This window comes from Falco punctatus (genome assembly GCF_963210335.1).
Source record: "Falco punctatus genome assembly, chromosome: 14".
Taxonomy (NCBI): Eukaryota; Metazoa; Chordata; class Aves; order Falconiformes; family Falconidae; genus Falco; species Falco punctatus.
In genome coordinates, this window is record NC_137594.1 from 5,766,162 (window position 1) to 6,342,877 (window position 576,716).

Below are 576,716 nucleotides of genomic sequence, written 5' to 3' on the forward strand. Positions count from 1 at the left end.
TGAAAACAGGAAATCTGTGGCTTAAGGAGATACTTTAAAATTGCTTGAATTTTACATACGTATAAACCCAGCTACAGCTGCTCTATTTTAAGTATTTTACAGTGACAATTCTCTGTCCTTCCTGGGTTTTTGTTTGTTATTACTACTCTTGCATGAATAGCTGAGTAAATTAAAGGCAATTAATTCAAGTGTTGTGTCTGTTTCCAAATTTTAATCTACTGCCTGTTTTCCTGAAAGTGAATTACCAGAAATGCATCTAAAAACTGAAAAAGCAGAACTGAAAATATAGCACAGCTTCACTTTTTCTTAGTCCTCAAAATTATTTAACAACTGATAGGTGCCTCACTGTAAAGAATTATGCAGATGTTTTAAGTGGATAGTTTATGAATCTTTTGTCAGCTGCTTGATCTCACATACACAGCAGGCCAAGGTAAAAACTTTGCCAGACATAAATGGACCAACTTAACACTTCTAATGTCTATTTAAATATATTTATTTTAGAAGCGTAAAACATCCTTAAAGACATCCTTTTTAGTGCTTTCTTGTAATAGACCAAAACAAACTTTTCCTTAATTTCTATTTATTACTAATTTCCACATACATTCAACAATACACTAGCTAGTATATTTAATAATTTACGATGTGATCTTCACAGAAAAGTGTCCTGAACACTGATAATTTACACATCCTGTAAAAGATCTGGGGATTAAATTGCAATTCAGGAGCACACAAGTGTTAAGGGAACTACTTCTGCTTTATTTTATCCAAGTTTATGAGTCCCTGTTTTGCTGGGGTAACAGCTAAGAATGTAGACTAGCAATGAGTAAAACTGCACTTTAAATTCTTTTAAAACTAATAGCTGTACATGTTTATTAATACTGTTATGGATCAGACAAATTTGGCTCCAAATGAATTCTGAAGGTTAATTTTCATTATATTTAATTTCTGTTTCTAATGATATAAATGGAATTTCAGTCTGCAACAGTCAGCTAATTGGACTGCACTTAGAAATCCTGACACTACTACAGCAGAATTCAACAACTTGTACTTCAACTTCCATGCCTCATTCTGATTTTTACAGCTAGTTTGGAGAATTCAGAGATAATCACTGGTACACAGCGAACGCCATCTCACCATCTAGAAGGTTAGTTTGAGAACTGCAAAGCTAAAAAAATATTTGCAGCAGAGAAACTTATAGATGCATTGGGGTGGGGAAAAAAAGTGATAATATAGGCAACAAAACACCCCAATGAAACAATTTTTTTTTTTTTTTTACTTCAGACCTCATGCATGCCAACACCCACAAATTCAAAGGTGATAAAGACCCTTTGGCACATCTACTGGCCTCTGAGAAGACTTTGGCTTCAGGTACCTCATATTAATTCCTGTTCAATATGCATATAATTTTTATCAAAAGACTGAGAAAAATTTGTTTCCAAGACACCCAACAATGAAAAAAATTACAACATAAAGACAGCATGCATTCACTCAGCAGCACCTCTGCCCATGCAACCTTACAGAAAGTGTGCTGATACAGTTTTACAGTGAACATCAAGATTATTGTTCTTCCAAACTACTACAGACTTAAACTTTCCCTTAGGTCAGACTTTATTGTTTGAGTTGATACAAATCTGATGCTCAGTAGGGCTGAAGTTTGTATCTACCTATCACCGAAAAAGGTCGCTTAAGAGTTGCAAGTTAAACACCATCTTTGACCTTTCCCTTCCACCCTGCTTGTTTGCAGCCAGATGAAGCGCAACACTAACCATGCCTATGGAAATAATGTCAGTTCATCTTAAAAACACAGAAATGCCCTTCTCCAGCCTCTTGCAGAACACACCATAACACACCAGCAAACCACTTTTCAGTAAGAACTCACTCATACTGCCTCAAATGACTGGCAAAATTCATTACATTCAACAAGCAATGTTTAAACAAAGCATCTGGCATCATTCACATCACCACTGAGATATCAAAAATTATTTATTAAAATAAGTTATTTTAAGGATTTAAAACAGTTTATATAAGAACATAAAAATTTAACAGATAACTTCAAAAAAATTTATGTTTCCCCTCTAGATTATAAAATTCGCACACACATTCAAACCTACTTTCATATTAAAACAGCTGCAACTGTGAAAAAGTTGCTACAGTCTGCCCTGACAAAGAATTGAGAGATGAGACTTTGGAGTTAAAACACAGAATGCAAGAAACAAGTGAAAAGTTCATACATAGCCTTGCCCGTCACTTGCAAGTCAACAAAACAGTCAATGTGGTTATTTTCCTTCTGAATACAGAGTAACATTATACTCTGGGAAAAAGTCCTACTGTAAAATGAAATGCGTTTTCATAAATGCTGAGGGAGTACCTCTTATAACTTTTGACATCTCATATGTGTGGAGAATGTGCACAGGACTTTTCAAAGGACTATAAAATGTGCTAATTCTTAAATTTTTGCACAGCAGCAGCACAAGGAACCCCTGTGTTCATCACACAGTGGCTGTCCCACGTCAGGAATATACACACCAATGAAAGAAGCCAGGACAAATGGACAATTTGGTTATGTCTGCTCTGGAACTGAGCTCAAAGCAAACAAATAAAAAAAAAATTCCCCACAAAACAGAACAAAAAACCCACCACAGCAACAGCCTCAGGTTCTAGGGTTTGATCTCCCTAAACCCTAGCATCTTGTAGTCTCCTGGGGTTTTTGTGATCAGTCCACACCTAGCTGGTACTCAGCTGCCTGTAAATCCTGTCCCAACTGCAGCAACAATCTCAGGACCTTCCAGACAAGGCTCTGGGCCGCTTTCTCTGATCAATACTGACAACACAATGTTCTCATTAAATGGGAATCACGGAGGCTGTTGAATGAAATGTATAGCACAGGGACTGATCGTATGACAAACTACCTGCGTCCTGGAACATGCTATAAAATGCATGCATGCCAAAGGTCCCCCCTCAGGGAACAGCAACTGAATCATCCCAGACATCTGGACGCTGCAGATTAGCCCAGCTTTATGCAGCAGTCTATGTTACAGCTCCGCCTCTCAAATCCACAGTTGATGTGATTTTTTTGTTTGTTTGAGGGCAGTTTGCACCCATTTAATCCTCAAACAGGTCAATCACAACTAGGTACCGAAGAGATTTCAGGCAGGAGGAAGGAAAGCAGAGAACTGCCTTTAACTTTGCTCTCTTCTCTTTCTAAGTTGGGTGATTAGTAGTTAATTTCTTTATAATAAAACATTTACAGAAACCCCACCCCATTGTGGGACACACTATTATAGCACTTTCATCATTGAGAGGAGACTGTACTACAGAGCAACCAAAACCTCAAGGGGTTCCTCCAGCATCATCTTTGAACGCACAATGACATCAGTTAAGTGCCTCTTGAAACAACAGAAGTCATACAGCATGGGGAGCAAGAGAAAGTGAAAATTGCCGAGGCAGCTTCATCAGGCCATGGATCCCAAATCCATGCAAGTTTTCTGTGATCAGAAATACAGCACTATGCACGCAGCATTTTATGCCTCAGGCAGTCACTTAGACAGAAAAACTGAACTCCTCTGCACACATTTGAAAGTCAAACATATGTACAGCAAAACTCCGCTCATGTAGAAATAAAGCAACTAGGAACTTGATAGTAATACCATAGTGCTAGCACAAAGAACCAACACACAATGACAACTGGAGTTAAATATGCCATCGAAGGACTTGAGTTCTGCTCTGGCAGGAAAACACAGTTGCTAATCTAACAAGTTTTCTCATCTGTAGCTCCATGTTCTTCATTTGATTAAAGCCGTTAAGAATGATGTACCTCTATATTTGTGCATACTCTCATTCTTGGATTAGATACATTTTGGGAAAATGGTCTGCATTTACAGAACACTATAATTTGATGCTATTGTCTAAGTAGGACTGCAAGATTAAAAATTGACAGTTCATTAAAAAATTCATTTCTAAGCACATTAGCAGCTGAAAGGATTTGCAAAATGATACTATACCAAAGTAAATGCTTTGCAGAACTTGAAATACCTTTCCTTTCTGCAAACAAAAGGATATTTCCTACTGCATATCTAAAAACTTTTCTTTCCACTGCCTTGAGGTTGTAAACATAAGTTCGCAGGGGCTATGAACACAGGTTCACACATCATTCCTTTCTTAACCTTTACAGAGAGATCAACAGGAAAAACACAACTACAGTCACAGAGGATATTTGGTTTCAACAAAATTAACACATTTTCTAGTTCTCAAAAATGTAACAGAAAACTTTTAACAAGAAATAATACAGTATGAGCTATCAGCTGCCCAAAGTATTTCATACAGTATCAGAAGTACAATCTGCTGCTGCCTTGGGCACTGCAACATACATGACATAACAATGCTGGTGTAGAAGTGCTTTTACAGCATTTAATAAATTAAAAACTCACTACCAGTTAATCTTAAGGAGCCAGGTTGTTGAAGTGCTGTGATTCCATGCATGCAAATTGTTGTGAATGTCTTATCTATAGCTTGCATACACAAACATAGTAGATGATTTATACTTGTACTTCAGGTATTGATAATGAGAAGTGAGGTCTATCCAACTGCATGCCCTCAAATTTTAAAAATCTTGAATACACAGAAGGTATGCTTTGTACAGAATATAAATTATCAGGAATTTTAAAAAGTTTTTGTTATAACAAGAAATTATTAAGGAAACCCATCTTTCCTCCTCCTCCTCTTCTTCCAGTCATTCAGTCTGATGAGACCGTCATTGAGTAGGATGACCAGGATAAGTTAATTTTTCTTCCTGAATTGCACCATAAAGCACGCATCAAAGAACGATTGCTTTAAGAGTAGAATTTGCTGTTACTGACTTTCTTCTCCTTCAATCTTAAGGGGGGGGAAAAAAGGAAAAATCAAATCTACTAGGAATTTCTCAGAGGAAAACAGTCTACCAAGTTCAATTTACTTAGATATGCACGCGAATAACGTATCAGCAACAAGCATTGCAACTTTTTTCCTTAATAAATGGGAGTAAACCAGTGATTCATGCAGCTATTCAGCACACATATAAAAGGGTAAAAATATTTAAATAAAAAAAGTCTTCCTCCTGTCCCATCTTGAGATCTTCTCAAGACTTCCTCCTGGTACATGAAGCCTCTGCCTCCCTCACACCCAGCCCAAAGGTGGCAGCAAAGGAGAAAGATCCTTCCCCTGAGCTTTGGATAATGTACAGACACTTTAATGACAATTCTATGTTGTCACAACTCAATACTGTTTTTATCTTTTGTGACATGTGTATCTGGAAACATCTTCTGTTCCCACACATCTAATATGCTAATGACATCTCCAGAGGCATAACTTTGATGGTGTAGAAGAGAGGCGTTTATTTGGCTGTATATACTTCCAGGCTTTCCTCCTGGAAAGCAGGAGAAGAGAGGAATATCAGCTCACAGGACGGCGTGTTTCACTGTGAGCTCACTGAGCAGACATTTCACAGCGTCTGCTGGCCTCTAGCGGCTCACAGCCCAGCCTTGCTTCACCGCAGCCTTTCCTTGGTTCAGATGGACTCATTGTACTCTCACCACTCTTCAGATGCTCATTTTGATAAATCTGAGATTACTTTAGCATAAATCATGTCTAGATAGAGCTGCCTTAGAAAGGAGAATGATAATCAACCCACCTGCGGTTGCACGTCTCTTGGTATATCTGTAGTTTGTGTTCATTCACACTGAATTCTTTTAATATAGCATCTCTGTTAGGATTCCTTAAATTCATATGGGTGTCGTAGAGAAACAGCTGGTTATTAAGCTCCTCCTGGCGCTTCCGAAGTTGCCGACATGAGGAATAAAGTTCTTCTTCACTTTCCTTCAAAATAATATTGGGATTCAATGTAACTCGTAACACACATACCCAAAATGACACAGAATCAACAGTTAGGGGGATTCTTTTGTTTTCCTAAACACATTCCATTAGCTTTATAGAACATTTTATAAAATTAGTTTCATAAGATACTTCTGGAATGTTTACGGGAAAAAAAACCTAACTCAGAAAGCACGAAAAAAAAAGCCCTTCAGCTCAATAAAATGGCCAGCTATATCCCCTAACAGGGGCAGCAGGGATTATTCCAGCGCAAGTCGTGAAACGTGCACAACCTGAACACTTCCACTGGAATATTTTTCCCCACTAAAGCATGTCAGTCTGTTGAGGAAAGGACAGCAAATGGTGTATCATGATGGGTTATCACACTGTAAATTTTAAAAACACATTTTAAAAGGTTTAATTTTTTACTCTTCCATCATATTTGTGTACTGCATGACATACCACCAGTCCTGGTGCTTTCCTATTGAAATCTAGACTAAAGGTCAAAATACTGGCTCGTAAGTAGGACCCCTAATAGCAGCAAGTACTCAGATGACCAAGAAAGAGGGACAGAGCCTGTGTTTCTATGTAGCTATGGCAATTCAGTACTTGCAGAGGAACTAAGTGAAGAATAATCTGCAGTGTTTGAGTTTCTGTTATTGTAGGTGGTCTTAAAATATTCCAAAGCATAAAATAAAGATGATTCCTTTCACGACTTCAAAACTTTGGATGCAAAAGCTGTCTCCTTTATAGAGTTACTAGTGGGGAATAGTACTGGCAGGATTGAAGTCTTAATTTTCACGTCAGCAGCAAAACAAGATACTCATCCTACAAGAAATGACATGCAATCAATAAATGTAATAAATCCAAATATTTTCAGAGGTGGCATACAAATAAGACTGCCTCCTTCTGCACTCAGTCCAGATCTAGGAAAACGGATTGGTTAGCAGCGTACCCAAGAGGTTTCAGTTAGGGCAACAAGACCCTCTCCCAGACCTCATTTTTCCTCCTGAAATACATTCCTATCCAGGTATGGGTTGAAGCAACTGAAACAGCCTCAGTGCTATGCTGCTGATTAGGATTTTAAAAGTAACGTTTTTTAATTATTATTTTTTAAGGGAAGGAACTTTATATTCCCAAATCGCAAAGGGAAAAGCAGATTGCCAATTACCAAGTTGCAGGTGTAATCAAGATGCATATGTACTACTGTTTGTTCTTGTAAATAAATGTATCCACAAAGCTAGACTTTAAAACTCCATTTAAGAATGTCCACTTCAATCTTTATGTTAAAATATATACACCATCGAGGCTGACTGTAATCACAAAACGCTGAAAAGATACACACACTTTCTGAAGCAAGTAACTCAATTTTCAAGTAAATAAGACACATTCCTAAATCTAACAACCACCTCAGTGTAGTACAATTTCTGCAGTGTCAAGAAAACTATTTCACTTCAACAGAACCTGCATAAGGCCCCATTTAATTCACAAATGTGCATGCTTACATCTACAATATTCTTGCTTCTCTATTCCCAAGAAATTCCAAGGCCATCTGTAATTCCCCTTTTATAATTCTGTATTTCATCTCCAAGAGTATGCAGATGGACACTGTATATAAACAGGCCTGTTATTAAATTATATCATTTTATAGAGGGTCATCATTTAAAGCTACGGGCAGAAGAACAGATGGAGACAGCCTTGATCTTTTCAGATGCTTCTTGAATGATCTGGCAAAAGAAGTTAATCAGACTTCTAGAAGTTGATTAACTATGGCAAGTCTTGGTTTCTTGCAGACTGCCAAACACAAGGGAAAATTTTCAAAGTTCTCCTGCCACTGCGTTACCACCCAGAGACATCAGACAGTGTAAAAATACGGAGTTGTGCTGCATCTTCATTTGGCTTAACAAACAGAAGGGGCTTCAAGAGTGCGAAATGTGCTACTGTCAAAGGACTTGGTACTGACAGATGGGGAGGCATACTGCTGCTCTGAACCACAGTTTAAGAGCTACTCCTGCCCCAGGCAAATGATGATCTGAATTTCTGAAGAGAAACCACGGCAGGAGGAAATCACAATATATCTACAAGTGATGTCTATGCTCAACAGCAAGTTGTTTCTCAAAGGCAGCAAGCCAAAAAATAGCAGTTTATCTGGCCTCCTCTATCAGCCTCCTGTCCGTGAAATACGAGCCTTTTAAACATTATCTTCTCTCTTGTTTACACACACACACGCAGACACACACACGCTTGGTCTCAGCTTCTAGCTCTGTCCTGCTCTCACGACTCTTTGCTAGCCAACAGAAGGAACCGACCACGGCTGCCAAACACTGTCATTAAACACAGTTATTTTACATCATGTGTTATAAGGTGGCTTTGTAAAAACCTTGACAAAGGATGTTTGAAAAAGGCTGCCAGTCCTCTGTAAAGGAACATGTGACTGAATTCCATAATTTCAATTTCAGTGTATGCAACTGCAGGTGCAAATCCCACCAGAGACATAATGACTTACAGTTAGCTGAGGCTGGTGTTTTAATCAGGAAAAATCATGTACACTGGTGTGAACTGCAACGGAAGCCTGAATGGTTGTAAAAGACTACAAATAAAAGGTTGGACTACTTTTTTCTCTGAATCTGAAGGGTACAGGAAAGCACCCTGAAATACCCACTTCCCAGAAGAATCTTTAAAGTTTCATCACACGGCCTCTACACCAGTGTATTTAAATTACATAAAATCTTGTTGAGATAAGAGTCTGAGAATAATCCCGCTTAAATCAATATATACAGCAACATCTCTGGAACACCAACAAATGCTGTTCACAGATCAGCCACTTCAATGCCAGGCTTAATGAGCAAGAACGCATCATTATTTTTCCCCCCTGCATGTTTAAAAATACTCATTCTTCAATTAGGTGTTTGAGAGAGGCTGAGAAGAGCAGATTCACACTTCTGCAGGAACCAGAATGTCTTCTATCTGATGGGTTGCTTATTTTAATGAAATACTGGGAGAAATTACTGCCTTCTCTTCCTAAAGTTATTTCTTTTTATGTAGGAGCTTTAAAAAAAAATAAAATATTACTCTGTGAAGTCAAAGCTGAATTTAGCTAGCTTTGCATGGCATCAGTCAGTTAAAGGGGAAGACTATGACCATGCCATTACAGCAAAAACTAGTGGAGGTAACAAGGCTTTGTTAGTGTGTTATTTCTTTTAACAGCTACATAATCCGTCCTCCCAGAGGGAGAGTAACTCAACTGGCATTACTGGTCCTTCCCCAGTACCTGCAGAAATGCCTGACAAAAGCACATCGGACACAGAACAGGAAACTAAATCCTCATTTCCTGGTTTTCACAAAGAGCTGATAACATGCACAAAAAGGCCCAGTGGTACTCACCAGAACTTGTTGCATTTCACAGTGAACCAGAAGTGAGGCCAGCTCTATATCTTCACTGTAGCCATTCTTGAGAGGAACTGATCTAAAACCTGGCCAGGGGGAACATATAAAAAGGACAATTAAGAGTCAAGGCAAAGGGTCATCTGCAGTTACAACATGGTACATACAGTCCTGAGGGCTAACAGATTCTTCATCGCTCAAATGCTCCACTGTTGAGAGCAGGCTTTGCTATGACAATTACAGGGAAGCAAAAGGCAAGAATGGCAAGACTGAGAAGCGCAGATTTCACACGCTCCTGAAAACTAAAGCCAGAAGCAGAGGAAAGCAGAAAACTTACTCTACATAGGTCCACATCTAAAATAATTAACAAAACAAATACACTGACACCAAAACAGAAAAAGAATCTTCCCAGATTTCACTCAGAGCACATAACCCTGTTGCTGAAATGGAGTATGTAGTAAAGACAGTGCAAATTATTCTACATAATGCTTTCCTATCTCAATTTTTAAGAAGGAATTTCACGTGGGTGAAAGGATTGGTTTAAATACTTACACACTACATACCCAGTATCATAACAAACAATGCATTAAAAGAACTCACATCAAAAGAGCACTTGGCCTTTGGCGCATTGTAGCTTCTACTGAGAGCAGTCACAACGCAAAAATGCTGAACAGCATTTTTCTGACTTAGCCCCTTATTATACCCAGTGATCTCACCTGATTTTATTCCTTTTATTGGGAAAGTGGCATGTGCTAAGAAATTGGGATCACTGAACATATCTTCCTCATAAACAACAAAGCGCAGAAATGCTAGACTTGGATCATAAATTTCAAATTTCACTTGCTCTGGACAGGGTGCCCAAACTGGATTAAGGCCATTGTCATCTGTAATGAAAAGGAAACATTTGCAGTATGAAGCAATAACTTCCCTTCACTCGCATATGGGTATGTATCCCAGGACGTTTTCTAGGGATACAAAGGCCCAAAAATCCTATTTACCATCCGTCTCCTTTTGTAACCTTGCTTCAGAAGGTTGGTATTTGTTTATTTGGGAAGGGAGACAAGAGGAAACTTGGCAGGGATAGAAATCCATGAAGAAAAGTATTATTTGTATTTAAAAATATAAAACCTTCTTGCACATGTATTTGTAAAAGAAAAAAGCTATTTCATTGCTCATATTCATAAGCCTCATGCTCTGTGTCAGAGTAAAAGCATGAAAAGCACTGGGAACACTAAAGTATAATGGCCCAATTCTTAATATAACACCAAGTAATTTGGTACACGTGACACAGCCAGGAAGTTTGCTCTCTAAAATCTTGGTCACTTCCCACAAAAAGTTAAAATCAATCCTCCTCTCTGAAGTACTAATGAACCACAATGCACATTCTGCTCCTGATTCTGTCTTTATTTTCCACTGGTATCGATGGTTTGGATAATTAAAACCAAAGCCTCTTGTTTACTAGAGGAACACTGCTGCATCCAGAAATATTAAATGGTGAAATATCAAGGGGCTGAGATACTCCCCCACTTCAGTGCACTTAAATGAAGCTCACGTACACACGAACACACATCCTTCACCCAGAACTCACCAGGCGTGAGCTTTGATCAAACTTCTATTGCACTGCCAGTTATGCTACTTTACAGCCCTGTATACCCGAGCTGTCTCAGTCTTAGAAGCCAAGTTTAAATAAACATAGTCTAGATCTCACAGTAGGAACTCCCCCTTTGGGCCAGACTTTTGGGAACTGACTAGCACTGTTGGAGGCCCTTTCAGCACTTTTTTAAAATATGCAAATAGAGAAACATGCATAGGCAAAAACACAACGAATTTTCTTTACAAATTGCAACAGTATTTTTTTTTCTGAATTTGATATACAATAAAGTTTCCCAAAACTGGCCCTGAGGCAAGCAAAAGAATACTACTGTATGACTCACCAGTCCAGAGCAGTTAACTTATTCCTCCCTGTACATGTTGCTGGCCAGTTACAAACTCATGGTCACCCGCCACCCACTATATCTAAAGACACTGGAAATATAACCATATCCCTACAACACCGAAAACCGCAGATACTCACTCACAACTGTTGTCTTGAATTTGCTGTTATCGTATTCAGCCCCACAAATTTCTACTTCTACAAAGGGACAAGCAATGCTTCTACCGGGTTTAGGGAGATGACGAGCACCTAAAACCTGCAAAAGCAACTGTAAATTATAACCACCTCCAAAGGAAACTTAGCGCCGTTATTTCTGTATGGAGGACAGAACTAGAGGGGGTAGGGGTGAAGTCCAGAAGAATATGCATAAAATACACACTCCCTTCTCTTGAATATGTTTGCATGTATTAAACATACTATCGGTGACAGCAGTAATAATATCTCAACATTGTTTGGGTAACCCAATGATTTTCATTGTAAGATACTGTAGCTGACATTCATTATACACAGTATGGAGTTCCAGACCAGGCCTGTAATGTAAATTTTGTTACATTTCCTCAGTCTTTATTACATATCTACTTTATGACATTCCTTTATTCATTTATTACATATCTATTTATGACAGGCACATTCACAGCCCCTGTTGACCTCTTCCGTAAACTGTACTGAGAAGCAGTTCAAGTGTTTCTTCTTTCTCAGAAAATGTATTTTTAAAGGACATCTCTTAATGTATAGCAACTGAGAACAGAAACAAGTTCAATTCCTGTTTGGCACCAGATGACAACATGGCATAATTTTCAAATTATAAACCCATCTCCCCATGAAAAATGATAATGATATTCTGATTAAGTCACAGTGTACTAAATATGATGAAGGGAGGGATCAACTCATTATTTTTAATGCTTAGTTTCTGTTTTTCATTACAAATATCTTTCTCCCACACTGGAAATCTCTGAACTAGTTCATCTGCTGCTAACCAATCTTCAACAGGATCTTCCTATTGAGAAGTCAATAGATTGGAAATGCAAGTTAGTTAATTTGGAATTTTTATTAGCAATTATACAAAATCATCCCAGGATTGTGTTTTCAGTTCTATAGCATTTGTTTCATTAGCATGCTGAAGATACATATTTCTTTTCAGGAACCAGTGAAATTAGTTTTATTCTCAAACACACTGACATTTAGAAACAGTATTTTGACAATCTGTCAGATCTTGCTCTGAAACATAATAGCTTTATTTTTAGTTTTATAGATATTTATGACTTGTAAAAAACATAATTTACAAAAGAGATTTACCCTCACTGTCATAATCATCTGCAATTTCCTCTTCGAGTCATTTGGCATTGGGTCATATTCTTCATTTCGCATGCTCTCTGGCTGCAGAACATAGCCAGTGCGTCCATTAAGTGAAAACAAGGCATGGTTCAATTGCATGTATTTATCTAGGGAGAGAGTTAAAGAGTCACAACAGAAGATCCCCACTTGTATAACACTAAGGAAGTACCAGACTAATGGCTCCTCTCTAATTCTTTCTGGTGGCCACTTTATCAGAAAGAGCTGGGAAGAGAAGTTGGAAGACTGTTCCCTTCAGTAACTGAACCTGACAGGTCATTTCTCACCAATTTTAATCCGGATAAGCCCATCTCCATTCACAATTAGTTTGCTATCAGCGCGTCATAAACCAGCTGGCCCTTAGCATTAAAGTTAAGCACAGCCTTCCCTGGGGCTGAACAACTGTTCGTCCACTTGAAACTTACTGTAAATCTCTCTGCTTGCTTATCACAAAGAGATCAAGGTGAAATAAACTTTAGAGTCTGGGGGCTAGTTAGGCTCAGACAGGCCTTTTGGGGACTGACCTTTGGGAACAGGTGATCCACATGTTCAAAACCAAACTTTAGTTCTTGTACATCCCTTCTTCAGGGAGGTACAAATAACTAGGACAGCCACAGCAACTAGAATGGCAGAGAGGCCAGAAAGGGGTTTGTTTATGGTGAAATGGAAGATGGATTAGATCCTTTTTTAAAGGGAATATTACCTGGAGTTTGGAAGTTAAGGGCCACCATCTGGGAGCCACAGAGCCAGAGGCGAAATGGGTCATAGTTGGACGAGTCAACCCTCTGTCCTTTAGGATAGACACGTGTCAGTCCCTTCAGGTTGTATTTCAACAACTCAACTGGCTTTTGCTTAACAATGCTCTCTGCCTTAGTTTCCACAAAAGAACGGATTTCTTTGAAATCAGGATTTTCTGGACAAGGTAAGGAGGAAAAGCAATGGTTACTAAAGAAAGAAAGAACTCTACATTTATACTTCATTTCTACTAACACTTTGTTTTACTTTGTTTCACTTTGTCCTTTAATGCAATAATTGGCACAATTCTCATGCAGACATGGCAAATCGGTTGAGCATCAAGTCTGAAAGTTAAAAATGCCTGCTGCCACATGCTTTGCAACAGGGTAGAGAAGAGCCTATTGTCATAGTCTCATCTCATCATTGCTAACAATGTACTTCTGACCACTATAACATATTTAAATGAGACATCTTTTTCTGGGTTTAAATATGGAGAAGAAAGGATGAGCCAGGGTTACCCAATTCCTCAAACAATTACTATAATTATTATGATGTCTTAACCACACTGACAGCTTATTAAAAACATTTGCAAAGAACCTTAAAGAAAGAGGGCACATCTGCTGGCTTCTCCAGCAGCAATGACACACAAAAAAAAGGAGTAAGTAGTACATATTTCAGTGTCAGATTCCACACCCGCACTTACACAAACCCCAGGTCTCATTTATATTATGAAACCATGTACCATTCCAATAGCTTACATAAATGGCAAACAGGTTCTTACAGTAAAATTATATAATACACAGCAAATCCATTTTGAAGTTTTTTACAAACAAATTGCAAGTGTTCAGCCTAAGTTTTTCATCTCAAAAAATTCAATTGATACGTAACTAGTGAGCCTCCCCATGAAAGACACCTACGAGAGCATGCCTCTATTTAACTAGCTAGAAATTTGTGACAAGTTTTTTGTGACTGTTGTATAGCATCAAGTTCCCTAGTGCACAATTTCAAAGTGCCACTGAAAACTGCACAAGTGAGGCAGAATTTATTTTCCAGTAGAAAAAGGATAGATTTTATCTTCAGTTCTAGAATTTCAACTAACATCTGTAAAGATTCTAGAAAGGGTAAAATTCAGGTGTAATATTAAAGGAAATACCTAAATTGTCCTTGGTTTTGCTTGTTGGCTTGCAGTAGATTACCAGATCAGATAATTCAATAGCAATCAACTGATTCTTTTCCCAGTATTTCCTCCTGTTCTCCTGTAAAACATAACAAAGTTTTAGATTACAGGTACACTGAGTATTATGGTACCCTAACTCCAGGGTATACTCTAATGAAATGACAAAGCCGATGCATTCTTTGTTGCCCAGATTCCTATCTGATACTTTATAGCCACTTGCATAGTTAAAACGTACTTTTAAGATCCAATTCAGAGAACAGGCTAACCAAATGGGTTGGGGTTTTAGTTGTGTTGTGTTTTTTGGGGGGGTTGTTATGTTGGGTTTTGGGTTGGTTTGTTGGGGTTTTTTTTTAAGTAAGTGTTTCAGTGCTTCCCTAATCAGTCCTTCTCAGAATCCTGGCAAGATTTTATTTTTTCTTATTATTTTAATGTGGCTCTACTTGGTTTTAGTTACAACCTCATATAAATGCAAATGTATGCAGAAAAAATGAAAAGGGTACTGAAGTGTCTCTTTATTTACAATCCTGAGCAGGACTTAAGACTTGTTAGTAACTCCCAAACTGCTAAATTCAAACCCTATGAGCATCATTCCTGTACTTTTCTATTTGTGCACCAAACCAATAACGTTACGTATAGAAAATAATGTGTAATCTTGTTGTCATCACCAATAATAAACCCAGCATGTTTGCAAGCACCTGCTCTGTGAAAACTGAGCAACAGTCCCTGCAACCAGAGACTGGGAATTACTGAAATCAGCAAGACTCATCCTGAGTGGAGACATTTGTGCTGGAGGCTTTTCAGACATAAGAAGCAATTACAGGATAAAACACATTAAAGAGTCCTGTACTGAACAGCGATTAGCTTTGGCACAAGAGGTTATGAAGCAGCAGCAATTAGGAAGTCTTCCAAAAGAATTCCCTCAGAAGACTAACTGAAAAGGAATGAAAATCAGAGCTAGGGAGCCATGGGTTTCCAGAATTTTTTACTGAACCAGAGATCATACATTAAAGTCTAAGAAAAGTAAGGAGGAATACGATGTTTAGACTTGGAAATAACCTTGGGAGAGAGCCATACAAACCTCATTGTACTAAATGATCCACCATGGTTTCCCAGACACTGCCCAACAGAAATCAGAGCTCCAAATAGCAAAGGACCACTTCTGGATGCCATGAGCTCATCTTTAGACATAACCCTCTAGTGATACCAAGTAGGAGACCTAGCAATGAACAACCATCCCTAGGAGCAGGGCAAGTGTCAGTATTAAGCAGAGATGACAAGATACATGAAGCTTAGTTTTACTTTTTGTGTATACTGGACACAGCCCAAGAATAAAGTCATAAAAAACCTGTATCGTATTGTAGCATACTGTTGATTCGCTAATCTTTTTCCTTCCCCAAAATTCAGCCAGTTAACTGTACTGGCAAAAGGGCGTTTCCTCATCATTTTCCCCTCCTCATGCAGTAGTCTATCATGTGAACTTTCTAGAGGTTACACTGTGAGAAAAGCCTCCTGACTGATTCCTGATGAGTTTTAAAGCATCTTTGAACACAGAGTGTTTAATACTTCCCTAACCGTACAAGCTCCTGAAGAGCCATTGTTGTACCATAAAGAAACATTCCATTTAGAGACACTTCTTCTAGGTCATGTTTCTCTTTTTCTCGTTTTTACTTCTAAATGAAAGCCTGGCATAAGAACCATATCTCTCCTCCCCCAACAATAGGTCAACAGCTCCTGTTGGTTCTTCCCTTGCTGAATTTGTAGTCCTCTGCTTGAAATGCCAACTTGCCTGCTATAAATAGGATTATCGTGACCCTCCGAGCATTACCACTCCAGATGACAGATAAACAGCATGAGACAACATGATACTGAAACACATTTTCCATCACTCATATCACCCACTTAAAAATAAAAAGTCAATAAAAGCAACAAAGGAAAGAGTATACTTAAGCATAGTCATTGTAAGGGCTTTTTGGTCATGTCAAAGACTTCTAAAATACTAGAAAAGATGACTGGGAGGTAAATTAATACATCAAAACAGAAAAAGCAAGTCCTGAAGAATGTCTTTCAGTAGCAGTACTTATAGAGGGATGGGATGTAGAAGCTCAACTTAGGCAGAATCTTTTAATCTTTAGGCAAGAATTTGGAAATACTACTATTGAAGGTCTGGTAAATCTAGAATGTGCCTATTGGTTACAAATAGATAAAGTATTATATTAGCCAAACAATTCCCTACTAGTGCCACTGCATTCACTGGAAAATAGAGTTAGTACACAGGATTAAGAAGAGTTTAGGCAAAGGCAGCTCAGATTTCACATATACTCACTAGTGGATTCACAGCTCTGAACAGAACAGTCTGAGATCTGAGTTTCTTCTGCTTAATGCTAGGATTAAATCAGTGTAACTAGATGTAAAATTATAATGGTATCTACTTTGTACTACTAAGCACACTGAGGTGCTGGATGCAACACATGCAGTACTCTGCTGAAAAACTCTTGTTAACATAAATTTATATAAAACACTGGTACCATTCCCAAAAGATTTTAGGGAATAAGATTCACAGTATCAATAAAATGAACCAACAAACAGCAATATGCAAGAGAGTGAAGAACCATGTGTTGGAAACATTTAGCATTGGATGGCAGTTAAAGACAAATCCTATTGTAAATTCATAGCAGTCCACTATAAAAAATCAATAGGTAGATTTTTAACAATACCTCTTCTGTAGTTTTCCAAGTGATTTCACGGATACTTTGGTACCATTCAAAGAGTTCTTCTACTTTATCAGTTGCAAACTCAACACATGGATCTTCTAGATTCTTAGGTTCCAGAATGAAGACAAAAGGCTTTTTGTGTTTTCCTTGGGGCATTTTCACTGTTAGGCAACACAGTAGCAAGAAATTTATCCTAAAATCTAACAGTTCTTCTAAGCTGTCACTCTTGATTTATTGCAACAGTTAATACAGCTAATACAATTAATATGATGAAACTCCATGATACCAATACAAGTAGGTGTTTTGTTTAAAAAACAAACAACAATTTTTCCTGCTAAACATAGAAGAGTCTACTCAACCACAGAAAGCTTAAGAGTCTGTACATAAGCATCAGAAAATACCTACCAACGTTGTATGTATTGAGTACCAGTATGCCACGACACAGAGAGCCTAATGGATTGTCCTCAATAATCTGAAAAACATTAGTTAAATCCGACCCTAAATCTCACGTTGCATGAATATGCACAGGACATTAACAAATAATAAACATGTACCATTAAATCTAATTTCAGTTTCACTGAAAGCACGCCCACTATAAATTTTAAAAGCTTTTTTCCATATCAAGAATCTCTCATTTTGAGAAACACAGGAGAATCTCTGTAGTGAGAGTAGTCAAAATGAGGAGTGCAGCTTCTGTACTGACACAATTGCTCATTTTTCAAGCCTGTTTAAGGCTGCAATGACCGGGGGAGGAAATCCAATACATCTGTTTTCCTCCAAAGATGCCTGGAAAGTCATTGGAAGTGTTTCAGAACATCAAAAGAATTAAATGTTTTCTTTTTAAAACTCCAAAATGTTAAAACTGTTTATTATGGAGTTTTGTTTACTTTTGTTGAAGCGAACTTTGTCCAAGACTCTGGACTAGATTTTTAGATATTTTTGACAAACAACACTGGGTTAGTCATGCATAAAAACTTAATAATGGAGTCTGAAATGGCTAATAAGATTTGTTTGGCCACATAGTTTTCTTATTTGCAAATATTAAGGCAGTAATTATACAGGCAAACTAGTTAAAGGTAGTTAAAAGTTTAAGGCATGTTATAGTTTAGCCAAACTATCTGAAAAAATCTAAACTGGTATGATTTTCATTACCAGGAAACCATTAAAATCTCCTAAAACCCCACCAAATCAGCTGTCTCCTTAAGCAGTTTTCTCTGAGGAATGTCCTGACAAAAATATTCAGCAGCAGAGAACAGTGAAGAATGCATTCATTTCTCTATTCTGTGTTCTCTCAATCACAGCACAGAGTCATGGTTCTATAAACCAGACTTCCACTTCCAGGAGGTAGCATCTGCTAGGGAAACGTAGTGGACAAACCTTAACCCTCACCTGGCTTTCAAGTTCAGCAGAGTTATCAGATGACAGGTCTTCAACATAATTAGATGGAAAATAGTGTTGGACTTTTTCTCCATAATCCCCCTTCCACCTGAATTTAAAAAGAAAAGTGTGTGTGTATATATATATATATATAAAATAGTTAAAGAGCTTCTGTTAGCCATTAATGAAGCAATAATCCCCAAGAAATTAGTCATTAATACCCCTTACTAGCTTGTCTAGCTGGCTATCACCAAAATATAAGTGATGAAGCAGCTAAAAGCTCTAACAAAGCGATCATTAACTGTAGTAACAGATGATTTCAGAGGGATTACAGTTACTGTAAACTGCAATTAATGACTTAAGAGGCTTTTTCCCCTTCCAGTACTAAAAATACTATTATGTGGTTGATTACCCTGCAAAAACTACAGGGAAACATTGGATTCCCAAGCTTTCCAAGCAATTTACAAACCAGCTAAGAAAGAAAACCTCTTATGAAAGGCGACTGAACAGATAACTAAAAAAGGTGGGTTTGATTCCTGAGAAGTATTTAGCAGAGCCAGGAAAGAAACAGAGCAATGATAACAATGGTAATAGATGCGTGGCTTCCTAGAATACACAAGTGTTTGGGAAGGGTGAATGCAGTAAAGGAAAAATACTGGATACACTGGGCTGTAGAGGTTCTGTAGGCTGAGGTTATTGTTTTAGGACAGAAAAACGGAAAAGGCATGAAAGGACATTTGAGGATGAGGGTGGGTGGTTGTGTTTTTTAAAAATATCCTGGCATTAAGATTTATAGGGTCACAGTTAATAAGCAGCAATCAGACAAGCAAAGTTTTTAAAAACAACTACCCAAAGCTCAACTGTTCCCTTCATCTAGTAAGTCACCAGAAGTTCTCCTATGAGGAATCTTTGTCCTTACCAGCCTCCAGTTTCCTTCGTGACATTATGAATTAAAGCTCCTCGAGAGAAGCTCAATTCATCACTTCTTTTGGCTCTGTAGTCATATAAGGCTTTCACTGTTCTCTGAGGCTTGAAGAGAAACAGAGCAAGAGGGTCATTCTAGGGGGACAGGTCACAAAATAATCAATAATGCAATCTTAAAAAAAAAAAAATAAAAGAAGGGGGATTGGATCCCTTTTTTTGTTATGAAGCTTAGAAAACAATCCTAAAGTTCCAGAGTGACATCTATCGGTGGAAGCAAGTGATGCTACTTAACGGCTAGCCTTCAAGTATCAGCTTGAAAAAAAAGCAAAAGCAAAAAAACCGTATCTTTCTTTTTGTGGGTGCTGCAACATAATTACTGTCAGGTAAAAAAAAAAAAAAAAAGAAAACCACACTGAAATATCAATCCTCAATCTTCATAACATACATACATACACAGTTGGAGTTTGTAGGCTTAGATGCCTACAAACCTTCCACTTCAAAGCCACGTCAGCTAACCTGCTGGTCACATTTCCTTTAGAAAAACAAGCAGTTTTAGCAGGACAAGCAATTTTTTAATCTTGAATTTACTATACCCAAATGCTTCATCAGCAGTGCAAATTCATTGGCTCAAAAGACTAAAAAGAATTACAGCCACAAAATTTACAAGCAGGTGAACTTTTATGAGAAATTACAAGTAGGCAGGCCCTAACAAGAATTAGAGAGAAGCAGATGTTTGCTGTGCCTCTTGTTTTCAAAACATATATATTTTAAAAGACGACAAACTTTAATTACTCATTAATAAACCAAAGACACCATTTTTATACAGAAAGTACATAAATAATTACTGCACCTATTTGTGCATGCAAGCCATGTTTGCTGATAACGGAACTGCAATAATTTTGTGCACAAGTAACAGTGCTCATAAACACACAAACACACACACATACAGACATGAACACTTAGGATTTAAATGTACTTTCTTTCCGTGAAGATTTGGCCTTCTCAGATTGAATCTTCTCATAGGTTATTTAATTTGGGGGCATACCTGCATCAGCATGCATATCAAACCACCTCCGCAGACTCAATAGCAAAAAGTGCCCAGACTTCCAATATGGATGAATCAATACAGGATGTGCACACAAGAAAACATGGGGTACAAATTTTAAAGAGATGCTAGAAAAAAAGTCATGCCCTATAAATTTCTACTGTCCAGCCCCCCATAAGTCAGTCAGCCTAATGCTCTCAATTATCCTTTTCATTACTGCTAACGGGAAATCAAGTCTCATAATTTTCAGAAGTCTGTGGTAAGTGCAAGTATCTCTCTTTAAGCATACCACTGTAGGAGTGATTTCACTGGGTTCCACATACATCTTGACATCATAGAGGGAGTTAATATCTTTTTCCTAAAAACAGGAAGAAGGAAAAAAATTATGATGAAGCTATGGGAATCAAAAATTATGGAAGCACTTAATGTTAATAGAACATTCACTGCCAAAACCACCTTTCTGACAATACACAGGCAAACAGAAGAGTGAAGCCCAACACCTATGTTATGCTTATTTCTATAGCTGAACATGAGTTTGTTATTTAACCTATGCCAGTTTAATGAACAGTAAAACACAATGAAACAGCAATACCTCACAAAAGTATTTCAATCAGTCGAATAACTTTGAGATTGTGAGTACCCTTCTACGTGCAATCAGGGAGGACAATATCTATACTTAAGATTTCTGTGTTACAGTACTTTAGTTCCAGTATCGGTTTCACTATTAGATAAAAATTCTTAAACAATATACACAGTAATTTTTTTCATTTTATTCTTTCCTTGTGTTCCCATTCAGACCTGGTCCTAGGATACAGAACCTTAGCTATAGGCTACATTATAAAATACTCCTGAGGTCTACAATCTTTTCAGTCCCTTTTAATCTCCCCAGGAAGAAAAAAGAAAAAAAAAAACCAAAACCCAAAACAAAACAGAACACCAACAACACAAAAACAACCCAAAAAACAAATGCATCACATTTTCATTTCCTCAAACACGCCAGACAAGTTTTTCCTGCAGCTTCTAACAGACATATATTTGAAGACAGCATCTTAGGCTTTCCAAAAGCCAGTTGCCTCAGCAAAGCTCTCTCTTCATGAAACACATCCATCCAGAAAGTAGGCTTCTATCCTAAACTAATTATCCAGGCTCCTAGAGTAGTCAACAGGCAGAGACAAGTATCTCTTGGAAACATTTCCTCATGCTTATCTCAAAGAGTAAGCCTTCAGAGATACCTCTCACTTTTTACCACAAAAGGCAGTTGGACACCCTCCCTGAGATGACTCCAGTGTGGTCCGCAGTGAGAGGCACAGCAGAATATTTCCCTTTTTTCAGAAACACTTAGCAAATGGCAACTGCACAACCATTTTAAGATCTCTGTCCACTCCAGCAATGGAAGACAAGACCAACTTCAGGCAACGCTATTATCACAAACTCGTTTTCGCAGAGCAACAATCCCCCATTTCACATAGTAGCTTTCCTAATCAAATCATAAGGCAAGAGTTGACCACCTGTAATCAAAGATAAGATGAAGCTCTTCCCTTCACATATCTCAAAACCTTTGTAAGAGAAGTCAGTATAACCATCTCAGTTTCACAGATGAGAAAACTACCTGCTTAACCTCCCCCAAAGGTCTACCACAGCCAGAATGAAATGCAGCACCCCCAGGTCTAGATCTCCACCTGCTACAGCAACCAGCACTCGTACAAAGACCACCGCTTACCACGCTGTAGCGCTCCAGCAGCTCCTCAGTCACCGGGTAACGCAATTTCATTTTCCTGTACAGTGGATGCTTCTCATAGTACGTTACCAGTTCCACTAAACTCTCAAAATAGGCTGAAGTTCCAAGCACGAAATGGCGACCTTCCTGCTGAATTCGGAAGTGCTTCACCTTCCCCTCCGCTCTGTGAAACAAGCGCAGGTGCTGTAAAAGGGATTGGTACTTGCAGTGCTATAAACTAAACCAGAATTGCTTTGTGCAACTTAATCAGGTCAAATAATTTCTCCCTCTTCCAAAGCCTCGTTTATTCAAACTGAATTCTAGTTGCCTGATTAAATTCACAAAAAGACATTCTTGCTTTTCTACAATATACAGGGCCTTGGTATAAATCCATGCTTTGGCTTAGATTAAATTTCCTTATTTTTTCCCCCTACAGACAGGTATTCTGTCACCTTCATACTAACACAAATGTCTCTGATCAGACCGAGAGTCCCTCTGGAATTCATTGCTGATCTACCACTGTCCCTAAGTGACAGACACACTCTGCTCAAAACAAGTAGCTGCCTCTTCCCTACAATCATTTTGTTAACTACAGAAGCCAATTTTGAATAATAATAATAATAATCTCTTATGTTTAAACACAAGGCTTGTGCTTGCACTGATAAAAGTAAAGCCATCCACTGATAACTGTCCCACCCACAGAATACCCCTGCATCCTTTTCAAGCTGCTGAAGTTGTTTTCCTCACTGTTAAATGGTTTTATCAAGGTGCTGCAGCTCAAGTTGTTACAATATCCACCTCGGTAACAGCAGAAAGCTTCAAACCAAAGTACACAGGGGACTGGGGAAATCTGGACATCTTCAATACACAGTAAGGCATGTAAATAAAGAGGAAAACAAGTATTTGTTCTTCCAAAACAATTTTATATGTGGCAGAAATATGTATTTTCAGAAAAACGTCATTTGATTTGAAGGCACAACGGAGAATGCCACAATTCTATACATTTTATTAACGTTGTTGAAACAACCAGTTTCAAAAAATATCTTCCCTGGCAAGAAAAGTTGATAGTTTCATTCTGACATTTCATTTTGGTCAGTTATATGACAGGGCAGGATTTCCAAGGAATAAGGACCTAGAACTGGTGAACCAGCACCAAAGAAAACTTCAAAATAATACCCAGTAGTAATGAGTACCAAGGAAGTGAAGAAGGGCCATGCACAGTTCTTATAAAACATAAAGTTTTACTCCAGTCACAAATTAACTCTTGTACAAGTTCTCATACATGAACCTGCTGCACAAATCAACCATGCTAACTACTCAAAGAATGAAAGCAAGAATTTTACAACTCTGAAAAGACCGCAGTGTTTTTTTAAATAAGAAAAACTAGAATATTGTTGGGCCACTAGTCATATCTGTCTTTTCTTACCTGAAAGTCATGGCAAATGAATCAGGTTCATCTCTCTTTCTAATCAGAAAGGCTCCATCTCGAGGAATTCGCATCAGCATGTCTTCTGCCTCTCCCCGACTCAAGTTGCTATAGTACCAACTACAACAGTTAAAAATCAAAAGAGACAAAGGATTACAAAGCTTGTCAAATGTCATTCAGTAAGAATAACAGGCAGCGTTATTAACAACAGAGTCTGAAACATTACAAGAAAAATTATGCATTAGATTTTACCCATCTTGCCACCTATGACAGCAGCTTATTACAAAACATTGTAACACAGCAGTTTATTTTGGATGAAAGCATCAAGAATATATCAGAACACCCTGTCTGTCTGAAATCATGAAACACAAATCTGCGCTTCTTCCTGAAACAAAAGGCACTGGATCCTGCTTTTAGTCTGCCATTCAGTTTTCAGTAGTTTTATTCAGTTTTGACATAGTAGATTTAAGGAAAAGCCCAAATGCAGACAAAAGAAAAACACCAGGCATTTGAATCCTTTCATTCAGAGCCTGATTTTATTTTTCACTGTAGGGATGGACCTATCTTGGATCTAATTTGCCTTCAGTGAAGCTGTAGCCACTTACACTGGCAGTACATCTCCACCTTATAGAGAAAGGCAGGAAAGCTTAACCCTTAAAATCTACCCTCCCCTCTCACTGGTTTCCACAGTTATCTAGGGTCGTAGGTGACTCCCAGGGGAGCAAAAAAAGAAGCTCAAAGTCACAGATCAACATTTCACATGCAAAGGAGATTTACTTTTTCTCACTGCAAAGAGAACAGAACAAAGGACAGTGATTACAGTGTTCTGCCAGCAAACAAAAGCAAGATCTGCCTACAATCTACATCAGGCAAATAAATACCAGCTGGAAATAAACAGCAAGCTATACTGCTTCCTATCGGCATGGGGCAAAGTCAGCCTAACCAACTCTGACAGGGGTGAGATGGAAGGTGGGATTAGGAAAATATAACTGTTTGGGCTCACTGCCCCGGGAGTAGTTTCCAGATGGCACAGACCATGACCACTTAGTTGCCAGACCACAGCCAGCTACTAAATATCTGATCCAACCTACTGGATGTTGTAAAACACCGAGCAAACAGAGGAATTGGCATGTTTCCACAAGTATTACAGTTCTCACTGATTTTCCTGGTTGCTGCTATCCCCAGTGACAGCTCTACCAGGTGCTCATAAAGTCAGTGATCTTACTCAGTGTCTTTCAAGGAAGCCTATTCCTGTAACACCCACAGACAAGTAACACTCAGGTATGCTCCTGAATCCAGGGAATTTTCTATGCAAAAATCCAAGACTGATGGTCTGGAAAGCCTGCTGCTTGCCTTCTGCTGTACGTACTCTTTATTTTCATGAGGGCTAGGATTAGGCACAGCATCAGTCAGACGCAGCTCAAATTCAGCACATCGCAAGTGAGCCTCCTTGTAGTGTTGAATGAGATCATAGATGCTATCAAAAGTGAGGTGGTCCGTCAGGTAGTATTTCACAGTGTCCCCATCACTTGAAGAACGGATCCGGCAGTGCTGGACTCTACCTGACCTCCTGAAGAAATGAAGAGGGGCATAAGGAAAACAAAGGTTTTATAACAGTTTTCTTATTTTGAAGCATTTCCTCACCTGGTCCTGGTCAACTACTTGGTGAGCTTGTGACGAGGCAAGAAATGTCTATCATTTTGTAAAACAGCCAAGGTAAGAACAGTATACAAGAATCCTGACAAGTAAGATTACAGGACTGAAAATAATAATTTTCAACCCACAATGATTTAAAATCTGGCATATAGTTACTCCCTGCAAAATTTGCTGTGACAGCTCTCTGGATCAGAAATCCATCTGATACACTATTCCTCGTAATGTTCCAACCAGAAGGAAAAAAACCACCCAGACTACCAAAAAAGCAAACACACACACGCTCACAAAAAAAAAAAAAAAAACCAACAACCCTGAAAATTCTTTATTATTTTCTCTCTAGAGGATCCTTTCATTGAAAAGATTAATCTCTGCTAATAAAGGTACATTCATGAGACTGCCTTTTCAGTGTAGAAACCAGTAATTTATCCCCAAATTTAGAGATCGTTTTGGCCCACTCATTAAGGAAATCAGTCAGTCCTCTTCATACAAAGCCTCCTCTGCCAAAATGCACTATGTTACACTAAAGTTTAATTTAGAAAGTAGTCTTTCACGATCCCATCAATAACATTCTAGTAATTAAAGCCTTAATTCCTATTTCCACTCACCTATAAATGCATACTTGAAAAATACACACGTTTTTGTGCAATGCCATAAAACAAACAAAACCCAAAATTTTTTAATGACAATCACCATACCAGAATGACAAGGTGCAATCATTAGGGAAAGCCTCACTTTCCCTAACTAGGAATGTCCCATCCTTGCCACCCATTTCAGCACAATATTCCTGGAGCAGTTTCTCAGCAGTTGCTCTCCCCTCTTTCATTTTCCCATGGAACCATTTCTCTTTTAAGTGTAGTTCAGTACGTTTCACCTCCTAGATCAAAAAATAAGAATTTTTACAGTGCATTTCTAGTTTTATGATTTTGAAACAGAATACTTGTTATTGATATAACAATCTACTATTTCATGATTTCAGCTCTTCCTAGCCCTGAACTGTCCTTCCACAAACAAGCCAATCACCTTTATAGTAACCCTTGACTCTCCTCCCCAGTCAAGACATTTCTTTTGGAGCCATAATCAACTTCAGTTTTATTCAACTATGTAATCAACAGAAAGTGAAAGAATGCAGTAACACAAACACCAATTTATATTTTCAAGGTAAAACACCCTACTGCTAGGTTTCTAATTCAGAGTTTCTAATCAGCTTTTTCCAGGATTCATCTGTGTTCTTCCTTACACAATTATTTTACTGACATTAACATCTAGGTGAATGGGTAAAATGGTCTGCATATGCATGGAGATCTCTAAGCCATGCACCTACATGTTAACAATGAAAAAGCACGCATGGAAACCCCAAAGATCAGAAAAAGAAACCATGCTGAACATCACTGCTATTGCAACCCTTACTGAGCCTCATGTTTCTGCTAAACCACCATGTAACACATGTTCACCTGTGACAAACATTTTACAAATGTGAAATGAGTAACATGCACTGTGTAAGAGGTTTGCTGTATTACTAACACAACAAACCTTAGTTCATCCTACTGTCCAGTTTGAGAACAGCAATAATACTTAGCCACAGGCATATGAAGACTTTGTCAGTGCACACATCAGCATGAGCATTCAAGTACCAAAACTGTATTTCATTTTCTGTACTCCTCTTTGTAAGTTCTCAGTTAACCAGGGTTAACCAAAGTACCTTAGCAAAGACCCTTTTGAAAACTCTTTTATCTTCAAATACACTTGTTATCTGACACGGATCCTCTACGATTTCAACATTGGCATAACAAATACACATTGAAATAATCTGAGATCATAAAAAGAACATATTTAAACAAAAAAACACAGCCATCACCTTCGACGAATCTTCATCAGCATTCTGTTCTATATCATCGCTGAACGAAAGCTTTCCATCAGCAATAGCACAGTAGTGCCGAGTCCACTTCTAAAAGTTGAGAGACAGTAAAACCATAAAACAAGACAGAAGGAAACTCACTAACCACAATTTCAAAACAAGGTGTAACAACAAACAAAATACCTACTTCCCCTCATTGGCACCTGTTCAAATGACTGTGTTAACACAAATACTGGAGAAAATTCATGTAAATTTCTGGCATTACACAACCCAGTAACAAACTGCGGGAAACATCACATAAATAATACCTGTTCTATTGTGTCCCACATGTAAAGTTCTCCCTGCTGCTTTTTTTCTTCTTTCTTGTCTTCCAAATTCACATCAATGTCTCCCTTTGGGCCCAGTTTTTTGTGCTTAAAAACAAAAAACACCCACCACATTCATACACTCACATAGAATCACATATAAAATTAGTCATAATATTTCAGCATACTCAGTATTACTGGAAGTACTTCCCTCCATTGCACAGCCTTCTCTGTCATTACCAACACAACAGCTGTTCCACAAGGCTTTATGCAACAGGGCTGGAATTCCTTTCTTTAAAATTTAAATCTCATAATAAAGGTTAAAAAACGATTAGAGGTATCACTCAAGCAATGAAGAAACAACTAGTCTGGTAAGAGCTCACCATTCCTTAGAGGACACAAAACAAAGTGAAGTGACATATACCAAGAAACAAGCATAAAACAACAATCGCTCTGCAGAGAGCAGAATATAAGGAACAGAAAAACAAAACAAAACAATGAGGAATTAAAATGAACGGGGAACCTACTCTTCTACAAGAAAAATGAGCAAAAGGGAAATTTTTATGAAAAGAAGGGATAAATTATCTTGAGAGTGCTGAAAAAAACCAGTAGCTCAAGGGGCTAAGAGTAACATCAAATACTGAAGTGCAGTTCATGATGGGATTAATCACCTCGTATCTAGTAGTTCTCAACTCCATTCTGTTCTGCATACCCTGCTGCAGGTAGATTTTAATTTGACAGGCTTATCTGAAAAATCCCACAGGCCCCTGAAGTAGGAGTTGCCTTTGACTGTTTACTGACAACAATTTCCAAACAAAAGCCAAATAACACAACTAACTCACAGGCAGGTGCTGAGCTATTTAAGGACTCTTCAATGCTCTTTTAGACAGGACAAAGTGATATGGATGTTCTCTTGTGCAGACTCATAGTAGTTTGTAATTTCCTTTAAATCAGATCTGTCACGTTATTATTCACATGCCTGCGCAACTCCCCTCTATGCTCTAAGGTAACAACAGACAGTTTGGAGGGGAGAAAAATCCCAAAAACTTGAGCACAGAACTTTTGCACCTTATAGGGGGGTGCCATGATTTCCAGTCTTATTTCAAGAGCTGTATGATTCTATCTATCTGTCCTTACTTCTTCTGTTCAGAAGTTTAATACATAGGATATATAGTACTGTTACAAGAGCTGGAAGACTGAAGCATGGACAAAAGGAATTATTATTTTACTAAAGAGATCACGAGCAGGCCTCATTCTCCACTTAATTTTGCCTTTTGAAAAGTTCTACTGCAGTTTCAATCTGAGAAGTCTTCGTTTGGTTATGTTCCACATCAGTACTGAGTAAAGCATCTGTATTGCCCAGAAAGTAAGATACTCTAACAGTGACCGCCTTCTAATAGGAGCCTCCGTGTTTCACAAATGCCTTGCTAAATTACTAACTCAGTGTGATTTCAGTACGCAAACACCCATCAATTTTGGAACTTTGCAAGCAATCCTAACAACTTAAGTGTGCAGCCTGCAAGTACTTTGGGTTTCACTTGAATGAGAGGCATTCTTTGGAAAAAGTAACAGTAACTTTCTATTCAAGACCATACTTTTATCATTTTTAAACAGGCTACATTGTGTAACAACACTTACTGCAAGTAAAACTTTAAAGTGCAAGCACTTTAATACCTAGTTTTTACAGAACTCTGTACAATATTGCAAAATGTTCCTAGTACACGCTTGAAGCATGGGGCTTCTTGTCTCTCAACAGAAACTAACAGCTAAGCTGTGAAGCCAGAGTAGTATTTTTGGCTCCTGCTCTTGTTTTCCTATGTTACCCACCAGCACACAAAGCAAGCCTACCTTGATGATGATTTTTTCTTTCAGCTGGGTCGGTGATGGTAGCTGATCTGCACTGGCTTCAATAGGCTTCATTAAAAGCTGATCCCCAAACACCTCCTTGAATACTTTGGCCATGTGTCGCTGCTGTTCCACACTACAGTGCTCTTCAATTGACAGAATGACTGGGTACCTTTCACGGAGAAAACAAAATGTAAATGAAGACAACTCGCCTTTGCTACAACTGGCAAGGCAAGGAAAACAGCATCCTCCTCCACTCCACCCCAGATCAAAAGGTAGCTATGCTATGAATTCTGCACCTTCTCAGCTAAGACCTCCCCTACAACATGAACATTACCTGAGAGACATATTGGTTGTCACTTTCACTTGGTAGTATTTTATTATTTAAAAATAATAATAATAATAATAATTAAGACATACTATTCAGCATTTTAAGTTTCACACTTCAATTTAATAAAAGACAACCCAAGCAAGGAGATGGGAACGCCTTTAGGGTACTTACTGTCTTCCTTAGCAGTAAATCACTACGTAATCCTCAAAACCAAATCTATTAAAGACACACATTTGGCAATAACGAAGGCTACTGGAATGTCATTATTCTCCTAGTACTTCTTGCTCTAGGTTACAGAGAAAATAAGTTTAGGAATATCTAAGCATATGAAAACAGACTTAAGGAAAATAAATTAAAGCTTACTCAGATGCAACAAAGGCATGATCTTTGATTGCCTGCACTACATCATCAAATTTGATCTTTGTTGTCCGTGTCCATCCATGGTAAATGATGGGTTTTCCATCAGGACCATCCCAGCAATCCACTATGAATGACAAGCAGTGGAAAAAGGAAGAGACCGAGCAGTTATTTAAGTAACTCTAGGAGAAAGAATATATCCAAATCTTCAGCGATCCACATACTAAGTCATAGACTTTAATGTTCTAATAATATATTCTATTAGATGAGTTTATAGCTCTCCGAGAAGAAATTAAATCCACTTAAGTAAAAGCAATACAAATAAAATAAAATATAAAAAATTTCCAAAAGCTTTATCATGTGGAAATATGGGAATAAGGAATTTGGGCAGCTATATTGCCAGTCTACTAGCTTACAACAATTTTCCAGGGATAATTACACTCCAACAAGTGGCAAGTTGACAGCTTATCTCTTTGCTGATTTTAACCCTGAAACTCTTAATTTGAGATACATTTTGCATTAGCCAACTTGAACAGACAGTAGCAACTAGTTTTATGGAGGAACCAGTGAAGTAACATGAAATTAAAGTCAAACTTTTCAACAAGGTACACAAAGCACAGGGATGAAGACGCAGACACAGTCTGTGGAAAACAAACGCATAAACACATCAACTGATTTAAAAACAAGTTAAACAGGATGACAAATGGCACCAAATTACAAAAATCTCTGTGTCTTAGGCTTCTCTGTATTACAATGAAAGCAAATTATCTATCTATGCTATACAAGTAATTCCAGTTTAAGTCTTATACTTTCATATAGTTGAATTTTTGCTGTACAGTGCAATGAGATTTAGAAAGACCTTCTTAAAATTCCAAGGGAACAAGAATCAGAGCAAGCGAACAGGGCAATAGTGAGGCATAAGAAAAACAATTTAGGGAATAAGTGTTTTTATATGACTAACTTCAGAAAACAAACTAGTTCTTGATTTCGGTTCTTTTTTCTTTCTTAATAAAGAGGGGAAACTCCGCTTATATGAACAGCATGTTACAAACCACTCCACAGACTCTTTACTCACACTCAATACATCGACATCCCATTCTAAGGCACCTGATGTAAGCTTCTGTGGAAGATTCACTTCGAAGCTGGTCTCCTGTCAGATATCTAAGGAATAAAGCAAATCATAAAAGACAAGCAGCCCATTTCAACCATTTCCCACTCACTCATTGGGCGACATTTTTTCTCCTGTCATGGAAAATGGATGTTGATTCTTTTTTTATCACTTCTTTTTTTTTAACTTGCAATGGACGAACTGGACTTTGCTGAACCTGATGCAATCAGACTTTTGAATGAACCAAATTAGAGGAGGTTAAAGGCTCGATCTAAACATCAGCCAACTCTGACTGACATATTTCTGCAGAGACAATCATGAGCTTTGAAACATACCTAAACCGCGTCACACTGAGGCATAACCACGCTGGAGGGATGTGGAGGGTATTTAGAGTGGTAACACATCCTATACTTCAAAATAGACCTACAAACTATATCCATATCCACTTTCTTTCATTTCCTGCAATATTTTATTTCACAGAATCACAGAATGGTTGGGGTTGGAATGGACCTCTGGAGGCCAACTAGTACAACCCCCCCAACTAAAGCAGGTTCATCTAGAGCAAGTATTCCCAAAGCATTATTTGTTCACCACTCCTCCCTCTCTTCACACTTCCTTTTCATTACAATGCCAGATGAGCAAATCCTCTTCATTTGAAGATGGTTCAAACTCATCATCACATAGGCCTGTATTTGGGCTGAAAAGCATACCACAGATTGCCAAGGAAAAGGGCTAGATACCTTCAACACAAACTACAGAAGTCAGCTGCTACATTACTAAGCATAAAATTCTAAAACCAGTAACAACAAAAATAAAGTCCCCAGGCCTTCAAAGTTCTGGCTGTAAAATAAACTCAAAATAACAAAGTGCATGGATAGCAAATTGCACTCTTCCTCAGGCACCTCTGTCTGCTCTAATCCTCATCATCCCCTGGCAAAGTCCATGAACAGCCAAGTCCTGATCACTAGATGTGCTAATTTAAGGTCTCCATATCCCTTTCCTTTTCTGCTCAGGACCAAATCTTTCCCGCTTTGTGACACCATAAACTGTCAGAGTATCTATCAGTGGTGCACATCATTGCCTCCTTTCCCAAGAAAACAAATCCACTGCCCTTCAGATCACACTAACAGTATGGGACTTTGCCACAGGACAAGTGGGGTCCTCGCAGCATTCTTCTGTTCAGGTACAGTTAATGCTGACACTAGCTCAACAAGGCTGGTTTTGCTTAGAAAAAAAATGGAAGCTCCTTCAATAACTTTACTTTCTGAAAGCAGAGTCTGGAACTCTGCTCAACTCAAGACCTCTTTATTTTTATAACAGGATTCAGGGTTTGGGTTTTCTGTCAGCTGAGTTCAGTTTTATCTCAAAACCTCTAAGATCTTAAGAGAAATGGAAAAGACGTCCCACAAACTGTATTTGCCACATTTACATCATGCCTTAGGAAGGTTTCATACATCCACGCAGTATATTTCTGGCATAATTTACTTTCTCCTAACTTGGGCTAGGTCTGTGTGAACAGGGATAGACAATGGGACTTTTGGTAACTTACGTGTTATGAGAGGAAGAAATCCAGTAGTGGGACAAAGGATTATTCATGTCCTGTGCATCTATTGAATCATATTTCTCATCCCAAATACTGTTTTCTTTTGCAAAAAGGTAAGTGAGGAACTACAATACAAAGACAGAGACTGAATCTAAACATTTTTACAATACAAGCCTAAAAGAAACCCAGCAATGTAGCAAGAGAAGCCTAGAGGATCTGCCATCCAATTAACAAAGTAGGAACAAGCACTGAAAGAAGAAAGTCCACAAGGAACTACTAGAAAGTATCATTACCTTACCTCATCAACAAAGAGAAAGGGTTCAGCAGTTTCTCTCATAGTGTCATCAATAAATTTCGTCATTCGTTCTCGGACTTTACTGAGATCTTGTGCCCAAGATTCCTTCAGATAACAATAGAGTAGGAAAAAAAATGAGAAATAGTGTTAGTCTATATAAAATCAAATAAGGAACAGAGAGACCTACAGATGTGATTTACTTCTTCCTCATCTGTCTAGTTTACTGCCAATGTATTTTATTGTACCCACATATCTTACGTGTTTCCTCTGTGAAGTCTGAGGGGGAAAAAGAAGATCTCCATCTAAGTACCTTTACACAGTTTGGAGGCCCACAAGACACATACTACACATGTACACATACGCATGCACACACGGAGAAAAAAGCTGCCCTCCTTGAACAATATGCTTTAACTATAATTTGTCTTATTTCTAACTGCAATCTGAACACCCTTTTAACACAGTGAAATAGGGAGAAAAAAAAGAGTAGAAAGCTTATACAGGAAGTGTAGGTCTCACTTTTCAATCATATTTGCAAATCTGGAGCTTAGCAGCACCTAGCAAATATTGCACAATTTTTTCCCATTATGTCTGTGCTAAATGATATTACAGAAGACCATAAGGACATGGTTCCAGTTCCTGCCTCCATCCTTATCTGCTTGCTGGTGTAGGACATCAAACTGGCTCCATTCAATAGAAAATTACCTTTGACTCGAATGCATGCAGCTTTTTATGTAAGAGCTGCTAAATTGCAGCCACAACCAAGGCATTACCCCAGATGTACCTATGATGACACCTGTAACTAGGTCAGGCTATCAGGTTTGACATACATCCAGTGTTTATTTCTAACCTTGCCTGTTTATCTACATGACTAAATGGAGACCTATTAAAACCTTATTTACTTTGGCCTTCCTCTCATCCTCTGGTGCACCTTCAGAGCCTTTATACAGACGAAAAATAATAGTTCCTGTGAATTTCAATGGCAAAAAAGGAGAAGTCTTTCCAAGGCCTAGTATCCCAGCTGACATCAATCATATTCTATAACATGTCACATTCCTTTTTAATGATCATAGAATTCTCTGAAAGAACCTCAAGAAAAAACTCAGAATTTATGCAACCTTCTCACCTGCTGCTCATGTAGCAGGAATCTCTGAAAGTCATGGAGATGAACTGCTGAAGCATCTGGACGGTCAGTATTTCTAAAAAAAAAAAAAAATTATATATATAAAAGAAAGGGAAAGTGTGAAGCTAAAGAAATAAGACAGCAAGTATCATCAGATGTTACAGCAGAACATAACATGGTTTTGTATCTTGGATTTACAGTATAAACGTGCTGCCACCACCAAGAAACTTGTTATGACTCCAATGGAATTTAGATTAGTCTTGTAATACTGTATTATTTAATTACTGTATTTTGAGCCTTTAAAATAAAGCCTCCTGGATTCTTGATGTACTTTTGATAGTGATTCATTGGGAAAAGTACCAAATCTGTGCTCACTGCTTTGTAGCAAATGAGCAGCATTCACTTGGCAGGGGTGTTGTTAAGTTTAGTTGAGGCATATGGAGACACTGTTCTTTTAAATTATCATAGAGCTGCACTTCCACAAATAACTCCTTCCATGTATTATTCGGCTCATCTACTGTGGTAGATCAAAGCCTCCTGAAAAAGGAGGCAAGATGTAGCTGCACCAAGAAAAAGCGGCACGACTGCTTTCCCTTTTGTAGGACACAAAAGCCGCATCATCTGGTACCAATAAGCTATTTATAACCTACCCATCCTTCATAAATCTGTGCTTATAAGCAGTCTCACCAAGTTTAATTCATATGACACGACCAAGGACTAAAGAAATAAAAACTTTGCTCTGAGGGTACTGTGTAAGTAACTTCTGTAATCTGTTAGTGTAATATTCAAAACCAAGATAAACTGGTTTGATTCAGTCAAAATGTTAGCAATGCCTGTGACATCCTTTTTCACACTGTACACATCTTAAATTTTCAAGTTCACCAAGACAAAGATGCAGAAACTGTTACTATCAGCATTCTGCTCAAGTCCAGGCAAAGCCTGTGCACCACACCACCCTCCAGACTGAGGTTAAAATTTCTCCATCAAATTGTCCTTCCATAGTTCTGTTCAGCTCTTAGTGAAATCAGATAGGCAAATTCACTCATTCAAGTCCAAACCCCTTCTGTAGTCAGAAAGTAAAAACCATTTATCAAGTTATATTCAGGACTTATTTCCATGGTAAGTTCACCTTTCTGAATGCAAAAAGACATACAATTTCTTTTCACTTACAAAAGCATCAAAACAAATAAAGAGTGATGTAATTAAAAAGCAATGCTGCAGCACTACAACTATATGGAAATGTGGAAAAATAATACAAATGAAGAATCTCACCCAAGAATGAACACAGAGGAATCCTTTTTGAATTCATCAAGAATCTTAAACAAAACAAAAACAAACAAAAAACACAAAAAAGGGAGAAAAGATAAATAATAAAAGAATATGCAGTTTTCTAATTCCACCTAACAATGTCCATTGGTTTGGCAAGGGGAAATAGATAGGCCTGTCTGCTCTAGAGAACCTGCATACAAGTTGGCAAGACACATTTTTAATTAAAAGCCTAAGAAAAAAACCATACTGCCAAGGCTGGCAACTGCACTTCAGGCCTTTCAGTGTGAACACTCACAATTCTCAGGCAAAAACCTTGCTATTGATAATGTATATTATAAACACAACTAATCAAGTTTCTGGGGAGCTTTCATTGTTTGATAACGCAGAAAAACTGGAATTACATATCATCCATCATATTTATTCATTGAAATATAAAACCTAAATTGCTTTCAGCTTGGCACAGCATACTTACAGATCGCAGGAAACTTATCAACCACCCCATAGCAGTGTTTAGCAAACGAAGGAGTTTCTTTGAAATGATCCACAAGGGCCAGTAACAGAAGTTTAAGTCAGATAACCTCCTTATTCTGTGTTTTACTCTTGAACTTTCTGCTCAAGCTAATTAACTAGACCATCCCAGCCAAAAATAAAACCCTGTCAGTAAGCTGAGATTCTTCATTACTTCAATTTCAGCATCACTTAAACGGCACAAGAAAGCTCTATTGCAAAGCTCTATTGCCAAATGAAACAGCACTGACTTCGACTATTGAAGCTTCTATTTTAGCAACTGCAAGTTGAATCAACAATAAGCACATCATCAACAAAGACATTTACGCAGGTAATTTCAGATTACGTGTTTTCACACATGTTTAAAGGGTTCCTAACTTTCAGACTCACTAAAAGTATGTAGTTTCCACCAGGTTCATGAATCTGGACAGTGAATACGTGGAAACAGTAGTCAGGCAGTTTCCCATATATATTAGCCAAAATGTAACTCCACTGCATTCATGCCTCCCAAGGACTGCCTGATACATGCCTTGTAATGGACTCACCACCAGTAATCTCTCAGCATAAGAGATGATGAGAACAACAGCTATTATTTGATGGCCAGGATACAGGCCTGTGATTTACAGAATGTTCTTAGCGATAAAAAGATTAATACAAATATCAAAAAAACTTGGTCCTATCTGCAAAGAGATCAGGCAAGCCTAAAAGACATTCTACATCCTGAACAAACTCACAAGAAAAGTTCTTCCTAGAAACCCTGCTGTATCTGTGCATATCTCTACTACCAACACATAAGAAGCAACATGAATGACTTATTCATCTTCATCAACCAATTGCTGATGGTGACTGTTATCTTCACAAGTACAGTACTACACCCTTTTTCTGTTACAAGAATGAGGAAAAAAGAAAATTAGTAAAAAACAAAACCAAATTAGTAAAAAACAAAACCAACAAAAACATCAGCATTCACTCTTTATTCTGATCAAGCAGTTTAACAGTATGAAGACTACTTATGAAAAAGCTTACCGATTTCTGTTGTTCAAACATGATTTTCTTGTAGAACAAATGAAATTGTTCAAAACTAAGCTCTTCCTTGTGAGCACCTATCTCCTACAACAGAAAGTACCACACAGTGAATTTAGAATTCCCCAAACTGCATCTGCACAGCACACAAATCACTCTTACCCCAGCTGCCACCCTCTGACGCATTCTGTTCTACTCCAACTTCATTTGTTTTAACCACTTGGGATTTTTAAAGGTATTTATTTTTTAAACAATACAAACAACTAAACAGATTCTTGGCTTGTGACATAGTGCTCCTAGCCCACATCTTTGGCCTTGCATTTTGCACCCTGACTCCACTTCCACCATGTTACTGGGAGTGAAGTAGTGCCTCATTTAGTCATTGTTAGCTGGAGCAACAGAAGCAAGACTGTATGTTTTAAGGGTGGAGAGTTTGAAAGCAGGAAAAGGTGGGGATATTTAAAATTCCTGTAGTAATGGAAACAACCTTCAGAAGTTATTAATGTTAGCACAGGTTGGAGTGAAGAGGTTATTACTTGACCATATTGCCAAAAAATTTTTTTATTATATATGAATTTTATCTTAAACATAGTACAGCTTCCTATGCACCTGCACAGTATCAGCACTGGGGCTCAAAACCCAATGCTGGCTCTGGTCAACCATACAATGAAAAGGAACATTTACGTCTATGTTTTCTTATAGCCTTCAACATAGGCAAAGCCATGCTGAGAAATTAACTGACATAATTTATTTAACTGTACATGCTAAGAAGCAAAAATATAGGCAGTATCCTGAAAAGAAGTAACACATATCAGATAATACCAAACAGATAAAAGTTATCAGGTAATTACCGCAAATTTATCCTTCAAGAACTTCATGCTGCTCACTTTGAAGTTTACTTGGGGAAGTACAGTTTTCAGCTCTCTAAGACTGATACTGTGGAAGAAAAGAAGAAGAAGAAAAAAAAGATAGCAAAAATGCCACAGTTTGCTATCTCTAGTCAGCTACTAATATATTTTCCATTAACACAAAAATGTGACTATTGAAACATTTTGCGTAGGGCTCATCTCGCATAACATAATCCCTATAAACATCACACCTACATGTCAGCAAGCTAGACTTGTTTTCTAGTTGGTGGGGAGAAATAGGCACTTAATTAATTAATTTGGGCATCCATATTAGGATGAAGAGAGCCACGCTGCAAAGACACCCATTTCTCTCCATCAATAATTAATCAGATCTAGATGATCAGCTCAAATATAGGTGTTTACACATGGTCAGATGACTTGCAGCCTTTTTTCCATTGTTCCAGTCCCACTGGAATACAGACACAGAAAACATTATACAAAGGATATAACAAACTGATGAGCAGAAACAGAAAATGAAAAGCTCCAGTTTTCATTACCATTATAACCTTCTTCTCCAGCTGTTACTCACTTGGACAGTAAAACTGATTTACAGGAGCAAGACTCTCCCCTTCTGCAACATCTGAACATGACCCCATCCTCCTCTCACAACCAAGTTTTCCCCGAAAGGACTGCCTTCCAGGTCCATTTACACAGACCTGCTGATCCTTCAGAATGTCAAGTAATATACCAGTAACATTTCAAAAACCAAAGTTTTCTAGATAACAGCAAGACCTTTCAAATAAGACATACTTATTCCAAATTTTAAGCAACGCAGTGCTTACATACACCAAATACTCACAAAGATAAATTTATTAATCACTGCAACACCTTCTGGCCACAAAAACTTTCTGGCCATACATCAAATCACGTATGATGTATACATCAAACTTCTTCTGTTGAAGTAATACTGTGTATTACAAACAAGCCTGTGAATAGCTTATGTCAAAAACCTCAGTTTCCTTCATATCTTTCAGTTTTCTCATCAACCTCAGATTGTATTCCAGTGCCCTAGGTGTTGCTGCCATAGCATCCTTCACTGCAGATTCAGAGCAGCTGACAATATTTACTGTGCTTATGATCAACATGGAAATAGGAGGTTGGGGAATGCTGCTATAACTCCTTATGAACAGAAGGGTGATTTCTAAAGGAGCTGTGTGTCCAAATGCTTTAAATGCCCATAAGTACAGGTGAGCTGATCTAACAGCTCACTGCTGTTACAAGTAGCAACCCTAAACTCCCCTCCTTGTGCCCCACTCCGTTTTCCTGTTGCTATGGTCCCACTGCTTCCATAGGCCAGCTGTGATGCTCATTAAACCTTTTGATAACCTGTTTCAACTTGCTATGCAAGCAGAAAACTCTGTGGCTGACAGAGAGCTAGAACAAGTTTCCCACTGGCTTCACGAGGTCACCTCATGCCCATATCAGCATTATAGCCAGAATAGGAAAAGGGGCAGGAGTGCCTGACTAGCAGCATGTAGAGGTGGTAGAGGAAATCAGATTTCATCCATTGAGCAGCACCAAGCTGGTACACCAATTCAGCCATCTCCTGTAGCTCCATTTCAGTCACCTGCTATTCAGCTTGTCTTTGGATAGCAAAGAATGGAAATGAGGTTGCACGTTCCAGGACAGAGTCTCAAACTGGGTATTCTGGGTAGGCACAGATGTGAGGTCTCAATGAGAAAGGTGCAGCATTACAGTGGGACATGTGAAGGGTACAGGGACAAGTCAGAGTGGAAGATGAGAGGAATCCCTGGCAGCAAAAAAGGAAGTGGGGAAAAGTCAAGAGAATGCAGACACAAGATCCATGGGTCCTACTGCCAATGCCCACTAAACATTAATGCGATACCAACAGTAGCCAAGAAAACAAGGCTAGGGTACTTTGTCTTGTACCTAAAGTGCAATTCATAAGCCATTAACTCTCTGCAAACACAGGTTCAGAACAGAGCCACTTAAAAGCAACAAAAGCAATCAGCACCTAGACAAAAGTAACACTTCCATTCTACGGTGTCCATACAAGCAGTTAACCTGTGAGATATTCTCATCTCCATTGTGTAGAGAGGGAAAGAAGCAAAGCAAGAAGGAACTTAGCCAAAGTCCATGCCAAAGCCAGATTAGAACTCCGGAAATTCCTGGCCTTCCACCTTGTCGCCAGACCTCTGGAGAAAAAACACTACTTTTAGGAGCAAGAATAAGCATTCCATTTGTAGCCTAAACACCAAGCACAAGCAATTTCCTCTGGCCAGGCAAATGCAAGCCAAAACAAAGAGCTGGGACTTCATTACCACTGGGAAAAACTCAACCTGTGAAACATGACTTGCCTGGAAGCCTAACCTTTACAATTAACCTCCCTAGAAACTGCAACACTAAACACAATGAAACTCAGTCCAAACCCCTTTCCTGAATTTTTTTAAAAGCATGAATCATCTTTCAAGAAAACAAAAACCTGCTCTCTCCACAGTGCAAGTCCCCTTGATCTTAAGCAGCCTGCCTTGTAGTGATAGAACAACCCTAAAGCAAGAAAAGAAACCTCTTCAGCAGATATATACTGTCAAGCCACAGCTTCTCTATCCCAACATTTGCTTTTGCTTCGTGTTCCCCAACATATCCCCACTGCAGGGCTAGTTTTTCTAAATACATCAGGAGGTATAAGCCAACATCCACTAAAGGATGGTACTTTTCCCTTCACGACACTACCACGTTAGGAAACGCTGTTTTGAAATGGTGTCTGCCCACACTGAGGCCAGCTGCACAACGTCACAGGCTATCTATCTGCAGAACGGCACTATTTCCTGCAATAACACAGTCTCATTCACACAATAAGACACAATCTTTAGGGAAAGGCCTATATCAGAGGAAACGCATGTACTTTTCTACACTGAATTGCACCTTAGAATAAAACACAAGCCAGAGAAAGAGCAAAATCATGGTAAATAATAGACATGGGGAAGAGGTGTAACATTCTTCTCAGTGTCACATGACTTCTGGCAACTCTAAGGAGAGGTATGCAGCTGAAATCATTTAAAAAAAAAAAAAAGTCTGCTTTGCTGTACAAAAGCTACAAACCCACATCACACACAGACCTGAAATAAACTGCTAAAAACCATACAAAGCTACACAGCACACTGGGAGCTACAACCCTACAACTTCTTTCACGAAAAGTACCAGGTCAGAGATGATTCTTTGGCTTTGGTCTATTCGAATATGCACCAAAGAGACAAGCCCATGTAGCCAGGCCAATCACTCAAGAAAAAAAATGTTTGCCCTTACTCCAAACCATTAACTTTGCTTCTTTCTATATCTATCCTCAACATATCTTCCGTTTCCCACTGTGAAAGCAACTCTTTCATATGGTATTACCCTGTCATACCATTAGTCCTCCTCCTCCTTTCCTCTAATATCCTCAGGTATCTCCATTATCTCCTCTTCCTCTTAATATTCTGCTCTGTCCTCCTGACTGAATCAAGGGAGGGCTAATCATTTCTGCCCCAGATCTTTAGCAGCCCATGTTGAATCCTGCTTATGCAGCTTCATTGTTACAAATGCCCAAATAAGCTTTTAAAAGCTGATTCTGGTCTGTCTACATCAGAGTGTAGTCCAATGCAAACACGCTTCAGCCATGAAGGAAGAACTGGTGGCACAGCTGCACAAGAAAGCTCACAGCGGGTTACGCAGTCCAAGCTGCTGGGCTCGAGCTGGGCTATGAAAGGGCGAAGACCTCTATAAAGCAAACAACCCTGCACACAAACATAAGCATATACAAAGCAAACATACCTGCACAGCTGAGCTAAATCTCTACGCAAAGACTGGAAGAAGACAACTCCCTTTCTTCATTCTGGCAGGGTAATAGTAGGCTAAAAGCAAAACTACTTATTTGTCATCATTTGCTTCCTCATTATACCATGTACATGAACATAAGTGAGTGCCATGAACATGTTGTGTTTAGCAAAAGACAAGTTCTTAAAGCAAGAGCAAATGCCATTTTCAGAGTTCTCATATTTCACATCTTGGATGTATAATTATTTATTTATTTTCATTCCACATTAGAATCTGCAACAGAAGTTTGCTAAAACCAAACTGAACAAAGAGACAGCTTCTTACCTGTTTCTTCTAGTTTGATCAACAGAATAGATCTGCTTTCTCAGCCAGCTTGTGGAAAAGAGGGGGAAAAAAACCCAAAAAACGTTTAATCTAAGAATTATAAAGAAAACACAACCAATTAAATATCAAAATCCATAGATGAAATTCAACAGAAATATTTAAAAGATACATCTCTTAATAATGCAAAAACATTTCCAGTGCGGCACCTAAAGACTCAGCCAGTTTTATAATTGTATTTGTAAATACATACTTTTCTGCTGCTTAATACTGCATTTTAAAGCCACATAAACAACACAGGAAGGGGAAGGGTGGGCAGGACAGAAAAGAACAAGCAAACAGAAGCTGTAAAAATGTAAGTGGATAAGGCAAGCCAAAATTTCAGCTAAACTAGAGTAACTCCATCAAGTCAACAATTTATGCCAGCTGAGGCTGCTGGCTCAAATTTATTAGACGCATAAAAATTAAAAACTAGGGCAGAGAAAGAGAGGTTCAGAGAATTTTAAAGACATTCCTCATTAGAGTGTATGCCAGTTTTAGGTGCACAGCAAAATAGTATCAGCAGCATTAATAGTAAACGTGTACACACACACAACTTTGATCTAAAGGATGAGCACAGCAAGTCATTATTAAGTTTATTCTCAGTCTCTACAGGAATCACTCTGCTGCACAAACATAGCCTGGAATCCAGGAGCACTTTGTATAGGAGCTTGCTGCAATACCATACAATAGACAAGAATAATTTCTCCCCAAGTAGGTAAAGACAACATCCGTGTCAAAGCCACAGTTTTGTCAAGTAGCAAGCAATGACACAGTATGTCTTCACAGCAGGTAACAGCAGTGACCGCAAACAAAAATGTCAGCTATGATGAGAAGCAATCAGGTACAGAGGCAGCATCAAAAGCTAATCAACTAAACTGGCATTCTGAGTATCAGCAGGTTTGTGTGCAACATCCTCAGAAGCATTAAGCATGCAGTTGCACCATAATATGGCTGGCTGCTAAAAAGTAATCCTTAAAAATGTTTATTTTCAGCCTGGCTCTCTGAGTCAGTTGATCACATTGCCATACAATGCAATGGGTCCAATAAAAAGCAGAAACGACAAAAGCATGCATTGGGACACAGGACACATGGACACCTACTAGAGCCACCCTGCTGTAACTACATAAGGCATACAAATTTTCCAGGAAGTCAACACACACTTGCAACAGACATTCTTGTGATCACATTAAAAGAGTGTTGGTTTGTTTTGGTATACAGAACAGGGTAAATTGCAAGTCCGCATTAGTGGATGCAGCAGAGTACAATACCAGAACATGTATATAGCAAAACAGACATGGAGAATTTTCATATGAGCTTTCTGTATCACACACTAACTGCAGAGTAGTTGTTCATAAGGTAACTGGCAGGCACCACTTGTTGCACCTTCAAAAATTTCTTTCAGATTTTCCACTTTCAATTCAAAAACAAATGTTAAGTCTCACAAAGATAAAATATGTCTATATACCTCTCTGTGATTGCAGGTGTGGGAGCGCTCATGACCTCTTGATACAAGATATTCAAGCCACACAACCATTTATCGGCATCATCTTTAGAGTCAGCTGGAAAAAAAAATACTATGAGAAATATCAAAACAAAATCACCACAAAACCAAGACATAATTTGTGATGTTTAGATAAACCCTAGCATACAAAGCTGCCAATTAACCTTTCTCTTTGATAAATCTCATTGAATAGCTTCATGTTGCTAATAAGAAACCCCATGGATCTGGGGGTGGGAGGGTCAATTCTGAAAGTTCTGTGAAAAAATACCTCTTGTTCAAAGTCTGCTTATCAGGGCAGGCAAATTTCAACATCTCAGCAGAAAAAACATAGAACTACTGCTGACCTCCTGTAAGTAACACAATCAAATTCACTTTCTTATCTTCTATCTCCAAAGTGGCAAAAACCCAGGGACCTACATCTCAAGCAACTTGAAGCACATAAGCCAAGAACTCGTTATAGCATAAAACTAGCTCATTATATTCCAAGCAAGTACAAGAAAATTGTGAAGTACTGGCTTTTGATGGACATAAGCACCTCCTTTCTCTCCGGATTAGACTTACGCAAGAGGAACAGAAAGGGAGCAATGTACAAAATTGGTGTAGCTCATATAAAACACATTTCAATAGAAGTTAAAAAAAGGTCTAAAATTCCTTACACGGCTTACACTAGAAGCCAGGTACATCTTCCTCCCAACATTAAAAACTGGTTTATCATTGTCTTGGTTTGTTTTAATTGTAGTTTGCCTTTCCATTTCCCAGACCAGCAGAGTCCTTCACATTATTTAACATGATCACATTTGCTAATGCTTCGACCCAACAGAAGCAAGATGATGAACTGCGTGCTGGGATAGGCTTCCTTCCCTAGGGAATACAGTTAAGCTGAAACCAATTCTGTGGGCCTCAGATGAGATGCTATCATTACAGCCTTCAGTTGGGCAAAGTCCATTTGCTTTAGCATGCTGGTTCTGAAATTTCATGATGGCATTCTTCATTTAAACTAGTCTTGAAAAATTATTTTCACACAGGAGCTGTAATCTGTGCAAATTCTTTTAACTGCCTTCAAAGCAAAACAGTTTCTCAAAAGGTGAAGATTACATTTTATTTAAACACACTTTCAAACAATGCTTTATCCCCCAAGGATGGAGCTAAAACCCAGCCTCAGCTCCCTATGGAAATGTTTTTCAATTAGTTACAATTTCAGAAAGAACACCCACTACCACTGCCAACCAATTATTCTCCCAAGACAATTCTGCCCTTTATGACAGCTACCGTTCCCTTTAAGTAACAATTATTTTATATTGTTTTAAGAAACCACGACCAAGCACTTTAACAAGGAAAAGGATTTCCCCCTTAATTGAAAGTTGTATAATGTTTTTCTGCAGTTCGGCATTACAGCGATATCTCAACGTACTGAGTGTTTTCCAAGTATTGGCAGAACACTGGTTTTGAGAACTGCCATGGAGGAGGGATGGGGGGTGGTTAATGGAAATCAAACTGAAGTACCTGGCACAGCTGCATTTAAGCACAGCTCCTTACTCAAAGTTTTCACAGGCTTCAGCCAACAATGGTAAAACTTTAAATTTGAAGTTAAAAGCATATAATAATGGATTAGTCACAAGCAGTCTTTAATTTCCAGTGCATCAGACTGCAAAAAAACTTGTCTTCTAGTACTGCAATCTATTAGCAATTAATTCCATTTTTAAAAAAGGTACTGTTAGCACTAAAACAATTACAAACCGCTCCTTTTTTTCTCCCTTTAAGATTCTGCAATGAATTTAATGATTTGTTCCTGCACAGGACAGACAAAACTACCACTCCAAATAAGTCATCTGTATGACTCTGAACCAAGGATCCATCACAAACATTTTAGAAAAGAAATCTCTTTGTAAGCTCCACTACTTAGAAACTGTATTCGGACTGCACTGTAAGAATTTATATCCCTTTTCATTTCAAAGTCTTTGCGTTTGCTACCCTGGATAGCCTCACCTGAAATAAGTGCTGCAACCCTTTCAACAGATACAGGATACAACTTCCCTCTGTTTCACATGGATCTCTTAATTTTCAGTTATCATCTTCCAATACTATTTATGGTGCCCTAGTACTTCTTTAGAAGAGGTTTAGTATTATCAGGTGACATGCACACACATAACCTCAAACTAGAACTTCATTTTTCCAAATTGGCATTTTCCAGTTGCTAGCAGGTAATAGGAAAGTTTCTGTCATGTATCTGTAGTCTAACTCGTTATGGCTATCGGTTCCAAAACAATTTTGGCCAGACTAAAAATTCAAGGGCAATATTCTGGCCATACTGAAGACAACAGCCAATCCTTTACTGACTTTAAAGAGGACAATGTCACCTCTGCTCTTCAGCACCGAAGACCTTACTAGAGAGATTTAACCAGCAAAAGGCTACCTTACTAGAAATGATTGAGCAAATCAGAAACTACACTCAAAATGACATGCTATCTGAAGGCAAAACATTACAAATGCAGCAGCAGTTCACAGACATGAAGGGCCAAGTAAAAGGTCTATCTCCAGATTTTAAACAGCTGGTGCGCTTACTCTGAACTGCAGAAGTCAAAACCACAGTATTCTTTGCATTACTGTTCCATCAATGTATTTGATTTGTTCAATCAGTAGGTTTAAAAGAAGAAAAATGTACCTGCTAAGCTTAAGGTGTTGAGGACAAACTGGGTACCATAAAAAATAGTAAAGCAGTGTTCTTCTCTTTGCTTTGCTTTGCAACGCTCAAAGTCCTTCGAATTCTTTCCTGGGCGAATTTCTTTTATTTCCATCAGATCCACTGAAAGGAAACAACATTCAGTCAGTACAACTGCATTTACGTTCCAGCAGAGCCATAAACAATAAGATGAACAACTCAAAGCATGCATACATATATAAAATATAAATACACACACATATATAAAGATCTTTATTGGGCAAGAAAAACAAATTGCACCAGCTTGCAATCCACAACTAAATATATTACTAACAGACAACAGTAGAGAAAGACCAAAAGAAGAAAAATAACCTGTTGTGTTTTTATCATTTCACTATAATTGATTATCCATGAACAGAGTGTATACACATGGGCCTTTTGCGTTACAGAAGACGTAATTTCACAAATGGCATTTACTCTTAAACAAGAAATTTCCAATTGCCGTGGCAACTGTTCAGAGACAAAAAAGAAAAGATACAACTTTTAACTTACCCATCTAAAAATTACGCATCAAATCTTAGATAGTCAGCTAACCTTGTCAGCTACTATAGTCACTGGCACTTGTAAGAAAAATATTTAAAGTAGGAATATAAAGTGAAAAGCCAGCCTAATAATGAAAATGTTTGTGAGTTTTCTCCTGGTCAACTCCAAAGATATCTCTGACATTTAACATAACTTATTGTATCACTTTCATCTTCCTGCTTTCTACAGAACACAGGTACATACTAAAGCTCAGCAGAGTAGGAACACTGCAGAAGTACACATTTTCAAGTCAACTCCCTTTTTTTATCAAACCATTGCTACATGGCCTGCATAACAGTAGTGAGACAGCACTGAAATAGAAATATGTGCACTCTCAAGATAAGATACTTATTAGAAAACTGAGGAAGTGGTTTTGTTCTGCTTGTGGACCAGACAAATAAACAGTTCTTCCCACTTCTGGACAGTCTTGACTTACAAGCTACAGAATGAAGAGTGAAGAAAAACATTTCAAGGCTGTTCTTGAAATGTGTTTATCAGACTTAGCAAGATCCAAGGAAAAAGCTGAAGGTTTCTTTCCATACATTTAAGAACACTGCAATATAAAACCCCCATTTTAAATGAACACTTCATATGTAACAGAACACAGTAACATAATGAAAAAGCAATGCTGCTGCCAACAGACAGGGAGCTGAACACTGGTTAAACCTTCAGCCTGTGTAGAACTAGGTATCTATGATGCCAGCTCGGAAAGGAGGGAGAGGCAAACAAGGAAGTTCATCAATGAATTCCTGATAATGGAACACTAATTCATCTTGGAATTTCTTATTCTCTGCAAAGTATCCCAGGCCAAACTTACCAAGCAGACACTGCTTTGTCCCAGACATCAAACAACTTACCTTGGCAAAATAGGACCTTAAAAGTTAACTAGAACTAACTGTAGGACACAAGCAACTTAAAATATTTTTTCCAAGTGTAATTATATTCAAGACAGGGTTTTAATGTCTCAGCCTCCATGTCTCAGCCACCGTCTCAAACCATGAAAAAACCTCCTACAATCCATGTGTCTTATTGGCCAAGGCCCCTAAATTTAGATGCAAATTTCTAAAATAAATTAATGACACGACCATAAATGACCAGCAACCAAAAGCTCCCTACTGTTGACTCTGATCCCCTTTACCATCCAGAGTCTCACCTAGATCCCTAGCGGTGTAGCCAAATATCCATCCCAAAATGCCACCATCTGAAAAACACGATCCAACCCCACCAATTCACATTAATATCAGCAGAGAAGAATCAGGATGCAGAGATAGAAAGTACCCAAATAAAGTGGGAAGGAGGTTGCATGGCTGCAATAAACAGCATGGGACTGCACCATGCTGGCTCATTCTAACCATGGACAAGAGCAACCCCAGTAACCCCTTCTGTTTTCCCTTCACCCAACAAATCCCTGCTGAAAAACACAGTTATAACTTCAAAATGAAGCACACCTTTCATTTCAGACTCCTATAAGTCCACACATGTGAACACCGCACCACAAAGACCCATGCAAAATATAAGCTATAAGCAGCGATAAAACAGATTTCACAACCTGCACTGCTGTTATTTCAAGTGGCTCTTACCTCATACTGACCTCTGAAACAAAAACACAAACTTACTCAATGTCTCACTACAGTTCTTTTCCTTGCATTACAACTTTTCAACCCTACCATCCCATTCTACTGTATGAATGTATGAGCATATACATACAGCCACAAGGATTTTTGTATGCACAGGTTTCACACTGTTATAACCATATTATTGTTTCTCCAACTGGTCTTTGAAAAAGAGATTAGTATATCCTAGTTGCTAAAAATTCACTAAACAGAGGAACGATTCAGGAAGAGAACACATTTTGGAAAAAAATAAAAAAAGACAAAAAAAGAGAGAGAGAAAATATTTATATAAAACCCCTCAATTTCACAATTTACATTCCTATACTTCTGAGGCAACATATTATGTATCCTACAAAATTCTGGCAAGATATCATTACATTTACTTAAATAACATATGAAGCAGATGTACAAAACACAAGTTTTATTAAACATTCTTTAGACTTTTACAAAAAGATATAATACGTGTCATGGTTTCAGAAAATGAATAGAAATTACCTGCATATATTTTAATGACCATTATATACCGTAATTATGATGTATTACTCTGTATTATTGAAAGAAAAGCCAAGGCAGAAAATCAGAGGTTGGGAAAGAGAGATATGCACAGCAAGCATAAATTTTGGTCTTACACTAAGCTCTGCTACCTCCCCAGGCGGCCTGGAGTCACCTGGCACCCTCCACATAATGCCCCCTAAGTCCAGGATGGATGATCCCAACTGAACTGGGAAAGGAACAGGCCAGGAAAAACTGCAACATGTTTCAGACTCAAATCAGTAGATTAACCGTACCAATTTAGCTGTTACACAGTTAACTTTTTATAGCACAATCTGTCACTGAACAATTAAAATGTAACTTTATGCCTGTACCAGAACTACCTGCACAGCACCTAGGACACTCTTTTATCTTCCTAGTGCCTTTAAGTACTAGAGCCTTCCTTCTTCCTAATCCCATGTCCAAACTGCAGAGCTGTATCCTCACCTGGCTTCACATTCCTGGGACCTGATACACCTGAAAAAAGCACAGACCTGGACATATGCAGCTTGCAGGGTCAGATCAGGTCCAACATGCTTGCAGGTGTGATTCCCATAAAATAGTGCAAGATTCATTCATTTCCCAAGGAAATATAAATCAAAGTATGCCCTGTAGAGAAGTTGACTCACACCCAGCAAGACAATAAGGACATTCCCAATGTACTCGGTCCCCAGCCAAATAGTTTAGAAGTCTAGTGCCACTCTGAAACCCCTACAGTACTAGTTTACATTTCATTCATTCTCTTATGTGGTTATTTCTACAGGTTAAAAGGGGCTCCTTGGCAGCCTCATCAGTCAGCTATTGATTCTGACAACTCCCTCAAGCAGCTCTTTAACAAGACTGGACTCCAAGGCACGTTCAATTACCATCCTGTCTCAGGCTCTGATCTGGGCATGCAGTATTTGTGGCAGTTCAGAGCCTGAAGCTGCTCAACTTCAGCTCCTGCTGTTGTGTGTTGTTCAGCAAATCAGTTAATTCAATGGATCATTACACTACTACATAGCTACTTTCCAAAGACTGCACAGATTAATTGCTCAGTGCCTTCCTGAGCGTCTGCTAGAGCTCTTTACTGCCATAAACTTAACAATAAACTTTTGATCCTTGACACCTCCACTGATCTCCATTCAAATGACCTGGCAGTAGTGATCACATTTAGTCACACACTTATAAACTATGAATTGCTGTGACCTGTCCTTCAGTTACACTTAGAGGCAGACAGTAAAACAGAACTTGAATTCTACTACAGCAGGTGCCATGCAAGCTCAGCAGAAGACAAGACATAAGGTAAGCACAGGGAGAAAATGATGTGAACAGGAGAACTGGGGGGGGGGCACAAATGATAGTGGATGACTGTGATCAAAAAAAAAACCAAAAACCCACACAACACCACTGTGCTCCTCATTCCAGAAGTGAGCAAACCAGCACTGGTATTCAAAGGGGTAAGTTCTGTCTCCGTCCACCCCTGTGCTCAAGCAACACCCACCTGTGGTTGGCAGCACAACCACTCAACAACCAGACAGGCAGTTGGGTGACGGAATGGCCCCTGCTTAAAACCAGCCAACGCTAACAGCAGAACACCTTACGTTAGCTGGAGGCACTCAAGTTTACCATAGGAAGCCGTGTTTGCATAGAGCAGCTTTGGTCAAGTCACATAATTCTAGGCTGGAAAGTCAGGCAGATTGTATATACGTGGGGTAAGTCAAAAAATCTTAGAGGCTGTCAAACTAGCAAGGTATCCTTGACTTAATAAACAGTATAAGCTGAGTTCCACTGAGACTGGCATAATGGACTACAGGGTCTTGTGGGATCAGGCTCCTGATTCAAAGTCCAAAGTCCCCACGAGTCTTTCAGTGTCTGTGGCCACAAACAATGCTTGGATCAGACCTCAGAGTTATGTGCTTAATGAAGGACAAGAAAAAGCCTACAGAGAGATTCAAAGGAGGCTTACAGAGTCAGAAATCAGGCCATGAACATTACTTATTCAGCAGATAGTTTCAGTAATTTTCAAGAAGGCTAAAGGGAAACTATTGGCAATCTTTTGGAGAGGAAAATAAGAGACACTGATCACCTAAGTGCTGTGGACTGAGACACGGGGTGGGCATTCTCTAGATGAATATATTCACATTTTCATTTGTATGTACATATAGCAACATTCTGCACTTCAGAGTTTTCAGAATCCATAATTTTTTTGAGCAATTTGCATAACAAAATATTCCAAAGAGGGTTTCATCTCAGGAAGGCAGAAACTTCCCCCTGCAACATGAGCTATGTGCAAATGAGCACCCAGTGAGTAAAGAAAGCCTTTAGTATCTTTTTGCAAATGTACTCCAGGGTGGTTAGTGAGGACAATGGCTTTGTTCTCACTTCTGCAGAATTAAAAATTAACTACACAAGGTGTGTCTTAACAGCTTGTTTTATTCAGAGCAGCAATGAAACACAGTTCTCATGCAACTCTAAAGGGAACAAGGTGAGGCTTCTCTCAGAGGAGAAAGTCACATGAAAGCAAAAATCTCCTGCCGCGTGACAGTACAGATCGGGCACGGAAAGTAATTCAGCTCACAGAAACAGTGAAATTTAGCGAGACATTCAGTTGCCCCAGGAAGTCATCACAGGTAAGCCACAAAATTATCTGAAAACACGGTTACAAGGATGGAACATGAGAAATAGTGTGCTGCATCTTGAGAAAGCACACATGACTAGCTTTCCAAGGGGTCCTCTGGGGATTTAGCTGTGTGACTGACATAAGGCTTAGAGAAGCGCACCTTTTAAACCCACAGATTTTTAAGTAATCAGGTCACACAGAGCTGCCATGTACAGTAACAACAAAATACCATTAAATTAATAACTTCTCACTGGACTGCTCAGTAGAGTAACAACATATTACAGCCCTTCCCAGTTTGCACTCTGAATTCAAGGGGCCCATACATCTCAAATGGCTGTTGGCTTCATACTAAAAATTAAAAGGCACCTTCACGAAATAAGATGAGAATATCCTAACCTTTACATATGTGCCCATAAAAGTTTACATTCTACTCCATGCAACAAAACAAAACAGAAATGTTGCCATGTAAAACTTTGACTTTGAGGAAAGTGTACCATAGTACCTACATCTCGCTCTCACTTTGAACACAATCACATTGGGGTGCTCAGGTCTATGAAGTTAATTCCATCCCCATTTGCTGGCTGCCCACGACAGGAAGTCTGGTCATTGAAAGTTAGCATTAAGCATTGCTTAACTGAGCTGCTAAAGGGAAGAAATTATTTGAAAACAGCTAAAAGCTACACATGTTCATTTTTTCATTTGACCACAGAAACCAAGCTCTAAATACTCAGCTGAAGACGCACACAAAGATCGCCTGGGGGGATGGATTGCTGAAGCACAGCAACTTTGAAACAGAAAAAAGTTGAATTTTAATGCTCCTTTGAAAAGATACTCCATAAAGTGCAAGATGTAGATTCATTTTTGCAATGACATACAGCTTTTGAAAAGTATTCAGAATACAGAAAGAAAATTACAGAATATGAACTTGAGGTTTTCAATATAAGTTTATTAGTTTATTGCTTTATGTCTGAAACAGTAAGGAAATTCAGACAGAAGAAATTCTGTTAGCAAAAAAAAAACGACTCACTCCTACAAATTAGCAAGGTCAAGTCACAATGAAGCCAATGGAAGCCCTCATTTCACATTCCTCAGCAGAATATGTAGATACCATCACTTCTCCCAGAAAGGTACAGATGCTGTAAATGTTTACACCTTCTCCAAGGGGGGAAAAAAAAAAAAAAAAAAAAAAAAGGTTTCCACCAGACAGGAAGTTCATGTAAGCATTAACAATTCTACTGATTAAATTACTGAGCTATTTAACCTATGGGGAAAAAAACCCAACATCTATGTTTAAGAATATAAGCCACTTGCATATATACCCTCTTAGGTGTTAGCTTTTTTGTAAGTTTCTCCAATGTATCTGACAGCCAAAAGCATGCACAGAACTAAAAATTGCTCCCTTCGGCAGGTCATTTTAGCAAAGATTTTAAAAGCAAAATTCGCAAATTTTAATTCCAGGGAAAACACACTGCAGGATAAAATTAATAAAATACAACAATAAAGATTAAGAAAGCCACAGCCCTTGTTAGCTAGACTAGCCCCACCTGTACCTAAGTATGTATGTAAGATTGCCATTACATTAAAATATACATCCCTGCATTTCACCTCTCCCCGTAAATTGTATGTGGCCTGATCTGGTCCTGTTATCTACATGACTATATTACAGATGCACTGCTTCTCCAATGAGCTTTGATCATTAAATAGCCAGGTGCAACATTTTGCAGAAACTAGTGATTTCTGCTTGGCAACGTAACAATCTGAAAACACAAACACAGTGTAATCTTGCAGTTGAGAAAAAACACAGCAGCTCCCACAGGTTCTAGTTTTATATATAACGTAAATTTACCAATTTAGCTACTTGCTTCCATTCACTCCCTTTCTTAATATACATGTGAAAGATGAAAGTTCAATTTGGTTTTACGTTTTTTTAAAAAAAAAATCAGGGTTTTTTATTTGTCCAAAAGAGAAGAAATTCTGTAAAATCTCTTTTCAGCAGGAAGAAAATCTCAAGTAAACTTAATCTTTGATAATTCTTTTTTATACGTTAGACAAAAGATCAGTAACAATAAATGAATTTGATATGGCAAATGTATTTTAAAGGTGGGCTACGGTCATTTTGTTCTAAAAACTCTGGAAAATCATTACAGGAAAAAAAAAAACCACAGGAGAACAGAGAATGTGAATTTAGCAGTCCAACTTAATCCTAAGATAAAATGTTACACATTTCAATTAAAAATGCAAAAAGGTGTAAGATGGTTCTACTGCATTAATAAAGGTCTAACTGAAGACAAAAGAAATTGTCACTATGTGTTATACTGGGGCATATCATTAGCACCAGAAGTCTCAATTTAAGCCGTCTTTATTCCTCTGCTTCGTAATTTTGCAGTTAACTTCATTGACAAGAGGTTCCCAAACACAGGTATTTCTGAGAAACAGAAAGTTTTCAAAATAAATTAATATTAATACATTATACCGTTTTCTCTTTCAACCTTACCTATACTCTAACCTCTTGGTCTACATACAGAAAGAGTATTTTAACAGCTGATATATGACCTTTTTCTAAACATGGCCCTCCAGCGATTTAAACCTACTTCTTGTTATGTGCTTGCATAACTAAATGAGCGCTAGACATTTTTCTCTTCAGTATTTTGCAATAAATCCAAGAAGATCAAAAAAAGATAGGTGATCTTTCTTTTACAAGGATTAAGGGATTAACATATGGTTTATATCATTTTACCAAAGCAAGTCACCTCTTCACATTAAAAAAAAACACCCTAGGTAATCAAAAAAACAGAAACCGTCTTACATCCTCAACAGAATCTTCCTTGAAATGTGCAAACTTATGTTACAGAGAAACACATTCTTGTACATTCAAGGAAGGCACCACAGATTGCTTGGAGCATAAATTCTCTTAACTGTGATTTGTCACTTAACACAAGGATTCACGGAATAGTATGCAGAAACTCACATATTTTCCAGTGACTAATCGAACTCTAGTCGCCACAAACTTTCCCTTAATAATTGTCCTTAAAGCACTTCGCATCTGACAAAGAATGAAATATCCATTATGGATCAGCTTCCTGGACATTTACACCTTGCATATACTGGCTCTACAAACTTCAATACCATAATCTCTTTGGGCCCTGATTTATTCACATGCATATAAATGTGTATACCACAATATGAGGAAATTTGGGAGCCTTATTTGGTAGTACTGAAATGCACCCTCAGTCAGCAAACCCCAGGTGATGGGGGTACTGACAAGCACTTGTCAGTCTTCACTGCCCCTTCCTTACCCTCTGCCTTTCACTGCAGTACTCCAGTAGTTCCCTCCACCACTATCTCAGCTATGACAGTATACTTGTCTGTGGGCCACTTGGTATCCTAGTGAAGAAACAGCACGGCAGAGTAGCCGATGTGGAGGAAGGAGTGACCCCGGGATACAACACACACCCATAGTGGATCCAACCTGTGACAGTTTGGAGTGGGGAGAAACAGCACGGGGCGGGGGAGCGGGGCGGGGGGGTGACCCAAGGGCCAGCGTGCAGAGCCATGCACAGTTGTAAAGGGTAAACATACAGTAAATACACACAGCAGAACCATAAGGAAGTGACACGCTAAGCAACACACTGCGATAAATCATGCTGGTAAGTCACAGCTCCACAGTCATGTATCTAGTATGGATAAGTTAATTTCTACAAGAAAAGGGTCCATTAAGAATTAAACAAGCAATCAATCACCTCTGTACAAGGAGACTGGAGCTTCCTTCTCTCATGTGTTGGTAAAGCAAAAGTTACTTTAGCTCTACCATAGTTTCCAAGATCTGTAGTTCTTAAGTTGCAAACTCATGAACTTAAAATTGTCAATAAAACCTATAGGTAAATGATCCACAGTCAAGTCATACTGGGTCCTGCTTGCACTAGGGTATCACTCGAAGAAAATACACATTCCCCACACCACACACTGTCCCCTGCTACATAATCAAAGTTGCCAAATGCCTTCCCCAGCACCAGGCAGCTTCTAAGTCAGCTGTGCTACAGCAAGGAAAAGAGGGGGAAGACTGTGGTCCACCCTGAACTCCTAACAGATTTGTTTATTTTTCCTGGCAATGGTATCTGATACCAGATGCAGATCTAGTGCTGTGGGTTTTAGACTCATGGCCCTGCAAAAAATGGTCCTTTATTTCTGTGCTGTCTTTTACGCTCAAAATTCTTCTCAAAGTTCAAATTATATTTTTACATTTACAATGCTTTGCAACAGAACTCCTATACTTAAACCAACTGTATAGATGAAGTAACAAAAGTACAAAAAAAAAAAAAAAAATGCTGCCTCGGAGTTAGGAAGCTGGTGTTATTATGCTTTTTATATACACAATGGCCAGAGCAAGAGACTCCAGCAGATAGTAATTCAGAGCAGGAACTAAACTTTGCTCTGGAGGAGCCTTTCATTCTCTCAACTGACTATCTGGGCAAGACTAGCCTTTTAAGTTACCAGCTTAATACTAGGCTGTGAAAATATTCCCTCAAACTTATTTCACACACAGACAGAAGTACCATTCCTGTTCATAACCCTCAGCCCCCAAGACACTGGGTATGCTGCATCAGAGTCACTAACCTTTCAGTGGGGCAGTACTATTGCAACACTCACCAAAACTTACTCCTTATCCAAGAAACAGCAAATTTCTCCTATTGTAATCAGTGACACAGGGTCCGCTGAAACCAGAATTAGTGTGCACACCAAGAAATATAAGTAGAGGGGAAAAAAACCCAACCAACACAATGGCTTCAAAGCATGGGTGGTCTGATGAAGTATTAATATGCCACTGCAACATACAAAGCACAAGGGCAAGGGCAAAACAAACAAAACCCACACAACTCCTCAAGGGAAAAACATCTGTCATCAGAAGTTGAACCAATCTTTTGGCACTTATGACCTAGGTAACTTAGGATCAAAAGCATTGAGATTCCAAACCCCGCAAGCAGTCCTATAGCTCACCTAGCAAAATTTAACAGTTTAAAATTAGGACAATGCAGAATACAAAGAAATGCCATTAATAACTAAGAGGCAGAAGAAAAAGCTCCGACATTTTGTAGCCAGTGTCTAGAAGTATTTCCCTCAGATGATCTTAGAGCTATTAGGGCATCTAAAATGTCTCTGTATATAGAACAATAGCCAGATGACTAAAAGAAGTCCAAGCATGGGTGAACACAGTTACATCTAGCTGAGACCTGCTTCCTTTAGCTATTTGCATAGCTCTCTGCAGGCCCACATAAGGAAGCACATGTTGCTGGCATTCGTTTTAATATACTAATGAAACCCTGTATGCTAAACATCCACGATAAAAACATTTCTCAAAGGTTCATTGCTCCCTTTATCCATTTCAGTCTTGACAACAGGTTGTATTGGCCCCAGTTGATGCAGGAAAGGCATACATAAGGGACTCTAAAGTCTTAGCTGTTGACTAAAAGAGCAGCAGCACTAAAAACCTTCCTGGCTTCCACTAAATCTGAAAAACGCTCCAGGATGGGCAGGCCTCTTTCCACAGCTAATCTTTCCTCTTTCATCCAGAAGGAAACTTGAAGTTCCCACAAAATGGAAAATATGGTCAAATATTATTTAACGTTTCTTGAAATCTGCTCATTTACCAGTCTCTCCTAACTTTACAGGCTAAAATGAAAGGAAAGATACCCCACAGTCGCTTAACTTTATCTTTCTTTGGGCCTACAAAGTATTACATTTAAAAACAGAATCACAGTAAACCCAAGAACCACAGATTGTACAAAAGGATGACAGTTTCCTTACAAACAGCAAAATCTACTGTTTTCACCAAGTCTGATTTCTTTGGACGAACTCAACAGCTCACTTGACCTCATGAAAATTGAAATATCACCCAAGAACTAACTTGACTTGAACAACTCTTGACTGCACAGTTCTAAAAGAAAGGAAGTGTTCATGCACAGGTTACCAACACTGGTAAGACAACTCAGGAAGGGTGTGAGGAGACACTGATGTGTTGCTCCTTCCCCCTTCTTGCAGGTGGGCAGAGAGGACTAGCCTTTTTAGAAGAGCTGGTACGCAATGCTCCCTTCCTAATTTGTAAAGCTAGAACTTACCAGAAGCTAAAATAAAACGCTCTATCTGAAGAATTAAGAAATCATGTAGCACCGTTCTCAGCACTGCAATAACTCCCAAGGTAACAAAAAAGTGATCAAAAACCTCAGCTGCTCTATTAAAAGTGAGGGGACTTAATCAGCTTAACATTTGGCCTTTTGTTCTACTGTTCAAATAACCTATCGTTCCCATAAGGACACAAACAACCTATATTCTTTCATTTAGAGGAAAATACAGAGGTTTCTCCCCAGTCCATTTCTGCTAGAAAACTCCTTTTGTATACAGCGAGTCAAGTCCTTCAGAAGGTCAATAAAAAACCTCCAGTATTTAGACATTGTGTGGTCTGAGCTGCATAACTAAGACAGAGACTGTTTAAATCAGATTTTCTAGCCTTTGTATACCCTCACCTCTTACCACACCAAAGGCCTGGGTCTAGAAAGGGGTTTGTGAGGAGAGGTATCTCCATTTTACTTACTCATCCAGAGAAACACATCTGCACTGAGCAGGAAACAGCCATAATTTTAGCAGCTCTTTTTGCTCTGCTCTAAACAGAAATGCTGACTTTTATTTTACAAAAGGGATCTTTCCAGGAGTAATGCAATTTAAAATACACAGTACTGCCACATTCAGGGCCATGGGGTCGTCTAAACATCTATATCAGTATAGCTAATCCTACATCTCCCTTGCATGGGTCAGTTTATTCCAGAATAAGGGTAGCTGTCTTTTTGTTGTCATGAGATTTAATTTAAATCAATTCCAAAATACTAGTAACCAAACTTGAAAAAGGCCCTTGTAATAATTATAAACAACTCTGGCTTAGAAGAATTTGAACATCCTTCACACATTTACAGTTCACCTGCAAGAAAATCAGCACTATAGTTACCATCACCACAGAGGGCAGTTAGAGAAAAAGCTTTTTTTTTTTCTCTCTTCTTAATTTCCAACAGAAGAATATTAAAATAAAGTATAAAAGTTGACCTCCATTTTCTCTATCTATTAGCAGCCTATTTTTGTATCCCAACACTTAAGAACTCTCTTCACTATCTGATTTAGAAACACAAACGCCACAGCAGTTGCAAACATTCAGTTTTCTGCCTTCTGTTAAAGAGCAGTTGACAAACCTGAGTTAAAATTGTGCACACTCAACAGGAAGCCATTAACTTTTCTACTCGTACTGAATATTAATTCTTATTGGACTGTAGCACATGCAAATATCAATCATTAAGATCACATCATGAATATTATTTCTTGTACAGCACAAGCATATTAAACAATATAATACTTAAGATGACAGTTCTATGCCCTCAGCCAGTAAAAAAAAAAAAAAAAAAAAAGCTTTTTTTATTTTTCACGAAGTCAACACAATCCACCAGTGAATACTTGGGGTCATTCATATATACAAGTCATAACAACTTTTCTCCTACCACAAAGCTGGTACTATCTCCTCAGTATAGCTCCAGAGAGATAAAAGTTTTAATTCCCATTATCAGTATTCAAGAAGTCTATCCATTTAATTATCAAATATGAAAGCTACAAATCCATAAATTTTTCCACTTTCCAAGAAAAAAAGCAAGCCTGAGTCTCAGTCAAAAGAAGCAATAGCAACATTTAAATAACTAACTAAATAAATAAAGTATCTCCTTCCTCTTCAGCAAAAACACTGTCAGCAAGTTAGAGCTGCAGTGACTTTCATTTCAAGAAGATCAGATAGAGCTCACGGTAAATTGTAACAACTGTTTGTACCATATTCTGAAAAAATGCCTGCAAAGTAAGTCTTGTTTTGGGCAGATGTGCTGCTTTTTAAGACAACAAAACAGTATTTTGCATATATATGCTTTAGAGTATGACATATTCTCAGACCTAAAGTTTCCATCGTTATGAAGACCACTTAAATGTTGCTAATTTTTTTTAAAAAACTGCTACAGTACTATAGTTCTGGGGAAGAGAAACGGATGGTCTTTGTTTAAGTCACAGGTCTGTAGCTATATCCCCTGTTCCAGTCATGACTGCCTGTGTTAACTGCAAGCAAGTCATTACCCTGCTGGATTATCCAGGTGTAAAAGTCAAATTACAATATTTACCTTATTTTAAAAGAAGTGTTAAAATCTAGGCATAGAGCAAACAATTATCAGGACGTACTACCACAAACACACACCACCCCCAGGAAGCTTTGATAAAAGAAGATTACAGGTCAAGCACTGAAAAAGTTGACCCCAAAATCTAGAACACACAGATCGTACAGCTTTAAATTCAGCCCCTACGAGAAAGTCTTCAGCTACAAGACCACATATTGTTTTTGCCAGAGGACTCTTAATACCTCATTCACCCACTGAGTGATAATTTTCTGTTTTGTTTTAATCTTATTGCTCTGTGCATAACCCCAGGCTTTATTTGCTAAGCATACTCAAGCCATGCTGTCATAACTGAATTACTCATCTCATGACTTTATTTTTTTTTTTTTTTTGGCACACCTCACTTCGGGATCTAAGCATATTAGAACCAGTAATGTACTTGCATTCATGCATGTCATTATAGGAAGCAATAATTACCCTCATTTTCCACACGAGAAATTGGGGCACTGCAAGATTATGATCCAAGGTACCTGTTAATTAGGTTGTCCAGACCTGTCTGCTTTTACCCAGAACACTGCCTATGACCGTATTTTCACCACCAACGATAACAACATTCTCCAGACAACCAGTCTTTCATTCCATTACATTACATTTCCAGTTGCAGGTTCCTGTCTCATTCCTTGTGCAGACTGGATCAATGGAAACAGTAACAGAGGTAATACTTGTAAGTAAGGAGCATGAACAGAAGCTGCAGAGACAATCCAAAAATCATACTTCTCAGTGCTTGTCTCTGCAACCTTACAGATCAATGCATTTTTAACGTGCTGTGTATTTACCAAAAGAAAACCCAAACCCCAACACCCTTCTAAAAATCCACAATTCGAACAAACCCCATTCTTCTCCCTCCTGGTTTCTCTCACATTAGTGTGTACTCACATCCAGGGCAAACACCAGGAGCATGGCCCTGTCTGTTGCACTAGTAGAGTAAGTAACTGATGCCAGTCACAGTTGCTCTATGCATAGGGTAGCACTGAAACAGTACCAGGTAGGTTTTTCTTTACCACTGGACTTCACGTACGTGTAGTCAAGCTCACAAAACAGTAAGACGCTACAGGGAGAAACACCTGCTTTATTCTCCATATCTGTGTCTTCCCCCACCACTCCCTAATTATGCCTCAGTCTTTCTTCCATTCATAAACTCCTTTTCTTCTCTCAGGCCTTAATTAACTTGTTTCTCACTGAAATCCCTGCCTCTGCCCAGTAAGTTAGATTCTTGCCTCTGTAGCTTCTCCATTCTGTATTTATTCTCTCATGCCAACAAAGCTCAACCTTCCCAGCTCTCCAACTCCAAACTGCAATTTCTTACCACGATTTCTTTTCCCAAATAACCCCAGTTCCCCAACTACAAGCTTCTCTTGTTAGCCAAGGCTGACCAACAAATGATTCTGGCAATTCAGGCAAACAATTAAATTCCTATATTGTGGACCAACATCATTTAGCATTTACATAGTAAAATCTTGCCTGTAATAAATAAAAAGTAGTTACCACGTAGTCATATGCAAACACTGTAATGACATTATACTAATAGGAGCTGTAGAAATCCCAGAAAGCACAGGCTGAGCTTGCTTGACATCAGTTGTGTTCAGAAAGAACTGAAGATTAGCCTCACTTTATTCTTCTACCATATCTTTTGCAGCCCTGTGTGGCTTTACACTCCCCTTCTATTTCCTGACCTTGTTATAAATAGTGGGTTTAGTCAGTTCAGATACCAACTAAATAGACAGTATCGAGAGAGGACCTTGAAACAGTTTCTTATATCTCACTGCTTCATCCTCCTAAATCATTGGTACTTTGCAATAATGACCCTAAATAATTATTTCTGTCCTGAAACAGAAAATTCCCTGAAAACCAGAATTTTTAATTCAGTGTCCTTGTATTTGGAGGATTTTTCCTTTCTGAAGGGAGGAGGAGTAAAGTAACACTCTCCCGAATTTACAAGATATCTTGATGCTTAATGATGGAATATAGCAGTCACTCAGTAACTCAGTTCAGAGAACACAAGCACTATCATATTCAAAGATGAAAACTCTGAGAACAGGGCTTAGGGTCAAACACTATAATCCTATTTAGGTAGTGTTAGATACCTCAATAACAAGCTGCAGGAGATTCTTCACCTACATTGCAACAATTGAAAATATTCTCAGCAAATTACTGAACTTTTTTCAGCCAAAAACTTCATTATGTTAACAAAGTCTCATTAAAATCAATACTTGACAATTACATCAATCAATTAGGAACTCCAAGTTGAGGTGTACTTTGCAAATACTCACAGAAACCTTCAATCTTGTCAGCTGTCTTGCTCCATGCTACCTGCCTGGTTTCCATGATGACTTGAATAGTCCTCCTTTCTGGACTACTCTTCTTAAGACTGAATACTGTCATAACAGTTCCCAGCTCCAAGGTCCTTTTGATCTGGCTTTTCTCATACTCTGGTAGCGCTCCGTAGTCTATACTCTTTCTAGGCATTTTTTACTTTTTTCTTAATCAAACTCTTATGGTTTTCAGTGTCCTGGAAAAGAAAAAGAAAGAAAAGGGAGAAAATTCAGTATTTAAAACATCCTTTTTGTTTCTTTAAAAATCACATTTGTTTAAGTTAAAGCTACCTAATAGAGACTCCTACCCATTCAAATACAAGGCAGGTCCACAACTAACATTAACAGCATCCTTGCCGATTTATCCCAAAAGAAATTATGAAGAGTCTTCCCAGTGGGTGGTAGAAATGACACTTTGGTAGACACACTACTGCAAAATCTATTAAAAACAAAGAGCTGGGTGGAGCAGCTACTGCATGTGAAGAATTACAATCTAAATTTCTCAGCAAGACCAATGCACCGTACCCCCAACTGCTTCCTCAGTCTTCTAACACAGAAGTAACCAGTGTTGCAGACCAAAAGAAAGTAAGCCAAGGTCTGCCATTTAGGCCAAATACATTAAAATCACATTAAGAGACATAATTCCCTGTGGTTTTATTCCTGCACAACTTCAGCTGGATGTACACCCCCATCGCTACAAATACAGATTTACATCTCCGAAGTCTCAGTATTATGCCAGAAAAATAAGTAGAAAAAAACCCCAAGAAAATGACTGGAAGAAATACCAAATGTAAGTATACCTGAGTAATAAGGACAAGAGAGCAAAACACAAAGAATGCTAACCATTGAAATGTCAAAGAAAATAATATCTAGGTCATAACAAAGAAAGAATTTAAGCCTAAATAAAACTAAAGAACACAGCAGAAAGGGGGGGGGGGGGGGGGGGTGCAGAAACACATGTTCAAACTAAAGCAGAACTATGTTAAAAATCTCTTCTAAAGGAGCAATATTTGGTATCTCTGTAGCATTTTCTGCCACATTTTCTACATCCTCTCATAACCAAAAACTAGTGTATTGCACAAATTGCTTAGAACATGACAGTTTATTTACCAAGCCTCCAGTTCTTCTGCCAGTATAACCAGCAGCCAAGAAAGGATTACTTCCTGGGATGCTTACACAAGCAACTCTTGATTAGATAGCCAAAAATGATACCACATACAATTATGAATAGAATCCTATTCTGTAATATCTAGCAGGTTTTCTGCAGTATATCATTTACACATTATACATGCACATCAAATGTAAAATGTAAGCATAACACACCACATATTCTGTCCAAGTGCACTTTTACCAAAACAGCACATTGTAGCACTAGAGGTAAGGCTGCATCTCTGAAGCCTTCAAATAGCAATACTGCTTTTCCCCCAGAAAACAGCAACTGTTACCAGTAGGTCCAAAGTAAGACAGACTTCCTTGAACAAAGTTCCAGCCCTGACTGTATTTATGTTGATTTTGTGACTTCAAGAGTCTCCTAAGACACAAAAAATGTGCACTTCAACACTACCAAATTCCTTTCAAGCATCAGAACTGCTTTTAGTTAAGCTACATATAGAGAGATACCTTCGTTCACAGACATTTTGTCTAACTGATATAGAGACAAAAGCCGTCCTTATCAGAAATCACCATTCCTATAGCAATTATTTTTATTATTTTAGGGTATTTGTACAATTATGTTCCATAAAAACCTCATGAGATCCATGCAAGCTGGAAGTTAAGCTCTTCGTTCTTGAAACTGATAATTTAACTTCCACTACTGTAAGAAATATCTGGCACTCCATTTTGTCCTAAGTATTGACAATCTACATATCAATATGAGAAAAAGAGATATTTGCAACAGATTTGAATTGTACTCAAAAAATCTTTCTACTCTCTCAGGATTTTTTTATTTATTTTATTTCAATTGCTATTGTCAGATAACCAAAACGCTGTCCCCCATGGCGAACTGCAGCAGGTTTGTTCTTCGTCTTGCCCTGTATTACTAAAGAAGCATCAGTCTGCTGCCTGAAGAGACCTCTGAAATCTGTGAAGCCTCACAGGCTTTGCAGCAAGTGTTGCTATCTTCTTGATATTACATTAGGAGGAGCAAAGAAGTGCTGATGATTGAAACCTAGCAATCCAATGACAAGATAACACAAGAAATAATGACATCAGCTTGCGTTATATGAAAATTTAAACCTATATGAGACCTATATGAAAATTTAAACCAGCTGTCTTCCTGAGAGCTATAAAGAAAATGAAGGGAAAATGAGTGAATACAAATACTGAAACAAACGTTGGCTATGCCTAAAATGTCTCAGTATGTACTTTTAAAATGTCATGGCTGTGTTTCTCCTACACAGCCTACTTTTCCTTACTCACATGTCAGGTGGCAGGTATTTGTGTGCATGCACCTGGGACACATCTTGGCACAAAACAGTCAAGAGAGATGCATATGCAGCAGCTCTCATAAATATTAGCAAGTTTCTGTGCTTTGGTCTCCCACACATCATTGCATCGAACAGCTAATTACAAGCCTGATTACTTCTCAGTGAGATTATTTACAAACAGGATGCCCTGGAACCTGCTCTTTCATCTGTGCACAAAGGAGGAAATGTCTAAGTTTCACACAGGTAGCAGGAGCTGCTGCCGCACAGTTCCCAACCATCCCGCTTAACCACATCCCTGAGCAGGACAGGTTTAAAGAATCTCTGTGCACATGCAGCCACCATAGCATCTCCTCTGGTTCTCTTCCTCTCTCCTCAGTCCACTAGTCTCCATCATGAGCAGTTTCAGTTTCTGTGCTGATAGCTAATTCGACCATGCCAGTTCTCGCTTCCCCTTTGCAACTTCTTCCAACCCTCCTCCCCCTCACCCCATGTCACTATCTCCTGACCTGCTCTTCACTAAAGAGCCCTCATTTCTGCCGTCTCTCATTAATACCACAAAACTGTCTTCTAACAACGTGTCAGTAGCTGCTTTCGGTGCAATCTGTCTGTCTGTGAAGCTGTCCAGTGTAATCTTTACAAACCCTTTTCAAATCCTACCACTTCAATAAACTCACCTTTTTTTTTTTAATTTTTTTTTTTTTTTTGGGGGGGGGGGCGGGGGGAGGGGAGGGAAGCTAACATAGAAACAAACTGTCCCTTCTTACCTGCAGAGCAGCCTCTGCATTGCCCACAGCGAACCTGAAGCACTCTACAACAGGAACCATGTCTCACTCCATGCTTTGCAAAACATTATACAGGTTATTTGGTGTTTAGTATCTATAAAGTTGTTATTTTAATAAGAAAATGGAGTACCCTTTCCTTATAATACTGAAAGACAAATCTATACTGCAATCCTTCAACTGAGAGGGAGCAGACAACTTTTAAGGGTAGTAAGTAACAGCAGATTTCAGCCAGAATATAACCGATCCTTGTTGATTCCCTGAAACTAGTAAAATAATCATCTAAATTATCACAAGCTTGCATCTAACAAGACAGTCATAGTCACCTTGTCTTGCTACAATGACTTGTAATGCCACAAAATGAAAGGAGGAGAAAATAAATAATAAAATTAAATCTTTGTACAGCATCTGGTTTTCTAACAACAAAAAAACAAACAAACAAACAAACCACAGCTGTCTTCTGACTTGGCCCTTTTCATTAAAAATTATCATAAACCAAACATGATGTGATTTGCAACAAGGTTTAACCATTTTAGTAACACTTCATTGCAATAATAAAAACCTCAACTTTTAAATTAGTATAGTTTTTCAGGAGACTATAACAAAATATACACCTGCTCTGCCTTTTACCATACAATGTGTAGCTGTAAAATGAAACATGACTTAGAACAACAAGAAAAGGGGGTTCTAAATATAGCTATTTAATAAAAGGCAATGCGGCAGGGTTTTTTTGAGAGATTAATCCCTTAGTACAAAGGAACTGCCTCTCAGAGGTGGCTTCTCAAACAGTTTCCGCTGAATATAATATACTGGACTTCCCCTTTTAAAGTAGCTCTTTCTTCCAAAAACAGAGCGAACAGTGGTTTTAGTCCAACTTAAATCCTAAGTCTAAGTCAAGTTTTTAACTTATTATGAAACAATACTGTATCTGAGGATATATACTTCATCAGAAAAGGTGGAGAGAATATCATAATATTTGATCAATTTAACTGATCACTTCTATACTGTTTTGGCTACCTGCTCTAGTTTACCATCACAGAGAGCTTCCTAACAGTAAAACACGTTAGACCTCCGAAAAAACCTAATGGAAGCCCTTGATATTAGGCCTAACCTTTTAAACATTGAGTCTTCTTACACTCACCCACAGGTGCCCCTCGGCCTTCTTACACCCATCATTGCACAACTATTTGAATCAACAATATTTTTACCCATTCACACAGCAGAACTCTGTCATGACCCTCATCACCCCATTATCTGGATACCTCTAAACCAGCAGGGTATGAGCTACAAGACACCTTTATGTGCAACAGAGGCATTACTGCTCTTCTACTGAAGCCTTACTGACGCCTGAAGTAAAAAGATCCAGCATCCCTTACATGATTCAACAAGTGAGCTAATAGTCACAGAAACATATCATAAGCTCTAGATTAGACACAGACACCAATACATGGCTCTTTCCCTTTGACTGTAGGCACTATAGGAGCTAAACTTTGATGGTGTCCTGTACCACACACAGAATTGGGACCATTTGTTGCTCTCAGTATAAGAGTATTTTTGATACTGTTTTTTATTTAAAAGTCTGACTGATTTGGACTAAAAAGTCAGAAAGACTCACTGCAACTGACCAAGTGAACACAGACATGGAAAAAACCACCCACTCCATCTATCCCCAGACCCGTCTATTTAGTTTTCCTTCATTACGGTACTTCAGTTTCAGAAACAAACCCTTCTTATCTGAAGATCAGTCAACCACTCTTAACTCCCTTTGTGAGAACACAAAGAGAGGAAAAACTGTAATAGACAAACTATAATCGTACAGACTATCAAAGAACATCTCAGAGAAGCACTGATGAATCTATGCTCTGTTACAGCTTCACCCATATGACACTGCAGGTGCTTCCCAGGCACACAAGGTCAACTGAGAAGTGCAATCCAAATGTTGACTCTAGTCAACTCATAAGTTTCTCAGTGTGCTCTGGGCACTGCAAGAGGGTTGTTGAATCCACTGCCTCCAGCTCTGCCTCTGCGTGCACTTAGGACATCACCTCACCTGAGCAGGCACTTGCCTCAGCACAGCACCAGCAGGATGGATATCCACCAGCAACACCAGTTCAGTACCACAGTGCTAATAACTCATAGTAATGCACGGCTCTTTGCACAGAGCTTTGCGACACAGCTGCTGCGCTGGGAGCCCTGTGGCCTGGCAAAAAGGCGGGGGTGAAGGTGGCAGCAAGGCCGCTGCCCGGCAGGCACTGCAGCCCCAGCCCCAGGCAGGGGCCCTCAGCCCCCAGGGCCGTGCGGGGCTGCTGTCAGGCACAGGGCGACACGGCGAAGGTTTCCTTCCTTCTTCTTCGGCTGGGTGGCCCGTGGCAGAGAATGGCAAGCCACAAGGTGCGGGGTGGCAGGGTCTCCTCCGGGAGACCCCAGAGCCCCTCGCCCCCATCAGGACGGGCGCCCTCCCCCCGGGGCCCTCCCTCGCACCCCGCGGCCCCTGCCTGCCGCCCAGCCCGCTCACGACGACAGCCCCCGCCGCCCCTCACAAGACCCTCCCTCACGCCCGCTGCCTCCACCAGGTCAAACGGGCGCAGGACGCGGCCGCCCCGTCCCAGCCCTGCGGCACCTGCTGCCCACGGGGGCCGGAGCAGGGCGGCGGCGGCGGCCGCCCCTCAGCGCCGCGGGGAGCGCCCCGCTGCCGGGCCACCCCGGGGCCGCCCTCACCTGCGCAGCGGCGGGGAGCTGCCTCCCGCGGCGACGCCGTGCCGGCGGCTGCGAGTGCTGGTGCGGGCGCCTCAGCTCCCCGCGCCCCGCCGCGCCGCTCCGTGGCTCCCACTTCTGCTTCTGCCGCAACCGGGAAGGGGCGGGGTCACGTGACCCCCCGCGGCCACCTACCGCCGCGCGGGGCCGGACGGGCCGGGGCAGCGGGCGGTGGCGGGGCTGGGCGCCCCTCAGCCCGCCCGGCGCCACCTCAGCCCGCCCGGCGCCCCTCACTCACACCGCCCAGCAGCCGCCCCGGGGGCTCTGCCGTGCCGTGCCCTGCCTCCCTCCCTCACCGAGGGGGTTAGCCAGGCCAGGAATGCTCGCCCCGGTCCCCCTCGGTGTGGCGGCAAGCTCCCTACCGCCGCTGTCCGCCCAGGGCCGCGGGCACGGCCCGGTCCCCCGCAGGCACCCCGAGGCGGGAGGCAGAGCCGCCGTGGCCCCCCTTGCATGCAAAGCTCATCTGTGCTTCTGCTCGCCTGAAGAGGCAATTTCATGAGCTCAGAATCGCTAAATGATTGAATAGTACCTGGAGAGAGTGGGTTTAGGAAAAGGCTTTAAAACTTTACTGTCACCGGAGTCATGTTTCCAAATTAAAATCGACTCACTTTAAGTGATCCGCTACCAAGTGCATTATATCACAACCACCTCAGCTCATGATCGGCAATGCTAGAAATATCTCCCAGTCTGGGATTCAGAAGAGTAGCGATCAGACATGGCTTACTGTTTTCAGGTCAAGCCCTGATACTGCCCTGAGATCTGAGGTACAGGCCTTGTCCCAGCCCTATTCGATAAAGCTGGGGAAAATTCCTACATCCTACCTCGACTGGATAACAAAGTCAGCAGAGGGCACAAGTCACACCAGTTCACGGGACTATAAAGCCAATGCCTGGAAACCAAAGCTAGGGATGGTACAGTGTCTGCAAGGAGCAGATTGCCCCATGCAGGGGAAGCCTTTGGCTATTTTTGCAAGGGCTGCTCCACATCACAACAGCGCAACCCACGTTCCAAACACCAAAGTTAAGTCCGGTGGAGATGGCTCTGCCTCTCCCCTCCTTCCAACACTGGTAGCTGGCACAAAGGAGCGAAAGGGACGTGCCTTTTAGCAGACTAGAATCTAATCTACTCTACTATGAGGGGGAAAGTTTTCCGTAATTTCAGTGAGCTTTACAAATGGTTGAACAGTAGTCAAACATTTTTCATTAATACTTTCACCCCATACACACAGAAAACTACTGAAACAAAATGATACCTAGAGTGGGGGAGGGACAAGCTCTGCAGCAAATGCCAACAGCAATACTACCTAGCTGCCTAGAAAGAGAAGAAAATGTCAACTGTATCCAGCAAAAGCTGTAGGAGCAACTGGGGAGACTTCCCAAAAGCAAACTGACAAGCCTATATCATAGGTAAAAGCACCAAAGGGTTTCAAATGTGTATCACTTACCAGGAACAGAACTGAAGAGTGCCTTCAAAACACACCAACACAAAAAGAAAAAAAGCCTGAAACCCAATACCTGTGAAAGCTGTGGGTCATTTTAAATGCGAAATAAAAAGATGACCATTACAATCTTGTTACTGTTCACTATGTCATGAACCGTCTTGCTAAAGACTCTTCACATTTTTCCAGACGCCAAACCTGGGAAAAGTTTCCCTCTTCATAATACATGATGCAGTTACAAATTCACAGAACAACATCTTACAGGAGACATGACAGAAGAAGAATGAGAGTAGCAGAATACATATCAGGCACACCAAGGTGTCTCTCCCATACTTTATTTTTAGCTCTTCCTCTTTAAAGCCTACAATGTTTCACATTAAAGCTGCCTTTGAAATTATATGAACGGTGACAGAATGCTAGCGCCAAGTGGCCAGCTTCCTCAGCTGCAAAAGCTAATACTAAAACATTCATAGGGTCGAAGCCAAGAGGTACACGCCATGCACCACAGTGAGCTGAAAGGTGCAGGTGATCCCGGGCATTTTACAAGCAGGAGATAACAGTATTCTCAAAATCCCAGGTGTCAGATCCAGGATTCATCTGGGTGCATTGACAGTGAATCTAAGTTCCAGCTACTATCAGCCTCAGCAGCCCCTCCTGGTTCTGCTTCACTTGGCCAGGTACCAACAGTCTCCTCACCAGTCATGTGGCATATCTTCAGCACAGGAACCACCCTTGAACAACCCACAAGCCTCACAGGCACGGAGTTGCCCATCTTTGTGATACTCAGAGACATTGCTGCAGAAGTTAAGCACTGCTGCGAAGTATACCAGACTTTGGCCTAGGCATACTTCGGTGCAGTTGTGCCTCAGTGGTGTCCTGGAAGGAAGACTAAAGCCCACCAACTTACAACATTTCTTGCACAACCTTCGACTTACCTGATAAAGCTCTCTCTTAAAGCTGAAGAATCACTATCTAGTTAAAGAAAATATGTATGTGGAAGAAAATCATAGCTGCAGTGGGGATCATAACACTCCGTAAACTGCTCAATGTAACAAAATCCCAGCCATATAAATGGTGTAAGCAATCCTTAAAAAAAAAAACAACCGAATAAAACAGTAACTGTTAGAGACATCAGCACATCCACTGCACCAGAAGTAAGAGTACTCAGACACCCTCACAATCACAACAGAAGGTTCAAGTTATGGTCAGAATCAGCAACTCCACCATCCAAATTTTAACCCTCAAAAGCGTTCCAGGCAGACAAAATAATTTCCTGTAAAGAGTATGGATCTCACAGCTACAGAGAAGTATCAGGTGACATGTTTAGTCCTCCTTTTTTTGTAGCAAAAAAGCCCATATACCTGTGCTGAGGAGAGGAGTGGGAAAATTTGTTCTCTGAGCTGAAGAATCTGGCCCCAGCAAAGCCTATGTGTTTAAGAAGATGGTTAGCCACTAGAATAAAATCTTCCTTCCTTTTTTCTTTTCCCCCTTTTTTTTTTTTTCATTTTTCAGTTTAACAGTCTTATAATTTTAAAAGGCTCTTTTAATTGTTAAGAAGTATAATCACAATTCATTCTATGAGATCTGAAGAGTTTTTCAGCTGGGAGTACATTTTTACATCTCAGTCATAAATCCCTCAAAAAATGAATTTGTAGTGTTGACACTGACACTTTCTTAATTACAGCAGTGGAAACTTCAACCCTGCCTTACTGTCATATTTGGTAATGAAGTGTTGATTACTTCCCTGAAGAATAAAGCAAGGCATGAAAGAGAATCACGACTGGCTAGGCAGCCGGATGGATATCATAAATAATAGTCGCAAAACTGGTGCCACTTCCTCACAGGAGCTACAAAGACAATATAGCTTTTGTGTGGAGGTAGAAGTTGAATAGCTTTATCCCATCAGTTGTAAGAAACATTAAAGAGTCATTAGGCAGGAGGAACAATTATTTTAGACACTGTCACTGACAGATTATCTAGGCTAAGTATTTAAGCAGCATCATAGTATTTACACTCTTCAGCAGGATGTACATTAGCTCAGCTATATTTTCTGGTTCGAGCTGCAAAACCTATACACAGCAGTTTCATAGAGAAAACTTCATCTTCAGGCTTTTCTTTTATGCACTTTTCATCTGCAGGACTCTTAAGCAGATTTTACACTCGTCATCAAGAGAACTTATACACCACCATCTCAGGATTAGGTGATGATTCAGTTTCCTATCAGAAAGCAAGTGCCAGTTTGTGAGGGAGAAGTCTGATCAATCAGGACTAGCTGAAGACAGTTCCTGTAAGCAGGGTGGTATCAATACCGCAGAACTGTTTACTGCTGCTTGCATGGATTTACAAGCAGGCACTCGCATACACATCTACATCAACTGTTCCGATGCTGAGATCCTAGGGGCCAGTTGAATGCAAAGGACATGTTGCTTTTTTATAGCTTTTATTCAAAAATTCATTTGTTTTGTCAATTTTTTTCCCTTGCCAAAGAAAATGGAATTGCTTACGTACAGGACGTAGTAATCAAGGCTAGGCCTAGGCCTGAGGTTGCCCAGCAGCCATTGCCTAGCTGGCCTGCTCCTGAGGTAAGACGGCAGCAGCTGCTGCAGTCGGGAGGGAGGAAGGGAAGGACATCCCTTCCAGGGACTGTTGTCACTGGCAGAGCAGTCCTGTACCGTCCCAGCTCCTCCTGGTAATAGCTTCAGCTATGCTGGGAAGCCTTGTCAGTTTATGACCACTTTTAGTGTCCCAAAGGGCCTTTGTAGCATGAAGCTGACCCTTGAGAATATTGTCCAGCTGTAGCAGCACGACTCAAGCAACAAACTTTACAGGGGACCCACCTTCAAACACGATCATATTGTGTGACAGGTCCAACACCCTCAGCGTATCTTCTCAGCGTAACAGAGTTCAGGCTCCTTGCAAATCGTATTGTAAAAAGCATTCTAGTGGATACTTGGCTCCATTCTTATCTTGGTAGATTATTGTCACTTAATCATAATATTTAAAGTAAATACTGATTTAAAGTAAACTACTTAAGTCGCCAGCAGAAAAGCTGACATGAGGGAAAGGAGGCTGTACTTTCAAGTGGCTGGCCTGTTGCCTGCTGTGCTGTTTGACTGAGTCCTAAAACGTTGAGTGACTCCTCAGTTCAGTCACCCTGTCCCTTGTTACTTGTAAGCACTGTGTTTAAAAAAACTTCTGAGGAGTTACTGCCCTCTGGCCTCATACACAAAATACAGTACTATCCCTCACAATTTCTGTAGCAATTTTCATTTGTAGATGTCATAACAATTAAAAAGAGAATGGAAATCATTATTTCACGTTTTCAAAGGCATCGGACCCAGAGAGCAAGGAGGTTTGCCAGAGATCTCACAGCAGTAGCATGCCTTGAGCAGAACACAGCTTCCAGGTTTTATACTAGTGTCCTGACGTAGGGATGGTATTTCCTCATAGCAAAGCTAGCTGTGCCAGAAGAAAACTTTTCATCTGTCAGAATTATTTTTCTTAAAGTTTCAGCTGAGCAGCAACTCTGCTTCGTGAATTGGGATGATCAATAAAAATCCCAAAATACATGCGAGAGTAATTGAACTAAGTGTCAGAGCGTGTTCTTTTTATATGCATACTAACTAGCTATTTAACATACTAACAGTGCCTTAAGCCAGTTTTGCTGGTTGCACAAAACACCAGTATATTGAAAGGGCTTGCAATCACACCTTCAGATGAAATGTAATACTACAGCCGCTGCATCCACAGTGATAAAATGCCAGCAGCTCGTTACCAGTACTATCAACAGTGAGAAATTCAATGTTACCAAGGCCTCAGCAGAACAGGGAAACTGCAGGAGGCTCTGCAGGGAAGCAAGGAAACTTTTCTTCTGTGCTTTTTAAGCCAATAAAATGAAAATCTTTCATAAAAACAATGTGCTTGCAAGTGGGAAGTGCTGAAAAACCCCCAGCATTTGAAAATAGTTTTGAATGGAGTTGCAATTCAGCAAGCAAAAGTCCAGATCTTTCCCCTAGTTACCTTTCAGCCTTTCATTTCTTTCTCACTACAAAGCAGCACCACAGGTGAGTTTAGGAGAGAAAAGCATTCTGTTAGAGTCTGCTTGAGCCTCCCACTCTCACTCATTATCCCGGTAAGCTCTGAGAGGCATAAAAAAGGGTAACTTAGGGCACGGCAGGCAGGGCACAGTGATGAGCAAGGCTGAACTAGAGTGTTTAGCCACTGCTCTGAACTCATCACGGGGAGCCATGGCAGGCTCTCACGGTGTGCTGCACTGTCAGGAAGAACACACACCGAGCACTGCTGGCAATGTGCGCTCTCGTTGCTTATTTCCCATTTTCCTCCCCATCTGCTGAAGACTTCTTAACGTTGACTGTGCTACTGCTGGTAGAAGTGCTTCTGGGACCGTTAAACAGGCATAGCCCAGGTCTTTCTCTAATTTATATACGGCAGATTGCAGGGATTTATTATTGTCTAAGGCCTTCCCTCAGGGCACACAGGAAGGGAGGAGAAGTTCCTTGCATCTGTGCTCACTCATGCAAAGATCAGCTTTAATCTGGCACATGCTACATCAGAAAAAGTTTAGAAAAGCCCTCTAGCTAACCAAAGCACTAGAATTATCTGAGGATGGAGAGAGCACGCTGGTCCTAATACAGATAAGCATGTAATCATGTAAAAACACATGTCAAAATCTCACTAAAATCAAAATATGATTGAAAAATTGATGATGCACTTGAGTGATGGTTTCTGAATAGGGATAGAATGAGAGATACTCTTCTGGGATACACATTGCAGACGCCTGTGTCTTGGAAGAGCGTCCATCTGGTGTATCTTTAGGATCAGCATATTTGTATAGAATGCAAATTGTTAGTGCAACTGCTGTTATCTTTACACACTGTAGTCATAACTGAATGAGTCACATTAAAGGGTCAAAACCTTCTGTTCTACTTTTTACGATAAGCATCTTTTTAACATACAGTGTTAGGGATCTTGTGCGTCAACACATCAAGGTAGGAGTTGCTATTGGGTGAGGTTCAACAGACCCTGGCATAGGGACCCAATCTTTTTAACATATTTGTTAACAGTTTGAAAGAGGGAATAAATGAAGGGGGGGGGGTGTACAAATTAGATAATATATCTACTATTGACTACTATTCTGAATAAATTAGATATTCGGGATAGGCTGCTTAATTTTTCTAGTCTCTCAAACTGCCTTCTAGCTTGCAGAACAAATCAAAACAGCTGTGTTAGTCTGCTGGTTACTGTGGTCCGGGCTGGCAGCTGGAGAAGACATGATACTGCAACCTGTCTGTGCAAATTCGCTAGGGCCCACAGCCTGTGATAACGGTCTGCGCAGAGTACTGTGTGGGGCAAATTTAACTTTTTGTTAATTTTGTTAAAGCAGCTTCAGAAGAGCTTCTGTTGGCAAAGAACCATATTTCAGAAATTCAGACAGAGATCAGCCACCACATGACATGTTCTATTGCTCAAATACATGTGTTCAAATATAGTTAGATTCATATTATTTCACTTACCATATTAAAAACCATCTATAAGAAGCATTTTGCACCTCCCATTAGATTCTGTTTGTGCTACAAAATTCAGAAACTTTGCAATGTTTGCAAGTTCCAGCTACCAAGACCTTCTCAATCAGTAACATTTGACTGAAAATCTGAACTTCATACACTGTATGAGCTGTTTTAAAAACAAACACTAAATCTGAACTTTACCAACAGAGAGAAAATCATGAAAAAACAACCAAACTTCTTTTAATGGAAAATTTCTAATGTGTTTCTCATTGAACAGGACGCAATGTCTAGTATAAAAAACCTAGCAATGTGAATTCACAAATGCTTATTTAGCCTGATCTCCAAATTGGAATGAATTAAAGATAACTCAGTTGTCTTCAGCTGAGCATGCAGGACTTACTTGTGTGTGTCTGTAATGACAGTAAAAATTTCACACACACACAAATTGTTTCCTCTGCTTTTTCTTCTTAGACTGGACTAGTTATTTTAAGATATCATCCCCTTTTTCAAAGAAAATGCTTTTTAAGTTTCCTTTATGATTAAGAAAGTCCTTTTGTTCTGGAGTTAAGCTACAGAATATTTTACAGAAAAGAATACAAAAGCTAGAACACAGAAGGCTCTGCCAGGTAATTTAAACCCAACTGTCTTCTCTCCAGAACCTTTCTGCCACACATCAGGAGTTAAACCCCGTTTCTGCAAAGGATAGCTGCCCTGCTGAGTCTCAAAGGCAGCAATACAGAGTTTACCGTTAATCCTGTGCAGAATAATGAATGATATACTACTGAGATTAGCGAGGCAGTGTCAGACTGAGGTTTCTTCCTCTTTGTACTCTGATTCCACCTGGGTGAAAGCACACTGTTAAGACCCCTTAAGCATACAAAATCTCTAATCAAGTTTTCAGCAGTCTGGGCCTTTAGTTAATATACAATATTTAAAAAAAAAAAAAAAAAAAAAAAAGCTGTCACTTTTGATGGCACTTTCTTCTCCTTCACAAGGACACATTTTGTTATGGCTGTTGTTAACACGGGGGGCGAAAAAAAAGGAAGTCGTAAGAAAGAAACTGGAACACTAATTCTGAAATATGTCACTTCCAAACAGCAAGACTCTCTCCTACCATCTTCATGGGCTGAGCTCTTTTCATGCCATGTCACTTGCATCATGCATTAATAATGCAGTAATGCATAAATATGTCCCCACCTGAGATCAACACAAGCATTGTTGGTTTCTGGATTGTCTTGGGCAAATTTTGAATTCTAAACCTTTGGGATGCCCTCTCTTCCTGTTTTTAAGTTTTCTCTGTAACCAAGGATGTTCATAATTTACTTTTTTAACAGACACTAATGGTCTCATGAGCTCTGATGATTACAGCAGCTGAACTTTAAGGAAGACATCTAATATCTTTAATCCTTAGGGAAAAAAAAAAAAAAAAAAAAAAAAAAAACAAACCAAAACCAAAAACATGAGAACTGAAAGCACTCATTTCTGGTTTGAGATATGCATTTATAATATATATCTGTGCAGCCTGTGTTCAGCCACATGCTGTCAGGACAAAAACGGCTTACACGTGGAACTGAGGATTTAAAAGTTAAACCAGAAGACAGCGCCTGGTTTATTACCCCAGGGGGAAATAGATTAAAAGAAGGTTCCCTTTGTCAACAACTGATAATTTGCACCAATTTTATTTTTTATTTTAAAAATAATGAAAAAGTTGAAGCTGAATAATACCAGTTTTCTATTGAATCATACTAAAATAATAATTTATAAACAGATCTATAGATAAATCTGTTTATAAATAAATTTTAGCTGATTTAAACAAAATCCAAATATTGTATCAAAACAATGTTCAAATATGGCAAAACAGAGTTCATTTTTCAAAGTATTCCATGAAAACAAAACAAACTATGATACCGTTTGACCAAAAAAACTCCCCACGCAACTAAATAAAAATTCAAAAAAACAAGCAACAAACAATCAACTTGCAGAAATGCAACTGGAGAAGTGGTTCCTTATAGGACCTCTACAGGAAAGTAACAGGAACCTGCTCCCTGTACATGACCGGCACCAGCTTCCACTGGTCTGGCAGCACAGATGGAGCTAACACGCAGAGCTGCTGACTTGGCAGAAGTCTTCAGCAGCATGAGGGGACTTCAGCTACTCCTGGGGAAGAAAAGCCTCAGTCAAGACAAGAGCTCAAGTTGCTTTTTGATGGTGTGTGTAGTCTAACAATAGCCAGACTTTAGCATCTGGCATTGCAATAGCAGTGCTTTTGCAGAAATTACTCATTTTGCTAAGAAAATAGCTAAACTAAAAAAGCAACAAAAGAAAATCCTTCCCAATGCAGAAAGACAAAAGCAAAAGGTTTTCAGCCTCCTCCTGCAGTGGACATCAGTGAGGCACTTTGATGTCAGGGAGGGGACCAGTCAACAGAATCAGAAAAGACCAGGGCTGTAGAAGCAGATGTCTCAAACCCTTCTCATCATGCATTACATATATGCTCTGCTCTGTTTTGAGCTTACCTTCTCGTGAAGAGCAGCTTGCTACCCCCAGAATATGAGAGTTAAGGTCAATGCCAAGTAAGGTATTGCCAGACTGTGGCTAATGTAATTATTTTTTTTTTTCAAAGAGAGGAAATAATGTGTGCAGAGCAGCAATGGTTTATACTGGGTCAGTCAGGAAGTGTGGGGCTGGGTACTTAAAAGACAGATATTTTTGTTTTATGCTTCTCTCAGAAAACAAAAGCATACAAGAAAAAATTTCTTAGCTAAAAAATGCAGAGTTCAAGTTCATCTATAGCTAATTATCAATGGATATTGTGTTTCATACTGAAGAATGCCACTTTGCATCTGCATCTACAATTATTATAGAACTGCTAAATAGCTAAACCCAGCGCCCCTTTGGATTGTAGCACAGGTAATAGCAGAAGACAGGACAGGAAAACAATGAGAGGTTATTAACTCTATTCCCACAGGTGAAGAGCTGAGGCATGATTGGTTTAAGGCTGAAGTTTCACATACATCTTCATCCAGCGCTGACAATGAAAAAAGACAGTCCCTGCTTCTGCTGTCCTTGTCCGCCTCTTGCTGTCTCTGCCCTGACTTGGCCCCTGTGGATAAGAAAGAAGAGGGCTAAAGATCTGAAAACACAAAACACAAATCCAAAACTGACATTGTGAATATTGCAAGTAATGGAAAAGAGAGAATCAGCTGGAGGTTTGTCTCTTTAAATTACAAAACAGCTTTTAATTTGGCCTTTCATGATCATTACTTATTAGCAGTAAACCAGCTGGTAATCTTTACTGCTGTAAATGTTCATGAAAAATTAATGTAACAAACCCACTCAGAAGCTCAGAACAATAGTCCTTGAACAGCACAGTTAGCTGAAATACCTGGAATTTGATCTGCATGTTGCACAGTTACCTCTATCTTCTGATGAGGAAGCTGAAAAAAGTGACTCTATAATTAAGCAAAGCATTATGTTTTTTGAGATTTGTTAATGAAAAATCCACCCAGCCAGCAAACAACTGATTCTTGCGATGGCAAAGAGAAAAGGAAGTATCTATTGTGCCAAAACATCTGTGAATATCCGAATATACATTAAGACAGATCACAGTTGATTTGGGGAGGAAAAAAAAATAAAAAGACAGTAAGCAATTTGACAAAGATACGCTAAAAAGAAAAAGAGCATTTCACAGATGGAAGAAGGATCACCAAGTTTTTCAAAAACCTCCATGATGATTAAAAAAAAATCCGCACTAATAATTTCTGTTGAAATATTCAAGCAGAAAAGTTGACAGTGGAGTTGCCTTGGAAATGCTATTTCTTGCTGATAGACCTTTTACAAACTTTTTTAGACCTTCAGACGTCATGGCTTTATTTATGTGTGTGCTGAGAACAAATTTGCTGCCTTCCCAGGCCTGTTCAGAAATGGTGTTTAATCATTCTATCAAAAACCAGGCTCTGCAGAAAAAATTGGATCAGCTGAAGGTAAAACAAGATGCAGTTTCTCCTCGGTGTGTGTGGAGCTCCTGCATCACGCTGGTTTAACCCTACCTTCTTTTCCAGTTGTTACTGTGCAAAGGGAAGATAAATGTTTTGGGGATAGGCTGGTGCTACCAGCCTAATGACAATATCTTCTAATTAGTCTTCCCTTGAAGTGGAGAAGACCAGCAGTCTTTCTGAATACATTTTCGTTGAGAAAAGACAGGGAAAAAATGGCCATACATCTTCTACAGACGTGCTGGGTTACTGCAGAAGGACAAGAAAGCCCAGGCAGGGTGACAATCCTAGCTGATTTTACAGGAAATGTGGTTTTCTAAAGCCATTACAGACATATTTTTAGCAGCTGATTTGCAACAACTTGTTCAAAAAAATACCCTAAAATCCCAAACACTGGCACTGTATTTCTGTAGGGTTTGCTACAGACCTTGAGAACAAAGAGCATAATAATAAAACAAAGGACATAACTGAGGCTATACTGTGGTTTTGTAGCATCAGGTCACATTTCAAGCACCACTGTCTGATGTGCTGCCGTTGTGTGACCACTGTCGGGCCGTTTATATTCACATGAGGATGATGCTGGCTCATTTGCTTGTTCATACTGCTACAGACGGAAGTCAACGCAGGGCTAAACAAAACTCTTGCAAAACATTCAGGAGAAACCAGTGAACTCTATGGAAAGCAGCTGGCAGTTCATGCTCTTTCCTTATTTGTCCTCAAATTGTCTGGACAGCAAATACGATGGAGGTTGATATGGTTGATAAGGAGCGAAGATGATGGGGATGGCTTTCTACCGAAAGTGCTGCGTAGACATCCTGAGACAACAGCAGCACTCAGAAAGACTGTGGCCCTTTTTCACGGGACTCAAAACATTGCATTGCACTGCGGTCTTCCCAGTCCCCTCGCCAGAGCTCCTGCATGGGTGCAGGTGGTCTGCACAGCGCAGGTTTTGCATGTCAGGGCAGACCCCCCCGGGACTGCAGCCCCAGCTGCACTCTTCCAGCTCTACAGCTGCTCCTGGGTGACTTTGGGCAAGCTGCTGCCTCAGTTTCGCCAACTGTAAAATGGAGAAGAGGATACTTCTCTTTGCTAACATTTCGTTTCAGGTGTAAAGCAAGCAGTATTTGTGAATACAGTATTTATCAGCAAGACAACAATGCTAATGCTAGCATTATTATTACAATTGACATCACTATCATTTTACTGCTGGAATGGAATCTATGCTAACAAGTTATGTTGCTGTATTTGGAAACTAAGTCTCTATGAGTGTAGCACTGAAAAACAATTTGTAATTCTGAGGCCAATATACCAATTACACTTACCTATATTTCTGTTTTTTCAGCCACCACATGAGAGAATGATGTTGGCAAAGAAAAGAAATACATTTTAAATCAGTCATTTATGGCAACTTTAACATCTTCTATACCGGTTTCCTGAAGGCAAAGGATTATGTAATAAAAAGGAAGTCAATATTGCAGCACTGAGGTTTGAAATTAGTGTGATAAATTGAATTTTAAACCAATACTGGCCCTATCACATACTTACAGATAATAAAACATAACAGAGCAGATGATTTATAGGCGCTGCCACTGAGAATATAACACAGGAGGAGACTGCCAAAGTAATATTCATATTCATATATGTCATATTACGTTTATATGTCCCTTCTGTTGAGCTTCCTCAAGCTGGAAGGCTATGGTGTGTGGACTGTAAGCCTCAGTCAGCAAACTTGCTCCAGCTCCACTTCCACTCTTCCTGCCTTGAGCTCTCAGTTACGATAAATCAGCAAGCCTTCCGTGAGCTCCTGGCTGCTGTGGTTTCAAGCCAGTGACCCAGAAACACCAGTGAACATCTTTGTGTTATTCAGATCCCTAAAGTTCTTTCTCCTTCCTCAGGAGCTAAAAACATCATCTATGCTATCTGTGAGCACTCTGACACTCGTTTTGTTACACATACTAGGATTCATGCCCTTTCTTCCAGTACCATCTATGCCATCCTCCCTTTTAATGGTAAACTAGTAATGGCTCAATGAGTCCAAACATACCAGATATTTCCATCATCCAGATCTGTTACTTATGCTGTGTATTTCTGTGAGCCATGAAGAAGCCACATCAATTCACAGGAGGAGAGGAGAGACATGACTGCTTTTCCAAACACTGAGGGCTACAGGGCAGAGAGGAAGGAGCAACACAAGGCCTGATGGCAAATGCCTTTATTTCCATAAGCTGCAGTGTATACAGCTTGTAACGCTCGGGCATACAAACAGGACACTGGAATACAGGTAGAATGCCCATCCTGAGAATAACTCCTCAGCCTCTCGTCTGTCTCTCTGCTGTGTCTAATCATCTTCCTTTTTTTTTTTGCTCTGCTGCTCCTTCCGTGATACCACAATGCCACTCACTGCCGACATGCAGTATTAGCACTTTCTGCTTGGGATTCATTTAGTAGAAATGTTGCTGCCTCAGCAGAAGCATACAGGTTTCTGGCTTGGCTCCTAAGCACCTTTCTTGATGCTGTGCACCCACTGGATTCTTTTGACTGGTCTCTTTCAAAGGGGAAACATAACTGAGCAGCTAATTCTAACTGCATCGGCCAAGTCACCTCTAGACACTCCAACAGCCACCAGCACAAGGTATACTCCAGCTTTCTGGCAGTTGTAAAACCTTCTAACAACAGAAAAGACGCTCTCCTTCACCCAGCCACAGAAATGAAATTGCTTTCATGCCCTTCACCCATTACACCTGCTCTTCCCAAGGGTGCTGCATTTACACGGAGCATGGCAAACCAGATCAGGGAACCAACCCAGAGTAACACCAGCTGTGTTTTGGTTGCCTGGCACCAAGAAAAGAGGGCTGCCTTTCTTGTGCCTTGCACCTTATACAAGTGCGCCATTACAGTATTTTTTAGGCTCCCGCATCCTGACTTTCCCAGTTTCTCAGTGATTTTTCTCTGGTTTTATTGTTTAACTCATCCATGCAGGCTGCTTAGTGCCTGGTGATCTCTTTCTAGATAGTTTACAACAAAGATGGATTAAAGATCAACTTAGCTGTTAGCTCAGCTGTTTTAGACTGCCAGCTTGACTTTCTCCCAGAGATAGGCCAGTTTAGCAGCTTATCTTCTCAAATCTGCTCTTGCACGTGACCTATATTTGAATATGGCACATATCCCATGATACGGAGGTTTTAGTCCTTGGCATGCTGTACGTTACTAGCCACCGTACAATGAGCTCTCTTTGGTTTTCATAATTGCTACAACAGCAGCCACACAGTCGTGCATCATATTGCAAATATTATCTTGGGATTTAACAACAGGGAGGTGACCAGTAAGAACAACCTTGTGCTAAAATTAAGCTTAAATAAAATGAAAGCAAAGGTCTACTAAATTATAGCTAGAAATAGGTGCGGGATACTGTACTGGCCACATTCAGAGTACCAGAGTTTCTCCTAGCTGAGAAGCAGACTGAATTCAGACTTTCTTGATAGTTAGATCTGTAATTTGGTACTTTCATAAAATACAATGTTTACTAGTAGCAGCAGGAAGAAAACCCTAATGCAAACAAAGTTCTTATTATTACCATCAGTTTGGAACAACCTTCTTTTATATCTATTTAAAGCAGGACTCAAGGCTTTGTTTGGTCTTTAGGATGAGTAATATTTTCCTAGGTAATGATTTGCTCTTGGGCGATCTAGCTGATTAGCTTCCTGATAGCCTTGGATGGGGAGCACTAGTGAAGAGCAAAATGGCATTATAAAGAAAAAAAAAAAATGCTTACCAAAGAGGATAAGGACTTGTCCCTGCCTGGACAAGCACAGATGGATGAGTTGGTTTGTTAGGTATATATTTCAAGACCTTTCAGAAGCTCCAGTGTCTTGCTGAACACGGCTCTGAATGTGCTGAAGCCCAGTGACGGTCAGTTCTCAGCGTTGTCATTGCGGAAAGGCTTACAGCCGCACTTGCAAAACCGCCTGTATTAGCATTCCTAGATGAAAGATACCGTATTCAAACCATGCCTTTGAATTTGCCTGAAACAGGCTCATTTTCTTCCCCTAGATGTGCCATGGGAGGGCAGCAGAGATGGTGAAGTGCTGGTGGCAGGGGCTCCGCTGCTGGTCCGTGGCAGCTGCGGGGAGCCAGGGCTGGCACCGGCACTGGGCACAGGGCACTGGGCACTACAGGCGCCTCTGCTGAGGCCATCACATTGCACGTCTAATGGTTTTGATTTAGTGCGGACGGGAACAGCAAGAAGTACGCACAAAGCACGGCTCTGCCCCAAGCCCCCAAATGTCCCGTTGCCGAGCTGAGCCATTAGCACAGAGGGGGTTGAAAAGGACAATAACGAAGTGCGAGCACCTGTGTCAGAGCAGCCACGCGTCCCTCTCAGCCGGCATCCGCAAACTACTAGTTTACTTCAGCAACAACTTTCTCCAAAGCAGACACTGGGCCTGCAAATTTTCAGCCTCCCAAAAATTTATCAACTAATATTTGTAAATACATGAAAAAAAGAGTAGGACATTGGGAGTACTGGGTGGCCTTTCCAGCGGGCAGCACTACTCACCCCACCTGTAACGCAGAGGGGAAACGAGACCAAGCAGCCAAAGTCTGCGTGCGACTTTCACACCTTGAGCAGAAAAAGCTCAACACCGAGACTTCGCTGCACCTCACCCTGATTTCCAGAGCCTGTGAAAAGTCTGTTTGATTTGGTGACAAGCAGCGATCACTTTGCGAAGAAGTAAACGGTGTCACTCATCCCCCCGAAGAAGTAAACGGTGTCATTCATCCCCCTACAAAGCAGATCGCAGCTCAAACTCTTTCCTTGCGTACTTGTGCAGCTGCCGTGAGGTGGAGCCATGCACCAAATCCCAGCTGCAACCGAGCAGCAACCAGGAAAGAGCTTCTAGCTTTTTTGTTTTTTCTGCTTCAGCCAGGTTGATCCTAAGCCTCCATCCAAAGTCAGCTGATTGCTTACAAGCACCGATAAATCAAGCAAAAAGCGCTGATGGTAATGCTGCTTGTTACTGACCGGGTGCTGTAGGTGATGTCCCAGGGAGGGTTAGCTGTTTCGCTGGTCACCAGGTAACGGGGGTGCCTCGGGATGCAGTCAGCCACCAAGGACGAGAAGTGAGCTGGTGAGATATTGTTTTGGGCAGCTGTTTCAGTAGCTGTGTTGTGCTGTTCCAATTACCCTTGGAAAGGCCACTTTACTCTGAGGCTTAAGAAGGGCCGTACAAGTTTGAGGGGATAAACCCCAACGTGGAAAGGCAGCTACAGGTGCCCTTCATCTAAGCTGCCTCTCAACCTTGTACTCTTCCGCTATAAACTTAAATATTCAGCTTTTCCTACAAGACTACAGTGTGCTTCTTTTCACTTCTGTGCCCAAGGGACACTGTGTTTGCTGGCTGCCAGGGTGGATTGCGTTGCTCTACCCAGCTGATGACTGCAGGTGCCTTGGGAAGCCAAGCCGGTTCACAGAAACTGGTGGGACAAAGTGTCTGAACATAAATCCCATACATCTGACAGCTGCACAGGCAAGGATGGATGGATGTGTGAAACTGCTCCAAGCCAGGCACTGTGATTTGGTTTCATTTGGACCGCTCCACCTTGAAATATCTATTCTATTCCTAGTAAAATTTTCATGAAGGCAAACTGAAAACCTGCAAGATTTTAATTTTGCAAGAACACTATTTTCAACTTTAAAAAAAAGTCTTGGGAAAATTCCCAAGAAGGGCTGAATAATAAGGTTGTAATACTTACAGGCGTAAACCCTGTGACTGTACGTATTTCAATGCTTGGGGTCTATTTAAGCTATAAATCCCATATGTGATGCACAAGGATGGCTACTGATCATCCTGATAAGAGAGGTCCAATTTGTCTGGAAATATATCATACAATTATGTTCTCTAATATTTGGCGTAATAAAGGCAATGCTGTTGTCGGTTACCTCACTGATATGTAACTTTCTGTTGGCAAATCTTTCACAGTAAGGTTATAATAACATCACTCTTCGGCATCCCTGCCAGACACTCAACTCTTTATTTTCTGTTCTGTCATATAAGCTGAGTAATTTATACGCCTGTTCAATACAAAAGGTGGTTATTATATGTTTGAAGAAAGAGATTTGACAATACCTGCCTTGTAAGAAATACCGAGTCGCGGAGGAGATGAGAGGCAAAGGAGGTGACAAGGCAGTTTTCAGATGGAAGATTAGAACATTGTTCTGGGTTCCACAAACAAATATGTTGAATTATAGACAAAAAGCCACTTTCTAGCATTTGTCCCCTGTTGCTGCCGTCCTTTTAGGGACATAATCCCACTGAAGTCAAATCATGTCTATAAACTAAATTCCAAAATTAATCCATAAGTAGAGTATGTCATGGAAATGCTTATTATTAGTTTGATTTGTACAAGATGTATAGATATGATTTCAAATAAAAGCAGCATTATGGAAAAAATTACGTCAATTGCAGTTTTATCTGAATAAGGACTGCACAGCATGAATGCTCTCCCAAAATAACACATCTGCAGTGATCTAAGTGAAGCTTAGCTAACATTCCCTGCACTGTATTTTTACACAGGTAATTTTGTGTGACTGCTTAACCACAGCTCTAAAATGACATTGATCCCCAAGCTCTGACAAACGCATAGCGGGAGAGCCCCTTGCTCTACCCGGTGAGAAGGAGCAGTGATGGATGCTGGCCTGGTGCCAGCGCTGCTCTTCAATCCATATAAAGATGCGAGTAGATGTGTTTGAGCTGAGGGAGCGAAGCCCTTTGCCGTTTGCATTGCGCTGAAACGTGCCACCACAGGGCTGCCTCCTGCCACACCGGCCAGCAGCCGGGCACGCAGCTTGGGGAGCTTAAACAAGGCAAGAGCGGGAGGTGACAGAAAGCCCGCTTGGGGGTAGGGCTGTGTGGCAACATAGCTGCGAGGGAGCTGTGGAAAACTCCTGCCCGGGTCTGCTTTCCTGCAGATGACCAGGCTAATTAACCCCAGCCCAGCAGGCAGGATTCAGAGCACAAAATATTAGGTAGGTTGGGTGCCAAGAACTGATCACGCAAGCTGCCTTAATCCCCTGAGCAAGGCAAAGGAGAGTGCCTGAGCACCGTGGGAAAGAGCAGCTCGTGGTGGACAAACATCCAACACTGTCAATCTAACGCTGAACTCCTCTTAAGAGGCTCCCAGGAGAAGCCCACCCTGCTTGTGCTGGTCCGTACCATCCTGCTTTCCAGGGCAGTGCTGCTCTCCTCTACCAGCAGCCAGCTCCTGGGCCATCCTCATGGGGACTACCCTGTTGTCCCTGGGCCCTGGACACCACCGTGCAGCCCGGTGGCCCTTGGCAGCCGCAGGGAGCAGGGCTTATCCTGCTCTAGAGCAGCACCTGGTTTGCAGCATCGCAGAGTAACAGCAGACCAAGGCACAAGGGGAGAAATGCATCCTCTGTTCAGCTTCCTCTTGCAGCAGAGACATCGTTTCCCATGAGACCGAGGCGATTAGTTAGTTCCCAATTAAAACAGGAAGATCGTTGGAACTCAAGAGGGAAGGGGACATTCCCTGTCTTGGAGCAGTTCACTTGTCAAAGGAAAAGCACCCTCACGCTGCACTGGGGAGAAAGAGGAATGCAGGTCGCTGCTCTTCTGAAGAGGCAGCTGGGGTAGGAGCCTGGTAGCGATGGATGTAACCCTTCCTCCAGAGGAGCTGCTGAACTGTGAATGTGCCAAAGTGGATTTCCAAGCTGAGCAATACCTGCTGTCTTGAGTGACCTACTTTTTTTGCACGCTATGTGAATAGGGTTAGGCAACAGTTAATTCAGTGCTGAAAACTAAAACTGTTGGGCAGCAACAATTATCACATGCCTGGTGAACCCCATGGAAAGCCTTACTGCCCCGTGACAGCGGTTACAGGACAATACCTCATTTCAGACCTGTGTTTTGGGCACACATCTAGCAGGAACACAGCCATTTTCTAAACTGAGCATCATCGTTCAAATTCATTTATCGGGTCCAACAGGAGCTTTTCTTATTACTATGCACAGTAATTTACCAAACGCAGAGTTTTTAAGGTTATCTCATAAATCACATAAAAAATGAAAGGCACTTTCATGCTGAGCATCCAAGCAGTCCTGTGCCTCTGGATGAGCCATGCCGAGGGAGTAAGGCTGTCAGAAGGACGAGCACACTGGCAAATCCAGCTTTTCCAATGGCCTTGCCACATATCACATATCACACCAGCTATAAAATCCCACCCTATGGCACGTATCGCTCTCTGCCTGGCCCTGTGCTAGAAGGTCTCTCATGACTCTTGCCTGTCATTATTTTGTCTCACCTGGGCCAGCAAATGCTCAGCTAAATCTACACTGAACCATGGCTAGCTGAGTTTTCACTGAGATATGAAATGTTTGTCAATCATACAGGGAGGAGAAATACACTAACCAGTGAACCACTCTTTTGGACTTTGAATCCATTTCTGAAGTCTTTGCTAAATGATTAACAACTGTTTGGGAAGTTGGGATTTAGTACAGTATTTGCTGATGCTTTGACTCTATACAGATTTTTATTTTTATTTTTATTTTTATTTTTGAACAGAATCTGATTTCTTGATACCTTGGCCAATTAAATTAAACAGCTCTTCTCAAAACAATCCCCAGTTACCAGCAAGAAACCTAACCCTGACAGTTGCAGCACGAAAGCCTGGTATGTTTTATCTCCCTTTTTTTCCCAGAATGAGATCCTGGCACCCTAATTCACAGGCACCGGAGCTGATCTCCACAGAGAGTCGCAATCAAATCGACTCTTTCTTTGCAGCACAAAGGAAATCACATTTCTTTGAAACGCTGAGGAAATCTGAATGTGTGTTCCTGTTTAGCATGATTAAGGTGTCACATAGCACTCCCACGCACCCCGACACAGAGAACTTCTTGCCGGCTGCTGATGTCAAAGCAAATCAGCTGAAAACACGGAGGGGTTCTGAGAAACACAACTAGGACGTGCCAGGCGGGCTGCCAAGGAGCCACCCAGTGTCGTACAGACGGGGCAACCTCAAAGGCCACCTTCACACAGGGGATGGGGACAACACAGTGATGTCCCCTGCCCCCCTGGCCCCCCAGCAGGTTTTTAATACAGGCACGGGGCACACGTCTTTTGCCATGTAGGACTTTCTGCATGTGAACTGCTTGTTGCTGGTTATAAAGCCCTGACAGGACACAGCAAATGTACCCACAGCATTTAGGAACGTCACCAAGAGGTGCACTTCTGTGCTTTTGGATTAGCACAAAACCTTCTTTGCTTGTGCTCCGTCTTGGCCCCAGCCACCTGGGACATCTCTCTCTATCCCAGTTCTCTCTCATCACCCTGATGGTTCCAGCTGCCACCCTCTCACTTCTTCAGCTCTTTCATCTGTATATTTTTGCTTGTGTCCTGTGGTTTGTCCATTATCGACATTAATAATTTAGGGGATTGTCTGCTCCTGCTGAAATCAATTCCTGTGCTACTGCTGCTAAGTGCTGGGCTGGGCCCAAGAACCGCTGTGACGGGGCTGGAATGAAGCAAGTGAACTGAAATGAAAGCAGAAGAAAACAGGCACTGCGCCCTTCAGCAGCCGGTGAATTTAGGTGGGGATGTGCCTAAGAAACACAAGCACCAAACTCCAGTTGAAATCCTTCCTTTTTCAAATCTCTCCCACGTATGTGTTATGATCCCAGGGCTGGAAGCAGTCAGCCTCAGTGCAGGAGCCCCACAAGGTCCGTGTTACCTCCAAGGCAAAGCTGCTTAGATACAGGCAAACGGGAAGACACATCACCCTGGCCTCTGCAGATGTCCACCTAACGAAAACTGCAAAGGACTGAAGTGCTTGTGCAGAGCTCTTGATCCACACGTCTCTTTCTAAGCCCCCTGTCACACCTCCATCCCACTGCTAGGGACCATTCCAAGAGCATATACCAACAATATGCAGATCTTATTTTCAGCTGTTTGCCACCTTGGTGGCAAGCCATTTCCTTGCAAGTGGCTGAGGAAGAACAGTACCTTGTGTCTCAAGGCTTAAGCCAGTGGGGACCAAGTTTTCCTCCTTATTTCCTTCTCTGGCATACACAGCTATGCTGCTGAGGGATGCACGTGGGGAAACGGTCAACAGGAGAGGGCACTGACTCTGTCTTGGAGAGGCATTTTTTGTTCTTAAGCCCAGGACTTTAACAGCTCTGTGAGGCAGACAGAAAAAATAACAAGATAATGCAGACAATGATTTAGGGACCAGGTATGCAGTTTGACCAAGGCTGAGAGGATAAATTCATCTGATATAACATCACTGAAGCTCAACTCTCATCCCTCGTTGAGCCATACCGCTGGGCTTCTCTGTCCTTCCCTGAACAGCACTTCAGCAGGAGAAGGAATTTTTGGTTCTTTTTTTGAAGCAGTGGGATTAAGACGCTGTCCCCACCCCCAGGCAGGCTGCAGCTGTGCCTGACGGCAGCAGACAGCGGCTGGCCAGCGGAGCACTCCTGCAAGGTCTGGAGCTCGGCTCCCACCAGGAGCTGCCGGCATCCCACGGAGGGCCCCAGCGCCCGCGTAGCCTGGCTCATCCCGCAGCCCGGGGCTGGAGGGTTACTGGGAGCGCTGCGAGGGTGCCAGCACACAAATCCCAGCTTGCGCGGGGCAGCAGGCATGCCGAGGAGGGTGTGGGCACCCAACGCTTCCACCCGCCTCCGCCTCAGGGGCTTGGCTGAAGTCCCCCTGGGGCCACAGGCCTGGGTGCTGGGGACCCGGCACTTTGCTCGCCAGGCTCTCGGCTGGGTCCTGGACACGTCCTGGCTCCGGTGCTTGCTGGCCACTCATGGCACCCGGTAGGCACGGCGGGGAGGACACGCTTCCCTTACCCGCCCGTGTTTGAAGTGCTCGGAGGCTGGGCAGAAACACGGTGCCGGTTGTGACGGGTTATGGACAGAAGCCAGAGCCGCGTACCATAGTCACATAATCCAATAACAAGAACAGATTAGGCAATCTCTGTGCTTCATGTTGACAGGCCTGAAGGAAAGAACAGAACATGTAATCAAATGAGGGGGGGTGTCTTTCTTTATTTTGAAAGAAAGACAACATTACAGCAACAGAAGAGATGGCATAGCACGCGCTAACTACGCTGCCATGGATATTTCTCTTTTGCAGGTTTGAGGATAAGACTGAGATTTTTATCAAAGCCCAAGGGAGCAAAGAACCCGAGGAGCTGGTATTCACTGGGAATTAAGCACCCAATTCATTGAATGATTGTTCAATAGCTTTTGCCCCCCTGTTCAGCCAAATCGTGTAAGAGCACATTCAACTCTCTCATCAGCAACCCGCAATGAGAAAAATCACCCATAATCCAGCTTCCTCTGGGAACAGACCAATGCCTACACGGTCTTCTTAATGACAGATCAAGCTATAACAAGAAGCACAAATTCACAATCTGCTATCAGGAAATGTCTAAGGCTTCCTTCTTTTGATTTCTGCAGAGATATTCCTGCTGAGTCACTGGGGTTTTAGTGTCATGTGCTAACGGGAGCTGCGAGAGCGAACCGTGGGCAGGGCTGCCCACTGCTCCTGCCTGCAATCGGAGGTGGACACCAGCTGTAAGGAGCGCCTGGGTGCTTTCCTTGGGCTTTCTTGGCCAAGGCTGCAAGCCAGAATTGGAGTGAAATTGTATTGAAGAAATCATCTAACCCGTACACCAGGCTTTTTAGGTGAATTGTTTCACTGGCTTAACAGGCAACAAGACATCTAGTTATCCAGCCACTCTTTTCCCCGACCCAAGGATGTAATTTGATGACTCACCATCATTCAGGTGACAGCAATGACAGCTGGAGATTTTCCCCAAACAACTGATTTCTGATATGTAATTTGTTTAGATCCTGGTAAAAAAAAAAAAAAAAAAAAAAAACAAAAAAAAACAACAACAAACTGCTCCTGATTTTTGTCTCTGTGGTGCTAAACACATCAGTATCAAGTAACACCTTCTGTAGCAGTGACCTGGCTTACGCTGCTTTTGGGAATCATCCAGATTAATGAGGCTCTTTGCTTTTTTTGAATCACCCTTCTGAAGCAATCTGTGGAGGCATGGTCTGCCTGAAAAGTGACAACCCCAGATTGCTAATGAATGTCCCCAGGCTTCAGCAAACCTGCTACAAAGCTCACTGAAATTAGCCCAGTGCCTTCGGTTTAGTAAAGATGCCCTGCAACGTGCAGGACGGCAGGTACCCTGCGCTGCGACGAGACTCAGGGCGTACGTGCAAGGAGACATTTTGCCCTATTTAGGAAATTGCTGGCTAAGTTATAGGTGACACTATTCACCGGCAGTGTCACTTGCCCCGACACCTTTTCAGTGTGAAGGCAACTCGTCACAGCTGAGATGTGTGTGGAGTTGCCTTATTTACTCTCCTGGGGTGGCATGAATCAGAGTTGAAAAGTGCAGTATGTTGAAGCCAGCCCGTATTCCCATGATGTGCGAGCGTGAGTCACTCAGTGGGGAGATTCTGCCAGGGTCCCTCCTGGACAACCCAGCTCTGCTAAACACGCTGGAAAATCCACAGATAAAAACAGCCCCAGTGACGCACGGGAGCTGAGCAGGCTCCGTGCCTTTTTGGGGAAGCTTCTGAAATGCCGACGTTTCCCCTTGATCAATAATCTGGCTGGCAGGGAAGGGCTTTGAAGCGGTTCAGAAAACACAGCCTTCTGCTCACACAGTCGCTGCTGTTTCTCTCTGGGAAGGTGACAGGCTGGGTCACTCCAGGAGCAGGCAGCAGAAGGATTTCTCTTCCGTGTATATTTAAAGCCAGGCTCTCCCGTAAGAGCCCTTGCTCCCAGAAAAGATAATGCAGGATGTGAGAGGGCTTTCTGTGGCATGTGCAAACAAAAGAATTAAGTACAAAAAGTACGTCCCATCCCAAGGTGCCACAGCTGAATGCTGGTTTTCCTCATCACGTCCTTTCTCCCTCCTCTCGCCAGTGAATACTGCTTGTGGGGTTATCGTGGGAATTAGGGAGCAAACTGGGCTGTGTTCTGCAGCAAGTTGGCCTGAACATTCAGAATGGGCTTTTTTTGGCTTTAAAATCCATCCCTCACCTGATCCTACGATTAGCAGAGCTGATCCTTCAAGTCCCTGCAACCACCACAGCGAGGGCACCGCTGTCCTCAGCGATGGTTTCCATGCTATTGTCCCAACTCAGAGTACAAAGCAAAGCCGCTGACAGGAATGTTTCCAGATAAATATCTCATTAATTTCAACCACAGGCAGCCATGAGTCACTTCCCCTTGACTACACTCCTCTCTTGTCACCAGAAATCGGGTAGTGGAGATCTGGTACTGTGTAAAATTTGTAATTATTCTGAACGAATATAAATAATTTCGTGATGAGGCTCAAAAATTCAGGCCTAAAACATTCCTTTGTTTTCTCCAGAGATTTGCTATTAGTTAATCGCCTCTGCTCCTACCACAGCTGTATAATAAAATGGTAATTTTACGGCAAAACTGTTGGATTTTTATGTAAAGGTAGCAGGTTGGGCTTTCCTTGAACTGTGGTTCTGCCTCCTGGTAAATTGTGCCTTTCCCCCCCAAAAAAAATAAATAATACTGGCACGAGGCGATGCTCACCCTCAGGCACCGGCCCTGCAGCGTGCCCGGGGTGGGGGCTCCCCGCCGGTGGCAGGCTGGCTCCCACGTGCCACGCGGGTCTTGGCAGCTCTGCCGTGCCATGCTGCTGCTGAGATTCTCCTTCCCTTCCCTCTCCTTTCCAGCAACTGGATCAACTGGGCCATGCTCTCGGGCAGTGGCGCGACTCGGAGCCTGGTTAATCGCAGACCCTGAAGCCTGAAAGCCAGCAGTGTCTCACATGCCAGCAGCTGTTTCTCTTTTAGACAGATTGGGTTTTCTTTTCACATTTTTTTTTTTATTCTGGAACAACAACAGCTTGACCAAGATCCAAATCCTCAAGTTCTAAAATAAAAGCAAGAGCGGCACCTCAGCGCACACATGGGCAACCGGAGGGTCTGCTCTGGGGCCACACAGGGCTGGGGCTGCCGCATTTGAAGTGATGTGGTGGCATCATTTGCCACAATAAATCACCGGAGCCTTTAAGCCTGTATGCAATATCCAGTTAAAAAAACCAAAACCAAACAAAAATCCCCAGACCGCTCAATAACCACTCAGGCCTGACTTAAAATACGCTAAAAAAAGAACCTTTCCCATCAGCTATCGTGGGATTTGAATTATATTTTTGCACTGGAGGTGAATTCATGGCAGGACAGACCCCCCAGCCAGCAGCTACCAGATGACCTTCCGTGATGCTGGGGAGGCCTTTGGGATCCTTTTGGGCTGTCAAAGCTACTGCGGGAGCACCGGTCAGGACACTCACACTTGGCCAGGCTATGGCTTGGCTTCAGCTGAGCGTAGCACCGAAATCAGGGCTTTGTTCAGACCAAAACCTCTCACCAAGCATTCTTCCTTCACTTCAATTGCTGCTCGTTAGCCCGTGGATCCACTCTGGTGGCTAATGACTGCTCTTGTCTGAAATCGGTGGATTTCAAGGCAATAACCAAACTTTACGAGGAGTTTCTCATTGACACTGATGAAGACGGGAGAGGAAACATGGCAGGGGGGTGATAAACACTGTTGCTTTGTCTCATGAATTCCCCTAATGCTCCCTGGGGGGTGGTCCCTGGCGCCGAGGGCACTCACAGGCTTTTAACCTGAATCACAGGGAAAAAAATCCGCAGAAGCAGCCTGTGCTGCGGTGGCGCAGCCCCCCAGCTAGGAAATGGCTGCGGGCAGGTTGCTTTGTGCTCCATTTCAAGCCCTGGAGGGACCTGAATGTCCCACCTGTGTGCTCCTCCACGGGTCGCCCCCCCAGCCGCTCGCTGCCCCGGGGCCACTCCCGGCCAGGCTCCCCGCAGCCCATGAACCCCGTGCTGACCCACACCAGGCCCCCAAAACCACAGTAACTTTACTCATGAGCAGGTGGAGGCCAACAGCTTGGTTTGGGGCTCCATGAAGACACCGGAGTCCAGCAGTAGATGGGAGGTGACTCGTGGTGCCAGCAATGGCCGGTGGCAGAGCAGCCACGTCCCCACGTCCCTGCGGATGGCAGCTCGCCCTCGTCATCCCTGGGACACACTGGAGCTGCTGGGAATGCAGCGGGGACAAAAATTGGAAGAATTCACTAACTAACTTCCATAAGGGATGGGGAGCAGGGCGCAGCCCAGAGCCCCTGGGCAGGGGGACAGAGTGAGGAGGAAAAGAAGGAGGAGGAGGAGGAGGAGGAGGAAGGCCCCAGGGCTGCAGTGGTGGCTGTGTGCCGGAGCTCGGGCGGGTTTCCTTGGCAGCCGCAAGCTCAGGGCGCTCACCATACCTAAGTGAAGATTTTGTCGCCATGGCAACATTGATGTCATCAGCTCTGCAGCAGTGTTAACCTCAAGTGCAACTTTTTTTCTTTCTCTTTTTTTTTTTTTTTTTTTTCTTTCCTTTTTCCCCCTTGGTTTAGGAATTTTTAAATTTATTTCTTCATTTCTCTCAGGAGGTGACCCTGCCGCCAGGGCCTGCATCAGCACCCACGGATGTCCGCCAGCCCCAGCCCCCTCCCGGCATCATGTGGGGGTGGTGGGGAGCCCCACCACTGGCAGCAGTGGGATGGGGCTGTATTTCTGCTCTGTGCCCACTGACCTGTTTCCCCTGTCCTCGTAAACTGATGGTATTTCCAGGGAAGTTGGTGCGGAAGCTCCCGAAACATGAAGGAAGTGACCTGGGGAGAGGCTTCATACCCGAGGAGATGCCTCACGCTGGCAGACCTGCCTGGAGGGCATCTGGGGCTCTTGCCACGCAGGAGCACAACATGCTACAGCGGAGCTGCTGCCGCTCACTTCCCATCAGCAGGAGTCAGATGGATCCACCAAGGTGGGAATCCGATGTCTCCGCAAGGGATGCAATGCCTGGTGTGAGCATCTGATGGCTGCTCGCGGCTCCGGCTGGGCGGTGGAGGCTGAGCTCTGCCCTTGGCACTCGGGTGAGTTCCATGCCTGCACCAGCACAGTGTCCCCCCTGCACTAAACCAAAAATCCCGCTTCAAATGACAGCCAGCACGGGTTTTTTGAAGAAAAAATTCGCAAGGGAGTGGGACCTGGCTTCCTCACCAGACTCAAGCAAGAAGGCTCAGCCCTCTGCCAGCCCCAGTCCCAGGGATGGGTGCGATCCCGTCAGACAGATCCTCGGTTCGCCTGGAGCCTCCTTTAACTTCCACGTATCAGGACTACTGCTGTTAATCGCGGGCCATTGCAGAAGTCTGGGTCAGGCTGTTCCAGCCAAAAATATTCTACACGTTACCCAGTTCACTGCGATGTTAAAACAAGCATTTCACCTCATGGACAGGGCAGGAGTAAGGTTACAGCTGAGCCTGGCTTTTCCTCACACACAGCCCTTCTCCCTGAGTCATGGGGAACTGTTGTTTTAGCTGTAGCTGGGATTTTTATAAAGGTCTGGGGTTTTTTCTGCTTTTTTTTTTTTTTTGGTACACTGGACAAATCCTGCTCCCACACTAGCCCATCGTGCAGGGTGGGACCTGCTCTTTTCCTTACTGGGAAGGAGATCTACACGGGCCTCACCTGCCCAGCACCGGGCATGCAGGCGTGGGGATGCTCACCCAGCCCCGCCACTCCTCATCCCATCCGTCACGGCTGGAGAAAGCGCCACGTGGAAGGGAGATGGCTGGTAAAATAGGATCAGAGAACAGAAAATCCTAGTCGACGGTACTTTTTCTCCTTTATAAGCAACAATCAACGAAAACTTGCATCTTTTTAACGTCCTGATACTTAAAATGAAATTCAAAGCATTCCTGATAAATGTGTTTCTGGAGCCTTCAAGGTTCACAACCCTGCCTCTCAGCGCAGCAGTAAATTACGAAACCTAACTGCAAGATCTCAAAGCACCTGGCAAATGAGTCAGTAACATTAGTTATCCTTAATGTCATCATAATTGGTAAAATATGGAAAGAAAAGTATCCCTAAGCCAAGGTTTCTATATTTTAAATATAACTAGGTATACCGCATACCAAAGACACTAGCAACACTTTAATAAAAGTGAGACAGTCAGCAGGTCTCTGACCCCGTATTCAAAGCAAACGTTTCTTTTTAAAAGAACTGCATGTAGTTTAATACAAAGACACTGACTCTGTAGTAGAGGCACAGGCAAACCCAGGAGATTCTGGGTGGGAGAGACTGAGGTTTAACAGTATCTCTGTTACCTGCTGCAAACGATTCAACTTCAAATGTATGCTGCAGCAAAATTTAAGGATTAATGTTTGGTATTATATCCCAGCTGGAACAAACATTAACAAGAAACGGGTTACTATATCAACTGCCAGATCTGTGAAGCAAACTGGTTAATTTAGGTGTTGAGACCAATTCAATGCTAGTAATGAACCGAACACGAGCTGGGAGCTACGTTCTGATACGCAGGCCTTTGTAGAGATCGGCAGGAAAAGGACACGTATTGGCATCGGCAGGGCTGTGCCAACAAGGTTCATTCACGACCAGCGGACTTCTGCGAGGTTAGTGTATGCATATATTTAAAAGCTGATAGGGCCCAATTTAAAATTACAAATAAATTACAGTACTTGTTGAGCTGGTTGGTGAAAAACGTAAAAGTGAGATTGCCTAAAAAAAAAATAATAAAAAAAGCAGGTACCAGGCTAGCAGGACAAATACCTATGTGTTTAATATCACTGGCAAAAAGGATATTCCAAGTTCTGTTATTAATAAAAAATGGCTCAACTCAAATATTTACTTAAGATTTGCCCCAGTCAATAGAAAAGAGAATGGAAAAAACCCTGCATGGTAACATCTGCTTAAAACAAGCATTCTGAGATACGTGTACTCTATTTAGTTGGAAAATATAATTAAAAATTCAAAACACAGCAATATAGTTGACTGATGTGTTCTAATGGGTACAGCTGGTTGGCTTTACAGAGGCTGGGAGAGGTCAGCGTTGCCTTCAGCGTGGGAATGATGGTAGCACTGTGCTCCGATTGCTTATAGACACGTAGAAAGTCTCAAGGAGCTCTGTTCCAGATTAGAAATCCTCATACACATGAGACGGGAGGTTACTCCTGCTCCCAGACATCAGGGGAGTGGAAATCCTGAAGATGGAGAGAGCCCCAGCTCCTGCTGTTGTCCAGAGGACAGCAGTCTTGGGTGGCGCTGGCATCCACCCTTCGCTTTTGAGCCCATCCTCGCTTTTGCCTACCTCTACTGCATTTAGGGATGGCTACCCGGCGTCCAGGCCTTAAACCAATCTGCCAGCAAGGTCTTTGGACCTTCCCGCTGTATTTCCAAGAGGACTTTACCTGAATAGAGGCTTGATGCTCTCTGGGAAGCATAAGGAGTGAAGAATATCTTTTTGTTCTCAGCGCTGAGGCTCAGACATGGAGCCTCTCCCTGCTTGGCAGTGGTGGCCCTGACACAGGGACAAGGCCTGCTCAAAGCCCGTTGACAAGGCTTGCCCACGCTGGGGACACGCAGCCATCTCTCAGGTCATGATACCCACAGACCTCGAGAGGGCACTGAGCAACCTGCAGCCCTGTCCTGAGGGCAGCCCAGGTGCCCCACGCCCGCCCTGGTGCCACCACCCACCACACCTCCCCCGTGAGGTCCCAGGACCAGCGTTAGGCAAGGAGCCTCAGGTCCTCACGGAGCCTCAGGTCCTCACGGACGGGGCTTGCAGATAACCCGGGCTCCACCTGGTGTGAAAGGACCCCATGAAGATAACGTACCAAGCTCTTACCTGGTAAGAATACAACCAGACAACGCTTCAGGTCAGCAGCTGCTTCAGCACTCCCCTCCGAGAAAATCCACGCCTAATTGTCAGGATTTTAGGCACGTATTTTGCTCTCTGAGTAACATACAAGCTGCACCTACCCAGCCAGGAAAGCGGAGGCAACGGGCACTTTCTGAGATTCACTCTGCGTTTGGTCTTCTGAAACTCACAACGTAGCCGTGAGCAGTGGAGGCAGCGGTAGGAAGGCAGGACAACCGCAGGGTTTTAACAAGGACGTGAGAAAATCGCTCCTGAACCAAGGCACCGCTGTGGCTTTGTGCTCTTTGGGCTTGTACCAAAGCTCTGGCGCTGGTTTGGGTTGAAAGCCGAAAGCTGCAGGTTGGACAGCCCCGGTATTCACAGTCCCCGGGAAGACGGGGCTGCAGTCCGGCAGCTCCCGCACGGCTGGGATCGGGCAGGCAGCAGCTGAAAGGCAGGCAGAAGGCACCGTTACCCAGGTGAAACCACCACGGACCTCCACGAGCCCCAGCGCTGCAGTAGAAAAAGCCTCAGAGAACCCTTTCTGGGCACAAGCTCGGCAGCTCTTCCCACGCCCCGTCCAATCCTCCCCTCCTGCGACCCACGGGAGAGCCCCCGGTGCGACCCGAGCCCTGGGGACGCTAACCACGCCGGCTCGTAGCTGCCGCAGGCTGAAGGCCAAGGCCACCTGCCCTGGCACCGAGGTGGCCCCCGCGAGGTGACACAGCCCACAAGTCCCCGTTTATTTAACAGCACGGCCATCACCTTCGAGCTCGCTCCCGTTTTGTGGCTGCCACCACAGGGACGAGTGTTTGCTGGGCCAGGAGAGGGCACGAAGCCCAATGGGGCGATCCGCAGGCTGAAGGGGGGTGCCCCCACGCCCCTTCCCCGCTCGCTCCCCGCCACCCACGTGGCGTGAGGATGAGACCAACACGCTGTGGATGTCCGAGCTTCTTCCACCGCTGCCGAGCCCACCCGCCGCGGCAGGCTGCCGGGGGTCATCCCCCGCGGGAGGCAGAGATGTTCTACCTGATCCCAGCCAGGCCCAAAGCTCTCCTTCCCTGGGCAATTTCTCACCCCCTCATGCAGCATCACGGGAATATTTCTGGCTCTTCAGGGGCCAGAGAGGCTTTGTGAAGTCCCTGCCGCGGCCAGGGGAGGACAGCCCAAGCACAGCAGTAACTGCTCAAGGGGAAAAGACTTGAAAAGCCTGACAGCCGCAGCTACAGCTGCTGCGTTGCACTGGGGGGAAAAATAACGGCACGGTTTATTCTCGTTATCAAGGGCCGTCCTGTGAGCACGTCTTACCTCGGCTGGAAACACCGTACGAACACTTGTGTCTTCCCATCTCCTAAAGTCTCGTGGAATAGGACAGAAACACAGATAAAAATGAGAGCACAGGAGCCAGGTAATATACATGATGAAGGTGGCTCTCGGAACAGCTGCAGGAATTGGTTTCAAGCGGGGCCCATTTGTTTAAAAGCTCAAGAAGTTTAGCAATTGCCTAGACGATCGACGCAGAGTTGCGAAGTTCCAGCTGGATTTTATCCGCTGGCATGCAGCCCACCCAGCGGCAGGCTTCATCAAGGACAGCGAGCAGGACGCAAACGCAGCAGATCCTTCCCTTTGGACGCTGCCCTGAAACGCACCTGAAGATACAGGAGCCCCCCTCTCCAGTCTGGAAATGCCCCAGTGTTCCCAGCACTGCCTACTTCAGGCAACCAGCACAAAAAAAGACCCACCAATGCAACTCTTTTGATGGCCAGTGCAAAGAACTCCTTAAGCCCGTGCCAGATTAGGAACGGTGCAGAAAAATGGTCTCGGGGAGGGATGCAAGAACCAGACGCGCAGAGATGCAGCTGTCCTCCTCCTCCTCGTCCCCTTGAGGTGACGGTGCCTCAAAACCTGGTGACTGGTGGAAGGCACCCAGGCGGCTGCCTGCTGGTCCCCCCGGTTTGCAAACGGGGAACGGGGCGGCGCTGAGGCACGCGTGTAGGGAGCAGAGGAGCGGCACCGAGCGAGCGGCGAGAGGGCGGCTCTTGGGGACACTGTGGCTCTTGGGGACACCGTCCTCAGAAAGCCATTGTCCTCCAGCTCCGGCCTCTGCGCCTCCCACACCATCCTCACATCATCGGGCCAGCAAAAGCTTCCTTCAAAGGAAACACAAAGCACGCAGCTAAAAGATATTCACTTACAGTTTATTTTTGCCTGAAATTATTTCACATCTCTTTGTACACAGCTACAGAACAGTAGTAGTAAACCATTGGTAAAAGCAACAGTGCTAAGGAAAATGTTGGCATAATTTTTCTTCTTTTATTTTTTTTTTTTCTCATTTTCTTTCTTCCCATACTGCATCCTCATACAGTTTGGGATTTGAAGGGGGGGGGGGGGGGAAACCTGGCACACCATGTGAGTTAAGACTCAATTTCTGTTTCATTTATTTAAAAAAAAAAAAAAGAAAAAAAAAGAAAAAAAAAAAACCAGAAAAAAAACCACCCCATGATTTGGGTAGGGGTTGTCTACACAGCAACAAAGTTTAAAAAAAACAGAAACAAACAAACAAACAAAAAACACAACCAAAAGCTTGGCTTCCATTGAATAAGATTAAATATATATATTTATATATAAAAAATTACATTGGCTGTATGTGAAACCTTGAGGTGCTGAAGAATAAAATAAAGGTGTTAAACAGAAGAAAAACTTATTTTTGTTTTTTTTTGTTGTTTTTTTTTAAATAAGCAGCTCTGTACAATGAAGGCTCATTCTGAAAAAAAAAAAAAAGTAAAAGTCAACAGCGTAGTTATAAAAGAAACCACAATTTTTAAAAAATCATCTTCTAAGCAATTGTGGAATTTGAAAAATGTAGCAGTCACATTTACAGACAGGTCAGAGCTATCGGATCAGCAACACCGCGATTTTTTTCAGTCTCCCCAGAGGAACATGCAGAACAATGCGTGCACAGAACAGGTAGGGGGAGGGGGGGAGGGCGGGGGGGGGGCAATAGAAAAAGCTGATGCACAAAATGGAGGGAGAGCTTTTTTTTTTTTTTTTTTTCCTCTTTTTGAAATATCGGACGTAAACAGAAAACAACCGAGGCAACTTGTAAAATCTACAGTGTTTTGCGAATACCCCATTGCCAAAATAAAGGATGCCTTTCCCCCAGCTCCCGTGTTTAAACCTGACGTGGTTGAAAAGACTAAAGAAAGTTTTCAGACTTCGGAAGGAAATGTGACTTTTATTAAGCCCTGCACCCCCTCCCCCAACAACCATACCCCCCTTGATAGGTATTTTCCTTCCTATTTGATAACATCTGAGGCATTTTGAAATCAAAAAGACAACGCGATGAATGTTGTGACAGAGAGGGAGTATAATACAGTATGCATTACTAAAAGGCAATTCTTCAAAGAGGACAATTCCTTTAAAAAAAAAAAAATAATAACAACAAGACAGCAAACTAGTTTATACAGTACTATACGCAAAAAAAGGGTAAAAGAATTAACAATTCATAAATAAAACACAGGTCCCAGACCTGTTATTTGTGAACCATTTTCTTAAATAGGTGCATTATGTAAATCTTATGTACAACAAAATTACTTTGCATAACAACTGCAAGGACATGGAGGGAGGTGAAAATCATATTGGTTTTGGTTTTCTTCTCTTGAGATTTTCATAAGTTTGATTTTCTGAAGCAAAACTGGTGAAAGAGGAGTTCTGACTGGATGGGTGCCAGCCAAGAAAACCCAGGTAAATAATGACAAATGATTTTTTTTTTTTCCTCCACACGGCATAAAACACAAAGGCAAATAAAATCCACAAAGGTGTTTTTTTTCCTCTTTATAATCCTCTTGCTGCTACAAAGTCCTTTCTTTTTCTTTCTTTTTTTTTTTTTCTCCTCCTCCTTTTCGATTTAAATTATGTTGATTCCGAAATCACAAAGCTGAAAGAATCCAGCCGGGTCCAGGCTTGCCCCATCCCTCCCCCTTGATACACACAACGCCACTCCTCTACCCCACAACCGTGACTCCTGCCATCAAGTCTCAGGACTCGCTGCTCTACAGGTATTAGCCAAAAGTTATTTTCCGGTTTGTTTTTCTCTGTTTGCTTTAAAAATCTTTTCCTTCTCGTGAGAAGCAAAAGAGAAGCGTCGGAGGCAGTTCACCACGCTTCGGTGTAGCGGACATCCACTTCCTTCAGGTTGGGGAGTTTAGCCTGCGCGGGGAGGGTGAGAAAAGGTCAGAATTAGTGTCACGTGTTCAGGACTCGGGGAGAAAGTTCCCATCAGATCTGTACCGTCAGCAAACCGGGAAGATCGATCTAGCGGCCACAAACTGCAGCAAGATGCGCTACGACCTCAGCCCTGCGGAGGACCAGTGCCGGGTCCAGCAGCCAGCCGACGTGTTCACGTGGCAAGGAAGGAACAAGATGCTGAGCCTTTACCGACACACAAAACTACGTCACACCTGCAGCAAAAATTAGTGGCTCTAGTACAACCCATGCAGCAGGTTCAGGTCCAGATCGGACCCCAATCTTTATTTTTTTATACAAACGCTTAGCAAAATTTGTTTGTCAAGACTCCAGCAGTGAAGGCGGCGGATTCAAACCGCAGCAGCCAGCCATACGTTCCTTCCCCAGCCTGCGCGTGAAGCCATCGCTCGATTTTTCCCTCCATGCATCACAAAAATCCAGAGCGCCTCAGCGACTTTTGGTGTCTCTGCGGTCTCCTTTCCATAACTCCACCGCGGTTGGACATATTGTTCCTGAATTACCCTGCGCGAGGCAGATGGGAATCGGCTGTTTGCACTGTGCCTACTTGTTGGTCCCGTTTCCATGCTCTCTGACCATAATTGTACGGCTAATTCTCTCAAAACAAATAAACACCTTTAATTAGGCTAGGGCATAATTGAGGAGTTGGAAGTTTCTAAGAGTCATTATTACCTCACTGCTTGATTTATGTGCACACATATTTTGATAAGAGCTAGTCATAATCCTACAGACACTGCCAGCAAATAATTTTTCAGTTAGGCAATAATGACTTCAGTAGTGGGTGTTTATTTATTGTCTGGTTCAGCCTGCCTGGTACATATGTGGGTGTCTGTGTGTGCAAGCGTGTTTAGTGGGGTGGGGGATGGAGCAGAGAGGAAATGTCATCACTGGCTTGTGCCCCAAACACTCTCGCAGACCAAGGGGAGAAGAAGGAAAGATTTGTATCAAAAATACGTTCTTTGATGTCTGAGCTGTTCTCAACAGACCTACAACCATGCGCCCCAGGGAAAGAAACTATTACCCTCCCTTCGAACACACACAGAGCTCTCAAAAAATGGCCACTAAGATAAATTTCAATAAAAGAGGTGAGAGGGGAAAAAGTGACGCACGCCTGTTTTCTCAGCTTTTTTAATTTTCTGCAATCATCGGGACTTTGCTCACAGCCAGTTTTGCTGTTTGCCCTGGCAAGTCGCTTTCTGGCGTTGCTGGGAAGGACTGTTAACGCAATACCAGAGCACAGGGAACCGGTTAGGAAAATCCCAGTTTGGGTAGAGAGTTAGTGGCAAAGGGGCTCAGAAGCAGGGGTAGGACTGGGGGAGCCTTTCAATAGACTTGATTTCAGAGCCCTGGCCCAAATACAGCATTGAACTTGATTGCCTGTAAACGCTTGGGGCCTGATACAAGCTCCATTGTGTGAACCCATCTGCAAGCCAGCTGTTAATTCCAAGGACGACTTCTTTGCATATACAATTGTGACACAAGTTTTGAAATCTTGATCTTGAAAAATCCATGCTAGCAGCACTGCAACAGAGTCCCTGGGGGAGCCCTGGCTCCACAGCCAGAACCGAAGATCCACGTTCGCAGTGAATTTTGAAAGCAGAGCAGTTTCAGGACTTGCCTCAAGTTCGAAACTCAACCCGAGGTTGTGACCTTTTTGACTAAACCTGGCACAACCTCAGGCATCAGCACACAAGAGAACATGATGTTGAGTTTCATCTTGTTTCTGCGCCTGGGTTTAGAAGGTAAGGCTGTGGGACATGCGACTCATGCAACACCAGAGTGAAGACAAAAGGCCACACGAGGTCATGAAAGCCAACGCATCTCAGGCTGCCTTTGTCTGAAACCACCTGGGGCCGTTCCCCTCCCACAGTTACATTCTCCTTCTTTACACCGTTTTGCTGAAGTGGTTGTAAATTCACAGCACACATGGTAACCCCAGATGTCTTGAATGTCAAACTCAGGAACTGGGCATTTGTGCAGGTGCTTCTGTATCAAGCCCAGTTCCTGTCCCAGAGGTGTCAAGATAAACTTGCACTTCCCTCAACGCTTTTAATTCTCCCTGTGCCCTCTGAATCAAAGTTCCACAATGCTCTTCACCCACGTTACCTGCGGTCCTGGTAACAGCACAGGACGTGGCTTTGGAGGCGTGCACTCGATTTTGCCTGTCTGTCTATCCTCATTGGAAATGATCTGTTTATGAAACCTTGACTGTTAACAGCACTGGTGAAAAGAATCAGTTTCTGATTCCATCTCATACTTATCCACTCCACATAATAAATGTTTCCTGCGTCCATCAAAGCCAGCAACCTCAGAATGCTGTTTTCGGTCATTATCTCCCCAAAGTAACCCATTTCACCCTCTTAGATGACTTTCACGCTACACAGTCCATTCTCCCTGTACTAGGCACTAGCACCATGCGCTGGCTAAATCTGCAAGTCCTCCTCCGCCAGTTACTACTCATCTTTAGGGGATGCAATTCAGAAATACCTTGAGATCTTCGTAGGTATCTGCTGAAAGTTTGGTGCTGTTCATATTTAAACTACACAGGCTCTTCATGGCTAAAAGAGAAAACATACAGATTATTTATGATCGTGCTGCTTTTTCTTAAAATACCAGGCTTACAGTAGGCCAAAGCATAAACAAGACATGACTATGTGCAGCGCTCTCAGGAAAAAGCTGAATAGTGTAAAATATAGAAGTAGGAATGGATAAACAGCTGTTTGGGCCCTCATCCAGGAAAAAGTCCCTATTTAGGAAGGGCCATTAAGCGTATGCTTAAGTCCGCTGACTTCAAAGGAGTTCAGGCAACTTCTTATAATCAGTTTCCTGCACATTATTCTGAACAGTGCCCGGTCTCAGTGCTCTGCGTGGTGCACGCAGGGGCCACGCTGATCCAGCAGTGCTCCCTCTCCCCTCCCTGCCCCCACTTCCATTTTAGGCTCCAGTAGTTAGCAGAATAGTTTCCTAAGATGAGCCATAACTACTGGCCTGTCTGGCACGTCTGTGTAGGATCAAGCCTGTTAAAGGAGGCTCTTAAACCCAACAGGCGAGGTTTATAATACACTGTTGGACGTAGGAAAGGGTCTCGTTCTGGCATGTCAAGCAGCTCTCGGTGCACAGGGGAATCCTGAACGCTGCTCAGATGGCCCCGCTCTGCCTTGCCCTATTTAAATAAAGAATAGCGAGAGTTTCACCTCCCCAAAAAGAAGGAACAAAAGATGCCAGAGAGGGTATGAAACCTGCTGCGCACAGTTGCTCAACGCACTGGTAAGTTGCTACATGGCTTTGCAATCGTCCCCTCCTGCGCCAAAAGGTCAGACCCCCACCCAGAGAGGACACCCACAGGAGGGTGTGCGAAAAAAGCTGGGAAGTCCCAGGGCCACAGGACACCACGTGAGGAGGAGACAAGTGCCGTCAGTGAAGTCAGAGGCAAGAGCTAGAGCACAGGCTGGAACAACAAAGCCCACAGGAGGCGGCTCAGCACCGTCGGGCTCAGATCACCGTCCTGCTTCCCCTGCCTGCACCTGAGCGGGCGGGGAGGGGGGAAGGCTAAACCCACAGACAACCACGGCCCGTCCCGAATCCCTGCAGAAGCAGCGCTGTGGCAGCCAAGAAATCAATCTTCTGTCCGAGCCCACGTGAATTCCGCCGAACCCACAACAATTTTCCTCTGTAGCTTCTTTGGGACACTTACAGCTCAGTGCCAGCAGCCCAGCGTCCGTGACCGGAGTCTCGCACAGGTTGAGCACTTGCAGCATGGTGAGGTGTTCAGACAGAAGCCGCAACCCTGCGTCTCCGAACTGTGGGGCACAAGCAGAGTTGTTTGCAAACAAGGCACAAACATCGTGTGCAAGTACCTCAGGGCAAACGGGGCACATTACAATGAGGTTTGCCGACGAGCCCTCAAAGCCACACTCGGATTGTTTACCGCAATCTCAAATGACAGGAGAGAAAGCAAATAGTTTTATCCCCGTTTTGCAGACGGGGAACAGAAAAATTAAGTGACTTGTGCGCACTTAACCGCAGGCCATCATTTAATTAGAATGGTGCCTTTGAAGTCTGGACTTTGTATGAGAGAGCTCCCACCCAGGCTATACAAAATGGTTATGGCAGTCTCAGCCAGTTCCCAACCACATCACAAAATTAAAAAAAAGCATAATGCAAGTGGTATTAATTAGCTATTTTGGTCTCAAGAACAATGTACTATTGATTGGTAATTGTTCTATTGACCCACTTCATTTCTGCTGTTTCTAAACTCTAGATTAATGGAAACCAGGATATCACAAAATAAAATGGAATCTAAACCCTTTTTTTTAACTTACTAAAAAAAAAAAAAAAAAAAAAAATCAGACAAAAAGCAGGCTCTTTAGCCAATGAAATCAAACCCATTTTGAGCAAGAAGCATCCAAGTTTCCAAACCCAAGAGTTACATTGTTAGGACAAATCTGGAGGAGATACATGACAGTCTTAAAACAAGCAAGCAATCAGATTCTATTTCACATTCCCCACACAAAAAGAGGAAATTTCTGGGATACAAAAGCAGTTAGGAAAACAAAACAAGATATTTGCATGACATTTGAGTGGAAAAAAAATTACTGCTTTTTGTGGCTGCACTGAAGATAATCATATTTTCAGCGGGCACTGCAAATAGGTGCTAACAGAAAATGGGGAAAACCTATTCAGTGGAGAACCTCAGAGACCAAAACCAGCAGGGAAATGCAAAAGAAAAAATTAACTTTAAAAGCTCTTTCAATCAACAGCTGAGTAATTTGTCCAGTTAACTTTCTGCTTATAAAATAAACGTTCTCATTATAGTTTCCCCTCTATTCATTATTTGAGTTTATTTTTGTTGCTGTTGTTTTTAAAGAAATTCTAGTTGATCAGCATTCAGGGCAATTCACTGCCTACGCTGCACAGACTCTCTCTTTTGCTCGACCAGATGAGCTGCACAGCATCATTTTTTTCATCCTAGATGGGTGAAGTTGTAAGCGCTTCTCAGATGAAGAGCAGCACGTGTACTGCAAAATACACAGTATCAACAACACCTAACTGGAACATTCCACCCAAGGTAGCAGCAACCCTTTTATAATTAAAACAAAAACAAACAAAAAAAAAAAAAAGAAAAGAAAAACCAGCCTCCAAGATGAGCTATACCATAGAAAGGCCCTGTAAAACCAGCATGAGGGCAAACTTGCTCTAAGCCAGCCTCTTCACACACTCTTCTTGTGCTGATGTAATGTGAAATTTCAGAATTAGTCAGCACTGATTCGTGCTCTGAGTTTCAGTCTGCAAAGCCCTTACCTGAGTTGACCACAGGTTCAGCTGCTTGAGTGAAGGCAGTTTAATGAGGTGCTCAGCACAAGCACTTGTCACATTGGTAAAGGCCAGGCTGAGGTTTTCCAAATTTCCAAAGGATCCCGAGCTTAGCAAGCGGGCCAGGTCTGCATCCTGAAAGCAAACAACAGATGGATAAGCAAGATTATTGACGACTCAGCCTGCAATCCGCTGCAGTGGTGTCACCGATACTGTTAACCAGCAAGAGTTGCACAATGAAGCTGCTTGTTTACAGTAACAGAGAACCACACAGAGAAGTTTCTGTTTGTTTGGCAAGCTGCTGGGCTCTTGTGGCAGTGTTGCTTCACACACTCTGGGAAAAAATTTATCCAGACATTAGGACAGAAATTTTCTTTGCATGTGTATCCTTATGAGACACAAAGGCTTCAGTCAGAGCAAATGTTGAAGCTTGGTCTTTTAACTTAACAAAGATTTCACTGCAACTTCTAGATCCAAACTGCATCCAGGACTGTTACCTGGCCTCAGTGAAGTTAAGTCTGGGCTTACACCAGGCTGAACTGTAACGACGATGGGTCTCTTTCAGACTATCATGTCTAAGATCCAGGACCGGCCATTGTGAAGTCTGCTTTTTAATGCAGTACTCTGTCCCCAAATCCACCATTAGTTCCCATTGTAAATTCCAAATCCGCACACCAGTATAAATCTGACAGTCTGATGCTTGTACTGGTGTTGGAAACTGCTGCGCAAACGCAAGAGCAGAAATACGCCCTTGCTTGTGTAAACTCCGGTCGTGTTGACAGAGCAAGCGGAATGGCTCCCCTCTTGACTGACCAAAACCACTGTGCCACATGGCAAACATAAATCAAGTGTTTAAATATGGAAAGACCAAGCTTGTTTTTCTATCGACATGATTAACTTACTGTGGACTTGGATGGCAGTGTTAACCTTGTGGGACCACCTTTTCTTTGCTGCAAGAGAAAAGGTATTTTAGTCAAAGAAGCTGCCATTCTACATTTCAGACCAACCGAAGCATAGCAAGCTCTTTGCTAAAGCAAATCCCGCTCCGGTTACAAAGCTCCCTGCCAGCCCTTCCACCTCTTCTCTGTTTTTTTTTCTGCACGGACAGATTTTTTTCTGAGTGCCAGATGCAGGCCTGTTGCCACCCAGGGGACATCCACTAACCGCAGCTGGTGGTCTCTGTGCCACGGGGCAGCATCGTGTCTGATGCAGCCTGCCACTACTTGGTTACTTTCACTTTAAAAGGCAACAGGCTTAAAATGCTGGGCTAAGATAGCAAAGGGGTTGAGACTGCACCGCTGACAAAATAATTTGTCTTAAAAAAAAAAAAAAAGCATATACTTTTCAGGCTGGCAGCAGGGGTTAAAGAAGACAAACATAAATGTGAAAGAGGGAAGAGGAAGACTCTGGGTGTATTTGCATAGGTGAAAAAGTGCTAATGAGAGCAGATCTATCTTCAATCTGAAGATCCTGACTTTAAAATCAGGAAAAGATCTTTTTCTCATAGGCTCTAGCCTCCGAGAACTAGACCTAAAGACCATCTCAGTAAAATGCTGTGAATGTCAAAGCATTAAGAAATGCTGGCGAGCACTAAAACCATTTGCTACTCATATGTCAAAAGGTGGCAGAATTTGACAAGCTGACTTGTAAGATCTTAAGACAGCGGGATTTCACCTCTATTCTTTCACATAGATTCTAAGCAGGTTATTGAATATCATTCATAAACACAGTATGGGATAAGACACATCAGTAAACATCCCACAGTATATATATTCACAGTAAAATCTTCCAAATACTGCTCCCATCCTGTTGTTAACCAGGAATTTCACACCCTGCTTGTCTTTCTTTTGTACCTCCATTTCTGGAGAGTACAGACCACAATGTGCTATGGCAATACTGCATGCAGGGCGACATACCAGCTCTTTTAACTCCCTCTGCCTGTCACACAGCTGTTCATACATTCTCTTTCCCACGTCTGTGCTTTCCAGGGTAGAGATGATCTGGAGTTGTGTGTCATTATTATCGATGATGTTGTATTCCAGCATCAAACACAAAATCTAGCAGCAGAATGAAAGAAGAGCGGTCACTGCAGTGCTTACCTTCAGTTTCTTCCAAATATCCCAATTACAGTGGGCAGCACGGTAGTTTAAATTACGGGGTAAATTTTTAGAGCATGCATTATGCAGGCTAGATTAGAAGATCATAGCAATATCTACTGACCTTCCAACACAAGAAACCAATTTTTTATTTGTAAAGAACGAACTCTAGTATCTGAAAGTCAGACTATCTATCCTGTTTTCCATTAGTGCTCATTCCTTCTGACTGAGAAGTGCAGTTACTTTACATCAGACCTGGAAGATGGCTTCATGCCACAGCCCGCTTCAGAACAGGTACAATCGATCCAGTATTTCCCAGGTACACCGGCTAGACTGCAGATTGGCAGACTGGGAACATTACAGATGAGCAGTAGAGCCAAGCAGCTAAGTGCTGGATTTTCTGTCCCTAAGTACTGGGGTTTCTGTGCAAGCAGAATGCATGTGAAGTATACCCATTCTGTAAGGCAGGATGGGCAAAGGCCAGAGAAGCTCCAAGAGAAGAAGATCCAGGGAGCTTCCTGCTGTGCCCAGGACGCCTTCCATCTCAGTGGGAACACACCTGACTCACCCCTGGGCAAGGGGCTGCCAGGAGAAAGTCACGACACCAGGGGATGGTTCCATTGGGTCACATAGGCTTCGAACAAGCTGCCCCCTCCACACTGCCTTTCCTTTTCTGCTACAGGTCATGCCATTGCAATTAAAATGCAAAATTTTTATTCCTTCCATTATTTTTAATGAAAAAATCAAGCAACATTATATTCAAATTCATGCAGCACACTTATTTACTGGATGAAATTAGCATGCACAGATCTAAGTCAATGAAAACTGTAACTCCTTCCACCGATTTAACCACCCTCTAGTTCTGTTTAAAATATATGAAGACATTTATCACGAAACTTCTCTAAAGAAACCCAGAAAAATATTTATAAACTATTAGTGCAACAAAAATAACCAATCATAAGCACACAAAATGTGGAATAATGCAAGTAAATACGGATTTGTAAATGCATTTCCTGTGCACTACTCATTCTGCAGGTGGCAAGACAAGCATCAGGCATTTAGTCATGGAAAAGCCTTGGGGTTCTGAATTCTGACCTCTCGCCACAGCCTAAACCATCATGGCCATTTATTTTCCATCTTAGCTTCTCCAACTGAGTTATAGCAAACCATCTTTCTCTCCAAAAATTCTTGCACCCACCTTTCATCTAATTCACTCTCATATCTGCAGAACAATATTCCGTTCCACTTAATCCAGAAAAAACACAGCTGCCCACTGTTGGTGTTTGGTACGACACAAACCTGAACTTGGCTTCTCTGGTTCCACTAGATCTAATTCTAGGAAAGTCAATGTGAAACTGAATCTGAGTATTGCTCAGAAACCTATATGACTACGTATGTCTAGGGCTTACCTCTACCATCGTCTGGTTACCCCTCAAAGCCAGTAGCATGCAAGGTCCTAATTTATTTTCAGCCAGTGAAAGCAGGAACTTCTTTGTTTTATAGCAGGATCCCATTAAAATATGAACCTGTTCGAGAAACAGAGCTAAAATTAGAGCTGTAAGCCTAAGAAACACATCTACGTTGGGAAGGGACATTGTTACACAGTGAAAAAAATGTCAGTATTTGCAGCAAACCTAAAGAAAGTGCCCCCCTCATTGCAATTACGGTTGCAGTCTCTCAACAGCTTTACTGCTGATTGGAAGTGACTTTTTGAAAAAGGTGATGCCTAGTGAGATCTGAGGGAGCGGGTAGTTTTCCTCCATAAAGGAGCTCAGCTGACAGCCCAGAGGCCTGATACAGGCTCCCCAGGAAACGTCAGAGCAGCTGTGCAATTGCCCCTCTCCCTAGTAACATGATGAACCCAGCCCCAGGGGGACCACAGGGGATTTTGCTTTCGCATCTGTTTGCAGTTCAGTTTCTCTGGAAATGCCAGCTGGTGAGCAAGGGCTGCGTGGGCTGGATGTCTAGGTAAAAGGCAGTGGTGCTGGTGATCTCCTGACTGCACCAGCTGTGGTTAAGGGGTGGTGGTGGACAAAATCACCTGTTCAGAATGGATGGGAGCTGACTGGGAAAGGAAGGAGTGCCTTAAAAAAAAACAGTAGTCCTAAGCCCTAAGTCAGAGATGACTTCAGTGCTTTCATGCTCTTGGGTCATTATCTTGCTTTCCCTTTTGCTCCTTTTCTCCTGAAAGGAAGGAAGGGCTGAGAACGCGGACTAAGACTCCCTCGAGTCCCCCAGCTGACAAAGTGTCCTGCAGCCTCTCTTCCAGCTCCAGAAAGCATTGGATGATATCACATGGTAACACCTACAGCAGAAATGCAAAGCCACTTGCACAGATCAAAGAGCCTCTTCTCACAAAATAAGTTGGCAGTATTCTTCCCCATTTAAAACCCCTAGAGATCAGCTGCAAAGAATTTCAAGTTCCTAGCCAAAAGTCTTATTTTATGGCCCAGTGGCTGATTCACCAGCTTGCTGGCAGAGCACCGTGTGAGAATCTGTAATTTCCAATGACCTGGGCAGTAAGAGCTCCATTACGTAGACTCAACATCAGCACTACACCACAATAAGCTTGCAAATATGTCCCGTGGTCCCCCTGTTCACGGTATTGCCCGGGCTATGTTCAATACTGCTGAAAACATTGCAACCACACCATGATGGGGTCAGTTCTATGCGGATCAGTTGCTATCATGCAATTCTTCTTCCTCATGGCTCCATTACCAGCAAGGCCTTTCAAAAAACACAAAATCTTTTTTCTTAAGTATCCATCAGTTCAGGGGTGGCCCTTAGAAACAGTAAGCTTCAAGCAAAAAAGGATTTCATTTTATGCAGTTATCATTAAGCCTTCCTCGAGGTTTTCTTGAGTGACAGAAAATACTGATGCTAACACTAATGTAAGGTCCATCTCAGAACAGGATGTTTTTCGAACTTTATGGTTAGTCGTTAGCAGCTCTTTAAGTATTTATCAACATCCTTGCAAAGGGCACAGAGTACTGCATATTAATGTGTGTTAGCATTGTGCTTTCTCAGGCACACCCTCTCCTGATGCTCATAAATAACTTAGACCATAAAAGCCCTCAGGAGAATCGATACAGTTCTGAAGAAATTTTCGTTTCAAACATAAAAGACATAGAATCAATGAAGAGGGATGAAACCTTTTGTAAACAGTCTTTGCCCATTATCTGTTTCAAAGGTCCAGATCCATCTGAATTTGGAAGTATAGACAGATATGCATGTTCTTTATGTGCCAAAATGTTCAGCATGTGGGAGATGCACAAAGTGCGGATCCCCCTGAAAGTCACTTCACCGGATACCCAACAGCCAACGTCAACAAATGTTTTTTCCCTTACCAGGGAAAGGAAGCAGTATCATTTCCATCTCAATTGCTATATGGAGAATTAATACACAGCGAGACCTACGTGACTTGACCCCGGTTGCACAGGAAGACAGTGCCAGCATCAGTGATTAAAACCTGTTATTTCGTGCCTAGTCCTTCTAAGAGTTACAAAAGAAATAACTGCGGGAAATGGAATGCTGGTTTCTAATTATAACTCCCCATAACAATATAACTAGGCAGAGAAACTGCTAAAACATTTTTATTTCTACCAATATAATTGGGAAAAGAAACTGCTAGAACATTGTTTGTTCATTCTTTCTTTCGATCTATCTATCCATCCTTTGATTAATTCAATGTTACCGTTGCTTTTACATTCCAGGGTAGCCTGTAAATGAAAAGTATAGGTGAGGATGTACAGAACAGTCTGTCTCCCCTGTCTCCCAGTATTCCATATTCTCTGAGAGGTTTTTTTATACAGACACACATGCACGCTTATTTATAAGTACAAAAATACGTACATACATATGGACACGCATATATACATGCATTTTTTTTGTGCATACGCTACCAGTGAAAAAACACATCAGAGTTCAAAAAGAGAAAGCTAACATGTTAATTGCATTGTGACTGCAAGGACGTTCAATGGATTTGGTGGGATAAAGATATAGATTTCCTGCTGAACGCTTGTGGATTACAGAACCGTGATCTTGGTAATTTTTTGACAAAAGAAAGTGAAGCCTGTTACTGCCAACTATGCAGTAACTAAGTAGTTACTGCACAGTTACTAAACTCACATTATTGCGGACACGTACCATACTGGCAAACAGCTCTCCATCATCATCACATGCCACTCCTCCAGGGCTGTAGAGCTGGAACCAGCCGTCTTTGCCAGCCCGCACACTCAGCAAACATGAGTGGACCTGCCAAAATGTGAAGACATTGAGAAGGTTAAAGTTCCTGCCAGTAATCACCAGCATCTCCCACACTGGGCCAGAAAAAGTAACTGTAAAACCGGGGACTGCTGGGAATTTCACCGTTAATATAACAATCCACAGAGCTGCAGGCAAGTCTCCACTCCCAGAATCCATTTTTCTTCAGTATGAACAAGGAGGGAAGCTGTATCATCGCTAATTGCATGGCCTTTTTCGTTCCCTTTACACAAATCGCACACAAAATGGCTCTAATCTAGAACAGCTCCTTTCACTTGGAAAAAAACCAACCAAAAAACAAACAAACAAAAAAAGACTCAAATTTCTGAGCTTCTGTCATTTTCACCCCATCCTCCCAGCATGTGTCTCTACACTACTGGTGTGATCTGCATACCAAATGCAGTGGCTGATGGCTTGCTCATTCCAAATATTAAAAATTCTTATTACTCCTGTTATAATGAAATTTGACCAGAGTCAGGGTGAAGGAAATCCCCAAGGGAAGCTCAACAGGGATCCACAAGACAGAAGCTGCACATTAGAACTGGCACCAGTGAGCAACCATTAGTCTCAATTTGGCCCACTGCAGAGGTTACTACATCTAGTCCCAGTTTAACAAAGATGTCATAATTAAGCTTTTTGTTTTGTTTTTTCCCCCTTGAAGAGACAGATATTCTGTTTCAGTTTTTGAGGTGTGTGGGGGAGGAAGTCCATGCTCTTTCCTTCGGGCATGTCACAGTAGTGAACAGATGAAATCCTGGTGCTGTTCTAAGACAAGAAGGTTTCTCTTATCTGACAAGGATGACTACCGCTCACAAAGGCTAAACCCATGAAAATCAGGAGTTCTGGACAACGATGACGATGACACAGCCTCCTCACCCACAGTCTGGACGAGCTTTCTTCCCTTTATGCCAGCACCAAAAATGAATGTGGATGAGAGGCTTGCTCTGACTCAGCCAAAGCTGATGATGTTCAACAAGCTACACGTGCAGCTATGAAGCAGTCAGCCACCATGAGGCTATAGCTATGCACTCATTCCAGTAACACACCTCCCACCCCCTTTCTCCTTCTAATTCATGAGAATTACGGTCATTTGCACACAATGTAACTGAAATGCAGCTAAATAAAACCTGTTATTTTGTAAGCTGTATGGATCGCTGTATTTTGCTGCCCTTTTTTTTTGTACGGAAAAGCTCTGAGAGATTCAACAGAGTGGGAAAATCTTGCTGGTTGCAGTTTAATAAGGAGCAAGGACATCAACTGATGCCAGACGAGGAGGTCACAACACATGTTTATACATAAGGCAAGAAACCATTCATACTAAGACTGTGTGTGCTGAGTGGCGATTACTTCCTGAGAGACTTCAGCACAGCAAAATTACACCATGTTTTGAAACAAACTACTTAAGGAGAGATTTTCTGAACAAGTATACTTGCAATTCCTCCAATTAATACTCTGTGTAAACTGCCAATAAAACTCACTTCTTGCCTCGGGTCTTCTGCAAATCTCTGAATCACGTATTTCAGCTCCCTGGGAAAAAAAAAAAAAAAAGAAAAAAAAAAAGGTTAAAGGACAAGAATAAGCAGTTGCTGGTTGCAGCATTCACACAAGTGTCACATTTCTCTTGGATTACACTTTAAACAATATATATTAATGCACTTTAGAAAGAAACAAGTTGAACTGCTTCCACAGGAAGGAAACATGAAGTCTCAAAGTGATTACCAAGGACAGTGTCTATTCACAACAGCCTAGAAAAGCTTTCAGAGATGCGCAGTGACAAACTCGTTTGTAAATTCTATCACCATTCAGTGTCTCTAGTCCTTGGGCTTCTGCCGTCACAGTAAATTACAAAGAAAACTACATCTTTTTATTGCTAACAGAACACGCTTACAGCCCCTCACAGATAAAAAGCATTAGAGACACAATATTGAATAATGCATCATTGCTATTATTGACTAGTACAAGTATTTTCAGTAATTACCCCCTTCGATAAAACAAACAAGCCCCACAAACTTACTTTGTGAATTTCTCATGTGCAAGAGCCCTGAAATTGAAAACAGGAGAGTGTAAGGACTTGGGAGAAGGGGAGGGAGGGGGGGGAAAAAAAAACCAAACAAAAACCAAACAACCACTTTCCAGTTCTTTCCAGATAATAAAAGGATTTGCAAAACAACTGCAGCACACAAGACAAAAAGAATAATCTCTCCAAAAAAGATCAGGTAAAGTCTCCTTAACTAATCTAGGGGGGAAAAGTCAAGGGGTGTGGGAGGGAAATCACCTGGAACAAATCTTGTCGCTTTTCCTGAGCCCTGTCTTAGACAAGGCTCTGACTAATGTCACTGGGAGCTTTGGGTCAGAAGAAAGTAAGTAAAAGACTTACAGAACAGCTCTATAATTACACACAGAATTTTGGCTACCTCCAAGAGCCCGGTGAATTCTTTAATTGCAATGCAATTAAGGTATGGTCACAACCAATTAACATCATACATCAGTAAAGCGATTAGTGGTCATTCTGTGAAGTGCCTTCCATCATGGTATGGTTTACACCTCCCCCAGGATTCAGTTTGACTTAGGTGAATGATGTCTCTGTTGCCTATCTCCAAGCTCTCGCTGTAGCCCAGGTAACCTGGCACAGAGGATTAGACCTCTCCGATTCAAGACACCAGGTCATTAGGGGATGTGATAAACCAGCAAATTGTACAATTATAGGTTGTAATGTTTGTCTGTGGAGGTCTGCATTTTATAAACACTACTGTTCATTAATAGGTTTCCAAGGGAGATTGGCTGATCCATAGGGTAACCTTCTTCTTTTAATGTAAAATACAAATGAAACAAGTCTCTGTGACGCCAGTAAAGCATCCTCCTCCACTGAATCTCTCACTTTGCTCTCCTCCTCACCAGCTTGCCTTCCTTTCCTGTCTGCCTGTCTCTAGTTAACCATTTTCCTCTTCAGGATCATCTAAGAGAAATGGGGAAGGAGGACGAGCATGGGAAAGTCTTCATGTCTCTCTGCATCAGCCAAAACCAACTCTAGACTCTAAATCAATAGTAGAGGCACAATGCTCCTATTACTACCAGTTTTTACTTGACATTACATTTCACCATAAAGCAGCAGTTACAAGAATAACCTGGTAAACACTAAGACAGTGCAGACTTACTCCTTGGGAAACGGGATAGGTTGAAGCAAGCTGGCCAGGGCTGGTCTCCAGTCATCATAGTCTGACCTGAGAAACGAACGTTTTATTAATAAATTACCAAGTATTAAATATGGTTTGTCAACAGGTTCTTTCAAGGAGTTAAAAGCTTTTTACTGCAGGCAGCAACAACCCTTCTGTTTTACTGAGACACTCTAAAGATCTATGGCGACATTTCCCTTTCCATTTTCAGCACATTCTCCACTGAGGCACAATAAATCTGGTATTTACAATGACCTCCAGAGAGGCCTTCTTTATGTCAACTTAAAGACATTTGCTGTTTATGAAACCTGTTGACATTTAATCACTAACTAATACTTTCATCTAAGTTGGTACAGCAATTACCAGGACACTGCTATTTACAGCTCTGCTCTGCATTTACTCGGTTGGGGTTTTTTGGGTTTTTTTTTTTTTCTATAAGACATAAACCCATTTGCAAAAACAAAGACACCCCCCAATGAACTTTTGACCGTGGCACAAAGGAACAGGTCAATTTAAACAGTACAAAGTCTTCAGCTTAAGAGGGAAGAGACCAGAGAAGGAAGCACTGCCAAAATTATTAAGAGTGAAAGAGGACAAGTGAGGATAACCACAGCAGAGAGCTCAGGCCAGTGGACCCAGTAAGAAACGTCTCCTCTCTGTTGGGTTAGCACCGTGGCTCCCAGCTGATGCATTTCGTTTTCATCTCTGCTGTCAACATACAGAACTGTCCTTCCGCGAGGAGCCATCCATAAAGGGGGGTGCTCACAGGATGAAAGGATGAAGAGAACATTTTGCTTTACAGCATGCACTGGCCAGTGCAAACTGATCTGGCTGCATGTCGTCTCCGTCTACCTGCAGAACGGCAGCTGCCTGGGCACCCGCGGTGAAGCAGGTACGGCTTCTCACGCAGGGATGGCGTCGTGCACGCTGCCACCCCTCTCCTTCAAGTGATCTCAAAAACTTAGCGGTTAGTCAGTGCTCATTAACTGCCATACCGGTGAGCAGCACAAAGGGTACAATCATTGTAAGATGGGTGAAGCGAAAAACACAGAAGATAACAGAATTTGGCAACTCAGCACCAAAATGGGGCCCAGAACGCAGCAGCCGAAGCCCCAGGTCCCAGCACTGCCTGCCAGGCCACTCTCACTCCAATGAAACCAATGAGTACACACAGAAGTAAACGCAGTAAATCTCAAACGGGGCGAAACACCTTGGGATGTTTGTAGAAGACCATGCAGAAGAGCCTACCGTCTCCTCTCACTGCTGTTACCCTTTGGATTTCAGTTTTAAAAGCCAGACTATTGGCTGCAGCTTACTGCAAACTTGGCACAAAAGTATGGTGTTTCTTCAGGAAGGAACGAAGTGTAATGTTCTCAGATGGACAGTATCTACCGATGGCATTAGAAACAGGCAACATATGCGCAGGCAGCATTCCAAAGGAACGTATTTCTTACAAAGAGAAGGTTCTAGCCCAGAGAAATTGAAGATGGATGCATTTCCAAAAGTCTCATCCATTTTCTGAACCCCCAAAAAACAGAGGTTTCCAAAAACTAGTAATACACATGACGTGGGACAGTCCCCAAAGGCATGTCCATGGACACGAAGAAAACTCAGGTGCATAGGTAGAGTATTCTTAAGAAGCAACATGCAGAGAAATGCTAATTGAAGGGATAATCATGATGTGGAGATCAACCAAGAAGGCAGTTATCACCTGCCCAAGAGTAGTGTGAGTTCAGGTTACAAAAGTATATAGTATTTCATGCAAGTAACCAATCCACAAGAACAACTGTGATCTGATAGTAGCTTAACATATGAAAAACCAGATGAATGCCATGCAAAAGCACCGGAGGTGAGTTTGTAGCTCTTCTTCCACACCGCTGCGCAAAAGTCCCAAGTTCGTTACAGACACTTTTCCCTCCCACGCCAGGTGCAACCCAACACAAAAACAAAAGCCTATAATTTCAGTTGGCAACTTGAGCGAGTAGTCCTGCCCCTTCCATCGGTGCATTACCAGAGAACCCTAGCGTGGCTTTCCAGTAATTTCCTGAAATCCCCCTACCAAGAGGCCAGGACCCACCACGCTGTGTTGAGTTCAGGGAGGTGTCTCCTTCCCCGCCTGCAGTTGTCAAACAACATAAAAGCACTTAGAGACAAGGCTGGGGCTTAAAGGCAGGCAGGTCAGCAACCGAGGTGGCAAAAAACTCAGCGCTGGTTCTCTTCAAAGTACTGAACAAAACCCATTTGAGCGTCTTGGTGATGTCCCCTAATAAATACAACTTGATCATTTACCTCTTGTTATCTTTAGCACTTGAGGCACAAAGCATAGCACCCGTGAAGCTACACTAACCCAAAAAGAGCACCTCATGCCCATGCCAGTTGCACTAGAAGCCATTGAGCCTAATTTTCTCCTCCATTAGAAATCCTGTTCTCTGGTTGTAATTAGGAGCCACTCTGAGATAAGGGGTGTTACACTAACCTAAAGCGAGCACGAGTGCATCGCAGGTAGAGCACGTTGGGACCACGCATCCACAAGGTTCTTCCCAGAGACAAAATCCCCTTACCTGCTTAGCCACCAAACAAATACGTAAGATGACCGATTTTGTTTAGTGCCTCTGAACAGCAAGACATGAAGCAAGACTTCATTACAAAGGGCTGGTTTTCCACTTTGTCTGTATAAAGTGAGCATCATGAAACACCTGAGGATGGAGCTTGTCATGTAAACTGAAGTCAAGGAAACCTCTGACACAGCACCTCCAAGATGAGCTCTCTGGGTTCTTTTAAGAAAGCTTTGATTAATTAAGGTTCTCTACAAGACTAGTTGTTGGTTTTGACCTACAGACAAACTGAAGGGGTCAGTAACACAGAACGCTGCCCTGTGTTCAGATTCATCTGAAAGGTGCTTGTTTACCTACCAGGTCTCTGTAGGAGGCAAACAATGCAACGTATCTACAGCTGCAGCCATGAGAAGTGTCAGAGGTCTCTGATCCACACAGCCCGGGTTTCACTACGTTTGTGAGGTCTAAGAACATAGTCCGGCTTTGAGCTGGCATCACACTTCCACTAAGGCATCCACCTCTCTGCTCGAGATGTTGCGTGCTCCTCCTGCTAGCGTTTGCAGTCCTGCAGTGCCATCCTCTTGGGATCACTGCTGGGACCAAGCCTCTACACCACAGCCCCACTTCTCGCAAGCAGCCTCTGGGTGCAGCCTGAATGCTAAATTTTTCATGGCTGATCTTCAAAGGAAATTGCACGAGGAAGAAAAAAAACTAAGACCAAGTGAAACTGCAGACAGAATTGGACAGTATCACTCCCTGACTCTTCTTGAAGCCGGGAGTTACATACCGCATCCATTTGCAGAGCAGGTCTGTGAGAGGGCACCGAGAATAAACCATCGCCTGTTTCCTAAGAGGGTAAGAAAGAAAGAAAACTGTCTCCTATGAAGTATATAGAGTTTGGTCACATGAGTGGGACCTGAATATAAAATCTACCCAGCCTGTAATCCCTTCAATCTGAGCTAGGAAACATGAAACAAACACAGCACAAGAATAAAACTAAACTACTTATTAAAAGCCTACGGTGTTTCTCCTCCTCCCACCTATTCCCTTTTCAAAAACATTTTTCTTCTGTCTGTGCTCATCTCATCTGCACTCTCATTTCAGACAGTTGCTTTTTTCTTTTTTTTTCCGGTCCATTCAAAGCACTAACACAAGACAGAAGTGTCTGAAGCAGAGAAAGAAAGGGAGATAGATGAGTTCTGGCTGCAGTTAGCAGCCACCGCAGTGAGCCAGACAAAGAGGCCGTGCCAGGAGCAGGAGGGAGCACAGAGCTACAGGCAGAGCTCGGGAGAGCACCTGTGACAAAATCCCTTCCGAGCTCTTCAAAGGGTGCTGGGCTGATTTAAGCTTGCCACACTGCTTAAATCCCAGGGCTGGCCTTATAAAAGCAGAGGGGGAGAAAGTCTCCCCGACGTACTCACTGGCTCTGATTTTTGCAGGATTTGCAGCTTTAGGTGAGGAGCACGGCAGTCAACCTGCAGCCTGGTTTGTGGGTTGCTGGGATGGGTGCTTGGCTGGAGGTCGGGGTGCCGAGCAGGTGAAAACTGTCGGAGCAGTAACCTGCCACTGCACACAGCTTTCCTTACCCCGAAACCCTTCTAGGGGACGGGCCAGAACACTGACCAGCCATAATAATTAAATAATCCCTGGCTGCGGTGACTTTGCCGTTGGGCCATCATCGCTACTGGCCTGCCAACATAATACATTTTCCTTCCCCGGGATCACCTTTCACCAAAATGAAAACCTGCCCATATGTCATGTGCGGCACAAACAATCCAAAACACACTAGCAGCCCAGGGCAACCCTGATAAACATGACATAAGAGAATCCACTTGGGATATTCAGAGCATGCCACTGACCTATTGGGGAATGCAGAGAAGGCAGGGGAAGCTCCAGTGGGCGCTTGCATTTGGAAAGCTGTCGGTCTTATCACCGAGAGACTGCAAACACCGAGTCCTCTGGTTTTAGAGGATAGTAAGAAACAAGGAGCAACTACTTGGAAGCAGACTGAATCTCCGGATTGAGCAGCCAGACGGGATCAAAAAATGTTTCAGGTCACCCCTCTGTTATCAGAAAATACTAAGCTGAGCAAGCCCCCCAAAGGCGGACCTTACCCCTTCTCTCCCTGGCTCTGGGTCCAGCCCCACTCAACTGCACGACACGAGGTTTAGCTCAGGGCTCCAGGGCAGACTGAGAAAAGCCCCACCAGCCCCCCTGTCATACAAAGCACAAACCTGCTGTCTGCCATACCGTGAGGTGTCTGCTCACGTTCAGCCTTCTTCTGAGCTGGGCTTGTTTGTTTTTTTCAAAAGAAGAAAAATTAGCACCATTGAACGACCCTGGAAAGGTCCTGCCCTGGCTGCTCACCGCTGGCGTGGCAGCATCAGGAGACGGCGATGCCAGGTTGCCCGAAGGGGCTGAGTCCACCTGGCCACACAGGCCCAGAGGGGATACAAGTGTCTGGGCATCTGGAAGGACCCTCGCCACTACAGGCAGCCACAGAAACACAAAATAACACAGATGAAGGGTGACAGCTTATGACACATCATCATCACGGCCACAGCCTCCCCTAAGAGGTGTCCATTCTCGCAGCCAGTTTAGTTTACTATTTGTTGATCCAGATTTCACTAAAGGCGCAGTTAAGGTGTTCTCCCCATAGGCTGGGTGTTGCCAGGGGAATCAGCAGGGTCCTTCAGGTGACAGGCAGACTTTGAAGTGACCCAGTGCAAGGAAGAGGCCACGCAGCCCCTTTTACTGCAAACAAGCCCCTTTTACTACAAGTTTGGCTGTGCAAGAAATTCCCTAACGCCTGGAAACATTAACATGCAAGTAGGAGCTGGACAACGCTAAGCAGCTCTCAGAGGCGCTAATTTAATATGATGAACAGAGAGATTTCAATTAATTTAGTGCATTTTCCAGTTTAAGACTTGTAGCATTCAGGAAGCACTGACTGGCATCAATAACACGATCAGAGTCCAGAATGCATTAGAGAATATTGACACAGAAGTCTGATCCGCTTCTGAGTGCAAGACAAAAATACTATGTTCCACTAGAGACCGTGTCTCCTTTAAAACCCACCCAGACTTTGGGTCATCTGCCAACACCTTTGACACACGATTTTCTGTTTTCCTTTAGTACACAATAGTTGGGTTCTGTTACTCAACTACCTTAGAAAAAAGGGTTAAAGAGGTTCTTGGTGCTATGATAACAGCCACACAGATGAACCTTCAAATCTGCACATTTAGCCTTCTGTGCAAAAAGTGAGGTATTACTGTGATTATTCTGTAATTGTTGTTACATTTTTATCAATATTAGAAGGGCCCTTTTTCCCTAAAATGTAAGTATTGTGTAGGAGTTAAGCGAACAATAAAATGTCCTCTGCTGAAGATACTGTTGAGAATTCTTATTTGCCAGACTTTCAATAATTAAAATCTGCCTAAATAAATTACTCCCTGCTGCTCTAAATTAATCATGTAAAAAAGATATCATTGTTGGTGACTCTCTTGTCTTGATGATGATATTGAGTCAGACACCTAAAAGAACAACTAAATTCAATGCTAAGCAACTTGTTTATGTTTGGCTTACCACTCTTATTAATAAGAGCATTGTTTTAGTGACTGCCCGCTGAGATCTCAGCTCCTGGATAGCAGTTGTTTTATAATTATTATCTTCTTCCTACTGGCATGTTCTGTAACTCTCTTTCTTCATATTCTCCATTTTTCAAAGTACAGTATCAGTGTTCAGTGCATCAGAAACCCTCTGTTCAAGAACACTTAGAGGATGCAAGGAATCGGCATCACAAGAGCATTATTTTGCATTTTTGTTAATTACTAGCTCTTCTACAATGCTTTTCCATCACTGGTTTCAGAGTTTAAAAAACAACATTCAAAATCTTTACCTATATTTTATGGATCAGGAAACCGAGGCATAAAAAGAAGTGACTTAGCTAAAACCTCCTAGTAAGCCAGTGGCAGAATCAGAACTCATTTCTGCATTAATGCTTTCAGGTCCAAAAAAACCCCACAAGAGATGAATAGGAATGGAAGGGTTGCAGTGGAGCTACAATATATACCAGCCATGGCTCTGCCTTAGAAACTGTCCTATATTCTCACAGGTTGTGATTTCTCAAGCAGGGTGTGGACCCTGGCAAGGCAACCTGAGGAGAGCTGCACCAATTTTGTAGCATTCCTGGTCCTTCACAACACACACTCTGTGGGTTTCACCCTTCAGAATCACTTTGTACAAGCTGAAAAAGGGCACAAAGCTGCTCCACACATACAACCTGCACAATAACAACAGATTCCCATTTCCACTGTTGCTATTGAAGAGCTTGATTATTAAAAAGACAGCAAACACATCACAAAAATCTGTTATTTTAAGGTATGGAGGTCTTTGTGTAGGCACTTATACGGGAATTGAGACCTGGCACATCAAATGTTTAAAATGTAGAGAGACTGTGACGAAGAACATGCCCATTTGTGAATTTGTTTATAAAAGTGTGTGTCAACTGCATGATGAAACCAAAACCATCAATGCTTCGTGAGTCAGCATCCAAGCGAGCATCAGGACTGAGACAGTTCACAGTGCTTAGGGAAAACCTCTAGAGTCAAGGGGATGGGAATGAATACACAATATGTTCAACGTAGCACCTGGGTGCGTGAGGACTTAGAAGCCACCAGATGAAGCTAAAAGTCAGATGCTGTGCTTTTTTAATTGAAAACATTTTTGAAGGCAGAAGAGGCTAGGGTGGGACAGGGTGGGGGCAAAGAAAAAATAAGCTTTCAGCATTTCTGCTCAAGAATCTAATAGGACAAGTTTCTTTGAATCGCCTGTCCGATCCCCAGTTCTGAGTGTGTGCTTATGTATGTATCTGCAAGCCAGCTCTGCAGCAAATGAAGTAATTATGTTGAGAATTGGCACTATGTATTTTGAAAAAAAAAAAAAGAAAATGCGGGACAAAACTTTCACAAAATCCTCTATCACAGCAGTTGGACTTCATTTAATTCCTCGAGAGTGTACACCCAGGTTTGCATTTGACTTCAGTGTAGTCACATGCTCATGGTCTACAGCAGAGTCCAAATTTCACCCACTGTGTCTTATATTCTAAAAAACTCAACTATTACTTCATTAAGCCTTAATTTTTTTAACAATAATTAATGTAGAAATATAACAGTTTCCCCAAAGACATACTGCAACTCAGCAACTGTCAAGTCAACAAAGTTGTTTTGGGTTGTTCTACTACACTTCTATTACTAGCTTCCATTCTGCAATCCACCTTCTGTGTTACTCCTTTTCATGTATTTATCCAGGAGAAAACCAAGCTTTTCCTGGAGAACTTTTCATTTTACATTCCTCTTGAAGATATTCAGAGGATTCGCCTCCCAGGAAAGCACAGAGCCACTGTTGTGTAAAGGCTGCTTGAGCATTTGTTCACTAATACAGGTCCGCTGTACCAAAGCAACTGCTTGACAAATAGAGGCTCCACTCTAATACAAGTAAATCTGAACAAGCCATAAAACTTCTACAAACATGTGAAGGGAGAACCCTAAGTGAAAGACACGGACCTCATCCAACTCCTGCGGAAGCCAGGGGAGCAGCGCTGCCTATCACTGCACAGGCACTGAGCACAGTCTTTTCTAGCTCTGTCTGGGGCAATCCCGAGAGCCCTGGAGGGGGCAAATGGGATATTATTTATTTTTTTTTGGTGGGCAAGAACAAAACAGAAACCACTGGCAACAACATCCCATCTTCTGTAATACGCCTGAGGCTCACTGTTCAAATAAGCTTTCTGTTTTCATCTTCCTAATGCTATTTTTAGAACATATTGGCAGTGCCAGATGTCTCTTTCAAAGGCTGGACTCTCTAGAGCTGAAGTTAGATTTATAACCATGTGCTTGCTGGCCACAGATGTTGAAGATGACAGGCCTGTGGGAAGAGCCCCCCATTGTTAAGATTACATCGTTCAAAAAGCTGCTTAAAATAGTTACTCACAGCATTTTGAGTATTTCAACATAACAGCCAAGGATCCTGTCTGCCTGGGCACTCAGCTCAATGCTCATGGTGCTGCAGGTAGGACTGACCATCAAGCAGTCAATCAGGTTGGGCTCACTGTCATTGTCAACATTGGCTGTCATCTTCTGATTAGTGGTGTTGTTGCGCTCCACTTCCACATGGATCTCATTCGATGTGACAATAACCGGTTTGAGACGGGATTCAGTCAAGGTGGCCTCTTGAGAGACCAGGTCAGGACTTGTATGAAGGAGGCGGAGAGGGAGATTAGGCTTTCGGTCACACTGCTGCTGGCAGCCATTCCGAATTTCCTTCAGGCTTGGAGAATTATCTCGACTGAATTTTAAAAATAAACAAATAATTTCAATAGACAGACATAACAGCAGACAGCAGGAGAGAGAGTGCAACACTGAGAAGCCAAGATCTTTTGTAATTTCTCACTTCATTTCACCCCAGCCCACCGGATTGCTTTCTTTTGTGTAATTGGATTACTGAAATCAATTAAAAACATTAAAAGGCTCCAATAGGACTGTTCCGCAGCCTCTATTCTACAAATATTCAAGCTTTTCATTACTCTAATTGACATGCCAGTTTAGTATAAAGGTGAACTTTCCCATCCAAGTTGTGCAAAGCTGTAACAGAATCCATGCCCAAGTATGTATCTGGCTACAGTACATGCCCAGACATTTGTCTGCAGTCCTCGCGTCTGGAATTTTTGTTGGACACTAAACAGCCCCTGTCCGTGCTCTACCATGAGGAAAGTCAGATAGGCATAAACAAACAGGAAACACAGCCGAGGGGAACCCTCAGTGTCTACTGGAAACTGGCTCGTGTGTCAAGAACTGTGGCACCTATTTTGCGGAAAGTCAGGAATCAAATTTTCCACAATAACGGAGACAGCATTGTGAAACCAGCTCGGGTTCGAAGCTGGAGCTACATAGGGATTTACACACAACTTCTTCAAGATCTGACCCTTCCCTTTGCTTTAGGTCTAACACACACTTCATGGAGCAGAAAGGGAGCAAAATAGACACTGCCCTGGGCAGCGCTTAATTCCCGGAGACTCTTGTGGGGCACTCATCTTCTGCTGGCCTTAAAAGGCTGGTTACAGCTGCAGTCTGCCTTAGAGAATAGTTCAAGAGTGGCCAAGATCATTCTGGAAGTTACTGCAGCTTGCAGCACTTCTGTACCGGGAACTGGCACGCTCCTTGCATCACCAGCACCGCCCCCGTTTTCAAGCATGGGAGCCAAAGATGTGCAACGAGAGATCGCCATGCCCAGTGCCTGAAAACATGCTGCCGTGAGCACAAGTGAATGAAAGTTCAGCATCTTTCAGGTTTTCCAGCACACAGAGTGTAACAAATATAACCACATACCTACAAAAACACGTATGTAATTGACCAGAATTCCCATCACATAACGCTAACAACGAGCGGAGTGAGAACCAAGACACGCTCTCACATACCCACACCTATGCTCACACCAATCCCGTTTACAGATGCCATGGGTTTGGAAGTGAGTAACGCGGTCAGCTGGGAATTCATACTGACCTGTTGATAAATTCCTCGTAACACGAATAAATGGCTGCTAAGCAGACAGCTACAAGATTTGGCAGGACCCTGGGATGGGGGCATTGTCCAGTTGGACCATGCATGCTGAAAAACAAAAAACAAGATGGTATCATTGCGAGGAAGATTTCTGTGGGCTAAAACAATCAAGACAAAATGGGGTGACAGCCTTGGGCAATCTTCAGAAGGGCCATAACAGAGTTATTATGACCCTGTAAGTCCCTCCCCAATGACCCCATTTATGAACAAGGCTAAGCTGAATTTATTTATTTATTTTTATATGGTATATCTGCAGTCACCTCAAAATCTCACACATGACTGAGCATTATGTGGGCTAAAGTTAATGGGAATCTCTGTAGAGGCTCTAAGTCTAAAGGTATAAAAAGAATGTCCACACAGCGAAGTCCATTTGTTTCCCTCACATAACTAGGCAGAAAACCCAAGCCATATTTGAGAATTAATTTTTTTTAAAAAAAAAAAAAAAGATACTTCAGCAAGATTGCCTCATGGACTCTTCTAATTTATTAGCTGTTTGTCAGTACCAAAAAGCACCAGCTACTCATAACAGCCACTAAAGAGATGAGCAGGGCTGGGAGAAGTAACACAGCAAAGCATGTACACAGGACTGGAAATACACCACAAATTAAATATAACTAACCTATGAATAAACTTCTTCACCACCTCCATTCCAGCATTCAGCTCATTCAAAGCCAGAATATACTCCTGAGTAAACAGCCGCAACCGAGGGCACTTCCCAAAATCCTGTCGGAAAGGAAGAGACTCAGTGAGAATGGTGAAACATGCCTGCAACGTACGTTGGAACTTTGGGTTTTCAAAAGAAATCAACTCACACACAACTGAATTCACTTGGTTATTATGCTGACAGCATATCACTGTGTGCTGAAATAATGTTCTTCCCGCTAATGCTTTCCATTTCTCCCATCTCCCTCATACCCACCTTGAAACAAAAGATGTGTTTAATGAAACAAAAACATTCCTACCTACACTTACATTTCTTTTTTACACTTCACTTCGCACCTTTATTTTTAAATGCAATTCTTCTTGTTTTGCATTTTTGCTTCCACTCATGTGGAGGCTTTTTTACCACTTTTTGAGAAGTATTGGTAAAGAGTTTGCTTTTATGTATATATATATATATTTATATATATTTATATATATTTATATATATAAATATATAAAAATCCCCAGTTTTTTTAGAAATACAACTCAAATCTTTTTACTTCTGTGTTTGACATCATATCTATTCTGGTTTTAGAGATAATCTTTTTGACATGCGATCAATAAGTGGTCAAGTATAAAACTAGAGATCAGTTCTTTCTCCAGGGATTTTACTCCAGTAACAGGTGAGCTCAACAGTCACGCTTTTCAAATCCTGCAGTCAGAAAGGCATCTGCTAACTGAAATCCTGCATCTCATCACATCACCTGCTATTTTTAGATGTGAAAGGACTAAAATCTGCTGTCTGGTGAGTGTTGTTCCTCAGCACATTTCTTCACATTGACACAGGTGTAACCTTATTCTGCAGGTGTTACAGAACTACAGAGCTAAATTTCCAAGCAGCGACCATGGCCCACTGAGGACAAACAAGCCCTCCCAGTGGTCCCTCGAGCAGCCAGCGGTGAAAGAAGAGTCATCCTGAGAAAATATATGGCAGCTGAAATTTTTACAAAATGCCACATGTGGTAACAGAGTAGTGATCTGTAAAAGAGGAGATACACTCCCAAAGCATTGAAACCTTATCTTTCTTAATCTGGTTTCAGGCACTTGTATAGCACAACCTATATTAACATCTCATAGGTTTTACAGCTAAAGAAAATTACCAAAAATGTGAATACAAGCCTAAGCAGAACAACATCTTCAAGTCTAAGCATTACCCTTTGCTAGTACAGAATGGCTACCTGGTAACTTCACCCAGAAAAAGGACTGTGGGTGTCTCCACAGTTGGCATTGCAGTTAAAATCATTAAACTTCTAACAACTCCTCCTGGCAGGTGCAAATACACTTGGTTCAAGGCATAAAGACCGTGTGCGCTTCATATATCATTTGGTGCCATTTACTTTCACAAACACTCCTTGCAAAATAGCTTTTGCAGTTGCAATTTGTTTATGAAAGTTTTCAACCCCTGTAGATGCCCTAGCTGAAGTCAGAACAAAAGTCCAATAGATCATAAAGAGGATGTCAGTGCTGACCACTCTAAAATAAAGTCTCTCTAAATATAATATGATGCCTTGTCACCATACTAGCTACAGAACAATATATACTGCATTGTTTGCTCAAAAAAAAACCCAAACATATAACCCTAATAGTGCTTATATCCAAACATTTGGGCTGAGCCTACGAACAGCTGAAATCCAAAGGTACTGAGACGTGTCCAAGCACTCCCCAAACAACTCGGAATACAACAGCCTCCAGTCCTGCTCGTAACTGGTAAGTACCAGCAAGACAAAAAGCTATCCTTGTGCTTTTCAGATTTCAAAATGATACATAAATGAAGCACTCTTTCCCCATTTTATAGGTGGGAAACTGTGGAACAACATCCGTCATGAACTTAGGAAAGACCACAGAGCAAATTAGCAGCAAAGGTGGTAACAGAAAGCCAGGTCTCCCGCTCCAAGTACACGGAATTGCATAGGGCCTCCTGAGGTTATGGAATTTACTGCCAACAATACCGTTCCCCTAAAGGACAACTTTATTTACATGGGCACGCACACACACACACACACATATTCTCTAAAAAACTATTCAGTACGGAAGTCCCCGGAGAGCAGTAAAGTGCCCAAATCCACTCCAATTAATATATGACACCGTAAATTCTCTGACTACACACTGCGGTACAGACATGTTGATTTTCAACGTGCAAATGTTAAGTATGGTAAATATACCCAATTCTCTGAAGCTAACCAAATACAAGCATTACACTATGCATTTAGATTTTATTTGAGACCCCTCAAGAGCTCTGAATGCTTAAAAAAAAAATAAAAGAAAAATCAGTCCGGAATCCAAGAATAACATTTACAGAATATTTAATTGAACTCTACAGAATATTCAAAAATGTTTACATGTCTGTGGAGTGCAGGCACAGAGCCAGGAATATGACCTTTTTGCTATCTTGAGCTTTCTACCTAGTTCTGTAAACTCAAGGAGTTAAATCATAATACTGTTGTAAAAATAAGAAATATTAACTGTTTTCTGCTGGGTTCATGCTATACACAGCACGACACTGGATGGTCTCTAAAATTCTATCAGTTAGTGAAAAGAAGTTGACTGTGTATTTGCAGAGGTATGAGATTAATCCTTGAGATCACAGCTAAATCAACTGCCTTACAATATTTTATTTATTTGTTACTCCTTGCCACAGTATTGTGAAGTAAAATTTCTTCATGTAACTTTAAAACCATGGCAGGAAACTTTAATGCCACAAAGGGTGGGGGGCTGGTAAACACCCAGACCTCTCTTAGGAAAGGAATATGGATCATGTAGGAATATCTTCAGAATTAGGAGAGGAAAATCAGATATACAGGGTGGAGAGAGCAAAGCTAGCAGGGCAGTTACCTAGCATTTATTTCAAACACCAGCAAGGAATTTACTGGCAATGAGAAGAGAGAAAGCCTGGAAGAGAACAATCATAAAAATGACAGAGTACACAATTCTTGGAACAAGAAGGAAGAAGAACAGCAGAAAAGCATAAGGAAACTCAGGAAACCTAAGAACACATTGGACATAAGTCTAAAGAAAAATGAAAATCCAGAGAACTGGGGTGTGTTAAAAAGAAAAAATGTGGAGGGCCTTGGCTCAAAGTCAACAAAGTCCCTACGCTGATTTTGTTATTTAATTGATTTTAAACTACTATTACTACAAGGATGGCATGCAGGGAGTAAATAAAAAGCCAAGAGCCAGGTGGGAGAGAGCTGGAGCTGCGTATACTGTCAATGACACCAAAAGAAACACTCCTCAAATCATGGCTTTGCTTGGATGCTTTTGAAAGTCCCGCTGAATGCTTATTAGTTCTGCATTTATAAAGCAACACAAAATCACGTGCAGCATTCACAGTTTGGGGGGTTAGATTTAGATGTCACAGTGCTTTGTTCGTCACAGGCAATAGAGCAGCTGCTCATTACGAAAGGTATCACAGTAAAACTCCTCCGAACTGCCCAAGCTCCCGTAAACACGTGCACTCACCATGTTGTGTTTGAGAATCCTCTGTACCACCGGTGTGAACACTTCGATCACAACCATGGACCGCGGGCGCTCTCGGCAGTGCTGTAAGGAGCAACAAGTCATTTTGGGAGCTGCAGAAATTGTGAAGATGGGTCTCCTCTGGCTTCACATCCCATGCATGGATTACCCCAAGATTAACAAGATCCAAGGGCTACATTAATCTTTCCTGGGGTCAAGGTACTCATTAACACTGCTCTCTCTCCTATGGCATCTCTTAGAAGATGACCACGGGATCTCGTGAACTATAGGAGTTCCTTTCCCTACTGCCTTCTTCACAAAACTCATTGGAATGTACTGTCTTGGGGACTTCTACCCCTTTTGTCAAATTTGGTTGAAACTTGCCAACATTCTTAAACGTGAAGGGGTTGGGAACAAAAAGATGTGTAGACACAGGCAGCGTAATGGCACAAACCTTCTTTCCCTGGGATCCAGGCTAAAAACCTGTGGTGGATCTCAGAGGGTACCAACAAGACACTCTCCAATCACAGGCCAAAACATACAATCATAATGTATCAGTCAGGGTAATTTAGGTTGAGGAAGGACCTCTGGAAGTCACCTGGTCCAACCCTCCACTCAAGGCAGGGACAATTTTTAAGGTACGTCAGCCATTAGTCTTGTCCACTTCAGTTCTTAAGAGGAAAAGTCCATAACCTGCTTCCCTTCCTGCAACTACACACTTAAACATAATTGGGTGCCCACCTCTGATGCAGACCAAAGGCGAAAAAAACCAGGAATAAAAGTGCCTTGAGTCCAAGGCTGGATATGACCCTAAGCCTGGCTCATACAAATGCAACAGTCAAAGGAGTTTCTGAAACTGGAATTGTGTAGGAAGAAGCTGCGGATGAGTAACTCTGGATGGGAATTATAAGCTGCATCGAGAATGTTTGACAAACGTATACCCAGTCATCAATAAGCAAATTTAAGCAGACTTGAAACTGAAACACAAACAGGCCTAGAGGAAAAGTAGTATTTAGATATCCAGAAGCTCTGCAATCCGAAGTACTTAAGAAGTTTATGGAAAGGATGCAAAATGCAGCACAAGCATGTATTTACCAGAAAAGGGGATGGGTCCTCATGATCTTTCCACTGCCATTACCCAATGACACAATACCATCAGGGCTACGCTATGCATCACATTACCAATTCCCTGAATCAGTGATTTTTGTATTAGCTAAACAGAAAATGCAGTAGGACATCTCTTGCACTCAGGCTGAGGTGTGGGATTCTGAAGAATTTAATTGTCACAGAGTATCAAGACTATGCAGTCTGATGTACTAACAATATGGATCTATTTATCATAATGGTGTTGTTAACTAGTCGGGTTAAAGAAAAAACCAACAAGCCCCTCAAAGAACTAAGCTCATATACAACGATGAGATTTCAGAAAGCAAAGCTGTTGTGATACCTTGCAGAAGAATTCACAGAGGTCAGGAGGAGGATGGTTGTTTTCCAGCAAAGGTGCAATTGCCTTTAAAAAGAAAGAAAGAAAGAAAATTTAATTAGAGAACTGCAACTAAACTAAGCATTTTGCAGGGAAATATTTTTCTTGGGGAAAAAAGCCTACTTTTAAAAAGAAAGGGCGAAAGCATCAATAGAGATGGGCTGTGTGTTTTATTTTACACATAAGCTCAAGCATACCTCTCCTATGAATCCATTGGAAAATTCTGCTTTTAACTACATCAGTGTAAATACATAAAACACAGCAAAGGAGTACAATTTTTATAATGGTTTAAATGGAAACAGGAGCAGACCAATTGTTTTAGGATGTAATAAAGCAAGGATTAATCTGGCTCAATGTTAGAGTTATAACACCTCCCCTAAAAGAAAAAAAAATGAAAAACACCACACACACACACACACTCCACACCCACCTTTATAGAAGAGTTTGAGCTCTTTTTGTGAGAAATAACTTATTAAAATTAACATAGCATTGTTCTACCTTGGAGGTAGATAGGAGATCTGTATTCATCAAAATCCAGCATCTAACTTTGTGGACGCTGAGATCAACCATTCCTTCTTTGTTTCTGCACAAACTGATGTGTTTATGCTCAGTAAATACATTAGAGGTCACACCTGCCACCGAGGATGTAATGAATTTATGCTGTTGTTACTTCCTTTGTAAATTAGAAAAAGGTACTAGGATAATGTATTCTCTCCATGTGATGGTGCCTTTGGGCTTTTCCAGTCTTGAGCTAAAGGGATTCCCCGTGCCCATTTAAAAGTAAGACTCTAAACCCAGCAACTCAGACATTTTGTATTAAGCAACTGAACACCAGATATTTTATCTGAATGGCATCTGGAGCTTTACTAAGACACCCTGCTTTGTGGTTTGCTCTCCCTCTTGTCTCTTTAAAAGTTTTCAGCCCCAGCGAGTCTGCTTGCAATGCAAATGTGGGTTTTACAATAGCCACCTTTCCACACAAACAGGTCAAGATTAATATGAATTTTAACAACGAAACCCAAACACATCTGCAAAGATGTGGTTTTGTTACACACAACATTTGTCAAGTTTCTGTTCATTATCATGTGCCATCCTTCTGCAGCCATTCACTCTTCCTCTGGTGGTGGTCCAGCAACAGTGGACTGATGGAGAACGCAACGCTATGCAGTGAGACTGGAATATCCTTGCTCCCCATCCAACACCTGAGCTAAACATCTTCCCTGAATCCATCTTTTGGAGTGTTTGCTGTACGGGACCTGCCAAACCACAGGGGACACGTACTGCAAAATGACCAAGTGTTCATACCTGTCCCGTAACTGCTAGAGGATCGCTGCATCAGAGATGTGGTGTCAGCCTAACAAAAATCAGCTTTGTTGTTTCAGCCTAGCCCCCACTGAACGCAGGGAATAAGCACAGCAGACACTGCCAAGCGGGTCATGGCTCTACCTGCACAGTCAGTGTGAAGGAGTGACAGCATGACAGCACCCTGTATTTTCCTTACGTGTGCTGTGGTTGTACGCAGACACTTGCTGTCTCATGCTGCCCAGTGACAGCAACGTGTGCTTCCCCATCCTTACCAGGAAGGGACCGGTTGTATTATTGATCTGTTCCAGCACCATCTACAGAAGGAAAGCTGGTTCCATCTGCACGGCAAATCACTGGGTACTTTTAAGATACTACGTAAATACATAGTATTAGCAATGCTTCCTAAGAACAGCACAGGTCAGCTGTGTCATGGCAGTGAGCTCTGAATGCCCACAAACTGCCAGCTCCCGAACGGTTCAGGTACCACCTACAGAAGGGCAGGACCTGAATTGCAGAAGCTATCATGGAGAATTGATGAATAACGTAGGCTGAAAGGACCTTTAGAGGCCACCTGGTCCAACTTCCCTGCTCACAGCAGGGCCATCTTACATCTTAAATTAAAAAAAAAAAAAAAATCTTTCCCCCAAAACAATCAGTTTTAACTGGGGGCCTGAATTCCTCTTGGCACTAGAGTAAAATGAAAGCTACAGCAGATATCTAAGGAAAGTAAATGCCACTTCAGAAACTTATCTCAGTGGCTGATTCCAGCTAAAACAGTATCTTAAGCAGCAGTTAAATACAATTCACACCTACTGGCAGCTATGTGCCACATTGTCATTTTGCAGAAAGAGTCAAGGAGCTGACATCAGGTGGTGGTTAGGTTCTAGATTAGAGTACTGGGAAAGTCTCCTGGAGACTGCCAGTGACTGAAATTAAATTACAGTGATGGAGAACCAAGTTCCACCTCTCTGAGAAATTGTTGAGATTCCATATTTTGTTGCACAAGGAAGAGAGTTGTCATTTGATTCACTTATTTCTATGTTTAAATAAATGCAACCTACAGAAAAGAAAAAGTTGAAGAGGATATTTTTATAAATCAAGTAAACAGAGGGTTAAACTGCAGTGACACATAGACATATCCACACTTTCAAAAACTTGCTCACATACCATCAGCAATGGAGACATTCTGTATATGGTAGCATTAGCCCCTCAGGAAACTACTAAGCCCAAGGGTTTTACAGGGCACATCTGGAAATGATGTTTTTTTGACTATTTAAAGTGCACATACAGATATGAACATTGCACTGCGCAGCCTAGTAAGGAGGCCATTTTGGGAGATGATTAACCTTCAGCATGCTGTGCTGTTTCAAGTAAGCTGGCAAGGAAACTTTATTGTTACTTGTCTATGAAACAAGAATAGAGGAATGACAAAACCACACAAAAACCAGGAGAACAAAGGGGTTTGATTCTGCCTAAGTTCATTAGCTTGGTGGAAATGCTTTCACATTTGCCCTACTTACTGGGGCAGAGGCAAGCATTAGCAGAAGGTTACCAAACAATACAGATTTGTCCTCAGAATTTGACAGAAACATGCTCACCACAATAATGCTCTCGTGGTCTTGAGTGGTTAAATTGCTGTTCTGAAAGAGATGAAGAGAAGAAATGAGTGAGCAAAGAGTACTCCAAGTTGGCACATCAGCACACACAGCCCTCCTAGCTGCCACCAGACACAAGCAGAAAGGGTCAAGACTGCAATTGCTTATTTTCAGAACAAAATTCATCCAAGTCAAATCATTCTTTTAAAGAAGGTGGTATACTATCTGCTATGAGGGGTTGTACAAGCTTCTGTTTCTCCCTCAGCACATTCAGATTCAAGCCATGAATGCTCAGCCATGAAAGCTGAGCATACAAACACCAGGATGCCAAAAGTCTCAATCAGTTGGAAAATGTAAGTTAGCAATACATTTCTTAAAAATGTTTTCTTAAGACAGGCTGTATGCTTCTAAGAAAATTAATTAAAGGATTGTTGTGGTGCCGTATACCACTTATTGGTATTAAACTAACTGCTGCAGTTTTCCTGAGATTCCTTCTTACAGACACAGAACCAGTAAAAGCCAACAAATTTACTGGAAATCACCAATGCTACCACCCATGCAAAAGGGTTTGCTTTTGGCTTTGTCAGCAGCATGAGCCGTTCAGAGGTTACAAAGTTGAGCTGCTAAGATCTTTGCCTACTGTAATAAAAATAACTGGCAACTTTTTTTGCTTATCACAAATCTTTGCACATCGGTACTAAGACACGAAAAACCTGCTTGGCACTGTATTTCCTGGTGATGAAATATTAACTATTTGAAATAGATGCTATAAAAGGAGGATAGAAACCTCTGAAGAAGGAAAATATTTTTCTTTGACGGAACTGGTAAGAATAAAATAGCTGCACAATGAATTTATTGATATATCCATATGGCTACAAGAATTAGCAGTCACGGAAACAAAGCCAACAGAACAGAAGTCAAGGAGAGATTTACCACTGAATTGAAATACGACATGAATCTGACCCATAATTAATGTACCATAAACAATCCTCAACAACAAAAAAAGCCTCAAGAGAGATGTGTTTTGGTTTTGTTTCCAGAAACCTACCTAACATGGGTCAAACTGTCCTTCTCCTCAGCAAGTACAAATTCCACTCAAGTCAGCAGAAGCCATGAGCAGACTCAAAGGCAGAATTTTGACAGCCCAACTTGAAACAAAAGCCACCCACAAATTTTTAACTGTTTGTCTCTTGCCTCAACGTGACAGTGTCTTGGAGGAGCAGTGCTGAGGTCATACCTCTGAGAGCAGTTTTGAGACAATCTCCAGTGGTGCTTGGTGAATAGAATCATCCTGAAGTGGAGACGTCAGCGCCATGTCCACCAGCGTCCTGATCTCCTTCAGCACCACCTCCCAGCGGCTGGGGTTACTGAGCACCTTCTTGTACTTGTAAATCTTTTTCTGCAAGAAAAACGGAAGGGTCACAATGACACCCCCATAAACCCCTTGAAAAAACTGACAAGGTATGTATGCAACTGCCAGGTGGGCTGCTTTGTATTTTGAGTTTTGCCTTTTCTTTTTGCTAAAAAGCTGTACCTAAAGCATTTAAATGAAAAAAAAAAAAAAACAAAAACGCTCTATGTCTAAACCAATTTCTTCTGTGGAAGCAATGAAAGGCTGTGACTCCCTTTTTTAATTTTAAAATAAGTCTTTAAACTCCAGAGCATCTTTCTTTCCATCGCCTCCTCTTGTAAACATTGTATTCCTCAGGCTAATAACAGATACCTGTTATTGCATTGTTTCCAAAGCTGTAAGTCCTTTTAAAGGGAGTTAGTCATTAAGAAAGGGGGAAAGGGGGGGGAGAGGCCATCAAAACTTCGTTATACAGGTACTTTATTCTACATCGCTAATTGGTGAACTTACATTTGGAATGAATTAAAATAAATTTGAAAGTGAAAAAGTCCAGTAGACCCACGGGCTTTTTTTCCCTGTCTCAAAGGATCCTGAAGTCCTGCTGTCACCCTGCAGTTGTAACAGAAACTAACTGGCAAAGTCTCCAAGCCTTCCACGCAACAGCGTTTCCACTCTCAAGAAAAGCATCCCTGACTGTCTATTCCCATCTGCCGCAGTCCTCTGCACACCCCTGCTTTACTTCTGGCTCTACCCAACCTATTTCACCGATTGCTCCGTCCGCAGACCAGCTGGATAAGCAAAAGACAATTAATTCTTACCTCCTCAGCAGCCATGTTGCCACAAATGACTGGAACAGAGGCTGCTTTGTATTATAAATAGTACTCTTTAGAGTAAACCCACCCTCCCAAACTCCCAGAGGTGGTCTGATGAAACTCTAGGAAGTCCAAGGAAACGATGACGAGCGTTGGAACGCCACTCCCGAGAACAAGAAGAAGCGCACGCTAGAACCAGGAGAGGCTGGCCAAAGCAGGCAGCGCTGCAGGCAGCGCGCGGCCACGGAGCTGGCAGGGAAGGAGCTCTGCTGGCTGACGGACAGCAGCTGCCAGACTGCAGAGTTCTCCTCAGTTCACATGCCCTTCCACTCCTCGCGGAGTCAAAAGGGATGTCCAGAAGTCTGGATACATCCCCAGGTTTATTCACCAGCACAGGTGGGGTACGTCTCTGTTTACATGAGAACATCAGTGTTTTGCACCAAAAATGGACGCTGCATTCCTCAGCAGCATTTCCAGGGAAATGACAGAAACCGCCCGTGTCACGCAGCTTGCAGATTCAGCTGCTCATTTTGGGCTACACATCGTCAGTGTACTAAAGGGACAGGACTTTGCCAGAGAGTTGGTGTGCTTTGTTTTGTCCTGGAGCTTTGCCGGTACACGGCATTTCCCCCTCCACTCGCGCAGGGCAGAGACCCTGCAGGAACCGTCTGAACAGGCTGGCTCTCTGCTTATCAGCCGCTTCCTTCCCACCGTGGCAGCAAACCTAATGCTCAACAAAAATCACAGTCACCTCTGTACCTTATCTGAAACATGAGAGAAGAGAACAATATAGAAAAATACAGATTTCAGATGCCTTGGGTTTGTTAACATTGTTAGAGGAGGAAGAAGAGAGTGGCACTGGGCTGACATGTAAAGGCTGATAAAGCAATCCAATTATCTTTTTAATTAAATTCATGCAAGTACAAAAGCACGCTGGCAGTAGTTCACACTTTCAGTGCATTTTAAGCCATTGAAAAGCTAAAGGACATAAAAACACACACTGCAGACACTATCAAATGCGTCTGGGTTTCAGAACTGAGCAAAAATCTTTGTACTTCTGAGCTCCTTGAAGCAGAGAGGGTCCACCAGCGTTTTTAAGTTACCTGCACTACTTCTACCGACATCACAGGTTTCTTGGACTCTTCAGGAAACTTGAATCACAGAGTTTAATTTCTCTTATTTGTCCAGTGCCTTTTTTTTAGGGTCTCTTTGTTAGACCCACTCCAGCACTAAATAAAATTGAAACTTCAAAGCCAACCAGCCAGCTTTGTAACTTGAAGCAACTCCTTTCTGACTAATTGAGTACACTGAACAAAGCTAGCTCGGCAGATACATTTTCCACACTGGAACGTACTCCTTGGTCCTGTACTATGAAGAGATCAAACTCAAAGCAGAAATCAAGGTAGGGAAAAAGCAGGGGTAAGGGGGAGTGCAAGAGCTAGACCACTGGGTCATTGCAGCCCTGTCTGCTCTGGGCTGCCCCTTACTTGGGTGATTTAAAACGTGATGTCGGAGAGCAGCTCCTTCAGCCGCTGAAGGAAACCCTCTTGCTCAACAGGACGCTGCTCAGACAACCCTACCACAAATATCTTCCTTCCGCTGTCAAATCCACTCTTGCCTGGGGGGAGGGAGGAACGAGGGAGGTTTCCTTTCCCTTTTAGAGATGTCCATTAAAAATTAAAAATTCTGATGATGCTGACGTACATAAGAGCAAAGACAGCAGGAGCTGTACTCCCTGCCGTGCACGGGAGACCTACAAAGGCTGCTGCTCAGACCAGGCAGGCAGTGACTCAAAGGGAGCATCAGGGGACAGCTACCTTTGCAGGCATGCCGAGCCCGCCGCAAGCAGAAAAGCCAAACTTTATCAGTCACTGCTTCACGTTTCCAGCACAAAGAATTGAGACGCACTGATATACCGAGCTGTAATCTACAAGTGACATTACAGAAGTCTTGAATGTTGTTAGGAAAGCAGCAGAAAATAAATAAATAAATAGAGAAGCCATCCCCAAGAGGGTTGAACTCTGCTGTCCTGAACCTTTGCCCATGGTTACGCTGCTGTTTTTCTCAGCAGAATGCTTTTCACTGTTGAGCGCCTTGCTGAAAGCCTCAATTAAAGCTTGAAACCTATCAGTCAGTTACAGAAGCAATTTGCTGTGTATCAGCAAGCACTCAGCCAACACCGAGCCATCTGCTCTATTCTACCTGTGCTGACTCGGGAGCAAGGAGAAACAATCACTCACGAGCTTAGAGGCAAAGCTGCCTGGTAAAGACCCATATCAGAGAACAGGCATGTCAACACGTGCGAGGAGTTCGTTCCCCCTGGATGTAGGTGTGAAAGATGCCTTCAGTTGCTGAAAATACTCACATAGTATTCATTGTTAACAGCACGCACAAGAAAAATACTGGGGTGGGAATGCAGTTTCACTGGGATTTCACTAAAAGCAGCAGCTCCTGCGACAATTTATGTGAGTGGATATAACACATGCCAACTTGGAATTTGACCCTCCGAGTTACTGACCAGCCAGAATCGCACGGCTAGAGTCAGCGCAAAATCTTGCTACGCTGACTTTAAAAGCAAACCCACTGAACTTCATAAGTACCCAGAAGCAGCAGCATGGGAAATAAGTGTCACTGACAGGGCAACCTTCATTCCAAATCACTCAATTAAGTTTTGCAGAAACCCGAAGATTCAAGTCTCAACCCTCTTTTAGAGGAATTGAAGTCCACATATGAAAAATTACTTTTTCCAGTGTTATTAAGAAAATGTGACAAAAATCTGTAAGCAGTGGGTTTTGCCATCAGTGTTCAAAAACTCCTGAACACTGCCGTGAACAGAAAGTTCAGGAGACGCTACAAAACTTTCAGTTTTTTAAAGTAATGTCTTCATATGTTTTTCTGTCCCATGATGGCCTTATCCTGTAGCCCTTGCTCATATACCACTTCCTGGGATGAGAATGATAATACTGATGTAGCTGACATCTAAGAAAAATGGACTGTGATGCACAAAACTGAACAGCATGGAACAACTGCCCTTTTCAGCCCTAGGAAGACCTTTCGTGTTAGGAACACCTTAAAGCAGCTCGTGCACCTGATCCAAAAAAGGCAAGATGAAGTTAGCCTTCTTGATGAATGAATTTCATCTCTGCTTTGCTACTGGTGGCCAGGAAACATTCTGTACTCTTGGGAACCTTTCTTTCCATCAGCAAATACTATCTTCATTACAATAAAAACATTAATTGCCAACGCTAATTCAGCATAGCCTGTTAAAATTCTAGCACTCTGCTCTTCAGCCCTTTACCGTGCAACAGCATGCAACTAATCACTTCTTTAGTGGAGAAGCTAGAGCTACTGCAGGAACGTACACTGACTTGGAGGGTTGCATGTGCCAGCAATTGTTTATTTCTTGCTGAGCAACAAGGGCAGTTCCAGCAAAAGGGAAAAGGTCAACCTCCCGCACAGAGGTCCTCCCCAGCTCATTGCAGGGATGGCCGAGCCAAGCTAGTGTTATAGTTTAATGTTGACGGCACTAATGTGAAATGGAGGTGCCTCTTGCTAGATGCAAATGTACAGAGGAAAAAAACCCACAAAGAGCAGACAGTGGAACAGTTTTTCTCAGCTGCAACAGAACATTTTGTGAAAACGCTGCGTAACAAGAAGAGTTCAAGAATGTTCAACGCCTGGCTTGTCCTACAAAGCCCAGGAGCTGTACCAGGTATTCTTGAGCACCACCTGCTGGCATTTTGGCTGTTAACTTGTCACCTTCACGAAAACGAAGATGGCATGGCATTCCCAGAACTCGGCTAGATCCACATTCTGCTTTAAACACTAGCAGGCATCACTTACTTAACAGTATCCTGAAAAATAAGTAATAACTTGTTGCTGACAGAAGTTTCCCTGATAAGTCAGAGACGGGTTTAAATCACCAGCTGGACCAACTGAAAGCCTTCTGAACTACGTTCCTACCTGCAATGCTTACTGACACGAAGAAAAACCAGCAACTTACTTGAAAAGATGAAGTCTATAAAAAGTCCCATTCCAGACAAAGGGCTGGGGCCAGGAGGAGATTATAGAAACTTTTCAAAACCGGGGACTTCACACTGCTCATGCTGCAGTAACCAAACTCTTGAGGACCTTCTGAAGGTTTTGCACAGGAAGACTAATGTGTTGCTCTCTAAAACAGCTGCAAAACAGCAGCAGCAAACCTTTGTACTCTGAAAACACCATGTTTTCAGGTCAAGGCATTTTCTGCATTCCTCATTTTCCCCAGTGCTAAATACTGAAGCATCAACTTCTCTGCTTTGGTTGCTTCTCTGAATGCAATTGCCTCGCTCGAGGCTCACTTGCCCACGAGCTCCTTGCCACAGGCCAGCGAGCTGGAGAGAAACATTATAAGCTAGACATTTCCAGATTCTCGCTCAGTTACGGTCTAAATAACGCTTCATTTTTTTGCCAATTCTTATTTAAAAGATCCTGACAAAATCGCCATTATTTATTGCACTGAGATTGGCACCCATGAATCTATGCCTTGAGTAAATATATTTACTCAAGTGACAATCTCTGCCCTAGGCAGCTCAGTCTTGATGATTAAAGGCAAGAAGGACAAACAGTAAGAAAATCGAGGTGACTTCCTTGAAGTCAGAACCAGAGCAGAAGGGAGGTTCTCCTGGTTCACAGGCCTCCATGCTAACTGCTGTATCAAGGCACCCCTAAGCAGAAGCACTGCTGATGCGCCGGGGTCGTAGCAAGATGAATGCCGATACCCTGGTTGCTGTGCTTCCCCATCACAATACCTTCCCCCCCCTCTTTTGCAGTCTACTTTTGTTCACCTATTTTTTCCCCACCAGTGCCTAACCACCTTGCTCCAGACCTCAGCTAACCCAGGCAAGAACCCCGTAACGCTCAGATCGGTGCCGTTTCAAAGCCGAGAGAGTTCAATGAGTTCAGCAAGTGGTGACGTGGGTTCAGCTGTTACTAATGCACAAGCTGGAACAAGCGCACAGATACTTCCCACGGGCACAGAGTTTGTCCTTTGCTCAGATACCGCTGGGGCAGCACCACTGCAAAGTAAAAGAATGCTGAAATAAACACAATTTTAACAGGATGAAACATGGAGAAACGCATTTCTGCTTGGACCAAGAGAAGTGCAAAGTGGAAGTGGGACCAGGGGGCTCACAGAACAGCCTCTTCTGTCACCTCCCAGCACGACACTGGGCAGCTGTGACATTAATGTGCTGAAGAACTTCCTCCCGAAGCATATTATATATCTACAGATATATATATATATATCTATATATCTCCACCTCCTTTGCACACAGCTGTCACCTGACTGACCATCCTTCTTGGCTTCTACTTTCCCGATGTGCTCAAGACTACTGCAAAGAAATCTTTCAGCAACAAGGGGAGATGAAAGGATGGGAAGGGAAGGATATTCTATCCAGGGGAAAAAAGAAAACTAAAAACACTAGGCAAGCAGATCTTAAAACGTACGGGCCCCACTGAAGACAAACCTGCATGCAAATACAGTGTGTGTGCACCTGCAAAAACTGAAAGCAACTCAAAAATTGTGGCTTCCTTCTAGCCCCCTAGGTGGAGGGAAGAGGTCTTTGGTAGATCTTCCCACTACCAAGCAGAGAAACTGGGCTTTGTTTTCGCTGGTGTCTTGTCTTTCTCTCAAACCCCTGCATACAGCCCTGTGGTCACTACGATGCAGGAGCACAGCGGGCTGATCCAACCCCAGCTCCACCTTAGCTGTGCATTCGAGATGCCGTTTCCCCAGCTGGAAAACCCAAAAGACCAACTGTGGCTCCAGCTGCACTTTGCATGGGCTAATGCGGTTACTATCATAATCAGACCTGTCCACAGGGGAGACATTTTTTGGCATGGCTGACACTGATGCATTCCCCGAAACCCTCCATCCCTGCTTCCATTTCCTTTTGGCAAACACTCCCATTCTTCAGGCCCCAGTTCCAGCACCAGCTTTACACTTCAGGTTGGCAAAACGTCAGCTTTCATCCTGCACACAGCAACTGCTGTTCCGTATTTTTCGTACCGGAGCCAAGCTGGGGTTTGTTTTTAATGTTGCTTTGGCTATGCGGAATTTCACTATGACTGCTGATACGTTTCTAGCAGAAGCGCAAGCCACTCCCTATTAGCAAAAAGCACTGGTGGTTAAAATTACACTGTCCATGGGCATTTGGGTGTTTTGTTTTGGGTTTTGTTAAGCAAAAGCCACATAAAAACTTGTCCTCCTGATCTTAGGCAGACGGAAAAACTTCAACAACTTCAATACAGTTGGACGCCACAGTTGTCCCACATGCACCAGAAAGGTCTGCCCTGACTGCAGGCGGGGGGGTTTACAAACCCTCCTGAGCTGCCTCCAACTCTCATGCAGAAGGAGTGAGGTTGCTGGACACACACAATTAGGGCAGGAGCCGAACACGCTGCTTGATCTGCAGCACTGTAACAGCCTCTGGCTCATCATCAGAGGAAACGTTTCAAACATGTTTAGGCACAGCTACCTCCTCCTCTTGCAGGACTTCACCGCTGCCTGCTGCAGCATTTTTGGCCCTTTTCTCTAGAGCAGCAAATGCTCAACACTGGCACCGTCTGGACGTCAGGATCTCAGTGTTCTGGCACAACCCACGGTTTCCAGAGGGGTGCGAGTCTGACATGCTCCTGTATTTGAGATTATGCAGTATGAGCTGGAGTCAGCAAAATCATGTTCCCTTTAATAAAAAAAAAAAAAAGAGCAGACTACTAGATGAAAAACAGGAATATGTGTACCATATATACTCCACTTTCCAAAACACTCAGCGAACTAACTGCATTGCAGTGCCAGGGGGTGGGGTGGGGGGTGGGAGTATTAAATAAATAAACTATAGCAGGCACTATGACTGTGGATTTTAGCATGCATCAAACAGAAAGCAGAAGACACAAAGCACTGTGACATTAACTGCCACCTAGGTGCAGTCCTTGCTGTGTGCTCCTCTGTGCAGAGATCCACCATTACCGACTGCATTACAGAATGCCTCTGACACCAAGCTGAGCTGATCCAGGTTCCTAATACCTTTCCACTCACACTTCGTATTCCACACATGATGGCTGTGCCTGTGGAGCCCAGTCCTTGACATCCACCAGCTCTCAGCCTGCAGTGGGAATAAATGACTTTGCCACTGCAGAGAAGAGATAGTGCGTAGGAAAAAAAGAACACACACAATCTTATCGTCACTGCACTTTGACCAGGTCTGCCAACGAAAAAGCTGTGCACAAGGCCACCATGAAGAATAGCCAGGCAGCATACCTGCTGTGCAAACTGCCCCCCACTCTGGCCCTGCACCCTTCGGATCCCACTCAGGCACGAGACGGCTGGTCATCACCACAAAAACAGGACACTGCCTCAACTGCAAGGCTGCAAAACACAAGTCAGTAATTCCAGGCATGTAAGAACTCTGATCGGAAGAACTTGCCACCTGAGAAACCGCCTCAAATTGGGATTAAGCAGCTACTAACACTACACATTGCAGTTACTGCTAACAAAAAAATAATCTCTGAAAGATAATCCACCCCCCTTCTATTTTGCGGGAAATGCCAATAAGCTTAGGTAGCACCGAGTAGCACACAAAGCAATTATTTCTTCCCAGATATACAAACCGGATTAAAAGCCACGTCATCCCTTTTCCTTATTACTTTCCACTGCTAGCAGTGGGCACCCTCGGCTTTTCCTGCCCTCCTCCCCTCTCACTAGTCAGCAAAACCTTCCAAATGGACGTTTACCCACCTGTTTCACTTTCTCCTCCTTGGAAAATGTATTATTTTGCTGAGTTTCTAGCACTTCAATGCCATGAATAGCTTTGAAATTGGCTTCTCTCTCTTGTGCACCTGCATCATCAATGTCGTCAGCAAGAGAGATGTGCATGGCTCATGTTTGTGTCAGAAAGCTGCTGCAGAGCCTTAGGGAGAGCACAGATACTGATGTGATGCTTGCCAGCATCTTAACAGGGACTTCAGAAAAGCAGGGTGTTTCTGTCTTCAGATCACTGGGCTTTGGAGCTCTGAATTCTCCAGTGTCTCACTGGGAGATACCAGATCTCAGAGCAGCAATGTATCTGACACAGTCCCATCACTCTTCCATGTATCTCATTGCACCACATCAGCACAAAACCCCAAACCTCCTGCAACGCTTTAGCCTACCAAAATGTCACCGAATCTCCGCAATGTGCTTGTTTTCTTTGTACAAATGCTGCATGATGTGCAAGACAATCAAGTCTCGCAGCATTCACTTTTCTGATCCCAAGGCTAGCTTCCTCGCAGAGAGTCAGAGATCACTGCGGTGCTACCAAAATCACTGCCCGCCTCACCTTCAGAGAGGGGCCGATCAAAATAAGTCACTCGCAACAACCCTGTTGTCCATTGCCCTTGGTGGATCTTGCCTCTGGTCACACAGCCTAATCTTGTATTCCTATTTTAAATACTACAGTAAAGAATACCAGAGGCCAGGCTATGGTAAATAGCTGTGATGCGATGGCTTCTGAATGAAGACAGGGGAATCAAAGGGCATACTTTTACCAGCATTGCTTTCTGATACTTTTTTTCTGATTTTGAAACAATCACTATTGGGGGGGGGGGGGAAACCAACAAGGAGGTGTGTCAGACAAGATGAACATGTGACTTACAGCAAGAGCTAGGGCGATGATACAGGCTGCAATGCTTGCAAGAGACTGTTTCAGGTTTTTTCATGGATATTAGCAGCAGTTTTATAAACCTCTAATACATCATGTATACAATCATCCACTCCACATGCTAATTATACTGGAAGAAATAAATGTAAGGGCAAAACTATGCAAAAAAGGAAAGAGACATTTAAAACAACCCCTAGATCCCCTTTGCTGCTTTAGGCTCACGTAGGCCTTCCGACACCAAGAGTCCTCGTAACATTCGTAACGTAGAACTGGGCCCCACAACAGCAGCTTAACAAGGGACTTGGCATGTGTCAGTTCCCAGTTAGGTTTTCACACCCAATGCATCATGCAAGGAGGATAATTACACTCCTGGGAAAAATGACCAGTCTTGTCCTGTCTTCATAAAAGATCTCCTAAAAGCAGATTCTTCAGTAGCTAGGAACCTGAAGAAGAAACTAATTTTGGTGCAGCTCTATATTATGACAGCTATAGACAAGAAGTTGTAATTTGGTGAAACTAGTGGTCACCATGACCTGGAAGTTCTGAATTGCAAAGAATTAGTCATAAGATCAGCCCTGGAATAATGCAGAGGAGCAATTCACCAGTACGAAACCCAAGGATCCCTCTTGGCCAGCAGTTCAGCATTCCTGAGAGGCAATATACTCCAGCAATCATATTTACTCCTCTTCAGAGCCGAGACCTAAGTACACAATAACAAGCTGACCTGTTTATTCAGCTGTTTTTGACACCCCTCTATCTTCAGACCTAATATTAGTTTGAATAGGATAGCATCCAAGTCTAGAGGGGAACATTTAGAGCTGGTCTTGACTTAGCTAAAGCAAGACAGAAAATAACTATCTAGTTTCTACTCAAATTTCATCACTAGGCCATTAATTGGCTCAAGTTCTGTCTCCTTAAAAAAGCCTGTTTTGGCAATGCAGGAGGCATCTGTGGGTATATAAACCATGCGTGCATATGGCTGGATGAGGGCAAAGTAGCTCAGAGCAGCAGCTCGGATGCAGGCTGGCATCTCAGCATGTTGCCGAGAGCCTCTTTTGGTTGGACAAAGTGCTGTGCTGACACGGATATGCAGCTCCCAGATTTAAAGTGATTCATGTTAAGCCAACGCAGAGCACCGACGGTGATCAGCTGCTGCTGCAGACGTACCTTATGGGAGGAACCTGTTCCAATGTCCCCCAGGAGTGAGGTATTTTCCTAATGCAAAGGCAATGAATGCTTAAAAAAACCCCTAACCACTCTACCTCTTCCCATTCTTAAAATATCACCAGTGTTTCATAAAAAAAAAATAAAAGAAAAAACTTTCTGTCAACATCTTGTCTGCTTTTCATCTATCAATTTCCACTTCCCAAAGTGAGATTAATGCCCTTCTGCTGCAAGAGCACAGCTACCTAGCTACCACTAGCAAACTGAGATCCCAGGAACAGAAAACAAGCCCAAGATTTTTCAAGTGACTTCTGGTAACACATGGCCTAAGACTGTCAAACTCCCACAGGAAAATTAAGCAAGCCGGTGGGCTTCATGTATTCATGAAAATGTCTTAAGCCAAAGGAGGGAAAAAAAAAAAAAAAAAAAGACATCACTGCCCTGCCCTGCCCGCGCCCCCCCCCCCCCCAAAAAAAAATAGTAGTATGGGAGAATACTTAACTATAAATATAAACATTATGGAAATAAAAAGCTGTAAGTATGACAAGATTTCCATGACATTGCTCCTGAATTTGCAATGAGATTTTTTGACTATAGACCAGGCAGTATTACCAATCACTGCACGAAGAGCAAGGGGATGTCACTGGAGAGCCCCATGCAGGCAGACACAGCTGCGTTTCATGTTACATTTCAAATACAAAAGAACAAATCTTGGAAGTAAACATCAACCTAACCATAAGAGAGGGCATCAGGAACTGAAAAATGCCAAGACACTTTTTTAATCCCACTATATGCACCAGAAAGCTCCACCTGGTACCAGCAGCCTCTCTTCTTGGCAACACAGGTCCATCAACCACTTGGACCCTGCACCTGTCCCTTAAAAAGTGAGTATAAAGCCCTGTCTGAAACTCCATCAGGATGCTCAGAGTCCTGCAGGGGAAAGGCTCTGGCTGTCTTAAAAATCTGCTCACGGTCTCTCACAAATGGTACCTGGGTATTCCACAGGAAAACTACCATACAAAAACATGCAGGCTGCCTTTTGTCTGTCAAAGCAAAAAAACTTGCTCCTCCAAAACTCCTCTGTCCTCAAAGCCCACAATGATTTCAAAGCCCTGAGGCTTTGAAAGTCAAAACTTACTTCCACAGCTTAGGTTCCCATCAATATATTACTGACTCGTGTACAGACACAAAAGGAAAAAGAAAAAATACAAAGAAAAAAAGCCATCTTTGGGCTAATAATTGTATGATAACTACTTTTTGTTTCACCTCAAAATAACAGAAAATGCAATTTCTGTGTTCTGTGAAAATACCTCAGGTTTTCAGCTAAAGAAAGCAAAGAATCAGCCAAGACAATCACAGTTGTGCACGCTGTGTAACCACCAAAGAGAAGGTCTGAAGTCCAGAACTACCACTCTAAAGAACTGCTGAGCTCTTCAAATAATATTTTCACTATGCAGTACAGCACAGGGCTATTGAATTATCACATGGTATCAAAGCTTCCTCCCTCAGATCATAAATTAGATGATTAAACACAAATGACAGACATGGGCCCTTTTAACCATAACCAATGTGATTTTTTTCCTGATCTCATAGTTTTAAGGCATGATTTACTGAGATTTAAGGCTATAAATTCCTTTAATGTCATCATTTAAATTCTATATAAACCCCACTCCTGTATCAGCACTATTTTTAATCATTACCATGGTGACAAAACCGTAAAGGTGCTTTACACAAGGTAGGCTTTACCACACTTTCAAGAACAGTTTCCCTCAACTAAAAATTTTGCAGTTGTAGCAAAGCACAGAAAACTCCTTCTGAACTTTCACCATTAGATACAAAATCTGTTACTCGCCCACAGCTATTACAGTACTGAATACTTTTTGTAACGGACAAGGAATTCATAACCTGGACACAGTAAAGACCAGAGAGCGTATTTCAGGTTATTCAGGTCAAATATGACTTTATATGACGGTCAGTCCCTTTGCAATTAATAGGCCTGCTTGCACATCGAAGTATCTATTTCCTGAAGACAAAGATACGACGATCCCTATGAGAACCAGGGAATTATTAATGCAAAATTGAAGTTTTTGAATGAAGGCCAGCACTGCTTGTTTTAGCACTCAATGCAAAATGTTTGCAAATCCCAAATGACAGCATTGTTTCAGTTTCCCGATCCATGGGAATCAAAACATGGAGTCCATGTAGAAAATGAATTTTAAACCAAAGGTAACGTGATTGTTGACTGCAATCAGAGGTGTGTACGCGTGCCGGGCTGCACGAGCACAAGCGCAGGCAGCATCCTGAGGGAGCTGACTGCTCCCGCTGCTCAGCACTTGTGAGAGCACACCTGAATGCTGTGCCTGGCTCGGGGCTTCACAGCTTGGTCATACAGGCTCTCAGCAACCTCATACGACTTCAAAGTATACCCTGCACTGAGTCAGGCAAAGGGCAGCGTGGGTGGGGAGAGGACCAGGTGATGTTCAAAGGTCCCTTCCAACCTAAACAATTCTACAATTAACACATTTGCACTGTCCATGCTAACAGATGGGTAAAACTCCTAACCAAGCAGCACTACTCATTAAGGGAGAGTCGAGGACTCGTTAATAGCATCAGTAGAAAAGACAAGGTATAGGCAAGCTTTTCTAAAAGATCCAGGTCAGGGGCGCACAAAGCTCAGCTCTAGTCATGCTTCGTGCTGTACTGCAGACCTGGGTCTGTTCTTTCCATATTGTGTCAATTCAGGACATTCCCCCAAAGGCCATCAACTGACATGTTTCATTGCCGCATCATTCAGTTAACTAGAAAACACAAACAACCCACATATCCCACAATGAGGGCAGCGTTCAGAGTTTACTATCAAGCGTGCTAAAAAATTGCAACATGCCCTGTGTAACCTTTAGGTGCATTCCCCCCCAATACATGCAAATCCATACCTGTACTCTGTTATCACAAGACAAGACCTAAAGACCCCTGGAGAAGATCTCACTGACATGTTTTTCAATTCAAGTGCAACACGCTACTAAATTACTCAAGTGGGTCTTTTAATGACTAATACTTTAAGCACATGGTGTAGCAGGGCTCGACAATTTCTACAGAGGATGGCACCTCTATATGCTCGGCCCTACACAAATACACAGAAAGTCCTTAGCCCAAAGATGGCAAGATATCACCAAGCAACAAAGCAAATGGATGCTTTCTGGGAAAATGCCAAGGGTACACATTTGTTTATTTGTGTGTGCCCCCAAATTACTAGTCGTAGTACCCCTCAAAGCCAAGCTTAGCTGTACTCACCCCCTACAGAAGTGGCTGGTTACCACTGTATGTGGCCTAGACCCAGAAAGGGCAATGAACTGCATGTGTTGGTCTCTTTTGCGTATTCACAAAAAGTGTTGTTATCTTTATTGATACACTGTTATGACTTACCAGCTTCCAAACACCAAAGATTACATATCGTGGTTTCAATCCAACCTCCTTGGTTTTAAAGGAACATTCCTTACACAATGGATTAATGATTTGTTTATGTTTGAGGATCTGGACAGCTGTTAACATGTTCTGTTTATTCTCTGGACAAATATCATTTGGCTTGGCTATAACCTGAAGGAAATCAGGATTTCTAAAAATAGGCTGAGGTGGCCAATAATCCTTTAGGAGTTGTGATACACACTGATATCCAGATCAAATAAGGAATTATGAGTAACTCCTAGTGGGAGGGTTTGAAACTGAAAACCCAAAGAGAAAATGACTACATAAGGAACAGTCTGTCCCTACATCCATGCTCTCTTCAATGAGCACAGTATTCAAGGAGAAAGTCGCATCTAAAAAGCTGTGTAAGCATCTTGACAGCTAGCTAGTTGGATGACACATAAAACCTCTTGGAGCTGGATCTAAAACATGGATAATTATGTGTTTGCTTTTCTTTTATTTCTGTTTATCTGTAGCATCTCTTTTATTATTCTCTGGGCTGCAGAAAGAAATTATTCCTGATTTTTATTTCAGTGTTTGTCTCTAGAACAAAATTATTTCCAGGGTGCTGGCTGGCAAAATGAATTCCCACAGCGTGTTAATCCTTAAAACTGCACCACATAAAAGCTCTCCCACAGACCTTAGCACCTTCATACAAGACCAAAGGATAACCGGTATGTGCCTGAACCTAAAGAGCTTCCCCGGATATTTAACCACACAGGTATACCCTGGACCTAGCCATTCTCCAGGTAGCTCAGACAACGTGGTCAGCAGCATCTGACCGATCCTCAAGGCTGGAAGCACAGGGAAAGGAGCCAGAAGCACACTGACAGAATATGAACCTGCTCCCAACGACTGCAGTTTAAGTGGGGGGCAATTTCCACTGCTGGTAACTCCCAGGATATCTGTTTGCCATCTGTAAAATGGGTTCCTCCAGCCTTGTTTGGGCAGGACGGGGAAGCGACAGTCTCCTGCCCCACCTACATCTACTGCCTAGCACAGCGGAGCTCTGGGTTCAGCCAGGCCCCCTAAATGCTTCCACTGCACAACTACAAACAACAGTAAGCTCATCTCTGTTGAATGTTTTCCCCCAAATAACTGCTTCAGCTATCTGCACCGGTTTGCATCTGTGTTCTACATGCCCGCAGAAATGTTTTGACCTATTATTTGTAAGACCACTGGACAAATATATCATTCGTCAGCACAACCACCCAATTATAATACAGCTGCAGCGATCTCTCTGCCAGCTGGTGCTTTGTGTAAATGACCCATTCCAGAAGAACAGGCTTCCTGGTTTTTTGTGGGTTCCCTCACTACCTGCTTAATCATCAAACCATAACAATTATGGAGTGAGATGAACCTTGGCACCTGGCTCTTAAAGTCATAGGCTATGGTGCCAGTAAAGTGATAAACTTTGCTAAGGTAGACCACATAACTGCACACTTCCACTCTCCTCCTAGATACACCACTTGTCTTGCCTCTTAGTTCTGTTGTGATCTCATTTAAACCTGGTAAATATCAACCAAAGTACAGAGCAGAAACTTACCAGGTGCTCTTCTTCTGAACTATTAAGCAACAAACCCCATCAAAACTATATCCATTTTAGCAAAGAGGAATTTGTTGGTGTAAAGTACCTGGGCGGTGACTAAACGCTGTCGCTGTTCTTATGGGAAAAGGCTACTTGCTATTCTTGGTAAAGGGAAGGCCTTTCAAATCAAGATAAATGTTCCACTTGTTTTTCAGACATGAACTTAATGGGGGTGGGGAGGGAAGCAAAAATAAGTTCTACTTTGCAACAAGTTAAATTACTCAGTTTCCCAAAATGAGAGGCTTGGTCAGAGGCATAGGAAAGTTTAAGAAATACTCCTTTAAAAACAACTCCCACAGAGCAAAGCTCCCTCTCCATGACTGAAAGGCATGTGAGCAAGCCAGGTCATTCTGCCTCGGCTTCCCCTCGCCCCACCTCCATAATTTAATTGATGGGGTAGCCGGTGGTGGGGCCAGGCTGCATCTTTACCATTCCTTACTTTTTTTTTTTTTTTTTTTCCTCAGAGTTGCACCTCCAACCCTGATTTTCCCCTTACTACCGCAGTGAAGGAGGCACATGCCACCGGCACATCAATACCACAGCCATCCTGGTCGGGGGAGAGGGAGAAAAAGAAATTCCATCATCATTTCTGTCCACGCTTTCTCTCGTCTTCCCTGCCTGCCTAAGTAGGAGGAAAAATAACAGCCATATGGAGATACTGTCTCTGCATGCTTTAAGCTCTTTGTTATCCTCAGGAGCTGCAAAGAAAGCAAGACTGGCTAGGCATTCTGTTAATGATACTGTCAAGAGGCCAAAATGAAGTGCCACACCACAGCCTGGCCTTCTGCGATCAGTACCACTGTCCCACGCTCATTTGGGCAACCAGGGTAACAGGCTGGAGAATATGCCAGTGGTCTGGAAAAAGAGATCTCGACACTTGGCTCTTACTGATAAGAACCTGTATCCACTCAGAATAGGATTCTGCCAGACGCTGACGGCAATACAAAGCACACCGATACTGTAGTTTTGCCACACAACTATTTTGCAACTATCAAACACACCTACAACAAAACCAGTTTGGTGGGAGGGACTTTCTTATATTTTCACATGCGGTTGCTGTCAGCGGGCTGAAATCTTGATGAACTACACAGCCGATCTGGCTGGCTTCACTGAAACCCTGCCGAAGACAAGTCCGGAGCTGAAAAGCTACTGCTTGTCTTCCCCACCGGAAGACGAGAGAGGACAACCATATTCAGCATCTGGCCAAAACTTGTTTCCAGCTGCATCAAAGATCCATACAGTTTCCATCCAAAGGTCAGCAGCTACAGTTTTCGATGAGGAATGTGCTGCTTTTGAGAGACAGTGTTGTCACTGTGATCCACTTCCCCGAGTCAGGGCAATCAGCCCATTGTTCCCGCTGAAAATGGGACAGGGCTCGAGACCTCTGAAATAGAAACTGCCTTTAAAGCCAAATCATCCTAAAGCATAAACACAGACTGATGCATAACCAATTGATGCTATTTACAATAACCAACTCTAAAAGACACCCTTTCTCCCTAGTTTCTCAGGAAAAGGAAAAAACAAACAAAACCACCAAATATCCCAAGTGTCCAGAGCATATGATTAGGCTGTATTGATTCTGTAACGTATCACACTTCACTGTACAAAATCAAAACCATCCAATCTCTATACTGTTTAAATGTGAATTGACTGGCTATCTGCTTTCTAAAGCCAATCACATGATGATAAATCTGGGCTATGTAACAAGTTAATTTGTCCACTTCATTCACAGTAGGGACAAGTTGAAACCACATACTTCTGATTCAGGGCTCCTATAAGAAAAACTTTATCCATTCAGGACTCTTAGAATGAAGGGATAGGGAATGCTAAAAAGTATTCTTAGGGGCAGACAAGGAAGACAGTGAAGTGCAGAACTTACCTTCCACTGCAAAGAATGGAACCACTGATCCCTCAGGTAACTGTTTGCAGCCTGCAATAAACAAAAGTTATAAACAGAATCATTAGTTTCTAGCAGCGTTTCAGATCAGCCAGCCAAAACAAAGCAAATCACCCATGTGTGCCCTAAAACCAATAAGGCTGCACTCACCACATTCTTCTGAACTTTATGATCCTGGCTGACTTCACCCGCAGCCTCACCAGAGTGAAGGGGACTCTTTGCTCAAAGCTACCACTTTACATTATAACCTGTTTATTTTCACAGAAAGCAGTGACATGAAGACCTTGCTGCAAACGTAAAATACCAAACTAAAACCTTACAAAACATTAACCTCCTATGAAACGGAGTCCAACCCAAAGACTAAAAAATCCTCCCTGATTTCAATCAGGTTTTGGTCAGATCTTGTATGTCTGTAGGACATTTGCCTTTGCTATTAATCATCGGACGCAGAGCAGAGTAAGAAGATGGGTTGACATTTTACTAGAAGGGGTGGGTTTTTTCCATCCTCTAGTTTCCCTTCTTGTCCTGTTCCTCAGCTGGCCCCCAAACAATTCAAATTATGTCTTAGCTCTTTCAGCGATATTAAAACAGAGTGAAAAGCATAACACACACAGACGTGCAGACACATGCACAGACTGTTTGCAGCAACAGCATAAATGTTGTAATAATGACTCCCAGCGATCACCCGTTTTTGTCCGTATTGAGCACAGCTGCCAGAAATGCTCAGTGTGAAGCCAGGTTCTTAGCCAACGAAGGAATAGTTCAACACTCCCAAAGGTCAAAAGGCTCGGTATCAAAAAATATAAAAGCATCTACAGTGACGTAAATATGCATGCCTTAACAAGGTGACATAAGTTTGAAATATTTGAGTGGGTAGAGATGCCCTTTGGCTTTTTCAGCTCTAACTTATCGCCGCCAATCGCTAGGCAATTTTTACTTACGACTCAAAATGTTTTAAGCAATCAGTGAGAATTACAGGATAGCCTATAAAGCCATGTTAGAAGAAAAAAAACCAAACCGTGAGGTTCTTCACCACCTAAAAACCACTTACTTCTTGCACATTAAAGCATCATTCAACAAATTTCACTCCATAACACCTTTTCAGGTAAGTATTCAAAATCCACATCACAGAATTAATTTCATTGCCGGACAGTGGTTCAGTTGACTGATAAGGGCAAGAATACCAGAAGTAAAAATGTTTCATGTCAAGGTCATATACTGATGTCTCAGTGACATATATTTGGACTGATTTCTCTGAATTAAATGCAGTAATGCTCTTTTATATATATGTATTACATATTATTTTATACATTAACGACAATCAATTGCTCCTCCAGTAGATCTCTAGGCAATAAAGCCAAATAGATCTATCATAAATAACATTGGCTGACCACAGAGTTTATCAAAAACAAACTTTCCATTTCATGAAGAATGCTGGCCTATCAGAATATGAATTTGCTAGAAATGGAACCAAAAAGCATAACTTTTTTTTTACTTCTTTTTTAATTATTATTTGTATGCAATGAAAAATTCTAAAAATGTTTAGAGTGCAGATCTTCAGGGTATTTTGGTTTGCCAATATTTAATGATTTTCTTTCTGTTATTTACACAGTGGTTTATGCATATATGTGCATTCCAACATATGAAAAGATAGACCTTTTACCTATGTATGTTACAGAACTGAATTTCAATTCAATATACTTTATACTATATATAGTATATATAATAAAAAAGTCAAAAATAGTTTGCCACAAAAAGCCTGAAAAACATTTTGAACATAAATAAAAAGACATGAAGTAAGTATGTTTAGATATTTCTTATCTTTGTCCAGACAAAATGCTGCAAAAACCCACCAATTACTCTGAAAGATCCAGTTTCAAATGGAACCTTTTTTTTTAAGGAGAAAACTGTTTCATGGAGGGGAACAAAACCCCTTCATTTGAAATGCTAGCATCAAAGCCCCTTAAAGAATAAGCAAAACTGAAAGTTTTTGTAGGCTGGAGCACGTATACTAAGCAATACCACCATTCATATTGCAAGTTACACATCCATTACTTCTTAAAAAAAAAAAAAAAAAAAAAAAAAAAAGCAGACTGAGTATATAGGAGCTATGCTAACTAAGATACTGTTATTCAAATTGATAAAATCCAAAATATTCGAGGGAGATGAAGTACTTCTCTCATACAAGCAAAATGTCAACCTGATTTAGTGCCTGGTCTGACCGCTACGTGACTTGAACAAAAAATGCACTGAAGTCTAAGTAAGAGCAAACGCTAAAGCCCTAAATGGGAACTGCTGAGAATCGTTAATTATTCTCCTACTTTTGGATGTCAGGAGCTGCAGCCTGTAAGACCACCACAAATAATTAGAAAATACTATGTGTAGATAGATTGTGCAACCAACTGGAGCCTCACATAAACCGGATGACAGAAACTATTAATGAGGACAACAGCATCAGGCAGAGGTAGAGATACTGCAAATAGTGGAGAAGAAAAGGAACAAATAATGTTAATGCTATAAAAGGCAAAACCAAAACCAGAAGAGGAAAGACTTTTCAACTTGACAATAGCAATATACAAAAAGCATTTAAAGTAAAATTAGCAAAGTGACCAGGTTCCAAGTATGGGACCAAGACTGTCTAAACATAGCGTTAGCTACTGTAGAGGAGAAGTGGTAAGAAAACTTGCATCTGGGTCTAGGTTAGGTAGGAGTTTGAACCACTCAAAAACTACAAACACTCAGAGCTGGGGCTGTCATTCAAGACCGCTCCCAAGGAAAATGAAGACAAAGACCACAATGTGAACACAGAAGTGGAAAACCCAACCTTTAGGGAATCCTCACGCTTCTATTAATGATCAGGACTTGACGCTAAGAGGAACTTGGAAAGTCAATGGTCATTTCACCGGCGGTCTTTCCACAGTGTTCCACACAGTTAGTCTGAACGCATTTAACCCAACCACTGTTATCTGGATGGAGCTGTCTGACACCAGCGTTCCCCACTTCTCCCTGGCAGCAGAGACTAATCCTTCCAGTGCACTCTTCCTGCCTCGTTCCAGTAAGCTGCCCGCAGCGATGCGCAGGAAATGCTGGATCTTTTGCAGAGGACAACAAAGAGCTTGCGCTTGCACAGCATCCCTTGTTCCTCCCTTGTCTTCTTCAGGCTTACACTGAGAAAGGGACTACAGGGAATATTTCTTCCTTATCAAAAGAAATGTGAGCTTCACAGCACTCCAGGATGACAGAAGAGCCATCAGGCTCTTGTTGGTGCTCATCCAGACAGCTGTCCAACCGATGGCCACTTGTGCACACACTGACTTACTCAAGCATACAGATTAATGTGCATAAAATTTCTGAAGTTTGGAGCAACAAGCACCAAAGTGTAAGCAGTGGAGGAAACTACAATTGATTTACAGGGGCCGCACACACACATTTACAGTTTTATCTGGTGTGCATTCCTGGAGCCCAGCACTTCTGCACTGAAATCATCACTTCCCGGGAACTGACAGCTACAGTTTTTCACTCCAGCTGAGGGCATAACCTACTATATTTATTCAGCTCTAGGGTACAATAAAGAGGAGAAAATGAGACACAAAAGACTTCAAAAGCAGGTTTTCCTTAGGCATGCTGACCACACAGGGTAAGTTTTTCTTACACAGCCTTGCCCACACAGTGGGTCCAGTTTACACTGTTAAACTTACAGCTACCTTTCCAATTTTTTTAAAAAAGATCAAACCTGGAAACGTTTTGCCTGCTATTGTTACAAGTAGCCAATGAGACAGGAACGAAGTACAATGGAGATTTTATAACCTATCTATGTTAAACAACAGTTCGGGCCCCCTGCGTGGTTGGTGTGCTTAGAGGCTCCAATTCTGCTAAGAACTTTGTTCTCAAATGCAGCGGCTTTAGCAGGGCTGTGGGTGGCACACAGTCCGACCGACTGGAGCTTCTTGCACAATCAAGGTCTTCCCCTGTTTTTGCACAACCACAATGTAGTAGAAAAGTACTTTAGAAAACAGGACAATGTGGCAGTAAGACTCTTAGAAGGTGCAAGAAGACTGAAACTTCAAGCTTATTTATTATTATCCCAATGAGGAGGAAGAACATCTACTTTTAGAATGCCTGCTGTAGATAGGACTTTATTTTAAAGACAAGTTGATCCCGGAACTATGTTTTGAAGGATTTTATATGCTAATTTTGGGGGTGTAAATGTTCAGTCAGAGTGGAAAAGACACCTAGGATCAGCTGCAGTACCACCCTTACTCGTAGGATTAATTTCATCAGCTTCAAAAAGACTGCTCACAGGAGGAAATCTGCATGAGAGATTAAATGCCTGCTTATGCAGCACTTTGGTCAACATGAGTAAATTTACATCTCTGCTCAGAAAAACAAGTATTTTTCTTGCAACCAAACTACTTCATTTCTTAGTCAATGAGTAGAAATACACTTTTTCATTAAAAGGTAGTGAACTTTTTAAAAGCAGATTTTCCTTTTGCTCGCAAAAATAGGAAACTGAACACTTGTTTCATGCCAGCATTAACAGCCCCTACAGTAATTTCCACCCAGGTGAGGAGGAGACAAAATCAGAACCTTGGTGCTGCTGAGAAACAGAACACCTGAAACTGCAAGAAACCGACCACTCTAGAAATGATGGCAAGACCTTTACCTAACGTAAACATTCACAACACCACTGATACGGGCTACGTATGGCTACGGCAACAAGCATCAGCAGAAAATTTGTGATTTCCAGCACATCACACAGGCCAGGCTACTAAGTTCCTTTACGAGTAAGTTAAACCTTTTTACTGGCATGTGTGTTACTCGGAAGAATACAAGAACAGGCCTATCCACATAGCAAAAGCTCCCCAATTTTTCCTTACCACAGCATCCTTCACACATACTCTGCTAAGGGATTTTGCCAGCTGAAAAGACGTGGCAGTAAGTGGGAACTAACCACCCAGATTATGTTTTTAACTCTTCCTGGTTTCATTCAGTGTTTCTCTTTCTCTCCCTCGCTTGCTTTCTGGTCAGCAGGATGGGGATTTGTTACGCTTTCCTCCAGCTGAGGCACATTCATTACTGGGACTCACAACATATAGCAGGCTTTTCTGCACCAGTTCATTACCAGCCACAGAAGAGCAGAGCGGAGCGGCCGCGGGAAGGCGAACCCCCATGGCATGCACACTGCTGCCTCATGCAGACTGTACAAAACCTCTTCCTGATGCAAACCCCAGCATTAAGCCTCCAGGACACAGGCAGACCTGCAAGTGAAACCCGCCACTCTTTGGGTTTAACCCAAGGTACAGACGGAGTTACTGGTAATTGATAGAAATGCCATTTTCCTCCTGAAAATATTCTGCATCTCTGCTGGATTCTGGTCCTTGCATGACCTCTCCACAGTGGCAACATTAGCTGGACTTGCACCGAAAACAAAAGCCAGGTTCTCCAAGGAGACTAAAATAAAACGTTACTAAAAAATCCAGTGGAAACATATACCGTGGGGACTCCCTGGCAAAAACAGCGTGCTCAAGCACCGAGCTGAACGTGTGACTGTTGTGCTTGTCAAGGCTTCCTGTTCTGTTTGGTTTTCCTCCTGACTACACTCGATTGCCAAGAAATGAATAAAACAACACTAGCGATAGGGATGGGACTGGCAGCTTTAAGGCATTTAGGACCCATCTGAAAGAAAGAAAACCACGTGAAAGCAGGCAGTACTGTCACGACTGAAATACCAAAGCCTTTTCCCCCAGACAATTCCTACATTTGGTTTTAAGGAGCTTGTGAAATTACACTCTGCGTTTTTTCCGATCTCCTTCAAAAGGTTCTTCCAGTTATTTCACCATCAATAGCAGCATCCTCTTCATAATCATCCGCACAACGACATAATCACACATTGTGCTTTACAAACGGAAAGAGCAGAAGTTTAGCCCAGCTCAAGGAGGCCCAGCAATTACCCATACTAAACAGCTCACACTTCTTGAGAGGCTAAATTTAGCTCCCATTCCCCGGCCTGAAGAGCTGGTGGCCTACAAGGCAGCTACAGAAACACCTTCTTTCAACACCTGCTATCCCAATTGTAGGAAAGAAAAACAATCTGTGAGAGCTGATTGCTGCTCATCGGAAGGACCATGGACCACATCGTTTGGCAGGAGGAAAGAAAACACTTTGGCAGAAGGAGAGAAAACACAAGCGCCACACAAGTCTAGAAAACTATCTCCCAGAAACCCGACTGTCCCCAGCTCCCACAAGAGACGATGAGAATTCCCAAACACCGGGTGGTGAAACACGTTGGTGCTGAGACAGTTGTGCTTATACAACAAACACTGAGTGGGAAACACATGCACGAAGACGACTTTCCGATGCAATCCCAGGCCAGATTAAGCTGTTTGCTGCCTGAGAACCAAATCCTCCTCTGAAACCCAGGTAGACACGTCCTGTTAGGATGATCCAATTTCCTAAGGGGAGCTGCATCACCTCCGGCACACTTGTCAGATTTCATGTGTTAAAATAGGTTGGGATGGGTCAGTATTGCTATGGGAGGACATCAGGATGATGTAAGGAAAGGTAATGGCACTCTTCCTTCTCTGACTCATTCCTGTGCAGTAATAAGCCAGAAATAGACCTTGGTGACAGCAGACAGGGGGATGAGAACTTGAACATGGATTCGGACTCTCTCGTTCCATTTGTCACGCCTAGCACAGACAAATGCGCGAAGGACACCCTGACACCACATGCTGACATCCTCCCACAAGGATTGCTGGAAATGAATTTCCATCTGAGGTAATTGCCAGTTGTTTGGAATTTGCTTCTGCTTCAGTGAAGCAGAAGTTGGAATTTAAAAATTTTCTGCACAATGAAAAATCAGGAAAGCCTGTGATTCAGAACTACTAAAATGCTTCACTTCATGTCAAATCATGTCAGTAGTATCCCATAATATCAAAGAATTTACAACTCAGCATGTGCAAATTATATATCAAAATATAAAATTGAAATTAATGAGAAATATGAAATATATCGGGGGGCAGACAAAACTGTTAATGTAAACAATTTTATGTATACAAACCTCATTTAGATCAAGTCTTTGGAAAAAAGAAAAGCGTACTTCAGAAGAAACAGTACTGGGAATATGTTTTGGACTAGTTTGACTTGTTCCACTATCACACACTTCCTGATGCCAGAGCTGGACATTACATCAGAGCACGCTGCCGCTCAGGCTAGCAAGGCAGAATGATTCCATAGAAGATCGGAAGTCTCAATTTCCCACATATAATGGGAAATACATAAATGTATTGAAGTCTCTCAGAAATACAAAAATAACTGAAGTATGCAAGGGCTAATTTCCCAGCATCTCCATTTCCCGGCACCTCAGTGAACTTGTCTTTTAGATACTCAAACTCTTTTTCACATATACTAGAGAATTCCTGCTGAACTCCACTACTTGATAAACCCAGGTTTTGCATCTTGATTTCTTAAGTATACTTAACAGAACTTTTAGTACTGTTCTGGACTTGTGAATACACATTACAACTGTAAAAGGGAAATCTATTTTTATACTCCCTCCAATCTGACCACATCTGATGAATCGAGACACTACCAAAGACCAAGTCATACTAAAAACATTTTTAAAGTTTGTATTTTCAATTATGTTGAAATTCCCATAGAGTTATAATGTAATCTGATCCAGTCTGCCCAGTCAGTCAGCAGCAAACATAACAGAAGCTCAGCTCACTCCACTTTATCAGCTCCTATGAGGTCACATAAAAACACCAATCTTTTCAAAGAAAACACAGAAGCATCCATGCTAAGAAGTTATTTTCTCACAAATGTAATTATTTGTGTGTTTGCTTTATTGGTTCATTTTCTTTTAAGAAAAATTGGCAGGTTGCTCCAGATTAAAGTCTTCATGCCCTGCTAATTTCCTATAAATTCAGCAGGGACCTGTGGGTTCAAACTTCGTCTTGTTTCCTATTAAGCAGGCCTGTAAAGGCAGCTACCAGAAACTACAGAATAAAGACTTAGAAACGACATTTGGAAAGGCAGATGTAACTACTCTAGCTGTTGAAACTGACATAAATATAAATGCTAGTACCACTAAGGAAATACATGGAAAAAACAGAGGCAAAATTATAACCAGAAAAAAAAAATATCAAAATCATATAATTTGACAAATTTATTTCTAATTAATTCAATTAACACATTAGGCAAGGAAGATTTCCTCAATAATAAGGATCCTAATCTAGCTGTTGAGAAACCATGGCTCGTCTTCCTGCCTTCCCCGATGTCACGCACAGTAGAGGCTTTTCAAACCACAGAATCAGTACTTAGATGAACTCGCAGCAGCCTGTCTGAAATTCAGACTCTGCACACTCCCCAGTAATGCCTAAAACCAGTAAGCCACTTCGAGCCGCAGAAATTTGGTAGGCACCGAGCAGAGGCATGTACGTACGCTCCTGTGCTTCAAGGACGTGTGAAAGGACTCACAAATGCCACCTATGCACCAGCAGAGTCCACAAAGTTAGATGTTCTCAGGTCAGCCCAAACTTACTTAGCTACACCATTTTCAGATTAAAATGGGGCAATAGCTGCAGCCCTGCTTTACAGGGCTGCAAACCCTCAGGATCACACCAGTGCAGTAAGTGAAAGGGAGCTCCAGAAATACACTTCGCCAAGGACGTATCCATGGACACCTCTAACCATTTCAGACTAAAACTTTATTTGCTGTGTTGAAAATCATCAAAACCTCATGATATTTTTATATGACGTTCCAAAACCATCCCAAACCCCAAGCACAGGAACCATGTGACAGACCAAAGTCAATTACTGTGTCCTTGGCTGCCGCTAAGCCGCTCTGCCTATGGACAGACCCATCAGCCTGTCTGAAATTAAGGCAAAGGAGAGCTGGACCTAGCTGGACCTGGTATTAGTACGACCTGGTATCAGTCATACCGGCTTCCCAACTCACTCAGAGCCAACTTTGACGTTCCCCATCACTACAGAAGTCTGCAGTATGGAAAACACGGCCCAGCTTGGCACCCAGCCTCGGCTTACTGAATGATACCACTCGTGGTATTTTTCTCATGCTCTGCAGGCAGAGCCATTTCAACAGAGCTTGAACTAAACCCTCCCTGGACACAGATGGTACCCCGTACTTTGTGCCCCTACACGGCCTTCAGCAAACATTTCAACATTAAGAAATAATTAAATGCTGGACTGTGCACGATGGATCAGTGGAATGTGCACCACGATTCTCTTGGACAAATGATCCAGCAGACACGGTCATCACAGCCATTAGTGTGTCATTCAGTATGTTCCCATCTTCTCATCTGCTGGACTACATTTTGTGCTTAAGTGGTACAGTTAAAATAAGCGTGTGTGTGTACACACCCAGATACAGAAGCTCTGTTATGGTCAATCCTTTGAAGCTGCTCATACTTTTTCAAGAAAAAAAAATAACCTTTTTTAATTTTTCATGAGTTACCCACCATTTAAACTAAGCTTAAATTGCTCACCTGGTCTATTTACAGTCCTACCTGCATGAAATGCATATGCACAATAGTAATGGCTGTATATTCAACTGAAAAAGTAAATTGTCTTTGAAAAAATGTTGAGAACTACGGTAAGAGTCACCTGGAGTTCAAAACTCCTTGGGGACCAAGCAGCTGGGTTTTTGGTTACTTTTCTTTTCCTACTTCAAAGTAGCTCCAAAGCTCAGTGCTGTGCAGTGCTTTTCCATCACTAAAACTTGCAATGATCCAAGATGTCCTGCAAAGCCTCACAAGTGAATGAAGAAATCTGGAATAATGTAAATGCAGTGTCTTCTGTTTGAAAATAACACTTAAAAGAGAACTAGCATATGTAGATACCCATATAAATTATACTGAAATCTTCCAGTGGAGATCAAATATCTTTTTTTAAAAGATATCAGTTCCAGTGCAAGTTACGGGCTTCGTAGATGAATTGAAGGATGATATTTTTAACTGGTTTCATGCACAAATAGGACTATATGTAAAAATGCAATTGTTCCAGGGCCACATCAATGTGCCTTTCCACAGAGCACTATTTTGATACACAAAATCAGGAAGAAGATTTAATCACTGTGGCCCAAAATTTCCATGCTGATAGTTGAACAACATGAAGAGCTTCAGAGCTATCACCCTGAGAAAATTTTCTGGTGGTTAGATAATTTGACAGCATTGATTTCTCTGTCATTTCTGAGTTCATCTAACTAAGATTTCATGCACAGCAAACAGAAGTTAAAAGGAGATCCATAGTAAGACAGAAAGAAAAATTTATTTCTGTGTTTACTGTACCTGCAGTAAGACAGTACCCCCTGGGATTGTGAGCTGTAAACAGTACTTAGGGGCATTCTCCCAGGAGAGCAGTTGAACATCTTCAATAGCACTGTAGGAAATGGAGTTTTCCATGTACCCAGTTGGCTGCAAGAAAACAAAGGAGAGAGAAAAAAATGTTTACTTACTCACCAGAATTTTCACAATTTCAAAGTAAGAACAGCACTATCAAAATTACTCTTGGTGTTGAAAATATCTGCAAAATCTGACTGGAAAGCAAAATTCCTATACAGGCCATTCAACAGAAAGATGCAATCCGGTCACCTTCATCCAACTTGTCCAAGTGTTAAGATCATTCACATAAAAACAAAACCAGGACAGACCTAGGTGCCTGAAATACAAAAATATCAAACTGCATTTGTTCTGGACCCAAAATCAATGGAATCTAATTTCAAGTTGAACCGAGCTATGAAGGGGTCTGGCTGGGCACATGCTGTCTATGTGTGAAGTAGCATCTCAATCATACAGACAGAACAGCCATGTACTGTAATAAAGTAGTTTACTCCACATGTTCTTGTCCTTCTCCCAGGCTGCAAGGCTGATCAAGCACATCATCAAAATCTAGGCCGCTACATTTGACAATGGTTCTTGGGGCTCCAAAGATTCAGCCCTTAGTTTTTAGAGTCAAGCAGCAGCAGAGCAACTAACCTGCTCATCTCAGCCTATACATAAGAACTGGTTTCCTGCACAGACTGCTAATGCCCAGCTTAAAGTGAGAGTCACAATTAAGATATAAATAAGTAACTGTGTTTTGCAATTACATGTACAACATAACTTGATAGTAGCAAGGAAACAAACTTAAACATGAAACCCCTTATTAGCATCCCCACAATTCTTAGGCATTACAGAAGTAGAACTACCTCTAAGATCAGCTGAAATATAAATGTATATACACAAGCACATGTAAGATTATGTCCTAAACACAAGTAAATACACAGAGATATAGTTGTGTATCTATGTAGTATGCATACATATCCTGTACTTTATGCAAGTCTTCATGTTGTTTAAGTAATTTGAGTATTTAACAGAGGTCCTCAAAGATGTCATTTATTTCACTTTGCTATAGCATAAGCAAACTGAGCAGTATTGCTATGGCAGAGAAACTATTTTCATACAAAGATTATCAATCCCACCATATGGATAAACCCTTGGGTTGGCCATGTCTCGCAGGAGAATAGAGCTCGTTACGTTCATGAATTACTTTCTCACTATTACTGGTTTACACATAACTTAAACTTCTCAAACTTACTCCCACTGTGCCCAGTACATAAGTTATTTTTAACTGACAGTCTTGAAATGAAGAAGGCAAGGGAGAAACCACATCTATTTCAGGGTCAAACAGGGCCAGCTCTTAAAATCACAACACAGGATTCCTGGGGGCGAGTGTGAAATAAGCAAATTGCATTTGGAATGCCTCTACTTCTAATTGGTACAACTTTCTTCCATAAGTAGGTGGTGCATCTGGAAATCCTACTTTGAAGTCAGACACTTCGCATGCGTTCATAAGGCCATAAACGTCATCTCCCAAAATGCAACGACAGCCCTGCCATCCACCTTTTCTGCTACAGAATGTCAGTTCTTGCCAGCCAGAGAAGCCCAGCGAGCCAGGGAACTGAACTTCAGTAACGTTTGTTGTGGCAGCGTTCATTTTACACTAGCCCTCACCGCAAACAATTTTTGCTGTCTCTTTAATGAAAACCTTGTTATGCAGGAAGCACGATAAACTTCTGCTTATTCATTTACCCACAATATTGTTCTACACTAGTGACTGGAATCCCAGTGGCTTAATGCTGATACTGTACGTCACGCACTGCCTACTGGAGAGTAATTATCTCATTCTCACAGGAAGCCAAAGGCCCAAGATCCGTCGGTAATCAGCATTACAACACCCAGGGAAAAATAAGAAAACAGCCAGCATCAAATCTAGTATGCTCAGGAGTCAAAGTTATCAAACACATGCTCCGAAAGACTGGAGAAGGGAGAAATCCAGAACCAGCCAACACAAATATAAAATGAAATGAATCAAAGCAATTTAAATTTCTCTCTTAAGAAGGTGCTGACTACCCTTAATACCCTCCATTAACTTCAAAGAGGATTTGAAGAATTCTCACAGAATCTGTTCCCAAGAGAAACCTCTTCTATACCTTACACCATCCATTTAAACAGCATTAAAGACAACTGATCCAGTTCAACCACAGCTCCGTAGCCATCCACAAGTGATTTCATCCCAGGCATAAACCTCTTCTCACAGGACAGTCCTTTTCATTACGGACAATGGAGGAACACGGAGTTCTGCAGTTTGCAAAGCATGGGAAGACTACCTAAACCATAACATGGAATTACACAGATGGCTCATCCCTCCAAATGAAAGCATTATGCCAAGGAGGCAGTTTATATAGCACTCGTATGATCCCACTTCCATACACTGTACCTAGCTATCACACACAAAACTTTACTATAGCTGTTTGCTACCTTACTCAAAAACCGAAGAGCCCAAATCTACTTTAATCCCTATAAGCAATGCCATATGCATTGTTTCCATTTTCATTAAAAATACCACGTTCTAGGAAGCGAAATACCTTCAGTTCTCCAAAAGGCTAGCTAGAGGCAGCCTCATCTCTGCACTGCAATCAAGAGTCTAAATCAAAGTGATTTATCAGTGCATAGAGCTCCTTGAAATTGTGCTTCTAGATGCTGCCAAACACCGAAGACGACGCTCCCACATCAGGGCTGTACAGAAATGCCCTGAAGAAGCACGGAAACAGAGCTGTCCTTGGATTCCCAGAGCTCCCAGGGCCTCGGTGCTCCTCACAGGGAGACCATGGCACCAAGGAGGTGAAGGTCAGCCCCACACAAAGGTGTCTTTTCCCTAATCCCTGTGCACACACAGATGCAAGCCCAGAGCGGTGTTCCCCGCTTGTGTTTTCTCAAGACCAAGCACAGTTCAGCCGTTTATCAGGAAATGGCCTGAGGTAAAACCACAGCCTGAGTCACTGGTTCCTCTTAAAACATAGGCTGTTTTGACATTCAGGTATGCCAACGTCAATCACGGTGAATCACTGTGGTCAACAAATAAGCAGTGCAAGTGTTGCACGTTCTCATGTTCCAGCTGGTCTGGCTTGCACACACCCCCAGAAGCTGCATCCGCACCCCCAGGTCGCTCCATGGGAAATTCAAATTAGAACAGCACGCAAGACCAGAAATATGGATTGAGGGATTTGAAAATACCTAAACTGAGACAGATCTTCAGTGGGTCACCAGGAAGCATCTGGCACCAACACTAATCTTAAGCAGCATTCCCACCTCCATCCGCCCACTTGGCCTCTGCCCATACAAATATCTGTCTGGCTGTGGCGTCAGGCAGCTGAGGGAACCCACCCAGCTTTTGCCAGATTACTTTTTAGCTCCTTCAGTCCCGTTTCTAAGATGAAACAGAAGCTGGTATGTTAACAGAACTTAGGGGACACCGCATCATAGGGAAGGGAGCGAGCAGCAAGGATCCGAATATTCCAGTCTAATTACAGGTGGGAGACAATCTAAAGCCACAGCACCTCTGAGCAGGAATACATCAAGTTCAGTTGAAAATGCCTGTATTTAAGAAAACAATAATTCTTATTTTTATAGCTGTCATTTTTGAAAGGAGATTTGCATTTCTTGGCAAAGTCTGAAATCTATCAAATGAAGCAAGATAACACACTTTTCACATTCACTCTACAAAATTAATCCTGATTTAAGACACTCTGGCCAGATAATCTCCATATGTCAGCTTACAGATTTACAGTTACAGTTTTAACTTCTGGCTGTTTGCTGTTGAACATGCTCTGAAGAACCGTAAGAGACTCATAAATGAAACCGAAATTTATTACAACAAACAAAAATCTCAAGTTAAGGAAACATTTTTCTCTTCACATTAGCCTTTAGCCTCCCAATGAAACATGCAACTTCTCCATTGGGAAATCAGGTATGTTTTAACCCCAGTGAGAACTTCATCTTTTTTCAGTTCCATAAAGATTTATTAATCATACAGCTTTGAAACAACTTTGCACCAGAATAGCCACACACCAAAACCTACTATAAATCAAATCTCAGGGGAATCCAGTGCTCCCAAATCTGGAAGAACATGTAGGCTCACGCATAAGGGTAGTTTTCTCTTAGCATTTCTGGGAAAAGTTGGCAGCAGCAGACTACTCAATAATGCAAAAATCTGCCCACTTGTTTCCATGGGAAATCCTACAAGGCAAAGAATAAACATGACGTCCATTGTTAGCACGAAGCTTGTATGCACTTACTCATACAATAAAAGAACTAAATCTTCAGCTGCATATTTTCCAAAGAAAGCATCTAGAAAAGATGAATTCTACAAATAGAGATGGTTATTTGCATTAAAACATATTTAGACTGACAACTCCCACCAACACAACAACAATGAAATACTACAGATGGTAGGGGGACACAGGGCTGTTCCAGACCCTTGCTCTTCCACTGCCAGGTGCTTATTTCTCTCTTGGCTGCTGTTTAAGAGTGAGCCATGCTGCTATAGCCCAGAATGATGAGCATACTGTACTACATGTATGTTTTCCATACTCAAATAAGATTCAGTCCTCTGAAAAACATGTAGCAAGGGTTGATTGTTCTCAAAACTTTCATGGGCGTGGAGACTATTCAGTCAGCACACTGAAGGGTAATGGACTCTGAAACTGCTGAAAACAATGGATGGTTTGAAATAAATCTCTGTTAGGAGACATCCATGGCTCCAGAGAACGTCCCTGCAAAGTAGCTACTTCAGATAACAGCAATTAACATCTTTGTTCATTAACTGTATAACCTATCAGAAGACATTTATCAAGTTAAGCAATTAGTAGTACTACGCCATAATATGCAGCACAGTACAATTTGTCTCACTCTTGATACAGAAGAATTTACTGCCATGCTCACTTGTCATAATGACATGAAAGAGTTTAAAGTCAATGTTAATCTCACAGAGATTAACATGATAAGAAAACAGGCAGAAAGGCTAACAGTGGGGAGACACCCAGCTCTTTCCCAAAGCTGCACAAAGGAATTTGAGTTTCCTTGGAACAACATTCTCATCTAATCCATCACACTTCCCGGACTCCCAGCCTGCCCGTCATCACCATTCCCCTCCCACTCTTCCCAGTAAGTAGGGGGTTTCATGTGTTGGACTGTAAGAAAAGATCTCACTTGCTCTGTGCACTGGGAGTAGGACTACACTGGGCGAAGCGGGTGCTTAATCCAGGGAGCCGTGGGGAAGGGATCTCTCCATGGGGCCAATCTAAATCACTTCTGCTTGGAGCTGCTTTGTTTCCAAGTCTGGTAGTGATGCTTGGTGGGGTTTTGTCTGGTTTTGGTGTTTTTTGATACACGGAAACAAATTTGGACACCGTGGCCCAAATCTTCAGTGAGGCTCTACCCATGCAGGTCAGTTGAAGCCTAAGGTGTACTGGTGCGTAATTAATTACAGGAGAAAGGGGGAAGGGTTTTCCTACAGCATTTATTTGTGTGTGGCTGCGTGTAAAAGCATCCATGTGTGTATGTGGTGTGTGTGTACACACACCCCGTCTGTCTTTACACCTACACAGAGACAAAAGACAGCAGAAATAGATCCTGTATTTCTCTACACAAAAACACAGCAGAAAACCTCAGAAAACTGATAAAAATGTAAGAGCTGCCAGGAAGAAACAGATTACTCCAGACTGTGCAGAAAAAAAATAAGCCACCCAATCTGCAGTGGGGCTGAAGTATCAGTTCTGTTCAGCTACAGAAAATGGTCAGGGCAAAACTGTTCATCAAAGTGCTGACAAGGAAAAAACTGGTCTCAACATGAAGACAGACGAGCTACAAAACCTGCAAAATAGGTGCAGACACCAGCAGAGGGAAGAACTTCTAATTAAGTCAGACCTGAAATAAGTTTAAAGCACAGAACAGAAGTTCATCATTAAGAAGAAGGGAAAGTAAGGTCCTATTATGGGATGTGTGCCATGACAGGAGAGTCAAATAAGCAGGAAAAAATCATGTTAGCTAAAACGCATATACTTTTTTTTTTTTTAAATAGGAGATCCTTTTATTGTCAAACCCAGCTGAAGGAGGGCTTCTGAGTGTTCCGTTTATTCTACTAACAGAACTATCTCAATTTGTGTGAGTAAAATAAGACACAGATCTTGAAGACTTTCTAAAGATGCCCACCATCAAGATGACCCTGTGTAAGCAGCCCAGAAGAAATCAACTGGCTAGCTTAGCGTGACAAAGGGAATTCCACTGGGACTACCAGTAGCATTGGATGCTTAATCGGCCGAAGGCTGACCACAGCTTGCCACTGAGATGGTGGCCAAATCCGCCATCAGCTCATTGCCCACAGGCAGAAAGGCTGCTCCCAGGCCAGTGATGGGGAGCAGGAAGGGGGGGGAGCTGTGTTTGACACCACCAACCAGACACAGCCAGACTTTCACAGGCACCAGCCCGACTTCCCTGCCAGGTGGAGTGGTGGAGTGCCCCTGCTCGGAGCAGCAATTCTCCAGGTGTGTGCTGCAACCTGCAACCCCTCCCGATGAATGCAGGGAACCTGAAGAATTACTATCCCTCACTTACCAACCTAGAAGATAAAAAATCTCAGTTAGGGTTGTAGCTGCATCACGCTCTTGATCATGCCGTAGGTGTCATAAGAAGCCTGACAGATGTGGGAAGAGAACTCAGACTTCCTGACTCCAACCATGTGAATAAGCTCCAAATGCATCCTCCTCCTCCTCCAAAACTGTACAACCAATTCATGAGAAGGACCATTCCTCAGCAGGGTTCATGTTCGCTATCCCTTTGCGTTTATCACTGCACTCCACGACATCTCTCCTGGGGAGGAAATACTCGATAACCCTGATGAGTAGGTTATTTATCCACCTTCCTTGAAATTACTTCAGGAAGGAAGGAACACCACCAGCCAAAAATACAGCAGGTACACACCTTCTCACAGATGCAGCAGTAAGTAAAAAAAAAAAAAGAGCAGCAGAGACTTATTGCAGAAGACTATACACACGTGTACTTCTGTAAAACAACTGTTAGAGGAACACTGGAAAATCCCTAACTCTTGCCCAGAACATGAAACATCTAGTGACTGCTAAACAGATCTTTACTAAATCACTATAGCAACAATGATGTGACCAAAACGGCATCCACAAACCGTTCTTGAATCAAGGCTGCTCTCTATTTTCAATTCTCGTTTAATAAATCAGCCATGTCTCATGCCATGAAATGTATCAAATGCTGATAAACCAGAGGGAAGAGAAAGGGTCGCATGTAAGGATTTCAGACCAAGCCAGACACAACGTATGCCATGCTAAAATGCCACCTTTTAATGACTGCTTTAAGCAGGGGTAGCCCTGAGAGTTGGAAATGAAAGATCATCAGCTGATGTAAAGTACAAAGTTGGCACCTGGAAAATAATCAGTCTGTTAACTGGGAATGTGGCCAAATTGACATGTACTACAAACAGGGGATCTCTGTTAAGTTGTGTTTTTCAGAACTTATTAGGTAATTGCAATAGCATGTTTCTATTGCATATTGTCCTTGCACTTACAGTGGTTTTTACTTCTGGTTTACAGATCCCCAAAGGCCTGCTGTTCATTATCTCTAGCAGGTCAACAAAAAGCGAAGGAGGAAACCACATTTGTTATCAGTAGGGTCACAGCCACTGTGCAAGGATCTGCACCTCCCATGGACAATTCTAGGGTTTTACAAACCAAAAAGGCTGAAGACAGCTGCAAGGGAAGCGATACATTCACCTCTGCCACCTGTGCGTATGAAGTCTAACCTGAAAACCTATCCAAGAATGAAATACCGAATTGGTAAGAAGCTGAGCTATCCAGGATCCCATGTCCCACTAGAAATACAGAATTTGACTCACAGACTCCACAATCCTGACAGTTCTTAATGCACATCCCAGTTCATTTCTTACAATTTATTTACAAGATCTAGACATTAAATTGTTGCAAAACTAAACATAGCATAAATATGCTATATATTAAATTCTTGTTCTTTGTTTAAAAAAGCATTCTCCAACACTACTTATCACATCCATGCCTTTTATCTGTAGAGCCATGAAACCCAAAGACACTGTAATCGTCAAATGGTTTCCGTTAACAATTTTTTTTCCTTTTCTTTTGAATGCTCTTTTAACCCTGCAATCCCCAGGATGCCCCATCCAACCTGACGGATGATGTTCATCAGATGTTCATCCATCTGATGAACAACTACAGGACAGGGAGTGCAGTAGCCCAACTGCACTCCCGAATTCCCAATAGGGAATGCTCTGTTCTGATCTATTTTGGAGAAAAGATGAGCATGTCTTGAGCTCTCAGCAAAATATGAATACAGCTCTCTGCTGTACATTAGATAAAGAAAGGGCATATAGCAATGCCTTCAAAAACAGCTACAGATACTTCATTAATGACGGATCTCCCTAGACTCTTACTGTTATGGGGGTGGGGGAGGGACAACACGGACCAAAACAAAACAGGGACCCCCTGAGGATGAGTCACAGCCACTTGAAATCACCTTCTGCTACAGGAAGAGGTAGGAAAACATGTTTAAAGTGCCAGTGTTCTGTTTCACACATCTTACCTTCCACAACAATTTGGACGGTCCTACCTACTTTCAAGTGAGATCCCACTGTCACGTCTGCAGCAGTGATTTCACCTGGATTTTGTGTTTCTCTCAGCGTTACAGAATGACACCCTGACACTAACAGAAAGTGTCCTTTTCTTCTCTTCAGCAGGAAGTCTTCTGCGAAATTGTGTTTGCACACTCCTGGCCCCACCCATAACCTTCTCCACTGTTGGTCTTCCTCATTGTTTAATGACTGACTGACTGTTTGCACTGGAAGGGAGTGTTGCTGTTTAAATAGAGGGTAACTGAAATATGTGCGATACCTCCATGGCAGGGAGATGGTGAGGGAATGGAGAAGGAGAGGGCAACTGCAGTGAAATATCGGAGTAAATATTTGAGAAAAGTGTCAGTTGACTGGTAAATGCATAATGGAGAGGAGACAGAGCACCAGTAAAGAACCTAAATTATACCTCTGTAAGCTCCCTTACTATGAAAAAGGGCACAACAAAGTATTTAAAGTAACACTTTTGTTTTGGTTTAAAATAAATAAATTAGTTAAATATTTAGCTAAAATCATAACAGCATTGTGGCTCATGGAGAATGAAGTGGCACGAAACCGGCATACCCAACTAGCAAACCTTTCATTTCCATATTGTTTCAATACATTTATTAGTGTAGCAAGTTACTTCTCAAGATAGCTAACTAAATAAGAATGCCTCAAGTGAAGCATGAGCACTTGCTTATGAAAGGTGTTGTTATCATCATCTCAACAGACACACTTTGAAAAGCAGAATAAAGAGTAAACCTACAATCACGCTCTGTGAAACTGGCACACACTTTTATCTGGGTGGCTCCTGAAAGGATGGAGAAGAATTCCAAGGAATTGCAATAGTCCCCCCAGGGATCCCATTGCATGCAGCTCCAAATACATGTGTTTCCAGAAAAGTCTTGTTTATCAGACACTAATGCATCACGCACTGCTCTTCTCTCTCACACTGTTCTTTGGAAAACTAAACTGCCTTAGTCCTCCAATAGTATTTTATGTTCCAGCTGGATGATTCAGCCCTCAACAAGGCACACTCATTTCCTCTGCATCCTCCGATACAGGGCTCACACACGGGCAGACAAACAGAGGTACACGTTTCAGGAGTCCAGGCAGGGGCTCATGAAACACAACACACCAGACTATGCAGATGTGTCTCTAGGTGATACAATTTTGGAAAAAACCCTACTACTCACTCAGCCAGCAGCTAGTGATACACATCTGAAGGTGAGAAACAACGCAAGTGCTTTCTAGGCTGTGGGAAATAGCACACGGTTTTCTGAATTTCCTCTGCCTATTTACGTGGCCTTAGTTATATTTGCAGACCATGAAGATGGCCACAATGCTACTGCTTAAAGCAAAAAATTAGGTAGTACACCACCTATCAACACAGAGATGGTTTATACAATGTTGCTTGAGAGTTCTGCTTTCAGTGGAAAAACATCCTCCCAACAAAGCGGCTTTGCCTACTAGACTAGGTTGAATCCCCTCCTCCTTTGCAGCTTCATAACAAAATTTGCTTTAAAATAATTCCAGCCTTTTAGACAAGCTACACCTTCAGGCTGTGTCAGCACAATGGCTGCAGGTTTCACTCCCACCCTTGGCAATTATGTTTTGGCTTTCATTGTAAATCATTCATTTACATTGTAGTCAAGTCAGCTTTCCTGTGCATAATTCTGCAGCAACATCCTTGCTCGCTGTCAACATTATTTTATTTATTTATTTACTATCTCTAAAGGAAATAGTTCATATCTATAAAACCTTAAATACTGCAAACACAACTTTGTAAACTGAGTTTTCCACTCAGGGAGGAAAGGGCGAGGAAGCGTACCATTTCAGAGCTTTGACGTCAACAAGCAAACAGTTATTACTATTAGTCCAAGAAAGTTCTACCAAAGAGATCTGAATGGTCTTCAGTGAGCTGTTCACCCAAAGTTAAGCTAGCCGCAGATCTTCCAGCACAAAGCCATCAGAAAGCCAGTAATACCAAAGCACATTAACATTTAATGGTAAATCCGAACGCAAACCACCATGGACCTACAAGTACCACTGAATGTTACGACATGGACTCCAGACACTGATGAAAACACGAGTTGCTTCCCATCTATGGCACTGTGGTTTTAGCAGAATACAAAAGCTTCCAAATTAGATGTATGTTTGAACTCTGTACCTGAATACACATCATCAGTTTTGCCCACTTCTGCTTGCATCAGCTTTACCCGAGGCAGGATAGGAAAAAAGGATAAGGAGGGTTCCTGTCCCCCTCTATGTAATTAAAATCCACAAATACCACCATGTCACTGTATGACACCACTGCTGCCCAGCACACAATCGTAACGGTGACTGAGGAGAAGTCCTGCTCCCTCTAATCCGTAAGCCAGGCTCCCTCCAGCTAAGGGACTGTAACACAGCTCCCGCCGCATCACACACCTATCCCGCTTCCCTAACGGCACAGCATCAGTGACACAACAAGCCAGCCAGTGACACTGATCATGGATCTTTTCTCGTATTTCAGTTCCATAACGTTTTATTTGATAAACTCAACTCTCACTAAACATGGCTGAGCAAAAGATACAAACTTACTGTTCACATCTGCTTTCTTCCTTCTAATTGCTTTGATAACATGTTACTACACCATTAACAGAATCTCATGGCGCTACTATGCCTGGAACAACAGAGAAAAATCTGTCTTATCCAAAAAAAAAAAAAAACAGCCGGAGCAGAATTAGTAGGAAGGGCTGCGCATCAAGAATATAACAGACTTTATTTTCCTCTTACATATTCCTAGACAAGATTTAAAGAAGAATGCTTAATATAGAGATTGTTTATCAATCATTTCCCCAGAGACAAAGAAACAAGTTAAATATAAAGCACCTTAAAATAAGGCACAGCAGCATCCATGTTAACCTCTGAAAAAGGCCCATGTGATCAGCCAGCTTCAACTAGATGTTATCAAGGCATTTTAGGGAAGTATTATTATTGGAAAGGAAATATAAAGCTTGCATAATAAAGTAACCTCTGCCGCCTTCTCTAGCCTGCATCCTGCTGAGAAAGATCTTTTTGCTTTGTTTCTGAAAAATATACATATTTAAATATATATATCTTTGAATTCTGATCAGATTCTATTCTTGTTTCCTTACAACGTAACTTACCAGCTCTTACTGGAAATGAGTAAAACAGAAACCAAAAGCAAAATCAATCCTGTAAACACTGTAGCAGATTATTTCCAAGTACTCCAACATTTTGCAAGATTTTGGATCACTAAACCCAAATCAAAAGTTCAGAGAACAACTCAGAAATATGCTTCTCTGCTTCAGATTTAAGTTCAGAACCTTAGCTTTGAATCTTGTTCTTCACAAAACAAACAAAAAAAAATCAGATTCAGATCCAAAGTACTGATATAAAATTTCAGTTTGACCCACAACCTAACACCTCCGCAGCCAATCTTAATAATTTTCTGCCAATAGCTCTCACAAAGTATAGATCAAAGGCTTTACTGTACATTCAGAGCCATTCCTGTGATGCAAGGATGAGACATGAAGAAGGAGCGTCATATTTTCAAAGGTGCAATTGCCTATAGAGTATCTCGTGCATATCAGCATTACAAGCTCAGCCACAGATGCCAGTGCCAGACAAACCACACCTCTGAAATTCTTGTCTTGTCTCCCGTTTTCTTTTTATCTCATCTAAGCACACTGTCTCTACACGCCCAGTTACAAGGAAGATATACCTAGTCCTCAGCCCCTCTATTATTCTATTTTTATTAATATTTTATCAATATTTTCAGTTACTTTCCAGTATATCATTCATTCGTGAGGTTATTTACACAGAGCTGGAAACACAATGTTCCAGCCTGCTGCTGTGACCCCTGCAAGAGGCAGCAATGCAGCAGTAATGCCTCAATGGCAGCAGATGTACTGTAGATGTCACTGAATTCTAACAGCACCTCTTAAAACACGGCCCACACGTGTAACCCTGGCAGTAATCTAGCGTTAAGACTAAATACACTGTTGTCAGTCTAGAAGTATTATATCCAAGTAGATATACAGCAGCAGATGCACGCAAGATTCGACAACCTTGCATAGAGTGTACCGTCTTCGGGATGGATACAATCATGATACTTTCAGGAACAAAGGCTGCATCATGAAGTACCAAATTGGTTATTTCAGTGGCCCCACTAGGCTTTACTCATACAAAGAATGTGAGACACAACTCCGTCCTTCAGTAACTAAGAGCAGCTTGAACAAGTCATTAGGAAAACTGTTTGTGCACTTCATTAGAAACCCAAATCCTGCAGACTCATTTTGAGACAAGCAACCAGTGATTGTAACAACCTCCATCACATGAGTAAAGAACTGAGACTCAACCTCTGAAGTTGTCATCTGTTCCCTCACACTTTCATGAACAGAATGAAAAGCTAGCAAACTGCAAATTGCAAGTCAATGCAAAACTCACTGGATGAGGTTTTGAAGACGTCAGACTAGACAATCACAATGTTTCTTCTCAGGCGTTAAAAACTACGGTCCTTGACTAATGCTGCACCCATTCTGTTTTCCTAGCAGGAAAAAAATAATCATACTAGGACAAAGAAGAATGGCAACTGTATTGTCCTTCCTGGGAACTAAGTACCACAGGCTCTCAACACTGCCATGACAAATACACAGAGCTATTGACAAGGCATGTTAGGAGAACTGTCCATCAGCCTTACCAAACACAAAAGCATAAATAGCCATGTCAGACCATTAAAATGTTGGATGAGAAGAGCTGAAGATGACACTTTTAGTACCAAAACAGCAGTGTTTAAGGCATACACACACAAAATAAATCATACATTTCACTAGTAGCTGCAGGATGAATGCCACCCTTGACTTTTTTGGTCCTCTTAACATCAAGTCAAACCTGTTCTGAGTATCCTGATGCAGTTCACAGGTGCTGAAAGTCCAGGGAGAAAAAGAAAACCCACAGTGACTGAAGCTTCATGGAATTTATTTTTTCCCTAATAACCTACATCACACAATTGCTCTCCACAATACCTAATTAAAATGCCTTTGAAATGACAATTTTACAGGAATCTTGGATGCAAGTTATCAGACCATTCCCAGAGATGACACCAGCCGCTACCCATGTCAGACACAGATGATCAGCAGTTTCTACAGCATTATACTTGAGATTCGAACTCCCCGAGATCTTAGTCATCTCATGAACCATTTTAACCAGTGACATTCATTAATATACACTGACATTATTTGAAGACAGAAAGCTCAACCATCAGCACAGCTTTAAGAAGACTGAGACTGAACCAGGCTGAGGATGGAGATGACTCAGGTGATGCTCTATGTGACTAATCAGAGGCTGACACTTTTGTCTTGAGATGTAACCAAATGTAACGCTCTACACAAAGGCAAGCATCAAAGGTGTGAACTCAGACTACAGACAGAATTCAACAGGCTAGAAGACATCCCTCTGAGTTATGTAAATACAAAAACAGAGTAAATCCAGTAGAGTCACATGCAAATGCATTATGAAAAATATGAAGTGCACACCCCTGTGTCTTCTTTTTTCTCCTGAATGGCCCCAAAATGCTCTAGGGATATCGTTTAAACCATACATGAAACCTGAGAATTTAATTAGATGATGTGAGCCTTCGTTTCCCCGATTCCCATGAGCAATCAAATCAAGCACAGGAAAATCCAGCCCCCAGTGAATCAGATGCCAAGACCCAAATTCAGGTGCCCTGGTTTCTGTACTGTGTTCCAGTCCTGGCATTTCACCGTGTCGCCAGAACCAAGCCTAGCCAAATCACTGCCCAGGAAACAAGACATTCATGTGGCAAAAGCTACACTTTTGATCCAGGCAGGCTCACGCACATCTGGCTATCATCCAGTGCCACCCAGGTACAGACTCCTCTGTGCTCAAGTTTTGATCCTAACAGAAAAATCTGATAGTGAGATCAAGTGGGTTTTAGTAAAATTTAAACTGGCGTTTACAGAACTGGCAAAAAGCAGCAATAGTAGAAGTCACCACTCCCAACAGTAACAGGAGTCCTGCCCTCTTCCCAGAACCCAGATTCACCGGAGTGCCTGAGACAAAACTAACTCCACGCTAAAGAAAATTCTTAGAAATACCCCATGAAATATTAGAGGTGTTTCTTATAAGTTTTATGGTGGTGTTTTGGTTTGGTTTTTAATGTTAACTAGTGCTGTATAATGCACCGGAGACCCAAAGCTAATGGCAGTCCCAGCTGAGGAGACACACTCACTCTGCTGCTCTCACCAAGATTCTGCAGTTCACAAAATACAAAACCTTACCAAGCGAACCCATCAGTTTTTACAAGTCTCTTCTTTCACTACATTTACCTCCAACAACATTTAGAGATTAGTTTAGCACCACCCATCAGAAATGGTAAATGCAGAGACTGAAAAAAATGCAAAAACTCCACTCAAATAAATAATTTGTCATTATATTCTTTTTTCTAGCAACAAACACCTCCAGCAAACAGAAGAGTAAATTTGCATACCCAGTGGGACTGATCAGAAATTATATCTTCTCAGATACGGGCAAGAATTCATCAAAAACATGCAATAATATCTCTTCTATCAGAAGAAGGTAATCTAGGACAACTTTCTATGGCCACTGTTCAAACAGAAGCCTTAAATTCCTGCACAGGGCAAGAACACAAAAACTGAAACCGCTGATCTGGCAAACCTAATGGCAGGTCTTTTGTGCTCTCATTCTACCACGCTGCACTTCATAACTCGTGCATAACTCGTACTCACAGAAAAACGAAGAGTAAAACCACCATATGGTGACAAGGAGCGCAATTGAAAGTAGTGCCTTGCTAGATGTTTTAATCCTCTTCAGTTAAAACAGTGTGTTTGTATTATGCTAAATAACAAATCATGTGTCTGCAGAATCAGGCTCCCTTTTCAATTACAAGTTAATTATTTCAATACTGCAAAACAGAAAACCCAAGTCATCTTTCCTGCTCCACTCAACTTCTTTATAAATTATTCGCAAAAAGCAAATGAGATTTCTCATTCCAGTTGTATTCCAACATGATCAAGACTTACTCCTTACAGCTCAGAACCTGTAGCACTCTTTCATTTTAGGGACTATTAGAAATAAAAGGATGCCAATATTCTACCTGGCAGTGAAGCAAGCCTTTGAAGTTTGATGTCTACAATGTCAAAAGACAAGTAACTACAGAACTTAATTTGTGCAGATGAACAACTGTTTAAAAATCAGCAAAGAAAATTTCAGAAACACCCAGTCAGGATCTGGGCTCTCTGAATGTATTCCAGTAAACGCTTCCACTTCTACCCAGAACGTGCCTGTACACAAGGGTGTGAGTGTGAGATACTGACCTTAAACACACATGAGGGGAGTTTAACATCCACTCTCTACATGCTTAAAAAGAACAGGGGGAAAAAGCATAGCATACTTTTCAGATCTCACTGTACGTTTTTGGACAGTCTTTCTGAACGCTCGCTTCTTAAGCACGGGTTTGCTGTGCTTGGCAGTCACTTTTGTGTCTTTTGCAACACTGCGCACACACAAATGGCCTGTGGTTTCACGCTTTGCTTCCCATTTAAAACTAACACTTAAACAGTAGCTTTATTTTTGTTAAATAAAAGCTTTTTTTCTGATTTCTGAGATCTATTTCTCTTTTTCAACTTGAAGGGAAAATAATTTTATTACAGTTGACACCGATCATTCTTAGCAGTATTTTGTCTTTACCACTTTGATTTCCTAACTCTCATTCGTGTTATTCCTCAACTTTTTGTGCTGTGTTCCACAAAAGCGATGACAGCAGGTAGCATAATGTTGACTTTTGGACAGTAAGCTCCGATGAAACATACATTTAGTTTTTAAGACTCTGAACTGCAGAGAAAATTAGGTAAAGAATAGGTAACACAAAAAAGAACCACTTTTTTCACAAATGCTTATGTTCAGAGGGAAAAAAAAGAAGCCAGGTAATTTCTATACATGGCTGCAATCCATCACCTCCTGAAGGCAAGGTGGATTTTTTTCATTATTTAACTTAATATCAGACGAAGCCTGTATGGTTGACAACCTGGGTCCGGACAAGAGACCCCTCGTGTTTCCTCTGGGTTGTTAACAGCAGCTCTCTGTGCATTCAGCTTCTGCCCTCCTCAGCAAGCCCAGGTGCTGGCGAGCCCCCCAGCCCCAGGTACCACCGCACAGCACCGCAGAAACAGCCTCAGCCACACACCGCCGACTCGGTCCAGCGCTCAGCCCCAAAGGCAAGCCCCCCAACATTTCGCACATCCACCAAGCCTCCCCACACCAGCACTATCAGCTCCTCGCAGCAACAGAACAGCCAACAAGGGTGGAGGGGGGACTTTGTATTTACTATTCCGTATCAGTGTTGCGATGCGCAACTTTTGAAGCCGTTTCTTTGCCGTGACGTGCTCTGCCTTCCCACCGCAGATTATGAAACCGCTTCCAACCAAAGCGCTTCCTCCCTCACACGGCCTTCCAGGACCAGCGAGGGGAGAGCGGAACCCTGCAGCTATCACTCCCTAATTGCTTCAGCAGAAGCTGAAAGACGTCAGTGGCTGGACTTTCTGCTCCTTATTCCCTGAGAAAGCACAGAAAAATCTGCAGAGAGCGAGCCTCTGATTTCAGGTTTGGTGTTAACAGCAGCCTGGTCTTTGGCCAGCCATGCAAATAAGATAAAGACTGGCCTTGCATGCAGCAAGCGGTGCTGCCTGCGCGGGGCTCACCAAGGGTTACTCCAGCAAGCGTGGTGTCAGCGAAGGTACCCAGAGTGCTACTGTCATCTCACAAACATCTGCAGCTAAACACATCCCAGAGGGAGAGGCAGATCTTTCAAACAAGCAAACCTGAAAAAACAGAAGCGTTTTAATTGCATGACAACGGAGAGGAGCCTATCAGCTGCTAAGTCTGAGCAGCATGTTACTACATTTCGGGCAGCTTTGCCCCAGCTTCCAGCAATCTGTCCTGCTGATTTTAACAGGTTGCTTTTAAGGCTCCTGCGGGTCTCTAGGTTTCATACACCTTCCTTTAGGCTGTGCCTTAGACTGTATCACCAGCTACCTGCAGGCTTTCTTGCTTAGCTCATTTTGAAACATCTCAGACTCGGCATCTGCCTTCTCTCTTCAGAGAGTTACTTTTATTCTCAGCCAAAGGAAACAGAGTATGTCCAATACAAAAAATAAATGACCCAAACCCATTTGCTGTCGCAGAGAGATAGCTGCTTTGTCTTTATTTTGTATAAAACACTGAAAAGGGCGTAGCCCCAAACTGTAAGAATCTGTCAAAATAAAGTAATTTCACACATAAGGTACCATATCACAGAGTAGCATGCAACAACTGAGCTTAAGTTTGTTTTCTTAAACTGCCTAAATTAATTTGGCAAAAGTAAGGACAGCACCACTCATAACATGGTATCACACAGCTGACACTATGTGCCATTTTTACAAAGCAACCGTTCAGCCTGCAAGTTCCACATCCTTACAGGAACAGCTAACCTTAAGCTTCTCAACGAACCTTGTCAACTTACCAGCAAAGAGAACGTTTCCTTAAAAAAATTACAAGGACTGCAGGGATCGGCTCTCCGAAGAGTGCGCCACGGTGTCAGAGCACAGTTTGGGCATTAAAGCACAGATACCAGCAATGTACTGAACATGGGGCACCAGCTCCTCCGCACCACCCACTCACCCACCCACACCCCCCACATGCCACTACTGCCAATATTCCCGTAGACCACTTACTATCTTATGCCAGGAAACAGAATGTCTTATTTTGACCAAGTAGTCAACCGACTTAAGTGCAAATTAGTTCAAACAATGTCAATAGTTCATTTAATTCAATGGCAATCAGTCCATAAATTGTACTGGTGTCAGCTTTTGCTGAAGCACAGGCTACTACATCCTTGGACCGTAGAAGATACACATCCCAGCTACCAACATGTGCAGCAGCACTGACCGTGGGTGCTTCACGCAGCAACAGCACAAGGGATATTTCACTGTGAATTACATAAATTGGTGGAGAAACAAGGGAGAAACATACCCCCTAGGACAGGGGACAGCATTCAGATCCCTGCTCTTGATCTGAAAGCTCTTGTTATGAATGCAACACTGAGGCTTTGCAAAGTGACAGCTGGCTATCAACGAACAGAAGGAAAGCAACGTCATTCAGCCTCGAAATCTCTTTGTCTATCCCACTTAATTTCTTTGTGCTAAAATCTTGGAACATAGCAAATACAAAGCCACCACATGTTTGCCTCTGTAGGAAAGAGACTGGTAATAACAACAATCTAGCACAACTGCGCTTGGTGGACTGTCAGTGACAAGCGAAGTCAGAACAAAAGCCAAAGGAAAAATTGGGTCAGAAGTGTTAAAGCACCTCTGACCTTGCATGCTGTCCCCAGTGAGCAAGGGATAGGATGTGTAGTAGCAGGAGACTGTATTGTTGATACTCCGGCTCTGTAGATGAACAGAAATATTTGATTCTGGAAACAGATAAACAAACATCTTTCATCAGGACTAAAACAGATACATTTCAGAGCAATGTGCAACTGCCGCTGATCCCTAACAAAGTCCCCTTTTGATTTCAATTTCAGAAAAAGATCAGCTTACACACTGCAAAACAGCGATGCAGCTAAAAACCACTCTCTACTTAGACAAGCAAAGCCTTGGCTAACCATGTGTGGGATTATTTACCTACGTCATGTATCTGTATGTCAGTAGAACCACTATTTCACCAGCCACCTTCTGGAAAAAGGTGTCAGAAAATTAAACGCAATGTGACTCTCTTTGCTCCCCTACTATCCCACTGCCAACTCTAAGAAAAATGGGAGGTGTCGCAGGCATCAAAGGAAATACAAAACCCAACAGAAAATACACACCTAACTCACATGCAACAGCAATCTTCAGAACCACAAACTAACAAAATCTGAGAGACTCAGAAGGAAATTACATGCAACATTCATTCAGTTTGGAGAAGAAATGCAAGACGTATCTTCCAGAAAAAGATGGGCATGCAGTTACACGGCATGTAGCGCACGAGTATGTAAGTAGTCAGCAACAGTGGGCACTTGTAGAAAGATTAAGTGCCACTTAGTCCAGTGGGACTCACAAGACCTTGCTTCCCCTTGGGTTTAGTCACTGTCACTCTGGATATTTACTTTGCTTCTCTGCGCTCCAGGTTCCCCGTCTTCTACTATGAAGGAATCTTCTTTGTAAAGCACTTGGAGATCCACAGATGAAAGGCATGGCAGCAGAACTAGGTCAGACAATACTGATGTATACAATTATCTCTGCAATTTATGTGGCTGGAAAGTGTAATTAAAACTCTAGATCACTTTTCACAAAGGTTCAAAATAAGACAAGGTGGTTTTGATTCCAAAATGTAAGATACGCATTTGGACTTTGGTTTGTACAGTTGCATACTTTCTAAAGTAAACGCTGCAGTTCAGAAGAAAGCAGAGGACAAATCTAGGGATTAGCTAGCAGCTGCGTCATTTCCTATGACCTATCTATTACTTTACCAAAACCTTTAAAAAAAAAAAAAACACCCACCACACAGACACCAACACAAACTTCCTGTACTCTAACCACTGAATGAGCAAGCAGCTACACTTCAAGAGATCCTCTGAGTAGCTGTACTATTGCACAAGCCGCTGCATACAACACCCAAAACCCAAATCCAAAGTTGTTGGTTTCTTCCAGTGCTACATTCCCATAAATCTAAAAATACGGTTGCACGTACCAGTTAGACTGGAACAAACGGTTTCTCATGAAAGATGTACACAAGCTATTGGCTTTACAGTGGCATGCAGTGATAATGCAACATACACATTTCTTCCTTTCTCTTCTTATAGAACCAAATCCCACAGGTTTCCCTGATTGCAATTATTAGTAGACACAGCACAAAAACCACCATTACAGTTGGCAGAAGCTGGCACCTTTTCAAAGAGCATCTGTGGAGAAGCCCAGAAATTACTGGCACGGGATCTCTTAGAGCTGGTCTTGCCACAAGGGCAGAGCACCGCAAGGAAATTTTTTCCCAGCCCTCTGCCCTCACTACACGCAGATGACATCACTCAGCAAGGCTGCCTGTGAAGTGCCTCCACCAGCAGTAATTCCAGCCGTAGGAACATACCAGCCACTCATAACCAAAATTATCAGGCTCCATCTCCAACGCAGCAGCCAACACTGCCTTTGAAGTGGAAACTGAAGCCCAGGGCTTTTTTACTGTGTGAGGATGGTGCAGATACACAGAGGCAGCCTTGGCTTCCTGGGAGAGGGGACAAGCATGAGGAAAGCAATGCATGGCTTGGGGGGGGGGGGGGGAGGGGTGGGGTGTGTGTCTGACATTTGATTCAGCTCAGCACTTGGTCTCCCCTACTTGCATACCTTTGCATACTTGCATAGAAGGAGCTGGTATGTTTACAAAGGGCTCTGGCTGCTCACTGGTGGTATGGCAGGGACCAGCACCTTCTGCTCAGGAAGTGACCGAGAAACGTAGTTGCTCACAGAGGCAACTGTTGCTTCACCCACGCTCCTGTAGAAGAGATGGTCCTCCCATCTGTTCCTCCCCCTGGCTCCCCAGGTGTCAGGACAAGGCACAACAAATGGAGCAGAGACTGATGCAACTATCTCTCTTTTTTTAAAGCTGGTCTTAGCATTGGTGGCATGGTATAAAGTATGTTTTTAGACAACAATTTAAGACACAAAGAAAGTAAGTAAATCTCAGTGAATCCTCCCAGAAGTTACTCATTTCAGTGGGCTGAATTTACTCGGGGGGACGGGAAACAAACTGTGATGCAACACTCACCCAGACCTCTTTTTCTTGCCTGTTACACAAACAAAACCATACGTAAGGACATTTTAAAGGCTAGCGATATGGTGAAAATGTAGGGAAATGGACACAGGTAATTCATAATCTTTCCTACTACCCAAAGGGTTAATGCTAGTCTGGATGATCCCCAATTGCATCAAGGTGCTATACTCAAAATGAAAAGGCTATGTATAAGTCTCTGTCGGAGCCCTAAATGTTACGAGTTGTTTTTTTCCTCATGCATCTCAAGTATGTCAGCTGTTACTGGAATGTATTGGTTAAATGGCAGCAGAAAACCATTCAAGTAAAAAGAAGCAACACAACCACAAGGGAATTTATGTTATGATTTGCAATGAGGTGCAAATCCTGCCAAACACTTTAAACAATCAGAGAAAACCTAAGTTCCCCTCACTGGCAGGACAGAGAGTACAACAAACCCAGAAGAAACAGAAAAGGTCTGTCTCACTTCTGATCCACACGAACTTTCCTGGTAGCATAACTGGTGAGTTATGGTATCACCCCCACTTCTTCACCAGGAAAACTGAGCCACGACAGTCATCTCTTCTTAGACAGCAGATCAATAAGAAGACTAAAAGAATGCTTTGTCCACAAGTGCCCAAGACGCCACAAGAACTTTTCCCAAAACTTTTTTCACCAACAGCCCAGATGTCTAGTGCCATTTGGGACACAGCAGGATCCATCTGGCCTCTGCAGAAGGGCTCAGGTCTACTGCAAGTTGTCACATCTGTGAGCCTGTATATGTCCTAGATATCCTAAAGTATACAAACTTGCTCTTATGTACAGGTAACTGAATTACATCCTTTGTAACTACTGTTCCACAAAAAGTCATAACTGTGCAAGACTGCACTCCCCTTTTTCTCCTCCCTGTTTCAACACCGTTATACTCTAAAGAACATTAAACTAAAACAAAGTTGACAGAACAAGGCTTTCCTTAAAGGGCTGGCACTGGGGAAATGAAAAATAACCTGTTAGAGATGCAGTCATATACACCAGCTGCACAAACCACCATTGAAATCCTCCTTTTGTACATTTGGCATCTGTCAGAGAACAAAATAGGGAAAATAAAAAAGCAGAGTCTTGAAAAGACAGAGCACTCTCCCAATGCTGGTTATGGCCTGCCTCTTGTTAAAATGTTTATTTGTATTGATATATTTAGATGGGGTTTAAATGCAAACGCTCCCTTCCTCATGCTGATCTTTCATGGAATCCACTGGTTACATCTGTTAGTATTTATATGAGAAACAACAATAAAAATTTTGCAGCTCTTGCAAACATGGGTAACCGACACATTATCGTATGTGTGACTGTGGTGCACTTACGCATTCCTTGTAGAGATGAAAAGGCACCAGGCTGTAATCTGAAAGCACCACGTAAGACCAGCTACTCCAGAGAACTCAAACACGAAGAAGTCTCTGCTGTCCCATGGAAGCTCAGCAGCTTCCCGCTGTGTGCTGGAGCCTGCGGTGCAGCCCTCTGTGGCTTGGTCCCAGGAGTCAGCAGGCAATAAAGGTAGTAGTACTCTGCTTCGTACGCAGCCAAACGAATGCTCTCTCTTAAATGTCTCCTTCTGACTCAGAGCAGGACAAAGCGAGGGACACATCGATCTGCTGCCATTTACACCAGTGACTGGCTGACCCAGACTGAGGCACAGCATCAGTACACTAACAGGGAAGTTTGCTGGAACGGTAACGGTGTGGTCACAGCCCAATTAATTACTTAAGAAAGATACCTGATGTTATGAACACTGATTTTAATTCAAGGAAAAGGAGACATCAAAAAGCACTTCTTGCATTCATGCAAATCTTCACACCACAGCCTATACCCCGGACTCCTCTCTGCTACACCTGTACTTCTGTACCAAAAAGACAAGTCTGAAAAGCAAAACTACAAAATCGGGAAGGACCAGCACCTGAGCCTACAGCTATGGTGAGGAACCAACCCCGAGCATCCCCACGCATGCCTGAACTAGCAGATTCAATGGAGCACACCACAAGGATGGGGCACTTCCCCACTAATTCTGATCTAGACAGATCAGCCACCAATAGGCTATTCCAGAGAAAATTTTTTATCTGAGAGAGAGGAGTAAAAAAAACAGAGTGCAGAGACCTCTCCTCCTCTACCCATGACCAGAAAGCCTCAGCCAGAAAGGCAGAGGTGGGCCCGCCGGCAGAACCGACAGGCGGACCTCCCACACCAGGGATGGTTGCTGAGGAACACTGGAATCATTCATAAACACGGCTGTTCCAACAAAGGGCCTCAAAAGTGTGGTCACTGTATATTTACACAGTTACTCTATCTACTGTAGTTAACACAGTATGTTTGCTTCGGTTTTTAAAAGTACAAAGTACCCACAGGCAGGAACACCACCGCAAAGATAAATTAAATAAATAAATAAATAAATAGATAGATAAATAGAAGCCTAAAGACTGACTCACCAAGGAGGAGTCATCACCACCTCACCTGTGAACACAGGCACTGCAGCGTGCACGGAGCAGAGGTCTGCAGGTGAACGGTCAAACCCCACCGATCACCTGAAGAAATTACTCCTTCCCCCAGGAAAAAAACCTCAGGCCTGTAACACGGGTGATACAGTTTTACATCTAGCTCTACATTTTTGGGATGCTTGTATTATGAATTGCTGTCACCCTGAGAGGTCAGCACCAAGAGCAGAGAAATTATCTTAAGGTCAACACTGCCTGTAAGTAAACAAAAGAAGAGACCCACGCCAGGAGGCAGAGTCGAGTATTAGGGTTCCCACTTGCACACAGCTGCTGCCTCTAACAAAAATCGATCCCTGTGTGATTGGAAATGGCTGTGTGCCTGGTCTGAGGGCTACTCGGTAAATGCACAGCATGGGTGTTGCTTCCTGTCCAACTTGTTGTAAAAGTTGTTGATTGGAGATTATTTGCGGTGGTGTCCTTGCTGTCAGCCTCTAGCAAAATGTTAACCAAGTTTTCTGCACAGAAGATAAACGAGTTCAAATTCCATGTGTCAGAAGCCCCAGTAGGAACTGCAAGGTGTTGAGGAAGAACAATCAAACCAGCAATGAGTGTGACAGACAGATTAGACATCTCAAAACATCAGATGTCCAGGCCTGCAATTAACCAAAATCTCACCACAATGCCTAAATTAACTTTGGTCAGAAAAACTACCGTTAGCCCAGAAAAGCAGCAAAGGGGAAAAGAAGGAAAATAGAGTGTGTATGCATATCAAGAATGAAGAAAATACCTCAGGGTAAACAGCAGTTAAATTGATTGCTTTATTCATTCAATCTTCTAAAAACTCAAACAGAAAGCAAAAAGAGTCATTTGTATTCAATGCACAGAGCCATGTTCCACTCTCTGATCTATCAAATAGTTGTGATATGACCAAGTTTCTTGCAACCAAACATTTTTGGAATTCCCCATTAATTCTTGGTGACTAGACATTGGAGCTCATTTCAGTCAACAGGACCTAGCCATCTAGCATATAGACTCCTGAAATCCCCACCACAATCAGGCTTAGAAGATGATACGCAGCTCCTCTGAAAATGGCTCAAGTATCAACCCAGTCACCCAAAACTGGAGCCACCCAACCAGACAGTTACTTTCAGACCTTATCTTCCAGCCTATCAGTTTCCCCTCAATTAAACCAGGCTATTAAAATAACTGTAAAAGGAACTATTCATTAAAGTTTTGTCACATCCTTGGATGAAAATGCCCCAAACAGATGTGAAGAGTTGCAAGTTGCACTCACAACCGAACCAAAAATGAACGTAAAGAATTACGGAACGTTTGCACACAGCATGGGAGATTCCCCCTCTCCCATCTCCCTTCATGCTCCAGTGCTCCCTTTTCAGAGGATGGCAGCTGTTAGCAAAACAATGAGGAAGCATATTTACACCAAGAATATAAGATTAGATCTCAGAAAGTAATTCTCTCTCCTACTTACACAGGCCAAGTACTCACGCATATATAAAAATATATGTAAAAATACACGCATTTGCGCGCACAAAGAATACTGGAATAAGAGGATCTTCAGCACAATTTGCCTCCTTGCAATCGTAACAGCACAGATCACTCAGTCAAATATTCTTAGAAATTACTAGATGTTCAAGTTCTATTTGTAATTACTAGTTATACACTAAACAGTAAAACGATGATAGTCTCCACCAACTCCTGTATTGGCAACACATGTCATAATAAAGGTCACACACCCCAGGTGCGTGTGAAACAGTGGATATTCTTCGCCAAATTTATTTTTAATGTACTTTGACCAGAACAAATGTTTGGAACTGGATATAAGTTAGTGGAAATGGTATAAATATGGACATTCTTTTGAATCAGAAGTGTCCTTTACAAAGTATAATTTACAAAAATCACCACTGGACAGTTAGATGAAAATAATACATAGATCTAATTCTGTAAAAAACACCTCATGACAATTTGTTGTACTTCGAAGGACTGAATTCAGCATGTTCACCACTATCATGAAAGTTTTCTCCCACAGCAAATGTACTTTACCATCATTCTTGCTGGAAAACATGCCTACTTTCAAAACGCTAACACTTTCTTTTAATGACCAACAAAAATTACAGTCACAAAATTTCCTGACAAACTCGAGCAAATGATGTCTTCCACAACCACAGAGAACACCATGCATTTCTTTTCATGCCCTTCAATCTTCTCTACTCTTTGCTTGGTACTTTGCAGATAATTCACATTAGTACCAGCTGGAGCCAAGCATAATCCATACGCTAAACCAGAAGTACCATTCCTGAAAAACGTGTAACTTGCTGTTGAAGTGTAATCTTTGTGCAAATCCAAGAACCTTCCCCAAACACGGGCAGACCCACAGTACAACGGCTGAATTCATCTCTGCCCACCCTGAACTGGGTAATGGCGTGTGACATGAAGAAAGCAGAGCAGGAGGAAGGGACCGGATTGAAAGCAATGCAGAGTGGTATTTTGAATGTAGCCGATGGAGGAGTTTAATAGTCCTGGTACATGAGTTTGCTGGGAGATCTATTACACAGGTTGTGACCTCCATCAGCCCAGACTTTTATCAAAAGCCATTTTATGAGAATGTCAGAATGCCACACCACATTGCAGCATTCACATCAAGTCTGTTCTCTTTGCCTCTCTCATTCTCTCAAAAACTGGGAACTTCACATAGCACTGAAAAGATTTTGAATACATCTATAATCCAGCAGAGACTGGAATACAGAAAACAAATTTTCTACTCAAGGTTCCCCAGATTTCCCAGGAGACAGAATCATAGAATTGTTCAGATGGGAAAAGATCTTTGAGATCATGAAGTCAAACTGTCAACCTAGCACCACCAAGTCCACCACTAAACCATGTCCCTAAGTACTGCATCTACACCTCTTTTAAATACCTCCAGGGATGGCAGCTCAGCCACGTCCCTGGGCAACCTGTTCCAACACTGGACAACCCCTTCCGTGAAGAGATTTTTTGTAACATCCAATTTAAACCTCTCCTGGAGCAACTTCAGGCTGTTTCCTCTTGTCCTATTGCTTGTTACTTGGGAGAAGAGACTGAACCCACCTCGCTACAACGTCCTGTCAGGCAGCTGTAGGGAGCAATAATGTCCCCCCTGAGCCTCCTTTTCTCCAGGCCAAACACCCCCAGTTCCCCCAGCTGCTCCCCACAGGATTTGTGCTCCAGCCCCTTCCCCAGCCCCGCTGCCCATCTCTGAACACCCTCCAGCCCCTCTACGTCCCTCCTGCAGTGAGGGGCCCAAACCTGAACCCAGCGTTCGAGGTGCGGCCTCACCAGTGCCGAGTACAGAGAGGGACAACCACTGCCCTAGTCCTGCTAGTCACACTGTTTCAGATACAAACCAGGATGCTTCTGGTCTTCTTGGCCACCTGGGCATACGGCTGGCTTATATTTACCCAGCCAACACCCCCAGGTCCCTTTCTGCTGAGCACCTTCCCAGCCCCTGCCCCAGCCTGTCGCGCTGCGGGGGCTGGTGCGCCCCAGGTGCGGGGCCCGGCACCGAGCCGGGTTGAACCTCACACCACCGGCCTCGACGGGCCCAGCCTGCCCAGGCCCCTCCGCAGAGCCCCCCGCCCTCGGGGACACCGGCGCTCCCCCCAGCTTTGGGTCATCTGCAGACTGACCGGGGGGCACTCGATCCCCTCGCCCAGATCATTGACAAGGATGTTAAGAGAACTGGCCCCAATACAGCCCTGGGGAGCACCACGTGTGCCCGGCCACCAGCAAGATGTAACTCCACTCTTCTGGCCTCGGCTGTTCAGCCAGCTTTTAACCCAGCACAGAGGGCACCCGTCCCAGCCATGCAGTTTCCCAGATTCTCCTTCCTGCCCTTCTTGTAGATGGGCATCAAAATCACATGTATGTGTTAGTGTGTCAAAAAAGCCTGAAAAGTTTGTTCATGTACCTAGACACAGTCAAAAACACACTAAAATAGTCCCTGCCCAAGCGTATCTTTAGTGTGTTTAGGCCATGGGTGGTCCTTCAGAAGCTGATTTGTCTATCTGCAGTAATTAACTCTTCTGTGCTGCTCTGGTTTTCCACTCATCAGAGAGCCCTACCCAGCAAGGCAGCAGTTCCTGGCAGACGATGCTGGCACTGAAAGCAAAAAATACAGATGCCAATTTCTCAGCTCAGTGAAAGCTGGTGAGAGCAAAGCCAGATAAATTGAGCTGTCTTTCTCTGAATGTTTCTGTGTGAGGTCCCTTCCCACCAACAGGTCTACCACCACCAGGCACACCATTTCACCTTTGCAGAGCTCTTTTAAAAAAATAAGTAAAATCACTTCTCTGTGAACTAAACTTTACAATGTTGCCTCCTCAGACACTGGACTAGGGAGAGATCCACCACACGTTCTCTGTCCACACATCTGCAGGTATTTACACTGGCTGATGAGAAACATGGGTCGGCTTGGGGTTCAATCTCCGTAAATACCTGCAGGTCCTTCCCAACTGGCTCAGAACAGCCATGTGGAGAACCAGCAACAAGAAAAATCCCCCTTCTCAACACGCTTTTACTGGCCAACCATTTACAGTAAAAACTTCCAAACCCTTGTGCGGTACATGGCACCAGGCTTGGAAAGGCAATATAGCATCCATGTTAGAGCAAGTCAGTGAGCTGAAATGTGGTATTATTTGTGTCAGAATTGCACATTAATGAAACTTTCTTGGTCTCAGTGTAGGTAATCTCTGGAGTTTGCAACAATGAGCAATTAGTTTCCAAACAATGAATGGCAGAAAGCAGCTCCTCCTGAAGAAGTCAGCTCTGTAACAGTTAGCACCACTCCAGAAACTGGAAACACATCACTCTTCTGAAAAATAGAGCTAGTTAGCAGTGTCTGGCAATTGTTAAGAAACTCTGAGATTTTAAAAACAAAATTTTAGCTTTTTAGCTAAAAGGCTAGTACAACTTGCCAGCTACCCTTGGGCATTGTACAGGGCATTTTAAGATGAACCTACAACTGGCACTATGATTTGAAGCTACAGAGGTTGGTGTAATCTGCTCTTCTCCTCTGCAGTCCAGAGGAATCCTTAGCCCAACATGAGCTCAGGGAGATGTTCCCTGGGATACAAGGTCATCGACCCACATTTGCATTTCACTTTCATAACTCAAGGCTTGACAAAACAGCAACGCTGAAAGCCGATCTGACATCAACAAGTTAATCCTCTCTAATTGCCGTGTGCCTCCAAAATTTAATATATTATACCTGATGAAGAAAAAAAAAAACAAACAAAAAACAACACCTTCTCACACGCACAGCGATTGCACCACACCTTTCCCAACAGTATGGTGCTCGGAGGAGATGTGCATTTTAACGTACCTGGCTTTTCAGCATGCAACTGAAGTCATGCCTTTCTGGAGCAGACTGGGAGGTAGCCTGCCAGTTTCACATCTTTCATTGCTATTTGGGTCACAATGGCAAATGAAGAAGTGACAGAGCAAGGAGCAGAAACCCCCTGTTTCAGTTTTCAGTCATCCTAGGTTAGACTTGGTTTTCTTTTCTTTTTTTTTTTTATTAAGGGAGAATTCAAGCAAAGCTTTCATTCTAAAAATTCCCAATAATAAAACCATAGTTATCACAGACCTCTAGTTAATCTATAATCTTTACAGGAACAGCGTGGCAAGAATATATACCTACACTGAAGTTCATAAGGCTGAATTTGTCTTAATGCAGCCAGAACTGGATGAATGCTAGGTAACCAAAGCCTTATCCCTGCCAAAAAGCTTAGCACTAAAATTCACTGCACTAATCAAATTGGTTTTATTTTTAAAAACAATTTGGTGCTTGGAAAATGAATGTGATAGAGCCGCCTCTAGAGTTACGTGAGCCAGCACAACATAAAATAAACCTCTGGCTAGGAAGTCAACCTTGAAGTTCTTTATTTAACCTACAGTCAGTGAAAATGGGACTATTTCTCTTGGGCAGTCATGATCTAACCCTTTCCCTCCTCCTGCATCCAATTCCTGCTTTACCATTGCCCCCTCAACTGGGCTAGTTCAACCATTTGCAGGCCTGGAAGGTAAATGGGATCAGGGAACTGATCCAGGACAAAAATAATCCCCCCTCCTTTTTTTCCAGCACTGATGAATTTCTTGACCTCATTCACCAGGCTGCCTGTAAACAGCTGGACCACCCAAGCAAAGGATGGCGTGGGGGTGGGAATGACTGGACAGGAGGCCTGAGGAGCTTCAGCCAGCACTTACCCAGAAACAACTTTGCAGCTGACAGCTTTTGTCAGTGCAGCGATGGCCTTTTCCACCAGCTCAGAAACACCTCGTTCCTACCCCAAGACCTTCCTCTAGAGATGAGGAGACGGCCTAGATTGACACATTTCCTTTTCTAAAACTTGATTCTGCTTTACTTTTAAACTCAATCTCATTTCTTTGCACAGATTTATACTATGGAGGATTTGTTTCTATTTATAGTCTAGTGGTTTTTTATAAAGCACTTGATTTTCAAGCATTTGATTTGAGCCAAGAAAGAGTTGAAGGGCTGTGACCTGCAGCATCCATCCTTGCACTGTGTTAACAATGTCCAGGGTATTTTCCCCGGAACACAGATTTAGAGAAGGATGAACAGCCAAATACATACACACTGGATTTCTACATGTGTAGGACCAGATATTCAAAACTGTTGAGTAGCTACCAACTCCCAATGGCAACAACGCTAGTGGCAGCATTGCAGCATTACCTACTGAAAAGGCAGCCACCCAGCTCAGACAGATGCATGCACTGGTTCCCACTAACTGCTCGGCAACTCTGACAAGACACAAACTAGAACAAGTACTTTGGGCAACATCTATTACAACTAACTTCACATTTTACAGCTTCCGTTGAAAGCTGGTTGAAAGTTAAGTAAATTTTTTCACCACTTACCCAAACTGAACAATCTGACGCAGTGAGGTCAATGAGTAATTCCACTTCACATTCACACTACTCAAAATACTGAGTAACTCCCCAATTCTACAGTATTTTGTCTTTTTTAAAGAATCCCAGTTCAAAGACTGGGAAGAATTACAAACACACCAAGCTCAGCTACATGCAGAAGCACAGACAGGAATTAGCATCAGGGTATCCCACGCCATCCAGCACTGGCAGCCTGCTACTTCTCACAGCTGTGAAGAGCTCTGCCTAGGTAAATGATAAAAAAACAAACCAAAGCCAAAACCAGAGCACAGAGTCCATGCAAAATGTGGAAAAGCAGTTATCTTCCTCTACGGTCAGGCCTGGCTGTGAAAGAATGTCGAGCAGCAGTGACCTATTTCAGCGTTTTACCCTTTCCAAATCCAACAACAGCTGAGAACACAGGATCTGTGTGCTACTCAAGCGATAAAGATAAGTAAACTCTCTATCCAAGTATCGCTGGGTTAGTCAACACAGTTCAAACCTGGAGCAGTATGGCGAGATGTAAGAGGCCACTTTAAACTGCTGTTGGAGCAGGTTATTGCAAACGTAAAAAAATTCTGAGGAATCTAAGCCCCTACCTGCCCACTTTTTAGAGACAGCACTGCTCTGGCTCCCACCAGCCAGGTACCTATGTACAAAAAAGACACGCTATCTGGTATTTCATAAAGACCATTTAGATACTGTTTCAAGTGTAGCAAAGGAAACGGCTTGCTCTCCTTGCGCTGCCGATGCTTATCTCTGTCCAAACCAAAAACACAGTGTTAAATTTAACTGTTGCTCACAAACACATTTTAGCATCCAAACAGGAAACTGGAATGCTTGGAACACTTGTCTTACTTCCAACTATTTTAACAGAGAGCAGTTCTCAACCTCTAGTAGCACAAGTAACATTTTCATAAAAAGTTGCCTATTCTCACAGGTACGTATACATGCTACTTTACTCACAACTAGAGAGCCAACTTTAAAGACTGCAAAAGCAAAGCACATCCAGTAATTGTTCCCATTCCAAATGCCCTTTGTAACCCAAACTTGGAGGGCGGTGCACATGCAGGAGATGGGGTTCCCGAATAGGATGTTGAACTAGAGGCTAAATTTGAGAAACACTGAGCATTCTGTAGCATTCTTCGTCAGCGTCTCCAAAGGGCTCCACTCTACTGGAAAACCAGGCATTTGTATATGACACTAACTTCAGATTTTGGCCAAGGAGATCACCAGCTTTAGGTACACTCAAACCATGCGCTAGGACATTTTATCTGCCGTTCTGTATTAGCACATCGAGGCACATTCAGTTTCAAGTCTCGGCACTTGTATATTTGTATAAAAGTCTTTGCATTATTTAATAGAGAACCCTGAATGCACATACGCAACTGCTGCCTGCCGACCTACAATGAACTTGTAGACATGTTGATTTTATCTGTTTAACAGATTAGGTTTGCACTGACAGATGGACAATGCTACTGTTAAATTAATTAAAAATGAATACCATTAATGTTGGATGAGCATGAAACAAATTACCTTTGAGGTAGGACACTTCTAAATAGGGGGGAAAGGAAAGCAATTAATGAGGTTTGAAGATAATAGCTCCTGGTACCTTTAAAGATACCTACTTCCAGGTTTTCCTTTCTCTTCTGTCTTTCTTTTGGCAATGCTTTTACTAGCCTATACTCTTGTATTATCTATTTTATTTGTGTTAGCTAACTGCTAGTGTACTTAACTCAAATTTATAGGAGATAATGGCAAGCCAAACGTCCCTTTCATAGAATATAATGTTCTGGTCAAGATTTAGAGAACTATTAAAAATACATCCAATCACACCATTTTCTACCATTAGCCTTCTGTTAGAAAAAAATCAAATTAGTATCTCCTTCAGTTTCTCCTAAATGGCATTCTTATAAAGCCCACAGATCAGATCAGTTCTCATTCCCATTCTCCTTACATTTCTGAGGCAGAAGATTTAGGCTTCTGGGTAACATGCAGCTGGTAAATTTTTCTGACATCACTACCCACACAATTTTGTGAGTTCACTCATTGAACCACTGTTTGCAAGCAAGTCTTCAAAATTACTAACCAGGGTAAAAATTCTGCAGTGCCAAGAAGTCAAGCTGAGTTACTCATTTCTTAGCATCCACAATTCAGTTAGCTGCAAATACCACACCAGCAGCAAACCAGCGTTTCAATTTCTGCTGGCACATAACTCTGTAAATTAGTTTTAGTGTTTGGATTTAAAACAAGTCACCTCTCCGCTGCATAAATCAGATACCAATATTTAGAATTATCTTTCCAAAAGAAAGATAAACAGGGGCCAGGGGGAGATGAGTATCTTTAAGAACTATTATTTCAAATCTGAACTATAAGATCAATTGCCACTGCAATTACCAGTTTTGCATTTCTATACCCAACAATGAAAGATTAAATACATGGTAACAAAAAACCCCTGTATCTCTACAATGATACCCAAATATTATAAACCTGATATACACTGCAAGGCTTCAAAGAAAGAATAAAACTTTCCAGTGGTCATGCTGGGCAAATCAACCCAAAGAAATGAGGATCGAAATTAATAGAAAGGATGTCCCTCTCTACTTCAGTGGCAGCACTTACATGCATAAACTTTAGTCATATTTATAAAAGGCTGTCAGAGGGCACAATTCACACGCATTTTCCTGTTTACAATGATCAAGACAAACTGGCAGTGGATGCAGAGTTCTGTTTATTTCAGCCCCAGCGGTAAAATTAGTTAAAATAGAATGTTTTCAGTTCAAGGTGGTAAAAGACCGTGTAGCCCACAAGCTGCAAGAGTAGGTTACTGGAATGCAGAAAATAGCAAGCAAAATACAGGGAACAGCATGGAGTGCAACAGTTTTGATAGCTCAGTCCTTATAAAACTTTGTCTCAGGACGTTCAATGAGATCTAAAGGAACTTTTGCAATCAATTTCAATGGCAGGCACAAGTGACAAACTGTCATGTTTTGGCATCACCCGAATATCTACAACACAACCAGCTTTTTATAGGTCCACATATGACTGGTATTCTGTGCTTCTGCTCAAAATGGCTCAATTTCAGCGCATTACTCAGTACAGCATTTAATTAAGTACATTTATAACTAGTGACAGGGGGGTTTTAACTGTCTTTTCATGCAACTATTTTGCCCTAAGGTTGTATAAAACCCTTCTTTTAGGTTCCTTCTGTTAGGGCAGGGAAGAAGGAGGAAAGAAGAGAGCTTTCACCTCAGCTTCAGTTTCTGGAATATTTATTTTCCAAACTACTGCTTTTCATTGACTTTCTTTGGCTGACACTGCTACATGCCCACCTTTTAGACACAGTCCTAGGGCATTAGCAGCTCTTGGCCCAACTGTTCACCCATGAAGTCCAAGGCAAAATGTTGGTACTCTCTCCATGGGACAAGCTCCCCCGGCAATGCTGGACAGGGAGGGCATCTAAAACCCTTGTCACGTAGGCTCTTCCTCTGGCCTCTTCAGCTGCTGAACTACTTAGTAACCTTGCTGCATTTGACTTGTGCCACACTTTGAAAAAAGTAAAAGAGGAGCTGTTAAACAATTACTTTTGACATCAAAAAACCCCTCTGGCATCCCTATTGAACACAGATTAACGAAGCCTGTTTGCACTCCAGTTGTCACAACAGAATTTAGACTAGTGACTTGGGTTCAAAGGTGAACTTGAACAACAGATACGAGCAGGTGAAAGGCGTCACGATGAGGTCATCACCCTATTTCACCACAGACAGCCCCTACATGCAGGGCAATACAGCTCACATCCCTCAGTCACACCTGGACTAAGTCTTGTTTCCAAGAAGAAGTGATATTTGAACCTGCCATCACCCATTTGTTCTTTGGCCTCTGATTAAGCCCTCCAACAAGAATATTGATAGTTGCTGTGGAACCACAGTTACCTGACATTTTGTTTGTGTTTTTAATGGTGCACATACTTGGGGACAGATGCACAAAGGTATATAGGTGATACAGCTCTGCAGCACCCAACTTCCAGGCACACGGCCTCCCCACGTAACGCACACAGCATCAGTCCAGGACTTTGTCACTCTGTCATAGCACAGTCACCTCCCACCGAAAGGTGCCTGTGTGCAGAAGAGTCATTCCCAGAGAGAACAAAGCCTGCATCAGATGTGACCCAAGGTGCACACATGCAAGAACACGCAGTTTATGTGACATTTCCCTGTGAAATCAGGTAACTCACACCCTTGATGCTTTAACATCTTCTGGGTAGTTACAGGAGGAAAGCATAAATAAAAAGGAAAAAAATCCAAAAGATGTAACCAAGTTGTCAAAAATATCAATCAGCTTTGCTGGATCTTGAGATGCACTGGAAGCCAGACAGGCAGCATCAATGCCAGTAGAGATCAATACTCCCACAAAATAGTGTTATGCTGTGCCTAGAAAGCAGAGGGAGCAGTAATAGATATGTCACACAAAAACACCCAACTCTCTTCAAGAATAGCTGTGAGAGTAGTAGCAATGGTTGTACCGTAAGTACAAGTAATTACTGTCAGGACTACATCTGGATCAAAAGTTTGGCGACTGTTTTACTAGCAGAAGAATCTCCAAGTTAAAACTGAATTTTGAGTTATGAGCCAGTACCTCCCTGTAATTTTCCCTTCTTCTTTATGAGCCAGTATCTCTCTGTAATTGTCCTTTCTCTTTCTTGTACAACCACAGCACTTATCTAAAGATTTGTTTGTTTGTTTCTTGTTCTTATCCTGCAAGAATTTTGATTTACTCAAGAAATTTTAACTCAGAAGTACAAGCACTATTATTATTTTCACCACAAACAATCTCACTTTTCTTTTTCAAACTATGTAGCAACCTTTTTGTGTCCCAATAAAGATAAATAAAATAAGATTAAAAGAAAAGCAAACAAGCATGCAATCTAGGTTTCTCTCCCTCAGACTCTGATGAAAAGAACAGAAGCAAGCCTTGCACAGCTGTAAAGTCTGGGTTTTCAGGCGAAAACACAGAGATTCAGGTTCAAGCTTTGTTCTGTCCAATCTTTTGTCTTTATTATAAAGTTCTTATTAGTGCACAAGTGAGATCATGCAGGAGGAGCTAATTAACTGTGCTTTCTCACTGCTGCTTACCTTGCAATAAGGTATCTACATAGAAATGTCCTCAGAGCAAAGACTCTAAATCCACACTACCTCAGTCCACAAGAATACCCCGAACAACTACACTCTTTTTAGATGACATCTTTCCCAGCATCCACTGCTAGAACTGCCTCACATTACTCCTTGGCAAAGAGGGAACATAAGAAAGCCCTACTGATGAGCTCAAACATCCATCTCACCTCCTTACTCCAGCACTGTCCCCCAATGTGCCTCTCATGAAGAATATAAGAAGAGGGAAACACAGTAATTTCCCCTGTAATACTCTTCCAGCCTCCAGCAATTCATGGCTCCTCTGGAGAGAAAGAACTACCACATAGATCAGTTCCACTACAAAATCCCTTAAACTACATTAAAATAAAATTTGAGGGAAAAAGAAGAAGAGTAGGCAATAAAAATCAAAGTTGAAAAAGTAAGTTTTCAGGTTTGAACAGACATTTATCACACTCCATTTGTAAGGTCCTTATTCCTCCTTCTGCAGTAAAATCATCTTCAAGGCCAGAACTACAATAACCCTGGCACAACCTGGAGTTGGGGACGACACAGTCAAAGTAACAGGCTGCAGCTACTGAAAGAGTTCGGACAGCACATGGAAAGTGACCATTTTGCTTTTGTATTTCCACTCCCATCGTGGGGCTTTTCATTTGGAGTGGCAGGTTTCAAATGTATATGTCAACATTGACCAAGAGAAGCTGATTTTATTGTTATTTGTTGTTGTTATTGTAAAAATTATTGTTAATTGCTAATTCTTTTTTTTTTTCTTTTTTTTTTTCTTTTCAATTGCCTTTTTCTCCTTGATATTAACTTAGGAACAACTGAGTTATCACATTGCAGGTTAGGACTCTGTTTTTGAACACAAATCTGTGGAGTAGAAATAAATAATGCTGCAGTTCCACCTGTATAGACTGTTCTTCATCACAATCACAAGCTCAAACTGTAACTCAGGTTTCATCTTCACCCCATAATGTGAGTAACTCATCAAGCACTTCCTGCTGAGCCAGCCCCTCCGCTGGGCGAGCTCCCTCGCAGGGCTCCTGATGGCTCATGCTGCAGTCACTCCTTTCTCCATCCCAGTACTATGACACCAGTCTACTCATTTAGGTGACTATTGCACTGAAGACAAGCCCGCTGCAAGAACATTTGATGATTAATACTTTTATAATCTGTTGTCCAAAGAGTTAAATTAATTCTGTCTTACAGGGAAAGAAACTAAGGTGGGAAGAAAATAAATACCATTCTGAAGACTACACACAGGGTCAGCTGCAAATAAAAAATTCCTAGTGTATCACTCAGCTAAACACACAAAGTTATCACCGTAAGACATGCAAACATTACTTATGTCCTAAGAGACCAACTGCAAGTGACCAGAAATGAAACACCCACTCAGTTTCATCTCCAAGCAGAATTAATAACTAATTAACCCAAAATCAATTACTTAAAAAGGCAGCGAATCACTGCCTATTTCTGAGGAACCATGACTAATTCTTCTTATGTACTGGGGACTTGATACAACACTGGTTTTTTTCTCACACATCTCAACAGCTCTTTCTCCGCCCCCTCTGGCATTGTTTTTCACTGAAATCATACCCCATTGCTGGTTCATCTAAAATTAAAACAAAGAGGAAATAGTTAACATGTGTGTCTGTTATAGACCCTCCAATGCCTGAGGAGTACAAGCAGGAGTTAAAAAAAAAAATCACCAAGGTTGTTTTTTGGAGCTTTTGGGACCAAATTCCACTCTGTGTGAGCATCACTTGTACAAAAGGCTAATTTAAGAGGAAACCACGCTGCTTGATGAGTGCCAGCCCCAAGAAGAAGTCAAGATTTGGATGGTAGAGGGCCAGATCTGAGATGGTAGGGGTAGGGGCCCAGATGATGTGGTTCATTTGTTTTTCAGCCACCTGCCAAGTTCCCATGCAGGTCAGTATCTATGAAACACACACTGAGATGTCAGGAAAAACCTGGTCAGTAATCAATACAGGAATAGAGTGTACCTGAAAAGGATTTAGTAGTCGTGTGTTTACTCCTCATAAAAAAAAAAAAAAATTACTGTTTTCATTTCACAGGCTTGTTTACTAACTATAACTGTATTCTAGAGTGATGTAAGTTGGTGTGGTTTTTCCCGTAATATAGGAATAATCTGGACTATCTTCTGTCCTGATCAGAGAATTACCCAAAAGGTTGAAACACTCAGTTATTTATGTGGCACAAACAACCTTATCCAAGGACACGTATTATTCTAGAAGGAAACAAGCAACCTCAAAACACAAGTGGAAAAAATGCAATGTCAGCATCATACTGTTTCCTGAACTGTTCTATATTAAGTAATACATTATTTTCATGTAGGATACACCTGAATTGTGTAATTACCACACCACCTCACCTAAAAATGGGAAGACACCCACCCAAGGTCTATTGCTGTTCCAAGATGAAGAGAAGAAAAGGGCAAGCACATTCTTCCAACAGCACTACGAGTTTTTTTCATGTATTTAGGGTAAGACAACACCTGAAATAAATGATGAGCATTCAGAACAGACCCTGCCAGTAAGTGTGAGCAGCTGAAGAAAAGCTGTATTCAGCGGTGTCAAAAAAGCACAGTGGGTAAAAGCAAGATTAAATAATATTATTTAAATTAATTATTTACAAAAATTAAAACAATAGTGCAAATAGTACAAGGCCATTGTATCAGACTGATCTGTTACAAAGGATTATGGAAAAAAACTCCCTGTGACCCCCGGCCTGAAGTGACCAAGGTATCGCTTACCCAAGTGACTGCAAAGCTCCCGACAGAGGCTGGCTTTGTGCTCTGCACCTGTACAGCCACCAGCCCCAAGACCGGGGCTCAGAGACACACCATGATATAGGGAATACAGATAGAAAGCCATGAAACATGCTCGTTTGCAGTACTGCACTGAAGACAAGTGAAGTCTATGAAAATCTCAGCTCCAGAAACAAGTAAATTAGTTAATTTCTAGCACGCAGGTCTGCCTCACATTAATCTACTGTTGCATGAGTTGAATAACAAAAGCACTACTGGGCTGCCAAACCCAAAATCCATACATTAGAGAAAGCCAAAGTTTTAGCAGAGTAATTTTGTGGGAGGCTGAGGGATTATGAAACAACTCCAGTTTTGCGATGTTCCAAACAGTCCAGAAACACCATCTAACGAATGTTAGATTTTTAACTGACTGTAAAATAGATTGCTCAATGTACAGAACATACACAAATGGATTATGTATGTAGATCATTTATGTAAACAAAACCACGTGACATTTACAAATAAGGAAGAGCAGCTAAAGAGAAGGGTTTATTTTAAAAAGTTCTGTCTCCCTGTCATTGCAACTTGTGCTCCAGAAATCCCATTTGCACGGCTTCCATGGTAACTCTGCAGTACTGCTTATTTTTATAAATAATGATCCAGTCACAAAAAGAGCAGCCACTTGAGGCTTATTCTAAGGCCAGTCTCAAAAGCCATGAAGGAAAAGCAAGCATAAAAAGAAAAAAGAGGAAAGCAACAGAGTCCAGAACCGGACAACTTCATATTGTTCAGCATCATTAGTGAAAACTGTAAGGCTCCTTCAAAACAGAGCAACAAACAAGCTTATAAAGTTAATAACCTCTTCCCAGAGTCAAGACACACAAAGACAGTCTCCTGCTAAGGTCTTTGGTCATCTGCCACACATCCGAGAACAGCAGCAGTGTCATATCACAGAACAGCAGGACCTCACACTTCTGCTGGTCAGATTCAAAGCCCACCGTAACAAGGGCTGCAAACTGGCTCATGGAAGTCTGGGGGGTTGGAATGGGCTTTTGAAGATTGGTAGCAAGTGGGAGAGCCCCGTGCAACTTCCACGATACCTCAGTTATGGCGTGCAAAAAGGTGAAAGGCTTTGGCCACAGGTAAACTGCATGGAAAGTGAAGCTTCTGCTGCCTTTTATGTCTCCCCATTTAAAAGACGTAATTGATTTAAATGGCCTCTTGGTTGCATGTTGGGTTCAAACTTTGGTCATTATGCTCACGGTAATGAATCAAATTCCTCAAGCATGTTGTTCTTAGCATTTGGTTTTGCATAATTATTTCTTTTGTAAAGACTACACTACCACAGAGAGCCCTTCTGGCTGTAACACAAACACTGCTTGCCTCTTTTTTCCAAAGAGGTGTTTCCTCTTTGCCAGTTTTCGATGCGGCATCACCTCAATTAAGAAGCAAACTTTAAAAGCAAGGTTGCTTGAATTTACTGAAAGCACCCCGTTGTTTAATGACCCTAAGTTAAGGGAGCAGTACTATTCACTACACTAAACCACTTCCCAGCGTTTTGACTAAGTTTAGCATAGAACTGGATTTATAATTCTCCTGTTAACAAAAACATAGCCAAGACTCCCAAGACACTTCTCCAAAACAGCAACATGCAATAATTTATGCTCCCCCAACAGTCATCCTTCAAGTGTTTGCTTAAGAGAAATTCTATAGGATGTTTTAGGTATTACTAACTTGAACTCAGAAAAACAACACTCAAAAAGGAGTCCAACCACCAGCTATGGGAAGAAACACCTGCCAAAGGACTGTCATCATCTCACAGTGGCCCTGTTAACATTTCTCAGATCTGCCCAGAAGAAAATTCATCAGGCAAGTTACCAGTCTGCTGAGGAGCTCAGTCAAAGGCAATACTTTTGGGGCATCTCTATAATCAAAGTATCAAAACTGGAAAAACACCCCCAAACAATAGTGTTGGTAACAGCCGAAACGTCTTTTCATACTGAAAGCTTCTGGTCACTATCAAAGTAGGCCAGACTCAAAGTGGGATACGGTTTAAAAACTTAGTTAATTACTAATTTCCTCGTCTCTGGAGGTTTTCATACAGTTTCAAACTGCCTCTTTAAATAATTTTAAAGTATACTTGCCTTACTAAGACTGGTTCTGTGTATGTTAGAAACCTTAGTTCTCTCAGTTGGTCTCCCTAAGATGCTCGGAGTTCAGTGCTGCACGCAAGCAACTACTGAGCACACCAGCTGCAGGTGCTGCCTGCTACCCCCAAGCACGTATAGACAGTGAGTGATTTCACACCTGTAACCACACGTGTGACATTCATGCACTGGGGACAAAGAGAATTCAACATACAGGTGCAAATAAAAAAGCCCTGTAGTATCTAAATCTATAGGTTACATACAATCGGGACTATCACCAAGACCCTACAAAACAGCTAGAGAAAGGCAGCCCCCCTGTAACCTGCACTGCCCAAGAGCATCCATGATCCATAAACACCCGATTTGAGACCCGACTACACAACTGCCCTTCGGACACCAAACAACGACACTTGCACAGTATGAATGACTCTCGGCAGCCACTGAATTCAGCAGGATTTTAACAGAGTGGTTTAACTAGACACCTTTACAACAAGCTTTGTACTGTTGAAGTCAAGTAAGATTAATTCCATCCCAACTTTCATCTTGGCTCAGCAATCCAGCTAAAGTAAACCTGTCCACAGCCCAAAGAAAGAGTGAAGGGAAGGAGAAGAGACCAAATAGTCTTCTACTGGAGCTATTAAAAAAAACCACAGAGGTTTTTATTTTTAAAATTAAATTTACATTTACATTGTAAGCTACTTCCTTCATTTCTCTACATATCCACTAACAAGGCACTGAAGGCAGTAAATCTTGATTCCCATAGACCTTCCTTTCCTTCTTTTTTTAATATTGGCAATCTGCACTTGAAAAAACAAAACAAAAACAAACCAAACACAAAAAGAAAAACAAACAATAAAACCAACAAAACCAACAAACAAACATGTAGAAGAGTTGCTATCAGGGAAGATAAAGAGAAGTGATTAACGACTCAAAAAGCATTGTCCTTGATGAGAAGCTTCCTTGGGGCAAAATAAGCAACCCTTCAAAGGCTAGTTGGGCAGTGGGTGGAAGTTTCCAAAGCCTGAATCAAGGGGGCTGCAAGGCTGTAAATAAGTTTGATTTCTAGGGTGGCAGTGCTAGAAAACATTGGGTAGTGCAGAAGAGCAGCCGATTCTGCTGCAAGTATCTGAGCTCATGATTAGCAGAGCTAGTGCTGAACATAAAAAGAAGCCACATGAGCAGGACCTACAGGTCTGTACAACAGCCAGAAAGGGGAGAAGGGAAGGAGGGAAGCAGCAGGGATCACATTTCAGTCCTTAAGCATCTCATCTCTTTGACCCTGTGTGTCTGATTCCAAGCTCAAATACAGTTCTGACGTCCAAGGTGTCACCCTATCTCCAATTAATCAAAGGAGAGTCCTGTGTAAGTAGCCCCTTCTCAGGAATCCCATGGCCTGGCTTGGAATTTGATCTCTGTCATAGCTGTCAACAGATCCACTTCTTGCGTCTCCCTTGCTTTTGTTTTTATCTAAGGCAGCTCAGTAAGCCTGGAACGAAACACGCACAGACAAAGCAGAGGGATACTGGGGCTTTTTAGCAGGAATGAAGCATCGGGTTTTTGCTACACTGAGTAGTGACTAGCTCACGCAGGTGCTGTGGACAGAACTGCTAAAGGTATGTTAAATGCTCTCAAGTTACCACTTATGACCATGCATTATTCTTAAAAATTAAGGTAACATGAAGCTTAATTAAACCTGACAGTCAAAATAAATACCTACCAGGCTCTACTTCATGAAGCCTACTAGTGTTTTCTGATTTTGGAACTTTTAATTGTTTACCAATCTGTCAACAAACCTTTCCGCAGTGACCCCATGAGTGTAAAGGATCTGATCTTTAAACAAACTGCCTGGAGAGACCAGTTTGATAAGCAGTGAAGAAATAATTATGCCATTCAGAAATCAATGTATTCTCAGGCAGAAACGTATTGCAGCAATTACCTTAATATGGGGTGAAGTCCATGCAAAATCACTGAGCCTGACTTTAACATCACGCTTTATTTCAGTAAAGTATGAGAAAGCTGACAGTATTATCAACTCTGCGTAAGAGATTAAGAGTCTGACATACCTTTTCCAGTGACTTTTGATCAAAACATGCCTAATTGTAGAGGGAGGTCTCCCCTCCCTGATAGCTATAGCTTGCAAAAAACATCTTTAGAAAATCAATGCGCAGCTTTTTCAACATGCACCTAACCTTTGTCCTGTCATTCATTGTCATGCATCTTAGATAAACACCATTGCTTTCCTCACAGGATACACCCATCGCATGCAAACTCCTAAAACAAAACCTTCACAGCCTGAAGTTATGAGAAATTGTCTGAATTTTTTCTGCACCAGAAAAGCAGGAACTCCCCCACTTTTCCCCAAATAATCATCCACCCAAAATATCTCAGGCTGATCTAAATATGTACACTGTGCAAATCACAACAGCACTTTGTGGCCTAATCCTGCAAAACACCGAGGGCTTCCAGTAAGGGCTGAGTACCCTCAGCTCCTACCCACTCACAAGGGAGTTTGAGAGGCAAATTTTGCAGCTTATAGTGAGAACCTAGGGCTAAAAATTAACCATACAATAAACAAAACAATACAAAAATCTGCAGGTTGATCACATCCTTAATCCAACTATGCAGCTGCACAAGTCAAGCGGGTGTACAAGAGGGATGGGACTGGATGGCAATTTTGGGAGATAACCCTGTTGTTTCCAGCACAGATTAAATCAGGCTTAAACCAAAGCATGAAATAGCACGCTCAGGGACTTTTGCAGTTCTTGGGCCCAGATAATGCATGAAAGAAACCCAGCACTGACGGGAGCCTTAGCTGTAACTGTTCAGCTCAGTAGCAGCAACTCTCCTTTTGGTATTTTTGGTTATTTTTATTTGTCTATTGAATCAGAATCATCACAACAGGGCAAAATGCAATAGAAAAGGATAAAAAAAGAAGGCAGCACTGATCCTAGAAACATGGGCCCAGTTACGATCAACTACTGACATGAGTAAATGAGATAGAGGGGTGAATTTTATCTCTAAGCTCATCATCATTCTCTGGAGAGGAGTCCTCCTAATTAAAGGCCTGAGCAACATCAGAGCTGAAAAAGCAAAACAAAACAGAGCTGCCTACTGCAGTCCATTCTAGCTAAGACTAAGGAGGGGTTTTAGTTGGTGGCATTTTTCTCCTTTTTTCTTTTTTTCTTTAAGTCAGTTAAAAAAAAAAAAAAAAGATGGCTGTGAATAAGGTTAGTCTTTCAATTTGAATCTACTTCCTGAATCTTTTTGACTAATAAACCTTTCACCTTGCATATCTCTCACAACAGTTCACAAAGCAGAAAGCTGAGACCTACAATACAAGAATTATATGAAAGGGTTAACCCACTTCCTCTCTCCTGACATCTCTCACTCGCAAGCATACGCTCATCCAAACACACACTCAACCAGCAACCAGCCTTGTTGTCTTAGCTGTCCAAAGAGGAGAACATAATCCTACACTTTTTGATTTTAACTAAATTGGAATATTTCAGTTCTTTCTTCTAGTGCTGTATTTTTATTTGCAATATTTTCATTCATTTTCCCTATAGAAGCACTTTCTGTTTTGTAAAAAAAACAAAGGAAAGGACTGACTGACTGATTTCCAACCAGTTCATACCTGAGAAAAAGCTTAATAGCTTCTCCAACCTCATTTTACTCTACTATTTCTTTTGGGGGCTGGTTTTGCTTTTGTTTTTCCATTATTCGATCACTTTAGTTAGGTGATCAAGCATGGAGAAACTGCCTCCATTTTACAGATGACAAACCTAAGATATTAAAAGTTTGTGTTAGGTAATTTTTATACCCAAGAACTCAGTTCTTGTGGCTGCCCCCTCTCCCATTTTTCCCATTCAACTTGCAGAAAGTTAATGCACGTGTAGCCTCACTCTTCACATCTCAGAGGTACAACGCATATCACACACAAGCCAAAAATACCTCTTCTACAGTATCCGTCATGGTGAAACTGTAAGGCCCTAGCACAGCTGTCTGCAAGCACCCCACCAGACATCAGTCTCTCCCTGTTCCTGATCTCTCAAAGGATACCTGGTACAGTAGCATCAACCCACCAGGAAACAAAGAGTTAAATTTTGTTGAAACGGGGCATTCCCCTCCATAAAGCTGATTAATGTGCTGAAAACCCAAAGCCAGGACACTGGGAATGGGAAGTAGAATTACTAAACGTGCGTCACTGATTCTAGATTCCTCTTTTCTCCTGTTGCTGAATTACTGTAGCTTGTACGTTCTCAGGGCACAAACTAGAGCAACAGCAAGAAAACCATTCTCCAAATCCACTGAGCTGAAGAACCACCATAGTTTTTGGTGCAAATTCATTAATCGATTGGTTCAATGGAAAGAAAAAAAGCTACTGTGGCCAGTGAGGAACAACATACTCCGAAGCATTTTAATAAGTTAAGCCATTATAACTTGCTCAGCAGAAATGTCAAGAGGTTTTGTTTGCCTAAAAGGAAACAAAGTAGCTGTTACAGTATTTGCAGTGACTCTTTCCCCAGACTCGGAGCTATTAATGACTGTAATTCTGACTAGAGTGTGATTTAGCAATAGTCACGTTGACCCCGCACAGCACATCATGGGACCATAGAGCTTCAAAGCACTCAGCAAATACTCAGCAAATATTAACCTGGTTATTCCTGAGGACACAGAATTTTTTATTTCTATTTTTCAGGAAAAGAAACCAAGGCTGAAAAGAGAAACGGGACCACACCAAAGCATCGAAAGGTAGAAAGAGAGAACTAGTTCTGGGAAATAGTGCTGCTCTCGCTGATGAAGCATCCGTTCAGTAATAGAAATGTCATATTTTGATTGCAGCACTGCAACTTGCTTAAATCAGCCATGGTATTTCAGTGGTGCTCATATTGTGCACGGCTTGTGCAAACTGATACTAAAGGTCAGCGTATTTAACAGCTACATAAAGTTAACATTGTTTATTGAATGCTACTGGCCTAATGCAGTAAAAAACACACAAATAAAGACACAAGGATTTGCTCAGGATGACCACAAGTACAGCAAAACCCTGTTTAGGGTGAAAGAGAATGAATGCCCGCAACTCTTTAAATAATACAGTGCCACTGAATGTTTGCAATGCTGCTCACAGTATGTTTCCCACGTGCAGTAAAACTTTCCCTGAGGGAAAAATGGCTTCATTTTTGGAAGGTCCCAGTCTCAGTGTTTATCATTCCTTTGCTGCTGTCTGAAAGACCCGAACAGAACAAAAATCTGACTCACTGAAATGGAGAAAACATCACACCTGACATCACATTCATCCCGTGAGTTAAAGCAACTTCTCCAACCAGAATTACTCTCTTCGTTTGCATTCCTTGCAGCAGTCCCTCCTAAGTAAGTAATTTCAGGAATATCTGCAACACTCACCTTCTTACTCTCCCTTCAACATTGGGAAGGTACTCTATTAGCTGTTACCAGGGGGGTTCCAATTTGTTTCCCGCAGGACAGAAATGCAGAATTACCAGTTTGACTCTTTAGGAAACAGCCAACAACAATACTAGTGAAATGGAAGAAACGCTTGTTTGGTACCATAAGGAAATTAATAGCAACACGTTCAACAGGCAAGCTGAAAACCTGCTTTCTAAAATCCACCTCTGACCTCCAGAGATAAAGAAACAACGTACAAGCAGCAACAAGAAAGTTATGAAATGTAGGAACTGACAAGTGAAGTGTTTTAGCAGTATTGGCAATAGACATACTGACTGATGCTGGCCTGTTTTCCTGGCCTTTATTATATATTCATACATATGACTGGGAAAGCAGATTAATAATGCCACATAAGACACAGACAAAGGATCAGAAAACACCTGCACCACCGCAGAACAAGTCACCCATGACTAAGAAATAGCCTTCTATTAGAAATTCTTTGGTGAATGAAACTGGAAAAAGAAAAGGCTGAATGAGGCACTGCAGTTGAGCATTGAACCTTATTTTCCAGTAGCACATAGTTAAATGCTTTATTTCATGTTTCTACAAGTATTTGAAGATACAAACCTGTCACTAAGTATTAGAAACATAATTTTTCAAAAAAACCTTCATGATTGGAGCGGGAGGGGGGAGAGCGGATATATGTTAGAACAATTCTGTAAAATTTCTTGAGTGTTTCCAGAAGGGAATATTTTTATTTTTTTTTTAAATCTTTGTACAACTCGAGCACAATTTGACTTGAAAGACCTTAATCACCAAAGGTGCCTGTAGTAACACCAACTGGCTTGCCACGTCAAGAGAAGGCTGTATTGAGGTTCAAAATGCCTGTATACAACACAATCTTTTTTTTCATTATTCATTTAATTCTGATATTTAACTTGGACTTCTGACGTTGTTCTTCCACTTCTTGCTCTGACACAGACTTTGGATTTGGTTTTGGATAAGAGTATATAGCTCTACTTCCCCACCAAAGATACACAGGTAATACTGCCCAATTATAAAGCGTATTACGAGAAACCACGTCGTGATTTATCAGCTTCACTGGGGTAACAGTCCACGACGGGTATCTTAAGTTGCAGAACTACACCAGACAATCTTAATGAGCACTAATGAACAACCCTTTGTACGACACCACACCAATAAGCAGTTTGCCACTAGACATGTGTTATATACAAAACTTCTAAAACATTTCAGAAATATTCTTCCTTGTAAATTACACTCCCCAGCAGAAAAACAAAGCACTCTCCAATAATAACAACTGTTAGAATTCATGCTCTTTGTTGTATATGTTACTTATACACTAAGTAAATGTCTTCTGCAAAACTAAAGTCTCAAGATTTAATCCAAAGGACAGTGTAGCCAATTCAAAAATCCCCCAATTTAATTAGGCTTTGCATTCCAGCTCCTACACTGCAATCGTGCGTGGCTGTAGCTCAGGACCAAGGCATAAGGATCCTGTAAGTACTTACCATCACAAATAGCTCTGTCATGATGAAATGAGTATTTGCCAAATCACTTCCTAGTGCACATCTACCTGGCTTGATACCTTCTTGGCTCCAACTCTGCACATTGCAGAGCACTCAATTTCCAACAGGACTTCAGATTATGCAGTATTTTGCAGTATCAAGAACTACGAGTCCTAGCTGTTGATTCCTCAGGATCTTAAATTCATCTTTAGCATGCTTGACACCTACAACCTCATTTCCACTTGGGACTGCCAGAAAGCAAAGTCCCAAATAAGCACACATCTCCAGCAAGCTGATTTCCTAAACACACATCCCAAATAAAAACAAACACTAAAATTCAAATAAAATAAAACCATTTTTTCATCATTTCAGAAGTCTTTTGTCTCCAGTAAAAATTCATTGCCTTAATATTTTCAGTTTACATTTCTGTAATTCAAAACATTTTGCTTTTGTTTGGCAGGCTTTACAAATTCCATCCAGTAAGCCATCAGTCACACATACAGACTAGGGCTTCCTAGTGGGTTGCTGTTCTTACTTGCATTATTTAAATTCCCTTCCATTGACCTGAACATAATGTAAAATGATACTAAAGCAATTTTTTTTAATGTAAAATTGTGATGGGAACCCTCCAAAAATTCATGGGGGTTTTTCATACACGTCCTACTGCAAGTCATTCAAATGGCTGTAGCACAGCTTTTTGAACACCCAAGAACATTCTCTTTATATTTGGCAGGCAAACTGGCCACATTAAGTACAGTTAAAATGGACTAACTTGTGAAAACTGCTGCTAGCATATATTGGAGGATTTCTGCTTGCATGTTAACAGTCACTGCAAAAGTCTCAACGGAGTAAAGTAGATTAATGTGCATTAGATTGACAGTTTAGAACAAACATAGACAGTTTCTCAAAAAAAAAAAAAATCAGACCAAAAAAACCCCTAATTTCACTTCTAGTTTTTCTTTTGCATTCAAAACCTAAAGCAGACTTCTTGTCATCCTGTCAGTGACCCCGCCACGTACTGTGGCAGCAGCTCTGCAGGCAGAGGTAAGCCAAACAGGGTATCAATGTCACAGTTTACTATCACCAAGATGACTACGTGTGTAAGAAGGGCATTCTTCCCATCACTGCACTTACTCCATAAGGAAACCAGAAAGGGCATCAGGCCAAAGTCTGGCAGTTAAGCAGACACACTATCAGGTTTCCCACATTCAAAAATCTTGCTGCCAGGGAAGCATGAAAACTGCTTCCTACAGGCTGGGTGGCAGAAGGAAAATTAAGCGAGACCTAGGCAAGACCATTATTCTGCTGATCTGCACAGAGCTTTTAAGATTTTTATCTAGCTGAAGTCCAGTTCTCAAAACACAGGAGCTTCCTCTTATCACCCAGCAGCTCTTTCATTTTCAGCCTCAGTTCTTTTATCATTGTCCTGACAGAGCTTTATCTCCAACCATCCCTTTTGCAAAGGCCATAAGATCTCCTGAGCTGTTTTTATCTATCTGCAAACACAAATGGGAAGGTTGGGCCCACTGCAGCCCATCTCCCAGCATCTCTGCTAAGCTGTTTCCAGCAAGAAGCTCTCAGCAGCACTGAAGGAAAAAAAAAAAAAAAACGTCCTGCGACTAAGACATACACCCTGCTCTGGCAAGCTGATTCCCAGATCCTCCAAAGCAGAGCACAAAAGCTACCTTTACCATTACGTCCTTTCAGATGCAACAAAGGGAACCTATTTTCACATATGCAGGTGATTTCTGATGTGATTTCTGATCACTGATGCGATCACATTGTTTAGGCTGAGGGTGCTACAACAATTTACCAGCAGCAGAAGACGAGACTGAGTCAGGAGCCTGTTTCCTGATCCCATGCCAGCAAGCTCAGCGGGTCAGCCCTGATGGAAAGGTCACGCTTCAAAACAACCAGGTCCAGCTCTGTGCAAGGAGCCAACAGGCAGAGCAGAGAGGTTCTGACACGGAATTCAGAAGAGGTCCACACTCAGGGGGGAAAGTCCCTGCGCAGCGCACAAGCGAGGGAAGCTTGGGTTGACTGTCCATGCCTGGTGTTCCACATAGAAAGCAAAACAGTCCTGAACATCCGAGAGACGAGCACCAAACATGGCATCTCACAGGAAACATAGTCATGTGTATACAAAAGCTCTTCTAAGTGATGAAAGAATTAAAAGACACGCCAGGGCTGAAGTCTTTTTTTTTTTTTTTTTTTTTTTATGGCATTTCTCTGTAAAAGAACTCATTTACTGCTGTCCCTGGTATTCATCATTGCATAACAACTTTGTAGTTGCATGTTCAACTGCTACCACGTAGCATGTGAACGTGCTGGTGAACATTTAGCTCAAGTTAGAGACTTCATCATGAAAATCATTAATTATTTTTATGCACATGGCTGTTCTGGCTACTTCTGAAAGGTAATTTTTGTGTTCCCTGGCCCCAAGGCAGGATCTGTTAGTTAGCCATTTCATGTTTATACAGAATCCAGCCAGAAAGACTCACACTGGCTTGAAGACCAGAAGAACAAAGCTGATTAATAAAAATAAAGTAATCCTACTGGCCCAGATAACATGCGATACAGTCAGGCAAGTAAACCTTTCTAGCTGGGTTTCTATCAAATAGGGTCATTGCTACTCCCTCATTAAAAAAGCTTTCTTTTACTCTACAGAAAAGCTTTGTATTAATATTCCCTGAGCAGCCAAATATGCATATACAATTGCAGTGGGAATCCCAAAAACCTGAACTGAGGCCAACACAGAGCATGCTGGAAACTCGCATTCTCCAATGCAAGACAATAATGTCTGAAATTCCTCCAGACTCCTGCATCCTACCTGTTTTGACCACTGTCTGTACCAAGGATCATCAGCTACACCAAAACACCAGGTAGATCACACGTTTGAGGACCCAGTGCAAAGTCTGCTAAGCCAAAGGAAAGCTTCACACCAATTTTGGTGGCAGCTGGGTCTAACAAAAGATCAGACAACAGATAAGGTTTAATTAAACTTATCTGAACCGGGTCAATCAGAAGATAACTGGGGTTGTTTAGTCTGGAGAAGAGAAGACTCGGGGAGGATGTTATTGCTCTCTACCACTACCTGAAAGGAGGTTGTAGATACACGGGGGTCGGTCTCTTCTCCCAGGCAACTAGCATCAGGACAAGAGGAAACAGCCTCACGTTATACCAGGGGAGGTTTACGTTGGACATTAGCAAAAACATCTTCAATGAAATGGTGGTCAAGCATTGGAACAGGCTGCCCAGGGGGGTGATGGAATTACCATCCCCGGAGGTACTTAAAAAATGCATAGATGCGGTGCTTAGAGACATGGTTTAATGATGTGCTTGGCAGTCCTGGTTTAACAGTCAGACTTGATAATCTCAAGGTCTTTTCCAACCTAAATGATTCTTTGATTCTATAAAAGCTACAAATTAAACCAGATCTCAAAGCTGCCAATGTTATGCAAAGAATTTGCATCACATACTGTTAAGTCTCTTCCAGTCCAGCGACTAAACTGTTGTTAAAAATAACACTACCTTCCCAATACTTTTTCCGCACATAAGATGCTGTCTTCTCACTAGAATGTTCAACAACAATAGGTGGCCCCTTCATTCACAGTTTATTTGCATGCTAGGCCAGCTTCAATGGAGTGCTTAAATACAATGGGGACAAGAGCTTGCACAAGGAAAGATAAACAACAGTTGCTTTATCCTACAACTTGTTTCTGACATTTTAGGCATTACTGGTTTTTTCCTATGGACAATTTCTAAGACATCTAGGCAGAAACATTTGCAAAAGAGCACTAGAGAGTATTTCCTCCAGTTGCTATCTAATTGTTGACAAGGCACATGCCTCCAAATAAAACCCCTTCTAGTGTCGTCTTAACGTGCATCCTAACCCAACAATAGGAATTGGGATGAAGAATCACAACACTGGCAAACATCATTGGTGTTTTAACAGGCACTGGGTCCCAAGTAACGCAGTTGCTTCAGCTGCACAGATGTCGCACAAGCCGCTGTTTAAATACTGCAAAGTGGTAATCTCCTGCTTTTGCTACTTTGAAACTGAGGAGGCAAGGGAAAATATTTGAATGTGCAGTCCTGAGGTCAGAGCTAAAGTTTGATTTGGGTTGGTTTGGATTAAGGAGAAACGTCCAAGAACAACTCGCTGATTTACTTTATTTCAGGACTTGGCACACAGCTTGGACCAAGTTCAAAATCCAACAACACTGCGCCAGAAAATGCTACAGAAAGAGCAGAGATAGGAGACATCTGGACTGTGTTAGGAACTTAGAGCCATAAAGTCCTTTAAAAATACTCTCTGCTCATGTTGGGACTTCTCTTGTTTTCGTTTCAAACAATCCAAATGTTAAAACTGTGTTTCAAATTAAAAGTAAAAAAAAAAAAAAAAAAAGACCAAGAAAAACCCAAGGCTCCCCTCCCCCAAGAAGGGCAACCCAAGCCAATTACAAAAGTAAAAACAAGATGATTTTAATGACCTCAGATGAAGAGCTCCTACAGTGAAAGTGGTAATTTCCAATAGCACTGCATCAATGCTCCTAGAGTGAAAGTGATAATTTTCAGTATTATTGCATCACTGCAAGCTTCTCACACAAGTAGAAGAGCAAACGTGTCCTATAAAACCACGGCCTCTCTGATCACTTAGTATTCCTGCTCTGACACACTGTTTTAACCTATGCAGGACATACTGAAAACGGGCATTACAGAAAACTTCGTTCTGTCTAAAATACTGTGGTCTGGGTTCTAGGATATAAATGAAACAAAATATTTAAAAACGGTCATTTAATTGTTTCCATCTTAATTCCTTGCATTTGGCAGCAGTCATGATCACTTCACAACTGATTACATTGTATTTAAGGAACTATGCACTCCCTTTCTGGAAAGACCCGTATGAAAATGAATGAAGGAGATGGATCTGGGAAAAGAAAAAGCTATTGTCAATTTTTGGTATTTATTGCAAAACTAGAAGAAATACAGGATGATTTATGCAGAGAGCTCTATCAGAAACCCAAGCAGTTTTATAAATGAATTTGACTTAAAAACTCCAGTTGATGATGCCTAACTGATTAACCCTTAAAATAAATACATACAGTAAGAAAGCCTCTTAATGCCATCTCTTGAATGGAGAAGCACACTGGGCTCCCAAGCACTTTGCCCGGTGGACTATGAGCCAGTGGCAGAGCTGGAGGAGCACAGGAGCTCCTACCTGCATGAGACTGCACCTCCACTAGCTGCAATGAATGAATCTCTCTTTCCCCCTTTGAGGACGAGATCAACTGACAGAGCAAGTAACAGAGTGCTGGAAGCTTTTAAGATCCCACAAAACACGGCTAGCAGAAGAGGAATTTCTCTGCATAGAAACTGTGCTTCCTGAAGCTTGTTGCATGTGAAGAATTCTTATTATTTTAGAATAAATATTTTTTAATTAAAATACCAGGCAATTCTAGCCCAAACTGTCTTCCAATACAAGTTCAAGCAGGACACTTAAAAGCCAGTTATTATCAAGAGAAGAGACTGCACAGCTGAATTCAACACTACGACCAAAATCAAGGCTCAAATATACTTGCAACAGGTTTCAGTGGAAAGTCCTTAAAGTAGTCTCCAACAGTGAAAACTTCTGGTAAGGGTGAATTTAATTTTAAAAAATGCTACCTTCCACCCATCCACTTGTTGGGAATACTTAAAACAAACAAACAAACAAACAAACAAACAAACAAAAAAGAGCGAGTATTTCATTTATTCCATAATTTTGATTATTTGTATCAATTAATAGGACATAGTATCCCATTCTTCCAAGTACATGTCTTGGCAAGCAAGGGCTATTCTGCATTCAGCAACATGCATGATTTCCGGCAATCCAGATCCAAGAATAGAAAAACAAGGCAAGCAAGACAGCCAGATAAACAAATCATTGGGATACCTGAAAACCCTGGAGATACTGTAGCCATTGTCATTTTACACCTAAGCTCCTTTGAGCCATTCTGACAGTACCAAATGCAGATGAAAACAAAAAATTAATGGGCTTCTTGGAAATAAAAAGAATACACAGAATTAAGCTCGTAAGCAAACAATCCAGAGACTAATTCCTGCAAAGGACATTTTTACCTGCACTGAACACCATGCCGTTCAACACAGTACACTGTGTGTTGACTGCACTACATTTGTTCAGTGCCCAATGACCCACCTCATTGAAGATTATTAGTTTTGTCATCTGCAAATTCTTCGGTATTTCGTAGGTCTGATGCTGCTTCTGCCATTTGCCATCATTTGCATCAGCAAAATTTAAGTGTAAACTTCTGCCAAACCTACATCACAGCATTTCACATGCAGCACAGGAGAGATTGTCAGCTCTCGTTGCAAATATTTTATTTCAAATGACATACAGGAACAGAAGTACAGAAATGACAGAAAAATCACCCACTAAAGACTGCACATTAGAGTAACATCTCTGCAGCCGATTAATCTCAACCGTGACGGTCCTGCAAAGCCATCTAGGCAGGAAAGCTCTTCCAACCCAATGGAGTTGGGCAAAATACAAAATCACCCTCCCCCACAAAATCCAACAACAACCAAACCCTCTTTACTGCAGACAATATTCCTCTTCTACTTTCCCATAGTAACTCAGAAAGCCAAGTCAAGGAGGACAGATGCAGGCCTGAGCTATAAAATCCAGACTTCATTTCCTATCGCTCCCCTCCCCCAGGAGCTCAGGGGTGTTTAGATTCTGGGCTGTGGTTTAAGTCCATCTGCGTTCTTCAAGTATAAACATCTTCATTGAAACCAGACTCATTCTGCAAAGCCATTCATTTAGTGAGCTCATCTGTGAGAGACACGGACTGGCACATTTCTATGACAACGAAAAGAAAAAAAAAAAAAAAAAAAAGTAGCAGCTTGGCACAAATTAAACAGCTTTTTAAAGCCTCCCTATTGTTCCTGAGGCTGCTTTCTCTTTCCTCTAGCATCTATAGTTATCTCAGATATACTGACCAGAACATCATCTCCCCCTAAAATGGTCCTTTTTCCATAGGGCATTTTGTAAGATGTTGATGTGGGGAGGAATGCTCAAAAACCAAAACAATCAAAGCAAAGGGAGTACTGTCCTCTCTAGTTCTCAACTGAATTAGAAATACATATACATCCTCAAGAGACAGTCCAAAGAGGGACCATAAAAGTCTGAACCAATAAAGCCATCCCAAAAAAATCCTCTCTTTAAAAATGAGTCCAAGTAGCTTGTTTTGTTTTGTTTAAATATCTTGCGGAAGATTAACTCTTGATAAAAAAAAGTAAAAGTAACTTTTTCTCTCCATCAAGAACAACAAAACTCATAAAAAACTGTCACCATTTGAAAACCATCATTCTTTCAATTGCTTGATCTCAATCTGGCTGGGGAAAAAGAAAAAAAAAAAAAAAAGGACAACAGGGCAAGGCAGGTTATTTCAGTATAACCACTTCAGGTCAATGGTTTATTTTCCCACCTTGTAAAAGCAGATACAACAGGGAAAACATGACAACATCTTTTCTTCACAAGGATTTCACATCATGATACACATGATGATACAAAATTATGTCATTTTTTTCAGCCAAGATACAAACTTTTGATTCAGCTCAAGCAACTGATACAGTTTCTTAAAGCACTGCTTATCTAGAAGTCCACACACTAAAACAATTCAGTATCAGATAAATAAAGCAGTTTTCTCTGACATACGTTGCCAGTCAATGCAGAAATTCACATTGTACTGATGTTATTCCATCCTTTCAAATCAATGACTGCCAGTTTACACGATTCATTAATTACAAGTAGTTAAGATTGTTTTTACTAATATGGTACAGATGCCAAATCACTCTTGGTGATTTCCAACAAGAGCAAAAGATGCTATGAGTAAAAACAATGGAATGGACTCCCAGAATCTTGACATATGCCAAGCCACAAATATAATGCCAGAATAATAATTTTATTTTTTTCACTCCCATTCTCTCCACCTTAGTTTTTTGAGATCTAGTCTCAAGACAGACTTCGCTGAAACAGGCAATCTGTTGTGTCTTCCGCTAAGATCTCTTGAGTTCACAACAGCTCATGTCACGTGACCACAGAAATAATACATCACAGGAATAAAGAGATTCTGGTTTTTTAAGTCACAGAAACCTCAAGCGCAACTTCGTCTACTATGGTCAATTTTTTCTCCTGGCATCATTAAAGGCTTCCCAGTCACACAGAGACTGCACCCATCCACTCAATGATCTTCATCTTGACAATGCTTTGACTTGATCTTTTACTCACAAGTCATTTTGTTTAATTTGCTTCAGACGTTTTTCCACACACGATTCACAGTACTGATACACTGGCAGGCAAAGTACTGAAATGTTCCCAAAGGCATAGATGAAGGAAAACTCAGTTATTAGTGGATCTAGAAGGTACTACTTACTGCTTAGCCAGCTTGCCACAGACAGAAAGTTTATCTAGTACGTTATGGCTGTACATGGTAGATGCAAGCTTGAGTTATGCAACTGAAACCAGTGACCTACTGGTGGAATTAGATGCTAGGAAGACAAAAGGTGTCCAAGTCCAGCCCTAAGGACTCACTGATTCCTCCCAGAAGTCAAGATAGCAGTGAGACATAAAGCCCAGGAAAGGGCACCTCCTCTTGCTCACCAGCTCTCTTTAGTCAAGGACCAGAGCAAAAGCTGTAACATGCGATCACTTTCAGAAATGTTTTAAACTTAGAAATTAAATCAAGATGCAGGAAACTTTATTTTTATTAATTTCTAGTCAAAAAAGTATGAAAAGTGCATCCTGATTTTTTTGTTTTAACAAGTAGCTATTAAAGTGTTAAACCGCATTTTTCTGTGTGAAGTTCCCCGTGTTACAGAATTAATACAGGAATAACAACTCAGGCTGAAGCAGTATCTTAGGAGGCCATGTGATAAAGTATGGCAAATGCCACAGGACTCATTCTGTGCTAGCTCTCACATGGATCTGCAATGGGCAAGACAATGGGAAATACAGGCAACTTGGGGGAAACCAGAATTAAAGTACATCTCAATCTGAGAACAGAGATATCACACGTGGCAAGACTGAGTTCTCCAAGTGCAGCACATTCCCTTCCCCAGTTTATAGCTGCAAATGGTGGGCTGCACTGTTTATTTTCTGCTGCCTACACAATGCATCAGATCTGCCTAGCAGGAACACGTTACTATCTGCAGGACTGTTCCCCTGAGACACGTATACTCCCGTGCACTCCAGAACCGGCAAAGACCACACAGTATCACGTTGTATTCCAGCTCTCTGCAGGGGTATCCTATGCCACGTCTCTCTTGCATATAAAGATACGCCACTTCTGAGACCAATGCAATCGTCACAGATGGTGATCAGTTACAAACAGGATGCATCCATCCTGCTGCACTTCACTGAAGAAACCAGCAGCAAACAGTTCCTTCCTCATCTCCACTGCTCACTTCTGTGCACTCAGAAATGCAGATCTTTACACTGCTGTCTCTGTCCCCACAGCTGACAGGATGGCAAGAAAAAAATTGAAGCTACAGGGCAACAGGTTCAATACAGGGCAATATGCTGGGCAGCGTATACAATCTCTTTTTACAAAGGTTAAGATTCACTTACAACCAGAGAGGTCCTGTTTTTTCCTATACAGATGAGACTTCCAGTTCCCTGATGAGGAAATGAAGTGATGTGACATTAAGCAGCTCATGAATTTCTTCAATTAATGCATTCTGCACAACGGAGACTTCCAGGGAATTATCTGCAACCACAGCAGTGCCTCATTCTCACTGCCATGTCCCTGAGAATGAGTCACTTCAATTCCCATATTCTTGCTGCAGGCAGAGAGCTAAGGACTATTCCCTGTCTTCATTAGTCAGGCAAATGGTTGGAATCAAATGCTGAAACTACTTGCACGAAACTTTAATTAGGGTTACCTTATTTTCTGCATGTATTTGAGCATAGTTACCGTCAGCTCTTCACTCTTCATGTTGATTAGGGCTTATGCTACAGGAGGTAACACTGGCATCCCACCACCTTCAGGGAACAACTGAAGAGTGTGCCATACAACCACGTAGAGGATGGCAAAGAGAATAAAAAACAGTACCAAGGCAGTCTGAACCGCAGGAGGCTTGCAAGCAGCACATCTCCAACGCTGAGCTACATTACAAATCAACTGCAAAACTATCCTGGCACAGGACACTATGTCGTGGGAGGAAAGGGGACAGCAAAGGCTGAAGAAGCCAACATTGGTAGATGACTCTGGGACCCTGATGTACAACGAAGCTCAGCACCATTCCACAGTGAGATCCAACACTCTCATTTCTGAACGTGTCAGCCCTTTCCAGCAAGTCATGGGGAAGCAGAAGGTGGAAGAAGACAAGTTTCGAGATAGGCAGTATGCCTTACCACCCTATGAAGTGCCTTGAAGGTCAGCTACACCTGCAACAGGGCTCTCCTCAGCCACCAAACTCTTTATTGCAATATTACGCCAATTTAAAAGACAGTTTATCATTATTAAACTGGTGTGGGGGACATAGCGGTGTGACTGTGGCTGGTTTTACACATTTAAGGATACTGTAATTTTCATTTAGAAAAAAATTGGCAGAAGAGACACAAAATCTGTGTTACAAGCGCTTTCAAATTTGAGAAAGCCTATGCTGAATACAGCTAGTATTCTGTATGTGCTTCATGTTATCTGCAAACTAGAGACACAGGAATTTTAGGCCAGGAGGGTGTCATTGACTAATGGGGATTCTCCCTTCCCTCTGGAGTATACGTTTATGGAGGAATAAGATCATGTTCTCCAGGCAAGTTTATATGAAATGATTCATCTCCAGCCAGCTGCAGTCAAGACATCTGCTTGTTTTCATTTCACTACAGGGAGATTTGCGCGCCGCCCCCCCCCCCCCCCCCCCTTACCTCCAAAGGCAGCCAAGATTATATTCGATTGTAAAAAGAAAACTTCAACAATTTCAAAACTAAAACTTCAGAAGTCGGGCAAATTACACAGAGGCCACAGATATACCTCTCCCCCACCTAAAGCACCCCTAAGGAACATGAAGTGAACACTAGGCTGAGGAAATCCTACTTAATCAACAGTCTATTGACTTTAACGCCAAAACATCTCCTCTGTACCCTGTGGTTTACATGCAGATCTGCCCAAATACATGAAAGTATTTTTTTGTTGTTTTGAGAATCCCTCACACATTCCACATGGGATCATGCAGACGGTCCTCGTGTGGTCAAATAAAGTTTGTGAACCCATGCCTTTATAGCCTTTCCATATTAATCTGCACTCTGGGCATATATCCAATTAAAGCCTCATGTATAGATCACTAGGTTACTAACTGGCCTGCATACTTGGGGGAAGGGGAAATAACAAGCTCATGACTGCATAATTTAACACTGCCTGTGCTTTCACTTTTGCATGCACAATTTTTTTTAATCTAGTCTTACCATAAATAAAGAGTAATCAAGTTTTCTGAAGAGAAGCTCTGGTCCCTACGTGCTGGTACACACAGTAGCTAATGCTGAATGCACTTACATTAACACTAACTCCCGTGCAAAGACGACAAGGTCTTTTCACAAACATGTTACAAAAACAGGAAGCAAAGGGGAAAACTTCAGTGTTTGGAAACAGCAGAGCATTGTTTGTACAGGCTTTTCTTACAAATGCAAGAGGGAAAAAAATATGGGTAACATGAAATCCAAGCACAGCAAGAGTCTTAGATCAGACCTAAGGGTCTCAAGACAGCAGCTCTCAAAAGATCTCCAGGTACAGACTGTACAGGCAAGAAGATGCACAGGGTACAGGGGTTGTTTTTTTCCCCTCTTAGTTCTCCTAAGAAAATCTGACAAGTAAACATACAACCTCCCAAACCCTTGACATTAAAGGTAGATAACATAAAACAGTGCTGCATCTTTATCTCAATTAAAACAGGTATGATAAACGAAGAGGCATTGGGAAACACATAAACGACCAAATTTAAACATTTCCATTATTTTTAAACTGCATTTGAAAAGTAAGATACAATGGCATATGCCTTGCAGACTGTGGGCCACCCCAGAAGGCCATCTTCACCTCACATTGAGAAGCTGCACTATGGACTACATCCCTTCAAGATGAGTCAAAAACCCCCAGTCGCAATCATACAGCAGTCACTAACTCAGAGACTTCCCTTTTCGGCTGCAGCACACATATCCAATCTCTAACTTGAAGCTGCTTTGTTTATATTTTTTGTATCCTTACCTCCTTTCTTTCCCCTCCCCCTTCAAGTCCACTCGCGCCATGCTGTACTATCATAAATGCATACAGCCTACACCGTATATAGATAATGCGTGTAGTTAGTGCTGCCTTAATCCTGACTCACTCCAGGTTTAAAGCCATCCAACCTACACCAGTCCACAGGTTTAAACAATAAAGGATTAGCCCTGTATTTGGGCAGGCCCCAAGGAGGGCTCAGCGCTTTCCCATGTCGTCTGTCTCCACGAGGGAGCAGCTTTATACACGGTCAACTCCCACGACAGATTTGATTTCAACAGATTTAAAGTACATTAGTCAACCCAAGTCACTGGGGACATTTGAAATAACTTACAATAAATCAGAGAACATTAATTTCAAGGGAGGCAGTGACATAGCACCAAAAGAGGCATTAAGTTAGTGTTAGGAGAGAAGCCGTTAGCAATATTTCTCAATGCCAGTAATTTTTTCACCATAAAGACGAGAGCAAGAAGACGTTACAGTCTTCAGGCAAATGCTGGGCTCCTTAAGCAAAGTGGTTACCTAGAAGGGGTATTTCAGTGTTTAATACCAAAGCGCATGTCTGGTCCTGTGCATTTAATTTAATTTCAAGCTCTCCCAGCTTTACTTCCTGTTTCATTCACAGCAATCACAAAAGATGAATTATCTAACCTTAGAAAACGTGTTTTCAGTCAGACGAGACATGTTGACTGTGTCCGTACTTTCACCTTCAGTTCCGTGCCAGCACAAGTTTTATGTTTTCTTCAATGTTCACATTATTTGGTTGCAAAGTAGATGGGATTTTCAGTGCCAGGAGTCCACTCATGACGTTTGCTCCTCTGGGAGAGGAGGAAGAGCCTGTTCTGTGCCTCTGGATGTCAGGCTATTTTTTAGTTAAAAATCTAAAAACATTCCTCAAAAGTCACTGCAATAGTAGTGACCAAAAAAAAAAAAAAAAAAACACCAAACTACACCACAAAAAAACAAACCTGAATGATCTGAAAGAACCATGAACAGCTGAAAGAATAACTAAATAAAGTAATGACTAATAATTTGCACTTGCATAATATCATTCATCAATGTTCCTCACTTCCATATAGCAGGAAAGAAAACTGGCTGCATTTCGTAACAAAAACAATCAGGAATAATACTTTGAGCCCGTACCACACAGTTGAAAATGCTTTTGCTTTGTAAGGAATATGTGAAAAAGTATCAGTATTCCCACACTGAAATAAGTTGGAGCTCATTTTCCTTCCGTGATCATGCTACCATAACCTATTTACTAAAGGTAGAAGTTTACAGCAATTATTTTGTAGATTTTCTTCCCATTTAAACAATGACTGAACAACATCTGTAACATGACATTGTTTTCCCTTTCTCCAGACATCCAAATAAAACTCGCTGTTCTACACTATCATTGGATAAGGAACATGATTGCTTCCTTGAACATGAATCATCTTCCACAAGGAATCGACAGGTACTCAGAACTATGGGCATTTCACTACCGAGCAGTAAGGATACATCTCATTCAACACAGTCCAGCAGAGTAGACAGAAATCTCCTCTGCTGCAAACGTAAATGCTGTTCTTCAAAGCATCACTGGGCCTTTCACAGTTTTGGTCCCTTCCTTCCTTTCTCAGAGCCAAGATACTCGCTGAGTATCAGACAGCAGAACACCACAGCTACAGTCAGAGCACCCAAGGAAAGCACACACCCAGAGCTCTTCACCACTGACACCCAGTGCCCTGCCTGGCACTGTAACAGCCAGGGCAAAGAAATCTCTCATTGTGCAACTTTTCAAACTGCCAGGAATAACTCCACACTCAGATCTCCCCAACTAGAATAACTGCAGAGATGGTAAAAAAAAAAAACCAAAAAACTGCAGAATTGCATTAGCTTACACCAATAGCTAACAGATCCACTATTTAAAAGTCCACATAAATTTCTACCTTCTTACAGCTTACATTGCAGTAGAGAGAAACGTAGTGCTTTGAGATGCCACCGCAATCATCTTCTTCTCAAGCGATTCCTAAATTTAAGAACTCAACATCAGAAAGTTTGTATAGGAAATCCAAGGTATGAGAAGGGAGAGAGAACTGCTGATCTTTTTTCAAAAACGGATCACAACACCATGCTTCTATAGTAACTTTGCAAACGCACTCACATCCTGAAAATTCCAGTGCAGTCAAGGTTTCCCTGACTTTCTACTTCTAAATTCAATCTTAACAGCCTCTAAAGCAAAAGTAAAGTGGTAGGTTGTCGGAAGTGACTATTAGGAGAATACACAAAGCATGCACGCTGCAGAAAGCGAGAGGCTTGAACTGATTGGCACCTGGTTCCCTGACAGAAATTTTCTTTGCAGGAAGATTGAAGGGTAGTAAGAAGAGCATGACACCCTGGGCCACATTCTGCTGTCAGTCACTCTCCCACACTTCCACTGATTTTTCGTGAGATTTACAACCATTAAGAAAATGAATAGCCATCAAAATCAGGAGGGAAGATGCCACCTGGCAGCCAAAGCAAAGAAACTTCATTCCCACTCCAACTCCTACCAGTCATCTATCATGAACATTAGGGCAAGGCACAACATGCTACTGATTCTTGGTGTTCAACCTAAGACACTCCAGAGTGAACCACAGATGTATACACCAACTGAGTAACTGACACGTCCAAAAATCTGATCTGTACTTATTTGTTTCTTTGTTTTCCCCATGTATAAAACACTAACCATAAAGCACTTCAAGAAGCTGAAGCACAGTGAAGTTGAAACCCAAGGAGTTTTGTAGAATGGAGTCATTATACTATCATCCAAAAATGATTTTTTCTGATCATTTTAAAAGCCAAAAATACCACCTCTTTTTTTTTGTTCACAGAAGGTCAAAAAGACATTCATATTTATGGAAAAAAACATACACATCCTTAGTATGTTGATTAAAAAGTTGAATTCCACTTGGCAAGTTTCAGACACCTTTTTTTAAATGCAGTTTCTGCTTTACTATTAATAATGCCTATCCTTGAAAACGGTTAACAAAGTCATTCAGACTTCTTTTAGGTGCTTGCACAAACAAAGCAAAAACACAGCCGGCTCGCAATATGCACTACTTGTTTTACAGTAGCAAACAAAACACTTCATGGTACGATGGAAGCCCATTACAACAGGAACCAAACATGGTACGAGACACCCGTCGATCCCAAAAGCTTAGGTTCCAATAGCCAAAACAGACAAAGACTCAGAGGAAAGGGCCACTGTCACATAAAAAACAGCACAATCGCAGCTTTACCATTGAGAAATCCCTGCTCTGTACCGTTGGGAAGACACACCATGGGTATCTTCAGGAGGTCTAAGAAAACAAAGGTTTTCTTTTCAAAATTATCCAAACTGTCTACCTGCACATGCAATTACTTAATTTTGCTGTTAGATGTTTGCTGTCTAGACATAAATAAAGAATGAGGCAACTTTTTTGTTTACAGAATTCTTGCCTTACCTTTGGGTTAACACGATCACAAACCTCATCCATAAAATATGCATAGACATCTATATACTTCAGAAATACATACAACGTATTTCTAAGAGAAAAAAAATATTATTTCTTATTTCACTTGCAAACACAGTTTCTTTAGGCCTAGGAAAAATACTAGATAAAATAGAAATATAAAATAATGACATTTGGGAATGCATTTATGTATTCTCAAAAAAAGCCCTCTGATTTAGCTTAATCTCAGCTTTCATCAGGCAACATTTATTGTACCACATGTGGCATCTTTGTAAACAAAACCTTACAAAACCTAAATCCATTTCTGTACTTTAAGATTTGAATTTAAAATTTTTAAGAAGGAGAAAAAGATTTTATTTTATTCAGCATTTCTTTAAGCATTGGAAATCCAAGAAGCAAAAGCCCTTTAGTGACAGAGTTGCATGCATTCAACATCCTCATTCTTAGTATCACGAAGTTAGAAATCTGGAGTTTGAGAAGCATTGGATATTCATTTTTTATTCATCTTTTTTGAAGCCCTAGTTATTACTCTTCTCCTCAATGACAGTGACAGCCATTTTTCCTTTTAAATATTTCATCCAATGAGAAAATCATGCAACCTCTTGGTCACAGGAACAAGAACTTTAGGGAAACTGCAAGATACTTTGAAAAGCGCAAGAGCTCTTACCCCTGAAACAAGCGGTAATCCTGAGCAGAAAGGGAGAGCAACACTTCAAGGGCCCAGCACATGAAAGGCTTATCCCATTTTAAACCTCACACGTTGCCACTGCCTCCAAAGTGAAAATGGCTATGGATGTGTTTATCAAGCAAGACAACAGCAGAAGCAGCAGCACCATCTTCCTACGCTTCCAAGAAACTGGGGGCAGCTACCCCTGTAGAGGATTCACCCTCACGCAAGCTTCAGCCAGGACCACACACCACAGCAGTATTCCAGCAAATTTCAAGACCAAATGGGGGAAAAGCGATCAATTTGCAGTGAGCAGCAGATTTTTTTAATAAAGCTCTACTGTCTGGGGAAGAGAGGCAGGAGGGAGCTGGCGCATGCCGCACAGAGCAGCAGCAGCGGGAGCTAGAAGGACCTTTCCAGGAATTCTGAATGAGAACGGCATGCACGCTGGTGCAGCCTGAATCAGGGGTGCTCAGCAAGCCAGACTGCACCTCCCAGCATCACGGACATCGGCTCACACTCCTCCCACAGCACCCTGACATTTCAGCTATGGGGATGCAAATTAAAAAAAAAAAAAAAAAAAAAAAAAAACCCCAAAAAAAAAAAAAAAACAACAAAGACAAATGAACAAAATTGTCCTGTCAGTAATTACCTTTGCTGGTCCACCATGACTCTACCGAATAATGAAACATTACTACACCGTAGCAAATCGCATGTGTTTTCCCCAGGCTTGCCAGATATGAAGGTGCAGAGGAAGCACTTGGTCCCATGGTCTGTCACATCTTGAAGGTGCTCGCTGCTGTCCTTGCCAGGGCTTTCAGCCCGCAGTGAGCAGTCCTCCCAAGTTTCTCTGTCCCTAGCCCAGAGTTTCCCCACAGACGAAAATAATGGCACAAACTCACTTTCCACCGGGACAGTGCTGCCTAAATGGTGGCGTAAAATGGGTGAAGCAGCGACAGCTTCTACACTGTTTGTGTCTAACAGGGAAATTTCCAGCAAGCCTCTCACTCATACAAGAGCCACTCCTAGCGCAGGCTGCCCAACGCCTCGAGATCTGCCGACCCAAGGAAAAAAAAGCAGGGCTCTGTTTTGAGGAGAGCTGTACAAACCTAAGAGTAGAGTCGGCCATCTCCCCCAACAAGCAGGCAACCTGAAAGCTGCACGGTGATCTTTCGCTGAACCTTTCTGGCTTTCTGAACAGCACATCCTGCCATTCACATTACAGGCAATGAATGGTAATCCCTCTCCTCAAATTACCCTACTGATTTCAACAGAGCGAGACCAAGAATGTACGTGACCAAGTGTACTTCCAGTTCAGATTTTAGTCATTGCAACTTGACGAGTTTCTTGGGCTCAATTAGTATCAGCACACATTTAGCAGATGTGCTCAAATCCAGAAAAAAACAGATGCCTTTTTTCCTAAATTTCTAAAAAAAAAAAAAAAAAGGCTTAAAAATATTTCAAAACATCCTGAAAACTCAGATTAAAGTAAAAGGAAATAGCCTTCACCATGAACTCATGCCCTGGACACCACAGTCTGTGACCTGGCATGTCACCTGCTTTTGTCTTTTTGCACTCCGTTGGCCCTGTCCCATCAGTCATGGGGCAGCCCAAGAGGCAAAGACAAGAAATTAAGTACTGGAAATGCCAGTACTGGTAACATCAAATGTCCACAAAACCTGCAACAAGACCCCCTCCTCCAAAACCAGAGAGTATTGTTAAATTCCCCTAATTTTTAAGCCTATGAAGTGAAGGCCTTTTAATTTAGCATCTGGTTCTGACTCCTTCATGTTTTCCTCCATGACCACAAGAGCTAAAACTTCACCCTCCACTGACGTGATCGGTTATAATGTATGCTTTTCAATTGTCTTTTCCTTTTCCTGGTGTTGCCCCTGCATTCTTAAATATTGTGCAAAACAGGAAAATTTTATGCAACGATTTAATAATACATTGTTTTTGGCAGCAATTCCAGCCTACCACGTTTCCCCCTCTCTTCTTCCTCAACAGCCTGGTGGACTATATGCTGAAACAGATCAGTTTGCTGAAACAGATCAGCTCCCTGATCCGGTTAAAAGACAATAGATCTGCAAAAGGTTAAAACAGAGAAATCATTCCCCAGCCAGTTCACACAGATTTTCTCAACCTGACCCTGAAGACTGTTAAGCGTGTACAAAAGACATATTGACGTGGTATGGCACAGATGCAGAAAAGAACGGCAGAGGCCAGCATTACTAAGCCAGCATTACTGCCAATGGCACTGCATCATCAGATGGTGTGAAAAAGTTATTTATTCAGTGCACACACATGCACAAGAGCTCTACATATATTGCACATGTTAGAGTATTAATCACCTTCAAACGCACGATTGTTTATGGAGTTAAGCACTACATATCTATAAACACATGCCGAGACAGAACAAACCTGATGCACCTAGCACTGCTCAAAACACTAACAAGCACGCCACAATCTACCCATGCAACCCACAACCTAATTAATTCTAAAGACTCCAAAAGGCTTGAATTATTTGAGGTAGCTCTTTTCATTCACAAATGCTATGTGGGGAGATGAGTAAAACCCCATTAGCCCAGTCATGCTTACTAACATAGAAGGAAATGAGAGAAGCCTTTTTGTTGTACCACGTTAAAACCCACCTGTTATTTAGGAACTTCAGAAGTACGAACAAATTCTATGCAATAAATGAAACAGCTGCAAAAAATCACTCCTCTCGCTGTACTAAACCTACCACATTTTTCCTTCAAAAGCATCCCTCAGCATACACGGTTCCATCAATGATTTTGGTGGGACCGAGGCTTGAGCCCCTGTCCTCCCACTCTTGCTAACAGTGCAAACTTAAGCTTGCAAACTGGAACGTCGCTGCAGATGGGACTCTCAGCCTAGCCCTTCACCTCTGAAAAACTAAATGTCCTTTTGGTGTTTCACAGAATCATAGGATCATAAAATGGTTTGGGTCGGAAGGGAGCTTTCAGGATTATCTAGTCCAACCCACCTGCCATGGGGTTCACTAGACCAGGTTGCACAAAGTCCCATCCAACTTGACCTTGAACACTTCCAACGATGGGGCATCCACAGCTTCTCCAGGCAGCACATCCTTTCCTAAGGAGAACCACATCCCAACTTCGATCTTCTAGCAGACTCTTCCCATCACTAGTTAAAATGTTCCACTACAAAACAGAAATGATCTCACAGCTCCACAGAGGCCCAGCCCCATGAGGGACGGCTGAGCTCCTCCAGTCCCAGTTCTGTTGCAGGATCAGGTCCCCACTGAGGACCACAGGCAATTTACAAGTTTCCTCAGGGGGACTATTACCACCACGTAGTGGCTAGCACCATATCTTTACTCCCCAGCCAAAACGAAAAATGAGGCAGAAGTATTTCTGAGTATCCTTTTTATTTATGCTCCTAAACATGTAAAATTTACTGGCTGGGTGTTAACACTCATAGCCTTGAGAGCTCTCACTCTATCAATGAATATAGCTTCTGTTTTCATATTTTATATAAGCTCTATACCATATAAACACATACCTTAACACTACTGACTTATAAATACACTTTTTAACCACTGTAGGAACTATATATTCAAAGGTATGTTTGATAGGTACTAAACAGCTTTAAAGAAGTATCACTTTGGGTTTTCTTACACCGAGCTACTAGCTAATACAGCAATAAAATAGGTTTGTCACTACATAGTAATATACCATTAAATCACCAAGTCTTCAGAAAAATTTGGGTTTCATTAATGCAGGCGCATGCCTGCCTTCAGTTCTGAAAGAGAATCTCAATTTCACCAGCACAGATGACATGGAGCAATTTGCTGTGAATTTGCAGAGTTCTGAATTATCAATGGGTTGTATGTAAATTATGAGATTCAACGCTCTTTCTGATGTGCCTGAAGAAAACACCTGCTGGATGGAACAGGGTAAACCAGAATACACAAAAACATGTACACTCAAAACCCGTACAGGTACCACTTCTTGTCAAATGAAAACAATCATTTGCAACAGTAAACAACAAGAAATATTAAACAGTAACTGAACATTCCATTGTTATAATGGATCCAAAAAAATGATCTTAAATTGCTTTGTTATTTATGTGTTTATGCTTATTTATACACATAAAGATGGCAGGCCCACCGCACTAGTTTTAAGTCACATTCGCAGAGCTCCATCAATAGCACGGGCCTTGACGACAGCACTTGGTTTACTGAACAGACTGTTTATTTTACTTTTTTATTATTATTATAGCTAATTCATAATCATTCTATTTGGAATTTGGATAATGCTACAATATTCCTTTTCCAGGAAAGCTTTAAGAAAATTCTTCTTATAAGACTGTTTTGAAATTTCTGAGCTCTGCATAATATTTCCCACTTGAGCTAATTGTTTTTCAAAGGAAATTTAATTTTTAAAAGTGTGTTTTTCTAACTAATGGGAACCTGTGCTAAAGTAAACAATGAGTCTGGCTTGATAGGAATTTTTGCTCTATCTTTACCAAAAGAAGGAAGGAAAGACATGTAATAGCATGCTGAAACACATGCAGTAGGTTAATTGTTGAATTTTCAAAAACAATCAGAAGACAATTTTCTACTCCGCTTCGCCTGCTTGAAATAGACCATCCTGCCCCTGCATCATTTCATATTAATTCAGTATATTCTTCTCTCTAGAAGAAAATATAAGTGCAGTTCCCTAATCCACTTATATTCTTGTTTCAAGTATTTTTCTGACTAGCTAGCTTTAAAAGTTTGAAAGACACTCAAACCTTACCAAGATTGTCACCAGCTCTGAACAGAACATCACATTACATTCAACTTACCTGCCAAGGCAAAACCAAGAAACGGGCATGAAAAGCTAAAGTTTCCACCTCCTTGAAGGATATTAATGAGTAACTTCACCGTTTCAGTTATATCTTCCCAGATGGGAATTAGAGGTCATCCCTAGCCAGCAAAAATGAATCACTTATTCTTTCCTTTTCTGCTGTGCATACGTGTGTATCACAAGTCTTTCTTGCAACTCAGTACTCTAAAACTCATTGTCCTAAACATCTACTCCCAACTGGTGCAAGTAAAAGAATTAAAGAGAAAAGCAGGGCAGAGACATGAAAGGGACAAGGCAGAACAAGTTCAGTTATGACAGCTGCCTTTCAACCACTGAAAACTAAATTTTAACATTTCTGCTGAAGAGAGTCATAGGGTTATTCTTCACACACAACTAAGAAAAAAAAAATCACACAAGGAATATCAAATTGGATTTTATTTCTGTCTTTGTTTTTACTATCACTGCCCTTCAAGCTGTGCAAGGACAGATCTCACTGGAAAAAAAAAATCACTAAAGGCGCTACATTTGAGTTTGGTAGGTGTTTATAAAATAAACACTATTCCTGCCACAGGGGAGAAAGTCAGATTCATCCCCAGGCAAGCTGTTGTCCGGCAAATCACGTTTCTAAGTATCAAAATTTGCTACTGGGACTTTAGCGTTTACATTTTAAAAAAAAAAAAGTTATAGATCTGCATTTACTTTCACCAAAAAAACCTTAGCTAGAATGAAAGCCTGGGAAAGATGCAAGTGAAACTGTAATGGTGAAACTGTACTATATTTAACCCATTCTTCGAGAAATGAGAAAGACGAAGCAAACAATGGAAACAACATCAGTCAGATAAAAGTCCCAACACACCTACAGTTATGGGACTCTCCACACCACAAGCTACTATCTTTCCATTTGTTAACTGAGCGTATATACCAATTCAGAACACAATTGTTACTCATTTTCAATTAATGTAGACTTATTTTAATTGAAACAGTCACTTGCAACAATGTCAGAAAAAGCGCTTTGTAGAGAACATTATTTTTTTCCACCCTAAATTCTGCTAAAATAAGATGGCCAAACACTTTTTCCATTGCGTACTTGCATGGTGCTTCTGCTACAGGAAGCTATCTTGTCAGCACAGAACATGTAACTGCCTAATTAAACAACGGAAGTAGTTACCTCTCACAGAAAAAAATCTGTAGATAGGGTCTCATTGGCCAGAGTTATATGTGGGCACATACAGTGTCTACTTGTGAAAAAAAATGCAGATGGAATAATCCATACACAAACTAATGCTAACTCCTATACTGCAGGCCAGGCACTGACAAGTAAGAGCTTGTGGGGAGAAGACTTTAATTCAAATATATGTCTCAGGTGACAACAAAAAGGATAGAAAGTGCCTAGAATCAACAAATAACTTATCCACTGTACTTGAGGATATAATGTGCCAGATCTGGATTTAGCTGTCATTACAACTTTTGCTTTCAAATGCAAAACAATGTGATGTTGTTTTCCTGTTCAATTTTATTCATGTTATATAGAATGCAGTAAAACTCGTCATGCCAGAGGATTTGCAAAGGGATGATGTGAAGATTAATTACTGGCTGCTCATAAAGGATCCTGCCTGTGGAAAGTTCTATGTGTAAAAATGACCTTGTTATCAGAGTTGTTGAGTGCTTCCAATGCTCACTTTCAATGGACAGTATGGATATTTTTCTACAGTTTTGGAAAACCAAATTAGTTCCATCTAAATATCCACCTACAGTTTCAGGAGGTTTTGGCATTGTGCCTGTACCCCATTTCCATAGGCAGTGGGGGTTAAACTACCGCGGATCTTGCTTAAATCACACCTCTTCAGCTGGGGGGAAAAAAAAAAAAGAAAAAATGAAAAAAAAAAAAAGTAAAATCTAGATATTGTAAAGCCAATGTCTGGAAGACACCTGCTAATTGTACCCATACATTCAGGCAACAAGTGAATACGGATCTTATCCTTGTGCCCTAATTACTCCCTGGAAACCAAAGACACTACTTGAAATAATAAAGCACAGATATTTCTGTGAACTTGGTATTTACTTGGTGAGTTAGCACTGGAAAAAAATGATAAGGCGGAAGACCAACCACGAAGAGCACTGCTTAACAAAATGGAGCCTGCAATGGTACGTACAATGTTTTAGTATCTTCTTGCTATTTATATACATGAAGTAATTAGGAATGAGAACACCTCAACGTTAATTAAAGCACGACCCCATAGGACTTCAGAAATTTTTTCAGAGATGGTTTCTTTGGCGACAGCTTTGCCAGCGAGCGGAGTTTGACGTCTCCTGTATAAATACAAGTTCATGCCTAGTATTGCCACATTGCAGTGATTAACATCTGAAGCATGATCATGCCTCTGTCTACCGGTATCCCTCTCGTCTGCTCAGAAATAATCAGCTACGGATACTGCCAGGAAAATGCCTCATCTCCACTGATACTCAACTTCCCCTCTACGCTGATGGTATCTTAATAAAATGAAGAACTGCAAAAGCTCCTTGTGGTCATGTCTTTCAGGGGTTTCCTCCAGCAATGCTCGACTGAGTCTTCCTTCTCCCTTTACACAGTAGTTCTATCAAAGAAAGAAAAATATTCCCTTGGAAACATCCTCGGCAGCTCGGTGGAAAATGGTAAGCAGAGATGTCATTGTGGCACAAAAAAGAGCTCCGTGAGAATAGGCAGCTGGCCTACCTGAAGGTTAAAGTAGGTCCCACTGAAAACCTGCTTTGAATACTCCACAGCAGAGCGTGATGCAGGAGACGCATTTACACACACTAGGTCTCTGCGTACCAAAGTGTGAAAAAATCCAACCTCTGAGCACAGCACAGACTGGATGAAACCCATTGAAATGCACCATTAACAGAAATTCACACAAAAGCCAATCCACTCTCTCATATCACGAGTGTCCTATAGGAAGGCCAGAACGAAGCCATTGAGAAAAATGAGACACTTGCATATAAATCAAAAAACCAACAGGATCGAAGTACTGAATGATTAAAAATCAGTGTAAAGCATGTTTTGCAAGCTGTGTTAATTGCTATTTCACAAAATTTGGATGTAGCCCCGTCACATATTATATGAATGTCGAAGTAATACCGGCCATGAAATTTTAAGCCGTACATGTAAGCATAAATCATATTTTTAAAGGCTGTAGCCGTCTATTGTACATCTTTTGTACTGTTGATAGCACCACCTTGCCTTTTTCTCTTGCATCATTTTCCATCAGGAAGAAAACCCTGAAGGAATCTCCGTATTTTACGATCCCATTTGCCTGTGCCTGGGCAGGGAATGTGACCTGATCAGAGCCCCAAAAACAGGCCCAGACCAAAGCAGAGCAAAGACGGTGCAAAGCCCCAGCCTTCGCCCTCGGATTAAAAGCATCCTCCGCCTCCCTCACCTCCAACTTGGGCGGCCAGAGCTCTGCTGACTCTGGGTTCGGAGAGAAATGGCTCAGTGTGGCGATTCCACGTCAGTGTCATGATGAGGAGGGAGGAATGAGAAAATAAAATAATCATAGTAAAAAAAAAAACATTTAAAAAAGGCACAAATGGCCAGCAAGAGGCAAAAGGCAGTAACAGTAACAGCAATAATAATGAAGACTAGACTCGCTCGGAAAAAAACCCTCACCGAAACTGCAGTACGGAACACCGCCGGATTACAAAGGACACAGGGACCCCCGCAGGCACTCCGAACCCCTCCGGCCAGCCCCCGGCACACGGCGCCCCCGGGGGGCACGGCGCAGGGCCGGCCGCCGCACAAAGGCGCGGGCACCCCCCGCCGCCCCCCGATGCCCCGCGGGGCGGGGAAGCCCCCCGGGGCCGCGCCGTGGCTGCCCCCCGCGGCGGTGGCGGTGGGCCCGGCCGGGCTCTTACCGTGGCCGAGGCGACGCTGTTGTCCGCCAGGGTCAAGTGGTGCGGCTCCCACCGCCGCAGGAACTTGGAGGTGAGGATCTTGCTGAGAAACGTCCGGGGGTGCCGGATGACACACACCTGGATGTCCCCCTCCTGCAGCAGCTTGTACCTCATGCCGTTGCAGTGGAGCAGGGCTCTCCGGCACGGCGCGGCACCCATTTTATTCCCCTCGGGAGCGGACATCTCGCCCAGCAGCGGCTTGCTCTCCTCGGTCTGCCTGCGGTCGCTGCCCCCGCCGGAGCCGCCGGTGCGATCCATGGCAGCCCCGCGGGTCGGGGGTGGCGCTCGGCGGCGGCCGCCCGGGGGGACCGGTCTCTACGGGCGGTAGAGACGGGTAGAACCAATAAAATAAAAAATAATAATAAAAAATCCAACCCCACGCGGCGGATTAAAAAGAAAACGCTGGGGGGGGGAGAGGGGGGTCGACAAAAAATCTGTCAGCGAAGATGGGGGAAGGGGCCGGAGCGCACCGGCGGGGAGCGGGGGGAAGGGGGAACGGGAAGCGATAAAAATCCTTATTCAAACTTCAGAATCCGCCCCCGGCGGGTCCCCCTCGCGGCTCTCAGAGCGCCGCGTCCATGCTCCCGGGCGGGCGCCGGCCGAGCGGAGGGTCGGCTCCCGGCGGGGGCGGCAGACAAAAGCCGGCGGCGGGGGCTCCTGGCGGCGGCGGGGGCTGCGGGGCGTCCGGCCGCGGCTCCTTCCTTCCCCCCGGGGCGTGTGCGCGACAGCCTGCGGCGGCGGGCGCGCGTGTGCATGTATGTGGGTGCGTGTGTGCGGCCGTGGGTGCGGGTGTGTGTGCGCGGCGGGGGCGGGGGGCGGGGGTGTGTGCGGGTGTGTGTGTGTGTCTGCGTGTGCGTGTGTGTCCACGCGCGCCGCCGCCGCCGCGGGAGGAGGCGGCGAGAGGAGCGAGCGCTGCCGACTGCCTCTCGCCGGAGCGGCCCCGGGCGCCGCCGATTGGCTCCGAGGGGGTCATGTGCCGCCCTCCCTGACGTCAATGGCCGCGGAGCCGCTGAGGGCAGCGGCGGCGGCGGCCGCGCGAGGTGCGCGGGAAGCGCTGCGCGCGCGGCCGCGGCGCCCCTCCCCTCCCCTTCTCCCCCTCCCCGCCTTCCCCCGCCGTCTCCGGCCGTGCCCCACCGCGCGGCCCCGCTGCCCCCGTTCCCCAGTTCCGCCGCCTTCAAGGGACGAGCGCCGGGGCTGGCGGGGGCCGGGGGCGGTGCCGCCGCCCGGGAAGGGCGGGAGGTGTGCAGGCACACCTGCGCACCCGGCCGCCGTCAGGGCCCTGCGCGCCGCGTACCCTCCGCCATGAGGGGAACCCCCGGCGCCGCGGGGCAAAACGTGAGGAGAAGTGGGGGGTTAGCGCGGTAAATCCCCCTTTCTTTCGTCCCCCGCGCTGACAGGAGCTCGGGGCAGTGCGGGGGCTGTGTGGCAGTCCCTCCCACGGAGAGGAGGCAGTGGAAGCCGTGAGGTGACGGCGCGTTACAGGTTGCGTTCTGAGCATCTTCACCGGCGGCGTTAAGCTCTTGTGCAAGCGCTGCAGAAAACGGCGAGGGAAGCCCCCTGCCCGGTCGCTGTCGCTTCACCAGTGGCTCCCGCTGGTGTTCCTGCTCCCCTGGCTTCGTGGGGACACCGGAGCTGCCGCGCTGCCCTGAAGCACCAGCCCGGGAACGGCGGGGTCGGTGTGCAAGCCCAGCAAGAGCGCAGGGTGCCGAGTATCCTCTCGAAGCAGAAGAATTGTTTACCGGGGGAAAAAAAAACAAAACAAAAACCCTAATGAAAAAATGAACTCTCTTTTAAGACCTCTAAACCGCTTAACAGCTCAGTAATGCTGTGTGCAATATGGATGCCGTGTCAAGAGAAATGGTACCATTCGTTTATACTCGCTTTTTTCTCAGCGATTTAAAAGGTAGTGGTAAAACTCAGACCTCATTTCCAATTTCCTCATTTGAACAACCAGGTTAGGACCAACAAAATAAAACATATTTTATATAATACACGCACATGCCATCAACCCGTAGAACTCATCGTAGCAGGTATTGCCGATGTCCAGAATTCAGAAGGAGTTTACAGGGCTGTTTTACTTGATGCTACCAAAATACCCAGAGAAAGTATAAACCTTCATGCTTAAAAGTTTAAGCTCATCTCTACTCAAGGGAGGTTGGGAAAGGGACGATCTGCTCTGTGGCAAGCCGACCATTTCACAGCGCACACCTGCGGCCTGGTTTCTGGCAGCATCTCCTAGTGCAATAGCTCTCAAATGAGAGGTCACCATGCCAAGTGAGGTGCCAGCAGTTAAGAGCAGAGTCCTGAGCCTGCCCAAGAGAAAGCTCTTTCATCTGGTATGTTCGCATCACGAGTCACACAGATTATCTGTTGGAGAGGCGAGCTGCAACTGGAAGGCTTTGGGAGCCTTTGCCATAATGCCTTTTGTAGCGGCTGTTGTCAAAGACAATGCATGACTGGCTGGACCACAATTGCTGTGAGCATGTCCATTACGTGTGTTCTAGAGCTGTTGTGTTGAAATAAGCTTGCATTTGACAGGAGAACTGCTGTTTAAACGCTTTCAGGAGGGAAGGTTTTTGTAATCTATCAATTACTAGCCAATTTGAGGGATACTTTTGTTGCATGTTATCATCAAAATTATTTATGAAAAGCTAGGAAGTCTCAAGAGTACTCCTAAGAATCAGTTGATAGAGCAATGCAGAACTATGCAATTTGGTGAAGGTTAGAAGAAAGACACTCGATTAATGACATGAATAAAGAAAAAAATCTCTTTGACAGAGGTTCAACTTGTCAGTATCTCATGGCCCTGGTAATTACTTACCTCCTGAACTTAAACAAACTGACTGGTCATTATGCACTAAACATTACAGGCGGTTCCCACTGAGCTTTATATACCATATACTGCTAGGGGTGACTGACGCACACATTTACACTGAAATAAAACCAGGTATACTCATACCTGTAAATATGTGTGGATCTGCAATAAAAAAAATATTAAAAAAAAAGACTTGCAAAAAACATTTTAATAGGACAGCTTTGTTTAGCTGTAAGCTTTTTACTGCAGGAACCACCTGTTTCTAGGAGTTCCTAGGGTGCCTGGCACAAGTGAGACCTCTTCTCATCTGACCCAAGGCACTGTTCTTGTACAATGACTGTGTCAATAGTAGGACTATTTGCATATGCTCACCTGCACCGACACTCCACTCAGTGAAAACTGCAACCAATGTGACTATTTTGGTGAAAGTTCGTGCAAACGATCCACCTGCTCAAACCACTGCTTTAAATCTACCATAATTGTCATCCCTGAGAGCTGCTTGCCAGTGCGAGGATCGTATGTAAAGAGTCGGATGTTCTTAGCTGAATTTCCTTGGCAAATTAAAGCAGATATTTTCCACTTGTGTTCCACAGAAGGTAGCAAAAAAAGCAAGGCTGGTCTAGAGCTATCAACCCACGAGGTACCTGAAAGGATCTAAGCCTCCACTGGAAATCCACCATTCCAAAGTGTTGAAATCCACTGAGATATTGCAAAAGCACAGTGATCAGGCAGCGCCGCTCCTAGCAGCCTGTGTCAAGGACAGAGGTCCAAACCCTCAGAGGTGCTCTGCATTTGCAGCTCCCGCTGAATCCACGCTCTCAGGCTGCAGGTGTTCTCACTGAAGTAAACTCAGCACCACACGATAAGATCAAGGTAAGAAATCTCACATTGCCTGCCAGAACGGGGCAACCAAAAACCCTGTCTAGACAAGTGAAATTGAAACATGCTGCTTGCTGCACAGCTTGCTGAAACGCGTATTAGCCATCCAGCCTGCAGTAAATGACTGGTATGTGACTCAAGGCTGAACACATTAGAACTAACACCCCTTCTCATATCTCTTCTAAACTATACCAAGCAGAAGTTCGATGAACTGCATTCCCGGCTTCGTGTTTTTCCAGATTTCCTCTTCTGGCTCCATGCAGCCAATAGACATCTCAGGTATACGTGCTTGGCAGTATTTCAAGGTGGCGTTTGGGGAATTGCTGTATGTTTTGTTTTCCTCCCCAGAATCTAATTTTTATGAGCAAATCCAACCAGAAGTTTATCATGAAAGTGGGACATAATAATTCATTCATATAATAAACACTGAGCACATAATTCATAATAAATAGCACATCATTGAAAATGTACCTCTAGCTACTCAGAAGGTGCCTATGGGCATGCTGTCAGTTCTGAGTAATTCAAGAATTTGTGAGGTGTTCTATGAAATACCTCATTTCTGTGCTAGAAGAGAAACACAGGCTTTGGAAATGAAAATTGAGTCGTTTATTTATTATCATTGATATTACTACCAAGTAGAAGCTCTTTTAAGTCAGGGCCTCTAGGTACACATCAAATTTGACAAGGGGAAGAGATAGTCAGAGAGAGACTTGTTCTACTTAGCAGAAGTATCAGTGCAATTGGATCAAAATGAGAGTGGAGTGGATAGGGAAGCAGGCAGAGGTAAAGATGTTTCTTCCAGAAGAGAGATCGATGGCAGAAGGATAATTCAGATCCACTTACCAGTCCTGTGCACTGCTCCCAAGTTCTGCCCTTTCATTTGCACTTCTTTGTATCTTGCTCTTTTTTAATGATTCACAGGCATTTCATAATAGGCTTTGTAAACAGAAGCATTACCTCCTGAAAGATACCATAGCTTGGAAAACAGGGATATACCCACCATGCAGTTTAAGCAGATGACTTCTGGGTCACTGACAGAGGAACAGATTTACACATATTATTTTTTTTCCTTTCCCTTCCTCAAAAACTAATTCAGTTGTGATCTGTATTATTCAGAATATTCACCTGCTCAGTTATATGCCCATAAAACCAGGAAGGGCCATAAACACCATCATTTGCAAATACCAGCTCGGACTCCAGTCTTAAAAAAACTTTTAATGCATTTCCAGCATGTGGTCTCTTGCCTGTCTATGCTCAAGTCCATCGGGTATTCTGCAGAGGTCATTCGTGGGTGCCAAAACAGAAGCACTGTCCTGACATACCTTCTTAAGCTTGGTAACACCCACTTATAACCATGTGTTAAAACAAAAACAGTGTGATGTTCTAAAGAAAAAGAAGACAGCAATTTGTGAGTAGCGCTCAGTGCCAATAACACAGGTTGCATAACAGTGGGGGGCTTGGAAAACCCATGAGAAAACACTTGAGATGCCAAAACCTGCACAGGAAAAAATATTGCCTAAAGGCACCTTGCTTGAGAGTAAATCCATGCAGTGGTATTATCTGACAAGCCGGAGCAGCTGTGTCAAGGGCCAGATAGAAACAATGAGATGCCTCAACAGGGGATGCGCTTACCAGGGGAGAGCGAGCACTGTGCCCAAAGGGACTTTGCTGGATTTGTAGTGTACTTTGAAGGAGAAAACAAATGATAAAATAAGTGCTTACTACACCTTTTAATTATTCCTGATTTATTTTACAGAATGTTATGGTATTAACATATTTTGGAAAAATTTCCCCAGTCAGTCAAAGAGGGAAGAAAAAAACAAACACCCAACCAACCTACTTTTATTGTCTCTCACTGAAATGTTCTGTCAAGCCCATAAGGGCCTACCACATTCATGCTTTCTGTAAAAAAAACACTCCATTGCTCTTGTTTGCCTAACATGTCCCAGAGAGTCGTCTGTATAGAGACGTGAGGTACAGTTTTTCCAAGCAGAGAAGCAAACACCAGGAATTCCCAACTTGTATTCAATATCCATTTAGACTCTTACACAGCAGCTGTCCCTCTCACGTTTGAATCTTCGATGCATATTAGAGATAATGGAGCTTTCTTCCCTTATTCACAGAGGTGCTGTGTGGATTATGGAATTCATTAGTCAATGCTTGCAAATTGCCACTGTTGACTCAGAGCAAATTCCTGCTATTAGACTCACTAGTCAGCTCATTTTCATAACAATGCTGTATTGTTAAAAAATACTTTTAAACCATTCTTTAGTGAAACTGGGGAATACAACACATTCAAGCGAACATAAAACATAAAAGAGATGCTGTATCAGTAATGCATTTGAAGTTTGAATTAATCAGCATGGTGGCATTAAGAGGATTCAGCAAGTCATAAAACTTCGGGAAACAGAATTGTTTCCCAAAAGGGATGATGGACATTTAAAACCTGACTAGATAAAGATTAAAGAAACTCAAGCTGCAAGAAGCAATTCTGTAGTTGCCCTTAAGGGAAGCAAGAGCTTGATTAGGGCACCATTGATCACAGACACATAAAATAAAGACTGCATTTGCAAGCATCTCTTTCTTTTCCCCAAATTTCTCATCACCTGCTTCATCTGAGCCTAATGGTAATTTTGGAGGACACCTCACAGGTGGAGTAATAAGTGGGAAATCAGACTCTGATATGAACTTGTAATTCTCTGACATCTCTGACATTCAGATTTCTACTGTTCTCTGGTTTACTCAGTCTCCGTGTTCTTGCTTTCCCAGCTAACGCACATTACACTACAGAGCAAACTGTGTGCCACCCAGTCTCTGGTGACAAATATATCTTTGATTCCTCACTGACATAATGCACACTTTTGAGTACATGATGCAGAAATCATACTTATTTCTGCCTATCATTATCAGATGTTCTGATATAGGGAGATGTAGGATGAAGCTGGTGGTATCAATTGCTAGAAGGAGCCTGCCATCTGCTGATCTGAACAGCACTCCAGTCTGACTTACACCTGATCTGATATTAGCAGGATGGAGCACTATACTAAGTAGGTAAAATATATCTGGGCAGAAGCAGCATGAACAGACTTGCTGTGGAGAAGGAATTAATTTTAAGTGGAAAGAGGAAGTCTCAAGTCTATAATCTCAGGTCTACATCTGAACTGGAGAAACAGAAGCAAAGAGGCAACAAAAATAAACGAGTAGACAGGAAGGAAATAAGAAGATACAAAGCCTGAAATCTCTTTTCTGCTTTGCTGCACCCAATCAGATAGTGCAGCTAACATACCAGCTGTCCTTCCCCTGCATTCACCCTTCTAAGTGACAGCAGCCCTTAAGTGGTAAACTACGTCCCTGTGAGCATCTATCTTCTTCTAGGGCCACCCACATGCCCAGGTATGGAAAAAACCCTGGAAAAAGAAAAGCTCCCAAGAAAATTCATTAGGCTGCCGTCTCTTTTTCCTTTAGTGCTAACAGCCATCAAAGCGTATGTAAAAAAAAATGTCATTTGGCAGGACACAGTGAAAAGTCACCATTTCCTTTAGACTGTCTGCATTACTGTTCCCACCCCCAGCTAATATTTCCTATTTCATCAATAAGTCACATCCTACCAGTCATTCCAAGTTGTGAGTGCTCATCAGTCTGAAAAGCTCTATTAGGTCTTTAACATGTATAAAACATCACCGTAACACAAATAAGCATTAAAATTCAAAGGGAAACGGGCCATGATGCAGAGCTATGAGCTTCACACAGAGGAAGAACAACTAAGAAAGAAAAAGGTAGTCCACAGATTAGGGAAGTGTATCTTCACTCACTGAACCAACACACTGGGGAAGTGAAATAAGAAGTGGACAAAATGCTGAAAGGCTTGGATTGTTTTTTGAAAGACCAGGGGCAGGAAAAAAAAAGCAGAATGGGAAAGAGTGTGAAGTATTAGCAAGATTAGCATCCACAGATCCTCTGGTGAAGAGGTGTCATAAAGGAAGAAAGAGAAGATAAGCATGTCCAGAGAAGGGCAAAGGGGTTGGGGAAGGGGCTGGAGCACAAGTCCTGTGAGGAGCAGCTGGGGGAACTGGGGGTGTTTGGCCTGGAGAAAAGGAGGCTCAGGGGGGACATTATTGCTCTCTATAACTGCTTGCAAGGAGGCTGTAGTGAGGAGGGTTCGGTCTCTTCTCCCAAGTAACAAGCAATAGGACAAGAGGAAACAGCCTGAAGTTGCTCCAGGAGAGGTTTAAATTGGATGTTACAAAAAATCTCTTCACGGAAGGGGTTGTCCAGTGTTGGAACAGGTTGCCCAGGGACGTGGCTGAGCTGCCATCCCTGGGAGGTATTTAAAAGAGGTGTAGATGCAGTACTTAGGGACATGGTTTAGTGGTGGATTTGGTGGTGCTAGGTTGACGGTTTGACTTCATGATCTCAAAGGTCTTTTCCCATCTGAACAATTCCATTATTCTATTCAATAACATCCTTAATTATTGTTTTTATTGTTAAATTCCTCTGTTATCGTAATTTCAAAACAACATTACACAAAAGGCAACTGAAATTCTCCCATTTGCCTCAGTCTTTTCCTTACCTTAATACAAGTAGGGCTGTAAAGCGAAGTATAAACTCCCAACTGACGATAGTGCACATCACCCGGTGCTTGTGGCTTTGTTGTACTAAGCACTTTGTAAATATATCTAATGCCATTCTTGCCCTTAGACATCTAAGAAAACAAACACAAAGGGCAGAGAGAAGCATCAATTTAACACAGTTATCTTTCATGATCTATAAATTCCCAGATACAACTAAAGGAATTGGCTGTTTGGGCATGCTTGGGTAATTATACACCTTGTAATTTTTACCTGTCCATCAGTTGAGTATAGCCGATTTCTTGAAGTATAGTATCCTTGGAGGATTTACAATCCAAGGGGAAATGGATAACAAGAGAATGGAGTGATTTGCTAAGGATGGTCCCTGGCTGACATGCAACAGAGGAAGAAGATGACAAATCCAGAGAATTCTCTGAAAAAACAGATGGTAAATAATGGACAGACTGTACCATAAACCTAGAAGAAATCCATCACACATCATAACCAGGAAAAAAGAAAAACATAAAAAAGAAAAAAATTATACAAGTAACTTTGATAGTGCCCAAGGCTGCAGCTCACCATAGAAATTGGGAGTTTCCGAGTTACTACGATATTGCAAAATGGAAGCATCTTCTAGGATATATAAATTTGGTTTCCAGTATTAAAGGCTATTTTTTCCAAATATGAAAAAGATAGGCTAAAAAGAGTACATTTTGACTGAGCTTTTCATGAATGCTATGGAAAGCTTTAAGATACAAATGCAGAACAAGACACTGTAGGAAAACACGACCTATCTAGCACCAGCTCTTGAAACCTTTAGTAAGACCATGAGAGTATGAGGGATTGCAGCTGTTACTGCAAAACAACTTGTGAATTGGTTAACTCCATCAGCAAATTGCACCAATGTAGATATCAATTTACATTTGTTTACTGCATCCACACAGGTGATGGGAGGAAAGGAAGGAGCTATGCCAGGCAGTAGATGTAACATGGGCAGTGTGGAGTTGGGCTGGGTTATCATTATCAACAGTAGCAGAATAAAGGCATTCAGTGTGTACCAGGTCTTGTTTGTGAGTACAGACAGCTGGGGTTTGTTCTTATTTGTCCTGCAGTCAAGAGCAAAGATTGTTACTGTCCTCAACACCACCTAAATGTTAACAGGTTGCTTTAACAGGGGCACTGGGTAGAAAGGTGCAAGCAGTGGTCATGGTGATGGTTTAACAAGTTTAGAGGCCTTATACTATATAACTTACAGCTTAGTATAAGCATATTGAAGGTACAGGTGAATCCCATGGTTTCATCTAATGAATCATCTAATGAAATTACAGTTAGCTTAGCAGTAGTTTTTAATGAGAAAACCTGAGTGTGGGCCAGAAAAGAAAGACTTTCAGCCAGTTTACTTCATGCAGCAGCTTCAGTTAACTTCTATCTGTGGCTGAAGTGCCTCCTTAAATGGGTGTGAGGGTAACCCAGTACCAGGCATTAAAGAACTACAGTATTTCCTAATGCCCCATATTCTGAGGACAATGGGCATTCAAGAAAAAAATCTGCTTAATACATTAGGAGTTGTGTAGCTGGGTTCTGGGAATAGTTCTTGCTGTGGCTGTACACAGGGAATTCAGTATGCTTTCATACCTTTTAGAAAGAAAAAAGGAAGACAGGGCTGCCCAGAGCAATCAAAAGAGGATGTTCAGGGCCGCAAGTTCCAGGAATCATTCCTTGCCTGGGAACGGGATGATTTCAGGAAAGACTGCTATGCTGTTTTCGCACTTATTTTGATTATGAAAGTGCATGGGTTTGCGCTTGCTATGCAGCAGTAGTTGCCATTTCCTAGGATAAGCCAATTAGTCTGCAAGAGTGAATAAAGACATATTATCACCTTTAATATCTGGTGCTGCTACTGCCACCGCTTTTCCAAAATACTCTCCTGTGGGCTTTAAAGTGATGTTTTCATTTATCCACCACTAAAAATGCAGCCTTAACCCATCTGCCTGTCCCTCTGTGTATATATCTGGGTAATTTAATAAATGCTTCTGGGTGTTGATTTACGTCATTGTATCTCTATATAAGCATGCCTCTGTGAGCATGCTGTTGGTTGTCTGTGAGCGTTCATTGTTCGTGTTTTGTGTGTGTATGTCTGTGTGTCTGAATGTGGTTTTGTTTAGAATTTTTCCCTAGCAAAAACAAGGAGTCAGACGTTTCATGAGGTTGCTAGTTAAAACCAAGGAAAGGAAGGAGGAGACAGTAAGGGATAATTTAGAGAGAAGAAAGGTTAGATTTGGCTACAGTTAAATCATCTGCCTCAGTGTTCACTGGAGAAGATGGGGGATTTCATTCCAGACATTAAAATGTCTCAGGGGAGGATCATATAGATCATGCTGGAAGAGAAATGGAAACAGTAAATTATCTAAAGGCTCACAAAGCTATGGGGCCAGATATCATCTGATCCCAAAACAAAGATAAAAACAGGGAGAGAGAACCTTCCCAAGGTATGCCCAGGATTCCCTAAGGAACGATAGGTAGAGATAGGGAAAATTATTTCTACCGGCTATCAGTAAGGTAGATCTCTGGGATACCAGATTAATTTTGAACCCATAACCTGGTTCCAGCTGTAATATCAACTGACAGGGAAAGGTATTATTCTGAGTCAGAATGCAGAACAAAAGAACATTAAAACTGAAGTAAATGCAAAGTTTCCCAACATGCCAGCATCCCTTGAAAAATAAGCCTTAATAATGGCCCAGGAACACTTTCATAACACGAGTCTCCTCAAACCAACAGCAAAAGGGTTTGGACGGATTTTCCAGCTCCAGTGCCCAGATCACTGTGCACACACAGCTTGTTTTCCTGCACTTAAACAATCGGGGGCCTGACTCACCACCCCTTCGCTGCACTATTCGGCCAGTCCAGCAGAAGCATAAACAACTGAACCCAGTGGCACCTCTACCAGGGTAAACACGGGGAAGCAGTAGTGTATACAAGACAGTGACATTCTCCATTTCAAACAAGAGAAAGGTAACTCCTATTTCGGAAGCCAGTATACATCCTAAGACCATGGACACGGTCACTGGACATGTCTTGATATACCGGAATCAGAATTTTTTTGGCATCAGTGGCCAGGTATTCAGAGGACAGCAAATCTGCTCACACCAGCTTGTATTGGCCTTTGTCAGCCAGACGCTGTGAACACAAAAATGCTTGTACGTAGAAGTGCTGGGTACATTACCTGGGTCCTCCATGACATTTTGGCTGTGATCCAGTATAGTTCCTGAGAAATATCTGGGACGTTTTCTATATAACCTCTGTTTACAGAGGGACTCCTACACAGCACAACTCTTTCCAATAGTGCTTTTAGACATGAATAACATCAGCTCTGATTGTTGCATGCATTTCCTAGAAAAAATAAAACAAACTGAGGTGATTAGGACTTGTATCCCCACATACGATCCTTCAAATGAAAACTACCTAATGAAAATATTTTCTGGAACAAAATAATATCCTCTTTCTTACAGAGAAAAGCATGACTCAGATTTTGAGACAGTTGGACACTTACAAACTAGCTTCACTATAGTAATTCCCACTAAATTCATAAGCCTTTGATGATCCTGTTCACGCTTGTTCTTTTCAGGAAGTTTTCCCCATGTTCCCATGTTTCCCTTAATTAACATCATCCATATAGTCATTTCTTTACACAGCACACCATCAGCAGCCTGTGGTTTTCTCCAGCCCCCTACACTTTTCTGTGCTCGCTGCCGGTCTGGGGTGCAGGTGGTTACCCCTCTGCAGGGACCACCAGTGCCAGCCATGGGTCCTGTATGCCTGTAAAACACTTTGCTTCACGCATTACGAGACGATGTGTCAGCCAGGGCTATTGTTTTTAACAGGAAGAGAGTTTGGCCGCCTCTGTAATTTAGATTGTGGGCAATAAGCAGGGGTGTGGTGTGCAAAGCAAACAAGGCAGGATTAACAGCTCTTTTCACTTCTGGACAACGAATCCCTATGGCGGTGGCCCACAGGATCCTGTCCCATATTGGCTACAGCTTCTCCTCGTGACCACAGCCCAGAGTGAAAAACCAGAGTGTCCTCCAGGTTTTCAACTGGAGAGCGAAGATAAAAGTCCAGGCCCCATGTTCTGACAGACCTTTATGAGCTAAACATCTTGAAATGAAATTACAAGAGAAAATTAAGAACAGTCTTCTCCTTTCAATAGGTCTTTAAAAACAATAACCAGGTTTTACTGTAAATTCATTTATTTAGCCTCAGCATACCAATTCCCAAGCTGATATCTCCTCTGTATAGCAGGGATATATATAGATCTAAATGTGGCAAGAAGACAGAAAGATTTTATTTATTTTGCGTAAGGAGAGCAATGTGGGGAATTCTTTTCTCCAGGAAGAACTCACATCAGAGAGGTTGTTAAAGAAATACTATGAGGTAAATAAAATCCCAATTATATTTAGTTCATAGGTGACAAATACTAGTCAGGCTGACTATTGCCTTGCTGGAAGTCAGTCAGAAACCACTGTCAAATACAGCAGAAAACCAGAGAAAATAGAAGAACATGTATTCAAGATGGGTCTTAGATTTGCTAATGTGAGCAACGTTTTGCTGTTTATTGCCAGCATTTTTTAAAACTAGTTGTGAATGCAAGGAAAGGTACCTAAAGTCAAATACTGGCCTGCATTCTGCTGAAATCACCTAAACTGCCTGGTTTGGATCTCCAGAACAGTCCAAAACCCCCTCATACTACCCACAGAATTGTTAGCCGCAAACACAAAACCCGTGTCCCTTGTCCTGCCGGATCACCACCTCACAAGCCCTTCTGTACATTGCCACAACCAAATGTGGACATTGTTCCCCACCACAGTAGCTATGGATGGGGCAGGCTGGATGGAGCATGGGCAAACAGAGGAAACCTGGAGGCAAGTTTACTTGCGAAAACCCAAGTCTGTGACAAAATTGGCCTAGACATCAGTGTGGCAGTGTGTATTAGCTCAGAAGTAAACTCAAAGCAAGGATGAGGCAGCCATAAGCATTCAGATCCCTGGATCCAGACATTCGTTTCATCCACAAGACTTCACACGCAGGGCTGAGCTTTGTGGGGATGCCCTAGATTCATCCAGTGATCAAACATGCTTTAAGGCAGAAGTGCCTCCTCTCACCAAGCACTCCCTTGCCTCTTCACAGCTCCGTTCTGGGTCATCCCTCCCCACAGGGCGAGTGGGTGCTGCAGGGGGATCATCATTCTTTCCTGGCACAGCAGCTAATCCACCCAGCTTGACTGCAGAGATAGCTGGCTGGTTGGGAAGGAGCAACCAAGTGTGTGGGGAGATTTTTTAACCCATTCTTGCCTTGTTCTGCATGAGGAAGCCACAAAAACTCTATCACCGAGGCAGCTGATAGAATTGCCTCCTTTGTTCAGCAGGAAAGCAGAAAGGACAGCTAACCAGAGCAACTGGAATTATCTTCAAGAGTTATAGAATTTGCAAGCACTTGCAGTCATTTATGTACACTCTAACAAATGAACATGTAATTATCAAATGATTCCCCCACCTCTTCTTGGCTGTTGGAGTTATTAAGTGAAAGCAAAAGATTATGCTGCTCACCTGAGATAAAAGAGCCTGCAAAAGGCAGCCTGCGTTACATTGGACTTTGCTATGCTAACAGTTGCTGTCTGCAGTTATAGTTCCTTCTCTACGCATTTGGGCACTGTAAAGCACTTGAGGGACACCGCCTTTGCCTAGAGATAGATTTTGAGTGAGATTTTGGAAGAAAGGTTTGCATACAAGTAGTGTGTGATCATTTCTGGAATGTTGGCTTCCTGCTAGAGACACACACAGGTTTCATGACCCTGCTGTTCTTTCACAAAAGAAAAGTAACCTGCAAAACCCCAGCGTTCCATATCTCAAAGTGTGGGGCAATACAACCTACATAACAATAATGAGTCACTGGGAAACAGAAGGATCAGGAAGATCTGGGGATCTCCTCAGCACAGACCTGCAAATAAACTGGAATAATTTGCATTCCACAGCTTGCCTTGCAGAATCCACAGATGAAAATCAGGCTTGGCATGGCTAGGATAACTGAGCAATATTTAGCAACTGAACAATGAACCAGCTGCGATAGCACTTATTTATCCAAATTCAAGTGGGCAAGTCAGTTTGGGCAACGTTTAGGGATGGCCTGCGTAGGGAGGTTGTTACAAAGTAATCTAAGGTATGTAAACCCACCCCAGACAAAGGTGGTGTAAACAGTCCAGTTGTTCTCAGAGTAGTGGATGAGAATTGCCTGTGGTTTTTCTGGCTGTATGAGAGCCGAGGTCCCCAGCAGCTGGAGAGCTGGCACAGCCACTTCCTACTTCTGCCCATGGCCTGACACCTTGGCTTGAGCAGCAACTGTAAACATTGCCTGTTCCCACACTCCTTGCAGAAGTTACAGCCTTGGTAACGGGAACTGGACAAGCAGACCTTCCTCAGCTCTTCAAGCCCTCCAGCCTGTCTTTGCTGGCATGATTACATGAAGCAACTTAAAGCCACACCAAATTTAGGATGAAAAAGCAAGGCAAAAGTAGCCTGCACAGAACTCACAGTGTAGGCCACCAGGCTGTGAACTGGCACGTGGAGCATGGATTCAGGTCCTATTATTTAGGGTTTGGGCTACAAATCACAACCAACCACTCTTTATTCCCAGAAGTCCTGGGTCTGGGTGATACTGCAGTCTCCTTCTCCAGCATGGCAGCCCAAACAGCAATGATCTTTGGGGAAGCAGAGAGAGTGTGGTAGTCCCAGGGCATGCTTACTGATGGTGATTTGTAGGTACAGTTTTGCTGAGCCCTTTTAAGTTTTCAAAAAAAAAGCAAGGAAGAAAAGACTAGAATAGGGCCCAGGAGCAGTAAATGAAAAGGAGCAGACCCCAGCCAGATGCACACAAAGCTAAAGGCTCTGATCAGACCTTCCTGTCCCTGCACCCATCAGACATATGACTTGGCATGCTAATACTGAAAGAGCATCAGAGGAAGTGGGATTTGGCACTGTGTGCAAGCGGCGGGGAGCCAGATGCACTCGGTCCATAGTACATGACCAAGGCCATGTGTGTTTGCAACACCATGGTGTCCCTGGGAACCTCTAGCCCTGGCTGTGTTAGCTCTGGTGTGCAGGTTGGGGCTTGGCCAGCACCACCTGCCAGTGCCAGAAAGAAAGGATATGTGGGGCTATCCTGCACTGCCCACCCAGGCAGCTCTCCATCCCCTGTTTTGGGAGCAAGGCCATCTCTCTCTGTGACAGCGGCCACATACGGAGTTTTTCACATATAGTGGCTGAGGTGGGTTTTCCTGTGGCCTGGGTGAGAGCAGCTCATTTCTGGACAGAGCCATGATGAAGCTGATGTGGCAGAACAACGCCGCTCCCATATGGAAGGGAGGAGGAGCAGCAGGAGGGCTTTCAGAGTGTAAGCTTGAGCCTGCAAAGTTTTGTGAGCCACCAGCACTCCTAAATTCTCTACCCCTTGGGGATGCTCCAGGTTTGCTGCATGCCTCAGGATGCCTGGCAGGACATGGCACTTTGAGGCCCAGGACATCTGTCAACAAAAATGGCAATCAGGCATGACTTACCTTGCATGGTGAGAGTAAGTTTACATACAGTTTGCATAATCCTTTGGGTGAGAAACCTCAGAGGAGGTTATGGTGTTGCTTGTCACCAGCTAGCCAAGGCTAGCTGAGCAAATTGAAACTTGAATTTACTGAAGAGGCTTGTTTAAATTTCTAAGAGAAGGGACTCAGCCTTCCTCTAGCCATCAGAACTGCAGGGGCATTCCCATTACATTCATGTCCCTGGAGAGCATCGTACAATGTTTTTGCTGAGCAGTAGAAGAGGATTAAAATGACCAAAAAGGCGAGGAGAGTGAGCAGGGTGCTGGAGCTAAAGGTGCTGGAGCAGTTTCACCTTATTCATTACTTCCTCCTTCCAGCAGCATTGCTGTGCACTGAAGCATTAAAGGCGAGATCTCTTTGCATCTTGCTGGGCCCTATGGCAAAAGGAGGTATCTGTCTGCCCTTATAGCTAAAGGAGAGTTTCAGAGCAGGAGTGGTGCAAAAAATTACACTTATCTCAAAGAAGCAGTCAGCTGACAGCAGGCTTTTCTGTGTGCCAGAAACTCCAAGCAAAGTCCTTCCAATTGTGATGGTATCAGTCACCTGTCTGAACAGCCTTTCCTCCCTTCCCCTAGTCTACACCCTGTTGTGGTGGCTCTGCTCCCCAGATAACATCTGGAGCTACCAGAGGTGCTTGAACAACCCCTGTTAAGAAGGGGTGAGAGCCTCTTGGTCATCACAGATTAGTGCTGCAGACCAGTCCGTTCTGTTCTCTCCTGTCTAAAACCAGGGAACAAGACAGAAGCATCTCCTCCAAGGTAGGAGCTGACTTTGAAGTCAAGAGATCAGAGGATGATCTTGAACAACTTTCTGGCATGTTCAAAGATATGCCTCTCTCTAGCCTGCCAGTCACACAGATGGTACCAAGAAGGGCAAAGACCAGAACTGAGGCCACCAGGAAACAATTCTCTGTCCTCGTTGCTGGACCATTTGTCTTCATCTCTGCCAAGTTTCTCGTAATAGTTCACCGGTATTATCACTCCTAACTGCTACCTGCAGTTCGCTCACTGATAACCAGCAGGTAGGTTACTTGCAGTTGGCCAAAGCAAGAACAACAATTAACTGAGGGAAGCAGATGCTTTTCTGGCTCCAAACAATGTATTGTCCAAACAGAACTACTCGCTTTGTGACATTTTTTTGGCATGGAGAAAATTTAAGCGTCCATAATTTCAAGTTTCTAGGAGCTTTTTGCTTATCGGAAAAAATAAGTGATTAAGGTTTGAGGCCTCCAGTATAAATAGAAGCAGATCATATTTATGAGATTAGGATATAATATTTTTAGGTAATATTTGTGAATTTAGTGACATTCATGATTTAGTAGCACTGCAGTGCAGAAACACTAAATCTACTTTTTGCTTTGGACAAATCACTTAATCACTCTGATTCATGGCATCCAGCGCTAATGAGAAGAGTCTCTTACGCTAAACTTATCACACATGCAAGCTTTGTTTTGCCAATCAGGACGGTGCCAGGGAAGTGCAAATGCCCAAAGATTATAGGCAATGGTAACGGGTGTAGCAATAAGGATGATCTTGATAATTATGTACCTTCAAGAGAGAGGAGAAACTTGTTTTGACTTGCAAATGGAATAAACCTGTCATAGCTGTGATAGGAGTCACCCAGGCTGGCAAGAACTAGGGTTTAATTTCAGGTCTCTAATAAACTGGTACAGTGGGGGAGTGGTGGAAGAATTTGTGAGAAGCTCTGTCGAGAATGCACTCCCTTGGTCCTCCAAATTTTCAGACTTCCTCATCTGTTCTGCTTTTGACCATGTGTCAGTTCTAGGTCCAAGCAACACTCCCCTGTCCTGCAGTCTGCTACGTTCACAGGGGCCTCACAACATCAGATCAAAGATTTTGTAAATACAAAACCCAAGCATAGCTCTAAATATTTGTTGGATTGGGGCCTTACTTTGCAATCCTAATGCTGCTTATAACTCAGGGTCATCCCCAAGAACAACACAGACATTGCATGTCGGAAACAGGGTGTTGGCTTAGCCCAAGAAATTTTATGGAAAATTCCTTCCTTCCAGATTTCTCTAAAAACAGCACAAGGCTATAGATGCCCATGGCTGTGATGATGGCTATTTCCTCTGTTAAACTATGTTATTCTAGTTTCTCTGATTCAGACAACTGCCTTTTCTGAATGGTTAAATGGAATCATGAAGACAGACAGGACATTTCTCTATTTCTTTAACCACAAATTCGAAGTACATCCACAGAACTGAACGTCCCAGAGAAATCCTGTAGGAAGACGTTCTCTCACCACAATGACAGTGAAAGAGTAGGAACAGAGAAGACATCTAGTTTAAATTATTTTCTACAGATGTTACAAATAATATCACATCTTCCTTTTCAAATTCAAGGATAAAGTAGGTAGCAGCTATGCTACCCCTAAATTATTCTCAGCATCTACTTTGGCAAGAAAAAGTTCATCTTTAGAACTTCTATAAGTTCTAAATGTACAATGAAGATCAAATCCAAGGAGCATCTGTCATCTCAGAGCAGGGTCCGAAGGTGGTGCCACTTTTAATTACATCAGTTCCAAGGAACAGATTAGGTTAAGGTCAAAAACGAGTCCAGAAAGCTGAAGTGGGCAGTTAATAGCAGGTAGCAGGAAATTATTAGATTTTGCTTTATGTCAGTCACCAGATTAATAACTGGAGGATATAAAATGCCATCTAGCATGGAGAAAAAAGTTGGGAAACGCTGTAAACATTGAACTGAGTAGCAGTGCCCTTGGTTCTACCACTGACACTGCATCTCTGCATAGAGACAAAGAGAATGTCCCTGCATTTAAAGCCACTTTTCGAACTAGGGAAAATATTATGATGGCATAATGTTATTCCCATACCATGCAGTAAGTCCAGCGGGGACTGTTTAACCTTAGCCACTTCCCCACACCTGAGGGGTCTGTTTCAGAATGTTCTTCCTTAGCCCTTTCCTCGTCTCATTTCTTAACAGGTGGGTTACACAATCATTCAGCTGCAAACCACTTTTGTTTCCATTTTAGCTTGCATAACCTTCCTGTTCTCTTTAAACAAGTACAAGGTTGGGGGGGTGGGGGTTCTTTTCCAACTTCCATTGAAATATTCATAGTGAGATGGAAAATTCCAGGGAGCAGTTACAAAACAAGAAGGCTAGATTACCGTACATCAAAGGGAAGCAGCATTTGCTAACGGCTTCGTTTTACATGTGTGTGATTCACAAACTGCTTTATGAAAATGGAAAAATGATTGAGGAATCGCTCAGGTCCTGTCAAAAAATAAACTAATAGCAACAATCTAATTTCCATGAACATGGGCTGGTCTCCAAAGCATCTGCCAAGACCAGACAACGTGGTGCTTGCAGCTTTTCTTTGCTCTTCAAAGTAGGTAAAGCCAGGATCATTCGCATGCCTCATAGCAAGCTCTAAGATGTGGTACACGACTTTCAGATGAGGGAATTTCACATTTCTCCCTGAATATTTCACACCACGAGAGCAAGGAGAACAGCACAGACGTGGCTGAAATGAGGAGGAGAGGCATTAAAAGGCTGAAAATGGATTCTTCAGTACTACTCTGTAGTATGGGGAACTGAGAGGGCAATTAGAACCAACATGAAAGAAGATCTAATTGCAAATCAGCGAAACTTGCTGAAGCACAGACAGCAAGAAGCAAAGAACCACTCCACCTGATGTCCAAGCCCTTCACAGTAGAGAGCACTGCCTTCAGCTCCACAGGCAGCTGATGGGAACAGATAGGCCCTTCCCAAGGAGACATTCAGATCTCAGACCAAGCAGTCCCTGGGGGAGTGTCTCCCTCTCCTCAGCGCCAGGGGTGACTCACCCTCAGACACCAGCATATCAAGAAGAAATCTAGGACAAAGCCACTCCGGCTGTCAGGAGGAGCAGCACAGCACAGCCCTCCCCATCCCTGCAAGGTCACCGCATCCAGCAATGAAAGAAAAACCGAGGTGAACCGTAGGCGGGCATCGATGGCAGGCCACGGGGTCATGCCTAAGCCTGTGCCCAGCCATCTCATGGCACGGAGACTGCAGTCAGTACCATGCCATTATTTCACTGTATGGGCTACAGGTTTTAAACCTGCGACTGCAAAAAAGCGCATGAGCAGGAAGCATTAAGGACTGAACCATCCTTAGAGAAGGGGGCACTGGGGAAGGGCAGGAGGGAGCCTGGAGATGGGGCCAAGAGCTCCAGAGCTCTTGCAGCTGATGAGGACACCTGTGGGAGGACAGGTGAGACTGGTTTTGAGGAGGTGGGCAGCAGCACTGCTTGCATGCAGGAATGGTATGAGGCACCTCCAGAACACCCTCAGCCTGTCTCTTTGGTCAGGCAGCTTTTAGCATTTCAAAGCATTTCTTTTCTTTGTGACTCCTACCACTGACTAAAACAGGCAAGCGGGTATTTACAGGATCAGCAAAACCCCTCCTGCCTAGGTGCCCTGAAAGGCACAGTTACTGTCTGTCCTGCAAGCAAATTGCCATCTGCCTCATTTAAAGGCTTTTCTAGTCCTGGGGCAGGATTAAGGAACTGGAGAGTATGGCACAGGCTGTGGCAAATGTCAGGGCCCCGCTGCTGCCAGTAAGGTGAACCCTGCGCTCGCCTTGGGAGTTGAGGACGGGCGTCCCTGGGCTCTCTCCTGGGGTGGCAGAGTTCAAATGGACACTGCGGCAAGCGAGGGGACGTCTCCAGCCCCTTTCTGAGCAAAGCACCCAAGCCAAAAAGCAGCCAATGATCGCAGGCACCTGATGTGCTGCTTGTCCCAGAGGCAGCGGGGTGGGGTATTGTGAGGGGAATCTGCTTTCCTCTTCAAGACAGAAAACATCAAAGTTGCCCTGAAAAATTAAAAGCTTCTGGACAGGCTCTTAGTATATTTAAGAAAACAAAACAGACTCGTTTCAAAGCACTTTTTCCAAAGGTCTTTCCTGAACGTACATCACATGCAATGGAAAAACACTGCATGCCTGGCTTTTAATATTTTTCACCTGTGACCCAGGATTGATGTCTATTTAACTCCCTGCTTTAATCCAATGACATGTCTCAGCAAGAAAACCTTTCAGACTTTGAAAAGCAGTTGGAAAAAACCGAAGTCACGCTCGACACTTCCCCTTCCCTGGAGAGATAGGAGTGCTGCTTGCCCTTTCCTGACGATAAGCATATCCTGGTGGATAAAAATACATTTTACTCTTACCGTAAATTCTCCATTAGCCAACTCCTTCAGCCCAGCCTACAGTGTTGGGGTTCATGATTCCTTAGAGGCCACACGTGACAGAGCTTGGCCTGCGTGCATCCCAAGTACACTGGAGAAAAAGCAAAAAGACTTCTGATCCTGGTGCCGTTGGCTTCACCTGGAGCAGCAAAATCTGTTGAGTGGCAACAACATTCATCTCAAATGACTTCCACCTTTCGCAGGACCTGGTGGACCCTGCGTTCATTTTTGACTCTGACTTTACAGCAGCTCCCAGACAAAAAGCAAAGTGTTGTATTGAACTCTTGAACAGAAATTCCAGGTAATTTTACTATTTCCAGTGACCATTGCGCCAAAGGGCTGACTTAATGACACAGAGCTTAGCAAAAAGCGGGGCTCAACACTTTGAGATTCTGGAGGCCAGGAGGCTCTGCTCATCCTTCCCACGTTGCCTCCTTTCTCTCCTTCACCTGGAAAACTCAGCCTGGTGAAAGCCTGCTCTGAGACCTGGGTGCTGCAAAGGACACAGATGCCACCTCTTACCAAGGAGGCCCTGGAGGAGCCCGGCTCAGCAAAGTTGGGGCTGCTCCCCCACCCAGACATCTCCACAGCAGCTCCCACCTGCGGGGAGCCTTGGCCAACTGCCTCTCCTGGCACATTCTTGCCAGGAAAAGCTGGTGGGACGCTCTTCTCTCAGGCTGGGGTGGAAGCTCATAATCAGCTGTGACTCCCCATGGCACAGTTCTAAGTCCTGTTGTGTAAACCCAGTACGTACACAGCCCTCTTGGCAAGTACCCTGCAATTTAGGGAGGCACCGAGAGGCCTTGCTCCCAGGCACCGAGCGCCTCAGCTGAAAATCCTGTTTAAGGAACCTTTTCTGGGTTTTCTCTGTGGTATTTTAGAAAAACATCGAAGGGTAAAAAGGAGAAGAAATGGAAAGTTGAAGTTATATTTCCTCTGTGCATAAAAGGTAAAGGAAACCCGGCAGCAGCCCGCTTCCCTTTCTGACAGGATTCCAGGTTGTGGAATAAAGACAAATCCAACTTCACCCTCCTGTCTTTGTTCCCAAGACTCACTAAGACAGGGGAGATATGGCAGAGCCCATCTACCCAGCCATAGCCATGGGAACAGCAGCAACAGGAGTAAATCAACAGGAGATTCCTGACACTCAGCCCCTGCTTACGCTGCAAGGCCTCAGGCGCTCCGCACCCAACTGCCCGACAGCTCACGACCTCTGCTGTGCTCCACTTGCTATGGCTGTTGAAATGCGGAGGAAAAGGTTTTTATGGAGCAAATATCCACCTTTCTGTCCTAATACCCACTGTCTCTTTTAGAAGGCGTGTTTACAGCACCCCGCTTTGCACTCTGCTGTGAGGCTGTGGCTCTGCCTCCTCCCTTGACTCCCCTTGCCTGAGCTACCCCAAAACCTCAGCTTGTCCTCGACTCCTACCTCACGCTTGGCCTTGCCTTGGTGTCCTTTGATTTCAGAAAAGGTAGACAGAGCTCTGGGTGAAATCATGGATTTGCCTGAAGATCAAAAGGTACAGGACCCCTGCAGTGGCAGAGTGAATTGCTGTCATTGCACTCCCTCCCACAACCCCAGCCAAGGGTACCCATCCTTCCTGCTAATGGCCAGAAGCCCTTGCTCTGGCTCTTCTGCCTTGGCGGAAGCAGCGCTCGCGGAAGCGATGGCTGGTACATCAGCAAAGGGAGAAGCGCAGCACAAAGGAAGCATATTGCTTAATTTGAGTTGCAGCTGCTTGGCGTCTTCAAAAAGTCCCAATCTCTGAACTTGAAGAGGTTACACATGCACGCTGTGGCGCAACTGAGGGTCACCAAGTATCTGGCAGCCCTGGAATGAGCTGTTTGTACCCGCCCTTGGGAGCAGTTATGCTTCACATCTTTTTCTCCTCTGCTTTTAAAGGTCACATGAAAGCAGCAGTACTTGTGAAGGTGACCGCAGGGGAGAACGGAGACCTTTGAACAACTGTCAGAGCTTTGACAGGTGAGCAGCAGCTCCTTCCCACTCCCATTCCTCCCAGAGCGGCCACCACCAACACCCACGGCCCCTAGGCCGTAAGCACTTACTGACCAGACAGAGCCGGAGGGGGACTGCTCCGCCTCCCCTTGCTTCCTTAGCCTTTCCTCCATTTATTTCCTTTGGGGTTTCCCCTTTGATTAAACTTCTGGCATGTAGGAATGTTTAATAATAAAACAGATAACTCATGGGAGATGATATTTATAAAATCTACTCTATTTTTTTTTTTTTCATTTTTCCTAAGACCTTGAGAGAAAATCCTGAATTACGTTCTTCCTTTCCTTTAAAAATAGAAAGAAAAAGCATAAGGAGCAGTTAACAAGTTTTCAAACCATCAATGTTTTATTTGGTTAGTTTATTAAACACCTTTAAGACAATTAATTTTGGTCTGTACCCTTCTATAAAATAATTCAAGTTCTGAACAAACCTCCAATACATAAAGCAAAGTTACTTTTACCATACGCAAATTTCAGATCAAAATACAACACTCTGTTTTCTTACATTTATAAAACCCGGTCAAATACAAACAACATTAAAAAAGATAAAACACTTTCACTGATCCTTGGTACAATATTACAGCACAATTTGCACAGTGGCAACTAAGTCCCCAAAGCACAAGTCAAATACTTTAAAAAGGGAACCTCCCTTTAGTCACCCAACATTATACTGAACACGTAAACGAAGCCAGTGCTACTTAATCCAGGAAAATTCTCGTGTCCCTTTTTGTACTGTGTGTGAGCCACAAATCAATTCTGCAAGGGAGGTTACTGGTAGCAACCAACCAGCTTTCCTGCTTTGCTGTTAGAATTTTATGTGCAACTACTCCATGAAAACAAATGGATGGAGGTGGACCAGACTCTGCACTGGGCAATTTATGGCAACTAAAGTAAACCAAGAGATGTGTATTTTTCTAGTAACAGATCATAAACCTTTTTTTTTTTTTTTCCCCTCAAAAAAAAAAAAAAATCAATACCAAATTATCTGTGGGTACAATTGGAGTAACTGCCTTTTTTTTCACTTTGAAGACATCTAACGTAGACGCAGAGTGTTTTCATTTGTTGAGAGTTTGTTCCATTGCAAAACCCAGTGTTTCAGCAATAGGTCAAAGTGCCATTAAAATTGCACATTTTTCTTCAATTAGGAGAGAATACATGGTAGCATGCAATGTTCGTTTGTTACTACGCCTAAAAGCTTGCACTTATACTAACTTATGAACAACGTGGGATCTCTTATGAAACAGAACCAAGAACAAAAATTTAAAATACAACCATACAATGGTAAAACTGAAGCGTCAGTTGACAAACATTCCCAGGAAGGTTCTACTTAGCAAGCTTACAGTAACACCTCAAGAACAGAAAGTAAAATCCGAGCAATAACAGAAGGGTCTGATGGATCACACTCGGGTTATACTTTGCATAGGCAGTCAAGGCAATCGCACTGCAGCGCAACTAACGGGTATTTTCGCCTGCAGTTCTGCAAACCCCTCCTTTGTTTCCTCCCACCCCCAAACCAGTAGTTTTACTTACAATTCAAATGTAAGTTCAGTTCCTTTAGCCTCAGCTAATGCGAAAATGCGTGCATAATTAAATGGAAAAATACACTAATGGATCTAAGTTTCCTCTCCTCCCTCCCCCAAACTCATGTCATATCCATTAGGATACCACACACTTTCCAAAACTTTCCGTATCTGTTAACATTAGCATTATCCCAACAGAATGAAGGAGAATTGCATGTTGCACAAGTAGTACGTATTTAAACGATGCTCGAGTGTAAACAATATAGGATGGAAACAGTTAAAAAAAATCCCAGCGAGGTACAGCAAAAACTTAATTTGCTAATTTAGTCTTTTAAGTGCAATCGAAACACTGCATACTGCCCTTCTCCAAAAAGATCTCTCTATAATTAAGCTAAACTATTAGGCTTATTCCCTTAAAGCTACATACCCATGCTATAACTCATTACATTGACTTAATGCAAATATTTGTGGGGGAAAATTAATTTACAGGGTTAATTAAAATCTTTGCAGTATTCAAAAGGAACGATAGTAAAGGGATCAACCATGGAAAATGTGGTAATACACGTTTTTAAAAATATTTCCGATAATTCTAACACAAAACAGCAAGTATATTTTGAAAAATGCATAGAAACCCTGTCAATACAAAAATCCCCACTAAAATTACACAACTAAGCAATTTTAATCTAAATATTTTATGTGCTTTTCCTATAAAGGCCACTTTGACATACAAATACAAAAAAATTTACATTTTTTCCCCAAAATAAATTATTTGTTCCTCAATTAAAAATACTGAATATGGAAGCATAACAACCCTCTCTCATGCCAGCTGCTCATCTGCAGTGGCTACTTCTGAAGAAGAAAATCTCCAAATATTTTCAATTACCAAAAGAAATAAGGAAAGCCTTCAGACTTTGTTCTGCCTAGCACTAGGGAAAGAAAACCCGGGGTTAGGAACGGACCAGGCTGAACAAGGCCCTTACACTGTATGTGCTGGGGAGGGAATGAACATACACAGACACCCGCAGAGAGATTTTCTGTTTGTCTCCCATGCTATGTACTGAAATCCCTTTTTGAAATCAGGGAAATAAATCAAGGTTAACGTGACTTAAAGAAAGACAGAATAGCAAATGGAGTTTGGAGGGAGAAGCGGTACGAGGTACAAGGTGGGTTAAGTAAATGAGAAATATAGGCCCTATGCAGAAGAACGCACGTAAAGGTGAGAAGACATCATCAGCTGGTAGATACGAGCTACTCATAGGACGCAGAACCAGGGGAAAACAGTGGACCAGTTTTCTTAGCATTTAGTAGCGGGAAGAAGAGGAACACAAGGAACAAACTTCACTGGAAAAATGAAGCAACGGGAGAACAAAGAACCTTTACCAGCAGCCCCAACCACATGGGCATTTATCCCTGAATTGCCATGGAAGCAGCAAAACCAAACTCACATAGCAGTGGAAATGAAAACTTACTTGGACTGGATTTGAGACATCAAAGGTATTCTTTACCGTAAGCACCAGATCCACAATTGAACAACACAGGAACATAAAAAGCAAGACCTACATCTCTCTGGAGGGGCATGGCAAACCCAAAATGCCTGACACGCTCTAGAGCAAAGAGATGCAAGTGTCATAAAGTGGCCCCTATACTCCAGCAGGTAAGCCACACCGGTGGGTTTACAAGACAAGCTACAACTGACAACAACACGAGACGGACAGGAGGGATACACTTTGATAGCACATCATTCAGCATCAGAACACCTAATAAACTGACAGGGGGGAAGGAGGAAAACCAGTGAACAGCAGTTGATGTGGACGCAGGATTCTTGGGCAGCCACTGAGTACAAGTCCTCCTAACCTTGGACCAAGGACTACATTTGGAAGGACACAAGAGCTGTGTGTCTTCTGTGTCACAAGGAATTCAGCTCTCTGGTGCGCTATATTGCATAGTTTGATTGAGGCCAAAGAGCACTCATGTCTTATTTTTCCCTGTTTTTAACAGAAGTAACTCAACAAGCCCAAGTCAGAGCATTCCAAAGCCTGGCCCCAAGCAATTCACGGACTCATTTCTAAAGCAACACAGGAAGCTGGGGTGGGCACATAAACAAATAAAAGCAAAAACCCCATTCCCACACAAAGCACAAAAGATCCACAGAAAACATACACACAGAAAAAGCCTGTAAACACATCTGTAATACAGAAGTCAAAGCATGACAGCTGGATGATGAGAATAAACCTTGCTGTCAAGCTGCATGCCAGCAATGGTAAACAAGACCAGGTGAGTGTTTCTACCATACCACACTGACCTATTTTTTGTGGAAAAAGCAGCAATGTATTCTAACAATATCCTGGTAATTATCAAGATCTTGGATTTGACAGAATGCTGAGCCTTTACGAGAGCAGCAGCATTACATTCCAACACCCTCCTATTACTTGGTTCGTAGAATACACACATCATAATTGGATTAATCAATGTATTTGTTATCTCATTCTCTTATGCTAAAATAGAGTATGTGTACAGTACAAAGGCTAGGTATATTAGTCATCATTCATATACTATATTCAATTCTTCAGCACAATCCTACAAAATTCATAGTACTCAATAAACATGGTTTACAGAGGGAAAACTCTGAAGGAAGAGCATCTAACATGAAGAAATTTTGCTTTTTCCTTAAAACAATCTCAGCTTGTCAGGCTCCCACTTCAGACTATTAAACAGTAAGCATACAAACCGGGAAGCACTTACACATTTCTGTTTTCTCAAAGAAAGAAAGAAAAAAAAAGAAAACACAAAAACCCCAACCATACTAAAAACTGGAGGGGAAAAACAGATGGCCAGGAACTCCCTGGTTCCTTAGGCCAACACTCACTGTTCCACCCTGCAGAAATATTTCCAGAGCCTCCAATATTTTCAGATTTAAATACAACAAACGTAATGTATGAGATCTCCTGTAACACTCTACCATAAACCTTTATACCTTACCCTTACGTGAGAGTCAGGGTGGACTCATCCCTACCCACGCTGCCAGGGCGCAGCTGCAAGGCCTGGCAATGAACAGTGCCACTCCTCAGCCGTCCCTAAAATAAGAGCATCAAGGATTTGCAAGCTCAGTATGGTTCTCCGTGGTCCCTCATTTACTGGCTGTTTTTCAGCCAGTGCTGCAGGTAACACAGGTACTCCTTGTGAAGGCCACCAGCCTGTGGTTCCTGGGCAACAAGTCTGGAGAAGTTCGGATGGTCCAGAGGGCAGCACCCGAGATGTGAGGTAGGAGAAGGACAAGGCAGTCTCTAGACTCTTTTCAAAAGGCTAAAGGGCTCTCAGATTAACAAGACTGGGAAATGCTACACCACCGGGACCGTGAAGCCTACGAAAAGGCTGCAGCCTGATGTCTGGAGAGGGGACAAGTTCAAATATCACCCCCCAATCCTCCCTGCGGCTTCAGACGGGGCAGGAGTAAGAGTTTTTACGTCCTCCACAAAATGAAAAACTTCTAGCAATCTGAAGTTACCAAAACCCTACACCGAACTGATGATCCAAATTAACGGGCACAATAAGGACAAGGAAGTATCCCAGACACAACTAAAATTCAGCTCCTCTGCTCCACGGCTTGCATCTGCAAGAATCTTCTCCTCAGATCTGCCAAGCTGGTGTCAGTCTAGCGATGGCAGCAGTCCTTCTACCTTCCCTCCTTCCACCCCTCCATCCAGGGTGCACGGACCTGCCAGCCACGCGCCGTGCCTCAAACACGGGCTGAACAGACGAGCTCCGAGGCAAAACCCACACCTGGCCCAGCATCCCCATGCTCTGACAGTCATACAGGTCAGCACGTCCCAGACACACCGCCAGCTCCGGGGACTCAGCCCAAGAAGATTAATATTTATGGAATAGCCACCACGATGCCAATAGAAGGCTCTGGAATTAGCAGCTAATTGGTACAGTCTGCAGAGACATGAATAGCTCCTTGTTTTATCCCTCCTATTTGTGCATGGCCAGTAAAATGTTTGCTACATTTAATTCAACCTTAATATGAGCCGCTACTTAAAATTTTAAAGGAAAATGTTCCCCATGAAGCATTTCTTGGTTTTTCCTTTACAAAGAAAGAAAAAAGGCAGCGTTCTCCCTTTCCCATTACATTTTGTATTGTTAAGGCCTTTGACAGTTCAGAATCTGTCTTTATGAAAAGGGATATTTTTTTTTAAAAAAAAAAGAATACTCAAAAAAACCCCAACAAAACCCAGAGAACAAACACGAGCTGATTATCAGCTTACATAAATACTTTAAGAAGTCAAGCACAGTGTAAGGAATTCAAAAATATGTCAAAATAGCACCTTTAGAAGCAGAAGAAAACTTTTTTTTAAAAAAAATTCTTCAAGGTAAGCAAAACTCTGCATACTTGAAGATCCCAAAGAAATGGGCAAATACATCATTTCAGGTACAGAAGGTGGGTATTTATTTGGACAGTTTTTCCTCTGTAGGTGAATAAATGAGGAACTCCATGAAAAAAAAAATAATCCAGATGAGACATTACAGAAAAAGCAGTGAATCTCTCTATTGAGATAATGGATCAAGTCCGCAGGCAAAACAGTGCAGCGCAGAGACAGATAAAAAACTATCTGATCTGTCCTTAAAAAGAGCAGAGTCTTCTGTGGTTTTAAACATATTTTTTCCTATTTAAAAATTCTCAGGACAGTCTTTCAATCGCTTCTCACATTTACAAGTATAATAGTGACTTTCAAGTAATATAAATTCTTATTTACTTTTTACAGCAGCTGCAGGTCAACCTTGGTCTTTTTGTACAGAAATACGCATTTAAAATGAAATTAAACTGTCCTTGGACAATGGCATCATTCTGCCCTGATTCTTGTCTGCTTTTCGTTTTTCATAGAAGGACAAAATGCAATTTAAAAGAAAACAACAAAAAGATTTGACAAAGTGCAAAGAAAAAAAATAATGAGGTAGCTGGGAACAGGGGCTTTTCCCCACGGACAAGGGGGCAGACTTCCAGCCACTAGTAATGCTCACACGTGGGAGTGGGCTACCCATGCTCTACCTACAGGGCTGCTGACAGATCTTCAGGTGATCTCTAACCTGCCGATACTAGTTTTACAAGCTTGATGAAAAGTCATTTCAGTGGGTGTTAGGCGCTGTCCCCACATACACCAAGGGGAGTTTAAAGGATGCAGAGATGTGCAGAAAGCCAGCGCACAGAGCCCTTTGTGTGGACGTCCTCCAGCCCGCAGCAGCTCTCCCTAGCGACTGTCGGCAAAAGCAACGCATTCAGGAGTAAATTTGGGGCAAGAGTAAAAGCAAAATCCTGTTAGTAAGAGCGAAAGACAAAACGGCTAGGACTAGAAAGCAGCACTATGCATGGGGTACGCCCAGGAATCTGCATCTGTTGGTTTGACAGGGCTTTGGGGTCAATTCGTAGCCAGCCAGTCACAGCCTCGAGTCCTCTCTGGCACCCGATGTCTGCAGCTGGGCAACGTCCCAGCCACGTTCCCAAACACAGAGGGCAGCAAGGGGTGGCAATTACACCAGCTCTGTGCCAACACCAGCCTCTTGCCCCATCAGATCCACAGGGCAAGGCCATGTGCAGCGTAAGGGAGTCTTCTTGTTTTACTGGTACTTTCCCTCCCCCATCAACACTGTAATGCTGCCGCCTTCTAGGAGCCCACCAGAACACAGCTTGCTGGTTGCATCGACTACGCTAGGGTACGACAGAATACTCAGCACACATTGCAAGACTCAGACCCTTCAATACAAAAATGTTTTGACTACAAGAAGCAAATAATTAGGTTTTGGAAGTCAGGGAGAAAAAAAAAACCCAACAGTGCTTAGAATTGACTTCGCAGCTGTTTCCCCAAGCAAACAAAAGCTAGAACAGATCCCGGTTTCTCTAAGCAAATCAGAAGAGTCCTTTGGACTGGTTTAAGACTAGTTCTGGAAGAGTTTGAAAGTATTTCTGAAGAGGGTGCTCCTTGGCTTCCCCTCAGAAAGAAACTTTAATAAGAGCTTTAAAGAATGTCAGCTCTGTTCAATCTGACCACGTGGCCAGACACCCCAGTGTACCGGCTACTCTAATAATTAAGCAGACTTTGCTTTTTAAAACCCCAAAACAAGCGACAAAGACAACAATGCTTTCCTGCTATCACGTGTGAATGAGTAACACAGATGCTGCCTTGCTGAAGCGTTAGCATGTGACAGCATTAAGGTGAGAATCTCAAGAACAGCCAGGGATAAGGTTTTTGTAGCACGCTGCCTATCGCATACTGAAATTTAGACTTTACAAATTGGCTCTTGCTTTCATCAGGTGCAATATTGTTCCACGGGTGTTTTGGTTGTTTTTTTTCCCCTCTTCTGAAATAGGTAGAGGTGGCAGCATGCTAACAGAATGCACAGAAATTACACTTGTAAAAGCAGCCCACTGCACAGCCTGCTTCAGTGGCACCTTCCAGGCTCCCACTGGGTTTAAAACTACAGATAAAATAAACTTGCCCTTGACAAAACCAGAGGATGTCTTATCAAGGGCATCAGGTGGCGATTCAAAGCCACCTAGGTATTTAAAAAAAACCCTGCATGTTCACATTTTATCAATAATGTTACTTACACTGGAGATGCTTTTTTCTATCCTATTATTGTAATCAGATCCACCAGCTTTTTACAAGGGCTCAGCATAGTCTCGTTTCATTAGGAAAAGTCAAGGGCATAGGTAGGCAACGGCATTGAGCGTGTTCATTTATTGATGTGCTCTGGCAGGTGTTCATTATTCACATGAAACCCTGCAAAGGTTCAGCCTTTTACAATGAAAAGTTCCAATCTTCCAGCTCACTTTTCAAGACATTTCAATAATTACTTCAAATAACCTTCAAATATTTTTCTAGATAAAATACTCTACGTATTTTAATTATTTCTATAACTCCTAAGCAGCTACCTAGAATAAGGCATTTTAAAAAATATCTTTAAGATTTTGTATCACCAATAGATCTACAACAATCACCTGTTGGTAGCTTTTTATAGTTTAATTGTCCTATTATCCTTAACCCTTTTTAGCAGGTGCTTATCTAGTCAGGCATTTGGCATGGGTTTAGTCTATTCTTTTAGCTTACCTGTTAATCAAAAATCTGACAGAATTCATTAGTGGAGTATAACAGCAGTTAGGATTACAGAACCACGCAGGGCACGGCTGATCAGAGCTGTCACCTTAAAGCCTGGCTGTAATCCTTCCTACAGCAAGGAACTGCCCAGAAAAAAAGACCAAACAAAAACCACAGGGATGCTGGAGCTGGAGAGTAGGTGCCCAACCTACCAATAAACTTCAGAGCACGCAGATGTGACCTCTCCAGAAAACGAGCCATGCTTCACCCAAATCTTACTGGCTTTACAGCAATAGCTCCGAATCAGCTTTGACTGGCTCACCTTCCCACTCTGAAGGGACCAGGCAGATCTCCTTACTTTGCTTTCACAAGTAGCGTGCCAAGGAAACACGGACCCTACTGACGCAGCAATCAACTCCAACAGCAAACAAGGAAAAGCAACAGAAAACAGCAAATGTCAAAAGGCTACGCGACTGACGACTGCAATGCAGGCCTGTACTCGTTCCTTAACGGTTAAAGGAAATACTCAAAGATGGAAATAGCTTCTAACTGCAAAATAAACATGTATATAATGTATGTAACTCCCCTCCCACCCACCTGAAGAAGCTGTTTAAGTACTCCAAAGAGTTAAGAGAACACAAACCCCAAAACCTTGATACTAACATTAGAGGCAGAAAGAATCTGCACCCCAAATTAATTATAACTCTTTGCAAAGCATCGCTGTGAGTGGCACCAAAACATACCTTAGTTACACTCTTCAGTATGCCCGTGTCCCGGGGTAGAGTCACACTTCCTGAGACACAGCCTTCCTTCTGCAGATACGATTAATGCAAATGAGTTGCACTTTATCTAAATATTTACACTTTTTAAATACTAAAACCTGTTGTCAGCTGCCATTTGTTATGTACTTGCATGGCACTACTGCTCTAATAACAAGCAAAGTGTCCATACGCATCACATGGGGTGATGTCTCAAGGCAGCTGTGAAGAGGAACACAAACCTGCAGAACAGTATTAAAAAAACAAAGATTTACAGTGTTTTAAATAGCATTCATTAAAAAAAAAAACAACAAAAAACACTGCTCTTTTTTGGAACACAGTGAATTTTAAGCATCTCTGTATTTTAACAGAACAACTGAATTATTGTTATATACAGAGGAAACCAAAAGTTTGGCACTTGTAGCATCTTGTGTTTGTTATTGCATCCTGCGCTCTGCATGGCACGTTACCAAAACTCATGCAGGCTGTACGGGCACAGTATTTATGGAACCAGCCAAAGAAACTGCAGTTAAAACAGGGAAAACCCTCCATAAAGCCCTCATGTTTGTACTTGTGCATTACCAAGCGATGCAGGCGTAAGAAGTACTGCAAAAAAGAAGTGAAGCTGCCTGGTGTTTTCTGGAAGGGGAGTTTGTAAAGCAAGCCAGGCACTTCAGTAGCTTTGAAGAAAAAGCTCGTATTTTCAGCAAGAACTCTGCTTCAGAGGGCAGGCTGTGTGACATGCAAGCTTTGTGCAGTCCAAAGCCGACACAGATACAGCCTGCCCACAGCTAACGGTGAGCTGATCTCGTACATGCGCCTTTCTTTTCAGATTCACCACTATCCTTTTGTGTAATCTGGTATTAATTTGCCTTCAAGTTAAAGATGAGGTACCCTCAAAGCTACGGCAAGTCACTTGACCAGGAACAGCTGGTTGATACAGCACTTCCACAATAACTAAAACTTCAGGAAGAGCTGATACACTGTTTGAGGACAGGCAGCCCTTGCCACGGTGTAACAAACCAGAAGACTCTTCGGGATGCCTCTTTTTCAGGTTATAAAAACAGAAATGATAAGCCTTTGAAGTCCAACGCTGACTCTTTAGGAATACAAAGATCTCACCAGGCCGGGTGTGTGCCTCCTTAAGAAACCCAAGAGATTTATTTTGCGAGAGCAACAGCACTTTATACCTTTGCTCCTGAAATCACCCTTTCTGCTGTGCAGGGCAGCCACTAGACTACACGTGTAAAACAAGCACTGAGGACAGTTGTGTGCTTATAGTATTATCTCTTTTTCCCTCCCCCCCCCAAACTTCCCTACCTTGTATGCGGTGATTTTCTGATTACAATGGCTGGGGTTTGTCTGGCTCTACAGCAGGGGGGAGGAAAGGACGCAGAGCCCCAACCCAAGTCACTCGCCTGCAGCATGACCCAGCCGGTCCTCGAGCTGAGCTTGGCTCAAGATGCAACCGCTCGAGACCTGCGCCCCAGGACCCAGCCCCGACCCCAGGTGTGGTGGGCACCAACCCAGCAGCGCTCTTCAGCAACACAGACACTGGGCTCAAAACATCGGCATTTCAACACCGCGATGAACTCACGGCCCCAGCGAGGCACCCGGTTTGGTAAAGCAGTAAGGAAGGTGCCTCGAATCCTGACGCTTGGAAGCCAGCAGAGTGCACACCAGCTGGCTAAGCAAATCATTCAAGAAGTCACCTCGGGGGGAACTGGCTGAATTTGAGCACCGATTGACAAGCTGGAAGGAATTAAGGCCGCTGTGCCAAGCAAGGACAACTTCACTTTCTGAACTGCCAAACCACCTAAAACCCCTGGATTGCAAACTCTAAAAATTCTCGAGTCGCTTCCCATGTGGTCCAGCCGCCACATGCAGGGGTGCACAGCTGCCGGGAAGGCAGGGACAGCTGGGGTGGTGGCAGGGACCAGCAAGCCCAGTTCAGTCTCCAGCTGTTCACACGCTCAACACACCCAGGCAGCTGGTGACCTCCCTCCACTCAGCACCTCTGGTGTCCAAGCCTTCCTCCGCTGCTGAAGCTGACCATCCCTTTCCCAAGGAAAGCCAGAGGTCTGCTTCCCCCGCTCACACCCCACCACCTGCACCACCAGGCTCTCCCTGGAGAAAGGAGAGCCTTGGCTTCAAAGCCTTGCTCCAAACCGGGAGGCAATCGAACCTGGTTACTGCACATCCCAAGAGATGCACTAGCCACCGGGCGTGCAGATCAGAACCGACAGACAGACACGAGTCAGACCCCAGGAGATGAACCCCTTCCCTCCTACCCTACACACCACAGGCCAAAGCTGTCCCCAACCGGCCCCACAGACAACGCAGCTGGGGAATGATCCCCACCCCCATGAAGCAAGGCCAAGGAAGCCAGTTTTGAGATCTCAGCAGGGCTTACACCGTCAGCTCAAGCATGCACCCAGAACTCCAGGACACAGCATCTCCAGGGACTTGGTCCCCGGCCACCAACCTACAGTAAGTGATAGTACACACGTGCTACGAAATTAACTTTGTAACTGTTTCAGGTGAAGAGGCTTAAAACTCCTTGGTCACATCTCACCAAGTGCATTCACAACACACTCCAATTACCAGCAGATTTGTTCGGTTTACTTATGTTAAAAAAAAAAAAAAACAGTAAGAATACCTATTGTTAATCCTACTTTAAGTGTAAACATTTGGTTCAATAACTTTAACTGCAAAACACTGCTAGAGTATACAGGACTTGGATCTATTATGTGCATTTATTACTTAGGTTTTCTGGATGCTGAATGCCCTCAAGTGTACTGGGAAGCTACAGGGACTCAAGAGATAGCAGCCTGCAATATTCTGAATAACATTTTTCAAAGTTTCCTAAGCCACTTAGAAAACTGAGCTCAAAAGTGAAATAGATACTTAGAAACATTCATCACTTTTGAACGTGGGATCTTGGCACTTTGTCTAAGAAAAAGATTGAACAATCTAAGATTTTCAAAAAAGGGAAGTTTTACAGATAAACTAACAGCACTTGATTTATTTCACAAGACAGCCAAGGATGGAAATAGTGGTTCACATTTCTGTAGTAAAGCATTATATATAAATTTAAAATCTAAAGACTATATATATACACACACCAAGTTTACTGCAATGCATAAATATATAAACTTTTCAATATGCCAACTAATATAGGTCAGAAAATTGATGTATATAGTTCAAGTTTTGCAGCACTTCAGCATTGTAAAAAATAAAAAAAATAAATAATGGTCAATGGATTGGCTGCTGCCCTCTTCCCTCCCTTTGCTCAGAATCAGAGTAATTCCAACCATACACCAGTGCTATGGAAGGACTGAGCTGAAGTTTCAGAACGCCTCTTCAAGGAATATTTAGTGAAATATTACTATTTTGTACTGGTCTGGGATTGTATTTCAGCATACCTACGATGATTCAGTGAAGACGACAAATGTTTACACGAACACAACTGAGGGCAGAGATTGGCTTGTCTGAGGTCCACAGAGTTGCAGAGTGGAAAGTATTGTATGCAGTTCTAATACTGGTTATACAAAGTCTCCTTTTCTGAAGGGCAGGAGGTCTTATTTCTATTTCCGTCTCTCATTATTCCTTTTAAATAAATACAGGTTACATCCCACCCATCACAACAATAATGAAATTAAAAATTGAGGTAAAAGTGTTCTACCAGCTGATCTTGACTACAAACAGAAGTCAATTAAATATCGCTACTGATGTGAACAAGACTTAGTAAGAAATAAAATGCAAGATACTTAATTCTTCACTATAACCACACAATAAACCCCAGCTTTCAGTCAGACAGCAGTAAACAAGACTGTACCTTAGCACGGAAATCATTAGTAAACCAACTTTTGATCCCAATTTAAAGTCGCTGTACAAATTTTCCTTAACTCACAATCCGAAAATCATGTTTTCTGCAAAACAAATATATCCTTGTCATATTTCACCTTTGTTCTAGTAGAGATAAGATGCAACTTTATAATCCTCAGTCTTAAAAACCGTTCTTAGTTTGCAAGCGATCTGAAGTAAAAAGGAACACAACCCATTTTCTTCCATTTGTCAAGTTTTGTTGTCTTTTACCAAAAGCAGCAATCATCATTAACTGTTCCAAACACTGTTTCCCTTTTTACTTCAAGGAAACAGCCGCCAAAGCCCACACAGAAACGCATGCCACCCGCCTGTACACCAGTTCATCAGGCTATTCAAATGACAGCATAGAAAAAACAGTTTACTTCTCTAGTATACTGTATTCATTTCGGATTAGTCCATTTTAAATATATTAAAAATATTTGTAGGAATGAAAACATTGCAAATAAATGAAAAACCGTATGTACACACCTCCACCATTTTTTAGGCACAGACCTTAACTTTTGAGGAAGGACTAGAAATAAAAGGTGCACCAACCAACATCTCCTATGGCATTACGGGCAAACAGTCTTTGCGGTGTACCAGGGAGGTTGGTTATCGTATAGCTTCTGTGTATTATAGCTATCCAGTCCAAGATAGCACGTTTATTCTTATCAGTTCCCCTCAGGGGAAACGCATCTTAAATCTTTTTTTGCTTTTCAATAAACTTCGCCAAAGTAATATCAATTCCCATCAGTTTCAGACACAAAAAACCTCCTTCAATAACACGGCTTAAACTCCAAATGGTTACGAATGAAGGTGTTTCCTCGATCCCCCCTTTTATTTTCCCCCCTCTCTTCTTTTTAATGTATACTTAAGTTATTTGTTCCCAAAACAAGAACTGAGACTCAAGCTTTTTAAGCATTTAAAACAAAAACAGTTACCATACCAAAGCACAGCATACAGTGTAAGTTTCAGCTGTAATTTCTCAGCTTTTCCTTTATATAGAGCTATATTATGGTGGACTGCGCAGAATTCTTCCAGTCTCCTCCACTGTCAGCATATGGATCACGGAGAAGGTACGCGGATGCGGAATAATCCTTGTTGAAGCTGCAGTCGGAAGAGCTTGCAGTTTGCGATCCGCAAAGCTGCGCAGCCAGTACGGCGGAGGTCCGATGGAAACAGTGGTTTAGTGCGCTGCCAGGTTCCCGTGCTCCTTTTAAATTCTCTAACATAGTCATAATTTGTACCTACAGTCACACACGCACAAAAAAAAAAAAAAAAAAAGAAGATAAAATGTTTAAAACATACTGTAGCTACCACCACATTTAACCCCTAAAACAAAAATACGTGGACAGGAACACACACAGAATCAGTTCCTGGATGTATGGTTGAAATTATTGTTAAAAGGAAAACTACTATGACATCTCTTATCTACTTAAACCCACCACACTAAGAGTTTTGCTCTTTTCCATTTTGCAGAGAGCCCCGTTACACACAGACACATACAGATGGCCATGGAAGCATGTAGTCTTCCAAATGTCTCTTAGAGTATGTGGCCAGATGCTGAAAGCTGAGGACTGAATGTGTGTGTTGGTACACATTTATTCGGTTTGGATTTAGAACCAGGACTCCTTATCGCATCCATATGAACCACTGGGTGATGTCCCCAGAATGCAGAACCACCTGCTCACCGCTGCAAAGGTGGGAGAAACAACCTCAGCCGCCAACATTTTTTCTTGTATTTAGACAAATACAGTGACATACTCTTAAGCCTTGACCTCTTCTGATCTTCAAACTGCTCATCAACCAAATGCTCCTAGGGCTGAATTTGTTTCTGATTGAGCTCCAATGTACAGAAATGTACAGGTTGGTTTTGTATGTCCAACATAAATCCTCTGAAGATCACAGTAACTTAATACAATAATAGGCCCAGAATTCATTTTAAAAAAAATTCAGTCTCATTAGTGCCAAGTATTTAGAAGACTGGAAGAAGACAAGCAACAGGAGATTATTAGTTCTAATTCTGACCTGTATCGAGATCTCCAATCACATATATGCTGGCTCCAATGGGCACAGCTCCATACACGAAAGAAGAACTAGTTGGGATACACAGGTTCTGGTCATTTAGATAAATCCACCTGTAAAAATAAGAATTTAAAGAATGGTATGTGATTACTATTTGACAGAAAAAAAAAAATACAGATTTGTTTTGCAAACATCATCTTTGACTCAGAACAAAGTATACAAGTTGATTTGCTATGTAATAACTGTTGAGAACATTGTCCAGTTTGGGACAGTCCCTGGCTTTTCCTAGCCAGGAAAAGCAGTTGGAACCACTGTTTGGAAAGTTTGGAATACTTTATCCTGAAGTTGCTTTACTTCAGAATTGCTCCACTTGTCTACCTGTAACACATTCTCGTAGCCACCCAGCGTGACATTCTGGAAGACAGCAGGTATATGACAGTGCCTTTTTTACAACAGTTATGCCCGTCAATTTTCCCTACAGAGAAAATTTTAGGCAGCTTTGTCTTAAAATTAGTAGAGTCATAAATATAAGTCTTAATAGTCCATACTAGGGGAAATAACAAATTGCTAAAGCAGGGCCTTGTTATTACAGAGTGCCTTCCCCCATATAATTCCTTAACGACTTTAACTGTACTTGATCAGTGAAAAGAGATCCCCTGCCCAGTAAGAAGAATGCAGCACTCCACAATGCTTAACTTTAAACAAGGGATAGAAGACTGGAAATCAAATTGGTAAGGGATTTTGGGCAAGAAATGTCCGCTACCTGGAACTGAAACAGACCTGCCTGATCACATACTGGGCTCTCCTCAATCAATTTCTAGCTCCTTCTATAAACTTACAAAGCTCCTGTGTTCAGATCAAACACACTCTCATTTCAACACTACATCAGCCTGATCTTTCTACCAAGTGAAAAGCAGTTTTCCATGTTGAAGCCTTTGGAAACCAGATAATTATCTACTCATCACCCACACGGGACACTGGCAAATCAAGGTGTCCCATATATCTAAAGCTGTCAGCGTCCTCGCCGGTTCTGAAACAAATTGCCACAAAATACTGCTGCACTTTTGCAGATGCTGTCACAGTTACTATTTATAGACCCTGAAGACATACAAACCAATGCTATTTTAGATCTTTTATTAAATAATTTAATATTAAATGATTTACAGAGAACAGGAAAGTCTGAAAAACCTTTGAAAAGCACCCCATATGTTTTCATGGCCATACCTGTTTCACTTGGGTGTAAACGTTAAGAAATATCCTCATGGACACCGCCGACCTTTGAAAATTCTGCATCATCTTAACTCATGATTCAGAAGTAAGCCTCTCTCCTGGCACTGAAGGAGATGCTGCTACATATCAATTATCTTGGAGAAAGAGATCAATTTTTACAGGCCAAATGAACGCATCAGCTGTCCATTATTTTGTCTGTGCTATACCTTGAAGGATTAAGGTTCAGCAGAAAGCAAAGGAACGGTTTGTAGCTGTCACAGACGATGACAGATGAACTAAGACCAGAGAAGTCCTCGAGTATACTGATCCAGAAACTGTTACAGAGCAAACCACCTTGCACTATATTTCATTAGCTTCCTCTCCTTACTGTGGCAAGGGGGACAGTCAGTATTTTCATCGCTTTTTAGCACCAAGTTACCTACAATTATGAAAACTGACTGCATGGCAGAGAAATGTGGGAAGACTGCATTTTTTTTTTCTTTTTCTTTAGTAGTAAATACAGGCCCATGTTAAGGGAGAAGAAAACCAAAGAAGTTAGATGGGTTTAGCCTAGCTACTGATCAAGTTCAAGCCTGGAAAATACAGGAACTTCAGGGGTTTATCTCCGCTCGATACTCAGGGTTTTGGAGTTTAAATAACACCCAACAACGGCGTGAGGCACAAGCATTCTCCTACTCCACATCACAGAAGGCTAATATTAAAGTATCTGTACTGTACTTTGTGAAAATTCATTCTCAATCTTTCTCAACAGTTACACTTTAAAAATCAGGCACAACTTTTCAGGAACGCTTACAGCAGCTTTAGCAGTTAAAACTAGGAAGGAACAAAGACAGGAAGGGCAAGGGGTCACGTTTCATCAGAATTTGACCAAGTTCCAGCTTAATGCGGGCTGTGCCTGCTGCTTGAGCTGTATGGAAAAAACACCATGGCAAAAAATTCAGTCTTCAGGAATTTGAAAACACTCCTTAGAACATTACTCTTGCGTACTTCCCTGGGATGGCTCTACTCAAACCAAATCTGAGAGTAGCAGGGGGGAAGGCATGCACCTCTGTAACCACGGACAGAAATGATTGCTCTGAAACTGAAATATGCTTCCACTCAACAAAAGGGGAAGGAATCCCGATTCTTTTTCGGTCTTAAAGTGATACAAACAAAATAATCCATCCACACGGCTGTAATTAACCAGCAGGATGGTAACTGTTTTATTTCCAAGTGGGAAATAAGTAAGTGATACAGAACCAAACATATTTCAGACACATCACCTCAAGCTCACACCAGCTGTGAAAGGAAATTTTCTGTGTTCCCCTCATCTGACAGGGCTCTCAGTCAGCCAGTTAGCTTTCTCATTACATTTGCATAAGCATTTTCTTTTAATAGAATTCCTGTACACTGAATGGGAGAATCTTCCTAATTACACATACTATATTACAAGATTATTTAGTTTACTACTTACTGCTGAAAGCACTTCCTTATTTTTACGATGTTCCAGTAGCAAAAAATATTTTTAAGGAGTTTTTACCAAGTACTGCTTCTAAACAAGTATCTCTCACATTTATCCCTCTCAATACCTGCAAATTTTTGTAATTTTGAACCAGGGGCTCATGAAGAGAAGGAACAAAGCCTCCGCCACTTGCAGACCACCAGTGAAAGGCAGCAGTGGCTGTACTCAAGGACAGGGCTCCACCAGCAGTTCTCGCAAAGAATCCTAAAATCAATGTGTGCTCTATTAAGTATTTCCATATATCCACAGTGAAAAGAAAAAAACCAAACCAGTGTGTACGGACATCACCCAATTCTCCATGCACCTGTGTGTGATGCAAAAAGGCGTGTCATAAATTATGAACTCTGGTAGAAGGAAAGACTGACCCATCAGGGTCTCTAATGTGTAGTTAAGATTTCCTGCTTTTTATGGAGTGGACCAACACTGGATCATTGAGTGAAAGATACCCTTACATCTCCCACTTTCACACTTTTTTCAATCTATTTTTAGCTTGATCGATACTTTAAAAAAAAAACCAGGATACAATGTACACAAAGCTTAATCTACAGTCTAAAAAATCTACATCCTGAAAAAACCTGCAGGCTGACGTATGACACTTTCTATCCTCAGTTCACTTAAATCCACTCATGCACATGACTCTAAAGTCAGGCTGACAAAACATTTATAAATTAAAAAAAATTCTCAGTTACAGAAGTACTTCAAACATGAGAATTGTTTTCTACGTTAACCTGACCACATTGCATGTGTATGCTACTATTCTGTCTCACTTCATTTGTTTTATTACTTGTTTATACAGTATAGCTGAACAGGAGCCTCAATGTTTATTTTTTTGCTAGTGTGAAGATCTCAGCACATCCTTAGTCTTTAGAAAAGTCTGTGTCATCATTAAGAATAACAATTTGAAAGACTGTGCGCACTGTGAGTTATTATGAAGTTACTGTCAAAGTAAGCAATATTAAACAAGTTCTGTCTTTTAATTCAATTCAAGCCAGAATTATGGGGGTTTATATGAATTAATATATTATTTATATACCAATGTAAGTACATAGTTAGACATACACACTAAGCAAAACCCGTAATTCAGATCCTCATGGACTCTGGGTGCCCAGGATGACGCTAGACCCAATACTGTATTCTCAGGTAATAAGAGCTGAGGCACATACGAAAAATTATGCAGATCACACACGTGTGCACTGCTGCCACATACCTGTAGACCAATAACATGCAACAGCTGAACTCACAGTACGTAAAATTCTTTCAATTCAGAAAGAAAGTGATCATGATGGAGTTGTGCACTTACTTAAAACAGCTGGAAAAGTCTGCAGCTCATTATGAAGTATGCGATATTGATATGTAACTTAAAAAAAAAAAACACACTGAGTTTTTGTTTGAGGCTGCTAGAATTTATATGCTGTGCTTTTGAACCACTGCTGCTAAGCGATCTTGCAAACATATTCCTCATTTCCACGACTCTTTCAACCCAACCCTTTTAGAGTTCTGTCAATAATAGACACATACACTGTCAACGTGATATTTCAGCTTTTGACATATCCAGTATTATCCCTTCACTGTAAATACAAAAGAATATGCGCTGTGGAGTCTCAAGGTACTTACATCCCTCCCAAAGCCTTTTTGAAGCTGCTGGTTTGAAGGGGACTAATCACCTTTATTTGTTTCAGAAACCATTGCTGAGGAAATAAATGCACTTTTCAATTATAAATTAACCTCCTTGCAGCAACTGCACAACGTTTAAGATGAAGAATCAGTCTCTGCATATGTCATATTAATGATGCACTAAAGAACTCTGAGAGAAACACTGTCAGCCTGTGGTAAAAATCTACAGCATTACTTACGCTTTACTCTTGAGCAACAGTGCAGAGCGTATGACACCCAGTGCAAGTGGAAGTCCTTAGCTAATCAAACATACACATAGGTATTTAGCACAAGGTTTTCACAGACTTAAGAGAAGCATATTATTTAAGCTTTCAACCTTTGCTCCAAATAAAGCGATTCAGGTTTGGTTTCTGCTATTTCTGAATCAGCCCAGAAAACAACGACTCTTTGGAAAATATGAAGGTAACTTGCCTTCATCTGGTATTCATTTGATATTTGTGAAACACTATTATAATGAAATTATGAGAATATTCCAGATTCAACGAAGAGTACCAGACAACAAAAGTGTTTTGTCTCAGTATCTGGCAGGCGGAAATGTTTGCTAACTGCATTTCGAAGGCAAGTCCCTTTGTGGTGATTTACTCCCTTTTCCACACAGGGACAACTGCTCAGGTCTCACAGTCACCGCCAGAGCCACCCTGAAAGGCACCCATCCCGCACAGCGCTCGGGGGCAGCCGTCAGACCCCAGGAGCTGGAGCGCTAGAACATAGCACAGTAACACTGCACCCTCTTCTGGCCAGTAACACCCCTTCTGCCTCCCAGGCTGGAACTGGGGACCTTCCACAGCGCCGGAGCCCAAACCCCAGCCAGCACCAGCTGCAGAAGCAGCAGTGGCCGTCATCCTGCTCTTCGCTGGCCCTCCATTTCCCAAGGAAAACATGGAACCTGTGAGCCACCTGCAGTGCAAGCACAAGTTTATGCCAAGTTAATTTCCAAGCTCAAACCCTGTGCACTGGCAAGAGCAGAAAGGCAAAGCCTGAATATCTGAGCAGCCCTCAACGCACGCCTCCTCGAGACTCTGGTTACTTGCTCCTGCCTCACCTTCCTCGGAGCCAGCGCAGCCCTCGAGCCACACACACAAACGTGCGGTGCTCGAAGACGACTTGGAGCGACCGCATTTTTATTATAAGTTTCCTAGAATCCTGTAACACGTCTGGGATGGCACCAAGCAGAGACACAAATACACACACTGGAAATACTGCCGGGCAGGCGCCTGTGCCGCAGTCAGCAGGTGGCACCCAGGGCTGCCCTGCAGCACCCCGGCTGGCACCACCGAGCTTTTCCAAACTCCACTTCAGGAAAGCTCCGTCTGTATCAACCACTGCAACAGGTTTACAGTTGCAGGTGAGGAATCCTGAGCCATTACATACCACCCTTTGAAGAACAGAATCAGCCTGGAAATATTTCAGGCAAACCAACTAAAATTAGCAAGTAGGAGACAAGGGAGCATCTCTTTCCCGAATTCTTTCCCTTTCAAGGGCCTCTTGCCAAAAAGTTTACCAGCTTTTCGCATTTCCCTACACCCATTCCCATAGGGCTAGAAAACACTAGAGAGCAGCAGTAGCAGTAACTTTACTTATCCACCTACTTCCTATAACCACTTTAAAGAATGTTTTTTCTCCAGCTTCATTTGATTATAGCTAGTTTAGACATCACTTTGAACAACACAGAAGACCTCTTCATACAGAAATTAAAGTGTCTTTACATCCACATCTTGCAAGAAAATTATATAAAGAACTTACATCTACTATTCTATTTTTGTGTGCTTTTATATAGATCACAGTCATAAATCAGTCTTGATCTTGTAATACAGACATGCTTATCTCCTCCACTATCAACAAGCCTTGAAACATCTGACCACAAAGTCTTTTTTCAATTTAGTTTATAAAAAAAGAGAATCATGCAATTTACGGTTATACACAAGAAAAAAGGCACTGGAGGAACCAAAGGTTGTCAGCTATGACTGGAGAATAAGGTGACTACACACAAAATTCTGTATAACCTAACATTTGACTAGTTACCACACGTAGTAAGGTGGATTCCAATACCAGAGGCCAGAGGTAACAAATGAAGTCACCAGAAGCAGATACAAAACAAACAAAAGGAGATTAGCCATGCACAGTGTCAAGGTGGCAGTGGAATGTATAGCATCTGTAGCGTCTTTCCTATGGCAAAAGCCTACGTGGGTTCAAAAAGCAACCAGCTATAAATGCATGGAAAAAAAATGCATGAATCTTATTTCTAGTTTAGGAATTCCCTAAACTGCAAATCCCTGGAGACAGGACTAGACCACGGAGAAGTATCCCTGTATGTACACACACCCCTCCAGGAGCACTCGCAAGGGCATGAGCACACGTCGGGGGCAGCTGCGCCCTGCACCTGAGGGAACTGCAGGGTGCAGGGGAAGAACCAGGCAAACCACCTGTACGGCCAAGGTGTCCCTCCGGCTCAGGGCCACCCGAGACTGACGGGGCAGTCCCGGGCTTTAGGTCTGGTGTCCGAGAGGGACAAACCACTGAAGCAGATGGACCTTGGGCAACAGCTATGCTGGATCATAAAAGGTAAAACGAGCAAGAGATGTGTGGCACAGATCTAATAGGCTCTGAAGTGCTGGAGCAAGGTGGGGGAACAGCCAGGTAAGTGTGTAAGGCATGTATTTTTATGTTTATAACTGCAGCTAGTTACCTTTTAAACTCGTCATGATAAAATTCAGATTTGCACGTCACCATCTCACTGGCCTGACTGTCATCGCGACTCCTGACCCCGCCAAATACATAAAGCTCAGAGGCAACTCCACAGGCCACTGCCCCAAACCTGGGAATCCAAACGAGGAAAAAAAAAAGGTAAATGCAATTTATCAAAACCATTTCACATATCCTCCTGAACTTTCTCAATTTTTTACATTTTTGTTATTTATACACACACAAGCACACCCCCTTACATGTTCAATGAGATGAGATGAGTAGTGAATATGAATCGTAAGCAGCTAATTCAGACCATGTAAAAGAAGAAAACAGCAAAGTATTTATCTCTGGAAAAAAATTCCAAAGTTCCAATTGAACTACACTTTCTAGTTTTCAATTTGAATCAGGGAAGTATTGCTTTTAACACCAGGAGTGTATTTCTACAAAATTCATGTTTATTGCTGGGATGCTTATCTTTATTCAGCCACACGTTAACTCCAGGCCACCACAATTCAGAAAGACACGGTGAAATTCTTAGGCCATCTTCAGGGATTCACCAGAAAAAGGAAAACTTACTCTCATCAGTGTGTTAAAAAATGTCGTAGGCAACAACCTAGTTCCTCCCCTTCCATTTTCACTCACCTTCTCTCTTTCAGAGGGCAGATTGCTGTCCATTGCTGAGTCCTAGGGTCGTAACACTCAACAGATTCAAAGAGCTTTCCATAGGAGCCTCCACCCATTGCATAGATTTTCTTCTTCATAGCTGCATAGCAGCCAATCTTGTGGAAAAAGAAATAGTACAGCTAAAATTAGGCACAGTGTTGAGAGCTCAAAACTAACGATATACACACATACACACGCGTATGTACTCGGGTTGCCTGTACAGCATACGTCAAACAATGCCATGCATGAAACTTCTCAGCCACAGTTTTGTTTTGGTACGTAACTGAAGGAGCTGCTTTCTCTCATTTCAAGACTATTTGCTACAGCTTCTACTTGAAGAAAAAGGTTGGGAAAAAAATAGTATATATATAGGCATTAACTATTTAACAATAAGTAACGTGATAACATCCGATGTAGTTCTTACCTTTCTAACCATGGTCAAGTCTGGCTGCTTAGTCCAGGTCCGGCTATAAATGTCGTAGCTCTCCATAGAGATTAGCTCCCTGTCACCATCCTCGCCTCCCAGAATATACAGAATTCCATCAATCTCTACCACACCAAAATTATGCCGTGCCTAAGGAACATCAATACAGTCAACGTTGTAAAACATAACTGCCATTGTGAATAAATCTATACAACCTTTTTTTTCAGCACACCTGTCTGGAAAGCGATACTGGTATTATGCCTGGGTTTTGTTTGTGGTTTTTTTTAAATGATGAAGTCCTAAACTCCAGAGTAAGATTATTAATTCATTCAACTAAATAAAAGGAGGAATATTCAAAAAAGATAGAGCAGCAAAAGCCAAAGAGACTGCACAGAAACATAAGAACAGCTTGGCCATATTTCAGTTTGCGTAGTAGTGGTCTCCACGACGAAGCTGTTGCTTTCAGAAGCAAAACTCGAACCCATCACCTGCGAAAAGGCAGCTCTTCTATTTTGTGTGTAGAAGCACAGCTACCCTCAATCTCACAGCAAACAGGAAACATCATGTATCGTCAAGTCTTATTCACAGTAAGCAGAAAACTCAAATGCATCATAACTACAAACGTGGCCAAAACTACAGGCCTTTGCCAGCCAGAGACGGTAATGAGGAAAATCCTGTGGCAAAGCAACAATTTCTTAATAAACACCCTATGCTGATTTAAGAAGATAAAAACCCAGGTGTATTAAGGATAAATGTTTACAAATAATAGACTGTTAGTTTTTGATGGAATGCAAATATGAAGGAAGCATTAACTCAAATCAAACCTAAATATGTCTGTGCAAGCCAAGTTCTGTATGTTAGCCAGTCCTCTGTCTGTCTGTTCTGTACATTCTGATCCCTTTGTCCACTTAAGGACTCTCTTGTTTTAGAAGGCCAGTACATGCAGAACATTAAGCATACTATATGACTGATGCATTATGAAATTCCTGAAATTTTGCTGTTCATCTTTACAGCTAACTCTTCACTAACTGTTTAGTTTTTCCAGATCTGGCGGAAAGTATCGAACCAGAAGTGTAACAATGGGATATAAACAGCAGTCAGTCTGTAGCATGATTCTGAATATGCAAGGTGCAAGTGATTGGAGATTCAGAATAAAATTTTGCAGAAGAAAAGGAACATTTTGCCAAAGTAAAAACTTAAATCCCAACAGTTAGATAGAGATCTTGCCTCATTCATTGGTGGTAAGGAACTCCATGAATTGGTATCTGGATCATATTTCTCTCCAGAGCTTAGCGTTCCCTTGTTTTCATCCTGACCACCAAGCACAAATAAAAATCCTTCTGTAAAACAAATTGTAACATGATCTTAAAAACAGGACTCACACCTGTACACTGTGTAAGATAACGTGACTGATGAGCTGTATCCTGGAATTTGCTAAGAGATTCAGACCAGTCACAGGTCAAACTCTGGACTGGAGAAGGTAAAGCCCATACATAAATCTGGACTCAAGTCTACCCCTGCAGATACTCTTCAACATATTCAGTGATGCAGCAACTAGAGTTTACTTAAAACATGAAATACTCCTGGAGAGACAGACGTAGCAGATTCCCACAAGATATTGCGGGAATAGTGATTTAAGACACTCAGATGACAGGGATTTTCACAGAATCAAGTAAAGTTTTGGGCAGACAAAGGGGAAGCATGAAATAACCCCAGTGCAGTCAATCTTAGCTGTATCTCAGATTTCGAGGCACTGGTAAGTTTTCGTAATATTGAATTTACAAATACAAAGTTCCCCTTTACCTGCTGACAATACTCCATGATTGATCCTTGGAATACTCATAGGAGCAAGTTCAATCCAGAGCTGTCTATTGGGATCATAAAGAGGACACATACACCGCATCACTGAGGTTGGTTTCCGTGATCTGAACGCAGGGTGGGAAGGGAACAAACAAAAACAGAAAGACAAGACAGAGTTTTACAAGTTCACTGTAAACAACTTGTGTCCGAAGCTTGCTTGTTCATGTTTTAACATCTATTCATAATGCGTGGCACTTCCCTGGTAAGGTGAAGACCCCCAAACCAAACGTGTGTAAACTGAGTTTTGTACAGACTGGAGACATAAAAAGCAGATGCGCTTCATTCGTGCTGGATCTGCCTACAACGTTTTTTTTTTATGAAGGAACTTTGAACAAACTAAAAAGAACTGATAGACAGTAACGTTCAAGTAAAGCGATTCAAACACTGATGTGCAAAATGTTATTTGAGTATTTTATTACTCTTCTATAAAGAGCAAATATCTAAGTGCTAATTTTATTTGAACAGGAAAAAACCCTCTAGCCCAAGGTGTACTCAAGACAGAAAGGGAGAATTGTGTGGAACAAGAATTTTCACCTGGCATCTCAGATGCATCAGTAATGAAATTTTTTTTGGAACCACAGCTATTAAAAACAAAACAGTTAAAGCAGATGTTTGTTATTTTTAACACTTAATAGAGATGCTTTTCAGAGCATTAGAAAAGTGTTTCTCCAACATTCTGGGCTTATTTTGAGTGACGTCTATAAGACAGTCAACACAATGAAGAAACATGTCCTACTCCGAGTCTAGTAGACGTTGAATGTCAGAAACTCACCACAAAAATAACTATTGCTGAATCATTCACAAAGTTATTTTAGTTGCCTGAACAACTTAAAAACAAACTCAAATGATAGAGTAATAAGCCCATTAGGCACACATACTCTCCCCGCGCTGTGTTTTGCAGACGTGCCGTGAATGCCAGCCACTTGTATTTTTACCAGCTGTGACAACCTGCAATGCCACTTCATACTCACACTCGTTCTTCTCCACCAACAGTCACTATACACTCTGAGTAGCCCCGGGGCTTGAAGGAGGCCAGCATCGCCTCTCCCTGCTGGGGCGCCGTGAGGGGAATATTGTTGCATTCTTTGACGATCTCCCGTACCAGTGGTTCGCTCATCATCTGCTCACGTAAATACGCCGCATCTAAGCCGGAAACCCACACTGCTGACATGACATCCTTCATGTGAACCTACAGAAAGAGATAAATTGTAGAAAATCCCCCAAACTTTACAGAACAGTGCTAAGCCACTTGTTACATACAGATGCGTCTATCATTACCAATAACTTTAAAGAGTTTTTGATACTCAGAAGTAATACCAAAATCTACCACACAGTGTTATTAAGAAAATGCATCAAGTCTTCAAAGTTTCACTACAAACATGATACTTGCTTTCTCTCCAAAACAACAAGATTATATCATCAAATGCCAAAAAAGTATTTTCTTAATGCTTATTAAATAATAAAGGCAGAAGATGATACATCATCAACACAGCTGTCACCCTTTCACTGCAATCCCACTGGCTGCACTTCAGCTAAAATTCAACTAACTCTGTAAGTGCAAGATTAGCCCTGAAAGAAACGTTATCTACTTCCCACCAATTAGAACAAATACTGATTTGGGCCACGTTCAAAATACAAACATTTAGATGTCCTGACCTTTCTCGAGTCTGAATCATGAGAAATCCATCTAATCACCGCTTCAAAGACATATCTTTCGTTTCCAACATTGAGCTTTTCCATCGACAGCACTTCTTTCAGTTTTTGAGGAGTCAGTTCCAAGAATTCCTCTGTGCTGCTGACATCTCGAAAGTGAGTTTCCAGATACTCTGAGGCAAGGTAGTGAACATGATGCAAACAATAGTGCAGTGCAAAGTCCCGAATACCAATACAGTTCTCAGCAGCTATGCAACCTTCTAAAAACTCACAGCAGAGAGTTTTTAAGTCTGTAAGCAGCAGGAGATCAGCTGCCTGTACCACATCTTGGATAGTTTCTTCATTTAGCCTGATCTGCAAGAATTAATTTAGAAGTTATAGCTACTATCACTCATTTGCTTCATGACATGTCCGCATTCATTACACTCATTCCCAGTGGCTGAAAAATGGAGTATTAATGTCAGTGTAAAAATTACAAGAAACTGATGCAACTACTACACATTTATGAATTAACACAGGGCTGGAAAGGTATTTGACAGAAGGTGTATAAGCAGAGTTTTGCGTCCAAAGTAACCATGAAATTGCTCATCTAACCTTGGAACTTAAAATGAATTTTGCTGCAATAAATAAATTTTTAAAATGCATGTCCAGAAGAGAATTTCAAGCCACATCTGCTTTTTCTTTTTCCGCTGAAAGTTAAACCCATTCAGCAATCTCACCGTGGCTCCAAATAAAACCACAACAACTTTAATTCCTGCTAAAGCTACTGGCAGGCAGAGAGATCTGAAGGGCATGCTGTCAGCAACAAGAGGCGGAGAGGTGGGCACAAGAGCCAGGAAGGGAGGATGCCTGGTGGACTGTAATGTTCAGCGACAGGGTCTCAATCTCTACTGCTATCAGACCAGCTCTCTTTTACAGCTGTCAAAGGCCGCATGTTTTAAAGTAGGTTACTGAAGGTAGCCACAAATTTTAATCCAAGTGTTTGACTCTTTTTAGAGTCCTCCCTCACTGCATGAGAAGAGCAGAGCCAACCCCTGCAGCATCTATTGCCTCTACTTCACATGCACAGCCCCACTGCGATATACTGCTTTGTGGAAGTTTTATCGAACGCTCTAAACCTCAACAGGCTTATCTTTCAAGACAGCAGTGTTAAAACCCAAGTTATTTTGCCAAATAGTTCAATTTCCTTCTAGTTTGTTTTTTTTTTTAATACCGTACCTGCCCACTGAAGATGTAATCTAGTATCTCTTTCATGATATCAACAGATATCCCTTCAAGTTCAATCTTGTATGTTGAGCCATCATCCTTTGGAGGATTATAATTCAATTTTGTTCTAAGAAGAAAAGAAAAGAAAAAAAAAAGCTCACAATCCGGGCACTGCATGCTCTCAGTTTTCTGAGGAAACAAATGCTAGCTATGGATCACTTGAGCTCTAACAGAGATATTAAAACCTTATAATATGATGTGAAAATTGTCTCTCAAATTAGCATGAAAGGGATGCGTGTATGGTCTCTAATATTGCTTGTCACATTTCCAAACTGCACATGTTAGCCTTGCAAACTACCCACAGCATCAAAGTGCTAAAGTAATTTTTTCACAGCTCGTTCATCACAAACATTCAAAAACTTCACACAGAACTTCAAACAGAACAGCAGCTCTGCTGACAGATGAAACACAAGACCCTGCTTTGAAAAAGGTGGGGAAAAAAAAAACCTCCAAACAAAGAATACTTTACCAAGAAAAAAATAATTACAGGGAGCAGATGTGATCGGAATATATACTGGCAGCACAAATATTTGGATTGCGTTACCATTTTGTGCAGTTTATGATGTTATCGGCCCAATGCTATTCCTGGCTGGAACCAAACTGTGTACTCACAGTTGTAGGAAACAGCCCATGTGCTGCTCAGCTGAGCTTTAAATATTCATCTACATCAGCAGACACTTTGCTTATGAGCAACTTCTTTAAATATACCAGGAACAGTTTGATGTGCCTTTCAACAGAGTGGAGGGGGGCTGGGGGAAAAGATGAGGAAACAATAATAACAACAACAATACAGCAGGCAGCTTTGCTTTCCGTCATCTGTTACTGCAAACCCTTTTTCCAGGAAAGACAACTTCAAGTGTCCAAAAGGGAGCAGGTTTGTTTTTCCCCATGCTTCAGGCAACGAAGAATACCTTATATAAAGACCAGAAAACTTGTTTCGCTACCTCTATGTATATATAGGTATCTACTACATCTGTATCACAGCACATTCAAATAAAAGCCTTAAAACTCTTTTAATTTTCATTTGAATATATTCTTAGATAGAATTAGTTTCTTCATGTGAAAAGCTGCGGCTTTGCTAAGCTGAGTGTCCAGTTTGTCGCAGTCTTCCACTATCCACACTCGTACCAAGGAAACACATCAACAGGGCTCAGCTGAGGGCAGCTTCTGCTTCACTTACTCATATCAGAATAATTTAGTTTCTCACAAAATAAGATATAACTCACATCAAATAAAAATAGCCCTTTACAGGCTATGATTTTAACTGTGAGTGAGGACGGCGATTTTAGCCCCGAAGTTAACCATATTGGTGGTCCTGTTTTGACATCACTTTCCTGCACTGCAAGAGACCCGCCGCCTGCGAGCGGAATACCCTGGGAGGGGATGCTGCCCTGATGCACACACACGACTGCACGAGGGCTGAAGCTAAGCTGGTTCACTCTGTTTGTACAGCACCTGGCACAAGGGACGATGCAAATAACGACGACGATATAATACAGATTAGGAAATTGTTTATTTCCCAACACTTGGAAGATTAGAAAAATTAAGCCTGTTCTATAAACAGCCTCAGTGAGTTCCGATCAAGAGCATGCTGCAAGAGCCGACACTGATGTGCAATGCGTCAGCTGAAAACTTCTAAACCGAATATACATCTCTGGCAGCACCGTACAGTGTGTATCTCGGCTCAGGCCATCCCTGCCCGTGTGGAATGTGCACTCTTCACGCCTTCAAGCTCCGAATGAAAGAGCGTACAGATCCAGAGTAACACACATTTTCAACTAAACAGTGCCAAGGCTTCTTTACACACATTTTCACATCTATCCAAACTACCTCAACTTTCACGATGCCAACCATGCTCAAGTTTTGGGTTTCTTGGTTTGTAATGGAAGCTTCATCTTGTTCCCTGGGATGAAACTGTTTGCTTTTAATTTAACATAAAATGTATCAAGGTTTACAGTGTCTGGCTTTCTTCACCACAAAAGAGAGACAGTCAGATGGTATCTCGATCTCACACGTATCGGGTACCTATGAGTAGCTGGTATGGTCAAATACCTCGTAGTATCTACACCGAACCTGGGTAGTCCAACACGTTGTGGGGATTAAAACAGATGCAAGGCATACAATAAACACTACATGCCAGCACTCATGGGGAAATTAGGAAAAGAACTAGTGCTATTTATCACTCACTTTCATCTTAGCATCACCTGTACACACCCAAGCTAAATCACCTCATTGCGTGGACTTTACACTGACGCCTCCTGGTAACAAGAAAGTGTTGTTCAGAGTTTTGGGGTCTTATCAGGCTAGATCCTCTAATTACTGTGTACTTTTCCAGGTATCAACAGCTGTTAACCTGAAAAGAAACAAGCCAGCCACTGATGCAAGGCAAAACCACAAACTGCAAGTAGAAAAATAACCCTGAGAACAAATTGATTGATTTCAAAGTTATAGATACTCACATGTAGGTCAACATTCACCTTAGGCAAATGCATCCCTGTTCAGACTAAGCTCTGTTCCCATCATCTGTCCTGAGAAGCAATAGTTATCCATCTGTCACACCAATTTGTTAGTTAATAGGCTACTAGGGTTTTTATTTTGGTATGAAGATTTATGAGCTGCAACACAAGAACCATTCCTAAACAGCAGCTAGAGGCACTCCTTGGCACTCGAGCCAGGTTCTGCAGGACAGCTACTGGCTGTTGGGAAGAAGGGAGGAAAGAAAATGATGCAAGGTCATAACCAGGTATGGGGCTCAAAAAGTTTAAGATAGAAAATTGTAAGTCTAATGTGGAAAGAAAGCTGAAGGAGGAGAAAAAAGTAGGAGGTATGTCAGCAGAGCACAAAGAGCCATGCCTCCTCTTGCATCACCCAGCATCAGCTGTTACCTGCACCCACACCTCACGAGGAAACCGAGGTCTGGGCATCCTTGTCATAACACATGCAATAGACAGAACAAGAAAGTTTCAAAACACATTTATTCCCAATTTAGAAAGACAGAGCCGAGAGCATGTAGTGAAACATTTAACCCTGGGCCTCCACCAAATTTCACTTTACAAAAACAGTTTCTAGCTACGCTTCAGCAGAGATTTTCCAATCTGTCAGTACCCCAGGACGGAGGATGGCTTCTTTCCACCATGCTCTTCCCCATGGTGATTTACTCAGCCCATGATTTGTGCATCCGAAAGCTGGGAATGGCCATCAGCAATCCAAGGTGCCGAGATGTGCCCAGCTGCAGGTCGGCTGCTTCTAACACATGCATCTCGGAGCTTCCTACACTGGACAACATTTCTAATTACTTTAAAAGCACTCTAAGCTGCCAAACCACAGCAGAAAAGGCTGCCTCAGTCTTCCTTAATTCAGATGAAAGACCACAACATCAAGAGTTAGAAGGAAATAAAGCCCTCGGTGCCAACCAGAAAACCCATTAGCTGGGAGCAGAGCACAGCTGAGATGCATACAGAGCTGGGGGAAACAAAACAAGGCAACTTCTTCATCTTGTTTTCTTAAGTAATTTAATTTTGAGCAGCTTGACTCCACATATGTTTTAAAGCAATGTCTTCCATTTTTTAATTAAGCAGATCATCACTGTAAGTTGAAGATACTTCCAGTAACATAAACCATGTTCTATAAATGCCTAACATCTACCCCAACCTCTCGTCCCTGGTCAGGTAAACTGCTTGGCACACACTACACCTTGAGCAAGTGGCCTAAGAACAACTGGGTTTACCTAGTGTTTTGATGTTGTGTGTCTGCGTGACAAATTTGGAATCTGCTCTTCCACATCACTTAAGGAATACAATCCTAGTGAGTCATCTCAAATGACACTACATAAGGCAGAATGAGGAAAAAAATTCCAGTACCTCTTCTGTATATGTAAGCAACAATATAGGCAACATAAATCACTGAAATGAAAACAAAGGCTTCAGAAGAAATGTTGGTATTGCTAGGGTCACAATTCACATCTAAAGGCATAATCCAGATTAATTAAAAAAAAAAACAAACAAAGCCAAGAAAAACAACAACAACAACAAACACTCAACAGCTAAATTTAGGACTGTCCATGGCTCTTGTTAAATTAAGATGGATCTTGGAAGTTACACCTCATGTTAAAAGAGCAAAACAAAGAAAAACACAGTCATACTTCCAACCTTACAGCCAGGTCCACGTGGGAGCAGTTGTGGACAGTTTAGATGCAGGAGAAGCACACTGAGAAAGGGTCTATGTGTCTGAAAACTTGTTTTTCCTATCTTTTACAGTTGACAGTTTACAGGAAGGGTAATAATAATTTTAAAACACCCAGCCAAACAGAAAAAACAAAACGAAAATCAAAACAAAGAATTCAGCCACCACGGATAACACTCCTTTCCCTGAGTCAGACATAATTCTATGGGAATGTTTTTATCTTTAAAACGTCTGCCTTGATTGTAAACTGTTATGAAAAGATAACTGATGTGTTTCTACAGTACTGACACTAGTTATAAAGGGAACAACAGTATAAACTCTTGGAATGCTTTAATCCTTAGGGCACTGGTATACTGGTACCTGAACAGGTAAAGAGAACATCTGCCTGCAAAGCCTGTGCCTTTGTAAAGGGGAATGCTCTGGACCACATCTACCTCGAGCAGGTTTATGATATTTACAGTGAACAACAATCAAAAACTCTGGGAAACAAAAGACAGACGCTTTGGTTTTGATGCTTTGCAACACTAAACTTACCTGCTCTCACGTCACCACACTGCAAACAACACAGCTTGCTGACCTACTTACACAGCTGTAGCAGGGTGTCGGGAGCCAAACTGTAGGAGGCAGAGGGAAACAGCTGCCTTTTTGAAAGGACCCATCTTTCCAAATTACTGACTTTGCTCCAGATTAACCATAAGGGCTAGTCTACACAAGCTCTGCCAATATTGCCACACTAGCAAACCTTAGTATTTAGAGAGCAAAGCCATCCTTCCAAACCAAAGAGTAATAAAATGGGGTTTTGACAATGTATCTTTTACCTAAGCTAGTGCTTTAAAATGAAGTTCTACCTCCAACAACTGTTTCCAGCAAAGACATGCACCAAACCAAAAACAGGGTCACAAGGATGACTCAGTCCCAAAAATGACAAGTGAGTGCTTTGAGATTTTGCATCAGTAAGGAGAAAACTTTAAAACTCTGCTTTTGATGCACAGATCAGGTCAATTTAGTCTCCTCCTGACCTGGCCTTCCTTATGTAGGTTTGAGTCTTTCAAGTACAAACTTTCCATGTAAAATCTATTTGAAGTCCTACTCAGAGCTGACCATTTGAATGGTGAAGTTTTTTCATTTGTCTGCCTTTGCCCCTGCAACATTTTCTCCCATGAATACTGGTCTTCCTGCGTGCAAAAAACCCTTAATAATCACATTATTAAACAGGTCAGACACAAAAACATGATGCAGCAGTTCACTCCACCCACTACCATCCTCCAAAAAGATATTTTACAACCAAATCAGAAGGCTTTCTTTGAGGTCGCACCCTGGCCCTTAGCACCACACATAAAAGACAGTCTTCACCACACCCTGCAAAGGGTGCCAGCTCTCAGAGGATTTTGGCTTTGCCTCTCGTTTGTCTCTCTTCTTAAGATGATCTGTAACTGCAACTTCAGGTCCCAAGGCAAAGTAGTCCACCTAAACAGCTCAGCACAAAAACCTGCAAAAGTTGCTTTGCTCGGTTGAAGAGTAACAACAATTAGGAATAAACTGTCCAACTGTTTAAGCTGAAAAAATTAAGTCAGGCAAAAACACAGCGCTTTCCCCCTCCCCTCGCCCCCCCCCCCCCCCCCGCCAAGAAAGAGAACAACGCAATTCCTTCCGAGCAGCACAGGGGACACGTACAGGGCTCACGGGCTTCCCTCAATGAACAGCTTGTTTACCCTGAAAATCTGAAGTTACTCCGACTACACTGAGCTCATCCAGAGCTAGACTGTAATCTAAATTGGAAATCTACCCTCAACCAGAACATCTTGCCTAAACACGAGCGCTAGCCCCAAGCAGACAGAACGCGCACTTGACACAGTCCCCAGGAACGGACCCGCAGCGCTCCTCAGCAGCAGTAAGTACTGGCCATTTCATTTGACTTTGGGGTTTTTTTAGCCAGCTCGGAAAACAACAAAGCAATTGTACCAGCTGAGCTTACCAACAAGTCAAACACGAGCAATGCAGATGAGCTGGCTGCTGGGCACGGACAGCTCGTGCCATGCACCTCGTACGCGGCGTAAAGCGCAGCTTGGCCCCACCAGTGCGTGTAGCTGAGCAGACCTGGCCCAGCCGCCACACACATTCAGCTCCTTTCACATGAGGCGCAGACCTATTATGTACCTTCCTGCATCAGAAATACCTGCCACTGCGTTTAGAAAGGTGGTTTGGGGCTTTTTTCTTCTTCTTTCTTTGTTTTTAAAAGCTGGGGAAAAAACATATCTAATCTCCGATCCTCTGCGGGCTGCAGGCTAACTCAGATGGAACACTTATCAAAGCATCTCATTAAGTAACTAAATCTGTATCATATTTACACCATTTGTGTGCTACACGACATTCAAGTTCACTTACTACATAGATGATTCATGAGATTTCCAGTCCACATCAGCTGAAAACTTAGCCTTCTCCTAAACAGCAGCGTTAGACCTATTAGGTAGCAGTTTGGAACTAGGACTTCCTCAGAAATGCAAAGGATGACATTTGTGGAATACAGTCTTAAACTAAAAAATGAATTGTATTTTACTCAAAAATACATCTTCTTTCAAAGTAACTCTGCTTTTAAATTTGTTAAAAATGCTTTTTTAGAAGGAACAAGTACAGTACCATACCCATGCTGTTTACCTTACCATTAAACATATTTAAGAAATGCAATGCTCTGTAGCTTGTCTCTAATGATCCAAACATTCCTGTGATTTACTAAAATCATTATTTGGAAACACCAACGAACATGCTAAGAAAACTTTGTTTAATCAGGTTTTTATACCTCACCTATCATTATAGCACATGGAAGAAATAAGCTGAGTCAGGGAAAGATTTTCATAACCACTGATCAGTATGAAGTCAAATGGACAAAATTATGAGTGTATGAGTAGTGTCATGGGACAGCTGGAAGATGGGACAAGTGTTGTGTTTCTTTGGGAATCCAACCAAGAGAGGCACCAGAACTCTAGACACACTGGGAGCTGGAAATTGGAGATCTGCAAGACAACGACACTGCCAAGAGGAAAAAGAAACCAGGAGCGTGGATTTCACCAGCACAAGAAGGAAGAGCCAAGAGCGTGCAGCTCAGAGCACTAACCACGTCCATAAACAATAACAAGAGCTGTACTAGGCAGCTTAAAGTCATTCAGGAGATGTAAACCAACGTGCCTGAAGACATAAGCCAGCTGCTTAACTATGTGGTATTAAGAATGTATTTCCTTGATAGGCAACAAGTGATTTCAGACCTGTCCACAAACAGTGATTTTGTTCTTGTTGTCGTTTTCTTGGAAATAATTAAGCAGTGGCATAGATACAATACAGCCGACAAACGAGAGGCTGAAGGCTCCCCTATGTATAGGTAACACTGCACTGATACTCAGTACCAGGACACAGCGAAAGCTTTGTACAATATAAGAAAGAAGAAGAGGTCTGGACAGAGAGTGAAGGAACAAATTCTTCAAATCTTTTCATGTTTGTCAGTCTACAGGAGGAGGAAGCTACTTTTGTAACAGCAGTTGAGACCAATGGAAACAAAACAGGTTCAAAGAAAAAAAAAAACAACCAACAAACCACCAGAAACCAAAACACCAATCAAGAAGTCCAGACTCATCAACTCAGATCTTTCTCCAGACACATGAGCATCTTCACACCTTCAGAGCAGCCCTGCTCCTGCCACAAAATACATTTTAAAGAGTGCACAAAAAATTATTAAAAAGTTCTTTTAATAATACATGTTTTGCCAAACAAGGCAATTAACGCAGGTGTAAAGGCAACCTACAGAGTATAAATTACCCAGACATCCCAAGCAGCTCCATCCTGCCACACCTCCTCCCACCCCGACTTGCCCCTTACATCAGGCATGCAGACAAACTGCACGTCCTCAGATACAAAGAAAGGACAAGAAATTTCATCTCAAGCTCTCCTGCATAAACAAGATGCCCTGATTTCCAGTTCTCCCCTTGCCTGACATGTAGGAGCAGCCCAACTGTATTTTCTCACTATTTTGAGCTGGGTAAGAGCCTTATTGCTTCCTCCCTTCAGGCCATCTTTAGGGGCTTGTTGGAGCAGGAATACAATTAACAACTCCCCATTCAAGCCTGCTATAGTGATTTTTAAATCCCTTTCTAAACCATAAGCTTTCCACCTACCTTTATCACTGTTGCCCCCCAACTATTTATCCAAATATAACACGCATTTAGGCACTTGTCCTGAGTTATGCCAGGTAGAGAGTTTCTGGGCAAGGTAACTATCTTGATTTATTCCGTCTCAAAGTTACAGAGAGTTTACAACTCAGTCATCACTAAACATCACAGGTGACAATCTTGGTTTTTAAAAAATGAAACTAAACCAAAACAAAACTATGTCTACTTTAAAAAAACCCTTTAACTGGAAAAGCTTCAACAGTCTGGAAGAGAGTTCTGGCCTGATTTGTTCCTGACTTCCTACTGCCAGGGCAGCCTGCAAAGTTCCCAGGAGACTGCCAGCAACAAACTTCTCATAAGAAACCTCGAAGACAATACGACTTTAGAGCCCTCCTGGATACAGCAGTTACCACAACAGTGCCCTGCACGCCCAGCGGAGAGGGAACAAGCCCTGGCACAAACACAGCGCTATTTGGCTAAACCAGAACTTGAGAGCACAGGATCCTGACAAGCAAATACCTCCCAGCTTCAGCAGTGGTTTCTATTCGTGACTTCAGTACTAGTCCCAAACAGCAAAAAAAGTTTTAAAAGACTATAGGCTCTCTATAAATGCCAATAAAACCCAAACAGGTATCAGGAAATAAACTGCACAAGCTGCTGGCACGCCTCGGCTTCCACCTTGCCTCGCTCTACATTACTTATTGTCTATCAAGTGTTACAACCACCGCCAAGCCGCACCTTTTCAGCGCGCTGCAGAACGGGTGCCCCGTCCCGCTTTTCACACCAGCGGTCGGGGATGCTCACCGACAGACGAAGACCATGCCTCAGCAGACTGCCTTCTCACAGGTTCAAGACAACTCAAAACACTTCCAAGTGCCAGGACGCAGAGGAAAGGACAGGAGTTCGGCGATGGGGGACACGTCCCACCACACCACGGAAGCCTATTTCAGCACTGAGCGTTTTGTGGCTGTGTAAGAGTCTTACAAGACCTGCAATGTTTTAGGGGTATTGGCAGGTTGAACAGCACAAGTGAGAAGATGCAAAGGCTGTCAAGGTTATTTCTCACCAAAATCCATTTACAAGAAGTACAGCTACTTACAAGTAAATTGAAAATAATGTGAACTTAATTTTACATTTTATTTTTGTTTAGCTTTATTATGCTCACCTGGAAAAAGATGAAAATATGGTTACTAGTTCGTTACCAAGTTAGAAAAGCGTTGGGGAAGGGTATAGAATACATACACCCATCTGTAATCTGTTCACGCAGATGCACGCAGAAAACCAAAGGTAAAACTTGCTGAGGTAACAAAAAAGTCTAAATTTAATTTCTAATACAGCAGTACAATTCCGGCATAACAACATTAAGTTAATCTAAGAATCTGAGCTTAAATTAAATATCCTCTTCGTTAAGGTAGTTCCCGCGTGCTCCCTACGATACAGGCAGGCAGACTGTTAAGTTAGCAAAATATTAAGAGTTGCAAGTTTCAGCTGGCCAGGAACAAATCATGCCAGATAGTGACAGATCCATTCAGATGAGAACATCCGCTGCTGCTGCTGAGGATACCAGGACCAAATCTATCCCATAGAAGTTTTCCAGATACATGCTACAGCTTACACCAAACTTACTAGTGGTTTATTCTGGTAAAAGCACTCTTATGCCACTGTAATTTAGGCTAAGCTCACAAATGAAATAAATTACACCAGGGCAAGAGTACTGTATCTACATCAGGGCAACCACCAGGCAAAAAAGTGCTGAAAAACAGTGCAGGCTTCTGGCCAATTTGTTAAAGAAGAGAAAAATCAAGAGCTAACCTGGCTTGAATTTAACTTTTCTGGGATGCACAGCAGCTTCGCTTTGAGCCAAACCACACTCTGTCCTATGGCAGTTTCTTCCTGAGGAATTCTCCTTTTCTCAGGCTCAGAAACATACCACAAGATGTTAGAGAGAGACAGAAAGACTTCTGTTTTGTAAAGGACAGGATTTGCTCCAGGGGCACACAGAGGGATTAGATAAGCCTGGACATATACGGCAATTCTGTAGCAATTCACACAACCCCCCCCAGACCTCGCTGCCCTCAGACTGCTACAAGCAACCTGGCATTAAGCAGCTGAGGCATGACCTCAAGAAGCAAACTACCACAAAAATTAAGTCTTACTCGTCCCACAGACTGAAAATTTATTCATAAAAGAGGCTCTTTTTTTTTCTTCCCCCCCTTTTTTTTCTCCTGTACTTGCAGAAGCTAGCCTATGGACAAGAAAGACAGATGGGACCCATGGCACCAGTAACATCTCCACTTGCTCCTGTGTCCCTTTCATGTCTTCTGTCCTCTCCCCACTGAAGCTGCCTTTTTTGAGCTGCATGGATAATTCAGTTGCCAAATAACCAGAGGGAAGCCACATCACTATAATTTACAAGTGTCCTACTCATAACCAGTCAGCCAAACAGCTTCCATGCAAAACTAAAAAACAGGTAACGCTCCTCTCTCTGTGGCTGCACAAATCCTTCAGCGCACACAGACTCTGTTCACACCCAACCACCCCCTCAGAAAGTCCGTGCCTACTTATTTTCCTACTCACACCCTAAACTCAGCATTCATGCAAACCCTACACAGCTTCTGAACTCGCCCACCAACTTGCCCACAGCCACAATACATACTGACATTGCCAGATACACCATGCCAACCCATACTTCCACTGCTTCGCTGCTAAGTTTCACATACCCACTCATTTTTCTTCCAAGTTTTACTTCTGAAATTAGTTAATGGATTTTTCTGAGCTTCGTATTGGAATTTTTCACATGAGAGCAACCCAAATCAATTGGCATTTGGAGACTTTAACAGCCTCTGGTACCAGAGCATGGTTTGGAATCATCTACCCTTAAAATACAAGGACATAAAATTCGTTAATTTCCAACAGTAACGTTTTACATAGAAACCTAAACCAATCGTTTATTTGAAAAACCAACGCTCAAAATACATCGGACTTGTATAGACTAGATACAGGCTGGAGATCAATTTTCTCTCCAAAAAGCGCCACTGAAACATAACTTTTGGCTGGAAATGTAATGCTCTGACAATGGCAACCTACCTGACCAATTCCACCCAACGTGAAGACCAGATGGACTAAGAGAGAGATCCTGGAGTGATAAAAAGGAGACAGGCAGCAGGTAAAAATTAGGCTCTGCAAAGGTAGGCAAGAAAAATGTGTTTCTTAATGTGCCGTACAAGAACTAGGTACATGTATTTTTGGTTCTTTAAAAGAACCTTTGCAAGCCCAAGGAGAAAAGATGAGTAAGCTTTCAAAAAGAAAAAAGTTAATCATATTTATTTATTAATGCATGTAACCTACTTTCACACATAGATAATGAGTTCCTTCATGGGATCTGAACCTGAACAATTTTGAATTTAAAAAAACCACAACTCTAATGACTACAAGTTTTGTTGCTAACGTAGTTATGTCTGGCACTTTTACTCCTCACACATGCTTAACTCATGTTTCCCCAGTATGTTTTTCCAGAGACGAACAAAATGCAATGCTCTAAAGATGAAATTCTATGAAAAGGCACTTCTTCACAGGATAATTTACAAAAATATTTTGATTAAGTAGTCTTTTTCACAGTAAGATACTGCACGTTTCCTGTAAACTCATCTTGCTGTTACAGCAGAACAGCAGTTTTTCCAAGAATATGACCTCTTTCCACCTAGAGCAACCCTTCTGAACCTTATTTCAGATATGGCATACTGTCATATAAAATATGATGACAAGCAACCTAAAAAGCATTCAGGCATTTTGAAGAGTATTGGATCAATGGCTCATTTCAATTTCACGTCTTTGTCTTTCACCACAGTCTTCCAAAACTGCTTCTCCAGGCAAGCAGTGAAAAAGATTTATTATTAGCATGTGGACTCCATGGTATCTTTTTTTGCAAATTCTTGCTGATCTTCCTTCTCTGTGAATTTTATTTCATCTCGTATCTCAGCTCTGCTAGCAAAACCGGTGCCGATGCCTGTTTCTTTAAGTCTGTCCACGATCAACACCCATTGAAAGGTTAATCACCAATTTAATATTCTATTTATTTTTAGTTTATGTTTATACTTGAGCATGATGAAGTTGTATTCAAATGGTCACCTAAAACACCATATTAAGTAAAAGCAGATGATAATACGAGACTTAAGTGAGATGCATTTTTCTGGAGAGCAGCGTACAGCCTCCCCATCCCCAGCCAGCACAAATACGCAGGTTTTACGACAACTTCACAGAAGCTACAACTGGAAGGAATGCCCAACCATCACAAACAGCCCGCTACAGACTTACGATAATCCTGCATTTAGGTGATACTGAAAGGTCTGCTCCCACTTTACAGACTATGATAAAATTAATGTCTTTATTACCTGCAAACGGTAGGACTTAAAAATAAAACTGCTTTGAAATTAACCGCTTGTATGTTTCATTTACCCCTTCTGACATGCAGATATGTACTATAGAAGTTTTATGGTAAGCGTTTTTTTTTTTTTTTGGTCACTGGACTCTTGAGTGCGATGGAGAAGTTGAGACTCCTGTCAACTGCTGCAGCAGGACCTGTCATAAAACGGGTTTTGCTGAAAACACAGTCCAGGATCAACTGTTTGCCAGGCCACCTCAGAAACCCTGACTGTGCTAATAGAGCTTGTCCTCCCCAGTGCTCACCGTCAAACTGCATCGTTTTGACTGCACATGCTGCTGACAGCCACTGTCAAGAGCAGGCAGCCCCCCCGCACCTCTGCCAATTCCCCCGTTACCTTCTCAGGTATTGCACAAGGGGACACAAACCCATTTTTTAAAACATAAAAGCTGATGTACTAAAAGCTGACGTACTTCAGAACCTATAACCACAACCTGGAGCCCTGTGTTGCTAAAAGACATTAAGGAGAAAAGAGACGGATCCCGAAGCGCTGACTCGGTGCAGCCGAGGACCACAAGCCCCAGCACCCAGAGGCGGCTGGCAGGTCACACCGCCCCAGTGCCCGGCTGCCACCCGCTGCTGCCCCTTGCCCGCCACCCCCCCTCCAAAGTTCGTGTTTTCTGGATCGCTGGGTCACACCAGGCACTCGGTAGCACTTCAGCCCTTCGGGGCAGGGTTTTTTACCACCCCCGAATAGGTTAAACCGTCTCAAACCTGAAAAAAGCAGCAGTTGAACGTCGAGAGCAGGGCGGACTCGGGGGTGGGGGCTCGGCGGCACGGCCGGGGGCAGGGGGCGGGCAGGGGGCCGGCAGGCGGGCAGACAGGGGGCCGGCCGGGCCGCTGCCCCCAGCCCGGCGCTCCGGCGAGCCCCGGGGCCCGGCAGGCCCGCTCCGCCCCGGCCCGGCGCCGCCAGCCGCCCTCGCCGCCGGCCCCCCCGGCTCCTCCGTCCTTCCGAGCGGCCCAGCCCGCTCCTTATGTAACCGCAGCGGCCCGCAGCGGCCGCCCGCGCCCCACCGCCCGGGGGGCTGCAGGCCCGGTCTCGGTCTCGGCCCCGGCGCCCCCCCTCAGGCCGCGGGCCGCGCCGCCGCGGCCGTACCTGATGTAGGGGCTGGCGGCCGCCAGGATGTTCTTCTGCACCGGGATCTCCTCCCCCTCCAGCACCAGGTGCGCGTCGCAGAAGCGGCTCTCCTCGCGGAAGGAGCTGAGGGCCCGCAGCAGCCGCGCCGGGTGCTGGGGGTCCGACACGGCGCTCGGCCCCGACATGCTGCCGCGCCGCGCCGCGCCGGGCCGGCCGCCTCAGTCACTGCCCGCACACCATGGCTGCCAGCCCGCCGCTGACGTCATCGCCCCGCGCCGCGCCGCCCCGCCCCCGCCCCGCCCGCCGGCCTCCCCCTGCGGGGCGGGAGCGGGAGCGGGAGCGGAGCGGAGCGGGGCGGCCCCGCGGCCTGACTCAGCCGGGCCGGGCCGGGGCTGCCGCCCGCCGCCCCCGGGCGCGCTGTGCCTGCCCCGCAGCTCCCGCCGTGCCCGCGCCGCCGGCCGTGTGCCCCCTGCCCTGAGGGGAAGCGGCAGCGAGCGAGGTGCGAGGCCCGAGGCGCGGAGCCAAGCGGCGCCCTGCGGTGGGTGCCCGCTGCAAGCTGGCCCCTGGCGGGCAGAGGTTGTCCTCGGGACTGTTCACAAGGGTTTAGGCAGTATACCTCACGTGCTTAACTGCTGATTAACAGGCGATTCGATGCTTTCTCTGACAACATCGGTACCTCAGGAGCGAAACGCGGCTGCACGGCACGAAGGCCCCTCGAGAAGCATCCGTGGGCCAAGGCAGCAGCCCCCGCCGCCCCCGCTCCAGCGCCCGAAATCTGGGACTCCCCAGGCAGTGGCACCCCGAAGGACATGGCGCTCCCCGCTCTGCCGCTGGAAGGATAACGTTTTCTGAGGGGCTGCTCCGGGGAGCCGTGGTGCTCATGCTATTTTGCGGTTCTTTAAATCAGTGGTGTCAAGCGTGGTATTTAAAAATACCTGCCTTTGAAATGAGGACAACTTAAACATTTGGTTTAGAATTCATCCTCATCCTGCTTGATGGTGTCTCCACATCGTTTACCACTATAAAAAACCAGGACAAAGGTATCTGGCGATGTCCGCATAGGAAAGAGAAACGAATGACTTTACAAAGGCAACGTTGTCCTCTACAAGCTAGACACAACTTTGTTCTCCAGATGGAGAGTTCAGCTGGGGCACCTGCCACCCCTGTGCACCCCAGGAGTCACAACGCTGCACGCAGTGCTTGTGAAGAACGTGAATAGCCCCATTTAAACCAGCGTTTCCAGTCTGACCCTTGCTGAAGTGCTTTCTGATGGGAGAGGGGTCACAGAGAGGAGTCCTGTGCTCTCGGCTTGCTGCGCAGCTTTGAACCAGAGCTTTAGGAGCAGCAGAGGATGTGTTTCACATCCTGGTGGGACGGAAGGCCTGCAAACATGCTAATCTGCATGAAACACCAGCAACTTTGCATCACTTACTGTTATAACATACCCATTTAAAAATATTAGAAGGCCACTTCTTCTGGCTTGGGTATATAATTATCCAGGCTGTCAAGCGCAGAATGAGGAAGCGCACAATAGATCCAGAGGACACATCCTCGGCTCTCTTTGAGGGTAATGAAGGCAGAGAGCGCTGGGCATCCTGACTGTGGGTGAAAGATGTGTTTTGCTTGTTATTAATACTTTGGTAATTGCATAGCCGAGGGAACAGCGGTTTAAATTATTGGGAAAGATGTCATTGAGTGGCCTGGTTATTTAAAACCACTGGTTTGTTTCTGTGCCTCCTGCATAGATTGTTATGTAGGAAAACACAGCCATATTTCTGGTTTTTAACTTGTCCTAGTAAACAGTGTTTCTGCTTCCTCCTGCTGCGTATGTGGGGCAATGGGATTAGGTGTAACAGATAATATCCACTTCCAGAGAACAAATTAATTATTATGCTTTGTTATTTGTTCCATTTAATGAAACCTGTTGATAAAAAAAAAAAAAAAAAAAAAAAGAAAACAACACAAACAACCCACAACCACAAAACAAACCACTCTACCAACTAGAGGGCCATTTGTAACATCTCTGAAGTAATTACATGTATGCATACCCATGGCCTGATTCTCTTGCCCAAACATGTTTTTTTTTTTCCTTTAACGCAGCTGTCCATCCTTACTATTTGTATTTGCAGTCACTAAATCTAGATTCTTTTTTATGCCATTACAACAATTCCACTACTTTTGCTGAGCTAATTTATGATTTAAATTGGTGCAAAAGAAGAATCAAACCTTTCTGTCCCTCAAGATTTCATTCGTAGTGAAGGATGTCAGAGAAGCAAACCAAATGACAGACTGATTACCATGTGCCATGTTACCACAACAACAAAAAACCGCAAGCCTTGCAGCCACTTGGCAAAGCGTATATGCATTCCCCCTTGTTATTGTCACCCTGGAAATGATACAGGGCATTACCATACCCAGGGTAAATGTTTCGTCAGATTACTATTGCAGCTGCTAAAAACATTCTTGAACAAATTCATGATTAGCCATATGGTTTTATCTGCATTGTCTCTGCCACCGGAGGATACTGGGATTAGCAAATCCAGATTTACATCACTGTTTTTCTCTTCAGCCTGACTACAAACTTGATGCTAATCAAATCGTGTGTAATACTGACCAAGGGATTATGGCACACTTGTTTAAAAAATCATACCCAAGACAACTTCTTAGAATTTACTTTCTGCAGTATACATGAACACAAATAACACGTGTGCTTTCTTGGACTGCAGATAACAAATCCGATTGTTTTTTGTGATGAATATTCCCCTATCATATCATCTCTGCCAGTAAGAATTAGCTCCTCAGAAGTCCAGTAACACCTGTATCCAAACTCGTGATCACCTGAAAACATAACACTATGAATTCTACAGAAGAAATTCTGGAGACAAACTCTTAAAAAGAGATCTATAATAATCGTTATACTTTTGATTCATTACCACCTTGCAATTCCAGAAATATTTGTGGAGACTTGTTAAATCCAAACTTTTTCAGATTAAAAGAAACAACTCCGCAGTTGGTGTCCTTTGCCAGCATCAGAAGTCAGTCATCTATTCCAGTACTGATTCCATATTACTTACGAAAATGGAATTAAATTTCTTCTTTAGAAGATAATTTTATTTAAAATAGTAGTGGCACTATGTCTTGAAAGCACAAAAGATTACAGTTTCTGCAGACACACTTACTGGAATGGTTATTTCTATTTTATGGAATACCTAAAAGTTTTAATGCTCCAAACTGCATATTTTAACTATAGATCTGACCACAGTAACTTTTTTTACATTAAAAGTAGCCTGTACAGAAATAAGCCTGTATATTATAAACTGTAAAGGCTTAAGCAGAGGAAGGGAGGTATAGTTGTTACAGAGCAAACAAGAATGGGGGATGATGTTGGTTCAATTCCTGCTCTGCCATAAACATCTTGTGTAATCACGAACAAGTCACCAAAGCCCTGATGTGATGAGGAGATAGTAAATGACAATGATTCCATTCTGTTTCCTACCTGTAAAACACAGTGAGCAGCAGAGACACTGTAAGAGTGGGTATACAGAAGAGTGAGAAATACCTGAGTAGTGTGGTGATTGCATACAGAGCAGGTAAGCACCTAAAATGGATGGAAATAGACCTAGTTTTCTCCATGAGTAAAATTGCCTCCACTTGTAAAGGTAGCTGCAATAGGAACATACAATTAAAAGAAAAAAAAAGCTCTCATTTAAAGAAAAATCAATGGCCCAAATCAGAAAACAGGAATACACTCAGGGGATTAGGAGATGCCTTTCCTATAACAAAAACCAGCCACGGTATACTTGGCATTTGAACGCTATGTTGAAACACGCTTTTTAATTGTGACTGTGAATGAGAGTTTGGTGTTTTTTATTGGGAAGCATCTGTTACAGGCAACGATAAACCTGTGTCAGAATATGGATGCTCCTAAGCAGGCAATAAAGCAAATGCTCAGCTATAGCAACACGAGCTTGTAGTTCAGATGAGGTCTAACTTAAGCCTTTCATTCCTTTACTTAAACAGCTTGTTGAATATGTATCTGCATTCTGCTAGAAATACACTGTCCTTATTCATATACATGCTGTTATTAACAGACACTATTAGCAAATTAATAAATACTACATTTCTGTTTATCTTTTACACAATTTAATAATCTAATTACCTGAAATGTCATGTCAGATACTCTCCTCAAGGAAAACTGATTTAAATACCAAGTGCTTAAGATTGAATAGCACTAAAGTATAATTGAATGCTACATAAAACCATATATTCTATTTCAAGTTACTTGTTTTTGTCAACATAAAAGGGAAAAATACACCCTGAAGTTACTAGCAAAGCAGGGCTTTTTAGGTTCTAAATTAGAAAGTCGTAGCACCTCAGTGTAATACTTTGGTTACAGCAGAGTTTAAGAAATCAAGCACCAAGAAAATGCATTGCCATGAATTATCAGCATCATAGCAGGCAGTTTAACGTGAGGGTTCCTGGCAGGAGACAACTTTCATCATGAATTGCAGTCTTGAAACAGTCTGTGAAAGTTACATGAGCTGCAGACACATGTGACTCATACCATACATCACCCTATAAATACAGTACTTCATTTGCTCAGAAAGCTATATTCTACTCAAATAAAACATTTCTTGTTACCTTTGTCTCCTATTCCCTGCCCCACGGGTTGTATACAACATTAGCACTCAATACCAATCTTTTGTTATTTGTAATAAAAGTTACTTTTATCTCTTTGAAGAGATTACATATGGTTATTGAAGGCACTACATTTAGTCATTTCTTTTCATAAGGCAAGGCTGTTCCTGAATGATATCCCACACTAACCCACAACCACAGAAGGTTGTCTCAGTCTGTGTAACAGGATGAATAGCATTTTACTCAGTCTCAGTCTTCAAATCTTTCTGTGGTATAAACATTCCATGCAGGTCCAGATGCATTTCTACATCAATTATGGCTCGGCCCAACTCTCTGAATGTTTTAGCATCCAAGACAAGCAGGAAGGGTGCTTTCTTTGGATCAGACACCACAACACAGGTCAGAACAACACCTGTGACATACAAATGAAGAATTAGAAGCGCATACTAGTTACACCAAGCAGAAGAGATCACACTGTCAGGAAACAATTCTTGTCGCCTAAGAATTTTAGGACACAAACTAAAAGTGCTTACTAGATCAGGAAGTTTACTGAGAGTGCTAAAGAACTAATGAATGCTTCTCTTCTGTGCTTTTTTGTGGTCGGCCTGCAGTTCATTGGGAAGGAAAAAAGCAAACCCACACCAAATTGTGGGCCTGGCAGTTTTGGGACTCATGAGTTCAACTATTTGCCATTTGCCTTTGGGAAGAGTCACCTGAGAACAGAACTGGATTGAGAGTACAGGGAGACTTGTGGTGCCACTTCACGTTCTCATCTGTAACAACACTGACTTCCCATAGCTTCAGCTGCTCCAAACTATTGAAAAACCCAGCTCCATGTGGCTCTCTGGAAAGTCCTAAGCATTGATTTTATTGTTTATGGCCACACAAGCTGATTTTGGCCTATTGTTGCTTTGGGGCTTTGTCTGCAGGAGAAAAACAGCTGGTTCTAATTTTAATCTCACAGTCGAAGCATCAACCCAGCTTTCTTGACAAAGAACAATGAAACTTGCAAGATTTGAAGCAAAACTCATGTAATCCCAACTTTCAGAACGTTGTTATTATCTTACCATCATCTTCTTCTCTTGCATCAGGGCTGGGAACAAAAATGGGCTCAGATGGCCAGCAGTGGTTCTCTCCCCAGTGAAGCATTTCCTTTGTCTGGGTATTAAGTTTTACAATCTAAATTGTTGTGACCAGAAAAGAAAAATGTCAGTGACCCAGACAGTGGTTTTTCTTCCAAAAGTACAACATGAACAGACTGCCGGCATGGGGGACCGATGCTAAGAGCTAAGGAGCAACAAGGCATATGTCATCACAAGAAGGAAACACCTGCTCAGCTTTGGAGTCATGCTTAGTGGCTGCATAATCACAGAGTGTTCTTTTCATTTCATTGCATTAGATTACAATTGCACCTTTCATTTAATGGACTTTTAGTGTTCTACAAACACTAACAGATCATGAGAGAACCTTCACTATAAATAATGCCCTCACTATAGAGAGGAAGAGTCCAAAGCCTAGAACATTTAAGTGACTCGTGCCAAATCACTGCAATTCTGTAATAAAGCAGGAAACAGGATTTAAACCTTCTGTTTTCTAATCCTGTGAATTATTTTCCTTTTATTGTGACCTCAATATTTCTCAAGGCCTTCTATTGTTAAGTAGGTAATATATGCCAGAACAAAGGCTATTAATAGTGATGTGTAAAGATTAAACCAATGGGGCAAGAATTCCATGCAGACACTGGTATTTACTGAAGGAACAGAGTACAGATTTTCATCTCATTAATGGGTCAAGTGCCTGGCCAAACCAATTACCAGTGGGGATGTATGGCATTTTCAGTTCAATTCTGTTAAGGCCTTTTCTCTACCCATACCGATGCAGTCAAATTCTTTTCCCTTTTGACCTTTAGTCAAAAAGTATGTTTACACAAAAATGAAACTATCCAAATTAGCAGATGACTTGGAATAATTCTCCTTTCTAACCAATCTGACTGCAGTTTTACTGACAGACTTTACCTAAGGATTATACATGACTGTTGTTGTGCCTGCATTCATTAAAGAGCAAGTGATGTGAAAGAAAAATCTTGTAACAGCATTTTTTATTATATTTAAGTCAAGCAGGGATTATCTGCACTGGAAATCACAAACTTGCAGATTTGTTTGAGCTACTGTCAGATGTGCTGCAATAAATTTTCTTGCATCATGCAGAAATCCAGCTTTATTTTGTAATCAGCGGTGATAATTATATACAAGAAACAACAGTGAACTTTATTTGTCATGGAGCAAGTGAGTTTGTCTGTACAATACTCTTACCTTTAACTATTAATACTTTTCATCTTCATCTATTTGTGCTCTAGGCTGTCTCCTGAAAAGCTGGCATCATGCATACAGAAATGAAGCATTTGCTACCCTCTAATACAGAACTAGCTAGCAAAAGATAGAAGCTTTCTGAAAAACTATGTATTGTTTTAGTATTTTTAATTGATTAGATACTATTGCAGTAACTTTTTTTTTTTAAGTTAGGTTTCCTAAAGGGAAAAAATATTACAGATGTATGTCTGTCTAGTACTTCTTTTTCGTACTCTCTCCCTTGTAGCTTTTGGCATGTTATGGAAGTTCAGCCCAATTTAGCAGAAAAGTGAGAGTCTCGGTAACTATTGTGTTCAAGAGACTTTGTGGAAGTACAAAGCTGGCTAAAGAAGCCTGAGTTTATTAATACTTCAGGAGGGAAACGGTACATGAGCTGACCCTTATAAGAATTTAGTCATTTCATGTTTCTTTGCATGGGAATGACCCACCAATGAGAAAAGTTTTGACAGAAACACATACACTCTTGAATACTCAAGAATCCAATCTCAAGTCACATCTGCAAGAAAGCGTTCGTGCGGCTGCCTATGGAACTACATGGTTTTTAACAGCTGATAATAATGTTCCAGATTTTCAACTAGTAAAATGAAGATACATTGTTCCCAGAGTTCATCCCAGTGAGGCTGTATTAACCCTACAAGTAAGTTAACATACATGTCCAACTTTTCATCTCCCTGATTTCACGTGCTGAAGTTCATGAGCATAGTACCCAACTGCAGTGTCATCATTTAGAAGCTTTAACTTGAGGCGGGGGGGAGGGGAGGGAAAGAGAGAGTTCCATTTCTGGCCTCAGAACCACACACTTTGAATTTGCATGTATGAATCAGATTAGGCTATATTGTGGGCCAGACTGCTGAAGCATGTTCTACATGTAACTGCTTAAATTTGATTTGTGTTCTAAAAACATAGTTTCTGACTTTGTAAATGTTAATCATACCTTTGTAGGAACTGGACTCCACTGGACTTCCGTTGCAAAGACATACTTGTAGGTTTTGCCATTATAGTCATAGTTGATGCGAGGCAGTTCTATTCCTGGGTAAAAATAAAGTTCAAGACATACTAATGAGAAAAGAAAAATAATTCAAATGTACATTTTCATTTGCCAGTCTTCAGGAAGTTTTTCCTTGTGGAAAAACCTTGACAGTATTTAAAACAGGCGTGGCATAGATTTTGTATGTCTGAATTTCTTAAAAGCTGAAGATAGATATTAACACAACATAATTAAGCCACATAAACATAATTTTTTTGTTTGTTTTTTTCATTCTTTGTAAATACATGAGTTGTAAACGTATGAGCTACAATTGGAGGCTACCATTCTAAGAAATTACTTTCATTTCAGATAAATACCTGTCCTTTACATATTCCTGTTACTATCCCCTGAAAGTTTAAAAATCCACTTTCAAACACAATCTTTATAAAATACAGCAATAACTGAAGTTATGATGTAGAACAGACCTATTGAACTAAAATTACTCTTATAACAGGTAGATTTGCAAGCCATATTAATAGTTGTAAGATCAGACTAGGGATCGTATATTAATATAAAATGGATGTAACTTTGGACATTTAAAGGATTTCACTCTTGACAAATATATATCTGAGGGGTTCAGGGTCATATACTACTGGACAGACCCAGAGGAGGGATGTAAAGAAGAGAAAGAAATTGTCAGTATCTACACTAAATTCATTAATTAATATAGTTCCATTTCTCTTAGCTTTATAAAGATCTTACATATATGAACAGCTATTCAGCATATTAGAATGCATCTATGTGTGCATAAGAGAATATATTTGAGATTTGTACAATGGATATGTCTCACCTTCACATAGTATTTCAGGTTGGCAATAGATGCTGCCATCTTTCTCTTTTACAGCAGTTGCGGTTGATGGAAGTGTGACTAAATTAGAACCTACTTCAGCATCCTGAAAGAGACATATGCTGAAAAAATAATTTGTCTCTAAGAAAATGCTTCTAATTTAGAACTTTCATCAGGTTTGATATTAATATAGACAGTATTGGGATCAAACAAACAGTCCAGCTTCAGGAATTTCCTTCTTATTGCATTTATCTTGTAATAGATTCTGACCTTTTCATTAGAAATCTTGCTATACTCAGGGGATTTTAATATAACACAGAGTAATCATTTTGAATCACACCAAACCTTTAGAAAAGTTTAGATAGACATGGCTATATGTTCCAGAAGCACAATAAATGGATTACATAGTTTGTGTATTGAATTAATGAAGATGGGTTTCAAGGAATTAGGTATCAAATTCCCACAAAAAGTCACCGAGGTTAGATTTTTGCACCTGCTATAAACCAAGTGCAAAAACGAGTGTAATGCACTCTTGTTTTTAATATGCTACTGCCCAATTCTTCAGATTTCAGGATAGTTTGGCTAGCTGGTGTGATCCAACACATCCTTTGTTATTGCTGCATAACTCGAGACATGAAAAAAGCAGTGCCATTCTAGGATGTAGAAAGAAAAAGTAGCATCCATTCCAAACGTATCAGGCAGAAACCTACCCAAGTTGCTGTGCAGTACAAAATCTTCCCTGCAAACAATGATGTAAAACAATGTTTTAAATTAAACTGAAAATATTTCCTCTTCCTGGTAAATCTCACACTTAAATGAAATCTTCTAATTTTAATAAAACCATTGCAACAGTTGGGAGCATGTGTGTATTACCTACAAGCTTTCAGTAAAGTGGAAAAAACAGATTGTGCAAAACCTCATGTGCATGCCCTTCCAGCCAACAGCCAAGTTTACATATCTGCTCATATTTGATAGCATTTTACAAATCATCTCACTGGGAAGGAAGTTACATACACCCAATAGCTCTGTTCTCCATAACGGATGGTATCAGAACCGAGATCCATGTAACTGTACGTCCAGCTGCTCATTGCCATTTCTCACAATATGTACACAGAACAAAACTCCTGCACACTTTCTCTATATGCTATTTTTAAAGAATCAGAAATTTGCACGTAAGGGCTGGTAACTAATAATTCGCCCATTATTCACACACACTGATGTATTTAAAATGACTGATCAAAGAACAGGTTAAAAAGCCGTTTTCTTTCTACCTTATTGTACTGCAGAGGAACAACAAATCGTTTGCAGGTTGGCATGGAGGTAAGCTTGTTCTCTTCAAAGACTTCAGTCAGTTTTTTTAAATAGAACATCTCATATAAGCTGTTGTCTGTATAGGCAATAAGATCAAAAATAATGTGGCCATCCTCTTCATAGGCATTTATATGGTGAAAAAACACCATAGCGTCACTATAAAACTTGGTGGATACTTCTTTTTTAGTCTTCTTGTCTACAAAGTGAAACCAAGTCTGAAAGACAGGAAACATTGTTTAAAACCATTAATGATCAGCAAATAGTTATTTAGGAAACTGTTTTCTAATGGCAGCCATCAACATTCTAATGTATTGTCTGTTTCTACTGAAGCATATTAAGAACTCAGGATTTGCTGCTAGGAGACAAGAGATTCCAACCTAAAGACCACAAAATGCAAGAGTAAAATGAGTATGGAAGTGCTTTAAACTCATTTTACTGCTGTAAATTACTATTTGGGCTAGGCTGAGGGCTGAAGTTTTCCTGTAAAACCTGGAAAATCCCCTGCTCTATTTTTAAGTTAAACAAATCTGCCTTAGTCCAGAGGCTCTGTGCAGTGTTGTACGGGTGCCCTCTGCCCCAGCATGCCCCACTTATTGATGGCCAAAGCATGTGGAAATAAGGTCCTCAGAAAACAGGTTTTTTCCTCATTTGCCACAGTGAAAGACTCTCCTTTTGTTGGCTGTTTGGCTCTCCTATCTGATGCAATGGATAGAGTAGATCTCTTCCACAATACACAGCAACTATACGTGTCTGAGACACTAGTTGGTTTTGAATTTCTCTGCTAGCACACAGAATTTCTAACAATGCCAAACTACTGTCTTTCTCAAGCACTTCAGCATCAGATATTTGTTTGTGACATTTCTGGAGATGGGAGATAGTATTCAAAAAAATACAACTTCTAAAAAAAATGCTCAACATGAAAGTCAAGGGTTAAAAAAAAAGAGGGATTACTGAAATTAATGAACTAGATGAAAAACAGAACTGTGAAAGAGATCAGTGGCCTGTCTGACTCCGTTGCTTAGCATTGGGAAAAATACCTTATCCTCCTTATGATAGGAAAGGCAGGAAGCCCAGTTCACACCTCGGATGTAAGCAGTTGCCATTTTGACAATATCCAGTTTGAATGGCTGCTCCACGAAGATAATGTAATTTTCTGTGATTCCAAAGCTATGGTAGTAGCTTGGGTGGAGCAGAGAGCGAGAAGGGATGGAGCATACCACTTCTAGATGCTTAAAACAAGATTTCTTCTTTTCTTTTTCTGAGTATAAATGATAAAAAAAGAAAATTATATTTATAATAAATTCCTATCCAATCTTGTGCTTCAACTTCTGCCATGTATGAAGTAGGGAAGAACAGGTTCCTCTCAGTTTTATTTGCAATTTCAGTTAAGAAGGTGGTTAGTTTACTCCTGCAGAATTAACATAGGAGTTTGCATCTGAGTGAAGGAATGTAATAATACCACAATGCTGGATCGATTTAGACAGAGCCCCCTCATCTTAGCATTTGATTCCACTGGTTACTGTCTTCACAAGTTCCAGCATAGAGGAGAAAGATGTTCAATTAAATCAGCAGCTTTACCGGGGGATTGAAATAACCCCATGTTTTTGAAATTCTAAGCACAAGTTCCTTTTTGATCTATACTGACTTTGAGCCCCAGCTAGAAATTTCAAATTTGTCTTTCAGCTGTGGAAGGCCTCTTAATTGTTCAGCCAAGGCACAGACTTTCAATCACATTAGCAGCTAATTTTAAACAACAACGCACACACAAAAAGATTGTCTTAAAGGAAAAAGAGCAAGTGATTTGTTCTGTGAACAGTATTTCAGCAGGGTCTAGGGTAAGCCAGGTTAGAGAGGAATTAACTCTATATTAGGTACTATTTTGCATTATGCTTCCCTATAATCACAGTATCAGCATTTTAAGAGCATTTTCATTTATGAAGAAAATCAAAATTTACAACTTCAATTTATATATATTGACCTATAGATAAAATCGTTTCTGTTCATCCTCCTTCTATGCATCACAATACAGGGAATGGAAATTCTTCTAAAAGAGTTAGTTGACTCTAGTAATATTCAAAGTAGAATTCTTATAAAAGCAAATTCTTATAAAAGCAATGTTCTTCACACTAAAATACCCTGTTTACACCATATTCAAGATGAACCTTTGTAATAGCATATACCCAGACAGGCTAAGCTGTTAACATTAAGTTCACAATAAATTAAAATTAAGAAAATTAACATCACTGGTTTCTAGAAGAGCTGTGTCACAACCCCTTAACGTCAGAAGAAAAGAAAATGCTGACAGGTTTCTAGAAAATATTGATAAAAGACAGATCTTACCTGGCACAGAGGGAGGAATCTTAAACATAATGTATTTTGTCCTCCCTTTATCAACTATTGAAGTACCCATGTTGAGAACATTTCCAGCACTGTCATAGTGTGGGTGAGAAGTTGCCACATTTACAGCTACATATTTGCTGTAGTCAACCTGGAAAATGATACAATAGGAGATTTTAGAGATGCATAAGAGAATTAAAATCAGTCTCAGTTAACACCACAAATCCACCAGCTTTTTAGCACTGGCAGCCTTTTATTGGTACCCCATTTTCAAAAGTCCTCAAAATGTAAACAATTAAGCCAAATGACTTCTTATATAAGTACTCAAATGATTTCCCAATTCAACAAGTTACGGAATATGAATTACCTTCACTTCTCCCTTGCAGCCGCGTAACACAACAGAAGGATTGGCTAAAGAAGTTATTCTGCAAATGCCCACTTCATCCTGAAAGCAGCTTATTTAACAGGGCTATGAGTCTAGCAATCTTCTGGAGCAAAAATGTTTCTATTTTATTTAAAGCTTGGGAATTGCACTCAAACTGTACTGCACGTCAGAAAAAAATCTCAATTGTATATTTTAACATGACAACTTTTCATTTTAATAATTACCCAATATCTTGCATAAGGTACTTGAAAAGCAGTCATATAACTGACCTGCTGAATTGTTAATTATGTAAATCATTTGATAACTACAGATGCATAATAATGGAAATAATCCAAAATAATCTCCTAAGCATGATATGTGGTATTATTCCTGAAACCTGATTACGTACAAGTGAAATTGCTCAAAGACCAGCTTCTCCCAAACTACCTGGGATTTAATTTTGCAGTCACGAGTTCTTAAAAGATATGGTATCTTCACAATTTCCCTTTGTGATTTCAAAAGTAAGGGAACAGTAGAAGAAGGGAAGTGTCTTTCCAGTTTTGTGTCCTGCACATGTTAAAGGATCCTTATGAGTCAGCCCGAAACTTTATTCGTTAGCAGAAGAGGAACCAGAATGACAGACAGTCATTTATACCTTCTCTAATGTCTCCAGAGTCTGCGGGTTAATTTTCCTGATGAAGTTAGTCTCACTGGTAGCATAAAAGTCATCCCCAGTTTTCATAATGTTGATCAGGCAGTTGTCTGTGAACTCAGGAATGGTGTGAGACAAGTATGAGAACGCCCTGTACGGAGGGAAATTTCATATCGGTTCATTGAAGCAGCAGCAGCAGCTGTACTAGCCTGTACCCCACGCAAAGCAGAAAGCACCCCAGCAGCACAGGCTGTGCACAGCAGCAGGGGCATGGAGCTGGCTCTGTCCCTCCCCTGCAGTGCCCTTGTCTCGGTGGAAAGGGGGGAAATGCAGAGGAGGTGGACTTCTCCAATGCCCTTGTCCTGGGCAAGGGTTAAGGACATGCATGCAACTTGTTTTTCCACACACAAATGGGCACCCAGGTCCAGTCCTGCTGTCAGCTGTAACATAGCACTCGTTTATCAGGATGGGCTAATTACTCTCCTGTGCATACCTTGTGAAAATTTGGCCTATGCCTTCATAAAATAGACAGATTCATATACCCCCTGATGGAATATCTTTAATCCTGGTATTATCCTGTACCACAACTCTGATTTCAACAACTTCACACATGGGCTTGACAGCTTTCCTTAATACAGGATTTTATCATATTCACTTGAAGACAAGACAAAGCTCCTTATATCCCTTTTGAACTTAAAATGCCAGCATTACCCTATCACTGCTGAAAGAGGGAAGAAAAACATCTTATCTCAGGGTAACAACGCAGAGCATATAAACTGTTTTGCAATAAGTATTTATGCACATGCTCTTACCAAGTATCAAATTCAAGGTCATTAGAGGTAGTTCAGCAAGGGAGAAGAGATCAGTGAGCTACTTGCATTTGTTAGGGAATACCCACAGCCAATGTTACAGGACAGGTGATAACACAATGGCTGATGCCTTGTCTCTCATATGCAGCCTATCATCCTTCCCAATGGTACACAAGCAGCTATTGCAGTGATCCCAAGTGGTTCTGATTTTGAACATAAGATTAGCCCAGCCCTATGGGTGTAGTCCTTCAAAGTACTGCACCTGACTCAAGAAGCAACTGAAGTTTTTTGTCACTTTCTTTTTTTTTTTTTGGTAAAAACGACCTTTAATCCAGAAGTTTTTCTTTTTTTTTTTCTTTTTTTTTTTTGTTCTCCATGCTTTTTTCCTTTTTGTTGAATAGACTTTGCATAAATTCCTTCTCCATCTCTTAATCTTTTCCTTTCTTGCTGCTTCTCCCCTTATAGAGTATCATTTTTACAAACTTCTGTGAAACACTTGAAAAAGAAAATACTGCTTTTCCAAAATTACAACAAAATTTACTTCCAATAGTGTATAAAACAGCCAATATTGTTCATAAAATGAATTTAAAATATTTGCTTAGAATAATCCATATTACAATAGTACATAGTACAATGCTGAATATATCTCTAGGTATTTTCAACATTTAGCAATTGTAAATTTACAAAAGAAAGTTTGTATTTGTAAATATGTGTCAGGAGTACACAGAAAGCCATCTGTGCTGGAGAGAGAAGTAGATAGAAGAATCCTGTTGGAAAACGCGCTGCTTACTTGGAAAATATGTTTTTGCATGGATCTGGATAAGCCATCGTTCCAAACTCAGACACCACAATTCGGTTTGCTTCTATGTTGCAGTTGTACGTGTCACTTTGGAGATACTTACTTCTGTAGTAAACTTCACCTGACAAAGGCCAAACAGGTTTCAGACACAATTCATACGGAGTTCTTTAGAAAATTAGCACAGGTAAAGTCAGAGAAAGTTTCTCAAGCAGTTGTCCTTTTGCTAAGGGAAGTTTGCAATGAAATGGCCAGTGCCCCTAACTCCCTGTTCTAGAAGGCTTTTCCAGCTCGCTTAAGGAACCCAGGACTGTTCTTGTGGCTGCTGAGATTGGTAACGATTTGTCTAGCTTCCGCGACTCCCAATACATTTGGACAATACTGGGGGACTGCGGAGAGAAATGGAGGGATTTGGATAAGCTATACCAGTAAACCAAAACAGCCTGTGTAAAAATGATTAATTGATCCTCAATGTATGGGTGGTGATAAATCACTTGTATTGGCAAAATTTAGTTATGAGAAAGTAACGAAAGGCTTGAAGGAATCAATGTCTACCCTAAACAATTTAATAGACCGCTATACTTGAACTAACTGAGCTCTGTTTGCTTTGGGTAAGTGAAGTATACTAACAATTTAAAAAACACTGGTCATTTCTTTATAGGTTATTTTGTTAAGGATGCAGAGCTGGACAGGGAAGGAGATCCTGCTGTTGCATTAAATGCCTCCAATCACAGAAATGGAAACTAAAAAGCAAATATTAGGAATGGAGGATGATAGGAGTAAACCCCAGTTCTTTTACAGATCTAGGTATAAAACATCCTACCTCACACTGTAAAACAGCTGAATGGATAAAAAATACTTTAACTGAAAGCAAAAAATGAAGCTGTTTAGGATTGAGGAGCTGCCTGTTTCCTCTCCATAAGGATGACAAGTAGGAGGACTGCTTGTAGGGGTGTCAAGTACACGTAAGTGAGGTTTGAGTTGTGAAGTGACACAGTGGCCCAGTTTCTCTCCTGGCAGCTGTTATAGCTGCAACCAAATCTCAAAAAGGGAATGTTAGCCTCCCCTGAAACTAGGTTGCTCATCCACAACAGAAAAGCCTCTGGATATTAGATATTACAGTACTTTTGGCTGATCCAGTTTGAAACAACAGAGGTTTTCTTGCTTTGGGTGGAAGGCAAAGGCTGCCCTGCGGAGACTGTGCAGAGCTGGCTGCAGGCTGTCCCGCAGTGCAGACAATATTGAACTTTGGCACTCGAGAGAAAAATGACAAACATAATCTCTTTCTGATAACAGCCCTGCAGAGATACTCCTGCTGCTGCTGTGGAGAGTGAGGTGTGAGTGTATGTTTGCCGAGACTTTCCCCAAAGCACTCACACCTCACCACATATGCCACTCTGCGGACAAAACCTGCAACATTCTAACACTAATCAAACTCTAAACAGAATTAGCAGCATAAGGCACCAAGATTCAGGTTGTTGAGCTTTTTTCAATCTGATAACTTACCATTTTTAAATGTAAAGCTATGCAGCAGAGCCAAGCCATCAAACCAGTGGTTATACGTAGTGTCCCCTATAGTGTGCATCCCTGGGCCATTTCGGAGCAGTATCCCTTGCAGCCAGGTGGGCACCTCACCTACAAGCAAAAAGGAGATACCAGTACCCATCCATTTAGGTGAGGGGCATGTCACAGGATAATTTTCCTAAGGGCATAGACTTCATAGAGGCAGACACACTATGGGTGTGTTGAGCTCTGTAATAGCATATAATTATGTCGGAGTTTGGGTTAACTGAAATACTGTCTGCTCAAAAATGTGGCACTAGTAATATCCTGTATGAATATTGCTATGTGAGATTACTATAAGAAGATGAGATTGCTGGAATGTAATTTGCTAAATATCAGCAAGTAAAGAAAGCTGGACCTTTCTTTCTTGCACTCAGATTTTAAAGTGATATATTTAAACCCTTTTACTCATGCCAGGAAAAGCTAGAGCTTATCAGAAATAAACATATTTTATAGATTATATGACTTGCATTGGCCTTCAGTATATCCATTTAAACTTCGGACTAAATGAATTCCAGTAAAAATTTCATTTATTAAATTACACAGCATAATGTAGTGTCATTTTGGGAGTGCTTTTGTGACACTAGTCATAATGTTGGTGTTTTGAACACAAATAAAGGCTAGGAGATTATACTGAAAATATATACATAAGTACTCTTGAGGTTTGAATAAGAAATGTTCCTCATCAAATCCCTGCAAGAAATACATTACCTACCATTTGACACACAGAATAATAACAATTAAAGAATGTTGTTAGGGTTAAAGAGCTGAACAAAAGCCTATCAGATACTAAATTAAAGGCTTCACTTGCTTCTGTGTGTGTATGCTTCCTGAGGGAACATTTAAAACCACATACCACTTTTCCACACAATTCCTACGCTGAACATTGTCTCTGCATAAAAAGCTATTCACAACATTTCGTTCTCCTTATCATTTAATTTGTGAACCCTATGTTGAATATATTGACACACTTTCTTATTAATACTCCCTCTATAACAGATAGAAGTGTCCTCCTATGGAAATACTCATTTTTGTCAAAGCTGATGTAGTTGCAGAGAGGTAACGGTTGTTTTGCTGTAAGACTTTCTGAGATCCTAAAGGGACTTTGGTCACTCTCTCTGAGACCATTTCCTGAATTTTCATCTTTTTAGGTAAGGGAGACAAGGATGTTTGCCATTTCTTCAAACAAATGACATAAAGGACACAAGGAAAAACCGTTCAAATGCAAAGGAAGGATATGGAGCAAATGTCAGCTTTACTGAAAATGTATTCTCAGTCAGGCTAACCAAATAATATTGTATGCCACATAGGGTTACAGTTCTGGAATACATGAGGAAGATTAAAAATTTTGACACAATGGATGTACTTTCATTGTCATTGCTAGTATTATTATTGCTATTATTATATTCTAGAAGAGCCTTGAAAATCAAACCTTGCCTTTCTAATACAAGAAGTTCCAATGCAATGATTCCAGTACTTTTTTGTATAAGATGAACAAGGATTAACCTTTAATACAGATAATTCCATGAAACTCAAGCAACTAAGAACAGTTAGTGAGAAGACAGGAAACCACAAGTTAGCAAAAGAGAATAATCCTTCAGAGACAATAGGATTAGGATCTTAAAAAAGTATATATTCAAAATAGATACAGAATTTTTGTTTGGCTGACTACTGAATGTTAATTGCTGAACAAGTTTAGTCTGCTTATATGCCTAAAATATAAGTGTTTCTGTCCTTGCCACTTCCCTTTCCACAGTTTTCTGTTATTTGGCAATAGAAGACGGTAGGCTCTGCTATTTCTCCAATACTACCGGTGACTGCAGTGTAACGAGTGTGCTTTTCTGTGCTCCTACCCTCCTACCAATGCCGCTCATGATTGTAAATCTGTGCAAAGAGCATGGGCTGCAACAAACCTTTTGCTAACACTGAGTTGGGGCTGACTGCATGTGGGCTTGCTCCAACCAGTCCTTCTTTCCCTGCAGTGCAAATGTAATATTTCTGCTGCATATGAGGTTTTGTGAGATTTTGACCCAGTAAAACTATTTTCTACTTTGGGGCCCATCATCCAAGAAAAGCAACTCTTTCTGCAATTCAGTGAACATCTTGCAGCACCTAGGGCTAAAAATTTTGTTTAGAGATTATTACTCTATATCAGAATGCTCAAAAAGTTTCAGGCCAATAAAATAATTTCACTGGAAGAGGTAAACAGAGGGGAAAGGGGATCTTCTTAAGGAACTGTGGACTTGATACAGCTTCTGAAACTCCTGGTGTAATTCAGTGTCGTTGCTGCCATGATTCCAGTATGAAAAGCATGGAGCAAAGTGTCATGTAGTGAGGTTTTCAGATGAAAATTCATCTTAGTGGGAACTAAGAATTTCTGTAAATCACACTGAGTACCAATCAGCATCCTAAAGTGCTTAAGTAGGTTTAAAAATCTGGACTTTGTATCTTTTTTGCTTCAGACTTTTATCTAAAGTGGAAATAATGGTACTTTTCCATACCACACGAAGACACAAAACTGGTACAGTTAAAATCTCTGAATATTTGGAAGTTTATTAACTAAGATAGCAACAGAGTCTTATACAACCACATGGCTGTACAGTGTTTAGAACATGGGTTAAATTACAGTTGACATTAGAAGTATGGGGTGATATGTACAGTGCAGATATTGTGTAACACAGAGCCAAAATACTGGAAGAGCTCAGGGCTAGAAAAATACTTAAAGAGGTCAAGGTTCTCTTCAGTTTTCATAATTGGTAAATACTGAAACTTCATTACCAATGAAGGAATATTTTGTATACATAATTTTATTTACTGAAATATGCAGTCTTTGTTTAAATAAACCATGCCATAATACAGATCAGGTCTGATAAATGGTTTGTTTGGAAACAACTTCAAATGTTTCGATCATAACTTTTTACCTTGAGGAAAAAAAAAATTGAAAGGCATAAACTCACTGCGGATTATAACAAAGCACTTTTTCTGACCTGAAACAAAATCTTTTTCAATCCAGCCACCAAACTGAACAACAACAACAAAGTAATGAAAGTTTTAATTGTTGAGGTTTTAACTGTGGTACTCGGGAAGTGACTTTAGAATTGGTATTAGATGCCTGTCATTTCTTGGGCTACATATTACAAACAATGCAGCACATATTTACTAATAAGGTGTTTTCAGCAACAGACCTCTCCTGTAGCTGTAGCAAAAAAACTCTGCTGTAAAGTTAAAAAAACCCAGTAAAAATAATAGATTGATCAAGCGTTCATCCCTAGAGAGCCACTTCAAGCTACCTCACTGAAGGATATTGCGCTGTTTTTACTGGATTAACTTCTGAGACCTCTTTTTGACGGTATGCGGTGGCATCACTGCTGCTGCTTTTCTACTTAGAAATACTATTGTTGAAGAGCCCCAATGTTAGTGACGCTCTCCAGGAGGCAAGGAAGAGCATAAGCAGACAGAGGGAGGGTAGGAGAGGGTTACAGAGAGGAGAAACCGAAAGCCTGCACAGAGCCATGGGGGAGGGGTTGTCACCAGATTAAATCCACCACCAACTTCAGTGAATCCTGTTCTAACGGACTTTTTTGAAAAGTGCACAGAAATGCCCAAGAAGTGAGAAAAATCCCACAGTCGAGGCACAAATGTTATTGGAGATTGGCCCTTTAAAGAAAATTCATTTATGCTTCTCCCTTTCCCAGTTTCGCTTTTCAGCGTTGTCTTGGGCAAACAAGTCTTCCAGTGTTTACGTATTTGAAAACACCAAAGTAACCGGACGTATTAGAACAGATTTTCTGTCACTTACCTTGCACCTCAGCTTTTATGGGCTCTGGATGTTCTTCTTTATTTCTACCAAATATCATATCCATCTTTCATGTAATAAATGGTTCCTGTGTTCTCCACCCCGCTGCTCCCGCAGCCCTAGTGGTCCCCTCCTGTCTGGGCTAAGAACAGCTCTTTCCTGTTACATATAAAGATAAGGTCAAAGTGCAATGCAGGCTAGTGGCTGGTGGTTTATAGATTGACAATTTGTAATAGCTGATCTTTAATCCCTAGCACATACACTATAATTCTTGCACATTCTCATTAACTCTTTCACTGATTCAAAGGAGAAGTAAGAAAAACATAACTCACCTCTTTGCTCCTTATGAGCCTATATGAAGCAGCCAGACATACTGCAGGAATGGGGTTGAAGGACTCTGAAACATCACCTTCAGCATTTCAGATAAAAGTTTAGACACTGCATAGGGGTGCTTGCCCCATTTGGCAGGTAGGGAGAGAAAAAGACAAGAAATACCTATGCACTGTTCTGAATTTGGCTCTTTGGGAATGACAAACATTTCAGAGCAGGGTGTCATCCTTTTCTTTCCATTCTGTGAAATTTAAAATGGGCTATTTTATTAATTAATGAAATACCATCACTGAACTGTCATGTGCTGTATTTCTTTATATACAAGCTGTTCCAGAGTGAACCCAGTGGCACAACTCTGAATTAAACATCTTTTCACAAATAATCACTATAACATATTCTCCCATACGTGACCTGAATTCACTCCATGAAAGTATGGCAGGAATCATTAAAAATAAGGGTTTTTTTTAACTTTGTGCTTTTGTTCCTAGATAAGGTACTTAACTGAGTTCAATGCTGTTAATTTTTAAATCCTCTGAGAAAAGAATTATTTCAATATAAAGCATGTGATTGCAGAGCAAATCATAGGCTCCACTGAACGTGAAGGATAAAGATTCTTTGCACAATTATATATTATGCAATTTCATATGAGGTTACCCTAAAATACATTTTTTTCAGCTAAATCGCCATTGTTCCCAAAATGTTTTAACATCACTTCTTAAGGCTGACTGATCTTTTGTAAGTATACATAATTATTTTACATAAAACATTATTTGTGCTGTGGACTGCTCTGACACACTTTTTATACATTATTCCTCCCTTCCTAACCTATTGTGTGTTTGATGGCTTATCTTCACTTCACGAGATCATCAAGACGGCATGCCTTGTCCTCTGTGCAGTGTGCTGCCAGCTGGAGTTACAGCACAGAATTCCCTTCCACTCACAGTGCTTAAGAGAACAGGAAAAATCTTTCTACAAATTCTTGTGCCTTGGACAAATTATAGTTTCAGTTTTCCTGTGGATAACAACAGTAACTCCACTGAAAAAGCTCTTCAGGATACCCAACAGAGAACAGGAGAATGATGAGTTTTGTTTCAAGAAAACTAAAGAAACACCCCACAGATTGTACTAACTTGATTTACACGAGGCACGGAGCCACAATAGCCTGATTCCTCACTGTTTCTCTTTTATGGATGGACTGCAAATCCATCAGTCTCACACAATCAGAGAATCCCGTAGTCACAACTGGACTTCCTCATTGATGAAGTTATTCAAGGGATGCACAGTGTACTTTTCCTGGTCTCAGCTGGAACAGAGTTAATTTCCTCCTTAGCAGCTGGTGTGGCTCTGTGTTTGGGATTTGGTGTGAGAACAACGCTGACAGCAGCTGATGGCTTTGGTTGTTGCTGGGTGATGTTTATAGTAAGTGAAGGACTTTTCAGTTTCTTGGGCACGGGACGTTGGGAGGGGACACAGCCAGGAGAGCTGAACTGGCCAAAGGGCTATTCCATACCATATGACGTCAAGCTGAGTATATACAGGCTGGGGGAAGGAGGAGGCAGGGGGGACATTCGGCATTGGGGTGTCTGTCTTCCCAAGTCACCGTGACACGTGATGGAGCCCGGCTTTCCTGGGGATGGCTGAGCACCTGCCTGCCCATGGGAAGTGGTGAATGAATTCCTTGTTTGGCTTCGCTTGCGTGCGTGGCTTTTGCTTTCCCTGTTAAGCTGTCTTCATCTCAACCCACGAGTTTTCTCACTCTTATTCCTCCAACCCTCTCCCTCATTCCACTGTGGGGGGAGTGAGTGAGTGAGTGGCTGCCTGGGACTTGGTCACTGGCCAGGGCTAAACCACAACATACAGTCATGTTTTTAATACATATCACCAGAAATACTAATTTGTTTATTTAAACAAAAATATAATGCAATTTTGTATTAAAACTCTTCAAGCGCTGAGGCGCAGAAATGGTAGCCTATATAACTCATACTAGTACCCAGCCAGACTGAACTTGATCAAAATGCCCAAGCATTTAAATGCCCAAACATTTAAACACTAGACATTCAAACAAGTAAACAGCCACTACCCCCATAAACTTCCTCCCTATAAGACTTTTATAACCTCATCTACACCTTTCAACATCCCAAGACTATTTACATGTTTTAATATTTATGTTATACGGTTGAGTAGTATGTTTTCAAGTGGGCAGAATGACAGCGTGAAGGTTGGCATTCACTTGCATGACTGAAGGTGTAGAAATGGTGTTACAGACATTTACAGTAACAGAAGTTAGTGGTGCTACACATTGTCCCACCTTTTAGCCTACTGTACACCTTTGGGAGAACATAAAAGGAAAGTATAAAGCACTGTTTTCTGGTTTTAATCAGGTGGCATCTGAGCGTAGAGTGCTGAACACAGAAGCAGTGCTACTGAACAGAGAGACTGCTGGACCTCCAGTCTTCTCATTATGGGGATTGCGAAGCTGATCTCTTTTGTAAGTTTGTTGTCTCTACTGATAAGAGACATTAATAATGAAAACAACTTGTTACACAGCTTTTTTTCTCTCTGTTTTCATGTCCTGTAAGCTCAGAAACAGCTCATAACAAGCAAAAGAAAAATGTGTAAGAAAATGAAATAGCATAAACAAGAGGTAGAAGCTGGACTGCCTAAGAAAAATGGACAGTCTTATGCCTATGGAAATCTGGAGTGACTGCAGACACCAGTGGAATTGTGATGGCTGTAGATTCAGATCCAAGCAATTTTCTTTTTGTCCCTCTGTGCGTGGTAGGAAAAGTTCAGTTCATTTGTACCTACCACTTGATGTTGCACCCCAAGAAGGTACCTTTCACCCTCAGAACAGTATCTCTTAAGATATTAAGGCAACAGCACATCTAAATTGTGCCACTTAGTTGTGATCACAATGACACAAGGTGTCAGCAGATGCTTCAGCCAGTTCTGCTACTTTCTATGTGAATTCAAGGGTAACCCTAGCCATCAATAACCCTAGCTTGATTAAAGTTCTTATGGGGCATATATCCTCTTCTTTCCAACAGTCAAAGTTCTGCTGTGGAAGGCAATAAAACATAGGAACTAGAGAAGAAAGAGGGAGGTATTGAGGCATCAACTGTGCGGCAGGTGAGGAAAGTCAAGCTACAAGCCCAAAGGCAATATTAGATGCTTCTGAAGGGACAGTTCCTAAGAGAAGATCCTCAAGGACTTATCTGGGCAATGTTTGTGCCAGAAGGTAACCATATACATCCTATAAACAGAAATTATGTCCAAAGCAGCAACTCCTGAATGTATTCCTACTTATCTTTATCCTGACCCCATCATGTCGGGTATCAATGTCTAGTTTAATTATTGTACCCTGTAAAGATAAGAATTGTTTTCCCTGTGTTTCTAAACAAGATAACATCAAAATTGCAGCTTGGCAGGGCTCACTGGTAAGTTCACTGTGTTGCCACATGGAAAATTAGACAGTAGAGCAACAACAAAACCAAACCCTTTTCAGTCAGCAAATAACTGAGTCTCATTATCAGGACAAGCAGCCTAGGAAGGAGCAGCAAGGAAAGAAGCATTCATGTGAGCCACCTTCTTAAACTAATTGGCAGCTGAACTTTTTTTAAAGCCAGCTGGAGAGATGGGAGATGTAGATGTACTTCCATCCCTTTCTGGATAGTCTGCTCAGTACTCAGTACCTCCTGCCTATGCGGGTAATAATGGAACAGGTCTTTTCAAGAGGCAGAAGGGTACATGTACCCTTTTTCTGCACACTGCGGAAGGGTACATGACACACTAAAATGGATCACTCATGATCTTGTCTCACGTTAACGACTCCTGAAAATAATCTTTTTACTACCTCAAATCCAAAGTAATATAAATCAATTTTCCATTTATGTGATTACTCAATTCATAGAATATATTTCTGTTCCTGACAAAATCTATACGTTACATTCAGTAATATTCAGGAATGTAAAGATGGTAATATCCTCCTATAGACAGTAAATTTACTTGCTCCTCCTCAAGGCAAATGAACAACAGCCAAAATGAATGGGTGTGTGATTTATTCCTTCCCATTGGCAGCTCTTCACTTCCTTAACTCTTCAAATCTAATACTTTCTGGCCTCTGTCAAAGACTGTCAAGCTATTCTGCTGTGCTGCAATGCCTTTTGAATCACAGGATGTTATTAGGCCGTCATGATGCAGCTGTGATCTGTACTAGGGTACAAATCAGGACCACCCTGAAGTCAGTAGTGGCACCATACCTCTCCTCCTTGTCTGCACACCCAGCTCTCCAATAGCCCAGTGAAACTCTGGAACAGACTTTTCTCTGGGACACCAAAGTTCAGAAATAGAAAAGTCTTATGAATGAGCCATGTTTTCCTAATAGCAGCAGCTGGTCATGGAGAAATTTGCAGTTGGATACAGGGAACCCTGAACTATAGAGCTATTGATATGTTGAACAAGCATTCAGGCTTGTATTTTTCAAAAATTGCAACCTAGTGTTTGGTGCCTAATTAGGGGCATGAAAGGCTGATTTGCAAAGGTGTCAAGGTAAGCCTACCAGTGTTGTTAGATAAGCATTGTGTGCGCTTGTCTCCCATTCTATAAGAATTTAGGCATATAAAGCTAAACTTTCCAAATGTCCTATCATTTACATATATAAGGTTAGATTTTTAAAAAATGAATTAATGATTATGAGTACTTTGAGGTTTGGCTACCGAAACTGAGCTGGTTTTAAGGAGTTCAATTTCAGGAGTGGTGAACATCACCTAGAAGGTTCCCTTACTGAATCAAGGTGTAGACCACCATTTTTTTTAAACATTTCTTCACCTTTTCAACATTGTAAAGAAAATACGTTTCAGATTTCTTTCACCTCAATAGCTTCTACTTCCCACAACAACAACAACAAAAAATAATAAACCTTTAAGGATCCATTTGAAAACCAGGAATAAATCACTCATCATTGCCTTTTGTGATGTTTTATATAGCGCAATGCTTTTCTTAAGAAAGTTTCTCTTGATGGCCACCATCTGATGTAACTCCTAAGGGCAAGTTAGGACTCTAAGAGATCTGTAGGGTCCCCTAAAACATTTCTGCGAAAAATGAAAGACTTATTCCCACAGATGCAAGAGAGTTGGCAAACAAAGGAGTTATTCATAGCTTTATCGCAGCTTGGAGTGAGGGTGTGAAAATATTGAGAAAGCTTTGTCACGAATTTCTGGTCAAAGCTTGCAAAGCACAATTGCCTCGCAAGGCTTATTTTAGCTGGTGAATATGTTTTAGTTCAAGTCACTGGCACATAACACGTGCTGTAGGGGTGGTTGCTCCATGAGCCTTTCAGGCAGACAGCTGTAACTGAACAAGGATTAACAATTTTTGGCTATATGCAAAGGGGTCACAGTTCCTTCAGAACAGTGCTTATATACAGACTTTTCTGAGCCAGCCTCAGTTCTTCAGAACTGTGCAAAAGGCAAACAAAACCCAGCAAGTGAATGGTTTTGGTGTATCCAAAATCTATACAACTGACATTTTCCGTGATGCTTCCCTGAAGTTCCTGGAGTAGCTTTACAATACCTGTTAGAGGTCAGTTACACTCCCATGGTCAGTCAGAAGAGGAGAACTTAGTGTAATTGCCAGCCAGCCCCTTGAAGCAAAGACAGAGGTTTAATTAAGCACTTCCATGACTGCCTTTTGAAACATGCAAGATGAGAGTATACAGCAAGGTGTACCATTTTGTCTCTTGCACACCAGCATACGTGACTATTTAAGTAATTTCTTAAACTATTTAAATTATTTAAATTCAGCAAGCTATACAAAGGCAAATAGAAAAAAAAAAAAACCACCCCAAAAACAAACCCACAAAAACCTCACAAAAGCATTATATTGTGAAGCTTCCATACAGACTTCTGGCATAAGAAAGCTATTTTTAAAAAAGGCCTTTCTGTTGAGGAAGAATACAAAAGGCATGTTTCTTACAACATGGTAAATTCAAGGAGCACTGTTTATTTGAAATCAAGCCATTTTTCACTTATGAGTGAAAAGGGCTTTCAGAAACTTTATCTGTTCCTCAGGACCACAGTGGCTAATTTTGATGCTTTTAAAGCAGTATTTTCTTTTCTGTAAATGCTTTTCTCTTCCTTGTGGTAAACAGAATAAACTGACAGACTGCTTTACTGGCACTAAAATATATGAAGTCAACAAACTGCAGAAGAGGGAAACTGTCTTTCTTCCATTCCCCATCTGCTGCAGGCAGCTGAAGAGTTACTTATAGCAACCGTAGATTAGGAAAAAAATTCACACTGCTGTAGAAATTGCCAACAGTAGACTCACTTGGAGATCTTGGCTTTATTTGTAGACATTTCCAAACATTATTTGTTCTTTTTTAGGGCCTGTTTCAAAATCCGTCAAAGCCAAAGACAAGACTTCCATTAATTTCAATGGCTTTGGAGGAGATTCACAGAGGATAGCCTGTGGCATCTCCAGCTCTGGCATTTTTAGCAGTATGTTCATGTAGTCGAATTTCCAGTTGCATAGGGAGAACTGGACAATGCTACAGAATCCATTCATCACAAATGTGACTCAACGGCACCTACTGGAAATGCACAGTCTGTATCACTAAGCCAGATACATTTAACTACCATCTCCTTTGCTACACCTATGTTTTTAGAAACAGGCTGTGTTTCTCATATCTAAAAGAACAAAATGGGAGGGCTGGCTGCCAGCTTCTGCAAAGCCTGGCAAGTCAGGAAGAAGCAAGGAATCTGAAGGAAATGTCACAAAGATGTACAGTGGCCAACTAACTGAACAGCAGCTGCCCTCAGCTCTGACTTTTGCAGTAGCTTGAATACAAAACAGTTCGGTTGGGGGTTCCCAAGCCAAAGCCTATGAAGTTTTGTGTGTAGGCCCAAAAAGGACTCCTAATTTGCAGACATCCTCGACATAACCAGCTGATAATCAAAGTTATATGGTCTTTTCCAGGAAGGGGATGGGTGTCTGGGCACTGACTGGGCCAGATCCATCAGCTAATCAGAATATGGATTGGACTTCTCCTGAGCTAGGAAACCCAGTCTGAATATTCACATCTCAGCTGCTGCATAAGCTCTCTCTGTTAATCAGTTGTAAATTAATGTGGGATCTGCTCCAAGGGCTCCATAGCTGCGGCAAGTCTTGATTTTCAAGTGTAATGGGAAAGGAGATATCCAGCATAGTGTCTGTCCCTCCATCACAGTGCATTTTCTTCCCCTTTCCTCTCCTCCTCCACAATTGTCCTACCCATTAAACACTTTCCATGGCCTTTATCTCAAACCCCCTGATCACAGTTCTGCTTTATCCAGCTGGGCAGGGTGACTATGAACCGGAGGTCCAGAAAGGTCTTGGGATTGAAGATCACTCTTAAATGTTTACTGGATGCATACTTCAGTTTGCAAGAAAGCTTTAGAGTTAGAGCTGGGCAGGCATACTGCGTGGTATGTGCACTACCTTCAGCTCAACGGCACAATCCAGGTGGCATTTCTGGAATGTGGGAATTCAACCAAACATCACTGCTTCCTGCACCTCTGTGATGAGGAGCTGGCTCACTGATCCATGTCTAAATATGAGTGCATGTTCTTTCAGCATCAGGTTATGGTGCTATAAATTAATAATTGCCTCAAATTCAGTGGAGTTAATGCCAAAGACAGGGGGATCACAATAGCTAAAGATCCTTATTTATACTCTATTTCTGCTAATCCAGTGGCCTTGTAAACCTGATGGGTATCTTTTTGTAAGGAAGTTCAGAAGCACTTTGGGATTTCAGCTCCTAAGTATTGCTGGGCTGGCTTCCCAAAGTCCATCAGCAGCCTTTGGAATGTGCACATAGGGCTCCTAAGTAGTTTTGATGATTAAGGCAATACTTTCATCTTTTCTAAATCACAGTTTTAACTTCTGGCCTCCTCTACCTCCTAGCAGGTATAAATACTGTAGCTCTATACAGTTAAGCAGCTTAGCTTGTAAGGGATGATGGGAGCATTTCACCCAAAATGAAGCTTACTTGGAACAGCTGAGATTAACCTGTGTGCGTGTAAACAGGTGGGCAGTAGGAATATGATATGATAATTAGACATTGCATTAGCATTCAAAAGCACAACAAACAACTATTATTACAAATAAAGCAATCCAAAACAATTAAATATATCTAGAGGAGCACTGTGTGTTTTCCCATCTCGTAACTCTTTGTGTTTCTCATTTCCCTAATTCTCCTCTCATTCTTACTATTGTATCTCTGTTGTTGTAAAGACCTCCAGCTTTAATGTTCACACAATGATGCCTTTGATGTAGGAGCTTTATCTCACTTTCCCATGTGTTCAGCAGCAGCATCTATCAACTTTATCTTCTCTGCTCATGAGAAAAGCAATACTCTGATGTCTTGTCTTCAAACTGACTTCACATGGAATGAGATATTTACACAATGGGCCTTACAATGGCCATTGCACTTGTTGTGTGTATCCTCAGACACAATTGCCATTATATATTAGAAGCAATCTGTTCCATGTTCTATTGCTGCTGTTGTTGCAAGCAGCAAGGAGGAAGGAGAAATGCTGATGACATGACAAGCACGAGATCTCAAGCTTTGGAAGAAGGCAGGGGAAAGACTGGTGATTTGATAAGCAAGATGAGTGCCACACAGGGCACTGAGCTGAGAATGTGGCTTGGGATTGCAGTTCTAATTTCTCTTGCAGGATGTTTGGCTGTGGACGATGCAACCGTTGATGAAGGGACCCTTTGCTCAGAGTACCAGGTAGCTTTCAACCATTCATGCTATGAGTTTGTTAGACTCCAGCGTACCTTCACAAGTGCCCAGAGCTGGTGTGAGAGAGGAGGAGGGCACCTTGTCTTTATTGAAACTGAGGAAACTCAAGAGTTCTTGCAAAAACATATTGCTGAGGATCAGGAATGGTGGATAGGACTGATCTCAAACTCCTTGCTGAATCAAACTACTGACGGTAGGTGATTTTGAAATCATGTCTTCTTGAAAACTGTATCAGCCCATGATGCTTACTTGACATGGTAACAAACACAGTTAGTTTCTCTGTAGACATCTGCTGAAAAGCTACTGTCTTTTGTTGCTGTAACTTCAGATTTATATTAAGAAGTTTAAATTGCCTGGTTCGCTTCCCAGTTGCCTGTTGTCACCCTTTCCATTGGATCTTGTAGCTGTGTGAATGCATGGTGAATTAGAACAGCTTGCTGACCCAGTGAAAAAAATGTGCTGGGTTAGGTCTCCAGTGGAAGAGCAAGCTGAGACAATTCATCACACTAGGAAATGCTGCAAGATCTGATGCAAGGGAAATGGTGGAATCTTGAGGTTGGGAGCACAAGGGGAAGGGGTAGTGTCTCTTTTAATGATTATATCAAGTTAAATATAAAACATAATTGAAGATCCCTATTCAGACTAAACCACCTCTGCTTCAGCAGGAGCAGGGCTACAGTCCTGCTCTGCAGGCTTTGGCTCTGTAATTGTATTACAGTTGAAAATAAACACTGGGGACACAATTGCTTTGTTCACAGGGTTGATGATTTGGCTGGACACTTCAAATATAAGCTACAGTAACTGGTACAAGGATCAGCCATCTACCTTCTCATCCACATGTGGGTACATCCTGAAGAATGCCAAGTATCAGTGGGGTGTGACTGAAAATTGCAGCCAGGAATTTGACTTCATTTGTGAGTTTGGTAAGATACACAATAGCTGAAACTGAGAAGTGAGCATGCCATATTCACAACTGTCCATAAATTGCCTGGTTGCTTTCAAAGTGGCTGCAAAATAACTTAATCAAGCTTATTAAAAGTGAACAAGCAAAAGGCCATATAACCCCAGCAGGTACTCCTTTTCTAGTGTGCTGATATAAGATCTAATCTAAAGAACAGAAGAATCCTGAAATCACTGGGAGATGTAGGTGCTCAAACTAGCCATCAAGGTCCAGGTTCCCAATAGAGGTCTAGCAAAATAGAAACAGATCTGAGGGTGAACCTAAATGAGTAGCAGTCCGTGTCTACAGTGGACATAAGCTAGCTAGTTTAAATTTGAGTAGTGCCTCCCATAGCATGGTTGCAAGAATAAACTCTCACAACACCATAGTACCTGAGCTAGATGAGAACTGCATAACTGCCCTATAAAAATACTCTTAATCAGAAATACATGCCAAAATAATTTCCATCTGTAACTGAAGCAAAAATACAGCCAAGCTTCCAAGAGACACCACTCCTAGCAACCTGGAGTAAGCAAAAGTGAGAGCAAGTCTTTCTTGTTTCTTCTCAAACCCTTCCATGAGGTGAAGTTTGAGGGCTTCCCCAGGTAAAGAAGCAGACAAGAACCTGTACTACCTGGTGGCATTTTAGTGCTCAGACAGAAAATCTTCAGACATTGTGTCCCTTACATTGTGACTTGGAACAAACAGTCCTGGAAAGAAATGCTGGCAATATCACCTCATTCAACATATAGATACGAGAGGAATTTGTGTTTCTTGTACTTTGCACACCAGCCGGGCATTTTAAACTGTAACTAGAATAAAGGTCATAAGCACTGGACGGACAGTTTGGCTGTAGACTCACTAATAAAAAAAGTCCTTGAATCCAGTATGCAGGTACAGGTTTCCACAAACCCTAGAATTGCTGCTGCCTTGGTCCAGTACTGTACTACTTCTGACATAATTAACAAGTCATTCCAGCAATCAGCAAAACTAATAACGTTTTGTTTCCTGTCCTGATTTTCTGTTCCACATCCCCTCCCTACCTTCCTCCTCAGCACTCCCAGTTCACTCCCATCTCCCCAGCATGTCGCACCTCTGCAAATACTTCTCACTCCCTCAGCTCCCTCCCCGGCAGTCCTGCAGGTGCTCCAGAGCTCCAGATTTATGTGCTGGCCAGTTGAATCCCACACCATGGAACAGATAAACATCAGGTTGTAATCCCTACTCCTAATGGAGGCACTGATGTAGCTCCTTCTCTTCTACCTAGCTATTGATTTTCATGGAATTTTAGAGTGTTTTGAATTTTATATCTATACATCAAATCTGGCTGAAGATGACTAACATTAAAAATGATTGGGGGAGATGAAATTGGCAGACAGCACAAACCCTTATGCTTATTTTCCTTGCAAAAACAGACTAAAATTATTTTTCCCTTACAACCACAGTAGACAAATGTCTGTTTATAGGGAAATTATCATCTGTTATCATAGGATCTGACTTAAAGACTATTAAATTCAAAGAGTGTTTGCATTAATGAAAAACAATGTCCTACACCACATCCATCACTTCATTACCCAGGATTGAGGCAACTATAGCCTTGTTTTCAGTATCTACAGCCCATGTCCATTAATAAACATACATATTTCGGTAACAGAGTGGACTCCACTTTTAGCAGCTTTGCGTGTGCATGCAAGGAATTAGATCCAATATCCCAAAGAAAAAGTTTCTCTAGGTGTTGAATGCCTGGAACTTCCCACAACCTGAGAGTGCTTCAGTTTGTCTCTGTAAAATGGGCATAGTGATACTTAACACCTTCACACACAGCTACTGTGAGGCTTGGTTTGCAGTAACGTTCAGTTTGAAACTTCAAATTAAATGTGTTGGTACCTCCAAATAGTACCACTAGTTGAATTTAATATCTCTCATTCCTGATAACTTGTCTACTTGATCTATGAACTAAGTCTGTCTGTACAAACCACCAACCAGAGTGTTCTGTCTTTGTCCTTTCTTTGGCCATCTATCCTGGTTATCTGTGTTTCTCAACACAAATAAAATCTTTCCTTGTTATTATTTCTTATTATTTCTAGAACAAAAAAAAATTTGCACAAGATGATAGTCTGTATTAGAATTTAACAACAAATTATTTTTCAGGCTTATTTAGAGAGCTCTAATCTGTAAACTGATCATGTTGCTATAGTTACAGCCAGGCTTAGATTTAGCCTTTAAATAACAATAGCACACAATTACTGCAGTGTGCACACATTGGCACTGTTAATCAAATTACTTAAGGGGAACGATCAAAACAGCAACTGGAGGACAATGTATTTAAACCTGAGACAGCTGAAACAAAAACATTCTTTTGCAACACTCCCAAAAGACAGCAGTCTTTTGCATCCTTCTCTTCAGGGTATTAAGTATCCTGATTACTACAGGATACTAAGAATTCTGAAAGATAATTAACTGTCCCAGATTAATCAAAGAATGAGGTGTACACATTTAGAGATATGACCTTACTCATTTGAGCAGTCCTGCTGAATGAAGTCAGTCGAATATCACACAGGAACAAAGGTGTCTCTGTAGCAGAAATGGGAACAGGTCCCATACTTAATATGCAAACTATTCTCCAGAGCAATTACCTGAACATCATGCAAATCACACACTGCCAGAAGGCTCTTTTGGAAGCAAGGAGTAACTTTAAACATTCCAGTACTGCAGATCAAATAAATGCTAAGCGTTTTCCTAAAAAAAAAAAGCTTATCTTTTTAATTCAAAATTTTTTATTTTAAAAAAATATTCTCAAATTTTTGTTCAAAGCAGTAAAACCCAGAAATCTATTACTTTGGATTTTAAAAAAGGGAAAATATTTTATTCTTTGTTCTTTTTTAAATTGTATTTTATTAATTGTTCAGCTTAAAAGGGAAAAGAGAAGAAATGGAAACTAAAAAAATGGTTATTCACAACTGTAGCAGGATTTTTCAGAAATATTTTTTTCTCTCCTATTAGAATCTGGTCAGAGCATTGCTTGTGAAAATAACAATGCCACTGTACAGTGTGGATCAGGAGAAGTTATTCAAATTGGAGAGAGCTTCTATGGACGGAAGACCCCTCACTACTGTGTATCGGAGACTCCTCTCCAGTACGATACAGATGAAGGCTGTAGCTGGATCAGTGTCAGAGATGAAGTAGCAGGTAGTATCTTATGGCATTGCTTGTCAGAAGCATAGAGTATGTGCCAAAGTTCCTGGTCCCTAAAATACTTTAGTTTGTATTTCAGTAGAGTTAGTGAATGGGAAAGTGGATTATTGCTAAAATGAAGGGAATCAGAGAGAACTTCTGACGTAGGAGGTTCCCAGAAGAGGCTGGATGGAAAGGAGGCACTTTGCGAGGAGCAAAGATTCAGAGGAGAGTGGGAGCAAGTGGAGAACTAGGGCGTTTCTCTCACTGTGTGAAGAAAATATGTGGCCATGCTGATTCCCTGATGAACTCAATGGGATACCCTAGGTTTGACAGAGATGGAAGAGAACACATCCATACAAACCTAACTCCAAACCAGGAAGGGCGAAAAGGCTGGCACCCACGGGGACAGGAGGGATCTGCTGCTGCCTGCTGTGTGTTGAGTACCCAGCCTGCTGCACCTACGTGGCTCTGCCGCCTGCCAGACTGAACAGTGGCTATGGCCTGTCTCTATGGTGATTCTTTGGGCTTCTAGCCAAAATGAAACAAAACACGTTACTTGGGGGTTTTAGCCACTTTAACTCAGCTTTTTTCCAGTAAAGTGGAATGGTGCTAAGAAATACCAGGCAATAAGCAACACAAGTCAAAGTGACGTGGGAGTTTGTCTAGACATCAGGCACCTGGTGTTGCTCCCTCTCTCCTTGTTTTCCCTCTAATCATCTCTCATCCGAGCTGTTACGACAGTCAAAGACAAAACCCACCGGTTCATATAAAATGGTCCTTCTTTCCAGGCCAGTGTCACGGTCTCCAGGCCTGCCAGGTGGCAGCAGATGGCACTTTCTTTGGAGATCCTTGTCCAGCTTCTGGAAGCTATTTGTCTATTCAATACCACTGCAAGGAAGGTAAGTGGGAGGGGGCTGTCAACACCAAAAGCCTGTTCTGCTCTTTGCTGCAACACTGTGAGCACTGATATTTATCTTAAAAATCACTGCTCCATCCTCAGTGAAAAACCTGGAAGAGCAGTGACCACTAAAAATAGGGACAAAAATGTAGCTTCCCTGTCCTGAGGGGTTTTGGTAGGATACAAAGCTATATTCAATCACATAAAACACACTTAGATGAAATTATGTTCCAAAAGAATCTTGAACCAGTAGGTATGGGAAAGAATCAGCTCCCTGTTGCACCACTAATGCACTCAAACCAGCATCAGTATCAACTCTGTTTTGGAGAAGGCCTGCTTTCAATAGACGACAATTATTTGAATGATGCAAGAAATGTAGACAGACGATGGCATTGAATTCTGTCATTATGTTTTACAGGTCTGCAGCTGGTTGTAACAGATACGTGCTTTGTCTTTGAAAATGTCATGGTCAGTTTGAACTGGCTGCTCTCTCCATACTCTGGCAACCTTTCCTGTATCATTAGCACTGGAGATGGCCACACTATTGATCCTTACTACCCTCTAACGTAAGATACATCCTTCATGTATCATCAGATAACCAGTCAGTTTCACTGCTTGCATTTTATTGAATGCTCCAAGTCTCTTAAATGAGATGTTAAACATTAAGTTGATTAATAATAGATCATACTTGGATTCTGCAGAAACTTGTTTTGAAATTAATACACAATTTTTTGTCAAGCTGCCAACCACAATCTTTCTTCTGCTTATGATGACAAGTGATTCCTACTTCTTACTAAGAGAATTTATTCCCGAACCTAAGACAGAAAATTACTGAAAACATATCAGTAACTGCAAAAAAAACAGGCAAGCATTACCTTCTTAAGTTTAAAGAGTATTTTTTAATAACATTTAAAATAATACAACAGCTGGAGTTTTTCTTTTGCTTTAGTTGCATAAAAATTGTGTCTTCTCAAGATGAAACATTTTTCTGCTGGATTTAAAAATCAGGTTTTGTCCTACTTCTAGGAATGACAGACAGAGAATGGCTCTAGAAATTTATTCATTTACTGATGGAATCCTTCTTGAGTCAACCAGAAAAGTAGGAGTAGAAGAATGAAACCCAAAAAGCAGTAACGTACTAGAAACAGTAAACATTCTTTCAGAGCTACAGACACAGGCCTGTAGCTGTAAAGAACTTGAAAAAAATTCTTTGATAGTGAGCTTTTAAGTAAGATACATTTGCTGGCTGTAAGCAGAGGCTTGCTCTTTTTGTGGGAAGCCCTTTTACTTCACCTACTAAATGGCTCACAGTCATGCTCATCTGTTTTCTGTGTCCAGTTTGGTACATACTCTTACAGGAATTGCCTCGACTGGTCTGATCTTGTCATTGGCATGTTATTGAAATCTGGTTAGAATGAAACCTTTGTCTTCATTAAAACTGCTAATGAAAAATAAGTGTTATCAAGGATGATATATCCTGATCTTTGTCTGTATTTGCTAGGTGGTACCATGATAAGAACAGAAAGAGTTCAGAGACAACAGTGTCAGGAATATCACTTATTTGCTTTCCATGGTGCATGTAATTCAAGAAGGGTATCTTTAGGTTCTTTTCATCATTTTGCTGTGCTTGTTAGTAATAACAGCAACTACCACAGATATCTTCATATCCATTCATCTCTTATTGCTATCATGACCAGAGCTGCACCAGACCCAGGAGTCAAGAAGAGACATTTTTGCTAGTGTGGGCAAGTACAGAAGCAGTTGCACATTAAAAAAAATATAGAGCAAGGGAGTGCTCTGACAAAATGCTGAGGAGCCTCAGCTTCCACTGATATATCTAGGAGAAGGTAAATCAGGAATAAAATAAAGAAAGAGAATTAAGGTCACTGTTACATGTTCTGACATGCACAGTCACATGTCTGTGCTCAGAGCCAACGAGTCACAAACCAGATCTAATGCCACATGCTATTGAACTGTAATTTACCTACTTTACAGCAAAATGTATCCACCCATATAGGTACACTTTGAGAATGACCACCCCTGATATACAACCTTAATGACGCTGTAGCTGGAACAAAGGAGCAATCTCCAACCCTAAAAAGTCTCTGTAAATAAATGTGGGATTACAGCGATTGCAGGAGAGCTGAGTCAGGTCAGAAATCTGGGAACTGTGACCACTGTTCCCACGTAAGGCTAAGGATTTCCCAGGACAGTCTTCCACAACAAGTAGCTGTTCTCTTTCTATTCTAGACTGGTCAGCAACGTCACATACAGATATTCGACTCCTGGAGTGTTTACTCTTTTTGTGGAATGCACCACCAGTGAATGGCATGTGATGGCACAGAAGAGGGTGACTGTACAGGATAAGGAGGATCAACTAAGCATTACCGGGTGCTATAGCCAGTATGAATCTGGGAACAGCTCTCACTGCCGTACACTGTATGGGGAGTTGTTGTGGATTCAAGTTGAACTCAATGGAGGTGACGGTAATTACTTTTCATGACTTAAATGGTAGGCTAAATATTATCCCACCCATGTGATAGAAGCAGGATTTTCATTATGCAAAATGAGTCACCTTTTTAGTGAATGCTTTCCCTCTAACTGTTGCATTGCTGCAATTGAATGCTCTCAGCTCTATTGGAGGGGGTCTTTCTCAGAGCTATTACACCAAAACCAAGTATAAACCCGTTTTCCCTCTACACAAAGCTGACAAAGCATGAGCATAACTTTAGTCACACAAATCCACATGAAGCCAGTAAGAATATCTCCATATTTAAAGTTAGGAATCCACAGAAATGCTTCTCTGATTGAGGGTAAAAGGATCCCGTGCTGAGCTGGTCACGTTTGCTGGCGTACATTTCATTTTTTCTTCAAGTTCCTGGAATCTACATATATCCTTAAAGAATAAACTTCAGTAGTGTATGTTTGAATTCTCTTGACTATCCTAACAGTCCCAGCAGAAAACACATGATATATAGACTACCATAGGGAATCTAAAGGGGCACAAAACCACCTTGAGTGACTTTACTAAAAATGACTGCATTGCTACAGTGTTCTTATGACTCCTTTATACATACCTAAATGCTGCACAGAGCCGCTAGATTTGAATGGGCTATTACACAAGCTGTGAGAAATTTTGAACTGTCTTTTTGCAGGCAGTGGAGTGACCTACATTATATTAGCAGATAATGTGACACTCACTGAATCCAGTGCAAAGGAAGGAATTGCTCCTCACAATCTGACACTCAACAGTGCCTCTCAGGAGCTGCTGGGCCCAGGGATACATCAGCTGGAAATCCGAGCATCCAGCAACACAACTGCAATGGAGATCTCTGAGCGTATTGCTGTTCACTTCATTGAGCCAGTATCTGGTCTTCAGGCTGCACTAGCTTCTCACACCCTGCACCTGGGGGAGAATTTGGAGGTGAATGTCTCTGTGTCTCACGGTGCCCCAGATCAGCTGAAGTTTGAGGTGACTGGATGTAATGAAACTCACTCTCATAAAGAAGATGGTCCTCATGGGGAACCTCGAACATACATCATCCCCGTGCACTCTGAAGGTACAGCATGCTGACATCTGTATTTCCAAGACACAGCTGAGTAGAGGAGTTCACATACAGTCACAGCATCCTGGGGTAGGGGACAATTACAGGTGAATTGGGTAGCTTTTCTAACTGCTCAAACTGGGTCTGCAGAACACTATGAGCAGCACAGTCTCATTGACTTGTAAGTGAGCTAAAAAAAATTAACTGGCAAATGAGTGTCCATATGGAGACGGAAAGCAAGGCTCCACCTGATCTTTGCAATAAAAAAGACATAGTGAACCAGGGTTTAATTTTCATGACACAAACTGATTCAAGTACAAATGATGACATTTTCCTGAATCACAAAGTGTTTTCCTACTGTCTGTTCATATGTATAACTTTTCAAGTTTACAATCCTCTGCATTTTACACTGCAGTAATTAATAATCTGAGTTCTCAGTAGAGATGACAAAGAAAAGGAAAGCTTCTCTGTGCATTGGTGTCCAACATGTAGTTTTTGTTGGACTTACTTATGAAAAAGTTTTTTTAGTAATTTTTTCTTTCCGTTATTAAGAAATCAAAGCCTTTAAAATGTAGGTTAGGGAGATTGTCCTTAAGAGTTAATTCAGTGGCAGAAGATAAAAAAGTTTCCTCCTTTAATGAACTATACAAATCCCATGCCAAAGCAGGAACACTACAAGCTAATTATGATTTCATTTTATGTTTTAAAATTATTAAATATTACAAGCTTTATTGGGTCTCCCTATACCCATTTGAACATCCCTTCCTTTCAGGCAGAAATTTTCAAACAAGACATCTGCTCTCTCAAGATGCATAAACTCATTTGGCCTCCAGTATTTGCACACCTCTAGTTCCCTGTGTGGTAATACCATAGCCAGCTGACAAAGAACAGTATTGCAAGCGCTAGAATAAAGACAGCTGAGTTATTAAAAAGCTAAGATAAAGGGGAAGACCATTCCTTGAAAAGCCTTTCAGCAGTGGAAAGTCATCAGAAAAAAACAAAGCTCTTAAATTAATACGATTTTCTGTATGAATTAGATTTTATACCACAAATAAGATGGACTGGTCCCACTGGTATTCTTAACTGGCCATTTGTCTTCTCTAGGTACTTTCCTAGTGAAAGTGGTGGCCATGAATGCCTTCTCAAACATGAGTCTGGATCTTGGGTTCATCACTGTGTTGGCAAACAGTTCTCACAAAAAAGGTAACTGCATTAATCTGCCAGTGCTGGTTTTGACCACATAAGTGTCTTTTTGCAATCACAGCATTTCACACAGTGTTTATGATTTGTATCTAGTAATTGCTTTCATTCCAGCAACTGTGCTGTAAACTTTTGTGAAGGCTTATTCCTGATGAAGGCAAGAGTCCCTGGCTTTCAAGTAGTCATAAAATAGTATCATTCTGTATATGTTACACATTGCACATTTGCTATTTGTTCTAGAAATAATTAGTGAAGTTTATGGCTCAGGACATAGCTCTGAAACCAGGAAATAATTGCATCACAGCAGTATCATAAATTGTTGTCAGTAAATGCTTCTAGATGGCTCATCATTACATTTACAAAAGCAGATTATACCAGGAATAAAGTGACTTTAGTACTAATCCTATGAAGCCTTTTCCAGTGCTTTCCCTTAATTTTTCTTTGGACATCGATGAAACTCCATCACCTTCCATGAACTAATTTTAATTTCCTGTAATCATAGAATGGTTTGGGTTGGAAGGGACGTTAAAGACCATCTAGCCCCACCCTCTGCCATGGGCAGGGACACCCACCACCAGCCCAGGTTGCTCCCAGCCCCGTCCAGCCTGGCCTGGGACACTGCCAGGGATGGGGCACCCACAGCTGCTCTGGGCAACTTTGTTCCACTGTTTTGTCACCTTCACAGTAAAGAATTTCTTCCTACTGTGTAATCTAAATCTGTCCTCTTTACAGCTTAAAGCCACCCTGCCTTGTCCTATCACTACATGCCCTTGTAAAAAGTCCCTCTCCAGCTTTCCTGCAGGCCACCTTTATATACTAGAAGGCTGCTATAAGGTCTCCTTAGAGCCTTATCCAGGCTAAACAACCCCAGCTCTCTCAGCCCATCTTCATCATGTTTGAAGAATCAGGATCACCTTCTTTGTAGGATGTGACTAGCTTGTTACAATTTCAGTCTGTTAACAGCCCTATCTGTCAGACTGTTGGTAGCTAAACCCTGTGTATTTGAGTCATATTCACTGAGCACCTCCGAAAGCTCTACAGGTAGCACTAAAATATTCTGCTTTGTTTTGTATTAAACAGATTCTGCTAAGGAAGAAGGCAGCTCCAAAACAAATACCCAAAAGACAAATGTAAGTATTATTTAAGGAACTTCCTTTAAAATTTAAATGCTTAGAAATGTTTCTTACCAGTAAAAGTGCTGCATGAGATATTGAAAAGAAGTATTTGTAGCATACTAGATTATGGACTAGATTTTCTGTGACCCATATGGTTTAACATAAAACATACACCAAAAGTCTCTGAGACAAATGTGTTTACAAGCATTCAATCTAGGATTCATAAAAGGCCTGCAAGTAACAATTTCACGATTAGAGAAAATTAAGTTTTCACAGTGATTCAGTTTTGGAAGTTGAAATGTGCTTTGATGAATTTTTATTTTATCTGCTTGACTCATGCAAAACTCTCTGAGGGGCTATCCTCCAAGCAGAGTTTATTATATTTTCGTATTGTTTCTACATGTTTTCTGCTTCTGTATTGGAATATTTAAGTTACTTTGCAAAGAAGACATTTCCAGTTTACCATAAACTGGGAAACTGATGATACACCAATTGCTAGCAACTGCATAAATTAAATAATAAAATTGCCAGGTAGAATATTTTATTATCAACTTAGAGGTCTAGTTTTTAACTGTAACACTAGCAGATAGATGTCTGCTATAGGAGACGTACTGCTTCTCAAGAAGGTATCATGCTTTACAGATTGCCTGTGAGAATATATTGCATCAAAGGAATAGAAATTTAATTCAAAACTAAGTTTATCACAGTTTGTTGCACAGTGAGACAAATTCAGTGTGGTGGTTTGACCTTGGCTGAATGCCGGGTACCCACCAAAGCCTGCCTCACCGTGGGCTTCACCAGGGGCTGCCATAGAATCTCTGGGCACCTGGAGCCCCTCCTGCCCTGACCTGGGGGGCTGCAGAGCTGTTGCTCTTACATATCCTCACTCCTCACTTCTGCTGGCACAGATTATTTTTTTCCCCCCCTTCTTAAATATGTATCACAGAGGCACTACCACCGTTGCTGCTCTGCCTTGGCCAGCAGCAGGCCCATGTCGGAGCGAGCTGGCATTGACTCCATCGGACATGGGGGAAGCTTCTGGCAGCTTCTCACACAAACCACCTCTGTAGCCCCCCCCCGCCACCAAACCCTTGCCATGCAAACCCACTACATTCAGCTACTGCCTCCTTCTCTTTACCTATAGCCATAATGTATCCACTTCAAATAAAAAAGGCATGTATTAAAAGGTGTACTGGAGGACAAATGATTATTCAAGGGTTAAAAGTCTTGGTCCAGAAGTGGAAAATTAGTATGAACTAGTTTCCTAAATACCTGCATTAGTTTTGAAAAGGGGAGTTGTGCTCCTAAGCCACTCCCGCGTTTGGAAGTATTTTGCCACAAATTTCTCTGTGCCATCCGCTTCTATTCCCATAGCTTCTAGTTCCATGCAACCACTGATCAGGGAGATAGTTTAAACTGAGCTGCACACAGTGATTTGGGGTCTAAAATTTCAGACGTATTTCATTATAAAGAAGCAAGATACGTAGGTGTTTGTACATGCTCCTGTCCTGACTGATACATTTACTTATTATTTAGGATCACAAAAGAAAATACAAAATATATATTAAACCAAGTCGCCACGTGGATCCTTTCACAACTGTTACGCTTGGCTGGTCAGACAACAACAATAATTCCAGTTTTCTCTGGTCCTGTGGTATGTGCATTTCCTCAACTTTTTCCACCAAATTCTATTTGGTGAGCAACAAGCTCACTGTCATGTCAGATCAAGTGGTGAAAATCTGACTAAAGATGGTTTACTCTCTGGCTTTAAAGTTTGCCATTCACTGTACATGAAGAATGTCCTTCTACCTTACCCTGGTTTTAACACCAAACTAATTATGGTATACAATATGGCATAGTACTCAGTTTTGTCTTTTCCCAAATGTTTCACTTTTTCAAGATCTACCTGTCCTAAGCCCTCTCACCCTCGCAGCCAAGAACTAATCCCAAGTGACTTACCTAGTTAGGCATTTGAAAGGTACATGTGTCTCAATAAAACAGCAATAATTAGCATTAAATGTGATGCAAAACATTTATGGCTGAAAACTAGATTGAGATTCAGGACATCTGTGTTCTATCCCCATATTTATCCCTGACCTCATATATTACTTTGAAAAAGCCAATCTCCACTCTGAACTCTGATTACCCACTCTTTAAAGTGGGTTCAGGAAACTTGTCAGCTCTGTAAAGTTCTTTGAAATCTACGGCAGGAAATTCCTTTATAAGAGACATGGGACGTTACGAATATCCTAATTATAAAGGAAATGTTTGTGCAGGAGCTTGCTGGCCAGCATGGAAAGAATGTGTGCAGCAACAGACAATCCTAACCAACCAAAGTGAAGTGCAAATCCCACCTTCCTGCCTTCCTCCTCCAAAGTCAGCAGTGACTGTCAGGGTTACAGTCCGAAACCACGGCAATGAAGAGAGGCAGGATGAGCAATGTCTCTATGTGACTGCAAAACAAGAACTGCAACTGGAAATCAGGTCTGTTTTTAAACCCTAGTATTCACTGGTTGATGTTATTACTGCACACACATAGTCGAAGGCCACAGTTACTAATAATAATTATAATAAAGTGATAACATACTTATAACTGTAAATCTATTTATACCTTACCATCGTAGGAATTACAGACAAAATGGGCCTTGCTGCATTTTCCAGTCCACATTTCTGAACATAATCCTTTTATAAACTGAATAATATTCTTCCCAAGGCCATTTAGGGGTTTTGACCCCATTACATCTTTTCAATGTTGGAGATTTCCATACACAAACCTGTACCTTACAAAACTGTAAGATATGTCCGAAACTTCTACTAGACACCCAGATACACATTATCACCTTAAAACACCTGCTCTTCAAAACTCCAGTGCCTCATTAAAGAGCAGTGGCATTTCAATGATCGATTAATATAATAATTTCAGGAGCTTAAATAGAAGCAGGCTTCATTTGACAGCCTGGATCAGTTTTGCAACATAAAAAGTTTGTGGGTTCTGGGCCTCAGTCATGCTGAAAATGAAGATGAAGGTTCCTAAATCTCTTGCTTTAAAATTAAGTATTTCACTGCTTGTGGGTCATGTGTCACCTGTCTCATTTTGCAGGGCTTTGCAGATTTTCATCAAAAGACAGTAAAACAATCAACATCAAGGACTATGACATCTCGTACAGTTACTACCTGTAGCTACCCTCTTAATTCCTTACAGGTGTGAGGCAAACTGCAAGCCAGTGAATGCTAGTGGTGAAGTTGTTTTGAGTGTCTCTGGACAGAAGGACTCCCAGACCATATATTACAGCTGGTATTTAGATAACACATTCCAAACCAAGGTGAGAGCATCGGATTCATCAGAAAAACAGCACACACAAAAATAAACATCCATCTCGAGGGCAAGCCACGTGGCCTCAGAGTGACACTTTGTCAAATGGACACTTTGAAAATAATAGTGAAGACCAAGACAAAGGGGTGCCTGGTTTGGGAGGGGTTATAATGAAGGGCACCAAACTGCCAACCTGCTCCTGATAAATCACAACAGAAATCAAAGCAAAGAGCCTCTACATTCATGTTGTCTTTTCTGTCTGATTTTTTCCAGTCTACAGCCCTCCCTCTAGCCTGTGGCCTGACTGGTTTCCGGCAGAACTCTTTGGAATTGCTTCAAAGCAACACATCCATGTTGAAAATGAACAGCTCCTTCTTGCAATCACAGGGAGAAGCTTTTCAGATTAAAGTAACAGGTAGGGGCAAGCAGGGTTTTTCAGACTCCTTGAAGATAGTCTCTGCCATCGTGACATCACACTGATGTTACACACACATAGCCTCACTGACAAATATGAAGTTACATTAGTCCACAAGTTGAGATCTGTTACTTTACATGTGTGTTCTTTAAAATAATTAAGAGCTAAGTTTGTTCTGGGCTGTTGCACAGCAGGAATAATTCAGTTATCTTACTCCAGGCTGTTTATAACTTTGTTAAGGCTCATCTGAAATGAAGTTATGCTAAATGCTTGATCAAATAATACAGCTTTGTTTTATAGCATGAACACTACCATGTTTTTAATAGTTCTCCTCTTATGGCTTGTTCAGTAGCAGGATTTCACTTCTGATTTAGGCCCAGACTGATGTTTCTGGTGCCTGAGCAAACAGCATCATTGTTACGTAGATAAAATTAATGTCTGAAGATCAGTGCTGCCAGGGCAGGATTACTGCTGACGTTCTGCTCTCTCCACTCCCAGCAATGACTCAGTCTAGCTACGGGGAGGAGACATACCTTGTCAGCACCGTGCCTCCACCCGAGATCCCCCGTTGTGCTGTGTCTCCCGAGCAGGGATCCGTGCTCACCACGTTCGCGGTCTCCTGCAGCACTCCTTGCTTGGCAGATTCGTGCCAATCCAGTCACAACAGGCAGCTCACGTACTGCTTCTATGTGAACTCCAGTAAGTCCTGAGGTGAACTGTTTGGCTAACTGCTTCTCAGTGCTTCTAGCAAGCACTGTTACTGTTAAGGCACAACCCGTTCTGCTCCCCAGGGAGACTAAAAAGTCAATCAGGCCTGCACAGGGCAAGCCCAGAGTCCCCTGTTCTTAGAGAATAGGAGGTGTCTGTGTGATGCTGGTAGGTGACCCCCTCTTTCTTGTTTCAGATTCTCTGCTGGACTGTGGCCCGGATCCTGAACTCTTCCCAGTTTATCTTCCACTTGGGGAAGAGGAAAATAATTTCATTTTACATATGACAATTACTGTTAGCAACGACTTTGGTGATACAGTTCAAACTAATGCTTCTGTGAAGGTACACAGTAGAATTACTTTCTTTCAAAAACTCTCAAGATGATACCTAACCCACAATTCACTTTTGGAGCTTCTTCCTGTTTTATATGTATTACTTCCTTATGAATGTGCCATAATCACAATTTTCCTATCTAAGAGAAACTATTTTCTGTGGACTCAAGGTAGTCAAAAGAATTTTTCACTATCCTTTTTCTAAGGCAGAAGTTTAAAAGATGATCTATTTGGACATTGGGAAGCATAAGCTGTATTTAGTTACTCTGGAGTTCCTCTGTGTAAGCCCCAGAAAACTCCTGCTTCTGCCCTACTGCTCCAGTAAGGAGATCCTTATCTACTAAAAATAAACCAATAAAAACTAGGAACACAAAGTTTTCTGTCCCACTCTAGCTAGGCTGTCAATAAGATGATCGTGGAAGCCGTTCAAAGATAATTATAACAGCGTTGGCAATGTTAAGCGTATCTGATTTCTTCATCAGGTTGGACGTGCAGATATGATCGATGGGAACCTGACCCTGCCAGCTATTGTATCCGAGAAAGCAAACACTATCCTAAAAGACGGGAACAGCAGCATGAGTCTTTTCCAGCTGTATAAGTCAGTGACATCTGTCCTTAATCAGGAGACCCAAGAGGAAAGCTTAAACGTATCTTTACAGATGAACATGCGAAAAGAGGTCAGCCAGACACATGTTGTCTTTCAGTACAATGCAATATAATGGAGTCTTCATACTCTTTGACAGCTCCCAAGTAATAAAAAGCTCATGTATCACCACCTGGGATCAATGGAGGTTTCAAGTTTCTAGCATCTGTCTCAGTGTTTGGCACAGGTTTCAGCTATTTTTCACTATTTGCCCACATAAATAATTTGTTTTGTCATCCATCAGTAAAATAATTCATTCTCAATTGTTATTACATTACTTTAAACTAATTTGGACAGTGGTTTGAAACTTAAAATTAATCTGATTTTCCACAATTTAAGTATCAATAAAATGGCCTCTCCTGTGGGTAAATATCTTATCTAAATTTCCCAAAAAGTACTAGATGGCAGATAATTTTAGTTTGTTCATTTCAGCTACCAGCTTAGGTTTCAGTTACAAGCTTTTATTTGTACACTGCTTTGAGTGTCTTGAGTGCCTCTGATGAAAAGATCTAGAGAAATGCAATGTATCCTTCAATTATGATTCATTATTTGAGTAACATCAGTCATACATGGCTCTACTTTCTCTGGAACTGGCATTTATACAGTAATTCACATACATTAGTACAAATTCTCACAAGTAACTCTCCTTGCAATTAATGGCTGTTAAGTGTATAAATTGTCTCTGCTGGGAGGTAACATAAAAGTCATGATTATACAGTTACTAAGGCAAGTGGCATCTTGTCAGTAGACCTAGTATCAGTTCAAATGATCCTTCTTGTGGAGTCTTACTCTACCACATAATTTACAACAAACCTGGCTGCCAATATACAGCACTACTTGCACAGTTCTAATTAGCATGTTATTCCTTTTCCTAATTATCCCTTTTCATCCCAAGCTCCGAGGGCTGATGCTGACAACTCTCTCTGTTGTTAATGTAACATCTATGCAGACTGCTCTTAAAATGTCAGAAGTATTGCAAGAAATCACTTACAGGAGTGAAGAGCTGTCTGTCTCGGCACAGGTAAGAAGCAATTTAACAGTATAGACTCTATTGCACCCCACTGACCTTGTAAGAGCTTCAGTGCTTTACAGTTATCTGTTCTTACCCGTTTTTTCACTGTACCAGCATCTGTATTTTGACCAGAAGGGAACACGTTTTGCTGTTTAGAGTAAGAGAAGCTGGAGTCACAGATAATGTTTCAGCAACCTCTACAATCTGGGCTATGACCATACGGCCCGTTACTTTTTATGAAACATTTTAAAGAGAGAAACTTTAACTTTTAGTCAGAGACATGTTTGGATGCATGTTTTATCTTGTAAAACACTCTTAGAATCCTGAAGAAAAACTGTCCAGGAGGGTTTTTCTAGAATTGCCCAGATCCATTTGTCCATGATCCATGCACTGTTGCAAAATGCACACAGGCAAGCTGTCAGTGAGGCAGGAACATGTCAGCACCCACAGGAACTGGGCACAAATGTTCAGATTGGCCTCACAAACATATTTCTTGAATCTTATCTGGCAGCATGACATTATTAGTAGATGATGCTATTTATGCATAAGGAGTGAGCACATGGGCGGACAGAACAAACTGTCACTGGGGAAGTTTCCCAAATATGCTGGCAATAAAAAGAGCTGTCCTGATTTCTGATGTATTATACAGTTGCAGCCAGACAATGGCTTGGGACCATTTCAGCAGTATGTGGTTAGCTTTGGCAAGACAAGAGCATAGCTCAGATTCAGCACTCACCCTACAGTAAGGCTGCTAAGCATTTTCAGACTGTGGGAATAGATATGTCCACGCTTGTGATGAATTTGCTTGGTTCCCTCACTGTCCTGGGCTAAAAGTTGGCCAGTGCTTTCACAATCACAAAGCAATCACTGGCTGCATTTGGGAACTAAATAAAAATTGTAAAACATTCTCCTTTGGCACTTAGCACAGCACAAGGCCAAAGGTATTATATTACTTGCTGGTAATCCAGCCGGGTCTGTGGAAACAAAGACTGAAATGCACATGCACTTGACAATATGCTGGTATTTATTGGACACACGACCCAAAATTATAACTTAATTTACTACATTGCTGTACATCTAAACTGTATTCTTGCCCAGTGTTTGACAGACAAGCTTCCTTTAGATGTTATTCATCTCTTTCATGGATTAAATCTGTAAAGCAGGCTGCATTTTTCAGGTCTGTATATCATCTAGTATATCATCTTTATTGGCATGTGATGTATTACCCCAGCACAAATAATTATAGTAAAAACAGCATTAGCCACAAACAGTCCCATGAGATTTCTCACATTGCAACACTCACTAAATGACACAAGTGTCACTTCTGTCATTTGTAGTACCAACACATATAAACTTTTCACCTTGTTTTCCAATGCAGGTGGAAGCTAGCAACACTCTAAAAGATGTCAGTGCTTCCTTGCTCACTGTAAACACAGAGGACAGCAGAGATGATCAGAAGCTAAAGGACACAGCCAACTATCTATTTAATGCAGTGAGCAATGTTCTTAAAGCTTCTGTAGAAATCAGAGCTGCGAACACTTCAGTGCCAGAGGCAGAACAGGTAATTTTGGTTTGGTCCAGTTTGTAGTGGACTGTGTGTGAACACTTGCTTGCTTTGGAAGGTTTTTAAGAAGCTTTAAAAGTTTTTTTAAATGTTCTGCTGCCGCTCCTGTTTTTAAATTGGCATTGGGTAGGGTTCATTGTGACACCATGATGGACTTGACTATCGAAGGAGACTTCTCCCCAGTTAGACCTGTTAGGCTGAACATTCTGCTAATGAAGATGATTGAGGCCTCTCAAGATTTGTTACATTTAAAGCTGAACAGGACAGAGCCCTAGAGAACACAGTGTATGCCCTCTAATGGATGACAAGCACACAGATTTTTTTTCAGATTTGATCCTATCAGCTCCTTTTTCCTCATAATTCAAGGAAGCCAGAAGTATTCAATATTCATTATTGGCTCTGCTACTTCAAAGCTGGAATCAGCTCTGGTTGCTGCTTACACTTTTTCAGAAAGCCCACTCTGATTTTCTGTTCAGAATTATGCAACATGTTTATTTTGTCCCATCCTTTCCTATTTATATGTGCATTGTCACTGTTGCATTTGTGCGCTTCCTGGGCTGAACATGCTTTAACTTTCTTCACTGCAAGGGAGCAGGGGATGAAATAAATGTAACCTGAGAGAAAAGGTTATGAACTGCTCAAACTCCCCCAGGACAACACACTAATGACACGCAATTAATCCATAGTTAGTCTTGCTTTTCCAAGTAACTAAAGTGGGCAGATAAAGGGCATTAATGTACAGAAGTGCATTAATATATTGCATCAAATTGATGGCATGTTTGTAGTGCTTCAAATTTCAATGTGTAGAAATTACAAATAATAGGCTATAAAAGCTGCAAGATATTTGCTGTCTGCAATGTTTTAATGAGAATTACAGAAATTGAATTGATAATTAGAAGAACTTTCTCTGAGATTAAGCAGCACATCGACAAGTTTGCCAGCTTTGTCAGACACTGAAAATTAGTACATCTTCCTAAAAGGAAGTAAAGGCAAATAATGTACAACTAGGTGATTCTGAGGAGCTTTGTTGCAAGTTTCCTCTAATCCTTTTCCAGAGTTCAGTGTCACAGCAGCTCCTAGATACAGTTGAGAACCTACAGAGTGCCCTTCTGTTTGGGAAAGAACCCGGTGATGAACCAACAGTCCTTACCACTCCTTCTGCTACAATGTATATACACAGGTAACACTAACCCTGTCTCCCACTTAGGCTCAGGGTAGTTAACCAAATTTGCCAGAAATACTCATTACATCATCCTTAAAAGGAACCACCCAACTAAATATCGTAGCATAATGACAACTTCAAGAGTGCAATGAGGCTGTCATTACAAACTGATAGTAAGAATAGCTTGGACTCCAATTAGCTTCAATAATGCCACCTTAGAAATTCTCATGCCGTGTCTTCTTTGGCCAACACAGTGTTTACTACTGTTTCCTGGATGAGGCACTAGTCTCTTACCCTTGAAATTTTGTGGAAAACTCATGTCATGCCAGTTAAGTTTTTTTTTTTCTTTTCCAAGTTGCCAATAATGACGTTATATAGAACTGTAACCAGCTTGGCAGAAGCAAATATAATCACGAGGAGCCTGATAAGCATTCTCCATTCCCTATAATCATCCCTAAATTGTTCCCCAAGAGCCTGGTTTTCATCCACATTTAACTGTGCATTCAAATCAAGAGCATGTTCGCGCAGAAAGCAGGTAGATCTTTCATCAAAGTACACTTAGTTGGGTACCACTGCCTATCCAGATACACCAATTCCCCCCCTTTTATGATGATTCTATGGTAGCGTTATGTGGAGTACTATGTCAGGGACAGATTAATGTACTAAGTATTTACTTACAGAGTTAGGAATAGTTTTGCAACAAAGTTATACTCGTGAAGTGAGAAAGATTTTTCTCTAGATAAGAAGTCCATGCTATTGATGGGGGTTTTTTCTGGTTTGATTTTTTTTCCCTGCCTATTTCGTTTTACTCTGCTTTGCTTGTGTTCAACCCTAACTGGACAGATTACAAACAGAAACCATGGATGGCACATCCATTAACATCTCCAATTCCAGTTCTGCCAGCTTTACTCTGCCACCTGCTTCCTCTCTCAGTGTTTCAGGAGTTGATGATGAAACAGTGGATATAAGGGCAAGTAAACAGATTTTATCTGACTCAGTCTGATATATAACTTACATTCTTGATCTAGCGCTTTTAGAATCTTTTCTCCTTTTACAATGAATACACAAGAAAATGTGTATGCCAGCATCATGCCAAGAAAATAATTTGAAATATTTTTGGTCAAAGAAGCTTCCATTTATTTCAATTGCATAGGGTTGGTTCAGCCAGCTAAGAAGGACTGAATGCTTAAATTCCCCATCCCATCAACCCCTCATGTACGCTCTTGATTCATACTTGCATGGTTGGTTAGAGAATGCAATGGAATGAATCAATACCTATAAATCTATTTGCTGTTTGTTTACATGCTCTGAGGAGGATGCAACAGCCCAGAGTCCACATCACTATTAAAATTTACCTGCAGCAGTCCTATCTCATCCCAGCTAGAAATAAATGAGTTTGAGGCACTCAGATGCTGCAGGAGACAAAAGGTTTGCAAATGTCCTGATGATAACACATCCCTCATCTGAATTAGGATGTGGTTTTGCTTTCCTCAAAACACTAGATTGCATATTACTGTTGTGTTTTTTATAATACATTTTCTAAAGGCCTCTCTGGTTGATTTGTCACTCTCAGGAAACCCCTACAATACCTGCAAAAAATGTATTTTTTTTCATTGTGTCTTTTCCAGCTCTCCTAAAAAATGTCCATAGCCCACCAAAACCAGTGGAAACGCATCCATCATTTTACCTGAGCATTAGGAGAGGTTCCTGAATCCTCTCATTGGACTGACGGCTTTAACATACTCTTCTGTGCATTGCTATCATAATAGAAACAGACTTCTGTTCCTAATTCCAAGAGGGGTGCCACAGCCTAACTTTGGTGGAGTTACTTTGAAAGAGACTTATGCAATTACATTTTGATATCTGGTGTCTAAAAGGCAAAAGGGTTACACAGAATGGAAACAATAAATATTGTTGTACACATACCATATTTCAGAATCAAAAAGACTTCCAAGGTCTGTGTTTAACCTACCTTAGAGATAAGGCAGCTTCTTATTTAAATCTGCAAGGAGGCTTCTTTTTAGTCGAGTATTGTTTGGGTCTGAGCTCAAGCTTTCACTATTCAGCAATTTAGAGTGTGAATATAATGAAATATTGCCAATAGCTCGATTGTCTGATTGTTAACGTCTTGCTAATAGATGGTGAGCTTTGCCGTGAATCCCTTTTCCTCCAGTGACACCAATTTTGACATCAGTGGAACAGTGGGAGGTCTAAGTCTTACTGGTCTAGATGGCTTGACCATACCAGTCAGCAATCTCAATGAGAACATTGAGGTAAACCCACTATTTTCTATCCCTCACCCTCTTTTCCCATTTTTTCCTTCTTCCGTTAATGAACTGTCATTTGTGTTATCATCTTCTGTGAGGTGACTGCAAATGGTGGTAGTGTTCATTGCATCATATAATGGGATCGTGGTGCCTGCATTTGTGATGGAGGGATATGTGTGATGTGGTGAATGACATAATAAATATTTGTCTTTTCTTTTCAGAGGTTAGCTAACAGTATCAAGAAAAATACTTTGAAGCCGGTATTTTTGCTGGACATGCTTTCCCTGTGTTATGAAAAAATATTATCTACCATGTGGCTATATTGTGCTGATAGATAATAGAAGCAAGATGCTTTGCTGTATTTAAAACTATGTCTTTCTGTTTAAAAACAGATTATGTTACCAAGGCTTTCAGCAACTCAGGAAGATAAGATTCTGTTGAATCTGGGCAATTTTAGTACTTTCCAAGTTAATGTTACCTCAGAAAACACATCTATAGTGATCCACCTGGAATCTGAACATGACATTCCACTAATACTCTACTTAGGATACGGTTATCGCCCAAATGAAACTAACTATGATATGAAAACGCATCTGTTCTATAAGAAAACTACTGGAGGTAAGATAACTTGTTAGTGACTCACAAACTTGTGCATTCTGGGCTTGTGTTACCAAAACACTTTCACCACCCATAGCAAGTGAAGTGCACTCAGTATGGGGAGTTCTCATGCACAACTTCACAGCACACGCATATATTTGCAGAATGAGCCATGACCGTGAGTTCAGACATCTAACTGGAAAGAAACCTCTCAAACAAGTTTCAATCTGTCATGCTTTGAGGTTCCAAACTCTAGTATACAGTGTTCACTAACAGGAGCAAGGAGCGGGATGCTTTGAACAATGGGTCGCCAAGAATTATTTCATACCTGTTTCCTCAGTTTATTTAATGATACGCAATACAGCTGCATACTTCTGAATTAGCATTTTTATATATATATATATACTGAAACTAAAATATTTATGTTCAAGGTGAGACAAACACCTGGGTTCTTAGCCCAGAAGAACTCTCTTTTGGAGAGGGAAGCTACTATTTCATGGTTTTACAAGACATGGGAATGGATTCCACAGTCTATGACAGGCTAACTATAGCTGTCACTTGCTTTGCATCCCGCTGTGTATTTTGGGATGAGCACCAGGGGAGCTGGAACAGCTATGGATGCCATGTAAGTAGAGTGAAACAAAACTTTGTATTATATACTTCAAAGCCAGCCCTTATAACTGCCATCTTGTAGTAAAATGATAGCACTGAACTACACCATAAAACAAGATCATTCTGAGATGTTTTAATAAATTGAAGATTAGCCATAACAGACTAAGCTTCAAATGACATTTCCATTTCAGTTGCTTGGGATGGGCTTTTATGTAAGAAGAAATGGAAACATTCTGACAAGGTTGTATTTTATAATAATGCCTGTTTCTGGCTAGATATTAGAATGAATATTCCTTATTGGACCTTGAACAGTTCTTTTCTGTATAGCAGTTCTCCACAAGAATTTAGCAATCTCAGCACAGTCTTTTCATTTGCTTGGTAAGTTACCTAATACTTTGAAGCCAAATGTTTTTTCAGGAAATTTTTCTGGTTTTCAGGTAGGACCAAAAACAAATCCTAGAAGCACGCACTGCCTCTGTAACCATCTGACCTTCTTTGGGAGCTCCTTCTTTGTCATACCCAATGCCATAGATGTTAGCAAAACTACAGAGCTATTTCTTACATTTGTGGACAACCCTGTGGTGGTGACAACTGTAGGATGCATCTTTCTGATATACGTGCTTGTAGTTATTTGGGCTCGAAGGAAAGATATCCAGGATGATGCCAAAGTAAGTCTTCAGCTAATAAAGACAATGTATTTTAGGCTAATTCCCACTTTGCCTAGCCTGTTTTAATAGGAGTTCTTCAAGCAATCCTACTCCTTTCCCTGTAACTCTCTGTTTACTGATAAGTATATGCACTGTTCACAAGATGAAAAAGTCCTATCCATGGCTTTAAGGATTCCATACTTACAGAACAGCTCACGCGCTGCTTGTGTTGTGTCACTTTGCAGGTGAAAATCACAGTACTGGAAGACAATGACCCCTTTGCTCAGTATCGTTACCTTGTGACAGTTTTTACAGGACACCGCCGTGGGGCAGGCACAACCTCCAAGGTATCAATGGCACTGAGTGGTAAGACAATTTATGCACTCATTTAGGGAACTGGATGAATAACGGAGCACCTGAAGCTATTAAACAGGACAGCTCAAATGCAATGTCTAAGCCAGAAAGTCCTTAGATTTGATGAAAGCAGGAAGAGTATGCTAGAGGAACAATCATACATAGGATCGAGGTGTACAAGTCTTCTTTTTGCGATCTTATTCTCCAGGTGACTCTCACCCTCTATGGACTGGAAGGAGAGAGTGAGCCACACCATCTGACTGATCCTGATACATCAGTCTTCGAACGTGGAGGAGTGGATGTTTTCCTGCTCTGCACCTTCTTCCCTCTTGGGGAACTGCAGAGTATTAGATTCTGGCACGATAATTCAGGGGACAGTCCATCCTGGTAAGTGGAGATCTGGAGATCACGGGAAGCAAAGAGCCACAAATATTTTATTATAATGATAGCAGCTTTTCTAATATTTGAAAATTATCCTTTCTAAAGTGCTAGAAAGGAAAGGAGCGTTAATGTCTCATTTTTGCAGATGAATAGATCAAATCATAACCTACCCTGCAGGACCAGGAGTGCTTCCCATATCCTGTGCCCAGTGCAGGATGGGAAGTGCTCTCTGCCTTAAAGTTTAGAAGAAGCCAAAGGCCAGAGTTTGACCTCCACAGTCAAATCAGGTTCTGAACTTCACACCACTCACATGTAATTGTGCCCTGTATGTTTCTCCAACAGGTATGTGAATCGAGTACTGGTCCATGATCTGGCATGGGATCAGAAATGGTACTTCCTCTGTAACTCATGGCTAGCCATTGATATTGGAGAGTGTGTCCTAGATAAAGTGTTCCCAGTAGCTACAGAACAGGACATGAAGCAGTTCAGGTACCTTCTGTTTTATGGAATTTTTTACTCTTGATAGCAATCAGTCTAGAAAAGCAAGTATGCAAAACAGATCAAATCCCTAAACAAAAATGAAAACAAGGGAGGTCTTTCCATTGCCCTCACAGGGCTCTGAATAAGGAAAAGAGGAAGGATGGTTATGAAGTCTGATCATTACCCTAACAGTAATACCACACTGGAAATACTGGTGTTAAAGAAGAATAGCCTGACAAGACCTACAGAAACCCAAGTATTTTCTCTCATGTGTAACTCCCCTGACAATTTATATAGACACTGCTCATGGTTAGCTTTCCCTCCACGGTGTGGCCAGAAGGAAAGGACATAAGTAACTATGACCATTCCATGCAAATCAAGCCATGATACTCGGTATTTTCTCATAGTTACTACTTCTTCTGATAGGCCCTAGAAGTCTGAACAGGCCAGGACCCTGAACTCAGCTTTATTTATCCCTCTCCTTTTTAAGTATCCATTTGATTTCCCTCTCCTCCTTCCCAGCAATCTGTTTTTCATGAAGACCTCCAAAGGTTTCCAGGATGGGCACATCTGGTACTCGGTTTTCAGCCGCTCCCCACGCAGCTCCTTCACACGAGTCCAGCGTGTGTCATGTTGCTTCTCACTGCTTCTCTGCACCATGCTGACCAGCATCATGTTCTGGGGAGTGCCAAAGGATCCAGCCGAGCAGAAAATGGACTTGGGTAACCATCCTCACCATTGCTTGGGCAGGGAAATAGAAAGACAGCAGAATCTAGAAGCAGGACAGTTGAACAAATGGGCCTTTAGACAAAAGAGAGATCTGATGATTCCTGGGGTTATTTTTACTCCTCCCCTCTGTTTGATCTTGACAGGTAAGATCGAGTTTACGTGGCAGGAAGTGATGATTGGCTTTGAGAGCTCACTCCTCATGTTCCCCATCAACCTGCTCATTGTGCAGATCTTCAGGAACATACGATCCCGGCCAGCCACGCAGGGGAGAGAGAAGAAGCTGGGAAAGAATGGTCGAGTGTCCCCCAGCCTACCTCCCACCCCACAGGTCACCCAGGCTGTCTCACTCACTCCAGAGGCTGTGATAAAGGCAAGTCCCAGTGGCTACTTCCCAGTAGTACTGGCATGCACTGCCCTCTGCTGCCATGCACTGCCCAGCACCCCTGATTTCACAGCAGAAATCCCTGTCAGATACCCTTCAGCTTGTCTGAAGCCAAAAGCTAATTTGCACTGGTGGCAAGCACTCACCCACCCACATGGAATCCTCGACTTCATTAAGATCTGCCAATGTACATCCCAGCCTTTGCACAATTACGTGCAACCAAAATCACTGTGGCCAGTGACTAAAGCAAGGTTAAAGCAAACATTAAGGAAGACAGTGAAGATAAAAGGTCTCATAGATCCTGTCTTTCTCAGCTTAGGTCCTCAGGCAGGTAAACTGTATTTTCGAATCCTGTCTCATTGAAATCTGCCTGTCACATCCAGCACTGTAGGATGTGCTATTCTTATTCATTCTGGAGATTTTAACAATTGGTGCAGCTCCCAGCCAGTGGTGCCTTCACATCACATCAGCTTAAGTCACTGCAGCCAGAGACACTGCTGTATTGCTGCTGTCTTTTCTAGGACATAAGAAGAATTGCCAACTCACTCTTTAAAGCTCTGCAGACTCCGTCTCTCACTTCAGTATCAGATCTTGGAAAATCAGCTAACATCAACACATTTTTGGCATTGATGGAGGACATCATCTGCCAGCAAAACACAGCTGGGCAAGAGTTTTATGACGACAGCAAGAAGGATGACCCTATAATTGTCACATTAGGTGCTATGGATATACAAGGTAAACAGCACAATGTGACATGCCTACTGAAACCTTTGTAGTGAAAATGATGGTAATGCTGGATGTGATAACCCAAGCTCTTCTTCCATTCTGACTCAAAGGCAATTACAGAATCACAGAATAGTTGAGGTCAGAAGGGATCTCTGAAGATTGTCTAGTCTACCACCCTGCTTAGAGCAGGGTCACCTGGAGATATTGAATATCTCCAATATTCAATAGAGATGATGGAGTCTCCACAAATCCTCTGAGCAAGCCATTCCAGTGTCCAACAGCTCTCACAATACAGAAGTTTTTCCTAATGTTTAGACAGAATTCCCGTGTTTTAATTTGTGCCCCTTGTCTGTTGTCCTTTCACTGTGCACCACTGAGCACACAACTGAATAAAGACACTATGAAGTCTCTACTTCATATGCTGTAGAACGAAATGTTAGCTACCAGCCTGGCTTGGGAGCAGGATCAGTATCTCATAGCATAAAGACCCACAAATATCAGTTGTTTCACAGTCTTTTTGCCCTGTCCTTTTTTTCTTCTTGGCCTTGTGCCTTGTTCCTTTCAGTCTGACTCTTAACTTAGGCAATCATTTATTTTCAATTAAACAAGACCGTTTGAGTAAACAATCCCATTGATTTCATTAAGACTCACATTTGGCTTTTCGAATGAGTCTACCAAGTGACTAATTGCACAGGAAAACTATGAACAAATTAACACTTGATCTTATCTGACTTCTCTTTTAAGGTTTTAGGACCTCTGTTTAAGTAAGTTGCCTTCTGGCAACAATTCCAGCCCATTCCAACGGAAGAGCATTAAGCTCTAGTACTAAAGCTGTTTTTACATGTCCCTTCAAAAGTTACTCTACACTTTCATAAACTTGAGCTCCAGTTCTGCTACCCTTTGTACTGAACAATATTTTAATCTAGGAATAGCTACGCTGATTTTCTTTGAAAATTAATAATTATTTGCCTGCAGAAAAAACAAGGAGCCCAACTCCAGAGAAAGGAATGAGTGAGCAACTGAAATACAGTGATTACAATCGCTGCTTGTACATTCAACTCCAGCATGTAGAGAAAGAGCTGGAACTACTGGGGCCCCATAAATTTCAGATGCCACAGAGTTACACACAAGCTATTCATCAGGTTCAGCACATGAAGAACCTCCTGAAGAACCAGATCTGCTCATCAGCGTCCATCAGTGAGAGGTAACCTAGTTCTCATCTCGATCTAAGTAAATTCAGGTTGTGAATTCAAAACTGGTCAGGATGACGAAGCCAAATTACTGCTTAATATGTGCTAGATAACCATTATTATAGTTGTAGAAACACGTTTTACTATTATACTATTGTAGGAGCAACAAAGAAATCTCAATGCACTGTGAACCACACACAAAAGCAATTATGACCAATCATCGCCCATTGGCATTTTTGCCTCCAAGATTGAATATTACAATACAATGCCACACCAAAGGGCTGAGATAATCACTGAGCTCCAAAGTCTCAGAAGTCTCTTAAAATGTATGGATAAAGAGAAATTAATAAGCAGACAAAAATATTTCAGTGAAATATGATAATTAAGTTGGAAGTATTGAAAAAAATAGCACTAATTATATCTCTGGCCTTTATGGTGATCACAGGAGATGTATCCAGCAATTAAAATGCACTCACAGTTTTATTTGTCAATATTTCTACCAGAGGTTCAATTATGTATGACCAAGGAGTAAATAAGCCCATCATATTTGCTTTTATTTCAGCTGATCTCTGCACTCTTCCTCATATTTTTGCTCACTGTACTTTTTGCTATCCATATATTCTATGTAACTGCATTAGTTCAAAAACTTGGAATATTTTGATTGACATTTTAAATCATAAGATGTTGCTGTCCCTGCTTAACCCAAAGACTGTGATTTTGACTTTTCTGTTCCACTGCAGAGTGATTTTTTTCTCTTCTGATTGACTCCCAAGGTGGTCCCTTACTCCAGGCTTCTCCGGTGATGGCAAGAAAAGCTCTTCTTCCAAAGGGCTGCCCTGGTGGTTTGTGTTCATTGCCTGGTTCCTTGTTGCAGCCACAAGCAGCGTATCTGGGTTCTTTACCATGCTCTATGGGCTGCATTACGGCAAGGATAACTCCATCAAGTGGCTGATCTCCATGGCCATCTCCTTCTTGGAAAGTCTTTTCATCACACAGCCCTTAAAGGTGAGATCCTCAGCCAATATGAACTCATTTTACTATCATTTCAGGAAGACAATGTAATGTGTTCTAAAGAACCACAGGATTTAATATGTAAAATGAGAAGTCTCTGCCATAAAAACAAGAGCTAGCAGGTGGTTTACAGAGTTCTGTTGTCTTTTGCTGACCTTAACTTCATTCGTTTCATCTCCCTTGTTTTGCTAGAGTTTAATAGATGATGAGGTTGTCATGTGGCAAAATCAGTTTAGCTGGCTGGACTGTGCACTGTTCTCTTGTTTATGAGCTTCAGCTGCATGAGTTCAACAAAGCCAAAGCACAGCTGCTCTCCTGCAGTGCCTGGATCCAAAGGGATCCCGGTCAAAACCAGACTTCTTTATATGAAATGGGCATATGGTGAGTCTATAGCTAATTCTTTGCAGGTGCTGGGATTTGCTGCTTTTTTTGCCCTGGTTTTGAAGAAGGTAGAACATGAAGATGAAGAAGACACAGCTATCGATGGGCCTTTATCTGCACCAGGTAACTACCTGTGAAGTGAGAGATTATTAAAGAAAGTGAAGTGTTCTCCAAGCTTTTGGAGTGCTTTATGCACAAATGTGTGACTCAGCTCAACTGAGAACTTCACTGGTTATCTTTATATACCTGAATCTTAGCTGACAAGGTTAGCAGAAATCACTAAATCCACAGGTGTTGTGACTATGTGTCTATCTATTAGCATTCCCATGATCAAGATGGAAGTGGAAACAAACCTAAATAACTAATTTTATGCCAGTTAGAGAACACATGAAGACGACTATATGTTTAGGTTGGATAAATCTGGCAGAACACTTAATGGAAAAGACCACAAGGTCAAAAAGATGTAGAAGAAGTAGTTCTACATCCAAACACTAATACTTCCTTGTTTATCTTTTTACTGCTGCAAATAGATATACATGCACAATCTCCCCTAGCCCTGTTGCAAGATTGCCCCTGGAGGGGCAGTTACTGGAGGACTTATTTGCTGCCAGGATACTGGTATTTGACCCCTTCCTTCTCTCCATCCCTGGCTTGCCTACATCAGGAAAAATGATGTATTCTCCTATACTGATTCATACTAGATCAAGAATACAAGTGCATAGTCAATTACTTCTCATTCCATCAACATTCAAGAAACATCTGGAAAAGAATATGGGGCAAACTGATTGAAGCCATTATAATAGCAATTAATGAATCAGTGCTATTAGTATGCAGTAACCATGCTTAAATATTTTTATATCTCATGTCAGACATAAGAAAAATGAGATAGAAAAGGGGGCCTGTTTTAGCTCTGTGCAGCCATCTCGGTATTCATGGCATGGCTTGCAACAAAACCTGTAACCTAGTAAAAACAAACACAGGACCCAACACAAAATGCACTCCTGATCTAGATGGGTAGATCTTTATCTGACAAACATTCATAATACTCTCAAGGAAATTTCCCACCTCCTTTAAAATCTTACATGAAAGTTCTCAGTTTATATACTTTTCCACAACCACAATTACCTGTATTGCTCCCATAAGCCTGGATTAGATCAGATTGGCTTCTGCAATCACAATTATGCCTAAAAAAAGCTGACACTAGCAGACAGGAGTCCTAAGGCACAGCAAAGAATCCTGATCTATAACTTCCTCCCTGATTAGCCTCAGGCCCTGAATACATCACCTCCTGAGATGCTCAGCCTAAAGAGACACACTTGGATTACACCTGGTCCTAAACCTAATATACTGTGTTTGTGAGCTCCCTTCCTCCCCACTGTTTGCTTTACTAATACTGTTTAGATCTCATCCCCTGTCTTTCTAAAGGGAAACCATTAAATAGAAATGTTTCCTTATAATGTCCAAAGAAACAAAAAGCAGGTCATAGACGATCTGTTAACTAATTCCAGGGCTCACTGCTCTCACTCACAGGTGATCCAAATCCTCTCTTTGGAGCCCGACGGGATAGTAGAAGCAATATTTACCGGCCACCTCCTGCAGCTGATGTGGAGAAAATGAAAGTCAGTTGCATCAAGGAGCAGAAAGCATTTGCCCTCATCAGAGAAATCCTAGGTATTATCCATATGTACATTATCTTGTTTTATTCAGTAGTATTCCCAAGTATTTTTACATCAGTGCAAATATTGTCATATCTTTAGCTTTCTGCCAGCCATGTGTGTGTAGAGACAGGCTGTTCAGTGGCAGTTGGAGCCAAAAGGGGGTGGCAATGTTAACTGGAGGTAAAAGTGTGGCTGAGGCTTGATTTTATGGTAAAGAAACACATAACAGATGCATGAGAGGTTAAAGAAAAGTTAGAGTACAAAAAGGAGGTCAACAGTTAAATAAATTGAAATCAAAAAAGCAGATGGATGATGCTTTATACCCCAGTTTTATTTCCTCTAAAAACAATGGAAAGAATTACCTCAACTCCCCTTGGAGCAAAGTTAAACCACCCATTTTATTTAGAGCTGTCATTACTATTCGTGCTCAGCCAGCTTTCCCGCTTATTTTCTCAACCACTTACTCCAAATGTGGTATGCTTAAACTGCAGCGCAGTGAAGTAGCCTGTGTAAATTCATTAGCAGTGGTCAGTCAGAGCCTAGCAAAACATGTCCTTAACCTAATAAGTGATGACAACAGTAATCATTCGTGCAATCTATTTTGAACCGCAGTGTTAATTCTGAGCTCACATGTGCTGTTTCTTCTTGGTTTTTTTCTAGCCTATCTGGGGTTTTTATGGATGCTGTTACTAGTGGCCTATGGGCAGAGAGATCCCAATTCCTACTACTTAAACAAACACATTGAGAACAGCTTTACAGATGGATTTCATGATGTCTACAGTTACCGGGATTTTTTCACATGGGCAAACACTACCTTAGTCAAAAATCTTTATGGATCATATAAAGGTACAGAGTCACACTGTTTCATTTCAGCTTTTCAGATTCTGAAACATTATCTTTTATACGTATCTCTAACTTGCACATGCATATTTGAGTGGAGAAAGTGACTGTGAGTATATAAGGCTAGTATGGATTGTTATAATATGAACGCTAGTGGATAACAAAAACCCCACAGCCTGACCTCAAGTTTAATGTGCTCTGATATTTTCCTTATATTTAATATAATCAAAAGTCCTGCACTATAATGTTACATTTTTCACATTTTACATTACTTATTCCAGATATTCAGATATATACCTCAATTTTACACGTTCAAAAGAACAGCAGATAGGTGGCACTATAAAGCTTTTCCATGGGACTGCTCTGTTTGCATTACGACTTAGGTCAATGAGAAGGCTAATTATGCAACGTCACCATGTTTCTATCTAGCCATATCCACTAATAAATATTTTCCAACTCACATTTAAGAGTAAATACTGAAATACATTAGCAGAGTTGTTTATTGCACGTGACAGACACTGACCAACTGTGGCCAAATGAACAATGCATACAGCTACATTGCCGTGTGACTTGAAGCAAGTCACTTTTCTCCTCCAGGCCTCAGTTTCCTTCTGTATAAAATACAGGTAGGTAGTGATACTGAACTTCGTTATCTATAGATGTTATCTAAGAACTCAGCTCAAATCAACACAGGGGCTTAACTTTCATGACTATTTTGTTACAGTGTTTTTAAGAAAAGAATCTATAGCAAAATATTAATGCATCAGTGAATCATAAATGAAATTAATTAATACTATTAGTAGTTCTGTCATATGGCCAGTGCTGCTCTTTTGCATCTCCTGTTTAGGATTCATTACAGATGGCAATTCCAAGCTGGTGGGTAGTCCTCGAATTCGCCAAGTAAGAGTGAAAGGAGACACCTGCCCTATTTCTCCCAGACTCCAGCATGTAATTCAGGAATGCCATGCTCCATATTCCCTACAAACAGAAGATACGTCAGTTTATGGGGAACACTGGAATACTTCAGTCTTTGACAACTCCTCTGACTTGAGCTCAGCATGGCAGTACCAGAGTCAGTCCAAACTGAGAGGGCAGCCCAGCTGGGGCAAACTTGCCATCTACAGGGGAGGGGGATACGTGATTCACCTGGGAACTGATCCTATGAATGCCTCCAGGTACCACTTATATCTTGTGAATTATCAGTGTATTTGCTGTGGTATCAGTGATGCTCTTCCCTCTACCCTATTTAAGATTCATTTCAGATTGCACCCCAAGTTTTCCTGCTGTGCATTGTGCCAAATATTGTAGATACTACTGTAGTGCCATCACTGCAGTTTATGTTCCTTTCATCTTGCTCCATGCTAGGTAACAACCAGCACCCAACATTAGAACCTTTTTCTCCTAACCCACACAAGGTTTAAGATCAGACACCTGAGGCATCTGGCCAATATCTGGCACCTGCTTCTGCAGAGGAGCCAAAAAGAAAATTACCACCTCAACTAATAGTACAGATATCCCCTGTACTCAGACTTGACAGACCAGATGTCCTCTTGAACATCTCACCTCTGATTTACTCTTTCTCTGTGATAATATCCAAACACTCCCATCCTTCATGTGATACTGTCTCTTTCCAGTATGAGTTAGATCATTGGCTATACATTTTTTGGCAGAATTCTCCAGTACCTTTTCAACAACATCTGGCTAGACACCTTCACAAGAGCAGTGTTTGTTGAGTTTACAGTCTACAATGCCAACGTGAACCTGTTCTGCATTATAAGCCTGATGTTTGAAGCCAATGCTTTAGGTACGAACCTTTTTTAAGTTACTAATTTCTGAAGACAGCAAGCAATGCACCTACACAGGGTAGATTTACATGCTGCCAATGTTAACCTAGTTCTTTATTCAGTAAACAGAAGTGTTTTATTAAATCAAATCATGAGAGAATCAATGCAAAATTTATAAAATGTAGCATCACAGCAATAAAAGACCATAACGGAATATCTTATGTTTGTTGATGCTGTGGTCATCTGCTGATGAAGAAAACAGGATACTGAAACTTCATCTACAGAACTGACACTACAGGAACAAGAAAAATGATGTTTCCTAATCATTTCAGCGAATCCATACAATATTAAGACAAAATGTACAAATAATAGTCTGTCTTTTTTGTTCCAGAAGCCTTCTAATATATAGTTGTGTAATCACATAATACATAATCTGGATACAACAAAGAAAAGAGTGAAACTAAACTCTGGTTTGAAGGCCACAGAAAAACATTTAATCTGAGTAGCAGCCTCCCTCAGGTCTGCCCCAGTACTGGAAAACGCCCAAACCAGACCACAAAACTGAGCTCATTTTCTGTTTAGAATGAGATTCAGATTTACATCTCCAGGTCGTCCTGCTTCATTTCTGCATTTGTAGCCCAATCCAAACTCAGCCCTCCTGGGACTAGTGTCACACTATCATACAAGAGAGCACTAGCACTCTAAAAGCTATTGGCTGTCTGAAATTCCTATTTGAGGAAAATTTCAAAGAACACTTACAACGCTAGTCACATAATTGAGTCTAAATCTTAGTTTGATAGTTAGATACAGTCTCACATTGATGTGAATGTGAATACTCAAGTCTTACTGGTGAACTGAGTTATTTGAATGAAAACAGGAATAACGTAATTAATACAGCACCAAAGTGAACATTGTTTGTTTTTCAGGGGCCTTCTTCACAAGTGCAGAGCTGCAAAGCATCCGGCTTTACCCATACACCAACAGTCTCCACATCTTTGTGGTCGCAGCAGAAGTAATATATTTCCTCTTTATTGTGTACTACATGATAGTACAGGTGAGGCCCAATGGAAAGTCTGGCTGACAGCATCATCTTGTGTCTGGTTTTGATTTCACTTACAAAAACTTTAGGACTGTGCTTGATTTCAGTAGTGCTGCTGCTGACTTGCACTAATGGAAGACTGAAACAGAGACCTGAACTGTATTAAACAATAGGAAGGTAATATTTTATTTGGCTGGAATGCTTCTTTTGAGAAAGATAATGAGAAATTAGTGCAAGATGTAGTTTTATCAATGTGCAATAGTCTACTGTGGAGGGGATAGCTCTAATCTTTAGAGGTGTATTGTACAATACAGAGTCACGAGACTGAAACAGTAAAGCTCCTCTTTTCACAGGGAAAACTGATGAAGAGTCTGAGATGGAGATACTTCCACAGCAAATGGAACCTCCTGGAGATGGCTATTATACTGATTAGCTGGAGTGCCCTGTCAGTGTTTGTGAAGCGGACGATCCTTGGGACCAGAGACATCAGCTACTACCAGGAACACAAAGAGGAGTAAGTGCTAATGATATTTAGTGTATCGTTTGTTGGTCCTACTTATGCAGAAAAAAATCTATTTTTCCTCTTCCCAGACATCAGCTTGTCTGTGCTAGATAATGCTACCCTTCATGGCTATATTCATGAAGCATGTAAGTATTTCAGGACTTACATGTGCGTCAGCAATAGGATTTTCTTCTGATACTGCTCTAATAAAATCCAGCAGACTCAAGCACCAAGTTCCCAAGCCTAGCTGATAGTTCTCTATCTGCATCACCTTCTTCTGAACGAACAAGCCTTTCTGCTACAGGACATCCATCCAGATTGTACATAATCTGCCTCATTCTTTGTTGTAGAAAGCCACTGGTTAGGGGACAACAATGGCTTATTTAATACAGAATAGAAAAAGGTAACATCTGTTAAGAAACAGTCACACAGGAAAGAGGTGATAGAATCACTGGATGATTTAGGAAGGAAAGGACCTCTCCTTTGGTGTTAGATCAGATTGCTCAGGGCCTTGTTTGGCTGAATTTTGAGTATCTCCAAGGACAGAGGTTCCACAGCCTCCCTGGACCTCTGTTCCAACACTGGACCACTCCCACTATGGGGATAAAAAATGTTTTTTTTCTGTCCAGCTAGAATTCCTTTTGCTGCAGCTTGTGGCTGTTGTCTCTTGTCCCTTCATTGTGCACCTCCAGGAAGTGTCTTACTACATCCACTCTATAACCACTGACAGCTGGAGACAGCAATTAGAGGCCTCCTTAGCTTTCTTTTCTCCAGACTGAACAAACTGAGCTCCCACATCCTTCTCTCGTATGTCCTGGACCTGGACTCCCAACCATCTCAGTGGCCCTTCACTGGACTCAGTGTCCTCCTTGAAGCAGGGAGCCCAAAACTGGACTCAATGTTCCAGGTACAGCCTCACAAATGCTGAATGAGAAGGAAGAGCAACACTTCCTTTAACCCAACAGCTACATGCTTGCTAACGCAGCATGCAGATTATCATACAGGTAGGTATACGTCATGTGCTGTATTAGCATTCACTATTTATAAAAGCTTTTTGTGGTCACCTCTGTTGTAAACAAAATATTAAGTACAAAAAATGTGCTACCCTTATAAAGGGTAAATGTAAGTATTACCAAGCTTTTTTCAGCTAACATTAAGACTGACTTGCCTCAGTCACAGATCACAGTCCTGACCTCCAATCTTTTGCTGCATTCCTTACGGTACCTTCTTACACAACTCATTGGAAATTAGCTAGTCCTGTCACAACTAGTGCATCCTGCTAGCTGCAGAGCACCAGCAACCCCATCCTCTCAACTACACATGCATAGAAGAACCTGTCTTCCTTTCTAAGAGTCAGAATTTGATAGTATGTTTGCATTAGCTGCCTTTAAACTGCGACTTGCTAAAAATGAGCAGAGTTTGGGCTACAGCCTAGGCCCTCTCTCAGCTTTAGCTAATGCTGACATAAAAACTCCGCTATATACAACTGAGCTTTCTGCGTGCACGCAGCGGGAAGTACAAGCAGGAACATTCAAGCCGGAACTTGTTAGCTCTCCACTGAAAACAAGGACAGAGTGACTGGCTTTCCTAGCACACTCATTTATCCGCTTCAAAGGCTTCTGTGTGCACAGTCTATTACCTCTTTTCTTTTTTTCTGACAGCTGTGTAAGCTTTAACGAAACAGCAAGAGCAGATGCAGTTCTTGGCTACCTGATTGCGTTCCTAGTGCTTCTCTCCACAGTGAAACTGTGGCACCTCCTGAGGCTCAACCCTAAACTAAACATGATCACTTCAACTCTAAGGAGGGCATGGGGTGATATCTCTGGATTCATCACTGTTATTGCAATCATGTTCCTTGCCTACTCTGTTGCTGTGAGTACCACTGTGCTTTCTATTGTCTGCAGTCTTCATCCAGGTACTGTCAGGTTCAATGAATTATTTCTGAATGCGGAAAGCAACATAGCTTTGAAATGTAAAACTGCATAAAGCTGCCTGTCTAAATCTTAAGGTTAGCAGCTTGGAGCCCAATTCTTCCCTATAAGTGAAAGAGAAGTTAAAATATCCCCTTGTCTGTTCTTCGCAAATGGAAATTTAGTTCAAAAATCAAACATTGGATGAAAAAATGGATTCTTTGTGTATAAAAGGTGTGACAGAACAAAATACAGGAAAAATAATTTTCTGAATAAAGCTTAAATTGGGGAGAGGGCAGCAAGTGCCATTTTCTGTTTGGCTAGTTTTTTAGTGGGAAATAATTCTTTTTCTGCCTATTATAGGAATGCATATTAAGCAAATAAAATTACATTTTAATTCTAATGAGACTAAAGAATTATTGGACTGCAACCATTTATGTATAATTAGTGTTCTTGCTGAAATGTTTGTGTCCAAACTGTCCTGCAAAGGGCAGTCTTGTGACAAACGGGACCTGCTGCAGTCTCACATTGCCTGATTTCACATTCCTCATCATTCCCTCCAGCACTGACAGTCTATAGGCAGTGGTGTGGCCACAAACTTAACAGGTAAAATAAGTGATCAGATCAGTTCCATGACCCAGCCTGTTGTCACATCATGCAAGCGACTGAGCTGTGAAAGAAGGAGGCAGAGGGATAGGGAAAAATGTGAGACTGCAGCAGCCCCCATTTAAATTAGACGCAGTGGGCCCACAAAATACAAATGAAGAAAACAGCATCTTGGTTCCTGAGAGCAGTTGCCTCAGTAGGCTCCCTATTTGGAAGGATCTGTGCACTGAAAAGCAAGTGTTTGTGACTAGGACTAATTTGGTCAATCATGCAAGGATAAATCTGCTCCTTGGAGGTGGGCTGAATTACTTTCATGATTTTGTCATGTATTTGAAGATTTTTTACATATGTAATGGGATGGGAAGCTGAGCAGATATAAGACATTCTCACGTCCACTACAAAAGGTCTTATAGCTAAACACATTCAGAACATGTGAATCCAGTTCTTAGCTCTAGGCTAGTCTTCTTCTGTGACCTTGTCCGGTGTTTCCCCTGCTTGTAAACAAATAAAACACCAAACCACCAAAAAAAGCTTCATGGCTCTAGACGACAAGCTAGGAGGGCTTTCTCTGAATACAGCAGTCATTAGCTGATATTTCAGCAAGCATCTGATCATGACACAAGATACACCTTCTTTCCTCTGCAGACAAACTTGATATTTGGCTGGAAGCTCTATTCCTACAAAACCCTCTTTGATTCAGCAGAGACCATGGTCAGTCTTCAGCTGGGTATCTTCAACTATGAGGAGGTACCACCTCTAATTTAATAAATTTATCACTGTATAATTAGCAGCTCAGCTATCAAATATGCTATGACCCAGCAAATAGAAAAACTTTCAGTTACTGCTAGACATTAATCTAACTTTGCAAGCTGCACAGGTTCCTATAGCAGACACTTTCCCTCATCAAGAAAAAGACACCAAGTGAAATGTATCTCATGTTCCATTTTGACCACAAGTAGATCCATAGCAAACCTTTCACTGAGAAAGGTGCTCACATTTTAACTAGATATGTAACTTATTGATTGCAGAAAGTTTTGAGCAATTTCCTTAGAAAGCTACAAAATGTGAGCAATGCCCTGCACCTACCTGAACACACATGCACACCCATCAGCCTCCCAAGAAAGGCAAGGCCTTCCACCAGGGAACTTTATGTTACATTTGGATTTATTGTTCTTTACTTTTTCATTAAGTTCTTTCAGATGTTACAGTATCTGTTGAACAGCTCTTTGTGGATTGAGCTAGTTCTCTGACATCTCTGACTGTGAAGTCCTCCTTGGTGAATGTATTTAGACCATGGATCCAACAGGGTATGGGTAGCTTTGAAGATCAGTAATTGGGCACAAAGGTTTCCACCTCTATATCCCACTCATGTTGTTAATCATGAACATATATTCCTACATTATACCATACATGAAAATTAGGGTTTGGGATTTTTACACAACCCTTAGTTTATATGTGTCTGTGAAGTGTCTGACTGGGCTTCTTTGTAAAGTGTACAATAAAATAAAATAAAAGCATACAGAGATTTTGCCTATACTTTGAAATCTGAGACATGATGGAGCTTCAGCTGTTCTGTGGATAAACAGATCCCGAGGCTTGTCATTTTTCACATTAAACTTTCATACCATTACCATCAAATGCAAATGCTTAAAAAACCCCAAAGATTGCCCATATTCATATAGCATATATAAAAAACATTCTGTCATCTTTGTACTATATCATATCTACCCAGGAAAGTGAGTAAAAGAGAAAATTTTTATATATGTTTGTATAATACAAATAGCATAATTTTTTAGCCACAAGCATGTTGAGACAAACTCCTTATCATGTTTTAACTGCTTGTATGTATGCTTTTTTTGTTCATTTGTTTTTACAATCAAAATATGATGTCTTACCTTATGAATGCTACAGGTCTTGGACTACCATCCGATTTTAGGCTCCTTCCTAATTGGATCCTGCATAATTTTCATGACATTTGTGGTACTGAATCTGTTCATTTCGGTGATTCTGGTTGCTTTTAGCGAGGAGCAGAAGCACTACCAGGTGTGTTCGTCTAAGTTCTCCTGCCGTTTTTAGCATTCATTGTGCAGTTCTTACTCATGATTTACGTATTCCACCATTGGATGAAACTCATGTAAACTCAGTTCAATTCTTGAGAAGTCAACATTAACTCATAAAGCATACTTCAGATTTTCCAGATTTGTACTGTCCATTCCTGCTCAGACAAGTCCCTGTTCCGAGTCAGTACAAGATCTGATCTGTGGCCTTCTATTCACATACAAAATCCAGCAAAAAAGCCTTAGACTCATGCCCGACTCCATTGGAATCAGAACCAAACCTGCTACTACAGTCCGTGAGGACTATACGGCTCCTTTTAAAAATGTCACTTTGAGTGCCTGACCCATTCAAGGTATTGATAGCACAATATGAAAGCCAGCTTAGTACTCCGGTACTGTCCAAAATTTCTCTATAGTTCAAAGTCAGGGGAGATCAAAACAAAGGATATGGCCAACAGAAAACAAGATGTGTTTAGTTTTTCTCGTTTACTTCATCTCGAAATGGTGTGGGGCTCATTGCATACATCACTAGCTGTACGGTAGCTGGAAGGCGAACTCCAGGCTCCTGTAGCAAGACTTCCACAGGTACTGACGGAGCCAAAACTTCTGTAATGCCCACGCTCACCCATGTTCACCTGGGACTTTGGTCTTGCTAAACCCACGGGCACAGTGGTTTGCTTTGGCAGTCACTCGTGCTGTGCTTAGGGCAAAAGCTGTCTTATTTCACCTCCAGCAGAGATTTTCTCTGGCTCCAGCAGAGCCCGTACTGCCAGCTCCAGGTGCCCCAGTAACTTCCCTCTCCTGTTATTCCAGGCCTCAGAAGAAGAGGAGATTGTTGACCTAATGCTGATGAAACTTTGCAGTTTCTTTGGGGTTAAATGCAAGAAGGAAGAGAAGCCGGTCACTAGTGACCAACAGGAATAACCGCTCAACGCGTAGATGACAACCACGGCCAAAAGTCACGTCGTGTGGAAGGTTCACGGCCGCGCCACCCGCTGCCATTTAGGCCACTGCGCTGTGGCCTTCGCTCAAAAAGCGATCGCTGACGTGTCGTGTGGGAGTAGTAGCTAAGAAATAGCGCTAAACCCCCGATGCCGAGCCCCACGTGCCGTTCCTGTAGACGTAGCATCCGTATTTAATAAACACCGAGCGCCCCTTGCACCCTCTGGCTAATACCTCGCCCCGCCAAGATGGCGCCGCCCCGGCCCCGCCTGCCTTCCCGCTCCCGCCCCGAGCGCGGGCCCGGCCCCCGCTGCTGAGCGGCTCCCCGGAGCCCGGGGCCGCCCCTCCCGCGCCGTAGCGGCCGCCCCCGGTGCCGCCCGCCCCCGGCAAAGATGGCGTGGCGAGCGCTGCGGCGGGTCGGGCCGTGCCTGGCGCCGCGCCTCTCGCCGCTACCGCCGCTGCGGCTGCCCGCGGCCCGCCGGCTGGCCACCAGCTCGCTGGTGCTGTCCGGTGAGTGGGGCCGGGGGGGGCGGCGGGGCTGTGGCGGGCGGCGGCCAGCGGGAGAGCGGCCGGGCGCTGAGGGGGGCCGCCGCTGCCTGAGGGCTCCCGGGCGGGCGGCTGCCGCCGGGCCGGACCCCGCTCCCGCGTCCGGCGGCGCCCTGCGCGGGCAGCCTGGCACCGGCGCCCGGAGGCGCTGAGGCGGGTCGCGGCCGGGCGTCGCGGGATGCTGCAGCCCCTCCGCCGCGCCGGGGCGGGGGTGTCCCGGCGGGGGGCGCGGAGGAGCCTCGCAAGATGGCTGGAGCCCCTCGGGGGCGGTGAGCGCTGCCGTGCCGGTCCCCCTTGCCCCGCTGCCGGCGCCGTCCCGCCCGCCGTGAGGCGCCCGCCGCCCCGGGAGCCGGCGGGAAGCCCCGGCCGTGCGGCAAAGCCCCAGGCGGGGGCTCCGCGCCGCGGCCGAGCGGGGACGACGTGAACCTGGCGAAAAAAAGCGGCAACCGCGAGTAGCGGCAGCTCCGCCGGGCTGGGCTACCGGGGGCTGGGGGCGCCGCGGCTGCGCTCTGCCCCGCCGGCTCCTCGCAGCGCGGGCTCGGTGTGTTTGCACCGAGCGCCGTTAATTGTGGCCGTGCCCGCTGCCGGGGAGCTCCCGGTCGGTGGCGGTGAGCCGCAGCAGGCAGCAAAGCGGGATCAGCCGTACTGCAGCCAACAGAAACGCTGAAAAGGCAGGAGAGGAGGAGAACGTGCTATAAAAGTAATGACCGCCACCGAGAACAGGTCGTAAATTTCCTTCCAGACAGTCCTGACCTATCTGTTCCACTGCCTCTGCTGCAGGTGACAGCAATGACGTTCATTAGGCATTATCTGCAAATTAAGTCAGTCAAGAGCTAAGCTTTTTTCGCTCTTCTTGCTCTTAACTGAACCCACTGCTCTTCTATAGACACAACTTGAAGGAGTAACATAAACGACGCTTTTGTTTTAGGCAGAGGAAAAAGGTTTGTACGCCTCTGCGGAGGTGTGAATTTTTCTTCACTCTTCAGGTACACAGATACGGAATATTTAATAGAGGCAGGCCAAACTACACCAAGGTCGGAATTCGGGATGTGCTAGTCAAGCTGAAACCAAAGTCGCGTTGAAATGAATGCAGCTAGAGTAAATTCAGTTGCTCTTCTGAAAAAGTATGCTCACAGAAGAGATTTGGTATGCTTTGACACTCTGTATTCATTTAATAAGATTTATTTAATGGGCTGATCACATAAGCCCAAAGTTCAAATTTAGAGATTACTCATTAACTGTTTTTAATTTGACCTTTACTTTATTTGCAGTGGGTTTTGTTGCACGGCTAGAATTTTTCATTTTTCACTTGGTTTTTTTGCCCTGTAAGAAGCCATGTGCTCTTCTAACCCCTGGGAACATTTTACAGCTGTGTTCCAAACTGATCATGAAAGCCATCTGGTTTGGGGTCTTTTGGGGGTTTTTTTCACCTTGCGTTATAAAAAAATCTGATACAATGTAACTATCCTACATAAAAACATACTGGTTGGCTTCTTTGTATGTCACAAGTGTTCAGCTTGTATTGGAGATTCTGTGTCATTCTCTGTTCTTAACGGTTCATTACTCATTCCCAGTGAAACTTCTATGGGTTTAATGGCTTGACCTCAAATGATTTAACACATTTCATTTGTTCTGTTCATTAGAATGTGTCCTGAGAGATTTTTGTAGGTATAAATAATGCTAGCTGAAATTCTCTGGGTTTTCTGAGTGATAATTCATGGAAAAATACTTAATATTTGCATTTCAGTCAGAAGTTTTTTGTACTGTACTTGCACAAACATATATTGCTCTACTGAGGCCTGTAAAACTTAGGCCATCTTCAGAGACAAACCATTTTATCTGAGATTTGCTTCTCTTTTAAATGTATTCAGACATAAATAAAGACGATCAACTACAGCTGAAATGACTGACTTGCAATGGAAAGATTATAGCAGGTCTACAGGGAGAACTTGTGTTTTTCCTTCATGCACAAGTTTAGAAAATATACCAGGTTTTGCAGAAGTGTAGTTTCTGTAGCAGGTATGAGGAGGCCAGCCTAGAAAAAGTGCCCGAGAGGAGAATTTTAAACTCCAAAGGAAGCTCCAGCTGTAGGAAGGTCCAGCTGTGCTACTCTGGCACTACTCACACAGGGAGCTCTGATTAAGAAGCTACCTCCTCTGGCTTCCAGAGCATCCCTTGCCTGATTGGATAGATGCTAAAAGTGAAAATTATAAATAAATAATTTTAAAAAAAAAGGGGGGGGGGCATGATGTGTATCTATGGGAAAATGATGGAAGTGAAAAAACAGAGAAAGCAGGCTGAAAATGCTCGGAGTAAGAAAAGCTCCAGGTAAAATGTTAGCAAGAAAAATGTTGCCTATTAATTATTACTTTTGAAGTTTCTCTGTATGACTTTGTAAAAAGAATTGCTTCTAATAAAAGCCAGTACAAGTTGTCCTGACTCTTACAGATCCAAAATATATGTAGAATTGTAAGATTGCTGTGAAAAGACTTTAACAGAGTCTTCAGTATGTTTGTTTTAAAACTATGCAGAATAACTACTGTGGTGTTCTTACATTATAACAGAGAGCAAGTTCTCTTAAGAAACAGTTGCCTGTATGAGTTGCCTTAGGAATTTGCCTTAATTTTACATAGATCTGTGACAACATTAAAAAGGGAGAAATAGACTCTTCAGGCAATGTTGGGGGAGGTAAGGGAATCGGCTGTTTTGCTGCAACTTTTTGTACTTCAGCTGATGGCTTTAAGTACTTTGAATGAGGTGCTGTGACACTGATACTGTTTCTAGAGTCATTAACACTGGCCTTCCCAGAAATAATAAAGTGGTTGTCAGGAGCAAACACTAAAGATGCTTGAAAAGCCACTATGCTATCATAGAAATGCGTATCTATGAGTAAAGTACACATACTTGCTTTAGATTTATACTTTTCTTTGAAATGGAACTACTCCTTTTGCTCCTGTACTGTACCAGTCTCTGGATGGTTGCACAGGAACTAGTCGTGCTCTCAGCAGAACACCTAGTGAGCATCTACCGCGTCACGAACCCACCAGCTGAACAAAGCGCTTCTGTCAATTGTGTGTGCTCTTTAACATTTTCCAAGAAAAACGAACAAAACTAAACTCAGTAAACCAAAACAAAACACAGTTTAAGCCTGCAAATGTGTTGTTGTATTCAAGTGAGCAGCATGTCACTTATTTCTGAAATATCAAGTTTGTTTTGTTGTAGCCCGTAAATTCACAGACAAGCATGAATGGATATCTGTTGAAAATGGCATTGGAACAGTAGGAATCAGCAATTTTGCACAGGTATTGATCTCTTCCCCCCTTACCCAAGTCTGCAATATTTATTTATGCATATCTGCTCTTGTCCTTGCTCTTTGGACAGTTCCTGGTTTTTATTGTTCTAACTGCATATGCTATATGCTGAACGTGATTTTTGGACTTGGATCTAGCATATTAATTTGTGAGGTGAATGCTCCTTCAGCGTTCTGATAAATTCTTAATCACTTGACATTGAGCCTAGGGAGAGCTGAACTTGAGAAGAAACTCGGTGGTTCAGCAGAAGTTAAAACCTTCTTTATTACTTCAGTTCTTACAGGCCTGAGGAATCCATGGCTATGTGAAGAGAATATCGTGCACTTTTCAGGCCAAATTTCCCTTGAACGTGAATATGGCGCAACCCCTCTGGCTAAAGAGCAATTGTGAATAGAAGTAGATCATGGCATATATTTCTTGCTCTAGGATAGGAATTCCTTTGGCTTTTTTGTTGTCTTTTGTTCTTGTGCAAGTACTTGATTTGCAATAGTCACAGGCAAATTGAGGTTAGAGACTTGCTGTACCTGAAACTTAAGAAAATCTAATGTGAGAAGCTATCGGTGAAGTGAAACTGATGTTTTTAGGACAAGCGGTATTTCCCTTAATCTCGGTTTTCTGTAGATAACACTAATACTCTGTAAGATCCCTAGTCTTTTGTGAGACAGGGTACACGAGTTAGTGAAGAGGCAGAAGCCGGTTCTGGTTGAGCTGATTCTTATGGTGATCAGACCCCCTTATTAAGTCAGTAAGGGCAAACTGTATGCTAATAGCTCGCCAGTTGTCCATGTCTCTGGGGAGGGATCACTGTTTTCTTTCAAATTGCACTAGAAGTCAATCCCCTCTGCTTTGTAACAAAAAGGTAATTCCCTCAATTCCCTGGGAACTTTGTCCTTTAAAACAGTTGTTACTCTAGTTGACGCTAATAAGATCAGCAGATGTTATTTCTCATTCTGCCTGAAGAAATCTGTATATAAACCTTGTAATTCAGCCTGAGGGCTATTAACACTGTAATAGATCAACAATAATCTAGCATTTGGGGCATGATAATAAAAAGTTCTTTTGAAGTTGAAGGTTTAAAAAGAAAAAGTGAAAAATACATAGTCCTTGAAGAATGAGAACTAAATCTGAGACGACATTACCTATATAACAGATTCTAGAGTTACTGTATCAGACCTCTCCTGTGTAGTTTCTTTAATGTATGCTCTGATGCTTTTGTTTTTCTTTTAAGGAAGCATTAGGAGACGTTGTTTACTGTAGTCTTCCAGAAGTTGGGACAAAATTGAGTAAACATGGTAAGTTTCTGCTCTTCATTGCCAATGAAGTAATTATTCTCCTCATCCCTTTGCAAAGATTGATTTTTATGAAGTAATCTTTATGTTCATTAATACCATGATAAATCTTCTAGATGCAAAATAAATTCAGGAGTTTCTACAAGAGACTGCTTTAATTTCAAGTTTTCACTCACTGTCAGATCATGCAGGATAGCAGAAAATACCTGCTTATTAAACTGGAGACATTTATTTAAAAATCAAATATTTGAAATACTTTGGTAGTAATTTTATCTACACTCTGTTCTTAAAATATTTACGCTTTGATTTGGACTTGCTAGTGTTTGGGCTAGCTTATTTGTAATTCTGCAGTTACATTGTGCAACTCGTGAAATGAGTGAAACACATAATTGATATCAAGCTCTAATTTTTCTGTAAATATACAGACTCAGTAATTTGGGGTATCAACTGTAATCATAGGATTTTGCTCCTGAGCAATGTAGAAATTGTTAAATTACATAACAAATGATTAAGAATGGTCCATGTTAAGAAGAGTGAGCATTAATAGGTAAAAGGAAAAGCCTATTCCTGTATTTACATGGAGAGCTGTCTTGCTAGTAGTATATGAAGAAAAGATTGTCATTAGCTTCAGACATTGCAGAAAAAAAAAGGTAGATTTACTGAGATAAAGTAGCAGGCTTTTCTTTCCCCATCCCCCTTGTGGAATAGGTCCATATCTAACTATTTTGGACAAATCTATTGCATCCCATTGAATGGTGAATGTTAGACAAGAGGCCTTTCTGCTTTGGGTTTTAATTAACAAACTTGTGGTTTTGTTTTAGCTGAAGGAATTTCATTTCCATTTAGTTCTTCCTCTCTTCTACCCGCTCTGCCCTTAGTCTAATTCCAAGCTTTCCCAGAACATGTTGTTCTCTGATTCCTTGTGCTGATGCCTATCTACTCTTCTGACAGCTCTGTGTTCCTTCAGCCTCTGTCGTGTTTGCTTGTGGCTTAGAGTTGCTCTGGACTAACGAGGCACCACTTCCATAAGTGCCTACAAATCAGAAACAAGGGAAGAGCAGCAGAGTGATTCCAGAGTGGTGCTTCTGAATAATTATGTGTTTTCCAATGAGCACAAACATAACACTTGATAGTGTTTCTGAAGAAAAACTGGGGTTCCTGAAATTATGCCTGTGTCTATTTTGTAACCAATTTATGTATAAAAAGGTTTGAATTGTAGATAAAAAGCATATTGAGGTATCTTGCAGCAAGAGCTGGATGTGTTTCCTTCTAACACAGTTTCACATCATATATATATTGGGCTTTAGCCAAAGGATTAGCCAAGTGTAAGAAATCTCTGTCTCTTCTGTAGGAGCCATCTAGGTAACATTATACAAGTTCCCCAGAAAAGTTCAGGAGAGTAAACATTAAACTTAACACTGCTGATCTTTGTCATAAAGTTGGTGACTTCGATGTCTTTGACAGTTTTCCTTGCTCAACATCAAGAAACTTCTTGAACAGCTAGGTCATCACCAGAATGTCTGACTAAAAAAAAAAAAAATTAAAACGCTTTATATTTTCCTCTTAAAAGCATTCAATCATATTCTGTGTTTCAGATGAGTTTGGAGCTTTGGAAAGTGTGAAAGCTGCTAGTGAACTCTACTCTCCTCTCTCAGGAGAAGTGACCGAGATTAATGCTGCCCTTGCAGATAATCCAGGGCTTGTCAATAAATCTTGTTATCAAGATGGTAAGATGTCATTTTTATCTTTCAATAATGAATACCACCTGGATCCTTGCTATCACAAATAGCTGTGCAGTTCCCAGGTCTTCCAGTTTAATGGTGTGGAGGCTTAAAGAGAATATATTGACTACAGTTCAAGCCCAATAAAATTTAACATGGAAGTATTACTGTAGTCTTGTCTTTGCTGACAGCTGTTTTACAGTGTGTTCTTTTCAGACATTGACTGTGCCTGATATTTTTCTTGATTGCATTTCTCTTTTTTTTTTGATCTTGTAACAGCTCATGACACTGAGAGGTCAGGCTCTTCTACTCTTCCTAGACAGTGTCTCCATAATGCCACTGTCAGAGACAGTACTAAATTAGACAACTGGTCTGACTCCGAAGGCCATTTGTTATGGCAGGCTGTTTATTTTTTAAAGTACTGAAACATTATTTTCCCTGCACAAGAAAGCCTGTTGATTCTACCAGTGTTGCAGAGCTTGCATGCCTACTGGGGGTGCTTTTCTAAGACAGTAACAGGAATTAATCTTTCTTGTAGGATATTAGCAACTGATTTTCATTTCCTAACTACAGGCTGGCTTATCAAGATGACTGTGGAAAACCCTGCTGAACTTGATGAACTGATGAATGAAGATGCCTATGAGAAATACATAAAATCCATTGAGGACTGAGCTGGAATAATGAAATAAATCCATATAAAATACTTCAGTGTAGTTTGTCATCAATCAGTGAAGTGCAGAATATCCAGCTTTGGCAACCTGAAAAATACCACTTCTGATCACATATACAAGGTCATAAATAATTGCAGTGATAAAAACGTTTAACATCTGTATAACTGCCAAGTTTTTTTTATTCTGTTGTCTGATTTATGTAACTTCAGGACGTTACCTGTAATATTTTGGGAGACAAAATTTATTTGCTAAAACATATACTTCCCAAGATTCATTTGACAATCAAATTCAGTAACAACAGCCTTAATATGGTAATGCTGTAGTAGGCACATGACTGTTCTCATAACCTGGACTTGAAATACTTTTCTGTTGCTTCCAAGATACTGAAAAGCAGTGTCTCCTTCACCTCCTAATACTTTTCCTAATTGTAGTTGCAAAGATGACACCAAAAAAGGAGAAGCCGTATCAACTACCTCTTTGCATGATTTTTACTTCTTTACAGAATTTATTAATCCTTTGTTTTACTTCTTCATTTTACTGTGTAATCAAACAGTTGTGCCTTTAAGGCAGAAGGTATGGTACTTGTCTTCTGATTTATATACTTTCCTAGTATGCAAAGCTCATGCAATGGTAGTTTGTCAAGGTTCTAGAGGGGATTGTTTAGGCTGTATTTTTTTTGTCTAGTAAACACTACCTATGTCACAAGTAAATAAGGAATTCTGCATCTTGTGCCTAGCGACTGTGGTGATTTCAGAAGAGTAGATACTTGTGAAAATTGTGTGATCGGTAATAGCTTGACATAGAATGTGTCCACTTATGTCTGTCTTTAAAATGAAGTAGGCACGCTGCTGTAATGACATCACAGGAATGGAATGAAAACTTTCACTTTGCAAACAAGTAAACTAAAATAGCTGATTCCATTAGGCTTAATATTTAATGAATCCACAAATGTGCACTCAAAGTTGATGTGGCATCTAAGGGTAAGGTTGAGCTGTACGGACACGTGCTTTAGGAAAATATAATAGTACAGCAAAGTTTTGGTCTAAAACTTTTTTCCACAATTTTAAAATGGTGATTAGAAGCTAAGCACAAAACAGGCATGCAAGCAAAGTATCTGTAAGTTGATCTAAGAGGAAGATCTTAGATCTAAGATCTAAGGGGAATGTTTAATCTGTATAAGATGACAAAGGCAAAATTCATACTCCTTTGGAAGTTCCTTTCAAAAGCACAGCCCTCCTACAGGGCAAAAATACGCTGCAGGTTATACAGAAACCTTTCTTATGTATTAAAATGTAGGGCTGCCTTTTACTAGCTGAAGGGATGTCAAAGTAATTGGTTTTTTTAAAAAAAAAAAAAAAAATCCTAGGAGCTAATTCTTGCTACATAAGGTCATAGGTAAAAAGCCTGCCAAGAGAGACTCCACTGTATATTTAAGATAAAACTATCTTTTCCATAGGAGTTAAACGGCAAAATGACTAAGAGGGAAGAGTGAATTTGACTGTTCCACAAGAGTCCTAACTTGGCAGTGGTTTATAAACAAAAGGCTCCAGTAAACCTATTGTAAATGCTTTAAAAACTGTCAGCACTTATCCATTAGTCACAGTATCATGCAGTATTTATTGTGACCACATTCAGAGCCCAGAGAGCTGGGAGCTTATCTGACCTCTCACAGACTCCCTGCGTACTTTTCAAAGGGAATGAGAAAGTTTGTTTCAAATTAGAATGACTGCAGGCAAATCGAGATGGGAATGCATGAAAAGATTTCAATTTGGTACTGTTTTTTTCCACCCTATTTTTCCAGTTTTACTAGAGGCATAGGCCCTTCATTCATTGCCATGTAATATATGACCCTTGTGGATCTCCCTTGAAAGGTTAGTCCAGAGCATTGTAATGCATTTTGATATAATTTTTCCCTTAAAATGCTTGTATTCTTTCCTTTTGATCAATGAAAGATGAAACAGTCATTTCTGTAATCCCCTAAGAAACCTGGGGAATAGTAAAAACTGGCAAATCTGATCTCTTCCTCAAGCTTTGCCCTCATCTGTCTATCAGTCGAGCTTGTAAGGTTACACGTGAGTATGGATAAATGACAACTTTCTGAAGAAACCATCTGAGACTGGATTCAACCCTTCTTTCATGGTGTACAACTGGAGAATGGATTTCTTTTGCTTAAAGAGGAGGACCAGGACCTCGCTATCTCTAGTTCTTTTAGGATTTTGTATGAACTTCAAGTGCTTTATTAAATTTCCCAATTCCTCTTAAAATAGGAACAATAATACTTGAGTGCTTTTCTTGTGTGGTTTACGCAGAGAGCTCTGGCGTTCTGTAGTTATTTAGGCCAAAGGACGTCTATTGGAGTAAATATATTTGTATCTTTCTACAATCCACTCAACTACCTGAATTGTGCTGCCAAAAGGATGTGTTCTTCCTTGTTGTGTGCCACCCAAGCAGAGCTCCTAGCTTTCCAATAATCCATAAATTCACTACATTCAGCAGCAGCTGGAAGCCTCAGGTAGACCACCATGCACTGCGTGGAGCCCGATTCTGTAACAGCATGAATGCAAAACCTGCCATCATGAATCCGTAATGAATGCCTTTCATCAAAATAAAAAGATGGAGTGTACGTGTATTAGCTTTGGTCCATGACAGTTTTAAATGCTTTTGTATAAATCATAGGGGAAAACATCAAACTTGTTCACCACTGTGTGCTCCTACAGAAAATTAATAAAGGAGATGATTGTTTACAAAAGAACCACTTTATCTGTGAACTCTTAAAGTCTTGATCCTGAGCTTATGAACTTAACACTCTTAATTATTGGATACTAAACATTACAGACTCAGCGGAGAGGTTGGTTTTATGGGAAATTATGCTTTTCATACTTCTCCCGCAACCAACAAACATGTCTCTGTATCTCCTAGAGGTAATTATATCATCACCTTTCCTCTTGCCAACACTTCCTTTCTGTTCCACAAGTACCAACCCCTTTATCTCTCAAATTATCTAACTGAATCATATAAGCTAAACTCAGGCTAATTTTTTCAGTCTGTATTTAGTTTTCCAAGATTTTTATCAACATCAGTCCTGAAAAGATGCATACCTACAATTTCTTCTGGTTTTCAACCGATGAAGCACCGCCCCTCTCTGCAAATCCTGACCCGTCATGTGTACAAATACACATCATGCAATTGTTACTTCTCACCAGAGGGGGGGGGAAATAAAGTGTATAGAACTGAAAGAACAAAAATACACAAATAACACTTGGTGGTGTTTTGATGAGCATAAAATAAAGGCAATGTCAACTTCACTGTCACTAGATTAGCAGCAAGACAATTACCAAAGCAGCCCTGATGAACAGAAGATCTCAGTTTCCAACGCTCCCCTTAACTGGTGTCTCCGGACAGTTGATGTCCTGGGGATCAGGATCCTTTTTCTCCATACTGATCTATCGGGAATTTTATTGTAGTAATGGCTCCCATCGCAGAGTTTTATTCTGCCAAACTGACACATAAAGCGCGTAACATCTATTGCCACATCAGCCTAGTCACATGAATACAGAACCGCACCAATAAATCAATCAAAAACGATCCTCAGCTCCTCAGCTGGGCACGTGTGGCGTTTGCTGTGATGTTGGGAGACATCACACAGCAAGAGGCCGCCTGCGCTGCGTATTTTGAGGAAGAGAAGGCAAACCCTAAGCACGGTGCCTGATGAGCAACGCCAGCCCCAGCGGGTGGGATGCTCCAGCTGCCCAGCGGCGCAGAGCCCGTCTCGGTCACTGCACGTTACAAAGCTGCTGTTGCACGGTGTGACCACACGGTGGCGCCCCATAGGCCACGGCTGGTGCTGTTCCCGGCTCCGCTGCGCAGCCCCTACGTGACCTCCCACCTCCAGCGCATCGCCTCGGTCAGCTTCAGGATCAGAAAAACTCCTAAGCACAGCTTGCTTCGTTGCAAATGGTCAAAAAACACTCCTCACAGCACTATACGTAACAAAGGAATTCACTTAAGCTCCGTATTAAACCTCCATAAAATCTAAGCCAAAAATTAAAATAAATTGTACCCATCACCTTACCATCTTTCTTTTCCCCCAGTCTCCTCTTCCCCCTTCTCGCAGCACACCTGCAGCTTGGCCTGGTGGAGAAGGGGGGTGCGCACGCCCAGCCTGCAGTCTTACCAAGCTCCAAACGTGATGCCAGCCCTTAGGTCAATGGGAGCCTCCAACAGCACAGCGGAGACTGACTGGGAGCTTTGGGAAAAACGTTCTTCCACCAAAATCAGGGGGGAAACTGCTTTCACCTCAACAAAGCTGCTCCACTCCTGGGGAGACCGCAGCAGCCACCTACGTGGCACAGGGCCACCTCTGCAAATGAGCCTCTGCAGGGGGAATCGTGCCTGGGCTGGTGGAAAGTTGTGCACCTTTGGCAAGCCATTTCCAGGGAATGTGAGCTCACGGATGTAAGACAGTACTACAAGACTCTTGAGCAACGTCCATCAGCATCAATTACCAGCAAGATACGCTGCAGATGGCACAGACAAACGTTGAGAGCAGCTTGGGAGTATCCTCAATGTTATTTTCTCCACTTTCCCCATGCTACTTGAGGCACAATCTTAGAGGAAGAGTCCTTGGCAGGATAATTTAGTCTGTGCTATCTGGATTGGTTAGTGTTTGCCTCAATATTGACGATATCCCTTTGTTCCTGACAAAGCATAATTCAATCACTTCAGACCTGATCTATTTTAATGCACTACATCCTCTGCTATTAGGCTGTTTTATTTGTCATTTGTTTATAGCATTTAATTATTTATGCTATTGAACCTACTTTGCTTAGAGATGTATTTTAATGGAGGTACAGCACTTGTACCTTTTGCTAACCATGAAAATCAAGCCACAGGATAGGAGGATGAGTTTGCGCTTCTTAAGATCCAAGAGTACTCCTGGGTTTCAGCCATCATCCCTCTCCCTTCTTCACTGCACGGGTCTGTATCAAGAGAAAATGACAGAATTAGGTATTCTTGGCAACTTGTGCCTGTGCTGACAATCCCTCATTTGTGCCACAACTGGTAAGGCAACGCCAGTGATAAAACTGGTGTAACACCACCACTGCATGGTGCTTTTTTTCTTTCTTTTTTTTTTTTTTTTCCCTGAAATGTGTCATCCTCATCTACAACTGGAACATTTTTTTCAGCTTTCTTTTAAACTAAGGGGCTGGTCTTACATCAGGTTGGCCTGGTAAGCGTGTTAGACAATGAAGAAGAAAATTCAGCCATTCAAAACCTTGATAGGAATTTTGTTGTCTACTTCCCATATCTTCCATAGGTTTAAAGAGCAACTGAAGGACAACATGGTCCTTCAAAACACGCCCCTGCTTCTATGTGATCTAAAGCAGTATTTCCAATGGGGAACCTTAACACAGTCTTGCAAAGGGCCGCTCTTCAGCGGTAGCACAGACAGCCCCCATTTTTCCTTTCTGCCTGCTCCTGTATACACGATGAGTTGCAAGGAAGAAGAGGCAGTCACGCTGAGGTCAAGGAAAAGATTGGGAACCGTAGGCTGGATCACAAGCACAAGCTCCTGGGATGAGGGTGCCTGAGAACCTGAGCTGATTCCGCAGCTCCCTGCAGCTGAAAGGCCAGCTCTTGCTCCCCCTCCCTCCTCGCCGTACCTCCCTTCTCCCTGTACCACATCCCCCTCGCTCGTGCCACGTCTGCGGGTCACAGGGGCTCTCCCGTTTGAGACAGCCATGGCACTCAGTGCGTCCCGAGCCAACGCAATCATCGCTCAGACCAAAAATTGTTGGTAGACTTCAAGAAGTGCCCAGAGAGGGACATTAAGAAGTAGGGATTGTTATTATCACTATTAGCAGCAGTACTACTACATGAATACTTCACACATTTTAACACTTGTTATTAATAAAGACTCTATCTACTGTATGTAATTCTGATTAATAATCAGATTAATAACTGTAGTCATATTTTGTCCCACATAAGACTGAAGAAAAAAATTAATCCAAAACTAAAAGAACAATGTAAAACTGTTCCTTTTTTCAAAAATCTCATCACTTCAGGACCACTCAAGCATAACAGCAGTTTTCAGTTCAAACCATAGGCCTTACCAAAAAGAAAATGGAAATTACACTATTATTTTAATTATTACAGTCTAATATTTATGGTACCTTAAGAAAAGACTTCTGGGTTCTGTAATTTATGTGAGCTAAGAGTTCATTTTTACTTTAACAAAAAGATTAGATAAACATTAAACCAGAACACATTGCTTCTGGGAAAAAAAACCTGAAATCTGGGGCTACATTTTAATTACTTTGCCCTTTAAAAAAAACCACATGGAAATATTATTACTATTAACAATAATGAGACAGCTAAGCAGATGTTTCTGAAAGAGTATAGAAAAATAAATTGTTCTAATTACATGAGAACAAACACATAACGTTTTTTCTCCTTATGGCTATATGGCTTTTATCTGTATTATAAAAGAGGATTAAAAAGTGTTAAAGAAAAAGTGAAAGCTGTTCCTGATGTTGTAAGATAAGATGCTGCCTACAGTGAAAGGCTAAGAAAACTAGCACATTATAACTATACAAGAAACACGTATTTTGAACTCAGCAATTAACAGAGAAAGAATATATGGAAGAGTCCGTATGAATAATTTAGCTAATACCTAGATAGCCTCAATTCTGCGTCACCACTGGAGGAAAAGCCAAGTGCTGGTTAAAGAAACAGCTTGACTGCACTTACTGCTGAACACACACAGGCTTAGGAACGTTCCTCCTAGTCCTTCAGCATTGAAAAATTTAAACTTATTTTTTTCAAAATAAAAATCACTCTTCTTTTCACATACCTCATCTCTCCCCTCTATGAAAGCCACTCCCTCCTCTCCTGAAAGACTGGTGACTCTGTGCTTTCTAGAACATCATGCAGGCTTTTTTGGCAGCTAAATGTTGAATCGCATTTGGAGACTGTTTCAACTGTTACTAGCGAACGTAACGATGCAGAGCCAGGAAAGAGTAAAGCCACGAACAGCTGAAGGACAGGCATCCCCTTCTAAACTACAGACTGCTAAACTACATCTGAAACTGCGTTACCAACACAAGACTATAAAAACAGCTACGTACATTCACGTACGCCGCTAATCTCATCCTATCTTCTTGAAAGATGGTCACCCTTCAGAAGATCAGATTGCCAGCATCACTCGGTATACTGCAGCTTCCACTGAGGGCACCCGTAATGCAGACTGCCTGAAGACAAGCTGGCTGGAAAATCTGGCCCAAATATTAGGTATTTGTCTTCAGAGGTGCAGGTCCATCCCAACGTGTCTTCATACACGCACTAGGGATGAACTGGAACATAGCTGTTTCATTCTTCACAGAAAACAACTCAAGGTTTGTCAGTTAAAAAAATAAAGACGTTTATATTCACCATGTGCTCATAATTTGTATCATTAATCTTTAATGACAACGAGAAGCTACAGGTTTATAAATATATATTTTTCATAATTGTGACAACCAGTGACTAGATGCGGTTTTGGTGGAAAATTGTCTGAAATACTGTAAGGCTAGGTAAATTACAAGGCATTATTAGAAAACGTTGATTTTGAACTTTTGGTGATATTAGATTACTTGTACAAACATTAGAAACAAACATTACTAACAAATATTACCTGGTGAAATATAAACACTGCAGAAGAAACTACAACAAAAACCAAAAGTAATTTACTAGTTAAGTACATAGTTAAGAAACAACTTTTTTTTTTTCCTTCTTTTTAAACAAATCCAAGGTAAATCAAAGAAACAGTAATAAAAACTTGCATGTTAAAGAACGCTGCCTTCAACAGACAGCATCTCCATTACAGAGAGAAATAAATTGTGTAACGCTGTAAGGGAGGAGTTAATTGGTTTAAGCCATTCCAAAACCAGTGATTTTCTGTCACAGCAGTCAGTTTTCCTCCATTACAACATGGACTCACGTCCAGATGTAGACAGGTTTTGCACCCTAGTAGAGCTCATTTTGTACCAGCCTTAAAATGCGTGAACTCCACGTCAGGGTGCACCTCCACAAAGGTGTTATAGGATGTACACAAATGTTTGATACACCAGAGTTCAGGAACTGGACTTATGAGTAATCCCAACCAATTTGAGTTTTACTACTTTTTATCAGCTTTAAAAACATATATATTATCTCTTGGAATTTAAAAGTATAATACAATTTGGCTTATTTTTAAGATACAGGAATACAAAAATTTTAAAACTCACAACAGTAACACAACTTTTTGTCCTAGAAGGTGATAAAAAATAAAGTATAATGTGTGAGACTTCATTATGCCACTTCATGAAATATTGTCTTGTTACTGTTATTCAAAGGAGTATGATTATGATTTAGTGAAGTCAGATTGGACAAAAAACAGCCTAAAGATACAACACTATTTAAGACATACAGCTTCCTTAACAACACTTCTAACAGAATATTCTATACACAACACACCAATACACCAACTATACCAATCAAATTAATTCCTAAAAATAAACCAAGTGCACCATTATATTGCATAGAAGGAAATCCCTGGTATTAATACACTTGCACTGGAGATTAGGACTTTCTCCCTGCTTTACTAGATCAAAGCACATATGTTTTTTAAAAAAAGCACATCTCATCTCATATTTGACATTTTTCTTAGCTATATTCTTTGGAATTGCTAGTGCATGTGTTATTTCAAGCACATTTTTATTCTGCATGCTATTGTTTAATATTAAAAAACTAAAATTGAAGAGTTTTTCTGCCTTCTTCCCAAAACACATAATATAAAATAAGCATTCTATGTTGCATAAAAATAACATCAGACCTTTCTCAATAACCAAAAGCTTAAACAAAAGCCAAGATAGCTGAATGAAGAGGATATTCGTACAAGATGGGGAAATTCAGGGTCAAAAATCCTCTCTGTAAAATAATTTAAGTGTCATGTTTATAAGGTGGATAAAGAAAGAGTCCAACCAACAGCCAATAGTTTAACAGCTCAGTATTCTCTTTGATATGGAAGATCTACATTCGAGTCCATACACTGATTTAAGGAAGTTCTCTTACCACTTAGCTATTATAGGGCAATCCTCTCATATAAGCTGAACGTGAGAAAACCTTCCCACTTAAACAGCTATGTTTCCCTGAACATGTTTCATTTTGAAATGTCACCATTTTTCATTTAAAAAAAATACGGATCAGCCCTACATAAGGCTAGGGGGTTTTATTTTACAGCAAAATTGACTTAAACTATGTTTGAAAAAGCTTAATTTCAGTGCTTAAAAATATTTTCATTTCAGCAAGTAATCCTTTCATATATCCAGAACACGTACACATAAAGTGCATATAGGAAACTGAATTACTGATGATTTGCCAAAAAGCCATGCAGTATAATTGGAAGGTAAAAGTCATTTTCTTCAGATATTCCTTACAGTAAGCACTTTTCTCTCATGATACAAACCGTGCAGACACATTAAATGCATCCAAAAGTTTTAACGATATATATTATGCAGATTCAGATAAATAACAATAGAAGCTGAAAAGACTATGTCTCCACAAATAGATTTCATAAAAAACTAGAACTTCTGGTTTCAGATAGAATATATATTTAGAATATCTGTGTAAGAGGTGAATATGTACAATAAATATATTTTGTTATATTAACTATAGTCACAGTTGTTTGGTTGGTTGGGGTTTTTTTGTTTGGTTTTTTTTTTTTTTTTTTTTTTTTTTTTTTTTTTTTTTTTTTTTTTTTTTTACTTAACTACATAAATGTTGAGGTCTAGCAGGAAGACATATTTCTGACTGCAAATTCTTTCACTGTAACATGAGAAAATATTACCAAATTCTTCTGGCTGCTACAGACACAGAATTCCTGGCACAGCTGTAAGTGTATCAGGAATTAGAATTGATTATTTTTAGTATAAATTTCATATTAATGACAAAGCCATTATTGGACTTTTGGTGAGAGAGCTAAGGAACACATGGGATTTCTTCCTAAGAAATGTTGAAAGGCACATAAAAATTTCAATATATATTTAATGACATGCTAAAAAGCAGATTCTGATATTTCTGTAAGTTACTTTACATTAAAATATAGAATTAGCAGATGCTTGCCTGTCGGCGCTATGGAAAAAGGTTTCATGTATCCATAAAGAGATCATGCTTATGCATGAACAGACATTTGTTCATTCAAGTGATACATTTTCCCCTCACATATGCTGAAACAACAAAGAGTGTGCACTTATTCTGTTCTTCACCGAGATACCCAGGCACACATATTTACATTAAAAAGTTACTTGTGAATGGCAAGAGGAGAAAAAAAAATTTACCTGAAATTATGTACATATATTGAAAATACGTATGACAGTTTCAGTTACTGATTTAATGCTAATAAATAGTAATACGTTTAGCTAGCTGAAATTCCATTTACAGTCACTTGATAGTTCCGATTCCGTTTAGGATTTCTAATAATTAGGGTAGATTTCAAGAATATTGCCATGAAAGGCATATAACCCCATGCAAAAGATCTACCAGTTTAAGGGTGAAGCGGCAAACACCAACGTATATCAGACATACACTACAATTTGACTCACTGTATGAAGTATCATTATAGTGCACATAAAATAACATGGCACATTTCATAAAGCTACAACCTTACACAATAAATGACAGGTATGCTTTTACATCTGCAGAGACATAAGCAATGAGTAATTGATTTAAAAGTGAAGTACACGACCTAAGTATTATTGTCTTGCCTAAACCATTCTAGTATCACTTGGAAAGGAAGGTGGCATGGGCTCTATTCGTGCGAATAAAAATACAAACAGCTGACATTTTTTTTTCCCCAGAAAAAAAGTTGGCTTGAAAATTTAAAAATATTTTACTTTGCCTCTGAAAGTTCATTTTGTGGAACTGTGTTCTTTAGACATGTGATTTTAAGAAGTTGTTTTGTTCCTGCTCCCATTGAAATGATTGCTGTCCCGCCAACTTGAAAATTATCCTCTTCAACACAGGTCTTTCTCCTCAAAGTCATAATTTATGTAAATATTACATAATAACTATTTGGGATTTTTATTCCATCGCCTTTTTTTTTTTTTTTTTTTTTTAATCACAATGCTTCTAGCATGCCACACATAGATGGCATCAGATTGAACTCTAAAGGATTGGAAACCGTATACAAAGGCTGCCAGTGGAAAGAATACTTATAGTCATTGCAACTAGAGATGTTTTTGGAGATCTAGATACATCTTGCTTGGAGATAAATTAATGTGGTATTAGTGAAAAAGTGTAATCAACATAGCAGAGCTTTGGCATATACCGCTGATAGATTTCTATTAAAACACCTCAAACCTCTTCCACTAGATTTCATCACTAGCATTCTCTAGTCAAAGCTGACTGGCCACAACCTTACCTTTCCAGGCTTTAAAAAGTAGGTGTTTATAAATGCTTCTAGAAGACCGTGTCTTTTACTGGACTTGCACATATCTCATCAATAACCTGTGATCAAGTTCAAGCCTACCAAATTTAGTGCTGAGGACAGGCTTAACTGCTTGAAAGCTCAGGAGACTCCGTTTCTCAAAACATTCTTCTGGTACGCTACATCCTTAAAAGTTTTAATGTTCAGATTCGTGTTTGATGAAAGGGGCCACAAATAAAAGAGCAATAATATATGAACAGTATTATAAAGCCATAGCCCAATTCTACCTACAAAATTTCAACTGAGAGCAACAGTAATTTCACCTTAGTCATGATCAAAAAAACAACCAGAAAGGTAATTACAACAACTTGCTAGCGCACTTGATGCACGTACATCCATTTAGGTATTCCAGATTTAAAGAGTTTAAGCCGCAGATGCTATAAGGAGTTTTTTAAATGACTAGAGACCCGCAGATGCTGCATAAATCAAACAGCAATAAGCATTGCCATTCACTGGAAAAGAAGTTCTACAGTTATTCACTGTTAAAAATGGTTTTAGCACCATTTGTGCTTCTAAAGCCATTAAAACAGCAAACAGGAAATCCTGTGAAGTCTTTATAAGCAAAGTTGCAGTATCAGTTAGTTTAAAATGCATAGAAACTACATTTTTTCTCCAAGCCTTTTCATCACTCTCTGTAACAGTTGTTGGTTCGCTATTCGGGTAAAAAAGGCCAAGCAAAAAAATGTTTCTGAAAGCTTAACACATACATAAAAAGGTGTTTGGCTATATTTCCACCAGATTTCAAAGTGCTTTCAAATGGAGACAAGTCTTTTTCCTTCTCTCCAGTATTAAGGCTCTTATAAAAAGAATAAGTTTAACTAAAAGACACTTGGGCTTTCTTTACCAAATACACCACTTAACATGCTTTAATTATCACATTTTAAGACCCTAATTCTGCAATTGTAGCTTTATAAATGTGTCCTAGCAATACAGAGGATTACTGTATTAGAAGATTTGGGCCTTGATACTCTAAAATGTGAAATCCTCAGTAGATGACAGTAAATTTCATTTATATTCTGTTTCTATTAAAAACATGGGGATTAGAAAACTGTCTGAGAAATAAAAACCAAGTTACCAATACTACAGGAGAAGTCTTTCTATTGTTTCTATTAAATCAGAAACAGTAATCTAGAGAAATTAAATGAAATACTCTTTTTCCATCAAGTTTCCAGACTTCCCTCCCCCCTCGAATTTATAAGTTTAATTATTCTGACTGAACCAGACCCTCAGGAGACAAAAGTGCTCTCAATTCCCACCAAAGTGAAAAGGTTCCATGAACTCGACATTACTCAAGCTGCTTGGGACACTTCACCCTTTTGAGGGTTACCTGGAAAAATGCAGTTAAACACACTCCATTCCTAAACAATCTACCAAAGATCCAAAACGTCAAAGGCCTGATCTTACAGTCATTCATAAGCAGATGATGACAGTGACATCGGTTGTACCATTCTTAGAAGTCATATACGTAGAGGTCCCTCACTTGCAAACACATACACACCTAGATCCTGGAAAATCAATACCCAGATTTGGCACCAGCACCTGTATTTAGCTGAACTCCTAAAAAGCAAGTTTGAAAAGGAAAAGACTACGTTTACTGTTAATGTAATTTAAAATATACTTTTGAAGGCAGAAGTCAGGATGCTCTGTAATTTTTGTTGATGTATTTTTCTACGGCAAGCTACAACTTTTTGCAGTTTGTCTGACTAAATTTAGCCAGTTTTGTGAAATCTGTCACTGAAATTATGATGAAAACTTTGAAGCATTTTGTTTTTCAGAAAGCCGGCTCCTGCACTGATACCTTAGCATGAGAGACGCAATTAAACTGTTAACAGGAATAAAACTGGAAGCGTTGCTTGGGATGCAGACTAGAATTATGGATTCAGCTCTTGCCATCTCTAGTTCCTCTGGTGCATGTTCCACGACTTTCCTGCTGACCTGACACAAGCAGCTTTTACGGGCCCCCACCCTGCCGACACAAACATCAGATCCTGACAAACCTTTACGACAACATACCAGGTGAATTTTAAAACGGAACACTTGCTTTTTAAAACCTCTCAGTGGCTCGCATTCCTATGAGCATGCGACATTATTTTGCTTTTCTAAAGATGTTTAGACACCTGAAAGAGGGTTCAAATTTTTTAAAAAAATTCTGTTCGAACCGATCCACCATTTGCGACAGCACGATGGAACACAGGTACGCCTGGTGGCACCTGTACTCGTGGCTCTTTGGGTCCAAACCCGCTGCGTGCCGCTGGCCCCGGCCCTGCCAGGCCCGTCGCCCCGCGGGGCAATTAGCGGGAGGCAGCGCGGCTGCGGGCCGGGCGCGGCCCCGCCGGGCCTGGCTTTGCTTAAGCGGGATTAGCGGAGCAGGACGGCAGGGCGGGTGCCCTGTGACACTGCCCTCCGTGTCACCGCGGCCGGCCCCGCGGGGGTGACAGCAGCCGATCCCGACCTCCGGCCCCCGGGAGCCGCCGGCTCGCACCTGTGGGGTGACCAGGCAGCCCTGCGGCCCCGGGCGGCGAGAGTAGCCACGGCGCCCCCCGTCCCGGCCGGCAGGGCCCCCCCCCCGCGACTGAAGGAGAGCATATAAATTATCGTCTGTAAACAGGGCTGGGGAGCACACCCGCCGGCGACTTACAGAAAGGCGGCTGGGGGGGCGCAGACCCCCGGGCGGGCAGGGCGGCGGGGGGCGCCGAGCCCTGCCCTGAGGGGGCGCCCCCGGCCCGCCGGGCTCCGCGCCCCCCGCCGCCCCCCGCCTCAGATGAAGTGGACCCAGGCGGTGCTGTCGGGGTCCTGCGGGAGGCCGCCGGCGGGCGGGCCGCGCTGCCGGCCGCGCAGCCGGTAGTTCGTACCCTCGTTGTTGTCCCAGTACTCGGCGCCGGCGACGCGGTAGCGGACGGCGAACTCCAGCGTGGCCTCGGCGGCGGCGGCACCCAAAGGCAGGAGGAAGGCGAAGCGGTCGGTGAGGCCGTCCGCCGGCCCGGCCGGCTGGTAGGCGGCGGGGACCTCGGCGCAGCTGGCCCAGCCGTTGAGCGTGTAGCGCACCGACACGGCCTTCTCGTAGGCCAGGTTGAGGACGCGCACGGCGCCGCGCAGCCCCGCCGGCTCGGCCCGCACCCACTCCAGCCTCACCTTGTGCTGCCGCACCCGCTCCGCGAAGCCGGGACTGGCGCCGGGCTGCGGCGGGAAGAGCGGCTCCAGCAGCGGCGGCGGCGGCCCGAACAGCACCGGCTCCAGCTCGCCCAGCGCCGGCGGCTTCCTGGTCTTGAAGAGGTCGGCGGTGCGCGGCGGCGGCGGGGCGGGCGGCGGCACCTGCGGCAGGTCGGCCTCGCAGAAGTGGCGCACGGAGGTGAGCTCCAGGCCGAGCGAGTCGGCGAACCGCACCGTCTTGCGGCGAGACGGGCTCTGCTGCAGCGCCGGCCGCAGGCTGCGGTCGCCGGGCGTGGGCAGCGACTTGGCGCGGCGGCGCTGCGTGGGGCTAGGCGGCACGGCGGGCAGCGAGGGCTCCCGGCCGCGGGGCGGCGGCGGCGGCTTCTCGCCCGCCGCTTCCCGCACCACGGGCGGGGGCGCAGCGTCGCCGTCGGGGCTGCAGCCCCCCTTGCACTGCTCGGCCAGGCTGCCATACAGGCAGGCGCTGCAGCTGAAGTTGCGCGGCAGGTAGAGCCGGGGCGGCGGCGCCGGCACCGAGGTGTGCAGCGAGCCCGCCTTATCCATGGGGGGACCGGCGGCCGTGACGGCGGCTGGCGCACGACCCGGGGCCCGCCGCCCCGCTGCGTCCCGGCCGGCCGGCGCTCCTCCTCTCGGGCCGCGGCGTGCGGCTGGCGGGGCGGTCTAGCGCCCGGGCCGCGGGCTCTGCCTCTCGCCTTCGCCCGCACCCAGGGGCAGAGCGGTCACCTCGGCGCGTCCCCGTCGCGGCCGGCCCCGGCGGATGCCGGCGGGTGCATGTGTCCGCGGGCGGCGGGACCGCGGCGCTCCAGCTGCCGCCGCTGCTGACGTGCCGGGGTCAGGCAGCGAAATACGCCCCGAGTCATCCTTCCTCCCCCATAGCTCCGCGCTCCCCGCCCGCCTCGCTGGCGGCCCCGCCACCTTCTCGTTACACCCCCGGCTGCCGGCCCCCCTCTCCCGCCGGCTCCCCCAATACCGCGCCTACGCCGGCCCTCTCATCCTCCTCCGCCTCCTCCTCCTCGCTGATGTTCTGGGTCTTTCCTCGAGGATCTCAGCCGAAAAGAGGAGGCGGGAGGGATTCCCCGGTGGAAGCATTAAAATTCATAGCGGCGCGCTCGCTCGTCCGATCCGTTACAGAAATAGCTGCTAAAGGAAGGAGCAAAGCCGGGCTCGGGGAGATTAAACGGGCCGGTAAGAAACAGCTGGCTTGCAAGTTGGATCTCGCAGTGTACATTTAAAGGAAGAAATCCAGCTAATCTGCTGTAATGCGTTTACAGTGCATCTGCTGAATAAAATACACCTGCCGCAGCCCTCCTACAGATTGCCATCGGTAGTAAAAGCGGCTCCGGTCTAAACACGGAGGGCTGGTTATGAAACACAGACCGCGTTTGTTCTTCGCAGGAGAGCGTTTACTAATTGCCGAGCGATATTTGAATTAATTATAGTTTAATGAAAAGCAGACTGGTTGCAGCCAGTTCAAGGAGCTAAAACACTATTTTAGTAAGCCGCTTCATTCGAGACTTTCCGTAATCTGGTACTTGTTTTTAATTAGTAAATTGCATTAAAAACAGTGATCCCGCCGTCCTGCCGGAGACTGAGCCTGAACTGTGTTGACATGTGATTCTGATTTAGCTTCTGAGCAGGAGATTTTACACCTTCATTGTTTCACCTGCAGCACTTGGCGTTCCTTTGAAAGTCTTGGCAGTGGAAATGCGGCTGATGAGATTAAGAGTGGGACAAGAAAACCCGATAAGGACCAAGAGTTAAAAAAAAAAAAAAGCCACCAGAACACGGGGTAAAGTTCCCCACTGTCTCTTATTAGAACCATCAGCTTTAACTCCTTTATTAATAAGTATGAAAATAACTCCTAGGTTATTGCTGCAGGGTTCCAAATCTTTTTAATGACAGATGGCTCATAAACAGGGCATGAAAAATTATGCCCATGAGTGTTAAATTTGATACCATTATACTTCCGGATGATTTGTTGTGTCATTGTCTTACATTCGCAGAATGATCATAGGCTTTGAAAAATCAAAGAGTAATAATGTAAGGAATTACATCTGAATTCATTAGCCCAGGATCTTAAAATTGTCTCACTTGTCCTTTAACGCACACTATGGGAAAGATTCGTTAGGCCTCTTTCCCGTGCTTCCCTCCCAAAAATAAGTATGTCAGGAAAATAACATGAACTCATGTTTGGGTCTTGTCAACTCATGCTAATTTGGGGGAGAAAAAGAACAGAGCCAAAAAATTGTTCAAACAGGCTTTAAGGCTACATGCTTTTGAATTATTTTTTAGTAATTTCTATCTGTCACGATGACAGTTTTCTAAGGAATTAACACTTGTTTTTGCTGATGTTAATTTCACTTTAAAACAGTGAACAGTAAGAATTTTATTTTTTTACTTTAATATGGAAGATCCTTGCATTTTTAAACTATTGTGTGACTGTCAGAACTAATAAACTAAACTGGTTTAAACCTGATTATATATTCAGTCAGTTCTGGATGTGTCTTTATGGTGTATACAGGGAACACGACCTTACACAGTCAGGGTGCTTTAGTAGAGTTGAACTTCCCCTCTTCTGGTAATTTTAGTTGCCTAACTTCTTATCATAAACTTGTGTAATACTCTTGCTTTGGGGCTTTTTCAGGCCACCTCTTTTCTCCCACAACCTTGGTAATATTTCACGGAACAAAAAAAAACCCAACTCCTTTCTTCACTGGTGATTGTAGGTGATGTAGTTCATGTAACTGAGGTCTAAATACAGGTTCCCCAAAGTCAGTAAACCCAAGACTGGCACAAAACGTGAGATAATCCTGTGATAAGAAAGAAAAAAACCCCAAACCAACACAATAAGCTTTGGACCAGCCAGGTCAAGGCAACATTAGATGCAGATGAACACCCATGTAAACTGATTGAACAAAGTTCAGTAATTTCAGCTGAGTTCAGCTCTTGTCATCATCAGGTAAAACCTGATGGCTCTTCAGCCTTGCAAGAGAGCAAGAATACTGTATGGGCATGTCAGGAGTGGAGAACAGGGTAGAAAGAGACTTTATAAGAGCATGCTCACTGTAAATAACTTTACAGGCAATCCTTCTGGAATATAGTGGAAGAAAGCCACTTACAGGCTTTTAAAAAATCAGAAATCAACGGTACTTAAATCAGCAAAACACCAACTCACCAGCTAATCCTGGAGGTGCTCACACGTTCACCTGCATTTTCCCTCAGACACCTCAAGTTCTGGCACACATGGGGGACACCTCAGCCTTGCCTTCGTTGAGCCCTGTCACCATGTAAACTCCGCCAGAACCTTTAGCAAAGGTATTTCTCACTTTCTTTCTCTTGATCTGAACATTCCCACATGTCTCACTGAATCTACCATAGGAAGTAGGCTGATGCTTGCTTTTTACTCTCTTGCTCACTTGCCAGGGGTGAAGCTGTGGGAACTGTTACCCTTTCACTTCTGAGGGTGTCCTTATTACTAGGCTGGTCTTGCGCCTCTGATGAATTTAAGATGGAGATAGTAAATGAAAGTTCCAAGCACTGAAATTTAACAAACACACGCAGACATTTCCTCAAATAGCCTGCAGCCTTGTGCATCCTTCTGTGATGTGGAAACTGTGGTACGAGTTCAAAATGGGAAGCATCAGACACCATTTGTAAAAGGAAGTTCTTTTGGTTTTGCCTGCTATAAATATTTGTACACAGCAAATGCTTCAATCCTTAGAAATGAGCAAGCGCTACCACACATACAGAAACTATGGCTTAATATATGCAGTGGTAGGCATCCATACACCACCCCCCTCTCCATCTTAATTTAGTTCACAAAATTTTGAACACATAAGTTTAGAAGTCTAATCTGACTGTTCATTTATAGTGCTATATTAAGGACATTATCCAAGGCTCTTTTCTAAATAATACTGTCAAAACCAAAGCTGATAACGAAGTCATTAGTACTGACCTAGCTAGCCCCTTTAAAGAAATACCCATTATCTTTTCCCTGGAAAATAGTATTACTATTATGACAAGATAATTTTGAAGGTGCCAGTAGGAATAGAGCAGACATTAATGTAAATTCTAGAGCTATACAGTGTTGCTCAATTATAAGGTGAGAAAAGCAGGTCTTACATTACAGTTAGTGTCAACAGGCTTAGAAAATGGCACTCAGGCATTGTTTCCATTCCTACAGATTCCTCTACCTTTGCAGATTTAAATAGCGTGATCATAAGATAACAGTTCATCCTAATAACATTTTTGTAGACCAGTCTCTGCATCTCCCAGCTGACATCGTAAAAAATATTAGACAGCCTCATTCTGCCTATGTAGTGCTGAGTGACCCTGACATTTCTGCTGTGCCAAAATGCATTTCAAATCCGTTTGATGCCTGAGAATTTCCAACTAACTGAACAGGGATGTTTTGTCCCCTCTTTTGTTGAGATTTAAATGCTTTGCACAGAAAAATGCAAAACCAATGCAGGAAATTTAACTGGGAGCTTTCTTCTGCTGCATTTACCCATTGCCTTGACTCCAGGTAATCTAGGAGAGAGTGGGTGCCAGTGCTGGGGAGCGTTAGGCAGAACTACGATGGAACCATTAATAGGGAGGAGTGTCTGGGCGCTGGGGCTTATCCAAAGTGGCCACTGTCACATGCCCACTTTAACTTTCCACAACAGATTTATTTTTAGTAATGAGAACTGTAGGAAGATAAAATGGATGTAAAGGCAAAGTGCATTATGATTACATCAGCTTTTGAGATGAAGTTGTGACTCAGTACGTGAATTGGAAAGGTCAGCTTCTACTCTCATTTGTGCAGCTCTTCTGAAGCAGATGAGTTATGTGGGTGTTACACTAGAATATCACCCGAGTTCAATAATCTGACATGACTACATGAATTTGACAATGGCATTTACACTGACAGTGTGTAAAGCCTTGCATGATACACTGGTTCTGCATGCTTACACTTTAAAAATACCTTCTTGCACTGTATTTTAGTCACATCTCAGAGAAATGCCAGGTAATAGAATTAGGTAATATACCTGAGGTGTATATATATAAAAAAATTAAGTAGTCTGTTAAAGAACAAAGTACCAAAACTTATCTTTACCTAACCAGGATATGCAGTCTTTATCTATTAAGATGAAAGTTGTGTGATTCACACAGTTGTATCAAGGACATTTGATGTCAAAGATCAGTGAATAATTTCCAGAAAGCTGCAAGTTCTGCTAAACAGAGATGTGACACTTGGAAAGGGTGCTTTGTGGTTGGTTTTTGGTTTGGTTTTGGTTTTTTAAGTATCAGGATCTAAATGAAGATACGGTATTAACAACAAAATAGAATTGTGAGAGTTTACCTCAGTTCATGACCTTGTGATTCTGCCTTCTGTATGACGAAGCTCACACACAATTTTATTAGGAAAGCATTAACCGTCTCTGTTGACTCCTAAGTCATTGGCTTAAGACTTTTGGAGAGAGTGTAAGCTAAAAAAAGACCCAATTAAGACTGCAGTGGAAAAGGGGAAAAAAACCCCCAACTGAACAGATACATCTCATTTGTGGAGAAGATGATAAAGAGCATTTAAAATATTTTTCTTATATAAATAGTTCAGCTATTTTTAAAAGGATTGAATGTTTTTACCAAGGATTAAGTAACAACTAGCAGGGCTGGCACTCTTCCAGTTCTAGAACTTCTGACATAGATTTTCATGCAAATAGCTGAATAAATGCACTTCAGGACGTCCCCAGATCCCATCCTGCTAAGAGTGCTTCTGTCCCACTCTTCATGTATGTTAGAAAATAACCGTAGGACTTCCTAGCAAATGCAGGCGGTCTCAGTAGTGCTAGTGATTTGAGACACAAAAATATGCTCACTGTATGCACGATTGTAATTTTTACATTTTTTTTTTTTAATTCAAAGATCTATTGTTCAGGCAGCGATTCGCTGTGATTATTTGGATTCCTTATATCGTAAGATCAGTTTGTCGCCTCTTTTTGTTGTTGTTGTTGTTGTTTGGTTCTTCACCTTTCTCAGCATTTTTCTTCCCTTTCCCTCTGATTTGGTCATTTCATACCTATTTTTCTCACCCGCGCTCCTGTGTGGACGCTCCCGCCCTTCGGCCCCTCCCAGCACCCCCGGTTGTCCCCCCCGTTCCCGCTCCTAGACTGACGATTCACAGACCCTCGCCGCACCCCAGCCCTTCCCCACCGGCCACCCCCCACCCCAGCCGCCTCAGCCCGGCGGCCCCCTTCCCCCTACGAGGCTCCGCCGTAGCCAGGCGAACCCCAGGCCCCACGGGATAACCTGGGCTCGGGAGGGACCCCCTGAGGGGGCGCCCCCCCGCCGCAGCGGGCCTCGCCCGCCATTTCCCCACAGGCCGCCGCGCGCCCCCCGCGTTGCCACGGTAACCGCTGGGCGCGGGAAGGCGCCCCCCGCCGCCTCAGGCCGAGCCGCGCCGCAGCGGGGCGCCTCAGCGGGGGCGCCGCGGCCGGGGGGCGGCGGGAGCCGGCGGGGGTGCGCGTGTGAGGGGTCGCAGTCAGCCAACGCCAACCACCACGTCCGGCCGCTTTGAAATCCTTTTGCTGGGATCGGGGCGTTTGTTCTCGTCGGCACGGTTCACACTCGGGCCGGAGAAAAGCGCCCACCGAGCCACTGGGGGGGGGAGCGCAGCGTCCGCCCGTGGCCAGGGCCGCGCCAGCGGGGAGATGAGCCTGGTCCCTCTCGGCCGGGGGGAGGGGTGTGGGGTGGAACTGGCACCCCCAGCCCGCCCCGGGGGGTCTGGGGGCGCCCCAGGGCCTTCCTGCAGTTGAGGGGGGCCTCCGCTGCACACCCTAACAGCAGTGCACTCAGCCTGTGAGCAATTACAGTGACTTCTTACCTTGTACTCATAAGAAAATGCAAATACCTGAGTGTCCAGTTACATCCGCACACACTGTTCCTTCTACGTATTTCTTCCTACAATGCTCTGGCTTGGTTTAGATTTCACACTTTTCCCTATCGCCAGGTGCAAGGCTGAGGTAAAACTGCCTCCCTCCCTGCCTGCTTCCAGCTGCGGAAACAAGCCAGGAAACGCATGGCAAATGGGACTTGCAACAATTGCCAGTTTTGCTTAGTTGCAATCTCTTGTCAACAACACAGGTCAAGAAGCCAAGACCACACAAAATCAATCAAAAGGAGAAGGTGAGTGAAGTGTAGATGGCACAGCTGACAGCTTTAGAAAAAGGAAGAGATTTCAACCCATCCTATTAAGTCTAACTGCTGTCTTAGAACATACAGCATTAAAATGGAAATATGTAACCAGTTAAAACTTCAAATGTTCCAAGGTGCAGTGAAGAACCTGTCAATAAAAAGAACACTGCACCTGGGACCTGGAAGAAGTGAAAAATCCAGAAGCTGTATGGCATAAAGGGATGAATGTGCTCAATGTGCTTACTCCCCATGGCTCTGAATCTTTCAGTCTTCACGTGTACTTCCACCTGTGGAAGATGCCACTCCCAAGGATACTTCACACCCTTCTTGGAAAAATACAAAAGCCATAATCTCTCAGAAGATGCTCAGTGGTACTTCAGCTGAGGTTGCTTCCTGTAGTCACAATACTAGAGCAACAGAGCAGAAGGATGAAAAAGGAGCTGACATTGTGAATGATGAAGTGAGGGGACAAAACCCAGAAATTCATGAATCATCATTTATCTCAAGTCATATGGAGGTCTCATTCCTATAAGAAGATCCTGAGCAGTTATGCTGGCACTGTGCTCTTAGATCAGACAAGTATTGCAACTGTTTCTAATTCTATTGCTTTTAAAAAGAACAGCCATCCTGCCTGAATGCAGATTCCACATACAAACCAAAAACAACACACAAAACACGATGACCCAGGACTCTTTAACAGATAATGCCAGGAACAGGAATGCTGAGGTCAAGGCAGGAAGTGAAGAAAAACTGCAGGAGGTTCCACTGCTTTCTGGACTACCTTCCTTAGCCAGCCAGGCTGCGGGACCTGCAGTGCTGTCTAGACTGACCTAACATTTCTGTATTGTGGAACTGTAATTTTATGCTTTTTTAAAAGCTTGTTCGACTGTGAGAAAAAAAAAAAATTCCTTGTAAGCAATGTGGGTATTTGTAGGTTTTGTAGATGCTATTAAAAGAATTATAAGCTGATGAATGCCAATTACTTTCATGTAGGTTTAGTTTCTTCCTGACCATAAGATAGATTCATTAGAGCCTTAAATAGCTTATTCTGCGGATGAAGTGCAACCTCTTCATTTAGATTCACTCTGAATGGCTGTGGTAGCCTAGCACAGTAATTGGGTATTTGATACTGCTGAGCACTGAAGCAAAGCCTAACATTAGGTACATTCTTAAATCCATGCCTACTCCGCAAGGCACTTAATAATATTCTTAACTTAGTGCTAAAACCCTATTGAGTGTCAGACATTTGCGTACATTCCTTGCTAATTTGGCACCTAAAAGAAATGGAAATGACCTGGAAAGCAGACAGTGGTGGGACTGACAGGTATTTACAGTCATTTTTTCCATATTTGTGCAAGTAGATCCATTTGTTTAACTCTGTTAATGTGTTCTGTGCATTCTGATACTCACTTATTATTGTTTCATCTTGTACTAAATGGAGGGATGTTCACATCAAGTTCTCTTTCGCTTTTGTGTTAAACAAACCCCAAAGTAAAACAGCAGGCTTTCCATAGATACATAAGTAACTGCATTTCAATTCAGCATTCAGGACAAGAGATTCATTGCAACTTACCCTTCCCTTCTTTTGATGCTTTGATAAAAAATTTGGAATAGGGAACGGTAACACCAGTGCAAGGCTCCCAATAACATGTAGTTACCACTTGAAAAGATGGAGAAATTCAGTTTTTAAAAATTACTTCTTTACTAATAAACATGCATAAATGTAGGGGTTTTTTTGCAGTTTTCTGGTATCAGTTTGTTAATTGTGTTCATCTTCAGGTATCTCAACATCAGAGCTAAAGAATTACCACTTTCTAGAGGCATAGTTTCAGTAAGTAGGTGATACATATTCTATGTATCTAAACACTTACGTGTTCATTCCTTTAAAAAAATGGAAGGATGCCATGGCTTCATCTCTTCACCCGATATTCACGTGAAATAACCTCTGAAGAATGCAGGAGCTGAGTGCCAGCGCAGTTTGCATTGTCTACTAATACAAATTTCCCTGGGAATTCCATAGGGAAACGTGGAAATCTTTTAGAACACTAATTTGTACGCCCAGTATCTTACAATTCTTTAAGAAGGGTATCTTTAAGTAGAGTGCCATAGCAGCTTGAGGTGCAGCATATGAGAACCGTCGCACTGCAGGTTAGAACAGGGCCACCATTTGTCTGGCAGCAAATTTGATTTTTCAAGCGACGGTACCTCTGTTGGCGAGCAGAGTGCTGCCTACTGAACCGCAAATAAAATAAGCACCTACACCAGAAACAGCACAAGGCTGCTGACAGGATTAATGTCTTCTGTATCCCTTCACTCTTCCTAAGAACAAAAGCTAAACATTTCAATCTCAACTGGCAGTAGTTTTTTTACCCATTTGGTATTTTGTTGCAAGTCAAGAGGGAAAGTTATAAGGAATCTATTAAAAAGTTACAATGATCTATTAAATAAATAGGTCATTATAGTTGATACTATGACCTATATGCATCTTTTATATCTTTCAGTACTCTGGATATCTGAAAAATCACTGCCAGCAACTATCTGGAGCCAAGCTCTACCTTTGTGGTTAGTTTCCAGGAAACATAGGGGTGGGTGTTGGTTTTTTTTTGTTTTTTTTTTTGTAGTAACTTGTCAACAATGGTGCTACAGTTACACACATGCAATATCATTTTCACAGAACAGAGACACTAACACATCATTTTCTTCCCTCCTTTGTAGCCTTCCCCTTATGGTAACTATTTTCTAATTCTGTTTTTTCATATTTAGATACAAAATGCAAGCTCCACAAAAGAAGCATTCTTCACAAATAGCCCCTACATAAAAAAATCCACACACACTTGTTTCAGTCCCATTTTTCATTACACAGAAAATTCAAACATGTACGTATCTGTGTAACTAGTAACATTTTCCACAGTCCAGAAGGAGAACTATTCCCTCCCACCCAGACAACTGAAAATACTGCTGCTTCAGTAAGAAAACTGAAAAGTGAACTGCATTACCAAGTAACAGTAAGTAAAGCCAAACATGCTTGTTATAGTAACTATAAATTGCAGCCATTGCAGACAGTAAGTAAATTCTTTAGGACTACAGGAAAAAAAATGTTTAAAGTTGCAGCAAAAACTATAAACTTTATTTCCACATTTTCCAGTGTTTCAAACCAGTTAAGATTTTTGCTGAGGTTTTGACACTGTCAAATCAGACAGATTAGACAGAGGTTTTACTACAAGCTGATATTTCTAAGAACCACACTTGCAGATTATTGCTACAAGAACCCGCAGCAGAAGACCAGAAAAGCTGCTAACTGAAGGCCTAGAACATAAAGACACTTAAGCCATCATAACTTTAACCAAGTTAAGTGCCCTTGAATACACCAGGTTCTTCAGGCACAGGAAACAGCAGCTTCTTGTTTACGCGTCAATTTTCTCAAGAGTAAAGTAATTCCCGTTCAAGGAAAGGAAATAAGCTCAGGGGCTAGATCAGCTAGAAGTGCTTCCTGTATTCAAGGTGCCAAAACAAAACAAGCGAAAAGGGAACTGTTGACAACAATGTAAAAATACAGTGATGGAACACCTGAAAGTTAAATCAGAGTTTTTCCCCCTTTTGTTTTAGGTCCAAACTTCCAAAGGACTGATTCCAGAGAACTTGCTGTCAAATCCTGGAGCCAGAAAGAAAATTTGCCTCTAATTCCATTGTTTTGTCAGAAACAATCAGCTTGCCAGCATGCAATTTCTCTAAGTGAAGGAAATTCAGGAACTAAACACAAACCAGTCAGGGATGCTTTCACTGCCAGTAGTAAGTGAACTCTCAGCAACAGCAAGCAAGAAAGTAGCTCAAAAATACGTGAGTCTTCTCTGGTCTCTAACCAGCCATTTTCTTCTCGTGTTCTCAATCACGATTTAAAGTTTGTATTGCCTTTTACACTGTCTACTGTTTGTGAAAATTTCACGAGGATCAGTCTGTCTAAGCATCAGGCTGTTGTTCATGGGCCAAATCTGTTCTAAGGAAAACCTGAAATAACAGCTGAACCAAGCAGAATCATCCCTACAATGGGAATAGGGCTACTATTCCTAAAAGGATAGTCAGCATCTTATACATCTGACTCAATTTTAAATGCTCTGAACAGGAATTTAGCTTCTAGGTACTTACGACATACTCCCCTCTGGAAATACCTTCCATATTTTACTACCACCAGGGCTGAACGCTGCCTTGTGTGAACACTCACCTCAGTACGATGGGACTGAAAACAGCAGCCTGCTACACGTCAGAGACTGCTTCATGCATGGCTATAGCTGAGGTAATAGAACAGATGAATTTTCAGTCAAGGAGCATCTGCTCATTCACCGACTCTGAATTATCTAAGGTATACAGGTAACAGTGGAAATCAGGATTTTCTATCCTCCAACTAACAGAAAACGTTGGGATCGTTACTAAGCTTGGGAACTGTACAGGAAGACAAGGGACAAAGTATGGTCCATATTCCAAATGAACCTACTCTAGTTTTTTCTTTTAAATATTCATAGTGACAAACATTATTTTCTCAGTTATACAAAAAAACCTGCAAAATAATATAAGCTGTTAGAGAGGACCGTAATTTTCTAGTAGGATACTCTGAAAACTAATTATCATAATGCAGTTGAATTTCTACCTGATGTTATGACTCCAGAGATCTTGAAAATTACAGGAGGGGTGGATGGTAAGGTAGAAGAACGCAGAGTAATCCTTCCATTCCGAGTCTCTTGGGGAAGACATCTGTCAGTGAACTGAAACTGCAGAGGTATTCTGCTGTGCACACGAGCTAATTCAATATGAACTTTTGCACACGCTGCGGAGAGGTTTGAGATGGAGCACCACTAGCGCAGGCAGCCTGGATGCTGCTGGTCAGAAGAATCCAGCCCTCCCTGCATGCATCAAATTCCACACAAAAGCCTACACACAGGTTCACTTACAGCAGGGAGCCTCTAAAGTGGATTTGTTTCAGGTTTATGAAATGTAGCATCTTGACATTCTGATTACATTTGTGTTGCAAGTTTAAACTTCCTAGGATTTAGAGAAGTAGGACTACACAGGAAAACTTTTTCCACCTCTGGAGATGAAGGCTTGACGTTGTTAAGATAGTTTTAATTCCAGAGACACCTAGCTTTCAAAAGGCAAGATGTTAAGGAGCAACGGGTGCCAGTGGGCACTGAACACCCCACCCGCGCCTCTGCAGGCAGGAGATCACAGCCATTAAAACAGAAGGCGAAAATGGATTGAAGTAAACTTTATTCCAAAATACGTATAATTTACAGGACTAAGTGCTTCATTTGTGAACAAAACGTTTCAATACTTGTGAATAACTTACTAGTAGCTTTGTGTAACACTCCAGTTTCCAACAGAGGGAAATACTAAACAGTATTTTGGCACAAGGTTTTCTCTGCATGCATTACTTAGAAGTTTCACAATTACTAGGACAACATTCCTTCTTTGGGATTGTCTTTTGTAAAACAGGTCTAAGAAATGAATGCTTGCTTTTCTCTGCTCATTGCAAGTGTACTGGCTTAAATAGTAAGAACTAAACATGGACATTCTTCGAAAACTAAATTTTCCCACTAGATCAAAATCCCACCAGTGATGAGAAGAAAAATATTTTAAAGACAATTTCTCAGCCTTATTGAGATTAACTCACACATGCTTTGGGAATGAGACTCATCCATTCCAAAGAATTACAAGTTGAATTAAATTGGATGCTAATCAGGTGTTGAATTCTGTAAGCTGAAAAAAATATGGCTATCTTTCATATCTAGCTTTATCATAGATGCACTTGCAAATATCTGTAGATGGAAGTACTGTCAATCTAGCTCTGCATGCAAATGCTTGAAGCATGCATGTAAAGCGCTAGTTGTTGTGAAATGCACAGTTTACATCATCACAAGTCATCTATTATATCCCATTGCTAGCTATGGTGAAGATACTGCTGTAAAGCCAGTACGTGAAAAAGAATCAGAAGTAAAGGACTTCTGGTTTTTAACTCAGGAGTGCCTTCAGGAGTTTCCACTGTTTCAGGCTGTCCAATTACATTTTCAGTGAAGTGGAAGAGTCACGTACATGAACACAAACATACCCTCACCCTGACTGCAAGGCAATGCAGAGTTGAATGCTGTAGTTCCTCGATTCTGTTCATTGCACAGCAATGGTGTTTTAAACAAGAAAATTCAGTCATGCTCTAAGCAGCAAATCCTTCTAGCACACATTTAAATTCACATCAACTGTTAAAAAACAACAAAAGAAACAGAAGATGCATGTTTGCACCATGCATTGAAACTTGCTACCATTAAACAACCCTATCTTCGTAGTGTTCATACAGTTGTTGATGGAAGCCTGTTTACAGTAGGCCTGTTCTACCAGGAACTCAAGCATAGCAGCACCTTAACCCAAACATGAATGAAGAAAGCTTGCGAGGCCCAGAATGTTAACAACGCTTTGGTGTGAATGTATTTGGAACACTAAATTGTACATTAAGATCATGTTTAAAAAACAACACATCAGAAATACATTAAAGCAAAGGAAACTGTACAACCTTAATGACAAAGGCCAATACATTTGGTTCACCTCTGAGCTGTCATTTCAGTAACTTTTGCAAGTTGAGCACACTACGTTGATTCAGTATGTATGAGTCCTATTGTCTTACCCTATATTTGAGAGGCTATTAAAAAAAACCCTAACGCCCTAAGATCCCAATCCTGCCAACACACCTCTACCCAGCCTCACAGAAAAATCAATTCAGAACCAACTAAGCATGTGTTAGCAGGATAAGGATTTAAAACTGTGGAAGGCTTTCTTTCTTTTGTTGCATCCACACAATCAAGGTACATACGACAAACAAGGAAATTCAGCCTTTTGTTTTCAACAGAAAAAATGACTGCATGTGCATCTTGGAATAGTAATTTGTACGGCGTGTTAGTTACATACATTATTTTACAGACAGTGATTGAATTGTTCAAAACTAAATGAGGTTTCACCAGGCTTGTTTTACAGCTGTTTAATTTACAGCTGCAAGTGTGTATATATATCTATATGTATGCAATTTTGTCCCCCCCAGACTTCATATCCTTTGGAAGTTAAAATTTTCTAGACGCAAGCAGCTTTGCATAGCTAAGAATGCGTAGTGTAAGTAAACTGACTATAAACTACAAATTTCTCTAGGCAGACATGAAGAACTGGGGGAGGATTCCCTCCCTGCCCAAAGCAGAAAGAAGCATTTACAAGCGTATTAGTGGAAATAGATGCAAATAAAGCCAAAAGAAGAAACATATATCTACTGTCATACAGTGATGCATTGTGACAAACAAACATGGAAGGCAACAAGACAGACCTCTCATTTTTCAGCTGTTTTGTCCTCATACAACCTGTGTCCCAAATTTGCTATGTTTCTTTGATTTTTTTATATACTAAAGAAAAGCTCAAGTGAAACTACACAAGTGCAAATTAAATTTTAGAGTAGCATTACACAGGTATCCAGATCAAGATCCAGCAATCACAGTGTAACAGAATTAAGCAGGAAACACAAAGAGTAATACGAGTAACATTAGTATAACTTCCAGATAAGAATTTGTGCTAAGAGGCTACAGAGAATCTAGTGTTACTTTTTGTACAACAGTTCAAATGGCATTAGGGGATACAAAGAGAGTAAGCAAAGTAGCAAGTCACTGCTGACCAATACTTACGAGAGACAGTGCCTTGAAAATCAAATCAGAGACAAACTGCAGAAAAAGGGAGATAAGTGTCATTTTAGTACTACCAAGAAATAGATCTGACTGAAGTTTATTTTTAGAACAACAGCCAAAACAGAAAAGTAGCCATTTTGAAGAACTTGTTCATATACAAAGAATTTGTACTATTCAGCAACAGTATTTCAGCTCAGGTTTCATTAGGTTTACCGTTGGATTCAGCAAACCGTGAAGTCTGGGTGCAGTCTTCACATTTTCACAAAAATATTTAATAAATCCAAAGTGAGTGACATATGCCAGCAACATAGGATCCAAACCTGTCTCTGACTTTTACGGGAACCAAATTTGTGAAGAAACAAGTTAATTCTGGTCAGAATGAGCCACTTCACTAAGACAATGCAGACATATTTAGTACTTTTTTAATACTGTACTTTCACTAAATAAGTTCATGTGGTAGTACTGTGTTGACCTAATTAAAGTTCAAACTATTTTAAACCCATAGGATGAGGGAAAGGAATGGTATTTGCATGTTATAATAAAACACACAAAGCTCATAAATATTCTTAGTTACAAAGTACAGTAAATGAGTTACGATTACATTGTAAGATTGCATCCACACAAACTAGTTTTTTTCTGATAGTCACTGATGCAAAGAGCTTTGGCTTACACCATGAGAATGTGGCAATTGTCATTCTGATTTGTAAACTAGTTTCAAAGTTCTTTAAATGCTAGCTGGTCTCTCAGATGATTACAATTCAAAGCCTTCTGTAATTCTGCTCCTTATTACCTACGAAAAAATGACTGACTTTCTAAATTCAGAGGTCATGAACAGTTTCTCACTTTTGCATTCTATAACTGTGGAAAACGCAGTCTTCCCCAACCAGATCTATAGTAACTGCTTCTCTTCCATGCACCAGTAAACTTGCGCATGGGAAACACAGAAGCCTATGTATGAAGAAATGTTCTCTGGTATTCCAGCCAGGGGGAAGAAAGGAGAAGGAAAAACACTTTACAACCTGAAGATGCAATATTACTAGAAAAGTATTGCAATAGAGTAAGTTAACCTAATTTTGTCATTTATCTTATTTCCCAATGTCAAAGTAGGCAGGTAAATACAAATGAGTCCTATCTTCAGAAAAAACAGAATGACAAGCGATGCCTTCCTTTTCTTAATATATCCCAACCTTAAGATCAGAACTCTAGGCATTGCGAAAACTGGAGGGGCTTTCCCCAAAGCAGAATTACTGTACTCCTGGGGGGAACTGCAAGATTCCTTTCTTCAGCCAAAGACTAGAAGAACTCGCACTTAGAAATGCTGAAGAATTAGAACAGGCAACACAGCTGTGGTTTCAGGAGTTTTTCAGGAGGAAAATAAAAGTTTCAGGGTTAATCTAAAGAGATTATTTCCAGTAAAAGTAGAGACACTTACTGTATTATTGCATTAACTATGGCAATTTAAGAGTGGTAGAAGACAAAAGAATAAAAAAGGTATTGCTCATTTTCGAAAAAACAAGCTTGCTGCAATGGATGAGTAACTTCACTCCCACATCCTTGAGCTGAGGATATGAAGCACGAAGCATAGTGAGTCTTCAAAAGCTAAGGCTTGGACATACATTTATTGATGGGCTGCCTAGCAAACACGCAGCCAATGCCTCCCTCTCACAGTGGAGAAGGAAAGTCTATTACAGGCCCAGGAACTTGACATGAAGAGGTTTTCCTTTTCATTTAAGGTAACAGAAACTAAAACCTGTCCAGGACAAAACCAGAGGCCTATATTATGCAGGCTATTATAGTAAGAGATAAAAATTAGCTAAGGCCAAATTCAACATACATTCAAAACTGGCTTAATTTATTTTTTTTCCCATGCAAATGAAAAATAATGCAAACAATGGTATGAGGGGCAAGATGAACATTAAACAAAATTCCAAGAGGTCACACATTTCCTCTCAGAAAAATCGGTTTGAATTTGACTATATTCAGAAAAAACTCTCTGAAAGCTGCAGGAACTGAGGGCTGCAGATCAATATGCAAAAACAAGATACAGTTGTTCTGAAAGGGCTTGTGAGCTGATCTCTCCACTCTGTTGTATGGGTTCCAATTGGTTTTGGAAGCGGGAAGTCCAAAACCAGGAGTCCAGGTGAGTGAGTATCTGAGAGAATTTAATATCCCGTTTCTCAAGATTTTCTGTCAAGGTAGCAGATGTATAAACCACTGTAACATTTCTCAGCTTATATCTTAATAAAGCTAGGAGAATTTTAGTGAAAACTAGTCCAGTCTTTCAGGCACACACATTGTAGTATTTGCATCTCAAAAATAATTTAAGCAAATCCCTCCCGAAGACTCTAAAGATGTTAGTCCCGTTTATTACACTAGCTAAAAGGGCGACATGCTCATTTTCCTATAATTACGTATTCCAAATGGTTTTCCGACCCTTCAAAGGGCATCAGTGACACCCAGGGAAAAAAAATAAAAAGGTACTGCTGTCTACATATTTTTTGATAATATACTCAACAATTCAAGAGTCTATGTGTCCAGTGTGTTGGACAGGTATTTGGAAAATGCCACCTTATGCAGGAGAAAGCTGTGAAGGCATAAAGGAAGACCATACGGCTTACTATGTTCATGCCAGATTTAAAATTCAAGCTACTAAAAAAAGTAAACGGAAGTAGCTTACACTAACAGAATCCTCCCCCGTAAGTTCAGGGAAGCATCTGAACTGGACAGGTCAGGGCTTTGGTTCAGCACCCTGGAACTCTATATGTAAGCCAGGAACAGACAGGCATATACACAGGACAACGTAAAAAGTTCTGTTTAAATGAAAGCAGTATCAGCTTTGTAAAGAAGTTTGAGGAAAAAACATAGGCACCACAATTTTTTTTTAAGGTTCAAATGTACATTAACATGTTACAGCCCGCCCTTCCCCCATTTATACACACACAGTTTATGTAAAGTTACATATTCAATAGAGTACCTGCAGCAGGAAAAGTCTCTTAGGCCAACTGCTCACAATAACTACATTCAATAACGCAAAGTGAATAACTTGGTCAAGCCATCTCTCCCACCCCAATAATTTAATTTCAAACCACAGGAAAGTTATATTATGAAGTACTCAATGGCTGGGCTTGCCAGAGCTCTGAAACAAGGAGCACAGCTCTTCACAGGTCTGTGTTTCTACTGAACTGAACTGGGACTCCATTGTATTCCAGGCTAAGTCAGCCAGAAGGAAGTCATCCATTGCTGTCTGTGTCTCATTGCTGGTGAGGAATAAACTCCCTAGGTTCTCAAAGCAGCTATCCATAGTCTGTGTTTCAGCGCTACTGAGCTGGACTTTGCTTTCAATATTCTGAGTAGGGCTATTTTTAGTAGCCAGATATACTTCTGTCTGGGTTTCTGTATCAGATGAGTCCGTACTCATGGAGAAACTAGACTGCTTCAGAATACTCCCTAAAGGCAGATGGGTATTACTGTCCAAAAAGAAATTCAAGTCTGTCTGTGTCTGTGTATCAAACATCTCCAAACCTAAGAAGTTAGAATTTCCTCGGCAGCTATACGATTGAGTGGCGCTATCTGAAAATAAGAAATCAGTCTGAGTTTCAATGTCCAGCGACTCCAAAACTGGCTCAGAGTTTAGGGTACCAAGCTCACTCTCCTCAGTCTGAGTTTGGATATTGGATGCTGAAAAGAACTCTTCAATGTCAAAGTCTATTCCTGTGCTCTGTGATGGACCGGGTGGCAGATGCGTGTCAGCATTAGAACTGGTCTCAGACAAAAGGCCACGATTATCCAGTGCCTGGCCAGACATGTTTCCTGAAAAGATGTTCTCCAGATCACTTAGTAGGTCCATCGTCTGGGTTTGATTATCCATCGTATTTTGAGGTGGAAGTATATTAGTCTGTGTATTGAAGCCAATAAGGGATTCAGACTTCACCGTATCTTGATTCAGGCTCTTGCAATTACTCCTTTGCAGCAAGGTTTGATCAATATTTGCAGGCATTAAATTGTTCTCTGGAAGTTCAATGTGAGTAGAAACATTATATGATGAATGAACGTTGTCAAAGATGTCACTGCACATTACAGCCTGGTCCATTTGCACTCTTCCATCAACAGTGTCCTCTGTCCTCCCAGTCTGAGTCTCCCTAGAAATGCCACTCGCTGGAAAACAAACCTGACTAAAAGCATCAGTCTGAGCAGCTATGGATGAAGTCAGTTTGGAAGCAGGCAGCAGCGTCTGTGTTTGTACACTGATGGGTAATGAAACCTGTGAACTGAATGAAAGATCAGTCTGAGAGCAAGAGGATACAGAAGAACTGGGAGTCCAGGCTGCAGCTGGTACAAAGTTCTGTGAAATATAAGATAAGTCCGTCTGTATATTTATCGAAGAAATTTTATTCTTGTGACAAGCATTCCCCAGCTCTTGCCCTGTGTCATTCAGTGTAACCTTATCCAACTCAACTTGTACACCAGTACTTACCGGTTCGTGATCACCAGAATTTGTCACTTTTGAAACAGGCATACTATCTTTAAATACAAGTGTTTCTGCCTCCAGTGCTGGAATCAGAATTCCTATAGACTGAGGCAGTAAATGAACAGTACTTACAACTGGACCTTGGTTATCAACAGCCACTACAGCAGGTTTGACCGAAGAGTCTGTTGCAGATACGTATACAGGCAAGTGAGCAAGCTGCATCACTGGGAGTTTAACCAAAGCCACCCTGGGCTTTGGTAAAAGCATCTTCGGTGTACCTTTTGGCTGCATTTGGTTTGTGAAGTTAGAGCTGCAGGAGCCTTCAAGAGAGGCCACTAGTTTCACTTCAGAGGACTCCAGTTCCTGAGTGCCAGGATTGTTATTGTGTGTATTGATGAATGCTTCATTTGCTTTCTCTGCCAACTGTTGATTATGTACGGAGGTTTCCATTTTCCTTTTCTTACTAGGAGGATCCCTGTGAACATGAGATCAATAATTTATACTCCTTTCAAGCACAAAACATCTCCCTTCCATTCTTTCGAGTCATTGCATTGAAAACATAAACTGAAGTCACAGATGAAGTTGGATATGAGAAGACAACTAATCCTGACTAAAAACGTAAAATGACTCCAGGGAACATCAGTTTTGTAAAATTTCACTCCTCACGCTCCCATTTCAAGAAGAACACAATGTTACCTCTTTTATGGAGACCTATTTCTAAACAGAGGTGGAAGTTTAGATGGTTTCTTCCCTCTCGTACATTAAGCACTCTGATTTGAAGATGTTAAATTTGTTACTTTGATGCTAACTGAGACTGAGCATTGAAGGGACAGTGCTCTTAAAATTACCATGCAGGTAAAGGTCTCTCATGGAAACTGAAGATACAATTTGCACTCCTTCACACAAAACTTAATTTTGCAGCAGTTGAATCTCTAAGACAGATGGGCTAGGCCTCAGGAAACAGATTGCCCTTTATGAAATACATGTACACGTTAAGACAACTATAAATCTAAACATGCATACATAGGCGTTTAAAAAAAAAAAAAAAAAAGAATGCACTAATACTTGCAAAGACCCCTAGACTATAAAAGAAAATAAACTGAACTGCATTCCACACCACAGCTACCAGCTATAAACATTTTCAAATCATCTCTACTTTCACAGAACTGTAAAAGCAGATGCAAAAGAACCACAAGCATTTATGCCATGCAGTGCAGTGTCATCAGTACGTACACACGGAGAAACCTGATCTTATTGATTAGACAATCATCACCAAAACAGAAACTACTAAAAGCAACAAAACAAAGAAACTGCAAACTGCTTTACAGCTAAAACAATGTGAACTTATTTCCCATTTAATCTACAGAAAGGAGACAAAATGTCAGTACATGGGAGACAGAGGACTTGGTGAGAATTTAAGTACCAATACTTAAAGGCTTCACTTTTACCTGTGTTCTGCAGGAATTTCATGGCCAGTTCTGTAAATATGAGACAGTAATGCTGTTCTGCTGGCGTAAGGGCACCCACAAGTACACTGGAAAGTCTTGCCACAGACCTCTATATGCCGTTTCAAGTACCATTCTGTACCATAGGAGTTACTACATTTATCACATTTGTGCTTCTTTTCAGCATGCATTTTCATAAAGTGCTAGAATACACAAAGAAAAGTAAACATTAGCCTTCAGCTAAGATTAAAAAAACCAGAATATCATGTTTTGGGAGACATTAACACTTGCATTTTTCTATCTGTTAAATAGGATTGAAGAGCAGAATTAAAAATTTTAAGTCTCATTAGGAATAAATTACAAGCTTAAAGAAATCAACAGAATTCAAAGTTTGCAAATCTGCTTGTGCTATGTGCATCTTAAAACAAAGATTATAATAAACATTCATGTGCCCTAATGCTATTGGAGGTTTCCTATGGACATTAATAAATCTATAGACAAATCTTGCCAGAGTGTAGTAAGTACATGTTGCAACATGTGCACACTCCTGAAGATCTACAACTAAGCAAACAGTCTCAAGTCAAACAGGTCAACTTCAGAGCAAACATCAGAATTTTTCCTTTTCATTTACAGCACCAAGGGCTAGCCGCTCAACCTCTGTGGTCTTCCCACCTTATCACAGGTAACCCACAGCAGCAGAGTGCTTTGTTTACTCACTCATGCAGAAACAATTCTCACGTGGTTTCTTAAATAGGTAACCAGTAAGCAAATGCCTTTTGAGACTAGAGCAGAGAAAACCTCTTAATACTTCACCAGCTGAAAAAGTAGTTTAAAAGCATCAGTCACATATGAAGCCTTTACTGGTTGCTACTGTGATTCTCCCCACCCCTTTGATCTTTTTAATTTCTGGAGAGGGGCTGTCTTCTAGTTTAGCAGAACACACTGGCATCTGCTTGATCGAAAGGTTCAAGTCCTCTAACATCAACATGCAAATTCATTAACCGTATGCCTACGTGGAGTTTCCGCATACAATTCTTCAACTTCTGGATATATGCTGAGAGGCTTTGCTCATATCTGAATGCAAAAGTGTACACTTTCTGGAGTAGAGACAGTCAGGACTAAATCAGTATGAAAATGATACTTTAGGAAATAGGAATACCTGTTTTACAAGAGAAAATTGGGAAAATGGTCTGTTTGGTCCTCTAGGGCAGCCTTCAATAGGACAGCAGTAGAATTTCTGTGATGTTTTCAAACCCTTCCTTACTGGCGCATTACGTTTTCCATCCTGAAAAAGAACCAGTTGAGAAGCTAATTCCACAGGTTTGCCTATTAAAGACAACAACCAGAACAGACGCCAACTCTGGCTCACTGAGTTTACGCACCTCAATGAGTTGAAGGCACTTTCTTAAGTGATTTTAAAGTTCAAATGGAGTTTTTCACCTATGTGGATGCTACTTTGCAAACATACCATGAAAATTACCAAGTGAAATTACAGCAAGCTCTACAGAGTAGTGGTACTGTACTATTTACTTTTACCAAGACACTTGCTGCCCCAAGCCAAATACAACTGCCTTTTGTGTTACTTGAGCCCAAAAGCTTTCCCTACAGATACTTCACTACACTGCCAATTCAATGTGGTTTTATTCGTTAGTAGCAGAATCTACTTGGAGGTCCATTAAAATTAGTCATACGCTGTGTAACACAACACTTTTCTGATGTTGGAATTCCGTTGGCCCTATTTAGATTTTACTTGGGAGTCCACCTGTAATTAAAGGAAAGACACCAAGCTCACTCTGTCACTTAATTCAGATCACAAACCAAACCTCAGTTAAGCCTATGAAACTAACAACTGGTATGCCAATCCTGAACCTCCAGACATCAAACAACTGGTATAGCTGTGCTTTCCGCGTGATCTGCCTCACTGACCATCACATGCACACAACAGAACAAAGCAACATAAGTTACTCAGAGGACCTCAAAAAAAACTATGAACAGGACGCACAAGTGGGATTGTCTGGATTGTTCCACCACACACAACCTATTCCTATTGAGGACACAGACATAGAAACCACAGGATGTATCTCTCCAGACACATCCTATCTGAAAGAGTCTCAGTGGAAACATCAGGCACCTGTGTCCAAGTAAAAACTTAGAAGTAAACTATTAAAAACGTGATGCTGAGAGTAGCTGTGAGTCTCCTTACATCCTGAGACTGAGTAAGAGGCCAACCCAGTCCCCAGAGCCAGCTACCGTAGCCCCCAATGACATCCCCAAGATGATTATTCAGGGAAGAATTAACAGAGCATGCCCTGTTTGAGCTCTGCACCCGATTTTCCTTACCATGACAACAGTGACAGTAAGCACAGTAAGTGGCAGAATTTTTATTTTACACCAGTCACTCCCTAACTACCTTCTTCAGGCGTATTTCCAGCTACTGCGTGTTTACGCAGGTTAGACCAAACATAAAGAATTCACAAAGTGCAATAGTTGTCCTGTGTGAAGCAAACAGAAAGAAGGTACGGCAGCTGCCAGAACACAAAGGGGTTCACTGCTCACACCCCTACTTCTTACCTAGCTACAGTTCGCCACGCTTCAGGAATACCATGAAGCAGATGAATGGGACATTTCAATGATTTTGTTTTTCCTCAAATCGTCTCTCAATCTAAAGATACTATGTGTAAAATGTAACCCCTTCAAGCAGTATTTCAAGCTATATTTCCACACGCTCAACACTGCTACTTGTTGACAATGCCACAAATTCGTTGTTAATGACCCATCATGCTCAAAGAAATCAAGTTTAGAGCCTCCGAACCAAAATCACCAGCTGCTATTTCATCAAGAAAACCTAGAATAATTCTCTAAAAAGTGAGTTTTCATGTAATGTTTTAACCTTCTAAGCATTTTTATGTGCAGCAGTTTTTCCCATGGACAAACCATTTCATAAACAGGCCTGTTTTATCTCTGCTGAATAACCACGGTCCTAGAGCCACTGCCCAAAACAGGAACATGACTCAAAAGAAATCCAGTTGTTCCAGCCCCACTACCCCCAATTACACTTTTTAACCCTGAGTTTACCCAGAAACACTCTGACCAGATACCAGTCTCGAAGTCTTCAGAAGAAAAAAAGATCTGCCTTTAAGTCAAAACTATGTTTGGTTTCTCCCACTGGAGACTAAATCAGTAAGTGTAGTAAGTGGCAATTGGCGTTAATGTTTCCCAACGAAGAAGTTCGCCAAAGTGTGTTATATTTAAATGGCACCACCCAAGAAACGACAGGGTAATATGGGAAATAGGTTCAGGCACCTAACAGGTAAACCACAGACAGGTTATTTAAAACTACTGAAGTATGAACGTGTAGAATAACACCAAGTGTTTAAAAGCTATATAAACATGAGTAAGATGCTTTTTTAACAGGTGGAACATAGACTTTGGAGGCACAGATCACAATAAATTTGTTGTGACAAGTTGAGAGATACTCTAAACATGTAAGTGTAACCCTATCCAGACAGTAATCTTGTTCTGACCATCTTCAAAGTCCTCCTGGCTCCAAATGGTTAATCTTATATCTTCTCAAAAACTGGTCTGGCCAGTCATATTTCAGATGCTCTCACAAGTCCTTTCCTTGTATATCTGATTTTACTTCCCGTATTTCTGCAATACCCATCCACCAAAATTATTGGCAGATATTTGTGCAATTAACTTCTCACAATGCAGATGCTTGTATTGTAAGGAATGCTGACATTCTGACAGGGCTTGCAGCAACACCATGGAAAATGGGAAGTAACAATACTTGCTAGTGATTTACTCAAGGTGAGCTTAATGATGTCTTGCTTTCCTACGATAGAAAGGCTTACTCCAAAGGATTAATTTAAAACATTAAATTACAGTACACTGTAGCCAGCTATGTAAAACATTTTTTTTCAACAGAAGACCATGTATTTCTTTACTAAATAGCATGGAGAGAAGTGCATTTACTCTTACTGTAAAAAATATTGTTGTAGTGTAATACTTGCGTTTGGGTAACCTACCCTTTCCAGTTCACCACTGATGACAGCCTCCCTGCTATCATAGGAATCCACAGAACCCTCTCTTTCACATGAACTCCTATAGCTTCATTTTTAAACTACAGAGGTCTTCCCCCTTCTCGCCATAAAATAATGCAAAGACCAAAGGATTAAAAAAAATATCAAATCCTGATATATTAAGTGCCAGTTTATACCCACTGTTCTCATTTTTTATGGGCTTACTTAAGCTAAGGAGCCAGAAAACAAACACTTAAGTATCAACACTTCATCCTATCTTGTTTTGTTAGGCCAAACAAGCCAAATTCTTCTCATTTCCCTTTGTCAGACACACTTGCCATTTATCACCCTTAACAGCCCTTTTCTACACCTCTTCTGGGTTCACTTTAGCTTATTTGATTTATTTAGATTCCTCCCCTGCAGCAGTGACAGAGAATATCCTTCTGATGTATTTTAGGATTGCCCTTCTCACAGCAGCATTACCATAAAAGCTCATATGCTATGACCAAACAGCTTTTGAAAGTGTTTCTCCATCTCAGTTCCTTCTGTTACAAACCAGGACTGATCAAATCTTTTGTTATCGCTTCACAACACTACAACCTTCCACTACTGCACTTGGCTCTGTTTTTACAGGGCAATCTTGTTTTCCTATGTGGACATACTCCCTCTGCAGCAACAATGACTCACAGTTTTTGGTCTTAAAAGAACCTATTGGTGCTACTTTTGTTAATGAAAACTAACCAAGTCAACCTCCCTTCTCGTCAGCACTATTACGTTCTCTGCCTCCCCAATAGCTTCTTACTGTCCCATGTGCAAGGTCGCCTCTTTGCTAATTCCTCATGTTTTGCTAACACAATTTAAATTATTTTTGTCTGGGGAAATCTGTTATCTTGTAAAAGGCAATACCAATACTGAATTATTAGTCCAAGTCCATCTCTTTTTGGAGAAACAGAGTAACATACACCTAGATTTACATCTTTTTACCTTCCTATCTTTATCCTTTAATTCAGGATGCATTCTCAGCCATGCATAATACTGGAGGCATTTTATCTAAGACAGTACAGAAAAATGAGGTTCCCTCATTTTACTCTCCATTACAATGTCCTTGGAAGAAGTCAGATGCTCCTGAAAACCTGCGTCCATCCACGTTTCAGTATTTGGATAAATACTAAAAGCTATCACAAGATTTAGTAATTAGCTGTATGAAATATGTTATAAACCCGCAAGGTACCAGTAGTTAATAGCTATCTTGGCAACCGGTGAGAAAGCAGCACCTCCTCACCCATGGCACCCTGCACACAGGTTACATAACCCACTCGCCGCAGCCCCTGTCAGCTCGCAGCACAGGCTCACAACCGCAATGACCGCCTGCTGAACCTGAACGAATGTTTCCAACCTCTGCACCTCCACTCATACCTATGCGCGAGATACAATACACGCCAAAGCTGTTAGCACATATCAGAAAATGAAATAAAACAAGAGATGGGAAATAGCAAGTATTCTTGAGATTATTTCATTTTGTTCACCACCACCCACCATCCGTAACACGCTCGATTCTGTAATTTGCCATTTCACAAAACAAGTGCGTTTATTATTTGCCTGCTGGGGCTGCATTTTCAGATTGCAGCTACGAATGCTGCACTTGAGGTTTGCCAGGAATAGGATATTCACACCCTTAGCATTACGATTTTGGAAAAAGAAAGGATATCTTTCAGAAAGGCCCACACTCAAGTATATGCTTGCTGAACCGTGGCTCTCCTCCCCCCCCAATATATGCTGCCTTTTCTCAGGAGTACTATGCTAATGAGGGCTTGTTTCCAAAATGGCATCCATCTAGGGTTTTTTTGGCTCACAGACGTTTTTAAAAAACAAACAGAAACCCCAACATAACAGCACTCGGCGTTTGGATTACGATGGCTTGCCAACTGCTCCGGGGAGGAAATGCAGTATGTTTGCATAGCACCTCGCAAGCAGGGCTATAACGTCTTCCTGCAGAAAGAGGAGTGACAAGCAAGTGAAGTAAGAGAACCTGGGCCCCAGAAAACTTTTAACTGCCATAGTTACATTTAACGCTGCTACAAACCGGGTTATTTCCCGCAAGGAATTTTAGTGGAATTCTCCACTGGGCTGGCCAGGCAGAGCGCACACGCATGTTCACGCCTGCACCTGCACACGCTTTTCACGCGGGGAAGGTGAAAGCAGGAGACAAGGCGAAACGCCTGGGGACCCCCCGGGAGCGACGCCCTCCCCAGGCTCCGCGCCAGCGACGCCGAACGCAGCCGCCGCCTCCGCCGGCCGCCCCCGGCCCCCCCGCCCCGCCGAGCAGCAGCGGATCCCCTCACCCGCGGCTGGGGGCAGCCCCGCGGCGGGAGCAGGCCCAGGCCGCCCCTCCGGCAGCCCCCGCGGCGGGAGCAGGCCCAGGCCCCGAGCGGAAGAGGGAGCTGCGCCATTACAGGGCCCCGCAGAGCAAGGTGAGGGGCGGCGCGCCCCCTCCCCACCGCGGGGCTGAGCGGGAGGGAGGCGCCCGGCCAGTGCGGCGGGGCCGGGCCGGGCTCGCCTCACCGTGCGGCGGGCCCGAGTTGGGGCGGCGGCGGTACCTGGACCGGGTGGGCCTTGCTGAGGTGCATGTTGAGGGCCGGGCTGTTGGGCAGGACCTTGCCGCAGCCGGGCACCGTGCACAAGATGTTGGTCCTCACTTGGGACAGCTCTGTCACCGAGGGCCGCACCAGCTCGCCGGCGGGCGGCAGGTCCCCCACGGGCACAGGCGCCGGCGCCGGGGGCCGCCCCAGCCCCCCGCCACGCCGCCCGGCTGCCGCCGCCGCCATGTTGCTGTCAGCTGCTCAGCCCCCCGCTTCCGGGGCGGCCGCCAATAGTCGCCGCCGCTGTTGAATATTCAGCGCGCCCGCGGCGCGGCCCCGCCTCCCACGTCAACGTCCCGGCGGCAGCTGCGGCGCAGCGGGAGGGAGCCCGGGGCGGGCCGGCCTCGGCAGCGCTGGGGAGGGGGAAAAGCTGCGGCAGCAAAGGGAGAGAGGAAGGGGGAAAGAAAGAGAGAGAGGAGAGGGGAAAAGGGGGGGAAGGAAAGAGAACAAAGGAGAAAGAGAAAAAAGGGGAAGGAAAAAAGACTGCCAGTGTAGCCGTTAGAGAGCAGATGGAGCGGGGGCATGCAACACAGCGCTGGTGTTTACCTTCTCGTACCCTCCCGCGGGTAGCGAGGGGGCTGCAGCATTTATTATATTACATTTATTTATTGATGCAGGCCGACATTTTCTTTAGAATGACACAATTCTGAGTTGCCTGGCCAGCGAAAATAAAAATGTACCATCCCATTAACCGGAGAAGTTCCACGATAGCCACAGCTCCCGGGACAGGGCTGGGGCCCCGCGTTCATGGCACAGCCCCTGCCTTCTCACCCGCACTGTTCTGCTGCTGGTGATGAAAAAGGGCGTGCGTGCCTGCTGGCCTGGGGGTGCCACACCGTTCCTACGATAGCCTTGGCTACAGGAAGTTAGAGATGAAATATTTATCTGAAAAAATCAGAGACACAACTTTTTGGTTGTTAAAAAGGAGATGGAGCTGGCTTTTCCCAGAAATGAGGCAGAGCAGGCAGTAGGCCAGGTACTCACAATGTTTTAGAGTATTTTGGAACTTTACCTTTCTGGTAAATCATTATCATCTCAGGCATTCAAGTTATTTAGGAGAGAGCATTAGGAAGAAAAAGTCGCAGAGTGAAACGCATATTGGAATCCTATGGTGCTGAAGCCTGGAAGGCTCTGTGAGGGTGTATGAGCGAGAGATGTTAAGAGCCAAATCTTAAATATCTTATCACAAAAAGTTTGCAATTGTTTCAGAATCCTAACATTAAGTATTTTGTCAAACTAACACTTAAATCATGCAGGTGGGTGTCCTAAACATGCATTGCTAGCAGATAGTCCTAAACTGCAAGTTACATAAGAATATATACATTACCAATTAGTTTACCAAATCTAAAGAACTCCATTGCAAAGGTGTTGTTTGCATTAGTGAATGTTGCCATCTTGATTCTAAAATACTTATGTTCCCAAGCACAAAAAAGCAGTAGTGTGCAAGGATCAAATTGCAGAAGGATCAAATCTTAAATGAAATATTCCAAAACATGGACTTCCTCAAAAGAAAATGATCACCTGTTTCACTGCATTCCTCTAAAATAAAATTTCTTAAGACATTAAAAAAAAATCTTGTCTATTGGTATTAAAGTATTTGTTATCGGCTGTAACCCTTGCCAAGTAAAAACTCTGGATCTGAATTAATATCTAATAAAGTTGGATGGAAGCCTTTCACTCTCAATATTCCAAGAGCCCCTTTTCCCCCATGGCAGATGAAGATTATATTCAAAGACAGGCAAGATAAAAACACGCCTGACCTGCAGACGGGTAGTCCCACTTATTTGAATGGGAATATTCACATGTTCAAAACAGGGCACGTGTTTTGTTACACTGCTGAACTGGAGCTGAAACAAGGAGGCCACCTAGAATATCTTAGCAAGCCATAGCTATGATACTAAACTGAATAGCCAGAGCTGTCTTGTTATGTCTTTATTAAGCTCTAACTTCCCAGATACTATTAAAAATACAGTTAAGAGCAGTCATCACATTTACAGGTAAAATAACCATACTCTCCATTTCTCCTGTTAAAGACTTCTGTTAACTCTTCTTGTGCTGCACCATGTTGTATATTTCTCTATGAATCTGTTTTAAATTAACGGGTCACAAAGCTTTCTGGAGAGAAAGCTTTCTTCTCTTTAATCTTGAAATAATTCCTAGCTTTGTGTGGTATACATGTAAGTAGCGGCGAAAGTGCTGCATCAGCCATACCTAGAAAGAGACAGATAATTATAGCTTAACTCAACCAGTATTGCCTTTCATAACTGTTACAAAACTTAAAACCACAGCTTGAGCATCTGTGTACAAACCAGTAATTCTAGGAACAAACTGGTAAGTATATTCTGACAAATTTTTGTAGTGGTAACATTTTTACTCTAGTAAACAAAACTGTAAAGGTTCTCCCTTATGCAAGATACAAGCAAAGTGTAGGATGACAAAAACATTAAATTGTGAATTCTTCCTCCACTTTATAGAGCTGGAACACTTACCTGCTGGTGCCAAGGATTTCAGTGATTCTAAAAGATGTGGACTAGAAAACTTGACCAGGCATCTGAATGGTTCTTTATCTAAAACATCCATTTTAGGATTACTTTTAAACATCGTCTCAAGCTGTTAACACAAAATTGAACAGGGAGTATAAGCAATGACTATAATTTATATGTTATGATTTAAACATAACATTAAAAACGTAGTATGTAATAAGACTGTATCTTATTTGTAATGTTAATATTGTTCCAGCTGGAGGAATATTTTAATAAAATCAGAGGGTGCCACCATGTGGTAAGCAGTTTTCTGCTGAAAGGGGCAGCTCATTTAGTAATACTGGAAAATATGTTAAGTATCTCTTAGAATTTCCAGTATGTGTTCATCAGATAAAATCTATGCATAATCCAAGTTAAATTATGGTATTATATGCACATGAGCTTTGTATGTACTTCAAATAACCCTAGTTTCTCACATTTCAACACACTGCTGGTGTTTTTGTAATAGAGATAGACTTACAAGTTCAAATGCTTGGTTCACAGGCTGAAAGACTGAAACATGGTTTACTAGTCTGACCAAATCTCAATGCAAATTATTTCTTAAAGATACTTCTAACTAATTTATTTTAAATGTCCTCCCTAAAGTTTTTTAAAAAACTATTTCTTCAATTTCCAATTTAGTGTTGCTACTACTACATTTAAAGCATAAAACAAAAAAAAAAATCCCCAAGTTTGTTGCTTTTACTACCTTATATTGTGCAAATTCAAGTTGCGGTTGAGGACCATCACCAAAAACTTCCCGATTCAATCTCTTTATTCTTTCTTTCTCACTTCTGTTTTCTTGAATTATCCTTAAATCTTCTACAGGGGGGAAAAAAGTAGGGAAGAGAAGAGAGAAAACCAGAAAGACCAATTTGTCGGCTAATACAATACTGGTTTTCTGATCAGATTACTCCAGTGAAAATCTGAAAATACTAACTTTAAAGAATACCTCATGATCTTTTTTCATAAGCTAGTTGTCTCCATCATTTATATTTCCAGTTCTTACCAAAAAAAACCACCAACCAACCCCAAGCCAATACCAAAGGAGATATTGGGCATTAAGTATTTCTGGTTTTGTAACTGTCTTCAGTGACAGTAATGGGGAAATACCTACCTCTCCTAGTGAGAAAACAGTATTATGGCACCCCACCAGGATGGTTCATGTAACATGGATGTAACAGATGGACATTTCCTACTACAAATCTCATTTCATAAGCCAGCAGTAATGACATTGAAACTCCAATTTAAAATATACATACCACTTTCTGGAGCTACATTCCTTTCTTGTATAGGTTTTGGACAATACGTTTGGAAATTCTAGATTGAGAGAATGAGAGGGAGAAAAGAAAAAAGTTTTAGTTCATTCCCACTTTTAGAGGCTGTAGCTGAAAACAACTTTCCACATTTCTTTTTACTTCTTATTCTGAAAGCAAGTATTTTTCCAGTTTTTGACAATTGCTAGAACTCGGAATTCCCAGCAGTACTTTGAGAAAAGAATGCCCATCCTATGTTACGTGTGTACATTTCCCTATTTACAAGTTTTACATGGATGAACAAAGTAAATACCCATTCTAATAGACTTCCACTCATTGCTCTGGGAAGCCTAGTGAAGTGATGCTAAAAAATCCAGGACTGAATCGTTCATACAATTTTAGACTGAGTTTAACCATCAGTAACAATGATAAAGAGTAGGTGGGATACCAAGTAATTACATTCCTATTGTAACGTTACCTTAATGAGAGGCTGTCCACCTCAGTAATTCAATATTACTTTAACTTGATGGTTTCTTGGAAGAAGTGAATTTCCCCCTCTGCTAGGGCCAAGAACTAGGCCTGAAACAAAAAGCAAGACTTATCTTCGGATATACTTGTGAAGTGGCTCACCTGGCTATATGTCTTAAACACAATATCTTTAAGGGAATTTAAAGAATGACTTCGAAGCTCCATTGCACAGATGTCATGGTAATTGGAAGCAACAACGAGGGCCTTTAAATAAAAATTGAAATTTATTTAACATCAGTCTTAATCATCACTGTGTTTATAATATGGAAAAAATATGGTATTTCTAGACATTGAGAAGTTTTTGTTTCAAGGTAAGCAACTTCCCTTTTAACTAGCAGGACTCATGTTGAAAAAATACTGATTAGACTGTTATTAAGTGTCAGTTAATCAGATAAGCCCTACAACCTTATCAGCTGAAAAATAAAAAAATCAGATTAATAAAATAATTAAGTTACTAGTACAGAAGTCTGCTAAATAGGGAAAAAAATGCAAAGACTACCAATGCTGATCATGAGTTGACAGAAAACTTCTTTTAAAACTAATAAATGGGATTTCCTCATGAGCTCATTCATTTAGTTCTTGAAGTTAACTGTGTTGATGGAATATTCTTTAACTTCTGAGACAATTTAACTGAATATTGCCTTGGTAAGAAATTAGAACCATTCAAGGTCAGCAAAAATCTCAATAAACTGAATTTGTTCACTATGTAGCATTCCAAAGGTCACAAAGATTGTTTTTTACCCCATTGTTATCATGAACTAAGGGGAAAAGAAAATAATATCTAAATTAGTAAATTACATTAAGTGACAAATCTTCACCCATCCTCTTAAAAGATAACACAGTTACAGCTCTACAAGACTGTGATGAAGTCAGGGACACAGTTTTATTCTGTACCTGGCATAGCAGAGGCAAGTTGCTCTTCAGCACTGAGGGCGAAATGAAGACATAGGGAGTCTGTGAATGGTATACAACATAGCTGGTTTTGTACTGGTTTGGTTTTGTATATGGTGTTCCCCAGGCAATTCTGATCCAGATTGCACTATCCTCATATTCTCTGAAGTTGATGGTGACCTACCAGAAAAAGAAAAGCTTTGATTTACCAGCATATTCAGGCATCTATAAAGATTATATTATCTCTTAACCCTGTGTTCACAGGACCCAAACATAATATAGTACACTACTGCTTGAATAAGAAACAAATCCCACTAGTGTGGTCAGGATTGTAATTAAATCAGTTTTCCACAGAAAAAATTATAACCTCACAAACTGGGGGCGGGGGGGGGAAGGAAGGGAAATCACCTTTCAAACTCCAATATGACTTTTCTTCCTGTTGGATACTCATTTTCTTCTGAAGGGTGAAAATAAAAATGGCTTATTACAAAAGCCCCTTTTTTTGGGGAAAAATATTTTGGGAAAATAACACCACAACAAACAGGTGCCTATTTACATGGAGGGCTAGTGCCAATACTTCCAGCATGCCCAGTTTTTGAGACACTAAACATTTGATCAAATTGTGATTTCAGACCTGAATGTAGTATTTATCACTGCTCAAGAATACACAGTCAGAAATTTGAAGATTCCCTTTCCTGTTCATGTAGATTTGCTCTCAGTTATTTCTTTTTAACTTGACTCAATCTGAGTGATTTAAAAGTTGGAAAACTTCCTTTAAAAAAACCTACACCACCAAAACTTCCTCCCTTTGACTGAAGCATATGTAGCCATGCTTTTAGTCCAGCTAGGTCAAACCATTTAAATTGCTGGAACAACATCAATTCTCAAAGTTTTTGTGGATAAAATGAAAATATTGCAACTTTATTATAATAGTTATATAAACTGCAGCTGATTATTTGATAGTCTGATGTGTATTTGTTGCTATCCACTCTTGTCAGTGGGAATCCTTTGTGTGTCAAGAAGTGGCACAGCTAACTAGCCAGAGGCATTTTCTATTACCTTGCTTAAATGAAGCTGCTAAGCTGAAGCAAGAAAAGGTTTTTGCAGATTGCTTAGTCAGAAAGTGAGATGATCATATTTCCTTTCCGTGTTTTTCTTACCATGTTCATTTCTGTAGTCTAGAAATGGCTTCTTGCTATTGACAATGGTATTTCAGTCATTATAATATAATGAAATACCAGGACCAAATTCTCAAATCCATCACATTTCGAGAACAGAACTAAAAGGAAATGGATACAATTTGGCTACTAATCTGAATCATAATAACCGAATGTCTTATCCTGCTTACTGGCTACGTCAGTTTCTCTCTATACTCTGATTTGATTTGTTTGTGTATTGTTATTGGGTAGCAGGACAAAGCAACATCAACTTACCTAAGCAATGTGTGTGCACTCAAATAGGACAAAAATTTGATAGAAAACAAATATACTGCCTTTCTTGAAGTCAGTCATATCTTAAGGCAAACTTAAATTTTATTTCACTCCAGCATAATTGTAAAGTTTCTAGAAAAGATATGTAATAAATTTTTCCTATTTCACATACAGTTCCTACCATTCCCAAATGAATAATTCCATTTAATTTCTGATGTAGACTGTAAGAAAAAGAAACCTCACTAAAGTTACAAAAAGAATCTATTGATGCCAGAGTTCTGTAACAAATTTAGAATGCATTTATTCTTACATTTTTCAAGACTGACCGAAGTTGTCTCTTAAATTTTTTTTTGAGAACTTGTAAGTCAAAAGTTTCTGTTCCTCCCCCTGTCACAGAAGAAAAAAAAAAAAAATAATGAGAACTGTGTTTACAAGACCTAGATCGGAGATGTTTTTAGTTTTACTAAAACAAAATTAAGAAGAAAAGGCTGAAGTTGCATAGCCTTATACAAAAAGCTGTATATTAAATTTGATTGTCATTATTGCCATACAGAGTAAAATATTTAATTAGTAGTTACTAATTTCTAATAATTGCTTGAGAAGTTAATAGAAAGTATTCTAAAAACACTAAAAAAAAATAACTCCATTGGGAAATCCATGCTAGACTATAGTTAAATGTTAAAGATCTCTCCACTGAAAAAAGCATATTAGACTGTATGTGTGTTTAAATTGTACAATATGAAGCAGCACTGCTGTTAAGTTGCTGAGAACTGTGAGATTACAGCAAGGAAAGACATTTTTACCTGTTTTTCTCATCTGGTAAACACTCCACAGTCTTTTGTTTGGGTAGGTGTAGTTGTCTAAGAAAAATAGGAATTGCTCAATAACATAGTGTATTATCAAATGGTAATTGAAGGAAGAAATAATTTTACGATACTTTTATGACGTTTATTTAAAAAAATTACTTCTGATAACACAATATAATTTATTCAGCATTCTTAAACTACCAATTATAGCATACCTAGAAGCAAAATAGTGTTTTATTAAGAGATGGGAAGATTATTTGTAATGCAGTTAAACCTCAGAGATACCCTTTATTAGTTGCTTAACGTTTAAAGAAGGATTTTCCCTAAAATTACCAAAACTCAGTCTAAACTCAAACTAAGGGTAGACTGCTAAAAGAAACCTTGAGATTTAAGCTATTAAATAATCAAATTGTGAATTAATATTGGAGTTAAGAGTTCCAACTGGAGTATTTGCTGAGTTTTGCCTACGTCACTCCCTACTAGAGCACAATATTACTGATTTTAGGGTTCAGTGAATACTGGAGACAAATATCTCTCTCTGTATTTGTAACTCTGTGCTGTATGTGGCTTACCAGTTTACATATATTCAGACCTCAGAAGAAGCAAACATGCTTTTGCTGATTGCGAGCTTTTGAAAATTTTTTAAAAAAGGTCAGATCTAGTAAGTTCTGTCATCTGAAATGTAATCTGTTTACACCAAATAATCCATAGCTCACTAGGGCAACTGCTGTGTAATTAAGGGTGTTATCAAATTACTCCTAAAAAAATATAAATGTTATTTTAAGTAATTTTTTACTTACAAATTATGTCTAGGATAGCTGCTTGCTTTATGTCTGCAGAATTTTCCTAGAAAGAAGAATGTGCACGGTGAACTGCAGGTACAGAATGCTTTATCACACTGTTTAGTAAGTGAAAAATCTCAGTATTGGCGGTTTAAATTACATTGCACCTAAGTCCACAGCATGTAGGCACTCCTCAAAGACACCACACCTGGTCCCAACGTGGACACAATACAGTTTTGCAAAACCGATAACAAAAGCTATTTCAGCAAGGTTTAAGTGTGCCTCTGCAGAGGCAGCAAGAACACTGTCCTTACAGTACAAGCAGTTAGAAAGTAACATTAATGTGTATTGATGACATTATGCAACGCTGGTTAGTATTTCACTGTCAGGAATTTTAACGTGCTTAGTTCCTCCTTATTTAACATTCACAGCATGAAAAAAAATTAAGAAACTTTATGACACTACTTGTTACAGATAAGAACGTTTCAGAAACAAATGCTAGTTTAAAATATGACATTTGCTCTCTTACAAGAATAACTTCACAGTTTTTTGCCTACAATTGGATCTACACTCCATGCAATTAATCTTCGAGTATTAAATTCAAATGAAACAATATAAAAAGCTATAGAATTTAAGAGATATCAGTAAAAACTGTATCTATCTGGGTTATGATACCACAGAGAAAGACTCATGGTACATGTAAAAGATTCCTGGCACACCGAAGTCAGAGTGCTTAAGTGGAAGATCAGAAAACTTTTTTTGCTTACAGTATTCAAAACAGAAGTTGCTCTGGCCAAGGAAATTTTTCAAAAATATCTAGGAAGTCGAAAAGATAGAAACTGATAGAAAAGATAGAAAATGATTGTGCTATCATTACCCATACTAAATAGATTTAAATTAGCCCTCTGTAATGCGTGGAAATCTCCATCCATGCCTTTATTTTACAATGTAGAAATACACCCATTTTTTTAAATATTTAACACACCTTGTGCAACTTAGTGCTCAAAACACATGCTTTCATACTTGGTAAGGGTCAATCCTGCACTCCTATCAGCCAGGCAAAATCGATGGTATTACCAGCTCAGCTTTATATTTTCCAGACTACAAACTGAAATTTGATTCTGTGTTACGGGCAAAGAAAATTCATTTCTTCATAAGAATGGTTTTTTGATAGTGCTTCAACATGCATCCTGTATAGCACAGACAAGCAGTTCCCGAACGCAAGGATTACCTCACAGAGCTGAGCAACATCATAAGAAATGTTGTCCTTTATCTGATTGAACTTTATGGTCTGCAGCTGTTTCTCTGACAAAAAGTCCCATTCCTGTAGCACTGCCTTGATCTTATCTCGTGGGATTTTCAGTACAGTTCTTCGGATGTACTCAACAACAGTTTCATCCATGACGAAGCCACCTAAAAAGTTGAAACGTTAGAGAAAAGATCAAGGCACAGGCAGGCCCAGGAGATGCGTTCCCTTAGCAAGGCGCACAAATCTGTATCTAAGCACGACCAGCAGAAGGCTGGCATTAGTCCTAAGCACAGCATTACCACAGATCTCGGTGGGCACCAACAACAGCGCTTTGGGCACCAACAACTTAAAACGCTTTCTACGATCGTTTTACCCCCAAGACCTCATTTCCCTCACTGACGGAGGCCTGGTATGAGTTTCTGGACAGGGATAGGGCACTAGCCCTTACCCAGGACTGTTACTACCTGTCCGGGTACCTGCGAGGAGGCCACAGGGACAGACGCCAAGCGACCAGCGCAGCCGAGCAGAGATCCGTAGCCTACCCACTGCAGCCGCCCACTGCCGGGCCGGGCCCGAGCCGCCTATCTTCCCGCTCAACCGCCAACCACCAATCGCCGCCCTCCTTTCGAAGCGCCCAGTTAGGCTCCGCGCGGTGCCCGAGCCGCCCAATCGCAATGCGCCCCGCCTCCCGCCCGCCTCCCGCCCCGCCGTGAGGGCTCTTCCCGCGGCTGCGGAGTGTGTTGAGGTCACTTCCGGCTGTTTCCGTCCCCTGTGGCACTTTCTGGCCCTGCGTGGGCGGCGTGCCTGCCGTGGTGCCTGCCTCTCTTGGTTGGGCTCGTCCTCTGGGGACTGGAGTAAGTGCGTGGGTGGCTAAGAGGGGGGCCTTGGCCGGACCCCAGCGCGCAGTGTTCTTGTTTTCTCGCTCAAAAAGAAAAGGGGGCACGTATCGGAGCCCTCCCTGCCGCCCGGCTGTGGGGCAGCCGTGCTGGACCGTGCCTGAGCTCGGCGCTGGCTTCTGGGGCCCGCTGCTCACCTTGCTGCCTTCTTCAAGCCTCAAAGAGGGGCTTTAAAGCGGCTGTTGTGAGTGGGAACAGGGGGCCCTCCCTTGTGACTGGCCTATACTTGCTTTACCTTGTGTCTGTGTGTATCCCGTCGCTATTTTAAGAACATGGAGAAACTACAGACAGCAGTGCACGCTAGTTAAGTGGGCTTCCTCGTCTGCCTTAACTGTTGATAACGGTGTAGCACCCGATAGCGAAGCTGTATTACACCAATAGTATTCACTTTCTGCTAAGTGCAATGTGCCTTTCTTCAGGGAGGCTTGCTCAGGGGATGAGGCCCTGTCTTTTCCAACTGCGAAGTGTGATCCCCTTTCAGAAAGGAAAAAACACTTGTACAGTAAGCCAGGCAATTCCACTAGCATTATGAGGTTTATAGTGTTCTTTGCTTCATTGGGAAATGAATGAAGCTGGTGAAATGAAGCCTGGTTTGGTGGATGCTGAAGTACAAAAATAGCTTGTGCAGCTTCTGTGGGTTTGGTGACAGCACCTCATCTTCAGCGTGTGTTAACTTTTATACTGGCTGGGTCTTGTCATTCTTAGCTGTGTATAGTCATCTTCATAGATGTAGCAGGATTAGAAAGTGGTGGCTTCTGTAATCTTTTCTGATCTAACGCAATATTGTGCAGTTTGACTTGCTGCATGTTATAATAAAAATACTCCACTAATTGTCCTGTAACTGCTGATGTTTGTTGTGTGAATCGGCCCTTAAATAATTGCCCGAAGGTGAAAATACCTTACTGTGCTTTACTTGATCGTTGACTTTAGCCACAAATAAAACTTGACATTATTTGAATATCAAGTTGGTGTTCGACTTGCTTTATTCATTAGGTAGGACTAACATCTTCTTAACTTGCTTTACTAAGTATAACATCAGGTATGATGTAGTTTTATCGGATACTTCTTACTAAAAGTAGCAGGTGAGTGCTCATTCTGCTGCTGTGAGGGATGTTGAATTGTTGGCAGAAAGTGGTCATGTAAAAAAACCAGTTAAAATCAGGGTGAATCTTATTTACCAAAGAGGGGTTTTAATTATTATTCTTTAGATTCAGGGAAAGGAAATGTAATCTACATACTTTATATAAAAAAATTAAAAGTAGGCATAATTTACCCGTTTTTGCATTTCTTTACTATTTGCAAGTCTTCATAGATCTGTATCTAAATTATGCTGCCCCCTGTGTGATACTAGAAAACTAGTGCATAGTTTTGAAGACTGAAATTCAAGAGGTTATGACTAGATTTTATAAGAGTCAGTGAAACTTGGTTTATTAAAGTGAATTTCTAAATTTCTTGGAAACAATGGAAAGTTAGGGCACACTATCAATGTGCCTAATCACAACCTTAAGGATAGCAGCATGGAATGCATGGAATGATGCTTTAATACCTAGATCTGGAAGACATTAATCATGTCATTGAAAGCTAGAAACAGAGCCCTTAGTTTAGAGTTCCCTAGGTTTTTGACATGGTGTTCATCAATTGTGTTCTCTCATTTCACTGAATGACTGTGAAATGACTATCTTCTTCTGAGTATTCTAAACTGTCATCAAAAATATTTATAAATTGTGTATGAAAGATAGTAGGAATTCAGAAGTTCTGCTGAAGTGACATGAATAGTATCTTCAGGTAACACCATCCAGTTAGGTGTGGAGCTGAATCCTTTCTTATGCTAAAACTTTTTATAATCTGATGGAAAACATTAATGACTTGAGTAAACAAAGAGCTGTTTGGATTGTATTTTTCTTCAAAGCCAAACCGAACAATGCTATGTGACTGAAAACTTAAAACTCAAAATGTGTGGCCTTACTCAAGTTAGAGTAATGAAGTGCGATAGTAAATGTTACACATGGTGAGTACAGTGGCTTTATTGGAATGTGCGGATTTGTTTGCCCTTCCCTCTTGTTAGTAGTACCTGTCCTCATTTGCACGGTCGTGCTGCCATCTCGTGGGTACTATTTGAGAGTTTGCAGCAAATGTGTGTGTTCTGTAATACTGTGCTGGTTAAGGAGCTTAATGATTAGCAATGTAGATGCTCAGATGCAATTTTTCATCTTCAGGGTTGGTAGAAAAGGATTTGCATTTTCCTTTAAGAAGTAATTTTTCTGAGCAATGTGTGAATTCACGTGGTTTTCTTTTTTACCATTGACTTTGGAAACCTGGAGGAAAAAAAAAAGACTTCTGTGTGCAATGTTTTAAATGGAAAAATTAGCAAAACTTGGTTTAAAGAATAGTCTTCTAACATGTTTTAAGGAAATATGGAAAAAGCATATTAGAAAAACAATTATCTAGATTTAAACCTTTCTTTTGTTGTTGTTCCCAAACATGGAAATACTAAGCATTAAGGTAATCAGCAAGACTAAAGCAACCTAATTTAGTTTTCCTTCTGCATCACCAAACGGGTTAGTTCATGTTTATGGGAGATTCTGAGAGAAGAAGGAACTTTCCTAGATTCCCGACATGCTGATCTCGTGCTTCATTTGAGAAAGAAGTGGGAATGTACCAAACCCTTTACTTTTCCACACGGCTAGGTCTTTTTGTTGCTGTTTGCCATAAGGAGGTCAGGAGAGAAACAAGCACTTTATCCCAAATTTTGGTGTCTAACAGGAATGTGAATGAAATGCATCCAGTGTTCTTGCCTGCTGTTTTGGGCAGCCTTTTGGTTTCTGCCTACTTGCTAGGTAGCTGCAGTTTTATTGTGAATTCCATAATACACGCAGGTTCCTTTTGTACATGAAAATTAAATATTTAATGTATTGAACATGTGTATAAATCACCTTTTAGATTAGGAATGAGTATCGCTTCTTGATAACTTGTATGCTGATACCTGTTGTGAAATCTAGTAATTTGATATGCATAGTGTCTAGGATTGCTTATGCAAGGAATTATCTTCTAAGTGTTATTTTTCTAAAAAAAAATATTAGTATTGGAAAATTACTATCATTGTCAGATAATTTCTAAGTTTAGGCTTTTGATTTCTTTTTTTTTTTTTTTTTTAAATGGTTTGTGTTGTAAACTGTAAAGGTAGAACACCCCCTATTTTTCCCACTTTAAGATAAACTACACAGAACATGATACTGGAACGAGACAATTTCATAATTCTTTTTTTTCCCTGAAGGATATCATAGATTTAGAAACTGGTTAAGGAAGTCAAAAGATCAATCATCTTTATTCATGTCTTCGACCTTCAGAGGCTAATGGTTTATAGAATTTTGCAGTTACTTCTTAAGGCATTTCAACCAATTCATTTAGATACACATGTAGTATAATTTTTAACCAGGAAGGAAAAACAGCACAGAATTCAAAATCTCATATAAAACACATTAAAGGGCAGACCATTTTTGTGCAACCCAGTGAAATCAGTCAGTGCCTTTATGTCAAGAGTTCATCTAAATGCTTCTTTCCAAATATTTGCTTCAGAAACTAAAGTTTGCTTAGCATTTTGTGGTCCATTTTCTTCCTAAAGCAATTCCTGTACTTTCTTAATATTGTTCTTCTGCTTTACTTGCTAGTATTTCTTCTACAGAAATTGTATGCTTACCTTGACATTCTTGATACAGCGTTTCTGTTAGTAGTTTTCTCAGGCAATTTATATTGCTTATTCCCAATTTTTTTGTGCATTCCCCCCCCCCCCCCCCCCCCCCCCGGCCCCGGTGTTTCTTCATACTTCAATTCCTTATGAGCTACCACCTATATAAAATTATGTCCATGTTGATTTAACTTCTGGTAAGATGGCAACCTGCTATCTTTATTTTAGGTTAGAATATTATTAAAAAGAAACTAAGGAAACCAATACCGCATGCCGTCCTTTTTTCATACGTGTTTTTGTTAATTTTGGAACTCTTTTGTCTATCAGTCATTTCCCTCCCACAAAAATATTTTAGCCTTCTGTGATCATAGATCACTGTCTAATCTGACCCTCCTAAACATTAATATAATATTGAGCACTGATAACACTGTTCAGTCGTGAACTTCATGAAATTCTTAAAGGCTCTAGTTAAGCCTTCCATGACCACTGGAAGATGTTTTGTTACTTTAATCCATCATAACCTATGTGAACTGAGTATTGTATCTATTACTGAACTTGAAAGATTTTAGTATCGAATGTTATTTGAAAATGAATTTCAGGAGTACTGGTCTATGAACTGGTGTGACTGTTAGGACTGCTGATTGGAAAATTCGAGTTGTTAGAAGGCTTTTAATTGATGAAATGCACTTTCACCTATTTATTTGGGGCATTGATAACTTTCATCCACTTTATCTGATAATAATTTTGTAAACAATGGTAGTGATTACTAAACTTAGTTTATAAATAGTGATTCTTTGCTTGAAATGCTCCATTTGACTTTTTGGCCTGTGCTGGTGTGCGTGCTACCTGTTCCACTAGGGCACCGGTCTTGCCTTTTCCTGTGACAGCCAGTTCAGATGACAGTTTTAGGAAGAGCGGTCAGAGGCTGAATGATGAAGAGGTTTAATAATCAGCTGGGTTCACACATGTTAAAGTAATGTGCAGTCATTGAGCGTGTCACCTTCTCAAGGGAATGCTAACTCTAGTGCTATCAAAAAAAATCTGATAAATTTAAAACATATTGACTTTGTGTGGCATGGAATCAAAAGCTGATGGCAATAACACAGCAGGGTTCTTAATCACTTTGCTGTTACAGTCGTGCTCCTGCTGTCATATTTCTAAAGGTTCATTTGTTAATTTGTTGAATGGAATGCTTAAGCAACTTGTACAGTTTCCAACTTCTGCTGTGCTGAGGGTATATGTAGTGTAATATTAGACTTCGAGATTTTTGAAAGAAATTCCTACGTGTGTTTGTAACACTGTGTGGAACATATTCTTATGCGTCTCAAGAGGCTTTTAAATCTGTTTGGATTTTTAAAATTTAGTTTGCTTGTGGGAATGTAACTCTGGTTAAGCTGAACACATGGTGGAAAATACTGGGTAAATTAGTGTACATACTTCTTTGAGCCAAATATATTATTTGAGTATTCTAGGAATAGCAGTATAGATTATAGCTGTCGGCACTGCAGCCTGAATATTGGGATTCTGCAATTGTAAAATCTCACCACTGGCTATTTAGCTGAAGCATTGAGTCAGTGATGGTTACTTAGTACAAGTTGTAGAGGTATTTGCCTGATGTACTGCAGCTAGGATCTCTTTGGGAGGAGGGGGAATGACAAAATACTAAGTAAACAAACACGAAAAAGCATCTCTTTTAATTCAGTGGCAGTATGAGTCATGCAAGTAGAATTTTGTCAAGATGAGTCCGTTTGTCCTGGTATGAACTTGACTTTTCTTCTTCCCTCCCTGGTGATCTTCCACAACAAAGATGTCATCTTGTTTCAGCCACTATCATACGACACTTTCATCCTTTTCAACAAAAGATCTTGAAAATTACTTCTGGGAATATTTTTTTTTTTTAAATGGGGGATAATATAAAAAAAGTATTTCTAGAGTGACGTTTGCTCCTGCCCCAGAGAACCCTGCAGAAAAGGACCTGGGTGTACTGGTGGACATGAAGTTAAAACGTGATTTAGCAGTGCACCCTTGCGGTACCAAAGGCTAACAGCACACTGGGCTGCCTTGGGAGTGTAGGTAGCAGATACGGGGAAGTTATTATCCTCTTCTTGGCAGTTTTGAGGCCACATCTGAAATACTGGGTTCATCTTTGGGTCCTACAGCCTAACAGAGATGATAAAAAGAGTCCAGCAAAAGGGAAACTAAGAGGGTCAGGAGGGTGGAACATCTGGCATATGCAGCAAGGTTAAGGGAGCTAGGCTGCTTTAGCGTTCAAAAGAGAAGACTCAAGGCAAACCTAAATGCTGTCTTCCACTACCTGAAGGAGGGGGGAATTCATGTAGAAGACAGGTCCACATGCTTTTTAGAGGAGCACAGTGGAAGGGCAAGAGACAACAATGTGAAGTTGCAAGAAGGGACATTCCAATTTGGCATAATTGAAAAATATCATTGCTGCTTTAAGTGATTAAGTACTGGTTTTTAAACCATCATCAATGCTTTGGATGAGGAGTTTTTTTAAAAAGCATGTAGATGCCAGTTTCTGGAGTGCTGTAATGAAATATTGTGCTTCTTGTTCTGATACATCTTTGTGGAAGGCATAAAAAAAATTACATATGCTTAGCTTTATTTAAAGCTAGAAAGAAGAAAACTGAAGTAGGGAGGTAAAAAGATAATCTGCAGTTCAAAAAAGATTAATGTTACTAGAAAGTCCCTGAAAATTAAAATCCCAAATACATGCTTATGTTCATGATAGTGAAGAATATAAATTTATAGTTAACTTTTAACATTTGGGTTGTGTAGGAGAACAGACATATGCTGGTTTTATTTACTTGAACTGTACAAATATAAATTATACATATTAATCTGTGTTTTGATCTAAAATATTTTTTGTTAAAATAATACTGTGTGATAATATCTGAAATGGTTAACTTGAAATTTCTAATTATGTTTTCATATTTTAATGTTGGCAGGTGGAAGTTTTGTCAGATTCTTGTTCTTATACTACTAAAATTATCCCTAACTAAAGATGCATCCAGACCTGTCTCCTCATCTGCACACTGAAGAATGTAACAGAGTTATCAGTCTGCTCAAGAAGTGTCACAAGGAGGTAAGGAGTTTTAAGCAGAGAAAAGAGTGGGTGGGTTGGGGAAATGAGTGTCAGATGAATTAGTGAGAATATTATATGATCTTAGAGGAAAACCTCCTCTAGGCTGAACAGCCATGAAACGTAGCTAGTACGTTTTCACTGAAGAGGTATCTGATGACTGTGTAAAATTTAGCCAGTGATTTCTTTAGGAAATAAAACATGTCTTGAAATTTCCTGTGTTGCAGCTTGGCAAGTATAGACCTATTTTAAGAACTGAAGTAACTTCTGTACCTTTTAGTACTGTGTGCCCCGCAAAAAACAACAAAATGCAACTTCAAAAGTCTTCTTTTTGTATGCTGACAGCACTGTCATATTCCAGCTGTCCACCGGTGTTACAAGCAGGTGTGTTGATGGGGGTCTGGATATGCAGCATGCCTTACATTGAATGCTTGGAGAGCTAAATGAGAATTCCTATTTGACTTCCATCTTCTTAATAGGCACCTACCCAAGGATATAAAATGCCAAATTGTCTTTGGGCTTCTTGAGGCTCTTGCTTCAAGAAGACAGAAATTTCACCACTCATTTGGAAGACCTTTTTTTTTTAATTTGTGTAGTAAACTTGTAGATGTAGAAGAATCAGCCCCTGCAAGGAAAGGTATCTGCAGCATTGTTGCAATATTTTCAGTTATTTTCTCAGTTCTCTTGTATACTCTAAACAGATGTTCTGTACAGATACATGTCTGTGGAAATGCATAAAAAGTTCAATTGGATAGTTTTCGCTAAGACAAAATATTATTTAGATGTTGAGTATGAATGGGAAAGCAATGGTTTACATAATTTCATGCAGTCTACAATATTTTCACATCCATGTTCAGATGTGATGCTTATACTTTTTTTGTAATGCAGTTATCCATAAATTCAAAGACAAAACATATGTTAGCTTTACCGTGTTGAGGAAAAATCTAGATTTTTCTTTGCAAAAGTATTACAGAAAGAAGAACAATGCTTATAGGACACAAAATGTGAGAGAAGATGTTTTGCGTGAAAGGGGGATAACAATATTTTTGCAGATTTTAAAGTAGCTAAATTAACATAAAAAATCTTGTGGTACCACACTTTCTTATGATTTCTAAATTACAACGAAGAGGGGAGCAGAGTTTTAATACTAGAATTCACTTGCAATGAGTATGCTGTACTGGGTATGTCAGCAACATTTAATTGTTTTTCATTGGCACTTGTAGAGCAGTACATTGAAATGTAAGCATGCTGGAACCTGTTGATGCCACCTCATAGGTGGGGCTCCCAATACCGTTGCCTGTCTGTTCCTATGTACTGTCTAGATTTTTTAAACCTAAGATACAGAGTTCTTGTACAGAACATCCACAAGCTTTAAAACTAAAAGATGTATTCAGTGTAAGAGTTACGCTTTTCTTCTGAGTTCTAAGATTTTAATTTGCCTAAAAATGCTTTACGTAGTTTGAGAGATTGTAGAGACTTTTATATTTTCCTTAGTTGATTTTTTTTTGAAACAACTTTAATGTTGGGTTCAGTAAAAGTGTTCAGTAGCTAGAATTGAAGTGAGAAGACTCTCCTTGTACATTAACTACAGTAGTATCAAAAGGGTTGCGAACTAAAATGACTGTCAGTTAAGAGGAGAATAAAACTTCTATAGGCAATATAAAATTAAAATCTTGGCATTAATTTCACATAATTGTGAAAAAAAATCCAATCAGGAAAGAAAATACACTTGGATTTGTCCTGCTTTTTGGTACATATATAGTTGGGCTTTCAATGATTTGACTAGAGAATCCAGACAGACTCATTTACTACTTGAAAGTAATGGTTGACTGGGGTTTTGTGTGTTTTGTTTTGTGTGTTTTGTTTTGTGTGTTTTGGTTTTTTAATAACAATGTTACTATACAAGGCTTTTTGTTTAATGTAGCTTATTAGACTGCCTTGAGTTTAGGAGGGAACTGGAACTAAAAGGTGTACTTGAATTCCTTGGCAGCAAGTGATTCAAAGGAATCTGTTGCCAGTTTGACTTACGAAGGGACTAGGAGCAGCAATAATAGACACATGCAGCATTATATTCTCTTGGTTTTGTTTGAAGTTGATCTTTACATGAAAAGGAGTTACTTTTGTCAGCCTTGTGCTGAACTATGTGTAAGAGGGTATCTGTGCTAGCAGTCTCAAAACAAAATGGGCGAAATGGCTTCTTTCACACTCAGTTGAAAGGAAGCAATACCTTTTAATTTAAAATGCAAGGGCAATGTGCTGAAATACCCTTTTAAAATGGAAGTAACTGAAATCTGAAGTCGGTGATCTTAATCAGTTATCAGTGACTACCTGCTGTTTTGTTATTATGCCAAAGTGTCCTAAGAACCTTCATCTACAATTTAAATTAATATTCCTGAGGGATGAAAAGCATTATTTTTTAATTGGGTATCCTGTGTGTGCATTTTCACAAATGTTTGATTTACTTTATTTCTAATGCAGAACCTGCCCATTACATCAAGATTTCCATCTAGTAAGGAGACGTTAACAGGATTCCTATTTTTGACATCATTATTTTGATTTTTAAAATTTTTTTTAACAACTCCATTCTGGTGCCAAGTACGTGCTTTAAAGAGACTTATTTGTATAGGTGGCAGCTAAAAGAAATGCATATTGTCTTGCAATCCTATTACTGTAACGGGTGTAATAATTATTTTTGGGAAACGGATTCTTTTTTCCTCATCATCTGAGCCAAAAAGTTGACAGCTTAGGAATCTGGCTAAATAAACGTAGATTCAACTTACTGTATGCACTAGTAATAGTGAGGTTAGCTTGAAATGTGAGCATTTACCTTGAAACTTAACATGAGGTATGAGAATAGAATACAAAATTAAGTCTGTATTAGCTAAAATGAAAATGCTGTAAAAGCAAGATCAGCTTGCAGTAAAGTGACCATTTATCACATGCAACTGCTTCAGAGTGTCATCTGACGCCCTTTATAAAGCAAAGACGAATAAACAAGCTAATTATAGCACTGCTATAGTTAAGTGTTTGTCATAATCTTTATTAACCCGCTCCAACTTTCAGCCATGTTCTATTGGCTGAAATCTTGTCCACTGTTTGAATTCTTGATAGTGTTCCTGTATTACATGTATAAACCCATCTAGCTGTTCATCAGCTAGAAGTGTGCATAGGTTTCCCTCTGAAATATGGAAGTGCCTTCATTCTCCTCTGCTTTGTTCTTCATGGTCTCTTTATTTTTTAATTAATTAGTTCTCTAAAAGATTGGTGGAATTGTCTCTGTTGATTGTATAGTTGTAAATATCTACTAAAACCTTCACTCCCTCAGGTCTTCTGAATTGCTTGGATGCTCTGCTACTAGATTCTGCTATGAGACTCTGGCATGGCAGCAAGCATCTCTGAGAAAGTAGTACTTTTAGAAGAATGCATTCTGAGAGGGATTTGATGGCTGATAATATGAAATCGCTTCAGGAAATCCTGGCTAAGAGGACAGATTTTTGTGGCGAATATCATCAGGTTAACTGGGGAATGCCTTTGTGAGGACAATGCCTGCAGGTTTTCAGAAACAAAGTAACACTTATGTATGCATGCAAGGCCCACAGTTAAGCTGTGTCATAAAGATGGTAAATGCATCTTAATTACTAACCTCAAGATCTGGAGAAATTTAATCCCCTGTTTTTTATACTGGTTCTAACATTTCAGTCATCTAAGCCTAGTGCCTGCATCTCTGGACCAACAACACATTCATCATGTGGTTGGGATGATGGAGCATCAAGTCCTTTGCCTCTCTAGGTCATGAAGAAATAATGAAAATAAAGCACGGAGGACATTACCTACAGGATGCCTGTAGATCTCCCTATATCTTTCTGTATCACAAACTGGAGTTCAGAATATTTAATTATTTTTTTTTTACATTTTTACATTATTGAAGCTAGCGTGAGTGAAAGTTGCAAGACTGATTCCTAGATCAGTAAAATATGCTCTACATTTAGACTTTATAGCTTCAGCTTAGGTATCCTATTTTAGTCTGGTTGTACAACATGGTGAGTACCTTCAATTTTCAGCAAGGTGGGGGTGGCTCAAAGGAGGCTTGGGAGTAGCTTTAACTTCTCTCTAGCTGCTAAGTAAAAAAGTTATGAAGCATTGTTTTTCTCAAAAAGAAAAGGAGAAGATGACCGGGATATGTTGCACAATGCAAGTGACTTCTAAGAAATTTAGAGCGTCAGAGGAAAAAACATGTGAATTGTAAAAGTTTTTTTTCTCTCCCTAACTTATCAGCACAACATTTTGAAATTTTTTGGCCATTGCAATGATATTGACCGTGAGATGCGGAAGTGCTTAAAGAAAGAGGTAAGAAACAAATTTACTATGAGTTAAATGCTTAATAAAAAAAGTAGACCATGGGATAGAAATAGTTGCTTTTTACTAAGTAGTACAAAGGAATAAATGTAAGCACATTCTGGAGTGGGCATTTGAGACCCAATTTAAACTTTTTTTTTATAAATTTGTTAGGTAAAGTCTGGCTTTAACAAATACCATGATCTATTTTTGGATGTACAAAAATAGGCGAATACTCATTCTAACAAACAAATATGGCAAATAGGAACTGACTTCACAGATTGCTTCTGATTTTTTCTTATTTTTTTTTCTTTTGTAGTAGTATTCACACAGAATAGAATATAAAACAGTAAGAGTTCACTTCTGTGTGAGTAACACTTGTTTCTGAAGTCAGTTATACTGACTGAAACTGCTTGAGGAGTTGCTGAGTTAGGTCCAAAATGAAAATATTGATGCTTAGAACCTAACTCATTGCCATACTACATCTGCATAGAAAGAATGGAAGACTGTAGGAGTTTAAATAGATTAGCTAGCTAATGGGCACATTTTCAGAACACTAACAACTGATCTTTCTGTTTGTGGTTGTCATGCCTACGTGACAGAACACGTAAATGAACTGCTCACTCTCCTTTTAACTTGAAATTGTACTTAGCAATTTTGACATAAATTTCACAATCATGTCTAAAAAGGGAAACTTCTAGGGGATGATAGCCAAACAGTTTGGGACCACTTTTCTTCTTCTGTCAGTCTATGGAAATTATTTAATCTGCTTGTGTCAAATACCACCCTCCGCCCCGTGAAAACTGTAGCACAAATGTGTAAAATAATGAAGTTTTTTTCCATGTAATCTTGTTTTCCTTTGTTCCATTGAAGCCCCTATGTTAAAAGGAGTTCTTGATGTCTGTGTTTGTCTGCCTTCTTAATATATGGCTACATTGATATGCCATTACCAGGAAGCCCCTGAAAGGCTGTTCAGAAGTATAGAATAAGTAGAGATGTAGCTTTTAAAGGTCCGTTGTTCTTTATGTAAAAACATGGATGGGTTATTGAAAAATTAAATATTAGCATGGGAAAAAGTTAAGCATTCTATAAATGTTAAGTAATGTTTTGGGCAATTATTTCAGTTACAAGCCAGTCAGTATAATAAGTGAAAAATTGCAAATCCTTTAAAAAATCAATCTCCTTAGCAGTTTATTACATTTTATAGAGAATTGAGTATTTGTGGGTTACTTGGGTTTTATTCTTGATGCCAGTTATTAAAAAATTGACAAATATATGCTCTAACTGAAGGCCAAGAATAATTTGCTTCTCATGAAATATATATAAAATCATGCATTGATTTTTAATTTTTCACTTTTTAGCTATGAAAAGGTTTCCTTTTCGGCTGCAGTGAAGGAAAGTTAGGCTTTTCAGGCTTTTGCTAGTGCAGGAGCATACTTGAAAGCATGGTAGTCTTCTGCATGTGTCTAAACTGTGAAGGCTTTCTTGGTTCCGTTTTACACTGGACTCCTGTCTGTTGTGTTTCTTCTCTAAACCGTAAAAAATGCAAAAAAGCCTTACCCTCATTCAATCCGGATTTCCCTTTGTTCCTTTCGTCTTGGTATACTACTTTATCTGTGTGTAATTAATGACCAGGATCAAAAATAGACCAAGTCTGTGATGACAAATTAATGCCTCAGAAGGCAGAGACCCTTACATAAATCAGTATCTTTTAAAAGGAAAAGAGCCTGACCTGTGCTCTAGAATAGCACCAGTGCAACGTTTTTCCTAGTTCATGTGTGAAGTGTAGCTGTCATACATAAGATGGCTGTATAATTAAGTTACTCCGTAATATTAATGGAATTTTCTTTACTAGAATGTTCTAATACTCTTTAGCTTAATAACCTCAAACTTAGAAACATGTATTTTAATCAAATCAACGTTAATTTCAAAGGAAAAAGGAACCAATATATAGGTACTAACAAGAACTGAATTTGTAATGCAACAGTCAAAGATAGTTCCTGTTCCTCAGTAATAAATGCTCTCTACACTTTTAAATTTAACTTACCTGTTTAATGATAACAGCTGATCTATTAATTTCCTTATCTGTCTTCCAGTATGAAGAAAACAGGGTCAGGAACCAGGAGATGCGACGAAGACTAATTAATGCTCACAAAAACTCAGAGAATTGAGCTGTACTGTAGTTGGACAGCTGCATCTCGATAGGGACTCTCTGTTGGAAGCTGACAGAATACTTCTTTCCCATCACCTATGCTCAGCCTGTGGTTTGTGAAATGGTGAAAAAATAAACGCACTTAATACATACTCATTCTTAACAAGGCAAAAAATATGGAAAAAAAAATATGTAAGAAAAGGCCACTCAGAAGTTAACTTAATTTTTGACCTCTAAAAAACCCCTCTTGTGGCAAGTCTTTGTTCAGGCAATGTTTTGTTATGATTGTTAAGTAATGAGGAATCAATGTGTGTGGAGTATTATGTATTCACAGCTGCTATATTCCCTACCTTGTGTATAGTTGCATTTATTTCTTTGTGCTTAGCAGTTTCTCTTCTGTATCTTGGTTTTTGGTTATTTTTTTTCTTTTTCCTTGCAAAACTGAATGACTTTTCCCCATCACTCTTTGTAGTGTTGTGATAACGCCGTTTAAACGAATTAGTAAAAAGAAATTTTAAACAGATGTGGCTTGAAATTGGAAATTGCCTATCAATTAATAATTGGAACTCTGGTATTTTTATTGGAGCTAGAATTATGAAAATACAGTCTTCCACTGAGAAGATTAAAAATCCTTCCTGCCAGCCGTATGTACAGAGTAGACTGTTGTAAGACAATTTGTTCGTCATACCCAGAGCCAGCAGCTTTAGAAACTCTGAATGGAACATTTCCAGGGATTTACAAAGCTTTGGCTTGATTTTTGTGGAGTACAATTAATGTGTGCTGAGTAATTTTTGAAGAGGAGTGCTGCCAAAAATATAAGCTAAGTAGTTCTTCCACATACTCTGATACAACCATGAAGTCAAGCTATGCCTATTGCTGTTGAAAGAAAACTCACATTGAAGTGAAAGAAAGTAACTTGCCTTTCAGTTAGGTAAGTCAAGTAGTATTGTGTTAACCAAGTTGTCTCGTTAGCCTACAAGAGCTGTTTATTTGCTATCAAACTGCAGAAAGTCCTCAACAAGTGTCTGAATTCACAAGATTTGATATTAAAACATATGTGTGTTGGTTTGTGCAGTGGTGGAGCTGCTTCTGTGGGTGTCTGCTGGATTCACCTTATTTTTAAATTACTTTTCTGTTCTACCTAGCAACAAAAGACTTAAAAGAAATAATTTCAGCCAGATATACTGTCTTGAAACCTTTTGAAAAAAAGATGTCTATTCTACAATTTATTCTACAGTACATTGCACGAACCATAGTTGACACTCAATCTTGAAATTAGTACATGCACCTATTTTTGGAAGAAAGCTGTATTTTGTGATCTATTTTGAAAGACTAATTAGAGTAATTTTACTTATTTTTCAATACCTGGATGGATCCAGTGAAATTGCTAGAACTTAACTGCAAACTTTTTCAGTCAAAATTCCAAGAAAAACTGAAGCAATTGTTTCTGCATTTTTGGCATGCTGTCTGCTCTCTTAGAATAAGTATACGATGCGTTACTCGAGATAAATAATTGAGCGGTTGGGAGCGGTGCAGTCTTTTTATTGGTACCCTTCAGAATACTTTTGAAGAGCACTTTATAGTGAAGTTCCTTAAACGGGAACTTTGCATCCTTGATCCTTTTTCAGTCAAGCTCATAAATAGGATTTGGTGATGCTTGTAATCTTTGAATAAATAAATAAATAGAGAATTGTCCTAGTGATTAGGTTGAGAAACTGATATGAGTGCAGAAGCACTGAAGCTTTTTCTTTCTTTCTTCAGCTTTTGAGTCCAGATCTTTCACTAGAATAGCAACAAAGTAAGAATCCAAGAGCCACTTACCACAGCTTATTAGTCAGAATCATGTTTTCAAAGATCAATGTGCTTAATGAATGAGGTATCAAATGGCATGTGCAATTTCTGTTGATACTTTGAACTACATTTAGCAATAAATCTATTTTACAGATAAACTTTGTTTACTTGGTGGAAGTTTGATCATGTTCATCCTTCTGTTTCTCTGTTGATTGCCCACTAGTAGTGTCATATGAGATGACCCATCGAGTCCTGTGGTTTTACTCCTCAGCCCCTCCCCCCCCCCCCCCCCCCTTTTTTTTTTAGGAGTTATGTTGCTAATTTAATCTTGAAGCTGAGACGCACTAGTGAAATAATATGATTTATCTGATGGAGAAAGAGGGTAAGAATGAAATGGTAAATGTGGGGTTTCTTTGTTTCCTAAAGTGAGTTGATTAGGGGACATGTTGGGTGAAATAAACCTCACCTATAAGGATTTCAAAGACATGTTATTGTAATGTCATTTGTGTATAGAAGCATTTTCCCCATTGTTCCTTCCGAAAGAGCAAGCTTGAGAGAAGAAAAAAAAATTTGATGGAATTTTGTGTTGTTGTGTGAGAAGCTCTTGGGCACATCTTGTGGGAAATAGAAAGGGCAAATGGCAGCTGTAATACAGCCATGGCAGTGAGGTTTTTCCATAGTCAAGGACAACAGAAGTCAGACTATGTGGACAAGAGGAGTACAGAGGAAGAAGGGAGTGGTAACTGCCCAGCAAAATCTCTCCAGCTCTGCCAGAAACACTGAGGAACACTATTATAGTGTACTTTCTCTTGCTGGAAAATGAAAGGCTGACATCTTGTTTTCCTGCTTTTTTTTGTGTTTTTTTTTTGTTTGTGTGTGGTGTGGGTTTTTTTTTTGTTGTTTTTTTTTACTAAAAGGTAGGATATTGTGAATAGCAGCAGCATAATGTACAGGAGGGCTAGTTCTTGCTCTGGTGCTAAGCGCTGCCTGTAAAGATCACTGTACTGGTGCTCAGTTCTACTAGGAATAGTTTGAAACATCAGTTGTCTGTCAGGGGAAATTAATGTGAGATACATTCCAGTGAGTGCTCAGTGGCTAGCTTGCCATAAATTAACTTAGGACACCCTTAATCTGCAGCGAGTGCCCTGGCACAGCATAGCTTTGCCTCATAAGCACAATACCAGAGCATAAGCAGCATCTATGGCATATGCGTTTGTGGGCTCCCCGCTAACAAGGAGATAAGAATTCAGTACATTACCATCTAGTCTTTATGCAATTTAACCTTCATTTGTGTTTTCTTGCAGTTAATTTAATAATTAAGTTGATGAAGAGCTATAATACTAGCTTTCATGTACTGTTTTTTTTTATACTGTTTTGTCTCATCTCATGTGATGAGCCTGCATCTTTCATCTCATTTTTGGACTTTTTGCCACGAAGGGGCAAAAACATGCCACATCTGCATGGCTCTTTCTGGTATTACTGTTAAGCTGCAGTGCCAAGTGTTCATGTATATTATGAATATACTGTTTGTCTTTCCCTGTTTCACTCTAGTTGGTAACACCCTCCAGGAACTGCCGCAGAGGCATTTGTTGCAGATAAAGACTACGTGTAGTTTCTAGACCTTGCAGTCAAACCTCGATGCAGTTGAGCTGACCGTTTGTAGAATTTGGGCAAGGACTGTTGTCCTGTGAGTGTTCTAGCTACTTGCTTTTTCCCATCTGATTTCCAGCAAACAACACGCTGTTGTTCAAACAGTTGGGGTAATTGCTCTCAGACACAGGGATGAGCTGATGGGGAATTTTATAGGCATGTGTAACTTCTTGAATACCGGGGCGTACGCAGAAAAACCCTGTGAGAAAATGTACTCCTGGTACACACTCCACAGGAGTGATTGATATAAATAACTGTTACTGAAATATGTAGCTGAAAAGTTAAGTTGTGCCTACTGTAATTGTGAATCATTATAATGAAGATTTCCGATGTGTTACACACTTTGCTAAAACCCTACACCACATGAATAAAGTGTCTTCCACTGTCAGGTATTTCTTAATTTTGGCACTGCCCGTGCTTTAAAAGAATGCATGGGATCTAATATAAAATGTTTCTGATAAAAATGAAAGCATATTTCTGTGGAATACCTAAAATTACACGAACAACAGGAAAACTATGATATCAAAATTGGGGAGTTTAACAATTTCATTATTAACACTTGTGCTTATCAAAAGGGGTTCTCTACCTGGACAACAGAATGGATTTTAGGGCTGTAGGCTTAAGTTACACATTCAATTTTATTGACATTGACTAAAATGGGGTATCATAGTAAGTCTTACTGGGCCTGTTAGATTCTGCGTTTATTTTGCAGAGCCTTGAACTTGTAATTTGCTAATTCTAATTCTGCTTGGCATAACAGGAGGAACCTGATGAAGTTGATAGTCTTGTCGTGTTTTGTAGAGGCATTTGCATCACTCAAGGAAGACAGTCGTTTGATGTAAGGGAGGCTCAGTGGTAGCCATGCTGCTGATCAACAGCCTGCTTCACGGTAACTGGGGGTCTGCTAATAAAAACTTCCAAGTGAATGCTAAATGCGCATCGGGTTCCCCAAACCTATTTAAATTGCTGAGTACTAAAAATATCGATGAGAACAAAATCGATATTTTGCCTAAAAACGGTTCTTGTGAACTGTCATGCTTTAAAATAACTCTCTTGAACTCTTGGGTGACATTTTAAAGGCTGGGAGCTTTGATACAGAGCTACCGCTTTAACCAGTGAGACTTTTATTGTGTTTTATGTAGACCCTTAGATAAAACAAGCTACATGTCAAGAAGGTAACGGTGCGGAAAGATCTGCGGGGGTATTCATTACCTGGGGAAGAGCTTGCTGACGGCTTCACCCCCGAAACAGACACAGGACGTCCACAGCCCGGTGGAAAACCTCGAACGCCTGGAAGGATGCGGAGCTGTGTAACCAGTAACCCGGGCACAGCCTCCCCAGGCAGGGGCTGAGTGAGCAGGTTGGCAGTGTTTTGTTGGCGTGGATGCGGAGGGCTGGTAGCAATACTGTATTTTTACAAAACCTTTGATTAAAACCTGTTGTGACCTTTGATACCTCGGCCTAGGCCATTTTGACAGTCTGTAAACACGTGCACCAGCAAGTGTGTGCCTCCTCCGGCTGAAACGGCTGTTCCCCAGCCTTGGATGGATCCCGGTGCCCTCTGAAGCGGTGCTGCCGCCGCGGCGTTCCGCACCGCCAGCCCCAGCCAGCACGGCGGCCCGGCACCGGGCGAGCCTCCGCAGCCGGCCGGGGACCGCGCTGGGCACCCTGCGGGGCTTCCCCACGCCAACAGCCACCGGCCGCGTCTCCCCGCGGCCACTACCGGTGCTGCACAGGGCCGGCCTCCGCCGCCGCCCCGCCTCGCCGCCCGGCCCGGCCCGGCCCGCCGGGGGAGGGCAGCGGGCGGCCCGCCGCGCGCGGGAGGGGCGCCTTGTGGCCGGGCCGCCATCTTGGAGGCGGCCTGCCCGGCGCGGTGCTGAGGGGCGGCCGCGGGCCTCGGCGGGGCCGGGTGCTGGCGTGGCGGCCGTCCCCCGGAGGCCGTGCGGTCTGTTCCTCAGGTAAAAGTGACACCCAGGCCCTTCCCTCAGCCAGCCCTTCGGGCCACAGGTTCCTACGGGCGGCCCCCGTGCCCTCAAATGCTGTAGGGATGCTATCGATCACTTGCTGATGCCAGGTGCTCTTGCACAATCCTACTTCGTTTGTAACCCGCTTTCCTTATTTAAATTAACTTGATGCTGTGCTCACAACAGCACTATGGAACTAAGCAGACTGGGCTGGACTTTGCTGTGCCCAGCTGTGAGCAGGGCCCTAGCATGGGGCTTCACACGCCATCACAGATCACAGCAGGGGCCGCGCTGATACTTGTCAATAACCCTCTCTGTGGTGTTTGGTAAGGTTATGAGGCTACACCTCACTCCTTTCCACCCCCCCGGCTTTGTAGTTATAGCTATAGTAGGTATTTTAGAAACAGCCATGATGTGACCTAATACAGCATTTCTGTTTTCCAAAGGTCAGTAGGATATTCGAACTGGCTGATGCCCTGGCTCTGGAAGTGGCCAGGAACTTAGGGTTGTCCTCCAAAAAAATTGGCATTGGTGCAGTTTATTATATTAGCGATTCATTTTAGGTAGTGTAGTGATTGGTTTGTCACTTGTTTTGTATATTCTACAATATTGTAGTTAACCAGTGGCACCTTAGACTGTGCAGTTTATGAAATTGACCAGAGCTGTCTTTGTGAATTGAAAATTCCAACTTTTAATTCTTCCCCTTCTGTATAGCTTTCAGAGCTAAATAATTGTGTGGATAGTTTTGCTGTATTTTGGTTTGCTTGGTATTCTAACATTACTGGTGATGAATATATAAAATACTCTGTGTATAAGTAGCGTTAGTTAACTGTGGTTGCAGGCAGCCCACATAATCACATTAAATCAATATTAAATGTGTGCTACTGAATAGTTGACTTTAGGATGCTGATGGTCCCAATTTAATTTAAACTTCAACCCACTAGTGCTTCCAAAAAACCTCAGGGGAAAACAAATCAAAAAGCAAATCCCCAAATGAGTAATTCCAAATGGAATAACAGATCTTCCGTAATTGGTCCACAGTGGCTTCATTTAGGTGGCTGTACAAGTGTGTGGTACGTGACAGCATGACAATCAAAACCTGGTCACTGTGCACTGTCATACAGCTAGCAGACGGCAGCTATGGAGAATGGGGTTTGAGATAACTTTTTTTGTTATAGGATAATTTGTTTATTTTAACTAGGAAGATGGAAGAGGCTGGCTGGAGTTAATGATATTTGGTGTGAAGAAAAGATTTAAATACTAAAAGTTTCTTCAGAAAGCCGGTTTGCCCTTACTTTGGTGCAGCTGTGTTGCTGTTGGTTCTGTTTTTCAGGATGGCCAAGAATAGATAATATGAAGGCCAAAGAAGGGTAGTAACAAGGAAACCTTAAACTTTCCTCTGGAGCTTCTTGGTATTCAAAATGGAAACTCTTAAATCATCTTCTAGTTACAACAGGAGCAAAATGTTCTCCCTTGGAATTTTTTCTGCACTGGGCTTGTGTTCAAGGGCTTCTGTTTCTGTGCCTGGGGCTGTGTTCAAGGTGAGGGGGAAAATGCTGTAGTTGAACTAAATCTCCTAGTTGGGAAGTTGCATATTACTTGCAGGGAGTGGTGTGTCAAGTGGAAGCCAATTCTAGTGTCCAGTACTTACTGGCGATGTTGTAATGTTATCTGGAATTGTTTATTAGATCTTACCATGTGTTAGAAGATACTGGGTACAGAAGTTGTGTACCGTATGTTATACTGGGGAAGCAGAAAGGCCATACCTGCATGTGAAGTGAGAATTCTCCCTTTGAGCAGAATGGCATGAAAGACACCTTTTCCATATGAAAATATCTCTGTTACTGGGTTGAATATCTGGGCGAGAACTTGGGACATCATTCGTAGGAGCTTTTATTTGTGGCTCGATGGGACTTGCATCATTTGTGGTTATGGAACAACAGGCCCGTTTTAGTGTATTGTGGTGCTGCTAGGTTGAAGTTCCCTCATGTCCTTATACCACAGAAACGGTGCTTAAGAGATGTAGGTCATGCCTGGCAAGCACAGGTCGCGTGAACCTAAGTCTCTGGTGCGTCCTTTCCTTAGCTGTTGCATTGCCTTCCATTTGCAGCCAAGAGGATTCCAGAGGTTGCACGGTGATTCGTGTCTGGTTAATGTGAATGAGTTACCAGGGAAGGGAAAGAGGAAAAAGCAATGTACTTTTGTTGAAATTATTAGTAGTATCTGAAGTATGTTTGAAGTGGTGTTGTGTGTGTGTATGTATATAATCTGTATGTATAAATGCATAAAAATTAGTACAACAGTGAAAGAAAGGAAATGGCAAATACAGCCAACATTGCAAATATGGAAGGTGTATGGTTCTTGTTTTCCTCTGAAGCTGCCTGCTATGTTGAAACCTAGCAGTAATACAACAGTGCAGCCTTAGTGATGGTGTTGACTTTTATTTTGGGGTTCTGATTCAGCATATGAAAATCAAGAGAGAAAAAAAAATGATCTTTCTGTTGTCTTTTGAGACACTGCAAATAGGCATTTTAATTTAGGTGTGTTTGACTTGGCTTTGACAGTGAGAGAAGCTGAAATAGCTTAGCAGCAGCAAGAAGTTTTGAATTATCATCTGCCTCTCTGCTAACCTGCATTTTAGAATTATTTAAGCTAAGTGTAGAATTATCTTCCGAGTCTTGCCATTCCCAAACAAATCAGATTGCCAATACTAATGAAGGATGCAAATGGTGAACAAATACAGCAAGTAAGTAGTCTGCCATTTTTCCGCCCAAGAGAAAGCTGGCTAGTAGATTTGCATACAGACTACACAGATGCTAAGTATTTCTCCTTAAATATGATGATAATTTCTTGTAACAAATACCTTTGTTTCAATTTGACCGGCAATGACAAATGATGCAAGTTATTTTTGTTGTTGTCCTAAACTTTTGTAAGTAATTATGGCTTACTCTCCAAAGTTCAGTCACCATATTCTCATCTTCATTTCAGCTTCCTACACAAGTGGTGATGAATAAATGCTTCAGCGTAGACCCTTGGGGTCTATGGTACATTACAGAGATCCAGTATTTAGCAGATACAGAAACAGCCAGTCTCAAGTGTATTGAGACACTTAGATTTTAGTTAGTGATGCCCCCCCACCAAAAAAAAAAAAAAAAAAAAAAAAAAAAAAAGCCATGGACTTCACATCTGTGAACTTAAGTTGAGATTCAGATCTGTTTTTATTTTACAGCTTCCTCTTATCTTTTTAAGCAGAACCAAAACCATGGTTTCAAGTCTCTCTTGTCCTGAGGATTAGATGTGTGGCCTTGAAACTAAATCCAGATTTGGTGGTCTAGGCTTGTGCTAGTTTAATCTTTTTATTTTTTTCCTCTCTTTTTTTTTTTTTTTTTTTTTTTAATGAAACAAAGTATGAACACCACCTCAGCAGCTGGCCGTATAAGCTGCCGTTTCACCATAGCTAAATTAGGTTTCTCAGTTTAAGTGTAAAATTGGTCCTTAGGAAAGGGAAGAACACAAGGTGCTGCCCTGAGACAGTTAGCAGGTGGCAGGTTGACACAGCATTTTCCTCCAAACCTGTGCTGGGCCCCTCAGTCTTGCCTCGAAACTGAGTACTGTTGAGCAGAGACTGCTTATAGCGTAGGACAACAGTTGCATACATATAAAGCGTGTGAAGGAATTGGATTAGATACACTGGTGATTTTTTGTTACAAGCAAGTATGTAGACAGGGAATTTGTAATTGCAGCTGGTCTTCTGTAGAAATTGGTGTAATCTATAACATTCTTTTCCCAGCAACATTAGGGAGTTCTTTCAATTAGACATCTTTTGAAATTGGTTTAAAAAACAGGATTCTTCTTAGTTTACAAATAGACCCTGGAGCCAGGCTAGTGGTGTTGGTTTTGCATGGTGGTGGGGAATTGTTTAATTCTCCTTTCTGAGTCCTCTTTCTCTAGGTCAGCAGCCAGCGGTGAGGAACATTAAGTAAAAATAAAACTCCTATTTTTAGTTCAGCTACATAATGTCCTATTTATAATACTGAAATTTCAGCTACTACCTGGCCCCTTTCAGTTCAATTAACCATCTCTCCTCTGTTAGCCCTCATTGCTTTTTTCACACCTGCCCCATCTGATTATTTTGCAGTTATTTTTATAGTTTTGGGGATGCTTTTCCAAGAGGGCTTTTAATTCTGCACAATGCTGACAGCTATCAGTTCAAGTAATTTGACTAGAAGTAACGGCAAGTAGCAGCTGGCAGGGGATACTCAAAAGTTGGCATAATTTATTCTCAGAACTTTAACACCATGGAACTTTCGGGAGAAAAGAAAAAAAAAAGCTGCAATCATAATGATATATCAGTTTCTGCAACATCCAGATAAATGTTTGCTTCTGGTTTCAATGCCTCGTGACTACTGAAAATAAAATACTTTAACTTCATTTTTCTCAGGATGATACATGACAGTCATTTTGGTTTTTTTCCTCTTTTGTGTTGTATAAATTTTAACATGGCTCACCGCACTGACAATAGGCCAGCGAGAGGGAGACAAAAAAGAGCATATACAGAAACATCTCATGGCTAGCCAATAAGCTGCCTGCTATCTGGAAGTGAAATTGTTAAAAATGTGTTGAAAACCTCAGGATCTAGCTGAATTTCAGGGTTTTGGCAAGTGAAAGATGGCCCTCAGCACAGGACCTTAGGAAGAATGTATTTGTGCAAAAGCAGTTTTTACCCTGCCCGTGGTCTTGGAGATAAGGCAGTAATTGTAACAACAGGAGTAGTTCTGAAATAGATTTTTCAGCTTAAAGAATTAGAAGGAAGTGTTGACACGCTATGGGGCATGGTTCTGCTGCCATCGTAAGAGTGGGCTTCAAAATGTTAGTATCATTCTGGTTAAGCCAAAACTAATGTAGAATTCCCAGTTGGAAGCACCTTATGGAACCAGAGGGACCCTATTACCTACCAGGAACCAGGCACTGAAAATAACTTTTGTAAAACAGTGTTATTTATTTCCTCCATATGATGTATCTCTTGAAATAAATGAAATGACTTGTAAACCTACTGCTTTTCAACGGGGTTGAGTCATGCTAGAGACTGATGAGGAGTTGGATGGGGGTGGAGGAGGAGGGAATGTGATTCTGGTAATGTGGAGACCTTGTCATTGTGTGGCAAAGTTTGAGTTTTAAGAGCCACGATTATGCTTGAGAGAAATTTTTGCATGATGTGTATGATACATAATGCCAGATATACTGTGCTGGGCTGGGCTGTATTGGAAACTGAATAAACGGATTGAGCAAGTAGTTAGCCAGGCATGGTCAGTTTGTTCTAACAGAAGTTGCAAAGTCTGATGGCTGGAAACAGCCATTTTTAGGAAAATGGGGAGCTGCTTTAAAAGAGGCAAAAATAATGATGTAAAGCTATAATTAAAAAAAAAAAAGCAAGCAACAAACCCTGTAACCCATGCTGCTTCACAAAATTCAGTGGCAGAAGTACAGAACACTTTATGTAACCAGATTACATATACAAACAGCTCCGTATTTCATGAAATTTCAGGTATTTTCTGAACAACAACAAAAGGCTATTGTTTCATCATGTCCTGTTTCATCTCCTTATTTGAATACAGATCCAAAGAGAATTTCTTCTTCTTAGAAAGCTCTTTTTTCCCTTCTTTAATATGCATGCTTTAATATCAGAATAAAGGATAAGAAAAGAAAAATAAGCAAGGTGTAAATAAAGGGAAAAGTCTATATCTTATGGCTGCTCTGTCTCAAAACCTTCATCTGTAGTTGGGTAAAAGATTCCTTTTGGAGCAAAAGGCAAGGGTTGGAATGAGGTTAGGTGGGATAAATGTGTAATTCTATTGTTATATTTAGTATTGCAGTATCTGTGAGAGCAGAGAAAGGTGGCAGGGTAGAGATAGGCAGAAGAGGAATATTTGAGGGTTGTCAGTCCCTGCTTGAGGAGAAACCACGTGAGTGAATGAGGTCAACAGAAGGGTAAAAATAGAAAATGTGAAAATGTGGTGGGGTGAGAAGAGCCCCTTGGAAAATGTCCACGATGTATGAAGGGAGGAGGAGGAAGAGGAGACTACTGAATGTAGCTCTGAGAAGAAAGACAGGGAGGAAGCCCACTGGGTATATAACTGTGTACCAAAGTGAAATCAGAGTGAGAGATGGGAAATCTGTGGTGTTAGAGATATCAGTGGGGGTTTGTAAGACATGATGATGAAGAGAAGACAATGCTAGGTCGTGCAGTTTAAAAGGCCACCAGTGATGCCTGTGACAGCGGTTTTAAGAGAAGCTAGGAAATGCATTTCTGTAGACCTGAGGTGGAGACTGTTCTGCACTCGCAACAGCTTCCTGAGTGATGAAATTCCCATTTTTAACCTTCTTTACCTTTAACAAGTTATGATCATTTCATGTCTTGTAACAGACATCCTCCAGCTATTCATTAAATGACTAATATTCTTGCACTTTATACAGTCATAAATAATGTGTGTTAGATGTGACCATTCCTGGCAGAGCTCCAAACTGTTTCTGCAAAGAAGCATTTGTTTGCCTTCTACTTAATAACAATCAAGGGAATCAAGATATTGCTATAGTATTTCTTCAAATATTTGGAGTGTTTACTGCAACATAATACATTCGCTAGTTAATGCATTTTCACAAATTATTTTTCTTAACAACAAACACCCACCTCCTTCCTGATCTCTGTTCCTCCATTCACCTTTCTCTTTGAGCAGCATCCTTTCCAAAGTGTTCAGCTGGATCTGACCCAAGTACAAATATGCTAAGTTACGCCATTGTTATTTTGTTTTTCCTGAAGTTCCCCCCTACCCCCGACCTGTTTAATGCAAACCGATCTGATACTGTCATCTTGGCTTTGTGGTACACTGTGCATACATTTAGTATAGCCTTTCAATTATTTCTGTGTATTTAAATTCAGTATCTCTTTTTGGCCAATTTTCATAAACTTTGCAAACAGTTCCAAACTGGAAAAGTTTCAAACCTGTTGCTTTACTTGTTTCTAGAGCCTTAAGTGCCAATTTAATGTAGCTACATAGGCATCTGCAATGAAACATCTTTACTTGGAGACTGGGGTAAGATAGGAGAAAAGTAATTTGGAAAATGTGGAATTCAGGGACAGCAAGATATTTCCCGTCATTTATGTTAGAGAAGAACAGTTCACAGAAGCAGTGATAGTTTCAAATATTTTCTTTGAATTAAATAAAAAAACCTATGATCGCTCTAGAGCGTAGAATGTGACGGTAGAATGGGACTACACTGCTTGCTTTTGCACACATGCGTTCTGCCTGCTCTGGATGAAAAGTCATGACAGATAGTGAAAAAAGTGTGTAAAACCAGTTTGCATACCTCTTTAAGGTAGCTAGTACACTGAATGGGATTGAAAATATTTGCCCATAAGCAGAGGGGGTATTTATAAACACAGATGGTGAGTAATTTCTTATGGTGGTATAACTGTTCAGTTTGGGCTTGTCTGTTTCTTTGACACTAACAAAATAGATTGGTTTTGTTCCTTGTGAAAAGGGGCCAGAGCCTATCTGTTGGGTTGTGTTAACCAGAATTATCAAATTAAACCATAACTGAAGTTCAACCAAGAAGGTAGATGATCCACTGCTTTCTGGTAGATGTGAGGAATGTGACTGAAACACTGCTTCGGTTTTTGCTTTAAAAGTCTTGATTTTTTTATTAGTATCCAAAAAATTAATAAGATACAGGAGCAATAAAAATTCCATTTGGTATTTGAATATGTATGAGAAAGAGAAGGCTATCTTAGGAGACAGCTGCAAATAAGAGAGTCTTATTCACAGGAAATTGGGAGCACAGTTCAAAGAATAGATTTAAGAAAGTCAGCAGCATTGAAGCAGCTAGTGAAGAATGTGTGCTAAGAGAATCCGATGCTAATAATAAATAGAAATACAATGCTACTGCAACCAGTGATAACACAGAAAACAGTATGTAATTGTTTTCAAATGAGATGGAGATAATGAAGCAGAGATTAATTTAAGCTTGAGATACAAACTGTGGCTTCAGAATCCAGAGTTTGTTCATGAAGTACCTTGGAAACTGAGAGCCTTCGACATACTGCCTGTTCCTTGAATGGTTTTGTAAAATTAAAATACCAAATTAATTGCAGAGAAATCTGTTCTCCATATTTTGTCTTAAAATTAGGAATCTCAAAAATTATTTCCCATCCCAGCCAAAAATATTTAACTTTTATTCAGTGAAACTAGGTGGTCAAGAAGCATGAACTTATCTTGAAATTAGGTAACTTGACAGTGTTATGTCTATGATAGCTTACTAATAATCCAACAATTTCAATAGTAAATTAACAAACAGCATAGTAGCCAACTGTTAAGATGAACCCAGAACACACTGAATTCACAGATTCAGTTGACAGGTAATGCAGTCCTAAAATCCTTGCTCTGCTGAAACACAGTGTGACTAACTGAATAAGTCTACCAGAGAAAGACTTACTGTCAGTGATAATTGAATTTAATAAGGAATAAATAATAAATACTGAGGCCTTTATGATCAAATACAAGTTGTCCTTTGTCTTTGCTATATGCTGAGAATAAATGATTAAAAATATTGCTTGAATTTTATGGTTTGCTACCAGCTATGTTTAGAATTTAAGGTACTACTTTATTGTGTATCCTCCAGGTTTTCAATTCTAAATCTGTTTTTCCTGAATAGATTTGGGTTCTGGAAACCTGAATGATTGCTGTAATTTGCAAGTGCAGTTGTGTAATTGCATTTTGCAAACTAGGTGGTAAAAAATTCATTTTCTGGAAGACAGAACAAGGTATGAATTTATGTTTTAGAAAAGCTTTCTTTCCACCATTCAATATCATGATACCTGTATAAAAATAATAAAACAGCAGTACTACATGAAGGAAGACATGCATGAACATCTGAGCACATATAGAGAACCTGGTTTTCTTCAAAGGACTGGGGATCCCAACGTCATGAAAATGCCATGAAAGCTTTGGTTTTGAGTACCATTCTGGAACTCCTCTGGAGCAAGAAGAAATACAATGATGAACAGGCAGGACTTGTAGAAGGTAGACCCCAAAATCTGTGTGTGATGTTTTAAACATCAAGTTCTTTGCTAGTACGTTCTTGCCCTTTCAGCTGAAACAGTGTGGAACTCCTGAAGACTGGCCTGGGATTCTTGAGTGCTCTGCTGTCCAGGACACTTTCTAATCTGCATGACATTCCCTTGCCCTTTTTCCTATCTTTAGACCCTTTTGGGGAGAAAAAAAATTAAATCTGATTCATATTGTGGATTGCTGTTTCTGCATGGAGATTTTGCATCCTTGCACTCGTGGCTCCAATGCAGTAAACTTGGAATGAGAAGGCAGCAAAGACTTACTTGTCCCTCTTGTCCCAAATGCTTAGTCATTAAAATGCACCAGCCTTAGAGAATTTTACATGTGAAAATTTTGTCATATTGTGAGGCTGTAATATTTCTGAAGTGATTGAAGTGAGGCATGGGCTTAAAGGGTAAAAGGCCACTGCACCAGGAAAGCTTCCAGTTGGTTAAGTAGGATGTTTCCCTCAAGAGTAGTTATGAACTTGGTCTGTTTCTGCAAACCCTTTCTTGCCACTAATTCACTTTCACATATGTGTAAGTAGGACTTGTCTGTTCTAGTGTTGGATGTCCCAGGCTTTAAAGGTTCTACCTTCAGTTGAATAAGTAGAGAAAAGCAATAAAATTAACAGGTATATGTCTATTCAGCTGTGGAAAAATCCATTTGCGCCATCAATTTGAGTGATGGCTTTGGATAAAAAATGATTGTATTTATCTTCCTCTCCATCGTCTTCTTCACTGTTAAAGGAAAGGCGAATAGATACTGTTTCTCTGCTGGTAGTGTTCATGGCAGCATAGAAAATTAGCTTTAGGTAGGTGCATTTCTGAAACATATATTTTTTAGTCCATGTCACGGATTGGAATTTATTGGCTGTTGTGATTTTAGTTGCCAGTTAAGATATTTTTGTGTTTTATCCTTGGGACCTTTGTCACAGATGCCTGTGGCTCATCAACAGGTGCTCTGTGCATGTTTTGCATGGTAAAATTTGGTACAAAAATTAGGCTTGTACACAACCTCCTATTTGTCATGCTTTTTTGGTATGAAATCAGAACTGAGCCATGATTCTAAAAGTTGTGCTGTTTGAAGATGGTAAAAGTGAATCATACAATCTATTCTATGCAGAAATAAAGCAGATAAAGACCCTCTTCACTTACTGCTCTGTCAAGTTCTTGATTAATGATGGCACATTAAGAAGAGGAGAAACATGCTATTCATTGTTTCTTTAGTGTTAACGTAAAGCAGTTACTCTTGATTGGAATTTGAAACAAACAGTGATGTTTAGGGAATTCTACCTGTCTTGATATACTTAGCGCCTCTGAAACGATAATTTTCATGCATTCTCCTGAATGTTATCCTCTTCTAAACTCTCTTAGTTTTGGCCCTTTCCCCTTTTTCTGTGTCTCCATTACAGTGCATAAACATAAATAAACACAAATTAAGCTATTAAGAAGCTTTTGATGCAGGTATGTGCAGTAGGAAACTTTCTCTCTTGCCTGACCCTTGAAGAATTGCATAAACATTGTGATGTTGCCACTAAGACTTTCTAGACTAATGTGATCCATTTTGGTTTTCAAGCAGAATGCAATGATCTTTGAGTTTCCTCTTGCTACTTTTTCTTCTGACATTTTGCTGTAATTCTGGAGAAGGAGGAATAGGAGCCCTTTTTAGACAAATACCCACAATTCCCTCTGAAGGAGAGTTTCTCCTTTTCCCTCAAATGTGCACATTTTACAGGCTGATTAACCTTTAAGACAGACACAACTTTTCTTGTGCAATGGTGCATAAGGTGCATAATGGTTGAGGCCAACCCTTACAACCTTTCTGCTCTTACTAGGTACGAAACTTTAATAAGCAAGTGTTAGGTCTGTTGTGTCTTGGCTGTCTGTCTTGGTGCTGTTCTCTTTCCCAGTGTATCTGTAATATTGGTTACAGCAGCTGTTGAGGCATGTTGAAATGATCAATGTAAACTACTGTCACTGCTGAAGAAACTGTGTGTGGCTGTGATTTGCCTCCATGACAGTCTCTCCCCTAACACGTGTGCTGCTTCCAGACGTGTGGGGTACCAAGCCAGGTAAGCTGTTTTCCTTGGGTAGCTGTGTATCATGCCTGTTTTCCCCCTACTTTTCCCCGAGCTGGCAGTGATTCCAGAGGCAACAAAGCAGTTCATTGACAATCATCCAGGAAGAATTGCTTTGTTTTCTTTATTAAACTGTGAGTTTATAAGACAGAGACTGGAATGGGCTTAGTTCTAGTAAGTTAGAACAGCCTAGAGGGTTTTCTGTGCTAAACCAGCAATCTCCTGTGTACCAATGGTAACATCCCTACTGCAGTGTAAATCGCTGGGTAGCTCAGCATACCTTGTATTTAGCTGAATATAAATAAACAGCAGGATACTTGAAAGAAATAACACACCAGAGAAAACACAATCCTAGTGCAATTAGAGCATTTCTATTTAGATAATTGCTCACTGAAATTATAAGCTTGGATCTAATCCTCAAAGGATACAGAAAATTGGCAGTTCCAGGATGATCTGCTTCTTTCACTCTTCCCACCCCCCCCCCCACCCCCCCCCCCCCCCCGAATATCTTTGTTTCTCAAACCCTAAATGCTGATTTTTTTGGTCTTTTTTGCCTGCTATAGTAAGAGTGATACTGAAAATGACAAAATAGCAAAGGATGCCCTGGAGATAATCTAGTTTTTGAGGGAATCTGTGTACAGGAGTGATAACAAGCATGGTAATTTACTGCTGCTTGAAAGGAAAACATGACCTCATGCAGTTACAGAGGGGCTTGCCCTAATTATGGGTGCAGACAGGGTGGTCACTAGGGTATTGGTGAGACAGGCAGTAATCTCCACAAACAAGTATTTACCTCGATGAGACTGTTTTCTCATACTCTCTTTTTTATAGGACTATGCTTTTTGTGACTATTTTTTTCTATTTCTAAGAACTGTAGCTTGGTGCTTAGGCTAGAACGTAGAAGTAGAATTCTGTTCCTGACTATCCTATTGACTATGGATGTGAGTTTAGGCAGGCTAACTCCATCTCTTTGCATCTTTTCTCATATTCGTAAAGTGTGGATTACTAGCCATGGGCAGAATGCTTGCAGTTACTTCACATAATTTGTTTTCTTTCATTGCTTCTCTGTTTGTTGATTTATTTCTTTTTCAATCCTTAAATTTTCTGTTAATCTGAGATCCTTCAAAACCAAAAAACTGAGGGTACAAAGAGACTTCCCTGTTACACTACTCAGAATAGTGCTCTGATAAAACAGTGTTTTGGCCAGAAAGAAACTATTTTAAAATACTGATACATAAACCAAAACTCCCCTGTAATCAATGTCACTGCTTTGTTCAGTTGTGTTTTCTTAAATGTCTCTTCAATTCTCTGCTTGCCATGCATTCTATGAGACATATTTGCACTTGCAGTTTATAGAAACACTTGCTGCCTTGAACACTTGCCAAAAAGTAGATTTTTAAGGATGGAACTAGAATAAAGATCTTGGGGTATGTTGCAGTTCATAAGACTAAAATCAGAAGGTTTTAAAAATAACATTTCACCATATTAATTACTGACAAATGATTGAATTAGTTGGTAAAGCAAAATATGAAGCCAGTGAAGATGTGTAGGAAGTACCCTTACTGGTATTGAAAACTGGCTATGTTTTTATTAGAATTAGAAGATTCCAGATCAGAAAAATTAAATGTTGCCCCATGTATGACTTAGAAATACTTATTGGCTAAAGGAATAAAATGTGCCTTGAAATAGTTTTTCCTGTGTGCAATTTTTTCTGCATATTCGAGAGCTCAACTCTTTTTCACAAATATATGAAGAAATGGGTATGTATCCATATGCAGTTTCTGTGCACTAGGCCTCTTCCCCAGCTTTTTAACATTTAAAGGGAAAAAGTGTGGGTGTTGAAGTATGGGGGCAGTTTCAGAAGGCACTCTCTAAATGGTATGGGATTGTGTCATTCTGTCTCCTGAAGTACATCCTCAAACCGTCATTTACTACTTAATCCTACTTTTGAATAATGAATATTCATCTAATCTCTTCTTGGTTCTCCGTGTAACTTCCATTGCTGAAGAACAGCTTTCCACAGCCATGGAAAGGCACTCTGACTTTCACTCCTCAGGACTACTATGACTTAGATTGGCAAGGGCTTGCTCTGCTCTGTTTTGAACAAGCCTGCAAGGTCTGGGTGCAGGAGGAAGAGATGAAACTGTTTATTTTTCTTTCCACCCTAGAATGTAATGGCATGTATCTGTTCCAGTCCCTAGCATAAAGTAGAAATGATACAGACTAAGCCTCTGCCTCAAAGGACTGTTTTTATTGATTTGCAATTGGTAAAATACAGCAACAGTCTGCTCAGTATCCTCCCCGTTCATGGTCTGTTTGACACTCCCAAATGGGTGCAGTGTAAAAGCCACAACAATTGAGGATTCTTCTGAGCTGAGTAAATGCTTGTTGACAAATTTCCTTGATTTTAATTTTGAATCATGCTCTTAGATCAGGGCACAGCAGACTTAATGGCTGATGAAGTCATCTACATTTTCCTTTGTTGTTTGTGGTCTGCTGAATGCCCACTTGTATTACTGCAGGACACAAGTTTATGAAGTTGATGTGTTGTTATCAAAGCTTTTTAGTGTGGCCATTATACACCTCTTCCCCCCCCCCCCCCCCCCCCCCCCGCCCTTTTCTTTAGCAGCCAGCCATCTGCAAGAGCTGTTTATTGTATCCAAATGATTGTGATAGGGTTCAGTTAAGATATAAACAATAGCAGAGCTGGTTTCATTAGCAAAGGGCTTGCAGAATCAATGTTTGGGTCTGATTCCTCCATTTTTAAACTTGTATCAGTAGAATTCATGTTTAAGTGGTTAACTTCTGATTTACTGGACCTCAAGTGAAAACATAGAGGTCCACAGACTGACACTATTCACATTGATGGGAAACCATTTATATTGCTGCCAAATTGTTGGGGTTTTTTATTAACAGTGGCAGTGAATAAAAGCCAGAATAAATCATAAATTTCACTACCTATAATATGTGAGAAACTGAAACATCTTATAGTAGCAGCCCTAAACTAATTCACAGCAGTCATTTATCTTCATTGTTTTCTACAGAGATTGGCTGAACATTTTTAATACACATAACTTTATATGGGCACTGATTATAAAATATTCCCTTTCTTAGTGTTAAAACACTCTTCACTGATTACATAGTATTTGTCCCAGAGAGGAAAAGAGTAGAAGGGCTCCCATGTCAAATTTTTATTGCTGTAGCTTCTCAAAGAATATATATATATATATATATATATAAATAAAATCTCATGAATCTGAACTTAGGCTGCTGGATTTCTGCAAGGAGTATATCACAGATGAAGCAGGGTTTCTCGGGGGCGGGGATTATACCTCATTACTTCGGAAAGTTAATTGGTAGTGCAAACCTCACAGAAGCATCTACATCTACAGACACAAGATACCTGAGCTGTCCACAATAGCCTCTATTTCTAGCCTTAGAAAGGAAAAAGGGGAGAGGCTTGTGCACTTAAATATTAAGTTTAACTAGGGTGAGTCTGTAAGCTGCTGAAGCAAATCATTCTACTTGTTACTGAATGCTGGCAGCAATCACGTTTACACCTCATCTCATGCTACACTACTGTTCTGCCATGCAGTTTTTAGATTGAATGCTACTTGGGGGAGGGTCAGTGTGCACAGCATAGAGGAGCATATGCATGGAGCATGGTATGTGCATGTTCAGGGAGGGAGTTTACCACCAAAACAGCTGCAGACTTCTCTGTGTCATCAGATTCCTGTGAATTCATGTGGAAGACAGTGGGACTGGAAGGCAGCGGCTTGCCTGTATGGAACATACACAAAGATGGGAGTCAGAGGGACTTGGACTCAAGAGCGTCTTCTGTCATATCATATAAAAGGCTGCCTGATACTTATAATGATGTACCTGATTTTCCATTTGCATGGACCTTTCTGAAATACAGTTTACTTTTCCTTTGAATCTCCTTTAATACATATGTTGGTATTGTTACTGGAGTGAACAGAGGCCTTTTATTTCTGTACGTCTGTGGGGAAGGTCCCCTGCTCTGTTTAGCATCCAAGCTGAATGGATATTAAAGCTGGTGCTGACAATATCATGTCATCACCAGTTCTCTGGAACAGGGCTTGTGCTCATCACTATGTTGAGTGTTTCTTACAGTACTGCATTCTAGAAGGCAGAAAATTACCGGTGCAGGAAGGAGGCTGGATTCTGTGCGAAAATAAAAGCAGGATTGTGTTAAAATAAGACAATATTTAAAATGTCAGCAGAGGCTTTTCAGCATGTACTGCTGTAGCTGTTGTTGCCTCTTAGAGACAACTGGATTTTATATGCCTGGAAAGTCTGTACCAGTTTTCAACGTTTCTATAATTTTTCTTACTGGCAGTGGTTAGCACATATCCATACCTAAAACTGCACTAAAAATACCCTTTCTCATTATAATTTGTCCAGTCAGAAGAATAACTGCTGATTCAGGCAGGTTTTGGGACACATGGACTGCATTGTGACTAGGTAGTTTCCAGAAACGGCAGGGAATGGCACTGTGTCATGGCACCAGCAACGCTGGCTCAGGCTGCAGCTAAGGGTTTTCATTAATTTGTCCAGCAGTTTGTACCTGTGCATAGTACAGGTAGGACATCACTAAATCAAAAAGGTTGCTTTCACAGGGACGGATTTATTGAGATGGGATGAAGGGCCAAGAGGGTTGCTTCTTGCCTCTCTCCCTACTCTGCATTGTCTGGTATGCTGACCCACATCCTGGGTCACATAAGCAAGAGCGGCTGTGCAATTCATCCATCCAGACTACAGCTGTTTCTGCTTTTATATCATCTCACAATACTGCAGAGGTTCTTGGGCTATGAACTGAAGCTCGTTTCACTGAGCTAGTGGAAGATCTGCTGCTCCCAGAAATGTATCTCTACCAGAGGTTTCTGTATTGCAACAGAAGCTGTGTGAATGCTCCCTAAGCAATTCTACCTACTGGTGTTAATCGGCCTTTGCTGGAGGCTACTGACCTAGTGGATAATGATGAGAAGGTAGAGGTGAGTGAAGACTTCAGCTGAATCTGGCAAAGATGTCTATCTGTGGTTTCCAGTAGTTTGTGGACAGGTGACTGTCTTCTAGCCCTACCGGTAGAGCTACTCTGCAACCTATTTCTGTGAAATTCAAGAACTCCTCTGCAGTATTTCCTGTAGCCTGTCAGATTTGGCTGAAACATTTGAGGCAGTGCTCACACAGTGTGTCTGAGGAGATGGTGGCAATGGCATTGTGTTGGAGCATGCAAATTCCTTCTAGGGTTGTGGGTGTTTACAAGGTTTGAGATGCTCCCCTGTGTAAGCAGCGGTAGCCTGTATTAGTTCACACCAACAAAAAATGTAGCTTGTAAATATGGAGAAGCAGGAAAAGCAGATCAGAATGAGGATACAGGTGCTGTCAGTGTTTTTTTCTCCTTTGCCATTTAGTCCAGGCTTTCTTCTTTGCTGTTCTCTCTAGTTGCCTGTTCTTTGGGACAATAATGCAGAATTTGAGAGTTTTGGTGTTAAAATATAAGGTCAGGACTAGCCAGCATATGAAGAGAGATAATGTTGTTATGTCCCAGCAATAATAAGGGGCCTGGGAGAGCTGAAGAAATGAAGAAATGCCTTGCCACATTATCTTTTCACATCTTCCCTCCTCTCAGCTTGCTTTGACTCTCACAGCCATGGTATAAAGGCTCCTATGCAGAGTTATCCATTGGTAAGTGTAGGAAACCAGCTGGGGGGAGTAAAGAGAAAGGGAATATTGTACGCTATGGTCTCAGTTATAAGGCTTCAATGATTTGTTTGCCCCAGGACCTAAAACAGCTTGTGGTCTGAGAGCTGAGGTTGAGCTGGAGTTCTGTGCTTTGGGGGACACACAGATCAATAAGTGCGTGTTGGTAACAAAGGAAGACCTGACCCTTGGCTGTCACTTCCATCTGGCAGCTGGAGGCCAGGGAAGGATTTCTTGCAGTGGGGGAAGGGACTGGTTGGTTCTGTAGAACTACAACGTGGCTCTTGCTGCTGGCAGGGGCCAGTGACTGAGAGTGGCCGATCCTGATTTGAATCACTGAACTGATATTTCACAGCCAGTCCAAGTCAGATTGTCTTTCTTTTTTCCCTTATTGCTTTTGTGTGTTGATCATGAGCACTGTACTTGCTCTGGTGTAAGCACCAGCAGCTTTGAAGAACTCTAGAGGAGGAAATGCACACAGGGTCACGTAAGCATGCACACATACACAGAAGGAAATCAGGAGTCAGCAAAGCAAGGAGGAGTCAGCAACAGAAAGTGATAGAAGTGTAGGAAGGAGTAGCATCTTGAGGAAATCTTATTAGAGGTTCCCTATTCATCGCATACATGTTTTAGTGATCAACCCAGTGAAAGGTTTAGTAATCTTACAGCAAAGAAGCAGAAAAGGAGGAAATTCTAGACAGCGTATTTTTTTCTTGACCAACCAAGCAGTGTTTGGATGAAGCAGACCTTTATTGTTCTGAAAATAAAATAGTGCTCAAAGCCATATTTGGTTTAGTACTTTTCATTGCATCATTAAAAACCCTAGCATCTGCCCTGAAGAGCTTACAATAGACAAGGCAGAAGAATAAGGAAGCATGTGAAATGATGAGTATTTATTATAATTTTTCAAACAGATGGAATAAGATCAGTAATTTGTGAGACTGTCCACAGCAGGTATTTTTTTGGGAGTGAGTGTTGTTTAAAGGGGTTACTTCCATCAAGGTCAGAGAGTACGTTGTTCCAGGGCACTGTATTTGTCAAGTGCCTAGACTGCCAGGGGTACACGGATCTAGTCTTTGTTGATTGTCAGTTGGCTCAAGCAGACTAGCCCTCAGGGATCTGTTCTCCTCCTGTCCTCTGGATGTTATTGATCCTGCTTGTACTGCTACTTGTACATGGTCTTTCAAGGTGTTGTTAGGCTCTCTGAGTAATGTATTTCTGGCTTAATAGTAATATTTTGGCGCTTAAAACATTTTATTAGCTAGCCAGCTTTCAAAGAATGGGAATGAAATAACATTTCTGGAATGTTACACTAGGAGTTAGGACACGTAGTTAAGCTATTCTGGGTATGTGGTCCCAAAGGAAAAGATTCATGTTCATGCTGGAATGAGAAGCGCTTGGAATCCAGGTACGGAGCAAGGGAAGGGGCTGTCTTGCACTGTACATCGACCACACGGCCTGACAGACCACATACAGTGCTTTGTTCGCTAGTTAAATCACCACAGCTATACGAGGGTCTGACAGGGATGGGCTGTATGGAGGATTCACCTCCATGTGCTATCTCAGTGTGGAAGTGATCAGCCATGCCTTCTTGGGTCTCATCAGTTACTACTTGTGTCGGACCTGATGTTTCTGCCATCAGGGACTGTTACAGAGATGATTGCTCAGACTTTATCTTCTGTAAAAAAAAAAGATAATCTTGCAGTGTTCTGCACGGAGCAGTTTTAGTGAATGGGTTAAATTTGTCATTGCAAAATTTACCCAGAATGCATTAAAGCATGTTAGGTTTGTGAAAAAAGACGAATGCTGCGTGGCGAGATAGTTATCCACGCAGTGGGCAGGAGGAAATTGAAGAGCTCTGAGAGTTTTGGTCTGAGCCAGTTGCCATTGTGTTGCAGAAATGCAGTTGCCCTATCTAAGGTGTAATTAGCTTTTAGGTTAATTTTATAGTGCTCTTGAATTACCTTCTCTAAAATACGCAGCAATTCTCCCTTTTTTTTGGTGGTTTTGTTTCCACAAATTAGAGACTACACATTAAACAATGCTCTAACATGTAGAAACACACATGCACTCTCACGTTATTTTTTTGGGTTTTTTTGTTTTTTCTTTTAACCAAAGAAACACTGGAATACAGACATAAACCTAAATGCAGGACAAATCTTGTAGTTATTATACGTATAAGCAATAAGCATAATTTTGAATGTGGCAGTATTATCTGTTGTGCTCCAAAGCAGAGAAACTACATCTTTTCTACACTGACAGAAGGAATAGTAAAAGTTAAAACATCATTTCTCAGTCCTATAAACCAAACTGACTGATGTGCTGTCTGCTGAAATATACATTGCCTCAAAATTGATGCTGCTGTTATTTTTTATATGTCTAAACTTTTCACAATTTGTCTTCGTCAAAGACATAAGAAAGAGGTGGGGGGAAGAGATTCCAAGCATCTGCCCATAATGAAGGATTCTTTTTATTCTGTATTTCAAATCTTTCTTGATCAAACCCGTGCCATTCTATGAACTGCTTCTTGAGAAGGAGAAATAGTTTTTAGCCTTGAAGACAAGAATTAAACAGCTTGCCCTAGAGGGCTCTAAAACTAATAGCAAGGATGAACACTCTCGTAATTATTCATTCTGGTGTTTCTGGTTTGGAAAATGTAAAGTAAAACAATCTGGATAGTCTTTCTAAATGGTTGCACAGTAATAAAAGATTTTCTTGCCATGAGGATAGGAGATCTTTATTCTAAAGGAGAGGAAGACCTGGGATAGTTTAAAACTGTCTTGCAGTATCCTTAGTTTATCCTTTTTTGGGACCTTTTCTTCTGTATTTTATCTGTCAAAGAGGAAACAAAATGTTTCTCATGTGAAATAAATTAACCTTCCTTCTCTCTTCCATTTACATACTGAAGATAAAGCCATAGCTTTCTTGTTACTTCAGGGTACACCAAGGTTGCAGCTGAAGAGGGCCTTCCTACTTTCCTGCTTCTCCCAGTTTTTCCCCTGTTCAATAAAAAAATCATTATTTGTCTGTTTAGCATCCTGTGATGCCTAAAGGGGACAGTTAAGTGCTGTTGCTTGCATGAGGGAGAGGATGAGTGGATTGGAGCGGGAAAGGCAGGGGATGAATTGCCAGCTTTCATCGGTCTAAATTTTTTCTAACAGATTGAAGAGGCAGGCCTGTGCTAATCTGGTTTGTTTTGGCTGAAGTGTGTTTGGTGCCAGTTAAAGTGAACAGCTGAGAGCTGCTCTGAAAGGGGTGGTAACCTCTGCAGCTGAATTGGTGATGAACACCTGGCGATAAACTTTTTCCGCTAACACAGCTATTTGCAAATTGTGTGTTTGTCCACACCCTTAATTTCTTCTCTTTGCAGAGCTGAACCAAGAAGCCAGTAAAATAAATGGCTGCACGCAAAACCCTTCCATACCATTTGGTGCTGAAAGCTCTACCTGTTAATTTCTTGTTACCTCTTATCCTTTCCTGTTTGGCTGGTATTTTAGTTTATTGGAATTAAGAGCACAAGGAAGTTTCACTATGACACGTCTCAGGAAAATATACTTGAAAATACTGCCAGTTAAAGGACTGACAGAGATCTTACTTTACCGTGTCAAGAAAATTTTGAGAATATATTGCTCTTTATTTTCTTTTTTCCCCACTAGCTGAATGACTGATTACTTCAGGAATTAATAGCCCCATCTTCCTTCTCTTCCTGTCTCTTGATCTAGGCCACTGAGTATCTGCAGTAAGATAAAGCAGAGAAAAGCTGGTGGCAGAAGCTGTGTTTTGTGGTTCTGCTGATCTGGTGTCCTTAATTCTTAATCAGGTATTGTTTAACAACCCATGGCATTATTTTAACAGAAAAGATTAATTCAAATTATAGCAAAGCATGAACTCTTCTTTTCTCCAGCCTTACCACCAAAAGTTTTGGAGGAAACCGAGGTATGAATGAATGCTAGGTCTCTCCACAGTGCTGAGCTGTTCAGCCAGAAGCTAACTGAAGCTACCATTTGCCTCTGCTCTGGAGTGGCAGTTGTTGGACAGCTGTCTGGGTATCCCTGTCACCTCTGTGACACTTCCATGCATAAAAAACTTGTTCCATTTTTAAAGATTGGGAGCAGTGTCCTTAAACAGCCATAAATGAAGCATATACCTTTATGTGCCATGGCCTGTGGGTGTATAGCATGTACTACTTAAACTTTGAATTCTTGATCCTGTTAGAAGGCAAACCAGTAGCCAATCTGTTATGAAAATTCTTATTATGAAAACTGTCATTGAGAGAGTTCAGTACAAACAACATAAAACATGGTTAAGGGAGGTAAAAAAATTGACAGAATGATTTTCATAGGTCTTCATCTTCCTCATCCTCTTTGTTGTCACTGTTTTGTTCTTGGTTTTCTTTCTCAGAAAATACTGTAAAATGTCAACAGCACAGAGCCTGGAACTGAAAACTTAGATAACTGATTATCTAGTACAGCAGAAAGTGAGGTATTAAAATTTATGGAAGCAAGTATCTTTTACCATAGCAGAATCTTTTATGCAGATCATAGCAGCTGAAGTTGGTTATTTAGCCTTTCAGAGAGCTGGTTTGTATTTTATGATGGGAGATTAGAAGCGTTACTGAAATGTGATAAAAATCAGATGCATGTTCTGAAATTAGCAACACTATTTCATCTGACTGCTTTGTTTTTTATAGGGTTCAGTACCTTCAGCAGTGTAGTGCACACTAGAGGACCTTCAAAATGAAAGCATCCTAGATTTGGTATTTGTATCATGACCAAGGGAAAAAAATATTTCAGTACAAGTATATAATGAGCAAGATTCTCCACGGATGTAAATTATTCAGTTCCATTGCTTTTAGTAGATCATGGTATATAAATACAACTTGTGGATCTTCTTCTTAATGATATTCCTTACAATATTTGATGCCACCAATATTTATGTCTATCTTGCATCCATGATAAACTAAACTTACAAATGTCTGCATTAAAAAAACCCATCCAACCAGAAAAATGTTATTTGAGTGGTTTGTGAGAGGTGAAATAGCCAATCCAGGTACCGTATTTGAGCTTCATGCTTTGTTCATGCAGTGAATATGACAAAGTCTTAGCTGGGATCATGTATTGGTTTTAAAACTGAGAAGCCTAGTTTGAGAAATTGATGTGATCTCAGCTTCCTGCTGTGTTCACTCACACCTGTGAGAGGATATTGAGTGTCAATGTGCTTGGATAGATTAGCGTTGTTTTTGGCAGATGGTACAGACTGGTAAAAATCTAGTATTGTTTCTTACATATCAGTAAGAAACAAGAAGTTGGGTTAACATTTTTTTAATACAATGTGCTTTGGCTTTCATTGTATAAAAACGTTATGACAAAGTACTGTAGTTACTCTCAAATACACTACCTTCTGTAATGTCATTCTCATCTACCCCATCTCTCAAATTCTGGATTAAAAAGTAAGGAACGAAATAAGTGAAATATGTAAACTGAGCTGTAAATGCTACAGACAGCTCAGATAACTGTTTGAATATTGGTGCCTCCTAGTAGATCTGATGAAGTGCAACTGACTGTAACAAGAGGCTTTGGGTTCGTTCTAAGTACTGCTGAAAAGACCATGAGATTGGAATACAGGAAGCTTTAGGGCATGTCAGAAAGAGAAAGTAAAATCTTACATGAGGACTGTGGAGGTTAAAAAAAAAACAAAACAATTTAATCTTGTCTGTGGTTACAGGCTTTGCTACAGTAATCCTTGCATATAAATGCATGCATTCACAGCAGTTTTTTAACGTAATAAGTAGTGCACATACTTTTTCTGTTCTACATTGTGCTTGTTCCTCCTCCTTTCAGCAGTACTGAAAACTGTTCTTGCAGATGGTGGTAATACCCGTGTATGAAGACTGCAGTAAGAAGGCTTTCAGTAATAAACACATGCTTATCCAGTAGTGTACTTCAGAGTTCAAAAAGAGCAATTTATTTTTGGAGTTTTTAGTATTGCTTCATCATTAATTTCTTCTCTGTAAAGCAAGAATTCATCTGTAGTTCTTGCTCCACATGTAGTGTGAGTGAGAGGAATGGTAAAATAAGCTCCATTAAGAAAAGTCATGTCACTGAGGAAGATCTGCTGTGTAAAATACTCTGCAGCCTGTTTGTGATGTTCAAATAATGAGTGAACTTCAGTATGTGCATGCCTCCATCAAAAAGCTGAAACTCTGATTGCTGGTTTCCAGTTTATTGTAGGTTTATATTGTCAGATGAGTTTAATGTTGAGGTATCCCTTCTATAAATGTTTTGTACAAATTGCTGAAAGCACGCTGTCAGATTTGCTAGAAAGGTAGCAATTTCAACAGTGAAATTTATGAATGAACTTCCTGTACATTAAAATGGCCAGCAACTTGATATTTTGTTCTGATTTTTCAGGTGACTTATGCATGACATTCACACTTAACAATGTAGACAAGGAGATTAATTCCTTCAGAGGCTTTCATGTAGAATGTGTTTGTTCTGTAATCATCAGTTTTTTTCCCAAACAGTCTGAGAGATGAGTGCTATCCCTATTTTACAGGTAATAAACTGTAGCAAAGGAAAATGGATGACAGTTTATACTAATGCTGGTTGCCTAAACTGAGACACCTAGAACCTAAGCTACCTTTTTCCAACCACCATGTGGTACCACACACTCTATGATCAGGGAACAGCTTCCATTGCAGCTGGTCAGTATTCAGAAACATTGTACCCAAGGATCTCCAGTCAGAAGCTCTGAAATTGTGGAACAGGTTTGATTCAAAAGATTTACCAGCTTTGAGAAAGTAAAGCAGAGATGGGGATGAAATCCCATTCCACCACACAATATTCAGATGGCCTAATATGAGACTGTCATCTTTTTGCTTGCCATTCTCTTCCTGCTGCGTACAACTTTGCTTCAAATGTGCTTGTGAGCTTGAGCAATAACATGGGACCCTTTTTCCTTAAGCAAACCAAGCCCAGCATGTATCCATCCTGAGCAGTAGGGAGTGTGGATAAGATTATTGTGGCATTACATAATCTAGGGCCATATGATGCTACACAATGTATAAATGTTTACCCAAATACTAGTTCTGCTGACACCTTGCATGGCACCTCTCAAGTTCTCTCCTTCCTCCTCCCACCCCCCTGCAAAGTCTTAGCCTGCCAAATGTGTTTTAGTTCTCTTCCCTAATTACTTGCTGTTCTCTTCCACCTAGACAGACTACAGGCATGGATGTTTAAAGCCTGGCAAGGATGTTATCAGCTGAAAGCAGAGTTGCTGGGCTAGGCTTTACCTTGGTGGGGCTGCAAGGCCAGGAGGATTTCTGTACCATAGCCATAGCTTAGCGAGTTGCTGCCACACAATACCCAAGCATGTTTTTGTGAGAGGGCCTTTGTTAGGCTTCATGTGTAATGATTTGTTGATTTAAAGTGTAAAGCAAATAATCAGGCTGAGTACCATTCCTAAATGGAATCAAAGTAACCTTGTATAACCTCTTCCTACTTTTTTGTGATAAAACTTCTGTAATAAGACAGGCTTGCTCTGTGAGATCATATCTTGTTCTAGCAGCTGGCCCTGGTCAAGAACATTTAACTGCTTAAACAAAGGTGCTCTTAGCTTTGAGTACAGAAAGCAAGTTTGATTTTTGTTTCAGGATGTGAAAAATCCAGTCTTCAGGGCCAAGTCTATGTGGTTATATGTTGTTGTACATATTTTCATAGAAACATGCTACTATGTGCATATGTGTATAAAGTAAGTTTAATTTAAGCTTCAACTATACTTATAACCCTCTACTTTCTTCAATGAATAAGAATAACCAGGCATCCTGTCGTTTTATTATTTAACAGCAAGTTCTCTACCCATTCAGAGGTTTTACTGTAGGTTGTCACTGTGGAAAAAATACAGTGTATCTGTGGCCACTGTATGGCATTGATGGAAGAGCTATATTGAAGCCTTACTTGGTGACAGAGAGAATTTGTCTATACAAATATCTTTTTCAAATTATTGCTGACAGATGTAACAACAGAAAATAATGATACTTTGATGGAAGTTAATGTTTCAAATGTATTAAGTCCATTGTGGCAGTGGTGACTTTCTGCAGTTGTCCACAGAGCATCCTAAAGGCATATTTAAGATGCATTAAGCAGGAACTATTTAGTGTTTATTTTAAGATACTTACGAAAGGTAGAGCACAGTAGAAGAGAACCTTGTCCATGATCTGTGGTTTTGTTTGCAGTACATTCAACAGATAGTTTGTGTTTCCCCTTTCTGGAACAAATGGCCTTTACTTGTGCACTTGCAAAGTGTGCAAGTACAGTTGACCATCTGTAGTCCTTATGTTTTAATTTGTGGACATTTCTGCACGTGTGTATAAGCTGGGAGCTGCAAACTAAAACTCAAAGATTCGTATGACCAGTTTTGAAGACATATATGCGGTTTTGATGGTATGAATACCTGAACCTTTTAAAGGTAACAGAGAGAAGAAGGGTGATTTGAAGTTGTTGATATATGTTATTGGAAGGGTAAAAATGTTGAAGGCTGTTAACAGCTTTACTTTCTTTCCCCCATGTGAATTATGTATGTTGTAATAAAAGACCAAGTGTATGTTGGGATGAATGAGTAATTGAATGAACTGTCATATCTCTCTCCCACTCACCAGCTTGTGGAATCCACAGTTAGGGACTGTTGGCAGCGATCTCAGCTGCAGGGCAGTAGATGTGAAGTTCACAGCTAATCTCGCACACTCACAGTTAAAAATGTGTGCTTATTGCTTCAAAGGTATCACTCTGAACTCTCACACTGGGATTCCTGTAGACCTCGTAAAAAGTTACTGTTTGTGAAATGTACAAACACAAAAGGGAAAAAGCTCAGTAAATAAAATGGCACTTCAGTCTTGCAAGTAATTCTCGAGTTATTCAGTGTTTGGTTTATGCAGTTGATATTTTCCGACGTATTCTTCTCAAGTGTATCTTCCCTCATAGATCATACCAAAAAACCTGAAGCTCTTCAGTTCAAAAGTTAAAATAGCTTGATGCAGTAAGGAAGCAAAGTTTTGAGGTTGAGAATGACAGTCTAGATGGAAGAAGTAATATCTTCTAGAAGTAACCTTCCCTGGGTGTGATGTATTTTAAAATGTGTTTGGTAATGAATGCTATAGTTAAATTTAGGCTTGCACAGTAAGCCTGTTTTATAAAGTAATTTCTTTTCAGCAATTTTTTTTCTCATCTTAGAAGATGATTTTGTAGGATTTTAAATTTTGAGAAAGACTGAAAAATCTTTCTTTTCCTCTCTTCTGTCCACACTTCTTATCTATGTTTAGACCATATAATAATTTCCGAGTGTTTTAATATTAATCAGGGTGACAAGCCAAACCACATTGCTGATCTTTTTAGACATTTTGTTCCTCAAAACTTCACCCCCTTTTACTTTTGTGGCCTCCCTCCTTGTCCCTGCTTTCATTGCTCTTTCCCCAGGGAGGCCTCTCTTGGTCTTGGATACATTTCTTCTAAACTGGGAACAGTTTTTACCCTTCTGCAAAAGGAAAACTGTAGAGAGCTTAGAAATTCCTTAGCTATGTAAAAATGCAAGCCAAGGTCTAGAATGCCTTCAATGATGTAATTGAAGTCATTTGAATCTCTGAAGTTTCTTGACAAGGACAGGGAAATGGGGACTTGGCATGCCAATAATAAAATGTTTTAGGAAATCTCTGCTTCCCCATATGCTTTTTCCCCCCACCCTTACTTTTAGAGGCACATCCAATTTGTTAAGAAATACTAAAGAGCAAAAAGAAACTTATTCTGTATGATTCAACATCATATTTTAAATTCATAATTCCTGAAAGGAAAAATTGCACTTGTTTAGTGTTCATGGAATCACCACTAATAAGAAGGAAATAAGTAGCTTTTGTATGTCTCAAGTGAGCACATAGTTCATGTGTTTAGGGTAATGTTTTCAGTGTACATGTGTATATACATTGAAAAAACAAAACAAAATTTATCCCACTAACATTAACAATATTTCATGAACAGAACCCTGATGAATTTAACACTAACATTTTCTAATTTCCTGCTCTTCTGAGAATCACTTTTAAACAGGATATTGATTCTGTTTACAAAAAAAGAGCCAGTTTATTAATGTCAAATGGGAGTTGTGCCCAGATGAAAATATGTACTCCCTATCTGCCTTATATTGGAGCTAAATGCTGAGGTTTGCCCACCGTCCACAAATAGCATCTGACTTTACAGTAAAGGACTTTTGGGACTTCTCTTTTCTTTTTAATTTTTCTTTCTGTATATCCTTGGTAAATTTCCTGTGGAGATTGCTTGACTGGTATCTGCTGAGGGTCTGGTCCAGTGCAAGTTAAAAGATCTAGGTTCTCATTAGAAGGTCCAAGGGTCTAATCCTGACCTGTGGAAATTAGTCTATGTTTTATCACTGCTCTCAGTCCATATAGAGTTATGCCCTTTCCAAAGAGAGATTTGTTGACACCATTCATGCAATATGTATTATTTATTTACAAATATACTTGCTCCGTGACTAATTTCTTAGCCACTTTATTTGGCATTTACTTAACTGTGGAGCTGGAAATCTGAGTATGTCTCATGTGTGGATGAATGGTTAGCCTGTGTGGTGATGTTTATTTTTCAGAGGAACCTTAGCATCTCTGAAAGACACTTAAGTGTAGAGTGGTGCACATGTATAGAACAAAAATTTGTCTCCATTTCCCCCTGGTATGTGAGCTTTTAAAAAGCCTTATGTTTTTATTGTCTCTTTCTTGACTTGATCAGTTGAGCACAGTTTTGGAGGTTAGTGTGATAATTTGGATGGAAGGGGAAACTGATGGTGGAGTAAGGTGCTTCATTGATACAATCTGGTTTAGGGGATTTCAGTGAAGAGGACTTAAATCTTTGCAGATTGAGACCAAAAGGAGTTCATAGGTCACACTGTATGTTTTGCTGGAGCAGAGAATTTGTGTAACTAATCTTGCCACCGTAACCTACTTGCTTGTTTTCTTTCTATAAGCTGGCTGATTCACTTGAATTCATTTGAACTTCATTTCAAGTATGAACTGATTCATTTGAATGATTGGAATGTACTGATTCATTCAGAAATGCACATATGACCAGGGGAAAAGTAAATAGTAAATTGCAACAAACTTACATTGCAAAGAGGGGAGAGCAAATTCCATCTGCTGTGATGTGTCTGAGTTCAGCTGTATCGGCTGGAGTTTAATTTGGGGAAAAAATAATTTTCTTGTAAATATAATGAAACAATGCAATAAAGCATCTGATATTTTTCTGGTAAATGACTGGTCGTGTACGAAAACCTCTCAGTCTTCCACCCTCACAAATAATTTAAATTCCACCCAATACTTCCAGTATTTTTAAAAGGGGCTGTTGACTAGAGATGAGTAAGCAACCCTTCTCTTGAGATAAAGTAGACTCTTTGGCTTGCAGTCCCTAATTCATTTGTCTTGCTGTCGGTCACAGTGGAAGTATCTTTATATTTTTTGAGTCAAATGTTGTTCATAACTATGAACTAAAAAATCAATCATGTGATACCCACTAACTGCTTGTTTGCTTGTTAATGTCATTGTGTACTCTGAGAACATTCAATTCTCAGTATCCTTAAATTTCTGTGGTTATTGTAACAATTGTTGTTTATGGACTTTGAAATACTAAGTAAATTAATCAGTGCATTACTCCATGCCTCATGTTTAGGCTAGTTCCTACTTCCCTTCAAATCACTAAAAGCTCTCATATCTAATACTTTTCACTCTGCGGGCTGACAACAAAACCATAGATGCATTGAGTAATTCCAAGTCTCGATTTTGAGAAACATTTGATTTCCCCTTATTACCTTAATAAGAAAATGCACTCAGCCATCCTCTTTTCTTGTAGTAAAGCCTCATTTTCAACGTCTTTTTTGTGCTTTACCCTGTTAGTTTCTAAGCCCTGTGTTTGTGACATTGTTTCACAGTTCTCTTGGAGTCTTAATGATTTGTATCAGCTGCTACTTGTCTTCTGTCTCCTTGTCTCTTGGTCCCCAGCCTCAAACCCCATTTTTAAATCTCATACAAATTTACTGTGCCTCTTTCTGCTTTGTATTGATCCTGAAGACCTCCCTCCAGTGTGATCATTGTAATAAATGGCACTGTGCAAAGGCTAGGTAGAGTCTAATGAGCAAAACTGGCATATGTCCCATCTGTGGGCTTGATCTTATTTTCATTCAAGTTGGTGAAAAATCTCACATTGATTTTAATACAGCAAGGTCAATATTAAATTTCCATGTATCTGTATTTATAACTCTGCATTTCTGATGGTGAATTTTCCTTCTTCTGGGACAGGAGTTATGTCTTTGTTTGTCTTACCACAGCATCTTGGCAACTGAGCCAAACCTGTGTTTGGGATCTCATCTCTATTCTAATAGAATCACAGGATCATTTAGAATGGAAAAGACCTTTAAGATCATCAAGTCCACCTGTAAACCTAACACTGCCATGTCAACCACTAAACCATGTCCCTTAGCACCACATCTACCAATGCCAAAGTCTAGGAAAAGAAAAAGAAGGCAAAAAGATTTGGGTGTTACTGGTCACCTTGCTGCCACATTGGACCCAGTGAATTTGCCCACTCTGCACTCAGTTTTAGGAATTCTTAAGTGAGAGAATTTTTCCTTTTTGCTTGGCTATATTATATACATATGAGCACTATGTCTGATCTCTGACTGTATACATATTATCACGATCCATTTGTCAGTTTGTAGTGACAATGCAGTATCATAAGGCTTCTACTTGGTTTTGGTTTTATTTTTATTACATGATTTAGTGTTATTTACTAATCAGTCTGGGAAGGTTCCTTGAATTTAACTTACACTGCTGTTAACAGCATGTAACATCCTGCTTTGTAGCTAAGCAGTGGATATATAATACCACATGAAATAAAGAAGGACATAATTCTTCTAAAAATATAACATAGAATTCTGCAGAAAATGAACTTCTGGGTTCTAGGGGCCTGTCTTGCAACAATCTCTCAAATCAAAGCTTCCTTCTGTAAAACTTGAAGAACTGAGTCTGTGGACTAAATCTACACAGTTAATGTAGATCTTGTATTGGCCAGCATTGCAATCCCTGAATCTGAGGGTTTACGTGATACACAGCAAGTTAGGTGCTGAGGTATCTAACCAGGTTAGAGCGAAGGATCAGTAACGAAGCAGGAAAGCTCAAGAAAAATATATGGCCAATGAAGAGATGCTGTCTGCTTCTTTCAAATGTCACAGCCTTTTTCCAGAATATGGAGTGTGGGCGGTGTAGCTGTAATGCCCTCATCTACTCGATGGATTTGAATCTACCTCCTGCATCATCCCCAAGTATATCCCAAATGATGGACAGGATACTTAGAAGTGAAGGAAGGCTTTCTCAGTGCCTCCCATTGAAACTGTTCTGCTTTGCAAAGAGCAGGTAAATGTTCAGAAAGCCAGTGAGAGAGGGCACATGTCAGGGCACTTGTCTGGGAGGGTGGGAATGAGGTTCCTGTCCTGCTTCAGCAGTGTCGCTTTGTGGATCGGCACAACATCTGGAAAACAAACGGTGGTGCATGTTGTCCCAGGGAAGTCCCGAACAATATGGCGACTAAGTACAAATGGGTTTGAGCAAAAGTAAGGTGCAGGACTGAGCAGCGGCAGATGTAATTAATCAATTTCTTGGCTGATGCTGCTGCTCAGCGGTCTCCTTGATGACTCAGTTACATGGGGAAATCAGCTTTCTGAATCCAAATTAAAAAAGTGGCTTTTATGAAAAGGGAAGGTTCTTTCTTGGTAATCTGTTCACAAAGTAGAACATTAACCCGCTGCATATCATACTCCCATAATATAAATGTCATCTTCCTTAATGTTCAAAGCACAGGTTTTACACAGTGAAAATTGGGAGGTCTTGCAGAATAGAAATGAGAACATTTTAGAGCATTAATTGACTTACAGGGTGAGAACCTCACCCCAAGCATGTGGGTTTGGCTTTTTGTTCTTGGCTGGTTGTAATTCTTTTCATGTCAGTTGAAGATGACCTATTTTTCTAGTGGTAAGATTTGAATCTCTGAAAAATCTACTGTTCTTGTCAAATGAACAAGGCCTTCCTCCTGTTTTAAAAACATAATTATTTTCTTGTGTATAACCTGTGGTCAGCTGCTTTAATTAAAAAACCAAAACTGTGATTTAGTGTTTTTGTAGATCATATGCAAGTAATACACAGGCAAAAGTAATCCAAGCTTCTGCAAATCCCGTATCTCAGCCTACCTCTGTTTTGTAAAGTGATATGAAGGCTTATTTTCAAGAAAGAATGTTTTTAAACATATGGCAGTTACAGATGTTAAGAATATGACTGCCTGAAAGCTGCATTACTGAGCACATGCTCAAAATGCTACCTTGGTGGACATTCTGGAGTTATCCAGTGCTCACAAAAGCAGGCATTTTTGTGTTTTTAAAGGGATTATTGGCACAATTCTGAGCAAAGACTTTGCCTAAACACTGAAAACTTGGCAGTGAAGACACAAAAGACAGGTTCTCAAAGGCAGCTATGTAAATTCGGTACTTGATTTCCATTGATGCAAATTTTGAAAGAATTGCATGAGGAGATACCCTGTTTTCTTTGACTTGGAAGGAGCCCTGTTGCAACAGGTCGTTCCACAGGTTGTCTTAAAAACAAGTGGAACTATGGCCTCAGGAAATCTGAGGGTTTTAATGGTGCTGAGATGTACCACGTTAGTTTGCAAATCATAAAATAATTTAGATTGGAAGGGCCTGCCAAGCTTTAGTTTAACAGATCAAAATAAAAATAAGTTTTCAAAATTATTAGGTATATTTATAAACTATTTGTCATTGTGATAATTATAAGAGTGTTACTTAAATTTGATATAAGAACAAAGAGTACCTTTTCTGGAACAAGGGCCCATGTTCGCAGCAGCCTATCGTTAATTAGTCTAAAAGACACCAATGGCTATTGCTGAGGAATATAAAGATCTATAAAGAGTATAAAGATTCTGTGAGCAACTTTGGGACATGCTGGGCTGTCAGCTACTTACTGCATTTATACCACAAGTAAAGAACTACTGTCATCAGTAAGAGGAGCTGTTAGAAAATCAAAATGTCTCTGTACTTGGTGTTATTGGTTGTTATCTTCTAAAGATAATAATATAAATTATATCTAAGTTAGAAATATTTTTCTCTCCAGTACATTTCATTTAATTTCTGCTATGATGGCAGTTTTGTGGGACTGTATTTCAACTTTATCCTTATGCTTTTTTCCCCTGAGCCTTTATCTTCATTGACACATTTTTCAGTTTTAAATATTTGCATTTTCTTTCGGTTGAAATTAATCCTGGCTGTGCCGGGTTTCTTTTGCTGACTGCACTTTTTGCTTACACACACAGCATTATACCTCTCTCACCGTACCTAGCTGCAGCAAAACGTTTTGGTGCCTCTTCCACCAGGTTCACTTCTGGATCGAATGCCTAACCCTTTGCTGTGTGGTGCTGGGGACACGTTTCTGCTGTGTCACCCGTGGCGTGGCCAGCCTGTATTGTGTGCTTCCTGACAGGCTCTTCCTTGTTTTCCTGGTGGTTTTTAATTATGACTGTGCAGAAGAGCTGCTGGCCTCACTGCTGCTGTGTGTTTATTTGTTCCTGTATGTGTTGAGAATATGATTCTTTTTTTTTTTTTTTCATTTATGATGTAATTCCAGTCCATTTATGGTGGCATGCCTTTGTACTTGTTGCATTTTTTTTCAGCGCTTTGGATATTTCAATTTTTTTAAATTTATGTTTTTATTTTAACTTCTGTAGCTCCTGTTAAAGAAACTTAAAAGTATGTTTTTAAATAAAAGCCCCTCCTCTGTGACTCAGAGCATAAGTTTCACAGCTTGCCTGTATGCTGGCCACTGTACAGTGGACATTGGAATCCTTTCTGTTTTTAAATGGATTTGCACAGTGCATGAAAACTGAATGCAGCCAATTGCAGAACGGTTTTTGCACTTTTTTAGTAGTTATGTATCATTATAGTGCTATTTAAATGCAACCTGACTAAACATTTTATTAGTATTTTACTACTTAATTAACAACTATTGCTGAAAACAGTCCCCATACTGAGACTTACTCCACTTAAGCATCCCTCCTGATGAAATGTAACTCCCCATTTGAAGGAATATATGACATTCTGTGGAATGTTTTTTCTTGGTTGTTTCCTGAAAGTGAGCCACTTATTTAGTGCTGAGTATCTGAAATTATTTAAAACAGTATCTGCTTATGCTTTCTGTATAAAAAATGCAGTCTATATAAATAAAATTCTCAACAATAATTCACGTTCTTATATGGGTGAAGAGCTTTTATACAACAAACCACCAAGTTGTAAAGTGTTCAGATTTTTCTGCTGCTAAATCAACAACTGTATTAGTCTTGTGGTGCCACTGCATGTGCCCCTTTCATTTGGTCTGTTACTCTTCTGATTTGTTCAATATGTTTGCAAGCAGCGTAAACTGGTATAACCTGCAGATGTTAGCATTTCCCAGGAATGTACACACAAAAGACCAAAAGGGTGTTTGGGTATGGGAGTGCAAGAATGGGCAAATAGTTTTCTATTTGTAACTGGATTTTTATTTTTTTTTTTAAAAAGTGAAATAGTGCTCTAGAGAGTTCTGGAGCTCTGCAGGATTTCTGGGAATTAGTGCTGGGATAATGATGGAAGATTACTTAGAACTTTCTGCATACAGGAAAGATGTGTCATGATTTCCTTCCATATACTGCAAGCTGACAATCTTCTACATTCCTCTTTCTTCATGAATATCAGATGGAGGAATTTAGCAGCATACATGGGGAATTTGCGTTCAGAACTGAAGTTCTGTAGGACTTTATTCTCTTCTTATGCTTGTGTAAGTCAAGTGTAAACCATGACAGAATCACTCACAGTGAGCAACACTGGTTTCGCATCAAAGTTATTCTTCAGTCATACTTCTGTATTTCCAGGCCGTAAGATCATGGTGAATGGGGATGCAGTGTTTGAAGAGATAACCTCCTCCTTGCTGCTGTGTTCCTCTGTGGGAGGTTGCCATCTTTCAAGTATCCTAGATCAACCGTTTGAGCTCGTAGCTCAAATTTATCTTCTTTGTTGCAGAGACAGCTGTCTAATCTGCAGTCCCTGCTATGGTTGCTGACATCTGGCAGAAAGACGGGGTGAAGGCTGGGGTAAAAGTCTTTTCAGTCACTGCAGCAGGGTTTGGTAGGGCTTGTGTCTTAATGCCATAGGTGACTGGTTTTGTCTAAACTTTGGGCTTAGGCTTTATGAGGGCTGTTAGATGGGAGAAAAATTCTTTCATAGATTTGGGCAGGGAAACTGTTAGAATTTCTACCCTGGTTGCACTTTAGATGTCTGTACAAACTAATTCTTATCTCCATAGTTTCACAGCCCAGGCTTAATCCAGGGCAGGACAAATAATAACATTAAAGAGACGTTACTGGCTGTGAGTTGAGTTCCTGTAGAAGACGGCTCAGGCTGTGGAGTTCAGTGGGGCAAGATGTATAAAAAGAATTATTCATTTGTGTAGGCGTTTGTAGGATTGAGCAGCAAGAGGTATGGCAGAGCTGGCTGTTCTCAGCCTTTAACTGGAAGCTGTAGCTGTTCCTTAATGGGGGTAAGCTGTAAATTCACAGCTGGTCTATAATTACCCTTAACTAACACTGTGAAGTAATAACTAGAGTCTTTTTTTTTTTTTTTTTTCCCCCTCCTCCACAGGTGTCCAATGTGGTTATTTACACCTGTGAGGAGTACCTAAGAAAGTAGGTATAAAATGCTGCCATTCTGGTTTGACAGTGTTTAACAACATTGTAAATGAGTGTTCAAATTTTCCGGTGGAAGACTGGGCCCTTTTTCAAATATTGTTCAATTTTTTTTTTTTTTAAATCCTTGATCTTCTCATCCTTTTTTGTTATTCTGAATAGAATATCTAGGGTCATCATGCAAAGTGATGCTTCAGTGGGGAATTTCTTAAGAGGGATTAATTTTAAAATGATTTAGGAAATCTCATGATTTCATCAAACACTCCACAATAACACTGTGAAGCAAAGTAGCATGCACAGATACTCCTTTGGGAGTATGACAGGTCATTTGAACTGTATTTTCTTTAGGAAATCTACTCCTTTTTATATGTGTGCAGTTTTAGTATTATAGATCTAATGCTCCCATGAAACCCTTCTGCACTCAGCCTTGCCAGGATTATCAGTGGGATTTTTGTCAGAGTAAGGATCATAGGACCAGACTGATAACGTGTTTATGAACCTCTTTCTTATCAGTTTGCCGATTGCTATTTTCTTAAGCATTTGTCCTAATTTAAAATTTGAGAGCTTCTGTAAGTTGGAAGAAAATTGAGATAATTGCCTGTACTAATGGAGAAAAAAATTCCACCTTTTTTTTTTTTTTATGGAATTTTTCATTCTGTTTGTAAGAAAAGCATTCTCTGGAGTGAGGGTTAAATGCATTCTTGACACTTGATTCCGTACCCTGCCTGCTGACTCACCATTTTGTTGGCACACAGCCATGGTACAGTTGTGCAGTGTGTTTACCAAGTGCTTGAATCGCAAATAGAGTGCTGTTGGATTTTCTCATACTTGAAATGGTTGGGAAAAGTTTTAGCCTTTCAAATTAGCTATATCGCAGCCTACTTCTTTAAAGCTCAATTTAATCTTTCAACAGTTTTTTTTGAGAAAGTGGGTTTATTTAAGAAACATCATTTAGAGAGGGAGAGTATCTTTGTGTTCAAACCAGTTACGGCCATGTATGGAAGAGCAATCCTATCAGGTCTGATATGTTTTGGGATATTTCTTTCCAACTGGCATCACATTAGCATTGGGGAAAATAGGTCTGTTTTATCCTGTTACATGTAAATACATGAAAAATAGAATGTCTTGTTTGTCTGGTCTGATTAAGCTAGGCACAGCGTAGTGCTCAGGCTGGTATGGGAATTACAATCACCTTGTCCATTGCTTTTTTCAGATGGTCTGGTCACTGGCATAAGGAACATGCAGGTTGCTTTATAGTTAATACCTTACATTTTTTCAGATGTCATTCCAGGGAGCAGCCCTATGCAAAGGCGTGATGAAAGGTCATTATGGCAGGAAAACCCACAGAGGGCTGGACCACTGATATTATTAAGGCTTGCTTTCAGAAATAGAGGATCAGGGTCGAGCAATTGTCGACTCCAAATCCTGCACTCCAACCAGTGGGCATGCTGCTGCCGATCAGCAAAGCCGTGCTCATCTGACCTTTACCCTTGAAACAGTAGGGAATCCCTCGGCAGCTCAGCTGGCAGGAGTTTTGAGTTGTTGCTCATTATGAGCCTAATGGGCAAGAAGTGGACTTGGAGTCTGAGTCCCTGACAAACAACTCGCTGCAGCTGCATACAAAATAAACAAGTGAGAGGCTAAGATAATGCAGATCTTGAATAATTAGGCATGGGCAGAATTTTCTGTGAATGCCTTTATCCATTTAATGAACCTCTTGTACAAAGGGAATACCCTAGAACCTGGTAGGCAGCATATGTAATTGCTAACCAGAGGGCTGGAAGGACAGCGGTGTAAAATTGCGGATCTTTTTTGAATAATAGAACTTGTAGCACTTATTTACAGACACATCACAAACACATTTTGGGATGACTGTGAATAACTTACGTCTAGATGACAGTAATTAACTTAATTCTAACAAGTCAAGATTGCCACTTAGTGTTTAAATAATTTTTCAGTGTAGAAACCCTAATGTTAGATGCAGCTTTTTATCTAACATCTGAGCCCATTTCAAACATGACTCTTGGTTGCAAAGAGCATTTTCACTTTTCTCTTTATAGTTGTTCACCAACATATTTCTATAACCAATGTACAAAATAAGTTTCACAGATGTTACATAGTCATCCAGAATCCAAGCCGACAAATGTGTCTGAAGAGCTGGGGAAGGTTAAAACACAGCAGAGCATGTCTTTCTAGTAACAACAGTCAGGGATAAAATTGAAAATGTTGAATTTTATTGAAAATTTCTTAGACGCTGTGGTTAAATTTTCAACTAAGGATAGAGACCCCTGTCTCCTGTGCTAATTATGTCTTTCTGATCAGTGCCATACTATTTTTCGACGAAGATGGCTACATGATATTCCCTGTACTATTATGGTGAAGGAGTTTGCTGTGGCATCTGTCAACCACTGAGGCTGACCTAGAAACAACAGAGTCAGTAGGAGGATCTTCATTGATCTGAGTGGCTTTTGACTTAGATCCACAGAGTTTGTTCAAATGACACTAGTGCCAGGAAGGGATAAGGAAAGGTGATACAGTTTAGCTTAGGATTTTTAAAGTTATTAAACAATAAACTTTTTCCTCTTTCCAAAATGAAAATCTCCTTCTCCCATAGTACTTTTGACAGTTCCAGGTGAAAATTACTGTATCAAGCCAGATGGACTCAATAATTGGAATTCAACAAAGTTTTTCATGGTTCTATTATTATTTTACAGCTGTAATAAGCAAATTTTGTTAAACCAAGAAAAAAGTATAAATTAAAGCAAAGTGGTGCTAGCACAATTCAAATGGTTTGAATTCTAGAATGGGCTGTTAGTCTGGCTTGAAACTCTGTGCTATGATTGTAGATTGGTATTGAGGATAAGTTAGACATCAGAGTCGTGAACAGATGCATTATGTTTTATTAAATTTTATAATCTTCTGAGGCAGCTTCATGAAAAATAAGGCAGCAGGGAGAGGTGAATTGCTGAAGTTAATGGGCCCAGAATTTCACCCTCTGACTTCTTCCTCCTCAACCAAACTGTCCCCAGTCTGACTTCTGAGACCTGATTTGCTTAAAAGTCCCAGAGTCTTTAAAATGGTGTCCTGGTTTTCTCACGTGCTTTCATTTGCTGTTCATGTTTCAGAACCTTTCCTTGTTCTTTCCATATGCAATATTGTTTCTATTATTCAAAACTCAAAATGAGGAAGGGCATGTGTTAGTTTATGTAGGGCTTTGATCTGTTTGAATACTTTTTATATTCTAAGTGGTATTAATACTTGCCCATTCTTTTATACATGCAATTCATAGACTAGTCTTTTGTCTGCTTAAATTTGTAGATTTTCTTTATATCTACTTAATGGATGCCTCTTCCATGTAGTTTGTTCATATATTAATTTACAGCAACAAGGACTAACATTTATCTTGCTTTAAAAAACCTTCACTTGACAAAATATTTGGGTGAATCTTTAAGTTTTAAAGAATTTTTGCTTTCCTTTAAAAATGAGTTATTTGAAGTAAAATTCACATGTTGGTGATTTATGTTAAGGCCAAAACTTACCAATAAATCTGTTAGACAAGAAAGGTATCATACTCTGTTTATCATATGCGCATTGCTTACTGTCCAGTGCAGGCTACAATAAGTTGTTTCCTGACAAGAGTCACCGTAATAAATAATTGGATTTGTTGATGGTGAAGCAAGACTAAAGTGCTCAATCTTCTGCTCTAAATAGCTAACCACAGTTTTTACTAACAGTGTCTGTCAGTTTAAAACTAACCAATATAACTGCTAGAACATAACTGTTGTCCTTCGAATGAAGCGTAGGTTGTTTTTTCAGACCTTGTTGTATAGGTAGCTTGGGTTACACTGGATCCCTGGGAAAATATCCTTACAGTAATTACAGAATTAATTCACAGTTACTTTTTAAATCATGGATACATGACTGGAAACAGCATTCATGGATGCTACAGCGAAATGATCACCTTGTATACAAGAGACCCGATGGAAGGATTGCCACCTATAACCATGCAGGATCACCTTGGGGTGATCCAGCTTCACACTGCACCAAGGGGGTTCTGGGCTGAATCTTGGCCTCCCTGCCAAATAGCGCTTCAAAATCAAATTCCCTCACGTGGAGCCAAAATGCTGTATGCAGTAGTTGGTTCTGGGCAGATATGCTGTAGGTGACATGCACATATCAAATAGTGGAAGTAATAACGGTGGAGAAGGTGTCCTAGAAGTGAATTTATAAGACAGTTCTCGGTAGTTTTCTTGGATTTGATAATGAGATGATAAATGAGATGTATCATGATGAATAATTTCAGAGAGTTCTTACTGCACTGTCTTTTAGTGCCCTGTTCTTTGCCATTTGAAAACAAAACCAGTTTTAAGTTTAATTTCTTTTAAAAAGCCTGCTGTATGCCTGCTTTCTTTTAAAAGGCTGAGTCCATGAATTAGCTTTACCATATATCATACAAGGGTCTGTCATTCTGATTATGTAAAATTGAAAATCACTGCATTGAAATGAAGTTTCGATGTTTTTATTCAAAGCAGCTTCTCACAATGTATAAATACTGCATATTAACACACATGAAAAATACAACTTCTAAGGCACCCAGAAATGTGTCCATACACTAGTTACAGGACCATCAACAAATAAATTGTGTACAATTTGATCTAGACAGTCAATATTTGATATATCAGAAGATACAAGTCCCTCAGTACTGTACCAGTTTCAGAAAATATTTACAACACTGTGATATAGGGGTGCCTGTACCCTTATAATATTATAATATGTACTCATTACAAATATTAGAAACTGTTTTAGTCTGTTCCATGGCATTCTGACAAAATAACTTAAGGGCCTAATTTGCAAAGTTCTACAATTAATTATTTGTGCAAGTTCTGAAAATAAATTTACATTGACATAATTTGTGAATTTTTGGTTCTTTGCTTCATCTCAGAGGTTTGGTAATAAGCCTTACCAATAGACATGCCATCCTAGCTGAACATCACTCCTTTCCCAATAGGTCAGTGGATACCTCTTTTCTCCTTACACTTGACATGGATGAGAATGCAGTGTTTGTAGCAGAAAGAGACTATTTGATCTCCAGTACAAATGTCAAACTAGTTCACTGGCGAAGGAACTAATGCTTTGTTAGAATAATGCAATTCTTTGGTCCTTTGTTTTTATGGAAGGCATAATATTTTTATTCACTAAAAATTGAAATTCTGTCTGTGAGTAAGCAAGCTAGTGAATGACTTTCATTGTAGTATTTAAAATAGCAGTAAAGAGATTTAATATGGCTTAAAACATACGGTTAATTGGGCAGACACAGAGAACACATCTAGGATACCGAGTACCCAAATGTACTATGATAAGATTGTCTATAAGTCTCTTATGTAAACTTCTTTAGTGTCTCCTAAAGAGTGCTGGCTTTAGCCAGATTTGACTTTTATAGACCCAGCCACACAAAGCCTGAGATTAAACTACTGTGGTTGGGAGCACAAATGCACAGTTTATATATAACAAAGCCCATGCTGACAAGTCTACCTATGTTGTTTAAAACAAACAACCCGTATTATCCTTTTCACAAGAAAAACTTAAGGCCCTGTACTCTGATTTGCTAACTTTCTTACAGCAATTATTTGGGGAAGTCCTTAGCACTACATAAGCAATTATGTAGCTTTAAAGATTTCTTGTACCTAATGGTAAGGCTTATTCACAAATGCAATACATTTATAAATTACATTTAAAACTGTACAGGCTGGCAAAATAATAAAAAAAACCCACCAAAATAAAACAAACCCCAACCAAAATTGTCTCTTCATCCCTAACATTAAAAGAGCATTTTATTCTAATGAAAAACTATTGGCACAAAACCATTATATTATAGGTTAAAAGAACAGTTAATAGTAGTGAAAAAGATTGCCTAAAACGCATACCCTAACCTACGACAGAAATATAAAAGTTTATATTCTGAAAATATATACTGTATTAAAGTTTGTAAGCTTGTTCATTTAAACAGAAATGTACTGAAATAGTAAACTAAGCAACACTTATCTACAGCAAAAATATACATGCAGGACAACACAAAATAAATTGCTTACCTTTAATATCTACAAATGCTAAACTGTAGATTTTTAAAGATTGTACAAAACAATTTACACGGATAAAATAACATACTTAACAACAAATTGCATTTATACTCTTAAATACTGTGAATATTAGTAAAGGTACCCAGACTAATATGTACAGTACATCTAGATATCTGAATACCTAGCAAGGACAGAAACACAAGAGAAAATTGATTCTGATCTTTAAATACTGGAAAAGAAGATTTTGACATTGTTATTACTCTTTTTTGAAGGGAAAATAGATTCCATGAAAACTAGACTGTAACTGTATAGATATGAATAATTAAAAATGTTAACTATGGTTAGCGCTTGCCTTAATGGAAAAATAATTATAGAAAATGTATTTCAACCATTCCTTTGTCATAAAAAATGCTAAGATACAGATATCTGAAAATTCAGATGAAATGATGCAGTTTAGAGGTCTAACAACTTACAATTCTTCTCTGTTTGAAAATCTCATATGGAAAGCATACCTTCACATTGCTGAGCAATTTTCTATATTAATCTACAAAACCCAAGCACAGTATTGAAATAAACTTCCTAATATCTTATTAACACATGACTAGGAGTTATGGCTCTCTGGACGGGAATAAAGGAAATAAAGGAAACTGAGGAATCACGGTACTTTCCATTGCTTTTTTTTTTTTCTTTTTTTTCTGAAGTCATATGCTGGAGGCCTGATTGTGCAAACACGTATGCATGTGAGTGGTTTTCACTTGAGTAATCCCTCTCCTTTCAATGGGACTACCATACAAGTGACTCACGTGCACATACTGGCATAGCAGGGGGTCCTGTGGCCTTGAGCCAACCAAGTCTTTGCGCACGCGCTCTGTGGCACGGCTGGCAGGTTGTGGAAATAAGCAAGTCTTCGTATAAAACAAGTGGTGCATCTATCACTTCAAATAGTTATCGAAAGAGTTCTTTAAAAATAAGTTACTTGTTTTGGTAAGGTTTTCTTGAAAACATTTAAAACAGGCTAATTAGAAGCCAGATTTTGTCTTTTTAATGAAGAATTTCCATGAGAACCTCTGCCTCTAGGGTAATGATTTCCTTAAAATTCAGTGGTACAATTAGGCCATAGAACAGCTGTTCTAATTATTTGTGGAAAAAGAAATGTTACATTAATGTGTTGAAGGCTACTGTTTACTATAATCACCTGTTTGTTAACTTCACAAAGGCTTTTTAAAACTCTTCATGGAAAGACCAGGAGGGAGAAAACCTAGCAGCCTCATTTGCAGAGGTTTAAACCAAGAAGCAAGTCACTGAGCTCAAGGATGGAGAGCAAGTACACAAATTACAAAGCAAACAAATGTGCAAAGCTTCTGCTTCAAGAGGTTTTAATTTGGGCGTACTAAATGGCAGGTGAAGTCACAGAGCATGCTTGTGTTATTTCCATATTAATTGCCTTACTAGCAAGAAAGAACTGAGAAAAGATCCAGTGTTCTGAAATCAGTGTCACTGAAAAGTACTGGGATCACATTCTAAAATAGCAGATTGGATTTTTGTCGTTTATTGTGGACTGCTTTTATGGATAGCCGTAAGTTCTTGTAACAGATGGTGGGGTGGCCAGATGTGGAGAGCTGGGAAAAGCGAAACAAAACCTCTCCCTCCACTTAGTTCAATGCCTAGCACCTTGTATAAACTGTTGGCCCACACCCAAAGGCCTCCAGAGCAGAAATTATCTCACACCTGAGGAATCGGGCAACTAGACTAAGGCTCATAAGGATTTGCTTTTAGACTTCAGACCAAAAGGGGATGTTTAAACCTGAAAAACAGTACGATGCCACATAACGGCACCACTCACCCTGTTACTGATATCTGGCTAACAGGAATATAGTAAACGTAAATAAAGCATCTTGTTGGCAAGCCCTTCAGTGCTCCTCAAGAAGGCAGAAAGAGAAGAGAGACTTAAGGGGGACTCACTGTTTCAGAATCCACTTTTTTTCCCTTAACCCTGGCAAATGAATCTATTTCATACAATTTTATACATAGAGGAGCATGCACATGGCTGCTTCTTTTACTCTCCACAGCATTCTGTATGTTTTCTATATATTCTTTATTTTTCTACACATTTTGCTAAAAATGTGTTTGCATTCTCACGTGATGCCATTAATTCAGTCAAGGGAAGTATGAAAATAAGATCTGTGATCAATAAACAGCTGAATATGAACACAAAATAAATAAGTTAAATAAATTCAACAAAGAAAAAAATCCTAGTAGTTTTTGTAAAGCTAACTTTACATATTATACATATAAATTATCAAATTTTTCCATTACACTGTTAGAACTTAGAAAAAAATAATTAAAATATTTCTAAAGCATGGTGTTTGGGTCTACAAAATATTGTGCAGACCCAGTTTTTAGATTGAGCCCTGTGTGTCAGCCCAGATGTGTTGCAACAGCAAGAATAAGTTAAGAAGGACAGACAAAATAAATCATTACAGATGGTATGCCTTATTGGGCCTCAGTGGTGCTTCTCAGCACATGGAATGTATACTTTTATCTGGATGAGCAATGTGAAAGATGCAGCCCTCTGTAGAGATTATGTGCACTGAACAAGCCTGCCTACTTCTCGGTTACACAAAATCAAACCAGCTACAAGCAGCTGTGTAGCTCACAAGGAAATTGACACAACCATATGTATTAGGATACACCGTCACAAACTCCTCACTGATGCATTGCCTCTGCTTTTCAAACACAGGTAATGTTTGACTCGGTTCACAAGTGGAGCATTTTCTCTTTAAGTTAGGCCAAGACATCAGACTTCATAAATTTTGTCTTGCAAGTAGCTGAACAATGAATCCAGTCCTTTGGAAGAACTCCACAGCTGTTTTAACATCTGACACTCTTTCTCATTCACATCTTCAAGTCCGGATTTCAGGAAGCTCCGCACAAGACATTTGGACTCTTCCAATACCTAAAGCCAAAATATCACTCAGTATTTTATTTTGAATCTGAAAGAATTACTATAGATAATGGCATGAACAGCATTTTTACAGTACTAACTCTGTTTTGCCATCTAACACTCTGAGCACAGAAATTAGAATCGAATTACAGCCATAACTCCACTTGCTGATAGTCAGCATCTTTCAGAATTAGGGACTTCTGAAGTTTATGTGTTAGTGCCAACATTTTTAAAAGAAATGAGGGATTCTGAAGTACCTTACTTTATTGACGGTCTGCCATGAAGCACTAGAAGGAGCTGAACTTGCCCCTGTTGAAAATGTGATCTCTTGAAACGAAAATGAGTGAGGCGTGATATAGTGGCTACCTGTTTTCTGGAAGATAGTCTTGAAGATTACAGAGGCTAGAAACCCAAATGTGGATGTCCATCATTTTTAACAATTTTCCCCTCATGCATCATTTCTTTATCAAAACAGAAATTAATAGGAAGGAGCCTTTACTGCAAATATCTTTTAAAGTTTATTTATGTACATTTTTATAAAAGTTAAATATTTTATAAAATGTGTTAAGCAAAACAAGCACCCTCTGACTGTGCTCTGGAATTAGATCTGCTTAGCCTATACAAGTAGTCATAACAAATCGCCTAAGGTTTTTGCAATGGAAAGCCCAATCTCAAGCTCTTAGTAAGTGCTGCAGGTTCTTAAAGGCCTGAACAGAAGGTCCATGGTTGCTCCCATAGTTCGGTTTGTTTTTCCTAGACACATTTTTAAACACATTGAGATTGCATCCTTTAAAATTCTTTTTGAAATATGTAACACCACCATGTATCTCACAAGGACCCAACTAGTCAAACAAAACCATTAATAATTCATACATTACTGATTTTCTGAGGGCAGAACGTTTAATGTAAACTAATACAGTGCTTATGGTAAGGGAGACACATACTCACTACTTAGCTTTGTCAACACGTTAAGCCCCGTTCCTGTCTGGGTTACAGGTTTTACAGCTGTTGTAACTTTTACTATTTTGCTATTCCAAAGCAGTATTTCTCTTTAACTCAAGTAAATGGTGTTAATTGCAAATTGTGGGGCCTGTGTGGTTTTTTGGTCCGTTTGTGAACAGGTATCTCCAGTGAACTTGGATGAGCTCATCATATTCATTGCTGTTGTGACTTCAGCCCGATTTCCATTTAGGATCTCAGAGAGTAAATCTAGTCTTCGACAGTTTTAACTCTCATCTTTGTCCACAAGTCATCACCACTTTTTCTAACAGTTCTCAAGAGAAAATTTCATTGACAGCCAACAACAGGGAAGGAAGGAAGAATTCACAGTAAGGCCCCGAGGTTTTCCTAACTCATATAATACACTTTATATCAGCATGATCAAATAAGCTTATGCTGCATTTCCAGAGTTTCATTCTGAATGTCTTCTGTGAGATCTAATCTACACTTCATTTAATTAAAAATCGCCTGTGTCTCTACCTTCTCTTTTACAAAGGATCTTTTAAATGAAACTGAGGGATGCTAAGACAGTTTCAGGTATAGGAAGTACAGCAAGAAACGGCAACAATTTTCACTTTAGTTAGTGCAGTTTTACTGCAGCCACGATCACTTTCTTCACTGCATTTTTTGTTAAATGAGGATGTGCCCAGAATGGCAGTATATCTGCCTGAAGGGAAAAAATCTTAGGAAGTTAAAATAGGAAAGGATTTTCTTTCAACTCTTATGTACACAAAAGGAAAGTTCTAATACACTGTGACCAGACTGTGTTCAAATCCCTCTGTGTCTGCATCTCACCTCTCCTTCACAGTAGAGGTTAGCTGGCACTATCCTACCCTTCTGGTGCACTGTGCAGAACATGTTGCAGAATCAGGAACTATGCAGGTGCAAAAAAGAGGTCAGACTCAGCTGCAACACAGTAGGCCAGGACAATGGAAAGGCAAATACATTTTCTTACTGGCCCTGCAGAGATTTCCCAGCACAGTTATATAGCTTCAGATTCTTCCACCTTCATGAGGGAAACCTGTGCTTAAACCATCTTTCAAAATCTGGGGCAAGGAGGTTCCACTCATGTTGAATACTTGTAAAGATGGGGAAAGGAAGTAATCCTCCCTGCCCCTGAAAAACAAGAAACTCCACGACCTCACTGATCCCTACCCAGATTTTCTGTGTTAGCCTTCTCTCACAGGTATGGTTGTGGAAACTGAGGACCCACCATGTGATAAGCCTTGGGAACACACTTTACCTCTGTGAAATGTAATTTAATTACAAAGGAGTTTGATTTCTTACCACTGCACTGCAGGATGCCATTTCTTTCACTCGTAGCATCACTTCTTGGCTAAATGTTGTTGGCCAAAATACTTGTGACACTAGTCCTCTGCTGCAGGCTTCCTGTGCTGTCAGCTTTCTCCCACAGAACAACATTTCATTTGCCTGTGAAACCAAAAGATTACTTGTGATCTTGGGTTATAATTACCTTAAAAAATTTCCATAGTTGTCTGCTATTTTCAAAATTAAATTTACAAATGGTCTCTTGTATCTTTCCATGCTGCAAAACACTTAAAAAGGAGTTTCAGTAGCTATTTAAGGATTGTGCAGGTGGCCAGAGCACAGCATGGATTTCATTTAAGAGAAATGTGCTGGCATGCATGATGAATCTGTATTGCTGATTTTACAAGAGTAACTGTCAGTGATACTGTGCCAAGAGTCATGGAACCTAGTATGAAATATTTTGTGGGGCAAATTCTGCTTTGTTATACTGGCCAAAACTAAGCAACCTTACTGGAATTATTATGAATTGCCTTTAGAGAGCAGAGAGCAGTATCTTGCTCAGTTACTGCACAATCCTAACACAATACAGACAAGCACTCTGCAACATTATTCCACTAATGCATTTCTTCCCTTTTCTAGCATGACCTTGACAATGTTTGCTTTTTTCAACCTGTGTTCAATCTTTTTGGTGTATAGCAGGTGTAATATATTGAATTCTGAGGTCATTTTGTGATTAAAAAATTAGATGGGATTAGATGAACATTCCACAGGTTTCATTTCCATCCATGGCAATGAAGAGAAACAGTTGTTTTCTGTCTTACTTTTTAAAGAGAGAAAGAAGAGCATGAGTTTAAGAAAAGTTCTTCAGCAATTTGAGGTGGAAAACCTTACCAGTGCAACACCCAGAATTTGTGGGAATGTGTATGATGAGCAGCCAGCTGGAGTGAGTCGGATTGTTGCGTATGGTGTCTGAAACCATGCCTTCTCACTTGCCCAAACGATATCACATAGTGGTAAAATAGAAGCTCCTAACCCAAGAGCAGGGCCGTTGATAGCAACCACAATTGGCTTCTTAAACTGAATAAAAGCTTTTACAAAATCCCTAAAATAAAAAATAGAAGAAAGATCTTGAATACAGAAGAAACACTTAGATAGATACCCAAGCTTAAAGTACTTAATCTGAAAACAAATTAGAACCACAGATGAACACAATAAATACCATGGCCCAGTTTTGAGGTTAGAATTGCAAGATGCTTTCTAGTTTGCACATGGAAAATTTTGCTCGTATTTAGTCATTTAATCTCTCCAAGTAGCTGGGTTATTAAATAGTTTTGTATATGTTGTATATGAACTGATTAATTGGAATGCACTGATTCTTGTACTTTTTGGTTTGTTTAGGTTTGGTTTTAGTTCTGGACCAGTAACTCATTGTACACATAGCGCTTCTCAGTTTGCTCCACAATGGCTACTGTGGATTCTGATGATCTGGTTTGGCTGACTCGATGAACATACTGTGGTGTGACAGACAGGAAGCTCACAGGTGGATTGATGGATATTTGTTTTGTTCCAAAAAGTTCTCTTAAGATCCTGGGTCAAAGGTTACTGCAAGTCCCATCAATGGATTGGGAGATCGTAAACATTTATGGCACACCAGTGGAAAGAACAAGACCTACAAAGGGGAGTCAGAGGGAGAGAGAAATGTTTGAACAGGGCAAGACTTAACGTGAGTGATCTGTTGGGCCTTCGTTGCAACGTCTTCGGCAAAGATGTAACAAAGTAAATGCCCTTGGGTGCCCGTAACAGTAAACGTGAAGCCAGGGGAAATAACAGGGAAGCAAACGTGATTGGATTCATCTGGATGAATGAATTAGAACATGATAAATTTGGTGCAATGAGAAGATATTTTAAATAAGTTACCTACCAGCAACTGTGGAAAGACATCTGTTGAACAGAACAGCCTATACACCAATTAGGAAAAAGCATGAGTGTAATTGTGGGCAAATTATGGGCTCTAGCAGCTCAGTGTGCAGCAGTATATGGAGGCAAACGAAATGCTCGATTACTTTAGAAAAGAGACATGTATAAATTAAATTCAAAACAAAATAAGAGGTTCTGTTCCTGCACTAGGTATTTGTTAGATCCAGAGTGCATCTTTGCTGACAGAGTTTAGGAAAGAACATGTGTTGTCAAATGTGCCCTTTGATGAGCTGCAGGTCTCCCACTGAGGTCAAAAAGAGCCAGACTTCTGTACCTGAGAACAGGAGGTGTGCCGTGCAGGTCAGAGTGCCGACTTGGCAAAAAATGGAGAACATCCTGAAGAGAAGTATTTTATTGGACTGAAGTGCAAGGGCATTGGCTATATTTTAAATGAAAATGAAGAGTCTGAGGTGACCCAGCATTAAATGTTCAATGAATGAGTTCTGTTTTTCAGGCTGTCTAGTAATGAGTTGAGTTTTGACCATGGGAAAATAAGAGGCTCGTGGGAATTGATGCCATTCTGTTCACACAGTGAGTAATAAACCAGAATATCAGCAGCCAGACAAAGAGAGCGAAGTAAGTAACATTGTATTTGTCTCTTCAAGACCATTTCTTTCTAGAGGACAGTGGGGTTAAAGAGAATTGTGGTTCATTTTTGTTTGCAGAAGCAATGCTGTTCCCTTATCTCATTATTTCTTCGGTTGTTTATGGTTGATTAATGACTGTGGATCACTACACCTGATTAATTCCAGAATTTTGAGAATGTTCGTAGTTGAGCAATTAAGCCTTCCAAGTAGAACTACAGATGGGAACAGAGATGTGATGAATGATAGGTAAAAAGAACAAACTATGGATAAATGGTGGCAGCAGATCTGAGGACCATGTGGAGGTAGAAGAAAACAGCATTATGGGGAAAAGCAGGAAGCACGTGGTGATAAATGGGACTGGAAGTGAATATGGAAAAGCAATTAGGGATGTGGAGAGGAAACGGTTAGATGATGGAGAGGAAGAACAAAGCAGAACACATTAATGGAGGGGAGGTGTTCAAAGAAATGTGAAGTTTTCATGAGTGAGGAGGGAAGGGAGGACCTGGAGATGGGGGGAGAGTGGAACAGAACACTGAGAAGACACAATGAGTCTCTGTCATGAGGGAAGGATGAGGAGCACAGAGGACGGTACAATGGATGGGTATGGGACATGCCACCTGCAGGATGGAGTGGAAGGCTACAAATTTGGGAGCTTACGAGGGGAACAAATGTCTGCATTTGGTCTACAGAACCTGCAGTGTCCAGCACTTAGCTGTGTTCCCTGTTTGGTACGTTATTTGTTTCAGTGAGTTGTCTTTGTACCTGGAACCTGGCATGTTTCTGTTTCTCTGAATTTCTCACAGCAGTTCCTGGCCTAGAAGCTCCTTGTTCCACTTCAAGGCAGTTCTTTGGAAAGGACTTAAAATTGTAACTATTTGCAAAGTACAGCCAGAAGCTCAAAGATAGGAAAAAGTGTCCCATGCAGAAGGCTTCTTGTTTTGCTAGAGGGTATCTGGGAAGCTGACCAGCAGATACACTTCGGGATGCTCAGATACCTCTGAGTTGTTGCAGAGGTCTTGCTGCAGGTTGGGGCTTTTAAGTACATCAAAGGCTATAAAGAAGCTGAGCAAGTCAGGTCATCCTTCTTTGTTTTCTTCTGAGCACATCCAGAATTTTATGTATCCGATGATGTGAGACAGATGCCGGGAATGCCTTCCACCGAGTTTCTTGATTGCAGGGCTCCGTAGGCCACGTGCACAGCTGCAGTGCAGTCTGTCCGTCCGCCCTTTCCCTGCTCCCGGAGTGCAATGCCGGACACACGCCTGATGGATCTATGTCCAGTACCTGGAGAGAAGCTACAGCGTCACACATCCGTTAGCTGCAGGCCCCAAAGGCAGCGGATGAGGACAGAGGCCGAAAGAATAAATCATTCACATGAGATGAGACTTGACGGATATTTAAACTTCAGTTTTAACTTGTGACCAGTATACGAGATCCACACATCAGAAAGTGGAAAGACACGGTAATCAAAGTTTTAATTTCATTTTGATACAAGTCTAATGATGTAAAGCAGTGGAAGCAGAGATCTGTTCATGTGTTTTAGGACATCCTAACCACTGAAAAAGCGAAGTGTACATTTTTTTCTACTCTTATTACGGTATATTTTCCATGAGTTGAGTCCTTTGTTCACAGAAAGCACAGAGAGTGCTAAATGGAAAACGTAGAGTATTGTTTCCAGAAGTACAATAAAAATCTTATTTCCAGTGGGCCTGAAGCCGACATTCTTGACAAGGAGCAGTACACTGTACCAGTATTTCAAGAGTGCTCTGTGAGCCCAAGGATGGAAAAACTGAATGTCATAGTCTGGCTTATACTCATGTAAATGTTGAATTGGTAAGTACACCTGTGTATTAAATGTGTGTAGATAAACGTATACATATATAACAATACCTATCTACACATTATTTACATGAATAATATTAATTTTTTATCTTCTAATGGAGTGTGAGTGTGCACGTTTTCAAACAAGAATACTGATTTTCTTCTGTCACATTTTTTTTTGGTTCCACATTATTAAAAATCCCTTACATTAAAAAAATATAATAAATCAGGATGTGTCCTTCAAAGGGTTTTTCTTTTTTTTAAATATCACTACATGATACTCAAGCATAGCTAGGGTCTTAAAAACATGTCATAATTTATTATGTTTAAGAGGTGCATTTTAAATTCTTTCAAAATAATTGCTACTTTGAGAATTTCAGAAGTATTAAACTGAGAATCCAAACTGATCTGCAGTAGTTGTAACAAAGATAATTGGTGATTAATACAAATAATGTAATAAGTAGAGCTGATCTTATGTTATATTAATATATCAAAAATATTGATCTGTTGTAAAACAAATTCTTTAATATTTGTTCATAGAATTGTTACATAAAATTTTAAAGCTCTCAGAAGAATAATACTTATTTTTAGGAATTGGGGGGGGGAAGGGACCAAACCCTCTCCTGGTGCAAACCGGTGAAATACCATTGGCTTTAATGGGGTAATGTTGATTTATACTGGAAAATCTGCCAAATATGTATAAAGTATACCTTGTGGATAATGGAAATATTTGGTGATGTATTGTGCAGATTGATTTGTAGACTGCATGTCATAAACCCTGGATTTCTATTAAGGTAATGTGATATATACAAGGAAAGTCACATTTTAGTTATGAAAATAAAACTATATTTACATATATATTAAGTAATTTAAATTTAAGAAAAAGAGTGGAGACCCTTCTAATAAAGTTCTGAAATACAGTGGCAGACTGCTATTTCAACAGAATATGAGTAAGCCATGGATTCCCATTTGTACTGAAATTCATTAAAATGACGAACATTAAAACAAGTAAAATATCTGCTTTTCAGGAACCACTGTAGAACATGAAGCAATAGCTAATTTGGAAAAAGAACAACAAAGTTGTATTTGAATTTGGAGGAATGATTTGAAATATTAAATACAGAGAACTGGAATAAAATAAATCCCTATGGATATTAGCATTGGAATAAATGTGCTTTCTTTTCTAATAAGGAAAGGTCCAAGGTTCTTCTTACTAAATAAATTTGTAGGACTGTAATTAGAATGCAATCAACACTTAAATATACAACATTTTTGGACCTGATAAATATCTTTATAATCACACACTGCATTTCATAATTTAGAGATCATAGGTAAGCTTGGGTCACCTTATAGCTTCTGCAATCCTAGTGCTTTCCTTTCTTCTGTCATTGGATAACCTGCCAATTAAATATGAGTAATCTAGGCCACTACAGAATACACTTCCCACTGCGCTGAGAAGTAAGAGTTTACTGTCATCAGCTGATGCATTGCACAATGCTCTCCGAACTTCCTTCATGATCTGTGGATAAAGAAAAGTAAACAATTCGACATGCATGCCGTTGCAATATCATTTCCCTAGTTTTACAAACCTTATTGATTTTGAGAGACTTAAATTTTGGGCACTATTAATACTTACATCAATTATATGTATTTATATAATTTTAATATACTTAGAATGGTAACACTGAGAGTTTACAAAATATTTTATATTTGGAAGTGCTTTGTGGATGCTTACTAATTCAAAAGGTTTTTAGGAGTCGGCTGTTCTATGGGCAATTCTAGCCAGCGTATGATTTTTGGTTTCAATTTAATAATTTCAAATATCACTTTTTTATTTTCATCGTGTATATTCAGTGTACATCACTGCATCCTCAGTAACACAGTTATCACAACAACAGCCTATTAACCTCAACAGATTGTAAGCAAAATCTACAAACCCCAGTTTTCAGTTCTTCAACTACTTTGGTTTATATGACTTCAACCACAGCAAAGCAGGACAAGAGGACATCATATACATCAACATGACAAACATATTATTCATTTTTCTATGCTCAGTGATATCGTTAAAGTCTACAAATGTTAAAGCAAAAAAGCCACTTGAAAGAGACATTTTGCCTCTGATTTACAACTGGATCAAAATACTAATTGCACCATAAATCAAACCTAATCAAAATCTGTATAGAATTGAGCTGCTGGTATTATAAGAAAATGGCCTTTCACCCGAGCAGAGAATTGTTTCCCTAATAATTTTTAAAAGGAAATATTATTAATTCCTGATGGGTAACTTCTTGTTTGGTCACAATTCAGTGTAGATTGTAAGCTGTAATTCATTTCAGCCATTTCAGCTTCCCCTCTTCTCTTTAGTGATTTGTTCCTCACTTCAAGGGCTGTGATTTCATCTGGTGTGACACCTCCCATGCTTAAACATACTCATGTGTCAAAGTATTTCCTATAGACAGGGTTCTGTTGAGTCACATTTTTCTCTTTTGTACTGAAAGATTTGCTGTTAGTGTAAATTTAGGTAAAAGCAAAATGTGGCTGGGGGATTAAATATGGTTTTGACATGAGAGAAACCCAAGATTTTTAGCTTGTTATTGTTTTCGTTCACTACTTTCTGTTTCCAAAAATTCTTCAGATCTCTGAAGTGCCCTATTTAAGAAGTGTCCCTAAATACAGAACAGAAGTTTTGTTTATACCATTCTAGGTAGCCTTTTATTTGAAATCCTGTGGTTTGTGAGACCAAGCTTGAGCTTGTATATTCAAACCATGCAGTGCAACACTACCTGTGTGCTTTCCATATGTGTTTGCATAAAAAAATGGTTGTTACTGGCTGCTGAGACCAAGACATGAGAAAACAGGTGGTGAACTTTTCGATGCTTCACTTTTACAAGTGCACTTCAGAACGCCTGTAATACAGAGTATGTGACAGTGGGTGGAAGTGAAGTAATTAAAAGCAGCAGAATTTGGAAGTATATTTGAAATTCTTCTGTAGGTACAAAAATGTCATCAGTGATTTTAGGAGTTCATTCTCAGAGTCTCAGAGGCTGTCTCTGTCCTCGGTAAAAACATAGCAAACCTGCACATTTTGTAAATGGGAAACAATGGAAATAAACCCCTAAAGCCTCTGTTCAAAGTTAAAAAAGAAACTTCTGAAGGTGGTGGATGTTAGAATAAGAAAAAGATACAGTATTTTGATTTTCTTAGTTCCATGGGGATACAAGATTGTCCTCTTAGTTTATTTTAAATGTTCTCAAAATCTGCTTTTTCTTAGGGAGGATGTATAAATAATATCAGGGAACCAGTCAAACATTTTTATACAATATGAGGAGTGTTGCTTTAAATATGATGCCATGGTATGATACTCCATTCTGCAAGTTTCTTTACCATTCCCCTTTCTCCAGTGATATCTGCATATGTACCTACTCTTTCATGTTACCACTGCTACCCTTCAAATGCATCATTACCATGACAAACCTGTCTCTTTTTTATCTTACCCCTCACTGATTTGGATGGCTAAAGCCATCGAAAAGCACACCAAACTTTTAAGCAGAAGTTATACTACTCGTAGGAAAAAACAAGATTCTGCTATCACTGTTTTTTCAATGTTTTGGAGAGGGTGACATTAAAAGTCCGTTATTAGGAATCGATTTCTCAGCTATGGTTGAAAATGGGAAGGCTTTGACAGTATTTCAGATATTATTTTTGAGCAGGAGTGGAAATTTAGTTCCACTGCTCCACTGGTTTCTAGCAAAATAAAACAGTATCAGAAACCATGAAACGATAATGTATCGGTGTTGTCAGGCTCCAAAGAGCTATTTTTTTTTTTTAATATTTGTGAACTAACTTTATCATCCAAAGGTACTCAGAGGCTCATTGGAATACACCAATGCCAGCCAAGTCAATTCTCACTCCCTCGTTCTATGCAATGATTCTTTTGCTGGTGCAGACCAAAATTCACTTGGTCACCTTGTCACTCAGCACAGTTGTAGCCAACCCGCTGTCCACCGTTACTTCCAAATGTCTTGGTGTCACGCCTTTCCTCATTGATTATCTGGGTATGGGTATTTCTCTACAGGTGTTTATACGCTTATAGAAAAGCTACTAACAATAAAATAAAAATTAAAAAGATGCTTTGTCTGTAGGGCTGCAGAACTGTATTAAACTGCAGTACTGTAAAGTAAATATAATTTTGGTTCAGAGCACAAATTTCCATTTAATGCAGTAGTGAATTCCGTTTGCAAATACAGAGATACTATGTGTCCTTAGTTACAGTTCTTTGTCAGATTCCATATTCTTTTTCTCTCTTCCACAACCCTTAAACCTTCCCTCATTTTGGTACAACTGTGGCATTTGTCCAATTAAATTTTACTTTCTCTAGTGGACCAGATCTAATATTACTATTTGCAGGGCTCCACTGCAGTATTCTCCAGTTCCATGCTTTTTTAAATTAGCTTTTTCATGGTCTTTTAGTTAATTTTCAGTTGTGGGGACAGTATTTCTATTCCAATGCGTTTGACTAAAATTTCTGAGGAAGCATTTACAAAACAGAATGGGCCAGTTATTTAGCTCATGATAATCAAATTACAAATTTAGAACAGGCCTAATGCTTCACTTACTGTTTTATTGAAACCCAAATATATAATAAAATTATCACTTGCTCCAAAGTTGCTTATTTTTCTAATCCTGTCAAGAAAATAAGCTGGTTCGTTCTTTAACAGGACACCTTATATTGCAAAATACACATAAAATGTTTTAAAACTTCATTAAACTTCTAAGAGCTTATTTTAATGCCTTTCACTGGATGTAGGAAATTTTAAAAGGCATTTGGTGCCCTTTGCTTTTAATATTGCTTACATTCTGGGGAAGTCAGAGAGCTGGGAATTGATCACGGTAATTACATAAAGTGTCTTGAACAGAAGTCACTTGTTCATATAAATAGAAATAGTAGTAGTTTAAAGTTTAAAAAGTAGTTTAAAAAGGTAACTTCTCTGAATCTCTGTTGATATTCTTAAAGGTAAATAATCTGTAAATATTAATTACAGTAAAACAAAATTTTAAAGCCATTCAGTTGTTCTTAGAATGTCTTCCACACTTGCCCATTTTTACATCAATGTGCTTTTTGTTACTTACTGACTCTGTGCAAGCAGATTCTTTTTGATAAAGGACGGACTTGGGAACCTATAAGGCTGGCTTCAGGCAGAACTGGCCAAGACCCACGGTTTGTCTTTGTATGAGAGCAAAAGTACAGATAGCAGTAAACTTGTACCTGCCTTTTTTTTTTTTTTTTTTTTTCTTTAAGTTAGGAAAAGTTGTAAGTAGAAAAACTGAAAGCAACCCAGTGCTCCAAAATGCACCTGGCAGAACTTCAAACCCTGTAATTCTCACGGCTGGAAATTTGAAACCTGGTTCTTTTGTATAAGAAGTGTACTTGAAGTAGTTGTATAGGTCCTCAATGGAAACATTAGCTGTTTAGGGAATGTTTTGCTTTTATTTCAGAGTAATATTAATTCCTAGCTCCATTAATAGTATAAAGTAAAACCAGTGGATGGATCCATTTAATCTTAAGTTTAAAACAGAATTTGGATCCTTGAAATGTTCTGAGTTAAAACAGCAGCAGCAGCATTGGAGAACAAACTTCAGAAGCAGCAAAGGACCCATGAGAGAAAATGCCCTAATGGAATTTACAATGATGAAATATTTTACCTATCTATTTTTAAAATGAATTTTAAAAGTAGCAAGCCTAAGCCACTGGAATAAAAACAAGCTGTGCTGTTTAGTGACACTGGCTTGGAAGTTTTATAAGGTCTTGTAAAACATAAGAAAGAATTTCTATAGTGCCCTGAACATTTTTGTAGAAAAACCTCCATTAGTACAGTGGCACTCAGCCAAGTTCAATCAGTGCAAATGGTGCTGGAAGGCGCATCAGCACATTTCATGCCAAAATCGCCTGCATAAACCCACAGGTGTGATGTGGCTACCAAAAAACATAGGATGAAGATTCAGGTAGACTTCTCAAGTGTTTCTTTTTGGTATAAATAAGTTCTTTGTTATGTTAATTAAATTGGCATAAATAGCAGAGGCCAATGGTTGAATGAAACTATTAAATTTTATCTGAAGATTAAGATAAAGCACAAAGGGCTGTTTAGGGGTGAGAGTGATTTTGTATAAACTTAATTTTGTAATGATGGCAGGCAGCGCACACCTTTTGGTTTTTTCCTAACATAGATGGCTGAGAATAACCAGACCACTATTTTAACCACACCAAGTAGACCTGTTCTGAATAAATTAATCATTTACTATTTGGCAAACATAATTTACTGAATGTTTAATAAAGCTCAGACTCAGCATTTCTTTTGACAAAGTGAAACACACTTTCTTCATTCTGTAGGAATTTCGCATTTGTACTTTCTATTCACTGGTGATAAAAGGCATCAAAACTGACAAAGTTGTAAATGTCCCTAAAATACTCTGTCAGTTTGTCTCACCTATGGCTATGGGTGACAAACTGCAGGAACAAGGCATTCAACATAGTCCTTTCAGTTCCTTGGATTTTTAGCTGTAATTGCCAGCAAGGATGTGGAATTGCCAATATTGGAGGTGCTGGATTTTGTGGTGTGAATGATCATGGGCAGCAGCCTGGAGCGAGGCCAAAGAAGTTGTTTCATGTTTGCCAGCAAGCAGCCTTTGGAGGGCAAGAGCTTTCAATTGCTCTCAGCCTGGATGAGTTTTAAACAGACAATCTCAGTGTGGAGAACTCATTACCTTGATTAATTCCTGACCATCCAGATCCTGGTCAGTAATGTGGTTTTCTAAAATGTATTTTTGAGTAAGCTTCAGTAAAAGTTCTAGAAATAGTCTATACTGGTGATGCAAGAAAAGAACTGTTATATGCTTATCATTTATTCTTCCACAGAGGTGGGTTCCCAGCATATTGGAAGTTTTCAAAGAATGAAACGGATTGGTTTGGCTGACCTGAAGAACCTGAATTAATTCACTGGTTAGAGCATTTGAACACTGCTGATGCGGAACAGCACAGCCAGCAACGTAAAGGTATGTCTGTTCACCCTGAGCATAGTAAGGCCTTGATTTTATACTTTTTCAGGCCCTTGAGCTCTTCAGTTAAATTACCTGCAGGGTCAATTAGTGGTAATTAATACATGGATGGAATGATGGATTTCAGGTAATTGAATGTGTTTTAAGGAATTGGTATTAAAAGCAGGTGTTTGGTGTTCTGTGTTAATTTACAAGACAGTCCTTTTAAATATTATATAGTTTTAAAACTAGGAGTGATAAATGTATGTACCATCAGTTTTAACTATTTAGTATCATTCTGTGTATTAATGTCCATGTGTAGGTGTGCATTTGGGAAGGGGAGTCAAATTTAGGGCCCATCATACCTGACCGTGGTTTTATCTGAAGCTCATTACATGTAATTAATTTCAAAGTTACTCGGTTTCTTATTGAATGAAATAGTTCCTCAAAGCTACAATCTACTTTTCCCTCAGGTGGTGCTCAAACTGATATTTCATACGTTCTTATGTTGAAGTTACTGTGTAAGACAGAGCTGCACTGGCGTGTCTGCAGGGCAGAAAAAGGCAGAGATCTGCTACACTGTGGGCAGCTCGTGGCGGAACTCTGCCTGCAGGATGCTCCGACAGGCAAAACTGGGGCCGGGAGGCAGCTCCTGGTGCTTCCTCTCTGGTCTATGGTAGCCCCTTTCCATCAGGCCAGTAGTGCCCATGTGGAACAGGGCTCAGGCATGTTCTCTGCTCTCCAGGACATGCATCCTGATGCAGGCATTTATTGACACCCCTTTTGTTCTGACATGGGAAAGGTATACCAGGGTATTGCCGTCCACTATGCTGGGATCACAGAGAATGGAAGGAAAAGCTTCTCAGCCCTTCCAGCGACTCATGTATGTACTGGAGTAGTACAAGCTACAAGTCCAGGTCTGACCTTAAGTGTATGATGTTTGGAACAAGGGAATTCATCAATATAATCTATATGTTGCACAACTAAGCAATTCAGCTGAGAACAGAGCCCCTAATTGGTTAAGGTTTCATAAATAAGGACTCATAAAGTGATTCAGAGAAAAAGCAATTAGGGATCAAGATGTACTTTTAGAATTACTGTCTCAGGATATAGCCTGAAATTCTCCATATGCAATAACTGGAGCACTGTTTAAATTAATAAAATGAAAGGGACCAGATTTCTCCTAAGGATAGTAATATCAGTAACTTCAACATGTGAAAAACTGACTCACACAATCCATGCTGGAAATACCGATTCTGCCATTCCGTTCTTTACTTCTAATTTTCAGTTTCAGACATGTAAATTAAAAATTAATTTCTATTGCATTCTTTTTGACAGGAATCCCAAGTGTGAAAAAGTTAGATATATCTGAACTCTATATTTCTTTTCTAAGAAAATCAGTTAGGAAAAAAAATACATAAAATCCAGTTCAAGTGTAGTGTTTCCAAGATAACCCACACATTAGGATGGCTTTCTTTGGCTTTTATGGCTACATGCTTACCTCTGGGGTCAGTGCATTGTTATCTGAAGTCTGACTCGACAGCAAAATATGTGTGAAACCATCTTCTTTCCGGACTACAATGTCCCTGAACCGGCAGTTACTTTCATTTTGACGCACACTGTATCTCAGTCTCTTATCAAAGACATAATCTTTCTCTCCATCCAGTTTCCTTTTCACAGTGCTGTGTAGATTCAAGCTTCCATTGGCCAGAGAAGAACCTTTCAGATGGAAAGAATCAAAGCACAATTATGTCTATGCCTTCAAAGAAATAGAGTGATACTTTCTAGCTCAGTATTTACAACAGCCTCTATGTGATAAATTTGGTAAATCAGAAATATGCCTGGCTAGCCAAATTTGGCCTCAAGCCATCCTTCCTATGCTATATTCCAACACGCAGTACTTTTTCTTCTTTGATCAGACAACCTCTAGATCCAATGAACTGTAGCACGTAGGACTGGTACTCCTAATGGGATCAGTTTTGCTTTGAAGATGAAAACAACTGCACCGCAGTCTTTCACATGCATTTGGGGTGATCCATGAATTCATAGGAAGGTTCTGATTCAGCTTTGGAAAAACTTGACATGACAGGTTTATTCCAAATCCCATCTTTTGAAGTTACATTTTCTTCCTTTTATGGGGACCAGAAAGTCATGACCAGATTCCAAGGACAACGCGACTACACACCTGGTGCACACCTCTATGTGACAGTAAGTCAGGGGAGTTCTTACTAAGCTGCCACAACTGGCATTTTCTTCCACGTATCCTTGTGGCTGGTGTTAGAAGTAGCAGTTAGCTGTCCCCTGCTCTGATCCCGAGCGTCTGCGCATTACCTTTTACAGGAACAGTAATTACTGTCTTTTGACAAACAGGTATGATATTAATATTGGACTTTGTACATAGGAAATAGTAATGTTGATGCCATTTTGGAGGCTATCCAGCTTAGGAAAGAAAGGGAACTGACATGATACAGTTCCTCCTTAAAAACAAATGAGGCTAAAAGTATGTCAGTTTTAAAAGACGGTTTATTCTGACTTACACTGTGTATGAACTGTAAACTATTACTTTGTTTATATTTACAGTTCTTCTGTAATAGGCAATATATTATGATTGGTAACAATGCTGAGCCAGAATGGTGGAAATATCTGTACAAGATTTTTATGCAATACTCCTTTTCTAATTACAGATGTTTCACACTATTGCCATTAAAAGTAAAGCAGAGACAGGCTCCTGAGGAACAGAGATTAAAGTCGCTCTGTTCATTGGAATAGTTTCCAAATCTGTTTTTTGTTTAAATAGACATGAGCCCACAATACGGTGTATTTAAGAAAGGCCAAGAAAGAGCTGAATGAAAACACCTTTGTTTGCTCTGTTCTTTACTCCTGCCAAAGCTGACCTGTTCCAGCTTCTGGTATCAAATAGCCAGGAATTTTTAAAGGGCAGATGACATGACTATTAGAACATAGATTTAAATTGTATCGTTTAAATGACCACTATCCAATTAAAAGTGCTCTGTTGGAACAGAATTGAATGGTGAATTCATAACAGATTATTCTCCAAACCAAAATCACTTACCCTCACTTTGGATTAGCTATGTTTCTACTTAACGTTTATGCTGGTAAACTGAATGGTCTGATACCCCACAGCTGGAAGCGACCTGTAGGATTGTTCATAGTGTGTGAAATGCCTGTATATATACCCTGCAGTTACGATACATAATGTTAAGATATATAGAGTGCTTAATAGTATTTAACTGGTGCGTCATTGGGCCTTGTCATGTAATGTGTGCATGCGTGTACACATATATCTACACACAGAAATGCATGTTTGTTAAAAAGTCAGCTATTTCAGTCAATCATAAACCTCTTTTATGTTAAATTAAGAGATACCGTCTAAAGCATCACCTTATTATATTGAATGGAGGATTCAACTGGTGCAATGCAAACACTGACAAATTACATTAGATCATCAATTTGAAAAAAAGTAATTTGAAGCCAGCAGAATTTGAAATTTGTTTTCTTGACAAGATTTATCTACAAGTGCAGAAATTACCATGTGCTTGTATTTTAAAAATTATGAATAAGGTTTTGCAACTGCATATATTTTGACATGTATTCTTACAAACAAAAATCAACTTAAGAAATTACTAATGGAAAACTTGTGTCATTGGGAATAATACACTGAAACAAATTACTTATTTGACTGAGACAGACTTTTAAATATTACATTTTTATCTATTCAGTCCTTACTATGTTGCTTGACCCAGCAATAAACTACTAAGATGTGAAGAGTTCAGTCTCACAAAAAAGTGCAAAAAGCTTACAAAATCAGAGGCACAAATGAACATTGAATGGAAGAAGTGTCAGACTACCTGTACTGATTATCAACCTAGTGTTGAAGATTATGCCTCATCTATTTTAAATACAGATGCTAAGAGAATAGCAGAAGATTAATTCACACAAATTATCAAGCTCAACAAAAAGCCTCATAGTAATAATTTTGTTTATGTTTTTGTTGTATTCCTTTGTTTGAATAATGTATCCAGGATGTAAATTAAATACATGATGTAAGAAACTAAAGATCTTACCACTATATTTTAACTATCTGCATGCCAGCAGACATAAATTTAACCAGAGGAAAGATCTAAATTACATATAAGAGAAACAGAAACGGAAAAGTGTCATTTCCAAGAATAGATGATTAACAGAGCAACATATAGCGGGTAAATTGATGTTTCAGTAGTATATACAGCACAGCCCTGTAATCTTGTTTAATCTGATAAACTGGAAAAAATGATCAGCAAAATCTAAAGACAACACTCATGTGAAACCAGGCCAATTTTGCATGCCCGCTGCATGGATGTAATGGAGCTACTGAAGCTTTGCTCTGGAGCCACCAAAGCACCCAGATTTTCTCTGCATGAGGGTTAGTAGTTAGCACCTGCTTAATGTACACAAGGGTAACACTGCCTTAATACATCAAGATGAAAAATGACTGTGACGTAGGAAAAAAGAGACATTCTCAAAGCAATCTTGCTGCATGTAAAACAAATGAAGGATGTCACAAATTACGTAAGCTTACAGTACCTCTAAATGTGGTTTACTGGCTTAGTAGTGAGTATTTGATGCTCAGACTAAGTACAAAAAGAAAGCAGAAGGGGAGAAAATACTTCTTCCTTAGTGGGAGTTTAATTATCACCTTGTTTTTAATCAGCACTTTCAATATTTTTTAACGGAACTTGAGATATTCCCAGACCACTGGTGCATCTATTAATCATTCTCCAGGAATGGCAGTAAAGGATGCTACTTAAGGAGAAAATGCAAACTGGGCCACTTTCTGCAGTCGTCTGCCCTAGTATCATCCCTAAGTGTTGTATAGGAATATGAGAGGCTTCAACCTTCCTGTTTCCTTCGGTATTTGCTTGTGGACCTTTTCAAGGCTTTCTCTAATCCCCTTTTGAGCCTGTTGATGCTGCCTGTCTCCACAGCTTCCTATGGTATGAGTTGGAGAAGTTGTGTAGCCACTACACAGAGAAGAATTTTCTTTCATCTGTGCTTTTATCTGATGTTCTACCAGTTTCAGTGAGTGGTCCCTAGTTCTGTTGTTGAGGGGTTTAGTGAATGACAGTTCTGCATTCACTTTATCTGAGGCCTTGATGATTTTGTAAACTTTGATCATACTCCCCCTCAGACTCCCCTTCTCCAAACTGAAGCCTCTTTTATTCTTGTAATCCTCTGCGGTTTAGTTGCCTGTCCCTGGGTCTTCTCTAGCACTCCACTACTGTCAAAGGGGACAACTTGCAATGATGTTACTGCTGCTGCTGTTGGTACCAGAAAGTGCTTAAAGACTCCAGATTGAGTCTGAGACTGGGGCTCCATTATACTAGGCACTGCAGAAAACATTAGAAATTTATAGTCTAAAAAGATGAGGCAGTCAGAGAGTAGGAAAGGGAAGAGAGAAAAGATCGCAATGAGCCTCAGATCACTCAACACTTTAGAGGATTCAGATGTCCCCATCTCCTTCCACTGCTGCTATCCAATACAAGAGGACACCTCAAGCTACTGTTATTTTCAGATATATCTTGTCTTAGTGTTTCATCACAGTTTCAGTGGCTCTGTGCCACCACTCTACCTAGTGATCCTTGTGCTGGTACTAGCATGCAGGTAGTCAACTGATCAGATGAACTCTTCTGGCTGGAAACTCACCCAGCCAAACTGTTAATTTTCAAACAGATCAGGTTTGCCTTGTAGCCTCAAGAGTACTAAAACTGGTGCAGGGGAAGGGATGGGAATAACGATCAGGATATCCTGGGAAGGAGAGTGGGACTGTTCCTTTTGTGAGCAGCATGCGTTTAAGCTGAATGAAAAAGATCATGGAGTTAGGGCTTTAATTTTTCTAGGTGAAATAAACCATGCTGCCTTACTCTTCCTGGTAAAACAGCTTGGCATTCCTCAGTCTTCCCCATAGCCTTTTTCTGTCTCCTTTCTGTCTTTCTTGTGGGTAATGGTTAATACTGTGCATACTTAAAAGCAGTGATCTGTTGATAATTTACTAATAATTTCAGACTTCTTCACTAAAGGAGCATCTGTAAGATATCTAAAAGCAATGAGTTTTTATCCAAACTGAGAAAGCAAGCATATTTGGTTGTCTTTTACTGCCAGTATTGCTCCAGAATAAATAAAACAGAACAAGCTAAAAAAACAAGAGGAAGCAGTGACTAAGTTCACAGAGAGTATTTAAATTAAGGGCACCATGAGACTACAAAGATTTTCCTAATGGAGAAAAACAGTGGTTAGTGATACGTGACAAGCAAAAATTCTTCAGCAGATGGTACAGAAACAGAGTGATGTAGAAAAAGGAAAGACAAAATTAAAAGGGAATGTTTTTTGATGCTGTCAAGAAACTTGACAAAACAATCACTCTCAATTACAATATCTGGAGAGAAAGAGAAATGTGGTAATAGAAGACGATATATGTAATCAGAAAGAATGGTACTGTTAACTCCTGAGAGCATCACTGGATGTTGTCCCACAGACTTTTTCAACATTTTCCAATTTGCAGACCCTTAAATAACTGTCAGTGAAGATGACTCTACTCTCCTTATGACAGGATGTGTGGAAGGTAGAAGAGAGGTTTTGGTGGGAAAGGTCTTTCCCAACTTCAGCAAGGCTCCAGGCCTCCACAGGGGTGCATATATGATTTTGTGCATACATCTGTAGGTATACAGCCATCCTTCTGGGGTAAATAGCTTACTGGTGAGAGTTTTATCTATAGGTTGATCAGGAAACGCTGGTACCCAAGTGAATGTCTACACAAAACGAAACACAGGCTGGTGGAACTCCATTCAAGGAGTCATCAAAACCTAATTTTCAAATAGCTATTATTTGTTTCAATAGAAATGGCATGCCACAGACAAACAAACGAAGATACTTTTTGATTAGTTATAGTTTATAAGTTACTAATTATATTGCTTGATTCAGTATGCTGGTAGCTAAACATTATTATGATAATGAAAGAATACTGGTTCAAGTTGATGGGTTTTGAAGGCCTTCAACTACAGGCCAACACTGGCAGCAGAGCTGGGCCTATAAATGAGTTTTCAAGTTGTGAGGAATTTTTGAGTTTTCTGAACCTAGGCTTCATCTCAAGCCCAACTTAAACTTTCTACACACATGTCTGGTGCACCCTTACGCTTCACTGTGAAATGAGTCTGACATTCATTTGGGCTCCGTACAGGCAATCTCAAAGCTGACACAAATGCCAGCTTCACTGGATTCTGCATGGGGCTGCCCAGGAGCCACAGCTTCTGGGAGCCAAACCCAGGTCCTCCGTGTTCCCTCTGTGTTCTGCATATAGTGCCCGGGAGCCCTGCGGGCGCTGATGGGGCATGCCGCGCTTTCGACTCGCAGACTCTGTGGCAGACTGCCTGAAACCTCTGGCATAGCTGGCTGCCTCGAAGCTAAACGTGGGAGCGCTGCCAAGCAGACTGCCACATTGCTCCCGGTCTCAAGGGACAAAGCCTTGGGACCCTGGCTCAGATTTGGAGAAAGTTTTGAAACGCAAGATGTTTGGAACAAAACTTCTGTTATACAACAAATTGGCATTTTTTTTCCCCTGAAACTTTCTTTATTTGGAATTTGTAAAATTTCAGACCAGTTTTCATGTGACATCTATCCCAATTAAAATGAGTTTGGGATACTAACAGGACACATGGCAGAATCACATTGGCATCTTCTGGGCTGCTTCCCTGTGAGTGTGAATACTGATGGAGTTCAGTAAATTGCTGGACTTGCTGAAGAGTAGTGTAAGTTTCTTCAATCTGACATTTCAAATGATGTAAAATCCTGTATCAGAAAATGTGACTTCTCTCAAACTTATAGGGCAATATTAGGAAAAAAAGCTAGTATTTTTATTTTGACCCTTCTTCATCAGTTTCTGTCTGCTCTTACTTTGGTAGCCTCATCTCTCCTCTTTGTGGTTTTCTCCACTGTGAATGCGCTGGGTATCACAAAGCAAGACCGGAGGGATTTCTGACCTTGGGAGTGCTGCTGACTATGGGTTTTTCAGATGAGAACCAGGTAGAGATTTAAAGATTGCTTGCTTTTGCTTACAGGGAGGTCAGAATGCAAGGGAGAAAGGACAGCAAAATACAGAAGCGGTGGATTTGGAGAATGCAAAAACAGTCATAAAGGAACTTTTTCAAGGAGCTGCAGACATCAGCTGTTAGACCAGGAGCCCTCTGTGCATGGCAGAACACCTGGGTGCTTACGCAAAGCAGCTTTCTACTGAAATAGAGCTCTCTTACAGGGATTATTCAAACAGGGGCTGATGGATGCCATTCATTAGCTCTCGTGGGGAGAAATGAAAGACTTATTTGACTTCACAGTTCTTTGTGGCCCTTTGTTTTTTGTTTTAAAAAAAGAGATTCTAAAATATGGGAATTAATGCATTTTAAAGACACATTTTGTATAAGAACTTCCCCAACGAATAACATAAAACAAATGATAAAAAAACTTCATTAGAAACAGTAAGAAAGCAAAGAAAAATAACTTTATACACATCTGTAACTAGATACGCAAGTCTTTTTAAAGAAGCAGGTAACTTTGTCAGCACTCCTGTATGAGCTCAAAGTCATCAAAATACAGAAGCCTGCACTCTCAGTTTGAGGTGTCATTGACATCAGCAGGGCTACGTAGGCATTTAAAGCTGACCACGCATTTTGCTGGTTTGGGAGTCTGTAAGAAGATATTTGATGCCTGGCTTGAAAGATCCCGGTAGTTATAGAATGTAATCAACTAGACTAGGCAAGGTCAGTCCTACTTCCCAAATCAAGTAGCATTTGCTAGGTTGCCAGTAGGGTGGAAAATGGAAAGCAAAGTGATACGATTTATATTGACTTTTGAAAAGTTTTTGGCAGAGCAGTTCACAAGAAGCTGTTAAGGAAATGAGTGCTATCATGGGCTATAGAAAGTGGCTAATAAAAATAAATAATTGGAACAAATGGTTACTTTTCATCATGTCAAATGATTAGTAGCTGGCTGCCCCAAGGACCTGCAGAAGGATTAGTTTATTTAATGTACGTATTAATGAACTGGGAAGAGAAGTATGAGAGGAAAATTTGAAGGGAATACAAAATAAGTAGAGTAAAAACCAGAACAAAATTTTGAAGAGCTTCACTGAGTCATAAGAAAAAGGTGAATTGGCAACAGTAAAGCAGATTAAATGCATAATGAAAAGAATCATACATATAGCTGTGTTCTAAATTAACTGTAACCAGCAAAGAAAAAAACCCTAAGAGCAACTGTGTATCCTCAATGCAAACCTTTATGCAGTGTGTAACAGCAGAAAAAAATAATACTCAAAAGGTTGTATCGCCACTATATCAGTAAGCAGTAGGAAACCATTTGGAACAGCTCCTGCTGTTTTTAAAAGGTATTAAAAAAACCCCACACACCAAAGGCACAAGAGGATACGGAAAACTACTAGGAATCTGGAAAGACTTCCACATGGTAGGAAGGCTAAAAAAGCTGGGGCTGCCTAATGACTGACAGGATACCTTCCACTTTATCCCTTCGTATAGGGACAAGAACTTCTTCAATGAAAGTAAAGGTCAAAAAAAAAAAAAGCCCAAACAAACCCACAAACCGCAAAACCTGATCAAATAAAATGTACACCTCATTGTTAACTCCTGAAATTACTGCCACAAAGCACCACTGAGGCTTTAAATTTTGCATTGGAATTTTGAATTGGAAAAAATTGGAAAAAAACCCCCAAAACTCAAAGAATTGGACACACATAGATAATGAGGAGGTACTTAGTTGCATTAAGCCGAACAGCATCTATAAAGAACATAAACCTTTATTCTTTGACAACTAAGCTATTGGGTAACTATGAGGATCAGAAAGAAATTTCTCCTCTTTCTTCTTGTTTATTTTGAGGCTGTTTGTAACTTCCCATCAAGTATGTCTTGCAACTACTGATGTATCCAGTCACAGTCAGAGACAAGGACCTGGCAGTTCTGAGTACTCCTGAATATGACAAGCATTAATACTGAGGAACTGGAATGGTATTCGGCCATTCCACTAGGATACTTTAGCAACAGCAGTATGGATTTTGCTTTTAAAATCATCCTGATCTTTCTAGACCACTGGGTCTGAGCCCACAGTAACTGAGAAGTGATTTGTGACTTGGTCATACGCAAAATCAAAGCTGCAGTATTATACATATCTCAGTTGTCATTCCTACTCGGTGCCTTGTCATCATTTCCTCACAAGGACTTTATACTGCAAAGGCAGGTAACAAACCCCACTGCTTCATGTCACTCCTTGGGAAATAGAAGGAGGGCAGCCAACTGATAAAAAAATGGTATAACACATTGGGAAAGAGTGTGAAACCTCATGCTCTCTCCATATCACTTGTGGAGCGTGACAATGATTTTTCCATGAGTGGCCTCTCTATTTGCAGTTGCTGCAATTAAACACCAGCCCCCCCCCCCCCCCGCCCCCGCCCCCCAAAAGACCATAGCTGTTTAAATCACATACCAATTCCATTCACAACAGGTGAATCATTACTAACTTCCAACACACTGGGCAAATTTTGTTCTCCTTCGTGATCATTTAAATCCACGTTTTGCTGTTGTGAGCCATTCCCAAAATGCCTAGAATCTTTTTCATGACTGCCATCTCCATTCTGCAGACCATTATGTGGCTTTTTCAGTGGCATGATCTGTAAACCGCTGGGAGTAGTTCGGTAAGTCACAGTTTTAGCAGCCCTGTCATTAGCAGATGCTGGCTTTGCTGCGTATCCTCTTTTCTGTTTTTGAAGAGATGGATTAATTCTCTTTCTTTTGTGTGTTGACCCTTTAGACTTCCCAGATTCAGAAGGTCTATGTGACATTTTCTCAAGAGATGTCCCTCGGCTTTCCCGCAAAAATTTTGGAGCGCTGGCCTGTTTCCCATGTCTCGATCGCTTTTCTCTAGTAACATGTAGTCCATTGAACTCATCAATAAATTCCTCACAATGTAATAGATGATGTTCAGGTTCCCAGGTGTCTTCATTGCTTCCGTACCCTTTCCACCTGATGAGATATTCCCATTTGCCCTTCTTGTTCTTCCTTTTGTCTACAATCCTCTCTACCTAAAAGAAAAAAACAAAAATACTGTATTAGAAAGAAAAATAGTTTGGTCATGAAAATTATGTTCTTCATTTAGAGCTAGGAAGGCCTCCCTGACACTGTAAAGGCACCTTAGTATTAGTAAGATTCTCCTAAAATACAATGCCTAAAATATGCACTGACATGGAAAGCCTAACCAAGCTAGCCAAAACGTGGCAATCTATTTTACAGATTAAAATTTACCTTATTTTCATAGGATGCAGTCCCACTGGATGTATATAGACCATGCTGACTGCTGAGGAGAACCTACCTGATGTGTGTATAAACTGCTTGACGTAACGTTTAGGAATCAGTGTTACATGTGTCTGTTCGACAAAGAATTCCCATGAACAGACCTGGCAGTGCAGGAGAGGAACGCGGTATTTTGACAGCAAAGCCATTTCCCCTTCTGAAAACATTAGGAAGAGACATAAACACCTGGTCAAGTCTAATCGGGGAACCTGCAATAGCCATAGTGTTAATGTTGTTAATAGTTAATAAATGTTAATAGTGTTAATGAACGTATGATTTTTTTGAGAATCAGGTTGCAAAATGAGATTATTACTGTTACTTCCTCAGCTACCTCTTGTCTGAAAGAGCTAAATATTGCATCTTTTGCTACATCGTCAGTTCCTGATCATTCTCCTCAATCCACACATGGTTTCCCTATAAACATCCCCATATTTCTTCATGTCTTGGAAACTCTCTTGAACAGAGAACTCACTATAACAAATGACAGTATTTTACACCAGAGATCTTACTTGCATTAGTGTGCATCCACTTTGCTACTTCCAACTTACAAATATGTATATTTGTACATGTATATGTATATGAATGCAGTATTTGAGTAAATACACAAAAATTGCGAGTGCACTAATTAAAAAAAAGGAAACGAAAGGCATAAAGGCAGGATTCTTACGCAGAAGTAATGAATTTGATGAACCTATGCCAGAGAACGTCAGTTTAAGGCACATTTCCTCACCAAGGGATAAGGGACTGTATTGGGACTACAAACTGAATGAGAATTAACAGTATCATGCTGTTGTGGAAAATGGACGGTACAACTGAAGAAATCTTTGTGCTGTCTCAGCACTGGCAACGTCTCAACTAGAAGGAGACGGCGTATGAAAACCCAAGCACAATCAGGGGACGCACATCATGAGTTTAAATTGCATCAAGTGAAATTCAGATCAAGTCATTAAGAAAAATGTTGTAAAGGCAGTAAGAATTAAGCATTAGAATAGGTAATGTGTGGCAGGTATGGAGGGTTTTTAGAACAAACAGGTTTTGTTAGACAAACATCTGTCATCAGAAGTCACTGCTGGAAAATCGGGTTATGATGAGAAAACCTTTTGAAGTCTCTCCCAAGTTTTATTTTCCGATTTTTTTAATGTTTTTATGTTTTTAAAATGTGGCTTTTAAAGGATAAAGATGCCACCAATGAAAAAAATATAAATCGTTATCATTAACCAAAAGCACTATTGTTAATTTAGCAAAAATAAATAAGTGGATAGCTAATGTAATAGCTTTCAGGGCTCTTCAAATAAAAATCATCTGATGTGAACAACAGTGGAATCTGTATGGAGAATTTAACCTTGAAGAAGGGCAATCACAGCAGTGTAAGTAATTGTTCTTTTTAGGTCCCCTGTTAGAGCAAACCAATGGATTAATTCTGTCTGCTCACTGGCTGGAACTGTACATTCATAGAAATCTTGGTGGGTTCCCCAAAGGAGTCTAAATGTAATTAGCAACTAAACATTATACTTCCATCTCAATTCATTTATGTGGGAACTGTGCTAAGATATCTGTGTCTAAGTCATAGTGGACAGCTTTACTCCATCTCCAGGGCACTCGACTGCAGCATCCCAAACAGCTCGTTCCTGTGCTTTGTCTTATCAAATATCTGCATAGAACCACCACAGAAGCAAAACAAGGCATCCTCTTTACTCTGAATTTAGCACAGTCCCCTTCAGGATTGCTCAGCATGGCAAAACAATTAGCTGCAGCTCAGTCCAGGCAAGTCTGAAATCGTTTGTCTAAAAAGAGGGAAAAGTCCTCACAAAAAAACAACAAAAAAACCCCCTACCAGCTTTTTTTTTTTTTTTTTTTTTTTTTTTTGTCTTCATTTGGGATGTGTGGCTTTCAAATGTCAAACTAATAGACTTATGATTTTGTTGACTTTAGAGAGAGCAGCTATCCAAATAATCTCTGGCTTTAAAATACTTCTCATCCTCCTGTCTGGGGCTAGCCAGAAAGACTGTACATTTGAACCATGGAACTCTGGAGAGGCGTGTGGATTGTTGCTGGATTTGTTGCTTTAATTACTGCAGCTCACTCTACCAAGGAGCAAAACATACGTATATATATATACACACACACACATATATATGTATGTGTCCTGAGGAAAAAAAGAAATTGCTGCTAAACTCAGTAGACCACAGCTATCATTACTGTAGAGAATTTGTTTAGTGCTATTCCGTCTGTAGTAGGTAAACAATACATGCCTTCCCCTCCCTTTTTCATTCAGGAATTTGGACTTGGAACACAGACTGTGTCAGGCTGATGCTACCTTGGAGTAATTTGTCTTCCTTTTGAGGGATTACACCAGTTGCATTCCCCCACCTGCTCAGTGAAGGAAGAACCTGAGGAAGGACAAATATTTTGCCATTCTCAGAACCACGTACAAAAACCATCTCTTCAACCTCAGCTTTTGTCACTCATGCACATATCTTTAAATTTAACTATACTGATTTCTCATTTTTGCATTGTTGTTCTACTACATGAAGGAAAAGTGAAGGGAAGAGGTTTTGTGGAGAGCGTTTTTTTAATATGGAAAACATTCAAATATTTTGGTGATGAGGCATTACGCATTTCAATTAAGAGGATAAAAACATGAGTGGTCTTTAGTCCCGGGAAACAAAATACTGGCAATGGAGAATGTGATTAACCACTTCAACACATCATGAAGGGAGAATAAAAGTATTTATGAAATTGGGTCAAATTTCATAAATGGTTTTAGAAAAAACATTCAGAAAGGAAATATATTTAGGAGAGACTAAGCATTTCATTACAAGATTTTCAGAACAAAACTGTCAATGTTTCACTTCTAATTTATGTAGCAAAACTAAAATGAAGAGGGACTAAATAAGCTGAAGACAATGTTTTGTTTCTGGTCAACCCTCTTTTCAATTTATTGTTTTGCTGGGGAGAAAATGAAAAAAATGTGGCTTGATCCAAAATTAGTTGTTTTCCTTGAGTATTTTGGTTCAGCCATCATACCCGCTGTCTTGACTAATGATGCATAAAAAGTCTGAGTAGATATTTGCCTCATCCTCATTACTGCCTCATTGTTCATTACTGAATGCATTTGAGGGTAGCATCGAATGTACTTGACCTCTCAACATGGTCCCTTTTCTTTCTCGGGGCTTTAAGTTCTTCACTGATACTTATTCCCCGCAAAGTGCCACTGTGCTCCTTCACCACATACAGTGAAGTGCTTCAGTGTAGGCATAAATATCAGGGTTTTACCCACACCTGGTACTTTCTGTCCCATTCTCCTTCTGTTCACAGTCCACAGTAATAACAAACATCACTACTTTGTTTTTTTAATGATGAATATTTGTTTTAACGGGTAGTATATAAAGTAATAATATTTCGCATTTACTTAAAGTTACACAGATTCATATGAGCTTTCTTAATGAGAAATATTTCTGTGACAGCTAGTGATTAATAGAAATAATACTTTCATTCCTTCCCTAGAATAAGCAAAACACAGTTCTGAGAATATGCAGAAAATATCTATGGTTTCAATGTCTGATTTTCCATTTGTCCCCCCTCAGTTCTGCCTTTAACAAGAACCGAATGACATCTTCCAAAAGTGACCTTAGTAGATACAGTTTGCCACATCCTTGAATTCACTATATTTGGTTTGGAAAACTAAGTAATTAAATTTATTAAAAGTGAAATGACTGCAAACAAAGTTTGCAGGTGTATCAACAGTTAAGAGAGTGTTAGGATTGACATACACCATTACTTGCCTTTTTTCTACATTCTTTCTATATGCCCCTCTTGGCTAATTTCGGATGAGTTGAGGTGCTGATATATCACCATATAAATGTGTTTAAAGAGAACCAATAGAATGAGACCATGGCATCTGTGCAAATGCACTTGCAACAAACACAGTTTTTATCTTCCAACTAGCCTTAAACCTAGCTCTATACACAGCTGCACAAACTAGGATGAAAATCATAATAAAAGCCTATTTTTTAAAAAAGAAAAAGAACTGTATTCTAAACAATGTGAAATAAAAAAAATATAATAATCAATTACAGTACAAATATGTAGAGTTTAATAAACTTAGTGTTGTGCTTATACATGCAGGTACAATACACATCTTTCTTCACAAAAGATTCAGGGTCAAAATCACTCATTTAACAGTGCAGTGTTACTGTCCACTTATAAAAAAAACCTACAAAACCCACCAAAACACCAAACAACCGTTCACCTAGGCTAAGTTAAAAGAGGGTAATTCCTATTGAATTTTTTCTACAGGTATAACTGTAAAGTCAGAACAGCGTATCTTACAGTTCACAGTTCTAAAGAGCACAAATAAAAATCCTTACGTTCCTAGAAGACAGCTTCCAGGAGATCAGTTAACCTCCAGAAAGGTCTGGAGGACTGCCTGTCTACTTAGTGATTTCCAAAATAAGTACATGTCATCTCCTCTTCTTGCCATGTGCACCTATGTAAACAATTTAAACTGTAATCTGTGATGCTCAGATGGTCTCTGTTAGTGTACTGTACAGGGCAGCAGACTGATTTCATGACATACACTAGAAAAACTGCTTTTCATTACTATAAATTACAGGACTTGCACTGGTTTATGTGTTTTTTTCATTGGAGGCCTTTGTCCCATGTTGTGCCTCAGGGTGTTGGAAGGGTATTTGAAGGAAGTGCCAAGGAAAGAAAGGCAGTAAGATTTCTGAGAGAGATAAAGGCCATCTGATTCAACATGTCTGTCTTCTAAAAATTCATGACTGCCCTAACTTCCTCCTTTTTGTTACCTCTGCTTAGAAATAATGTGTCTCATTAGTTGCAACACTCTTGCTTGCTTGCATTTGTAAGTTATTTGTGTTCCTCTTCTATTTGTATTTAAATTCTCAAAATATGGTAATTGGAGCATTTGTTCCAGATGTACAAAAAATATGGCACTGTATCTTGTGAAGCAGTCAGTATTCACATTAGAAAAATAATACTGGAATGGATGCTGGGTCTCGCTTCAGAATCTGACCCACAGTTTAAAACGTAGGGCCAATCAATGTGCCAACTATTGACACCCACCCCCTCCCAGCAGTAAATTTGTGTAGTTACCTGGAAGGTCAAAATGAAAGTGAAAGGGCTAGATAGTAATAAAAATGAAAGAGAAGACATTCCTCATCTGAATTATTCACAGGGAAAACATCAAATGACATCTGCGCAGGAATTTCAGTGAACACCCCATTAATGTCAAGAAGACACTGCTTTTTATTCAGTTCCTTTTTTCTCTTCTTAAGCATATAGATTTTTAATTTTCTACAACCTTCTTAGAATCAAAAGAGGTCTTAAACTTGCTAGGGAAATCCCCAAAGTTCCGCATTTTCACTGGAAAAAGCTCATCAAGCCTTATATTACGCATGGTTGCAAACCACCGCATTAGGTGTACTTCCTCCAACACATACATACGAAGACTTACAACAGAACAACTGCGTGCTGTAAAAGCTCCTGCTGCTCACTGTACGTAAGGCTGGATCTTTGATCTTCCGCTCCTGATAGGCAGCAACGCTGTAGAGGCTTCCAGCTACATGACTCCATGGTCCAGGTTTATGTAGAAACCCAGAAACCACGGCAAGTGAGTTGTATGTTACAGTAGTGACGTGGCAATTAGAAACTACTGCTAAAAGTGGTGTTTTCACATTCCTGAGACTTTTCCGGACGCAGCATTTTGCCTGCATGAGTACACACTGCTAGTTACCTTCTCTGGCATTCAGGTGTTTTAAAGAAACTGAAAGATTCAGTTGAGGCGCTTATGATTTCCTCTTTGTGTAAGGAGTCTTCTGGAAGAAGGAGCTTGCCTTTATTAGCAGTCCAGATCAAATGAAGCCCTAGCTGAAAGCTTGCAGAAAAAGAGCCAGCCGCAGCTTCCATGTAGACTCATCTCTAATGACCTTACACCATTTTTCTTGGAAGTCCCGCCTTTCTCTGAAATTCAGTCTCATTGAACCTGGAATTCCGGTCTGGTCTCTGTTGTTCCTTACTAGCTGAAAACTGCCCTGATGCCACATCAACTGCCCGGTTCCACACGAGGGCTGTGTTTTCCCCTTGATGTCATCTGTCCCTGTTGCTGATTCTACTAACAGAACCTGGGTTTGTGCCCTTCTCCCATTTTGTTTACAGCAGCTTTCACCTGGTCAGAACTCTGTTAAAGCCATTTCCCTCTCCTGCTATAGATTTAAAGATGTAATCTAAATAACTAACTTTTATTAGGATATTTAAGTGTATGTATGTAAATAATACCTGTGGTGGAAGCGCCACAATCATTGTGGGTTTTGGAGCAAACTGGAATAATAATACTAATAGACACAAGAATCTTGCACTGGAAGAAGGGCATTTTTGTATAGACTGATACTGTCCCTTGGGAAAGGGCTGGAAAAGGAAAATTGACAAGATGACATAGGGGGAAGGGACTTCTTGGTCAACATGTATAGTCCCTGTCATTGTAGGCAATTACATCATATAAACACTTTCATATTGGCTATGTTCATAATACAGAACATATTTCTTCCCCAGGCTCATTGCTGATAGGTTGCATAGCAAACAGCTGTTCATTCTTCAATGTAATCATTTTGTAAAAAATATTTTAGGTTTTCATTTGGAAAGCAAGGCAGTTTTCAAAGGTGCAAGAAATGCGCACTAAAAAATAAAGGCATTCTTTAGCAGTGGGTTAAAGTAATCTTGACAATGTTCTTCATACAGAGGAAGCAAGGATTTTTCCCTTTGCAGTCCACGTGTGCACCCCGTCATCAGAAGAACTGGGAATGCAATGTGGGAGCCATCTCTTTAGAGCTGTTCCTCCGTACATGGTTTAACCCTTTCACTTACAAACATTAATCAACACGTACAACTTATGTGGAAATCCAAAGAACACGGGGTGGGGTCTATTGATTTTAAAGCATAATGATGCATTTCATTTATCAAATCTGTGTTTTCTTTTGTAAAATAAACCAGTTCATTATTGTATTTCCATGTTGATATTCCATAAGGAAAGGAAAGCAAGAAGCAGGGCATACCAAATTCTTGGTGTCCTTTATGTTAAAAAGTGGTCAGTTCTCCACACACCCTCTACAAACTTGCTAGTGCCACTTATTTCAGAATGAATCTGTTAGAATGCTCTCTCAAACATTTGAATTTGATGATGAATGCTTACTTTTATTTCAGTACTAAAGTACAGCTGGTAGATTTTACTATACTGCTAGATTTGTTTTGCACGTTATAATGCAGAGTTTAAATTTAGAAACAACAGACATTTTCTTGCTTTGTCGACCAAGAAAGTAAAAAATAAATGCTATTCCTATTTACTATCATAAGCGAAATTTAAAAACACAGTTAGTGTATGCTGCTAATCTAAGAGAATTGACACATGCATGAAGTTTGCTGTAAGCAGAACTGTACTTGTACAGTCTGTTTCTGTGACAAGCACAGAAGACTAAAAGATGAACGAGAAATCTAAATTCAAGGAGACAAAATATTTTGCTAAGCTCTACAAAGAGCTGGCTGTTTTGGACACATGTATGGCTCTCAGCTTTCTAATACCATGGACTTCTTCCTCACGTGTTTCTCGGCTCAGTTCAATGGGATTCTCCAGTTTGAATCTGAATTTTATACTGTCTGAATTTTATACTATCTGAAAGAATGTGTAGGGGAAACATGTATGTTTATCAGAAAAGCAAAGTTCAGCACAACCTGTTAAGGACCTGATTCTGCCTATGCTTCCTTCACAGTACTGCAATTCAGCAGAGTTATTCCCCCTTTACTTAGATGCAAGTAAAATCAAAGTGGGAGTCCTTGGGACTTAAACCATGAGGTTTTTCACTTTTATTTTAAAAGCAGTTTATAGGAATGGGAGCAGGACTTGAAGAGGCTTCTAAGCAAACCAGTGTTTATGGGAACATATCACAGTTCTTTTAGTAAAACTGCCCTGGTATTTGTTAAAAATACTCATGTTTCCAAACAGATGTGAAATGTGTAAGCAGTAGTGAATAAATAAAAATATGACTATCACTAAAGGTGATTTTCACCAACATTAAAGCAAGTCCAGAAATGTGGGAAGCAATTACTAATTTACATAAAAGCTGCACCTGAAATCATTAGGAAAAAACCTGCTGTTTTCTTTTACGTTCATTTACAGTTTGTTCCTGTTTACCTTGTTCAGTTCTAGCTTATTTTGTGTTCTGTTGTACACTGCCCTCAGTCTTTTTCTCCACCATATGGGCCTCATTCAGATTCAACTTAAGGCCAGGACTTCAGTGCAACACTTCTACATCCATCCCAAAGCTTAGCCAGAAGTGAAGATTCCACATAAAAAAAATACAAAGGTTCAGCTATAATACAGTATAAATAAATATTTGAATTACTCTGCTGAACTACCACTCAGTGACTCATTGCTTTACAAATGCTACTGGTACAACTGTCATAAAATAAACCACATGTTCTTGTGTGGTAGGTAGAAAAATATTTGCTTAGCCCTTTTACAGCAAAGTGGTAAACTTGAACAGAAGAGTGCAAGCCTAGGTTTTGGGGAGCTGTTCGTCACTTGGTGGTTTCCCTGGGTGCTGAGGACTTGGGATTTCTATGTAAGCACGAGCTTTCAGCTGTTCAGAGAGGCTTTACCAACTTAGCGTGACAACTGAGAATTGTCCGAGGGCAGCTCGCTGGCTTTGCAAAGCTTACAGGCCAGGGAGATCCAGGCGGATACAGCCCACTCAGAGGGCTAACGAGGCGCTAATGGTCAGCCTAAGTGGCCGTTGTACAACAGCTCTCCTTAACAAAGTCTTTGCACTCGGTTTTACAGGGGTCTTTGCAAGAGGACAATGTAATGGCTTTGCAGGTATTTTCAAGGAGCCTGCCCTGGATTGAAATGATAGCTTGATAAAAGTAAGGCTCTGTATTAGAAAACAGGACAAATGGACAATTACAGCATGTATTAGGTAGTTACTCCAAGATAAGGGATGTGGAATAGCAGTTTTTGGGTATGGTATGTGAAGAATCTCCGGTGAAAGTTACATGTTTTCTAGCTACTGTAACACAGGGAGATGCAAGTATTTTTGAAATGATCAATACACATTTGACAGAGCAGCAAGTCAGAAAGAATTCCCAGCTTACACGCCCGAACGTGAAGAGGGATGGTAATCTCTCCCGCACCACTGAGAGGAGGGAGAAGAAAATGAAGAACTCGCTGTGTTACATTAATGCCTGGACAGGGATAAGGAAATGTCAGAAGGATAAATCCTATATCCATTTCATGCTTTCTATCCAAACTAGAATAGGAGGCAATTGGTTTGGAGCATCCATATAGCAAAGGTAGTAACAGTCAAATTTGTGAATAATACCATGCAGGGATAGGTTTTAGAAGGAAAGGGCTAAAAATAGGTAACTTTTTACAATATAGAAGGTTGAGGGGTGATCCTTTAAGTGAAAAGCTGAAGTAGCAGTTTGTAAAGTAGTGGGATAATAAGAGAAGTCATGAAACACAAAGGTTTCTTTTAGAATTCAGTAGAATTCTTCATTTTCTTGGTTACACAAATGAAGCTAATGTGATGGCAGAATATGGGAATGAGCCAAAAAGAAAGGTAGAGCAGAAAAAAGAATAAAGAAACATGCTTTAGGCAACTATAATGGCATGATAGGAGCACAGAATTTTATAAGGAAGTATCCAGGATACCAGTGCAACATCACAGAAAAATGGCACATGAAATTTCAAAAATTATCTGTGAAGGAATAATTGTCCAAAAGGAAGAATAATACATCATTATCCCCTCAAAAATAGCATTCAGATGAGCAGGGTCAGTAGCCCAGATTCTGGCCTCAGTTACTGCATTGGTTTCCGCTGCAGATTTGTGTTTGAGATCCCAATTCTGTCCAGTATAAAACCGATTTACTACTGGTGCCTGGAAGGAACAAACTCTCTTAAAGACAGTAGTAAAGGCAGTTAAGCAAGCTGTAAGCCTTCATTAGGCGGATGCATTTCAAATCAGGTATCTGAGAGCTGCAGCCAGTTAGAAATCTGCATTTAAAAAGTGGGGACAGTGCTCTAAACCGTAGATGCAAAGGCATAAAAGCATATTCATTGATTTAACATAAGACTGTGTTTTGCAGCAATTAGATGGACTGTGTGTGAGGAGGATGTTTGCTTACAGTGTGGATGAAAGGCACTAACACATTTGTGCTTGTATAAATGGCTGCAGTGAGTCAGACTGACTACACCACACTGCTGGCAGGCTCCAGCCGCACGCTACCATGAAACTCCTCTGGCAATGGCAGAGTCCCCTGGGAGCTGCTAGCAGAACAGCATGCTGCGGAGGGGACAACCACAGGTTGCCCTTCTGCTGTCCTCAGGCTCTAAGTCCTCTTGAAAAAGCTGACTTTGGCAACAGATGGTCACCATTCCTTGACCTCAGTAAGTCCTGTTTCAGCTTGGTAATGCACACAAGCTAAGGAAGTGTTAAATGTTGAATCCATAGTTCTTTTAGATCACTCTTATTCCTGATGATAGGCTTTCAGCCAAGTGTTGGCGGTACTTCCAGTTGTCGGGGTTGCTATCGACTGGAATCCATTACTCCTTTCATGGGGGTCCCAAGGAACGCACTGGGGTTTCTCTGGTGGACAGGTACAGATCTTGCCATCCTGCTAAAAATGCCTGCCAGATCACTCCAAGGGTTACCGTGGAAGCATGTGCCGCATCTCCATGCTGATGGCTATCTTCTCTTTCTGTTGGATAGGTGATGCAGATGCATCAAGCATCAGACCGAGACTGGAACTCTGATGAAGCTGAGGAACCATTTAGAAATGTCTGTACTCGAAGCAGTATTGAATATGTAAGTAGTGAATATATTACTGAGGAAATTTTCCATGTATTTGTTAGTCAGATTCCTAACTTGGCGGTTGTGTTAATACCTCAGCTGCTCCTGGATGCATTTACAGCAGTGATGTGGCAGAGGGCTTTGATCCATGTGCCTCTGTAGGATGAGGCACTATATTTTAATAAATGTAGGATTTCTGAGATTTATTCCCCACATTTGTCTTACTGGGCCTAGGGTAGTGTACCTTCCATGGCACTATGCCAGTCACAAACTGAAGCTGTGGAAGGCTGCAGCTGTCTGCTTGTTATTAATTGAGGGTTAGTGCAGAGACCAACACACATTGGTGCTCCAGCACCCATGCTGCTTTCCAGATACTTTACGAATGGAACCTTAAATTCACACTTTACGATAAGAAACCTCTGAGTCACATTTAATACTAAGATCCCACTGGCAAATGGTTTGTGAAATTACAAACAGGAGTTTTAACAAATAGCTAATAAGTTGATAGAGACCTTTATCAATCTCTCACCTAATTACTCTTCTGGTTCTAAGGAATCCATAATAATCTTCTGATGTCCTCACTATCATCCCTAGCACAAACTATACATGTAGTCAAATGCTGGAACAAGTGTCCAGAGAGGCTGTGGAATATCTACCCTTGGAGACACTCAGAACCTTACTTAAGAAAACCCTGACTAACCTAATTAAGTTGGTGCTGCTTTAAGCCAGGGGTTGGATCAGGTGATCTCCAAAAGTCCCTTCCAACCACCATTATTCTATGATTCTACGATGCATAACTTGTGCCTAAAATATTTACTAAAAAATCTTTATTAATTCTTTCCCACTTGCAAAAGCAGCTCCATTTGGAAAACTGAGCTCTATGCAATCTGTGGAAGTGGGTGTATGAACTGACTGAATTAAGCTGAGCTTAGATTTGCCAGGCAGCTGGAAGGGAGCTTCCCACAAGCAGTACTGAATTTCCTTCTTTCCTTGACCCGATACCGTCAGGTTTTCTTGACTTTCAGGTCATAGGGCAAGAGCAATCTACTCTCTGAGATGTACAAGGGAGAGAGGGGTTGGATGACCAAGGTCAGCCAATCACAAGGTTAAAAAGATTGTCTTAGTCATCAAATGGACGTTTTTTGATATGAGATACATTGTGAAGTGATTATTCAGCGTATTTTCAGTGCTTCTATGAACGTTCAGTATTTATGGTATAAGCAGAGCAAGGAATGTGCCAAGTTGGGGTATGAACCATTATATGAACTGGTACGAACCAGTGGGTGTATGCTCCATGATAGCAGCTATAGAGTTGTTCTTCATCCAATATGAAGGAATTAAAGACAGGGATAAGAGGGCTAACTCAGCATACATTTACCACAAAGATAAGAGGAAACATGCTAATAAAAATGTACTTGTAGTTCTTGTACCTATCCTGGAGGTTTGTGCTAAAAGAGTAACAGAATGGTCCACAGGACAGGATGCTTAGATGGGGCTTCAAAGTCTGAGTTTCTGTTTCTAGTCCTCACCACCTCAGCTGTTCTCTTCATTTTTATGTGCCTTATCTGAAAAGAACACCCTGTCTGTAAAGTGATTTCAGACCTGGTGTTGAAAATGGGAAAGGTGCATTGAAATAATTTTTATGTACAGCAGTCTCCAAAATGAAAATTTTGATGAAGCAAATGTGTTTTGAAGCCAAGTGAGCAATATAAAAATAGGAAAAAACTGCAAGACTAACTTGTGCTGTATATCTGCATTTAGTATTTGCGCTAGCTGCTGCTTGTATTTAGCAGTTCTGTAGCAGATTCTGCAGTATAATGTCCCGACAAGACCGAGAGGTTCCTAGCATGCTAGGGAGGGTTAAGAGACTCCTAAGCGGAATACACATTTCCTTGTGCTGGGAAAAAGTATCCACCTGGATTAGGTGGCTCTGGAATTACATAATCATTTCCTGATCACACTTCCACCTTTCTTTTTCCCCAAAGAGCAGCTGTGTACAAAGGCATACATAGAAAAAAATAACCTAGAAATAAATAGTAATACGCATGATGGAGGAGTGTTATAGTCTTACTACTTCAACAGAAATACACATAAATATTACTTTTATTGTGCTTGCCAGCTGTAGCCTAATGAAGGAACGTAAACCTCATCCTTTTGGACTATTTTTAGGGATATTAACTTTTTAGGGATTAATAGGGTATCTAGAATGCAACTGAACTTGCCTTCTAGATAATAATAATAAGGAACTATTTTATGTTTTGATGCTTTGAAGGTTTCAAGAAGATATTCACATGGTTAAAGGTTTTACTTTAATTCTAAAAAACCAAGAAACTTCAGGCGGTCATGGAAGAAGGATTTAAAAAACCTGACAATTTGCCTTTAAATAATCAGAGAATTTCCCTAGAGAGTATGTACTTCTCCAATTACTACTCTGAAATGTTATTTTCATAGTTACAAAGCACCATGCAAATCTATCCTACTAAATGGATACTAATGATCATTACTATTATTTAACAGTGTAACAGGTAGAGTTTGGAGCAGTGAGCGCTTTCCTTTAATATGTAGTGTGCCATAATGTTTTACTTGTTCTTACAATTAAATGGTCAGAATATGTTAATACCAAAATCTAGTATAGAGTGTGTGTCAGGTAAGGGCTAATGACTGCTTAGTGCACCCGAAAGACAAATATGTTAGTTTTGCAGTAGAGAAATTCAACGTCATTCTGGGAAAGACCTTGCCCTTCGCTGCTGAACGCCACATGCAGTATTCAGAATAGGCACTGTGCAGTACAGGGCAAATACAACACATGCAGTACTGTATGCTACAGTATCTTTACAATTTGCGCCTTGTTGATTCCTTTAATGCACGCAATTTCAAACAGTGCAGATTTTAAGAGGCGAGTTCACACCTGTGAATTACTTCTAAAGGAAATCAAGTATTTTACAACACATGCAAGGATATATGCTAGTTAGATGACAGCCACTGGGGGAAAATGAATGGATCGTTCTTCAGTTTCTCTCTAAATGGCAAGAGTCTTCTGAAGATGACAGTAAGGGAGAACAAAGTACATGAACCACCTGTACATCTCCTACTTGTTGTTGGAAATTCTCCTTACTCAGATGAGCACTCTGAGGTGTTTAGTAAATTCCTCTGATGGCCATATATCAAGTACGTTTTATTCAAGATAATGAAAACGTCTGAAATTTTCCACTTTCAGTTGTTTGATGATGTACTTTCTTATTTTTTAAACACTTCATAATACTATAGATATTAGCAATGGAGAGCCCTGTCCAAGTTAATAAATAAGCTACTTCAGCATTGCGTAAGGAACATAATTGCATTTTTTCTTCAACATAAAAAGCTATTTGGCTTCAGGTTTTTTATGGTAGACATTTAGAGAGCAAAGACATTTTTTAGGCTTTCTTCTACCCTAGAGTTAGTATTTTAGGATCTAGGTTCTTTCCCCTGTCTAATGCCTGTCTAGTTACAGGACCCATAAGTCAGGAACATGAGATCTAGTTAGGTAAGTAACTGTGGGCATTGTTCAATGAATGGCATCCAATGATAATCTAAATACACTGCATGTACAGCGAGAAAATTTATAATTCTAAAGAATTAGAGTCTGAAATAATTTATTTGTAACAGTAAAAAGTACTGAAAAGTACTACTACATGAGTGATATGCACTCACACACTAGAACTCATTCTCGAGCAGTTCATCACCATGCCTTTCTCAAAACTATAGATTTTTAACCACTGTTTAAAATAAAAAGCTAGTAAGATCCTGTTCATCAGATGTTCTAATAATAATGGTGAAAGAGACTGCATGTTTGAGCTTGAGCTTTCTAGCATTTTAGGTGTTTATTGCATAGTATAGTCTAAAAATGAAAAATACAAAACTATTAAACTAAAAGTGACCTTCTAGGGTGAATGACATAGGATACGACAAAATTTCTTTCAGTGTCACCCATTTGACAAATAATTGTTCTGTGGCTCTAAAACTTTTTAGTGTCTTGATAACATTTTGAAAAAAAATTAGAATAAAACTAGAATACAGATCTAGAGTAAGTTTTATTACTATGGCACCCGAAGAAGTACCAGCGCCACTTCCATTTATGAGGAACCTATGTTCCTTTCCAGTATCATGGCCCAGGCTTGTTTGTCTTTCATGACATTACTTACAGGCTCAGATTCGCAGATTGGAAGGCCAGAATGGACAATTATATCCATCTAGCATGTCTTGGGTTACACAGGCATGTTTCTCATTCAGCAGTTCCACACCAGGCCCCAAATTCCGATTTAGTTAAACCACACCTATTAGAAGATCATCGCATCTTAATTTGAAGTGATTCACAGAAAGTGCACCATTGCTGTTAGTGAGTCTTTCTCAGTGCTATAAATAGCCCTGTGCTATAACCTTAATGTTAAAAAGTGCATCTCGTTTCTACTTTATGAAGGGTAAACTTCCAGCCACTGGTGCCTTTTATATCTGTTTGCAGGATTTAAGGTTTGGAAAATGAAATTAGCTAAGTAGATTGCAGCTAACTGAACAGATGGTCTCCATATTTAAGTTTTGTAAAATTTGGGTGCTAATGTGATGGCTCTGTCTAAAATTTGTAGCTGCTACAGAAGCCATATTCTAAAACTTCATCCTAAGTGTTAGGGTTCATCACTTGTGTTTAAAGTTTGAATTCACGTTTTTTCATATCATTTTCAGGGAGAACATTTTTATGAAGTGCAGAACTATAACAACCGCATTCACCAGATGAATATAAGTCACTTATTTTCTTTGGTTTATTGCTTAGAAAAATAATGCATCTCTTAAAGGTGGCACAATTTTGACTAGAGCAGAACGAAAAACTAGATGTAAGGAAGTTGTGCAGTGTTCAGTTCTGTGCCTCAGTTTTATTCCTGCTATGCAAAAAGTTTACTACTTATTGTCTTAAATCTGTACCCCTGTGTTCAGTCATATGGACAAAAAGAACAGTCTTTCCTTGTGCTATACTGGATCACTGCATACAACTATATAATTACCCACATCTGTCTACAAACTGCTTTACATCCGCATAAATCTGTGCCCTTTCTGAAACAGGACAACAACATCCTCTATTGTTTGTGAAAAAGTCAAGTGCTAAGTATTTATTTGAATTTATTTAGAGTAATAATACTATACAAGTACAAAACTTTAAAAAGAAGTCATATATGGAAGTTACACATGCTGTAAAAAAATAATATTCTACCTTTAAAAAAATTAATTTTTCAGCGTTTGCATTTTTTTAAACCACATGCTATGAATTCAAAAATACTAATAAAGCAAATTAAAACAGAACATTCAGGAATGTTCTGAAAGCAGACATATAAAGCGCTAACCAAATGTAAAGGAAGAGTTTAAATACTTTGAGTTTACTGGTTTGTATATGTTTTTACCATAATAAAGTACATTCAAGTCTTTCTGTCCAAAGGATCGGTATCTTTTGGATGCATGTGCCCAAAACCAAGAAAGGAGTTAACTTTGCTGACCTGAGAAACCATTCACTAGGCACAAGTGATTCAGCATAAACTGCCTTGTGGGAAATGAAGAAGTAACAGTATTTTCTTCTCAACCTCAAACTTACTAAATAATTTGTTGAGACCGTTGGGGTATGTAAAAGAACTGCTGTCACTTTAGAGCAGACAGTGAACCCAAAATTACATGATTTTCTCAAATGAAATTCATGACTAGTGAATCAATTCCTACTAAAATAACGCAGTTCTGCATTTCAGAGATCAGGGAACTCCGTGGGGTAAATTCAGTCAGCAGTTTGCATTAGTGGTACATGAGCTCAGTGGTCCAAGGCAGCTGAGTAGGAGTGAGATTTTCATTCACTGATTTAAGTACATAAGCTACGCTTCCCTGTCCTTGTAATACTTTTGTAGCCTACATGAAAGTTGTACATATTGTGGTTAATTTTGAAGCAAAGCTTTCCGTGGACTCAGCTGTGGACAACCTGTCTTACTCTCCAGGCAGCCGGGTACCAGAGAGCCGGAGATGGGCGGTGGGGCTGCAGGGCTGCCAAAGGACTTTCCAAAGACAAAGCCAGCAACATCCCGCAAATTCCACTAGCAGCACGAGGGGGTGGGATGGGAAGAGCATGGAGCAGGGCTGAGCACACAGAAGTGCCTTAGCGCCTTCGAGTGGAACAAGCAGTTTGGGATTAGGAATGATCTTGAAATCACTGTACATATTGCTTACATTCTGTGTCCCTGCTGGTAAAGTGACTGCCTTATCTGTATGTCGCATGGGAGATTTACTACTTTCTTGAGCTACACACACACAAAAATGAGCAGCATAGATCTATCATAAGGAAAGGTACAGCAACCCTGTCATGTTCTAGGATGCCTTCATTTTCCTGAAAGAGCCACAGCCTTCTGCACTATGAGCATTCCGGCAAGTTGTGAATATTTTCACTTAAGGGCCAGACCCTCAGGTATCCTTCGGTTTTAAATATCTGAAAACCTTTTCAAAAGGCTTCATAAAAAAGGAAGGGAAAGATAGTTTTACCGAATAGTAGGATAGCATTAATATTTTTAATATACCTAAACTGTGTTCCTGCAAGTGAAAGCAGAACCTAGCACATCAGACATTACCCTAACCATCTGAGTCAAAAGCTATAGATTTTGTCTTAACAGAAGTCACAAAGCATTACACCACTGGTAGATTCTGATACATTATTTAAGCAGTGCTATATCATAGCTATGCGCAACCAAACCTCCAGGACTGTAACGAGCAAGGTCAACTTGGTTAGTTGAAGTTCTGTTTTTAAAATGACTTTTATAAAAATATTTAGCCCTAGGGCTTTTAATTTTCTTGGTATATCTACCATATTTATCAGCTTTCGGAACTTAAGCACACTGGAATAATTTTATAGAAGTATTTTTACAGTTTAAGGATTCCAAAATAGACTGTCCAAGAATATATAATTTACAATATATGCCCATTAATAAAACTGCACTGTAGCCAGAAAATAGGTGTGATAGTATTTTTAAAATTATGCCAGTTCATTGCTCTGAGTAATTTTTAGGTTTCTATGGTGAATGTTTTTTCTGCAGAGAAGGCCTGAGAGTTTGCTGGCTGACTGAGTCTTTCCTCCAGTGCATTTTCAGTCCTAACCACTATGGGACATAGGTGTTAGAAACAGTTTCCAGAAGCAACCTTTAACTTTAGGAGGACAGGGTGAGAACACTGCTTATTGTCAGACTGAATCCGTTACAGACATCCATTTCTTTTGATGACAGTGATTATATGACGTGGCTGATGAGGAGTTGATAGCCACGACTGTAGAATTAATAACTTGGGAGATCTCCTTCCACCCTGCTTTGCTAGAAATGAGATAAATGGTGCTGCAATGAATTTTGTCCTTTGAAGGTCAGTGTCCCTTCTGCACATGAAACGAATCTTTGCCATTCGTGGTTTACAAGAACAATATTAACATTCATGAATGTTTCAGCTTTAATCATGTGATGAGTCTGGTTGACAAAAATGCCAACTCCTTAGCTTCCGTGAGTTCTTATTTCACCAAGCAAATCCGTTTTTTTCTATATGAGTATGGACCTCCCAGACTTCTGTGCACAGCTGCAAACATGGTGACCCAGGGCAGTGGGAGCCATTTGCAGCACCATGTCATTTAAACTCTGTTCAGAGAAGTCAGATCAACTTGATGCCGAAAAAGGCTGCTAAAGCGGGTGAGCTACTTGCACTAGGGATGCTGATGTTACTGAAATTGGTGCAGCATAGAACTGGTGCAGCTTTTGAGAGCTCTATAGTGTATATGACTTCAAGGTCAGCCTGAGAGCGCCACTTTGCAGGACTGGCAACTCTAAAGAAACTCTCAGTCCTATATAGGATTTATTAAGCTCATTAAAATAACACCCAGTCCTAAATGAGCCACAGCTTTACTTACTCTCTGTTGTGGCTCTTGAAACTCAGAGAGTGTGATTCCCTCACACAATAGCAGCAAGAAACCACAGATCGAAAGCAGCTGCCACCATGTTTGCAAAGGGGAACATGCTCCTAACAGTCTGCAGTTTCTGTCCCAGAAGTGCTACTGGTTTACCCCATTCAGAGATGTCTCTGTTTGAGTCAGAGGTTCAAGTAACCTTCTCAGAAATGGAGCTGAAGACTAGTCACTTAAAAAGAAAAAAACACCACACCCAGAGAAGTGACTGTAAACCATCCTTGGTTTAGCCTCTGTCTCCCCCAGTTACACTGCGTTTGTCGCTGCAAAGCCCTATTACACTGCTGTATAATCAGAGGGGGAATGAAAAGGTAGGTCTTTCTATCAGTTCTTCTGTGAGATCTAAGGCTTATCACGCAGTTCCTCTGCTAACCCTGAGGCTTACTACTCAAGTACTTTCCAAATCTTGAATAAGTGATATATCAAATACTAAATATCTGTAGGCAATCCCCAGATATCCCTTCGATGCCTGTAAAAGTGTATGCATTAAAATACACATCCAAAACATACCTTTGTGATTCTCAGTTTTAAACAACATCCTCGGCATGTAACCCTGCACTTTGAAAGACCAACTGCCACTGGACTGCAACTTTTGATTACTGGAGATGCTTGTGATCTTAGAATGGCTGCCTTTTGGTGGTAATAGGAGCAATAGCAGCTGGACACAAAGAAAGAAAGATGTTTAGGGACAGTTCTGCTAGAGCTGTTCTGAGCTGCACAAAACCCTAGAATTAATAAAGGAATCTAAAAATTTTACAGAAAGCATTATGTTAAGACAGAAATTATTTCAGTTACCTAAGGAATTCTGCCTTGTGGCTTGCAGGTTAAGCAGCATTATAGAATGCTGTCCTTGGTTTGTCAACTATACTTTGGACACATATCTTGAAACAGACCATAGAAAATCAAAGGGCAGATACTCTAAGATGTAACAGTAATGCAGATTACATCTCCTAAATAAAAGAGTAGTTTACACATCTTAATTGACCAGTAAGCAAGACTTTTTTTCCCCTTTATACTAAATAGGCTACAAGAGCAGCAGTTAATAGCTGCAGAGGAAAACTGCATCTGTCATGGTACAAATAGAAGGTCCAGTTCACATTAAAAGGAGACTTGCCTTTCTCTTCTGAACAGGGCAGGTTGTCAGTGGTATTTGATATAAGCGGATGAAGCACAAAAAATAACAGCAGCACAGCTGCAGAACAATTCAAATCACTGCCCACTGTAGCTTGTCAATAAGCGGTAACCATGCACACACTGCAATACTTGATACGACTTCTAAGGGCGAGAAATGTGGTATCACCGGCACTCACTAGAAATACTGTAAGTAATGTCATGTCAGAAAGCCAATGTGTAGGATGGTCAAACAATCCAGGAAAAAGATGCAGCATCTTTTGTGGCGCTCATGACCAAGCTAGGGGACACGCTATTCAATTGGAAGAAGCAGCAGTCTTCCACCAATTCTTTTAGCTAGTCCTTGAAACTTTCTGAGGCAGCAAGAACAGTTCATACGAGATTATGAGCTACATCAGGCAGTCCATGTGCTGAGCCATGAGCTGTTCTTCAGTGTTCTATCAGTATAATGAGAGATGGATGAATATAATAATCCTAAGCTTGTGACAAGTACAATGAAAAAAAAAAGAAAAAAAAAAAGAGAAGCGTGTCTTCCTTGGAGCTTGGAATTTTTGTTATCTTGATCCACTTAATAAATGCTGTACAACATACTCCTTGCATAGGCCTCAGTCAGCAGGGAGAGATGACAAGGCCACCTTGGCACTCCCCCTTTAATCTGTTGTCTGATGCCTCATCACTTCTTACCATCTCCTTTTTTGACTGTTACAGTACATCAGTTCTGACTTTTCAGCACAGATGAAAATGATGAACCAGTGGCAATGTTTAATTACACAGGAGTGGAAGCTGCTTTTCAACTTTTCATATTTTTGGATTGTGACAAGCTTGAGTTTGTGCACCCAGACCCTATTACAGTCTTGCTTCCAGTTACTGCAGTCGAATCACCAAGTTTTAATTGCTCATCATCAGCCACTCTTTACCCCTTCAAGAACTTCTGGGCTATTTCCCCTTGAGTCACGTGAAGGCATTTTAGTACATAAATGCAGTTTTCCCTATAATTCCTAGTGCATAATTTGAGATCCAGAAAGTTTCCATCATCCTCCTTGTATGGATTTTGATACTTAATCACACTCTGATTTAATTTGAAGCTATACCGTTACATTGTACCATTGCTAAACCTAAAAGGTTGCAACTTCCTCTGCTTAGGTAGAGGTAAGTTCAATCAATTCTCATCCACGAAGGTCTTCTCATGCTCTGTCATCCTAAATTCATGCGCTCACATTTGCACTGGAGTCCACTATTCCTCCCTTACATTAATCACCAGAAAACTTTGTGATCAACATCTCTGCAGTCTAAGTCTCAGGCTCCATTTAGGAGCCTAGCAAGCACTACCGTGCATTTTCTTTCCACGTGAACCATACTTAGCAGCAATTCCCCTGCACCTTTCCTGTCAGATTTCCTGTGCTAAAACACCTGAAACCTATCACAAAAAGATTTATGAAAGACAAACTCATCAGGTGTATTAATGTGATAATGTGCTTTTATATTTTGCAAAACAGTCCCTTCTCCAAAAAGGGAAATGATTTAGTGGTTTCAAAAATACTATTAGAGCAAATTTCAACTGCATAACATTTAAAGGAACATCCATTAGCATAGACAAACAAGTGTTTGTCTTTCAAAAAAACTTTTAAAAAAGTCTTTTTTAAAAAAACCTGTTCTGTAGTATCTCTTATATTACTACGACTAATAAGATATGTTAGCAAAGCCCTCTCCTTTGTAGTTCGCCTGACATCTGAGAACAGTTTACAATAGCACTACTCATTGCAGTGACTGCAAGGTGATGTAAAAAAAAGTAAATTTTGTATGTGTGAAAGAAATTGACAAGTTGAGCTGGTTAGTTAGAAATTAGACTGTTTAGTAAACATGATTTCTGGAAAAAAACCCCAACATGATGGCAACTTGATGCGTTTGTTAAAAGTTAGTGGCTTTTTAATGTATATTCAGGAAAGGCCTTTCAAGATTGATAAATGTGTATTAACAACCCTGTACAGCGTTAAGGAAGCCTATGAAGACCATAAAAAAATGTAAATATAGAAAGGCTGTGGATAAAGCCTTTTAGATGCTGAAATGCTTTTCTCATAGAAGTAGGAGAAAGCTGGGTTTGTTCATTAGAAACATTTTATTACATTAATATAACTTTCTAGTATTACTGACTTAATCATTTGCCTCATTCCATATATTTACTCAAATGTTTTCTAGTTTACCTTCATCCCTTTTACCCCAGTTACTAGCCAGGGCTACAGCAATGAGCCAAAATTTCGTTTTTATTATGCATGTTTGATCCAACGTTACTTCATCACCTTCTTCCTTCTTCTGCTTTTTTGTTTGCTTCTACCACCTGTTGCATCTTGTTAGAAGTCTAGATTGTGAGGTCTCTGAAACAGAAACTGACTTTTTGTGTGTTGGAATCTGAACCCACTATTCTGATTTGTCCTTTACTTTGCAAGGATACTAATTGACAGTGATTAGGAATTAGAATACCAGAATACAACTTGTAAGGCAAGTATGTTTGTGATCCCTGCAGACCATATCAACATCTTAGTCAATACCTATGTTTGTTTAATGACTGTAGTAAGTACAAAACTAAGAACTGCCATACGAGGTCAGACTAAAGGTCCATTTAGCTCACTATGTTGTATATTCTAGTAGAAATTAGTACTGGGTGCTTAGTAAACAGCATCTGTAGAGTAAGGGCTGCCCTTGCTCTATACCCCTAGGTTCTGGTGATTAACAGTTTAAAGATTTTTTTCTGTGCAGAAAGGTATAAAGAGATCTGTCCTTCAAGAAGCTGTTTTACCATTCTTTGAAACCATTTACAGTTCTGACTTCCACAACATCCCATGGCAGTGAGTTCCAAGATTTAAATACTGTGAAGAAGTACTTCATTTGCCTAGTCATTTCATTTGCAGCATGCCTTTTCTTGCGCAATGAGAAATAGCATTCAGCACAGAATTAACTAATCATCCCCCATTTGTCTTTTCCATACCATTCATATCTTCCTTGATCAGTTCTTCTGCCAGCCAGAAAATTATTATGAGGTGTCTCTTCACTGACAGCCATTCCATACTGTGCAACACCCTGTTGGCCCTTCTCTGCATTACTTCTACCTCGGTGTTCTTCTTGAAATAGGTGCAGTACTGCAGATGTGGAAGCACAACAGTATTCCCCAGCAACATGATGATGATCATCATCTTCTGTTTCATTCTCAATTGCTTTTTTAATAACATAAAAAATTCTGTTTGCCTGAGGTTTACCTCTGATAAGCAGTAATCTGGTCCCATGGACCAGACACCCTTTAGGAGCTGCAACACATCTTCTTGTCTAGTTTCATCTGAAGGGAGTGTGGTCACTGGTGTCCAAGACAGTTCTGTGATGCCAACAGAGCTGCGGTAAATGGGGATCACAGGGAGATTCACTTCAAAAGCACACAACTGATCCAAAATAAAATACTAATGTGGACACACCCAAAAACTTTCCATAAAGATTCCAAGATCTCTCCTGAATAGTAATGGCTTCTTCAGGGCTCATTGTTATGCATGCATAATCAGGATTCTTTTTCCTTTGATCATTAGCTTGCATTTATAAACACTGAATTTCAGCTGCTGTCATCCAGGTCTTCACTGTCAACCTTTCTCTTGACAATGCTAATAATCATCTATAACTTAGCAGCAATAAATGTGATTATTTTCCAATAATTGATGACAACACAGGTCCCAGTACTGATGTTTGGAAATTCTATCATAGCCACCCTTCATTGCTTCCTTGCTGTGAACCAGGCAGTCTAAGAGATGACCCGACCTTCTGGACCACTGCTTTGTTTCATTAGCAGCTGCTCCTGTGGGATCATACATGAAGGTTTTTTGAAAATCCATTTACACCAGGCAGAGCCATTCTTATCCAGATAGTGACTAACAGTTCTGTGAGATGTGCCTTTCCTCTGAAAATTCATGTTAACCCTTCTCAAAACCAAGACATTTTCACAGATATCTTCTAATTCTGTGTCTTTTTATAGGTGCTACTGATTTGCATCCAATGGAACTCAGACTTCATGGTGTGTAGTCCCTTGTATCCCTTCTTAATCCACTGGGTGCAGAGCACATGTTAATGATTACATTATTGTAAGATGATATCACATAAACCCCACAAAATCTAAATAAATGAAGCGCCTTATGGAAGAAAGTATCCTCATTGTTCCTGTTTTGCCCCTCTGAAGGAATGGGCTGTGAGTTTTTTGGCTGGTCTGTGAGAAATCTAGCACAGCCCAAGTGGGGCAACCGGTATTTTCAAAGAAAAGTGTCTTTCTGACAGATGTGTTCACGTTGTTTTTGGTTTAATGTTTTGTTGTAGATTACTGATCATGATGCTACTGGTATAATTTTGCAGGAGTCAACCTATTTCACCTTCTTTAGTAAGCCGCAACAAGAATAATTTTTTCCTACACATTGTGAAATCCAAAACATTGTGAAAGTTTTGAGAGACCCAATAGATTTGCAACAATATTTTATATTATGACTCATAATGAGATAGTATTGAAATAGTATTGGAATCTACATTTTCTCTATGTAATAGAAGAAAACCAATTGAAGTGTATTTCCCTTCAGCTTTGCAATATTACCAGCCTAAAGTTTTGATAATAACAATGAGTGTGACATTGTTATTCAACACGCCAAAAGGATGATTTGCCTTTTGTCAAAAATGGAATATTCTTACTCGCATGACTGTAAAGCAAGCCAGCATTCACATACCTCACTACTAATTGCCCCTACATTGCAAATATGTCACTTTAAATTGTTTAATGTATTATATTCTAATAGTTTAAACTCAAGGAACAGTTAACTATTTAATTAATACTTTTTTTTTTGCCAGTGTCATAAAATGTTCTGCAGAAATTGTCTGAAAAAATATATGGGAAAGGAGGAACAACAAAAAGGAATTGCACTGATGTAAATGTACAGAGCCAAGAAACTGTAATACTGCTAAAAGTCAAATGAATGGACAAAGAAATGCTATTTACAACATAGCTGGCCATCACAATTACTCCATTGATTTAAAAAAAATAATTAGCCAATTTCTTTCAATATTAGACCACATTTAAATTTTGCCATTATCTGAACTGTCTCTCTCCAAATATTTTAGCTTTCAGAAACAATTACTAAACAATGACTTTATTGCTGGGTTTTCATTTTGAATCAAAGACCAGCCCAAAGTAGAGCACTGTATTTGTCATTCAGAAAGCGTTACAAAAACTTAGGTCATTTTAATCTTTGGATAGGCATGAACACTAAACCTGGAACAATAAAGGGAAGCATGTTCAGTTCAGTGTCTTTGGTGGTGGAAAAGTCTTCACCGCAAATGCTTAGGCCTTCAAGTGTGATACAGAGTATATTTTTAGTAGCCCTTCCAAGCAGGACTATGCTTATGACATGTACCTTGAGGTAAAACTACACTCGATCCAGATAAAACAATCAAGATTGTAACAAAACTGTTACATCCATAAGAATCAATGGGTTTTCAGTATCCCCCCAAATGCCAAAGAGTTTACAATGTAATGAGGAAGTTGGAATCGTGGTAACAGAGTGACGTTGTAGGTAAACAAGACAGTCATTATGTGCATTGTAATGCTCCATAGGCGGCTGGACACTGGAATTTCTTAGCAAGATAATGAATATTGCCAGAGTTATCCAGTTACACTTTTGAAACTCACTCAGTATCTCTAATCTAGAAAGACCTGGGCAGAAGGGACCTGGGGTTAACTCTTTGATATCGGTCTATATCTCAGTTTAATCTATTGTCCAGATGATTGCCCAGTTTAGGATTGAAGAATATTGTCTGTGTGGCAAATCACACCTCATTTAGAATAGAGTCCTGAAAACTTTCATCAAGCAACCAGACTTCTAGATTCTACTGACTAAGGGTAATATGCTTACAGGTCAACTGTCCTCAAAATAAGGTGTCTTCTAAATACTGATCTTGATAATAGATCAATGACAATTTATAGATAAATAGTTGATTCTTCAAAACAGCTGTTAGTAAAGCTTTTCCACTAAAAAATCCAAATAAAGAAGATGTTACTTACAGATGACCAGCTGCTTAGCTGGTGGGCACAAGCCCAGTACTACTGAAATCAGCATTACATCCATGCCTTGCCATGCTACAGGAGTAGGTGCTTAATTCTGTTCTATATTCCCCAGATCCTCCTTCCAGTCACTATTTTCTGCTTGTGAAATCAGTTTTGTTCCTTCACCATGGAACTGTTATATCAATAGAGGTTGATTTAAGTTAAGAAATAGGAAACGTTTACTTAGACTTCTTGCAAGTGACCTCTGTCTTAGAAGATACATGTATGAAATACTTTAAAAATAATTTCTGCTTTCCAGTTCAATAAGCAGGTTTAAGTAAGTCTTTTCTAAAAAGTGACTTCATTGAAAGAGATGCAAGATGGAAAGCCACGATGCTCAAAAATGCATTTCCTCACTTTGTAAAACAAAGATTCTCTTAACTGCATCTGCAAACCAAAACTAGCATCCAAAAGTTCAGTCATGTTCTCTCCCATTTGCATGTCTCCACATGTAATAAGGATTCGGCAGGCCAAACAGTGCCATTATTATCTTCAAGTTTTGACTTTGCTGGTACTTGAGTGCAGGTATAAATGGGAGATGTTGCAACTCATCTGGAAATACATTATCTTTCTGGTAGATTACGTGAGCTAAAATAAACTGTAGCTCATTCTTACACAGCTGCATAAACAGACTAAGATTTAATTGAAACCTGTCACTATGGTGAGCAAGCCTCCTATCCATGGGCATTGTATCATTTCAGTGAGAAGATGCCATTTTTTAAAATGTCACTTTTCCACAAAGAGCAACACTTCAATGCAAAAACTGCTGAGTTTTAAAGACTGATTTTATTATTGTGATCCAGAACTACATGCATGTGACAATCCCCTCCAGAGATTTAGCTATAATCTTTAGATCACTTACCTAAGGTGTTGTAATATAATCTGACACAATGTTAAAATAAGACTTTAGATGTCAACATCATCGTTCCTGAATGTCTAATTGTGTTCATTGTATATAAACCCCCAAAATATTAAATTTAAAAAAAGCATCAGTCAGCTTCATGAGCATCTCTGTGATACTGATAACTGATTCATATATTCATCAATAAAGGAGGATTTTATTGCAGTCAATGGGATGCCCTGTGCTAGGAAAAATAAAGTTAGGTACACTGTTCATATTGAATTTTTCTCCCCTCTAAAGCCATCTCATACACTTTAAATGCCAGAGCTTTTGTGAGAGAACTATTTGGGTTCAGATAACTTGAGAACTAAGTTGTGCATGGAAAATACAAAATATTACTTCAAATGGCAGACAACAACTTTAATGTGAATCCACAAACTTGGCATTTAAGAGTAAATACATTACCCTTTATATTTGTTACCAAAATTAATGAGGATTTCCTATCAACACATCCAACAGAGTATTTGAGTATAAAAGAAAATTACTGAAGGCCACTGTGAACACTCCTTTGCCAGTCCATTATTTTCAGTTTGTTATCTCTAAGGAATATGCACCATAGTTCTTTAATATTTAACAGGTTCCCTCTTATGAGAAAAAAAAAAAAAAAGGAATATTCCATGACTCTTTCACCCACTCAGAAAAATTTGAAGTCATAAGCACATGGAAGTCAAGCAAAGCCAAACTAGTATTTTATATAGGCTGAGAATTACACTAAAATATATAAAGTGTTCCTTACTGTTAAAGGGGAAAAAAATTACTTAAAAAAAACCCTTCAAAACTAACACCAACCTTCTATCATATAATGAAAGTAACTCTTTTGATGTAAAGTCTCTTGGTTCTAATACACAAATCTAGAACTGACTACCAGTAAACACAGAATTCCCAGTGGATATTCTTTTGCTTCTAGAATAAATCGGTACCTGTTTCACAGTCCTAAAAGAAAGGAGGTATTTCAGATTATTAGAAGCCATTTCTAAATAGAAAAAGGTACCTAGTTAACCAAACGCTGTGGTTATTTTGTCTGTGATCTTATTTTGCTTCAATATAAAGATAAATTAATTGACTTTAAAAGGTTGAAAAGCCTTTTAAAATAACTTGACTGTCAGTGAAGGAACTGACAGGGTAAATATGCACATCTGTTTCCAAAATTTTATACTTAAGTTTCTTGAATGCCACCAAAACATGAGTAGTTAGTGTAGGTAATACACACTGTACTTTTAAATGTGCTTTATCATGGCTCCTAGATCATGATTTGCTCTAACAAAAATAATTTTGCAGCCAATATTAAACACTCCAAATTGCAGAGGTAATTATTGTCTTATCTACTGAAGTTCAGTAAGAATCCTTGAAGGACTCAGTTATTACTAATGGAGTCAAAGGGGAATCAGGAGCGTAGTATACCTTTGGAATGTCACAATAAGCCCCAAATTATTTATTTACACAAACAGCCCCAAACTATTTCAAGCTAAAATCCTGAAACTTTTTAATGGCCATCCTGCCATCTGCATAATGTTTTACTTGTTCAGGAGGACAAAAAGGAATGACGTATCCAAGTAAGAACAAAGGTGTCAGCTCTGAAAGTATAAAGCACTTCATCTCACGTGCTCACTGGTGTGGGACATCAGAGCTGTAAGAGCTTCCTTCTAAAGGTCCCTTTGATACGGTTGGTTTTCTGGGATGGGAAAGAGCAGGAAAGCAAAGCTGAGCCATGTTCTAAATGAAGCTGCTACCATCTACACACTTGCTACCTACTAGACATACAAACTCTTCAGCTTTCTAGACATTTCTTCTGACCTCTGTCATGGAGAACTTTGCAGCAGAGATGCAAAATGCAGACGATTGATAACCAAAGCCCTGCACATACTCTTTGCACACATGTCCAACATGCAGATGAAAATTTTACACCATGACCGGCCTCATGAGAAGGCCATATTCGAAACACCTCACACAGCAAGCAATGAAGAGCCACCCTTCTTCCCCCTACCTGTTCTGGTGGATACAATTCTTCCATATTTTACAATGATAAGCAAAAGTAGTTTGAATGGATTAAGAAAGAAAGGAAGTGATTCAGAGGCTTTGAACTGCAGCACTAACAATTCACATTCATCCATGCAAATGCCTGCCAAGTGACTGGGCCTAAAACTGGCTGCAAACTGGGTTGTAAGTCTGCTCTCTCACAGAACAGCTACATGCCAGGTTACTACTTGAGGAACATCTCTTGTATGCTGCGCAGTAGTACTCAACGCACAGCCCACATCCAACTGCCAAACATTGTCATCTTATAGTAACACAAAGATCACAAAAAAGCAGAATTTGTAAATGATGAGTAGGAGCTAAACCAGCATGGCTACCATTAGCCCAAGAGGTACTAGTTTTACTTCTTTCTAGAACTAATCCAAACATCTAAAGAAAACCTGGACAACAGCAGACAAAGAACCCCTATGCATCCCAGAAATGACTAATACAAAATCGTATTGCTAACTTTTTTGGGTCAAAGTTGTTCTTCACAGAAGTCCCGCTGGTTACTCCAGAGTCGCAACAGCAATACAGCTGACATGCAGTATCCTTACAGTTGCAAAGTAATATGAATGACAGATATCGCAAAAAGGTCAATGATACCATTCAAATCATCATGTACACAACGTAGGAAGGCGCAACTGCCGTTCACTTCAGTGGAGGTCTGTGTCCCACACAGCAAAATACAGTCCTAACAGCGCAACATCATCCCTTATCTACGACCTTTGTTAAAGACTTTGAAAGACCATGACAAAGTAAAAACTGTCGACGTGCAACCTGCCAGATCCTCCACTTCTTGCATGTAAGACCCTACAGCTGATCATGAAGATCATCAAACCGAGAGTAAGTCCAACCATGTCCAACCAACAGCAGCAGCAGCTCCACACCCAGGCACACCCCGATGGTTGTGCCGTGCCTAATCATCGGCACCCAGTTCCAACTGGAAAGCGATGGTTCTGCCCTAGCCCTCCAACTGCGTGCTCTGGGCAAGCACAAGGCAACCGGCCATTTCACCAGGCAACGCGGAGCCCGAGGAGATGTTCCAGACCAAGAAGCGCAGGATGGCCAGTTGTGTTTGGCATTTTTTTATCCCGGATGGTAGACAGCCACCCTGGTTCCGCTTACCGGGGCTGGCTGGGTCCAGTCCTTCTTACTGTTCATTTCTGCTCCCTCCCACCTCCTGCCCTGGCACGGCAAGAGTGGCTAGACTTGTTCGCAGTTCGGGCATTAGAACTGGGTGCCTGAGGTCAAAATTTGGCTGGGTCTCGCCGCCCGCCTGCCAGCTCCTTTCTCCCTCCCTCCCCCCCGACCTGGAACCCGGGCTGCCGTCGCCCGCCGCATCGCCGCTCTCCCCGCCGCTGCGGCCGGGGCACGGCAGCACGCCGGGCTGCGGGGGGCCGGCGCCCGCCTCACCTCGCACCCCGGGCCGCCGGCCCCGCCGGAGCGCGGCCCCCGCCAAACTTTGCCGTCCGCCATGGTGGCGGGGCGCAGCGCGGCCCCCCCCCTCCCGGCCCGGCCCGGCCCGGCCCGGCCGCCGCCCCCGCCGCCCCCCGGGCGCGAGGTGAAGCAACCTGGCGCCGGCTCCTGCACTTTGCACAGCGGGCGCAGAGCCGCCTCCATCCCTGCGCCTCCCGGCAGCGCTAAGGCGCATTTTTTCGCACTAATCTGCACATTCAGCACGTCCAGAGCGCCTATGACTTTACCTGGACTTTCTCCACTCTCCGGGCTCATCACACTGCGATCGCCTCCCCATCCTACCGCTAACTCTCGCTCTCCTTCACTCCTTCCTCCTTCTCTCTTGCAAGGCCTGCTAAGATCAAGCCCGATGGAAAGTAGAGAGAGAAAGAAAGAGAGAGGCAGAGGGAAGGGAGGGGAGCCGCTCCATCCCTCCCTCCCCCGCCGGCACACACGCCAGCCCTTTTCCCCCCACCCCAGCCCTTCCCTCGGCGATTTCCTCCGCTCTTCGGCAACTAAAAAGGCTCCGCGGAGCGGCTCTCCGGGGCGCCACCGCTGCCCTCCGCGGCGCCCCGGCCGGCACCCCACCGCCGCCCTCCCGCCCCGCGGCGCCCCGCGGCCCCCCGCTACCTCGTAAAGGTCCCCTGAAGCCATGCTGGGTTGCGGGACTGAGCTCCTCCGCGCCGTCTCCCTCTCTCCACCTCTCCCGCTCCCCCACTCGCTCTCTCTGTTGAGTAAACTGTGTTTTGCAGAATGACAGGCTTTGGGGCTGGCTGTGCGCAGAATCAGAGGCGAGGAGAGGCAGAGAGGCAGGCGGCGGGGCTGGCGTAACCAGCAGCAGCTCGGGCGCACAGCGCCGAGAGCCGCGTCTCCCCCGCGGCGGCGGGGCCGGCGCCCCCCCGCCCTCCCGCCTCCACCCTCCCCGCCCCGGGGGGCAGACGGGCACCGGGACGGGTCCCCTCACGCCCTCCGGCAGGGAAAGTCCCGGGGCCGTTCGGAGGGCGGCCTCCTCGCCCCCCCCTCCTTCCCCGCTCCAAGCCGGGAGCGCTTCAAACTCTTTCCGCGGCCAAAATAAATAAATAAAGAGATAATAATAATAATAAAAATAAAATATATTAAAAAAAAGGGGGGGGGGGGGGGGAAGGAGCGGCCGCGCGGCGGGGAGGGCCGCGCCGCCCGCCCAAGGTCACCGCGGGGAGAGGCGGGCGCGGGGCTGGCTCCCCGCCGCCGGCCTTGGGCGGCCCAGCCGGCCACCTTCCCGCCCCCCCGGCGCCGCATGGCCGCCCCACCCACCCCATGGCCATCGCCGAGGAAGTGGAGGTGGCGGGAAGCCTGCCGCCAGCCCCCCGAGGAGGCGCAGCCCGGGGCAGGTGGTGGGTTTCGGGGCCACCTCTGGCCCCCGCCAGTGCCCACCCTCCGCCTGGCGAGGGAAGGTCTCTCCCGCTCCCTTTGCAGCCATTTTGCAAATTAGCCAGCCCTCTCCAGGAAATGGAAGCCACCGGCCTCCCGCCACCTGGTCTTCATGGGGAGGCAGCGGGCGGGCGGCGTGTTGAAGTGGCTGTGGGATGCGGGGCGGTGCGGAGCCGTCAGCCATTACCCCGTTAGAGCCTTCTCTGAGGAGAAGGGCCGCCCCATGGCCGCTGGCATCCTCACGGCCCAGCACGGCGGCTTACCTGAGCGAGCGGCACCATGTGAAGATGGCACCAAGTAAGCTGGGCAGCGTCTAGACCTCCCACCTGCCTTTAGCCACCATTACTGTCGAACGGCTCCTGCCCAGGAGGTCCCAGGTTGAGAAGGTTTTCTCCCACCAGCTTGGCCATGAGTGAAAACAAACCAGCTCATCGTGACAGGAAGCCCCTCTCCCCGCCGGCCATGATGGAGTCTTGAGGCAAAGGGCCCTCAGCGTGCCGCCACAGCCACCATGAAGCAAAGGGCTGTGCTCTCTGGAGGCTGCTGGAATATCAAGTCGTGTTTGTGAAGGATTTGCTTCTCCCGGTGAAACATTGAGCATTCTCTTGATACTCTCTTTCTTGATACGAAATGCGCCGTTAGGGTTTGCTCTGAGCAGCCCTTCCCACCTTGGCTTCGCAGCCAGCCTGCCATAGACACCGTGTTCTCCCCTCATGGCTGGCAAGTGGTCGTCATTCCCCTGGAGTCTGGGAGAAACGCTGGGTGCTGCGCGGTCTGGCTTTGCCATGGTGGTGGCTTTCGTTTGTCTTCATCATGTTGGCATTTTTCATCTCTTGATTTCCGTCCTTTGTGTAACACCACGCTCCGTGTTAACATGGGACTTGGCGCTGCCCAGACTGTTACCTGAGGGGCAAGTTGGAGCCGGTTATTGAGTGTGATACAGTGAGTCTTGGCATGGTTAATGAATATCGCTGGTATCAAGCGCTGAATTATTTCTGAAATTTCATTTAGGGCAAAAATCCTGGTGCGGGCCGAGCGGAGTGAGGCCGAAGAGTCTTCTGACTCAGAGGTTTCCTGTTTGAAATATCGATATTGGGTATTTTGAACACTGTCCCTTTTTATCATGAAAGTAGGAAATAACACATGCACATCCAGCTCTTGATTGACCCCATCTCCTGAACTATAAATATTACCTCTAGTGATTATGAGCTTGCCAGCTAACCAGCTTAGTATTGACTTACAGTTCAATAAAAACTATCCTATGGTAGTTTGGAGCCCAAAGATGTTTATGGTTCGTGTGGGCTGCTGGGTGGTGTGATAATGTTGAATTCCTAAGGACAAGCCGTTCTGCTTACATAAAATGTAACTGTTGTTTTTTATTTTTTTATCTTAACTGAAGTAACTGGAGGGTTGTTCTCTGCTTTTCAATTTGCCAGCGATATTTGGATTGTTGGGATTTGATATTTGAAGAGTAAAATGTTGAAAGGATTAAGAAATACTGTAAACTACCCAAGCCTTTAGCAATTTTAGTAATTAGTGCAGCAAAAATTTCTTAATTCCCAAGAAATAATGTTACTTAATAATCACACCCCATGGTTTCTTCTTCATAAATCAATTATTTTGTCTTATTGTAAAGTGACTTTTATTGTTTACAGTAGCAAATCAGCTCTTTGGAGTGCTCATTGAGCAGAATATGCCATCGATAAGTAGACATTTTAATACATTTATCTTCAAAGTTCGCTTTATTACACCTACTAATTTGCTGCTTTCCACAACAGTGAAAAAAAGACAGTGAAAACCAGTGAGTCATTTTTCAGATGCATTCTAAAACACTCCTCCTCTGAAACCCTTGGCTTTCTTCATAGTATCAACTCTTCCCAAAGGTGCCTTGAATGAATTAGAAAACATCCCTTCCCAAGCTGTAGAAGAATATATGTCCTTTCTTTTGAGACAGGTCTGATAATCCGACTTCTTTCTGGGCTTTGCTGTTACCCTGCTCTCAGGCAGCTTAAATTAGAACAACCCACCCTCCACCATATTGGAAGACATCTCCATGACCTGATCTATATTTTAGGAATTTTCATTTGCATTGTAAAGTGTTTAAAGCATGTTAACATTGTCAATATTGTTGCTGTAAGATTCACAACCCAAACAAATATTAGTTTGGAGGTTTTGAAAGGGTGAATGCTTTAGTGAATACTTTGAAGAGGGGAAACATCTTTTTCCTGATTACTCATTCCTTGTTTTAGAGTACACAGTCTCTTGGGATGCAGTGGTGTGTGAGTCAATAGTGAGGAGCAGAAAGAGGACTTTTGTGATTGTCAAACCGAGGAAAAGTTGATTGTGGTTTCTGTGTGTTTCACTGTCATTTAGCAGAAAACAAGGGTTTATGTTTTAAAAAATCGAAGTGACCTTCATTTGCCCAGCAGGTCTCTGTTGTAACTCACAAATTCATGTGATATACCTTTCAATCTTTTGGAAAAAATAGAAATATTTAAACTTACTACCATTTTTTTTTTAAGTTTCCGATAACAGATTTTCTGGAAATACATATTTTTCCAATTGCAATTGCCTTGAAATGGAAATATCTTCACTTTGAAATGAAATTGCTGCAAAATCCAGTTTTTGTACAAATTACAAACTCTAAACTGAATGTTTTTGCTAAATATGTGATTATTCATTACTCTTATTGTTTTGCCGCCTTCTCCTAGTTCCCATCCCAAGAGAGCAATGCAAGCAAGGGAGGCATTCCAAGTGTGATACGTCACATTTGAACACTTCTTTTGGTCTGGTGGATGCTCTGGTTTCCACTACTTTAATTACAGGAATTATCTCTCAGACTGAAGAAACTTAAAATTGAAACGATTATATTTCTGAGAGCTAAAATACTGTTGTCATAGCTGTACCATTGATTTGTTATTGATTGTTTAGTCAGTCTGTCCAGTGCTATGCAACTACTGTAGATACTGTACAGTCAATAATACAGTTCCCCCAAGGAGTGTACAGTTGAGTAGTGCATTTTGGCAGCAAGCTCTATGAAAAGTCACTGTAAAAGACTGCATTGTCTCTTGAAGAGGAAGCTAAATGACGGGTGAGAGTAAATTGGTAGATGGAGAAATTGAGAGAATTCCTTTACTAAGGTATGAAAATTAAATGCGAAAAGGGTGAAAATGAGGCATGAGTAAGAGGAAGGAGAGAAGGACAAGGAACTAAAGGTGAATGCAAGGGGAAAGCTGTGCAAAGCCTTGGCTGTGTGAAATGAGTGGCAAAAGAGAGTATTTTAGCAGCAGCAGCAACTGGAAGTGAAAGCAGGGAACAAAATAACAAGATGTCTATCCCTTACCAAAGAAGGGAGGATGACCAGAAGGTGGAAAAAGTCAGTGACGGTAAAAATGAAAGAAAGTGGTTTAGTGTGTTCATAAAGAGAGAGTTGACAGGAAATGGTGCGGAGCTGCAGCAGGAAGAGGAGAGTCACTAATGACGCCACTGTTCTGGCTGGGTGATAGGCAGGATAATGGATTTCCTAGGGCTTGGTGCTGTGATGACTGTATACTCACCTGTTAGGTCTCAGAGAGCACTGAAATACCCCAGGAAACTTGCCAGAGAAATTATCCAAGATGTAAGTCAACTAGGAGTTGCAAAACAAGATGAGGATGTCCTTAGCATACATATAGTATCTAAAAATTAGAGAATAAATGAACATGAAAGGAAAATAGGAAGGTGCCATTTTTTTAAAATAATTAATTTACATTGTTTTGTGGCAAGAAGAAGTAGACTTGGGAAAAGCCCAATATGCTTTACTCTGTGCCACGCTGTCTTTGAAAGCAAACAAGTAGTTGTGATTGCTTGATTCTGATGCTAAATTAATGTCTTCCTCCAAACCCTTCTTTGGATCTTAAAACATGCAATTACTTATCATCAAGAGGAAGCTTTTGAAATAGAAACTGAAATACCACAGAATAATGAAACAATAATTGTAAAAAACAAAGAAATGTTTGTTTGTTGGTGTCCAGCGTATGCCATGGAACAGAACTTTTCTAGGGTTGAAAGTGGCAGCTGTTCTGAAAATCATCTGTACTTCTTACAACTTTATGATTCTGTTCTGTTCTATTAAGTATGGCAAATATAGTTTTGCCTTTTTTCGGGAAGGGGGAAAATGAAACTTTGACCAAGGATGCATGTAGAAATGGATGACAACTAAGATATATGGAGGAAGACATCAGTATGTTAATACTTCATATGGGAATCCATATGATGTAGTTGTATATACTTGTCATTATTCATCTAGACTTAGAAAATAAGGAAGTCCCATTGCTTAGCACATATTCGCTGGTCAGTTACTTTCCATGGGAAATATTTCATATTAAGTGTAATGTGTGGTGTGATTTTGTGAGTTGATTCATGTGATCTATTGTTTTTAACAGGTCTCCATGCAAGTAGGAAGATCAACTTACTGCAGTCATTTTAACAGACTGAGATCACATGAGAAAGAGAGATGGAGGAAAATCTGCCTTAAAAATTAAAGCACAGAATGGTGTGTCACAGAAGGAAACAGAGATTGTGTACACCACCACAAGCAGAAAAGGCCAGTACAGAAGTTAACCTGCAAGAGGAGACTTCACTGTCAAAAAAATGTTTCCCTAAAATTGTACAAGCAGTGTTCCCAAAGAGCAGTCACTGAAGAAAACCTGCTAGTGACTAAGACTTTGCATCAGACAGAAGTGGCTCAGAATTGGTTTCTGGTGTGAGTCAGCAAAGGTATGTTTTCTGTGGATTATTACCACAGCCACATAGCAGCCATTATAGAAAATGCTTTACCAGGACACATACTTGTTCTGGAACATAAATGATATATGTAGGGCCTCACTCAAAAAACATGGCAATGATTGGAAGTATTCTTTTAACTTCTGTGAATTTAGATGCCTTCCACACCTGTTCGTCTCTCCTTTTTCTGGTTCCTTTTGCCTCTTGCTATACAGTTGTATCATTCACCATCTTATTTTATGAAACTAGAACTGTGTCTGGCAACAGGGATTGAAGCTAATCTTCGTTATGTCTTTTCTTATGTTGAAAATTAAGATAGCTTTGTCTTTGACTGAGCACATTTATTCTTTTGACAGTACCTCCCAATGACACCAAAAATAACATCTTTCCATATTCTGCTCCCTCTTGTTTGCAAATGCCATTTTTCCACCTGACATGTTGTCATAGATAATAGGAAGGTGCCAAAACATTCCTGCTGAAAGATTTGCGAACTTTCTGACTAAGGCAAAAAAAAAATAATACGGGAAAACGTAGATCATGTAGAAGTCAATTTCATATGGGAACTCTTGTGTATACAGAGCTTTCAAAATTGATGGCTCAACAGCTGAATTTTCAACAGATTTAGGAAATCATGATGTACATCAGGCAGGAGCAAATTGCACACATTATTGTCTTATATTCCTGTATATCTTGAACATCGGGTAAGAGTCCAGTATTAAGAGACTGGTTTGTGGCCTTATTTTTATGTGGGTAGAAATAGAAGTGTGAAGTGGATAGCTCAAGTGGTTTCTTCTGTTAAGCAGCAAATGACGGTGTGTGAACACCTAAGAACGATACAAGTTGTAATACAACATGGGATTTGAAACTTGCCAACTTGAAAGTGCCAATTAAAGGAAGTCAGGATACATTTTATTAGTACTATCTGGACAAGATGTATTAAAGTCATTATGAAGAATCCATAAATAGCAAGACGATAGAAAACACTGTTAGATTTAGCTGACTGAAAGATTACCTTAAGGGAAGACATCTGATTAATTCAGTACAGTTTACGCATAAGAGTGTATGTAATATTCAGAGTGATCACAGTATACTGCAGCACATTAGTAAGCTAATGGATTTTTTTCCCTGAAACTGTGCTCTGTAAAAATGCACCGAACTAGCAATATCTACAAGTACACAAATATGCAGGGTCTTAACACCTAGGTGTATAACTTTGTATGTTAATGTTTTGTGGCTTTTAATGAAGGACTCAGCTTGTATATCTCTATTTGCTGCTCACAAACCACTTCTGTAAAGCTAGGCTGCTCGCGAGGGTTGCATGATGAAATGGAACACCACTGCATGATTATAACAATGACTGCGAAACTACACAAGGACACATAATGTTTCAGAAAATGAAAAGAATTATTCCTTACTAGTAAGAGATGATATGGAGCCTGATCCATCTGTGGAAGGGATTACACAGTGTCAGTACTTGTGAGGATGGGGAGCCTGAAGCCGGAAAGTGCCTCCAAGTCTATTTTTCTGGGCTTACAAGCTAAAACCCTGGAATACACTGAAAGTGTTTTAAAAACATACAATTATTAGAAAAGCTCAGAAGGGTGGTGTCTGGAGAAGACCTCTGCAGATCATCTAGTCCAACCCTGCAGCTCAAAGCATTGCCATCTAGAGCGCATTTGCTCCTGGCCATCTCCAGTTGGGTTTTGAATATCTCCAAAGATGGAGATTCCACAACCTCTCCAACCTGTTCCAGTGGTCAACCACCCTTACAGCAAAAACCCTTTTGTTTATGTTTAAATGGATATTTAAATTAATTTCATAAAGCTAAATTTGATCAGTTTATTTTTTATGAGATTTTCAAAATACTTTCTAGAAATTTATTAGTATCTTGAACATGGTGATCTGAAAACTGAACTATATCACGACTTGATGATTCTAAAGGTCATGACAAATTGCAGAGTTAGGTATGAAATCCATACTGCAACTCTCAGGCCCTTGCTCCAGCGATTAATTGGATTACCTGTGGCATTTTTTCTGATTACCTTCTTTAAGGAGAGACTTCCTTTTGCAGTTACAAGATTCTTGGTCCCTGGCAAATTATGTTAGATTTCACTCAAAAAAATGCATGTATATTGTGTTTCAGTATCATAACACAGCTCAAAATATTATTATGAACTAGTAAAGGATTAGCTACTTTTTGCCCAGAAGTTTAAAACAAAGAGCTTTTAGATCTTGACATAATGGGAAAAGCCAGTTTTAGTTCAGGGAGAAGTAGCATGAATTTTTTCTGGTGGGCATTCAGAAATTCCTTCTGTGCTGAGTTAGCTAGAGTTACTAATGGCACCCCTTTTTAAAGATGTATGTGTTTACAAGGGTTTTCTTTAGGAGCACGGGAGCTAAATTTTAAAAGGATATTTATTTATTTTGCTAAGATGTTTTATGTTTTGAAATAATATGTGTCATATAGTGCCTTATCATACAGTCTGCATTTTAAAAATATGTAAGTGTATCATGCATGTTAATTACTTGTTATTATAGATGCCTTTAAATACAAGCTAGTGGAGCTCTCCATTTACATACAAGGGCTGTTGCTGGCTTTGGTAATGTCTCTAAGAAAAAGAATTATACCCACTGTGAATGAATATACAACAGGCTCTCCATTATAGTACATACTTAACTATGCTAATCCTTAGGACTACTTTTTAGGGTAAGGGCTATAAACTAGGCCTTGTGGGACCTAGTATTTGCATTGCATTTATTTCCAGGAAAAGTGTGCTTCAAAAGCATACTTACACATTTTTTGACAAAGAACTTGCAAAACGGTAATAACTTGGTTTTAGACATCATTCTAATTTTTATACTCTCATTTTTATTTTTAGAAATTAACCATTCTCAACTTCAGAATTGTCAGGAATGTAACTCTATTTAGTTTTTGCACCAGAATGACTTAAAAAATTTGAATCCCTTTGCAATACTGATTTACCAATAATGAACCATTAAACTTTTCTTTAGTGTCTCTAACAGAGTGTATCAGATGACATATAGCGTAGAGATGAGATGGCAGCCAGCCCACCTGTGGTAGGCATGGACTGGTCCACAGCCTCCACAATAGGGCTTTCTTAAACCGAAATGAACTGACTTAGAGTGTAAGTTAAAAGAACCAAATGAAAAAGCCTAGTTTTAATTTGAAAGACTAATTCATTTATCAGTGTGAATCGAAATAAATTCTTGAAAAATCGGGGATTGTAAAACCTGCATAGAGATGAGAATCAGGTCTGTACCTTTTCACTCAAATCCAGATTTCCTCACAGTCTGGTTGGAGCAAAGCAAGTTGGAGCATATTAAAAGCCACAATCTGAAAGCTGGACTTTCAGTGGATTTAAAGTAATGACTTCAGTATAGCAACAGCAATTCACCTTGCCTGAAATTCTGGCCTGGAGTCTTTAACTGGAGGTAGAGCACGTATCGGTAGGAACCGAAGCACTTACTCCCATCTTACCTCTCACCACTTAGTCTTACTCTGGGTTATTTTAGTTCTGTAATAGTGCATTAATTTTACTTCTTCATCTGCTCTCTTGGCAACATGTTACTTCTGGTTCAGAGTTTCCTGAAAGCAGAAATTGTGTCTTTGTTTCAGCTTGGCATTCTGGTCAGTTGTAGCTGTGATTCTCATTGACTTGTGTCACTCTGTGTTCCCCTCTATTGCTAAACAGTGGGACTAAACCACATAAACCTATCTAAGCTTACTGTATGGAAATAAGAGCTGAATTTTGTTTACTTGTAAGCTCATCCAACATACTGTTTATAAGTATATGATACAGATAATTTTTCATACAAGGCATAGTGCAGAATATTGGTATTGATATCATTGGATAATAATCTTGGTTTGTTTTTTGTTATCTTGGACAGCCTCTGAGTTACACTTTTTTTGTGCACAAACCAGTCCATTCTCATTCTAATTCTGGCTAATGAAACATATAATTATCTGTTCTAGTTTTAATAACACAGTTTCGGAGCATGTGTCAGCTAAGTATCCCTGTGAAAATGGCTGCCCAATTCCCTATCACTGTTTTTGTTTTGTTTTCCTCTATAATGCAGAAATCTTTGTCAGGTGGTCTCCACCCTATTAGTCCCTTGAACTGAATTTTAGTTCTGTTCTGGCAGTAAGGGCAGATGTCTTAGGTGAGCACCTGGCCTCAGTGAGGTTAATGCAAATTTTAAATTGACTTAGAGACTGGGACCTTGCACCTGATGTCACTATGCTACGTAGGGATCATTTTCAACCCTTTCAGCCTTGTTGATGGAAAGCAGTACAGTTTGTCTACATGCTAAGGGATACGATGTGATAGCTGTTGAGCCATTAAGATGGCTGGGGGACTGAGAACCTCAGGGAAGAAGGGGCTGAGGGACAAAGGTTTGTTTAGTCCAGGGAAGAGAAGCATAAGGTGGGTCTAAAAGTGGAACTATGAGGTGGTAATAGGGAGAATGTGCCCAATTTTCTAGGTGGTGCACAGCAAAAGGATGAGGGGCAATGGTCATAGGCTGCAAGAAGGGTGACTTTGACTGGACAGAAAGAAAAAACCAAACATAATGAGAGAGGTTAAGTGCTGGAGCAGATGCCCAGAGAGGCTGTGGAATCTCCAGGACTGGAGATTTTCAAGAATCACCTGGATAAGGCCCTGGGCTGCCTTATCTAACTTTGAAATTAGCCCTTCTTTGAGAAGGAGGTTGGACTGAATGACCTCCCGAGGTCCTTTCAATGCTCAGCTATTCTGTGACTGTAGGAAACCAGAGGGAAAGATGTAAGGTTTTTCTGCTTGATCTGTAACTGCAGTTCTAAGGATTTTACTCCTTGAAATTGCAACTGTTAACATCATGTCAGTACATAGTTATACAAAATAAAAGTGTTCAAATTACCTTGTGTGGGTGGAGGTAATCTGTGCAGCCTTGAACTGCAAATAGTAATTAAAAAGGGTGGTAGCAGAATGTATCCTGTGCTAGAACTTCTGCTATCTGCATTGCTGTATGTTCTTTCTTCACTGGGCTGTGTACAAATACCAGGGCACCTTCAGCTGAAGGAAGGCAGGAGGCAAGTAAACTTATGAGACAATCATGGACTGCCTGTGGTTGTTACGATCCTGGTGTACTCCTGAAATGTGATTTTCAGCTAGCAAAACACACCTGCAGTTGGGTATTTTTCATTTCTAAGAGGACAAAGTCTGGTTTCCACATCTTTGTGTTCATTCATACGCCGTTGTATTTAGGTTTCAGGCTATTTCAAAGTCTGACTCTTGAATTTTTCCAAAATGTCAGCAATACAAGTCCATTACAGGGCAATGTAACCCAAGGACATGATTGTTTGATGGCTACTTGATGATTCTTGTGTGTACCTGCCAACATTTTATATTCGGAAAGTGGTAGAGTTGGCTAATGTGCCTGGTCACTCTTTCTGCCTTAGCAATCTTGGCGCTGTTTGGTTAGCACCAGCTGCAATCTGACCAAGAGTTTCTTGGAGGGTTCAGTACTTGGTAGGCCTCTTACAAGGGGTAGTTTCCTTGGTTCCTCAAAGCAGCAGAGACAGTGCTTGAACTGAGAGCTGTACTTACTGTCCCACACAACCTGCACCATACTGTGTGCCACCTTCCCATGCATCTGCACAAGCGTTGAGTCGTGGTCAGATGCTGAGCGCCAGCACTGATTGAGCCATACCTATGGCAAAAATGCTGCTTTGCTTGCTTCTGGGTCAGAGCCATAGCTGTGCACAGTGGCTAGCAGCAGTGGCCAAAACACAGTTGTCTCTTCGTGCACATGCCATCTGCCCCAAAACACCTCTTTCCTGTCCTCAAGTATCACCCGCGTGCCGCCCTGTCTGTAAACGCTGCACTGACCCGCCCGTGATGTCTCACTGCGGCCAGCAGCGCACGTGGGTGTGGTGCTGGTTGCTCTGATGTACTTCTTGGAGGTGACGGACAAGCTGTGCTGTGGACTCTGCTGTGTAAATCATGTGATTGCTTCCGTGGCTCTGCTGTCACGTGGTGACAGTGGCAGAGACAGAGCTGCCCTTGCCTCCTTCTGATGCAGCCGGTTGTGCTCAGAAGCTGCCTCCTCGCTGACTATCCATGCAATCAATTGAAAGACTGAAAAAGCAGTTAACGCGGAGGAAGGCTCATAAAAAACAGTAGTCTGCTCCCAACTAGAAAAGGAAAATATGCCTGTGAAATATGTTTGAAGTCTTGAGTTTCAGATCTAGATGAACTGTTACCCATGTCACAAAACCAGCCGCATTTTCTGGCAGTCTCAAAAGACTAATACTGTTGGATATAAAACCAGAACTTCTCTGTCTGCTTAAGTGGTGGTCTGCTTAGCCCAAAAGTTATGTGTATCAGCTGTCTACTCTTGAGAAATCCATGATTATGCCTCAGTATCGTCATTAACTGTAACCTTCTTGGACAGTAAAATTCCTAACAGGGCAAATCTTGCCCCTACTTTCACAGGATTAATAGAACAGAAGTAACTCAGCTCATGAGCTGACCTTACACAGCCCTGAGAACATGCTACTGATTTTAACTGTGTTGGAAGGTGGCACCCTTAAAAGCAGTATCTCCACTTGACAGTTAGAAAACGTACTTTACAAAAACGTAGCAAGGAAGATTAATTTCAAATGTAGTAGATACATTCAGCTATCTCCTTTCAGATCAAAGAATAGTCTTTTCTCTCAATAGTATCTCACGAGTAAAGGCCGGCATGAAGGAAATTTCATATATGTACAGATGTCATAGTTTAACCCCAGCTGGCAACTAAGCACCACACAGCCGCTCGCTTAATCCCTGCCCTGCAGTGGGATGGGGAGAGAATCGGAAGGGTGAAAGTAAGAAAACTCATGGGTTGAGACAAGGACAGTTTAATGGGACAGAGAAGGAAGATAATAATGGTAATAATAATAATGATGATTGTTGATGATGATAAAAGCAATGTGATTGCTCGGCACTCACCAACCAATGCCCAGCCAGTTCCCAAGTAGCAACCCCCAGCCAGTTTTCCCCCAGTTTTGATACTGAGCATGATGAGCATGATATGGTATGGAGTATCTTTTTGCAGAGTTCGGGTCAGTCCTGGCTGTGTCCCCTCACAGCTTCTTGTGCCCCTCCAGCCTCCTCGCTGGCAGGGCATGAGGCGCTGAGAAGTCCTTGTCTTAGTATAAACAAAACTTAGCAATAACTGAAAGCATCAGTGTGTAATCAACATTATTCTCAACCTAATCCAAAAGACAGCACTGTACATGCTAGCAGGTCTATCCCAGCAGATACCAGGACAGCAGAGAAAATGTGAAGTTACAAAAAGAAACTGCATTTTTTGTCAGAGGACAGAGACTACAGATCTGAGTAGTCATTGTTGGGGCTTACAGCAAAACTGAGCAATTAACAAATACAACTTCTAACTCAGGAGGAGGTCTCAATCAAATGAATAATCAGCTACATTAACTACTGCTCCTTTGGCCTGTGATTGGTCTTGAAAGCTGTGCAAGACCTGGTGGCCTTAAAGGCTCTTGTTACATACTCTCAGCTCTGTTTTCAGTAGACATTACTCTTTTTCTATTGTGTTTTTTTTTTTTTTTTTTTCTTTTTTTAAGAGGTAATTCATTGCTGTGGATTTCAGAACTAGCCAAGGAGGGAAGAAAAGTGAGTGTATGTTGAAGAGATGTACCAACTTTATCCTTCACCTAGGTTAATCTTTGGAATGTAGTATTTAAGCAACAAGTCTCTGCCTAGGAAAAATGTATTGCTGTTCTACTGTGGTGTCTTCAAAATGTATTTTGTAAAGTTAGGCTGAACCACAGCAATGACACATTGTACTTGATAAAAATAGATATAAAGGATTAATTTTCTAGTTTATGTGTCTTTCTTTGTGTGTGTCCACGATAGATGACATGACAAGAGTCCCAAGTGCACTCTGAATACTAAATCATTCATAAATGCTGTTGGCGAGTATTCACCTTTCAGGTTGGCAAATGCACTGATTCCCTTGATCTCATGGTCTTTCTCCAGTGCTTCTCAGCAATGGACTTAGATGAGAAATGGCGGAACAGCACTGAGGCTTCTCAGCATGCTCAAGGGCATCAGACATCTTCACTATGTGAGAAAGAGATATGGTGCCTTTCTGATCTATCATCCTGAAATTCCTTTAAAGAGAGATGTGGAATTCAAGTAGAATTTATAAGGAAAGCGAATGGTTAGAATACAAAAAAACCCCAACAACCACAAGCCAAACCCTGAGAAATAAAAGATAGCAAAGACATAGAATTAAGATTCCTTCTCTCAGATCAACGCTGGCTTGTTCATCCAGTGCTTTGTGTTACTAACTTTCAGACATTTGCTGTTTTGCAGATTCCAGGCTCTACCAAATAAGCAGCTTTTTCTAATACTCAAGCTAATTTTCTTTGTGTGGTTTTTTTACATCAAAATCAACACTGACTTACCAAATGTGATTACATAGTCTCTGGTTTTTTTCTTTCTCATCACTGATACTGTATTTTTCCCACTTCTTTTCCAGAAGTATTGTTATTGTATCCATCATGAAGTCCATGGGTGATATGATTACACTGATCTTTGCATAATATATTTTTGTGTGGACATAGGTCTCGTTAATTTTGTTGTATAGGCTGTCACTAAACTTTTAAAACCTACACCCCCATTGGACTTGGTTAAAAGCCTTTTGAGAGCTTCTGGAAAATTCAGGCTGATTTCAGTGACTTTTTATCGGATGTTTAAGAACCTTTCTTGATGTTTTCTGGTTTTATTCTTAGATCAAATACTTCAAGAATTATAAATTCCAAAAATACCTGAATAACAAAAAAATCTAAGCTTGCATCAGTGTTGTCCCCCTGTTCCGTGGTGCTGGTGAGCTCCAAAAACAGGCACATCTGCAGGACTTTTGCTTTGTCCTTTTCTTAACTGAGATTATTGATGAATGCTCGATGGGATTAGGGTTAGGAAGCATGATGTGGCAGCTCTAGGTTAGTCATGGGTCCCTGGTAGGTCTCAGGAGTTGCCAGTGTGTCCTGTGCCTTTACTTTTGCAGCGATGCAGATCTGGCCCTTTAGGATGCCCATGGACAGTTAATTTTTGCTGTGCTCCTGAAGCTCATTAGGGGAGTGGAGGACCTATTTTAGGGTAAGGAACTAAAAAAGACTTGGCTTGTTCAGCATAGGAGGACAAAACCTGAGAGACAGCATGAATACATGAGGCAATAAACACAAGACACAGAAAAGAGCTATTTAACCTAAAGGGCAGTATTTGCTTATGAAAAAAATGGGTCTAAACTGGCCTTGAATATATTCTGGCTGGCAATCAGAAGAAGTTTTTTTAATTATAAGGGATTCTGGAACAGCCTACAAATGAGGCAGTGGGTTCAGAAAAAACATCAGCTTTTAAGGTGGAGCTCAATGCTTTCATGAAAAGTATTATATAACATGGTGTCTACAGACTGCATCTGATGACTCAGGAGATCCCTTCCAGTCCTATATTCCTAAATTTTCCTGAGCAATTCAAGTGAATGAAGAAAATGTCAAATTTAAACAATTTGTAACTTGGCTCAGCCTGACTACAATTCAACGGGATAAATAAAAGGCACTTTTTTAGCTTAAGGGCATTCTGCCTTCTGCATTTCAAAGGCCTGTGGCAACCATGGTAGCTTGTCAAAACAGTCGTAAGAATCTTTTAAAATACAAGGGTTTAAATATTCTAAATCTGGGACCTTCCAATAACAATAAAATTTAATGTCTTTTTAAAACTTTCTGAATCCTCCCCTGTAACCTAGGGGAGGAGGAAGAGCAAGCTCCATTTTCATCATGAGTAGAGGGAAAAATTGGTATACTCCATCTAAGAGAAAATTATTATGCTAATGTGAATTATCTGTGGCCCAAGACTGGTCTGTAATTACATGTGCAGTACACAAGTGTTGTGGATGCACATAACTGGAGAAGAAGTTGTATGAAATGTTCTTCATCAATTTGTTGGTAAAATGCTTCATATGTTTTACAGAGAATTTTGTTATGTTTACTAGGTCCAGACCATCGGTTCAGTAACTAAATACTCCATTCCCATTACGCAAACTTCCTTTATTAACACTTATAGCTTGTTATTGATTGGGAATGCTGTAGAACTCTATAGTAAGGCTGCAAAAATTGGGAGACGGTAATGCGTATTAAACCATGTTCTTGTTTGCAGGCTTCTCTTTTGGTATTCGGGATTTTCTTGTGCTCTAGGCTCACTAGAAACTCTTGCTTTGGCCTAGATTAATCCGTTCAAGCAGAACACGAATTACTTTATACATGTGGATTAAGAGTCAGTTAATGAGGACAGTTGGTATTGCCTCTTTAGTGTGGCCGAGTTTCTTACAAGCCAAAAGCCTGTCCAAGGCTGCAGTTCTCACCTGCAATCTTAGCAGCAAAACCTGTCTGAGAAATAACTAATCAGTGCATTTTTTTCCTGGCCTAATTGCATTTCTTGTGAATCAGCTAAACCCACTCTGGGACTTCAGCAGCTATTTCTGGGTCCCTGAAGGGAGTGGGGATTGCAGGAAGCTTGCAGCATTGCTCTGCTACTGCTAGCAAATTTATCAGTGTCAATGGTTTCCAGACTCTTTGTCTGAACATTAAAACTAGTAAGTTGCAAGCAGGACATTCTTCATCTAAACTTTTTTCATTGAAACTTTTTCGTCTTTTCTGGAAAGAAAATAGCTTTTCAATTAAATAGCACTTTTGGGATGGAAGAAGAACTTTTGTTGGTACATTTATTTCTTTACTTAAAATCTGAAAACATACAAATGTTCTCAATTCCGATAATCAAAAGCATGTTTTACACAGACCCCCTTCCCAAATTTAATAAAATATTTTCGTCTCTGATTAAAACTTTCCATGGAAGAAAAAATACGGCTTCCCATCTGCCTCTGCTCTATCCTGTTTGGGTTTTCACAGGTGGAGTTTGTCTGGGAGAATTTTGAATCCCTTACAGCTGCAATAAATAGGGTAAAAAGTACTTGTAATATTTGCTGAGTGTCTATCCTTGCTCGTGTTAGCCAATGCTTACAAAGTCACATTTCAAAAAAAGCAATAGAAATTTAATGTTTCTGTTGTTTTGTAGTATAGTACTGGCATTTTCTGTAGTGAAAAGGTTACCTTTTTTGTATGTTATGTTTCTATGTGAAGAATATTCCAATTTTCAGCTAAAATGTGCTGAAAGAATTCTGGCTTGTCTTTTAACATCCATTACTAAATATTCGAATTCTCCAAAGTGCAGGAGGATACTTTATGCTGTTAATGGCCGACTGACCTTTATATTAACACCACTTTGAAGACAGTTTAGTGGCTTACCTCTTTAGCAAAATTAATAAATTCAGGGGTTCCATTAATAAGTATCTTGATTCATAGTTTTGCTTTAAAACATAATTATGTGTTACTCATAATGCTGCTTATACTCCGCTATATTCTGTCTCTCCATTCAAAAGCTGGCCTGTGATGTAGTTGCATTTCCATTCTTTCTTTTATCCTTAAAGCCACATCTTGAGATCAGTGGGGCCACATCGTTGCAACAGAAAAGTATTTGGCACTGCGTTGTCTGAGAGTCTCATCTCTCTGCACATTGTTCTTATTGTAACTGGAAAACATATGTCCCATTATTTCTGTTGTGGAAATATCAAGTAGATGTAGAACGTCAACTACAGTTGTTGGGGGAGAGTGTAATGGCTGGGGAGGCATCTGCAACCTGAAGAACAGCTCTCTACATTGCTTGCTCCAGCTTTCCAAATGGTGGTAAAATTCTGGGACCAAATAAATGGTAGACATTGTTTGTTTCCTGACAAAAAACCTTAACTTTCCTTTCTAAAATTGTGAAATTTATCTCACCTTTTCTGTTTCAGAAGACTGTTGTTTGAGGATATGCTGAATACCTTTCCTTTTTTTCTTTTTCCCCCTTAGCAAGTAAATCTCTCATTGAGCTTTTGGGCAGGCAAGAAGTTAGTTATGTACTTAAATATTGTGGTTATTTCTATGTTAGTAGTACTAGGGTAGAAAATTTTAATTCAGCTGCAGCTTTAACCAAAACAATTTTTGTCAGGCCTTCCTTTCATACAACTAAACTGAAACAGTCATGAGTCAGCAGTGCATCCTGCATGACTCAGCAGTTACCTGACTGGGGGTATTCTAACATAACTGGTGCAATTAAAAAGAAAAGGCGGCAAAAATGAAAGTATATGACTTCATTATTAGGACTCATCTCCTCAGCACAGGTAACATGTCATCCATAATTTGTTATGTCCTCTGCATTCACAAAATACTGAGAGGAATCAGTTATTTGGGTGTTTCCAGCTCCGATCTCACCGTACTGATTCTTTGATTGTGATCTGCCATGTTGTATCTCTAGTGACAGTTCCTGCAGCACTGCTTTCTGCCAAACAGCTCAGCCTGGGTCACACACGCAATTTCTCAAAAGCAAATGTCAGGCGTGTTTGGGAGCATTATTGTTCATTTGTCTGCACAAGATGGGAAGACTTGTGCACCCAAATGGAGTTCATGCCTGTCCGTTTAATCACTTGTGTGTGGAGGTTCCATCACTCCTAGCTTGAAGTGATTTGGCTATGAGATGTGTGTATACTAGAATATATTTGTATGTGTTGTGTATGATCTGGGTATGGCCTAGCTGGAAGTTGGAAATGAATTTCATGACTAGTTTCATGTATTTTAATCATTGGTTCCAACAACAGCATAATTTATTTTAGATGTATCCTAGGATTTTCTGTTTAGAGTTACTTCTCGTTACACAGGCTAAACCAATGATTCTGAGCCATGGTGCCTCTCTTTCCTTTTGTGCTTGCTATGATTATAGCACTTGGCATCCAGTGTCACAAACACTTGCTCTGGAAGCTATAACAATGTCACAAGAAAGGCCAACGGCATTAATCTGTTATGGAACAGAATTTTTGTTTAAGTCCACGCCTTTTCATTTTAAAGGTCACATGATGACATCAAAGATCAATAAATGGTTCATGCGTTATATTTCCGTGGTGAGGAAAGAGCAGATTAAGAACTGCTATCAAAAGCAATTGAACTTTTTCAATGGTAACAGCTTTGCATTTTGACTTGGGGTGTTATTTATGCAATAGCCATATTCCCATGACTCCATCATAAATGAGTTGTGAAATTCAATAGTGTATCCTGGCCAGGTAAATAAATGGGGACGAAATATTATAATGGCTTTCACATTTTGTATCCTATGTATTTTATCTCAGATAAATAGACTCAATAAATGTTACAGTATAGGCACTTGTACCACAAATATTACATTTGATTCCTAATGGGTCATAAAGTGTCTGTTGCAAACCTTCAAAGAAATGTCAGTCTGTTCTATGGAAAATGTATTTCAGTACTAAATTTACTTTGTACTATTTTGCCCTACTGAACTTATTCCTATCTTATGTTTCTAAACTATGTAGATAGTAAAATTTATGGTTTGGGTTTGATCTGCCTCTTGGTTACAGAGATCTTAATCCTGCTGAAGTGAAGTAGTAAAAGCTGGATTCTTTGCATCCTGTCACATTTTAATGTGTTCACTATTATATTAACATAAGAATAATAATATCAAACCCTATTATAAGCTACATTAATTTTATTATTTGAACATATAAAAAAAAGTAATTTACAATATTGCATCAGAGTAAATCTAAATTATGTTACAGAGGTCTGTATTATATAGAATCGATCCTCCATCATGTTTAACACAGTCTGACCTTAAGTGATGTGACTGATGGTATAAACTGAAGTGATGATGCTAAAATAGAGGATGGATGCAGCACCAGCTATAGTCTTGTGGCTTTTGATCACTTGAATGAGAACTCAATTAAAATTTTGTGTTAATATAAGAGAAATCTTTAGCTAAAGTAGGTTTAGATCAATTATCTAGACCATAGACACAATTTAATGCACTAATGCTTAAGTCAACTTTGAAAGTTACAGAAAAGGTGAAAATCTTAACTTTGTAAATTAATATTCCATAACTGATAACTCTGAAATAAGCTTGTTTCATCTAAGACCAGACTTTTATAGATGTGGCTCATGAAAAGAGAAGAGCTATTTATTGTAAGTAGAATATGGCACATATTGTTATAGCCAAATGTAGAGTTGCATCTAGATGATAGTGTTAGCTCCACATTTACTTTAGTATTTAGGATGATGGAGTCCCAGATGATTCCGTTTATGTATAAAGGGAAGTTCTTGTACATTGCAGAGACAAGGCTAATATATATAATTTCTCTTAGTTCTTCCATACAGGCTAGTACAAGAATAACTAGTTAATGGTTGCAAGATGTCAGTAAATCTTGGCTGCAGAATATTAAAATTGTAGAATCTAAGTTAATTAAGATTCATCATCTTTATATTATTAGATATATGTTACTGAGGATTACATGTGCATTATAGCTATGGTCTTTGAATGGTCTCTGATCATCATAAATCTTTGAGCTAAAGAAGGTGGATGGTTAAAATGGCAGTGTAGTGACGCTGCAGCTGAAGTCTTCAGGTACACCCAACCATGTGGTGGGTCTACCGTGGCTGGACAGCAGGTGCCCACCAAGCCACTCTAACACTCCCTTCCTCAGCAGAACAAGGGAGAGAAAATATAACGGAAAGCTCGTGGGTTGAGACAAGGACAGGGACATCACTCACCAATTACCGTCATGGGCAAAACAGACTTGACTTGGGGAAATTAGTTTAATTTATTACCAATCAAATTCGAGTAGGAAAATGAGAAATTAAACCAAATCTTAAAAACGCACCCCCCCACACCCCCTAACACCCCCACACCCCCCGCCTTCTTCCTGACCTTAACTTCATTCCCAATTTCTCTACCTCATCCCTGCCAGTGGTGCAGGGAATTGGGATTGCAGTCAGTTCATGGCATGGTGTCTCTGCTGCTTCTTCCTCCTCATGGGAAGGACTTCTCACACTCTTCCCCTGCTCCAGTGTGGGGTCCCTTCCACAAACTTCAACATAAGTCCTTTTCCACAGGCTACATTTCTTCATGAACTGCTCCACCATGGAGCAGTGAGCTCCGTGGGCTGAGGGCACAGCCTGCCTCACCATGGGCTTCACCAGGGGCTGCAAGAGAATCTTTTCTCCAGCGCCTGGAGCCCCTCCTGCCCCCTCCTGCACTGACTGGGGTGTCTGCAGAGCCATTGCTCTTTGGTTACAGTTGCTGTTGTGCAGCAACTTTCCCCCCTTCCTAAATACGCCGCCCCAGAGGTGCTACCACTGTTGCTGATGGGCTCAGCAGTGGCCAGTGGCGGGTCTGTCTTGGAGCCAGCTGGCATTGGCTCCATCGGACATGGGGGAAGCTTCTGGCAGCTTCTCACAGGAGCCACCCCTGTAGCCCCTCTGCTACTGAAACCTTGCCACGCAAACCCAATACAATCCAGAATGCCAGGAAAGTCCAAGGAAGTTTTCGTTAACTTGTATTAGTTTGTAGACTGTTGTTTAATGTTCAAGGTTTGTTGACACTGAGGAAGAATATAAAACATGCATTACTACGTGGTTAAATATTTGTGAAAAAAAGTGAGATGGCATCCAGTTAGCATTACTATGGCTGCCCCTTAGACCTGGTGTTGGTTCAGGGAACCATTACAAACCCATCTACTTCCAGCTTTCTTTGAAAGACTTCCCATCAAATGAGATGGGATTGAGCCAGATGCTTTGGCTGGGATATTTAAGTGTATTCTTCAAGAAGTAATTTTCAATAAGTGACAGGAGAATTACATAGAAAAAAGGCATGGGAATGTACTTGGGCCAGATAAATGTATTCACCTTCAAATTAAAATTTTTGATCAGAAAACTAAAGTTTAAATGACGTAATTATCCCATTAAATCAGCTCAGGTATCCAAAAGACTCTCCAACAAGATCTGTTGAGCAATAAAACTAAAAGAGTAGAAAAGACCCATGAGCAAACACTGACAGCCTATCCTACCTTGAACCTGTTCACCCAGGTTTTCTAATCCAGGAAGGTTTACAAGGTAGCTGCCATTGCTATTGCTTCTTAGGCAGAATGGTGATTTACTGGACTGCTGGTGGATGCGATCTGTTTCATCACACAAAGAGTAATTTGTTTAAAGCCTGTCAGAAGTTCACCATCTTAATAAGAGGGAGATTCCTTTAATCTGCAATAATAGTAATTAAACATTTAAGTGTTACACACTTTCATGTGTCTTACATAAATATTCTAGAAATAATTTACATACAAAAAGTGTCTCAAACTGACTCCTCTGGGGCTGGTGACATGTGTCCCTTTCCCTTAGTGGGGTTAAGACATGGTAAGAGAGAGTGATTAAAATCACAGTTACAATGTGAATTGTAGGGAGACTTGTGTCCTCTCCAGAAATAATGCAGTAACCATTGCACTGTGAAAGGAAGAGTAAAATGATCCTGAGAGACACTATTTTTCTAAAATGTGGAAGTAACAAAATTTTTGTCCTGTTTAAAATTAAAGAACTTTTTTCAGCTGTGAAGTGTTAGAGAGAATCTTGTTGCTTTTTCTTCAGAAAATGAACAAGTCTCTCACCTTACTCTACTTGCCTCTGCATGTCATGCTCTACCAAACATCATGTACATATGTGTCCAAATGGGTATTGTGCCTGGGAAGAAGAGGACATCTTACACAAAGCTCTTTATGAGTAGGTGTAAGCCATCTGAATGGAGTGGCAGACATTTCATTGCAGCAGCAATCCACCAGATATGCCTTTATGTTCTTAACAAGTCCTGAAAAAGCCAGTGACTTAAAATCCTTTGTGTAGAATACTCTGACTAAAAGATTTTATGAGGTGTATAATGTCCCATGCTTTGTGCTTCCTAACTACCAGATTGACTTTTGCAACTCAAATAAAATCTGACATACTGGGTCTTCTGACACATCAGCAGCTAAACATCTCTAAAAGGCTGAGACCAGTGGGTTTCCAGGCTCACCCCACCTTTGTATAGCTTAAATGCATCATGAACAGGGAGGTCAAAGAACATAAGGTTTTAAAAAGCAAGTTTAGAAGCCTGTTTAGTTTTGTAAATCTGATCGTACTTTCTTCTTCTGTTTTAATAGGCAAAATGCAAGCTGTTGTCTTTAATCTTCTGACCTGATAGACAAGCAATTTGTTGGTATTCCCAGTCATTAATAAGGGACTTCATGTGAGGTGATGGAACAATTGCTGCTTTAGCGCTGTAAAGATTTGTCACGTCTCCTTAGAAAGATTTAGCAACTGTAGTTTCTAAGTCGTTAATCGCTTTTTCCAAGAGCTGTATTTCTGTGGGCTTGGCTTTCTTTTTCAGTATAGACAGTTCTCAGAGTTTTGAAGTCTTTCCTCATTAAATTGTTAAGAGTTTTATCTGGGCTTGGTGGAAAGCCTATCTCATACTTGTTGCTATAACTAATGGTTTCAAACTGCATATATTGCCTTTGAGATAAATGTGGATAGAGAAATTTCAAAAGTGTCATATTCCATTACAGTGTGAAATTCCATGAAAGCTAAAGCACATTGAAAAATTGCATTGTCTTCTCCATCATTTAGTTTCAAGAAAGAAAGAGCTCACAAAAATGTCAAAACTCAGTAAACTCCATATTAAATATAATGAGCTTTTGGCTTTGGTACTGCCAGAATCACTGGCAGATGGAAATGTTGTTTAAAACCTTTGTAGAATCTTTCTCCTGTTTTCTATCTTGAATTTTTTTCAAGAATGGTTAATACACCTGGACAGTTTGTTGTTAATTCAATGCTATCATATAGCTTAAATAGACATCCACCCTATTTAGCTCTCTAATGTACTACTGACATCAATCATAAATCTTTTCAGGCTTCGGTGTCTTAGGCTGAACCTAAGTTCATTTAGTTTTCTTGTGGAAGATAAGCTCTGCCTTTCCCATTCATCTTAGTAATGATTTTCTGTGCTTGATCCAGTTTGTGTTCATTTTTCTTGAATGGGAGTTGCTGAGGCTGTGCATAACACTGGGACAGGAGTGATTCCAGTATCTTGCATAGTGGCAAAATAGAAATATTTCACCTGCTGTCCCCTAAGCTTGAATCACAGACTCACTGAATTGTTGAAATTGGAAGAGACGTCTGGAGAAATTATACTCCAACCCCTCTGCTCAAAGCAGGGTCAGAGTATCAGTCAGTTGGATATCTGTCAGCACAGTATGTCAGCTTAATACTCAGTAGTGGTCCAAAAAAAAAAATAATTGGATATTGAGAAAAATCAGGAAAAAATATGAACAAACAGAAAGCAATATAATGTCACTGCGTGCATAAAGACACAGTTGTGCACTTTAATCTGTAACACTGTATATAAAGTTTCGGTTCTGTGCCTCAAAGGAAATACAGTAGAACTCCAGAAGATGGAAAATCATGGAAACAGCATGCCAAGTCAAAGGAATGAAACTGCTTCCTCTTGAAGAATGAATGAAGAGTAGGACTTTTTAGCCTGTAAATGAAGGATATGATAGAAGCCCATAAAATCAGAATGGCATGGAAAAAGTGAGGAGGAGATTGGGGCATGAAATGGAAGTAGTAGCAGGCCAGTTCAGAAAAGCAAAAGAAGATGCTCCTTTAAACCCAAGGGATTTAGCTGTGGAACTCTCTGCCACAGGATGCTGTGGATAACAAAAGTTTTCATACGTTCAAAACAGCTATTTAATAAGAGACTCAGTCTTGGGAGTCTGAAAGAGTGTTCTGGGAAAATACAATTTCCTACTAATCTTCTTCTTTGCACTCTTTGTGTGATAATGTGCACAGTTTTTCAAAGCTTTTGGTTTTGAGTTAGAATGAA

At 41.1% G+C, this 576,716-nt stretch overlaps 12 protein-coding genes and 3 long non-coding RNA genes across 24 annotated transcripts; 5 read left to right on the top strand and 10 right to left on the bottom strand.

Annotated features, from left to right (window-relative positions):
• Positions 1–1,965: 1,965 nt before the first annotated feature.
• On the bottom strand, positions 1,966–67,980 carry PLCG2 (phospholipase C gamma 2). Its single transcript, XM_080410688.1, has 33 exons — positions 67,831–67,980; positions 61,866–62,104; positions 46,028–46,168; positions 43,330–43,423; positions 41,826–41,873; positions 37,671–37,755; positions 36,823–36,906; positions 35,293–35,336; positions 34,024–34,096; positions 32,904–33,005; positions 32,612–32,730; positions 31,030–31,115; positions 29,961–30,081; positions 29,270–29,438; positions 27,425–27,529; positions 27,117–27,206; positions 25,957–26,135; positions 24,975–25,175; positions 23,606–23,725; positions 22,183–22,363; positions 20,752–20,820; positions 19,413–19,522; positions 18,506–18,602; positions 17,522–17,588; positions 17,120–17,277; positions 14,382–14,484; positions 13,197–13,406; positions 12,458–12,603; positions 11,303–11,417; positions 9,945–10,112; positions 9,229–9,317; positions 5,666–5,850; positions 1,966–4,872 (listed from the first exon to the last, which is right to left on the bottom strand). The coding sequence occupies exons 2-33, from the start codon at positions 62,059–62,061 to the stop codon at positions 4,830–4,832; spliced, it is 3,798 nt and encodes a 1,265-aa protein (XP_080266814.1). The 5' UTR covers positions 62,062–62,104; positions 67,831–67,980; the 3' UTR covers positions 1,966–4,829.
• Positions 67,981–87,370: 19,390 nt separating this feature from the next.
• LOC308073058 lies at positions 87,371–98,027 on the bottom strand. Its single transcript, XR_013931873.1, has 3 exons — positions 97,613–98,027; positions 90,623–90,699; positions 87,371–89,839 (listed from the first exon to the last, which is right to left on the bottom strand). It is a non-coding gene; the product is annotated as an uncharacterized lncRNA (long non-coding RNA).
• Positions 98,028–99,801: 1,774 nt separating this feature from the next.
• Positions 99,802–238,194, bottom strand: CMIP (c-Maf inducing protein). Of its 2 annotated transcripts, XM_080410695.1 has the most exons (21): positions 237,759–238,194; positions 164,704–164,829; positions 154,379–154,429; positions 136,682–136,843; positions 135,448–135,489; positions 132,509–132,571; positions 131,065–131,145; positions 127,523–127,626; positions 126,847–126,951; positions 125,279–125,632; positions 116,715–116,780; positions 115,574–115,600; positions 115,038–115,086; positions 113,443–113,550; positions 110,706–110,822; positions 109,117–109,257; positions 108,103–108,150; positions 107,189–107,335; positions 105,582–105,687; positions 104,375–104,445; positions 99,802–101,833 (listed from the first exon to the last, which is right to left on the bottom strand). In XM_080410695.1, the coding sequence occupies exons 1-21, from the start codon at positions 238,053–238,055 to the stop codon at positions 101,780–101,782; spliced, it is 2,319 nt and encodes a 772-aa protein (XP_080266821.1). In that variant the 5' UTR covers positions 238,056–238,194; the 3' UTR covers positions 99,802–101,779. The 2 variants fall into 2 exon arrangements, with proteins under 2 accessions (XP_080266821.1, XP_080266822.1); XM_080410696.1 differs by lacking the exons at positions 154,379–154,429; positions 164,704–164,829; positions 237,759–238,194 and adding an exon at positions 137,614–137,796.
• Positions 233,792–237,415, top strand: LOC308073071. Its single transcript, XR_013931896.1, has 2 exons — positions 233,792–236,516; positions 237,113–237,415. It is a non-coding gene; the product is annotated as an uncharacterized lncRNA (long non-coding RNA).
• A 720-nt stretch (positions 238,195–238,914) lies between the features above and the next one.
• LOC308073053 (uncharacterized protein) lies at positions 238,915–261,100 on the bottom strand. The gene is made up of 6 exons (XM_080410792.1): positions 260,988–261,100; positions 258,899–259,007; positions 249,286–249,452; positions 246,333–246,492; positions 246,062–246,193; positions 238,915–243,619 (listed from the first exon to the last, which is right to left on the bottom strand). The coding sequence occupies exons 3-6, from the start codon at positions 249,296–249,298 to the stop codon at positions 243,580–243,582; spliced, it is 345 nt and encodes a 114-aa protein (XP_080266918.1). The 5' UTR covers positions 249,299–249,452; positions 258,899–259,007; positions 260,988–261,100; the 3' UTR covers positions 238,915–243,579.
• Positions 261,101–261,253: 153 nt separating this feature from the next.
• Positions 261,254–305,516, bottom strand: GAN (gigaxonin). 2 transcript variants are annotated; one of them, XM_080410725.1, is made up of 11 exons: positions 303,023–305,516; positions 289,099–289,213; positions 287,884–288,234; positions 287,199–287,416; positions 286,171–286,292; positions 285,595–285,707; positions 284,368–284,517; positions 283,923–284,059; positions 283,282–283,410; positions 276,194–276,303; positions 261,254–275,412 (listed from the first exon to the last, which is right to left on the bottom strand). In XM_080410725.1, exons 1-11 carry the CDS (start codon positions 303,187–303,189, stop codon positions 275,231–275,233), a joined length of 1,794 nt encoding a protein of 597 aa, XP_080266851.1. In that variant the 5' UTR covers positions 303,190–305,516; the 3' UTR covers positions 261,254–275,230. The 2 variants fall into 2 exon arrangements, with proteins under 2 accessions (XP_080266851.1, XP_080266852.1); XM_080410726.1 differs by lacking the exon at positions 303,023–305,516 and having other exon boundaries at positions 287,884–288,053.
• Positions 305,517–305,660: 144 nt separating this feature from the next.
• Positions 305,661–323,643, bottom strand: BCO1 (beta-carotene oxygenase 1). The gene is made up of 11 exons (XM_080410729.1): positions 323,457–323,643; positions 319,601–319,729; positions 318,089–318,218; positions 316,493–316,640; positions 315,477–315,624; positions 314,174–314,394; positions 313,097–313,351; positions 311,829–311,931; positions 310,946–311,040; positions 308,710–308,821; positions 305,661–308,054 (listed from the first exon to the last, which is right to left on the bottom strand). The coding sequence occupies exons 1-11, from the start codon at positions 323,518–323,520 to the stop codon at positions 307,882–307,884; spliced, it is 1,578 nt and encodes a 525-aa protein (XP_080266855.1). The 5' UTR covers positions 323,521–323,643; the 3' UTR covers positions 305,661–307,881.
• A 152-nt stretch (positions 323,644–323,795) lies between these two features.
• Positions 323,796–373,862, top strand: LOC308072967 (polycystin-1-like protein 2). The gene is made up of 37 exons (XM_080410610.1): positions 323,796–332,765; positions 334,396–334,402; positions 336,478–336,726; positions 337,341–337,649; positions 337,992–338,149; positions 338,610–338,682; positions 339,814–340,069; positions 340,739–341,143; positions 342,233–342,331; positions 346,597–346,766; positions 347,030–347,234; positions 347,670–347,870; positions 348,076–348,221; positions 348,694–348,888; positions 349,750–349,875; positions 351,245–351,427; positions 354,731–354,865; positions 355,252–355,477; positions 356,381–356,736; positions 356,961–357,062; positions 357,278–357,456; positions 357,793–357,939; positions 358,453–359,394; positions 359,571–359,776; positions 360,743–360,971; positions 361,731–362,016; positions 362,376–362,472; positions 363,880–364,020; positions 364,611–364,853; positions 365,695–366,152; positions 366,492–366,651; positions 367,558–367,685; positions 368,024–368,184; positions 369,834–370,044; positions 371,334–371,435; positions 372,600–372,731; positions 373,559–373,862. The coding sequence occupies exons 1-37, from the start codon at positions 332,227–332,229 to the stop codon at positions 373,667–373,669; spliced, it is 8,073 nt and encodes a 2,690-aa protein (XP_080266736.1). The 5' UTR covers positions 323,796–332,226; the 3' UTR covers positions 373,670–373,862.
• Positions 373,863–373,986: 124 nt separating this feature from the next.
• GCSH (glycine cleavage system protein H) lies at positions 373,987–381,257 on the top strand. Its single transcript, XM_080410788.1, has 5 exons — positions 373,987–374,197; positions 377,456–377,535; positions 378,773–378,836; positions 380,429–380,560; positions 381,128–381,257. The coding sequence occupies exons 1-5, from the start codon at positions 374,080–374,082 to the stop codon at positions 381,223–381,225; spliced, it is 492 nt and encodes a 163-aa protein (XP_080266914.1). The 5' UTR covers positions 373,987–374,079; the 3' UTR covers positions 381,226–381,257.
• A 1,317-nt stretch (positions 381,258–382,574) lies between these two features.
• LOC308073034 (protein phosphatase 1 regulatory subunit 3E-like) lies at positions 382,575–401,791 on the bottom strand. Its single transcript, XM_080410762.1, has 2 exons — positions 401,244–401,791; positions 382,575–397,609 (listed from the first exon to the last, which is right to left on the bottom strand). The coding sequence occupies exon 2, from the start codon at positions 396,440–396,442 to the stop codon at positions 395,486–395,488; it is 957 nt and encodes a 318-aa protein (XP_080266888.1). The 5' UTR covers positions 396,443–397,609; positions 401,244–401,791; the 3' UTR covers positions 382,575–395,485.
• On the top strand, positions 395,980–405,923 carry LOC308073063. Of its 2 annotated transcripts, XR_013931885.1 has the most exons (3): positions 395,998–396,077; positions 401,807–401,856; positions 402,891–405,923. It is a non-coding gene; the product is annotated as an uncharacterized lncRNA (long non-coding RNA). The 2 variants fall into 2 exon arrangements; XR_013931884.1 differs by lacking the exon at positions 401,807–401,856 and having other exon boundaries at positions 395,980–396,077.
• A 2,394-nt stretch (positions 405,924–408,317) lies between these two features.
• ATMIN (ATM interactor) lies at positions 408,318–423,756 on the bottom strand. 3 transcript variants are annotated; one of them, XR_013931866.1, is made up of 5 exons: positions 423,308–423,756; positions 417,848–417,973; positions 416,692–416,891; positions 410,776–415,718; positions 408,318–409,317 (listed from the first exon to the last, which is right to left on the bottom strand). XR_013931866.1 is itself a non-coding variant. In XM_080410692.1 (4 exons), exons 1-4 carry the CDS (start codon positions 423,533–423,535, stop codon positions 413,888–413,890), a joined length of 2,385 nt encoding a protein of 794 aa, XP_080266818.1. In that variant the 5' UTR covers positions 423,536–423,756; the 3' UTR covers positions 408,318–413,887. The 3 variants fall into 3 exon arrangements, 2 of the variants coding, with proteins under 2 accessions (XP_080266818.1, XP_080266819.1); XM_080410692.1 differs by having other exon boundaries at positions 408,318–415,718; XM_080410693.1 differs by lacking the exon at positions 423,308–423,756 and adding an exon at positions 418,071–423,269 and having other exon boundaries at positions 408,318–415,718.
• Positions 423,757–425,266: 1,510 nt separating this feature from the next.
• On the bottom strand, positions 425,267–433,543 carry CENPN (centromere protein N). Of its 3 annotated transcripts, none has more exons than XM_080410761.1 (11): positions 433,278–433,543; positions 432,796–432,977; positions 431,583–431,628; positions 430,780–430,836; positions 430,287–430,363; positions 428,550–428,726; positions 427,758–427,859; positions 427,134–427,191; positions 426,581–426,693; positions 425,839–425,959; positions 425,267–425,560 (listed from the first exon to the last, which is right to left on the bottom strand). In XM_080410761.1, exons 2-11 carry the CDS (start codon positions 432,964–432,966, stop codon positions 425,445–425,447), a joined length of 1,038 nt encoding a protein of 345 aa, XP_080266887.1. In that variant the 5' UTR covers positions 432,967–432,977; positions 433,278–433,543; the 3' UTR covers positions 425,267–425,444. The 3 variants fall into 3 exon arrangements, with proteins under 3 accessions (XP_080266887.1, XP_080266886.1, XP_080266885.1); XM_080410760.1 differs by having other exon boundaries at positions 433,356–433,410; XM_080410759.1 differs by having other exon boundaries at positions 433,290–433,397.
• CMC2 (C-X9-C motif containing 2) lies at positions 433,532–448,930 on the top strand. The gene is made up of 4 exons (XM_080410794.1): positions 433,532–433,667; positions 440,361–440,497; positions 444,770–444,841; positions 446,926–448,930. The coding sequence occupies exons 2-4, from the start codon at positions 440,417–440,419 to the stop codon at positions 446,998–447,000; spliced, it is 228 nt and encodes a 75-aa protein (XP_080266920.1). The 5' UTR covers positions 433,532–433,667; positions 440,361–440,416; the 3' UTR covers positions 447,001–448,930.
• A 42,683-nt stretch (positions 448,931–491,613) lies between these two features.
• CDYL2 (chromodomain Y like 2) lies at positions 491,614–557,529 on the bottom strand. 3 transcript variants are annotated; one of them, XM_080410735.1, is made up of 7 exons: positions 553,365–557,529; positions 520,356–520,950; positions 511,318–511,535; positions 504,131–504,303; positions 499,291–499,501; positions 498,418–498,561; positions 491,614–496,143 (listed from the first exon to the last, which is right to left on the bottom strand). In XM_080410735.1, exons 1-7 carry the CDS (start codon positions 553,380–553,382, stop codon positions 495,985–495,987), a joined length of 1,518 nt encoding a protein of 505 aa, XP_080266861.1. In that variant the 5' UTR covers positions 553,383–557,529; the 3' UTR covers positions 491,614–495,984. The 3 variants fall into 3 exon arrangements, with proteins under 3 accessions (XP_080266861.1, XP_080266860.1, XP_080266862.1); XM_080410734.1 differs by lacking the exon at positions 553,365–557,529 and adding an exon at positions 552,322–553,322; XM_080410736.1 differs by lacking the exon at positions 553,365–557,529 and adding an exon at positions 551,940–552,043.
• Positions 557,530–576,716: the final 19,187 nt, after the last annotated feature.

Excerpts from the sequence above, each read along its gene's own strand:
- PLCG2 (XM_080410688.1), bottom strand. The coding sequence starts at position 62,061 with ATGCCTAGAAAGAGTATAGACTACGGAGCGCTACCAGAGTATGAGAAA. Across the intron at positions 30,082-31,029 it reads GGGATGTCGATGTATTGAGT|TGGATTGCTGGGATGGTCCT; the intron begins GTGAGTAAAGAG and ends TGTCATTCATAG. Across the intron at positions 9,318-9,944 it reads AATAAAAGGAATAAAATCAG|GTTTTAGATCAGTTCCTCTC; the intron begins GTGAGATCACTG and ends CCCCCTGGCCAG.
- CMIP (XM_080410695.1), bottom strand. The coding sequence starts at position 238,055 with ATGGATCGCACCGGCGGCTCCGGCGGGGGCAGCGACCGCAGGCAGACC. Across the intron at positions 136,844-154,378 it reads TCCATTCTTTGCAGTGGAAG|AAAAAGATTTACAAGTACAA; the intron begins GTAAGTTCTGCA and ends TTTTTCTTGCAG. Across the intron at positions 126,952-127,522 it reads GTGAAGAAGTTTATTCATAG|CATGCATGGTCCAACTGGAC; the intron begins GTTAGTTATATT and ends TTTGTTTTTCAG.
- LOC308073053 (XM_080410792.1), bottom strand. Across the intron at positions 246,194-246,332 it reads TATACTCAACTGATGGACAG|ATGTCTAAGGGCAAGAATGG; the intron begins GTAAAAATTACA and ends TTGTTTTCTTAG. Across the intron at positions 243,620-246,061 it reads ACAGCCCTACTTGTATTAAG|CACCTCTGTGAATAAGGGAA; the intron begins GTAAGGAAAAGA and ends TAATCCACACAG.
- GAN (XM_080410725.1), bottom strand. The coding sequence starts at position 303,189 with ATGTCGGGGCCGAGCGCCGTGTCGGACCCCCAGCACCCGGCGCGGCTG. Across the intron at positions 286,293-287,198 it reads GTTGGTGGAGAAGAACGAGT|ATCACGGAAACCAACCTCAG; the intron begins GTGAGTATGAAG and ends CCCTGCGTTCAG. Across the intron at positions 275,413-276,193 it reads GATTGGAGATCTCGATACAG|GTACAAATTATGACTATGTT; the intron begins GTCAGAATTAGA and ends GTGTGACTGTAG.
- BCO1 (XM_080410729.1), bottom strand. The coding sequence starts at position 323,520 with ATGGATATGATATTTGGTAGAAATAAAGAAGAACATCCAGAGCCCATA. Across the intron at positions 318,219-319,600 it reads TAGCTTTACATTTAAAAATG|GTGAAGTTTACTACAGAAGT; the intron begins GTAAGTTATCAG and ends GGCCTTTGTCAG. Across the intron at positions 315,625-316,492 it reads CTCTGGAGACATTAGAGAAG|GTTGACTACAGCAAATATGT; the intron begins GTATAAATGACT and ends ATCATTTTCCAG.
- LOC308072967 (XM_080410610.1), top strand. The coding sequence starts at position 332,227 with ATGGGCCTTACAATGGCCATTGCACTTGTTGTGTGTATCCTCAGACAC. Across the intron at positions 356,737-356,960 it reads ATATCCAGGATGATGCCAAA|GTGAAAATCACAGTACTGGA; the intron begins GTAAGTCTTCAG and ends GTCACTTTGCAG. Across the intron at positions 359,395-359,570 it reads AAACTGTATTTTCGAATCCT|AAGAATTGCCAACTCACTCT; the intron begins GTCTCATTGAAA and ends CTAGGACATAAG.
- GCSH (XM_080410788.1), top strand. The coding sequence starts at position 374,080 with ATGGCGTGGCGAGCGCTGCGGCGGGTCGGGCCGTGCCTGGCGCCGCGC. Across the intron at positions 378,837-380,428 it reads GACAAAATTGAGTAAACATG|ATGAGTTTGGAGCTTTGGAA; the intron begins GTAAGTTTCTGC and ends TCTGTGTTTCAG. Across the intron at positions 380,561-381,127 it reads TAAATCTTGTTATCAAGATG|GCTGGCTTATCAAGATGACT; the intron begins GTAAGATGTCAT and ends TCCTAACTACAG.
- LOC308073034 (XM_080410762.1), bottom strand. The coding sequence starts at position 396,442 with ATGGATAAGGCGGGCTCGCTGCACACCTCGGTGCCGGCGCCGCCGCCC.
- ATMIN (XM_080410692.1), bottom strand. The coding sequence starts at position 423,535 with ATGGCGGCGGCGGCAGCCGGGCGGCGTGGCGGGGGGCTGGGGCGGCCC. Across the intron at positions 417,974-423,307 it reads GCAAGGCCCACCCGGTCCAG|GATGGAAAACGTAATGCGCC; the intron begins GTACCGCCGCCG and ends GTTCTTTTTCAG. Across the intron at positions 415,719-416,691 it reads GAAATTCCTGCAGAACACAG|GGATCCTCCTAGTAAGAAAA; the intron begins GTAAAAGTGAAG and ends TCATGTTCACAG.
- CENPN (XM_080410761.1), bottom strand. The coding sequence starts at position 432,966 with ATGGATGAAACTGTTGTTGAGTACATCCGAAGAACTGTACTGAAAATC. Across the intron at positions 428,727-430,286 it reads TTCGGTCAGTCTTGAAAAAT|GTCACCATCAACTTCAGAGA; the intron begins GTAAGAATAAAT and ends TTTTTCTGGTAG. Across the intron at positions 425,561-425,838 it reads GAAATCCTTGGCACCAGCAG|GTATGGCTGATGCAGCACTT; the intron begins GTAAGTGTTCCA and ends GTCTCTTTCTAG.
- CMC2 (XM_080410794.1), top strand. The coding sequence starts at position 440,417 with ATGCATCCAGACCTGTCTCCTCATCTGCACACTGAAGAATGTAACAGA. Across the intron at positions 440,498-444,769 it reads TCAAGAAGTGTCACAAGGAG|CACAACATTTTGAAATTTTT; the intron begins GTAAGGAGTTTT and ends CTAACTTATCAG. Across the intron at positions 444,842-446,925 it reads GGAAGTGCTTAAAGAAAGAG|TATGAAGAAAACAGGGTCAG; the intron begins GTAAGAAACAAA and ends TCTGTCTTCCAG.
- CDYL2 (XM_080410734.1), bottom strand. The coding sequence starts at position 552,345 with ATGGCTTCAGGGGACCTTTACGAG. Across the intron at positions 520,951-552,321 it reads CTTCAGGGGACCTTTACGAG|GTAGAGAGGATTGTAGACAA; the intron begins GTAGCGGGGGGC and ends TTTTTCTTTTAG. Across the intron at positions 499,502-504,130 it reads AGGATTGCAGAAGCTATAAG|GGATTTTGTAAAAGCTTTTA; the intron begins GTGACCCAAGCT and ends TTTTTATTTTAG.